Source organism: Chiloscyllium punctatum, chromosome 26, assembly GCF_047496795.1.
Source record: "Chiloscyllium punctatum isolate Juve2018m chromosome 26, sChiPun1.3, whole genome shotgun sequence".
NCBI lineage: Eukaryota > Metazoa > Chordata > Chondrichthyes > Orectolobiformes > Hemiscylliidae > Chiloscyllium > Chiloscyllium punctatum.
This window is the reverse complement of record NC_092764.1, coordinates 45,137,503-45,670,958: the sequence shown is the minus strand read 5'-3', so window position 1 is coordinate 45,670,958 and position 533,456 is coordinate 45,137,503. Positions and strand designations below refer to the sequence as shown.

At 41.2% G+C, this 533,456-nt stretch overlaps 3 protein-coding genes across 10 annotated transcripts; 1 reads left to right on the top strand and 2 right to left on the bottom strand.

Moving 5' to 3' along the window:
* Nucleotides 1-155,008: 155,008 nt before the first annotated feature.
* Nucleotides 155,009-208,563, top strand: brd7 (bromodomain containing 7). 2 transcript variants are annotated; one of them, XM_072547333.1, is made up of 17 exons: nucleotides 155,009-155,196; nucleotides 163,758-163,960; nucleotides 165,981-166,110; nucleotides 167,537-167,591; nucleotides 170,820-170,964; nucleotides 179,735-179,845; nucleotides 181,860-182,050; nucleotides 183,209-183,338; nucleotides 183,582-183,657; nucleotides 184,352-184,459; nucleotides 184,871-185,006; nucleotides 188,059-188,170; nucleotides 194,356-194,412; nucleotides 197,746-197,854; nucleotides 198,987-199,130; nucleotides 199,948-200,091; nucleotides 208,333-208,563. In XM_072547333.1, the coding sequence occupies exons 1-17, from the start codon at nucleotides 155,073-155,075 to the stop codon at nucleotides 208,434-208,436; spliced, it is 2,079 nt and encodes a 692-aa protein (XP_072403434.1). In that variant the 5' UTR covers nucleotides 155,009-155,072; the 3' UTR covers nucleotides 208,437-208,563. The 2 variants fall into 2 exon arrangements, with proteins under 2 accessions (XP_072403434.1, XP_072403435.1); XM_072547334.1 differs by lacking the exon at nucleotides 194,356-194,412 and having other exon boundaries at nucleotides 155,011-155,196.
* An 841-nt stretch (nucleotides 208,564-209,404) lies between these two features.
* On the bottom strand, nucleotides 209,405-395,372 carry adcy7 (adenylate cyclase 7). Of its 7 annotated transcripts, XM_072547329.1 has the most exons (30): nucleotides 394,772-395,372; nucleotides 342,611-342,681; nucleotides 334,820-334,935; nucleotides 334,179-334,281; nucleotides 333,964-334,069; nucleotides 283,677-284,222; nucleotides 281,026-281,223; nucleotides 275,597-275,752; nucleotides 270,599-270,748; nucleotides 268,870-269,015; nucleotides 264,707-264,818; nucleotides 261,876-262,003; nucleotides 260,513-260,671; nucleotides 259,612-259,744; nucleotides 252,955-253,146; nucleotides 252,808-252,851; nucleotides 248,683-248,763; nucleotides 245,228-245,297; nucleotides 244,316-244,413; nucleotides 244,138-244,222; nucleotides 241,842-241,973; nucleotides 237,403-237,477; nucleotides 234,238-234,407; nucleotides 227,405-227,498; nucleotides 227,159-227,317; nucleotides 223,944-224,090; nucleotides 223,747-223,848; nucleotides 218,180-218,294; nucleotides 211,478-211,602; nucleotides 209,405-211,082 (listed from the first exon to the last, which is right to left on the bottom strand). In XM_072547329.1, the coding sequence occupies exons 6-30, from the start codon at nucleotides 283,848-283,850 to the stop codon at nucleotides 210,951-210,953; spliced, it is 3,177 nt and encodes a 1,058-aa protein (XP_072403430.1). In that variant the 5' UTR covers nucleotides 283,851-284,222; nucleotides 333,964-334,069; nucleotides 334,179-334,281; nucleotides 334,820-334,935; nucleotides 342,611-342,681; nucleotides 394,772-395,372; the 3' UTR covers nucleotides 209,405-210,950. The 7 variants fall into 7 exon arrangements, with proteins under 7 accessions (XP_072403430.1, XP_072403429.1, XP_072403428.1 ...); XM_072547328.1 differs by lacking the exons at nucleotides 334,179-334,281; nucleotides 342,611-342,681 and adding an exon at nucleotides 342,737-342,795; XM_072547327.1 differs by lacking the exons at nucleotides 333,964-334,069; nucleotides 334,179-334,281; nucleotides 342,611-342,681 and adding an exon at nucleotides 342,737-342,795.
* Nucleotides 395,373-405,681: 10,309 nt separating this feature from the next.
* On the bottom strand, nucleotides 405,682-500,391 carry tent4b (terminal nucleotidyltransferase 4B). Its single transcript, XM_072547324.1, has 12 exons — nucleotides 499,750-500,391; nucleotides 460,604-460,727; nucleotides 460,082-460,128; nucleotides 449,936-450,056; nucleotides 446,248-446,355; nucleotides 444,456-444,584; nucleotides 442,314-442,527; nucleotides 433,653-433,779; nucleotides 433,452-433,555; nucleotides 428,971-429,161; nucleotides 418,814-418,984; nucleotides 405,682-409,703 (listed from the first exon to the last, which is right to left on the bottom strand). Exons 1-12 carry the CDS (start codon nucleotides 500,196-500,198, stop codon nucleotides 409,524-409,526), a joined length of 1,965 nt encoding a protein of 654 aa, XP_072403425.1. The 5' UTR covers nucleotides 500,199-500,391; the 3' UTR covers nucleotides 405,682-409,523.
* Nucleotides 500,392-533,456: the final 33,065 nt, after the last annotated feature.

The following is a 533,456-nucleotide window of genomic DNA, read 5'->3' as shown; positions in this document are numbered from 1 at the left end:
ACAAACGAGGTAATCCTGGGTGACATGGAAATGTGGGACTTCAAATTTATAATCGTCTAGATGGGAGTACATTGATCAAAACCTGAGCAATGTGGTCACTCTCCAAAAGAAGCAATGCTGTTAAATGACGCTGTATTTTCTTGATGTAAATCTGCCATTTCAAGAAGATTTAAATGAATCTACGATCAATTAATGTCTCTTGCTTAAGTAGTGTTGACAAAGGCTGTCTAGACTATAAAGGAAGAATAATATTCCATTGTGCAGATAGAATTTTTATTTTGCTTTGATATTCTGATCTGCTGCCTGGCCAACTGTTTGTAGCTTGGCAAGTCAATGTTATATTTATTGTAGCATCTAACACCACCCAGCTGTTCAAAGAGTTCTGGATATATTAATTGTATAGAGTATAACATACCAAGCATTTCTTCCTGACTGATGTCTTTTTGAATAAATATTCCTGAATGTTTAATGCTGTTATTTATTTTCTCTTTCAAATAAGACTTTGCAAAACACATTTCCTCAGAGTCTTTGAAATAAAGATAGAATAATCTAAACCCACTGGTTCTAAGCTGTGGTTCAATTTGTGGTTCATATGATTATTCAGGGCTGGTACTGAAGAACGTTTTGGACTTCTAGTTAATATGAACATTCCTCCTTTCTGCTTGGCAACACACATTTCATTTTCTCCATAGGAGCTACAAATAAAACAAAAACCTCATCCCTCAACACACTGTGTTGATGACTCCCCTTCACCATAAAATGTACCACAATGAGATATGTTTACGGTTTACTGCTTGAAGAGTAGCACTTTACTCTAGCTGGACACATGTCAGCTGTATCACATTCTGGGTTGAGCGCCTATCAACAAATAATGGGAATGTGAGGTGAAAGGAAAGGTGTGTCTTCATTTTACCACAATAATCTCGGAGTTAAGCTATAAAATTGTCATTATAAAAATTTAAGGTTATAAAAACTGAAGCTAAACAGCCGCTTATCAGACCATAAAAATATTAGAAAATTTTCAACATTACTATTTTTTTGCAAAAGGATCTTGTTAAATTGAAAAACTTTGGGGAAGGAGTAAAGACCCATAGTACAGCTTACAGCCTAAGTTTGAACAGAACTGGACAGAAATCAGTTAAATCAGAAAACAAAGAATTTATTAGTCTCATGATTGATAGAAGCAAGAGAAAATAGGGGGGAGGTAAAGGAGTGTGGCAGCTTTGGTGTCCTGTTATGACAGGTTATTGTAGGAGATGGTACAATGAGTCTCTATTGTCGGGGTGGTGACATAAAATGAAAAGAAAGCCTCGTGAAAGCACAACTGTCAGCTAAAAATAAGTATTAGCAACAATCTGTCAAAGTGACTATTCCATTGTAGTTTCAATGTGTTTACCTTCATCAGTAACTCATGCAGCATCAGCTACACGTAAGTTGTAATCAAACAGGAACTATTGGGCATTGAACTATGCCATAACTTTCCTAGATCTTGAACGCCCTTTCCTTGCATTATTACCCTGTCCTTTCTCAATCACATCATCATTCAGAATGTCAAAGACTGTTAATGGGTTGCCATGCATTCTAAGCCTTACAGAAGGCTTTCAGAAATAGTGTTCCTCCTTTGTGACATGGCTAATTTTCCCAAAATCCCCAACTATTTAATTTCAGGCAGGCAATTTTCCACTTACACAATTTATGTATCCCCCGGCAACTAAGAAAATCTTTTCACCCAGAGTTATGGACATTTTGAGCAATTGATGAAATTAGCACACTGTGTTTTGTGCCACTGCGAAATCTGAGGGTTATTTTAATGTACCCCCTACCTCACCTCACCCCACAATGTGTATGTTTAGGCAAGGTAGAGGTTAAAGTGTTAAATATCAGAAATGTGACACCAATATGCCGCTAACCTACCCACTTTCAGGACAAACAGGATCACTCAGCTACTGACCTCATTACAGCCTTCATCCAAACATGGATGAAAGAGCTGAATTTCATAGGTGAGGGGAGAGTGACTGCCCTTGACCAAGCGTTGCATCAGGGATTTCTAGTAAAACAGAAGCTAATGGGAATCAGGGAGTAACTACCTGCAGGTTGTAATCATTCCTGGCACAAAGGAAGATAGTTGATAAGGACTGGAGACTCCAGAACATCTCTGCTGAAGTTCCTGAGAACTGTGTCCAAGGTCCAACCATCTTCAGATGCTTCATCAATAACCTTCCCTCCATCATGATAATATGTGTAGGAATGTTCACTGATGATTGCACAATGTACAACACCATTTATGACTCCTCAGATACTGAAACAGTCCATGCCCAAATGCAACAAGACCTTGACAATATCCAGGCTTGAGCTGACAACAGGCAAGTAACATTCACAATCTCACATGTGCCAGATGATGATCATAGCCAAGAAAAGAGATTCTTTTGCTATTCAATGGTGTGACTTTCAATAAATCCACTGATGTCTACTTCTTGAATCAAAAACGCAGCTTCTCAGGGACAACTAGGGGCAGGAAATAAATGCTGGCCAGCCAATGACATCCACATCCCATGAGTGAAACAAAAATCCACCAAAAGATGGGTTTCCAACATAAATGTTATGATGATATTCTGTGAGATTTGTAGACAATTTCAAATTCAACTCTGACCCGCCATGTTTCACAGGGCTTGGAAAACCTATTAGCCCAAAGATGACAAGAACTTGGTGACACTTTATAAAATTTAACTGCTGGATCCTATGTGCCTATTTTGTCTACCTTTTCCATTCAGCTCTCTCTGACTCTACTGATACAACCTTTGCCATTCTGTACATCAGAGCCTCCAATTCAGAAACCCTATTCAGCCTGTGACTCATCATGTGCCTGATCTTTACTCTCCCTTTCCCTTCTGTCATCCCGCTCTGGATTTGAGGCTTGGCTCTTTCTGGTACCCCGCATCTTCTCCAAGCTGCCCACCTTCTGGGAAGTCATGCCTATTAATCAAGCTGATGTCAGAGTGGGGAACCTGTCAGTGACTTAACACTGTGGAATAAATATTACATTTTAAAGTTTCCGGTACTCTACCCAGCATTAGACAGATGAACATCAGTCGCCGACTTCCTAGCTGCTAATCAATACCAACAATTACAGCAGCAGTATGTGAAAACATTTCAGTGCATTACACACATTATTCATGCATTTGAAGCACTGAATAATTTAGTAATTGGTATGCTCTGCATCAATGAATTTAAATTAATGTCCATCTAACTTAGGCTCTAATCTTGGGGTAGACTTTTCTTTTTGATTTATTGAAATATTTCGGCGATAGCACTCCACAAAGGCTGGTATCCCATCACCAAGACATCCTTTATTTACACAGGCATAGTACAGGATACTGACTCAGCGAGCACGAGCCAGCTCCTACAGTGAAGAGAACCCCAATGCTCTGTTTATATCTGTCAGCCAGGGCTCCCTGATTGGACCAGATTAATGGCCTTACTGAGGGAACTCATATTCTATGATGTGCCCCTGGATGACCTTGCTCCAATCACAATAGGGTTGTGTTTTCTTTGTTTAAGAATAAAGATTAAAAGTGACCCATTTTCAGTTAAATATTGCAGCTGTGACCTACAGTGACAGCCAGTCAGTCCAAGATGACCAGATCACATTTTACATTGCACAATTTCATGTAGCGGTGTCATTGGCCATGTTTGAGGAGCCTGCATTTGGCCTATTAAGGGTCGCTGTTCAGGTTGTTGTGGCCTAAGGTACAAAGATGCACAGAACAATTCTCCAACAGGGTTTCACATTACATACGCAGTTGAGGTTGTTCTTCTCATAGTGCCAAAGGTAAAGTATCACATACTAAAGAACAGAACTTAATGCAAGTCAATACCTCTGCACAGTATATTGTGAAAGGCAACGAAACAGCTGCCAGTACTGTTGTATATGGGCTTGAAAGGGTTAATACTGAGCAGGGTCATTAACACTGCCCACTATGATAATGTTATATAATGTTATGGGCAGAATAACTTAGGACCTAAGGAATGAAGCCTAACATCTGCTTCTTCTGCAAATCTCTGCAACAATGTCCATTCTCTCAATGTAACATTTAACTAGTTACTAACATGTAATAAGCTGTCAAATGCAGGAGATTCCTCTTGTTAACCAGAAGTAATTTTTAGCTTCAACACTAGACCAAGCCATAGTGATTGTAACAAAGTCAGCTAGGTGGACCTCATAGAATATGAGTTCCCTGATTGGGGCTGACAGAGAAGAACGGGAATGTCAGACATCCTGTTCTCTCTGACAGCTGGCTCTGAGGGAGCTGGACCAGTGTCAAGGATGCTCCATATTTAAATAAAGAGTGACTTGATGGTGGGATACTAGCCTGTGTGGAGTTATTTCAGTGGGACAAGAGAAAAGCACACTCCTGAAGAAATTCACTCACAACAGTCACCTCTGAGTTGCGATAAGCATTTCTGCTTCATGCCACTATTTGGGAAGCTTGATTTGTTTGACCCTGCCTTCAAAGACTGGGCTCAATATCTGGAAAGAATGTGTTATTTTTTGGGGGAAAATGACACTGAGACCGATGAAAAGCAGTGGGTAATTCTCCTGAAAGCTTGTGGACCTGCAGCTTTTCTGGTTATTAGGAGGCTAACTTTCCCTGATACACTAGATACTAAAACCTTTCAAGAATTGACGGATTTAGTCAAGGAATATTATGACCCTAAGCCTCCTCTAGTTTTGAGACACTATTAGTTTTACTTGGCAATTTACTTGGAGAATCCATAACAGGATTGTTGACAGGTTAAAATGACTGGCAGAGACATGTGACCTTTGTTTAACCCTTAATGAGATGCTGAGAGACTGTTTGGTATGTGAGATTAATGATGTAACCATGCAAAAGCACACACTTGCTGAAGCCCAACTAGACTTCAAACAGGCAACACAACTGGCTTTGTTATGGTAAAATGTGGCAAGTGGAGCATATGAGTTGCAGTATTCCAATGAAAGTGGAAACCCTTGCCAGTCTGACTGAATGTGTAGAACACCATTTGAGTGAAAGTAATTGCACAGCCTCAGTCAAGACATATCCTGAAAAGGGGGCTCTAGGTCAGCCCACAGTAAAACCCCAAAACAAAGCCAAGCCTCAGCCAAACAGGTAAAATATTCTTCAGGATCAGGGCCACAAGCCATTGTAGCTGCTGCTGGTATGCACTCACGAGACAACAAAGGAATCCGACTAGATCTAGACTAAGTAAGAAAACTCATAGGTTGGTATCCAGGAGAGTCTACATCCTGGATCGTCCACCTACATCTGGCTTGGAACAGTTAAATTGTTTAGCAATATCCAAATCAGAACCAATCAAACTAAACCTCTGGTTAAATGGTCACCCAGTTCGAACGGAGGTTGACACTAGTGTGGCCATTTCAGTGATCGCAGAACCAGTCTTTAACAAAATTCACTCTGGACTCCAACCTTTAAGTTTGTGCAAGACCATTGCTAGACTGAGAACCAACACAAGGGAACCTCTACAGATTAAGGGTACAACTTTATTTCCAGTTTATGATGAGAAGCAGCTGTTTCAGTTACCACTGACTGTAGTAAACAGCTTGAGCCCAAGCATGGTAGGGTGAAATTGGTTGAGAAAGATTCACCGAGATTGGCTCATCATTTTTCAATTAGAAAATGGCTGCGTGAGTGAAGTCCTAATTAAATACATAGACATTTTTCAGGAAGTTCCCTCAATACCTCCATAGAAGTAAATTTGTAATAATAACGAACCACAAACCCCTGCTAGGTCAACTTAAGGAGGACAAGGCAGTGCCACCCACAGCTTCAGGATGAATTCAGCAGTGGGCTGTAATACAATTGAGTATAATTACAAGTTGGAACACCATCCAGGAGGCCACTTAGCAAAGGGGGTTGCATTGAGCCACCTCCCATTAGCAGATACACCATTGGTGGTACTGCACTGAAAGAGTCCATACTGGTTTTGAACTTTCCAGACACATTTTCAGCCATAGCTGACAATATCAGACTTTGGACACAGAAAGATCCGGTCCTGGCAAAACTGAAACAGCTAGTGCTGATGGGGGAAACCAAAGGGCCGTCACAACCTAAACTGAAACCTTTTTGGACCCAGAGAGACCACATTATGTTAGAGGATGGCAAATTATAACAGGGAGTGCAAGTGACTGTACCGGGCAACTTTTACCATGAGCCGTGTGAGTGTATTGAACTGGCATGGCCAAACAATAAGCATTTCATACAATCGTTCAGTTGGGCCTTCTGACAGGGAGTGAGTGCTTATTAGGGATAGGTTAGAAATGACAATGAGAATATTGCCAGCACTTAGCAAAAGCAGACATGTGTTGCTTAATGGCACTCTACTCAAAAAGAGCTGGAGAGTTCGACCCCTTCTTCAAAGGCAGGTGAGATTAAACATGACCATTCCCCACTTCCCCATTGTCAGGAAATTATTTCTATCCAACTCCTTTCAAAAAGTACATTCCACCTATAAACCAATATGGCAATCCATTATTCTCTATTTCTATTATTTACATCTGACATGGTATGCAAGAGGAAATTAAAAGGCAAGTTTATCATATTAGACTGCACAGTTATGAAACATTTTTAAGTCTTTAACAGTTTACTCATGCTTTCAGTCATGTTTTAATTTATGTGGAAAGTGAACACTGTCAAAATGAATGTCAAATATCAATTGAACTGTTAAAATTGGAAAACATTTCAGCTTGCTCTTCATTTACACAACTGTTTGGAAACAGGGCATGTAGGCAGCCACTCGCCAGTAATTTCTGACCTTAACCTTTTGCAGCAGGTTCAAGGAGATGCTTTTTAAAAATTTATGCGAATCAGGCAAATGCAATCAGACTTCACTGTGGTGTAAGGCAGAGTTTTGAGCAGGGAACCTGTCTTTGGATTCCAGGCTACCAGATGTGCATCTGCAACCAATCTGAAAGCACCTTCAAGTAGATCTAAAATGTTGTGGCCTCCCTTACCTGTGTTTCTCTGTGTTTCCATGTTATGGGACCCTCCTGGAAACCTTTCCCCTATCGAAATACAAACATAGAAACATAGGAATTAGGAGCAGGCGTAGGTCATTCAGCCCCTGAGCCTACTCTGCCTTCCAAATAAAATTAGGCTGATCTGATTGTAACCTCAATCTGCACTCTTACACCTGATAATACTTCACCCTCTTGCTTATCAATCTGTCTACCTCTGCCTTAAAAGTATTCAAGGCTCTTGCTTCCACTGTCTTTTCTGGAAGAGAGTTCCAAAGTCTCACAATCTTCTGTGAAAAAAGAAATCACCTAATCACTGTTTTAAACACTGACCTAAAGTTGTAGATTTTCCTGTCAGAGGAAGCATCCTCCCCACATCTGCTCTGTAAAGACTGCTCAGGATCATTCCTGTTTAACTCATGTCACCTCCTCGTCTTCAAAACTCAATCTGAAGGATACTCAATCTTTTGCTTCTGACAGCTGCTCCATATCCTCTTCTTGCCTTTCCATGGGGAATGTGGGCCAATGGTATCGAATCAGAGAATGGCTGCAAAACAAAAAATGACCATTCAGCCTGTCATGTCTATGCTGGTTCTCTGCAAGAGGAGTTCACCTTGTGGTACTCCTCTGCCTCCTCACTGTAACCCTGTGTATTCTTTTGTCTCAGATGCACATCAAAGTCCCTCTTGAATGTCTTGATTGAACCTGTCTCCACCAGACTCTTTGGCAGCGCATTCCATATCCCAACTATTTTCTTCATGTTGCATTTGCTTCGTTTGCCAGTTAAATTAAATGTGTACCCTCTGATTGCCAATCCTTGTGCTAATAGGTTTCATCATATCTATGTTATCCAAAATCCTTAATCTTCTCCCCTTGCAGGAAAACAGTCCGAACTTCTCCATTATATCCATATAATTGAATTACTTTTCCTGAGGAAAAATTCTTGTGCACCTTCTCTGCACTCTCTCTAACACTTTGGCCTGCTTCCACTTAAATAAGACTCCGTTGAAAATGGCATGACATCCTGACGCTTCTGACAGTTGGAAATTGTCACAGCAATTTTGCACCAGAAACCCACTCAGAGTAAAAACTCAACTCTCTATATTATGACTTATAATTTGTTACAGAGCAATACATTTGCTAATAATTGAATTTAATCCAATTAAATAAGCCAATAGAAATGTTCACTAAAATTGATTCTGAAAATGAGCAAAATCGTATAAACAAGAAACAAAAGGAGGAATTGTTAGAAATGATACATTGGAACAAGTATGTTACGTGCTGTGCCAATTAATCTTGACAGTTCTAAATTTGCTTTGAACTGGCAATGGCAAAGATTGGGAGGAAGCATCAATTTTGCTGCTCACTTTCAGAACCTCTCAGCTGTTCTTAACTTGAAGAAGAGGAACTCAGACAAGATCTATTCCTTGACCTAGCAATGACCTCATGCACTAACCACTTGGAGACGAAGTAACGTAGTGCAAGGTGGTCAGGCTGACTTAAAACCTGAGTGAACACCTTGAAAGTGTGGCAGAATGTTGAACCGTGTGAAAATCTTCAAATAGCAGGCGTCTGGCTTTGAGGGTTTGTTATCCCAAAGGACTGAAACGAATCACTGCCCTGTTTGTATTTGTTGTCTAATATTGCAAATCCAACTTACAAAGATCAAAAAATGCAAAGATTAGTATTCTCTTAAAAAATTCTTGTCTCATCACTGGTTCGAAAGTCATTGTTACTGTCAAAATGAGAGTGTAACAATATCAGAAACTTTAAATCTGATTAAATAAAAGGGGAAAATGTTTCTGCAAAATATTAATTTGCCAGTGAAGCAGTATTTGTTAACATTGAAAGTCAATTGGCTTCTAAAGGCCTTACAAATACTGAGAGGAAACCAAAGTGAAAGAAAATCCTTTACACACCCTCTGTTCAAAAGGTTGTCTAAATATTTGTCTGTGGGTTGGCGCCATATTATTATCTGTTCGTCATGACATTTGATACTTTTTAGTTACAGTGTAACATGTGAGAATTACTATTAATCCTAAAAGCTATTGTTTTAAGTCTTATTGTTTTAACTCCAATGCAAACTAAAATAGGAAGGTCAGGGAACATTTGAACTTGTGATTGTTTATAAGTGACTCAAAGCAGGGGAGATCTCTTGTGTTGTAAATATTACATACAAACACAGAAAAGAAAGATTTATGGATTCAAAAATAGCCTACCTAACTTCCAATCAAATGTTTTACATCTTATTTATCAATGGGTTCAGGATCACTCATTTAAAAACACATAAATAAATGTACAAAGAAGCATTACTTCACACAATCTAATCTTATAAATATTGCACTGTGAGGAGTAAGCTCCTGTTGAAAATCCTTTTCGAAGGTACAGGCTATCAACTTGCAGTTTTGTAATGGAGTCCAGGTTGCTGTTAATCTGTTCTGACTGTTCGTTTCTGTTGACAACTACCTAAACTTTTCAAAGAAGATTTGTAATTAATAATGTAGAACATTGTGATATTTACCCCCACACATTGTAACAGGTCTTTTCTTGTCAGCAGGTCCCTTACACAGTTTAAATACGCTGTGATGTGCCTATAATTGTGGGGACTCTAAAGAATAGTGGGTTAAAAAAAATGTTGTTGAATTGTGACCAAAACTGTGATTTTTTCATATTTCAACATGCTAGCTCACCCTTTGACTTTTTAAAAACACTTTTTCGTCCAGAACAGACTTTAGGATAATTATGTCATTATATTGAGGGTATGGACAAATCAGTGAGTTTTGAGAAGATTTGTAGCTCAGGTTGAAGTTCTGGATGTGGGTTTGCTGGCTGAGCTGGAAGGTTCGCTTTCATGAAAATGAACCTTCCAGCTCAGCAAGAAAACCTACATCTGGTATGGACAAATGATGATTAATCATGATCATTCTGGAACATCATCAAGGACGGTGAGGAGTTTAGAGTTGAGCCAGGAGGGGGTAGCACAGTGGGATTGTGGTATCAGGTCCAGTAGAGTTAGGTCATTGGCATGGAATCAGATTGGGGAAGTGTAGGGGTCAGAGTCAGCAGTGTCAAGTCAGGTGGGGGGAGTGGGGTTAGGAGTAGGTGGGGGATGGAAGGGTGCAGTGGAATGTTGGGATGAGGAATGTGGATCTGGGGTGGTTGGGGGAGGTAGATTCAAATACAGGGCTTATTCGGTCGAGAAGTGTCAGAGGTCGGGGGTGTGGTTACAGAGGTAAGTTAGGGCTTCAGTTTAATTGTTACCCAGATAGAGCAGATTTTCCTCCAAATTTTCCTGGGGAACTATTAAGCTTAGATGGTGGAGAACCCTCTGAAATTCCCAACCCTAACTCTGAGTTTGGTCTTTTTCAGAAGGTTCCGAGGACAAGATAATTGCTCCAAACAAATTTCAATTTCCTAACAATTCCTGCACAGTCAGCTGCACCAGCATTTTCACATGGGTCCCAACGCACGATTAGATTTAGTTAGAATTAGCCTATTTGTCATATGCACTTAAATGAGTGCAGTGAAAAGTTTGCCATGTGGCCACTTACGATGCCACCTTAGGTACAGAATACCTGGGTGAAGATACATAAGTATTTGGTTCAAAATTGAAAGAACAAGAAATAAAAGTCCAGCATAAGATTAAAAAGGAGAAGAATGGACTCAACCTACAGTCCTTTTACCCCAGTCCATGCCAGCACCTAGCCTCCAGACTGCACTGGACAAAGTCTGCAGAGTTGATAAAGTGTGATGCTAGAAAAGGCACAAGAGGTCAGGCAGTTGTGCCTTTTCCAATGCCACACATTATCGACTCTGACTCTCCAGTCCTCACTATCTCCAAGTCTCCAGGTCTCGAGTTTTGAAAACTCGAAAACTCGAGGCCTTCCCTCCAGTCTGCAAGGGCCTCGTCTCCCGGGGTGGCCTCCCGTCTGGGATACACCTCTCCCTAAGTCAGTCTCTGGTCCAGGACTCACCTTCCTCATGCTGGCCTCTGGTCCGTGACCCGCCTCCCTCGCTCTGTATTGTTACAACAACTAACTTCCAATATCTGAATTCCTGAGCCAATGTGTAGTTAAACATGAGGATATATAAGAATTAAAATACACTATCTTTACAAGAATTACATGAGAGTAAAAGCTATAATATATAAGCTGCTAAATGTTGTTCTTGTGACAGCTGGAGAAGAAGTTATGATGTGTAGTGTACTAAGCCACAAAAAGCATCTACCAATCACAAGTAAGAAATAAAGTTAAAAAATAGAAACAGAAACCACTGGAAAAACTTAGCACATCTGGCAGCAGCTGTGGAGAGAAAAATTGAACTAACGTTTTAGATTTGTGAACTGTCATTAGCAGGTCACTTGCATCTCACTGACCTGAAACATAAGCTTTGTTTCACTCCACGGATGCTGCCAGACATGAGAAATATTTGTGGCATTTTCCACTTTTATTTTTGGTTTCAAGCATCCGCGGCATATTCCTTTTGTAATAACTTAAAAGCATTATTTACTTCCAGAGAATTACTCATTCCCCAACTCTGTCAACACATAAAAGGTTAGTGCAGCAATACACCCTTTCCTGTGACTTATTCCTCCGTTTCAGATTTGTTTCATGACATCAAAATGGTTAAGATCTTATGATTTAAGCCATGTTAAGATCTGTACACAGGAAAAATTGTTTCCTACATAGTATGAGAAACCAAGGATGTTCCACTGTTTTGCAAGCAAAACAGGAAGGAAATAGTTGGGGGAATCTGGCACCAGACAAGGAAGGGACACAGTTTGATCTTTATCAGACAGGGGGTTGGTGTTGGAAGGTGAGAGGAAAGCTTTCAGCTGTGAATGTAGCCCGGCCATATAAAAAGAGAAACAAAGCAACAAAGACACCTCAGAGAAAAAGGTCTCCTAAATCCTGGGGAAACTAATCTTGTGGAAATACAATCCTCGTTAAAATCAGGATCCCAATATTAGATGAAATATCATTTGAAAGGAATATCAAGAATTTTTTAGCTTACTTTTCATCTCCAAAGGACACATAAAAAGGATAACATGACTTTAAATAGCCAGGGTGATCCACAGTTATGTATAAAATTTTGCATTAAAATAAGTAGAATTTAATGCCACTTATCGTATAATGCATTTCAATGTAATCCATCCCAGGTTTAATTTTGTTTTAAATCAAAGATTAAATTGTAAAATGATGCTTTTGCTGACAAATGTTATGCACTGTCACCTCATAGTACTAGTAACAATTTTTTTTAAAAATTGCTTCCTATGAATACTTTGCTGAATACCCATGGACATAAAATCTTGCAGTACTATGGTTTTTAAAACATTTGTCAAAAATTACATGTAAAAAAATGCATATTGTATGTGGCATATGTTTCACATTGAATTCAAAGGGTACGTGTTGTGATGGTAACAATTATGTTGTGAGGCGGCAGAAAGTAAGTTAAAAGACCATCTTCACCATCATGAATTAAGTTCGGGGCAAAAAAAGATATTTATAAAGCCAAGCTGTTTGTACTTCAAAAAGGAAGTGGTACTGCCTCTAGAGCATAGTGCTTCTGGACCTTCGTGGTTTTAAGTAGGCAAGGTCATGTCAGTTACAACCTTCAGGTCACTGCAGTAAACATCAGCCCATCAAGATAAGAGTAGATCAGCAGACGATATTAATTACTCGCTCTTTCAAGTCATCTCCACTTCACATCTGGTTTTCTCCCTGTAATGTTCAGTCAAACCAATAAAGGCAGACAGAGACAGTGCTCCACTAACCTGAGACAGAAGAGGTTTTTTTTTCAAGTCACACAAGACTGATTTCCAGAACTCTTCCTCAAGCTTTGACTTTGATATTCTATTTTGCCATAAACATTTTTCTTTCTTTGGAAATGTTCCTGAAAAAATATACACAAAAGCTTGTAATTAAAAATCCCAGCATGGTCCTGATACAGAAAATTATGCTAGAGTGTATAATCTGCAGACAACTTCACTTCAATCTTTGCACTTCACATCTTTTTAATTGTTATTGTAGATTTTCAATTAAAATGTCAAACCATTCTGAACTTTTAAAACCTAACTTTATGATTCAATGTATAAGTTAAATTTGTGTGTCTCTGTATCTAACTATGATACACTTAGATATATAATTTGCATTCCTTGATCTTTTTAGTGAATTTCATAAACAAAGTTGCTGGACCACATATCACTAAACCAACGACACCTTACATTCTGTTGAGAAACTGGGTACAACAGTATCTGTTGGTCAAATTTCTGCTTCCACTAAAAATGTACTTGAGTTGTCCTTTCTATCAAGTGTCACATATGTTTGAAGCAGGCTGCCTGCAAATTTGACAAAACAAAGGAACTTTTTGATAGCCTGATCTGAATACTGTGAACAGCAACAAATTAATATTTCTTTTATTCACAAACAGGAATGCAGGCATTGCTGATTAGGCCAATATTCATTGCTCGATTCTAATTGCCCAAAAGGCAGTTAAGAGTCAACCACGTTGCCGTGGGTCTGGAGTCACATGTAGTCCAGACCAGGTGATAACAGCAGTTTCCTTCTATAAAGGATATTCGTGAACGAGGGAGTTTTTATGACAATAGCATCATGTCTATCATTAGACTTTTAAGTCAAATTATTTCCATACAACATTAATTCATTTGCCACCATCTGCCATCATGGTATTTAAACCTAGGTCTCTGAACACTATTTGAGTCTCTGGATTGACAGTCCAGTGATACCATTTCCTCCCCAATATATCCAAAATTTAGACTGAATTTCGATACAAACTTAGAAGTTTCAAATCTAAAGTAGGTTTCACAAAAACTGAAAACTAGTCAAGTTTCACTTTCTCTACTAAACCCATATGGGTGAAACTATTCAATCTGCTATCAAATTATTTGCATTTTACATTATAGTGTAATTAATCCTATACTTGATCCATAAATTCAAACATTTTCTCAGTGGGCATATTTTGTAAATAAACTCAATCCTTGCACAATTGCCACAAACATGCATTTTCAGTGCTTACTTAAGCAGGATTCCGATGTACTGCCGATGACCAAAAGCCTAATTATTATGGAACAAATCAGAAGAAAATGAGCTGAAAACTGTTCTGCAACCTGTTTGATACTTTCTGGTGGAAATATCCGCTAAACTAATCTGTGACCCAGACTCACGTTTAAAGTTTACTTCAGAACCAACTTCCTAGACATTTGGCAATAAGAAACCTCACAGCTTTCTGAGAATCCTCACTTTACAAAACCTTCATTTGAGCTTGAAGTCACAGAAGACATTCAAAAATCGACACCTGCCCTGTGGGATAATGGAAATTATTACTCAGAGACTGAGATTGTTGTAGTTTGCAGAAGAGCATTATCCTTGTATTTTATCTTTGAGTGGGTATGCAAGTGAGAACGTGAAATTCTGTGCATCTTTTGCATGTAAAGAATATTTAAAGGAATAATACTTGCATTTAGTTAAGGAAATGCCCAGTCTTAGGTCTAATATACATGTTTTATTACACCACTGTGATCAATTAGGATTTCTTACCATATTAATAAAATCATAGAGTTTAGTAATTGTAATCCACTCAGAAAAAAATGCATAACATAAATTGGAAATATTACCCTGTTTCACATGGAGCTCCCACTTTTATATATCGGCATAAATGTAACCATTGAAATTCCAGTTGCCACCCATTTCAATTGAGACCTGTTACTTCATTAGTTATTCACATCCTCAGCATCGACTGAGGACTTTTTTTTTCCTGGACTTTACTGCAACATAACTGGGATTTCAATTGTACTCTGAATCTATAATGGATAGAAGTCTTGTACTCCTACTTTTATGGTTTAGACTCCAAATGCGAAAGCTTGATGTTGGTACTTCTATGGTTAATGTCAACATGGACAGAAGTGTTCCCTTATTATCTATAATCAGTATATTTGGTGTGTAGACAGGTGTCTGCATCCATTTCCTTTTGAACATATCGGCCAATTAAATAATTTAGCAGCAAGGCTTTAGTGAGTTTGCATCAAAAAATTATTTATTCCCTTCACTTACCTCAATTTAAATGCGACATTAATTCTCACTTGCATACTCACTCAGGCTTTGGATAATGCATTTCTGCAAAATACAACTATTTCAGTCTCTGAGTTGTAATTACCAATATCCTACATGGCACATCTTGATTCTTGGATGTTTTCTGTGATTTTAAACTGAAATCGAAGTTCTTGTAAAGTGAAGGATACTCAGAAAGCTATGAGGTTTCTGATTTCCAACTGTCTAGGAGGTTGGATCTGAGGTAAACTGTAAATGTGAATCTGGATTACAGATTGGTTTAACTGATATTTCCACCAGAAAATATCAACCAAACTGCAAATCAGCTTTCCGCTCATTTTTAAAAACATGGTTCCTTCATCCTGTGACTTGCTACAAATTCAATTCTTTTTGATATGCGCGATATAGTTTGCGTTGACTCTAGCACTTATGTTGTAGTTTAACATCTTTGAGATTCATTCAGTCTAAGTTGGACCATTTATGAAAATTTGGAACAGAGATATGGAAAATCATCAGGATTCAGTGTCTATTATAAGTGAAGAGTCTATTCACTTCCATCAACCACAAACTGAGTTTCGTCCTTTCCTTTTATCCAGCATGATAAAGAGAGATAAGATAATCTGGATAACCTATGGGTAGAATCTTGTATAACCCTAAACGCTGTGGTCAATAGCAAGAAATCTGGAAGAATCAGGTGAGTGAGGCCTACATACAAATAGGGAAACCTGGTTGCATTTTCCAACAGAGTTCCAAACATCAAGATGGGATTCTTGCTAGAGAGTGATGAAAGGTCTATTAATGCAGATACTTGCAAATCTCACCTCATTAATATTCCTGTTGAATCACAAAATGAATTGAAACAAGATGCCAAGAATTCCCAACAGCAATGTCAAAACGGGCAGCTGGTGACTGCAGCTTACCATCTGCCCCACTGGACCACCACCTGGGATACCCAGCATCAACATTTCAGGACACAGTCTAGAGCACTGACCACACACAGCTCATGTGCCAGGACACCAGCATCTGACAGCTGCCAACCTCTCCGTGCCACTATATCCCATTTCCAAGGAACTTACACTATACCTCTGCAATTCAGTGCTACACTCTGGACCACACCGGCAACCATAATTGGAATGCTGTTACTAGGACACTTCACATACAAGAAGAGGCACCAGTTCACAGACTGGGCCACGTTGACATCTCATGGCTGCTTAATCTCCAAGCACCCACTGACTTTGTGCAAAATAGATGCCCACAGCATCCCTGTCTTGCTTTGTTTTGTCCCCTCAGCCACAGTTTAAATGTTCACAGTACTGCCGCCCTGGCTGATTGTTCAATCCAGAAAAAAAAAGCCAGGCAGCTTCAGTCAAGTGGGTGGACATATTGCAGTAGGTTAGATTCCCTACAGTATGGAAAAGGGCCCTTCAGCCCAACAAGTCCACACCAACCCTCTGAAGAGTAACCTACCCACACCCCTTCCCCTACTCTATATTTACCCCTGACAAATGCACCTAATACTGTGGGCAATTGAGCATGGCCAATTCACTTGACCTGCACACCTTTGGATTGTGAGAGGAAACTGGAGCACCCGGAGGAAACCCACGCAGACACGGGGAGAATGTGCAAACTCCACACCGACAATCACCCAAGGAGGGAGTCGAACCCAGTTCCCTGATGCTGTGAGACAGCAGTGCAAACCACTGAGCCATCATGCCGCCCCGGCAGTGTGGCTACTGCTGCCTCGATCTCACACCAGCATCCTGTGTCAACAGCTTATGTGGAAAACACATGGCATGTGCTGAAAATAAATGACCATGTCAACATCTAACAGGAGTAGTCTGAAGTGAAGTCTCGGGAGATACCTGGTGGTCAGGGGGTCCCAGCACAGAAAGCCAAGGGAAGTCTCAGGTATAAGTCCAGAAGATTGGACAGGATCATTCAGCTGCTCAAGGCAGTCAGCGTCAGGATTGTCCAGGGTGAAGAGCTGAATGCAGGACATCCCACCATCTGTCTTGTCTCTTTCCACACCAAAATGGGCTTTTTCCTCCTGGAAAGTGTGCAATGGATTGAGATGAAAGTGGGTGAAACAGCTATTTGTGCTGGTATAGGATGGGAATAGTTGAAGAGGTTGAGTAGGGGGCACAGAGAGAGAGAGACAGAGACAGAGACAGAGACAGAGACAGAGACAGAGAGTGTGTGCATGTGTGTGTGCGCGTTTGTGTGCGTGTGTGTGAGAGAGAGAGGGTCAGGCAGTTCGTTGGCTGAAAGCGAGTGAGGGAAAGGTGTTGTGACAGCCATAGAGCATGAGCTTTGATGAGAGTTGTGTGCAGTAGCAGAGACAGAATGAATGAGAGGTAGTAGAGAGAAGGTTGCATTACTAATCCTTGGCACAGTGAAGGAGGTCAGTGAGAGGACCTTCATCTAGATGCTGGGACCACGCTGATTTGAGTTGCTACCACAGACCAGACTGGTAGGGTCTTATGTTGTGGCCTCCTATGCTGGTTCTGAGAGAGAAGAAGACGGCTCTTCTTTGCACCACCCCATACACCCAGACCTCCAGGTCCCTGTCCACAAAACATCAATGTCCTGTACAGCCGCAAGATGACCTCCCAATTCCTGTATTCAATACTCTGACCAATAGAGAAAAGCACACCAAATGCCTTCTTCACTATCCTATCTACCTGTGACCCCACTTTCAAGAAACTATGAACCTGCACTCCAAGGTCTCTTTGTTCAGCAATACTCCCTAGGACCTTACCATAAGTGTATAAGTCTCGCTAAGATTTGCTTTCCCAAAAGGCAGCACCTCGCATTTATCTAAATTAAACTCCATCTGCCACTTCTCAGCCCACTGGCCCATCTGACCAATATCCTGAGGTAACCCCTTCTTCACTGTCCACTACACCTCTAATTTTGGTGTCATCTGCAAACTTACTAACTATACCTCTTATGCTCACAACCAAATCATTTACATAAATGATGAAAAGTAGTGGACCCAGCACCGACCCTTGTGGCGCTCCCTTAGTCACAATCTTCTAGTGTGAAAAACAACCCTCCACCACCATCCACTGTCTTCTACCTTTGAGCCAGTTCTGTATCTAAATGGCTAGTTCTCCCTGTATTTCATGAGATCTAACCTTGCTAATCAGTCTCCCATGGGGAACCTTGTCGAACACCTTACTGAAGTCCATATAGATCACATCTACCGCTCTGCCCTCATCAATCCTCTTTGTTACTTCTTCAAAAAACTCAATCAAGTTTGTGAGACATGATTTCCCATGCATAAAGCCATGTTGACTATCCCGAATCAGTCCTTGCCTTTCCAAATACATGCACATCCTGTCCCTCAGGATTCCCTCCAACAACTTGCCCACCACCAACATCAGGCTCGTTGGTCTAGAGTTCCCTGTCTTGTTCTTACCACCCTTCTTAAACAGCAGCCCCATGTTACCAACCTCCAGTCTTCCAGCACCTCAACTGTGACTATAGATAATACAAATATCTCAGCAAGGGGCCCAGCAATCACTTCCCTAGCTTCCCACAGAGTTCCAGTTGCAGGTACACCTGATCAGGTCCTGGGGATTTAACCACTTTTATGTGTTTCAAGACATCCAGCACTTCCTCCTCTATAATATGGACATTTTTCAAGATGCCACCATTTTTTTCCTTACATTCTATATCTTCCATGTCCTGAATCCATGGAAGTACTGATTTAAATACTCGTTTAGTATCTCCCCCATCTCCTGCGGCTCCACACAAAGACCGCCTTGCTGATCTTTGAGGGCTCTATTCTCTCCCTAGTTAACCTTTTATCCTTAATATATTTATAAAAACCCTTTGGATTCTCCTTAACTCTATTTGCCAAAGCTATCTCATGTCCCCTTTTTGCCCTCCTGATTTCCCTTATAAGTATACTCTTACTGGCTTTACTCTTCTAAGGATTCATTCGATCTATCTTGTCGATACCTGATATATGCTTCCTTCATCTTAAAGAAACCCTCAATTTCTTTAGTCATCCAGCATTCCCTACACCTACCAGCCTTTCCTTTCACCCGGACAGGAATATACTGTCTCTGGACTCTTATCTCATTTCTGAAGTCTTCCCATTCACCAGCCATGGTTGCACAATAGCCTTTTAAAGTTAACACTGACGCTCGGAATCCTGGAATGTTCCAGGAATCTCATCAGTGGCGAGTTCTTGCAACTATGACATGGGAGAATCAGGATACCAACAGATATGAGGAGTACCATAGCATCAGAGAAGGTAGTTAATGAGGCAATGTTGGTGCATTATTGACGTGAGAACACTCACTGGGCTCTGTGGGGAGAACCCTCTGTGGAATTCAACAAAAATTATTCTTCGCCAAAATATGACAAGACTCAGCCCTGCCATTCTTTTCTTTTGGTCCATCTTTGAACAAAGTGATGTGTGAATTCTCCAGATAGCTGTGAATCTCCATGTTTAATTTGGTTTCATTTGACACTTGATACTGTCGAGCTCAAATGACAATGGTCACATGATTTGCAGAAGCTATTTTAATAGATCATTCATGTCTAGTTTATAAAATAATTTATTAAAAGCTCAAATGACAAAATTTAAGCCCTATCCAAGTGGTCATCAATCTGCAGCTGTGCTAAACTTGAACACAATTGGATCCTTCCATGGAACAGCTGGGAAGTATGGAATCTCTCAATCTTCGAATATATCCACAAATATGTCAATGCTACTTCTGAGTTGATTTGTGCCAGATCACACCATTCCATCTCGTTTCTCCGTGACAAAATTAGTGCTGCAGCCCAGGAGGTAGACCAGGAGTGAACTGTGCAAACATTGAGCGCAGCATTAGGAACTGCCTGGAGAGAATGATTAGCTAGCTCAGGACAAAGTAGTCTGATCAACTACTTGGACACTGGAAGGAGAGAACTGATCACTCGCTCCATTTCGTCTCTTGGACAAGATCAGGCAACATTGCATGCGTGGGTGGCACAGTGGCTTAGTGGTTAGTACTGCTGCCTCATAGTACCAGGGTCCCAGGTTCGATTCCAGCCTCGGGTGACTGTCTGTGTGGAGTTTGCACATTCTCCCTGTGTCTGTGTGGGTTTCCTCCCACAGTCCAAAGATATGCAGGTTAGGTGAATTGGCCGTGCCAAATTGCCCCAAAGTGTTAGGGAAATGAGACTGGGTGGGTTACTCTTTGTGGGGTCGGTTTGGGCTGAAGGGCCTGTTATCACACTGTAGGCAATCTAATCTAATCATGAACACAGAAATACAATCCTTATTAAGTGCAAGTTTCTTTCTGAGAGTTGAACAGACAATAATTTAGGAGTCTCAAATTGTTGATACCCAGAGTAAACCACTAAGATACAAAAGTATTAGTTGAGTAGGTTATGCACACTGTTCCATATTATGTTGAAAGATCCCCTTGACCCTATCGAAATGGCTGGATCTGAATTACCCACATTGAACTGATTGACCCAAAATTTGGAAATATCCAACATCTGGCATGGACCCAGTCCCAAGGATGCCATACTTGAGATGTTGTTCCCATATATGCGAGTGGGCTATTTAGTATACCATTAAGCTTCCTGCCATTAACAAGCCACCATTGATTTCATCGCTTACAGATTTCCTGCTGCCAGGGGTCTGACATCTGGCCTCCCCTGTAATTCTCCATTCCTGCCGTAAATCCTACCTGCTCCAGTGAACTCGGTGAAATACAACCCAATAAGATAAAAATCCAAAGGGTATCATAAGAGGCAGGCAATCTGTTGCCTCATATCGATCCCCAAATAGCCCGCATGAAAATTATAGTGAGACAACTTTAGATTGAAGGCACTAATAGATCAGGGAGTCCAGGTCAATAAGGACAACAATGATGAACAAACACAAATTAGTTTGAGATGGAATTCATACTGCCATGTTTTCAACTAAGAAGTGCTTTTAAATATATGCCTGATTCGTATAAATATATTTATGTTAAAGCTTAAGGTATATTATAATACAGACAATCATAGAATATCCTACACAATGTCATTTAAAAGGAAATTATGCTCTCTGAATGTTAGTTTCGCTTAAACTCCATTTCAATGATATTAACAAAGCTAGAATGTTGTTTGGAATATAAGCATAAATGCCTCTATTAAAATACCAAGCAAAGCACTTAAGTATAACTGCATTGTGTGCATATGCAAAGGGTCAAAGCACTTTATTCCAAAACATGTATTTTCATAAAATTATCCATGGCACTGCAACAGAGTTTAAATTATGGGTTAGTAAATTAAAGAATAACATCTCTCATGCTCTTGTTTTTGGGAAATCCTGGAGCAAAGAGGGAGATCTAATCCCAAAAGGCAGACATCAATGCAGGCAACTGAAGTTATAATCAGGGGAGAGAAACAGAGACGTGCTTGTATTTTATCATTCTTCATTAAAGACTGGAAAATAAACTAACAGAGTGCCAATTCTCCAAGAAACTTGGAAAATCCAAGCCTTAGATAAATCAGGCAGTGAGCTTGCAGGAAAAAAAATCCAGAGTTGTGTGAATTAAATACACATAGAATGACATGACTACTCAGGAATCACAGATTCCTCTTAGGAGCATCAATGCTTCACTCAACTGGAGACCACCTTCAAATACACGCTGTTCTTATTGCTTGAACTTTATGGAAAATAACTTTTCTTCTGACTCAAATTGATAAAGATGTGTTTTCCATGGGGAGAGAATAAACTGGTAAAATGCATAAGCAAAAATAGAAATTGCTGGAAAAACTCAGCAGGTCTGGCAGAATCTGAGAAGAGCAAGCAGAATTTTGGGTCCTGCTACCCCTTTTCAGAACTGTTCAGAATGTGAGAGATGCGTTATAAAAAGGACAATGACCATTTCAGGGCTGATGGTTACAATTTTCAGATTCCTATGATTGCGACAGAAAAATTAGAGAGAAGTAACAGAAAGAGTTTGAAAAACATTTGCAGCTGTTCAAAAAGTACCAAAAGTATCCTTCAATGGCCAAAATTGTCCCCCAACCTTATGCAGCACCACTATTACCCCATCAATCATCAAATGAGATTTTGGGAGTTGGAGGACTCTGTCAATGTGGACTCATTCCTGCTCATTGGCTTTCCTTTTGCTTTTAACTGTCACTAGTTAGCTCTGTCTTCCTTCTGCCTTGATGAAGCCTACCAGCAATTGGCTTGTCCAATCAATAATCTACTTCTTTGCAAACAATTTTGTTGTGCAATGTGTTTATTTGAGCTGCTATCTTGGCATTGCTGCTGCTAGTTTCGTAATGCCAACTTTACAGGTCTCCTGGACAACTACCTTAAACAGGTGTTAGAGCTCTCAACTATATTAATAAGACGCCTAGACCCACCATGGCTCCTGCGTAGTGTTGGCAATGAGTCTGCTCTGCTCAGCTTTTGGTCAAAATTGGGTCTAACCTTTTTAAAGGGATCAGTTGAGGTTGCCACTGAAAATGAACAGCAATTTTAAATTAAATTTAAGGTGAAATAAATTAACAAGCCTGCTCCTTCCAGATATGAAGTAGTTACGTAGCTGTTGCTGTCTCAGAGTCTCCTGTCCGCCTCCTTCACAGATCATCTTTGTTGGCCTCTGCAGTTGAGGCAGTCAGCTGAAAGATACCTCCATCGAATCACGGAATGGCCTCTGGATACCCAATAGGCATCAGTAAAATTACACGCATAAGGCCCCATTCAGGCGAACCTTGGTTTCTAGTTTCTAGCACAAGTAGGAGTTCACTTATTTCAGCTTTTATAGGCCTAAAGGAATTTTAACCCATCAACTACTTGCTCGGTGCACATCCATGATTCTTCAACATACTTAGTTTCATTCATAATAAGTTATTGACTTTAACATCAGATGAGAAAAAGAAATGTGATATGCATTTTACCAAGAGCAGGGTGTATCTGATGCAGCAATGCTTATGTTATTCCTCATATCATGAGAACTAGACAAGGGTAATGTGATATTGAAGAATTCAACAGGGCATTTATAACATCTGATTGTTACATACAAACAGTACACTCACAGACATTTGTGCGTTTAGAAAAGGAGGTGGAGGCATTCTTCATGTCATTTGACAAAATGGCTATGCAAAAAAGAATTGGGTAAAGCGGGACTGGACATTACCTATGCAGAGTAAATTGATAAGTAAAGCACAGAAAATGTATGCCTCGCTGTCAGATGGAGTTTCTCGGGATTACAATGCACTGAAGAAAACAACGTTGACTGCAAAAGAGTCAATGCCTGCAGTATATAAGATTTTGGGTCAAAGATATCAATTAAAGATTTTGGGATTTAATGAAGCAGCCTGGTCAAACATATAATGAATCTGAGATGGTTAAGGAAACACAATTTTGACAGGTGGATAGGAGCATTGGAAAGTGAGACTACGTATGAAGCTTTCAGACAGGTTATTCTCTGAGAAGAATTAAAAACACACGACTATCCATAATAAAAACACATGTAAAGGACCAAAAGATTGTAACTCCGAGCCAGACAACAATAATAAGTGACGATAATGAGCTACATCATAAAACCACACCTTTTTTTCCATCCCATCATAAATTTAAAAGGAGTAAAGAATAGGAGAGTGAACGAAAGGCAAGTAGCCAAGGTGAGGAATGGGTAACTGTGAGAGCCCCAAGGTCTCCTCTTCAAGTAAGAAAGGAAAGTACTGAAGGTGGAGGTGACAATCAGAATCCTAGATGTTTCCATTGTAAAAAGGTGGGAGACATTCGTTCAGAACACTGAAAGTTGAAAAGGAAAATCATGGGAATTATTCATTTCATAAAAATATCTGAAAAGGAAAGTCAGAAGGTAAAGGGTCCGATCAGATTGTAGCTTAACGACAACTAAGATACTCCAGGTAGACACAGCAGTGAATGCAGAATAAGTGTATAAGGGGATCTGAGGTATGAAGAGTTTGTATCTGAAAGAAAGTTAGCATTTTTTTTGCAAGGAAGCTTTCAAACCCATAACCACGCAAAGGGATCCAGGAGCCATTAAAACCCTCTTGCTGGAGAAGGATTTATTTTCCCTCCAAAGTGTTCTATCAAAGCCAAGGTGTTGGTAAATGGAATAATTGGGGAGTATCTGCCAGTTCCAGTGTACAAGTTCCAGTTCGAGTGTGATTTGTTGCCTGAACTAACGAAAGTAAGGGGTTGTTAATAAATGTCCTGTGGGTGGAGTTGATTTGCCTCTGGGAAATGGTTTGGCAGGAGTGAAAGTTATAGTTTTGCCTATAATTATGGAAAGTCCAATTGAAGCTAAAGAGATGGAACAGTGGCAGAAGGTGTCATTTCATCATATGTAATGACCAGAGCAATGACCAAACAAAGTCCATCATTAGAGATCACATTAATACCACAGGCAGATATTAGGGAAGCTAAAAAAAAGATAGTTCAAAAGAGATGTTTGGCATTCTTTTGTTAATTGGGGCTCAGGAAGCAGATCCAGCATTAAGTAAGTTGGACAGAAAGCTGACACTGAAGCTGAGGCTGAAGGAGTTCCAGAGTCTATTGTATTAGAAACAGAGCTTTGATGAGGAAATAGATATATCCTCACAGGCCTGCAGGTGAAGAATAGATAGTTGTTCATCACTTGGATATAGTAAGGAGATATCACGAGCACATGCAGTTCCTATAGGAGGGCACATGGGAATATGGAAAATGCAGGCATTGATAAACAGGTATTTTATATGGTCAAGATTTCATACTGTAAAACAAGTCAGGTCGTAAGAAAATTTCAACATGGAACCATACCATCACTTTTGATACCTAAACCAGTTTTTGAGGACCATTTAATCAAGTGCCAGTGGATTACATAGTATTACTACCAAAAAAACAAAAGCAGGATATCAGTACAACCTCACAATTATGGATATGACAACTTGATTCCCAGAGGCTATCTCTTTCAAGATGGTTACAGATTGGTTAGCAGTGGAAAACATAACACAGTTTTTCAAATGGACTACCAATTGAGGAACAGTCTGATCAGAGTTCTAACTGTAGGTGTAAATTTTTCCAGAAAATCATTTGAGATTAAAACAATTGAAGTCAACTGTGTATTATCTACAAACACGATGCTTTGGAGAGGTACCATCAGACTCTCAAAATCCATGAGCAAGGTGTACTGTCATCAATACCACCGGATTGGGATAAAGGATTCAATTTCTTAATAGATGCTACCAGAGATTCTCCAAATGATTCTACTGGATTAAGTCCATTTCAATTGGTTTATGGTCTTGAGATTATAGATCCTTTAAAATTGAGGGAGAGTACAGGAAAAAGAAAGAAACTGACACAGCAGTAAACCTGCACAGTTACTGCCGTTGCTGTTTGAATTCATGTATCATTGGACATTGGAGTGCGTCTGGGAAAATTAACAAACAGTGAAATTCACAACTGATCTTGGAGGAACCTGTTTGGGTGAAGTTCACAGCACAGAAGCAGATAAGAGTATTGTTTTTAAGTGGGACTTACAGAAAGTCTGCAGTAGTGAGTAGAGTGGGTTCTTTCTTGATTATATGTTTTTTTGAGATATGTCTCTTCATTAAACTTAAAATATAAGCCATAACTATTAATTTAACCTGGGACAGTGTTTGGTGTTATTTTCTGGGTCTGTAGATTGTGAAGGAGCGGAGGCTGAGGGGTGACCTTATAGAGGTTTACAAAATCATGAGGGGCATGGATAGGATAAATAGACAAAGTCTTTTCCCTGGGGTCTGGGAGTCCAGAACTAGAGTGCATAGGTTTAGGGTGAGAGGGGAAAGATATAAAAGGGACCTATAGGGCAACTTTCTCACACAGAGGGTGGTACATGTATGGAATGAGCTGCCAGAGGAAGTGGAGGAGACTGGTACAATTGCAACATTTAAAAGGCATTTGGATGGGTATATGAATAGGAAGGGTTTGGAGGGATATGGGCTGGGTCTGGCAGGTGGGACTAGATTGGGTTGGGATATCTGGTTGGCGTGGAAGGGGTTGAACCGAAGGGTCTGTTTCCATGCTGTACATCTCTATGACTCTATGACTCTAAGTTCCTGAAAGAGAAAGACAAATGTTCAATGTAGGATTATGTACCAATGTTTCTGGAAAGACTCACAGCAACATGTCAGGTAGTACAGAAACATTTAAAATGTCCACAGGCAAAAATAAAAGAACAACCAGATAAACATTCAGCAACTGGAGTTTTTCAAGGTGGCGGTTAAAGTACTGATATTATTGCCTCTGCAAGGTGAACCTTTGAAAGCAAAATTCAATTGCCCATATAAAATAGTTACACAGTAAAATGGCTTATTTGAAACAGATTCCTGATGATAGGAAGAAGAATCATTTCCAGCAAGATGGCTGTAGAGTAGGAGGCTTCACCTGGAGCTCCCATGCTCTGCCTGTTCTTTTTCATTCTTTTTCTTCTTTTTCCCTCAGGTTAGCCCAGAGCAGTGCAAGGGGAAGCATATCCCAGAGCAGTGAGGGGAAGCTTATCCTAGATCAGCAAGGGGAAGTGGGTCCGAGAGCAATAAGGGAAGTGTGTCCTGTAGCAGCTTTTGGGGAAGTAGTCCCGAGAGCAGTAAGGGGGAGCATGTCCTGGAGCAGTGTTTGGGGAAGCAGTCCCCAGAGCAGTAAGGGGTAGCGTATCCTGGAGCAGTGTTTGGGAAGTAGACCCGAGCACAGTAAGAAGAAGAATGTCCTGGAGCAGCATTTAGGGAAGTAGTCCCCAGCGCAGTAAGAGGAAGTGTGTCCTGGAGCAGCATGCGGGGCAGTGGACCCTAGAGCAGTAAGGGGAAGCGTGTCCTGGAGCTGCGTTTGGGGAAGAAGTCCCCAGTGCAGTAAGGTGAAGAGTGTCCTAGAGCAGCGTTTGGGGAAGTAGTCCCCAGGGAAGTAAGAGGAAGCATGTCCTGGAGCTGTATTCAGGGCAGTGATCCCCAGCACAGTAAGGCGAAATGTGTCCTGGAGCAGCATTTGGGGAAGTAGTCCCCAACGCAGTAAGAGGAAGTGTGTCCTGGAGAGGCATTCGGGGAAGTAGTACCCAGAGTAGTAAGGGGAAGCATGTCCTGGAGCAGCGTTTGGGGAAGTAGTCCCCAGCACAGTGAGGGGAAGCGGGTCCAGGAGTGGCATTCGGGGAAGTTGTGTCCAGAGTAATAAGGGGAAGCATGTCCTGGAGCAGCGTTAGAGGAAGTAGTCCCCAGCACATTGAGGGGAAGAGTGCCCTGGAGCAGCAATTGGGGAAGTAGTCCCCAGCACAGTGAGGGGAAGAGTGCCCTGGAGCAGCAATTGGGGAAGTAGTCCTCAGCACAGTAAGGGGAAGTGTGTCCTAGAGCAGCGTTTGGAGAAGAAGTCCCCAGAGCAGTAAGGGGAAGTGTGTCCCGGAGCAGCATTCGGGACAGTGGTCCCCAGCACAGTAAGGGGAAGCGTGTCCTGGAGCTGCATTTGGGGAAGAGGTCCCCAGAACAGTATGGGGAAGTGTGTCCTGGAGCAGCATTCGGGGCAGTGGTCCCCAGCACAGTAAGGGGAAGCATGTTCTGGAGCTGCATTTGGGGAAATAGTCCCCAGAGCAGTCAGGGGGAGCGTGTCCTGGAGCAGCGTTTGGGGCAGTGGTCCCCAGAGCAGAAAGGGGAAGCATGTCCTTGAGCAGCGTTCGGGGAAATACTCACAAGAGTAATAACGGGAAACGTGTCCTGGAGCAGTGTTTGGGGAAGAAGTCCCCAGCACAGTAAGAGGATACCTGTCCTGGAGCGGTGTTCGTGGCAGTAGTCCCCAGAGCAGTAGGGGGAAGCATGTCCTGGAGCAGCATCCGGGGAAGTAGCCCCCAGCACAGTAAGGAGAAGTGTATCCTGGAGCGGCGTTTGGGGAAGTAGTCCCCAGCGCAGTAAGGGGAAGTGTGACCTGGAGTGACATTCGGGGAAGTAGTCCCCAACGCAGTAAGGGGATGCATGTCCTGGAGCAGCACTTAGGGAAGTAGTCCCCAGAGCATTAAGGGGAAGTGTGTGTCCTGGAGTGGCGTTTGGGGCAGTGGTCCCCAGCACAGTAAGGGGAAGCGTGTCCTGGAGCAGCGTTTGGGGAAGAAGTCCCCAGCGCAGTAAGGGGAAGCATGTCCCAGAGCAGCGTTTGGGGAAGTAGTCCCCAGTGCAGTCAGGGGAAGGATGTCCTGGAGCAGCGTTTGGGGAAGTAGTCCCCAATGTAGTAAGGGGAAGCATGTCCTGGAGCAGCGTTTGGGGAAGTAGTCCCCAGCACAGTAAGGGGAAGCGTAACCTGGAGCAGCATTTGGGGAAGTAGTCCCCAGCGCAGTAAGGGGAAGCGTAACCTGGAGCAGCGTTTGGGGAAGTAGTCCCCTGAGCAGTGCAAGGGGAAGCTTATCCCAGAGCAACAAGGGGAAGTGGGTCCTGGAGCAGTGAGGGGAAGAGTGTCCCAGAGCAGTGAGGGAAGTGTATCCCGGAGCAGTGAGGGGAAGTGTATCCCGGAGCAGTGAGGGGAAGTGTATCCCGGAGCGGTGAGGGGAAGTGTATCCCGGAGCGGTGAGGGGAAGTGTATCCCGGAGCAGTGAGGGGAAGTGTATCCCGGAGCAGTGAGGGGAAGCGTGTCCCAGAGCAGTGAGGGAAGAGTATCCCGGAGCAATGAGGGGATTTGTGTCCCAGAGTAGTGAAGGGAAGGGTATCCCAGAGCAGTGAGGGGAAGGGTATCCCAGAGCAGTGATGGGAAGTGTATCCTAGAACAGTGTGGGGACTTGTGTCCCAGAGCAGTGAGGGAAGTGTATCCCGGAGCAGTGAGGGGAAGGGTATCCCAAAGCAGTGAGGGGAAGGGTATCCCAAAGCAGTGAGGGGAAGTGTGTCGTGTGGGGAAACAGGTTGTGGTGATGCATGTGAAGTAAAGCAAGTTCCAGAACAGTGTAACTTACCTTGGTACAGTGTCCGGTGGTGCAGAATGGAGGCTTGGAGCAGAGTTGGACTGTTGTTGGTCTGGACCATAGAATGGGCGATCAGACCACGTGCTCACTGTGCTGCTGCAATGTATTATCAATCTAAAATCCTTTAACTATGTTATAACTATCTTACTTCTAACTTTTTTTAGACATGAAGTAATGCTACTACTTTTCCTTTTATTCCTCTTTTGTGTCCAAGATTTGTACCTAGGTACTTGTACCTAAATTGGTGTCATTAGAGGTAGCCATTGTAAAAACTTTTAACAGTACTACTGTACTTCTATACTGGAGTACACGTGACAATAAGGATATTCTATTCTATAATTTCACATAAAGCTGCTGAACAGGTATCGTGGGGAAGAGAATAAGGAGAAGCACCTGTATCAGGTGGTAAAAGAGAGAAAAATAACAGATAATGGGATTGAGATAGAGAGGAAGACAGTTCTCAAAGAGAAACGACTAGCTAACACAGAAATCCTGAATGAGATAGATACTGTGTTCTAATATTTAGAGAAAGGACAATGGGAAGATCTTGAAAGACTACTGAGAAAGTAGGAGGTCACCTGTACAGGTCAATCTGAACATACAACATTTGCTAAACATCGTGTTGACCTGAGAGAGTGAGGACCAATAAAACAACATCCTTGTTGAGTAAGCCCAGTAAAACAAGCTCACATGCGAACAGCCATTCAGTATGTGCTGGAAGACCACTTGATTGAAAGTACTCAAAGCAGTTCACTGAGACTATTGGTTGCTAAACCTGCTGGATTGATTAGATTTTGTATAGATTATAGAAAGGTGAACGTGGTCTCAAAACCAGAATTGTACTCAATTTCACAGCTGAAACATTGATAAGGTTTTCAGTGCATCATTCCTTGCCAAGATTGATCTATTGAATGGTACTGGCAAGTGCCATTATTATCAAGGGCTAAAGAAGTTTCTACTTTTGCAACATCCGCTAGGTTATACCAATGTTGAGTGATGCCATTTGGATTAAAGAGTCCACCAGTTACATTCCAAAGGCCTATGAATCAAGAAATAACTGAGGTTCATCACTGCGAAGTGCATTTGGATGATGTAGTTTATATCAGTACTTGGGAAGAGCATGTAAGATCAGTCAAATAACTGCTTCAGCAATTACTGTTGACTGGTTTAGTGAAAAATTTAGCCAAAAGTGAATTTACAAAATTTAGACTTACCTGGGACTTACTGCTGGACAAGGACAAGTGTTATCAGCAACAGACCCATCTTTTGAACATAAACATCTTTTTTTTAGGGTTCTTGTGGTGCAGTGCTATGTCCCTGCCTCTGAGTCAGAGTTCAAAACCTCGCAGAACAGGTTGATTTCAAAATATACCTTGCCAAGGGCAGCAAAGGTTAAGGCTTTAATGGAATTCCCTGTTCCTAAAACTAAATGAAAACTCATGAAGTTCTGGAGAGTGTGTAGATTTCATCATAAATTTGTGCATAATTTCAGTACAATAGCTGTACTTCTAAAACATTTGTTTGAGAAACAAGTGAAAGTGGTATGGTCAACTGAATACCAAGCAGCTTTTGAAAAGCTGAAGGTGACCTTCCCATCCAGTGTTGGCTGCCTTTGATTTTTCCAGAAGTTTCAAAATGGCAGCTGATGCTATTAATTTAAGCTGTCTTGTTACAGGGTAGTGAGTCAGGAATAGAGAAGCTAATGGGTACATCTCTAAAAATCTGAATCAGTATCAGAAAGAGCACTCTACTATGGACAAGACACTTTGGGATTGTTGCTGGGTCTTCAACACTTTGAAGACACAGAAACACAGAAATGCTAATTTACAGTGATCATAATCCACTTTCTTTCAATGAAAATTTTAAAAAACAGAATACAGAACTCTTCAGATGGAGCTTTTTATTGCAACCATTTGGCTTCTGTCTCTTTGCAATGTGTCGTCATGAGTAGTAATGACCTTCATCTGCTCTGGATTGGTTGTAATATTCTAGAAACTTCCGATGGTATCCAAGTACTTGTCTTTGTATTTCTAACTCAGACTTTCTGACCATTGATCAACTTTGGTAGTTCCCGATTTGCTTGCTTGTCATGTACCTCTTTCATTTTCTTCTGACATTGAAGAAGAATATCCTGTGTCTCCAAATATTTACAAAAATTGGAGCTGGACAATATTATTCATGCTTGTCTTCTCAGCATATGAAGCATTAGCCCTTTCTCCATTGGTGCTGCACAAAATATAGTAATGCAATGTGAAAACCCAGTTTTGTTGCTGAACACATGCCAATCATTGATTGGATAGCATGCATCACATATTCTGCCCGGCCATTTGAATGTGACTAGGATGGTGATATGATAAGTGTCACTCCCACTTAGAACATTCCTTTAAATAGCAGAAAGTGAGGACTGCACATACCAGAGATCAGAGCCAAAACGTGTGGAGCTGGAAAAACACAGCAGGTCAGGCAGCATCGGAGGAGCAGAAAAATCGACATTTTGGACATAAGCCCTTAATCAGGAATGCCTGAAACCTCGACCCTCTTGCTCCTCGGATGCTGCCTGACCTGCTGTGTTTTCCCAGCACCACATCACATCTTTAAACAGTTTCTCAGTGAATCGCAGTCCATTGTCAGACACTATCTGTTCTGAACAGAAAATAGTGCTCATTGTGCCAAGGATGGCCATATTAATTGTATTGTTAATTCATTTAACAATGGGATATTTGAAGAAATCTGTCAGAAGGATGTTATCTTCCCCACGTGTTTAGATCAGAATGGTGCTGGAAAGGCACAGCAGGTCAGGCAGCATCCGAGGAGCAGGAAAATCGGCGTTTCAGGCAAAAGCCCTTCATCAGGAATAGAGGCAGGAAGCCTCCAGGATGGAAAGATAAATGGTGGGGGGCAGGGAGGGGGATGTGGAAGGGGTTGGGGAGAAGGTAGCAAAGAGTACAATAGGTGAATGGGGGTGGGGATGGAGGTGAAAGGTCAGAGAGGAGGGTGGTTGTCTGATGCTACTTTCATCCAAGGAACAGATGCAACCTTGTGGATATACATTCTCCCTCCATTGCTGGGCTTAATCTACCTCAAGTACATTCACAAGTAATCAAAGATCCTGATTTTATCCTGGTCACCACAGATACTCGCATGCTATATGCCTTGCAAGCATCAAATATGTATTGGTCATTTTGTCATACAGACAGGATGTCATTCTTTACAAAACTTCTCACTAGAGATAAATCTTCTGCAAGTTAACATAGAACATAGGACACAGAACAATACAGCGCAGATGAGGCCCTTCGGCCCTCGATGTTGCGCCGACATGTAAACTATTCTCAGCTTGTCTCCCAACACTATCCCAAAATCATCCACATGCTTTTCTAAGGACTGTTTAAATCTCTCTAATGTGGCTGAGTTGACTACATTAGCAGGTAGGGCATTCCACGCCCTTACCACTCTCGGCGTAAAGAACCTGCCTCTGACATCTGTCTTAAATCTATCACCCCTCAATTTGTAATTATGCCCCCTCGTACGCGCTGATGTCATCATCCTAGGATTAACTTCATGATTAACAGCCTCCAACTCATGTCATATGAAGAGCACCATGAGCACCATAAAGAGTCTATTGAGTAATTCAGCAGAAGATGCCACAGCGAAGCATTCTATTATGAATTTGAAAACTCTGAGGCATTAATCACATATTCACTATCTCCTGTGCTTAAAGCCTGAATTTTGACTGAATCAGGACAGACTCTATTGTGAAGTAAATGATCTGAAAATGTTTATCTGATTAGCAATGATGCTGTATTTTGTGCTGTTAAATATTTACCCATGTTGTTGCACTGCTGCCATCAGCAGTTAAAGGTTGTTCTCATGCTCTGCACTGTCTTACCCATGACTGAGATATGGTCAGCCATAGAAACGCAGCCAGGTACATTTTCCACATAATGCATGTTAGGACTTGGCTTGCTGATAGTCTAAGTGGTAACCATTGGAAAAAATACTATTCAAAAACATTTTAACTGTTGTGAGATCTTGGGATTCTTCTGCTAAATGAACAGACCAGTATCCATGCTTCCCATCTAACATTGAAAAGAATGTTGCTTGATAAATTTATGATTTAATTCTTTCAGTATCAGTATTTCATGTGAAGGCCTTTTAAGTGAAAGACTGAGATGCCTTGGAAACATGCAAACTCTTAATGTGGTATCTTTCTTTAAGACACATGTGATGGACAGTCTGCATCATGGTCAATCTTCCCACTCACAGCATTTTGCACCGTTGTTCAGCTGTGCTCAAAGCTTCTCTTGAATGTGCACACACTGTACTTCCTCAAAGGATCAATGAACATGGTTCCAGCATCTTTAAAATACACTGCTGCAACAACTTAAAATTGTCAACTGTATTGAACTGGTCTGGTTACAGGTGCTTGAGGTTATTAGCTGATTCAATTGCATGATATGTGACCTGTTCCACCACAGCGAGTGCAGTTTGAAGCTCATGAACTGTGACCACACCAAGGTCTGGGCCTACTGGTAGTTCTGACATTGCTGGATTGTTGTTATCTACCAGGTAGGAGATTTTTGGAAACCCCAATGAGCTTGGCACAGCAATGTGATTGTGACGATGCGCAGAAGTGGTGACATGCTGCATTCTGTGAGTCAATATGTTAGCACTTGCACCTGTACCGTGGCACACAACCTGCTGAGGTGTATGCTTTCAGAATGCATAGTAACAATATGTTTCCACTAGTTCCTGTGTCAATTTTAGCTTTTAAGATGCTTGAACTGTCTTTCCAGGAAATAGGAAGTTAAATGTTGGAAACTTTCTGGTCACCATACACTTTCAAAATGGCCCGTGAAGCTGCTATGAAAAGCTTGTTCATTTTCTGAAATTTGTCTTAAACTTGATTGAATCTGAAGTTCATGGATTGTTTGCATTTGTACTCCTTCTCAACACAGTCTTTGCTGCCAACATTGAGGTGTTGTACTGTCTGTTTGGTTTCTAGTGATATGTTCTCCGATCTGTCTTAGCCATTGAAACTAGATTCCTGCATGGGTGTTAGTGTCCCTTGCAACATACTTTAGAGATATGAAGAAAAGCTGGACAACTTTTGCATTGGCTTGACAAACCTCTGTTTCAGATGTGGCTGGTTTAGTAAACTTCACTGACCATAGCAATACCGTTAGCTGTACCTAAACATATAATTGTTCGGTCATGATGACTCCATACTTGCATCCATCCTCAAGTGTTGGGTCAATGTCACAGATGTTCTTCTTGATCAGAGGATCCTTCCTGAAGATTTGGAAAGGTGTAGAAGTGATACTGATTCACTGAGTCTCTCTGAGAGTTCACCTTCAGAAAAGTTCCATTCATGTAATTTGCTGTGGCAGCTTCCAATGAACTATTCAATAGAGTCTTGGGGTGCTTTTCATATGATATGAGTTGGACGCTGTTAATCAGGAAGTTAACTATTACCTTCAGCTGGTCTTTGAGAATTTTCCTGACCTTTTCTGGATGACTGATCATCAATGGAAAGACCAGGTGTCTTAATTCTATGAAGCTCCTCCTTGCTAATGGTGAGCAAGATTGTCAGAATTCCACTTGGAATCAGCTATAACTTGATTTGTAAAACAGAATTGCATGCATTGTGTACACAATTGCAATTCAGTAAAAATAGCATTGGCTCCCAAGTCCTTAATTAAGTAATCGTCCTCTACTCATCTTTGAGAGTATTTGTTTTTTTTAGAAACAATGTGCACTGCTTATTTATTTATTTTACTCGTTTTGCTTTTCTATCTTTTTGCTTTGGTTTACCCTTGTCTTTCTCTTGTTGTTTCTTTCCTGGACTGAGGCCCTTTAAGAATGTTGTTTTCAGATCTTTGGTCTTGTAGATGCAGATTTCAGTTGCTGCATGGTATTCACTGTCAACTAAGGAGTGATGACATCTCATCAGCTTTATTACATTTTTATATCAAACTGAAGAGAGAAAATGGCATAAACAACTGACCTTTGGACAGAAGTAGGTCTTCTTAGCTTAGGAAACCACTTTTAAACATTTCTTTTACCTGTATTTTCTCTCAGTTATAAGCATTTTTAATTCAGAATTGCAGGCACATAGCTTTCTTTTAATGAGAGATTGCATTTCTAACTTAAAATAAGTTACATTTCAATCTGAAAGTAATTAGTTATGCCTTCGGGGTGATTGATGCCTAGCTACAGATCTGTACTCAGAGTAAGTGATGCGCTAATGCCTTGATATTCAGGGCTGTTGTCCAGGTGACCTTCAATTCAGTTTTCAAGAAGCTGCCATTGTGATCTTGGACTTCTTTCTTTATAGATATCTACCGCTGCTAAACATGATGTGCATTTGATTCCGTAGGATATTTGTACCTGAAGCAGCAGTGCTTATGTTATCTCTTGTAACATAAAAACTAAACATGGGTAATGTGGTATAAAAGAATCCATAGAATATTTATTACAGGTGACTGGTATACAAGTATGGCATTCATAGATACATACAGCTCTGGGCTAGTCAAGGTAAATTCATTATAGTCCAAGAGGAATATAGGACTGTTCGTTTATTAGAGAGAGTCAACAGTGCCAGTTTAACCTGAGGGTCACCACAACTCAGACAAAGTTAAGTAGGTAGGACCTTCATTGTAACTTCAGCCAGTACAGGAACTGAACCTGCACTGTTGGCATCACAAATCAACTGTCCATCATCTAGGCTAATGTTAAACTATTCAGTTACAAAGAGTAGCATGTTTCTTCAGCATGTCATATTTCAAGTGTCACAAGTTAAGATGGATTTAAGCTAACACCTCTAGCATGTCTCTTAACAATGTAATAGCATATTAACTGTGAACATAAAACACAATGAACATTGGTTTCTGCTTAAAATAGAGGTCACAAGGGAGCAATAATTTAGGATCCATGTGAGGAACTTTATCCATTCTATGTATGATTTTCTGGCACCAGGATTCCTTAAAGTATGAATTAGTCACTTGTACATGATCAATTTTTCCATACGGCATTTTTGCTTTATTAAGACAATTAGATTTAGAATCTTTGGACACTTCATCATTATTTCAACCAGAATTTGACATCACTTTTAAATATGTGATTTAATTTAGCTACTTTTAGTATCATCCATCCAGTGCAATTACGTTTATGCTCAAGCCAAACTCATTTCTACATCAAAATGGCCTAATTAGAACCGTACAAAGGAATTATTGCACATCAGATACACATGTTTGTGCTCAGCACAGAATGTGGAAAATGATCTGACCCTACATGAAAAAGGCTTTTTTGTTTTGTGCATTTGACAAGGAGATAATAAATAAAACTAGGAAAGACTAATTACTCACATTGAGGTGGAGTCGAAAATCATTGCAAAGTTTCCAGACAATACTATTCATAATTTTGAAACTGGTAAGATTGGATGAGAATCAGCACATGCCAAATGATATAAGCCAATGCTTTGGCATTGTCAAGGTTTTCTGTAAATCAGAGCATTTCATGAACTGCGTTCATGGTAGCTTTTACCTTTGATGTGGATACACCTTTTTGATAAGGGGCAAAAAGCTGTTCTACATTGTGAAAAGTATGAATTTGAGACTGAGTCATACTGTAATCTTGTATTAAGACTGCATTATTTATATGCAACATATGACAGCGATGTATTTTTTTCTTTACTAAATGATGCAAAAGATTGTTGTCTTGTCCCCTCACTGTTTGTCTTGGCCAACAGTTTTCTGTTGTGGCAATATAAACTCATTCAATCATCAAGAGGAAAAGGAAAAGGTCAGTTTGATGTGGGGCTCCAGTCAGTCTCAGAATGTTTTGTCTCTTCTTTAGGACTCACCATCAGCCACACTACATTGCTCAACTTGACTGACGTATGAGAAAATGTTGGTTTTGAGATCAAATCATATGAAGTCCTTATCTCTTTGAACTGCGTTCCAGAATCTTACAGTTCATTACCACAATAAGGACTCAAAAAAGATCTGAACTATCTGAGGATAATAGTTTACTCAGACCCATCATTTATTTTCCAGCTGAATTATTCCTTGCTCATGAAAGTCTCAATCTGCTATGATGAGAAAAGTTCACTGCTATTATGTGGGAAAGCTGGCGTAATTAAAATGTCAATTACCCAGACTCTCAAGTTCTTATTTGCGATGAATGTCCTTGGACTCCTGGAAAAAGTCACAAAAGAGATATCAGTCTGCATTCTTTATGACTTTCTCACTAATACTAATATGTCACCAGTTAAGATCATACAATGAATTATGGTACTCTACTTGCTGCATCCCAAATCAAGTGGAAAGGCATACACCAGCGAATTAAAATAACCCCCTTCAATTGAAAAATCAAACACTTTCAGTTTAAAATATTAAACAAAAGTATGCCTAGAACAAATTTTAAATATCTAATAAGCACTAAGGCATTTGCTAGAGATGTAATGTGTGATGAGTATTCTCTATAAATCCCACTGGAGTTATCCACTTCAGAATCATTCTTCCTTTGAAAAAATTTTATGCAGAAGCCAAACTGTTTTGAAGTGGAATGCCCAAGTGCGCAGAAACTGATCTATGTAAAGCAATTGTAAAGCTCCGGTTTCCTCCCACAGTCCAAAGATGTGCAGGTCAGGTGAATTGGCCATGCTAAATTGCCCGTAGTGTTAGGTAAGGGGTAAATGTAGGGGTATGGGTGGGTTGCGCTTTGGCGGGTCGGTGTGGACTTGTTGGGCCAAAGGACCTGTTTCCACACTGTAATCTAACCTAATCTAATCTGAACACAAAATACAAAAACCATTGTAAGTTACTTTTTATGTCATGTTTTCATTGTTAATAGAAACATAAAAATAAACATACAGGTCATTAAAAAGGCAATCTCCTATTTGTCCATATAGAATTAGCTCCTCAGCTAAAGAGGAGTGTGTGAAATGCACTGAAATATTCCCTTCTTGGAAATCTTAAGGTTCTAAAATATCGGAGCAGGATTTGGCTGCTTTCTCTATTGAGCCTCCTCTGCCATTCAATAACTCTAACCCGCAACCATTTGGATAACGACTGATCTGATTGCGACCTTAACTCAACTTTCCTGAATGTCTCCAACTGACTTCTGTGTGGATCAAACCTCTATCTCACTCAGCTTTTAGTACACTTACTTACCCAGCCTCAACTGCTTGCTCTGAAAGAGAATGTCAAATATTAACGATGATCTAAGGGAAGAAATTGTTCCTCATCTCAGTTTTGACAAGGAGACCTCTTAATTTTTAACATTGCTGTCTTGTTCTAGATCCCCCTACAAAGGGAAATATCTTCTCAGTAACTAACATATCATGCATCCTCAGACTCTTGTACTTTCATTGTGATCACCTTACATTCTTCTAAATTCTAGTCAGTATAGGCCCCATCACCTCAATCTTTCCTCATTAGACAACCTCTTCACCTCAGAAATCAGTCTGTTGAATATACTCTGAACAGTATCCAATTCACGTGTACCATACAAATGAGGAGGGACACCACTTCGACTAGGACAACACATCCACCATGTAAGACTACTCAGACCTGTTGGCATCATTGGTAGCCCACAAACTCAGCAACACACTAAAACAGCAGCTAATGAACTTGAAAGACCCTTGAAAGCAAAACTAATGCTATTTACCAAATACTTTGCAAGAAATGTAACAAACACTACAGTGGACATACAGGCAGAAAAGTAGCCACCAGGATATATGAACATCAACTCGCCACAAAAAGGCATGACCCACTCTCAGTAGTATCCTTACATATATATGAGGAAGGACACCACTTTGACTGGGACAACACATCCATCCTAGGTCAAGCCATACAGAGACATGCACGAGAATTCCTCGAAGCATGGCATTCCAACCAAACTCTACCAACAAACACATTGACTTCGACCCCATTTACCACCCTCTTAAAAAAATAGGAAATGACATCACCACAGGAAATGACATCACCGAACCAAGGAAACCTAAACACATAAATAGAAAATGGGTCATTAACACCAGTGCTTCACTGGAGGCTCACTGATGACATTACCTAGTGTGATGATGAAATGTCTGAAAATGAACCTACAGCTCAGTGAGCAAACTTACATCTATTTATTTTATCAATTTTGAATTGCAAGTTAGAAATGCTTATGGACTTTACTGTGTTGTTTAATTTTCTCTCTGTTAAAGTTAATAAATGTATTTAATAAATGTATTTAATAAATTGTTAAGTTTTTAGTTTGAGTACAAAGTAGCTGTCTAGAAATTAATTATTCACAAATTCTGGAATAGGTTATTTAAAAGTCTGCTCAAGAACCAGAAGAGTGACTATTGAGGGTTTTTGGCAGTTTATTTTTACTGTGCTAGGAATATAAAGGTAGAAAGGCTGGTTTGGTGTGGCTATCTGTATCTATGTCATAACAGTGCTCTAGGTGTGATTTCACCTTTGCTCTGTACAGCTATAGCAAGACTGCCTTACTTTTATGTTCCAACCACATTGCACTAAATATAAATACCAACATTCCATCTGCTTTCCTAATTACTTGTTGTGTTTATGTTCTATGTTTATGTACAAGGAAACCAAGGTGTCTGTGTACCACCACATTTGCGGTCTCTCGCCGTTTAAATAATGCCTCACATTTTGTGGTGGCCAGACAGTCATTATTCCAGTGTAGATGCGAGTTGCACATGGGACTCTGTATCATAGCAGACTCTAAGGACATTGCCTGGGAAATTGAATCCCTCTTTGTCTGAAACCTCCACAAGTCTGCATTTAAATCAGAGAATTCAGAAAATTCTGATTAACTTAAGTAATTTGCTACTTTGGAAAAGTTAGACTATTAAATAAATAATCTAAGGCCAAAGAAATTATTCAACTGACCCCATACTTAACTCATACATCCCCAACTCCACCTCCCTCAGATAACTTTCACTGACCTCCTGATTCTGACCCATAACACCCCTCTCCCAAGACCTGACAACCCCTTCCACACTCAACACCCAACTTACCCCCAGCCACCCCCCCCCCTCCCCCAATGCCATCAGATCCAACCATGTCACCTGGACTTGACACCCCCCATGCCCTGGCTGGAATCCAAAATCTCCCATCCATCCTGACCTACCCTAAATACTGCATCACTTACATGGTCCTCCTATCACCTGGCACCCTTGCACTTGACTCACTTGGCACCTAGCCCTTCCAATATGGAATCTTATCCACTGGAACCCTATCCCCTACACAGATGACACCCTTCTTGCTTGGCAAACTGGTACCCTACTCACCTGGTATTCTATCCACTACAGCAGGCACAGTACCTACCTGGAAACTTGGCATATTAGCCACATAGCGCCTTACTTAACTTGCAAACGTATCCTACCCATCTGTCACCCTACTTATCTGGTAACCCTTATACCCTACTAACCACGTCCCCCCAGTGACACCCTAACCTCCCAGCATATTTGCTGTAAGTATGAGTGTCCTACGTTGGAAAAGTACAGCATGATAGGCAGCATCTGAGGAGCAGGAGAGTTGATGTTTTGGGCATAAGCCCTTCATGCCTTATCTAACAAATTTTTCAAACATTATTTCCCTTCCATAAAACTCCATTGACTCTATTTGATTGTATTATGATTTCTTAACTGTCTTGCAACTGCCTCTGTAATAATGGTTTCTAGTATTTTCCCCATGACTGATGTTAGGCTAACTAATCTATAGTTTGCTGCTTTCTTGAATGGAAGTCTCATTTTAGAATTAGTTGGGATATTTCCAGAACCCAGGGAAATCTAGGAGATTACTACTATTAGATTTCCAAATACATTTTCACTAGTGATGGTGATTAATTTAACCTCTTCACTCTTTTGCCACTTGATTTCTTACTATTCTTTGGATGTTTTCTGTTGTCGTAGAGTCATAGAGATGTACAGCATGGAAACAGACCCTTCGGGCCTACTTGTCCATGCCGACCAGATATCCCAACCCAATCTAGTCCCACCTGCCAGCACCTCCATAAGGTCACCTCTCAGCCTTCGACATTCTAGGGAAAACAGGCCCAGCGTATTCAACCTCTCCCTATAGCTCAAATCCTCCAACCCTAGCAACATCCTTGTAAATCTTTTCTGTATCCTTTCAAGTTTCACAACATCTTTGCAATAGGAGGGAGACCAGAATTGCACTCAATATTCCAACAGTGGCCTATCCAATGTCCTGTACAGCTGCAACATGACCTCCCAACTCCTGTACTCAATACTCTGACCAATAAAGGAAAGCATACCAAACACCTTCTTCACTATCCTATCTACCTGTGACTCCACTTTCAAGGTCTCCCTTCTGTGAAGCCAAATACAAAATACTTCTTCAAAATCTTTATTTTTCATTATTAATTTGCCAGTGTCATCCTCTAAAAGACTATAGTTACATTAGCTAACACTTTTCATTTTAAATACTTGCACAAACTTTTATTGTCTGTTTTTATATTTCTTGCTGGATTTCATTAATGTTCTAATGTCTCCCTTCTTACTTAGGGAGAAGCATGACAGAGAGCTAGATGATCCATGCCACAGCCAAATTCCCATTCATAAACGAGGGAATCCTTGGGAGATGACACTGGTCTAGATTCAATTTGTTATTAACCTACTGATAGTTGATAAATTGGAATTTTTTTTAATGTCCTATAATACTTAAAGGTTTTATAGGACAGTATTCTGTTCTCTTCCCTGTGACAAATTTGCAGGTGGAGAAGGCTTCCATCTCAATCAAGTCCATGGTGGGAAGGCGTATAGGCAAGCTTCCCATCCACCACCAACTGGTATCCTTAAGGACCAATCAATCCATGTAATTCTGGAGACAGAAATATGTGGAAGAGAGTATAATGATGACCTGAAGACTCTTGTGGTGCAATAATATTATCCCTACTTCTGGGCCAGCAGATCTGAAATCAGGTTTCACCTGGCCGAGAGGTTTGTCACAACATGTCCAATCAAGTTGATGATAAAGTATACAATGATAATCAGCATAACTGATTGTTCAATGACTACTGCAAACGCTATAATCAAAAATCCCCAAGTCTCCTCTTCCATGTGACATGGTCTACCTTTGAGATCTTAACATCCTCCACTTTCAAGGAGAGGAATAGTCCCTTAATCTGGTAGCCATATTTAAAGATAATATGCCAATAATTATCTGATTTTCAGTATAAAATAATTGTGACATTTCTTGGTATGATTCTACTTTGCATGAACACTAATATATTTTATATTAATATATTTAATAACATTTTATTTTATAAAAGTACACAGTGATACATTACAAATGTTCAACTGAGAGCTGAACAGGTTTCTGGCTAAGGCTCTGCACAAAAGGGGAAATGTAATGTTGGTAATATGCAGAAAGCATCATTAGGCCTGCCCCAGGGCAGCCTGTTATGTCTTTCTTTGTGTATTAGTATGTTGTTGTGAGGAAAAGGTTATCTGTCTGGCATGAGCTGTGATCTAAGAGATAGATATATCAAGTTGGTAAAGTCAATTGATCATCATTGCACTGGAAACCTGCATTTATGTTCCAGTAAGCAATGGTTGGATGAATGGTAGTATTCAGGTCTGGAAATCCTTAGTGGTGAATTCAATGTGGCATGGCCATCACATTTCAGAAGGCTATATATAGAGTGAACTTCTTGTCTACACACACCAAGGGTAGAATGTCTTTCCATGGCTCTGTGGTCTTTGCCTCCCAGTGTTTCAGATTGGGAATGCCTTTTTCCTGTGATCTGTCTCTTATAGTCATTATGCATTGAAACAAGGATAAGTAGCTTCGATACTGTAAAGACTGAAATTGTAAAGGAAGTGGAAGAAAGAAGTACTGGGGCCCAGGTTTTCTGATCAAATGTCAAAACCTTTTGTTCAGTTATCCAGGAGACTAGACTAGAATTTTTCATGATAAATATTCATGTAAGTAAGTGTGAAAAGTCCAAAGTCTCAGTCTCTAATGCAATCTGTTAGGCCTCACTGAGATAGTGTGCTGGAAATCAAGACCTTCTATTCTCAGTCATCACAAAAGATTTTGTCAAAGGAGCACATGAAATTCTAAAATTTACCTGTATTTTTCAGATCTAGGTTAACAGAACACACTGATCAGAATTCTGTACTTCACAAGAATTAACATGCATTAGAAATAAATAAGTTCTAGTTGCAGTAAACAATTATGAACAGCTGATGTATAACTCTACCAGTTGAAACCCTAACACACTTCTAAAATTCCCCATACAGACATAGACAGACAAAAAAGAATTCTGTTATGGGTGGAGAAGATGAAACTGGGAAGACAGTTCAAAAACCACAGTCCTCAAGACTTTCTGAGATGATCCATTTGCATCCTAGGACTTGATGTTCTCAATCACTCTTCTCCAGGTACATCCTTGCAAGAGACACAGAGTGACTGTCTCATACATTATAAAGTCTCCGACTTATTGGTTAAGTGCATAGCTTATGGCAATTTATGGTCGAAAATAACTACTGTTCCTCAGGCTACAGGTATTTTCTATTGCAGAGCAATGTAACACCTCCCCTTCCAGAGGTCTGAAGGTTTCTGCCAGAATCGTTCACTTTCAAAAGCTGTTCAAGTTCCCAGGAGCCAATCACATAGTTGTTGGCAAGCTGGTAATTCTTGTCATCAACAACTGGTTGCCACATCACAAACCAATCAGCTATTTGTGGCTGGGCAAATCTCACATTGAACACACCCCTGTTGCCAGCCCATCTGCAACCAGTCCCCCCACCACTGGTTCAACAAAGCAGTGAGTAATCATGGCTTACAATGAGTTTCAATAACTTGCTTTTGAGAAGTGCAGCAATCCCTTTCTAAAACAGTCCTAGTCCCATTTCAGTGCACAATCAAAAATGCAGAATTATAAAAATATATGGTCTTTACAAGTCAGACTTTTTTTCAGAAAGAGCTGAGGAATTGGCCTGTGAAAGTTCAAACATCACAGGCAATTCCCATTGAGTCAGCGCACATGAACTTCTGTCAGGTCCTCACTTACTTTTTGGATTATAAATCCAAATTCCGACAACCTGGGTACTGGAAGATCTGGACAATTTTGATATTCCAGTGCTAATGCAAAGGAATTAGTTTAAGGTTATTCATTCAAGATTGTTACTAAATAAAGTGGGTTAATGTAAAATCCTTAGTGTCCCTTTATTCAGATTGCATTGTGAAGGGTTAGTTGTAAACAAATGGTGCCCAAGGAAGAAAGAGGGAAGGGCTGATGCATTACCTTGCCTACTTTGTTCAAGTCACTAAACATCTTTCTCCTCATTCCATAGATATGGAATTGAGGAAGTTGTAAGTGCATGCCATCTTCTTTCACATAGAACAGGTTACATTTTCAGAAGGTTTCTTGTTAAGACTACCCAAAATCCATTGTTTCCGAGGTTCAATGTCATCCAAGAGTGTTTGGAAGTAGTGACAGCTTATTTTTGGTCTCATTTGCCATGCCCCCCCCCCCCCTGTATCTTTACTGTCAGCCTCAGTCTGCTGCTCCTACATTGTTATTCTAGGCAGCTGATAGTCATCCAGGTGAGCCAAGCACATACTAAAAGTAAGGCAAGAAGTAGCTGCAGAAGTGACTTACCAAAAGCAGAGTTCTTCCACTCGATGAATTGCTCCCATTTTATAAAAATGTTGTGACAATCCACTGTCTAACGGGTATGCAAATCCTTGTTTTCATACCTTTCCATGTCATTTGATGCACAAGTCTTTCCCCCCCCCCCCACCCCCCCATTGGACTAAATGTTCAAATATGCTTAATCAAAAGACATTGTGCAACCTTGATGCTCTACAGATAAGTATATCAATTATGTGTTTGTGACCTTAAAACAAAATGTTGGATTGAATTCATCTTTCGATCAATTATTATTAGCAGGAAAGTAAAATTCAAAGAACAGTAACGGATTGCTCATTGGAAACTTTTGGAATAACAGCAGTGCAAACTCTGAAAGGTATAGAGTTGAATCAGGAGGCATTGAGTTAATTAAAGCCTTGGAGAGCTTATTCTAGCACAAGGTTTTAATTAACTTAAAAGCTTCTGTTTAAATAGGCCATACCGAGAATTGGACTGTAAACATCAAAAGCTAATTGCTCAAAATAGCATTTATCAAATTCAAATAGCATTTTTGGAATAGTGTTATATCAATATTAGTACCCACTGGCTAATCAATAATGCTGCATTAAACACAAGTTAAAAGAGAAAACAATGCGTAATAGCGTGTCTATTAGCATTTGAAAATGATTAACAGTTCGAGTCAGTTCTTTTGATGTTTTGCACACAAGGCATGAACCTGTTTCTTTTCTTTCAACCCACAGCCACCTTGCTTTGCATTTCCAACGTTTTCTGTTTGATTTCCATGCTGGCAGATTTTCTCCATATTTCTGGAACAAAACATACGCTTGGCCTTCCAGTTGCTTGAGAAAAAAAAATTACATTATAAAGTTATTACACTTAATTTCCTTTTACCCATATTACCTCTTATCCTGAAAAGGGAGCAGTTTATGCATCCTATCTCATTCTTATTTTTCAATTCCCAATTCTATGCCATTATGATAAGTGAAATAGAGGGGGTCAGCAAAGTATGCACATCACTGCTTAGAAATTATGCATCACAATAACGTGAAATGCTCTGCACCCACCATGAAAGGTATTTTCATTATAATTTTCTTTTTCCAACATACTTCTACTCATTGCTGTATCCAATAGAATAGTTTCTATATACTCCATGCAAAATAATAATTATTTATTTGAGGGATTAAATTAAAGGTTGCAGTTTTAAAAAATAGCTTCTGGCTGAAGTTCGCAGCAGAAGACAAATAAGCAACAATGTTTTTCTCAAGTCAGTTGGTACTCAGTCAACTTGATTGGATATCCTTGCATGTTTTCGTGCTGCTTTACAAGAATGTCTCACACAGGGCAGAGAAGATGCTGCTACAATTTCATTGATTGTGCCCTGCAACATCTCTCTGATGAACGAGAATGGGGAGAGGCTGAATTCTGCCAAAAAGGCCACTCATAGAACGCAAAGTTCTCGTCACTGTGATTGTAGACATGCGTCATACAAAGGACAATGACCTGACCAGAGCAAACAAGTGAACACATTGGCCAATTTCCCTTCCTTCCTGGAAGGCCCTGTATTTGAAGCTTGGATGATGTTACGCAGAGGTTCCTTGAAATGAACGAAAGTACTGAGAGGGTAATATGAAGAAATTGATGTCTTAATTCATGAATAAGTAAAACGCAAGTCATTAGTTGTTAGATAATCCTTTAACAGAAGGCAATATTTAAAAAAAGACTAAGTGCATTTTGATGAATCTTGTTCCAAAGATGGAAAAATAAGTTACCATCCCATTACGTCTGTTCTAATGTGGCTGACATATGTGCATTAGTTATACGTTGGAATGCAACAATAGCAACTTGCATTTATGCATCCCCACATTGTAAATCATCCAAACGCACTTTACAGTTGTGCTAACAAAAACAATTTGACTGAATTTCTTTCAGGCAAAAAACTAAAAAATGTTTTGAGAAACACTTGAAGGAAGAGGGAGAGCTAGATATGATTGATAGAGGTCATTCCAGAGTTTATGAGCCAGCAGCTGAAAACAGTGTCATCAATTGTAGAGCAATTAAAATAGGACAAGCTTATGAGGCCAGAATTGTAGAAGCTCAGAGTTCAGAGAGGGCTGGAAAGGTTACCCAGATGAGGAGGAGAAAGGCCGGAGTGAATGTAGGTCAGTGAGCTCAGAGTAATGAGTGAATCAGGTGGCTAATGTGTTAGGATATAAGCACCAGAACTTAGTATGTGATCAAATTAATGAAGGATGGATGGTGGGAGGCTGCCTAGAAGAGTATTAGAATATTCGAGCTTAGATGTAACAAAGATGTGGGTGAGCATTTCAACTGCTAATGAGCTGAGGCAGTGGTGAAATTGGACAATATTACAGAGGTCCTTGCATGGGTGGCGTTGGTGATGGCATGGTATGTTTGGTAAGTGAACAGCAGTATGTTTTTTTAAAGCACATACTACACACAGGCATGATGCCAGTTGTTAGTACACCACAGTTTGTTTTGAAATTATGTTGACGGAAAGCAGATCATACCTGACAGCAAAACCACAGAGGAAAACAGCTGTGCTTGTATTTAGCAAAGAATTACATTATGTGTGTAGACTACTTTATTGATGGGATAATCATTATTAAAATGCTTTAATTGACATCTTAACCATTGCAAAATCTGTTTTATGTCTGAAAATATCCTAGAGCCATAAAATGTGTCCTATTGGCAAATTCAATTCAATTTTGATTGATTAACTGGCTTCTCAACAAATCAAAAAACACTTTCTATTACTCCTCAAAAATAAAGTTGTTCAAGTTTTACACAAGAGAGTTGTAAATTCACAAGATTAAGAGTACTTTGATGAATATTAGCATAATTCAGAGCTACTTCCAGTAACTTGATTTTGCTGAAGTCTTTAAATCTTTATTAGTGTAAAGTTCCACAGTCCGAACAAGCCCTGAAAATTAAACCCAACAAAGAGCAGAAATTTGGCCAACATTGTTTCACTAAATTAGGGGCAATCAATCCCATTGCAGTGTTTCTACCAGAGTTGAAACCAGTCAGACTCACGGATTTCACCTCCCACTGGATTCTTCAATGCCATTCCCATTGGCAAATTTCACCAGGGCAGGGGTGTGAAGGGCATATTCTGATACAACTGGACCTGCCCTGAGCAGGCAAACTAAACAGAACTCAGAGCACAACAGGGAGACAATCATGGCCTACACCAGACATTCGGTCAGCCCAATGAGTTGGTGAGCTGATCTGAGGATCACTTGACTAATACCATACAGGTGATTGTTTTTTATGCTTTCATGGGATGTGAGAGTCACCGGCTGGGCCGGCATTATATTGCCCACCCCTAGTTGCCCTTGAGAAGGTGGTTGTGAGTTGCCTTCTTGAACCACTGCAATCCACCTGCTGTGGGTTGACCCACAATGCCCCCAGGGATGGAATTCCATGATTTTGACCCAGTGGCAGTGAAGGAATAGCGATATATTTCCAGGTCAGGATGGTGAGTGGCTTGGAGGGAAACTTGCAGGTGGTGGTGTTCCCATGTATCTGCTGCCCTTGTCCTTTTAGGTGGTAGTGATCGTAGCTTTGGAAGGTGATGTCTGAGGATCATTGATGAGTTTCTGCAGTGCATCTTGTAGATAGTACACACTGCTGCTACTGAGCATGGGTAGTGATGGGAGTGAATGTTTGTGGATGTGGATGTGGATTGATTAGACCAAGGAGAAAGGGCTAAATGCCAGAGAACACAAGGGTTTGTTACCCTCCAGGCTTTGCTGGGACATAAGAATAGGGAGCAAGCTTGCCAAGCATAATTGGAGGATGGCATGGATAGAACATGTTAGCAAAGGAGCATGACTAACAGATTTTCAGAAAGGTGATGCTGAGGACCAATATTGTCTGTAGGAAGGACAGAACCATGGCTATCAGAAGGGGCACATAGCTGAAAGGACAGACCAAGCATATCAAAATCATAGGATCCACTGGAAAAGAAAGAGCTACTTTGTGATGTCTGAGGGTTCCAGGACACTATAATTCTCTAGGAAACTAGTTAAAGAGATTTGTGTCATTGTGCTGTGTAGGCAGAGATGAACATCAGATCCAACTCCATCACTGAATTCTCACAGCTCCAGCGTATTATTAATAGCTAAACAAAACATAAACATTGTGGATGCTAGAAATCTGAAAAGACACAGAAATTGCGAGAGAAACTCAGTGGGTTTCGAAACATCTATGGAGAGAAAGCAGAGTTAATACTTCAGGCTAAGTGACCCTTCATCAGAATCCACTGTCTGCTGAAACTACTGTGCAGTGACCAGATGGTCACGGAGCAATACTATTTTGCAAGAGTCTAGTTTATTGTGATGGTCTGCTTTACTCTTCATAACATAACTCTAAATTATTAAGTACCCACTGAGATGTCTCCATTTATGCTGACTAAGATGCACTTTCATAGTATGACAGCATTTTCTTTCTGAGTTCTGCGCTTGGCCAGTGGAGAGATTTGATCTCTTTGCCTCAACCCTTGCATCAAGACATAGAAAGAGAAACTGCTTCCCACAAATATGCAAGAATGGGATGCCCTTCTAGTGTTAGTGACTGAGGCAAAGCTTAGGTGAACAATGTTCTTGTGGGACAGAGTTAATGTCCCTAGCTCTGGATGTAAAGGTCTAGTCCAAGTCCCACCTGCCCCAGAGGTGTGTCATAACAAACCAAAACAGGTTGATTAATAATAATGTTCAACATTAGAATGTAAATGGTACAGTGGAACAGCGATAACTTGCCTAACTTCTGGATCAGAAGATCCAGGTTCAAGACCAATCACAGAATATGATGGTCACAAAATTAAATCAAAACTGGTTGATTGTTTTCTTTCAAATCAACACTTGATTGGAGAGGCAATTGAAAGAACAGGACTAAATCAAGTAGGAGTAAGGATAGCTTTACAGTGGTTAGAGCTAATTGCCTATATGTAGATAGATGCTCTCTCTTGAAAACCAGGGTTGACCTAAGTCATAAGATAACGTTTTTAAAAAAACAAAACTCAGTCCATTGCATGTCAGCCAGCCCCGAGATTAGGCTGACTCCTATAATCCCATTCACGCACCTTTCCCTTTATCTTTCAATGTTTGGTTTCACAAATATTTATTCATCTCCTTTCTAAAGGCTTTTAAAGATTCTGTTTTCACCACGAGTGAATTTAATGTCCTGTTAATGTTTTATACATCAAAACTCTCCTCCGCTCTCTTTTGGTCATGATCTTAAATTAGCTTCGTCTGTCTGCAAACTAACCAATCAATGAGAGCAGATTTGTTTTTCCCAAATTACTTTATCTTTTTAAATCAACCCGTTCGGTGATATTATGACAAATATCTGAAACAGGTGGGACTTGAACTAGGTCTCCAATCTCAGAGATGGGGACACTACCACTGTGTGAGGAAAGCTGCCTCAGTCTCTCCTTCTTCCTTTGTCTTTTTTTAACTAAAAGTGCTCTTACACACAAAACTGAATGCTTCTTTTCCGACTTACCAAATCACCTGTATTTTTTATTCATCTATTAACCACCACCAGTCAATCACCCACATTTCCAATTGATTATTTTACATGCTAAGCTGTTGAGGGCAATGCAAACCATTAAAAGTGAGGGGGACGGAAGCGAAATCAAAATTGATTTGGAAGGTACGCTGTCTGACTCTCATTATACCATTTCATAAGAAAAACATGTGCTGGGGAAAAGAATCAGCATTATCACTATTAGGCGGAAGTGTGGGGGAAAACTTTTAAAAAGGGGAGTGCCAGACATCCTTCAAAGAAAAAAAATATGAAAAACATGAAACAAATTAAACCAAATTAAGTCAAATAACTCCTTAAAGGAGTATTGTAAGTCAAAGAACCTACTAAGTATAACTGTTTGATATGGCGGAGTGATAATGCACTCGAAACCTTGTTCGTGCCCACTGGTCATGGAAGGCCTCAAGCATCCCATTGGAATCTTACTCTTCATACTGTTCTGAATAAACCCAATTGAAACCAAATTAAAATATGACAGCCCCTTAAAGGGGCACTGTAACAAAGGTCAAATCAGAAATCAAATTTATAAAAGTTAAATAAAAATTGGTTTTATGGAGCAGTAATGCATTCCAGCAGTGACTATTAGAGGCCTCAAATGTATTAGTGGAAAGTCTCTATTTTCTAATCAACCTGTTAAACAATAGCATTACAGACCTCTGGAGCAAATGGGATGTGAACTCCTACAAAGGGAGGAGTACTGCCATTTGTCACAAGGACAACCTTGATTTACTTTATCCAAACCCTCCATAATGATGAACATTTGTGATAGACCGTAACACCATAAGAAATTGGAATGGGAGTAGGCCATTTGGCCCCTCAAGCCTACTCCATCATTCAGCAGGATAATGTCCACTTTCCTGCCTTTTCCCTGTAACCCTTGATTTCCCTAATGATCAAGAATCTATCTCTGTCTTAAATATACACAAGGACTCTGCCCCCAAAGCACCCTATGGCAAGGGGTTCCAAAGACTCACAATCCTCTGAGAGAAGATATTCCTCCTCATCTGAGTCTTAAATTGATGCCCTTTATCTGAAACTATGCCCTCTGATCCTATACTCGCCCATGAGGGAAACATCCGCTCAGCATTTACCCTGTCAAGCCCTTTAAAAATTCTATATTTGAATAAGATAATTTCCCATTCTTCTAAGCTCCACAGTGTAGATTCCCAACTCTACCGGTAGATTCTCTTCCGACCAGGGATCAGCCTAGTGAACCTTCCCTGAACTATATCCAATGAAATAATTGTTGTATGTGAGTTTAAAACTGCCATTGCCAAGCTATATTGCTTTTAGTAATTTTATCAGCTTCAACAAATTGTGCATCTGAACTCTATGTTAAATGGGTCAATGCTAATAGGGTAAGACTGGCTGATAGCAAATTGACTCCTGTTTCACAACATAATTCATTTTTCTTTTCCATTGATGACAGCTACATGTCAATGGTTAAAGCTCTTGGAAGCTAGTTAATTATTTCCTAATGGGTGTTGATGGTTAGTTAGGCATATTTTCTGTGATGCTAACCAACTGCAACAATTCCTGATGAAGGGCTTTTGCCCGAAATGTTGATTTTACTGCTCCTCGGATGCTGCCTGAATTGCTGTGGTTTTCCAGCACCACTAATCCCACGTGCAACAATGACCATCAAGTGCAATGTAAGGTCAGATTCCAGGTGAGATTCCCTAGTTATTTCAGTTCCAGGTGGCACACTCCAAATTGTCATACACCCAGGTGAGGACAGATGAACTGGTTCCCTTTCTCTATTCACCTGGTTGGTTGCAACAAGGTTAATTTCCAAAGGATTCCTTCCTTCGAATACCTTTCTCTAGGTCCTAATCAAGTTATGTTTTAAAGGGAACCAATTTAACCAGGCTATCGTGAGTTAATACAAGAGTGAAGTTATTTATTATTAAGTGCAAGAAGAGATAGGAACACGCATACACATAGTTTGGAAATGATAAATGTGACCAAAGATAAAGATAAAGGTAAAAGATTTATGGCTCAGTCCCTGGGCTGTTTGTGAAGAGTGGATAGAAGAACAACGATAGTAAAGCAGCCAATTTTGAGATTCTTGACTTTACAAGTTAATTTTTCCTGTTTCCTTTTGGACTGTTTTCCTGGCTAGACAGCTTCTAACACTCAGAGAAATGGAGTTCTTTGCCTGCAACACAGGGGTGACTAGTTGCTGGTTCTGTGGCCTTGTCGCACACTGTTGCTCAAATTCAGGCTGATACACACTATCTTAGCTCACTAGCACACCTCCTTCCAGTAGCAAATTTAAAAATCACACAACACCCAGGTTATATGCAACAGGTTTATTTGGAAGCACTAGCTTTCAGAGCACTGCATCAGGTAGCTGATGAAGGAGCTGCACTCTGAAAGCTAGTGCCTCCAAATAAATCTGTTGGATATAACCTGGTGTTGTGTGATTTTTAATTTTGTCCACTCCAGTCCAACACTGGCTTCTCCACATCATGCCTTCCAATAGTACACATAGACCAGAGATGAAATTATTTCTAACCCCTATATTTGAATATACTTGAAAAAGAAAGATACAAACTTGTCTCTGACCCAGACTGCGGTCTATTGTCCCATCATGTTCACAGTCTTAAATAACTCCTAGGAAATACAGTTCAGTTTGTTTTGTTTCAGGCTCATTTCATCCCTTTTAAGTCCAACATTTTGAAGCTTCCTCCACACCTCATCTGGTGTGATATTTCAGGGTCTTTCTCTCTGGGTAACCATTGAATTTAGATCTGTAGTCAATTTAGCTATATCCTTCTTCTTCTAAAAGCACATGTTCAAATTAAAGTTCAATATATCTATGGGTGATCTGGTTATTTTTATTGATTGATGGGATGTGGGCATCAGTGGCTGGACAAGCATTTATTACCCATCCAAGTTTCCCTTGAGAAGGTGGTAGTGAGCTGCCTCTTGAATTGCTGCAGTCATTTGGTGTCACAACACCAATCAACTCAAAAGATGATGTAAAACCTATTTAAACTCATTAGCTATATAGTTCTGGATTGCAAATTTTCAACTTGCTGCCTATTACAACCAATGTACGTTTCTTTGTCTTATGGGATCAGAAGGAGCCTTTTAGTTTCTTGCTGCAACTTATTTTTCCAACAACACAGATGGATGTTCCAGTTTCCTCCCAAAATTCGAAGATGTGTGGATTCGGTGAATTGGTCATGCTAAATTGCCCATAGTGTTCACAGATGTGTAGGTTAGGAGCATTACTTAGGGGGAATGTAGAATATTAGGGTAGAGGAATGGGCCTGGATGGGATACTCTTTGGAGGGTCAGTGTGGACTTGTTGGGCCAAATGGCCTGTTTCCACACTGTAGGGATTCTATCCATCTATCATTCTATGAACTAACAATTTGCAAATATAATGGGAAGCACAACTTTAAAAAGATCAAAACTTTAACCTGCCAGGGTGTTACAATTATCTTTAAAGCAATAATATCAATGTAGAAAGAACAGTAAAAAAAGATGAGAAATGTCAGATCCAATGGCTCCTAGAAATTGCTTGTCAGGGCACCAGCATTTTTAGGAGAAAGTGAAGACTGCAGATGCTGGAGATCAGAGCTGAAAATGTGTTGCTGGAAAAGCGCAGCAGGTTAGGCAGCATCCAAGGAGCAGGAGAATCGGTGTTTCGGGCATCAGCCCTTCTTCAGAAATATGCCAAGCAGGCTAAGATAAAAGGTAGGGAGGAGGGACTTGGGGAAGGGGCATTGGAAATGCGATAGGTGGAAGGAGGTTAAGGTGAGGGTGATAGGCCGGAGTGGGGGTGGGACGGAGAGGTAGGAAGAAGATTGCAGGTTAGGAAGGCGGTGCTGAGTTCGAGGGTTGGGACTGGGACAGGTGGGGGGAGGGGAAATGAGGAAACTGGAGAAATCTGAGTTCATCCCTTGTGGTTGGAGGGTTCCTAGGCAGAAGATGAGGCGCTCTTCCTCCAGCCGTCATGTTGCTATGGTCTGGCAATGGAAGAGGCCAAGGACCTGCATGTCCTTGGTGGAGTGGGAGGGGGAGTTGAAGTGTTGAGCCACAGGGTGGTTGAGTTGGTTGGTCCGGGTATCCCAGAGGTGTTCTCTGAAACGTTCCGCAATTAGGCGGCCTGTCTCCCCAATATAGAGGAGGCCACATCGGGTGCAGCGGATGCAGTAAATGATGTGTGTGGAGGTGCAGGTGAATTTGTGAAGGATATGGAAGGATCCCTTGGGGCCTTGGAGGGAAGTGAGGGGGGAGGTGTGGGCACAAGTTTTGCATTTCTTGCGGTTGCAGGGGAAGGTGCCGGAAGTGGAGGTTGGGTTGGTGGTGGGTGTGGACCTGACGAGGGAGTCATGGAGGGAGTGGTCTTTTCGGAATGCTGATAGGGGAGGGGAGGGAAATATATCCCTGGTGGTGGGGTCCATTTGGAGGTGGCGTAAATGACAACGGATGATATGATGTATATGGAGGTTGGTGGGGTGGTAGGTGAGGACCAGTGGGGTTCTGTCCTGGTGTCAATTGGAGGGGCGGGGTTCAAGGGCGGAGGAGCAGGAAATGGAGGAGATGCGGTGGAGAGCATTGATAATCATGTCTGGGGGGAAATTGTGGTCTCTGAAGGAGGAGGCCATCTGGGTTGTTCGGTATTGGAACTGGTCCTCCTGGGAGCAGATGCGGCAGAGACGAAGGAATTGGGAATATGGAATGGCGTTTTTACAGGGGGCAGGGTGGGAGGAGGTGTAGTCTAGGTAGCTGTGGGAGTCGGTCGGTTTATAGTAAATGTCCATATTGATTCGGTCGCCCGAGATAGAAATGGAGAGGTCTAGGAAGGGAAGGGAGGAGTCTGAGATGGTCCAGGTAAATTTAAGGTCGGGGTGGAAGGCGTTGGTAAAGTGGCTGAATTGTTCAACCTCCTCGTGGGAGCACAAGGCAGCGCCGATACTGTCATCGATGTAGTGGAGGAAAAGGTGGGGGGTGGTGCCAGTGTAGCTGCGGAAGATGGACTGTTCCACATATCCTACGAAGAGGCAGGCATAGCTGGGGCCCATGTGGGTGCCCATGGCTACTCATTTGGTTTGGAGGAAGTGGGAGGATTGGAAAGAGAAGTTGTTCAGAGTAACGACCAGTTCAGTCAGTCGAAGGAGGGTGCCAGTGGAACAGTACTGGTTGGTACGGCAGGAAAGGAAGAAGCGGAGGGCTTTGAGTCCTTCGTGATGGGGGATGGAGGTGTACAGGGACTGGATGCGTGATGGGGATGGAGGTGTACAGGGACTGGCTGGGTGATGGGGGATGGAGGTGTACAGGTGTATATCCAGTCCCTGTACACCTCCATCCCCCATTATGAAGGGCTCAAAGCCCTTGCTTCTTCCTTTCCCGCCATACCAACCAGTACCCGTCCCCTGACACCCTCCTTCAACTGACTGAACTGGTCCTCACTCTGAACAACTTCTCTTTCCAATCCTCCCACTTCCTCCAAACCAAAGGAGTAACCATGGGCACCCTCATGGGTCCCAGCTATGCCTGCCTCTTCATAGGATATGTGGAATAGTCCATCTTCCGCAGCTACACTGGCACCACCCCCCACCTTTTCCTCTGCTACATCGATGACTGTATCGGCGCTGCCTTGTGCTCCCACGAGGAGGTTGAACAGTTCATCCACTTTACCAACATCTTCCACCCCGACCTCAAATTTACCTGGACCATCTCAGACTCCTCCCTCCCCTTCCTAGACCTCTCCATTTCTATCTCGGGCGACCGAATCAACACGGACATTTACTATAAACTGATCGACTCCCACAGCTACCTAGACTACACCTCCTCCCACCCTGCTCCCTGTTAAAAACGCCATCCTATATTCCCAATTCCTTCGTCTCCGCCACATCTGCTCCCAGGAGGACCAGTTCCAATACCGAACAACCCAGATGGCCTCCTCCTTCAAAGACCGCAATTCCCCCCAGACGTGGTCGACAATGCTCTCCATCGCATCTCCTCCACTTCCCGCTTCTCCGCCCTTGAGCCCCGCCCCTCCAATTGACACCAGGACAGAACCCCACTGGTCCTCATCTACCACCTCACCAACCTCCATATACATCGTATCATCCATCGTCATTTATGCCACCTTCAAACGGACCCCACCACCAGGGATATATTTCCCTCCCCTCCCCTATCAGCATTCCGAAAAGACCACTCCCTCCATGACTCCCTCGTCAGGTCCACACCCACCACCAACCCAACCTCCACTTCCGGCACCTTCCCCTGCAACCGCAAGAAATGCAAAACTTGTGCCCACACCTCCCCCCTCACTTCCCTCCAAGGCCCCAAGGGATCCTTCCATATCCATCACAAATTCACCTGCACCTCCACACACATCATTTACTGCATCCGCTGCACCCGATGTGGCCTCCTCTATATTGGGGAGACAGGCCGCCTAATTGCGGAACGTTTCAGAGAACACCTCTGGGATACCCGGACCAACCAACTCAACCACCCCGTGGCTCAACACTTCAACTCCCCCTCCCACTCCACCAAGGACATGCAGGTCCTTGGACTCCTCCATCGCCAGACCATAGCAACACGACGGCTGGAGGAAGAGCGCCTCATCTTCTGCCTAGGAACCCTCCAACCACAAGGGATGAACCCAGATTTCTCCAGTTTCCTCCTTTCCCCTCCCCCCACCTTGTCTCAGTCCCAACCCTCGAACTCAGCACCACCTTTCTAACCTGCAATCTTCTTCCTGACCTCTCCGCCCCACCCCCACTCCGGCCTATCACCCTCACCTTAACCTCCTATCGCATTTCCAATGCCCCTCCCCCACATCCCTCCTCCCTACCTTTTATCTTAGCCTGCTTGGCACACTTTCCTCATTCCTGATGAAGGGCTCATGCCCGAAACGTCGATTCTCCTGCTCCTTGGATGCTGCCTGACCTGCTGCGCTTTTCCAGCAACACATTTTCAGCACCAGCGTTTTTAACATACTTTACACAGAACAATAGGCTGCAGAGATATTGATTTGTCCCATTCTCAGAATTACTTAGTTAGCTTTCTTTGCCTGATATGGTCAAAGTTTTTCACTATGAATGAAAATAAATTAAGTATTATCAAAGGTAATCAAATCTTCATTTTAATTTGAAACTGATGTATAGCTATTGCTATTTCAACAAATTATGTGATTTTTAGTGCAATAGCTGTTCCTCTACAACACTTGAGCATATTTCATTTGCACTGCCTTATCTTCTCAGGAGATGTACAAAGCATACAGACCAATCTGCACATGTCTTGAGAATTATCAGGTTAGTACAGTACAACCATTTTAATACCTAACTTTGGTACTCCTCACGACAATAGAGATTACTTTTTTGCAATGATCCTTGGATGTCAGATCAGAAGAAAAGGGAGATTAAAACAAATATGAATTTAATTAAGAGACTCTGCTTGCCTGGTGTGGGAACAGGCCAAGCCTGGCTGTAATAGAATGCCCAGCATCAGGGCGTCCAAACGAAATCAAAGGTGTCTTGCTTACCACTTACTGCTCTGATGATCTATATCATAACTACAGCAAAAGAGAAGAAAGAAATCATTCATTCCTTTTGATCTTCTTTGCCTTAGAAGCAACCCTCTTTGTTGCATGGAATAGGGCCAAAGTCAATTCAATTTTCCTTTGCTGAACTTTGTGCAATGCTGAAAGTTAGTAAGAATGCTGTGAACTAAAATTTCCTGTGGTTCATCTACGCACCATGATATGAAGTAAGCAAATGAATTTATAAAGAAGTTTTACTCCTTTGAGTCATTGTATCACCTTATTGGGGGTGAGCGTGGAATATGAATCTTCAGCTCAGATGATTCTACTTCTGCACATCTATCTGTTTTTCGAGAAAGCGTGAAGGTGTAATTTCTTTAAGAATTTCTTTTGAAATATTACCCAAAGAATAGCGACTGCTGCTTTCCTCCTGTTTTTTCTTCAGCAATCCCTTTATCTGGCTTTCATTATGGGTGTGCTGAGCCTCTTTTGTGGGGGAGAACTTCAGGGAGCCAGTCACTTTCTCAGCCCTGTGATGTTCCTTAAGATTAAAAAAGACCTTTGAAGCCTCTACAGTTTTCTGTAAGCCCCGTGGTACAGAACCTCTGAAAGACCGAAGCCATCTGGCAACTTGACATAAAGAAGAAACAAACTGATTGAAACTGTTTCTTCAAAGCAACAATAGCTGGCTGGCAGATTTGTTGATTTGTGTTTTGTCTTTCATGTGTCACACTCAAAAGTCACCAGAACACCTCAGCAATTGCAGAGAAATGATTGGAAAAATCTGCACAGATTTCTATTATGACTGAGGGCTCATCGCCACAATCAGAAACAGTAATTAATTTAACCTGCTGAGATCTGATCATTAATTATAGATAATAAATCCGACTTGGTGTTCATAATAAGACCCATATGCTCCGATACAGTTATTTTACTTCCTCAAAAGATAGCTTCAACAATCTGACAATAAAAGTTTTAAAAAACCAAAAAGCTCATTTACATACTGTCTCCAACTGACTCCTGAAGCTTTTAAGATGACAGTGAAACATCAGGATGTAACTCATACACAGTGCTACTTTTACTTGATCATGTATTGCCTAGACACTGTCAATTGACTTGTATTTTTGAAATTTATTTTATAGCTTGGCTTTTTCCTCCAACTGCTGAGAGATTATTCATGTGATTCTCTCATGGTGCAACCTATCACTCTGTAAAATGCCAAATTCAACCTTATAGAATATCTGGACAAATTATATCTTGTTTTATACGAAAGTACAATTTTAAAATAAATCTTAATTGACATTAAATAACACTCTCAGCTTAAAAGATAACTCCAGGTTCTCATTTTAACATCAATTCAAGCATCTCAGTTTTCGGGAAAAAATGGTTTGCTTTAAAGCAGCTACTCATTACTTTGAAAAATTTCCCCATGACAGATGTAACTGTACCAGGTCTATCATTGAAGAGGCAATTTTGAAACATCAAATTACTAAGAAAGGACTACTATAATTCTCTCACCCACGACTTTCCCAGTGCTACCACCCAAGTGATCAAGTAAATTCTGTTTGTCTAAGGTAAAAATGATATAAATAGGACTGGGAAATGCAAGGCTTTTCCGATAAGAAATACACCCATGTCAAGTACATATGATCAAATGTAGAGCAAGATTCCCTTTACACGGTTTATTCTGTCCCAGCTGCACCACCTTGGACGAGTGTCCTCCTTATGCGTTACATTTTCCAGTCCCATACCAGTTTGTAACATTTTTGAATGAAACTGCCAAGTAGTGCTGAGTTAGAAGCAGCTTTGTACTATGGATAAACATTAACCAGGAACAGAACTGAGATTCACTTAGCTAGTTTCAGCTAGATCTTTAACATGAAACAAACAGAACATATTTTGAATCCATCTCATTTAATGTGTATTCAAATCCAGCTCCCTGAGATGAAAAGCATTCATGGGACAATATTTAGTGAACAATTTGCTATTATCTGAGTTTCAGCACCAGTTCAATGATCTGTTACGATGATCATTACATGATTGTATATTGTGTAAATACATAATAAGCTTTCCCTAAGTTGGTTCCAATATCATTTAAAGCCTGACAGTTTTAAATAGATTTTTGTTTTCTTGCAACATTGAACCTTTGCTGGATTGGAATTCTAAGTAGACAGGCAGGAGGCTGGGAGAACACAGCAAGCCAGGCAGCATCCGGAAGTGGAGAAGTTGACGTGTCGGGTGTAACCCTTCGTGTCTCTAACCTGGATTGTAATTCTAGGCATCCTTTCATATCTCAAATAAATTTCCATTCTCCACATGTACTTAGTTGACAATGAGGGCAAAAGCTATAGAACAAGAGATGCTAGTAATCTGAAATAAAAACAAAAAAAAATTGGAAATACTCAGCAGAATCAGTACCTATTGTGTGAATGGAGCTCTCATCAAAACTGTAAAAGTTAAAGGTCAAACATGTTTTAGGCACATGCAGAGACAGGGAAACTAGTGGACAGTGAAGCAAAGAATAAAAAGGAAGGTGTGAAATATGGCATGAGTCATAAGATTAGATGATCAAAGGAATTGCAATATAAAGCCAAAGTACATAGTAATGGAGCAAGTAGCGAAACAAAAGAGGGATCTATAAACAAGCTGTAAACAGCAGTCACAGAATTATTGCAAACAACTGCAGCATGGTGGCTCAGCGGCAAGCATGGCTTCCTCACAGCACCAAAGTCCTGGGTTCAATTCCGGCCTTGGGTGGCTATCTATGTGGAGTTTGCACATCCTCCCCATGTCTGCTTGGGCTTCCTCCCACAGCCCAAAGATGTGCAGGTTAGGTGAATTAGCCATGGGTTATCAGGATGGGGTAGATCTTCAGATGGTCAGTGTGGACTTGATGTCCTACTTCCACACTGTAGGGATTCTATGAACTGCAGTCTAGAGACTATTGTGAAATTGGTCTCAATGTTGACAGTGAGTTATTCAAGCCATTTCAATCACTGAGCAGTTCAGTTTTTGCATGACATCCATAAATAAGCTGAAAACCAGGGCCACTGAATATAGTGATAAAGATAACAAATGTGAATCACTTTTTCGTCTCTTTCCTTCATTAGAAATTACATCCTTTACAGAGATTGTACTCAAAAACTTCCTGCTTTTGCTTGACAGGTGCTAAATGGGAAATTACTCAGCAGAATTACTCAGCAACCAATATATGTAGAGGGGAAGAAGGAAAAAGAATGTGTTGATATTATTCTGTTATACACTTACATGTCTATTGTTCCCATTTAAATGAAAATCTGAACAGATACCACAGCAGCAGTGTGTATTTGCTTTCATGATGCAACACATTATGTAATGCAGGTTATCATCATTAAGAGTGATTGTGTGAGTGTCAAGGGGATCAAGGGTTACAGGGAGACAGCAGGAGAATAAAGTTGAGAAACCTATCAGCCATGATTGAATGGTGGAGCAGACTCAATGGGCTGAATGGCCTAATTTCTGCTCCTATGTCTTATCGCCTTATGATGTGTAAGTGTTGTTAAATTGATATTGTCACTGAGCTTGATAGACAAACTGCTTTTGGTGAGGTATAAATACATAGGACATACAAACATAGAGGAGACCATTGACCTACTGAAACCTGTTCTACCATTTAATTAGATCATAGACTGGTCTGTACTTTAACTCCATTCACCTGCCTTGGTTCCATTTTTTTAATATGCCTTTGTTTAGTAAGGTTTCAGACTCTTATATTGTCCTCTAACCATAACAAGGTGATCCTTGAAGGCAGGTATCAAGTATATCATTAAATGAATATTTTCCCCCACCACACCAAAATCTTCAGAAGGATGTATTTACCTTCAGTTATTGAACACAATATCTTTGGGAATATCCTGGTGCTGCGACTAAAACAAAATATAAAGTACTTCATAATGGGATGCAAAAACAATCCAGAGAAAGTATATTCCTATCAGGGTGAATGGGAAGGCTGGTAGGTATAGGGAATGCTGGATGACTAAAGAAATTGAGGGTTTGGTTAAGAAAAAGAAAGCAGCGTATGTCAAGTATAGACAGGATAGATTGAGTGAATTCTTAGAAGAGTATAAAGGAAGTAGGAATATACTTAAGAGGGAAATCAGGAGGGCAAAACAGGGACATGAGATAGCTTTGGCAAATAGAATTAAGGAGAACCCAAAGGGGTTTTACAAATATATTAAGGTCAAAAGAGTAACTAGGGAGTGAATAGGGCCCCTCAAAGATAAGCAAGGTGGCCTTTGTGTGGAGCCACAGAAAATGGGGGAGATACTAAATGAATATTTTGCATCAGTATTTATTGTGGAAAAGGATATGGAAGATATAGACTGTAGGGAAATAGATGGTGACATCTTGCAAAATGTCCAGATTACAGAGGAGGAAGTGCTGTATGTATTGAAACGGTTAAAGGTGGATAAATCCCCAGGACCTGATCAGGTGTACCCGAGAACTCTGTGGGAAGCTAGAGATGTGATTGCTGGGCCTCTTGCTGAGATATTTGTATCATCGATAGCCACAGGTGAGGTGCCGGAGAACTGGAGGTTGGCTAACATGGTGCCACTGTTTAAGAAGGGTGGTAAGGACAAGCCAGGGAACTATAGACCAGTGAGCCTGACCTCAGTGATATGCAAGTTGTTAGAGGGAATCATGAGGGACAGGATGTACATGTATTTGGAAAGGCAAGGATTGATTAGGGATAGTCAACATGGCTTTGTGCGTGGGAAATCATGTCTCACAAACTTGATTGAGTTTTTTGAAGAAGCAACAAAGAAGATTGATGAGGGCAGAGCAGTAGATGTGATCTATATGAACTTCATTAAGGTGTTCAACAAGGTTCCCCATGGGAGACTGATTAGCAAGGTTAGATCTCATGGAATACAGGGAGAACTAGCCATTTGGATACAGAACTGGCTCAAAAGTAGAAGACAGTGGGTGGTGGTGGAGGGTTGTTTTTTCAGACTGGAGGCCTGTGACCAGTGGAGTGTCACAAGGATCGGTGCTGGGCCCTCTACTTTTCATCAATCACATAAATGATTTGGATGCGAGCATAAGAGGTACAGTTAGTAAGTTTGCAGATGACACCAAAATTGGAGGTGTAGTGGACAGCGAAGAGGGTTACCTCAGATTACAACAGGATCTGGACCAGATGGGCCAATGGGCTGAGAAGTGGTAGATGGAGTTTAATTCAGATAAATGCGAGGTGCTGCATATTGGGAAAGCAAATCTTAGCAGGACTTATACACTTAATGGTAAGGTCCTAGGGAGTGTTGCTGAACAAAGAAACCTTGGAATGCAGGTTCATAGCTCCTTGAAAGTGGAGTCGCAGATAGATAGGATAGTGAAGAAGGATAGTGAAGAAGTATGCTTTCCTTTATTGGTCAGAGTATTGAGTACAGGAGTTGGAAGGTCATGTTGCAGCGGTACAGGACACTGGTTAGGCCACTGTTGGAATATTGTGTGCAATTCTGGTCTCCTTCCTATCGGAAAGATGTTGTGAAACTTGAAAGGGTTCAGAAAAGATTTACAAGGATGTTGCCAGCGTTGAAGGATCTGAGCTACAGGGAGAGGCTGAACAGGCCGGGGCTGTTTTCCCTGGAGCGTCAGAGGCTGAGGGGTGGCCTTATAGAGGTTTACAAAATTATGAGGGACATAGATAGGATAAATAGGCAAAGTCTTTTCCCTGGGGTCAGGGTGTCCAGAACTAGATGGCATAGGTTTAGGGTGAGAGGAGAAAGATATAAAAGAGACCAAAGGAGCAACTTTTTCACGCAGAGGGTGGTACTTGTATGGAATGAGCTGCCAGAGGATGTGGTGGAGGCTGGTACAATTGCAACATTTAAGAGGCATTTGGATGGGTATATGAATAGGAAGGGTTGGAGGGATATGGGCCGGGTGCTGGCAGGTGGGACTTGATTGGGTTGGAATATCTGGTCGGCATGGACGGGTTGGACCAAAGGGTCTGTTTCCATGCTGTACATCTCTGTGACTCTATGACTCTATGACTTGACTCTGCTGTCTAGATAATAATAATTCAGCCCAGGATCAAAACCTATGTGAAGCAACAGACTAGTCGTTTACATTTATAATCAGTCTACAGTATAAGAATAATCATCATGAACATTTATTGACTAGCCTTTTAGATTCCTAGGGCAATCTTGTCAAAGTTGTTATTTGCTGTAAGCAACCACCAAACTGATATTCTCACATTGAGACCTTGTTCTCGATACAGACATGTTATAACACATCCCTGGAACTTGAGCCTAGGTCTCGTGGCTCAAAGGCAAGGTCACTACCACTGCACCACAAGAGGTCTACTAGCTTGTTCTACATCTTTTGGGCTGTTATACCATCGAACAGATTATATTAATTATTCCTGTTCTTGTTATCAAGAAACTTTTTCAAAGTGGATATATTTGACAGGATATCTTTTACTGTTGGGTTCGCAAAAGCTATAGATCTTCTGTTTTAATTCATTAATTAATTTAATTAATTCAAACATATTAGACAGCCTTGACATCTGGGTTCTGGCCACATTTAGTGACTCTGACCATTAAAAGTAATTTTGGACTGAGCTACGAAGCTAATCTCTTTCCAGTTTTCAAATTAATGTCTCAGCCAATTTAGCAAAAGATTGTTGGGATTTTAACACATTTTTATCTCTATCATTTATCTGCATTCCTTCAGTGCCATTGAATGCTTTTTGCTTGAGTTTGCATAATAATAACAGATTGTAAATTCAACCCGATGTTGCTAATTGGCATTGGCTGACTAACATGACAGGAATTTAAGCACCACCACCTTGGACTGAATTTATTTACTCGAGCTCTTAGAAATGATTAGCGGAAGGAATGATATTTAGATGGTGCAGCAGGACAGAGTGTAATCACCGTGAGTTTGGTGAGTAAGAGAGTGTATTTTTAAACTTTTTTAAATAAAATCTAGTTGAGCTCACTTGCAATTAGATTGCACTTAAATTTAATGCTTTTAAGTTTTATATTTCTTGGGTGGGGCTACTCAAGCTTTCTATTGAAGAGAAGGTGAGATCAGCTTAATATGGATTGGTAGCCCACTTGAATAACACCACATCCACAAATATTCATCGCCTCCACCACCAACACTCATTAGCAGCAATGTGTACCATCTACAAAATGCACTGCAGAAATTCACCAAAGATCCTAAACAGTACCTTCCAAACCCACAACCACTACTATCTAGAAAGTGAAGGGCAGAAGATATATGGGAATACCACGACATACAAGTTCCCTGCCAAGCCACTCACCATCCAGACTTGGAAGTATACTGCTGTTCCTTCAGTGTCATTGGGTCACAGTCAAAATAAGGTCACCCTCTTGGCTATCACTCAGCATAGCAGATTAAAGAGTTAAGTGTACCTTTACTCCTAAATTGCTATTGAACAGATCTATGAATTGGAACCATAAGGGTTGAGGTAAGAATTAAATAGGGATAGAAGACATTGGCAGTCTACAAACACCTAACAGTAGCCATATAGTGGGACAGAGAATAAATTAGGAGATAATGAGAGCATGTAACAAAAGCGATACATTAATCTCGGGACCTTAATCTTCATGTAGATTGAGATAATCAGATTGGCAGAGGAAGCCACAAGAAAGAACTCATAGCATCTATTTGGGGAAGTTTCCCAGAACAATATGTAATGGATCCAAACAAGAATCAGGCAATTTTGGATCTGGTAACATGTAATGAGGCAGGTTTAATAAATGATCTCAGTAAAAGATCTTTATGAAAACAGTGGCCATTACATGGTACAATTTAGCATTCATGTGAGAGTGAGGAACTTGAATTGGGATCAATTTACTAAGCTTAAATATGCTAATTAAAAAAGAATGAGGGCAGAACTAGCTGGAATGGAATGTGAAAGGAGATTAGTAGCAAAGATGGCTAAGGAACAAAGGCAGACATTTAAGAAAATAATTTATGGCTCACAACAAAGATATAATTCCAGTAATGATGAATGATTCCAGAAAGGGGATAAGCCAGCCATGTTTAACCAGGAGAGTTAAGGAAAGCATCAATTTGAAAGAAAAAACATAAAACGTGAAGATTAATGGTAAACCATAGCATTGGGAAAGTTTCAAATTAGTTCTAAACCATAGGATTGGGCAAGTTTTAAAATCCAGTTTTAAAAATGACTAAAAAAAAGAACATAAACTGAGAGCAGTAATATCAAGATGGACGGCAAGAGCTTCTTAAAATATGTAAAAAAGAAGAGAGAAGTCAACATAAATGTAAGCCCCTTAGAAATGAGTCTGGGGAAATAATCCTGGGGAATGAGGAAATGACAGATGAGTTGAATAAATACTTTGTATCAGTTTTCACAGTAGAAGACAATAACAGCATAATCAAGCAAATAACTAAATAATCAAGAGTCAAAATGGGGAGAGGAAATATATGGTTGCAATCTCCAGGAATCCTTAGATTCTGAAAAAGTCCCAGAGGATTGGAATGAAAAATTTATTTAAAAAGGGAAGGAGACAAGAACACGTAACTATAGGTCAGTCAGTTTCAATCTGTTATTGGGAAAATGTTAGAGTCTGTTACAAAGGATGTATTTCCAAGCATTTAGTATGATCAAGCAGAGTCAGCATGGTTTCATGAGAGGGAAATCAGACCTAACAAATTTAATGGAATCATTTGAGGAAATAACTAAAGGAAAGCAGTGAATTAAAAAAATGGATATTCATAAAGGATTTGATAAGGCACTACACATTATGGTACTTAAGAAGATAAGAGCCCTTGATATTAGAGACAATATATTAGCATGAATAGAGGACTGGTTAACCAATAGAAGACAGAGAGTTGAGATAAGTGGGCATTTTCAGGAAGGTAATCTATAACTTGTGAATGCCACAGAGGTAAGTGCTGAAGCTACAAATATTTACAATATATATAAATGTCTTGGAGAGGAATGTGAATGTACTATAGTCAAATTTGCAAATGGCAGAAAAATAGATGGGGAGGCAAGTGGTGAGGATAACACTAACAGTCTGCAGATGGATATGGCCAGATTAAACAAATTTTTAAAAAGTTGGTAAGTAGAATATAATTTGGGAAAATGTGAGGTTGGTGGGAAGAATGGAGTATCTGAATTGTATTTAAATAAAGAAGACTGCAGAATTCTACAGAATAGTGGGAATTAGGAGTCCTCGTCCATGTAATACAAAAAGCTAGCATACGAGTTCTGCAGGCAATAGGGAAAGCAAATGGCATGTCTGCCTTTTTTCCTAAATTATTGGAATATTAAAGCAGAGACATTTTGCGAAAACTATACAAGGCACTAGACAGACCATAGCTGGGACACTATGAACCATTTTGGGTCCCTAACCCCCATGGAACAATGTATTGGCATGTGATGTAGTTCAGAGAATGTTCACTAGGTTAACAGCTAATGAAGGGACTTTCTTATGAGGAGGGTTTGAGTAAGTTGGGTCTGTATTTATTAGAATTTCGAAGAATAAGAGGTGACTTGAATGAAATATATAACATTCTTAGGGAATTTAAACAGACAAATGTGGAAATGTTGTTTCTCCTTGTGGGAGGGTTTAGGATCAGGCAGCATAGTCTTAGAATAAGGGAGCACATATTTAAAGTCATAGAGTCATAGAGATGTACAGCATGGAAACAGACCCTTCAGTCCAACCTGTCCATGCCGACCAGATATCCCTACCCAATCTAGTCCCACCTGCCAGCACCCGGCCCATATCCCTCCAAACCCTTCCTATTCATATACCCATCCAAATGCCTCTTAAATGCTGCAATTGTACCAGCCTCCACCACTTCCTCTGGCAGCTCATTCCATACACGTACCACCCTCTGCATGAAAACGTTGCCCCTTAGGTCTCTTTTATATCTTTCCCCTCTCACCCTAAACCTATGCCCTCTAGTTCTGGACACTCCGACCCCAGGGAAAAGACTTTGCCTATTTATCCTATCTAAGCCCCTCATGATTTTGCAAACCTCTATAAGGTCACCCCTCAGCCTCCGACGATCCAGGGAAAACAGCCCCAGCCTGTTCAGCCTCTCCCTTTAGCTCAAATCCTCCAACCCTGACAACATCCTTGTAAATCTTTTCTGAACCCTTTCAAGTTTCACAACATCTTTCTGATAGGAAGGAGACCAGGATTGCACGCAGTATTCCAACAATGGCCTAACCAATGTCCGCAATGTGCAGCCGCAACAGGACCTCCCAACTCCTGTACTCAATACTCTGACCAATAAAGGAAAACATGCCAAACGCCTTCCTCACTATCCTATCTATATGCGACTCCACTTTCAAGGAGCTATGAACCTGCATTCCAAGGTGTCTTTGTTCAGCAACACTCCCTAGGACCTTACCATTAAGTGTATAAGTCCTGCAAAGATTTGCTTTCCAAAAATGCAGCACTTCACATTTATCTGAACTAAACTCCATCTGCCACTTCTCAGCCCATTGGCCCATCTGGTCCAGATCCTGTTATAATCTGAAGTAACCCTCTTTGCTGTCCACTACACCTCCAATTTTGGTGTCATCTGCAAACTTACTAACTGTACTTCTTATGCTCACATCCAAATCATTTATGTAAATGACAAAAAGTAGAGGACCCAGCACTGATCCTTGTGGCACTCCACTGGTTACAGGCCTCCAGTCAGAAAAACAACCCTCCACCACCACCCTCTGTCTTCTATCTTTGAGTTTTGTATCCAAATGGCTAGTTCTCCCTTTATTCCATGAGATCTAACCTTGCTAATCAGTCTCCCATGGGGAACCTTGTCGAACACCTTAATGAAGTCCAGATAGATCACATCTACTGCTCTGCCCTCATCAATCCTCTTTGTTGCTTCTTCAAAAAACTCAATCAAGTTTGTGAGACATGATTTCCCACGCACAAAGCAAAGTTGACTATCCCTAATCAATCCTTGCCTTTCCAAATACATGTACATCCTTTCCCTCAGGATTACCTCCAACAACTTGCCCACCACCGAGGTCAGGCTCACTGGTCTAATAGTTCCCTGGCTTGTCTTTACCATCCTTCTTAAACAGTGGCACCACGTTTGCCAACCTCCAGTCTTCCCGCACCTCACCTGTGACTATCAATGATACAAATATCTCAGCAAGAGGCCCAGCAATCACTTCTCTGGCTTCCCACAGAGTTGTTTGGTACATCTGATCAGGTCCTGGGGATTTATCCACTTTTACCCTTTTCAAGACATCCAGCACTTCCTCCTCTGTAATCTGGACATTTTGCAAGATGTCACCATCTATTTCCCTACAGTCTATATCTTCCATATTCTTTTCCACAATAAATACTGATGCAAAATATTCATTTAGTATCTCCCCCATTTTCTGTGGCTCCACACAAAGGCCACCTTGCTGATCTTTGAGGGGCCCTATTCTCTCCCTAGTTACCCTTTTGTCCTTAATATATTTGTAAAACCCCTTTGGGTTCTCCTTAATTCTATTTGCCAAAGCTATCTCATGTCCCCGTTTTGCCCTCCTGATTTCCCTCTTAAGTATACTCCTACTTCCTTTATACTCTTCTAAGGATTCACTCAATCTATCCTGTCTATACTTGACATATGCTTCCTTCTTTTTCTTAACCAAACCCTCAATTTCTTTAGTCATCCAGCATTCCCTATACCTACCAGCCTTTCCTTTCACCCTAACAGGAATATATTGTCTCTGGATTCTTGTTATCTCATTTCTGAAGGCTTCCCATTTTCCAGCCGTTCCTTTACCTGCAAACATCTGCCTCCAATCAGCTTCTGAAAGTTCTTGCCTAATACCGTCAAAATTGGCCTTTTCCGATTTAGATCTTCAACTTTTAGACCTGGTCTATCCTTTTCCATCACGCTTTTAAAACAAATAGAATTATGGTCACTGGCCCCAAAGTGCTCCCCCACTGACACCTCAGTCACCTGCCCTGCCTTATTTCCCAAGAGTAGGTCAGGTTTTGAACCTTCTCTAGTAGACACATCCACATACTGAATCAGAAAATTGTCTTGTACACACTTAAGAAATTCCTCTCCATCTAAATCTTTAACACTATGGCAGTCCCAGTCGATGTTTGGAAAATTAAAATCCCCTACCATAACTACCCTATTATTCTTACAGATAGCTGAAATCTCCTTACAAGTTTGTTTCTCAATTTCCCTCTGACTATTAGGGGATCTATAATACAATCCCAGTAAGGTTATCATCCCTTTCTTATTTCTCAGTTCCACCCAAATAACTTCCCTGGATGTATTTCCAGGAATATCCTCCCTCAGTACAACTGTAATGCTATCCCTTACAAGAATGCCACTCCCCTTCCTCTCTTGCCTCCCTTTCTGTCCTTCCTGTAGCATTTGTATCCTGGAACATTAAGCTGCCAGTCCTACCCAACCCTGAGCCATGTTTCTGTAATTGCTATGATATCCCAGTCCCATGTTCCTAACCATGCCCTCAGTTCATCTGCCTTCTCTGTTAGGCCCCTTGCATTGAAATAAATGCAGTTTAATTTATTCGTCCTACCTTGTCCCTGCCTGCCCTGACTGTGTGACTTATTTCTGTTCTCACCTGTACCAGTCTCAGATTGATCTCTTTCCTCACTATCTCCCTGGGTCCCACCCCCCACCTTACTAGTTTAAAACCTCCCAAGCAGTTCTAGCAAATTTCCCTGCCAGTATATTAGTCCCCTTCCAATTTAGGTGCAATCCATCCTTCTTGTACAGGTCACTTCTACCCCAAAAGTGATTCCAATGACCCAAAAATGTGAATCCTTCTCCCATACACCAGCTCCTCAGCCATGCCTACATCTGCTCTATCCTCCTACGCCTGCCCTCACTTGCTCGTAGCACTGGGAGTAATTCAGATATTACTACCCTTGAGGACCTCCTGTTTAAATTTCTGCCTAACTCTCTCTAATCACCCTTAAGAATCTCAACCTTTTCCCTTCCTATATCATTGGCTTCAATGTAGACAATGACCTCTTGCTGGCCCCTCTCCCCCGTGAGAACATTCTGCACCCTCTCTGAGACATCCTTGATCCTGGCACCAGGGAAACAACACACCATTCTGTTTTTTCGCTGCTGGCCACAGAAACGTCTGTCTGCACCTCGGACTGGAGAATCCCCGAACACAATTGATCTCTTGGAAGCCGACATACCCCTCGTTGCATTAGAGCCAGTCTCAATACCAGAAACTTGGCTGTTCGTGCTACGTTCCCCTGAGAATCCATCACCCCCTACATTTTCCAGAAATGGGTATATCCACAAAAGACTCCTGCACTAGCTGCTACCTCTCTTATCCTTCCTGGAGTTAACCCATCTATGTGACTTTCTGAGACTTTCCCCCATTCCTAGAACTGCCATCCATCACATATTGTTGCTGTTGCAAATTCCTCATCACTTCTAACTGTCTCTCCAACCAATCCATTCGATCTGATAAGATTCGCATCCAACAGCATTTATGGCAGATATAATCCGCAGTAACCCTTAAACTCTCTTTAAACTCCCACATCTGACAAGAAATGCATCTCACTGCAAAGGCCATTTTTGCTCCTTCACAATCTACAGACCCAGAAAATAACACGATCTTATTCCTCTACAAAACACTGCACCAGGTTAAATGAATAGTTATGGCTTATATTTTAAGTTTAATCAAGAGACTTATCTCAGAAATAAACAGAAATGTATTCTCTCGGAGAGTAGTGAATCTCAGGAATTCTTTATCACAGAGAGCTGTCAAGATTTGGTCATTAAGTACATTCAAGTCTATAGTAGATAGATTTTTAATTCGTAAAGGAATCAGGGGTAACGGGGAAAAGGCAGGAAAGTGGATTTGTGGATTATCAGCTCAGCCATTATGTCATTTAATGGCAGAGCACACTTGATGGGCTGAATGGTCTACTTATAATCCTATGCTTTATGGTTGTACGTTAAGCAGCTTTGTCAGATTGACATCAGATCACATGGAATGGGAGTCTGGGTCTGCAAAGTTCTAGCAGATGTCCTCTCTTACTATTCTTTGCACATAGTCATGCTGAATAAAATCTATTAATGCTCACTTACAGGAGTATAGACCAGATCTTATAATAAGGTGGCAGACAATAAACAGCTCCATGGAGCATCTGAAGTGAAATGACAAGAAAATTAATTGGCCATAGTGAGTAAAACATTTGATTTGATTTATTTATTGTCATTTGTATTTTGTTACAAAATACAGTGAAAAGTGTTATTGAACATCACCACTCTCCAGGACCATTTCAAAACACAGAAAAATAAACCAAAATGTAGAATATAAAGGCAGGAAAATGTAGAAATAAAATGAAAGCATTCAGCTTTACAGTCATTCTTGTTATGGCCAGGCATGAGTCACCCTCACCACACCACTGCTGCTGGAATGCCATCTCACCTCCACCAATGCCCTCACTACTATGAGACCTTGATAGATCTCGTTAATGCAGAAGCCATTGATGCCATCGGCTACTGCATCAGTCCCAAACTCGACTCTGCCGCTGCCATGAATCCACTTCAGGCCCACCTTGCCGATGTAGTCACTGCTGATGCCGTCTGGTCTCATACTGGGTACATGAGAGTAAACTGAGTGCACAGCAATGCACCCCACTGGCAGGAGCCAAGCCCAGCCAGCATCACATAGGGTTATGAGTGCCAAGTGCAGAGCAACCTTGGCAGCACAGTAAAGGAAAACAAATCACAGCAGTTTGCCAGTGTCCAGGAATTAGAGGATGCTGAAGAAGGAGCTGAATTAATCTTTGGGATAAAACTGACCCACAGGAGATGTTCAACTTCCTTATTTTGTGGACACAAGATGAATTCTGAGAAACCAATATCAGGATACAGGGGCTGATACATGTATTATTGAGCAACAACAACTATAACGACTGTCAGAATAAGAAATTCCTCAGGGTATTAAAAGCAGGAGCACCTCAGGGAAGCAGAAAGGGAATGAGCTGAATTTTTTGGTCAGAGTATTAGTTTCATGTTGCATCGAGAGTTTCTCTCTATGAGTCCGATTGAAACCTCTTGCTATACCTTACTAAACTCACCTCATTAATATCTACCCCTCCCTTATGACACACCTCTCGCCTGATTCTATTTCAACTCTATTGTTTACGATTCCCAGAACAGCTTGCCACTGCCAGGAATGGACCAATGTCCCTGGCATCAATGCCATCTTTAGGGTTTGGTGTGCATCCAGACAAAAAAGTCAACTTGGAGCCTCCCTGCCTGCTCCCTGAAATCTGCTCTGGATATGGAAGATTGACAGCCCATTTTGTGGATAGGGACTTGGAGGTCCCAAGAATGGCACAGAGGTGAATGCCATCAAACCCCAGGACTGGCAGTGCAAGCCATAATGCCAGGTCATGCCAGCATGCTCTGAGGTTGCCACTTCAGTCAGTGCATATTCAGCTCTCTGAGGAATGCACAGAAATTTACAAACAACATCAATACTCTTCTGAACTCCAACAGCTTAAGTATCTGACTGTTGCAGATGCTAGGTCTGAAGCTGGAGTTCCCTTGGAGACCAGTATCGTATTGCAGTCGACACATGGTACACCAGCAGGTAGACAGATCTGCAGCCATATCAGGGCTGAGGGATTGGTTGCTGCCACTTTTCTGGAGGACAAGGTGACAAATGGGTTCTGCTGCAGAGATCACAAGTCAGGACCTTAATGGGGATGGCAGCACTGATGGCACACATACTGGGAGGATACTAACTCCAAATTCACTGAGCATGATTAGCAAACCTTCTGCAACCTTTGCTCCATCGACCATCTTTATTGAGGTTCAGAGGTACCATCACATACCTGTCGCAGCCACTGTGTGGGCATGTAGCCTATTCTTGTACTATCCTGCTGAGCATGTGGCAACATTTTCTGTCAAATGCACTGAAACACCTCCAAAAGCAATCCTAACAACTTTCGAGGCATTTCAAAAGAAAAAGTTCAATAAATATCAATTGCTTGTTATTAGAGCATTTGGCCCTTTAAGTAACATTACTGTGCTTCCTTTAAGAATGGTGAATTGCTTTGTCTATTCTAACATAAGGAACATAGGAAGTGGGTGTAGGTCATTCAGCACCTCAAGCCTGTTCCATTATTCAATGAGATCATGGCTAACGTCTGGTCCAACTATGTATACCTGTCTTTGGCCCATATCCATTAAAACCTTTTGCTTAACAAAAATGGACTTTGAGGTTTCAGGACAGCACTATTCCTAAGTATCTGGGCACATTGGGGTGATGCTGCAGCACACATAACAAAGAGAAAATGCCACCTGTGTTGCACAGGTAGATATCCAAAATGATACTTTCTCAGGGGAATTAAAACCAGTCTGCACAGTACTGCTAGACACCGTGCCATTCAAATAATTTTCCAGACTCCAATTTCCAAAGTACATCCCCATTTGAAGGCCCGAAGTACTTGGCCACTGGTGGACGTTAAGACTAGAGTGGTGCTGAAAATACACAGCAGGTCAGGCAGCATCCGAGGAGCAGTAAAATCAATGTTCCGGGCAGGAGCCTTTCATCAGGAGGAGCCCTTCATCAAGAATGTTGCCTGGAACAGGAATTCTGCCCAGAAAGTTGATTTTCCTGCTCCTCAGATGCTGCCTGACCTGCTGTGCATTTCCAGCACCACTCCAATCTTGACTCTAATCTCCAGCATCTGCAGTCCTCACTTTTGCATTGGTGGGTGTTAGTCTATCGCCAACCAGTACAGAAATTACCCAATTGGGTCTTCACTCAAGCTTCTGTGCACTCACAGATAAGATTCCTGCAACACTTTGACATGGCCTTTGGATAATGATCTGTTTCCACCTCCCCAACCCCCCCCCCCCCTCCCCGCTGCCCACCCCCACCCCCAACAATGCTTCTTTTCAACATTGCAATGCAAGGAGCACCAACAGTTGATGTGTCTGAATCTGTAAGATTTCCAGCTGTGAGTAAATATCTATTTATTCCAGGTTCCAATTGAGGAACTTAGTTTGCATCCAGGTGTGTGAAACAAAGAGATGAACAGCTAGCTTTGAAAAGAGACAACAGCAATATTTCACCGTTTTCACATTCAGTGATCAAAGGCAAATTCCAATGAGTGTCAAACAAAAGCAAAGCAGAGAATTAAATTAACTAATAATTTGGCTGTTTGAAACCCAACATAACCTGCATTCCAACCAACAATCGTCAGTTGTCTGATTGTTTCTAGATCCTCACCTGCCAAGCCAATCTGCATGTGTACAAAGTCCAGAATGTGTGAACAGAATTGCAAAGCATTGTGAGATGCAATTCACAGAAGAGCAGGTTCGACTAGAAATGTTCATTTTCATCAGAAAAGAATGCAGACAGACAGGTACAGGTTATAAGCATACATATTTTGGCAATTAGTGAGTCCAATGTGTAATTTTATTTAAATAAATTCACTGTACCTTAATTCTGAAGTCAGGTCTCTACTTACCTATCATTTTTGGTAGACAGACATGTATCCATGTGCAAATGTATTTTGAGTGTGTGCAAGTCCTAATATCTTGTGCACAATACTCTCATCATATTTTCTAATGCACACATAAAGTCATTGTGCAGAATTATTTCTATGTCTTAAAATCCATTAGCAGCATAAGTAACCACAACTGGGCAAAGGGCCCACTATCGTGATCCCACTCTTAGTCCTCAACGGAAAACTCTTGGTCCCATAGTAACTTTCATTACGGTCACCATGGAAATGTCAAACCATGGAAGTACAACATCTGACAATACTATGGCTTGAAGAGGTGTAATTTGTCCTGGTTCCTTTTATGAAGAGAGGATGAGTTAGGGGGTGGTGAGCAATCTCTTCCAAATTAATGAAGTAAACAGCTTGTGAGGCCTTGATTATATCAAATTAGAATAAGAGGAGCAGAAAGAATGGGTGGAGTCAGGCTCCTACAGATGTTATTTACAACAGTGAACAGTTCTTTCTATCAGTCCTATAGGTTTCTTACTCAGTACAAACATCAGATACAGGCAACTTCAGTGGCTCAGCACATGAGACCATTTAATATCTAAGCCATAGACCCAGTGTCAATCAGCACACTTTACTGAGTAACCTGATCTCAGTCAGAGGAGAAATGAGACAATACAATTGGTATCAGTACGTGTAGATTAGGAATGTGCAGAAAAACATCCTTTGGTACTTTTGTTCCTGTGTGCTCTTCATGAAGCCCTGCTAGAAATGCACATGTATAAATGTCAGTTGGGGGATTGAATTGGCTTTGGTTTGTAATGTCCACCATAGTCAATTAGGCTGCTGCCATTCACTCTTTGCCTTCATATCAAAATGACAGGCATAGTCAGGCATTAACATTTTGACAAAAATGCTAAGAATAGCAGATGCTGGAAATTTGAAATGAAAACAGAAATTGTTGTAGAAATGCAGCAGGTCTAACAGCATCCATGAACTTCGATTCTGAGGAAGGGTCATTGCACCCAAACAATAACTCTGCTTTCTCTGCATAGATGCTGCCAGATCTGTTGAGTTTCATCAACATTTTGATTATGGGAATATGGGGAAGGAGAAAATTTATGATAAAACTGAAAATAAAAATAAAAACAACTTGATGAGAAAATAATAGAATATTTGTTTTAAAATGGTCAGACCACATTTGGAGTATTGTGCACAGTTTTGGGCCCCATATTTCAGGAAGGACATATTGGCCTGAGTGTGTGTTCAAAGGAGGTTCACAAGAATGGTCCCAGGAATGAAGAGCTTAACATATGAGGAATGTTTGAGGACTTTGGATCTATACTCAATGGAGTTTAGTAGGATGAATGGGGATCTAATTGAAACTTAAAGAATACTGAGTGGCCTGTACAGAGTGGATGTTAGGAAGATGTTTTCATTGATAAGAGATAATAGGATGTGAGGGCACACATGGAGATAAGGAGAAGCTCCTTCAGTCAGAGAGTGGTGTATCAGTGGAATTCATTGTCACAGAAGACAGTGGAGGCCAGGTCATTGAGAATATTTAAGATCGAGATAGATAGGTGTTTGATTGTCAAGGGGATCAAGGATTATAGGGAGAAATCAAGAGAATGGGATTGAGAAATTTATCAGCTATGATTGAATGGTGGACCAAACTCAATGGGCTGAATGGCCTAATTTCTGCTCATATCTCTAATGGTCTTATGATCTTATGATTGCTTTGGAACCAGAATTATGCAATTGGAATTGTATTATGGTATATCATACACCATTCTTTGTAGATAACGTATTCATAATCAATAGATAAATCTGAGACAAAACACTAGGGCTGCAGCTTACATTTTGTTTAGTTATGCAAGTTGCAACGAGCTTTTGGAGGTTTTTTTTACTGTGAGGCTGCGCAAGGTTTCTCACAATATCTTACCAAGTCTGCCTCACTAACTACCTGGCCAGCATTTGTGATTTCCTCACATCTGATTCTAGCTAAATCTTACCATGTGACTTTACTAGACAAACTCATCACTCAGCAGAAATCTGCCACACAGTAAGAATTCCTGGTGTCCATGCCATAATAAAGGGTCACTGTGCACCCAGATGAACACTGGCATTCTGAAGCTATCTGCTTAGTGACAAACACTGTGTGAAGGTGTCAAAGATGGCATCAGGATCCTCGAACCATGCCAGGTATGTGTATGCACCGCCCCAATTCCCTGTGGGAAGACAGCACTCCTGCATGACCCCATTCCCATCATGTTTTACCATACTGCCCTTCCCTTACAAATAGATTCTTTCCCCTTTACAATTTTAATTACCCTTCTCCCCAGCCTGCAGTCCCCCAGTCCTGAGGAAAGTTCCTGAGTTTCCTTCCCACCTCAGTAGCCCTACTTGTCCTCAACCCCCCAACACACATTTCCCTTAATTTCTTTGGATCAATCCGACAGACTGACAGTAGTCCGCCCCCATGAGCATCCTAACCAGACACCCCAGACAAGCAGTGCTCAAACCCCTGACTGATGCCTACACATCTCCCTGAAGTCATCAGGTCTATCCCCTCGACTGGCTGCTATGGAGCCATAGGACCATCTGTGAGCCATACCTCAGACTGCAGAGATATCCCCACACACCCACCCGTTAGTCTCAGAACACCTGTACCAGAGACTGTCCATGATTTACTGTGCCAGGGCCCACTGACTGATGTTGCTTCCATGGGTTTTGCAGAGATCTACTCCTCTTAGACTTTGAGGCATGACTGCTTGCTGCACAGTAGTGTATCTGCCACATAAGCTGCTAGACAATGGTGAGATTGATATAGCACACTGCTATACAGCAGAATGTATGTCCCCTTGACTGAGGGTGCTGACTGCAAGGCAAAACTGTTGCAGACACACAGATAGATGCTTAGATAGCAAGCAAGCAACCCTGAGATGCAGCCTCATCCAGGCTAGGGGCCTGAATGTTGGACAAAGCCAAAGGTACGAGAATCGATATAAGATTTTACAGTGGACTGGACCAAGTTAACTGTAAGCCAGACAAAAGACATTGTAGATAGTGGTTTCTAAGGTAAATAGGTTAGCACACCCAAGTTCCAGCTGCAGTTAGAAGCAATGAACAGAATGACATTCCAGTTATAGCGAAGGCCAAGCAGGGGGCCAAGTTACAGTTGAGGCCAAAAAATAGAGAAGGAATTGCAGACACCAAAGAAATTCAACAATTGCTAGCTTGATGTGGTAAAACCATTTAGAATGGGGCAAGTTTTGCAAGCAATTCCAAATAAGGAAATCAGAATGCCAACTTGGCAGGTCTGAACTGTATAAAAGCAGCCCAGGAAACTCCTGATTTTAACAGTAACTCTGAGACCAACTACTGCGAAGAGGTATCCTACATCAAAGGACATGTGGTGAAGACTCTGAGAAGGGTTCCAGCCTGGCCAGCTGCCTACTCTCCCTGATAATAGCATTTGGGGTTGGTTACAGAAGTCAAGTAGTAGCGGCCAGTGGTTAAGATATCTCTAGTCGTTAAAGCCATGTATCTTTTACTTAAATATTTCGTGTCTTTGCTGTATCATTGTTAATTTATATACTGTTGTCTCACAGAAATGAGCAACAGTCCATTGTGTGCAATATTCCTGCAGCTAGTTTGGGAGTGCACCCTGCTATGCAGGTCCATCCTTCCTAAACAGTCTGGATCAGATAGATGCCATGATGCCATGAGAGGTCGGCAAATGTTGGACACCAATGTCCATGGATGAAGGGTGCATATGGCTGGTGCCCATGATCATGCCCTGACCTGCGGTATTGAGCAACGTGGAGGCTCTTTGTAACTCATAGGATCTGAGATTGCTAGGTATCCACTCTGACTTCCATTTCAAGAATTCTCAATGTCTCATATATCAAAGTTGATTATTAATGTTGTGGCATTAATAAGGCACTTCACAAGCAATAATCTCCATTAAGCGGCAATGCCCAACTGCCCAGCAATCAACTCACCTCGCCACTTGGCAAATTCATTAAAAATGCAGCAAGTTGCTCTCAATGGTCTAGCAAACCTCTGACATGATTCTGCCTCACATCTTGTTATAGCCCTGATGCCATCCTATAAGACTTCACACCTTATTTCTACCTTTTACATAATAATGGAAGGAAGGAATTTACTTTAATGAGATTAAATATTCTGTAAGTGGAGCAATTACTAAATTTGGAAACTGGCTTTCAAACTACTTTTAACTGCCACATAATAAACCTTTTATACATGACATGATCTATCGGATAAATTCATCCTTACAGTATGACTGGAACAAATCTGTATGAAATGACCTATGCAATGCCTATAGGAGTCACAATCTTTTAGACCAATAGAGCTGAGCTTTTCTGGAGGCATGTTGATTTTCTGCTGGAGGAGCAAGACACAGGCACAGTATACTTGCAGAGGAATTAATCTCCAATGGTCTTCCTTGTGCTGTTTCTAGACATGTTACTATTTGAGTCAAGATTAGAGTGATGCTGGATAAGCACAGCAGGTCAGACAGCATCCGAGGAGCAGGAAAATAGATGTTTCGAGCAAAAGCCTGAATTCACTTGCAATATTCATGTGTGGCACAATTGTTCAGTGGTTAGTATTTAACTCCACCCTCAGGTGACTACATGAAATTTGCACGTACTCTCCATGTCTGTGTGGAGAGCCTTCTGCAGTGAAAAGTTAGGTGGAATGGCCATGCTAAATTGTCCATAATGTCCAGACACATGCAGGTGAGGTGAATTGGCCATGGGAAATGCAGGGTTACAGGGGTAGGGTGTGGGGGTGGTGGGGATCTGGGTTCGATGCTCTTCGGATGGTTGCTGTGGATTCAATGGGCCAAATGCCTGCTTCCACACTGTAGAGATTCTATGACTCCCTGATTGAGTAACATTGAAGATGCTTAATTACAGTTCCAAACACGATAGGGTACCAATGACACGAGTGACGTTAAAACAGATTGCAACTGGGACGGATGACCTGAAATGTCGAGAATAGATGCAATTTGCTGCAGTTTGGATTTAAAAGTCCACAGTGGAGAGACCAACTAGAATGTTACTACTTCCACCAATAATTTGCATTTATCAAGCATTTTTAATAGAGCAAAATGTTCCACAACTCTTCATAGGAACCTCATCAGATACAAACATTAACTCTTAGCTGAGGAAGGAGTTATTAAGGCAATTCACAATAAAGGAGAAAACATGAACTGCAGATGTTTTCTGCTCACAAAAAGGGTAGATTTAAAGGAACATCTTAAAGAAGAAGAAAGAGGCAGAACGATATAAAAGGGAGTTCCAGGAACTAGACAGATGAAGGTGTAGTGGTCAGGGTGGGCCAAACAGACTGAAGGATGCACAAGAGCCTAAACCTAGAAGAAGACAGATCTTTTGGTGGCATGTATGGCTGGAAGAGGTTATAGAGGTAGGGTATGCCATGGATGGATTTGAACACTGATGAGAACTATAAACTCAGGGCATTGATGCACTGGGAGCCTATTGATCAATAAGCACAGAGCTCATGGGTGAATTGGACTTAGCACAGATTGTGATATTGACAGCAATATTTTGAATGAATTGAAGTTGACTGATCCTGAAAGATTGGAGGCTAGCCAGGAGAGGTCAGTTATGTCTGGAAGTAATAAAAGCATTGAGCAGTGTTTTATTAATGGATAGGAGGGCAAAGGATCTAAATGAAAAATCTGACAAAATAAAGAAATAATCAGATGCTCCTTCTAGGATGATGACTTTAATATTTTTTATCACTGGTCAATTTTACAGGTTGTCCTCTGTACATTCAAAATGCTGTGATGTTATCACATAAACATAACAACACAGCAACAGGCTTCTGTGTGATTTGAAATTCAGGAAGATTGACTTTTTGACATAACCAGTTCAAGACCAATGAACTCTGTTTCCTTTTGAGGCATAAATACATCCTTAGAGTATAATTTTAAGCAGTTAACATTTCTTTTGAAGCTTTTGGTACCTCTTTCTCCCAGAATTTCTTGGCTGCAGAGGTCAAACTTCAATGTCTTACTTTCTCAGGAACTATTCATTTCACCTCCATTTTGATCCTATTTTTCTTTCCTTGGGCTTTCCATCTTCACCATTTCGTGTTGAAATATGTCTGCATACAGAAGTAGCCATTTGTATACATTCACATTGTTTATTTTCAAATCAATTATATCACAATTTGCATAATAATGATTAATTAGTTGCTGTGAATAATTTATCCTTTATGGAAAAAACAACTTTACCAGGATGTGCCAAAAATCACACTTTATTCTATTTTATTAGCCAATTGATCTGAGAAAGCGACCATCAGGAAGATGTGCTGCAAGTTAAACACTCTGGTGATGTCTTCATTCAATAGTAAAAACATTTTTAAAATCCCAAGGGGTCTTGACAAAGTAGATGTGAAGAGGATGTTTTCTGTTATGCAAAATTTAAGGATTAAAGGTCATTGTTTCAAAATCAGGGATTACCCATTTAAAACTGAGATTACACAAATTGTTTTCTCTCAGATAGTCATGAGTTTAGGATCTCTCTTCCTGAAAAGTTGGGAGAAATAAAGTGACTCAATACTTTTTAAGGCAGAAGCAGATAGTTTCTTGTTAAATGACATTGAATGCTTGTCAGAAATATAAGGGAATGTGGATTGGAGAGTTTTCTTTTATTTCAAAACTATATCTTTACATACATACATAGTCAAAAAGCAGTTCGGTTCTGTAGAGCAGCGTAAGAAGAAACAAAGAAACATTGGAGTTTGTCTCTATCCACCAAACAAACCAAAGGCATTTCTTACTTGTATAAGACTAAATTTACATATATTCGAGGTTACAATTTAATCAGTCATGATCATATTTAGTGCTAAACTGTCCCTGACGTGTGTTTGTCTGTTCATATGTAATAACAACAAATTGAAAAGATTGACTGTGTGAAAATAAATATTTTGCAGATAGTACATGCATTTAGTAATGGATTAGCCATCAATAAAGAACATCATAGATTTAGAGCAATTTCTCAATATTTTCAATAAGTTTCTCTCTAATAATGGTGTAATTTTATTTATTAACTCTGCAAGCAGTAAGAATACAAGTATTAGTTAACTTCCAGCCATCTGGGTATTGCAGTATATAATTTGTAGTTTAAGCCTTAAAATAACATTTCTCACAATAGATACTGTTATCATAAATTAACTATCCTATCAGATATTCCGTGGAACCATATCCAGTTAAGTACTACAAGTTAAGCAAGTTATACATAAATATATATGAGTATAAATATCTCCTGGTACATTGCTTTACAAGTTCTTGCATAATAATAAATAAAGTCAGAGCATGACTTATATACGTAATGGTAAGGTCCTGGGGAATGTTATCAAACAAAGAGACTTTGGAGTGCAGGTTCATAGTTTCTTGAAAGTGGAGTCACAGATGGACGGAATAGTGAAGCAAACAATTGGTACATTTGCCTTTACTGGTCAGTGCATTGAGTGTAGGGGTTGGGAGATCATGTTGCAGCTGTACAGGACATTGGTTAGGCCAATTTTGGAATACTGTGTTCAATTCTAGTCTCCCTGCTATAGGAATGATGTGAAACTTGAAAGGGTTCAGAAAAGATTGACAAGGATGTTGTGAGAATTGACGGGTTTGACTTATAGGGAGAGGCTCAATTGGCTGGGTCTATTTTCCTTGGAGAGCTGGACTGTGCAGGGTGACCTTATAGAGGTTTATAAAATCATGAGGGGCATGGATAGGATGAATAGTCAAGGTCTTTTCCCCAGGTTAGGGGAGCCCAAAACCAGAGGGCATAGGTTTAAGGTGAGAGGAGAAGGATTTGAAAGGGGACCTAAGGGGCAACGTTTTCACACAGAGAATAGTTCATGTATGGAATGATCTGCCAAAGGAAGTGATGGAGGCTGAGACAATTACAGCATTTAAAAGCATCTGGATGAATATAGAGAAGGATTTAGAGAGATATGGGCCAAATGCTGGCAAATGGGACTAGATTAATTTAGTTTTATCAGATCGGCATGGATAAGTTGGAGCAAAAGTTCTGTTTCCATGACTCTATGTCTCAATAGCTTGCTAAGATCAAAACACTTGCTTGCTTAGCTTCTAAGAGCTTTGAAAAATATTGGACATAATATTTCGACTTGGGTGAAGTTCGTAGCTGGAGTAATTTTGCAATTCATTTGTAGAAGCAATACAATTCATAGTCAACTTAGCCAAGGGTTGTTTGTGTGGCTTCATATTTAATAATTACTTTAAGACTAAACTGAATGGACCAGGTTTTTGGTAACAAGGTGAGACAATCAAATCTGGAAATGTCATGATTTAACAGACCATTATTAATAGAAATGCGTCTCACATACACTATTTTATTTCTGGAGAAGTGAGGGTGGCATCACATTTGGACTACAAAATGCCTGAAGTAGTTCAGAGATAGCCAAAGAGACTGCTAGATGTTGAAGCAGGCTGGTTCAAAGGTCAAAAGCTTGGTTTTCTGAGTGTTCATCCCAGTTGCATTAAAGGCTGTAATGTCCTCTCCCTCATCACTCCCATGCCCCAAGCAATATTTATGCTCATATATCCCTTCTCTGTCCCTTTGCATTCTCCATGCCTTAACATGAATACTTGGCTGAGTTCCAAGCCTTACTAATGAGATCATCCCTGCAGTTTTCCACTGGCAAAACTGCAAAACAAATACCTGTCATAAAATAGATAAGAAACACTAGTCAAAGTAATAAACAGATTGAACTTATATGATACTATTCATGACTTCAGGACAATCCAAAGTGTTTTACATGAATGAGCATTTTTTGAAGTATCAATTCTCTAAATTAGGAGAGCAAAAGGGAGCATGAAATGATAATAATAGCAGTTAAAATTAAGGAAAATCCTATGTTACGTAATGAATACATTAAAAGTAGGGAAAAAGTAGGGCCCATTAAGGACAACAGTGGTAATTAGTGCTTGGAGCCAGAGGATACAGGTAAGGTTCTAAATGAATATTTTGAACAGGTATTCACTAGTGAGAGGGATGATGTGGGTATAGGAAACAGGAAGAAGGACTGTGATATGCTGAAAGAATATAGTATAGACAGGGAGGAGGTTCTGTGTGGTCTGACAGGCTTAAAAGTAGATAATCTCTCAGGCCAGATGAAATGTATCTCAGGCTGTTGAGTGAGACAAAGGAGGAAATAGCAGGGGCACTGGCAGTAACTTTCAATTCCTCTCTGGCCACAGGAGAAGTGCCAGAGGACTGGAGAACAGCCAGTGTGACACTGTTATTCAAGAAGGGAGCAAGAGGTAAACTAGTAAATTTAACCTCAGTGTGGGGAAACAATTGAAAGCAATTCTGAGGGACAGAATTAATCTACACTTGGACAACCAGCATGGCTTAGTTAAGGACAGTCTTGGCTGACTAACTTGAGTAAATGTTTTGAGGAAGCAACCAGGTATAGATGAAGGCAAGCATTTGATGTAGTCTACTTGGACTTCAGCACAGCTTTTGATAAGGTCCCACATGGGAAATGATAGTAAAGATAACAGCCATTCAATCAAAGGAAATTTGGCAAATTGGATCCAGAATTGGCGGATGGACAGGAAGCAGCGGGTAATGGTCATGGGGTGTTTTTGTGACTGGAAGCCTGTATGCAGTGGGGTTTCTCAGAGGTCAGTTTTGGGTCCCTTACTGTTTGTGGTATATAAATGTTTTACTCTTACATGTAGAAGAATTGACCACTAAGTTTGTGATTGATACGAAAATTGGTCGGGTGACAAACAGTGAGGAGGATAACCTAAGATTACAAGAGGATACTGATGGGCTGGTCTGATCAGCTGATCAGTGGCAAATGGAATTCAATCCAGGTATGTGTGAGGTGATGCACTTGGGCAGGACAAACAACACAAGCGAATACATGATGAACAGTAGGACCATGAGAAATACTGAGGATTAGAGGGACCTTAGTATGCATGTCCACCGGTCCATAGAAGTAGCAGGAAAGGTGGATAATGTGCTTAAGAAGGCATATTGGATACTTGCCTGTATTAACCAAGGCATAAAGTTTAAAAGTGGGAAAATTATTACACTATCAAAGGTGCAAAGGAGATTTACCAGGACTTTGCCTGGACTGGAGAGTTATAATTATGAAAGAGATTAGGCAGAATGGGGTTGTTTACCTTAGAGCAGTGGAGACTGAGGAGGAACATGATTGAGGTGTATAAAATTATGTGGGTCATGGACAAAGAAACTTCTCCCCTTGGTGGAAAGATGAATGACCGGTAGGCTTGGACTTAAGGTAATGAACAGAAGCTTTAGAGAGGATGTGAGGACAATAATTTTCACCGAGAGGGTGATGGGAATCTGAAACTTACTGTTTGTAAGGGTGATAAGAGGTAGAAATTCTTATAACTTTTACACTTGCAATACCAAGGCAGACAAGACAATGGGCTAAGTGCTGGAAAATGAGGTTAGAATATTTAGGTGGTTGTTTTTCACCAACACAGACTCAATAGATTCAAGGGCTTTTTTCTGTGCTGTAGACTTCTATGACTGGTGTCAATATCACACAGACTTACAAACCTGAAACATTGGCCTGGATTTAGGACTTGGACATCTGTTTATATGGGAACCCAGAACTCACCCACAACCTGCTGGAATGCAGTCACTTAAACAGCTGTGACCATGTTCATTATACAGTGGACAGGCTCCTGCTGTTGTTGGCCCAATCAGAGGCCCACATTGATATCAGGCTGGCAACCTCACTGAGAAAGGTGAGCACTCCGGAACAGGCAGCTAGTGCAGGTGTGCCTCAACAAATTAAACTGGCCCCAAGCCATTAGGATCATCAGTTTGAAGAGAAAATCCTCCACAGGCCTGTTCACTATTGGAGCTTCAACATCTCATCTTCACAACCTTATCCACATGGCACGGTGCTCTTGGCTCCAGTGATAAACTCCATCCTCCCATGTACCCACATCTTCCTCTCCTCCAGTTGTGCCCAAGCTTCTTCCTTCCCTCCTGTTATGTCCCTCACCCACCCCCTTCCAAGGAATTGATTAAAATGCCAATTTTCACTCTCTGGTCATTTCTTAGCAAGTGTTTCAGAATGATAGTTAAGGTTTTTGTTGTCTTGCTGGCAAAATAGAACCACTTCATGGCCCTGGGAATTTGTTAGCCACAGAGGCTTTCATGTGTTTTCATAAAGCCATTTCACCACAGTTCTGAAACCATGAAAGGAAACACCACATTAATACTGCCAAGGCATAAATATTTTAATTCAATGCCGTATATATTTAGTTACATCTTGATTGGAATCTTTGACTTTCCTGTCAATAGAAAGGATGCCAAAACATTAAGTCTTCGCTGACTTCTCCTCAAAAACCAAAAGTCAAAATAGTATCAACTCAAAAAAAAATTAACTCACAAGCAGGTTATCCTGGTATTAAATTTCCTCAATAGCAATGAAGATAGTACTAATATCAATTATTTATTAATGATTTCAAGAGATTATCATTGAAATTACTATGGGATGAATGCATTCAATATGGTATCGTTCACTGCTTCAAGAATAAATTAAATCGTGGAATATTTTTCGCAAACACTGGAATCCAAAGGCACAGAAAAAAATAGTTTCTGCACCAGCCTCTTTTTTAATAGTACCAATAAAGACAAAACTATATTTGTTTTAATAATACAATATAAAGCATAGCACTGCAGTCTGGGAAACAATCTGTGCATGTAGGTTTCAGGAAAAGAAAGAAAGCTATAAATCCTTTCCCTATATAATCTGTTATTTTACTGAAAGTATTTGTATCCCTATTTATTTTCTGCTCGAAGCAAAATTTTCCAAGCTGCAGGATTCCATTGAACAAGTGGGAATGCTGTGCACCAAGAAAGTATGTTTCTTTCATGCCTCAGGCTTTAAATAAATAGGCCTCTGAAATGCCTCAGAATACAGATTGTCCCATTTAACCCTTGCATTTTTCATTATTCAAGCCTATAATTTATACAATTTAGAGTAAAGATCTGCTTCTCAGGAGCCTGATTCCCTTTACTATAACATTCTATATTCTATTTCTATGCATTAAGCATCACAGACACTCATTAGCTGAGATTTAAAGTTCCCTGTGGATTCATATTCACCTGTTAACTGGAGCAGAACATCAAAGGCATGAATTTGAAACAAAAAGAGCAATATGGATAAATCACTTGCAAGTACCATATTTCAAATCATATTATAAGGTCTGCCACAGATTTAGAATGTAAATGGGACAGTCATATGATTAAGAATAATATGTTTTTTTTGACAACAATTTGTTACAACCATATACTTATTCAACAAACCTAGTATAAGCTTATGCTAACAATCTTAACAATGAGAAACACTGGAGTATAAATAGCTCCATATCAAATTGAATTAATGTTGACATTCGGTGGGCTTTCAGTAGTAACATTTGTTTTCATCACTGCATTATATATTGTCAAAATGTGTGTAGTAGTAAACTAGTCACCAGGGTCACAGACAGCAAGTGCTCCTTCTCAAGCCACAACGAGAGGAGGGTCAATTTAGTCCCACTATTCTTTTCTGCCACAGGAACAGCCAACCAGCTCTTTTGATACTGAAGAGTATGTTTACACACCCAGTAGATTCATGGCATGGGGAAAGAATGGGTCAGTTTATGTTTGCTTTTGAATCCCTGGTGGTAGAGGAGAATGTGCAGTTATGTCATGCTCTGTTATCCATGGAGATTACACTAACATGGGAAAGGGTGCACTTATTTCACGCTGACTTATTCAATCAGATGAGTAAGGTTTATTTGAGCCAAAGGAATGTGCTGATGTGATGTTCTAGAATGGGTACTGAACTGAAGGATTTGCCATTTATTTGAAAGAATGGAGGGCTTCAAGGACTAAAGGCTATGGTTGCAAAACCTCATTGTATGAAAAAGAGAAGAATAGTTCTGATCGTCCTGGCAATAATCAGTTAGGAGTCTTCTAAATGTCTGTCCATCCTGATGCTCCACTCCATGCTGTTTTGCACTGCAGAGCAACTCACTGCTCCACAAATCTGCATACTTCAGTCTTTATTTGATGGCAAAATTAAGCAGGGTTCAACAAATTACAATTATGATGTAATTACAATCGAAAGCATATTGTGGAATCTGTTGGGATTTATTGAAGCAGTGGCTGCGATCCTTAATGGCCTTAATGGTCACTTCCATGATTGCACTGTGGGTAGAGATAAGTTGTAATGTTCCTCAGCTGTTATTCCAAAACTCTTACAGAGATTGGGGCAGTAAGGCTTAGCACCAGTAAGACTTCCATTCAATTCACTATTCACCTGGAAGAGATTGAGAATGCACAATTTCCAAATACAAATGCAAATAGGCAAATTCCAGCAAATCTGGCAGTCTCTTGAAAAGGTTTTCATATCTGTCTACATGCAATGTGAACATAAAATGAATTTTCTATTCATAAAGGTGAGAAGATGCAGAGAGATCTCATTGCTTGTATCTGCCCTCAATTGCACCCAGTACATTATGGAATGCAGCAGCAGCATGAAATTAAATGACTGTTGCTTGGCATCACACTAAACTGGATGAATTCTCCAACTGTCTTAAACAAGAAAATATTCCTTAATTGTGAGACATCAAGAATGCAAGCAAATTTCATACACACAATTCACGAAAAGCTTGTTCATATGCATAGAGTGCAATCAAAAAGCGTATTGAAGTTTTGACAAGCTCACTTGGCAGTTGTGGAATTGATGACTGGATTTAACTTTTATGCCAAATCTCCATTTCAAAGAGCCATGAGGTAATATTGCCCTGAGTGCCACGTGCATTCTGGGGGTCAAATAAATGATACACATGTATACAGGAATCAATCATTCAGGCTCTCAAACTTGTTCTGTAGAAGATCATGGCTGATCTGTAACTCAACTCCATTTAACCCCCTTTTTTCCATATCCTATGTCATAGAGTCATAGAGATGTACAGCATGGAGGCAGACCCTTCTGTCCAACTTGACCATGCCAACTAGATATCCCAACTTAATCTGGTCCCATTTGCCAGCACTTGGCCTTCCTCCAATTTAGAACTACAATTTTTAGACCCAGTCTATCCTTTTATAGCACTATTTTAAAACTAATAGAATTGTGGTCGCTGGCCTCAAAGTGTTCCCCCACTGACACCTCAGTCAACTGCCCTGCCTTATTCCCAAAAGTAGGTCAAGTTTTGCAGCTTCTCTAGTAGGTACATCCACGTACTGAATCAGTTATTTTTCTTGCACATGCTGAAAAAATTCCTCTCCATCTAAACCCTTAACACTGTGGCAATCCCAGTCTATGTTTGGAAAATTAAAATCCCCTGCCATAACCACTGTATTATTCTGACAGATAACTGAGATCTCATTACAAATTTATTTCTCAATTTCCCGCTAACTACTGGGGAATCTATAATACAATGCAAAAAGAGTGATCATCCCATTCCTATTTCTTAGTTCCACCCAAATAACTTCCCTGGATGCATTCCCAGGAATATCCTCCCTAAGTACAGCTGTAATGCTATCCCTTATCAAAGATGCCACTCCCCCTCCTCTCTTGCCTCCCTTTCTGTCCTTCCTGTAGCATTTGTATCCTGGAACATTAAGCTGCCAGTCCTGTCCATCCCTGAGCCACGTCTCTGTAATTGCTATGATATCCCAGCCCCATGTTCCTAACCATGCCCTGAGTTAATCTGTCTTCCTTGTTAGGTCTCTTGCATTGAAATAATGCAGTTGAAACAGACTTGATGAACTGAGTGGCCAGATTCTGCTCTTATATCTTATGGACACCATGACCAATCAAAAATCATTCTCATTCTTGAAAATTTTAATCAACTCAGCATCCACAATTTTTGAGAAAGATTTCCAGGTTTGTAGTACCCTTGACGTGTATCAAAAGCACCCAAGTGCCATGGTTTTAGAGCCATCAGCTTCAAAGGGAATCATCAGCAATGAGAGTCTGCCTGCCATCCAGAATAAGACAGCAAGTCCAGAAACTGTCTGTTAACAGACAAGTGCCAGCTTGAAGACCCCCATTTGAATCTGATGCCAGGGTCCCAGAGGAGGGGAAAACTCTGCCCCAGAATCTCAACTGTCAGGCTTCTCTAATCTCTATTGTGAAGCACATTCCTATAACAGAGACCTAAAGCTTTACTAGTCTTCACACAGCCAGCAAATTCTATGGGGGAGGGTAATCTTGTAAGAAACTGCCTTTTCGAAGGCTGTTTCACTCTCCTTTCTCCCATTAAAATTGCATACGTGGGAGTTTCCATTGGGAATAGTATACCTGATGCTCAGAATCTCTTGCTGAGTGTAAGGTCAAAGCAATTCTGGTGGTCTTTGAAGCCCTCAGGCTGTTAGAAACACTCTCTTTTGAAAGTTTCTGTATGTTTTATGTTCTGAAGTATCAATTTCTGTTAGTATCAGCTTAGACTGACAACACGATCACTGCTTTTCTAAATCTGAAGTTATCTTTGGTGCATTGGGATTGCAATTCATTAGATTTGTGAAGTTCATTACTGTGGATGCTTATTTTAATATATGGTAATATGCTTCGAGCAGAACTGTTGATCATATGTATGAAATACCTAAGATCACATCACAAACTACGTGACGACACTATAGGTTAAAAACTAGTCCCACCTATAATTCACCCACAAAAATGCTGGTAGATCAGTCTTAAGGCACAAATTTAATAAAAATGAGGAATCTCAAAATCCAGAATTCCTTGTGATAATATTCCCTATGGGAGCCATACAAAGACAAGTAAATGTAGGCAGTATACTTCACACACTGTTAAAAAATCATGAACAATAGAGATTTTCCTCCATCTATTACCCAGGCCAATATATTTGCTTAGACGTGGTGATCTAAAAATGAAACAAAGCACATGTTTTTAAATTAGCTCACACCATTTTCCAGTATACACTTCATTCCAGCTATCTAGTGCATATGGGCACTTTGCATAGTTGGCATTTTGACCTGACAGTACTTGCTTTGCAGACCTACAAATGTGCCGTTAATTTTTGTCACGCATACAGAATTCTTCAAGCAGATTTACGCATGAACCAACATTGCGTATTAATAAAAGACATGTTCATGCAGAGTGTACCTTTTTGTTAAAAGTCTTAGTTACAATAAAAGAAACATTTACATTCATGGGGTTCAAGACACAAGTAGTTTTGGGGGAACCCAGTAAGGCCAAGGATCTTAAGTCTTAATCTCAAAGATGGCCACATATAACATCAGGAGCTCATTCTAATTATCTTTTTTTTGTATTTCCCACATGCAAACCAGCCAAATTGACTGCTTGGCTAACTGGAAAATCAAAAGCAGCAGAGGACAAACTGGGACCTCAGCAATTACAAAAGACAAAAGGCTGAATTACTTGCAGCTATCTTCAAACAGATGTATGAAGTACCTGCTCTGTCTCAGGCTGCATCTAAGGTCCCAAGGATCTTGAGTGTCAGTCTTCTGCCAATTCAATTCATGCTATATGATATCAAGAAACCTCTGAAGGCTCTGTATATTATGAAGGTTATAGACAGTGAAATCATCATGGTAACGATAACAAAGTCTTGTACTTCATGTTGGCAATGGTGTAGATTCTATCTAGCTGCAGCATACTAAATGCTGGCAGCCATGTAGATCTGAAAATCCTTTCAAAACAGCTTTAAGAAAGTTGAACAGTCAGCAATGTAGTGATTGTAATGAGGTCAGCCAGGTGGACCTCATGGGATACGAGTTCCCTGATTGGGACTGTTAATCTGGTCCAATCAGGGAGCCCTGGCTGACAGACATAAACAGTCGGCATGGATGGGTTGAACCGAAGGGTCTGTTTCTATGCTGTGCATCTCTATGACTCTATAATAGGAGTATCAGGCGTCCCGTTCATTCTGAGAGCTGACTCCGAGGAAGCTGGATCAGTATCAAGGATTTGCCACGTGTAAATAAAAAGTGACTTGGCGACGGGATACTCGCCTCTATGGAGTTACTTCAAGCAGCTAAAGGGACTGAACATTCAAGAACCTTGCTGAAAAGAACACGTGACAAGGATTTCCAAGAAAGAATCTACAACCGATGGTAGAAATCATTCTCGACTTGGCAAGAGCTGCACATCACTGACTACGTCCTAGGATCTCCATAGAACTGGAAGATTAATCATACCCAGATAGTTATAGATTTGCTTTGGTTGAATTTAACCTGTAGGAGCAATCACAGGTCGAGACTCAGCAGAGAGTGAATGGACATCAGAGATTCTATTTGCAAAATTAAAATCCCTGTTAGGTCAGAAAAACCTTTTTTGTAAAAAGTGCAATTTACAGGCTGAGAAAGTTAGAAGTGAAATGTTTACAACTCAGATCAAGCATCGCACCAGAACAAGTGGGAACAAAGCAGAGCTTTGATAAGGGAAATTAAGGGCTATAAAAGCAGGTTAAAATGAGGTCATAGATGAAGGAAATCACAAAGACAGAGTTAAAGTGATATTAAGGCCAATTAGCAGTCTAACAGACAAAGTCTAATGGAGGTTCACATCTAATCTGATTACCCACATTACCATCTGTGGCTGATAACCTTGCACTGCCTTGCTTATCAAAAATCTCTCAAAGTTGGCCTTGAATTATTCAAAAACTTGGCATCCACCGACTTTTCAGGAAGAATATTCTAAAGACTCATGATCCTCTGTTAGAATGTGTTTCTCCTGATCTCTGTTTTAAATGAGTGACCCCTTACTTTTAAATAGTGTCCCCTTGTTTTAATATCCTTTCCACACCCACCTCTTTAAGATCCCCCAGGATCATCAAAGCACCTCCTATCTCCCGCAGATACAAGCTTAGCCTGTCCAACCTTTTCTCATCAAAAGATTTTCTCATTTCTGGCCTGTTAAGTTTTCTCTTAACTGCTTCCAATGCATTTTCATACTTGCTTAAAGAAGGAGGTAAATATTGTGTACAGTTATTCAACTATAGTCTCACCAGTGCCCTTTATCTCTGAACACAGCCTCTCTACTTTTGTATTCAGTTCCCCTTGTGATAAATGATAATCCTCTATTAGCTTTCCCAATTACTGCAAACTAACCTATTGTGATTTATGCACATGGACACCCAGATTCTTCTGCATTTCAGAGCTCTGCATTCTCACATTGTTTAGACAAGCTTTTTTTATCCCTCCTGTCCAAATGGACAATTTCACATTTCCTTACATAAGACTTAATTTGCCAGATCTTTGCCCATTCACCTTAGCTATCTCTGTCTCTTGGAACTTCCTTATGAGCCTTTCACAATTTGCATTCCTCGGTAATCTGGTATGAGTCATTTTTGAAACAACACCATCAGTCCCTTCATCAAAGACATTTTTTCTCATTCATGGAATGTGACTAAGCCGGCATTTTATTCCTTAGCCAAATTGCCCTGTAGAGGTGGTGGTGAGCTACCTTCCTGAACTGCAGTCCATTTAGAGTAGGTAGACCCACAGTACTGTAAGAGAGGGGAATTGCAGCGATACTGGTGGAACGGTGATGCATTTCCAAGTCAGAATGGTGAGTGGCTTGGAGGGGAACCTGCAGGTGGTGGTGTTCCCATGTACCACGCAAATGTCAGCCATGAGCTTTTATGTTGCATGTATATCCCAATAATATTTGGCAGGGTACCTTGTCAAATGCCTTCTGAGAATTCACCATCAGTATCCTTTAAATCAGTACCATCCACCCCACCTATTCCCCCATCCCCAACACATTACTTTCTCAAAGAAGCCTAACAAATTGGTTAAATAGCATTTCCTTTTCACAAAGCTCTGTTGACTACTTGATTACCTTTTTTTCTCTCTAATTGCCTGCTATAAGGCTTTAATAATAGCTTCACTATCTTTCCAGTGATAGATGTTAGGATAGCTGACCTGTAGCTTCCTGTTTCTACTTCCCTGTCTTTTTGAATGAAGGGGTTGCATTCGTTATTTTCAATTCTATTGAGAACCTTCCCAATTCTAGGAAATTTTGGAAAATCAAAGCACAGCAAAAACCATTTCACTGGCTATTTCTTTTAACTTCCTCAGATGAAGTTCATCAGGATCCAAGGACTTGTCAACATAAACTCCAATATTGTGATTAAATGTTCTCATGGCATTGACTTTAACTAATATGGAAATTCCACAAATCTAAACAAGCTATTAGAATCTCTAACAGACATGGTTTAAATTAACACCTTCTGGTTATTTTTAAATACAAGCCAGATTTATAAAGAATTTTTTGAATTTGCTGCATCAATTAATCCTTTATGTCAGGTGCTTTAAGTTTTTCTTTGTATTGAAGCCCCTTCATAAACTAATCTGAGTTTCATTCCCACTAAACAAATTCAAGGGTAACTTAATAGCGGTAAGGAACAGAGTTTTGCATTTCTCACTATTTGCGACGGGTTTGAGGTCACCTCTCAAGGAGTGCTCTTGAAAGAAGCATTAGTTCAAGGCATTTTTATTAACCAACATTGATTTATCCAAACAGTAGAAATGTTAACATTTTTCAACCAGCTGTTCTTATCAAAGGACAATCCTGCCAAACAAGTTTCAAAAAGATTTTCCTGAGTATATACAATTTCATTACCATTTTTACCATCAAACTACCTTAAACTGAACAATTTATGTGTGTGATAGATATGCAGAAAAATGAAGTACCTAGCCTCAACCCCTCTGAGCATTATTTTCCAGCAAAACAATTTTTTAGAGATGCTTTTATTATTAAACATAATAGTTCTGTTAAATTGCATTTAACAATGAAAGTCAATTTGCACAACCCTTTCGTTTCTCAAATGTATTTGCAGACAAAGTAAATGTGCAGGACAACCATAGCACCTTCAACTTGAATATCTGACTTGAGCATTGTAAAAGCACCAGAGGGAGAAAGTCAGTCTCATGCTACCGCAACTTCACAACATAAATGCCAGTAGAACACTATCCACAATGGAAACCTTGTTGGTGCATTATTTTTTCTAAGGTTAATCAAGAATTGACATTGAGCCTTTGTTAATATTAAACTAAATTGGAATTGGAATGCCTTTATTTGGTTAAAGTCTGCCACAACTCTGTCAGAAGATTCTGGCTCCTTTCTAAGAAATATCCTTTTTCAGAATCTCAAGTACCAATATAATAGACCAACCTTGCACTGCCTTTTAATGTATTTGGATACTAATAACAAATTTGAAATGTTAACTCTGTTTCTGACTCCATAGCTTCCATACAGAACAAAGCAGTTCCAAAATGGGCCCTCCATGAAGTAGATTAGCTTCCGAGCCTCTTCATGGAACTGCAAAACTAGGAAAAAAGAAAAGGAATTACCTATCATAGAATCCCTACAGTGTGAAAGCAGGCCATTCAGCATATGGAGGCCACACCAACCTCCCACAGAGCATCCCAGCCAGTCTCACCCCTACTCTGTAGCTCTGCATGAACCATATTTAATCCACCTAGCCTGCACACTATAGGATAATTTACCATGGCCAATCTACCTAGCCAGCACATCTGTGGGAGGAAACCAGAGCATCCGGAGGAAACCCACGCAGACGCGCAGGGAGAATGTGCAAACCCCACATAGATAGTCACCCGAGGCTGGAATCGAATCCACGTCCCTAGCACTGTGAGGCAGCAGTGCTAACCACTGAGCCATCGTGCCGCCCTAGAGTTTTGTCTATTCCTTGATCGTTAAGTTTATCCTTTATTTTACAGCAGTTAGCATTTGATCTGCTCTTACAGATGTTTTACTATATAAATCATTTATGACCAAAAATCTCCTTAATTACTGAGTTCAAAGCACAAAAGGAAACTTTTTTCTGAAGTCCCCGAAATGTTCCCGATACCAGTACTACGAGAAGACAGCACTTAACATAATCAGTCACAGACAGTGCAGCCAAATGTAACAAGTGAGAGATCGTTAGAACGCACCAAGAGAAAAATCATTACAATGTTGTGTAAAGAAAGTGCCTGCAGCCATCTGAATAATTTACAAGAGACTACAGGTTTATATCAATGATCTGTCCTGTCCCACATAGCCTAAACAAGACTAAATCCCACTGTCTTGTATGATGCACATTTGTTGCTTAGAGCAGCAAGATATTTTGATTTTTCTTAAGCAAATGTAGAGTTACTCTATCGCCTCAGGAATTTTTTAAAAGTGTCTTATTTGAAAAAGATTTAGGGCAACAAGGCAAATATTAGTGGCAAGTGTCATAAGAAGTATCAGTCCTGTACCATATGACTTCCATGAAGGCAGGCAGAAGGATGCAGTTGCAATTGCATAAGGCTATGTTAATACCAACATGTGATAAAGCGTTTTCTACTCCAGTGTTGCAGTGATGGCTACTTTGCCACAGAATGCTCCATTCTGTATGTCCTTTCCCAACCGGAAATATTTGAGCAAAAAAAAACTTTGACCTCAAGTCCATTACACAGCGTCTACATGCCATGTTCACAAGGGCCTGTGGGAAAAGGAGTTCCTGGATCCTGCTAATGGTTCCCTGAGCAGATTGAAAAAGACATTTGGATGAATGCCTCATTGTCAGTAATTTTAGACCAAGCACCAACAGATAGATTGACTAGTGGTGAGAAGGACACAATCCATGCTGCATGTAAGAAAACTGTGATGTACAAGAGACTGGTACCCGCCTCCTTTTGGAATGTATTGTTGCAACAAAGGAATGCAGTGAATTTGGCCAAGGATTGTCCAGTTCCACCACAGAACACACCAGATGGCCTCCTTCTTTAGCAACCGCAATTTCCCTTCCCATGTGGTTAAAGATGCCCTCCAATGCATCTCGTCTACATCCCGCACCTCCGCCCTCAGACCCCACTCCTCCAACCATAACAAGGACAGAAGGCCCCTGGTGCTCACCTTCCACCCTACCAACCTTCGCATAAACCAAATCATCCGCCGACATTTCCGCCACCTCCAAACAGACCCCACCACCAGGGATATATTTCCCTCCCCACCCCTTTCCGCCTTCCGCAAAGACCATACCCTCTGTGACTACCTGGTCAGGTCCACGCCCCCCTACAACCCACCCTCCCATCCTGGCACTTTCCCCTGCCACCGCAGGAACTGTAAAACCTGCGCCCACACCTCCCCCCTCACCTCTATCCAAAGCCCTAAAGAAGCCTTCCACATCCATCAAAGTTTTACTTGTACATCCACTAATATCATTTATTGTATCCGTTGCTCCCGATGCCGTCTCCTCTACATTGGGGAGACTGGGCCCCTCCTAGCAGAGCACTTTAGGGAACATCACCCGCATCAATCAACCAAACTGCCCCGTGGCCCAACATTTCAACTCCCCTCCCACTCTGCCGAGGACATGGAGGTCCTGGGCCTCCTTCACCGCCGCTCCCTCACCACCAGACACCTGGAGGAAGAACGCCTCATCTTCCGCCTCGGAACACTTCAACCCCAGGGCATCAATGTGGACTTCAACAGTTTCCTCATTACCCCTTCCCCCACCTCACCCTAGTTCTAAACTTCCAGCTCAGCACTGTCCCCATGACTTGTCCGGACTTGTCCTTACCTGCCTATCTCCTTTTCCACCTATCCACTCCACCTTCTCCTCCTTGACCTATCACCTTCATCCCTTCCCCCACTCACCCATTGTACTCTATGCTACTCCCTCCCCACCCCCACCCTCCTCTAGCTTATCTCTCCGCGCTTCAGGCTCACTGCCTTTATTCCTGATGAAGGGCTTTTGCCCGAAACATCGATTTCAAAGCTACTTGGATGCTGCCTGAACTGCTGTGCTCTTCCAGCACCACTAATCCAGAACAAAGATTGTCTTGAACAGCTCAGTAACACAAAGCTTTTTGAGTGCGTACCCCATTCTTTTTCCCTTCTTCAAATTAAATAAGTGGAATCCTGTTCATTACCTTTTTTAAAAACTTGGTTTGTATGTCAGATGCAAAGCATACAAAGCACTTGTGAACTAAGATACTTTGCAATGGTGATGAAACAGACAGCAACAAATAAAAAAGCCTGTTAGAACATGAAAAAGCCAGTAATGGGACTTAAATACCACAACTTGTCCAGCCTTAATTTGGAGTGCTTTCAAAATAAAACAAAATCTGCAATGGCCAAACCCGTAATACAGATCCATGCATTTAAACAAACCATTCTCCAAACACAACATAGAAAAGGCTCTAACAGTTAAAGTTTAGAAGAATGTGTGGTGACCTAATTGAAACATTTAAGATCCTGAAAGTGTTTAAAAGACTGAATATCAGGAAGATGTTTCCTCTCATAAGGGAGACTAGAAATAGGCAACACCATTAGAAAAGGCCTCCCATTTAAGATGGAAATGAGGAGAAATCTTTTGTTTCTCTCAGAGGGTCTTTAACCTGTGGAATTCTCTTTTCCATGGAAGGCATGGTGTTGAATTTATCCAAGGCTACGTTAGGTAAGTGACAGACAAAGTCAGTGTGTATAGGAGGCAGACAGGGAGCTGGAGTTGTGACCACTAACAGATTTTACCTATTAACAGAGAAGGTTGGATGAGCTGAGTGGCTTAATCCTGCTCCCAAGATCCGTGTTCCTACAGGAGATTTAATTTATTTTACTAATTCATAATTTTATTTTATCAAGCAGGAATTATATCATATAATTTATGATTTTCTGCCTCACGCTGCCGCACTCACCTTGATGACACGGAGCTGAAATTCAAGCATTGCTAAATATAGACATGATGTCAAAGCAGTCATCTTCCAATCATCAGGAATGAAATGAAAATAAAATCATAAATGGAACAACAATTAATATGTTCTTCTCATGCTGAATCACAAATGTGCAGTGGCAGCAATGTGGACCATATACAGGATCCACTGTGACATTTCACTAATACTCCTCTGTTGTAAATTAGAGAATAGACTTCATGTGTTCAATTCCAGCCTCGGGTGACTGTCTGTGTGGAGCTTGCATATTCTCCCGTGTCTGCATGGGTTTCCTCCCACAATCTAAAGATTGCACAGGTCAGGTGAATTGGCCATGCTAAATTGTCCATTGAGTTAGGTGCATTAGTCAGTGGTAAATATAGGGTAGGGGAATGGGTCTGGGTGGGTTGCTCTTCGGAAGGTCAGTGTGGACTTGTTGGATCAAATGGCCTATTTCCATACTGTAGGAAATCTAATCTAATCTAATAAGAAATAGCAGAAGGAGTAGGCCATCTTGGCTGACGAGCCTACTCTGCCATTCAATAAGATCGCAGCAGAACTTTTTATGGGTGGCATGGTGGCTCAGTGATTAGTACTGCTACCTCACAGCACCAGGGTCTCAGGTTCGATTCCAGCCTCGGGTGACCGTGTGGAATTTCCTCTGGGTGCTCTGATTTCCTCCCACAGTCACAAAGGTGTGCAGGTCGGGTGAATTGGCCATGCTAAATTGCCCATAGTGTTAGGTGCATTAGTCAGAGGGAAATGGGTCTGAGTGGTTACTCTTTGGAGGATCAGTGTGGACTAGTTGGGCCAAAGGGCCTGTTTCCACACTGTAGTTAATCTAATCTAACAAGTTCAATCATAGTGATGTTAGCCTCAAACAACCAGCAATTTTTTCCTTCTTACTTTCATTATTGGGAGAGTGCAGTTGTGAATGGCATCTTGAAGTAAGTCCCATTTTGCTTTTGCACTTTATGGGAATTCTGGACAGTGGCCTATTCAATCAGTCAAGGAACTGCTGGCTTTGATTTGATTAGGCAGTAAGGCTGATGTTGATAGTAGAACAGCAGCTCATAGCTGCCTTTAGGCTATAGTTTCCCAGCATGAGACCAGGCTTGACCAGCATGACCAGCATGAGTCGAGAGAAAACAAGTGAGCAAGGTGTAGACTTCACCGTAAGAAACCCACTATTCTTGATGACGGAAACTCCCAGAAACAGTCTTTTGCATCTGCCTTTCAAATCAAACAGGGCCAGTGCTGCACTGCAGAGGTGAAAGGGTAATTATATGAGGAGCTTGACGATGCTGTCAGAAGAATCCCTCAGTCAGAACATCTCTGCTGTGGATTTCAAGGTAAAGGTGGGTGTGGTCCATGAGGCATGCCTTCTAGCTTTGCACACATGATCCAGGAAAGATTAATAAGAGCAAAGACTACGTGAGCATGGCAGCTACCATGAGCTTTGTGTAACCAACACCTTTCAGAATAAACCAAGGCATCCTGGAGACATCCAAGGTCACAGCTTTGGCACCAGCTGGATCTGATCATTACTAGATGTGATACTCTGAACAGCATTCTCACTAGATTCAGGCACCGCAGCACTGACTGTGACACTCCCCAGTGTGCTTTAGTTTAGAATACAAGTTGTTTGCATTCAGTAATAAGATTTAGTATTATCACCAAAATTAAATTAGTAAAATTACCATATATACTCAAGTAGTTGTCAGTTTCATAAAGACGTTGACTTCCAACTTTTGAACACAAAGGTCGTTTGTCATGTATAGGTTGACCCATGACATTTTGCAGAGAGAATCCAAACTCTTTGTACTTATTGCCTCACTCACTCGCCACTGAAGTCAAACATGCCCTAATGCAAAGACGCTTGGTAGAATATGAGAATAGTACCTTATTGAAAATGGCTGTTCAGCTCATGTTTGCAAATGTTAACAAGCAATTTCAAGGCTACCACCTCACTGATGCACACTGTGTTCCTGCCAATCTCACCCTCCAAGGTGCCAAGTCAATATCAAGAAGAAGAGTTAGATACACAGCCAAGTTCAATCATAAAGTTTTTGAGTTAGCAAAGCAGCTAAATCATTGTGCCACAGCTAGATAATTCAGGGTATTAGAGAACAATATTAGAGATTGGAGAAAGTCCTCTTTACAACATAGGCAGCTGGTTAAGAATAAATGTGCAAATAAAGGAGCATGTGATTTCAGTTGGAAGATGACGTTACAAAATATGTCAATGAAAATTGCCAGAATGGAGTCTCAGTTTCTGAAGGATCCATTTGGAGTGTCCACACTGATATTAGCAAGAAACTTAGGCAATACAGGTGTCAAAGCTTGTCCTGGATGGAATACCAAATTCATAAAGAGAAACAATTCTGTACTGCAACAAAAGATCAAGATCTGTTAGCATGCCCCAGCATGTACTAGTAGGTTAGCAATTTATAATCAATCACCAACAGAACTATGAATACAGATTGGCCTGTAAAGGAACATGGATGATGCTGCCATGAATTTTGAAAGATGAGCTATTTAATTGGAGAGAAAAAGAGTTAAGACATTGGCCATGGAAAGAGTGAACTCACTTTGTGCTCTTATGTATCTGAGGGGAAAAAGTGAAGCAATGGTGACATTCAAGAAGAAATCCTTCTTGAAACAATAATCCCCAAAAGGGCTAGTCATCCATGATAAAGGATAGATGGATGAAGGTGACTTGAAAATATGGCTGGGGCAAGTTTGAACTTTGTAATCAAGAAGAGTAAAAAAGGGGAAGGTCTTGTCATCTGGAACATGTACCAATCACATTTTTTTCATTAATGTTGTTGATGAGGTTAGAATGTAAAACAATGATGCTAGAGTGATTTCCAGTGTTCTGACCAGCCTTGTTCAATCATTCTGCGAATGCTTTAGGTTCTCCAAAGTTAACGCATTCCTGAATAAATTAATAAACAGCACAGATGAAGCAAAAAATTTGATGTTTAGAATTTTCTGGTATTCAATGGTATGGTATACATGTCATATATTTGAACTAAAACTAATCATTGTGCAAAGGTCACCATATTAAAGATGTGGGGTAGACACCGCTGACAAAAAAAACTGATTGGAAATAAATTACACTATCACATGTATGTGGAGACTTTTGAAAGGGTACAGAAACAGTTTACCAGGATGTGGTCTGGTTTGGAAGGTATTATCTATAAGAAGAGATTGAACAAACTTGTTTTGCTTTCACTTGAATATCAAAGGATGAGGGGCAACCTGTTAGAAGTTCGCAAAATGTGAGAGGCATAGATAGAATGATAGTCAGAGCCTTTTTCCCAGTATCGAAATGTTGAATACTAGGGGACATAGGTTCAAGGATAAAAGGAGTAAGATTAAAGGAGATATGAGAGGTAAGCGTTGTTACACAGAGGGTGGTAAATGCCTCAAATGCGCTGCCTAAGGAGGTGGTGGAAGATGTCACAACAGTAATGTTTAAGAGGCAGCTTGACAGATAATGAATAGGTAGGGAATAGAGGGATATGGACTACGTAGAGGGGAAAGGTTTAGAGAGACATCATGTGTCAGCACAGTCTTGGTGGGCTGAAGGACCTGTTCTTGTGCTGTACTGTTCTTTGTTCTTAGGCTGACAATGGAAACAATTCACAAAATAAAACATGCTAATATGCGATCTAATCTTCCATTGATCAGGTTTGGCAACATGACAAACTATATAAAGACACAATGATCAGTACTTTAACTTGTAAATATTGTTACCAAGAATCACAATTCAGAAATTGTATATATTTCCAAAAGAACATCTCCACAGAACTTGGATAATAGATGTAAACTGCTGCTTTGTAAACATTCCTAAGTATTCATTATTCTTGATAGAACAATGACTTAGTCCCTCAGCAGATGTATCTTTTGATGATTATTTTTGCTTCTGTTTTCAATTGCTGTGGCCTTGAATCTTTTATCCTGAAAGCTAATAAGTTTCAAATGCCTGCCATGTGGTTGCTCTTTGGGTATAAAGAGGCCAGACTAAAATCCTGAAAATACCAGAATGGAGATTAACGTCCAGAAAGAGCACAAAGAGTACACAGCAGGACACAGCTGAAAAGGAACAGATGGCACAGGGTCCTGCAGGAGCACTTTTTTTTATATATATATCCAATATGAGTTAGCACAGATAATAAGCAGTGCACCTTCTTAACTTGAGAACACATTTTGACTCAATATCTGAAACTGTGGAATGGCACATTGTTTATAAAGACAGCAATGTTTCCAAAGTAAATCAACATATTACTTTCATAATATAATGTCAATTGTTATTAGAATGCGAAGTGTTAAGGAACATTTAGAATGTTTAACCCACCAGTATGGTAATGTTACTATTTTCTGGATTACATTAGATTACTTACAGTGTGGAAACAGGCCCTTCGGCCCAACAAGTCCACACCGACCCGCCACCCACGCAGACCCATTCCCCTACATTTACCCCTGCCCCTAACACTACGAGCAATTTAGCATGGCCAATTCACCTAACCTGCACATTTTCGGACAGTGGGAGGAAACCGGAGCACCCAGAGGAAACCCACGCAGTCACGGGGAGAATGTGCAAACTCCACACAGTCAGTCGCCTGAGGTGGGAATTGAACCCAGGTCTCTGGCGCTGTGAGGTAGCAGTGCTAACCACCGTGCCACCGTGCTGCTGGAAGAGCACAGCAGTTCAGGCAGCATCCGAGGAGCAGTCAAATCGACGTTTTGGGCAAAAGCCCTTCATCAGGATTACAGGCAGAGAGCCTGAAGTGTGGAGAGATAAGTGAGAGGAGGGTGCGGGTGGGGAGAAAGTAGCATGGAGTACAATAGGTGAGTGGGGGAGGGGATGAAGATGATAGGTTGGTGGGGGGGTGGACGGTGGAGTGGATATATGGAAAAGAAGATAGGCAGGTAGGCAAGTCATGGGGACAGTGCTGAAGCAAATGTGACTGTGGTAGCAAGTTTGTTTCAGGACATGGTTGAAGAGCTTCAGAGCAGAAGAAATGACCTAGGAGTTGCAGTGGGAGAGGGACTCCCTGAAATTCTTGTAGAGAGAGAAGGAAAACTTCTTCAAGGCAGGCATTCTTGCAAGAGGATTCGCAGTAGGGTTAAAATCAACTAGGTAAAAACAATGACTGCAGATGCTGGAAACCAGATTCTGGATTAGCTGTGCTCTTCCAGCACCACTAATCCAGAATCTGGTTTCCAGCATCTGCAGTCCTTGTTTTTACCTGGTAATGTTACTAGTCAACCTTGTCATTCCATTTGTGTTTGGTTTAAGCACCATGTGTCAGAATGCCATAAAACCCTGTCAGAATGGTGATTTAAGATCACCAACAGATGTTAAATTATTTGTCACAAGAGCTGAATTATATGCTAGCTAGAATAAGCTTGAATGCTTGATGTCTGTATATGAGCACCAAAATTTAAAATGTTTCTGTACCCATTACTAATAGAGTGGAGCATCTCTTGTGTCGTGGAACCCCAAGTGGTCTTTTAGGTAATTTCCAGCAGAAATGTCCTATACATTAGAGAAAGAAGATTTGCATTTGCCTTTATGGTGCTTATAACATGTAGAAAGCTTCATCAATGTAAAGGGAAAAAACACAAACTCTGAAAATTAGATTTCCACAAGACACAAATTTAGCAGACTTACCTCTTTTTAACTTCCTCATTACCTTGAATGTGAATCTTTTAGCAGTCACAATTGATTCACAGGTCATCTGACCTTTTGTTTTATTCTAGTTGTTGAAATTTATAAAGTTTCTCGTTAACAAAAGGACTTATTTATGAATGGTCTATTCAAGTTATTTTAAATGTTATTTGACCGTCTTTAGCTTATTAGCTAAAATACCTAAATATGTCTTTAAGGCATTACCATTATAAGTTAAAATTCTTCTGAATGTGGTTGTAATTAACTCTTAAATTTATAATTTAGTATTTATTATACAGTTTATTGCTTGAACTGCTAGGTAAACAAAAGCAAATGGAAACTATATCTTCTCATTGAAAAGTAAAATATTTGCATTGGAACCCAGGAAAACTACACAAATCCGATTCATAATTATATTTCATAAAAAAATGTCTTGGTGGTGGCTGAGGTTTGGCCACAAGAGTACAAGGAAAGGCATTTGTTACGTGAATGAATGTTTACCAAGAAAATCCATTCAAAGCTGATCAATTAAATTGAAGTCAATCCTCACAAAACCTAAACTATTCTTGCTGACAGTAAAGCAAAAGGTAGTGTGAATTCCTGATAACAATCAAACTTTAAATGAAGTCATGCTTTCTTTGCTCTGGACACATTGTTCCCCACCCCCGCGTCCATTAACTTGTATTCATTACAAATTACTTCCCTAATGTCCTAGGGTCAATTTGACCCCAAGACATTAGGGGTTGGTTACACAATGTGGATTGGATTGATGGCAAGCAAAGTCAATGTTTTACATAAAGCACGAGAAAACGACCTGCTGATCTGAAATAGGGCAGAAAATACCAGTATATACTACATACCCATTAGCATCCATAAAGAGAAAAAGATAGGTTAAGGTTTCAGTTGCAGACCTTTCGTCTGAGCAAAGATCCATACCCAAGGGACGTAGATCCTTTCTCAGATGAAAGGTATATGTGCAGTCTTTCCTCTTTAAGAATGTTGGCAGGCATACCATGTTCTATAGTGCTTTTTAGCAGCTTTTCTCATTTGGTCAGCTTTCACCACACTAAAGTAAAAGCAACATGAATGGGAGAATAGCCATCTGATTTTTTCACTTATTTATTAGCTTGGAAGATAAGGGGAACACATTTTCAAATAAAAAATATCACTCCAATAAACTATGACGTGGAGGTGCCGGTTTTGGAATGGGGTGGACAAAGGTAAAAATCACACAATACCAGGTTATAGTCCAATAGGTTTAACTGGAAGCACTAGCTTTCTGAGCGCTGCCCCTCATTAGGTTAAAAATCACTTGACACCAGGCTATAGTCCAACAAGTTTAACTGGAAGCACTAGCTTTCAGAGTGCTGCTCATTCATCAGGTGGTTGTAACCTGATGAAATCACCCATTGAAGGAGCGATGCTCCGAAAGCTAGTGCTCCCAAATAAATCTGTTGGACTATAACCTGGTGTCATGTGATTTTTACCTTTGTCCAATAAACTAGTAATGGATAGCAACAAAACATAGTAACATGAGAAGATCGATCAGCCACTTGATCCTGTTCCATCACTCTGTGGTTGATGTGCAATGTAACCTCATATGCCTGTGTTGCCCCAAATCCCTTAAAGTTTTGATTAACAAAGGTCCATCAACTTGAGACTTAAAATTAGCACTTATTCTAGCATTAATTAGCTTCATGTTTCAAGCCCCACATGTTACTGTCAGAGACTGTTAATGTGCCTTTTTGGAAGGGACCTTCCTAATTCTGGATACCTGCCTCTCTCTGAAGCTTGGTTCTCTCTTCTCCTGCAAGGCGAGAAACAGAGAACCAAGTGTTAAAAATAGTTTGTGTGTTTAGGAGGGAGGGACAACATTTGTGAAGTGTGACTATGTAGTTTGGTGCAAGAGAACAATAGGATGAGGGTGAGTGAGAGGTTTGGTTATTCAGATAGGGATATGAGGTGCTTCATGGACAGCAATGAATGGAGCTACAAGATGTGTTGACATGAGGAGTGCTGTACAAAAAATGCTGGCAAAGTCAGAGTGTGTACTTGGCAACAGAAAGTGTAATATGATCCCCCTTCCTGTCCTCTCTTGGATCCCCTTGGTCACTGTCTCCAGGTTTAAGAGACCATACTCCTGTGTTTTTTCCAAGCCTGTCTGTGCAATTGGAAGGGCTGGTGGCCTTTTACTCCAGTACTTGAGAAACATCAGTTTGCTGCAGTCTCTCAGATCCCACAGAAGGATTTCCAGATCAGAGTAAGAGACATGGAGGACAGACTTCCCAGGTCTCCATTGTGTTTTCATTTGTGATGCAGCCTCAGCAACCCGTGTCCAGTACTGCCATTCTATCCAAAATAATCATCACTTTAACTTGAAATCCCTCCTTTGACAAAACTGATGCAATATTACACCCAATGGCTGTAGAAATAGAAAGGAACAGGCTAATACTATGACTCAAATAAATAGCAATAGCAAAGCCTACTGGAGATTCCAGTGTAGCTGACTGTGAGTTCAGCTGCAAACATCTGTTAAAAATTCCTCTCAATTTACAAAATACACCTCATCCAGAACGGAGTGGGGTTTTATTATAATTCAGGAAAACAGCCCTTTACATATATACATATTCTGAAAATGTGTTGCTGGAAAAGCGCAGCAGGGCAGGCAGCATCCAAGGAGCAGGAGAATCGACGTTTCTTCAGGAACCTGCTGAAGAAGGGCTCATGCTGCCTGACCTGTTGCGCTTTTCCAGCAACACATTTTCAGCTCTGATCTCCAGCATCTACAGTCCTTACTTTCTCCTCATATATGCATATTACCATTTAGCCTGTCTATATCCCTGTGAACATTCCTTACATACTCATCATAACATGCCCTCCCACCCTGTTTTTTTTGTCAATAATACTTAAAACTGGCTGCATTGAATTACCATTTCCATGAAGAGGCATTGAACTGAGTGAGATAGCAAGAAACTCCCATATTTTGTTTTACTCACTGATAAATGATAAATTCACATACTTCCAAGCACGCTTGGAATGACACAATGAAACACAGACTAGAATCCACAAAGAAATGGTATGTCAGTAATAGCCTTTCAGCAACAGGAAATAGTGAAAGCAACATAGAATGATAGCAGCAAACATAATGAAACTCTGTTCTCCCTCTTTCTCAATCCCAGAAACCAGCAGCACTTAAAAAAGCAACTTGGAACAACAACCAGTCACTCAAGATCTGTAAACATTGCCACTCCTGAAAAAAACAAAACAACAGCTAAACAATTAAGACCCAGTCACTCTCAAAGTTCTAGCCTCCATAAAAAATTGAAATCATGATTATGGAATTATAGAGTCCATAGAGATCCAACTTCGGTCCAACTCACCCATGCTGACTTGATATCCTAAATTAATCTCGTCTCACGAACTTGATTGAGTTTTTTGAAGAAGTAACAAACAGGATTGAAGAGGCCAGAACAGTATATGTGATCTATATGGACTTCAGTAAGACATTCGACAAGGGTCCTCATGGGAGACTGGTCAGCAAGGTTATATCTCATGGAATACAGGGAGAACTAGCCATTTGGATGCAGAACTGGCTCAAAGGTAGAAGACAGAGGGTGGTGGAGAGTGTTGCTTTTCGGACTGGAGGCCTGTGACCAGTGGAATGCCACAAGGATCAGCGCTGGGTGCACTGCTTTTCATCGTTTCTTTAAATGATCTGGATGTGAACATAGGAGGTATAGTTAGTAAGTTTGCTTTTGACACCAAAATTGGAGGTGTAGTGGATAGCGAAGATATCTTAGATAACAACAGGATCTTGGTCAGATGGGCCAATGGGCTGAGGAGTGGCAGATGGAGTTTAATTCAGATAAATGTGAGGTGCTGCATTTTGGAAAAGCAAATCTTAGCAGGAATTATACACTTAATGGTAAGATGCTAAGGAGTGTTGCTGAACAAAGAGACCTTGGCGTGCAGGTTCATACTTCCTTGAAAATAGAGTTGCAGGTAGATAGGATAGTGAAGAAGGCATTTGGTATGCTCTCCTTTATTGGTCAGAACATTGAGTATAGGAGTTGGTTTATAAGGATGTTGCCAGGGTTGGAGGATTGAGCTTTACGGAGAGGCTGAATAGGCTGGGAGTGTTTTCCCTGGAGCATCGGAGTCTGAGGGGTGACCTTATAGAGGTTTATAAAATCATGAAGGGCATGGATAGGGTAAATAGACAAGGTCTTTTCACTGGGGTCAGGGAGTCCAGAACTCGAGGGCATCGGTTTAAGATGAGAGGAGAAAGATATAAAAGGAACCTAAGGGGTAACTTCTTCACACAGATGATGGTGCATGTATGGAATGCGCTGCTAGAGGAAATGGTGGACGCTCGAACAATGAAAGCATTTAAAAGGCGTCTGGATGGATATATGAATAGGAAAGGTTTAGAGGGATATGGAGAAAGTGAAGACTGTGGATGCTGGAGATCAGAGTCGAGAGTGTGGTGCTGGAAAAGTACAGCAGGTCAGGCAGCATCCCGAGGAGCAGGAGAGTCAACATTTCAGGCTTGTGGGCCTGGAGGCTGAGAGATAAATGGGAGGGGTGTGGGGTTAGGGGGAAGGTAGCTGAGAATGCGATAGGTAGATGAAAGTGGGGATGAAGATGATAGGTCAATCAGGAGGGTGGAGCGGATAGATGGGAAAGGTGATGGACAGGTCGAGAGAGTGGTGCTGAGTTGGAGGCTTGGGACAGCAATAATGTGGGGAGAGGGGAAATGAGGAAACTGGTGAAATCCACACTGATCCCGTGTGGTTGCAGGGTCACAAGGCGGAATATGAGGCGTGCTTTCTCCAGGTGTTGGGTAGTAAGGGTTTCGCGATGGAGGAGGCCCAGGAGGGACTTCAACTTCCCCTCTCACTGCGCCAAGGACATGCAGGTCCTGGGCATCCTCCACACCAAACCCAAACCGCCTGGCACCTGGAGAAAGAATGCCTTTTCTTCTGCCGTAGGACTCTCCAATCACATGGGATCAATGCAGATTTCACCATAGAGTCATAGAGATGCGCAGCATGGAAACAGACCCTTCGGTCCAACCTATCCATGCATACCAGATATACCAACCCAACCTAGTCCCACCTGCTTAGCACTTGGCCCATATTCTTCTAAACACTTCCTATTCATATACCCATCCAAATGCCTTTTAAATGTTGCAATTGTACTAGCTTCTGCCATTTCCTCTGGCAGCTTATTCCATACACATACCACCATCTGTGTGAAAACGTTACCCGTTAGATCTCTTTTATATCTTTCTCCTCTCTCCCTAAACCTATGCCCTCTAGTTCTGGACTCCCCCACCCCAGGGAAAAGACTTGGTCTATTTATCCTATCCATGCCCCTCATAATTTTGTAAACCTCTATAAGGTCACCCCTCAGCCTCCAATGCTCCAGGGGAAACAGCCCCAGCCTGTTCAGCCTCTCCCTATATCTCAAATCCTCCAACCCTGACAACATCCTTGTAGATCTTTTCTGAACCCTTTCAAATTTCACAACATCTTTCCAATAGGAAGGAGAGCAGAATTGCATACAATATTCCAACAGTGACCTAACCAATGTCCTGTACAGCCGCAATATGACCTCCCAACTCCTGTACTCAATACTCTGACCAATAAAGGAAAGCATACCAAATGCCTTTTTCACTATCCTATCTACGTCCACTTTCAAGGAGTTATGAACCTGCACTACGAGGTCTCTTTGTTCAGCAACACTCCCTAGGACCTTACCATTAACTATATAAGTCCTGCTAAAATTTGCTTTCCCAAAATGCAGCAGTTCGCAATTATCTGAATTAAACTCCATCTGCCACTCCTCAGCCCATTGGCCCATCTAGTCAAGATCCTGTTGTAATCTGAGGTAACCTTCTTCGCTGTCCACTACACTTCCAATTTTGGTGTCATCTGCAAACTTACTAACTATATCTCTTATGCTCACATCCAAATCATTTATATAAATGACGAAACGTAGTGGCCCCAACACCGATCCTAGTGGCACTCCACTGGTCACAGGCCTCCAATCTGATAAACAACCCTCCACCACCATCCTCTGTTTTCTATCTTTAAGCCAGTTCTGTATCTAAATCGCTCATTCTCCCTTTATTCTATGAGATCTAATCTTGCTGACCAGTCTCCAGTGAGGAACCTTGTCGAACACCTTGCTGAAGTCCACATAGATCACATCTACCGCTTTGCCCTCATCAATCCTCTTTGTTACTCTATCAAAAAACTCAATCAAGTTTGTGAGACATGATTTCCCATGCACAAAGCCATGTTGACTATCCCTAATCAGTCTTTGCCTTTCCAAATACATGTACATCCTGTCCTTCAGGATTCCCTCCAACAACTTGCCCACCACTGACATCAGGCTCACTGGTCTATAGTTCCCTGGCTTGTCCTTACCACCCTTCTTGAACAGTGGCACCACATTAGCCAACCTCCAGTCTTCCGGCACCTTACTTGTGACTACCAATGATACAAATATCTCAGCAAGAGGCCCAGCAATCACTTCCCTAGCTTCCCAAAGAGTTCTAGGGTACAATTGATCAGGTCCTAGGGATTTATCCACTTTTATGTGGTTCAAGACATCCAGCACTTCCTCCTCTGTAAAATGGACATTTTTCAAGATGTCACCATCTATTTCCCTACATTCTCTATCTTCCATGGCCTTTTCCACAGTAAACACTGATGCAAAATACTCGTTTAGTGTCTCCCCCATTTTCTGCGGCTCCACACAATGGCCACCTTGTTGATGTTTGAGGGATCTGATGATTTTATAAACTTCTATAAACCTCAGCCTCAAACATTCCAGGGAAAATAGCCCCAGCCTATCCAACCTCTCCCTATAGCTCAAATAGTGATTATTTATACTAGGTACCCTTTTATCTCCTTCTTCGTAAGCTTATTACTTCTGTTAGTGTGTCTATTTGATGTTTCATTTACATTTTCATTTAGGCGGTTGTAGGTAATAAATCTCCCTAGTTACCCTTTTGTCCCTAATGTATTTGTAAAAACTCTTTGGATTCTCCTTAATTCTATTTGCCAAAGCTATCTCATGTCTCCTTTTCGCCCTCCTGATTTCCCTCTTAAGTATACTCCTACTGCTTTTATACTCTTCTAATGATACACTTGATCTATCCTGTCTATACCTGACATATGCTTCCTTCTTTGAAGTTTCCGCATTTCCCCTTCTCCCACATTATTGCAGTCTCAAGCCTCCAACTCGGCACCACCCTCCCACCCTCTTGACCTGTCCATCACCTTTCCCATCAATCTGCTCCACCCTCCTCTCCAACCTATCACCTTCTCCCCACCTTCATCCACCTATTGCATTCTCAACCACTTTGACCCCAACCCCATCCCCCTCCCATTTATCTATCAGCCCCCCCAACCCACCAGCCTCATTCCTGATGAAGAGCTTACGCTCAAAACGTCGATTCTCCTGCTCCTCGGATGCTGCCTGACCTGCTGTGCTTTTCCAGCACCACACTCTTGACTTAGAGGGATATGGGCTAAGTGCTGGCAAATGGGACTAGATTATGTTAGGATATCTGGTCGGCATGGACAAGTTGGACCGAAGGGTCTGTTTCCATGCTGTATATCTCAATGACTCTATGACTCCAGTCCCATTTGCCAGCACTTGGCCCATATTCCTCTAAACCCTTCTTCTTCGTATACCCATTCAGATGCCTTTTAAAAGTTATAATTGTACTTGCCTCCACCACTTGCTCTGGTAGCTCGTTCCATACAAGCACTACACTCTGTGTGAAAGTGTTTCCTCTTAGGTCCCTTTTCAATTTTTACCCTCTCCCCTTAAACCTCTGCAATCTGGTTTTGGACTCCCCTACTCTGGAGAAATGACCTTGACTATTCATCCTATCCATGTCTCTGATGATTTTATAAACTTCTATAAACCTCAGCCTCAAACATTCCAGGGAAAATAGCCCCAGCCTATCCAACCTCTCCCTATAGCTCAAATAGTGATTATTTATACTAGGTACCCTTTTATCTCCTTCTTCGTAAGCTTATTACTTCTGTTAGTGTGTCTATTTGATGTTTCATTTACATTTTCATTTAGGCGGTTGTAGGTAATAAATCCCCTCTTTCGATCAATCAGGTAGACCTTGTAATTAGTTTGTTCCTTCTTTTGGATCAAGTTAAATATGTTTAATTGAAGTGTGAAAGGTATTCACTGAAAATCTAAGTTAAAAAGCTGTTGCAATCAACTGAGAGGGGTCTAAAAAGAGAGAAGCTGATATTCTTTCTCTCCTGGTTTTAATATACAATATCACCTGGGCCAGTGCCTGCAATCCTGAGACCAATATTGTATTTGATACCAGTGTTGTTTCTCACATAACGGACAGTTGTTTGTCTGATATGGCTCTATCATCTTGTAACTTTGAGTATATGAGGCATGTTGCTAACCTTCTTCCAATGGAAGGAAGCCCATTAGAGAATCCGGAGATCAGAAGCTGCCTTTGACGTACTGTGGCAGAACATCTTGACTGGTGATAGTACTCCTTGACGTGAGCTTAGACCTTGAAATCTGACCATTTGGTTGAAGCAGTGTATTTTCCACATAAGCTGCTGCCAGAAGTTGTAATGTTGCATTGACATTGCATGGTACTGTCAGAAACATCTCTACCCCCTCAACTGCTAATTGCTGATCACCACATCAAACTGCATGGCTGTGCATCTGCATTAACCAGAAACACAGAAGTACTGTCAGACTTTGAGTCTTGAAAGAGGCGAGAGAATGCAAAAATGCAAGGTAAGGCAAAGGTGCTTTTGAGCATCCATGCAGATGCAAAGTGAGTGAGCACTAAGGGAGCAAATGAAGAACCTTGAGGTACACCCTGCTCCAATCTAGGAGCCGGGAGCCTGATCCTGCCACAAAATGAACGGGAGCTGCATGACGATATGGGGTTTCAGTGCTCTCCAAAGTGGAAAACTATATTCTAAGTGGGTTTGAGATGTGCCAAGATGATGTGGTGAGGCTGGTGCATGGCTGCTGGACAAAATGGCCTGGTGGATCAATGGCAAGATGGAGCCACCAGCTTCCTGGTCTGACTTCCATGTTGGAAATTGTCACCATCTGGTTTCTGTCTGCTGTGCAGCAGACCAGGAAATTGCATAAAAATGAAGCAAGTTTTGGGTACTAATGAGATGTGAATGCATACAAATAAGCCTCTCACTACTCACTACTGAGATTCTCATCTCGCTGCTCAAACCGTGGGTGAAAAATCAGAATTCATTTGCTCTACAATGCGAATCTAATTTTTTCTAATTTTGCCATGTTTTCCAATCTGAGTTTCCTTCACCCACATTTTTGTGGGGTTGGGAAAATTCAGCCATTCTGTATGGGCTGGCTATGTAAATAATAGTAGAAATCATACAACATATGATTAGTGTGATGCATAACTCCTCATCAGCCCTGATTAAAACCTCCTCTTGCCCAGTTTTTCTGTGGTGCTGCATTTTGAACAATATACTAAACATTGACTCTATCTACCTGCACACATAAACATAAACACTCTAATGCACTGTTCAAATTAGCGAAAGCTGCTTCTACTCACTTCAACCAACATCACGAAAAACAAAATGACTCATTCATCCAAATTGCTGTTTGTCTGTCCTTCCTGTACATAAATTATCTATTATATTACTTACACTTTAAGCATAACTTGTTTGATGGCTTGGGATATTTTGAATATTTGACATTGTACCATATAAATGCAAATATGAGGTAAATATAAGGCAATAACACAAAAGATTAATAAATATTGAACCTTTTACGATTAGCTCTGCTCCATATCCTAAAAGTGTGAACATCCTGAGGGCAATTGAAATGTATTACTAGATGAATAATATAGGAGAACGCTGAGTGAAATGGGGGGGATGTTGAACAGAGGGAGCTGGAAAACTAACAGATCTGGGAAACATTGAGGGGTGGAACAGACAAGAAGGAATTGGCAAGATCTGTAGAGAATAGAGGCTTCCTTTTGATGTGAAGTGAACATGGTCAAACTATGTTCTATAACACTCCTAGATGTAGGAGCTTTTTCAATCTCAAGCTTCTGATGGAAAAATTGTTAATTTTCCTTTTTAACTGTTTGTTAAACAGTGACCACCAAACAAAATTATAAGACATTGCTGAAATTTCAAATTAACATCCAATCTGGTAATTTTATAAGAAAATACTCAGAGTGATGTTTCCACATGAAATAGAATAGTTTTACAAATAAGCAATTTTTCAAATAGTATGTGCTATACCTTAATTCCATAAAGAAAACATCTGTCAATGATTGCATTAATGTGCTGATTGAAGTTGACAGTGCTGCACTCACAGGACTGACAGTACAATCCCAAAAATTCCTCAGAAATCTGAAGCCAAGTTTCCTATTAGTCTGTTGACAGCCTTCTTCCCTATTCCTTACTGTATTACTGTGACTGCTTTGACCCTTGCAAAATGAAATCCTTCTTTGAGAAACCAGTTAGAAAGCTAAACCTAAACAACATACAAAGCAATCCATCCATCCAATAAAGGAATCATTTCCATAATGAATGTCAAGATTATAGTCATTTTTCTGAATGTCTATCAGTTATTTCTCTTTGTTTGTGTCTCAAAAGCAACAACTTGCTTTTATATATTCCTATTAGCACAGAATAAAAAGATCACAAGACAATTCACAGAGGTGCAACATAACTAAAGAAAAATATATTAGTCAAAGAAATGAGTGCCAATGGCAGTAATATGGCAGATGGAGGTGAAGAAATACAGAAATTTAAGGAGGAAATTCCATTATATGAGTCTAAATATGTCCACCAAGGATGAGGCAAGGAGTTGAGAGGATGCACTAAAAGTCAGGGAGAGTGGCTGCAGCACTGGTCATGGTTTCAGAGCAAGGCCAGAGAGGAATTTAATCAAGAGAATTTCAAACCTGTGACATTGAGACACAAGGAGTCAATGTAGGTCAGCAAATACTAGGGTGATGAGTGAGTAACACTTTGTGCAGGATAGGATACTAATAGCAAAGATTTGAAGGTGCCGAAGTTAAAGAGATTGGAGTTTAGGAAATTCACCAGGAGAAAAAAGGAGTAACTGAACATGAAGATGTCAAAGACCTGGGTGAGCATTTCAGGAGGAGATGAGGTTATTTATTTGTGGAGGCAGACAACGTTACAGAAGTCAAAATTGGGAAATGGTGTGGTACGGATGGAATGGGTCAAAGGTTCAGCTCAGGGCACTGTTTCCAGTTTGGCTCAGTCTCAGATTTAATTCTTCACTGGTAAAGATATTACTTTTTAAAATTTTTGATTAGTTAGCCAATACAGCAATCTTAATGAGATGAGAGTGACTGCACTTGATTTCAAGGCAGCATTTAACTAAATCACAGCAACAGGCAACTTCAGCAAAACTAGCGTTAATGGGAGTAAAGAAAGCCTGAATTGATTGGAGTCATAATTGGCACAAAGGAAGATATGGTTGTTAGAAATCAGTCATCTCAACTCCAGGACATTTTTGGGTGTGTTCCTTGGTGTAGTGCCCTAAGCCTAACCATCTTCACCTACTTCATCAGTGACATTCCTTCCAACTTAAGGTCAAAAGTGGGATCTTTGCTGATGATTGCACAATGTTAAGCACCATTCATGACCTTTCAGATACTGAAGCAATCCTGTTTGTCTCTTCATTGATGCTACCTGATCTGCTGAGTATTTTCCAATCTTTTCTGTTTTTATATTTCATCATTCCTTAGTAATATAATACCACAAATATTGTGAATTTAGTAAACCTTTATTTAATAACGTAGGTAAACCCTGAATTTAATTTTACATCACTGCTGTAATATAAAAACAAACATGAAGAAAATTTGCAAAAAAGGTGTTCTGTAATTAATGTGTACAAAGGAATTGTTATCTAAATGATTCATGAAGATGGAGCTTTTAAAAATCTGTCAGATTGATTTTCTTACTCATCCATGGAGAACACATATTATGTACATTTCTATAAAAATTGAACTGTCAGTTAGTTTAAACCTGTTTTAACTTATTGATATTTGTTGAGCATAGTTTTTCAAAAACATAAGTACATTAGTACTACAAAACAAACAGATACTGACAAAAAATTCAAACACTTTGGCACAGAAACCATGTACACTTTCTGTTTTTACAGATATTTATATTTGAAATGAAACAATTTGCAAAAAGATATTAGTTATCTTGCATATGTTTTTCGGCATATGCCAATTACAAACAGTTCCTGGGATAGAATTTCTGCTGGATTGCACGAATTCAATTCATCCAAAATCAGGCAAATCTGTACAAAAGATCACAAATTTTAAAATGCAAGTAACAATCGAGTTTGGGTGATTTTTTGCACTGGTTTAAAATGTATTGTGTTGGAAGTCAGCCTCGCCCTCAAAATCTATCACATTCTCAGATCAAATAATCGCAGAATCAGAGGTGTGTAACAGCCCAGATGGAGGCATTTCAGCTCACCATGCCTGTGTCAACTCTCAGTAGATGTAATTTACTATCATCCCATTATTTGATCTGAAATAAAAAAAAACAAATGCTGAATCAAAGAGAACTGAAAACTGGACTAATTGTACTAAGTGCAGAATATAGATGGCTGGTGCCTTTAGGAAGGATGACTCAATATTAAAGTGCAGGATATTTTATCCAGTTTACGTATACATGATATAATGTTATCTGCTTTTGAATTCACAGTGCCACCTTCTCTCTCAATGTGTACGTAGTTTGGCAAGAAAAAAGACATGTAGAATAAGCCAGTCTGTGGCCATGTATTGCTCTGGGTTTCCTGTCCAAAATTGTGCCAGAGTGAAAGATTTCTTTTTCATAAACATACTTTATTTAAACTTATCTTTATGGAAACAATGCAATTTTATTCCGTTATCTTGTGTCATCAGCAGGTCATGTTCTAACAATCCTATCATGGACCATAATCCATATTTTTAATATTATTCTTCTGTGAAAGTACTGTGCATGATCTCTAAGGGTAATTAAATATAGTCCACAGACCTGTATTAATTCTATATTTTGAAATGGAATCTAAAATCAGGTGTTGAAGGTTACAGTGAGTTAAAATTGAAAGATACCTGGGTTTGAATCCAGGGTTGACTATTTGGATAAAAGTCTCCTTTCTTTGTTTTGTAGAGATGGCCTGTGCAAAAATAGATTTGACAAACCAATGCTTACCATATGAACCAGCCATTATTAAGCACATATTACTGTTACTTCAATAGATTTACATGTATTCCTTACTTGTGACTAAATTAAACTCATAACAAAACTTGTTTATTGTTCAGTCCGGGTTTTGGACCTATGAAACATTTCATTATCTTCTCCTTTAGTGTTCCAGGAGATTCTTTAGATATAATTTTCAACAGGAAGTGCAAAATGCTGGGACAATCTACTTTACACATTTCTCCCCTTGACTAATTGTACTGTATTTGGCTGCAAAGACGAACCAAATAGAAAGGAGTTTAGATTTCAGCCTTTAGGTTGAAGCATTCTGTAAATTGATTTAAACTGTTCACAATAAAGCTGACAAAACCTAGTAAAATAGCATCCTCTGGTGTTTAGTAAGGATGGCTGTGTTTATAGATCTCTAATCTGATACAATATTCAACACAATACACTGGAAATACATTTTGCTTTAACCCACTGCATGTTATGACTTGCATGACACGATACAGCCTGTGATTACATGCAAACGTTACTCTGCTTCACTGTAATCTTCATCTGAGTAGTGCTTTCTCACTTTGAAATTGCCACCTCACCTTTCAAAATTGGTCTTGTGTACCAGTATCATTAGAGAAACTGGGTTCCACTTGTGCCTGATTTTATTTATGCAAGAGACACAAAGTCAAGCTGGAATGTGAATAAACAAGATCAATAGAAAGAATGTCAACTATTTGATTTGGAAACACAAATAGATTCAGATCAAAACCATTCAAATACCCTTAGTGACAGCAACACAGTACGAACCAAAAATGTGACTACGAACAATTTCTTGCAATGATAGCTTTGTACAAAGAGGTACATCAATTTGATAAACAAAGTTGAAGAGTAAATTGTTCCATAAACTTTACATGTAGTTTGATCCATACGGTTGGCAATGTGCTATAAGTTTCATTGCTCACTAGGGTTAATTTTCATCTCTGGCAATGAGGAAACTGCAGGATTCCCAACCTGCTCTTGTAAGCACAATATTTATTTGGCTAGTCCAGTTCAGTTTCTGATCAATGGTAACCCCCAGATGTTGATAGTGGCGGTTCAATGATGGTAATACCATTGAATATCATAGGATGAAGGTTCAATTTTCTCTTGCTGATGATGGTTATCGCCTGATACATGGGTAACATGGATGCTACTTTGCCACTTGTCAGCCTAAACCTGAATATTGTCTGGCTCCCTCTACATTTCGACACGGACTGCTTCAATATTTCAGGAGTTGTGATTGATGTTGAACATGCAAATGACAGAAAACAGTAAGTTTGCGGGAAGATGCAGACAAGAAGAAAAGAAATGTGCAACACAACCCTGATGAGCTCTTTGCTCATCCTTGAAATTGTTGAGGTACCAACATATGCCAGTGAACAAATTGCATAGCGATTTTGACAGCAGAGATGAAAGTAAACAAGTTCATGGCAAATGCTACAATTCTTCATCTTCCAAGAAAAATGTATCACTGCCAGTGACAGAGCTAAGTCAACAGCAGTCCTCAAGTAGCATGACTGAAGATGTCAACATGTTCGATTCAGAGTGGGCAGCATCAACATGGATTCTTGAAAGGTAAACAATGTTTGAAAAACTTGTTAGAATTATTTTTATGATATTATCTGTCACATTGAATATGGTATCTTTGGATTTTCAGAAGGCTTTTCAGAAGGTTTTCCACAGATGGTTAATAAATAAAAATAGAGTGCATTATTTTGGGGGCAAAATATACTATACAGATGAAGAATTGGTCAATATACCAAAGGCAGAAAGCAGGAGTAAATGAATCATTCTCAAGATGACAGACTATCACTTGTGTGGTGCCACAAAGATCAGTGCTATGTCCACATCTGTTCACAATCATTATAAATAATTGGAATGTGGAGACCAAGTGAAATACTTCCAACTTTGTTGGTGACACCAAACTGGGTGGGAATGTGAATGGTGTGGAGGAGGCTTCGGGAGAACTTGGTCAGGCTAAGTGAATGAGCTAAGTCTATGGCAGATTGAATATAATGTGAAAAGGTGTGAAGTTATTCACTGTGGTAGAAAAAGAATAGAAATGCAACTTAAAGGGGCTTGAATATCCTTGTTCAAGTATTACTAAAAGTTAGTATGCACATGGAGCAAGCAATTATGAAAACAAATGGTATGTTGGTCTTCACTGCAAAGGCGTTTAAGCACAGGAGTAAAGATGTTGCAGTTGTGCTGAATATCGGTGAGACCTTGGCTGAAGTAATGTGTAGTTTTATCTCCTTATCTAAGAAAGTATACACTTCCCATTGAAGGTGTGCAATGGAAGTTCATCAGATAAATCTCCACGATGGCAAGATTATCATGTGAGAAGACATTGAGGACATTGAGTCTCTGTTCTCTAGAATTTTGAAGAATTGACCTCATTGAAATGAACAAAATTCTTACAGGGTGGATATAGATTAAAAATTTCCTCTGGCTGGTAAGTTTAAAACCAGAGATAATCTCAGGATAAGGGTTGGGCCATTTAAGACTGAGATAAGGTGGAATTTCTTCACACAATGTGATGAATCATTGGAATTCTCCACCGTAGTGAGCTGTGCAATTTCAAACATTGAGCATGTTCGTAATTACAATCAATAGATTTCTGGAGATTAGTGAATCAAGGAATATGGAGATAGTGTGGGAAAGTGACATTGAGGGAGATTATCAGCAATGATCTAATTGAATGGCAGAGCAGGCTCAACCAACTGAATGGTCTATGCCTGCTCCTATGTTCCTAATTGCCCAATCTGTACGACTCAATCATCGATTATGGAGTTTTTTTTCTTTAGTTTTGAACTAAACATTTGTTTCAGAAAAATAGATAAGCACAGTTCAGAATGTACTTGGCTATTGTGCAAGTAGGCATGTTTACCTATTCCAGAGATATTGGGCTTTAGTTCAGACCTAGGGGAAATGGGAACTATACTCTCCTGCCTCCATTCGGTAGGCATTCTTTTTTATTCATTCATGGGATTGGAGTAAATCCAGCATGTACTGCCCTTCAAACTATAGCTCAGTTAATATACCTCAGGGTCATAAGGTTCAAGTCCCACTCCAGGACAAAATCCAATATTGACAGCACAGTGAAGCATTGAGGAAATAATGCACCGTTGGAGTCAGGTCAAAGATTAAAACTAAGGCTTTTAAAACAATTGGACAAAGACTTAGTGGCACTATTTTAAACAACAGCAAAGGAGTCATTCCTAGTGATTTGGCCAATATTCATCCCTCAACTGACACCACAAAATCAGAGTATTTGATCATTGTCCCATTGCTGTTTTTGGTGCATAAACTGACTGCTGTGCTTTCTACATGGCAACAGGATGTGAGGTCAAAAATATTTTATTGGCTGTAAAAGTTGAAAGTTTGTAAGTTCTGACAGTTGTAAAAAAATCCAAATGCAGTTCTTTTTTATTCACTCATGGGATATGGGTGTCGCTTGTCAGCCAGCATTTATTGCCCGTCCCTAGTTGCCCCTTGAGAAGGTGGTAGTGAGTTAGCTTCTTGAACCGCTGCAGTCCATGTACTGTGGTTGACCCAAAATGTCCATAGGGAGGGAATTCCAGGATTTTAACCCAGCAATAGCAAAGGAACTGAGATATAGTTCCAAGTAAGGATGGTGAGTGTCTTGAACTTGCAGAAAGTGGTGTTCCCATGGATCTGCTGCCCTTGCCTTTCTAAATGGAAGTGGTCATGTGTTTGGACGGTGCTGTCTGAGGATCTTTGGTGAATTTTTGCAGTGCATCTTGTAGATTGTACACACTGCTGCTCTTGACCATCTCTTGTGGAGGGAATGGATACCTATAGATGGCTGCTTTGTCCTGGATGGTGTCAAGCTTCTTGAATGTTGTTGGAGCTGCACACATCCAGGCAAATAAAGAGTATTGCATTAAACTCCTGACTTCTGCCTTGTAGGTGGTGGACAAGCTTTGTGGAGTCATGAAGTGAGTTACTCGCCACAGTATTCCTAGCCTCTATACTTATGGAACAAGTCCAGCTGAGTTTCTGATAATCCCCAGGATGTTGATAATGGGGGATTCAGTGATGGTAACAACATTGAATGTCAAGGAGTGGTCGTTCAATTGTTTCTTCTTGGAGGTGGTCATTGCCTGGCATTGTGTGGCAGGAGTTTTATTAGCAACATGCCAGCCCAAGGCAGGATATTGTCCAGTTATTGTTGCATTGGAACATGGACTGCTTCAGTTTCGGAGGAGTTGCGATTGGAGCTGAACATTGTGCAAACATTGGCAAACATCTCACTTCTTCCCTTATGGTGTAATGAAGTTCATTGATAAAGCTGCTGAAGATGATCGGGCCAAGGTTGAGCCCTTGAGGCTCTCCTGCAGAGATTTTCTGGAGCTGAGATGACTGACCTCCAACATCCACATCTTACTGTACACCAGATATGACTTCAACTAGCAGAGAATTTTCCTCCAATACCCATTGATTTCAGTTTTGCTTCGATTCCTTGATGCCACGCTCGGTCGATTGCAGCCATGATGTCAAGGGCTGTCACTCTCACCTCACCTCTGGAATTCAGCTCTTGTGTCCATGTTTGAACTAAGGTTATAGTGAGGCCAGGGGTTGTCAGAACCCAAACTGGGTATCACTGAGCAGGTTATTGCTGAGCAAATGCTGCTTGATAGCACTGTTGATGCTTATGATCAACAGTAGACTGACGGGGCAGTATTTAGCTGGTTGTGTACAGGGCACAGCAGGGCAATTTTCCACATTGTCGGGTAGGTGCCAATGTTGTAGCTGTACTGGAAGAGCTTGGCTAGGGGAGCATCAAGTTCTGGAGCATAGGTCTTCAGTACAATTGCCAGAATGTTGTCAGAGCCCATTGCCTTTGCACTATTGCTTGCCTCCAACCATTGCTTGATCTCACCTGGCTGAAGACTGGTCTCTGTGATGCTGGGGACCACTGGTGGAAGCCAAGATGGATCAATAACTGGGTGCTTCTGGTTGAAGATTGCTGTGAATTCTCCAGCATTATCTTTTGCACTAATATGCTGGGCTCTTCCATCAATGAGAATGGAGAAATTTATGAAGCTTCCTCCTCCAGTGAGTTGTTTAGTCATCCATCACCATTCACAACTGGATGCACCAAGAAAACATGGCTTAGATCTGATCTGTTGTTGTGAGATCATTTAATTCTTGTCAATCACTTGCTGCTTATGCTATTTGGCATGCAAGTAATCTTGTTTGGTAGCTTCGCCAGGTTAACACCTCATCTTCAGGTATGGTTGGTGCTGCTCCTGGCATGCCCTCCTGCACTCTCCATTGAACCAGGGTTGATCCCCTGGCTTGATGGCAATGGTTGAGTGGGGGAATATGCTGGGCCATATGGTTACAGAATGTGCTGGAGTACAATTCTGCTGCTGCACGTCATGGATGTCCAGTCTTGAGATGCTAGATCTTTTTGAAGTCTGTCCCATTTAGCATTGTGATAGAGCCACACAACAAAAAGATGCAGGTTATTCTCAGTGTGAAGGAGGTTCTTCATCTCCACAAGAACTGAGTGGTGGTCATCCTTACCAGTACTGTGATGCATCTGCAGCCTGCAGATTAGTAAGGATGAGGTCAATTCATACCCACCACCTGTGGCAGACCCATTCTAACAGCTATGTCCTTTAGGACCCAACCAACTCGATCAGTAAGATTAGATTCCCCTACAGTGTGGCCCTTTGGCCCAACAAGTCCATAACGACCCTCCAAAGAGTAACCCAACCAGACCGATTTCCCTCTGACTAATGCACCTAAAACTATTGGCAAGTTAGCATGGCCAATTCACCTGGCCTGCACATCTTTAGACTGTGGGAGGAAACCGGAGCACCCGGAGGAAACCCATGCAGACACCAACAGAACGTGCAAACTCCACACAGACAGTCACCTGAGGCTGGAATTGAACCTGGGACCCTGGTGCTGTGAGGCAGCAGTGCTAACCACTGAGCCACTGTGCCACCCCACAGCGGTAGTACTGCTGCCGAACCACTCTTTATGTTGGACATTGAAATCCCCCATCCAGAGTACATTTTGCACTCTTACCACCGTTAGTGCTTTCTCCGAGTGTTGTTCAACATGGAGGAGTACCGATTCATCTGACAAGGGAGGATGGTATGTGGTAACTGGCAGGAGGTTTCCTTGCCCATGTTTAATCTGAAGCCTTGAGACTGCATAGGGTCTGGTGTCAATGTGGAGGACTTCCATGGAAACTCTTTCCCAACACTTCTGGGTCTGTCATGCCACCATCCAGGAATGGTGATGGTGGCATCGGGAACATTGTCTGTAGGGTATTATACGGTGAGTATGACTACGTCAAGCGGTTGCTTGACTAGTCAGTGAGACGGATCTTCTAATTTTGGCATTAGTCCCCAGATGTTAGTAAGGAGGACTCGGCAGGGTCGGCAGGGCTGTTTCTGTATTGTTGTTTCTGGTGCCAAGATCAATGCCAGGTGGCCTGTCTGGTTTTGTTGCTTTGTTGAGACTTTGTAGTGATTGATAAAAATTGAGTGGCTTATTGGGGCATTTCAGAAGGCAGTTGAGAATCAGCCATATTGCTATGGGTCCGGAGCCACATGTTGGTCAGACCAGGTGAAGATGGCAGATTTCTTTCCCTGAAGGATTTCCATCCCCTAGTGGACCAAGAGCAGTAGTAATTAAATTGGGAAAGAATGAAAAAATCAGTTTCTCAATATTGAAAATTGAATCGATTTTTCTCTCAAGCCTGAAATGGTGTCTTCAGATTCTCCTCGAAGAGTGGTTAAAAACTTATTTCCATGTACTTAATACCTCAACTCACTTTCCTTACACTCTAGTTCCAATTTTCTCCTTCACTAACAAACTAGTCAGTGCAATTCCTCGAAAAATGAATCAGAGCAGGTTCCTGACTGTAGCTCACTGAATGCTTGTCCTGGGCATTGTTTCTTTGGAACCATGTCCCTCGTGTTCCATGGCCAATATCCTCCTCAAGCCTCATCCGTGAAATTAGATTACTTACAGAGTGGAAACAGGTCCTTCGGCCCAACAAGTCCACACCGACCCGCTGAAGCGCAACCCACCCATACCCCTACATTCACCCCTTACCTAACACCAAGGGCAATTTAGCATGGCCAATTCACCTGACCTGCACATCTTTGGACTGAGGGAGGAAACCGGAGCACCCGGAAGAAACCCACACAGACACGGGGAGAATGTGCAAACTCCACACAGTCAGTCGCCTGAGGCGGGAACTGAACCTGGGTCTCTGGTGCTGTGAGGCAGCAGTGCTAACCACTGTGCCACTGTGCCACCCTGTGCCACCATGCTGCCCAGTGTGCCACCCACCGTGTGGCACTGGCAAGCTACCAGCCTCACCACATTACCACCTTTGTTCTCAGACCAACTCAGACACTGCTCTAGGTCTACAACACTTTACATAGAAGCTCAGGAGCACCTGTAACTGGCTAATTTCTGCCCGATCAGTTTGCACATAGGAACAGCCTCAATCATCCACAGCAGATGTTTTGGCACTAACACAGATGCATGTTATGGTTCTTAGTTTGCTTTCTTTGAGCTTATTCAATTTACTGCATAATTGCCGGCTGCCAGCTTGTGTTCTTCACATTGCATTTTTAGCTCACATCAACTTTAACATTGAATTACAGGCTGCCAACCTTTGCGTAGGTCACATTGCTTAGCGCACAAAGTAATTAGTGCTCAATTACAGCCTGCCAGTCTCTGTTGGTTAGCTTACTTTTTAGCCCAGAGGCTGACAGCCTGTATGTGATAGGGGGAGCGCTGAACAATCAATCTGCCAGTCAGTTAGGGGGTGGGTACAATGGTGCATGGCATCGTGTGCTACACTAATGTCAGAGCTGCGAGATGTGCCAACAGCATCCAAGGTAAATGCACTGCATGAGCTTCTGGCAAATGGTAAAGTGTGGAAACCAAAGAGGAGCAACCCTTGGTGGGTGAGGAGGCTTCCAGTCAATCAGGGAGTACTGCCACAGTTAGTCATGGAGCTTATCAGATTACATTACAGGGAATTGGCCAAGGTCAGTCAGGTACTTGATCCTACCAGATACTGGGGCTCATTTCCTTTCAGTCTGGGAGTTAGGCCATGGTCATTTCTGTAGGTCAAATACAAGCAGTAAAGGAATTACAATCAGGTCAGTCAGTCACTGTTGAGATTTTAGTCTTTCACTGGGCCATCGTCAGTCAGCATTGTCTTGCCAAATCAATCTGAGGGCTGGACCACAGTCATTCATGGAGGTTTGATCAATAATGGTTAGGTGGCTTATCAGGGGCAATGCATGGAAGCCTGGGGTAAATGGGCAACTCAAGACTGAGATGGACTTCATTGTACAATGCATCTGAGGGATTGGTCACTGTGATAAGGGGCAACTGATGGGACCTCATAGTGAATGGGAGCGGGGTGGGAGGTCTGGAAGCAATAATTCCAACAGTTCCCAGTGACTCTAGCCTCTACATGCGGAGTGTATGGGGCCTACAAATGCTGTGGAATTGGCAAAGCCATGGCTTTTAGGAATGAAGTAGGTATATTGATAGTTGGGTAAAGGGGCTAAACTGAAATGGTAAAGGCTAAAAGGTCACCTGGGCCCCAGGAACAGCAATAGAAAAGACAAAATGAAGAAAGGAGAGAAACTTGCAGAATACAAGTTGAATCTTCAGCAACTCATACGAACCTAAAGTTGGAACCTCAACATGTTGGGTCAAATGTCTACTGCACAATAACAACACAAAATGGCAATGACTGCATTCAAATGGATGAAGTATTTTATGTCTTTCTTCCTTTCTTTGGAATTGGAATAAAAAACATTATGATTTTGAGGAACTTCTAGGGGCAATTGCAATAATCATGCCTTCACTGATTAATGCCGCCGGACCAGGATGCCCAGGTTCAAGTGCCACCTGCTCCAAAAGCGTGTACTAACATCTCTGAACAGGTTGATTAGAAAAACTGATCTGCCTTCAATTTGCACCTCATTGTTCAAGAATTCAGATTAAAAATGTGACAGAGTCACAAGCCTCAGAGTTCATTATTGAGCCATGACTATTAAACAGCGTGAGGGCATAACTTGAGGCGTCATCGTTCAGGATACGACAGCTCAGGAATTCCTTCAATAAAATGGTAATATCAATCAGATATTTCCTGCAGATTATTTGGTGATGAAACCCAGCAATCTCCAACAGCTATTGCACAGCCTTTAGAGGGGGATGTAGCAGGTGAAGATCCATAAAGGAAGTGAAGGGAAATGATGAGACCTCAGATCTACAGGCCTCACTGCCATTTTCTACAATTTTTCAAATAAAAGAGGCAAAGAGAGATTATGAAAAAAGACTGCCCGCTAACATAAAGAGAAATTTCAGAGTCTTTACAGGCACATAAATAATAAAAGAGTGGTATAGGAGGAGGAGGGTCAAATAGAGACGAAAATGTAGACTAATACTTGGAGGCAGAGGGCATGGCTGAGGTATTAAATTAGCTTTTGCATTTGTCATAACCAAAGAAGCAGATTTTTCACAGACCACATTGACAGAGGAGGGAACTCAGGCACTAGAAGAGTTCAAGGTTAGTGAAGTGAAGGTATTGGATAAGACGTTGGTACTTAGTGTTGATAAGGGCTAGATGAGATGCATCCAAATATATTGAAGCAAGCAAAAGTGTAAATTGTAGAGGCACTGGTCATATCCTTTCAGACTTCCCTGGAGTTGGAGATAGTGCCAGAGGATTGGAGAATTATACCCTTGGTCAAAAAAACGATTGTGTGGATAAACCCAGAACTTATATACTAGTCAATTTAACATTGGTGTCCTTCTAGAACCAGTGATTCAAGATAGAATCATCACACGGGCAAGTTTGGGTTAATTAAAGAGAGCAAACATAGTTTCCTTAAGAGAAAAACATGTCTAACTTTCAAAAGTTCTTTAAAGAGGGTGATGATTGTAATACTATTGATGTGAGGTACATGGACTTCCAAATGGCATTCGACACAATGCCACACAACAGATTTATGTGAAACATTACAGTTCATAGAATAAAAGGAACAGTTGCAAAATGGATGCAAAGTTGGTTGAGTGAGAGGAAACAGGAGAAATAGTTAATGGATATTTCTCTGGCTGGAGAAAGCTTTGTAATGTTGGTATTGGAAACCTTGCTTTTCCTGATTTCTCGCTATTGGAGTGCAGGGTTCAGTTTCCAAGTTTGTGGACAGTATAAAACTTGGAAGCATTGTAAGCTTTGAGGACGGCAGTGTCAGACTTAAAAATGACATGAACGATTTGGTGGACCAGGCAGATAGGTGGCAGATGAAATTCAACAAAGATAAGTGTGAGGTGATACCTTTTAGTTGGAAGAACATGGACAGACAGTATAAAAAAATGGTATTATTCCAAATATTATGCAGGTACAGGGTGACTTGGGTGTATATGTGCTCAAGTCATTAAAAGTGGCAGGACAGGTGGAGAGAGCATTAAATAAAGCATACAGTAAGTAAGGTTTTATTAATAGAGGCATAAAGTATGGAGCAGATGGATTCTGCTGAACCTACATAGGACTCTAGTTAGACATCAGCTGGAGTATTGAGTGCAGCTCTTGGAACCACACTTTGGGAAGGATGTGAATGGAAGAAACTGCAGAAGAGGTTTCCAAGAATCATGCGAGGGATACAAAATCTCAGCTAAGAAGATATTTAGCAGAAGTTTTCCTTGAAGAGAAGAACGCTAAGTGGAGCTTTGACTGAAGTTTTCAAAATTATGGGAGGTCTGAACAGAATAGAGAGAAACTGTTGCAAGAAAAAGTAATAGCACTATGAGAAAAACGTTTTCACATAGCTGGTTGTTCAAGAGTGGAATGTGTTGGAAAGTTCAACTGATGGATTTAAGAAGGCAGTAGAATATTATTTAAATGGAAATAATGTGCAGGGTTTTGGGAAAAGGCAGGGCAATGGCACTAAGTAACAAGGCTCATTCGGTGAGCCAGTGCAAATATGATGAGCTAAATTGTCTGCTTCTGCACCGTGACTTCTGAGATTCTTTGAATTGTCTGAAAGTCAGTGCAGGTGATGATCAACAATGTTCCACCCATCTTCACTGAAATGTGCAATCTACTAGGGGATGACTTGTATTCAGAAGGACTATGCCATTGGCTATTGTATTCAGAAGGACTATGCCATTGGCTATTGTATTCAGAAGGACTATGCCATTAGCCGTTAAGATCACTGTTGCCCAGAATTTTTATGCCAGTGGCTTGTTTCAGGAAAAAAAATTGGTGAGCTGTGTGGCATCACTCAATCCTTGATGCCTATATCAGTTATTGATAAAGATTCTTCCAGAATATGCCTCTGACTATGAAGTTGTTCATTTTGGAAGGGAGAACAAAGCAACAGAGTATTGTTTAAATGGACAAAAAATGCAGAAAGCTGCAACACAAAGGGTCTTATTCTGAGACTATGTCTTCTGGTTCCAGACTGTCCTTTGAGGGGAACTATCCTTTTAGCATTTCTCCTGCCAAGCCCTTGAAGAATCAATGAGATTACCTCTCTTGTACATGAAATACAGAAAGCAAGCACATGGGTAATCAGGAAAGCTAGTGGAATGTTGGCCTATATTTCAAAGGGGGTTGGTGTATGAGAGTAGGAAAGTCTTACTGCAACTGTACAATGTGTTGATAAGAACACTTCTGGAATACTATGAGTAGTTATGGTCCCCTTGTTTCAGGAAATATATTATCTTATTGGAGGCAGTTTAGAGAAGATTCACTCAGATGAACCTGTTGTGGATGGATTGTCTTATGAATAATAGCCGAACAGGTTGGGACTCTACTTACTGGAGTTTAAAGTGAGAGGTGATCTTATTGATTCTTCAAGGGCTTGACAGGAGAAATGCTGAAAGGATAGTTCCCCTCAAAGGACAGTCTGGGACCAGAAGACATAGTCTCAGAATAAAGGGGAACCAATTTAAGACTGAGGTGAGAAGGCATTTCTACCTTCAAAGGGTTGTGAGTCTTTGAAACTCCTTAACCAAAGAGCTGTGGTGCAGAGTCCTTGTGTACATTTAAGGCTAAGATAGATAGATTCTTGATCAGTAGAGGGATCAAGGTTATGGGGAAAGGGCAGAAAAGTAGATGTGAAGAATGTTGGATCAGCTATGATCCTATGGAATGGTGGAGCAAGCCTACTCCTTTTCTTATTTCTTATGGTCTTGTGGTCTTATATCAATTCCAATACATGACTGTTCAAATTATGTGACTATCAGTGCCAAATTTTGGATGTCTGTACCAGACACCCTGGGAGCTCCATAAACAAGAACTTACAGTTTCCTCCCTCCTTCCAAGGTCCTTGTGCCTTACAGTAATGGCTACTAGGAGACCGGGAGTACTGCTTTCCAACGTGTCTGATGACACCTGTAAGGACTCCTAAGTGTGATACAAAACAGCAATATAATGTTGTTTGTGCCTCAATCAGGTGTTATGGAACAGGCCAGACTTCCTCAAAATCTCTCAAGAAAATAGCCCAGACCCTAACTTTGCTAATTTTTTTTAAAAGCAGATGGAACACGATATTCCAGGAGTGATGCAGCTGGTCAAACCACTTCGTTTTAAACAAAACAGAATTTACTTAAAAGATTACCAAATGAAACACAAATAAAAGATAACAGAATACAGAATAACTTAACCTATCCGAAAGCCCAACAGATTATCCCAACTTAATGATGTTGTTCTGAATACTTGCAACACCCCTTGGCACAAAAGGTAAAATCAAACACAGGTCTTACAGGAGAAAGATTTCAGAGAGGATCAGCATTGACCTGCTTCTTTCATATAGCTGTTTCTTGGACCAGCAGCCTCAAAACTGCCTGACTACTTTCAGTGAATAGCCAGACTGCCAAAACCAAATCAAACCAGAGAAAAGCTGAGCTGGGAGAACTAGCCACTCCCCTTTCATTGTACAAGTGTTTTTTTTTAACTGAAAGCCTTTTTTTTCCTGAGGCAGTATCTCGTAGCTATAATCAAACTGGCCCTAGAACCCATCCAAGTCAGACTTTTTGAATTGCTGCTTTTACGGCCTCTCTGAAAAAAAAAGCTAAGGACAACATAACCTTGTTAAACGAGCAGCATCATCACACAGGGCCTTAGTGGAATAGACCATAGGTCTGTTAAATGAGGTTTTGTTGCATGCACCCCTTTGATAGGGCCTTGCAGTACAGCCCTGATAGTGTCGTCCATCATTCTGGCATACTGTGCTCTTCACAACTGGAGTGAAAAAGGAGTGGATTTTCTGGATCCAGATGAGATGGGAGATCAACAGGAATCTCCTCAGGATGCAGGTTAGGTTGAGGATGATAACATTCACCAGGAAGGCATCCAAAATGGCATGATAGAGCAGTGTGTCAAAGCAGAGGATAACTGGGGAAAATTATGGCTGTTCTCTCCACCACCTTTTCTAGACCTTTGTTCTGAAAGCTGGGAGATAGCTTGTTTTTTCTCTGAGACATTTTCTGTATCAAGTATTGCAGTTTAAGAGCTAGTTCCAGGCTTGCAACATCGGAAGTGGTGGTCAGCTAGCTTTAAATGTGGCACCAGAAGCATGTCAGCTGGAAGGTCCTACCAGTGGTGAGCACTTCCATCTCATTCAATGCCCGATTCTCTGAGGAATGCTATGAAATGTTTCAATTGCATGACATGAAAAGCAGAAGATTGCATGAGAGGATCCTATCCGTCCCCCAGTATTAAAACTCAGTATCCAACCCTGTGGCAGATTGGATACTGTAAAAATCACCACCATTTAACAGCAAATGGGAAAATACAGCTCCATACTGTAAAAATCACCACCATTTAACAGCAAATGGGAAAATACAGCTCCATATGAATGGAAGTGTTTTATATTCTATCCTTAATTGGCCTGGAGAAGGTGGTTGGCAAGCTGCCTCCATGAACCACACGATTTCATGTAAGTACACCCACAGTGCTGTTAGAAAGGGAGTTCCAAACTTTTGACCCAGCAACAATAGAGTAATTGTAGTGATATAGTTTCAAATCAAAATGGCATGTGGCTTAGCCATGAGTTCTCTATATCTGCTGCCCTAGTTCTTCTAGTTTGGAAGGTGGTGTCAAAGGACTCTTGGCTTTGTTGTTGCAGTACCTTTTGTAGACTGTTATCACTTTAGTTAAGTTGCCAATGGTGGAAGGAGTGAATGTTTAAGGTAGTGGGTGGGATGCCTGTGAAGCAGGCTGTTTTGACCTGAATGATATTGAAGTTTTTAATCCTATCTGGTCTGTTTGAGGCTAAAAGCGTAAAGTGAGAAGAGGAAATAAAAGAGGTGTCCAGTTTTTATCTGGGAGTAAAAGAATATATTTGAGAAATTATGTCTTACCAAATGAGGTTTGCAGGGCCAAGTTCTGCAAGTACCTGCAGATATTAGCTGCTTAAAGTTCAGACAGTTGATTAGATTAGATTACATTACAGTGTGGAAACAGCCCCATCGGCCCAACAAGTCCACATCGCCCCGCCGAAGCGCAACTCACCCATACCCCTCCATCTACCCCTTACCTAACACTACGGGCAATTTAGCATGGCCAATTCACCTGACCTGCACATCTTTGGACTGTGGGAGGAAACCGGAGCACCCGGAGGAAACCCACGCAGACACGGGGAGAATGTGCAAACTCCACACAGTCAGTTGCCTGAGGCGGGAATTGAACCCATGTCTCTGGCGCTGTGAGGCAGCAGTGCTAACCACTGTGCCACCGTGCGGCCCACACGATGGACATTACCGAGGCATGTTCTTCTTCATTATTCAATCCAATTGTCAGGGCATATTCAAACGTTCCTGAATGTGCTAACTCAGGTGAGGATATTGTTTCCTAGTCTTGTATTTTCATTTTTGCATTTTAAAGCAGGTTAACATTTGCTGCTAAATAAGCCTCTAGGAAGCAGCACAGAGACAGGGGCATGGCAATGTGTATTGTGAAGTTGCTTTCATCATCTGCCAAAAATCAGCTGGAGGCACAGGGTTAGAGATGGAATGCTTAGAACAGTGCAGTACATGAAAAAGAGGGCACAAAAATAAATAGCTTACTTTTAAGCCTCGATTGAACATTTGTATTACAAGTTGTAATACCATCCATTACTGATGGTGTGGTGTGTTACTGTTCATTCAGAGAATCCAAGTTACTGTGGCAACATGGACATTTACATGTTGCAGTCCAGAGCTATGGATAGTGATGGTAGAACTCCAATATTCTTTCCGCCACATGGACAGCCAACATTCTTGCCTTGAGTCCTCTACTCTCCTCCAATTACAGTCCTTTACATATCCCATTTAATTACTAAACCTATGCCTTTATCTGTTAAGGTTGTAAGCACTTTCCTTCTTTAAACCACCCTGCCTCTCTACCACTCTCCCCTCTTTTAAGCCACTACTTTTTTGATCTTCAGTCCTAAAACCTTATGTGGTTGTCTGATAATGCTCATGTGAAGTACTTTGGGCACATTTTAATGTGTTAAGGCATTATGAAAATGCAAGTTGATTTTGTTGTAATTCTCTATAGTATTGTGACATTTCACTGTTGCCTAACATCTAGTAGCAAAGACCTCCATTTTTAATCCTAAACATCTTTTCTACCTTGCACATACAAATCATCTCCTTAAATTATTGTTAACTTCAGAAAAGCATTTTACATCTTTCCCTATTTTTCATTAGATATTGTCTACCTTACATATCTGAACCTTACATCTGAACTAATTTAAGGGCCTCATCCACTGTATAGGTTTAAGTAGAGAGTCAGGTTTGACTTTGCTGTTGAATCTAAGTTATGCATTAACAACCCTGCAGAGTACTGTTTTGGCTCAGTGTGTCAGCACCACTAACAGCATTTTCAGACATGTTCTCTGCTGTAACAATGTTTTCTGTGTCTGATTTCCACCTACAGTGGGAAGATAGTATGTATTGCAATGTTATTGGACGATAAATCTAGTGATCCGGACTAATCCTGTGGGGACATGTATTCATGTCCCACCAGGGCAATGGTGGAATTTAAATTCAATTAATAAGACTGGGATTGAAGTCTTGACTCAGTGATAGTGATCATGGATATATCAGTAGTTTTTATAAAGACCTATCTGTTTCACTAATGTCTCTTTGGGAAGAAAATCTGCCACCCTGTCTGCCTAATTTGTGACTCCACACCCACAACAGGCCTCGCCAGTGATGCCCACACAAGAGGCGGCACGGTGGTTCAGTGATTAGCACTAGGGATGCAGATTTGATTCCCACCTAGGGCGACTGTCTGTGTGGAGTTTGCATATTCTCCCCGTGTCTGCGTGGGTTTCCTCCGGATGCTCCGGTTTCCTCCCACAGTCCAAAAATGTGCAGGTCAGATGAATTGGCCATGCTAAATAGCCCATAGTGTTAGGTGCATTAATCAGGAGTAAATATAGGGTCGAGGAATGGGTCTGGGTGGATTACTCTTCAGGAGGGACGGAGTGGGCTTGTTGGGCCAAAGGGCCCGTTTCCATACTGTAGTGAATCTAATCTAATCTAAACCCGTGAATGAACAAAAAAAACTGACAAGTCTGTCATGACATAGGTTACAATAGCAAATGCTGAATAAGTTCTTTGAACAACCTGACAAGCGTTTTAAAATAAAAATGCTGTTAGTTTTTTGACCAAATATGAAAGGATGAAAGTGTCTTAAAAAAATTTAAACATGACAACAGTTGTAAATGAGACACAAATCAATGTATTTTGCAAAACTATCAATATTAAGTGCAAAGCATGAAAAAACTACATCTGAACATTATTAAATTTCAACTGTAAATGTTTCTTCTTCTCTTCCCTCCTGAAATCAGTGATCTTGGAGCAATGTTGTATGGGTCTCACCAAACAACCATTGTCAAATTCAAAGGCTACTCTTCATGCCTAGACATAGACAGTGAGTGTTGGCAGGTCAGTTAACCAAGGCACAAAGCTAGAAATTCAGCTCAGCAAACCCACGTTTTTGGACTGTAGCTGCCATTTTGTGTACAAATGGTGCATGCAGCAAGGACTGTGACAGACGCTGTTCTGAGAAAGAATCAAGCAAAGCATCATTTACTCACATCAGAAACAAACATTAGGCTATTAACAACTCAAATAAGGGGTTTAACCTGCTGCTTCTGTTCACTCTCACAACTTTGGCATGCACCTGAGGCAGCGAAATGATGTCCTCTGGGATAATCAACCTAAAACAGATTGGAATGAGGAAGACACTTTGTGGTAGCAACCTTAGCCCTCCCAGTTTTGAGATCTTCAAGCTCATTTACACTTCTGTAATCCTGGATCCCTGACCCTGAGAACTCCCCAGAACTCTGAGAAGACACTGTGGCTTAATTGCAGAAATAGGCTCAGCTAATAATCCTGAAAGTTCCAATCATGGTCCATCCTAACCAACTGCTACACCAGCCGCAATTCCCCTTAATCTTATCCCATCGCTTGCTGCCCAGTGACATACAATCCTTACTCTTGTACTTTTGACATGCTGCTAAGGGTCTAAACCAAGACTTCCAGACTCCTCACATTGCCTTATTTGATCCAGAACTGATAAAACTCTGCAGGTGAGGTGCCCAAAACTGGAGTTCTTGTCATTCTTTTCCCATTTTAGCATTGTCCTTGCATGTTCTTGTATAAGTATGATGATCCCAACTGATGTTATTATTGAATAAATCAGATCCCAGAATTAAATCTGATAGATCACAATTTGTGTTTATGTTTTAACATTGCAGCCTTTCAGTGAACACATTAGCATATTGTCCTCTGATATGATTTTAAACAATAAAACAGAAGTTTACTTAAACAAAAAGAAAGATAATAAAAATAAAACAAACTAAGCTTTCTAAATATTAGGCAGTTTACATCTGAAACTTCCAGAAAGATTTAAATCAAATACAAGATACAGATCTGAGTGACATGTTTCAGTCATTTTCATGACGTTTTCAGTTCAGACTAGATTAGATTAATTACAGTGTGGAAACAGGCCCTTCGGCCCAACAAGTCCACACTGCCCCGCCGAAGCATAACCCACCCATACCCCTACATATACATCTACCCCTTACCTAACACTACGGGCAATTTAACATGGCCAATTTACCTGACCTGCACATCTTTGGACTGTGGGAGGAAACCGGAGCACCCGGAGGAAACCCACGCAGACACGGGGAGAACGTGCAAACTCCACACAGTCAGTAGCCTGAGGCTGGAATTGAACCTGGGTCGCTGGCGCTGTGAGGCAGCAGTGCTAACCACTGTGCCACCGTGCCGTCCACGAGACTGAGTCTCGTTTATTAACGGTTTCATGGACTGGCTTAACCTGTGGCCAGTTGAGTGCTACAGTCATCATAAGTCAGTGTTGATTCCTTTTTAAACCATTGTAGCCCATTAAAGAGGAGAAAGTGAAGTCTGCAGATGCTGGAAATCAGAGTCAAAGTGTGTGATGCTGGAAAAGCACAGCTGGTCAGGCAGCATCTGAGGAGTAGGAGAATCGACGTTTCGGGTATAAGCTCTTCATCAGGAATGAGGCTTATGCCTGAAACGTCGAATCTCTTGTTCCTTGAATGCTGCCTGGCTGGCTGTGCTTTTCCAGCACCACACTCTTCTAGTCCACTAAAGATCCCATGTATTAAAATCAGTTGCTGGAAGTCCAAATTAATTGCCCATTTTAATACTATCACTACATTACAAATTCCATTTAATACTTACAAGGGATTTTTGCCCTTACTTGATGTACAATAACTTGCATTTATTTAGTACCTTTATCGTAAAAGTAAGGTCTAAGGGCCAGGAGATCAAGTAGGAGATTTGGATTAGACAAGGCGATTCATATAGAGTCATAGAGATGTACAGCATGGAAACAGACCCTTCAGTCCAACCCGTCCATGCCGACCAGATATCCCAACCCAATCTAGTCCCACCTGTCAGCACCCGGCCCATATCCCTTCAAATTATTCCTATTCATATACTGATCCAAATGCCTTTTAAATGTTGCAATTATACCAGCCTCCACCACTTCCTCTGGCAGCTCATTCCATACACATACCACCCTCTGTGTGAAAACGTTGCCCCTTAGGTCTCTTTTATATCTTTCCCCTCTCACCCTAAACCTATGCCGTCTAGTTCTGGACTCCCCCACCCCAGGGAAAAGATCTTGTCTATTTATCCTATCCATGCCCCACAAGATTTTGTAAACCTCTATAAGGTCACCTCTCACCCTCTGACGCTCCAGGGAAAACAGCCCCAGCTTGTTCAGCCTCTCCCTGTAGCTCAAATCCTCCAACCCTGGCAACATCCTTCTAAATCTTTTCTGAACCCTTTCAAGTTTCACAACATCTTTCCAATAGGAAGGAGACCAGAATTGCATGCAATATTATAACAGTGGCCGAACCAATGTCCTGTACAACCGCAACATGACCTCCCAACTCCTGTACTCAATATTCTGACCAATAAAGGAAAGCATACCAAACGCCTTCTTCACTATCCTATCTACCTGCAACTCCACTTTCAAGGAACTATGAACCCGCACTCCAAGGTCTTTTTGTTCAGCAAAACTCCCTAGGATCTTGCCATTAAGTGTACAAGTCCTGCTAAGATTTGCTTTCCCAAAATGCAGCACCTCGCACTTATCTGAATTAAACTCCACCTGCCACTTCTCAGCCCATTGGCCCATCTGGTCAAGATCCTGTTGTAATTTGAGGTAACCTTCTTCACTGCCCACTATACCTCCAAGTTTGGTGTCATCTGCAAACTTACTAACTGCACCTCTTATGCTCGCATCCAAATCATTTATATAAATGACAATAAGTAGAGGACCCAGCACCGATCCTGTGGCACTCCACTGGTCACATGCCTCCAGTCTGAAAAACAACCCTCCACCACCATCCTCTGTCTTCTACCATTGAGCCAATTCTGTATCCAAATGGCTAGTTCTCCCTGTATTCCGTGAGATCAAACTTTACTAACCAGTCTCCCATGATGAACCTTGTTGAATGCCTTACTGAAGTCCATCTAGATCACATCTACCACTCTGCCCTCATCAATCCTCTTTGTTACTTCTTCAAAAAACTCAATCACGTTTGTGAAACATGATTTCCCATGCACAAAGCCATGTTGACTATCCCTAATCAGTCCTTGCCTTTCCAAATACATGTACATCCTGTCCCTCAGGATTCCCTCCAACAATTTGCCCACTACCGACATCAGGCTCACTGGTCTACAGTTCCCTGTCTTGTCCTTACCACCTTTCTTAAATAGTGGCACCACGTTAGCCAACCTCCAGTCTTCCAGCACCTCACCTGTGACTATCGATGATACAAATATCTCAGCAAGAGGCCCAGCAATCAATTCTCTAGCTTCCCACAGAGTATGAAGTGATTGGTGGTATATACTTGATTAGCCCAATAGCATAAGTTGCCTTATGCTACAATTTTATCATGTTTGATCATTGTGAAAAATTACAAGTGATCATTGAAAAACATAGTCATATTTAGGCAGTGTAATATTTTAAAAAGTAATGAGGATGATGGGTATTTGTGGAGCTCCTCCAAGGGAGTTCATGAACAAATATCCAGGCAGTCTCCAGGTTGAGGACAGGGTCTGTTCCTGAATCCGTTTGCAAGTTACAACACAGTGCAGGATAGTATAAAGTAGCATTCATAAGTACAGAGTGTGTTGGTATGTCAGATATTTAAAATTGCACCCCTAAAAGTGGCATGGGGTGGCACAGTGGCTCAGTGGTTAGCACTGCTGCCTCACAGTGCCAGAGATCTAGGTTCGATTCTAGCCTTGGGCCGCTGTCTGTGTGGAGTTTGTACATTCTCCCTGTGTCTATGTGGGATTCCTCTGGGCGCTCCGTTTCCTCCCACCATCCAAAGATGTGCAGGTTAGGTGAATTGGCCATGCTAAATTGCCCATAGTGTTAGGTGCACTAGTCAGGGGTAAATATGGGTATAAAATCTTCGAGGAGAAAGTGAGGACTGCAGATGCTGGAGATCTGAGCTGAAAATGTGTTGCTGGAAAAGCGCAGCAGGTCAGGCAGCATCCAAGGAGCAGGCGAATCAATGTTTTGGGCATGAGCGTTTCCTGAAGAAGGGCTCATGCCCGAAATGTCGATTATCCTGCTCCTTGGATGCTGCCTGACCTGCTGCGCTTTTCCAGCAACACATTTTCAGTAAATATGGGTATGGGTTGGTTACTCTTCAGAGGGTCGGTGTGGACTTGTTGGGCTGAAGGGCTGTTTCCATACTGTAGAGAATCTAATCTAAATGGGATCACATTCATAAGTACATGTACAACTCAGACATCCACAATTTGGGGACCCCCATGCAATGCACTAAAAGATACCAGTCCATGCAGATGAGAAACTATTTGCATTTAATTCAATTCGCTGACTTCAACTATATTAGTAGTGATTAAATTACAGTTCCTCAGCTTTACCATGTTAGGAATAAGAGAAATCAGCAGGTGTTTTCACTTTAAATGTTGTCCAGCAACCCCTGGTAAGAAATGCATAGTTATGGAATCAAAATAAGGACAACACCAAAGTCAATTGTAATGGTGCTCATACTTCTATAACTTTCAATACTCACTGTGTAGGATCATGTTTGAAGGTAAACCCTTCTCTCTTTCTAGCTCCAAAGACCCCAGTAAACAGCAATTAAAGCTTAAACACTAATTTTATGATTTACAATACAGTTAGCATAAAAGGTCAAAGATTCAGATTTAGTCTTCAAGAGAGATTATTACAATGTGGGATAATGGGTATGATGGTTGCTGGTGACTTGGGTCACAATATGAGTCAGCATGTTGAAGGCAGGAATTAGAAATATTTCTTTTTGAATTAGTATCAAAATTAAAGTACATTTCACATTTGTTTTCAGGCAATCATCAAGCTTTCTTTTCTTCTTTTTTTTTTAGGAGTGAGCCAGATTATCCAAGTTTCATTTAAATTGAATCCTGTGATCTTTCCTGCTTTGATTTGAGGATATTCTTAATTGTCATTTCTGTAGGGGTCCACCACAGCCTGCATTTACTTTGAAACAGGTCTTTATATGATTGTCTCACAGCTCCCCCTTGAGGGAAATAAATGCACATGCAAGAGAAGCTGACTTTTAACAATTAAAGCCAACTGGAATGACCAAAAACTGTTTAATGGATGCTGACAATTTGTCTTACAGTTCATGTCTCTAAGAATCTAGAAATTACAATGAAAACAGTATCACATGGTATAAATAATAACCTAATTATCTACACAAAATATGAACTTTTCAATCATTTGATACATTGTCCATACAATATGGAAATGTTAAACATTGCAGTTGAGAATGAAGTGATCAGTTAACTGAATTATTCTGTTACAAGGATGAATCAATAGAACTCCAGATGTTCCTTTTGACTAGCCCAGCTTTGAAGATTTCTTGGCTAGAAATCTTCACCAACTTTCCTCAACTTTATACAATTCTCTCCAGAAGCATTCTTCTATAGTTTCTTCCAAGGTGTCTGAATTTTTACAATGCGCACATAAGGAGAGATCCAGATTTAACTTCAAGGGTGTGCCAAGAATTGCAATTTTACTTTCTTTCAATATTGCTATCCATAATGTTAGTTCATATAAATTTATAACCAAAGATCTTCTGTTTGGAAAACTGGCCACTAGGCCATGATCTCTTGGGCATCCATACCTATGATACAAAGATACTTGCAAGCAAGGTATGATCATGGCAGATATGGACACTGATAACTGAAAGACTGTCACTGGCAGCCAAAAGCTCTGGAGATCGACTGTTTGTAGAAGCAGTGGAAGAAGTCAATGGAAATTAGAAGATCAGTGCATATTCTCAGTCCAAAATGCGCACATTCTCAGTCCAACAAATCTGGCAGAGGCTACCATATCCGTGTGAAGTTCCTAATGCACATCAAGTGAAACATAACACAGAGTTGACTGGTAAGAATTGACCACCAAGGCACAAACCATTAGGTGATGAGAGTGAAGTCTGCTCCCCAAGTTAGCTTCAGTTGAGATCACATTCATTTTGTTTCTAGGTGCAATACTCAAGGAAAAATGTATTTGCTTCATTTTTGAAGGGATGAAAAATCATGAGGTTCTTAATATTTCTTTTTGATTTAAGAAAACATTATAGAACTTCTCTATCTTTTATCTTCATCAATTGATTTCCTGTATGCCATCTCTCTGAAAGCCAGTGGCTCTTGCTGAGATACAATTCAGTGAGCAGCAGTGGCCCACTGTTATTGTCTCTTTTTTCTCATTGCATTCTTTTAAAGTGGTTTACTTTATTTTTTTTTAAGTGGTTTATTTTTTTTTAAAGTGGTTTCCAGATTGATAGGTCAGTCATTTTTTTTCTCTCATAACAATACGGGACAATTTCTGTGCTTTACTTTATACAATGATGATAATTAAAGTAAATCTCATTTAATATTAGCTTTAGCAGGACCATGTTCTTCTGCATTATTGGTTAATACATATAACCATATTTTATGAATGTGTATTCAACAGGAAAACATTGTAAATGAGTTTTCTGTGGATAACTGTGTTTAACTACTAATTAAGTCAAATATGTTTGACTATTAGAAAAGCTTGACTGAAATATTAACTTATGTGGTTTAGCAAACAGTGAAATAGAAGAGTAAATGGTGTAGGCATGAGCTTGGAGGAAAATGGTGAGTGTGGCACAGTTAAAATGGACAAGAATATGAGCTGTCTAAAAGCCAGAAACAATGACAATCTGATCATGGCAGACCTCAAGCTACACAGTACAGTGAGGAACAGCTGAAGGGTGCAGTCCAAGCAGGACATTAACTGTAGAACAGGAGTATAAGCAGAGGCTGAGCTTTCTTGATCTGACAGGGCAGAAACTTCTAGAGGGTCAGATTGCCACATGAAGTGGTAGCAGACATCTGCTAGGCTGGTCTGCTAGACCTGACAGCTTTGCTCTACCTCCAAGTGACCACCATCCTCAACTTCATTGCCTCTGGGTTCTTACCAGTTGCTGCCAGAGCCTCATCCAGCATCTCCAGTTGGCATCTCACAAATGGAAGTTGGGATGTTGATCAAGGCTGGCAGTTATGTGAAATCTGCCTGTGATAACATCAGCCAGAATGAGTAGGTACTCAGTTGACTGTGCACTCATGGTAATTCCCCCACAGCACAGGACAACCAGCAATATTCATCAACCACAAGACCTTCCACTCTCTCAATACAACTGTCATACAACCACAAAAAAGATATTTATCCACATGTGCATCATTTGTCCAAGAAGCAACTGTGATGCTTTCAAGTTGTAGAAGTCTAAGCTTCTGACATTAGAAACACAGGAGACAAGGGACAGCTGTTGATGATATTCATGAGGTACACAACAATTGAATAGTGGGACAAGTAGATCCATATGACCATCAGATACGTCCTCCAGTAAACGATCAGCATGCACTCAGGACTCACCAGGCCATATGTCTGGAATGGTGATGGAATGCTTATTATGCCTTATTCATACAAAGTTTATTTACATCCCACCAATAAACCAATGTCAGAAGGATGTATGACACCATTCATCCCTTCCATCCAATGTTACTGATACAAAGGGGAGACAATGCACTAGTAGTATTATCACCAGACAATAATCAGAGACCCAGATAATGTTCTAAGGGACTCAGGTTTGAATACCACCTCAGCAGATGGTAGATTTGAAAACAAAACATATCTGCTTCAGTAACCATCAGAGAAAGAAACTGACATCCTTCCCTGGCCTACATGTGACTCCAGGCCTACAACAATGTGGTTGACTCTGAAATGGCCTAGCAAGCCATTCAGGTGTCTCAACCATGAGATAGGAATAAATGAATGAAATCAGATGAAACATCTGACTTTGATGAATGGACCAGAAGTGACAGTGCAAACTCAGCCCTGTTGAACCTGCAATGTCCTCCTCATTAACATCTAGGATCCAGTGCCAAGATTGGGGCAGCTGCCCTAGGAGTCCTCAGCATTGATTTTGGACCCTCATAATGTGTCATAGCGTCAGGCCAAACACTGGCAAGGAAACCTCCAGATGATTGCCATGTACTGTCCTCCCCCACTTCAGCTAATGAATCAGGGCTACTCCATGTTGAACAGCACTTGGAGGATGCACTGAGGGAGTCAAAGACATAGAATATACTCTCAATGGGGACAGCACGACCATGAGTGGCTCAGCAGCACCACTATTTGACTGAGGTGGTCAAATCCTAAAAGACATAGCTACTAGATTGTATCTGTGGAAGATGATGAGGGAAACATATATTGGACCTCATCCTCATCAACCTGCCTGCTGCAGATGCATCTTTCCATGACAATATCGATAAGAGTGACCATCGGGCATTCTTCATGGAGATGAAGTCCTGTCTTCCTATTGAGAATGTCGTCCATTATGTTAGCACAATAATATCTAGCAACTCAAGACCAGAGGTCATCAGCAGCAGCCAAATTGTACTCCAGTGTAATCTGTAATCTTGTGACCAAGCATATCCGCACTCAACCATTATCATCAAGCCAGGGGATCAACCCAAATTTAATGGAGAGTGCAGGAGGGCATATCAGGAACAGCATCAGGCACACCCAAAAATTGGGGGTGTTAACCTGGTGATGCTATGAAACACATGTGCCAACAGCAAAAGCTGCAAATGAAAGAGATAAATGATTCCTCAACCAATAGATCAGATCTAAGCTCTGCAGTTCTTGCCACATCTAGTCTGTACATGACATTGGTAAGGCCACATTTGGAGTACTGAGTACAATTCTAATCACCCTGCTACAGGAAGGATGCTATTAAACTGTAAAGGGTGCAAAAAAGGTGTATGAAGATGTTACCAAGACTGGAAGATTTTGAGTTATAAGGAGTGGCTTTTTACACTGAAGAGTAGAAGGCTGAGGGGTGACCTTTAAGAGGTTTATAAAATCATGAGTGACGTGGATAGGGTGAATAGCCAAAGTCTTTTCTCCAAGGTAGAAGAGTCTAAAACGAAAGGGCATTGGTTTAAGGTGAGGGGGAAAGATTTAAAAGGGACCTGAGGGACAACTTTTTCATACAGAGAGTGGTGCATATATGGAACGAACTACTAGGGGAAGTGGTAGAGATAGGTACAATTGCAACATTTAAAAGACACTTGGACAGCTACATGGATAAGAAAAGTTTAGAGGGATATGAGCCAAATGGTCTGAACTAGTTCAGTTCAAAAAACCTGGTTGGTATGGACAAGTAGGGTTAGAGGGGCCTGTTTCAGTGTTGTATGATTCTAAGACTCTGGTCATGAATGCCAATTGACAATTAAGCAACTCACTGGCGGATGAGGTTCCACAAACATCTCCGTCCTTAACAATAGGGGAGACCAGCATGTGAGCATAAAGCTGAAACAACAATCTTCAGCCAGAAGTGCCAAATAGATAATCTATCATGACCTCCTCCAGAAGGCCCGGTGTCACAGATGCCAGCGTTCAGCCAACTTGATTCACTCTGTGATATTAAATTACAGTTAGAGGCACTGGATAGAGCAAAGGTTTATGGACTCTGACAACATTCCAGCAATAGTACTGAAGACTTGTGATCCAGAGCTTGCTGCTCCCTGAGCCAAGCTTTTCCAGTACAATTACAATGCTAGCATCTACCCGATAATGTGGAAAATAGCCCAGGTATGTCTTGTACTCAAAAATCAGGACAATTCCAACCTGGACAATTACTGCCCCATCTGTCTACTCTCAATCATCAGTAAAGGGACAGAAGGTGTCATCAACAATGCTATCAAGCAGCACCTGCTGAGCAATAACCTGTTTAATGATACCCAGTTTGGGTTCCACCAGGTATATCAAGGCTGCACTTGACCGAGTGTGGCAACAAGGAACCCTAGAAAAACTGTAATATTTGGCAAAAAGGTTGTAGTTGTTGGAAGTCAGTCATCTCAGCTCCAGGACTTCTCTGCAGGAGTTCCTCGGGGTAGTGACTGTGGCCTAATCCATTTCAGCTGCTTTATCGATGGGTGTCTTTCTTTGTGAAGCAAAGTATGAATTTAGTTCATCAGGGGGCCATTTCTTTGTTCACCACTATAAATTCCCCTGTTTCTGACTGTAAGGGACCAACATTAGTTTTCACCTTTCTCTTTCTCTATTTACGTACTAAAGAAAGTTTTATAGTCAGTTTGTCTGAGTATAAAATTACAGGGAACATACACTATTTTCTCCTTCTTAATCAATCCCTTGGTGCTCCTTTTGATTTCTAAACTGTGTTCCCAATCCTCAGGGCTGTGATTTCTAGCCAATTTATATATCTGTACATCTAATAGTATATCAAACCTCTCTTATAAGCCATGATTTGGCCACTGTTCTCTTTATGCTCTTACAATAATAAACATTTTTTGTAGTTCACCCATTCACTCTGAATATTTACCATCGCCTGTCTGCTGTCATTCCTTGCAGTAACATTTCCTGAGCCATCACAGGCAACTTGCACCTCAGACAATTGTAAGTCCCTTTAAGATCCAGGACTCTAGTCTCAGAATCAACTACCTCACTGTCCATCTTGATGAAGAATTCTATCATACTATGGTCTCTGTTATCTGCATTACCAATTGTTCCATTCTCATTGCATAATATTGACTCGAAGATGGCCTGTTCTCTGGTTAGTTCCTCAATGAATCGGTGCATAAAGCCATCCTGTTTACACTCTAGGAGTTTCTCCTCCACCATATTGTGGCTACTTAAAGTCATCCATAATTACATATTCCTTTATTGCATGACTCTCTGATTTTCCTGTTTAATGACATTCCCAGCATCACCACTATGGTCTGGTCACTATACCACAGCAACTAATTTTGCTAATTAGGCTATTCACCCTATCCATGCCCCTCATGATTTCATAAACTTTTTGTAAGGTTCCAACGCTCCAGGAAAAATAGCCCCAACCTATTCAGCCTCTCCCTACAGCTCAAACCCTCTAACCCTGGTAACATTCTTGTAAATTTTCTCTAAACACTTTCAAATTTCACAACATCCTTCCTATAACAGGGGAACCAGAATTGCAAGCAATATTCCAAATGTGACCTGTACAGCTGCAACATGACCTCCCAACTCCTATACTTAATGCACTGACTAATAAAAGAAAGCATATCAAACGCCTTCTTCACTATCCTGTCTACCTGCAACTCCACTTTCAAGGAACCTGCACAACAAACTCTTTTTGTTGAGCAACACTCCTCAAGACCTTATCATTAAGTGTATAAGTCCTGCCCTGATTTGCCTTTCCAAAGTGCAGGACCTTGAGTTTATCTAAATTAAACTCCATCTGCCACTCCTCAGCCCATTGGCCCATCTGATCAAGATCCCGTTGTACTCTGAGGTAAACTTTTTTTCTATCTGCTACACCTTCAATTTTGGTGTCATCTCCAAACTTACTAACCGTACCATCAATGTTCACATCCAATCATTTCTATAAATGACAAAAAGCAGTAGACCCAGCATCAATTTGGAATATTGTGTGCAGTTCTGGTCTCCTTCCTATCAGAAAGATGTTGTGAAACTTGAAAGGGTTCAGAAAAGTTTTATAAGGATGTTGCCAGGTTTGGAGGATTTGAGCTATATGGAGAGGTTGAATAGGCTGGGGCTGTTTTCCGTGGAGCGTCGGAGGCTGAGGGGTGACCTAATAGAGGTTTATAAAATCATGAGGGGCATGGATAGGGTAAATAAACAAAGTCCTGGAGTGGGGGAGTCCAGAACTAGAGGGCATAGGTTAAGGGTGAGAGGGGAAAGATGTAAAATTTCTTTTTATAGAGGGGCAACCTTTTCACCTAGAGGGTGGTACATGTATGGAATGAGCTGCCAAAGAAAGTGGTGAAGGCTGGTACAATTGCAACATTTAAAAAGGCATCTGGATGGGTATATGAATAGATTAGATTAGATTACATTACATTCCCTACATTTGGAAACAGGCCCTTCGGCCCAACAAGTCCACACCGACCCTCCAAAGAGTCATTTCCCTCTGACTAATGCACCTAACACTATGGGCAATTTAGCATGGCCAATTTACCTAACCTGGGAATGGTTTGGAGGGTTATGGGCCAGGTGCTGGCAGGTGGGACTAGATTGGGTTAGAATATCTGGTTGGCATGGACAAGTTGGACCAAAGGGTCTGTCTCCGTGCTGTATATCTCTATGACTCTAATCCTTGTGGCATACTGCTAGTCACACGCCTCCAGTCTGAAAAGCAACCCTCCGCCACCACCATCTGTCTCCTACCGTCCAGCCACTGCTGTATCCAAAAGGCTAGCTCTCCCTGTTTTCCATGTGATCTAACCTTGTTAACCAGTCACCATGTGGAACCTTATCAAATGTCTTACTGATGTCCACATAGATCACATCCATCACTCTGCCTTTGTTATTCCTCTTCAGTCTTGGTAAACGAGTTGGGGTGGGTGGTAATGCAGCTTAATACTTTCTCCCGCTCTTTACTCCTGTTACTGAAATATGTTTAAGGGATTGACTAGTTCAATCTCAGCCTGGTCAGCTGCATTATGAATCTGCTTTTCTTGGTTATCAGGTCCTGCAGTGGATCTGGGTCAGAGGCTGGGATACTACCCAATGCAGTACAAAACTCCTCCTTGCTAATTTTAATAAAGAAAATAATTTATCAAATTACTTTTGGAGATTATTTCTAGGATGAATATTTGGAAACACGACAATTTTATACATTAATTATTCTCATCTCATTTCTTAAGATTGGAAGCTCAGTGGTTAGCATTGCTGCCTCACAGCACCAGGGAGCTAGGTTCGATTCCGCTCTCTGACTAGATTAGATTACATTCCCTACAGTTGGAAACAGGCCCTTCGGCCCAACAAGTCCACACCGACCCTCCAAAGAGTAACCCACCCAGACTCTACCACTTCCTCTGGCAGCTCATTCCATACATGTACCACCCTCTGCATGAAAAAGTTGCCCCTTAGGTCTCTTTTATATCTTTCCCCTCTCACCCTAAACCTATGCCCTCTAGTTCTGGACTGCCCAACCCCAGGGAAAAAATTTTGTCTATTTATCCTATCCATGCCCCTCATAATTTTGTAAACCTCTATAAGGTCACCCTTAAGCCTCCGATGCTCCAGGGAAAACAGCCCATCTCCAATAAAAAGAATCTAACCATCACCCCTTGTCATTCAATGGCATCACCATATCTGAATCCTCCACTATCAACATCCTGAAAGTTACCATGAACTAGAAACCGAACTAACAGCCATATTAGTATTTTGGCTACAAAAACAGATCAGAGGCTGGGAATTGTACTGTGAATAACTCACCTCCAGATTCCCCAAAGCCTCTCTGCCATGTTTAATGCAGACAAGCAGGAGACTGGAAGAACACAGCAAACCAGGCAGCATCAGGAGGTGGAGAAGTCAACATTTCAGGTATAACTATTCTTCAGGAATGGGGGAAGAATGTAAGGGGAGCTGCAGATAAGGGGGGGTGGAGGGCAGAGTGGTGAAGTGGGATAAGCAAACACAGGCAGAGGGTACAACCTGGTTGGTTGGTGCGAGGAGTGAATCCGGTTGGTAGCTGGAAGGAAGGGTTGATGGGAAGATTGGAAGGGAGGGAGGGGGGAAGAGGCTGGATAGGGAGCTGGGTGATGGGGAGGAGGGTTATTTGAAATTGGAGAGTTCAATGTTGAGCCCTCCAAGCTGTAGACTGCCCAGGTGAAAGGTGAGGTGTTGTTCCTCCAATTTGTTGTTGACTCGTTGTGGCAATGGAGGAGGCCAAGAATGGTCACGTCAGCAAGGGAGTGGGAAGGTGAATTAAAATGGGTGGTGACTGGGTGGTCCAGTCGGCCTCTGCGTGCCCGACTGAGATGCTCAGTAAAACGTGCACTGAGTTTATGTTTCGTCTCCCCAATGTAGAGAAGACCACATCGGCAGCACTGGATACAATAAACTATGTTGGAAGAGAGGCAGGTGAACCTCTGTCTCACCTGGAAGGACTGTTTGGGCCCTGGATGGAGGTGAGGGGGGTGGTGTACCGACAGGTTTTGCATCTTTTCTGGTCGCAGGGGAAGGTACCTGGTGGTTGGGGGTTTGGAGGAGCCATAGAGGCGTTGGTGGAGAGAATAGCGCCAACCAAGGACTGTCGATGGTAACGGTTCTTGCGAAGGCAGGGAAGGCTGAGGAGGGAAAGATGTTCTTGGTGGTGGGGTCTAGTTGGAGTTGGTGAAAGTGTTTAAGGATGATTATTTGGATGCGGAGACTAGTGGCATGGTAGGTGAGGGCAAAGGGGGACCCTGTCTTTATTGTATTTGGGGGGTGGGTTAGAGCAGTGGAATGGGGAATGGAAGTGGTGCGGTGAAGGGCCGTCTGGATGACAGAGGGGGACAATCACATTGATCGAAATAGGTGGAAATCTGGGATGCTTGAGAGGGCAGAGTATTTGGGAGAATAGGATGAAGTTCTTACAGGATACTGGGTGGGAAGAGGTGTAGTGCAGGCAGTTGTGAGAGTCTCTGGGTTTGTACTAAACGTCTGTCTGGAGACTGTCACCAGAGATGGAAATGGAAATGTCAAGAAAGGGGAGGGAGGTGTCTGAGATGGACCAAGTGAATTTGAGGGTGGGATGCAAGTTGTGGGCGAAGTCGATGATTTGCTGCAGTTCAACCTGGGTGTAGGACGCTGCACCGATGCAGTCAGTGATGTAATGATGGAAGAGTTGGGGCACAGTGCTTATGTAGGTGCTGAAGAGGGGATATTTAATGTAGCCGACAAAGAGGCAGGCATAGCCATGTCCCATCCAGGGCCCATGGCCATCCCGAGATTTAGGGGAAATGGGAGGACTTAAAGGAAATGTTATTAAGGATGAAGTCTAGTTTGGCAAGGTGGAGAAGGGTATTTGTGGAGAGGGACTGGATGGGTGTGTTGGAGAGGAAGGAGCTGAGGGCCTGAAGGCCATCCTTGTGGGGTATGGGTGTGTATAAGGACTGCACGTTCATAATGAAGATAAACTGCTGGGGACCGGGGAACTGGACGTTACCGAAGAGATGGAGGATGTGGTTGGTGTTGTGGATGTAGATGGGAAGTACCTAAACCAGGAGGAGAGGATGGAGTCAAGGTAGGACGATGTGAGTTCATTCGGACAGGAGCATGCCGAAATGACAGGTTAGCTGGAGTAGTTGGGCTTGTGGATCTTAGGGAGCAGGTAGAACCGGGTAGTGCAGGGCTGGGGAATCTGAGATTGGAGGTACTGGAGGGGAGATCACCAGAGTCAATGAGGGCATGGACAGTGTAAGTGATTTTGGCCTGATGGGTCATGGTGGGGTCATGGTCAGGGGGGAAGTAGGACATGATGTTGGGGAGTTGGTGTTTGGCCTCTGTGGTATAGAGGTCCGTTCTCCAGACTACCACTGCCCTGCTTTTACCACCTTCATTGCCTCTGCCATTTATAAGGCACACATCAGGAATGTTTTAGAATGTTCCCCACTTGGCTGGAGGACTGCAGCTCCAAGAATACTCATGAAACTTGACATCATCTAGGACAATGAAGCCTGCTGGATTGGCATCAAATCCACAAACATATGGTCCCTCCACTATTGACGCTCAGTCACAGCAACATGTACCACTTACAAGATGCACTGCAGAAATTCGCTAAGCTCCTTAAGTAGCACTTTCCAAATCCACAAACACTACCATCTGAAGGCAATGGACAACAGATATGTGGAAAACCATCATCTGCAACTTCCCCTCCCAAACCACACACCATCCTGACATGGAAATATACCACTGCCATTCCTTCACTGTAGCTAGACAAAATTCTGGAACTCTCTCCCTAATGGCACTGTGGGTCTAAATCCACCAAATGGAGTGCAGAAGTGCAATAAAGCAGTTCAAAACCACCTTGTCAAGTGCAACTTGGGCTAGGTAATAGAAACTGGCCAAGCCAGAAATACCCAATTTCTGTCCAAAAGCACACATACAGACACAGACAGAAAAAGATATGAATACTATGGACAGAGGGAAAACTGAGAAAGCAATTCAGTGGTCTCTGTTCACAGAGAAATGTTGAAATGTTTCTTGTTCTCATCATAACACTGTTCTTGGTCTTACTTTCTTGATGCCTTCATTGGTTTGCAAGAGGCACAGGGTGGCTGATTCACACTAATAAAAGGTCTCAGACTTATCACTTAAAAGTCACAACATTACAGCAACTGCTGAAGGAAAAATAAATTGGTTTCCTTCAGGCTGAAAGTAGCTTTTACTGCAGGGAACAAACATTGCTCCTGAGGGTGGAGATTGGATGGCTTCTCTCAGTCTTTTTGACAACCCCGAGCAGTTTAGCTACCTAAAAACCAATAGTTGTTGGCAGGCAGAGGGATTTGTCATTGATAACTGGTCACTAATCCACAGACCAATCAGCTTCTTGGTGCTGGCTGAATTTTTATTTGTACATACTGTGGCTCCAATTTGTCTGCATCTTCCCTTACTAATACTTGAACCAACAGTTATATAAAACTATGTAATGTCAGGTTACTTGCTTTCAAAACATTTAATAATCCATCAGCAATCTTTGGGTCATTTCAGTCCACAATCAAAAATACAGAGAAATAAAAAGATATAGTCTCTGCAGAATGAAAAAGTAGAATATTACTTAAATAGAGAATGACTATAGAATTCAAAGTGCAGAAGGATTTAGATGTTTCAGTCAAGACACACAAAAGATATGTATGCAGGTACAGCATGTAATCAAAAAGAAGAATGGAATGCTATCCTTTGATACGAGAAGAATTGAATATAAAAGTAGGGATAAAAAAATCCCAAAGAACTGCGGTTGCTAGAATTCAACAACAAACACAAACCTTGCTAGGAAGAAGGGTCACTAGCCCCAAAATGATAACTCTGTGTTTTCTCCATAGAGGCTGTCAGACCTGCTGAGTGTTCCCAGCAATTTCTGTGTTTGTTTTAAAACAAGGATGTTATGCTTCAGTTATTGAGAGCATTTGTGGGACCACATCTCAACTACTGCATGCCATTTTGGTCTTTTGTTTGAGTATTCATTCATGGGATATAGGCGTTATAAGTTCATTCAGCATTTATTGCACAGCCCTATCTGCCCTGGAAATGAGTGGCTGACTAGGCCAACTTTTAATTCCAACCTTTTTAATTGAATTCAAATTTCATTATCTGCCACGCCTCCAGAGCACTTGAGCCTTTGTTTTGGATTACCTAGACATTACCACTCTGCCATCATCTCTCCACATGTAAATGCATTGGAGAAGGTTCTGAGAAGGTTTACTACCCTGAATCCTGGAAGGAACAGGGTGTTTGTGAGGATGGGTTGGACAGACAGGGCTTGCTTCACTGGAGTTTAGAAGTGTGATGGGTGACTTGATTGAAGTGTATAAGATCCTGAAGGTGGATGAGAAAAGGATGTTTCCTCTTCTGGGTCAATACAGAAGTAGCGGGGCACTTTTAAAAAAAAATTAGGGGTCAGCTTTTTAAGACAGAGAAAGATAAAGCTTTGCTCTCAGAGGGTTGCATGACCTATGTTCCCTTAATTTATTCCTTCTGCATGGACAATCTAAAGTCTGTCTGTTTTATTTTGTTATGGAACCAGAAGTCAATGCACTGGCACATCACGTGGCATGTGCAGAACCTCAGAATGGAATAGCTCCCAGTATATTGCAAAGCCATGTCTGTTTTTTCATTAATACTCTCCAGCTGATGGTTTTTACGAAAGAGGTTCTGCACATGTTGACAGCTTTGTTGAGAATAAATGTCTCCTCTTCCAGCAAATGTTCTGTCACAATGGGATCTCAAGCTGAAAACAATCATCTTTCAAATGGATGTGTTAATACTTTACTATCACAAATTGAATCAATGTTCTCCCTCTCCCCCTCAGCTCTGATGTTAAACACGTGCCATTCTTCAAGGGCTTCAAATGTTCCCCAGACTGTTGTTTCTTTGGAGTGAGTGCTAAGTTGAATTTCAAGTTTCAGTATAGAGTCATAGAGATGTACAACATGGAAACAGACCCTTCAGTCCAACCCATCCATGCTGACCAGATATCCCAACCCAATCTAGTTCCACCTGCCAGCCCCCGGCCCATATCCCTCCAAACCCTTCCTATTCATATACCCATCCAGATGCCTTTTAAATGTTGCAGTTATACCAGCCTCCACCACTTCCTCTGGTAGCTCATTCCATACACATACCACCCTCTGCGTAAAAAAAATTGCCCCTTGGGTCACTTTTACATCTTTCCTCTCTCACCCTAAACCTATGCCCTCTAGTTCTCAACTCCCCCCACCCCAGGGAAAAGACCTTGTCTATTTATCCTATCCATGCCCCTCATGATTTTGTAAACCTCTATAAGGTCACCCCTCAGCCTCCAACGGTCCAGGGAAAGCAGCCCTAGCCTATTCAACCTCTCCCTATAGCTCAAATCCTCCAACCCTGGCAACATCCTTGCAAATTTTTTCTGAACACTTTCAAGTTTTACAACATCTTTCCAATAGGAAGGAGACCAGAACTGCATGCAATATTCCAACAGTGGCCTAACCAATGTCCTGTGTAGCCGCAACATTACCTCCCAACTCCTGTACTCAATACTCTGTCCAATAAAGGAATGTATACCAAAAGCCTTCTTCACTATCCTATCTACCTGTGGCTCCACTTTCAAGGAGCTATGAACTTGCATGATAAGGTCTCTTTGTTCAGCAACACTCCCCAAGACTTTACCATTAAGTGTGTAAGTCCTGCTAAGATTTGCTTTCCCAAAATGCAGCACATCACATTTATCTAAATTACATTCCATCTGCCACTTCTCAGCCCATTGGCCCATCTGATCAAGATCCCGCTGTAATCTGAGATAACCTTCTTTGCTGACCACTACACCTCCAATTTTGGTGTCATCTGCAAACTTACTAACTATACCTCTTATGCTCACAACCAAATCATTTATATAAATGATGAAAAGTAGTGGACCCAGCACTGATCCTTGTGGCATTCCACCGGTCACAGACCTCCAGTCTGAAAAACAACCTTCCACCACCACCTTATTTATTCTACCTTTGAGCCAGTTCTGTATCCAAATGGCTAGTTCTCCCTGTATTCCATGAGATCTAACTTTGCTAACCAGTCTCCCATGGGAAACCTTGTCGAATGCCTTGCTTAAATCCACATAGATCATGTCTACTGTTCTGCCCTCATCAATCCTCTTTGTTCCTTCTTTCTTCAGCATTGATAGCACAGTTGCTACTCTTATTTGACCAGGCTTCTTATTTAATTCTGTAGGTTACCTCATTATTTTGCCATTGAGACTAGAAGAAATTCCAATTCTGTCTCATGTTTCATTTCTTTTTCTTTCTATATCATTAGGTTCCAGAAAATCCAGTCATCCAGACTCACCCACTAATTCAATTGCAGTCTGCAGCTGTAATTCTTCCTTACTGTTTCTCACTGTCACTGGCCCTCCTTCAGCTCTGAAAATTTTCAGCACAAAATTTGAACAAAATTTCAGCTTCACCCTTTGAACATCATCTTTCATATAATGTGCTTTAACAGTAATTACTTCTAAGTGAAAGCTAGTATAAACTGAAAAAACTGTAGATGCTGTAAATCAGCAACAAAAGCAGAAAATGCTGGAAAAGCTCAGCAGGTCTGGCAGTACCTGTGGAGAGAAATCAGAGTTAACATTTTGGGTCTAGTTACCCTTCCACTAAGTCTGACATCTCACCAGATACGCTGAGCTTTTCCAGCAATTTCTGGTTTTGTCACAGCAAAAGTAGCATGTGTGTCACAAATTGACAATGTGGTAATACATTTTTCTCACCAATGTCTTGGTCCAAGTTTGCACCAGAGGTCTTAAGTAGAACCATTTTTACTTTTGCTGCATATTGTGAAAATAAACCCTCATCGGTTGACATTATTCAGTCACTCCCCACTGTAATTCAACCTTCTCATTTAGCTGTGTGAGCTGCAGCGAGTTGAGGTTGGAGGTGGAGGGAGCTCACTCAGCCCATTGAGGGTTGACTGATCGATACGCCTGTTGCTCTGGGTGCCCGTGCCTGCTGAATCGATGTGTCTGTGCTCGTTTGCTGCTCCTGCCGGATGACAGACACCCGGCGCCTGCCTGGGGCTCGGGGCTGTCGCCGTCTGCATTGTCCGTGTCAGAGCCGCCCGCCAATGGGGAGGAAACACAAGAAGCACAAGGCGGACAAGCACGCAGCGGAGGGTAAGAGCGGCTCTCCCTTCACCCCGCACCCCACGGCATCTCTGCTCAGGCCACTCTCCCGCAGCTGATCCCCCGGCTCCAGAGCTGGGCCTAGTCCCCAATTGCGGCCCTGCCACTGCGGGGAAACGGTGCGGGGGTGGGACGGTGTTTATCTGCTCTGAGCTGGCCTTGCACCAACCGGGAGGTCCGAGTGTTGAGAGGGCGATGGCGCCTCGGTGCGTGTTTTTGCCCGAAGTGTTGTGGTGCCCGGGGGGGGGGGGGGAAGAGCGGGACCCAGCACAGAATCTGCTGGCAGTCCTTTCTCCAAACAGGCATCAGGCTGTTTTGGTTCTGGTGATCGGTAATGAGGCAGGTTTAGTTAATGATCTCAGAGTTAAACACTAGGAAACAGTGACCAGAGCATGTTAGAATTTGATTTGGACACTCCGGTGTTGGATTGGGGTGGATAATGTTTTTTTTAAAAATCACACAACACTAGGTTATAGTCCAACAGGTTTATTTGGACGCACTAGCTTCCAAATAAACCTGTTGGATTGTCACCTGGCGTTGTGTGATTTTTTTTAAACAATGTTAGAATTTAGCTTTCAGTTTGAACGGGAGAAGCTTATTTTGGAAAGGGTTCTGCTAAGCTTAAATATGGTCAATTACAAAAGGAGTGAGGGCAGCATGATTTATGCTCTCTCAAAAATTACTAACTCTCTCTCTCTCTCTTCCTCCCCGGGCCTCCAGTAACCACTTGCTTTTGCTGCTGGGTGTTCCTTCTCGGGTTGGGGCAGAGTTGAAGTCGGAATTTGTTGCGATTTTGTTTTAACAGTCTGAAAGGATACACCTCGTTCCAGAATAGAACCCTGTGCGATGTCTCCGGGTTCTGTCAGCAGGGATCACTGAAAGGAGGCTTGTGGTACATTGTAACATCCTTCCTTACATATATAAACAGAAGGTGCTGGAGAAACTCAGCAGCTCTGGTAGCATTTAATGAAGAGACAAATTTGAGTTATCTCTTCGAGTCCAGTGACCCTTCGGCAGAACATGTTTAGTGGCGCAAAACTGCGAGTGGGGGAATTCTCTGGTCAGCTGCAGATACTGAGAGAGTGCATGCAAGTCATCTCCATTCATTGACTTGGACATACAGTCTGTGGGAACACACAGCATAAAACAAGCCAGTTTCAAGTGTTGATTGGCAATAGCTCAGGTTTCGAGATGAAAATCTGTACCAGGGACATTAGAAGAAAGGCCACAGACACTGCCCAATCTGTCAGCACTGTTATTTGTAGCTTATTGAATTGAATTTATCGTCCCGTGTGCCAAGGCACAGTGAAAAGCTTTGTCTTGCGAGCAATACAGGCAGACCGCAGAGTTAAGTAGCATTGATAGTAAATAATAGGTAAACAGCGGCAAAAACCAAAACAATGTTAAGTGTTTGTGAGTCCATTAGGTATTCTACCAACAGTAGGGTAGAAACTGTTGCGAAACGACTAGTGTGTGTGTGTGTGTGTGTGTGTGTGTGTGTGTGTGTTCAGGCTTCTGCAGCTTCTCCCCGATGGTACAGGTTGTAGAAAAACATTGTCAAGGTGAGATGGATCTTTAAGAATGCTGACAGCCCTTCCTTGACAGCGGGCCTGGTAGATGGATTCTGTAGATGGGAGGTTGGCCTTTGTGATTGTCCGGACCGAGTTCACCACTCCCTGTAGCCGTCTCCGATCTTGAGTGGTTCAGTTGTCATACCAAGTAGTGATACATCCAGACAGAATGCTCTCGATGGCGCACCTATAAAAATTGGCAAGGGTATTTGCCATCATGTCAAATTTCCTCAGCTGCCTGAGGAAGAAGAGATGTTGTTGGGCCTTTGTAACTAATGCGTCCACACGGAGTCCAAGAAAGCTTTTTGTGGACAACCACTCCCAGGAGCTTGACACTGCCCACTTGTTCCACCTCTGTGTTGTTAATGTGTAGCGGGCATCAGTAACATCCTGCTGAAAGTCAAAAATGAGTTCCTTGGTTTTGCTGGCATTGAGAGCGAGGTTGTTCTCAGTGCACCATTTCTCCAGGTCTTCCACCTCCCATCTGTAGTCTGTTTCGTCGCCATTCGATACTGTTGCTTCTCTGACTCAGTCCACTCCAACCATTAGGATACTAATTTGCAGAGGTATCTTGAACCAAATGGGAGTAATGACAGGATGCAGTTAAAAATCACGCACCACCAGGTTATATTCCAATAGGCTTATTTGAAAGTACACGCTCTCAGACGCTGCTCCTTTGTCAGGTAGCTAGGATGCAGGCCCAGACCTTCAGCCCCTATTAGTGAAGTAGGTTCAATTGCATTACTCAAAGATTGGTGTGGGTAGCCTAAGTTTCAGTTTGTGGGCACTGGCACCAAAACTAGAGTAGAAGGGAGTAGTTCCAGTCTAATGGGCCTGATTTGAGCTCTGCTGGGACCAGTGAATCAAATAATTAGGGCTGTAGATAAGGCTTTCAACTAATGGGTGGGGAGCACAGTTTGATACGAAAGTGTAGGCTTACAAAGCAAGAAGATATGGCAACGTTATACCGTAACTATTTGGATAGTGACATGCAGATTGGGACAGGAAGGGACAGTGTGTGCAAACACAAAAAAACACAGTAAGTCCTTATCAATGGAGGCAAGAGATTAAAAAAAAGACATTAGTAGGCCCCAAACAGTAGCTTTGTGATGGTACAGAAAATAAACCAGGCGATTAATGAGGGCATGTAAAGAAGGCAGCATATTAAACATTGGGTGAATTTAATCTTCATGTTTGAAGTAGTCAGATTGGCAAGGTAACCAAAAAGACAAATTCATAAGAGTGTATTTGGGACAGTTTTCCTGAAGGAAATGCTGCAGATTCAAACAGGGATCAGACTGATTTGGTTCTGTAATGAGGCAGGTTTAGTTAATGATCTCACAGTAAAAGATCCCCTTGGAAACAGTGACGAGAACATCTTAGAATTTAGCATTCAGTTTGAAAGGGAGAAGCTTAGGTTGGAAAGAACTCTGTTAAACGTAAATATGGTTAGATACAAAGGAGTGAGGGGCAGAGGTAGCTGGAGTGGACCAGTAAAGGAGAATAACAGCAAAGATGTTTGAGGAACAGTGGCATATGTGTGAGCCATAAACTTTTATTTTTAAACAACAAAGATATATCCTTAGGAGGAAGAAGGATTCTGGAAAGGAGACAAGCCAACCATGTTTAACCAGGGAAGTTGAAGATCGCATGAAATTAAAAGAAAAACATAAAATGCAGCAAAGATTAGTGGTAAGCCAGAGTATTGGGCAAGTTTTAAAAACTAACAAAGGGAATTATAGACCAGTGAGCCTGATGTTGGTGGTGGGCAAGTTACTGGAGGGAATCCTGAGATACAGGATTTACATGTATTTGGAAAGGCAAGGACTAATTAGGGATAGTCAACATGGCTTTGTTCGTGGGAAATCATGTCTCACAAACTTGATTTGAGTTTTTTGAGGAAGTAACAAAGAGGATTGATGAGGGCAGAGGGGTAGATGTGATCTATGTGGACTTCAGTAAGGCATTTGTCAAGATTCCTCATGGGAGACTGATTAGCAAGGTTAGATCTCTCAGAATACAGGGAGAACAAGCCATTTGGATATAGAACTGGCTGAAAGATAAAAGACAGAGGGGGGGTGGTGGAGGGTTGTTTTTCAGACTGGAGGCCTGTGACCAGTGGAGTGCCATAAGGATCGGTGCTGGGTCCTCTACTTTTTGTTATTTACATAAATGATTTGGATGCGAGCATAAGAGGTACAGTTAGTAAGTTTGCAGGTGACACCAAAATTGGAGATGTAGTAGTCAGCGAAGGAAGTTACCTCAGATTACAATGGAATCTTGAGCAGATGGGCCAATGGGCTGTGACGTGGCAGATGGAGTTTAATTCAAATAAATGCGAGGTGCTGCATTTTGGGACAGCAAATATTAGCAGGACTTATACACTTAATGGTAAAGTCTTAGGGAGTGTTGCTGAACAAGGAGATCTTGGAGTGCAGGTTCATAGCTCCTTGAAAGTGTAGTCGCAGGTAGATAGGATCATGAAGAAGCCATTTAGTATGCTTTCCTTTATTGGTCAAGTATTGAGTACAGGAGTTGGGAGGTCATGTTGCGGCTGTACAGGACATTAATTAGGCCACTTGGGATATTGCATGCAGTTCTGGTCTCCTTCCTATTGGAAAAATGTTGTGAAACTTGAAAGGGTTCAGAAAAGATTTAGAAGGATTTTGCCAGGGTTGGAGGAATTGAGCTATGGGAAAAGGCTGAACAGGCTGGGGCTGTTTTCCCTGGAGCGTCAGAGGTTGAAAGGTGACCGTGTAGAGATTTACAAAATTATGAGGGGCATGGATAGGATAAATAGACAAAGTCTTTTCCCTGGGGTCGGGGAATCCTGAACTAGGGGGCATAGGTTTAGGGTGAGAGGGGAAAGATATAAAAGAGACCTAAGGGTACCTTTTTCATACAGAGGGTGGTACGTGTATGGAATGAGCTGCCAGAGGAAGTGGTAGAGGCTGGTACAATTGCAACATTTAAAAGGCATTTGGATGGGTATATGAATAGGAAGGGTTTGGAGGGATATGGGCCGGGTGCTGGCAGGTGGGACTAGATTGGGTTGGGATATCTGGTCGGCATGGATGGGTTGGACTGAAGGGTCTGATTCCATGCTGTACATCTCTATGACTACCAAAAAAAAGGAAGATAACCTTTGAGGGTAAACTTACAAGAAATATCAAAGTTGACAGCAAGAGCTTCTTGAAATACCTAAAGAGGATGAGAGAGGCCAAAGTTAATGTCGGCCTCTCAGAGAATGAGGCTAAGGACATAATGAGGAATGAGGGAAATGGCAGAGAAGTTGTATAAGTACTTTGCAACAATCTTCATAGTAGAAGACATTAATAGCATTCCAAAAATATTAAATCGGGGGACAAAAGGAGGAGAGGAAATAACTACAATGATTCACTATGGAAAAAGAAGTACGAGGGAAAGCATTGGAACTAAAGACCAATAAATTCTCTACACCTGCTGGGAAGCATCTTCACATGTTACTAGAAGTAGCTACAAAGATAGTGAAGGTACTGATAGTAATCTTCAAATCATCTTTGGATTCTGGAAATGTCCCAAAAGGTTGGAAAACTGCCAATGTAATATCTTTATTTGAAAAGAGAAGGAGACAAAAATGGTAGCTATGGACAGGTTAAGTAAGTAGGAGAAAGTGAGGACTGCAGATGCTGGAGATCAGATCTGAAAAATGTGTTGCTCGAAAAGCGCAACAGGTCAGGCAGCTTCAAAGGAGCAGGAGAATCGACGTTTTGGGCATAAGCCCTTCCTCGGGCTTATGCCCGAAACGTCGATTCTCCTGCTCCTTTGATGATGCCTGACCTGCTGCGCTTTTCCAGCAACACAGTTTTCAGGTTAAGTAAGTAGGCAGAAACTTAGCATTTGGACTGTAATATGGAAAAACGTGAGGTTATGCACTTTGGCAGGAAGGGCAGGAAGAATAGAGGAGCTAAATATTATTTAAATGGGGAAAGACTGCAGAAATCTACAGCACAGAGGCATTTGGGAGCCGACATGCATAAATCTCAAAAAAACTGTGCAATCAAACATTCAGCATGAAATAGGGAAGGAAGATGGAACATTGGCCATTATTTCAAAGGGAATGCAGTATAAAAATAGGGTGGCCTTGCTAAAAGTAAAAGGTACTAGTCAGAATGTAGCTGAGATACTGTAAACAACTTTGATCCCTTTATCTAAAGATAGATATTGGAGCTGGTCCAAAGGAAATTCATTAGGCATGGAAGAGAGTCTTATGAAGAGAGGTTGAGTAGATTGGCCTGTATTCATTGGAGTTTAGAAGAATAAGAGGTCACCTTGTTGAAACATGTAAGATTCTTAGCGGACATGACCGGATTAATGCAGAAAGATCTTTCACTTTGTGGGAGACTCCCAGATCAGAGAGCATAATCTCAGAGTAAGGACTTGCCAGTTTAAGACAGATGAGAAGGAAGTTCTTCTTTCTGAGAGTATAGAATTCTTTACCACAGGAGGCTGTAGTGGCAGTGTTGTTAATTTTATTCAAGACTAAGATTAACAGATACTTAATTATTAAGAGTCTGAAGAATTGTGGGAAAAAAACAGGAAAATGGAGCTGAAGATTAGCTGATTAGCCATGATCTCATTGCATAGTACAGCAATCTTGATGGGTTGAATGGCCTATTTAAGTTCTTACATCAGACAGCAGTTTACATGAATGGAATATTTTAAGTTAGATGGCCTTGTGCTCCACAATAGGCACTAGATTTATTGATTTCTTTCTTGTGCACTGTCTGAAGCTGAACCAGTTTGTAACTTCAGTGTCCTACGTAACTCTAAGCTTAGATTCTAACCCTATATCTTCTCCATTGCCAAGAAATGTTGCTTTATTTCCATAATGTCTTTCTCCATTCCTGCCTTAGCCCATTTGCTGTTGAAACCCTCAGCCATGCTTAATGTTACTTCTAAATTGATAATTCCAGTCATCTCCTAACCAAGTTCCCAGCTTCCACCTTCTAGCAGTTTGATGTCCATATCTTAACTTCACCAAGTCCTCTTCACCCATCATCTCTGCTCACTGACCAACATTGGCTACTGGTTTAGTACAGCCTAAAATTGAAAATTTCCCTATCACCTCTTCCAACATTGCCTCCCTCTGGGGTATCTGTATTCCTCCAGCGCTTACCTCTTGTCTATCTTCCACTCCCTTTGACCCAATATTGATAGGTGTCTCTTCAGCTGTCTAGGCCAAAAATACTGAAATTTCCATCCCCCAACTGGTATTCTCCACTTCTTCTCCTATAAGTAAGTACTTATTGCCAATCACTTTGACCATGTGTTGGACCATTGTCCTAATATTTCCTTTGGCTGTGTCAGTTTTTGTTGCACTCCAGTGGAGTGCTTTCGGCTGTTTCACTTCTATAAAGTTGCAGCTTGTGCCCTGTCACTAATGTCCTATATATTGGTCACCCCTGTTTACTTTAAAAAGATTCAGTGTTGTCACTGAACAATCGTGTTTACTGCAAGCAGTTTCTTCCATATATATTGTTTGATTATTAATTTACTCACAGGAGCTGCAAAACACTGATCTCCAAAGTTTCCTAGATCACTTACTCTATCCAGGTGGGAATCTTTGGCCAACTTGCTGATCTTCCTTTTGATTAGTTAGCTATTAGCAGTCTAGGGTGAATTTCCTCTGCTTTGCAGCAAAATTCTTGTCCTCCCCAGTCCCCTAAATTCTCACTGGATAAAGTTTTTATCTGATATCAAGGTGAAGAGGCTGAAAATCTTATCTTTGCTATTTAGTATCTCATTGGCTTTGCATTTATGTTAAATAATACATTTTGGGTTTGCTTAATCCTGTCCCTCCTGGAGAGGAATGAGCTTTGGGGTGTGATTGTGTACAGGATTGGTCTCGGAAAATTAATACTGTACAACAAGCTGCCATTGATTGTAAATCTCTCAGAATGTGACTTAAATCTTCTAAACCGCTGCAGTGGTCATCTGCTCTCTGCTTATCGATTTTTCTCCGTTCAGTGCTGCTGTCACTTCCTTGTTGATCTTCTGATCCCAGTTGTCATAGAAATATGCAATTCAGTTGTCCATCGAGTGATGTAAAGTTGGGAGAAGATAGGGGACATCCCTTTTTGTTGCACTAACTGCACTTATTAACTTTAAAGGACCAATCTTTCAATGTGGATGAATGAATGAGTGAATCAGGAATTGGGTTGGATGGGTGAGAAGGTAGGTTGGTAAGGCAGGTGACTGGGTAGTTGGGTTGGTGAAGTGGGTGACTGGGTAGTCAGTTTGAGGGATTAGTCAAATCTATTGAGGGGGAGGTGAGTAGTCAGGTCAGGTCAGGTTCGGTGGGGGTGGGGTAGCTGGGTAATTGTCGAATCAATTGTGCCATCACCAAATTGATAGACTGTTTTAATTTATCTAATATTTCCCAGATAATGACACAAGCAAGCACTGTGGAACTGTCCCAAGTCTCTAACTTTAACTCATTAAAACTTGCAGAGGTACCTGATGTGCATCTTTAATCATATGTTCAGTTTCTGGTAGTCTGATGATTGGAATGTTGTTCTGAAGTGATTTTACTGAATGATATTGTACTGTAGTTCACTTCAGTATATTTGTTTGTATATGCATAATTGTAATTTGTTAATCAACTCTCAGTCACAAATACTTGGGTTTTTCTGAATTGTAATGTTTCACCCAGCACAGTGAAACTGAGTAAGAGTCTGTCCACCTTGAAATGGTATTAAAAAATTAAGTCTTGAGGCACAGTGGTAGTGTCCCTACCCCTAGACCGGGAAGCCCAGGCTTAAGTCCCACCTGGTGCAGAGGTGTGTAATAACGTTTCTGCACAAGTTGATTTAAAAAATAGGTTAACTCTCTTAATTTGATTCTTCTTACTCAAATTCTAACTTTTCTAATGAGACCTTCCTTCAAAGTGTGTAATGCGTACAATCAGACACTACAGCAAGTTATTCTTCTGTTTTACAGAATATACTGATAAACCTCTAAAGCTGGTGCTGAAAGTAGGTGGTAGTGAAATAACAGAATTGTCGACAGCAAGTTTAGGGCATGAGTCCAGTTTGATTGAAGACAAATGTGATCACGACAAACACAAGGAGAAAAAGAAAAAGAAGAAAAAGAAAACTGAAAAAGAGAAACGTACAACTCCAGATGAACGAAAAAGAAGAAAGGTATGAGGTTCAACATATGCAAATATACAATTTGATAGAAGCAAACTAAGAATGTGAAAAGCAGTGTACTCACTCTGCTCTGATGTAACATGATAGTTCCATTCTCGTGTGATCTTGTATTATAAGAAAATTGTGCAATAGCCACGCCATTTAAACTAATGGGGCCGGAATTGTATTATAGCCGATACAGGTAAGGAAAGTTTGCATTCTAAAAATAACAGTCTAAATTCTTCAATCACTTTAAAGCCAATTTGCGTCGAAGAAGCACACATTTTAGCAGAACCGGCTGTATAATGCCACACTGTTGAATTGATGAAATCGGGATCATCAACAAAGTAACCAGAGTTTGAGTTTATGTGCATAAACAAGAAGCAGTTTGCTACAGTTACACTTGCCCACAGAATTTTCTGCTTTTGCACTGAGGTTTGTAGGAATTAAAGGGCCAACGCAGTGTGGTGCCCTCTACAGGAATTTGGGACATGTGAATCAAGGAAGCAATCAATGCATCTCTTTAGATCAAAGCATCTTTCCTGAGATGTGCAGACTCTGATTAAGGAAGTCAAATATTTAAATTCAATGCCAAAACATAGAAAGAGGAATAAAGATGAGACTTGCTGAAAAGGGAGTCAAGTTGCCAAATCCGCTTGCCTTGCACTTCGAAAGACAAATGCAAGAGTTCTGAATTTCACTCTCAACAGTCTATAATATTGGAGAAAAGGGTGCTGTTTGGTTGCTACATCAACTCTAATTGGCTGAGGTATTGTCATGGATAAAACACCAGGGAACTGTAGGTTCTTCAACCTCCTGGATTGTTCAATAAAAGTATAAGGCATATACAGATTACCTTTTATTTGTAGAGAATGGTCCCTGAATATGAATGTATATTACTTCTGGCAACTGTAAATTATTATCTTTGGTTGCTAGTGTAGCTGTTAATGCAGGGAGGGAGAGTGGAAAAGCACAGCAGTCCACACAGCATCTGAGCAGCAGGAGAGACGGCATTTTGGGTATAAGCCCTTCATCAGGAATGTGGAAGTGGGAGGGGTCTAGGAAATAAATAGAGGGGTGGGGTGGGGCTGGGGGGAAGGTAGCTGGAAAGGCATTGGTGGATGCAGGGGTGGAGGTGGGAGGGAGGGTAGAGCAGATAGGTGGGAAGAAAGATTGTTAAACAAGTGCTACCGTATACTGGAATTTCATCGAATGTAGACATATTGGGTTTTGAACTTGCACATTAGTCAAATATAATCTGTGTTCTGCCCATACAGAAAAAATGGAATAATTTTGCATTTCTAACAATATTTAAAATCTGAAGAATAACACTCCATTCTTCTCAAAATAAATTCCATCCTAAAGAGGCAGTTTGGCACTTCGCATAGCATTAAAAATAATCTTATTAGATTAGAGTTTTTTTATTAGATTACTTAGTGTGGAAACAGGCCCAACAAGTTCACCGACCCACCGAAGTGCAACCCACCCAGACATTTACCCCTTCACCTAACACTACGGACAATTTAGCATGGCCACTTCACTTAACCAGCACATTTTTGGAGGAAACTGGAGCACCCGGAGGAAACCCACGCAGACACTGGGAGAATGTGCAAACCACAGTCAGTCGCCTGAGGCGGGAATTGAACCCGGGTCTCTGGTGCTGTGAGGCAGCAGTGCTAACCACCATGCCGCCCGTCTTTTTCTTGCATTTAATAACGCCTTCTGTACCTTTTTTTTGTGGCATGTTTGATGGGTATATAGTGGCTAAGTATTGGACCTTTACCCTGCTACATGTATTTGAATGATGAGTCTCTTGGCAAGGAACCTATAGCGAAGCCACCAAAGAGTCAAGGCAATCCGATTTCTATGTTGTGCTGAGCATTGTTAACCTCAAATGGTATTCCTAACAAAAAAAAACCAAGCCGTTAATTTGCTCTTGCTTTTGCATTCAACACTTTGTGATTTCATTCTGATCATTAGAGATATGGATAGAAAAGTCAGGATTGCCAAAACCTTTTTAATCTCCCTTTAGGATGAAAAGAGAAAGCGGGAGAAAGAGCTTGCTATCAGTGAACGGGAAGAGGAAGAAAGGAGTCGATCTCCTGCAAGGTTTGAAATGCCACCAGAAAGACACATGACATCCCCTCTAATAAAAATTGAAGGTGAGCTTTTGATATTGAACAAAAAGGCTCTGTTTTACAGTTTATGCACTGTTTCGAGGTTATGTGACATTTTTCGTACATTTGAGAAACTGTAAGCTTGATCTTATTGAATTCTTTAGTTTTGAATTTTTTAGTCTGTGATCTTTTGTTTACTAAGGGATGTCAATGCTGGGAATTGAGTTTTCACTCTGCACATCCACTGTTCTACACCACTCTGTTCAAAGGCCATGTACAGAATGACAGAGTCTACAGAACAGAAGATACTACTCAGTTTGTTGATCCTGTAATGGATTTTTGAAAGGGTAATCTTGCTTTATCTTGTCCACCCATTTTATTTTGCCCATAACCTGGTAGGTTTCATCTTCAAGTACTTTCCGGTTCCCTTTCGAAATTAGTTATGGAACTGATTTCCACATCCTTTTCAGGTAGAATATTCCAAATCCCAAAAAACTCCTGAGTGAAAATATTTCTCCTCATTTGTCCATTAGGTCTTTTGTCAATGATTTTTAATGTACAGAGGAATCTCGATTATCCAAACAAGATGGACAGGCTCTATTTCGTTCGGATAATTGATTATATGGTTAATTCATTTCCTCTGGGGCTCGGAGTTTTCTGTGAAGTCTGCTCTCTGTTCAGGAAACTAGGCAAAAGTACACCACGCAAGACCCCACTCCCCCGTCCAACATTGCCCCCCCACCCCTGGCCCGCCCTCAACCCCGTCCAACACTGTCCCCCCCGTCTGCTCTCATCCCAAACCCCCTGACCGCCCCCAATCCCCTCAAACACGACACCACCACCCCACCCCCCAGTCCACGCCCCGCCCTGCACTCAACCCTGTCGAACACGGCCTCCCGTCCGCCTCCGCCTGCTACCTGTCTGTCTATCCGTCCGTCCCTCCCCCCACCCCGTGGAGTAAGTCTTCAAGTAGTGCGTGCACGTGCACACAACATTTTGACAGGTTCCACCACTGCCCTGTTCAGGACAATGTTGGACAGATTATCTGTGGAAGAGGGGTTTAGGCTACACCTCTGTGCAGAACTCCAGGGAAAGTGTGGGGAGAGAGAGAGAGAGAGGGTGGGAGGTCACTCGTTTAGAGACAGTGCCTGGACTGTCCAGGACTGTTCTCGGCAGCATTTCAGTGAGCCGAGTTTGTGTTTAATCATTGCGTCTTTTGTTTACAGGTACAATCAGGGTTGAAACAGCTCTTTGAAGTTATGTTTCGGTTGGGATCTTGAGATCCCCTTCGGATAATTGATATTCAGATAACCGAGGTTCCCCTGTAGTTGCAATATTAAATGTAGAGTTTATATTGATTTTTAATTAGAATTTCTGAAAATTCTCTGACCGTAGCAACTTCATTGCTATTCATTAAATTTCAGGCATGCATTTAATTTGCTAATTTGTTTCATTTTTGTTCACGTTAAAGAATACCAAACACCTTTTCAAGAATTGCAGTATCAACTGTTGCGGCAACTTCAGAGGCAAGTAGTAGCTGTTGAAAGAAATACTGGGAGTGGGCAAGGGAGCTGGGCTTGACCATGACACAACTTATTTTGATAATTATTAGACATTTAGATCTTTTCGAAGCTGAAACTGTTCAACATTTTTGAAAAAAAATGTAAAATTTGTACAGAAAATTATTGGATTGTATGACACATTGCTACAGTCTTGTGTATTGACTCACAAAATAGTTATAGCACAGAAGGAAACCATTCAGCCATTGAATCTGTGCTCGCAGTATGCAGAGCAGTAGCACTCTCAATCCTTGCTCCGTAACCTTGCAATTTTTGTTGTTATCTTCATGTATGAATTAAATTCCCCTTCACAAGGCAAAATTGAATCTGTTTGCGTCACGCTGTCTGACATGGCATTCCAGATCCTAGCCACTCAGTGCAGAGATAAATATTTTCTCATGTCGTGTTTGATTCTTTTACCTATTGGGCAGCACGGTGGCTCAGTGGTTAGCACTGCTACCTCACACCGCCAGGGAACCAGGTTGAATTCCCGCCTCGGGCAACTGTCTGTGTGGAGTTTGCACATTCTCCCCGTGTCTGTGTGGGTTTCCTCCCACAGTCCAAAGATGTGCAGGTTAGGTGAATTGGCCATGCTAACTTGCCTGTAGTTTTAGGTGCATTTGTCAGGGGTGAATGTAGGGGAATGGGTCTGGGTGGATTGCTCTTTGGAGGGCCGGTGTGGACGTGTTGGGCCGAAGGGCCTGTTTCCGCACTGTAGGGAATCTAATCACCTTAAATCCAAGTCCTCTGGTCCTTGACCTCTCTGCCAAAGGAAGCAGTTTCTTTCTAAATAAAACCAAATTACTGTGGATGCTGGAATCTGGAATCTTTCTGTTCACTCTGTTTAGACTCTAATTTGAACATTTCTATCACCTCTTCTCTCAGTCATCTCATAGAAGAACAATCTCAACTCCTCTCACCTATTCCCAAAACTGAAGTCCTTCAGACCTGGTATATCTTCTCGTAAACCTTCTCATCACCTTGTCTGAACCCCTCTTAAAGTTGAATACCCAGAATTGAACGCACTACTCTAGTTATAACAGAATATGTGTTTTCTAAAGGTTCTTCATGACTTCCTTGTTTAATATTCTTTTCCATTTTCTGTAAAACTCAAGATTCTGTATGCCCTTTTTAACTACTTCCTCAACTTGTCCTGCCATCTTCAATAATTTGTGTGCGTTTGAACCCAGGTTACTGCACTCCCTTTAGAACCATGCCCCTCAGTTTGTTTGGTCTGTCCTATCTTTCCCACCCTAGTGTATTGCTTCATGTTTCTCTGCATTAAGGTTCATTTTCCATATGTCTGCACGTTTCATCAGCCTCGTAAAATCTATAATTATCCTCACAATTTAGAGTAATTTGGCTTATCTGGGGAAAAGAAATTCTGAAATTGTGCTATGTAACCCAGGGGAAAAGTGGGGTCTGCAGATGCTGGAGATCAGAGTCAAGAAGTGTGGCGCTGGAAAAGCACAGCAGGTCAGGCAGCGTCCAAGGAGCAGGAGAGTCGACATTTCAGGCATAAGTCTTTCAGCAGGGATGTAATCCAAGCCTAGGCTATTATAGGATGTCCTTACTTCTATTTCAGATTATATTCTGAAGTTCTGATTCCCACTTGAATTGGTGTTTAAAGCACTATACCTGTACATTAAAAACTGAAATATGATACACTAATGACTGAATTTCTACATTGATAAATGAAATAATTGTTGAAACAAATGTTATATAAGAGGAAGACATAATATTTTACTCGCCGTGTCTCTAGTTGCTGCAGTCTCTGAGGTCTGCTTGGGACTGCATCTCATGGCTGGCTGCAAGGCGTTGCACCAGTGGATTCTCAGTGATGCTTGAGCTCACCGGCATTACATCCCCTGTCTCTCCCAGTGATACCAGTCTGGAATTCAGGATTCCTGTTGCAGATTGTGCCTAGTGGCTAATAGGGCAGGTCTGTCCTCAACTCAATGATATTGGCCTTGCTTAAGCTATGCATTCTTGCTCAGTGTCTTTTTTTCCATTGCTAAATGAAAACTTAAAAGATTATTATCCTAAACACTGTGCAACTGACACTCTATCTACCTTTTACCCAGAAAATGGACTGGTAATGCTTCATTCCTTGTTAGGTCAGAAACACTGCTCTCAAAAATTCTACTGAACACACTTCAGAGATACATCTTCCTCTTGTCACTGTTGAATATTGCTATCTCAGCTTATATTAAAGAAATTGAAGTTCCCCCCCCCCCATTATAACCACTGTATAGTTCTCATACTTCTCTGTAATTACCCTGCAGATTTGTTCCTCAGTATCATTCTTAGTAGTTGGTGACCTGTAGAATTATACCTTGTAGTTAGTGGCATGTTTATCATTTCTTCACTCTAAGCAAGTGGATTATGACCTCGGTCCCTCCTTTGTCCGCCACTCTTTTATCCTCTTAATCAATACTGCCATTCTTCCTGCTCTTTTTTGCCACACTATCCTCCCTGTATTCAGAAATATTTAGTACCCCTCTGTAATTGCCACACATCATATCCTCTTTTGGCTATTTTGACCTGTAGCTCACCTACCTTATTTTACCACATGTCTGTAGACTTGAATTAGATCTTAATGCTTAGTCTATTTCTACTTATACCTTACTATGTTTAACTCCAGTGCTATATCTCTCTCTGCCAGTTCTTTCTGCACATTTTCTACCTTTCCTCATACTGCATCCTAATTTCCACATCTCCAGCATTTTGCTGTTCCTTTTTTTTAAACCAAGGTTGGACTTCATTTATCTAATAGCTAAGTTTTGGATTTTGATTTGTTTAGCTTTAGGAGTGCTGTACAATGTGGGCCTTGCTCATTGAGTAGATTTGAAGCAATAACTTCAAATTGTGAACTAGCCACTTAACTTTGAAGTGCAATATACTATATTGGGATTTTGACAGGTTGTGCAATAAGTATCATATGTTGGTGTCTGTGAAGAAGTGAATTTATTGAATTTGTACATCCACTTTATCATGCTTTTTTGTTGCAATTGCTGATATTATTTCAACTGTTTAATTTGCATTAGTGCTATTCACACTAAGATAGAGTTCAGATTTGAAATCTCTATGGCTCTTATGTTGATCTATTTATACACATAGGTATCACACACAGCCAGAGTTTGTCTGTCATATATCAATTTCCAAATTTTCAGTTTTCCCTCTATGTTCTTACAGGAAAGACCCCAATGCATTTTTTTCATTCCCTGTTACTGATTTTATTGCTCCTGGATACTCTCTGATCATCAAACACCCAATGGACTTCAGTTCAATGAAGGAGAAGGTGAAGAAGAATGAGTATCAGGATCTGGAGGAACTAAAGGTGCAGTAATTGAAACGTTGGCTCTGCATGATGCCTAGTTAGCAACAAATGTTTAAAATGTGATCAAAGATTTTGAAATCTCAGCAGAGCTTTTCTTTCCTTTTAAGAAACTCTAACCAGCCTGTCCCTTTCTTACTCCGTGCACATGGCTATTACCAGACTCTGTCCAGTCTCTGATGTTCAATACAGTGTCAGCACAATTGTTGTCCTTAATTATGAAAGTAATCCTGACAAAATGTGATCACCTTAAATGTGGCTTTGTTCATTATTCCAACGCACTTCTGCTTTTAAAGTCATATGTGTTATGCAAATGATAGGATGCTTGTAAAATATATGGTGAGCAGTCTTTCTTAGTATTTAAATTGAGAAAGTTTAAAGTACAGATCTGTTACATATTCATATCAAAAACGTTACACATTTTCACAAACATTTCTGGGATGGGAAGATCAACATAGGACCAGTGGAAAAGGGCCAGTAAAGATCAGCTGCTGGTTTAATTGAATCACACTCACTGGACATAAGGTAATTCACTGTCTTCCTGAACATCAGTATTACAGAAGCCATTCACCCCATTGTATCTGATCTGACTGCCAAAGTGAGTAATTCGGTAGTGCACTTCTCCCCAAACCCTGCACATTTTCCCCTTTGAGTATGTGTGCATGTGTGGATTTATTAGGAGAAAGTGAGGACTGCAGATACCGGAAATCAGAGTTAAGAGTGTGGTGCTGGAAAAGCACAGCAGGCTGGGCAGCATCCAAGGAGCAGGGGAATCGATGTTTCAGGCATAAGCCCTTCATCTGGCCCAAAACATCGATTCTCCTGCTCCTCAGATGCCACCTAACCTGCTGTCCTCTTCCAGCACCACATTCTCGACTGGCTCTTGTTACAGCAATAAGCAAGTTTCCAAGCAACTTAGAATAACTCTTGGATTTTGTTCCCAGCAATACAACAGACGTGTTTTCTTACCTCATGTTTAAGCTGTGTCAATGCCATCTATACTAAAATCAATTCTTCTAAAGCATATTATTTTTAAGATACATGTATGTGAAATTTAATTTCTGTTTAAAATGTTACATATAATGACATTCCTACAAGTCTGCTGGGGGATAATTTTCATTTCGGTGAGGTAAAAACAATGACTGCAGATGCTGGAAACCAGAGTCTAGATTAGAGTGGTGCTGGAAAAGCACAGCAGTTCGGGCAGCATCCGAGGAGCAGTAAAATCGACGTTTTGGGCAAAAGTCCTTCATCAGGAATACAGGCAGAGAGCCTGAAGAGTGGAGAGGTAAATGAGAGGAGGGTGGAGGTGGGGAGAAAGTAGCATAGTGTGCAATAAGTAAGTGGGGGTGGGGGTAGAGGTGATAGGTCAGGGAAGAGGGTGGGGGAAGGTGCAGAGTACAATGGGGATGGAATGAAGACGATAGGTCAGAGAGGAGGGTGGAGTGGATAGGTGGAAAGGAAGATATGCAGGTAGGACAAGTCATGGGAACAGTGCTGAGCTGGAAGTTTGGAACTGGGGTGAGGTGGGGGAAGGGGAAGTGAAGAAACTGGTGAAATCCACATTGATGCCCTGGGGTTGAAGTGTTCCGAGGCAGAGGATGAGGCGTTCTTCCTTCAGGCGTCTGGTGGTGAGGGAGTGGCGGTGAAGGAGGCCCAGGGCCTCAATGTCCTCGGCTGAGTGGGAGGGGGAGTTGAAATGTTGGGCCACGGGGTGGTATGGTTGATTGGTGCGGGTGTCCCGGAGATGTTCCCTAAAGCGCTCTGCTAGGAGGCGTCCAGTCTCCCCAATGTGGAGGAGACCACACCGGGAGCAACAGATACAATAAATTATATTGGTGGATGTGCAGGTAAAGCTTTGATGGATGTGGAAGGCTCCTTTGGGGCCTTGGATGGAGGTGAGGGAGGAGGTGTGAGCACAGGTTTTACAATTCCTGCGGTGGCAGGGGAAGGTGCCAGGATGGGAGGGTGAGTTGGAGGGGCGTGGACCTGACCAGGTGGTCATGGAGGGAACAGTCTTTGCGAAAGGCGGAAAGGGGTGGGGAGGTAAATATATCCCTGGTGGTTGTGTCTGTTTGGAGGTGGCGGAAATGTCGGCGGATGATCTGGTCTATAGGTTGGTTGGTAGGGTGGAAGATGAGCACCGAGGGGGGGGGGAGGGAGGGAGGGAGGGTTCTGTCCTTGTTACGGTTGGAGGGGTGGGGTCTGAGGGCGGAGGTGCTGAATGTGGACGAGATGCATTGGAGGGCATCTTTAACTACATGAGAAGGGAAATTGTGGTCTCTAAAGAAGGAGGCCATCTAGTGTGTTCTGTGGTGGAACTGGTCCTCTTGGGAGCAAATACGGCAGAGGCGGAGGAATTGGGAATACGGGATGGCATTTTTGCAGGAGGTAAGGTGGGAAGAGGTGAAATCCAGGTAGCTGTGGGAGTCAGTGTGTTTATAAAAAAACTCGGTGTAAAGTCGGTCGTCATTAGTGGAGATGGAGAGGGCCAGGAAGCGGAGGGAGGTGTCAGAGATGGTCCAGGTAAATTTAAGGTCAGGGTGGAATGTGCTGGTGAAGTTGATGAATTGCTCAACCTCCTCGCAGAAGCACGAGGTGGCACGATGCAGTCATCAATGTAGCGGAGGAAGAGATGGGGAGTGGTGCTGGTGTAAATTCGGAAGACGAACTGTTCTACATAGCCAACAAAGAGACAGGCATTGCTGGGGCCCATACGGGTGCCCATGGCTACCCCTTTGATCTGGAGGAAGTGGGAGGATTCGAAGAAGAAATTGTTAAGGGTGAGGACCAGTTCAGCCAAATGAGTGAGAGTGTTGGTGTAAGGGTACTGTTGAGGACGGGAGAGGAAGAAACGGAGGGCTTGGAGGCCCTGGTCATGGTGGATGGAGGTGTAGAGGAACTGGATATCCATGGTGAAGATGAGGCATTGGGGGCTGGGGAAATGGAAGTCTTGGAGGAGGTGGAGGGCATGGGTGGTGTCTTGAACATATGTGGGGAGTTCCTGGACAAAGGGGGATAGGACAGTGTCGAGGTAGGTAGAGATGATTTCAGTGGGGCAGGAGCATGCTGAGACAATGGGTCGGCCAGGGTGGTCAGGCTTGTAGATCTTGGGAAGGAGGTAGAACCGGGCAGTGCGGGGTTCCCAGACTGAGGTTGGAAGCTGTAGGTGGGAGATCTCCTGAGGTGATGAGGTTCTGTATGATCTGGGAGATGATGGTTTGGTGATGGGGGTGGGGTCATGGTCGAGGGGACGGTAGGAGGAGGTGTCCTTGAGTTGGCGTCTGGCTTCAGCGGTGTAGAGGTCAGTGCGCCAGACTATCACTGCACCCCCTTTATCTGCTGGCTTGATGGTGAGATCGGGATTGGAGCAGAGAGAGTGGAGGGCTGCGAGTTGTGCGGGAGGTGGGTAGACAGGTTGAGGCGGTTAATGTCCCGGCGGCAGTTGGAAATGAAGAGGTTGAAGGCAGGTAATAGGCCAGCACAGGGTGTCCAGGTGGATGGAGTGTGTTGGAGGTGGGCGAAGGGGTCCTCTGAAGGTGGGCGGGAGTCCTGATTGTGAAAGTAAGCTCGGAGGTGGAGGCAGCGGAAGAAGTGTTCAACGTCACGGCGTGTATTAAATTCATTGATGCGTGGGCGGAGGGGGATGCAGGTGAGTCCTTTGCTGAGGACTGGTCGTTCGTCCTCAGTGAGGGGGGAGGTCTGGAGGGATGTTGAAAACTCGACAGGGCTGAGAGCTAAGGCCTGGTGTGGGTGTGGAGCTGGGAATGGGGGGGAGGGACCTTTAACTGGAGTGGGTGTGGTGGTGGGGGAATGGGGGTGGAGTCATGAGCAGGGGTGGTGTTCCCTTCAGGGTTCTGGGGGCAGGGATGGTGACAGTGGGATCTGTGGGAGGCGTGTCAGCAGAATGCAGGTGAGTGGCGCTGGTGGGGGAGGAAGTGGTGGCAAACACAGCAGTAGGAATGGTGGAAGTCACTGAGCGTGTGACATCAGTGATGCAGCAAGTCCACCATGCAAGTGGGAACAGATTGACAGTCCATTGTAGTAATGACATCATTAGAATGGAAAACCAGGCAGGGTGTAACATGTCTGAGCGCTTCACCACCGTCTAAAGAAACAAAAAATCAGCTTCTTGCTAACCAGTTTCTGAATTGATATTTCTTGAAGTAACCCAGTCTTGCTTAACATCAGTTAGACGTTGTAGCCTTACATCCCCGAGGAAAAGACATTGTCTACTTATCCTATCCATGGCCCTCATGATTTTATAAATCTCTATAAGGTCACTCCCTCAGCCGCCGACGTTCCAGGGAAAGCAGCCCCAGTTTATTCAGCCTCTCACTTTTTTGCTCAAATCCTCCAACCTTGGCAACATCCTTTAAAATCTTTTCTGAACCCTTTCAGGTTTCACAACATCCTTCCGAGAGGAGGGAGATCAGAATTGTACGCAATATTCCAAAAGTGGCCTAATCAATGTCCTACAGCCCCAACATGTCCTTCCAATTCCTGTACTCAATGCTCTGACCAATAAAAGAAAGCGTACCAAACACCGCCTTCACTCTCCTAACTCCCTGTAATTCTACTTTGAAGGAGCTATGAACCTGCACTCCCAGGTCTCTTTGTTCAGCAACACTCCCCAGGACCTTACCATTTAAATGTATAAATCCTGCCCTGATTTGCCTTTCCAAAGTGCAGCACCTCACATATATCTAAATTAAACTCCATCTACCATTCCTTGGCACGTGGCCCATCTGATCAAGATACCGTTGTACTCTGAGGTAACCTTCTTTGCTCTCCACTACACCTCAAATTTTGCTGTCATTTGCAAACTTACTAACCATAACTCCTATGTTCACATCCAAATCATTTACATAAATGACGAAGTGCAGTGGACCCATCACCAATCCTTGTGGCATGCCGCTAGAGTGGAGGCGTCCAGAACTAGAGGGCATCCGTTTAGGGTGAGAATGAAAAAGCTTAAAAAGGACCTAAGGAGCAACTTTTCCAAACAAAGGGTGGTGCATGTATGGAATGAGCTGCCAGAGGAAGTGGCGGAGGCTAGTACGACTGCAACATTTAAAAGGCATATGGATGGTTTTATGAATGAGAAGGATTTACAGGAATATGGGCCAACTTCTAGCAAATGGAACTAGATTAGTTTAGGATATCTAGTCGGCACGGATGAGTTGGACCAAAGGGTCTGTTTCTGTGCTATACATGTCTGTGATGCTGTGATTGTGATAGTGTTGCTGTCCTCTAGAGTAGAAGTTTGTTTGACTTTGAAAGTGTTGTGTGACATTCTCTAATTGTAAAAATAATGTAAAGTCAGTACCTCCGCACACTTTTTGTGACTATCACTCTTCAATGACTCAAGTTTTGAAGAAACAAGACTATCTGAGCCACTGACTGTGATGTAAAACCTGGGCTAAAGGGAGGACAGTTCCCTTGTTTGGAGAGCCACACTCCGCAAGCATCACAAAGAGTGTTAAGTCATCCTCCAAAAGCTTGTACTTGCTAAAATAAATTGTGGCTGTTCACAGAAGTTGGCATATTGCAGTTGCATTGAGCGTGTAAGAACCTCAAGAAGGGAACCTAACATTTGGCGATGGGAGTGGGATTCCAACATATGTGGAGCTTCTAGGCAGATTGAGGAAGTGATCGCCTGCGTGATGGTAACGTGAGATGGATGGGCCCACTAGATAAAATTTACCTTGATCTCTCTCACTAAACCTATCACTCAGTCAACCCCTCGTCCCCTGGGGCTCTGTAGTGACAGAATCTGTGAGATAACTTATGCACTTGTATGCCAACAAATTTTTCCCAGGGAGGTTAGACACCCACTGGAGATCGGAGGTTAGAGTCCTCTAATAGCGAGGTTTGAGACCTCAGAACATAGTACGTAAGATAAAGGATAACTACTGTGTCTGTCTCAACCCCCTAGACCGGTTATTAAGAGGGGAAAACCCTCACGTGAAGGCCAGGACTCTGAAATGGGTGTGGAGACTGAAGAAACTAGACTAATATATAGAGATAAGTTAGGAAGTTAAAACCTTCTTTAAAAAAAAAGGGACAGACGTTGGATAAGTTGGGTGTCAGAACCCCTTTGCATTGGTTACGCAGGAATGACCCCTCAGAATGAGGAGCCGTTCAAGCGCCTGTCAGCATGTTTAAATAAAAAGTGGGAAAATGAAATTTGGCTGATGGGAGGCTGTTGGGCCATGGATAAATGTTTAAAAGGAGAGGAGGCAATTTGAAAACGTAATGCACGGACTAAATGGAAAACTTTAATATCCACGTGGAGAAAGACTGCTGAGGAAATAACAAATAAATATAACTAGGCCAGCTGGGAGAATAACACATGTCAGAGAGGGATTGGAGTGTGTGAGGTGCTGAAACGTCAGTGTGGGGATTATGATATGAGTAGAGAAAAACAGGAAAAACTGAGAAACTGGACACAAAATAAGGGATCGGTTGAAATGCCAAGCTGGACTATCAAGTGGGAATAAAGTGGACATACCTCCTGGTGTGTCTAGTCTGCCAATAATGTTTCAAAATAATGACACTGATCACCAGCTATGGTCACAACGCAGATTTCTGACTTCTTCGGGAACACCTATTCAGAACTCACTATATGTCCGAAATCTCCTCAAAGCCATCCTCCTCCCCAAGCAATTGGCCATAATCAAATGTGCTGCCCACGTAATAGACAACAAGGACATCAGCAATGGCAATGCCAGAGCTGATCGAGCTGCCAAAGACGTGGCGACGGCTTGCAATTCTATTGTGTCTTCTGTGAACCAGCAGGCGCTAAATCAATTACCTACCTCAAACTACAGGCATACCAGATATTGCTACTGTGCAGCATTTACAGGGGGAGGCTCCTGACCCAGCAAAACAAATATGGCAGATGTGTGGGTGTTCACACTTTGTGTCAAAACGCCTGTGGGTCACTCCAGTACCTGATGCTTCATTACCAATGCTTATTGATTGTCTTTATACTGATACCCACCTTGGCAAGGAGGGAAAGAGAGAGGAAATGCAAAGATACTTTCAGCAGCTAGCATCGTCTCTAAAGTTCCTTCATTCACAGGTAAAGCAGGCCTTTGGACCACTACCCGCTCCTCCACAACCTGATCCAAGTCTCACTCCACTTACCCAGCCCCCTGGAAATGTTACCCATTGCGCACTCAGCGCCAAGTCACATTCCTGGGAACCTTTCTCAGTGCTTCTGATAGACAATTGATCCCAGAACTTATCGCCCCCATTCTGGCGACCCCTCCTGCTCTCAGCACCATGACAACTGCCCAAAGTAGGGGGTCACAACGATTCAAGCAGCTCCCCAGTCATGAGCACGAAAAGGGATGAAGCTAACAATGGTGAAGAGGAGATCAGTATGCTTTTTGTCAGTGGCCTTCCCGTGGATGTTAAACCACGTGAGCTTTACCTTCTGTTTCGACCATTTAAGGGATATGAAGAGTCACTGAGCAAGCTAATATCAAAACAGCCAGTTGGCTTTGTTGCATCTGACAGCAGAGCGGGAGCAGAAGCAGCAAAGAATCCATTAAACAACATTCAATTTGATCCTGAAAATCCTCAGACTCTCCAGTCAGGATTTGCAAAGGTGAACACGAAGATGGCCAAATCCAAACTGATGGCTACAGCTAATCCCACAAATATGCACCCTGCCTTGGGAGCACATCTCATTGCATGGGACCCCAACGACCTGGCAGGAACAGCACTGGTCCCTGCATCGCCAGAGGCCTGGGCTCCCTATCCACTGTACACAACAGAACTGACCTCTGCCAGATTAGACTTTGTTTTCAGGTTGGACTTTACTGAAGGAGATTTTGGAAAATTGGCTTGTTTCCACTCAACTTGGAGGGGGTGGACTGGTCAGTAAGGGCTGTCAGTTTAAGAACTTTACTAGTGAACACTCTTCTTCCATGTGGGAGGATCCTGGGGATCCTGTCTACTACATGGACTAGTAATTCTTGTTATAATCATTGTTGTGTGTCAATAACTTGCTTAAATACTGGTAGAGTCTTCTGAATAAGCTGATAGTGCCTTTTAGTTGGTTATCATGGAATGATAAAAGAGGGGAATGAGATGTTAAAGGGTTAATTTGTTCTGCTGACCTGTAAGAAATTGGATGTCCTGTGTTGGTGGGCGGGGGGGGGGGCGGGGGGGGGGGGGGGGGGGGGTTCTATCTTGCAGGCAGCAAGTGTCAATCTCTGTAAATACTGTTTTAAGGAATGCGCTAATCACTTTACATTGTTTTAGGGTGGCATGTGTTTATGGGGAGTGGCAGGGGGTTGTGTCTGGCATGCCTGACTGACTGTGATGTAAAACCCTGGATAAAGGGAGGACCCTTGTTCAGAGATCCTGGCTTGATACGCCTCACAAGTATCATGAAGTGTTAAGTGATCCTCCAAAAGCTTTTATTTTCTGAAATAAATCATGGCTGTTCACAGAAGTTGGCATTTTGGAGTTGCTTTGAGTGTATAAGAATCTCAAGAAAGGAACCTAACAAACCTTTTGACCTCACCATTATAATTAACAGCAATTAAACTCTGTGTCCTTGAACTTAGAATAATGTCATCTGTATTAGCTGGTGTCACCTGAATATTACAAAAGAATACTTCGTCCAGTTTGTCACGTGTAATGTCACAGAGAATATAGAGGTATGTATTGAATCAATATAAGTAGCATTAACAGGTGTTTGTATTGTAACCAAAATATTGAAATCAATTTTTCACTTCAGATCTCTCTTTTACAGGGAGATTTTAAAATGATGTGTGAAAATGCCATGACCTATAATAGGCCAGACACCATCTACTATAAGGCTGCGAAGAAGTTATTACACTCTGGAATGAAAATTCTTAGCCAGGTAAATCACTAAATATATTTTTATTTCATAACTGTTCAATTGCTCGGCTGGAGAAAACTGAAATTTGTTTGCTATTTAAATACTTTGAACTGCCAGAGTCAGTGTTTATGTTCAGAACTGTGTTGCACCAAATTGGGGGGTAGCATGCTGAAAATTAAACCCTACAATTCCTAGAATGATATCAAAATTTAAAGATTTGAAAAGTATGTGGAATTCCCCAATTTTCCTGTGCTTTTTGTAGACCCAGGTTGACAAAGTATAATCCGATTTCAGTACTTAGTGAGAATTACTATTGATTACGAATAAGTAAACTCCAGGTACAGGTAAACCTTTATGAACTGGTGGCATGTAATTCTACTGGTTAAAACTCTAAGCAACTCCCTCCTGCACCCGCCCCAATCCCCATAAACCTTTCATTACATGTACAAGAGAAACAGACACAAGAAGGAAAAAAAATGGCTGCTGTGGGTGGAGGAAAAGACTGGGAAGGCAGTTCAATGGTCCTTCTTCACAGGATTTGCTGAGATATTACTTGTGCTAATCAGAACTCGACTTCTCAATCTTGCATCTCTAGATGCTTCAGTTATTTTCAAGATGCTTGTAAAGGTCCCTAACATAGTTATTGAAAGTCACAGCTTATAGCAACTGCTGAAGAAAAAATAAATATGTTAAACAGACTTAGGGGTTGTTTTGTACTGCAGACAACAGATTCAGCCCCTGAGTTTGCAGACCTGATGACTTCTCGCTATCTTGTTCACAGCCCAAAGCTCCTCAGCCACCTGTTCAGCCCATTACAGAGTTATTAATAGGCAAAAGGCCTTTGTCATTGGTCTTTGGACTTGTGACCAATTATCAGTCAACTACTTGTCAGCTGAATTCCCATTTATACGCAACTGTTGGCTCCAACTCATCTGCAAACTACTGCTTGAACTAGCAGCCATATAAACAGCAGCCACTCTGAGGGCATCAGGCGCTGGCACAGAGAGTCTGGACATATGTGATGGATTGAATAGGTAGTGCCTTTCTCACCACCAGCTATGAGATGTCTTGGTGCTTATTGGAAAGTTCTGGTGCTGAGGCATTCTGCCAAATGACTGACAGTGTGCTCAGGGAGCAACCCGACAGAATCCACGTTTTTTTTTCCCTGCAGGGTCTTGTGGACGCTCCATGCTGACTACTTCCTGATAAATTATGGTCAAAGATGTTTTTCTTTGCAAATTTCTCCACGAAGGACAGATGATATGGAATGGTCTAACTTCTTGGACTGTTCCATGACAACAAGGCCAGTCCCATCCTTCGCAACACCAGGCACAGGTAGAACCTCAGTAGGTTTGGTGATTCTGACTGCCTGTCACAGGGTCCTCATCTCACTTGTTCCTCTGGATGATGCTGACTGCCTGTTATGGGATCCTCACCTTACCTGCTCCTCAGTGTTGCTGATCACATGTCAATGCCCTTCTCTCAGCAATGCATCCCCATATATTGCTTAATTAAAATTGACTAAGCTCTTGAGGCTTTTCAATAAATTATTTTGCTAAATGTGGCTTGATTCCTAATTCAGTCTCAACAACATCTTGAAACTTGACCTTGGAACCAACATTTGGACATTTTTTGAGTGTTCCGTTTTATTTGATGACTGCCATTAAGTGCTGTGTTTGCAGACCCAGTGGAGATCTACATTGAGCTTCCACTTTACCTGACAGGATTGACCACACTAGAGAGAATTGTATTGGAGGGTTTTCTGCATTAGGATCTCCCTAAGTAAGTTCTTTCAATGTGTACTGACTCTGAAAAGCTGAGATGTCAGGAAAATGTGCAAAATACACCATTTATGCAGCTTGTCCATTTTGAAGACAAGTCAAAGTGAAATATGTTTTTCCACATGTTAACTTGGCACCTGAATCGATCCAAAAGTAGCAACTGTTAGTTATTCAGTTCTTCATCTGTGGCCATTTAACAGTGGCACTGAGTATTCCATGTAGAGGTCTCACTTAGTATGTGTTTGTCTTTTTAGGAGAAAATCCAAAGCCTGAAGCAGAGTATAGATTTCATGCAGGATCTGGAGAAATCCCATAAGCAGGGGGAGAAGCTAAGGACCGGAGACTACAATGGGGAGCGCAGGAAAGATGAGGGGGATGCCAGAGGGGAATCTATGCAAATTGATGACAGGGATAGATCAGCTGATCAGCAGAATGAAGACCAAAGGTAAGTTGTTGCGAAAGCAGCTCGTTACTTCTCCCAGCATGCATGAAACTGTTAGCATGGTGATCAGTGTTTTATTTTACTAATTTTGGTGAAAACAAATAAAATGTCATAATTGGGACGAGAGCTGAGCTTTCAAACAGTAAGTGTCTACACATTGAAAACATTTCATATAGTTAGCAAAGCAGGTATTTTGTTAAAGCGTTCATTTAGACAATTGCTGACAGTTTTTGAGAATGTGTGTAAGTACAATCTGGTAAGGATATTCACAAAAAAAAGTCCATTGCATCCTTGTTCCAGTAATAGTGCACTAACGTTTACATAGAAATTGTTTACTTTAAATCTGATGCACTGACCGTACTGGCACTGGTGTTACATATTCAGTATTTGGGGTGATAAGTGATACTTGAGTAGGTGTTTATGAGTGGAGAATTGATGGAGATTGTGAGGCAAGTGACTTAATTGTGACATCCCCCATGATAACTTTGGTTGAGAATCCTCACTGTCAAAGTTCATATACAACTTGGTGACATATTGGCAGAGCACCAGTACCTGTACAAATGTATCACAGTATATGAGGTGAGATAAAGTTAGTCAGAGGACAAATTGGCAAAGGAAGGCTGATAGAAAACATGTCTACAGCAATTATATACTGTTGTTCTTGATTAAGCTTATACGAAATGTCATTTAATATCTGAGAGAAGTGTTGAAACCATTTTTTATTACATTAGAAAGAGACTTAAATTTATGTCATGACTTTACAACCATAGACCAACTCAAAGAGCTTTACAGCCAATGATGAATATTTGTTTAGTCACTTGTAGGCGAGACAGCCAGTTTTCATGCACTGTGCTGACAAGCAACAATGTGATAATGCCAGATATTGATTTTATTCAAAATAGGACCCTGGGATCTTTTACATCTTGCTGAGCGAGCAGAGGAGGGGTCTGGGTTTAACATCTCATCCAAACATTAACATCTGAAAATGTTAAATATTGATTTCTCCTTTACAGCATGCATGTTATTAGAATTCTGAGGGTTCCGTGATTGTCCATTGTCATGCATATCAAAGTTAAATATGGGGATGTACTTCAGTAATGTTAAGGAGACAGCAAATGGTTGTGTGATCAATGATTATTTTCTGTTGACTGGTTTACAAAGGCTGGAAAAGGAATCCAGTGAGGATACATCCAGCAGTGGCAATCATGTGATTGACAGGGAATTGGAAAAGGTTGATCGTATTATTGAGGAATCTTCTGGAAAACTGACCCGGCGTAAAATAGACAGTAAGGTAAATGCTGTTTCCTTTATTTAATATGATGTGTCAAAGTGTTGTTTGAGGATTTCTTACTTTTTTTTTCCAAAAAAAACTGACTTTCCATCACACCAAGTGCTGACATCTCCAGGCACAGGTAAAGTTGTAGTGGGTTTTCAGCACCTTTGGAAGAATATCACTCCGTCTCGCATTGGAAGAAAAAGGAAACTGAATATTTACATGTTTAGAATTCTCTACATTTTCAATTTTTATTTTCAGTTTGAATTCCAAAGAAGAAAAGTTGATGGCACCACTACCCTTGGAATTCTTAATGTCGTGGAACCTGACATGGGAGGTAGGAGATTGATGGGAAAGCCAGTTGCGTTGTGCCAGAATATTTCAGCGTGCTAGAGCTTATCAGTCTAACTGCAGTAAGATGATTAGTAATTCACAAGGTCCTGTTACACAGTTCCCTCCATTGCATCCTCATGCCCAGTGCTTCAGTCAGTTCTTTTGGCCTTCACTCTTCGTTGTGCTTTGTTGGCTTTATCAGTGTTAGATGCTGGTAGGCTGTGACTTCTCACCTAGTTAAGGAATAGTTGCCCTCTGGATTCGAATATTTTTCTTCTAATATTGGCTATTGCCATCAATTTCTGCAACCTAGGCTGGACATTGTTCATAGTCAGCATTCTCTCTTGGCCTCAGCCTGTGAAGAGCACTTCCAACTGCAATGTATTGACTTCACCACACCAACGACATGGTAACCTGTCGATGAGTGATTGTATTGTGTGCTCTTTTCTACTGGGAACATTAGCTTACTGGGGCCTGGGCTGAAATTTTAGAACCTATTAAATATCCCTAAGAGCAGTAAATAAAATTGGACTTCTATCATATTTATTGGGGTATATTCAAAGGCAGGACCCAAAAGTGAGAGGGATGTTTTCACGTAAACTGCTCCACCTAAGTCCATGTCCAGTGCTGTCATTTTACTTGATCACTTACATTCACTTTGCACAGTATTACCAAAGCATGCTATTGCTGTATTGCAGACCCAAGTTACTGTCCAGTGAAGCTCGGTATGATGGCTGGCAGATTACAGTCTGGAATCAATACCCTCCAAGGATTTAAGGAGGACAAACGTAATAAAGTCATTCCGGGTTAGTACTGCAAATATATTGATTCCGTGAAAGTTAGATAGATGTAAGCCTTTTTAGCAGTTTTACATACCTTCTGCAAAAGCAAGGATGGCACAGAGAGCAGCAGGATGGTTCCATAATACCTTCACTGAGCTTGCGGATATTATTGCCACTGCACTTGCTCTGGGAACTGATTTTAATTTTTAAGCAAAAACACTCAATGGTAAAGTATTGAATGAAGTTCTAATTTGCTTGGAAATTTAAGGAGCTTGCATGTAGAATCAAACGCACTATACTAGAGTCATATGTTCCACTAACAAATTCATCGCACTGTTAGGTCAAGGCATGACCACAATAACCTGACTTTTTGTTTGGTACAGGGTTCCCTTTGGAAGTGAATTGCTTTTATTTGCTGCTGTTATATTTTTGCAGTGACCTACTTGAATTATGGACCGTTCAGTTCTTACGCTCCAGTTTATGATTCTACTTGTGCTAATCTCAGTAAAGAGGATTCTGACCTGGTATATTCAACATATGGTGATGAATTGGGTATGTCGGGATCCTTCAGGTGAGTACCAACCCTAATTCTTTAAGGAAACCCATGAAAGTTGGCATGTACACTCCAGCACTAGTGAATGAGTGTCAGAAATATAGTACCAATCTTGACTGTTCCATTCCAATGTATAATCTTAATTGGAGAGTGATATCACAGTTGGCAGCACAGAATCTGATTATTGGAATGAATCCCCTCAGTTTCTAAATTGAGACAAACTAAAACAATTCTGTTTCCTATAACTAGTTTCCTGCTGAGTTAACTTCAGGAAAACATATTAAAAAGAAAAAGGCACAATGCTACTGAGACTTACCTAAGTGAAATTTATCCTATTAATTGCTCACAAATAGAGTCATAGAGATGTACAGCACGGAAACAGACTCTTCGGTCCAACTTGTCCATGCTGACCAGATATCCTAATCTAATCTAGTCCCATTTGCCAGCACCTGGCCAGTGTCCCTCTAAACCCTTCCTATTCCTATACCTATCCAGATGCCTTTTAAATCCTGTAATTGTACCAGCCTCCACCACTTCCTCTGGCAGCTCATTACATACATGCACCACCCTCTGCGTGAAAAAGTTGCCCCTTAGGTAACTTTTATATCTTTCACCTCTCACCCTGAACCTATGCCCTCTAGTTCTGGACTCCCCCACCCCAGGAAAAAGATCTTGTCGATTTACACTATCCATGTCCCTCATGATTTTCTAAACCTCTCTAAGGTCTCCTCTCAGCCTCCGCCACGAGGGAAAACAGCCCCAGCCTATTCAGCCTCTGCCTATAGCTCAAACACTTTAAGGTGAAAGTGAGTACTGCAGATGCTGGAGATCAGAGTCAAGATTAGAGTGGTGCTGGAAAGGCACAGCAGGTCAGGCAGCATCCGAGGAGCAGGAAAATTGACATTTCGGGCAAAAACCCTTCATCAGGAATGAGGCTGGGAGCCTCGGGTGGAGAGATAAATGAGAGGGGGTGGAGCTGGGGAAAGTAGCTGAGAGTGCAATAGGTGGATGGAGGTGGGGGTAATGGTCGATGGTCAGAGGGAAGGGTGGAGCAGATAGGTGGGAAGGAAGATGGATAGGCGGGACAGGTCATGAGGACAGTACTGAGCTAGAAGTTGGAACTGGGGTAAGGTGGGGTGGGAGGGGAAATGAGGAAAGTGGTGAAGTCCACATTGAAGCCATGGGGTTGAAGGGTCCCGAGGTGGAAGATGAGACGTTCTCCCTCCAGGTGTCGGGTGGTGAGGGAGTGGCGATGGAGGAGGCCCAGGACCTGCATGTCCTCAGCAGAGTGGGAGGGGGAGTTGAAATGTTCAGCCACGGGGCGATGGGGCAGATTGGTGCGGGTGTCCCAGAGATGTTCTCTGAAGCCCTCTGTGAATAGGTGTCCAATCTCCCCAATGTAGAGGAGACCGCATCGGGAGCAACGGATGCCACCCTCCAACCCACCCCAGTCCTCGCCTTCCACCCCGCCATCCTCCATGTAAAGCGCGTCACCCTCCGACATTTATGCCACCTACAAACTGAAACCACCACCAGAGATATACTCCCCCCCCCCCCCCCCCCCCCCCCACCCCATCCGTTTCCATAAAGACCATTCCCTGTGTGACTATTTGATCAGGTCCATTCCCCCCCCCCCCCCCCCCCCAACAACGCACCCTCCCCTCCTGGTACCTTCTCCTGCCACCGCAGGAATTGCAAAACCTGCTCCCACACTCCACCGCCATCACAACCACACACACACACACACACACACACCCTCACACAACCCCCCTCGTCACCTCCGATCAAGGCCCCAAAGGAGCTTTCCACATCATCAAAGATTCACCTGTACTTCCACCAATGTCATTTACTCTATCCATTGCTCCCGATTGGACACCTACTCGCAGAGCGCTTCAGAGAACATCCGCGGGACACCCACACCAATCAACCCCAGAAATGACTGAACATTTCAACTCCCCCTCCCACTCTGCCAAGGAAATGCAGGTCCTGGGCCGCCTCCATCACCACTCCCTTACCACCCAACGTCTGGAGGAAGAATGCCTCATCTTCCGCCTCAGGACCCTCCAACCCAAAGGTATCAATGTGGATTTCACCAGTTTCCTCTCTGACCTATCACTTTCACCCCCACCTCCATCCACCTATTGCAATCTCAGCTACTTTCCCCCTGCCCCCCACCCCCGTCCCATTTATCTCTCCACTCTTGAGGCTCCCAGCCTCATTCCTGATGAAGGGCTTTTGCCCAAAACTGTCGATTTTCCTGCTCCTCGGATGCTGCCTGACCTGCTGTGCTTTTCCAGCACACTCTAATCTTGACTCAAATCCTCCAACCCTGGCAACATTCTTGTAAACCTTTTCTGAACCCTTTCAAGTTTCACAACATCCCTCCGATAGGAAGGAGACCAGATTTGCACACAGTGTTCCAACACTGGCCTAACCAATGTCCTATACAGCTGCAACATGACCTCCCAACTCCTATCCTCGATGCTCTGACCAATAAAGGAAAGTATACCAAATGCTGCTTTCACTACCCTAATCTACCTATGACTCAACTTTCAATGAATTATGAACCTGTATTCTCAGGTCTCTTTATTCAGCACCACTCTCCAGGTCCTTGTCATTAAGTGTATAAATCCTGCTCTGATTTGCTTTTCCAAAATGCAGCACCTCACAGTTACCTAAATTAAACTCCATCTGCCACTCCTCAGCCCAGTGATCCATCTGATCAGGGTCCTATTGTATGCTGAGATAATCTTCTTCACTGTCCACTACATCTCCAACTTTGGTGTCTGTAAACTTCCTAACAATACCTCCTATGTTCATGTCCAAATCATTTATATCAATGTTCATATGTATGATATTAGAAGTTTGTTTTTATTTTCAAAACGAGGCTAGTTACATGCCAATGACTGGTTACATTTTTTAAGAAATGCACAAATCTGTCATTGGACATTTTCTGGTCAAGTCTGAATGTGATTCATTTGTAGGAGAAAATGAATATGTAAAATAACCTGTAAATAAGGCAGCCAGAAATCAAAGCATTCACTAATATCGAGAGTCTGTTTGTTCCAAGTGTACAGCAGTTCTTGGCAAGCAATGAAGACTACAGTGTGAACATGGTGGATAATTTACTGGATTCCCTTACAAATGGTGAACATTCTAAAACAATGAAAGAGCTGGAAATAGTAAGTGTGTGATTCTCTACTAAAAGTTTGACACTAAAAATATGTTTTAGTCCTTGTATAAAAAGTTCTCTTGAAATTCGCAGTTTGGGTTTTATGAGTTATTTATTTAAACATTATCAGAAATCAAACAATAACAAATACAGCTGGTTCAAAACGTTCTTCACTGCAAATAAATGATTTACTAATCCAAAACATGAAAGCTGTTGAGCATTTAACAATTAAAATGAGTAGTCAAGCTCTGAAGATCTTGGTCTCAACAGAAGTTCTGTCATGGTATTTCTAACGGGTTTAAATGGATCAGGATCTTATTCTGATTTTCAGTTGTCGGTTTTTAGTGTTTTGTTGGAAATGGAGCTGATGATGAAATTGAGATGAGAGGAGTTATCGTTTATCATTAGTTGTTTGACAGTGTAAAGCTTGAGTATTACTGTTTTTAAAAAAAACACAATTTGTTGAGGCTCTTCACCTTTTATCCATCAGGACAATTCACAAGAATACCATACAAAGGGAAAACCAACATTTATATGGCATGAGAGGACTGATTGGTTGTCAGGTGGACTCTTGTCGAAACCTTGCTATGGAGAATGCACCAATTAATGGTGATTGACATTCTAATACCAGGCTTTTAAAAAAAACTAAGAAGGTTTACTCTGATTGGTTAAGACATTCCCCTGAGAAATTACTCCCTTTTTCTGTTGAATTGATCGATGTGCAGTGTATGTCTGCAAATAACCAGGCCCCCTCTATTAATATGTAGCTTCCAGTATGCAAGTTTGCCACACTGGGCCAACTCTCAATCTTAAATTGACTGTCAGTTTACGTCTTTGCACACTCAGAATTATCCAGCAAATATCTAATTGGGATTGTGTGTTGGAACATTTTGGTTATGCAGCTGCTTGATTATAGTCAGTACTTTTCTAGTAGCAAACAGTCAAAAAGATTTCTGTTCATTATGATCTGCCAGTCTTTGGAATATTTACAGGGGAAACTCAATTATCCGAACGTGATGGGGCGGGCAGTATTTCATTCGGATAATCGATTATTTGGTTAATCGATTAAATGCCTTTCCTCTGGGGCTCGGAGTTTTTAAAGTCTGCTCCTTGTTCAGGAGACTGCAGCAACACACAGCGTGCAAGACCCCGCCTCCAACACCGCGTCCCTGCCCCCAAAACCGTACAACACCACACACTGCCCCCCCACTCCCTAACCCCGTGCAACACCGTCCCCTCACCCCAACCCTGTCCAACACCTACCCCCCCCACCCCGTTCAACACTGCCCTGTCCCAACCCCGCCCCACCCCCAATTCCACCTCTGCCCCCAACCCCGCCCCAGCCCCAACCCCATCCCCCCCGCCCCCAATCCCTCCAACACCTCCCTCATCCCCCTACCCCCAACACCGTCCAACACTGGTCCCCTGCTTCCCACTCTGCCCCGCCTCACAACGCCGCCCCCCGCCCCCCCAACCCCATCCGACACCTCCCCCCCACCCCCCACCCCCGCATCCTGTAACCCCATGCAACACCATTCCCCCGCTCCCCACACTGCCCCTCACCCCAACCCCGCCCCCAACACCTCCCACAACCCTGTCCAACACCATCCCCCCGAAGCACCACTTCAACTGGGACAACACATCCATCCTAGGACAAGCTAAACAGAGACACGCACGAGAATTCCTAGAAGTATGGCATTCCAACTGGAACTCTATCAACAAACACCCAAAGAAACCCAAACACATAAGTAGAAAGCAGGAATCATCAGCAGTGCTCCCTCCAGAGGCTCACTAAAAATGTTACCTAGTAGGATGACGAAACATCTGAAAATGAATTTTCCAGCTCAGCAAGCAAACTTATATTCAGAACCTCAACCTGAGCTACAAATCTTCTCAAAACTCGCTGAAATTCCTATACCATATTATTGCATTGTGTGATAGTCAGAATATATTTTTGGTTTGAAGGCATCATCCTGTTAGGGAAAACGCCTGTTGTGTTGCTACTGCACGGTAGCAATATGATTCACCTGTAGCTTTAAAACTTTTGAGATACCATGTCCTTTTTGAGTAATTTGAGGTAGATTGAGAATTTTTCAGGACTAAAGATGATGGCCTTCGAGCTGTTCAGTGTTTCTAGAATTCACATTGAAAAATTATCTGATAAGGTTGACCTTATGACCTGTCTTAGAGCCTTTAGAACAATAGGAAACCCAACATATCTAATGACCAGTGAATGTAGTCCGTATCCTGTGGTGCCAAATGCTAAAGGTTGACTTATTTGCAACATCAAGTAAACTTCTTCAAGCCATGCAAACTTGATGAAGTGGAGCACACTGGAGTCATCCTTTGGGATAATGGCTACCTCAATTAGATCATTAATGTGGAGATAGGGGTGAATCTTCACTGAGGTTTGTAAGTGTGAGGATGAAAGGATTTAGTCTTTCGTCCTGACGTTTTTAATCAGACCATTTCAAATAGTTCTTGTAGTACATGTTATAGTGTAGCTACAATGACACAGGCCATGTTTACTTTACTGTGTAATAAACATAGATTTTTGCTGAGAAAGAACATCAATTGCAGACTTATACATATTCAATAATGGCACATCCACAACCCTCTAGGATAGAGAATTCCACAGATTTCCAACTTGCAAATGAAGAAATGTTTCCTTATCTCAGTTGTAAATGAACAGGCCCTTATCCTAAAGCTATTACCACCTGTTCTATATTGTCCACTCAGTGGAAGCTATTCTCTGTATCTGTTGAAATATTTAAGGTTATGAAGGAATTCAATGAGATCACCTAATATTCATCTGAACTCTGGATAATGTAGACCCACTTTAACCAGCCTTTCATCGTAAGAAAATCTTCTCATCCCATGGATGATCATTATCTGTACTGCAACTAATACAAATATATCATTACTTAAATAGAGAGACCAACACTAAGTTAGATTTAGGATAGTTATGAAAAAGGATAAGGAGGGACTGGGAATATAAAAACTGGAAAAGGCTATAATTAAAGCATGATTTTTCCCCCCCAAATCATCTAGGAGCATCATAGAAGACATTCAAAAAGTAAATAGAATCATAGCATCCCTACTGTGCAGATAGAAACCATTTGGCTTATTGAGTCTGCACGGACTCTTTTGAAGAGCATCCCACTCAGACCCAGAATCCCACCCTATGCCTATAATTCTGTATTCACTGTGGCTAACCCACCTAACCCGCACACCTTTGGTCTGCGGGTGGAAACCCACGTATACACTGAGAGAACATGCAAACTTTGCCCAAGGCTGGAATCTAATCCAGGTCTCTGGCACCGTGCAGCAGCAGTGCTAACCACTGAACCACTGCTAATAGTGAGTAAATCTATTCCCATAAAGGCAAAGGGTGGGACAAAGACTGAAGAACCCTAGATGTCAAGAGACGTAAAGATTAAAAATAAAAGAGAATCTTATGGTTGATACTTAGAGCTCAGTGCAACTGAGTACCTGAGGACTATAAAAAATGCAGAGGAATAACTGAAGGACAATTTAAGAAGCAAAGAGAGTGCATGAGAAAGTATTAATGGGTAGAGAGAAGGAAAACCAAAAGGGTTTTTAAAGATCTAAAGAGCAAGAGAATAACTACAGAAATAGTATGGAGTGGAGACATAACCCACATGTGGACCCAGAAGATTTGGGCACAGATCTCAATGGATACTTTGCATCAATCTTTGCAATGGAAAAGGGTCATACCTGTATAAATATCAGGGTGGAGGACTGTAAAGTATTAGAAGAAATTAAAATAGAACGAGGAGGTACTAGTGAATCTAGCAAACTTGAAAGTGCATAAATCCTCAGGCCCAGATGAGTTGTATCCCAGCCTGTTGAGGGAGCCAAGACAGGAGGTATCAGGAACCCTGGTGGTAATCTTCAAATTCTGTCAGGCTATAGTTAAGGTGCCAGAAGACTTCGAGCATTGTCTCATTACTAAAAAAAAACCACAAGGAAAGAATTGACCAGGTAATTTAGTTACAGACCAGTCAGAAAAACCTCAGTGGTGGGGAAGTTTTAAAACTTCTTTAGTTTGTAATTCACTCATTGGGCATGGGCATTGCTGGCAGTCCCTCGTTGCCTTGAAAATAATTCTGAGGGATACTTGGATGTTGGGATGCTTGGTTAGAGTCAGTAGCCAGGGTGGGGTAGTCCAGAACTAGATGGAATAGGTTTAAGGTGAGAGGGGAAAGATTTATAAGGGGTAATTTTTTTTCATGTATAGAACAAGCTGCCAGAGGAAGTGGTGGAGGCAAGTAAAATTTCAACATTGAAAGGGCATCTAGATGGGTATATGAATAGACATGTTTAGAGGGATATGGACCAAATGGTGGCAAATGGGACTAGGCCAGATTGGGATGTCTGGTTGGCGTTGATGAGTTGGACCGAAAGGTCTGTTTCCATGTTGTGTCACTCTATGTCTTGTCTTTATAAGCTGAGGTATTGAATATAAGAGCAAGGAGACTATGTTGTATAATCACTGATTGGGCCTGCATTGGAGTATTGCTTGCAGTTCTGGTCACTACATTACAGGATGTGCTTGCGGTAGAGAGAGGTTGCAGAGAAGATTTACCAGAATGCTGCCTGAACTGGAGGGCCTGAGCTGTGAGCAAAGATTGGATACGTTGATCAATAACCAGGGCATAGATTTAAGGTAAGAGATAGAAGGCTAACATTAGAGTTGTGAAGTTTTTTTCACAGAGTGTAGTGGAAGTGTGGAACTCACTTCCTGAAAGGGTGTTTAAATCAGAAACTCTTGTAACAGTTTCATGAGATATTCAGTTCTGTTGCCATAGCATCCAAGGTGTGGGCTAAGATTTGGATTAGTGGAGTCCATCTTTGTTGATTGGTCTGGGGCATGCTGAACTGAATGATCTCTTCCTTTCCTGTGAATATCTTCAGTCTATAAAGCTGCACGGTATTCCATCAAAGTACTTTACATCTACAGTAAGACTTCATTCTCAAATTCCAATTCCCTTGCATTAAGACCAATATGACATTTGCTTTCCTAATTCTCTAATGTATCTCGTTTTAACGTTTTGTGATCCTTGTACGAGTACACCAAAGTCTCTCTGAGCATCGACGCTTAACAATTTTCTTTCCTTTTTAAAACACTATGCTTTTCTTTTCTTGACTATCAAATGTGAATAACCTCACACCTCCCTATACAGGTACACAATCCTTTATCCGAAATCCTTGGGGCCAGTTATGATTTGGAATTCAGAATTTTTCAGATTTTGGAATAAATGACATTTTCACAGTGAAATTTTTAAAAAATTACCGAACAGCAGGTGCACGTGTGAGTAGCACAAGTGCTGAGACACACTTGACGCCTGCCAGTACTGGGCCGCGCTACAACGTGGTTCAAGTAGGTGTGGGGTTGCATGACCTGTTTGCATGCCAAAATGACGCTCCATACTCCACAAAAAAAAGTTCCTGATTTCTGATAAAGGATTGTGTACCTGTATTATGCTGAATCTGCCACTTTCTTGTTCTCTCATGCAACCTGCCTATGACTCTGTATCCCTTATTATCTAGACTTCCCCTCCTCCTTTACCGTTCATTGTCAAATGTGCTTCAGAGCTCTTTAGTTCAGCTGCCTGCCACCAGCCTGTGTAAAATGCCTTGTCTAAACACGTGCTTCTTGGTCTGATGAGAAGTGAAAGACAACCATGAAACAGCAAGAAACAATAGATGGGAGATAGTAAGGAAAGAGAAAAATAGACTGAACTGCAAACAGGTGGTGAGTGAGCAAAAGATATGGGAATGAGGGGATGGGACAATGAAGGGGAGACTTTTAAAGACTTATTCGGATTTTTAATTCCTGAAAATGTCAGTATGGTAGAAAAGAGATCATCTGTTTAAACTATATAACAGTGCTCTATATTAAAAGATGAAGCCTTTAGTGCATACAGCTATGCCGAAATCAATTGTTACAGCCGCATTCACTGTGCAACTGCAATGACCATACGGTCTTGCATTTTGATTTGACTCAAACCTACAGAAACATGACAAATTTATATTTTTCATTCTACAAATTTCCATCATTCCAGTTTAATAGTAATTTATGACACACATTTATGCAATAGTAATACATGACGTATTCTGCAAATCATTTTGTTGCTATTTAGTATTTATTTTCACAATCAAATCTTGCAGACTACACATAATAATGAAGATGAACTGAATATTCTTAATACTTCTGAAGATGTACAGGTAATACTGATATCTGCTCATGTAGTATCCCCTTAAAGAGTATTATGTTTGTGTTGTGAATCTGAATAATTAAATTTGGAAAGCTGCAAATTCTCCTTGTTAATCGTGTCAATACACAGGTTTAAAATATCTTTGATTAAATGTTCTTAAAACAGTAGACATATTTTTAGCTCCTAAAATGGGCAGAGCAGTATATCAATGCAGGATAGAAAAATCATACAAACTTTTGGCTTTTGCAGCAACATTCATATATTTTGCATTGTATATGCTCAATCTGTTCAACAGATCTGCTGATATTTGGAAATATTTCTGGATTAGTGGTGCTGGAAGAGCACAGTTGTTCAGGCAGCATCCGAGGAGCAGTCAAATCGACGTTTCAGGCAACAGCCCTTCATCAGGAATACAGGCAGAGAGCCTGAAGGGTGGAGAGATAAGTGAGAGGAGGGCGGGGGTGGGGAGAAAGTAGCATAGAGTACAATAGGTGAGTGGGGGAGGGGATGAAGGTGACAGGTCGGGTGGGGTGGGGGGGAAGGTGGAGTGGATAGGTGGAAAAGAAGATAGGCAGGTAGGACAAGTCATGGGGACAGTGCTGAGCTGGAAGTTTGGAACTGGGGTGAGGTGGGGGAAGGGGAAATGAAGAAACTGGTGAAGTCCACATTGATGCCCTGGGGTTGAAGTGTTCCGAGGCAGAAGATGAGGCGTTCTTCCTCCAGGTGTCTGGTGGTGAGGGAGCGGCCGTGAAGGAGGCCCAGGACCTCCATGTCCTCGGCAGAGTGGGAGGGGGAGTTGAAATGTTGGGCCACGGGGCGGTGTGGTTGATTGGTGTGGGTGTCTCGGAGATGTTCCCTAAAGCGCTCTTCTAGGAGGCGTCCAGTCTCCCCAATGTAGAGGAGACCGCATCGGGAGCAACAAATAATATTGGTGGGTGTGCAGGTAAAACTTTGATAGATGTGGAAGGCTCCTTTAGGGCCTTGGATAGAGGTGAGGGAGAAGGTGTGGGTGCAGGTTTTGCAATTCCTGCGGTGGCAGGGGAAGGTGCCAGGATGGGAGGGTGGGTTGTAGGGAGGCGTGGACCTTACCAGCTACTCATGGAGGGAACAGTCTTTGTGGAAGGCGGAAAGAGGTGGGGAAGGAAATATATCCCTGGTGGTGGGGTCTGTTTGGAGGTGGCAGAAATGTTGGCAGATGATTTAGTTGATGCAAAGGTTTGTAGGGTGGAAGGTGAGCACCGGGGCGTTCTGTCCTTGTTACGGTTAGAGGGGTGGGGTCTGAGGGCGGAGGGGCGGGATGTAGACAAGATGCTTTGGAGGGCATCATTAACCACGTGGGAAGGGAAATCGCGGTCTCTAAAGGAGGCTATCTGGTGTGTTCTGTGATGGAACTGGTCCTCCTGGGAGCAGATATGACGGAGGCGGAGGAATAGGGATTACGGGATGGCATTTTTGCAGGAGGTACAGTGGGAAAAGGTGTAATCCAGGTAGCTGTGAGAGCGGTGGGTTTGTAAAAAATGTCAGTGTCAAGTCGGCGTCATTAATGGAGATAGAGAGGTCCAGGAAGGGGAGGGCGATGTCAGAGATGGTCCAGGTAAATTTTAAGGTCAGGGTGGAATGTGTTGGTGAAGTTGATGAATTGCTCAACCTCCTCACGGGAGCACGAGGTGGCGCCAATGCAGTCATCAATGTAGCGGAGGAAGAGGTGGGGAGTGGTGCCAGTGTAATTACGGAAGATCAACTGCTCTACGTAGCCAACAAAGAGACAGGCATAGCTGGGGCCCATACATGTGCCCATGGCTACCCCTTTGGTCTGGAGGAAGTGGGAGGATTCAAAGGAGAAATTGTTAAGGGTGAGAACCAGTTCGGCCAAATGAATTGGTGTCGTTGGAAGGGTACTGTTGGGGACGTCAGGAGCAAAAGAGATGGAGGGCTTGGAGGCCCTGATCATGGCAGATGGAGGTGTAGAGGGATTGGATATCCATGGTGAAGATGAGGCGTTGGGGGCTGGGGAAACTGAAGTCTTGGAGGTGGTGGAGGGCGTGGGTGGTGTCTCAAACGTATGTGGGGAGTTCCTGGACTAAGGATAGGACAGTGTCGAGGTAGATAGAAATGAGTTCAGTGGGGCAGGAGCATGCTGAGACAATGGGTCGGCCAGGGTGGTCAGGCTTGTGGATCTTGGGAAGGAGGTTGAACCGGGCAGTGCGGGGTTCCCCAACTATGAGGTTGGAAGCTGTAGGTGGGAGATCTCCTGAGGTGATGAGGTTCTCTATGGTCTGGGAGATGAGGTCATGGTCGAGGGGGCGGTAGGAAGAGGTGTCCTCGAGTTGGCGTTTGGCTTCAGCGGTGTAGAGGTCAATGCGCCAGACTACCACTGCGCCCCCTTTATCTGTTGGCATGATGGAGAGGTTGGCACTGGAGCAGAGGGATTGGAAGGCTGCGCGTTGTGAGGGTGAGAGGTTGGAGTGGGGGAGGGGGGTCGACAGGTTGAGGCGGTTAATGTCCCGGCAGCAGTTGGAGATGAAGAGGTCGAGGGCAGGTAATAGGCCAGCACGGGGTGTCCAGGTGGATGCAGTGTGTTGGAGGTGGGCGAAGGGGTCCTCAGAGGATGGGTGGGAGTCCTGATTGTGAAAGTAAGCTCTGAGGCGGAGGCAGCGGAAGAAGTGTTCGACGTCACTGCGTGTATTAAATTCATTTATGCATGGACAGAGGGGGATGAAGGTGAGTCCTTTGCTGAGGACTGATCGTTCGTCCTCAGTGAGGGGGAGGTCTGGAGGGATGGTGAAACTCGGCAGGGCTGAGACCTCGGGCCTGGTGTGAGTGTGGAGCTAGGAGTGGGGGCGGAGCCTGTAACTGGAGTGGGTGTGGTGGTGGGGGGAATGGGGGTGGAGTCATGAGCAGGGGTGGTGTTCCCCTCAGGGTTCTGGGGGGCGGAGATGGTGACAGTGGGAGGGTGTGTCAGCAGAATGCAGGTGAGTGGCGTTGGTGGGGGTTGAAGTGGTGGCAAACACGACAGTAGTGGGGGGCGGAAGTCCTGATATTTGGAAATATACAACAGAAGCAGCTGCCTAGTTATTTTTGATTCACTAACTAACCTTCTAAGCTCCCAGTAGGGTTGAGGGGAGATTGGACAGATTGCCAGTCTTATCCTCATTCCATATTTCCAGCTGCATTAAGCTGAAGAACAGCAAACCACAGTCATGAAGATACATTTTGACATTATCCCAGAATCTGCTTTTTTTTTCAAAAAATGCAGGGTTAGCTATCGTACATAATGCACAATGAACTTTTATTAAGATTAAAATGTTCCTTTTGAGTCATATTTTCGTTTTCTTCTATCTAGAGTGCTCCTGCTGAATCTCCTCGGCCACCGCTGGAGTCGGGATTTGGCCGTGTCAATGACAGCTTTGCTTCCCTACAATCAGTAATAAGTGGGGAGCCTGAATCAGAAGGTATGTAATCTTGAGAACTGTTTTGAAGTTATACAGAAACTGCAGCACAGATGCACCCCTTTCTGTACATACAATATGTGGAAGTGTTTTTACTATACTCCGATCTTCTCCCCAGGGTTCCAGTATACTCTGAGATAATTGTTTTCAATGTTCACTACACCACCTGTTTGGTCATTTACAGACTTTCTAATCATAGAGATGTACAGCACGGAAACAGACCCTTCAGTCTAACTCGTCCATGCCGACCAGGTATCCCAACTCCGTGTAGTCCCACTTGCCAGCACCCGGCCCATATCCCTCCAAACCCTTCCTGTTCATATACCCATCCAGATGTCTTTTAAATGCTGTAATTGTACCAGCCTCCACCACTTCCTCTGACAGCTCATTCCATACACGTACCACCCTCTGCATGGAAAAGTTGCCCCTTAGGTGTCTTTTATATCTTTCCCCTCCTATATTCACACCCAGATCATTTTATATAAATGATGAAAAGCAGTGGACTTAGCACTGACCTTACTGCACACCACTGGTAATAGGTCTTCAGTGTCTACATGATTGTGTTTTTTAAAAACCTGAATGTGTTCTGTTTTAGATGAACACAAATCGTGGCCTAATTTGGAAGAGGCCGTTTTGTTTTTCGTTTTGAAAAGGAGGCAGTTTTAATTGCTGCAAGATTAGCAGCCACATCTGGCTCATTTCCTGCCACACCTGCTACTTTGATTTGCTGCCCAGCGTTGAATTAACTTATTGCCTTACTTCCATTAAAGTGATAACTATAACAGCCACTCACTCCTGCTGTGCTTGACGTGCTCAGTGCAAAACATTACACATATCTACCATCCCCCACCCCCCGCTTAACCCCCATTGTGAAGCTAATAGAAAAATCTGAGCAGGTCCACTCTGTTTCACTTCTGCCAGTCCCCCAGTATTGTAGTGGAGTATCAGTTTGGATTTTAGTGCTGAGACTTCCGATGTGGAATGTGATCAACAGAGGCGCAGCTGACACGTATTAATTAAATCAACTTTTGTAATGCTACAAGAAATAAGTATAAGTATAATGCTGAAGATCTGGCAACATAAAAATATCCAAATTTTTGTATTTCCTCAAATTGATTGTCTTACTGGTTTGCAGAGTCTGGGATGTTTCAGAAGAAGCTGGATGAAACGACCAAGTTACTACAAGATCTACAGCAAGCACAGAATGAGCGTTTCAGTACCAGACCCCCATCTGCCACGCTCTGTCTATTTGGACCTTCCATTCGAGAGTTGCTAATTGGTACATTAAATATCTTTTATGACCATTACACAAACACTGCTTTCAGTACAGGAACATTGTACTGCACCTGCTAACCATTCTTTTTATTGTTAAATCAAGACATCATTGACATCTGTTTCTTTCTATATCTTCTGCATTAATTACCTTAGAGCAGTTGGTTTTGATTAGTTAGATTTGAGTTTATAGCGTTTGTCAGATTTTAATTCTTTTAAGTAGCATTAAGCATTATGTCTGACATTGACTTTGCTAACACAAGTCCAAAACAAAACATTGACAATGTAAATAGCTGTTGCATTTCAAACCTAAATTTGAGTTATCAAAATATATTAAAGATATTAATCATGTGTTAACAATTTTAAAATGAAATAAATAGCAGTAATACATGTCAAAGAAAAGATGAATGTGAATGGTCTGAAGTATTTGCCAGCTAGAAGAATATTAAAATTCTTGCCTAGAGCATTGTTTTCAGCATTATTAATCATAAAGATTGCTGATGTAAATAATTAACCTTGCATATTTTTAGTCTTGGATACTATTAGACTCAACCCCAGTATTTAACTAAAGTGAAATGTCAGTAAACCTCAAAGTATTCGGTCTGTGATAGCATGAAAAGATTTCAGGGCGAAAGTAAATTGACATTTAAATGTTGATCTTGCAAAACGTGAGATAATGTATTGTGTATCATCACCCATTGCTTTGCATATTAGTGTAGTAGTTCAGTCATAATACTGTAGCTGTGCAGTCATCCAGCCAAAGAAGCCAATATCTTGTTGACCTGCTGTAATCATTAATAGCATTTTCAAATCTGTTTGTTCAGCTGAAAGGGTAACTGGAAACCTGAAAGAATTGGCAAGCCAAGTGGCTCCTGGGGACATTACTAGTGTTGCTGGCATTCGCAAGGCTATGGGAATTACAGTACCCTTGGAAATGATGGACAGTTCCTCATCAGAATCATTATCTGGTAAGTAACGGGAGGGATTAAGTGATAATATTTTAAAATTTGTTGCTTTCCTGTAGATGCTGGTTTGAATTTGCCCATTGGCTACTCTACTATGACATCTAGGAATGGCAGTTTGTTGTTGTTTTCCTCCTCTTTAGTGAATTTTATGCCAATAAGGGTATTATTGATAGTCTTGAAGGTTTACTCTAAGTTGTTTCATTTAGTGATGACAAAGGTGTCATCCACGTAGCGGACCCAGAGCTTGGGTTGGATGGTTCGCAGAGCTGTTTGTTAGGGTCTTTGCATTACTGCCTCTGCTAAGCACCCTGATATCAGAGATCCTTTGTGTGTAGGTTTGGTTGTTGAAGGTGAAATGTGTGGTAAGGCATACAAACAAAAACAGGAAATAACATCACCAACCCAAACATATAAATAGAAAGCAGGAATCATGTACACTGCTTCGCCTGAGGCCCACTGAAGGTGTTACCTAGTAGGGTGACGAAATGTCTGGAAATGAACCTCCCAGCTCAGCGAGCAAACCTACAACCAGAACCTCTTCTCAAAACTCACTACAAAGAAGTCCTGTTATCGCTGCTTAGCCCACCTTGTTGAATGTACTGCTCCCATGCTTTATTATGATTGACCATACGATACAGGAGCAGAATTAGGCCATTAATCCCATCGAGTCTGCTCTCATACAGTCATGGGTGAAAGTGAAGACTATGGATGCATGGATGCTCGAGATCAGAGTCAAGAGTGGTGCTGTAAAAGCACAGCAGGTCAGGCAACATCCAAGGAGCAGGAAAATTGATGTTTCCGGCAAAGGCCTTTCATCAAGAATGAGGCTGGGACCCTCGGGGATAGAGACATAAATGGGAGGGGGTAGGGTGCGGCTGGGGGAATTTAGCTGAGAGTGCTATAGGTGGATGGAGGTAGGGGTAATGGTGATAGGTCGGGGAGGATGGGACAAATAGGTGGGAAAGAATATTGACAGATGGGACAGGTCATGAGGCTGGTGCTGAGCTGGAAAGTTGGAACTGGGGTAAGGTGGGGGGAGGGGAAATAAGGAAACTGGTGAAATCCACATTAATGCCATAGGGTCGGAGGGTCCTGAGGCAGAAGATGAGGCGTTCTTCCTCCAAGCGTCTGGTGGTAAGGGAGTAGTGATGGAGGAGGCCCAGGACCTGCACGACCTCTGCAGAGTGAGAGTGGGAGGGGAGTTGAAATGGTTGGCTACGGGGTGGTGGGGTTGGTTGGTGTGGGTGTCCCGGAGATGTTCTCTGAAATCGGGAGCAATGGATAAAGTAAATGATGTCTGGAAGTGCAGGTGAAACTTTGACGGATGTGGAAAGCTCCTTTGGGGCCTTGGATGGAGGTGAGGGTGGAGATATGGGCACAGGTTTTGCAATTCCTGTGGTGTCAGTGGAAGGTGCTGGAAGGGGAAGGTGGGTTGTTGGGGGGCTTGGACCTAACGAGGTAATCGCGGAGGGAACAGTCTTTACGCAAAGCAGATAGTTTGGGGAGGGAAATATATCTGTGGTGGTGGGGTCTGTTTGTAGGCGGCAGAAATGACAGAGGATGATGCAATGTATATGGAGTTTGGTGGGGTGGAAGGTGAGAACCAGGGGGTTCTGTTGTTGTTGCGGTTGAAGGGGTGGGGTTCGAGGGTGGAGGTGCAGGACGTGAATGAGATGCACTGCAGGGCATCTTCAACCACATGGTGGGAGAAATTACGGTCTTTAAAGAAGGAGGCCATCTGGTGTGTTATGTGGTGGAACTGGTCCTCCTGGAACAAGTGCAGTGGAGACTGAGGAATTGGGAATAAGGGATAGCATTTTTACAGGAGGTAGGGTGGGAGTAAGTATAATCCAGGTAGCTGTGGGAATCGGTAGGTTTATAGTAAATGTCATGTTGATACGGTCACCGTTGATGGAGATGGAGAGGTCCAGGAAGGGGAGGGAGGTGTCGGAGATGATTCAGGTCAATTTAAGGTCGGGGTGAAGTATGTTGGTGAAGTTGATGAATTGTTCAACCTCCTCGCAGGAGCACAAGGTGGCGCCACTGCAGTCATCGATGTCGTGGAAGAAAGACTGGGGAATGGTACCGGTGTAAATGTGGAAGGTGGACTGTTCCACATAGCCGACAAAGAGACAGGCATAGCTGGGGCCCCTGTGGGTGCCCTGAATACCCCTTTCATTTGGTGTGCGTGGGAGGAGTCGAAGGCAAAATTGTTGAGGGTGAGGAACAGTTCATCTTCTGCCATCTCCGCTCCAAGCTTACCTTTTCAGTCAAGACTTCCACCCACCTCCCAAGGACCCCTTCGTCCACCTCCAACACACCCCATCCACCTGGACACCCCATGCCGGTCAGTTACCCACCCTCGACCTCTTCATTTCCAACTGCCGCCGGGACATTGACCGCCTCAACCTGTCTACCCCTCTCACCCACTCCAACTTACCACCCTCACAATGTGCAGCTCTCCACTCCCTCTGCTCCAACCCCAACCTCACCATCAAACAAGGGGACAAGGAGGGGTGCAGCGGTAGTTTGGCGCACTGACTTCGATATCACTAAATCCAGGCACCAAATTGAAGACACCTCCTCCTACCGCCCCCTCGACCATGACCTTAACCCCTCCCCCATGATCAAACCATCATCTCCCAGATCATACACAACCTCATGAGATCTCCTACCCACAGCTCCCAACCTCATAGTCTGGGAACCCCGCACTGCCCAATTATACCTCCTACCCAAGATCCACAAGCCTGACTCTCCTGGCTGACCTATCATCCCAGCCTGCTCCTGCAGCACCAAATTCATCTCCACTTACCTCAATACTGTCCTTTCCCCCGCAGTCCAGGAACTCCCCACATACATTCGGGACACCACTCACACCCTCCACCACCTCCAAGACTTGCGTTTCCCTGGCTCCCAATGCCTCATCCTCACCACGGACATCCAGTCTCTGTACACCTCCATCTGCCATGACCTGGGCCTCCAAGCTCTCCACTTCTCCTGACATCCCCAACAGTACCTTCCACTGACACTCATTTGTTTGGCTGAACTGGTCCTCACCCCAAACAATTTCTCGTTTGAATCCTCCCACTTCCTCCAGGTGAAAGAGGTAACCATGGGCACCCACATGGGCCCCAGCTATGCCTGTCTCTTTGTCGGTTACGTAGAACAGTCCATCTTCTACAGTTACACTGGCACCACTCCCGACCTCTTCCTCCGCTGCATTGACGATTGCACTGGCGTCACCTCGTGCTCCCACAAGGAGGTTGAACAGTTCATCAACTTCACCAACATCTTCCACCTGGACCATCTCACACAACTCTAGCCCCTTCCTGGACCTCTCAATTTCCATCAACGGTGACCGACTGAACACTGACATTTTCTGCAAACCCACCGTCTCCCACAGCTACCTGGATTACACCTCTTCCCACCCTGACTCCTTTAAAAATGCTATCCTTTATTCCCAATTCCTCCGCCTCCACTGCATCTGCTCCCAGGAGGACCAGCTCCACCACAGAGCATACCAAACGGCTCCTTCTTTAAAGACCGTAATTTCCCCTTCCACGTGGTTGATGAAGCCCTCCAGCACACCTCATCCACTTCCTGCACCTCAGCCTTTGAATACCACCCCTCCAACCGCAACAAGGACAGAACCCCCCTCACTCCCGGTTCTCACCTTCCACCCACCAACTTCCATATACATTGCATCATCCTCCGCCATTTCTGCCACCCACAAACAGACCCCACCACCACAAATATATTTCCCTTCCCAGCCCTATCATCTTTCCATAAAGACTGTTCCCTCCACGACTATCTCGTCAGCTCCACACCTTCAGAAATGAGATAACGAGACTTCAGAGAAAGTATATTCCTGACAGGGTGAAAGGAAAGGCTGGTAGGTATAGGGAATGTTGGATGACTAAAGAAATTGAGGGTTTCGTTAAGAAAAAGAAGGAAGCATTTGCAAGGTATAGATAGGATAGATCGAGTGAATCCTTAGAAGAGTATAAAGGCAGTAGGAGTATATTGAAGAGGGAAATCAGGAGGGCAAAACAGGGACATGAGATAGCTTTGGCAAATAGAGTTAAGGAGAATCCAAAGGGTTTTTACAAATACATTAAGGACAAAAGATTAACTATGGAGAGAATAGGGCCCCTCAAAGATCAACAAGGCGGTCTTTGTGTGGAGCTGCAGAAAATGGGGGAGATACTAAACGAGTATTTTGCATCAGTATTTACTGTGGGAAAGGCTATGGAAGATTAGAAAGTAGTGAAATAGATGGTGACACCTTGCAAAATGTCCATATTACAGAGGACAAAGTGCTGGATGTCTTGAAATGCATAAAGGTGGATAAATCCCCAGGACCTGATCAGGTGTACCATAGAACTCTGTGGGAAGCTAGAGAAGTGATTGCTGGGCCTCTTGCTGAGATAGTAACAGGAGAGGTGCTGGAAGACTGGAGGTTGGCTAATGTGGTGCCACTCTTTAAGAAGGCAGTAAGGACAAGCCAGGCAACTATAGACCAGTGAGCCTGACGGGGGTGGTGGGCAAGTTGTTGGAGGGAATCCTGAAGGACAGGATGTACATGTATTTGGAAAGGCAAGGACTGATTCGGGATAGTCAACATGGCTTTGTGCGTGGGAAATCATGTCTCACAAACTTGATTGTTACTTCTTCAAAAAACTCAAAGAGGATTGATGAGGGAAGAGCGGTAGATGTGATCTATACGGACTTCAGTAAGGTGTTTGACAAGGTTCCCCATGGGAGACTGGTTAGCAAGATTAGGTCTCACGGACGAAAGGGAGAACTAGTCACTTGGATACAGAACTGGCTCAAAGGTAGAAGACAGAGGGTGATGGTGGAGGGTTGTTTTTCAGACTGGAGGCCTGTGACCAGTGGAGTGCCACAAGGATCGGTGCTGGATCCTCAACTTTTTGTCATTTACATAAATGATTTGGATGTGAGCGTAATAGGCATAGTTAGTAAGTTTGCAGATAACGCCAAAATTGGAGGTGTAGTGGACAGCGAAGGAGTTTACCTCAGATTACAACAGGATCTTGACCAGATGGACCATTGGGCCGAGAATTGGCAGATGGAGTTTAATTCAGATAAATATGAGGTGCTGCATTTTGGGAAGGCAAATCTTAGCAGGACTTATACACTTAATGGTTAGGCCTAGAGAGTGTTGCTGAACAAAGAGACCTTGGAGTGCAGGTTCATATTTCCTTGAAAGTGGAGTCGCAGGTAGATAGGATAGTGAAGGCGGCTTTGGTATGATTTCTTTTATTGGTCAGAGTATTGAGTACAGGAGTTGGGAGGTTATGTTGCGGCTGTACAGGACATTGGTTAGGCCACTGTTGAAATATTGCGTGCAATTCTGGTCTCCTTCCTATCGGAAGGATGTTGTAAAACTTGAAAGGGTTCAGAAAAGATTTAGAAGGATGTTGCCAGGATTGGAGGATTTGAGCTATCGGGAGAGGCTGAACAGGCTGGGGTGTTTTCCCTGGAGCATCGGAGGCTGAGGGGTGACCTTATAGAGGCTTACAAAATTATGAGCGGCATGGATAGGATAAATAGCAAAGTCTTTTCCCTGGGGTCGGGGAGTCCAGAACTAGTGGACACAGGTTTAGGGTGAGAGGGGAAAGATATAAAAGAGACCTAAGGAGCAACTTTTTCACACAGAGAGAGTGGTATGTGTATAGAATGAGATGCCAGAGGATGTGATGGAAGCAGGTACAATTGCAACATTTAAAAGGCATTTGGGTAAATGAATAGGAAGGGTTTGGAGGGATATGGGCCGGATGCTGGCGGGTGGGACTAGATTGGGTTGGGATATCTGGTCGGCATGGACGGGTTGAACCGAAGAGTCTGTTTCCGTGCTGTACATCTCTATGCCTCTTGACTCTATAACCCACCCTCCTCTCCAGACACCTTCCCCTGCCACTGCAGGAGTTGCCCACACCTCCCCCCCTCACCTCCGTCCAAGGCCCCAAGAGAACCTTCCAAATCCATTAAAGTTTTACCTGCACTTCCACATTATTTACTCTATCCCTTGTTCCCAATGCGATCTCTTCTACATTGCGAGTAGGCGTCCAATCTCCCCAAAGTGTTTCAGAGAACATATCCAGGACACCCATACCAACCAACCCCACTGCCCTGTGCCTGAATACTTCAACTCCCCCTCCTACTCTGCCGAGGACACGCAGGTCCTGGGCCTCCTCTATCGCCACTCCCTAACCACCCAACGCCTGGAGGAAGAACACCTCATCTTCTGCCTCGGGACCCTTCAGCCCCATGGCATCAATGTGGATTTCACCAGTTTCCTCATTTTCCCCTCCCTTCACTGTACTCCAGTTCCAACCCTCCAGCTCAGCACCATCCTCATGACCTGTCCCATCTGTCCATCTTCCTTCCCATTTCTCTGTTCCAACCTATCGCCTTTACCGCCACCTGCTCCTCAGATGCTGCCTGACTTGCTGTGCTTTTCCAGCACCACACTCTCATTCAGTCATGGCTGATAGGTTTCCCTACCCCATTCTCCTACTCTCTCCCCATAATCCTTGAACTCCTTACTAAGCAAGAACCTATCTATATCTTGGTCTTAAATACATTCTGACGAGGCCATCACACCCTTTTGTAGCAAAGAGTTCCACAGATTTACCACTTGTGGGAATTTCCTCAGCTAATCTCAATTATAAAGGTCTATCCCTTCACTCTGAAGTTGTGCCCTTGGGTTCTAGTCTCTCCTATTAGTGGGCACACCTTCTCCACATCCACTCTATCCAGATCTCTCAATTTTAGTGAGGTTTCACCCCACACCCCCATCCTTCTAAACTGAGTATAGATCCAAAGACCTCAACTTCTCCTTGTATGACAAGCCCTTCATCCCTGGGATCATTCACTTCAACCTCCAGTGGACCCACTCCAATTCCAGCATGACCTTCCATAAATACAGAGCCAAAACTGCTGACAGCATTCCAAATGCAGTCTGACCAGAGCCTGATACAGCCTCAGCAGTATATCAGTTTTGGTAGGTGTTGAAGTCCTTTGGTACCTTGCCAAGCAAATGTACTTAATTTTGGGTTCTGATGTACTCACCTACCTTGGTCAAATTGCTTATTGTATGATAACTCCTGTTTACATCTTTATCCAGCATTCGTGTTCATTTTTTTGGGAAGATGTACAGGAATTCAGTTTGATAGCCTCACCGTACTAGGAGTAGAAAGCTCTCTCTTTTTATTAAAGAGATTTGATTGTCAAACTATCTTGAACACACTGCCAGCTTAAATAGCAAATATACTTCATGATACAAATTAGATAAAATTTAATTAAACATCTGGGTTGCTGTATTTTCCACCACTGGAGAACTTTTCACATTACAGGTTGCCTTTGCCTGTTGTTCACTGTAGAAAACTGGATTACAATGTTTTCACACCCTTTCCTCATATAAACCAATGAGATATTAGAATGATTCAAAACCCACAAGGACGGGATCCCACCTACGGAGGTAAACGTCTTTATATCGTCACAGCGAGGAGTAAATGCCTCGTGGTATAGTCACTCGATTGTAAAGCCAGAGACCCAGGTAACATACAAGGGACTTGAATGTGATTCAAATTCAATAAAATCCTGAAACGAGGAGTCTAATAATGACCATGAATCCCTTGTCAAGAAAAACCCCATCTGTTTCCCTAATGCCCTTTAGGGAAGGGAACTGCTGTTATTACCTGGTCTGGATGGCATGTGACTTAAGGCCCCCAGCAATGTGGTTGATATTTAGCTGCCCTCATCTTACAAACGAACAGAACATGGAATGTTACAGCACAATATAGGCCCTATACTGTTCTATTATTATCCATAAGAATGTCAAATACCCTTAATGTCAGCAAGTCTACTACTGTTGCAGGTAGCCTGTTCCATGCCCCTAATATCTGTCTTAAATCTATGTGCCTTCACTATCTGAAGAAAAAGGCTCTCACTGTCCACCCTATCTAATCCTCTGATTATCTTATCAATAAGAATAAAAAAGGTTTCTCCTGTAGAATGGGAGAGGAGGGGATGCACTATGGTGGGAGCTGACGATCAACCCAGCATTCAAAATTTGGTGTTCAATCACTTGATCAACCTCAATTTCAAACTTACAACTGAAACTTGTCATGTCCCAACTCTTGATCAATGTCTGTGCTTTCTTTTCAAGCAAACACTTCACCCCACTCTTAACGCTTGACTCTAAACTTACCATTACAGGAGCCAGGAACAGCAACCCAGTGGAAGAGATGGGAACTACAGAGTTGCCAGAGCTTGAACCAGTGGTTAGCATCAATGAGGATCCGATTGCAATTGTTATATGAAAATGTCAGATTATTGAGTAGGAAAATGTCTCATCTCATAATATAATCAGTCAAAAATGGCAAACAATTTTATATGAAATTTTGTACTGTAAAGTGTGTAAAATAAATGTGGGAATTTTTTTAAAAATGTGGGTTAAGTATTATTTATAATCTGCTTTGTTGCACATGGTTACCAATGAGCATTTGCAGAGAGGGCTAACCAAAATCAAGAAACCATTGGTCCTACAAGGATAAAATGGGTTAAGCAAGTGGATAGAAATTTGGCCATTATAGAAAAGCAGTACAGTAGAACCTCGATTATCTAAATGAGACTGGTGGGAATATTTTGTTTGGATAATCGATCTGATCACTAACTGGCACTCCAGTCACTTGTTTTCGGACATTTCTCAGTTATCTGGCAATGTACGCCATAGTGCAGTTTAGGCAACTCAGTATTCAGTTATCAGTTAATGCCATTTTTAATGGGACCTGAAGATAGAGATTGTACTGTATTGCATTTACATGAAGAGAGACAACTGAGGGATTTGGGTGTCACAAGATCAACAGCTCTTTGCATGCACCGCCAAGAGATGGACTGCAGCAATTCAAGAAAGTGGCTCATCACCACTTTAAGAGCAGCTGGATGATAAATGTTAGCCTCACCAGTGACATCCCTATCCTAATGAATTAAAACATCTTCATGTATCCTAGTGTTACTAGCAGAGTAGATGACAACCTTGTAAATCCAAAGTACTAGCCGTCTTTCCCTAAACCCCTCCACTTCTTTCTCTAAGACAGTCCTTAAAAGCCATCTCCTTGGCTGTCTGCCATACAATTTTTCTTTGTAGTTTGCAGTCAAATCTTGTTTAATATATTCAAGTCACCATCATGTCATTCAATGTTCTATTCTTTACACAGAATTCAGAAGTCAATCAGGAGGGAAAAAAAATTAAGTTTCTGCAAGACACAAATAACAGAGAATTTGCACTCTGAGATAATTTATTATAGCCTATTTGGTTCAAATTTCAAGAAACAAAAACCTTTTTGTTGCATTACTTCACTAGCATTCAGAAATGTACATTCCATCAGCTATAAGCAACCTATATTACGGCATAACTTAATGAAGGTTTCCCTTTTTTATACCAATTGTAGAAAAGTATTAACCAATCTATAAAGTATTGTTCTCTACCCCTAAAGAAAACAGTGCATATTTTGCTATTTCTCTTTAATTCTCAACTCATTAAATACATCAGCTCAGTTGAGATTTCTGTTCACACAAAATTGGACATAACTTGTGATTTATTATCCTGTATTTTAACACCATCATAAGAAACTATGCAAAATTCTACAACTTACAAAATAAGTGCTTATCAATTTAAAGTTCCTCCTCAACAATTTTTTAAAAATCCATATCTCAGCCACAAAAGTAGACTGTACCAGACTTGTTGAATGCTAGTACACTGCACCAGTAAACTTAAAACAGGATTGTACAGTAATTTGGAATCATGCATAAATAGTTTTTTTTTAAACCTATGACTCCACTATAAGTTGAATGATTACATTTAAAAAAGGGCATTAACTCTGCAGAAAAAGATCACATTATTAAAATCAAGAATATTGTTTCAGTCATGAAACATTTTTAGGTACCGATATTGGTTAAGAAATTACACAGTAATTGAGTGAGAGTAACTTTGCACTGATGTCAAGAGTCAGTGGAGAGTTACTAAAATAGCTCGTTATTTGTGAACATTGGATAACATTTTCCATTAAAACAATTTATGGCGCAGCATGGTAATGAAAATTTGATTTATAACAATATAGGTTAACCAAATCTCTGGTGACTTTTAGTGCTATGGCTGGCACCATAGTCATTGGTAAACAAGTTTTGAGGAATAAATCTAGATAAGCAGAGCTTTGAATTTTGTACTAATAAGAACTGCAGAATCCACTTATTGTGACAGCACAGTTTACACCAGTAAAAATTCTTATAACTGCTTGGTGACCACAAATGAGTAGATTTTTATGAAATAACAATTGTGCTAATCAGTCAGGTACAATCCTGTTGACAACGCATTTGTTCAGTTCAAAATCCAAGAAGTATACAAATGTTTTCTCATTACTAGTGACACTTCTGATTTTACAGACTATCTATTTCTGAGCACAATAGTGAAATTATATTCAAGCTCAAAACATATACATTAAAAACTATTGCTACAGCATACAAAATTTGAATGGTACTGTATATAATTTCATTGTTTACTCCTTGTACTATAAGTTATGATACCAGGTACATGGAAATGTTTCTTTTCCCCAAATAGTAACAGCACACAATTCACAACTGTACAGACATAAAGAACTTATTTTAAAATAAAATCCACTATCACAATCCCAGTTTCATAGTTGCAAATTATAACCTCTTACTGCTACTTTATTTTGTATTACGCCAGACATGTATTGGCAAGCAATCTTGTAACTATACTGGAAATATTCTTGATGTGGCTGCTGTTGTAACTGCATAAATTGTTTGTTTTGGATTTAGTGCGACTTTGTGGCATCAGTGCACAAAAAGTAAGTCTGTAGGTCACCTTTGCCTTTCACACTGATAATTCCTCGAGATTCACAAGAATACCCCAGTCGTCGCAAAACATTGCAGGTTTCTTCTGTCACCTAAAATCATAAATTACATAAAATACATTAATCAGATGATTGAATATAATGAAGATTTTATACTTCTAGGAATGGCAGAGCTGGGCTTGCCTGAGTTGACTGTCAGTGAGTGGGACCGCCGCATAAAATACTGCCTAAAATTTCCAAAATAAATTGCAACCTCAAGTTATTAAATCAAGACTTTTTTAAAAATGGATTTTATATATTTCACAATGAGCTGAACAAACGTCAAATTCTAGCTCAATCATTAATGTAAATTTTATTTCTTGATGTTTGGAATATAATCAAATGGGTTATGAGAGAAGTTAAGTCATTTTATTGACAATCAAACACTGTTTAAGTTTTATACACAATGCTCTTTAAAAGATCTCAAAAGGAAACCAGGTCACTTTTACCTGGATTTTGCCGAGTTCACCAGTGCTTTCCATTCTGCTAGCAACATTAACAGCATTTCCCCATATGTCATACTGGGGCTTCTGGGCTCCAATGACACCAGCAATCACAGGTCCGTGGTTGATGCCTGCAGAGAACAAAATGGACACTAAGTGAACAACAAAGTCATTCAATTTGCTTTTATATTGGAATCTGTAAGAAGATTATTTTTAGTTAGTGTCATAGAGATGTACAGCAAACAGGCCTGTCCATGCTGACCAGATATCCCAACCCAATCTAGTCCCATTTGCCAGCATTGCCCCATATCCCTCTAAACCCTTCCTATCCATATACCCATCCAGATGCCTTTTAAATGCTTTAATTGTACCAACCTCCACCACTTCCTCTGGTGGTTCATTCCATACACACATCGCCCTTTGTGAAAAAAAGTTGCCCCTTCGGTCCCTTTTATATCTTTCCCCTCTCACCCTAAAACCATGTCCACTAGTTCCGGACTCTTTTCCCCCCCCGCTCCAGGTAAAAGGCATTGTCTATTTGTCCTATCCATGCCCCTTCATGATTTTATAAACTTCTATAAAGTCACCCCTCAGCCTCCAACACTCCAGGGAAAACAGTCCCAGCCTATTCAGCCTCTTCCTATAGCTCAAATCCTCCAATCCTAGTAACATCCTTGTAAATCTTTTCTGAATCCTTTCAAGTTTCACAACATCCTTCCAACATTGAGACGACCAGAATTGCACACAGTATTCCAAAAGTGGCCTAACCAATATCCTGTATAGCCACAGCAAGACTTCCCAACTCCTATACCCAATGCTCTGACCAATAAAGGAAAGCATACCAAACACCTTCTTCACTATCCTATCTACCTGCGACTCTACTTTCAAGGAACTATGAACCTGCATGATAAGGTCTCTGTTCAGCAACGCTCCTGAGGACTTTAGCATTAAGTGTATAAGTGCTGCTAAGATTTGCTTTCCCAAAATGCAGCACCTCGCACTTATCTGAATTAAACTCCATCTGCCACTTCTCAGCCCTTTGGCCCAACTGATCAAGATCCCATTGTACTCAAAGGTAACCTTCTTTGCTGTCCACTACACCTCCACTTTTGATGTCATCTGCAAACTTACTAACTATACCTATTACGCTCCCATCCAAATTGTTTATATAAATGATGAATAGTGGTGGACCCAGCACCGATCCTTGTGGCACTCCACTGGTCACAGACTTCCAGTCTGATAAACAACCCTTCACCATCACTCTGTCTTTTACCTTTGAGCTAGTTCTGTGTCCAAATGGCTAGTTCTCACTGTATTCAATGAGATCTAACCTTGTCAAACACCTTCATGAAGTCGATATAGATTACATCTACTGCTCTGCCCTCAATCAATCATCTTTGTTACTTCTTCAAAAAACTCAATCATGTTCATAAGACATGATTTCCCATGCACAAAGTCATGCTGACTATCTCAAAGTCCTTGCCTTTTCAAATATATGTACATCCTGTGCCTCAGTATTCCCTTCAACAAGTTGTCCACCACTGGTGTCAAGCTCACCGGTCTATAGTTCGCTGGATTTTCCTTACCACTTTTCTTAAATAGTGGCACCACATTAGCCAACCTCCAGTATTCTGGCACCTCACTTGTGACTATCGATGATACAAATATCTCAGTCAAAGGCCCAATAATCACTTCCCTAGCTTCCCACAGAATTCTGGGTTACACTTGATCAGGTCCTGCAGGTTTATCCACCTTTATGCATTTCAAGACATCCAGCACTCCTCTTCTGTAACATGGACATTTTTCAAGATGTCACCATCTATTTCCCCACATTCTATATCTTCCATGTCATTCTCCATCGTAAACACTGATGCAATATACTCTTTTAGTATGTTCCCCATCTCCTGTGGCTCCACACATAGGCCACCTTGCTGATCTTTGAGGGGCCCTATTCTCTCCCTAGTTGCCCTTTTGTCTTTAACATTTTCATAAAATCCCTTCAGATTCTCCTTTTTTATTGTAAACATATTTATTAGCAAAATAACTTCTTGAATTTACAAAAATATAAAGTTTTTGAAAATATAACAAATACCAGTATAATTTTAAAAAATGCAAATTACAATACAACTACTGTCTAACTTACCCTATAATACAAAACAAAACCAAACACTGTGCAAAACACCACCAATAAATAAGTAAGTGATAAATAAAACAAAAAAGACAACAAGGGAAAACACAAGAACACAAAACACACACACACCTGTATTAACATCAGGACTCCTCCCTCCAGAACCCAGGACTCAGCAAACCTAACCATCCTGGTTAAACGAATGCCCTAGTTAAGGCAGCAGACAGATCTATGTCCAAATAACCCAAAAAGGGCTGCCATGTCTTATAAAATAGGCTTGTTGTGCGGTGCACCATGTTTGTGAAAAATATCCAAACGAGATGGACGGGCACTACATTCGGATAATTGATTATTTGATTTCCTCTGGGGTTCGGAGTTTTCTGTGAAGTCTGCTCCCCGTTCAGGAAACTAGGCAGCAGCACAACGCATGCGAGCGCCCGCCTGTCCTTACCCTTCCACACAACGCCCCATCCCCTTGCTCACCTCCACCCCCCCCCCACCCCCCCCCCCCAAACCCGTACCTCGGCCCGCTCTCCAACCCCATCCCCCCACCTGTCCTCCAAGTCCATCCACCCCCACCCCACCCTTGGATGCCCAGGTTCCTCTGCCTCTTTTTAACTTCATCGAAGGACTTCCTCTTACGAATTACAGCAGCTGAAAAATGCTGGAAAAACATGATTTTTCCCTTTGTGCAACAGTGCCTGTGGATCTTTCCCCAATAATCTGGAAGCTTCTAGCACTCTTTGCTTGTCCCTGTATGGGAGGAAGTGCACTGGGACCACGCGAGGTTGCTATACCGACCCAGACCTGTGCACTGCGACCCGATAAACCCTTTCAATCTGCAAGGAGGAGTGCAGATGCTGGAGATCAGAGCTGAAAATGTGTGGCTGGAAAAGCGCAGCAGGTCAGGCAGCATCCAAGGAGCAGGAGAATCGACATTTCGGGCATGAGCCCTTCCTTTCAATCTGCAGCCTGCTGGACTCGATTTGAAGGCCCAGGAACTGTGGCAGTCAGTTTTCAAAGAAGCTGACTGGCTGCCCACTTTATTTCACCCTCTGGGCACCCGACAATCTGAAGATTCGTCCTCCAACCTTGATTTTCAAGGTCATCGACCTGATCTCGCAAGGCCCGCACTTCCTGCTCCAGTACCTGGATCCATCCGGACAAGGACTCAATCGCCACTTCCAAGGTCGAACTATCCACCTCTTCCATCTGCTCCCCAAGGCCCTGCAGCTCCTGTCATGTTTCTGCAGCATGGATGCAATGAGGTTGGACCAGGGCATGGATCTCCTTGATCGCAGCCTCAACCTTTGTGGTAAGTCTCGCCATCTCCACCACCAATTCCTGAGAGTCCGTCAGGTCCCCTGGTGGTTCAGGGGAGGCTGCTGCGGTGGTCTCTGGTGTGCCCGGTGCTGCAGACAAGTGTCCTCCTTGCTGCTGTTTGCTTGCTCCTTTTCCTTTTGGGATCCTTCCCACTCCAAATTGTCAATGAATATGTGTTCAAGTTTTTAAATTAATAACTCCTCCATATACGTTGGCCAAGGATGGTTAAGAAAACACCAATATGCCTTGGCTGTTAGGCAGAGCCGTCCCCACCAGTTCTACTGAATCACTGCCATCTTAGTGAGTCCCCTTGGATTCTCCTTAACTCTATTTGCCAAAGCCCTACCTCATGTCCCCTTTTTGCCCTCCTGATTTCCCCGTTGAGTATATTCCTACTAGCTTCATACTCTAACGATTCACTCGCGCTCTCCTGTCTATACCTGACATATGCTTCCTTGTTTTTCTTAAATAAAAACCTCAATTTCTCTAGTCATCCAGCTTTCCCTACACATATCAGCCTTTCCTTTCACCCTAACAGGAGTATACTGTCACTGGACTCTCTCATTTTTGAAGGCTTCCCATTTTCCTGCTGTCCCTTTACCTGCAAACATCTGCCCCCAATCAGATTTTGGGAGTTCTTGCCTAATACCATCAAAATTGGCCTTCCTCCAATTTCGAACTTCAACTTTTAGATCCGGTCTATCATTTTCCATCACTATTTTAAAACTAATAGAATTATGGTCACTGGCCCCAAAGTGCTCCCCCACTGACACCTCAGTCACCTGCCCTGCCTTATTTCTTAAGAGTAGGTCTGGTTTTGCACCTTCTGTAGTAGGTACATCCATATACTGAACCAGAAAACTTTCTTGCACACACTTAACAAATTCCTCTCCATTTCCTCTCCTTAATACTATGGCAGTCCCAGTCTATGTTTGGAAAGTTAAAATCCCCTACCATAACCACCCAATTATTCTTACAGATCACTAAAATCTCCTTACAAATTTGTTTCTCAATTTCCCACTCACTATTAGGGGTCTATAATACAATCCCAATAAGGTGGTCATTCCTTTCTTATTTCTCAGCTCTACCCAAATAACTTCCCTAGATGTATTCATTGGAATATTTTTCCAATGTACAGTAGTAATGCTATTCTTTAGCAAAAACACCCCCCCCCCCCCCCACCCCTTCTCTTTCCTCCCTTTTTATCCTTCCTGTAGCATTTGTATCCTGGAACTTTAAGCTGCCAGTCCTGCCCATCCCTGAGCCATGTTTCTGTAATTGCTTTGATATCCCAGCCCCATATTCCTAACAATTCTCTGAGTTCTGTCTTCCCTGTTGGGCCTCTTGCATTGAAGTAAATGCAGTTTAATTTATCAATCCTACCTTGTTCTCTGCTTTGTTCCTGCCCTGACTGTTTAACTCACTCCTTTTCCCAACGGAACCAGTCTCAGACTGATCTCTTTCCTCACTATCTCCCTGGGTCCCACCCCACTACCTTAATAGTTTAAATCATTCCGAGCTAGTCCAGCAAATCTCCCTGCCAGTATATTAGTTCCCTTCCAATTCAGGTGCAATCCATCCTTCTTGTACAGGTCACTTTTACCCTGAAGAGATTCCAATGATCCAAAAATGTGAATCCTTCTCCCATACACGAGTTCCTCAGCCATGCATTCATCTGCTCTATCCTCCTATTCCTACCCCCACTAGCTCATAGCACCAGGAGTAATCCAGATATTACTCCCTCTAAGACCTTTTTAAATTCCTGCCTAACTTCTTATATTCTCCCTTCAGAATCTCATCCCTTTTCCCTTCCTAGTTCCAACGTGTACAATGACCTCCTGCTGGTCCTTCTCCCCTTTGAGAGCATTCTGCACCCTCTCTAAGATATCCTTGATTCTAGCACCAGGGAGGTAACACACCATTCTGATTCTCTCTAGTGCATCTGACTAGAGAGTTCCCTATCACAATCGATCGCTTGGAACCAGACGTACCCTTTATTGCACTAAAGCCAGTCCTGATACCAGAAACTTGGCTGTTTGTGCTACATCCCCCAAGAGTCTTTCAGCCCCTCCATTTTCCAAAACAGCATACTTGTTTGAGATGGGGATAGCCACAGGAGACTTCTACCCTACTTGCCATCCTGTCCTACCTTTCCTAGAATTACCCATCTGCTTGTCTGTATCTGCGGCTTTTCTTCCTTCGGATAACTACCATCCATCATACCCCCTAGCTCCTGTAAATTCCTCAATTCCTCTATCTGACGCTCCAAGCAATCTGATAGGATTCGTAACCAGAGACACTTCCTGTAGATATAATAATTAGTAACATGGAAATGCTTCCTAAACTCCCACATCTGATAGGAAGAACATATCACTCTACTAAAGGCCATCTTTGCTCCTTCAGAATCTACAGAAAATAGCACCGCCTTTTTGCTCTTAAAAGCAAAAGTGCTCCAGGCCAACTTAGTACTTACGGTTTATATTTATAAAATTTAATCAAGACACAGATCTCAATAAAACATATAATTAAGATAGAACCCACTCTACTCACTACTGTAGACTTACAGCAAGGTTACACGTTAAAAGCTGTGCACTTATCTGTTCCTGTGCTGTAAGCTCTCCTGCACACGTCCCTCCAAGGTCAGCTGTGAATTTCGCGGTTTGTTAATTTTTTTTCTAGATGCCCTCCGATATGGGTAATTATTATGGACAATGGAATATAACAGGGCGGCACGGTGGCTCAGTGGTTAGCACTGCTGCCTCACAGCACCAGGGAACCCAGGTTCAATTCCAGTCTCAGGCAACTATATGGAATTTGTGCATTCTCCCCTGCATGGGTTTCCTCCCACAGTCCAAAGATGCGCAGGCCAGGTGGATTAGCCATGGGAAATGTAGTGTTAGGTTATAGGGTAGGGGCTTGGGTTTGGGAGGGATGCTGTCCAGAGGGTCAGTGTGAACTCGATGGGTCAACTGGCCTGCTTCCACATTGTAAGAATTCTATGATAATCATATGTATCTCTCCTAAGGCTTTCAAATTTCCACAATGGGGAATGAACAGTTGAATGACACTGTTATTGGTAAAATTATTTTAGTTTTGGAAAACAATCAGTATGTATTTTATTTACATAAAAACATCAGCTTTTGTTTAAACTGCCTCTAAAGACAATGATTTGCAAGTCTTTCTGGAACTAAACATATTTAGTAAGTGCAGCTAAGTAAGTGTTTGCAATGCTGCCAGAATTATAGAAACTAACTTACCAACCCGCAGTTTAAAATTATTGAAAGAATGTCGATTGATGCCATCCAGTTTACTCATTAATGCAGTGGCAAACTCCACCATGATGCCAATGTGAGTACAAGGTTTTTCACTATCCTGACACAGCAATAAAACAAATGCAATATTTAAATCAAGTGTACTATATGTAAAAATGATGTTAAAATTTAACCACAGAACATCACAGCTCAGAGATAAGAAATACCCATAATAAAGGTTACATTACAAATTATCATACTACGACCTAGTACATGTTCCCAGCATTGCATACAAATATAAAATGTTTAGATAAAATATTTCTTATGGAATCAACAGGAATGCTCATCTTAGTTTCTACAATTAGGATTCATTGAATCAAGTAAGTCAACTTATTCTGAATTGAGACAGAAAATTACTAATGGAAATAAAAGCAAAAAATGCTGGGAATGTGCATCAAGTGCTGATGAACCAACAACATTTTTAGATTTTGTTTAAATTCCCAACAATCCTTTCCTTTTTTCTGAACAATTAGCACTGAAGTAATTTTGAGTAACTTAATGAGTCAGTATTTTAATCATAGAAGCAGATGAGCTGAATGGTGTAGACTTCATTCTGGGGAGTGGGGGGGGGCGGCAGTGGGATAGAGTCAGGCCTGTCACACCTGACACAGATGGCTACAGAATCTTCCAACTGCCAAGATGGGCTGATTAGGGGCCCAGTTATGTTGTTATTTTGGCTTGTTATACTGTTCCTTACTCCTAGATAGAGTGGTGCTGGAAAAGCACAGCAGGTCAGGCAGCATCTGACGAGCAGGAAAATCGACATTTCGGGCAAAAGCCCTTCATCAGGAATGAGGCAGGAAGCCTCCAGGGTGGAGAGATAAAAGGGGGGTGGGGGGGGGGTAAAGGTAGCCAAGGAAGGTGGAGTGAATAATGGAAAGGAGGATTGGCAGGTAAGACAGGTCAAGAGGATCGTGCTGAGCTGGAAGGTTGGAACTGGGTAAGTTGGGGGTGGGGGGGGAAGAGGGGAAATGAGGAATCTGGTAAAGTCCACATTGATGCCCTGGGGTTGTAGTGTTCCGAGGTGGAAGATGAGGTGTTCTTCCTCCAGGCGTTGGGTGGTGAGGGAACAGTGGAGGCCCAGGACCGGCATGTCCTCAGCAGAGTGGAAGGGGGAGTTGAAATGTTGGGCTACAGGGCGGTGGGGTTGATTGGTGCGGGTGTCCCGGAGATGTTCCCTAAAGTGTTCTGCGAGAAGGCATCCAGCCTCCCCAGTGTAAAGGAGGCTACATCGGGAGCACCGGATACAATAAATGACATTGGTGAATATGCAGATGAAACTTTGATGGATGTGGAAGGTGAGGGGGGGGGGGGGGGGGGGGAGGTGTGGCCACATGGTTTGCAATTCCTGCAGTGGCAGGGGATGGTGCCAGGAGGGGAGGGTGGCTTGTTGGGGGACATAGATCTGACCAGGTAGTCACAGAGGGAATGGTCTTTGCAGAAAGCGGAAAGCGTTGGGGAGGGAAATATATCCCTGGTGGTGGGGTCCATTTGGAGGTGGCAGAAATGTCGGCGGATGATGCAGTTTATAAGAATGTTGATAGGGTAGAAGGAGAGGTCCAGGGGGTTTCTGTCCTTGTTGTGGTTGGAGGGGTAGGGTTGGAGGGCGGAGGTGCGGGACGTGGATGAGATGCGATGGAGGGTATCTTCAACCACGTGGAAAGGGAAATTACTGTCTTTAAAGGAGGCGGTCATCTGGTGTGTTCTGTGGTGGAAGTGGTCCAACTGTGGTGGAACTTCACCAACACATTCCACCTCGACCTTAAATTCATCTGGACCATCTCTGATAACTCCCTCCCCTTCCTGGGCCTCTGCACAGCCATCAATAACAGACTTAACACTGACATTTTTTTTTTTTTTACACACCCACCGACTCTCACAGCTACCTGGATTTCACCTCTTCCTACCCTACCTCCTGCAAAAATGCCATCCCATATTTCCAATTCCTCCACCTCTGCTACTGTAATTTCCCTTCCCACGTGGTTGAAGATGCCCTCCAACGCATCTCATCCACATTCCACACCTCCACCTTTAAACCCCACCCCACAAACCGCAACAAGGACAGAACCCCCAGTCCTCACCTTCCACCCTACCAACCTTCGCATAAACCGCATCATTCACCAACATTTCTGCCACCTCCAAATGGACACCACTACCAGGGATATATTTCCCCCTCCACCCCTTTCCTCAAAGACCGTTCCCTCCATGACTACCTGGTCAGGTCCACACCCCTCAACAACCCACCCTCCCGTCCAGGCACCTTCCCCTGCCACCGCCACTGCAGGAATTGCAAAACTTGTACCCACACCTCCATCCGAGGCCCCAAAGGAGCCTTCCACACCCAAAGTTTCACATACACATCCACTAATGTCATTTATAATACCCGGTGCTCCCGATGCCTTCCTTTACATTGGGGAGACTGGATGCCTTCTCGCAGAACGCTTTAGGGAACATCTCCAGGACACCCGTACCAATCAACTCCACCACCCTGTGGCTGAACATTTCAACTCCCCCTCCCACTCTGCCAAGGACATGGAGGTCCTGGGCCTCCTCCACCGCTGTTCCCTCACCACCCGACGCCTGGAGGAAGAACGCCTCATCTGCTGCCTCGGAACACTTCAACCCCAGGGCATCAATGTGGACTTCACCAGTTTCCTCATTTCCCCTCCCCACACCATACCCCAGTTACAACCTTCCAGCACAGCACCATCCTCATGACCTGTCCTACCTGACAATCTCCCTTCCCACCTATCCACTCCACCCTCCTCTCTGACCTATCACCTTCATCCCCACTTCCATACATCTATTGTACTCTTGGCTACCTTCTCCCCAGCTCCACCCCCCCTCCCATTTATCTCTCTGCCCTGAAGGCTCCCTGATGAAGGGCTTTTGCTTGAAACATCTATTTTCCTGCTCCTCGGATGCTGCCTGACCTGCTATGCTTTTCCAGCACCACTCTAATCTAGACTCTGATTTCCAGCATTTGCAGTCCTCACTTTTGCCAGTCCTTTACTGCTATGCTACTCCAATCACCACCAATGGACCTTTATAGCTCCAATGACAAATTAATGACAGGGAAGTGACAGATGAGTGGTCCCATCGCTGGACTGTGATCAAGGTAACATTCTGGGAACCTGGGTTCAAATTTGATGGTGAAATTTGAATTCAATAAAAATCTGTAATTAAGAGTCCGATGGTGACCATGAACCCACTATTGGAAAAACTCATCTGGTTCACTAATGACCTCTGCCATCCTTATCTGGTCTGGCCTACCTACACTTATCTAACCTCTCTGGGCAATTAGGGATGGGTAATAAATGTTGGCCTGACCAGGGGTGCCCCATCCAATGAATTTTAAAAAGGCCCAATGAATCCCCACTCATCTCCTATCTCCCACATACCAACCAAAAATAGTGAGTAAGTTAGAGTCATAGAGGTATACGGCACAGAAACAGGCCGCTTAGCCCAACTCATCAATGCTGACCAGGTTTCCTAAACTGCCAGCCTATCAGCTCTAGAGAGGGCAACTTCATCCCCAGTGAGGGGCAGATGTCAGCTCACTTACAGCAAGTTAAAAACAAAGGGCATAATTCTTTCTTGTCTACCAGGTCACCACTGATTTTCCTTACACCAAACCAGGTATTAACTTTTAGCCTGTTAACATTTTAGAACAGATTATGTTTACATGCTTATAGTCAAAAGCAACAGACTTTCCTTTTCAAAAGTTAAGGGGGAGGGGATTTAAATAATTCAATAGCTTTTCAGCTCTGCATATACTATTCATCCTTCAGGAGAACATTTTACTCCACCAATTAAAGGAGTGGAATAGATCTTGCAGGTTGAGGCTGAATGAAAATTGGATCTTTTCATCTCTGCACTGAATGTAACTGGACCAGGTAATTCATAAATCATGGCTGTGCACGTCACGTTCTTCAGCCATTTTGCTACTGCCGAGAATGGGATCAGCTGCAAGTGAGAATGGAACATCTGGGGTGCAGCCCCTTCTCCCATTTTGAAAGGTCCACAGAGTTTCCCATACTCTGCAAAAATATGACCCATAGTGCTCATACTGAGATCACCTCAGTTTAAAAAAAACACATTGTTTGAAAACTACAGAAGGTGCTTAGGCACAATCTGCACGTGAAGTACGATTTTATGAGAACTATGATGTGGAGGTGCTGTATTGGACTGGGGTTGGGAAGGTCAAAAGTCGCACGACACCAGATTTATTTGAAATCTCAAGCTTTCAGAGTGCTGCACCTTTGTCAGGTGAAGTGAAGAGAGCACCAGGCACAGACTTTATAATCAGAGAGATCCAAAGATCATACAAATGGTGTGAGTGGAATGTCGACAGGTCAAATAATAGGTTTCTGCTGGAGATCAAGAGTGTCAGGTAGTGTGAGTAAAGTGTCAACAGCTGAATAACAAGTGGAGGGATGAACTATAACCGATTAATTGAGGCAGAGAAATAATTACAAAACATTCCGTAGCCATGAAGACGGCCTTATCCATGATCTTGGGTTCATGTCACGCTATATGTGACCCCACAATACTGTTCTATAAATCTTCCTTACTGTCCTGTTTTGACACCATGACCTTGATAATTTATTATAATCTACCTTAATTAGTTTGTAGAGTTTTAGATTACTTGTTACTTTGGTTAGACCTTCAGCTTGTAAATCTTAGCATGTAAACCTAGTATGTTAGTCTAATCTTTTGGTTTATCTCCAGCACTACTTTATTTTGACATTTTTGTAATTATCTTAATGCCTCAATAAATTGGATTATAGGTCATCCCTTCAATTGCTATTCAGCTGTTGACATTTTACTCACACCACCTGACTCTCTCGATCACCTGCAGAGACCTATTATTCGGCCTGTCAACAATCCACTCTCAACACATGTATGATCTTTTGATCTCTCTGCTTATAAAGTCTGTGCCTGGGTGCTCTCTTCACTTCACCTGATAAAGGAGCAGTGCTGTGAAAGCTTGACAGAACAAACTAGGCATTTTTGTTTGTTGAAGTATAAATTAACATAAAAACAATAGGTTAAATGATCATCACCTTAATGTTGCTTTTTCTGAAGAGGAAGTGATGTAAACAAAATGTGTTAAATGGACACAAATAAACAAGGACACAATATAAAACTTCCTGGAGCCAAATTATATTGGCAAATTACCATTATTGTCTGTCATAGTCTTAATTCCAATGACAAGTCTAACCAAAGCTCAGATCGAATTGATTAGATAGTGAAAGCTGAACTGTACCACGATGAACTGTTCATAGTTTTTTTCAATTACTGGAATAGCATTTCATTAAATTAAAAAATTGATACAAAAACAAATTCTTCAAGTTGATATAACAGCACTTTTGCCCCCCAAGTATAATTACAGTTTTAAAAATAAACCAAATCACCAAGTAACTCAAGAATGAAAACAAATTGTTTACATTTATTGTAGGGTTTCAAGAGAAAAAGGCTGTGCACATGGTGTCAGGGCTACGTGGGCTTACCTGCTTATTTTCCTGGCCAATGGTAAGACCTGCAGCAGCCATATAGGTGCTCCCAATAGTTTTTATCTTTTCAACACTACTAAACTTTGGCTTTGACAAAAGCTGTAAAAGAAATGCAGCAAATTTACAAAAATGTTTTCCACATAATGTACACAAAACGTATAAGCTACAATAACAATCTTGCCAAAATAATTTACCTCATCAAAGTCTGCTATGATTTCATTTAACAATCTCAGGCACTCAAGTCCCTCCTTGTTTACGTCGCATTCTGTGTAAAATTCTTTGAAATCCGGAATTGATGCAAACATGATACACACGCAGTCATAAGACTGATGGTACAAATCCTACACAAGAAAAGTTTCCACAAATCAACATTAAACATGTTTACAGAATGTTTAATACATATAGATCTGTACACTGTAATTTAGAATAGTTGTCCCCAGGTTTCCTCTCTTTCTCCTCCTTTTCTCAGGAATTCATGCTGAGTTGTCGCAGTGTGGCATTCAGTTACCTTCTGGCAACTCATTCATGTGTCATTCTTCAAGTGTAGATCCAAACATTCCACTAATATATTCAAGCACTAGGAAAATCTTTATTTCAAGTGATACACTCTATTTGGCAACATTGCCAACACCAAAACCATACAGATAAAATAAACTTCCTTTCATCTGTCTGGAGCATTGTGATCCTGTTCGGGACCATCAATGTTTAAAAAAGAAATCTGAACATGCAACAATTATTCAACAGAACCGCACCACAAGATTACATACATTTAAACAAAAGCAAATGTTATTGGATATAAACTGAAAGTAAACAAGAATCACATGCTTAAAACTATAGCTGTATGCTATAAATGGGGAACTAACTAACCAACTAAACCCAGTTCTCCTTTTTACTTCCTCTTAAGCACTAGCTTGTGTTACAAGATTTTAATGGGTTTGTCATAGCCTTCAAAATTCATTGGCATTTTCCACAGAATTCCAGCTGTTCATTCATGGCTAAGAGTCATTGAGGGTTCTTCCATTAGCTTTTTTGGTCAATGGGAGCCTGTAACTTTTCTTTACAGACACGAGTGATTGTGAATGCCTCATTTCCCTGCTCAGATTGTCAGCAATCACCCAACTACCTTTCTACAAACTGACTCTCTTGACTGCTTTCTGCCAACGGCACGGTTATGTCCACAGTATGCTTCTTCCACTACATGCAAGCTTGCCTGTTTCTCCATGAGGAAATACAAACCCACACTGGGCCCATCCATATTCTATGTAGTGAATGAAGAAGTTTGGTATTTCTTTGTCTGAAATGCAAGCCCAATTGAACACAATCTCCTGTCAGCTCTCAATCTGGTAACATGCAGCCTACACTACCTTAAGCCTGTTCGCCAAACCAAACCACCTGCTTCCGTTAGCAAACCCAGACAGATAAATAAAACTGAAGAATAGTTTAACCAAGGCTCCATCTCAATGGAAATGTGGTATATTTTGAGCCAAATAGAAATGGAAATAAATTATTTTACTCTCAACACAACTCTTTAATTCTATAACCTATGTGAACAATTTGTATTGCCAATTCATGACCTGCCTCTCTCAGAACTGCTGGCCCAATTCAGGGATTCTCTTGTTTGCAACCGCTGTTTACCTTTGTTTGATATTTTCAATGAAAGTTTTCTTCACAAACCCATCTTTAAAGCCATAAAGGATGACAGAGAGGTTTGTAAAGAAATAATGATCGATTAAACGTGTGGGCAACACTTAGCAGATAGGAGTTTAGTGCAGGAATAGATTATTTATTTTAACAGAAAGAACAGAAAAATGGCTTATTTAAATGAAGGAAGAATGTAGAATGCTGCAATGCAGAAGAATCTGCATGTCCTTGTACATCATAAAATGTTAGCAAGTTGGTACTGTTGGTCATTATGAAGGCAAATGGAAAACTGGCCTTTATTGCAAAGGGTTTGGAGTATAAAAGCAGAGAAAATTTGTAATAAGTGTAAACAATAACGATAATACCAGGGTATATAGTTTTGTCTCTTTTCTAAAGGAGGGATATATTTGCATGGGAAACCGTGCAGGGAAAGTGCACCAGGTCAGTTCCTGGGGTGAAGAGATTGTCTGGTGAAGAACTGGTTGAGCAGGCCGAATCTATACTCATTGGATTTTACAAGCATGAGATGATCTCTTTGAATCTTAAGATTCTTAAGAAACTCTCGAGAGTAGATGCTGTAAGGATGTTTTCTCTCATGAGGAATTCTAAAACTAGAGGCCACTGTTCATAAATAACAAGGCTTGATTTTGAGACTGAAGTGAGAAGGACTTTGTTGTCACAGAGAGTTATGTTACTTTTTGGAATTCTCTTCAATAGACAGCAATGCATGTTGGGTCATTGAATATGCTCAAGGCTGAAGTAGATTGTTGATCAGTGACAGAGTCAAGGGTTACAAAGAGACAGGCAGTAAAGTTGAGTTAAGGCCACAATCACATCAGCCGTGATTGTACTGAAAGGGAGAGCAAGGTCAATGGGCCAAATGGCCTATTCTTGCTCCTATTTGGATCGGATGAGGATTACTTACAGTGTGGAAACAGGCCCTTCGGCCCAACAAGTCCACACTGACCCGCTGAAGTGCAACCCACCCAGACCCATTCCCCTACATTTACCCCTTCACCTAACACTACGGGCAATTTAACATGGCCAATTCACCTGACCTGCACATTTTTGGACTGTGGGAGGAAACCGGAGCACCCGGAGGAAACCCACGCAGACACGGGGAGAATGTGCAAACTCCACACAGTCAGTTGCCTGAGGCAGGAATTGGATCTGGGTCTCTGGCGGTGTGAGGCAGCAGTGCTAACCACTGTGCCGCCCACTTATGGTATTATGGGATGTCCATCTTCCCAACTCTGTGCCGTTCACATTCACCACTCACAAAGCAGTAGAGTTGTTAAATAAAATCTTATCAAATTGAAACTCAGTATTGAATGCTGGAACTAGAAGACATGCCAGTTAATACCTGCTTCAGAATATCAGGTTGAAATGTAAGACGGAATCTGACTTCTTCATTCCTACAGTGAAACCAGTTTGATTCAAGTGCTTACACCATGTGGATACGATACTATTATAGTTACTATTATAGGAACAGATGGTATTTTGCTGAGGACGATCAAACCAGGTGAAAGACTAATTTGGTACTTGCTATCAATGGAGAAACTGTTTTTGTTCGGGGGAAAAACTAACCCTTGGTTGAACCATGATTTTGCATTTGGATGGTTTTGCTACAAAATGTACAACTGCCAACAACTAAACACTCCCTTGCATAATGTAATAAATCATCTTGACCATCGCTAGCTATAAACGCCTAAATGGGCAGCAATTAATCTGATATTGGCAAATATTGATGGGTGCAAGAAATCCATACCTCGTTCTTTTTATTTTCGCCAATGAAGTGCTCAGCGACGTGCCCTGGCAGTACATTTTCCAATAACAGTCGATTCAAATTCTCCATTGTCTCGATTTCTTCCCTTTCTTTTTTAAATTTATTCTTCCATATGAAGTCTAGTCTACAATAATATTCATTCTGCAAAACAAAAACAAGCTGTTTTTGCCCCCTACTGATATAATTGCAGAGAAAAGGTACACGTTACAGCTATGCAATTATTTTTACCTGCTTCATCAGAAACAGCAGGGTGAACCCAAACAGGAGGAGGTAAAAGCTCCCCATAATCTTGGGGTTTTTCACGGGAGTTACATTGTCACTGCTGATAAATGGAAATCATGAAGTTAGTTCCTCGTATTTAAATTGAACATTGTCTTGATTTAAATTCAGGAACAATAAAGATACTTCTGTGACTATTTGCTAAATATGTAATCATCATTCAATAAACAGAAGCAAAATATATTGCACACATTTACAGTCTCTATATTACATAACTTAGAATCATGCAAAACAGAAGAGTTCCTTTGACCCATTGTGTCTGTATCAGCAAAGTTACACTAAATTTACACTAGTCCCACTTTTCCATACTGAGCTTTAAATGTTATGTCATTTCTAGTACACATTAAAGTTTATCTTTTAAAAAGATTATGAGGTTTCATGCCTCAATTATCCTCCCATGTAGTACATTCCAAACTCCCACCACTTTCTGGGTTAAATCATTATTCCTCAAATCCTCAACCTCCTGCCTTTCACCTTAAACGTATGCTCTCTTGCTACTGAGGGGAACATCTGCTTTCTGCCCATGCCCTTCATAGCAGGGGGATGGTGGGATAGTGGTGAGCATAGCTACCTTCCAAGCAGTTGACCCGGGTTCGATTCCCGGCCATCGCAGTGTTGTGTTTTCTAAATTGACTTTTACGGGTGGCACGGTGGCACAGTGGTTAGCACTGCTGCCTCACAGCGCTAGAGATCCGGGTTCAATTCCCGCCTCAGGCGACTAACTGTGTGGAGTTTGCACGTTCTCCCAGTGTCTGCGTGGGTTTCCTCTGGGTGCTCCGGTTTCCTCCCACAGTCCAAAGATGTGCAGGTCAGGTGAATTGGCCATGCTAAATTGCCCGTAGTGTTAGGTAAGAGGTAAATGTAGGGGTATGGGTGGGTTGCGCTTCGGCGGGGCAGTATGGACTTGTTGGGCCGAAGGGCCTGTTTCCACACTAAGTAATCTAATCTAATCTAATCTTTTACACCTCAAATCAGATCCCCCCTTCAATCTTGGCTGGTCCAAAGAAAACAATCAATCTCAGCATATCCAGCCACTCCTGATAGCTAAAGTGCTCCATCCCAGGTAACATCCTGGTGAATTTCCTCTGCACCCCTTCCATTGCAATATACCCTTCCTATAATGTGGTGACCAGAGTTGCACACATTACTCCAGCTACAGCCTAACCAAATTGTACAGCTCCAACATAACTGCCCTGCTCTTATAATCAATGTCATGAATGATAAAGACAATGAGTTGTCTGAAAAATTCTATTTCAAAAGTGCTCAGTTAAAACATATTTCTGTCACTAACAGGTGGATTGGCATGCATCATACAGGGGATATCTCCACTGATACTCTTCAAAACAGACATCTCCATTTGGCAAGATTGTGATTTTGTTTGAGCCCTGATTTGAAGAAAACAGTGGCGTTGCAAAGCTTTCTCACAAGAAATGGTGGTTAGTGATATAAATAATATGGCCACAAAAACAGGCCAGATGCTGGAAATTCTGCAGCAAGTCACTCACTTCCTGACTCTTCAAATGCTTTCCGCCATCTGCAAGGCTCTGGGCAAGTTCACGATGGAAAACTCCCAACTTGTCTGGATAAGTGCAGCTCCAACCACATTCAAGAAAGCCAACACCATCTGAACACTGCATCAATACTTGCGACCTTCACCCTCTCCATCATTGTTACACACTGGCAGCAAGTGTGCCATCCACAAGATGCGCAGTGACAATCCACCAAGATTCATTTGACAACACCTTAAAATGCCACGATTTCTACCACCTAGAAAATCACAGGCAGCAGATTTGTGGAAACACCACCTCCTGCAAGTCCCTCTCCAAGCCTCACAACCATCCTGATTGGGAAAAATATTGCCATTCCTTAACTACCACTGGGTCAAAATCCTGAAATTTCCCTCACCAACAGCACTGTGGTTGCACTGACACCAGGTAGACTACAGCAGCTAAGGGAAGCAGCACACCACCATCTTCTGAAACACAATTAATGCTGGTCTCAACATTAATGCTGGCCGATGACACATCAATAAGCTTTTGTTATATAAACAAACAGGGTATACCAGTAAGCAGGGTCCTGCAGCCCCTGCGGATATCAGGCCCCATCTAGACGTGGTTGTAGGCACAGGAAGAAGAAATCCTTTCGAGGGCACCTCAGCATTTCATTATAAAAATGTTTCATTATAGAAATATGACACATAAATATATCTTCACGCTTACTGTTCTAATGTTTGCTGCTGTGTCATTTCCTCTGTTGGCACATTCACAGTTGTGTGAGGTGAAAGGGAGGGCATCTTCCCCGTAACCAAGGAGATGATGCCCATCCCTTGGGACACCACTGACTGTCTCACTGCATCAGCGGTGTGCGCCCGTACTCCCTCACCTAACCCAGTGAACCAGGGACCTGGCATTTGGGCAGCTCAGTCAGAGAGAACATCCAGGGGTCTACACGATGTGCCATCAGTTCACTGGCAAGTTATTAGGCCTGGAACTGTAACATAGCAGACCCGTACTGGTTATTAATGGAAGCAATGCTGAGAGGTGACTCACAGTTACAGGAGCGAAGGGTCTTCTCCTTGCATGGGCTTTCTATAGCAGGGCCACAGGAGCTTCTGTGCAAGGAAGGCAGAGCACTCCACTCCTTCAGTGAAGGAATACCTTCACCATGGTGATGGTGATGATGATGGTGTATGTGTGTGCGAGCGAGAAACTGCGTGAGAGACAGAGAGAGCGTGTGCATGCGAGAATGCAGAGTGAAGTATGGTGTAGGATCCTAGCATTCCACAAGACTGTAAGGAGAGACAGGGCAGAATGGTACTAATGACTAGGCAGGAGGTCAGAGACCTGGGGAGCCTTCTTCAGGTTGTGAGCTCTTGATTTGGCTTCCTCTTTAATGGTGGGGAGGGAGGGTAGAATATCATAACCTTCCATGAACTCCTATTTGTGGGAGAACCCACAGCGGTCCACTTAGAAGTGTGCACACACAGAGCTCTCTCACCTCGGCTTGGTGCAAGGTTATCACTTCACAAGCAGGAGGAAGACAGACTTGGCTTTCATTGCAAACAATAGGGTCAAAAGAAACACATCTTGGTTAGTGAGGTGTGTTGGCTCGAGGATGGAGCAGCTCCCCAGCCAGCAGGGCCATTGTGTACAGAACATGTCCACCTGGCTCGGTCTCCTGGAAGTGGGCAACTGGGAGGTTTCACTTGTTTCTCTGATTCTTGCACTATCCATTTCCTTGGTGTCTGTGACAGCCTTCCTGGGTTATCTAAGCATCAGCTTCCTCCTCAGGGGAGATCTCCCACTGCACCCTGTCCCAGGCAGAGCTAACATCTATAATGTGAGACAGTCTGCCTGAACGTACTGCACTGTACCTCCTGTCTGGCCCAGGCATCCAAATCTTCACTTCAGGAGGCCGATGGCCTTTTTTATTCAACCAGGGAATGTGGACAATGCTGCCTGGCCAGCCCTTTTATTGCCCAAGTCTAATTGCCCTGGAGGTGGTGGTGAGCTGCCTTCACAAATTGCTGTAGTCCTTGTACTGCAGGTACTCGTACAACAAACTTGGGGAGAGAATTCCAGGATTTTGACCTAGCGACAGTGAAGGAATGGTGTTACATTTGCCAGTCAGGACGGTGAGTAGCTTGGAGGGGAACTTGCGGAAAGTGATGATTCAGCTTCTCGACGAAAGTGATCTTGGGTCTGGAAAGTGCTAAGGCTCAATGGTAAATTTCTGCAGTGCATCTTGTAGATAGTACACACTGCTGCTATGAAGCATCAGTGGAGGAGGGAACGCACGTGATACCAATCAAGCAGCTAGTTTGTCCTGGATGGTGTCAAGTTTCTGGAGTGTTGTTGGAACTACTCCATCTGGGTAAGTGGACAGTATTCAATCATATTGGCCTCCTCTACAGTGGCCCTTGAGGAAACATGTGCAGTGTTGAACCTCTATTTAATGTCACCCTGTGGATTTCTGACAGGTAACATGAGCCTGAGGTATAGGGTAGAAGATGAGTCAATGCACGGAGCTTTATGCCAAATAGGGACATGTCCCACTGCACAGACAATACGTTAAGCTTTCATTTGTAAGGGAAGCGAATGCTGACCACTCTCAATGCTAAGGACCTGTCCTGGTTCTTCTGCACCCCACACAGGGTCATTTCAAGTATGACTAATGGAGTTAGGGATTATAACTGGGGTTACCATCACAGTTCCAGCAATGCAATGAAAATGCAGAGCATTGGGAGAGGAGCAGCAAGTCTAGGAGTTGAACAACTTCCAGCAGAAACCAAACAGACTCCTCATGAGATGGTCAGAGCTGAAGGTCCCCTCAGTATGTGTCATAATCTTTCAGCCTTGATACTATTCCCTCTTCCCAGTTTCACCAGAGACCAAAAATGTCACTGACTGTTAAATTATTGATGCTTGACACCCACACAATTTCCTTCTGTTCCAAGAGATAAATGCAGCTGCTTCTTGTTTGATTTATGTCCGCCTTTGGTGATTGCAAAATAAAAGGTTAATCTTTGGAAGCATTGGAAGGCTCTTCTGTTATGGACATTCATCACGGCTGAGGGAAGATGCTGGACAACAAGTGGGCACTCAGGTAAGCGTAGCACTGACTTAAAGAGGTTGTCAGGTGGATGTGGCTAAGGACCAGTGAGTTGTGTGACCTGACTCTTAAGCAATCCTAAGTGTAGGAATGTGCAGTTGCCACCTATGTGCTGTGAGTAGGGTTAGTTTGCAGCTGCTATGCCACTACACTACCAGTGAAGGGAAACTCCGGGTTGCCAATGCTTGACTGGGCATACAGCTGGGGGTCCAAGATGGCACTGACACCAGGGGTGCTGGCATACAGTGAGTTGGAGAATCAGACGAGCCTCAGACAAGAGGACATGTGGGGGCATGGTAGGTCATTAATGAGGCAAGTTTGGGACGATAGCACGAGAAAACTCGCTGGGTGTCACAGAGAGAAACCTTCCAAATAGCTGGACAAAGCTGACATGTTACCAAAATAAGACAAGATTCAGCCACGGATTTCTTAATTAAGCAGAATTTAATCAGGAATGCAAAGTTAATTCCAACAGGTTTGTGGCAGTAATGAGATTCAAATGCATGCAGCTAGCCCCTCACAACCTGATAGTAACACACAAAAACCAACATTTGACGGTCAAGAACTTAAATCAATAACGTTTTTCTCAACTGCATGAATCTAATAGTTGGCCACTCGCCTGCCATTCTTCTCACCAAAGTGGGGAGTGGAGAATCCACACCCCAAAACCATAATGCTACACACTGAGCGGCAGTGCATGTGGAGAGCAGGACTGATTGTTCTCTAGAAACACAACCTCTGCAACTGCTGAAACCTACACAGCACAGCACAAATCTTCAATCGTTTAACTGGGGAAACACACTGAACAACGTCAAAAACGTCTTTATGTTGGGGGTCGAACCTTTCACGAAAGTATGGGAAGTCAGCTGCTGACACGAGCCTTCCAAATTTCAGTTATACAAAAGCTGTGTACAGTTTTGGTCAACCCTATTTGAAAAAGTATATAATTGCTTCGGAAGCAGTTCAGAGAAAGTTCGCTTGACTTATTACCGGGACAAAGCTCTGATGAAGAAAGGTTGAAAAGGTTCGGCCCATTTGCATTGCAACTTAGAAAAATGAGAGGTGATCTTGGAGAAAGATACAAGATCTTGCGGGAATGGATAAGGTGGACCAGGCGGATGCTTCCTTCGAGCGAAGGTTTAAACAAGGGGACACAGTTTGGGAACCACGCGATGTCTCCTTTTAAGGTAGTCATAAGGAAATATTCTCTCCCCCAAGATATTGCTACAAGTATGGGATTGCCTTCTTTAGAAGATAGAGGAGGATGGGTCTTTTAATTTATTCAAGGTTGAATGAGATAGACTTTGGATAATGGAGGTGGCTTTTGCCCGAAACGTCGATTTCGAAGCTATTTGGATGCTGCCTGAACTGCTGTGCTCTTCCAGCACCACTAATCCAGAATTTGGATAATGGAGTCAAGGGCTGTAGAGTACAGGCAAGAATGTGGAGCTTAGACCACAATCAGACTAGACATCATATTATTGAATGTTGGAGCAGACATGAAGGGCCAAATGGCCTGCTCTCTTTCCAAAGTCCTATGTTCCTTACCATTGGTTTGTCTAACAATTCAGCCAATAATTAATACAGAGTAGTGCAATTCTCAGAACAGTAACAAATATGGAAAGGTAAAAATGAAAACTATAAACATAAAAATTGCATCACATTTACAGAACAGACATATCTTTTAATATAGTAACTCAGACTAATTATTTACAAGCTACAGCTAATGGTCCACATGATGAGTTATATAATTTCCATAGTTGCAATGTTCAGCCCAAAGACACACCAAATAAACCCACTCTATACTGGACACAAGTAATATTTATACAGATCCATATCTAAAGGAAGCAGCAAACAAACAATCTTCAACACAGGAAGTCAGCCACGTGCTTAAGAAATAATGCTTAGTGAAAGCCAGAAGTGGAAGGGAACACAAGAGAGCATGTAACTGGAGGATTTGATCCTCTCTCTTGGCCTAGGCATTTACAAAAACAATGTGTGTGCTATATAGATTTTATAAACAATTTCTGTACAATAATATTGCTGCCCAATCTGAGCACTTCTTGCCAGTTGATAGTTTGTCTGCCTTGGACAGAAGCAGTAATGGGAAGGCAAACATTAAGGAAAATTCACAGTGACAGCATATACATATACCGATAGCAAAATCCTACCTGTTGTACAGACGAAAATGGTAATCATCAAACAAAGGAGCGCAGATATTTAGGAGAATGATGTTATAGACCACACAGGCAATAATTAATAGAAGTGCTTTCAGTTCAAAGCTCACTCTGAGGAAGACTGAGCAGGTGATGAGTCCCAAAATACAACAGCACACATAATACTGCAATAAACAAATTTAAGAAGAATTAGAATACAAACAGCAGTGCTCTGTTAACTTCTTATGAAAAGATTAATCAATGTTTCAGATAATACACAAAATGAAATTAATATTAACTAGCCAGTAATGGAGTAGCTACATTGTTATGCACTTACACTACACGGCTAATATTGATTGGATGACATCAACAATTAACTACTTGAACAGTTATAGAGTGGGAAGTTAACAATACCACTGATCTCCCTCATTCATTCCCAGTTTTTTCTTGCTTTGTCAATATGCATTATTGTTCCTAGTTCCATTACCAGACTCATTGCTCTCAATCATGCAGTTTTACAGCTGCCCTTACTGATCTCCTAAGTCTGAGAATTCAGCAAATTCAAACACACAAGTTCTGCCTCCTTTATTCAGTACATTTAAAGCAGGGATCTTCCTAGTCTTAAGTGTACCCTTTCTGGACAATGTCTTTGTTGAGATGGACATGAGGAAAATGGGAGTGGGGTGAAGAGAATATAGGCATTGAAACAAGAACACCAACAAGGACTTAACAAAGTCATATACAGCCCCATTCCTATGGCCATTCACATTGAACTAGATGAACAATACAACACACATGAGTTGCAGATTCCTGATCCTCCACTTGAAACTTTTGAAAATGATCAATGGTCACTCTCACATTTCTCTCTACTTGCATCATCTTTAACCCGCAATCTGTACTCTCGCAGGAAAGTGCTTATGTAGCTATACTTAATAACAGAGAACAGTCTTGGGTCCACCTTTAATCTACACAAATCTAGTTCAATTCTACTTTTCAGCACATTCTGACACTGACTTATAAAACCCTGCTCTTCCAATGGCTGGGTCTTTTAAATCTAATTTTAACAGCAATGCACAGAATAGTGTCCCTCAGAGAATGTCGTCAATAACAGTAGATTCGGAGCAAAAGAGAGCCTACCCCTTCTTACGGTAGGTTAAAGTATCTAGTCTGAAGTTTCGTGAATGAAGAAATGAGTGATTGGGTGAATGACTGGGTGATTGAATGTATAGGTGGGTGAGGTGAACGAGTGGGAATTGGGGTAAGTACATGTGGAGTAGTGGTTTGGTAGGTATGATGGGTAGAAGGTTAGGCTGTTAACAGAAAGCTGAACGATTGGGTAATCAGGTCAGGTCAAAATAATGTGAACAGGTGATGGGGGGGGGGAGGTGGTGGTAAAGGAATACAGGCATAGTCAGGGTAAGAGGGGCTGGAGGGTGGTTGTGGTAAACTGGGAAGAGTTGTGTGAATCAGGAATTGGTGGTGGGGAGAGGAGGAGTAGGCAGGTGTGGTAAGGAGGGTGGGCAGAAGGAGATTCAGTTGGTGAGGAGGGAGGGGTCACCAGATCAGGGGCTTATTCGGTGAGGGCAGGAAAGAAGCCAGTTTGCTGGGAGTGTAAGGATGCTTAGTTGGAAGGGTCAGGTCAGGAGGGCAGTGAGGTAGGCCAGAGTGTATGTGTATGTGTGTGCATGTGCGCGTGCATGCGAGTGAGAGAAGGTCAATGTGTTAGACATCAGGGTCAGTGCTGAGGTTTTAATTTTTAACATTTCTGAGGTAATTACAGAGTAAGTACATTAGAATTGTCCCAACTCTCAACTTCAGAAACACAGATATTCATGGGAGATTCCCAGGGAACTGGGCAATTGCTCTCGGAGCCTTCCATTAAGGCTTCCACAAAGTCCTGAAGCGCATATTCACTCATACATCCAGGTTCCCATGACCAGAAGCTGCATAATCTGACCCATTATATTACAAAGTGAACTTAATAACCCTACTGCTTAGGCTCTGTTTCAGATTATTAATGAATTTAAATAGGGGAGCATCAACAGTACTACAGCCTGAGGATCCTAATCATCGAGTAAACTCCATTGAAAATACATCGTTTTGCTACAGCATACTAGCTAATTTACAAATTTTCCTTACACTATAATTTTAAACACTCCAGTGTGAATCTGGTATCCTCTCATAAACCTAAAAGGGTCACACAAATAATTGGCTGCCTATTTCATTTTGTCCAGCATTTCCTTTTCCATTGCCTTCAAAAGCCTGCTTTGCACTTTTGGCAAAGACCATCTTTGCACCATGGGTCTTGGATTGGACATACAGTTCTTCAAGATACCTTATGACAATCCTTTTTGGAAATCCATGTACTTAACAGATCTCCAGAAGCAATGACTCCTGCGATTTCTTCAATATATTGGACCAAACTTGACTGAACCAGTATTGGGTAAACTCCATTAAGACCAAATATTCTGAGCAATCATTAGTCTCATCCGTCATTGTACTTTGCACTAATTTCTCATATAGTTCCCAGATAATGAATTTAATTATTTTCATGATTAGGGCAACACATGCACCTTCCACAAATTTGAAAGTATGTGCAATCTCCATTTCCTACAGCACCTCACACAATAAAAAAGTTAAAATGCCCTCATGCTTTTACAACTTCAAGTCAGCTTTATGTTAACTGTGTACACAACCCAATCCAAGGGACAGATTCAGCCTTCTCACAGTTAACAAAAACATACAAAATAATTGTCCAACTTTTTTGTCAAAACCTTGCTGTCTGAGTAGGAGTCTGCAAGTTGGGACAAAAGTGTAACTTTAGAACGGCAACGGAGTTACATCAGGAAAGCCTAAGCTGTTTATACTTTGACTACTTCATCTCAAGGTCTGATCTTGATTTCAACAGCCCTCCAAGATGCAATGGGTTGTGAGAAAAACGCATTGTCAGAAAATGAAATCTAATCTACAGCAATTGTTTTTCTCTTTCTCCTCACTGCTAAAACCAGTTTTTTCAGCAGGAAATGTTAGACACAGTTAATATTTAATGCAACCATTACTTTATTGTGAAGCACAAACAATGTTTTAAAATTATTGGCATCATCGTTTAAAAACATTTTCCGGAGGCAAATTTACTTGCAAGAAAGAATTGAGGAGATATTAATATTCATCTCTACTCACAGGAAGGCAGTCGGTACAACTTATTGAAGACTTCGTCTCATTGCGCGCTGTTTCATTGGCAACTTGCAGGGATTGCTGAAAAGAAGCCAGCAATGCTAATTATAATTTTCATTGACACACTGCATTCCTCAAATATAGTAAGAAATAACATTTAAACCATGGGTGAGAGACTTGCCATGGACCTTGAGCAATAGCATAACTATATACTCTGCTTAGATTGTCCACACTAGATTTAGAACATTGACACATCTTTTACATGCAAGGCTCAAGGCTGTATGTTATGTAACAGTTCTCTGAGGCATTTGTGATTTATTTAAATGCTTGGATGAAAAACTAAATGTACAGACTTCACGTTTGAAAAATAAGATTACATCAGCAGATTCACCTCCAGCTTTAATTCTGTGTCCAGCATAAACTGGTTTGCCATCAATGACGCAGAGTACATTGCCCAGTCCAATGTGGAGAGGCAAAAAATTGCCACGATTGTGTAGAAATGTTATGCACATGAATGCATCTTCAAGGGAGTGCTATTTTTATGCAGTTATCAATTAGTAAATGGACTGACCTCCAGGAACATAATGTAAGCATCATCACTTCCAAAACAAACCTTATCTTGGACATATGCTTTCATTCCTTTACCTTCCTTCATCAACATCTTTGGAATTCCTATTTAAAACTGTTGCAAACGTGTTACCATCTCAAAGACATCAACAGATCAAAAAATCCCCAAGACCACCACCTTTACAAGAGACACAATTGGCATCAATGTCAATGCACTGACATCATCCACACCCTTAGAACAAGCTTCTAAGAGGAAATTCTCCCTTCAGAATTTCCTTCTCAAAATATCAGAAAGCAGATGTGTGAAACAAAAAGAACATTCACAACATTTGTAAGTTATGGGTCTGCTAAACTGCTGATAGGACATATGCCAAAATTAGAAATACTGTAAATTTGATCCATTTTGTTCCCTCTTTCCTTACTTCATTTTAAATGTCACATATGGAAACTCTTGGATAACTTTACAAATCACAGAGATTACATTATAGAGTCACAGGAAAGTTACAACACAGAAAGGTGCCATTCAGCCCATCAAAAGGCATTTGGTATGCTTTCTTTTATTGGTCAGAGCACTGAATTCAGGGGTTGGGAGGTCATGTTGTAGCTGCACAGGACATTGCACACAATATTCCAAACGTGACCTAACCAGTTCTGGTCTCCCTCCTATCGGAAGGATGTTGTGAAATTTAAATTTCACTAGAGCATTGGCGGCTGAGGAGTGACCTTATAGAGGTTTATAAATTCATGAGAGGCATGGATAGTGTGAATAGACAAGGTCTTTTCCCTGGGGTGGGGGTGTCCAGAACTAGAGGGCATAAGTTTAGGGTGAGAGGGCAAAGATAAAAAGGGGACCTAAGAGACAACGTTTTCACACAAAGGGTGGAGCATGTATGGAATGAGCTGCCATGGGAAGTGGTGGAGGCTAGTACAATTACATTTAAAAGACATCTGGATGGGTATGCGAATAGCAAGGGTTTAAGAGGGATATGGGCTCAGTGCTGGCTAGATTAATTTAGGGTATCTGATCAGCATGAATCAGTTGGACCAAAGCATCTGTTTCTGTACTGTACATCTCTATGACTCTACGTTTCTGCCAGGTGTTATGATCACACTTATCAGAACTTTGTCCACAACTTTACAATTCCTGGTTTCAGGTGCAGATCAATGTTCCTTTCAAAGAATTGAGTAGCTCCACCTCAACCACCAAACTGAACAGTGAATTCCAAAGACCCACATCCTTTGAGTGAAAAAGATTTTTGTCATGTCCACTCTAATCCTTTTACCAACCACATTAACTCTGACTCCCAGTAACTGACCTCCCTTCTAGGGAAAATTGGTCTTCCCTGCCCACTTTATCCAAGCCCCTTATTATTTTTTTCCATCTCAATTAAATTGGCCTTCATCCTCCTCTGTTTGAATGAATACAACCTTACTCTTATACTTGCATATTCAAGCCCTGGCGACATTCTTATACATCTCCTCTGTATTCTCCCTACAGTAGTTGTGTAACCATAAATGTCCATAAAACTCCAACTGTGGTCGAACCAATGTTGTGTATGGCTCCAGGATTACATCTCTACTCTTGTATGCAATGCCTCGCCCAATGAAGAAAGATTCTCATTCGCCTTCTCTACCACGTTATCCACTTCTCCAGCCAACTTCGGGGACCTGTGGTCATGTACTCCAAGGTTTCTGACTTCCTCTACTGTGCTCAATATCCTCTTTATTGTAATGCATTCTTTTGTTGTGTTTGCCTTCTCCAAAAAAAAGCCTCTTACTTCTCAGAACTGAATTCTGTTTATCACTTTTCCACCCACTCAGACAGATCATTAGTATCTGACTGCAGTCATCAATCATCCTCTTTACTATCAATTACCGGCAAAGTTTTGTGTCATCTGCAAATTTCCCATTTATGCTTCCCACATTTAAGGATAAATCATTAAAATCACAAACAGTAAGGAGCCTAAAACTGAGCTCTGTGGAACACGACTGGAAACCACGTGGCTTTCACAAAAACATCCAACTATTACCCTTCATTTCCTGTCACGGAGCTAATTTTGGATCTAGCTTATCACATACCCCTGTAGCCCATGGATTTCAGTTTTTTTTTAGAAACAGTCTGCCATGTGGGAACTTATCAAATGCCTTTCTTAAATCTTTGTCGTTAACACCTACTGCACTACTCTCGTCAATCCTCCTTACTACTTCCTCAAACATTCAATCAAGTTAGTTGATAGAGTCATAGAGATGTACAGCACAGAAACAGACCCCTTGGACCAACTTGCCCATGCCGACCAGATATCCTAAATTAATCGCGTCTCATTTGCCAGCATTAAACCCTTTCTATTCATATACCCATCCAGATGCCTTTAAATCCTGTCTCAGCCTCCACCACTTCCTCTGGCAGCTCATTCCATACATGTACCACCCTTTACATGAAAAAGTTGCCTCTTAGGTCCCTTTTAAATCTTTTCCCTCTCACTCTAAACATATGCTCTCTAGTCCTGGCTCTCCCACCCCTGTGAAAAGACTTTGCCTATTTACCATATACATGCCCCTCATGAATTTATAAACCTCTATTAGATCACCCTTCAGCCTCCAATGCGCCAGGGAAAATAGCTCCAGTCTATTCAATCTGTTCCTTTAGCACAAACCCTCCAACCCTGGCAACATCTTTGTAAATCATTTCTGAAATCTTTCAAGTTTCACAGCATCCTTCACATAGCTGGGAAATCAGAATTCAACACAGTATTCCAATAGTGGTCAAACCAACGTCCTCTACAACCGCAACATGATCTCCTAACTACTTTACTTAATGCACTGGCCAATGAAGGCATGCATATCAAACACCTCCTTCACTACCCTATCTATCTACAACTCCACTTTCAAGGAACTATGAACCTGCACTCCAAGGTCTCTTTGTTCAGCAACACTTTCTAGGACCTTGCCATTAAGTGCATAAGTCCTGCCCTGATTTGCGTTTCTAAAATGCAGCACCTTGTATTTATCTAAATTAAACTCTATCGGCCACTCCTTGGCCCATCTGGTTAAGATCCCATTGTATTGAGGTAAACTTCTTCACTGTCCACTTCACCTCCAACTTTGATGTCATTGGCAAACTTACCTGTCATTGCCTTTATATAAATGGACCCAGCACCAATCCTTGTGGCACACCATGGTCGCAGGCACCCAGTCTGAAAAGCAACCGTCCACTACCTCCGTCTTCTACCTTTGAGCTGGTTCTGTATCCAAATAGCTCGTTCTCCCTCTAATTCAATGCAATCTAACCTTGCTAACCAGTCTCCCATAAGGAACCTTGTCCATACAGATCACCTCCACCGCTCTGCCTTGATCAATCCGGTGTTACTTTTTCAAAAAAAACCCAATTGAGTTAGTGAGACACTATTTTCCACGCACAAAATCATGTTAACTATAATTAATCAGTCCTTGCCTTTCCAAATACATGAAAATCCTGTCCCTCAGGATTCCTTCCAACAACTTGCCCACCACCAATATCAGGCTGACTAGTCTATAGTTCCCTGGCATTTCCTCACCATCTTTCTTAAACACTGGCACCACATTAGCCAACCTCCAGTCTTTGGCAACTCATATGGGGCTCTCAATATGACTTCCCACTTTAAAAAACCCACATGGACAATCCCTGCTTAATATAGGCCTCTCCAAGTAAGAGTTAATTCACCATCTCAATACTGATTCTAGTAATTTGCCAGCATCAAGGTCAGCCCGGCTGGCCTGTAATTATTTGGCTTCTTCCTACACACTGTTTATGTAATTATACAATGTTTGCAGACCTCCAGTCCAATTGTACTTCATCTCTATCCGGATATATTTGTCCTGATTATATTGTGGTTACTCACCAAGTTCAAAACTGACACGATCAATACACCACCTATGACAATAAGTATCAATGGCAGCCGTACTATTGGTTTCTTTGTAACAGTTTCAGAGATGGTAACGAAGAAGTCTGATAGTGAGCCGCTCACCCAGCGCTGTGTGTAAAATAGAAGAGAGAGACTTGTTGAAACTTTGTCATATTTTCTTTTAGAATTTGCAAATGCAAACTTTTCACAATGAGTCAAAAAATAAAATCAAAATAACTAATGGCAAATTAATTAAATCATATTTCTAGAGTTTAACTGTTTAATGATCACATTTAGGGACATTAATTTCTCCAAGTTTAAATTTGGGGAAATGCACTAATGAACCCTGGTCAAAATGAGTAAAATTGGCGCTCTAGGCTTTGAGAAAACGAGGGAACTGTACTGTTCGCTGTTATGGTGAAATAAAATATGGCCTAAATTTCATCATCCAATTTAACTTCAACTTTAATGAACTGAAATGGTTTTTGAAAAAGGAACTAAAAACACTATCTTAAAATGGCAACAGGCAACACCTGACCACAAGAGGTCAATTTTCAACAGGTCTCAGAAAACAAAGCAGCTGAGTTCAAATTAACATTTTTATCTAAAGACAGGAAACCAGGCAATCCCTCCCAGATACAAGGGCAAAAAGACCCACATCTCCTTTTTTATATTATATATCTTGACGAGAATATTCACAAGTTGGAGCAAAGACCTTAAAACCAGAAATTTGGCCATTCAGCCCATTCAATCATAGCTGATAAGTTTCTCAACCCCATTCTCCTGCTTTCTCCCCATAACCCTTGATACACAAGAACCTATCTATCCCAGTCTTAAATATATTCAACGGCCTGACCTCCATAGCCTTCTTTGGCAATGAATTCCATAGATTCACCACTCTGGCTGAATAAGTTTCTCCTTATCTCTTCTAAAAGGTCTTCCCTTTACTCTAAGGTTATGCCCTCGGGTTAGAGTCTTTCCTACCAATGAATCTTGCCAACAACTCCTCTGTCCAGGCCATTCAGTATTCTATATGTTTCAATTAGATTCCCACCCCCCATCCTTCTAAACTCAGAGTCCAAATCCAGAGTCCATTAACATTCTCAGATGAAAACAATATCTGCAGTTATCAAACTTGGAGGCAATCAACTCCTATATGGGAATATGCAAACAAGCTGGTATTTCAGAAGCTGTCTGAGCAGAGACAGGAAAGAAACTAATGACGCAGTGTTGAAAGGCTGGGAACCTCTTGGTCTCTCTCAGGAATTTTAAAAAACTGGCAAGACAAATTAAAAAGGAATATCATAACATCAAGAGCTCAAAGGAGGCTGTAATATTTGCTACTGTTGATTCAAAAAGCTAAGTAAATGACTAGGGTTTCCAATTAATACTTTCACCTCAAGAACATTCTAAGGAAACTAAACTGTATGTTCCTTTCATCTTCCCTTTGGAAATTGTATCTTTGTACCTGTGTGTATGCAGGTTTTTATTATTTGTCTTGGGGTAAGCACATAATAAAAATACTCATGCTTTCATTCAAGGAAAATCTTGTAATTGGCAGTAGCAGAAATTAGTTAACTGCTTTTCAATCAGAGAGATGCACTGTCCTCATCATTTTCTATAGCTAACCAAGGACATTGAAATGTAGGGAGCAGAGTCACTCGAATCACCTGTTCATAATATAATTACAGATCTATACTGTTTCTTTCACAACAAGGCTATAAAAACCCAAAAGGAATTTATAGTTTTATCATAAAATGCAAAGTATCAAAATCAGGAAGTAATGACAAGCCAGCATTAAGACTTTAGGTATATTACAGTTTGTAATATCGGGCTCCACACTATTTGAGAAGATCCAATCACTTTGATGTTCCAATGAAAAAATATAAAGGGACTTGAAAAATTAGAATATTTGTCCCTGTAGGGAGAAAACAGTGAAGTAAGCTGCTGAGTCTAAACAGCCTTTCTCTGTATCATAGGGATATTTCACATGCTCACCCCTCACTGCGGGCTGTGTTTTCACCAGAGTGGTGCCAAACACAGTATGAGAGGTGACTAGCCCACTACCTTCCTCTCCTCCCCACCAGCCAGTCTGGCCCAGTCCTCGAAATTAGAAAGGAACCACTGAAGCCCTTGTAAAATTCAGTTTAGAATTTCTAGGGTAGCAGATATACAGAATTGACCAGGTGTAAGTGCTGTGTATAGTGTTAAAACATTTTAAACTAAAGCTAAATAGAAACATGAGAAATTTAGTAGCCTGAAATTTAGATAAGAGTGCTTTGATTTAAGTCACCTTCAGATGGGCAGCAAAGCAAATGAAGAGAATTATCAGAAGAATAATTGCAGCAATTCCAAATGATATTCCCAGTAGAGATTTCCTATTGAGAAAAACATACATAGTTGGAGATGCAGTCAAGTAACAAAATATTTTACATTCAGAAGTGATTAAAACAGACATGTGTAGTACTTACCTAGGCATTACAAGCATGTGGATCACAAAGATGCAAATGAATATCAAAGTGGCACAACCAACATAATACTTCAAGGAAGGAAGACAGACTGAACGATACTGGAAGAGAAAAAGGAGCCTTTGCAGGAAATTATGTTTCCTCTTTGTTGAACATACGGAATCAAAAACGGAGGTATTTCACAAAATCTTCCAGATAATTAGCACTTTGAAATGGAGACTGCTCCAAGGGATTGGAGGTTAAGATATCAGCTGTGAGAATATGTCACCAGAAAGAATAATCAAATGAGTGCCTGAAAAGCACGGTTCTAGGGAAGGTCTTTTCCAGATAAGATGCTGAAGGATTTGTGGAGAGAGCTCAAAGAATAAAAAGGATTTAAGCTGTAAAGTACAAAATAGTTTTCATTCAGGTTCAAAACTTTGTGTCAAAGTTTCAGAATGCCTTAATTCTGAAAGGATCTGCTTTTATTGAACGTTACTTAGTTACCTAAATGTCACCTATTTTCAGACATCTTCATTTAAATCTTAGATAATCCTTTTCCTGACAAATTAAAATGAAGTCGAACTAAACAATGTGTACAATGTTTCATAGAATCTATAAAAAATATATTTACTACAGAGTATACTGGCTTTCATAGCGAAGGGAGAACATGCTTTTTGTGAATGGGGCAGAAACATGAATGGGAAAGAATGACCATGAGTCCTTAAAATAATGATTTTCTGGAATTTTTTTTGCTTTGTGGCAATCTTTCAGAATTAAATTAAGTCTGGTGCTAGCTTTAATCTCACTTTTATTTTGCAGTGCCAGAGTACATAAACTGAAACAAAACCAATTGCTAACAGGAGACAATTTTTAGGAAGACAGCTCTCAAACATGGATTGCTCAAGATGCATGCATACACATTAGAAGACTTACCTGTTTTTCTAATCCCTTTTCACTGAATGACAGCAACATACGAGAAAAGACATCACATTTAACCCACTGCCTGTAAAAGGGAAAAAAAAATTGCAACTTAAGCCAAGCCTGATAGATGTCATAATACTGTCAAGGCAAGCAGAATTTTATTTCCAAAATGAAACCTGTTTTCACAATTACGCATTTGCATTCTCTCCATTCATGTTCGCCTCCCATCAAGGCATTATCCAAGAATCAATCATTCAACTATGAATCAGCTATTCGATGAGCACAAACATTCTCTCTGTACTTTAGCAAAGCAACCACCGGTCTTTATGAGAGTCTATAAAGTCAGTCTTTGCAGTCTTTTTGATCAGGACAGCAACAGCTCAATCATGGGCTCCTTAGAAAAAAGCCCACCTCCAACTCACGTGATGTTTACGTAGCTACACATTCAACTGGGAACTTGAGACTACAACCATTAGCTGTATAAGTGTGCCCTGGTCAAAAAGCTTTCAGACAAGTGTTAAGGGGTTTTGTAGCCAGGAGGCCCACGTTCAAGTCTGACCAGCTCCAAAGCTGTATAATAACATCTCTCAACAAGTTGATTAGAACATAATTTTTAAATACCAGAATTTCAAGTGCTGGTTAGACAGAATCAAGACATATACTTTTCTAGTTAAAGTTTTAGTTCTAGTTCACACATCATGAGCTCCAACAGCACCGATTACTTAGCCCCTATATTTGTAGATTTGTTTCGAATCAACTTGTTCAGAGATGTTATTACACAATGGAGCAGGTCAGACTTGAACTTGGGTGTCCTGGCCTCGAGCTAGACATTTTACCACTCTACCACCAGAGTCCCCATTTTTACATAACCAGCTTTCATCCCCTTGTCCTTTACTAATTTATAACCATTTCTATTAGGTCTCAAGCATCCCTGTCAGAGTCTATTTCATGATAACACATTGTCCTTTGCCTTTTTATGAATTTGAAAATGTACAATAACAAAAGAAAAGCAAACACAAAGCCACTTTTGGTAGTTGCCCTTTGGGACTAACAGCCTCATTTTGTTTATAAGAACGTATCTGTCCTTCATCTGACAAACTGTCTATTATAACAGTCTGATACTCAAAGTTAGGCAACAAATAGTCAAGGGAAGTACCTGGCTCTCCATTCCCTTCTACAACCCATGCAGAATCTGCAATTTTTTAATCCACGCCAAACAATCTTAAACGTGTACCCGAACAGTCTGATTCTCATGACGTACAATTCTTATTTCTTGTCCTTACCAATAACCTTCACTGGGTCACTCCACTATACAGTCTCTCTTTTTTAATAAGAAACCATACCACCTCAATTGAAATCAGTTGCCCATAGCATTACATCATGTCTTAACACTCACTAAACTCTAAAGACTTAGGCCTTAATGAAAAAATTTCTGTTTACATGCAGTGCATTGAAATGCCCAAGAAAAGGAAAGATAATTGCAATCCCTTTCCAAGCTGATGGCTCATCACTTATTACTGATGGTCTCTACCCAAAACTAACTGATGTGGATTAAATCCTTCTACCATCTGCAACAAATTCTTAGTAAAGACAGCCTATGCTAGTGCAGGCATTTACAATTTGGCTGATCTATCTGGCTCACCCACCCTATTGGTAAGAGTGCTTCCTGCTGTGATATTCAAAATATCATGGTGATATTAGCAAATGAGAAAATTTTGCCTGCGTTCCATGTCCAGTTCCTATCCACTGTTAAGTTACCTCATTCAAAATTATTTTCTTGTGTTTACCACAAACAATTGTCAACTGATAAATTCTGGCTGCAAAATCTACAGATTGCAAGATGAAAATGCTTTTTCTTTGTTCAACACCTATAAACCCATAACGTCTACCTTGTTGAATTCCCTGCCTAATGGTACACTTATCATAGGCTGAGAGAGTCATTTTGTGCTTCTTACAAATCCTTCCCTAAGATTCTTCATCCCTTATTACTGCAATATTTGCTACTATTTTTAACGCTTTTGAAGACATATGGGCAAATTGCTTTTGTGGCTTCTGCCTTCTGAATTTCTACCCCTGATGTTGAAAACCTCTCCATTCAAGAGATTTTAAAATTGTTACGTTTCATTAAACGAATACAGACGTGCTGCAATTGAGTAAATTGTAGTTTCACACATTTTCTGTCATTTGGCTCATTGCCCCATTAGTGTCATGAGTGCTCCTGGAAAGAGATGTTTTCAAGGATTTTTTTTTAGTGCCTCAGACATTATTTTTCAAGCAGTGCAAGTCTTTCTGCAATTTACTTCTATCAAAACTTCAGTTAGTGGCGAAAAGTAACACCCCTGGTTCTTCACCAAAATGGTCATTCTTCAGGTGTAAGCCCTGATAAATGGTTGTTTGGGCTTATTACCACAGCATCTCAACTAAGCTTGATTCTACCTTGGGCTCAAAGCCCACATATGTCCTTAATGTCTACCTTGGACTCAATTACACATCTTCCCCCACTCTCCTCTCTGACCTATCATCTCCATTCCCACCCCCATTCACCTATTGTACTCTATGCTACTTTCTCCCCACCCCCACCCCCTCTCATTTATTCTCTGCACTCTGCAGGCACCCTGCCTCTATTCCTGATGGAGGGCTTTTGCCCGAAACGTCAATTTTCCTGCTCCTCGGATGCTGCCTGACCTGCTGTGCTTTTCCAGCACCACTCTAATGTTTACTCAATTACACATATTGCCTAGAAGGCATCACAATATTGGTCCTTCTGGTTTTCAACTCACAGGCTTGTCAAAATAATTAATTTTTCACTCACCCACAGCACCTACCTGGAATTGAAACTCGATCCTTTCCTGTGTTTGTAGGGTTGGTTAGCTCAGTAACCGCACATGTTCGGTTAGCATTACCATACAAGCTGAGGTTGTCACGAAGTTCCCACCTGTCTCAACCTTGTCACGAAGCATGGTGACCCTCAAGTTAAACTTACCACAAGTTGTCTCGCTCTCAAATGAGAGCAATCCTGTGGCCGTCTGGGACTTCAGTGACTTTACTAAAATATGCAATTAATTTTAAAGTTAAGAGTCACACATCATTAGGTTATAGTGCAACAGATTTATTTGAGGTCCTGTCAGGACAACCACCTGATTAAGGAGCGGTGCTCCAAAAGCTAGTGCTTCCAACTAAACCTGTTGAACTATAATCTGGTGTTGTGTGAAATTTAACTTTGTCCACCCCAGTCCAACACCGTCAACTCCAATTAATTAATTTTAAAATTAATTTTAAATTTATTTAAAATTATACTCTACAAAAAAAGCAAGGAAGAGCATTTTCTTGTAAAATTTTCACAAGTAGGGTGTTTGTTTCATTCTGGAATACTCTTTACATTCAAGTGGTGACTTACAAAGATCTTAATACCCAAACAGTTCCTAAGATGCATTGTCAGAAAAGGAGACAATTTAAATGTGACATACCTGTATGAATTTATCCCATCAATTGTTGTTATCATTTTATCATGCAGTTCCTCTTCAAATCTTCTTTTTTGAGATTTGTTTCTGGAGAGTTAACACTGAGTTACTAGATATAATACACCTTACACTACTCTATTGCTCACAAACATGCAATCTCCTACATTTTCTGTTCTACAGTTACTCAAGCTTCTTGAACTACAGCAGAACTATTTGTGTAAAGATCATTCAGTCAACTTACAGCCACTTGTATTGACTAAAGAATTTTAAAAATGAAATAAATTCAAAATTTTAAAAATGCATTAAGGGGACTGATTTGGCGTTAGATAATATATTCATGCACACTGAAGAAAATCACAAATATTCTCAAAATAAGCTAAGGAAGATAAAATGAGAGAGTAGAAGCTTGTGTAGCAGTGTAAATTAGTGCACGCTCATAAAATCCTAATCAAGAAATTCAGACTTTCAGTTACGCAGTGTATTTCATGGTCAAAGGACATCACAGAACACTTTATAGGTAATGAAGTACTTTGATGTGTTACTTCCTATGATGTAGGATATACGGCGCCAATTCTACACAAAGCAAACTCAGAGAAGCAACAATCTGATAATGACCAGGTAACCTGTACTCTTTTGGTGCTGATTGAGGGACAAATATTAGCCAGGACACAGAATAAATCTCTGTTCATCTTCGAAATAGTGCCATGGGATCTTTTACGTTCACTCATGTCAGCAGATGGATCATCAGTTCAATATTTCATTTGAAAGCCAGCATCTCTAACGGTGTAGCATTAATGTCTATCTCATTTTCTATCCACAAGCACTTGAGTGAATCTGAACCTAGAATCTTAAGACTCAAAAGCAAAGATTGCTACTAATTGTTAGGAACCGTAACAACTGACCATTTACATCACTTTAGTAGATGTTATTAATTAATTTAAAAAATACAACATTCGTGTTAATAGACAACATTTTATACTGAAAGAAATCATCAAAAGTAATCAAGCAATTAAAATGAAGATGCAATTGAAATACGCTTGAAAATGAATGCTTTACCAAACCAGTTAGTGCAATGCAAAACTAGATCTACAGAAACCAAATATCCTAAACTGATCAACTGAAAGAAAATAAAGGAAAGGATTTCAGAACCATTCTGGAAATATATTTTTAAAAGATGTTGTTAAATAATGCTTTATGACTTTGGCTCCCAAAAAGCAATCTTACAAAACCAGCAGCAACACGAAAGCAAACTAATTATAATCAATTGAATTGATTAATGGATAGATCCAGTAAAATAGCTGCCCTCAACTGTGAACTTAGTGGACCTGAATAGCTTAGTCTGGTAATACTGCTGATGGTACAAGACTCACATGTCAAGATTTGGCAGCATTAGTAAGCACTAAGATTTGGTAAAAGCACCATTAAGGAAGCTCACTGCATTGGTTTAGCAAGAAAAGGACTAATAAATTGCACTGAAGCTCCAATAACTAATCAAATTATTTAAGCAAGGAAAGAAAGGCTGCTGCTACTCAGCAGATTGGGTAAAATCATCAAGAAATTATGAGCTGACTTGCCAATTATAAAACCCTTCCTCAGAACTGAAAGATAACATAGACAAACTGTATGTGTAGAAACACAAAATTCGAGGAAAGCCAACACACAGGAGAAAACGAAGCTGCACAGGTAAAGCCACCATAGTCCCAGGGGATCATAGGGCTTATCTCTCATTAGACAGAGACAACTGGTGGTGGTTTAATCGGAGGGTCAACACTTCTTAGGTGAGGGAAGTGGTTGTGAAGGACAGTCCTTCCACAGTAACTTCAGCTGATGTGACACTGTCCAGTGCCAGCTTGCTGGAGAGTTGGAGCAAGCAATGCAGAAGAGCTCACTGCATGGAGTACGGAAGCACTGCTGCTCCTCTTGGCTCCACGTCAGTTGGTCATCTCTGAAAAATAACACTTCATAACTAATCTTTTGCTGACACTCCCAGGAGTTACTAAGGTCTCATAACGAAGACAAGCCAAATTTTCCCCTTGTCATTGTTGACTAATTTTAAAGAGCCTATAGGCCCCTATTTTACATGCTCAAAAGTCTTAAATGTTTGCAAACATGGACATATGTATACACAAGGGAAATGCTTGTGTGTCTGATTTTCCTCATTTGTTCTTTCCTAAATGTTGTTCTTTTATAACATTCCAGTTCTCAGCAAACATTTTGTAATTGAAACCTCAAATTTCAGGTTTCCATCAGGTCCTACCTAACTGATAAGAACATAGCTAAGAACAACACCTTGGATGAGCTGTCTCACTGTTTTGCTACCATTATATTCTTCTGACAATAGAGGGAGCAGTGTGCGTATCTAATTGAATGCATGAATAAAATGCATTTACCTCATTTGGCTGGGCAGCAGAAAATGGAGAGTGAACATTATTGTGCTTCAGTTTAATTAACACAGTGGAAAAAATGCAGAAATGCAAAGATAATATGTGGACACCACCCATTTAACACAGGATACCCTTTGAACAATTCAGCAAGGTTTTGAGTAACCAAGCAACAAGATAGCTCATAAGCTTTCTAATCCTCATGACTCAGAGTGGAAATCACGTGAAGCATAATTGGCTTTATCTTATTGTCAGGAGGCCTCTGTCAAGCTCAACTGGGGATGGAATGGAGGGGCCATCCAACTAAGCAGCAAGGTGGCTCAGTGGTTAGCACTGCTGCCTCACAGCACCAGGGACCTGGGTTCAATTCCAGCCTCAGGCGACTGTCTGCGTGGAGTTTGCACATTCTCTCCATATCTGTGAGGGTTTCCTCCCACAGTCCAAAGATGTGCAGGTCAGGTGAATTGGCCAGGTAAAAACAATGACTGCAGATGCTGGAAACCAGAGTCCAGATTAGAGTGGTGCTGGAAAAGCACAGCAGTTTAGGCAGCATCTGAGGAGCAGAAAAATAGACGTTTCGGGCAAAAGCCCTTCATCAGGAATACAGGCAGACAGCCTTCAGGCCCGAAACATCGATTTTCCTGCTCCTCGGATGCTGCCTGAACTGCTGTGCTTTTCCAGCACCACTCTAATCTAGAGGTGAACTGGCCATGCTAAATTGCCTATAGTGATAGGTGCATGAGTAGAGGAATGGGTCTGGGTGGGTTACTCTTCGGAGAGTCAGTGTGGACTTGTTGGGCTGAAGGGCCTGTATCTGCACTGTAGGGAATCTAATCTAATCTAAGGCAAGTACACAGAGCCATCAACTGCTGAGATGGGCACTTGATCATCCTTCTGACCCCAACTCTGGTGAGATCACTTGGAGGCGGGAACACTACAGGGAGGTGACCCATTGGATTATTTTCTCAACTTGCACCCATGAGACATGGGCATTCATCTCACTGTCTCTCAGTAAAGATCCTTTACAGTGATTGATTGAGGTGGCACACTGTTGTTAGGCCCACTCTGAGACTCACTATGTCCAAAGAGAACAACATATTGAACTTACAATCACTGAAAAATTCAAAACAAGCATCCGAAGGAAGTCTGCAGGCAAGTCTACCCATAATGAACAGTGGGGGCTATATGTTCACCAATGACTACAAAAGCAACATTGCCCCACGGAGATCAGATAATTCTGCACGCAGCAAGGATGAAACAGAGGTATTTTTAGTATACAAGACACATCACATATCATCAAGTCATGGGGAATGTCTTCAAAATTTTAACATTAACATTTTTAATTGAGAAACAACAGATTTTGTGTGGAACCAAACAATAAAGATTGCACTCTGTCCTTGGAGTTGAGATACAAAGGATGTAATTGTTCCCACTTTCACTATTCAATCATCTCCACTAAAATTGTAAAATTGCTCCTATCAGATCAGGCTTGGCTGGAAGGCAGCTTGAGGTTAAATAAACTGCCAGAAATAACTATCTCAGTTCGCAGTTTAAGAAATCATGCTCTAGCATGAGCTGAAACCTTCAAGCCAAAACATAGATGGAACAAAATTGGGGAGTAATTGATGAATTTTGTTCAAGAGCAAAGCAATGTTACCTTGCCTAAGGGCTCTTAAATTACAACTGGATAGACACATATAGCACATAACCTGTACATAATGTGTAGCGCCACAGCTGAATGAAAACCCACCTATCTAACGTTCGATGTAGTCGAAGAGAATGCATGGGAATTTCCTGGACAGGAAAGAGAAATTTAAAAAGTGAAAACATATTCATCGATTTCCAGAGCAAAACATGCATTGTCTGCTTTTATCAACAGCATATTCTACCCACATACCTTCCGGATCTTTCCATTTGGTGCTGACATTTCACTGCTCTCACTTTCCCGTTGCTGAAAATGAGCAAAAGGCTTTGCTGCACCCCATGACTCCAGATATCGTGTCATCCGGACAGATGCTCTCATTTTCAGCCCATCATTACCTTGTCTTGGCTTTGGTAGGTGGCGAGTCTTCAGGCTTTGTTGTTTGGTCTGTCAAAAACAATATATCATTGCAATTCAATTCTAAGGGTCAAAATCAAAATATAAAAACAATGACAGCATTCAAAAAATTGAATTCATTTTTGAACACATTAGAAATAAAGCTGCTGGACTAGTAACAAGGCACAAAGTAATTTTTATTTTTCAAGGGGTCTGCTTGACATTTCTTTCTTCATTTTCACTAACTCATTTGAGGTGAAGTTCTCATGCAGTAACAATCTCTTCTGACTTGCATGGGCTACCTAGACACTCAGAAGCAAAATAAGAAGAATTCATCAATATCCTTGATAATTAACTTCTGTCCATTGAAGTAAAAGCCACAACACATAAGGAAAACATTAACTTCCTAGACAGAGTATTTATATGGGCAAAAGATACAAGAATAAGTTAGCAACTAATTCTTCTATCAAATAATTGACATCATCTCCCCTTCCCAATGTATCCTCCCTCCACTTTTCCAGCCTAGTCTGCCTCTTTCATTCCATTAAAGCTCCCACTCTGTGGATGCTTCCTTCTGTTTCTGATTTCCTCTGCAGCCTCTCCTCCTCTTAACTAGGTTCTGTCTGTCTCCACCACTCACGCAGCTACTTTTTCTCTCTAATACCTCCTCTTCCAATGTAACATCCCTCCCTCAATCTCTAAAGCCCCGTACAGCTCCCTCCTGAAATTCAGCAAAACTGTGGCTAGCTTCCAACCTCCAGCCTTCCGCGCTGACTGTCAGCCTCCTGTCCTGACACTCAGTCTCCCTGCATGAATGCCTGGCAGTCAGTCCCTTGGCAGTTCCTCCATGACCCGCACATGCTTTCCCTGCTCACTGTTCCTCCAATCGCAGGTTGTTCCTTTCATGAACCTCTCATGACACGCAAGGGAGAGGCCCAACCTGTGATTGGAGGAGCAGATCCACACTGATTCCTTTCAGCTGTTCAGAGTGAGTTCCTGGGTGATTCCTTTGGGACAGAATCACCCATAAATTTTGAATGCCGACTAGCTTGCTTAGGGGAGCAACGTTGTCAGATATGTGGTTAGTTTCTGAACCCTCTTTGGCATCGACAATTTGAGCAAATTTTTAATTTTTCTCTATCTCTGACCCCACCACTTGCATTCAGTGGATATAAAGCATTTGGCATTATGTCCACTTAACTTTCCATTTGCCGCTGCACGCAGGGACCAGGCTTCACACCAATATAACTTCTGTAAAACCATAAATGCATTTAATCATCTTAGTGAATTCTGAGTTGCTAAACCATCAACAAAGTGCTTGTGCAGTTTTGCATGCTTTGACGACACACTTATATTACTGCTACAACGTTCTGGCCAATAGACATTGCGTCAGTTCCAAACATGCAGTGTTTAGAACAGCAATCCTCCAGTACATCAGTGGTTAAATGTATGGGCAGAACAGCCTTCAATTGCCAACCAGTGCTCAAAACCTGAATATTATGAAACAGAGGACTGCATTATTCAAACTGTCCAAATATTTAACCAGGATGGCCCAAGTGAAATACAACAAACATTGGAACATCCTTCAATACGGTCCCAACCAAATCTATTCTACTAAATCAGGTCTGACCTTGATGAATGTATCCAGGGCCTTTAATATCACTACTATTCAATTACATGATAGTTGCTATACAAATGCAACCTTTAATGCTTGTTTTGTGGTCACTATTCTTTCAAATCACAGTTAAAGTGGTGACTAACTGCATTCTCAAATTTAGACAATTAGGTCACATTATAGATCAGCATAGTCATTACTGTTGCAATCATTTAGCCACCTGTCTTTTTCGTCATAGTTGACTTTTATTTCTCCAGTATTAGTGCTTTGCCATCATTACAAGTTATCTTTGCTTACTGATTACATCAGCTGCTGCTGTATGCTTTCCCACTAATACTGCAATTGAATGTGGTTCACCAGCTGTAAACAGGTCCTCAAATTATAGAATTATCTTTGAATAGACTCCAACTACAAATTAAAATCCTCAGCACAATGGTACGGCTCCAATACATATTCCCAATTTTAGCACTAAGAGTACCTTTAGTAAATTGATTGTGTGTACTTTGGACTTACCGAGGTGATTGATGTTACTGCTTCAGAATTAAACACTTTTCTAGTCATAAAGGACACAGAGAAATGTCCATTAAAACTCCCTTTACGCTGTATAACAGATTTCCTTCGTCTCAAAAACTTACAACAGCAATATCTTAGCTCATCAGTGCGATGTTTCATTTTTTAAACTTCTCCTGATGTTAATTGCCATTTTATGACACCTTGAAACATGATTCCCAATTAGGATCAGAAAGCAGACTCAAATTTATTCGACATAGGAACTTTACTGCTAGATGGATGAGGCTAGCCAGCCCAATCTGTAGCTCAGCTCAAGACCCAGAGGTGAAAGGAATGCTGACTAACCACCCCTCCTTCCACACAATAACAATAAGTCACAACCTACACAAAGTTCACTAAGTTCTGAAGGCAAATTATGCAGGAAAACACTTGGCAAGATTTTGGGCAGTGTCTGATCAAAGCAAATTTGGTGCCTCAGACAATAGTATTCTACAAAACTCTATTTTAGAATAGACATTACACAAACTACATTGCACTGAACAACAGATAGTCAGTTCTTTCAGATGAAATGGCTACCCCCACCTTCTTTCACTGATATGATTGAGGAATTTCAGATGTGCCATATCTTTTAGAGAAGGACATTTACGTATTCATTCTACCTTGGAGTAAATCTGCATGTGGTTTCTGCCATACCTATAGCTTGGTGGTGACACACAGGGTGGCACCTGAGCTGCTCAAACCAGGAAAGATGGTTACAATCAACCAACCAGCTCAACAGTGATTCAGTAGTTAACTGCATATAATGTGATTTACAATTTCTATATCCCTTTCCCTTTATGAGTTGAGTTAACTTCAACCCCAATCATAGTTAAACTGTGAGTGTGATAGAATTCATCACTCAGCAAACATCCAAACATTTAAGTGGGAAATTTAGAGTCAAAGATCAACATGTAGAAAAAGGCGCAACTTGTCTGTGCCAGTCAAATACAACTTTAAAATTCTAGTCCCAAACTGAAGAGTGGAGAAAATGAGAATTGAGATGAAAATTCATTCCAAATTGCCTTGACTTATTTCTTTACTTGTTGGTGATGTAATTGTTCTTTTCCTTAAATCCAAAATTCTAAACTCTTGTAGAGATATCTTTTTTAAATCCCCAAGGTGGGGATGAATTTAGCAAAACTGTTCCCACAAAGGTTTAGTCAAGACGTTACATTTTAAAGGATCTTAACCAGAAAATCCAAACCTATATTTATTTTCCACTTACACATAACAAAAATAATGTGTAAAATATCCACACACAAGCATTTTGTGGCACAAATTTGTTAAATTAATTTTCCATTGTACAGCCAAGTAGCTACAAGTTAGCTACTTTGAGTCTTTGAATGACGTTTGTGAGCTCAGTATCTTACTAAGACTCCCAAAAAGCTGTGCAGATACTGCATAGATCAGTGCAGCAAAGAACATCCCACACACACTGCTTGCACTGGCTTGATAAAAAGTACAGCACTATTCCTAAAACAGAATCCAGTCTTCATCACCAGACCAACAATTCATAATTTCAAACTACATCTTAAAGAAATACATATTTGCTACTCCTCCAATGCCTACACTTGCATTGCTGGATACTAACAATTACCAAATCTTTTTCTAGTTGAGGAAAGAGATGAACAAAAAACATGAAGTATGAAGTGAGCAAAAATTTCATTCTGCTTTACTGATCAAAGTGTATACACAACTTCAAACTCAAATTTGGGAAGAGATGTAGAATACAGACTCTCTCTTCAGAGGGCTAACAGAAGAATTTCCAAAGCCAATGTCTGAATTTTGGAGACACTGCAGATCAGATGAAGGGTATTCCTGAATTATTGAAGCTTGCATGGACCTTGCCCTCCGCTACATCTCAGGTATATGCTGCATATCAATTAAGCCAGGGTTTGTACACCTCATCAGATCCAACATTTGGGATAGGTTTCTCATGCATCCATCTCTATCAGGACCCGATTCTGAAACTCCTGCCCCTATTCCCATCACGTGGAAATTTTATGGACTTGGGAGCAGGGTGAAGGGAGGATGTCCACACACAGCAATCCTGACTTTAACAACTCCATTGCAGGGTTCCACTATTTGCATAGTGTTGGGCCTATTTTCATCAAATCATAGAATCCCTACAGTGTGGAAACAGGCCCTTCGACCCAACAAGTCCACACAGACCCTCCAAAGAGTAACCACCTGGACCCATTCCCCTCCCCTATTTAGCCGACCTACACATTACTGAACCAAATCACCTAACCTGCACATCTTTGGATTGTGAGTGCAAACCGGAGCACCTGGAGGAAAACCACGTAGACATGGGGAGAATGTGCAGTCGCCCGAGGCTGGAATCAAACCCAGGTCCCTGATGCTGTGAGGCAGCAGCGCTAACCACTGAGCCAACGTACCTCCCCAAATATTGTCTTGAGATGTGATTCACAGTACTTCAGAGAAGTTGAGAACCATGATGCAAGACTATTCCTGAATTGAGAAGCTTTTAACAGGCAAAATCAAAAGGTATTAAAATTCATATGTCACAACTTAATGGTGTATTAGTTAAGTATATTTTTATACTGAGTAATGATAGGACTTTGCTCTTAAAAAAAATAAGTCAACATTTCATGACCAGAATTAAGAAAGTGCTCAGATGTGTTTCAAATTGTATGCAATGAATAAAAAGCTCTTCTGCATTTAAGAGTCTCACAATTCAGGTTTTAATGTACTTTATTGTCCTTTGTGACTTAGCGTTTTCTTTGACAGACTATCCAATCTGAAGCAGTGTGAAGTATCATCCATGTGAAGCAGTGGATCAGGTGGTTATCTTGCCCAATACTATCAATGATTTTAACGTATTAATCTCTAAAAGGCCTTGTTGACACTGGAATCTGATTATGAATGCTTGGCAGAGTTGCAGATTCCACAGTGCATTCAGTTCAGCAGAAGTTGTTAAAGGAGCTGTGAACTTCACTTCGATTGACTGTTTCATTGTCAGGATTGAGGTTTTTCAAAGGCAATTTTGAACTGCTGATTGGTGATCTTGAAATTCAATGAACATTTAGTGGATGTCATTAGAAGATTCATGAATTCTATCCATAGTTGATCCTGGGTGAATGGGTGTGGAGGGATATCAGAGGGCAAATGAAGTTGTAACGGGGAAGACCGGGACCATGAAGAACAATGAAGGGATCATAGGAGAGTGAGGGCTGAAGTTACTAACACCCATTACAGAACTAGGCCAATACCCAGTGTAAAGAGGACAACCTTCCATACTGCCTGTCTTAACATCTTCCCATCTGTATCAAGGGACAACGATCCCAACTAGTGGCTACCTCATCACTCATCAATAGAAATAGCATGGGTGGATCTGCCAGGAAGGGCAAGATCGTGACAATGATAAATAGCCCGACTCACGATTGCTGATTCCAAGATAAAAATTCAGGCCCTGGTGTTTATCTAACACTTCTCTCCACCCACTATTCAAAGATAAGACATTTGTCAACCAATACCAAAATCTGCAATCAAGGGCATCAACATCTGTAGAGTTATTTATGTTCCTCAACCTAATGATTTTCAAAGCTTCATCAAAATAAAATGTGTTTCTCCCACTCATAAGTCTCATCATAACACCAGTGAAAATTTCATTTACATCACAGTTTCCAGTAAACTAACTGCAAGACGGAGGAGACGTTCTAAGGAAAGTCGCTCCCACATATCACTAATCATGTTAATATTGGTGAAAATTGGACAATGTCAATGGTATGTTTATCATGTACAATCCAATGTGTCCGCAGGTTAAGCAGAGAGTAGTAGAAGGATATAGATCAACAAAGTCCCATTTGATTTTTGGTACCTAGGTTAGACAGCATAAAAAGTGAGCAGCGAGACCCTATATAAGATATGATCCTACAGACATACAAACGATATTTATGATAGGCCATTTCTTATTTGCTCTGAGTGAGTCTTCAAATAGAAACAGCAATGAACTAGATAAACTGAATGAGATTTTCTTATTTTTACATTTAAACTAACGCAGTATTATGTACATAAAAACAGAGCAAAAATACTTCCCGCGCCATTTAAAGAAAACATCTCAACATAGAAAAGGATCACATAGAGCCAGAAACCACCAAAAAAGTATTAATTCTGTTCTGTAAATGACCTAGTCTAGAAAAGGTCATTTGCAAATATTCAAAGTAGTCCACAAGATTTTTATTTTGGATTGCTAAAATATTTGCACATAATTCAATTTTAATTTTAAATACTGTACTGAATGCATTATTTATTAACAGGTGAATGCTACATATCATTGACTTTAGATTATTGAAACAAAGTAAATAATTGAATTAGCATTAAACAATCACCCTTGGATCAATGACCAAATATGTTTTGAGCTTCAGTTCATTGAGGTAGGCGTTTCTTTGGTGTCCATTTCCTTCTTCAACTTCGTATGCTTTATGCAAATGGTTCAGCGTTGCATCAGTGATATGTACACGCCTACACAAAACAATCCAAAACGCAATCAATACATCTATTTTTACTTCAAAGCACGCAAACTAATGTCAACTGTTTTTCTAGCAAATCAATAACTTATCGAACACATTTCAGAAACAAATGAAACAGTGGTTTATGAATAACAAGCATATACTGTAATGGCCATATTTCACCCTATGGTTCTCATGAATTAAGCAACAGTTGCACTGACATTCTTTGTAAGTCACCAGTTCTGAGCATGTTTGTATTTGTATCGTACTTGAAAATGTCAGTCTCCAAAGCCCAATGAATCTTAGAGGAAAGTTTCAAAATGAAATCACTTTTAGAGTATCACAACTCCTTCAATGGCAATGATTTTGATGATCAGGCATAGACTATAAACATTTTAAGTACAGACTGGCTAAGGTTATTTTCAATCAATGAATTCATTCAATGAGATGCGACAGTATTTATCACCCATCAGAAGGGTATAGTGAGCTACCTTCATAGTCTGCAGCTGTACAAGTAGTGATAGTAGTGCTGCTCGATAGGAGGTCTTGCTTTAACGATAATGAAGGAATAGTAATTTATTAAGTCAAGGTAGTGTGAGGCTTGAAGATGATGGAGTTCCTCTGTGCTAACTGGTTACACACCACTCCACAGTATTTAACTCCCAGCCACATAGAAACCCCATATTAAATCACTTCTAGCTAACTGGGAATTTCATGAATAGCGTGCTTTTGAAATTGTAGCTTTTGTCAGGATCTAATTAAATCTTAAAACAAATCTTACCCTGGCACTCCTCCAGATTCCATGTGATTAGCTAGGGTGACATCATGTGACCAAACATCATACTGCCACTTTCGAAGACCAATGACACCACACAGTACATTCCCAGAATGAACACCAACCCGCATATTGATGTCTACTCCAGTTGCATCCCGAACTTGCCTTTGCAGAATAAAAAAAGACATACATAGCATTCCCAGTTTTTAAAGTCCAAATTATTGTACGTGACCTGCTGGTTCAGTCAACCAGAAGTGGAAATTACATGAGAACTTCGTCCCACTAAAAGGTTTACCCAGAAATCAACTACAAATCTTTACGTGGTGCATTCTTCCTCCATTGAAACATGGTTAATCTTTGGTTCATTTTTGCCAAAGATAGTTGATACTATGTAAGGAAAATTTGAATGGCAGTAGTGAGTAAAAATGTGTAGTGCCACTTTGCACCTATTTTGCAATAGGTTAAATCTGATGAACAGTTATTTGTAAATTGAGAGCAAAACGAATGCAATTGATTAACCATCCATTCCAAAATTATCTGACCCTGCACTGGCATTTATTCTACTGGTGAGAAGTTCCAACATGGTATTATAATCTATTGGAAGCCAGTTGTATTACTGGCACCTGTTGCAGGAACAGTATCTTATGGACGTTACTGCTTTGCAACAAATTTTCTTGCAGTTTTTTGTTCAGATCCATTTCAGGATAAAAATTCTTTGGCCCTTAAATATGGCTGGTGAAGTAAAAGGTACAAAACTAATTTGGGATGTTGTTTCCATGGACTGTAGTGGATTACCACACCAGCCTTCTTGCTTTTAAAACCAGATAAGATTGTTGGAAAGGTTAAAGCCTAAAGTCTCCTCTTCTTTCAGCCTGTCAGGATCTGAAGAGAAATTAGTTGGCTAGTCTGAATCCAGGTCATAATAATAGCAGACCCAGCCATCTAGCCAGAATATTATTGATGCCAAAAGGAAAAACTGAACTGAAGATTAACCATGTTGGGATTTCCAATAAACAGTAAACATGAAAATCTCTTACACTTGTTGGCTGACACATTCAGATGATTGATGTATTAGTATTTTTTAAAGTAATAAAGAAAACTAAAATCATCCAAACTTATCAATTGTTCAAATCTTATACAGTAACAGCTTTTATAGGAGTAATTTGCTATTGCTGTTTCAATGATACTGTTCAAGATGAATTTCACCCTAGCCTTTAATTCAGCTTGACATTTACATATAATTAGATACAAGTTATTTTCCTGGAAGTTTATTACAATCAAATGTGAATAATCAAATAGCCAAAATAAGAGACAATAAGATCAATACTACATTGGTTGAACTGTTTTGCATACAAGCTCTACTACATACTTAATAGCTTCACACATGTCGAGCCCCATTTTCACACAGTTCTTTGCGTGTTTTGGTAACGATACAGGAAGACCTGAGACGCAGTAATAGCAATCACCCAATATTTTTATCCTCATGCATTCATTCTCCTAGAAAGAAAAGTCATGTTATGAAAATATTGGTTTTATATTACAGCAAAGAATGCATCATGCAACAAACCATTCATGTTAAGGACTGGTTTCAACTAATTTGTTACTTCAAAACTGCCGATACATATGAACACGATAAATATATCATCATTATTATGTATGCAGTTGGGGGTGCATGCTGCTCCTTTGAGAGAGCAGGTCAGGTGACCTGGGGGCAGGGCCTGGTGCAGCCAAGGTCTTAATGTGTAGCTGTGAAGATACATAATGAACTGTACCTGTTCAAATTTCTGCAGGCCTTGAAGTCGTTTAATAACATATAATATACACAAACATCATAACCATATACCAATAATGTTTAACATATTGCAATATCTAATTTTACAATTATTTAAATTGCAACTGAAATTGATCATGCACAGGTAGACGTTGCTCTGCCAGCTTTGTTTCGTGTCTTTGCCTTCCAGTGGCAATGTAGACAGGCTGGAGGCTGGAAAGAACACACAAGCCAAACTGCATCAGGAGGTGGAGAAGTCAATGTTTCTCGTGTAACCCTTCTTCAGGACTAGGGGAGCTGCAGATAAAAGGGAGGGGCGGGGGCAGGTTGGTGAGGTGGGGATAGGTGAAGGCAGGTAGAGGGTACGACCTGGTTGGCCAATGGGACAAATGAATCCGGTTGGTGGCAGGGAGCAGTGGAAGGAAGGGGGAAAAGGCTGGGAAGGGAATCAGGGGATGGGGAGGGAGGCTATTTGAAATTGGAGAACTCAATGTTGAGTCCGCCAGGCTGTAGGGTGCCCAGGCAGAAGATGAGGTGCCGTTCCTCAAATTTGCGCTGTGGTTCATTTTGACAACGGTGGAGGCCAAGGATGGTCATGTTGGAAAGGGAGTGATTGGGGGAAACTGAAATGGGCGGTGACCAGGATATCCGGTCAACCCCTGCGAGCCCAGCTGCGATACTCGGTGAACTGTTCTTAAGTTTACATCTGGTCTCCCCGATGTAGAGAAGACCACATCAAGAGCAACTGATGCAGTAAACTAGATTAGAAGAGAGGCAGGTGAACTTCAGCCTGGAAGGACTGTGTTGGGGGGGCCCTGGATGGAGGTGAGAGGGGTGGTGTACCTGCAGGTTTTGCATCTTTTCTGGTTGCAGGGGAAGGTACCCAGGCGTTCGGGGTGGAGAGGGAAGGTGAGGGGGGGAAATCGATGAGGAGAGTGGCACAAACGGAAGACTGTTAAAATGAACAGTCCTCGTGGAAGGGAAGATGTTCCTGGCGGTGGAGTCTAGTTGGAGTTGGCGGAAGTGTTTAAGGATGATGTGTTGGATGCAGAGACTGGCGGGATGGTAGTTGAGGACAAGGGGTCTCTGTCTTTATTGCACTGGGGGGAGGGTTTAGAGCAGTGGAGGGCTGTCTGGAAGACAGAGAGACAAAATGCAAGTTGTTCAAAATTGGGAGCAGTCAGATGAATGTCATTTAAAGCTGTCAAATTGTTGAAGAATGAAAGGTATTACTTCCCCTTTCTTTGTCTAGATCTGCATTAGAAAGCAAATTAATTAGATATCTGTTTATATATAGCAAAGTAGAATATTAAATAGTTATTACATCAATTCTCAGGAGTGTAATTTAATATCTTAAGACTGTAGCAGTTTAATTGCTGCATCAAACTACTGATCATGTTCATTTTGAACTGCTCATTAAAGATCAAAATATACTGGTATAAAATGATCATTACTTTATTCCTCATTGATATTCTCTCCTCCCAGCCTGAAGGATCCTCAAAACAGTATATGGTTGATTGTCATTACCAGTTACCCAGCTAAGTGATCATCCTTCAAAGGTGAACCTAAATTAGAGGTGTCTACATCATATGGAGCATCACAACCTCATCCCAAGGTGACCTCATCCCAAGGTGACCTCATCCCAATATCCACATGCCTGCAATGAACAGCAAACAGATACAGATGCCTTGGCCAGACATGGGCTGCAAGGGCTGTTCTCATCCTCCTGCCATGTTCTGGTTGATAACGCTAATTCAATCCATAACTGGAACTGATACTGAAATTTTGTTTGTCTGCTTAGCTGAGCTATTTACTTGATAAGCATCAGGCAGTCTTCATCCAATTTGTTTTGACCATAACCTATCATCAAAAAATCTATCACATGAATATCAGGATTTAACACAAGAGTAAAAATTGGACCAACAGTGATATTAGGGAAGGGGACAAATTTGAGACAAATGATGACATGAATGGGTTCAATTTGTTTACCACCCCATATTATTGAATACAAGATGCACGCCTGTGCTTATACAATCTTTGCAAATATTAAAGTACAAAGCCTGAAATAATGCCAAGTTTATATTCCTCCCCAAAACCCGCACCTTCTACACAAAACCTCTTTCCCCATCCCACATCAAAATAAAACATTTTGGGCATTCTGAAGCATACTTAATGCACAAATCCAGTTCAAAAAGATAATTATAACTCTAGGCTTGCCTCTAACCACAATAATGCTGGAAATGCAAAAGGTCATCAACATAAACTTCACCTCTTCCCCTCTTCAAAGGTGCTACCAGATTGGTGACATTTTTCCAGCATTTTTGTTTTCTTTCACATGTCTAGCATCTACCATATTTTGCTTTTGAACGATGAGGAGTCACAATGGTGATAATTAATTTGTGCATGAATTAAGAAAACTAGAAGCCTACCTTAGCAATCTGGTCAAACTTCCCAAACAGTTCATTCAGCATGACAACAAGTTCTTTGGGTGAGCAGTCACTAGCAAGTCGGGTAAAGCCCACAATATCTGCATACAATATGCTGTTAATAACAAAGAAACACTCAGGAAAACTAGATTTGCAGTCAAATAAATGTTGTCAATAATACAAACTGAGGAAACATGATCTAGGATGGAAGGGAAGAGAGTGAAGCTCTCAGTAACAAAGTCAAACCTGGATTGTTCCTATTGGGATTGTTACAGTGGGGTGGGGTAGAATGCTAAACGTGATTGCAGGATAGCTTTTGGACAATTTCAGATGCTCATAGTAAAATGTTCAAAACAAGCATCTCCCCAGTAAAGCTAACCAGGAAGAAACCGAATGGCTATTTCAAGTCAGTATTCCTAAAGAGAATGAATAGTAAATTTGATTGGTGTCCCAGCAGGCATTTAGTAACATTAGCCTATGGCAGTTTTGAGACAATAGCTGAGGAATAATTCCACGATAGCTCATTTTACATTCAAATGCATCTTGCGAATAATGAACATCTAATGAAATATAGGGGGCACTGTCAGTACTTATATACTAACCAGAGTAATGGCTTCTCTTCCCATTCCTTCAATACTAACCTCCCCCAAGGGGTCTACATTTAACCATGAGCCATTTCTCATCTACATCCTCCCCCTCACATGCATCTTCTGAAAATTTAACTTCAGATTCCACCTGTACACTGATTGTACCTCGCTCTATATTACCAACATCCCCTGGATTCCCTCCACTATCTCCAATACACCATAGGACTAACCCAATCTCCAACTAAGCATCAGGAAGACCAAAGCCACTGTCTTCTTGCACTGCTATAATTGCTGTTCCCTTGTCATCAATTCCAAACTTCGTCTTGAAAGTTGAGGTTGACCCTGATGTAAGCTTTAGACCATGTCTCTGTCCCATTATTAAGACCATCAACTTCCCCACCCACTTTAACTTTGCTGCTGCTGATGCTTTAACCCAGCTTTTATTACCTTGAGAATCGACTCTATTCCATTCTCTCTTGAGTAGCCTCCCTTCTATCATCCTGCACAACCTTGAGCTCAAGCAATATTTTGTTGCACATATCTAACTTGTGCCAAGTCCTGTTCACCCACCACCCCTGGCCTACACTAGTTGCGAGTCCACCGGCATCTTTCAGAATTACCACCCATGACTTCATATCCCTCCATGTCCTCCTCCAATATAGCTGTCCTGTCAACCTAGATTACAGTGGTGCTGGAAAAGCACAGCAGGTCAGGCAGCATCTGAGGAGCAGGAAAATCGACATTTCGGGCAAAAGCCCTTCATCAGGAATGAGTCAACCCCTGACCTTGATCATTCGAACACTCAGCAAGCAAAAGGAGGACTGAAGAAGCAATAAGGCAAAGGATGAGTACGATAAATTCAAATGCAATGGTAAAAATGGTTTAAGTACTCAATAAGTATCTCATTTCAGTTTTTACTTAAAAAGGTAACAAAACAGAGACTCCGCAAGAGTAGGAACTGAAGACAAATGTCAGGATTGAACAAGAGCAAAACATTAGCAAACAAAAATGAGGACAGAAGTTCCATTGATGAGGCACAGAGTAAGGACCTGCAGGTGGCTAATAAAGTTCCTATATACAAAAAGAGAAGTAGAACAAAATATGGGAACTACAAAGTAGTAAGCTTAATGGGAACAACATGAAAGATACTGAAAGCTGCAAAAAAAGAGTGTGACAGAAGAGCATCTACAGACAAAAAAAATTGTCAACCTGCATTTCAAAAGCTTAGCTAACCCGATAGAATTCTTAAAAAGGGAAACAGCACATAAGAGTAATGCAGTTGATGTCAAATACTTCCAGGGGTGAAAGCAATGAGGGCTCTGGCGAAACGTGTGGCAGATCTGAGCAAGAAGTCCACGAAGGATCATCTCACTATTTTTTCTGATATTCACATGGCAGCATGGCCAGCTGCCAGTGGTTGTTTGTGAAACATCTCGTTAACGGTCAAACTTAATGAATTAATATTTATGATATGGAAATCAGAGCTAGTTCCTGGTGAATTCAGCTCAGCACTTGCTCAGAAGGACCCCCAGGTTGGACAGCTGCCACCGTCATGAGCAAGTATAGAGCATGGGCTAACAGAAGACAGGGAGTTGGGATTGGGGGCATTTTCAGGATGGTAATCTGTAACTAATGGAGTGCCACAGGGATCAGTGCTGGAGCCACAACTATTTACAATGTATATTAATGATTTGAATGAGGAAAGTGAATGTCATATAGCCAAGTTTATGGATGACATAAAAATAGATGGGAAGGCAAATGTTGACGATGACACAGAGTCTGGAGAGGGAGAAAGACAGGTTAAGCAAGTGGAAAAACTTGGCAGATAGAATATAATGTGGACAAATATGGATGCTGCTGACCTGCTGTGCATTCTCAACTACATTCTCAACTCTAATCTCCAGCATCTGCAGTCCTCACTTTCGCCAAATATGAGATTATGCATTTTGGCAGGAATAATAGACATTTTGGGCAAAAGCCCTTTGTCAGGAATGCAGGGCTTTTGCCCGAAATGTTGATTTTCCTGCTCCTCAGAACCTGCCTGACCTGCTGCATTTTTCCAGCACCACTCTAATCTAGACTCTGGACTCCAGCATCTGCAGTCCTCATTTTCGCATAATAGAAGAGCTGACTATTATTTACATAGGGAAAGACTTTGAAAGCTACATAAGAGGGGGATTTGGGAGTCCTTGCTCATGAATCACAAAAAGCTAGCATATGGGTTCAAGAGGTAATATAGAAGGCAAATTGAATGTTGGCCTATATTTCATGGGGAATGGAGTATGACAAATGGGAGGCTTTGCTAGAAAAAGGATCCAGTCAGACCACAGATGGATTACTGTGAACAGTTTTGGGCTGACTTCTAAGGAATGATACACTGTCATTGGAGACAGGGGTGCCAGGGAATTCTGGGATATCTGCTGACTGGGGAGTTGTTCCAGTAGTCGTGAGTTTGTAAGATGCAGACAGAAAACCCATCTGACCTCGCAGCAGAAATCCCTCCAAAATACCTGATGCAATCAGCACTTTTAGCAAAAAAAAGAAAGATTCAGTCCTTCAATTTTCAATATTGTACAGTTCAAAAACTTGAAGACTTGTCTATATAAAGCCAGGAGACAGGGAACAAAATGGAAGCAAAACCAAATTTAAATAAGTATAGAGTAGATAATGGGAGTTATTTATATTGGAGGAAAGTTATATTAGACAACAGCAATTGTGCTGGGACCATTGTTGTTCATAACTTAATAATTTTGATGAAGGGACAAATAACTCTGAGAAACCAACAAACTGGGGGTAGAGCTAACACGGAGGAAGACTGCAATATATAACAACATTTGAAAACCTACAGACTAAGCCACTTGACCAAGGAAGATAGAGAAGCAGAAACATCACTTTCTGTCTTAGAAAATAAGAAACTAAATGGAAAGAAGAGCAAATAGATCTAAGGATGCTGGTGAACACATCATTAAAAACAGCATGGCTTTGCAGCAAGACAATGAAATTGTAAATAAAGCACTGGGACTTATTCCTGGATGTGTAGAATTCAAAAGTAGTGAAGACATGCTAAACCTAGTCGCAGTCAGGGCCCATTTCGTAGCACTGTGCAGAGTTCTGGTTTCCATACTACAACAGAACCACTGCAGAAAGTCCAACCATGATGGTCAAGGGTGGTATCAGAATGGAGAGATTACAGTCAGGAAAGACTGCAGGCTGGTAGCTTTTACTTCAGAAAAGAGAATCAGAGGCGATCCTGACAGGATCTCATAAAAGTGTGAAAAATTATGAATGGTTTGATCGGTTAGATATGGAGACTATGCTTTCACTTGCAACTTTGTCCAAAGAACTTTGTTACAAAAGTGCAAAATAAAGTAATATATTGTCTCATGCAGCTGGAAGTGGGGTACTCAATATAAAACAAGTTTCTCAGGTGAATACTTGAAAAATCACTATATTTTAACATATTGCATTTTTTTTAAATTTCAAAAGTAGGCACAAACTGAAATTTTCTTGCCTGCACAGGCTAAATCTTAATGCAATGCTTTGTCAATACCATGAAGATCATGAATAGTTACATTGTACCTTACATTCTGGTGCCTCTTTACATACAAGCTGTGGAAATTATCACGCTTGTGTGGGTAATAATTACTTTCTTTCAAACGTTCAATAATAGCAAGTTTCATTTCCATAGATATATAAACTGGCAACACTGATAACAGCAGGCTTTCCTGGAATAAAAGAAATGGTGCAGGGTAAATGTACATAACACCTTCAATATTTTATTGTCACCTTAGCATAACCATTCATTTGATTTATTAAAATTGATATGGCTTGAGGTCATGTGAATCAACCTCACTACTCGGGAATGAATCCTGCAGACTGCAATGTCAGTGTTTAGCACCTCCAAGCCAAGGATAAAATAACCACATCTTCAGACACCTTTAACATCCTACCAAATACTACATCCCCAAAGCAGACATCCCAAGAACTTTTTGAGTAGCGTTGAATATTAAGTGACAATTACAGAGAACTCAGTTTGGACTGTGGCTTCTTTTGAAGGTCGTAATCATCAAATTCCACACTTTAGTTGGGGGCCTTACTTACAAATAAATACGGCAAATTCAAGCAACCCATGCATTGATCTTTCAACAATTTAAAGCATTCACCCTGAAACCATGCAATTCACCCGTCCATATTTATAATTAACTCTTCCAGGAGGGAACTCCCTGGGAGAAACCCAGAATTGGGATAACTCTAGCATTAGTCAGGTCAAGTCCACAACAGTTATATTGAACTTGTATAAAACTAACTTTGCATATGTGAGGTTGGGGGTGGGGGGGGGGGGGAGGTGGAGTGGGTATGGGGGGAAGAATATTCACACAAATGGTACTGCATATATGTGCTATGGGACTATTCTCCATCAAATAAAGGTTGAGACATGATTTACTAGAGGTCTTCAAAACCACGAGGGGTCTGGACAGAATCAGATAATACGAAATTGTTCCCATTGGTGGAAGTATTGAGAACTAGTAGTCACCAATTTAAGGTTACCGGCAAAAGAGGTGGTGGTAACATTTGGTATAGGTTTAAGGTGAGAGGGGAAAAATTTTAAAGGCATCACTTTTTCACAGAGGATGGTGCAGGTATGGAATGAGCTGCCAGAGGAAGCGGTAGAGGCAGATACAGCCACAACATTTAAACGATATTTTGACAGGTACACGGAGAGGTCACATTTAAAGGGATTTGGGCCAAGCGCAAAAAAAGGGACTAGTTCTGTTCAGGAAACATGGCCAGTATGGATGGGTTGGGCTTGTGTCAATGTTGTGTGTGTCTCTCTATGACTCTGACTCTCGAACAAAAAATTGTTTTTACACATCAAATGGTTAGGATTGGAATGTATCGCCCGAGAGTGTGGGGGAGTCAGACTCCATCATCACTTTCAAATGGAATTATATAATTATCTGAACAGAAAAGAATTTCAGGGCGACAGGGAAAAAGGCAAGCAAGTGGAATTAAAGGTATATTGCTAGCATGGATATGACAAGCTAAGTGACTTACTTCAAAAGTTCTAACTATTGTATGATCCTAGGGAAAGCTCAACTCATGGAAATCTACATCAATCTTGGTGGAAGAGTAAAGTAGTCACAATATTTACATAATATATTGCTCCCCAAGACATTTTGGGAAAGCTTAATCCAATCTTTAATCATAATACTTTTAAACAGAAGGAAATGGATTGCACATTGTATCATTCTCCTCAGTAAAACTCTTGTTATGAACTGGAATTGAAGACAAACTTTACTATCCTCACCTGTTGTTTCTTCTTAATATCCAACTGCATCCTTATTTGTATGCAGCTTAAAGTGTCCTCATAAGTTTGCTCTAAGGCACGTTCCATTGAGAATTTATGAAAAAGGCCAATCAAGCAGCCACAGAAAAATATTACAGCATTGGAAATCAACTGGAATACAAAAATAAAGGTTAGTATTTAAATGTAGTATTGGATTTGTCTAATGTATTATTTATATAACACTTAACATCCAAATCTTCACTGAAAGGTTGAATTGCTCTATTTTATACAGCTTTTATGAGCCAACTATACTCTTATGGTTTCAAATCATAGTTACACCTAATTTGACTGTATGTGTGTTGGTTAACTTATATGGGGGAAAGGAAACTAATTGCCAGAGTCTGGTAGTTTTGCTGCAGAGCAAAGTTTGGTCAAGACATTTAAAAGGGGGAGGTGAACACAATCTGGCATGAATGGCACAGAGTAGCAGACAGCTTATTGTAGGAGTCTTGTAGAAACAGGAGGAGAACTTCAGCTGTGTAACAGCAGCCTCCTTATAGTCCATTTAAGAACCATTGTTTGGAACAACCTGGGTACCTAAAAACCGGCTTGGGTTTCCACAACAATCAAATATAAATACTGCAATGAGGTTCTTGCCTGGTGCAGGTTGGAAATCTTGACAACTACTCAGAAGGCCACTCTCAAATACGTTGATGGCCAGTAGACTCTCTGAATAAAATCACTTCCTCCTACCATGAGTGGAATGACAAATGAAATTCTCAATATTGTTTCTTAACTTTCTTTTAATTTGTCCCTGAATCTGTACATGACATCTAACATCCATTAACGATCGGAGAATGCTTTAGAAACTGAAGTGTAAAGTGCCTGGTTGGAAGATGGTAATGGCTGCATTTCCTTCCCACTTGGTTGTATTACCATGCGATGACCAGCTGAGAGCAGCCCAAAAAAGTAAGAGCTTTATTGGAGACAAAAACAAAGTGGCTAAAGAACGCAAACTTATTTTTTTTAAAAAGCACTTCTTTCTGGTAGTTGATACCAGCTTCATAAACTGGTTTAGCATTTTTAAAGTCAGAAGTCACATGACACCAGGTTTATTTGAAATGACGAGCTTTCAGAGCATTGCTCCTTCATCAGGTGACTTCACACCAGTATCTCTGCATCTTGGCAACTCAGAGTTACGATTGCATAAACCACTTTAAAAGATTAGTACTCAACTTTACAAAGCCTACATAAAACAATAACAGAAATTGCTGGTGAAACTCATCATGAAGAATCACTGGACCCGAAGTGTTAACTCTGCTTTTTCCCCACAGATGCTGCCAAATCTGTTGAGTTTCACCAGCAATTTCTGTTTTTGTTTCAGGTTTCCAACACTCTCAGTTCTTTGTTTCATATAGAAAAATAAAACAATGTTTTCTAAGCAAATTCTGGTGGTAGAAACAGATTACACAGATGCAGGTTACATAAAGGACATTAAAAATCAGCTTGTCATGAGCTGATGTTTCTCTATTCTGTTATGACCCAGTAAACTCTGCCAAACATTGACGTTGCTTACCCATGTACACTTGTAAACAACAGAGTAAATACAACTAAAATGCTGTGCTACAATCATTATATTGCTCGGACGTTTGTTGTTGATGAGTCATCCATTGAGAAAGATAAGTATTTGTAGAATCTCTTTATCCTTAAACATTAATATATAGAAGAAAAACAAAACTTAGTTACAAAATCAGTGATAAGCTGTCTAATTCCCAAAATCTGTTTGCAGCTCATCTATACGGCCTATCTTTAGCTTTAATAATTATAATAAAATTCAGGATTGAAGAAAATCATAGAATTACAGGAATTGTTTTAATGCAGAAGGAGGCCATTCAGCCCATCTGCATGTCTGCACAATTTCTATTTCCTTGTGCCAATCCAGTCTTTCCCCCCTATCCCTGAACACCACTTCTATCCAAATAATTATCCAATGCCCTCTTGAATGCCTCAATTGAACCTACCCCACTGCATTTTCAGGCAGTGCATTCCCAATTCTAACCATTTGCTAACTGAAAAATCTCACAACACCCTTGCTTTGTATGCATATCACTTTAAATCTGCACCCTTTTTGTTTTTTGTTATTTTCCGAATGGTAACAGCTCCCCCATCTATTCTATCCAGCCCAAGCACCATTTTGAAAACCTGCATCAAATTTCCTCTCAGCCTCCTCCTCTCCAAGGAGGATAGTCCCAAATTCTTCCATCTATCCCCACATCTGAAGTTTCTCATTCCTGGAACCATTCTTGTAAAGAACTTCTGCACTCTCTCCAATGCATTCACATCTGACTGATATTGAGGCACTTACAACTGTACACAATCCTGCAGCTCAGGTCTGAGTGTCTTGTACAAAACTCACATCACCTACTGCTTTACTACTCTATGCCACAATTAATTAAACGAAGAACACCGTATGCTTTATTAACTGCTCTCTCCACCTAGTTTAACACCTTCAAAGATCTGTGCGCATGTACACTCAGGTTCCTTTGCTCCTGCACCCCCTTTAGAATCATACCCCCTATTTAATATTGTCTTTCGATGTTCTTCCAACAAAAGTGTATCATCTCACACTTCTTTGCATTGAATCTCATCTGCCATATTCCACCATTGCCAATGCCCTTGGACATTACCTTCCTCACAGTTTACAATTCTTTCAAGCATAGTGTCGTGTGCAAACTTAGAATTAGTCTTCTGCACACGAAAGACACAGATCATCACCATATTTCAAGAAAAGCAAGGTCCCAATACCAAGCCCAGGGGAACATTAGTATAAGCCAATCCGAAAAGTATCTATTGCTCATTACACTCAATCTCCTATCACGCAGTCAATTTTTGTATCCAATTAGACTTACAAAATTTCTCTTTACTGGAACAAGAAAATATAGCATCCTACAGGGAGATTTAGGTGATATGAGTGTAATTAATTGAACAAATTATATTCAATACTTTTCCAAATTCTGCCACTACTAGCAGTGATCATTTTAATTTGTCTGGTAGACGATGACAGAAAACTGCTTATCAAATTTTAAAATTACAACATTGCAAGCCCCTTTTCCAAACTGGAATTTAGATAGGCCAAGTTCAAAGCTCAGTAAATATGCCACACAACATTGTGAACTACACTAGTAGTAAATTATAGTAAAGGATGCTTAGCTATCATTAAATTTAATTACTATAATTACTTCTCCCTTCGGATTGTGATTATGTGCCAATCAATCACACCACCAGCTATCTATAGAAAATCCTACTGAGTACGGCTCAGACTGAAAAAGATCAGCAATAACAAATCACAATTTTGCCCTCAACCTCAGCATGCCCTGACAAGGATAGCAAACCAAGGTAAAGCCACTGCATTCAAAAGTTGGTGGAATTGTCCCTTTACTCCCCCACCTCCAATAGTCCTAAATTCTTCTCCTATTAGATCTTTCACACAGCAGAGTCTGGTAACAGGTTATAATTTCTGTGGCCAATTTTTCTTGGAGGTAAGCTCACTCGATGCAGTGCATGACCTCTGCCAAATGCAAAAGTATAAATTGCCATTTGAAATAGCGGCTGGGTGATCCACACAGCACAAAAAATGTGAAAACCTGAGCTTCGCTGTTGACAATATCTACTTGTAGTTCATGGTGAAATCAAATAAAAACAACAAGTGTCACCTGGAAAACCTCAAATATGTTGCTAGATCGAAATAGAATCAAAAAGTTTTGTTTAAGTCAAACAATGAGAATGGGATCTGAATAATTTATGGTATCCAAATTTCTATGTTACAGTCTCTAACACTTTGCCTGCTGCTTATATCTCCAGATGATATGAGGCTAGGCCCAGCAGCTGAGTCAGAAAAAAACAGCTGAGGCCCTACAAAAGGAGGTTGTACAATTCTATCCATTGAGACTTCTGACAGACAAATAAAAAGGAACAAGTACATTATGTATGCTGCAGGAACAGCAAAAAGGTGAAATGGAAACAAATGTTTAGGTGCATTCTAGGTTCACCTTTAGGTACATCAGATATCTGTGCAAAGGAGACTATTGAAAGGTGGGGCATGATTTTCCCATATTCTAAGTATTGGTGGGGGGCAGGGATTGGTGGGGGGGGGGGCGGTGTGAGGGTGTGAGATGGTGAGTTGCTCATTAATTGATGACTTAAGGGCACGAGGGGGAGCTTCTCGTCTAGCATTCAATTTTTCAGCTGGCAAGAAGAAGGCAAGTTACTCTCCGGGACCAATTCACACCATTATTTCCCTTTCTCATCACCTCTTTCACCACCTCCAGTAAGGAGAAAATTGCATTCATGATGGGAAGTATCCAAGATCTGAAATGACAATGACAATTAGGTGTAGGGACACTAGTTTGAGGTTTGCCAGGATGTTAGACCAATGAAGCACGGTTGTAAGCTGGCGAAGGGAACTTCACATAAAACAAAAATCAGGAAGATCAAGTTCATACAAAATAAATAAAAGCACTTAGAATGATCTTCCAGATAGCAAAGTGGAGTAGTAAGGACGAAAACCTAAAGATAAGTTAGTTAACCAGGAGAATGTATTCTTTGTGCACATTTTAGTTTCTTCACTGCTTATGGGGGAACATATTGCTTGTTATCATATATCATTGATCACAATTAAAGGACATACAGTTTTTTGCAAAGTTTCTTAAATTCATTTTAATCTAACAATACTGAATTTGGCATTAAGAAATGTAACAAGATTTCATCATACCACATTTTTGTCATTGGGCTTTTGCTTTCAATTCACTCATTTGCATACATCATTTATGTATTCATTTTAGTTTGCATAAAGTGAGATATCAATGTATTCGCTTCTCATTTATGAATGCATTATCATCTTCGATACGTATGTGTGTCAAACCTACTGACTTAATCATGGAGTTTTGACTTCGATGAGTAGCGGGTCCAAAAGGAAAGAGAAAATAATACAAACCACTTCGAAACTTCAAGTAAACTCACCTGATAAGTAAGTAAACTGATTGGTAAAACTCCAAAATGAATACTGAGGGTAACAATATGAGAGATGGATGACAGGATACTGGCAAAGATGGCATCTCGTATACATAATGGCAGCATTGTATACAAAACAAAGTTTATGTACAAAAAGAATGGTACCTTAAACGAAAATAGAAAATAAAGGTTTATTATTTAAATCTCGAATTTGTATCCTGTACTTGTAAAACAATCCTCCAAATAAAACAATTTGTTTTTTTACTCTTTATATCACAGGACAAGTTTTAAAAGTCCCCTCTTTGACATCATACCCTCAACAAAGGCAAGAGGTGACACAGTCCTTTGCTTTAGCAATGTGCAAACAACACCGTTACTAAGAGATATGAAAGGGTGCTCTTCAATTTTCTCTCTCTCCTGTGCGATGTTGACTTATTCAAGATTTGTATTTCCATACAAATACCACAATAAATGGCAGAGCAGGGAAATCTGATTCCTCCTAAATGCAGAGGCACCACACTCTACTCAAATGGAGAGGACAATAGGACTTTGAAATAGCTACAAGAACTGGAGGTGATTGTTATTGATTCTTTAGGAAGTGTTGCTGGATTTAATCACATGGGATGCTGTAATTCTTCATAATTTAAACATAGTTTAATAGGATTTCTCTTTCACATTGTGAGTGCAATTGCAATGTACTGCATTTACCAACCAGAGGTTGCCCTCTGGAGATGTAATTGGTTCTTAAAGAGGTTCCAGGGTGTACACCTGCACTATTTCTCATTAACCTGTTCAGAGAGGTTATTACACCTCCTGAGCAGGCAAAACTTGAACCTGGGCCTCCTGACTCCAACATAGTGCTTCTATCCTAGCACCACATGAACCTTAAAGACTACTCTAAGTATATACTGGGCTTAAATATCAGGCTGACTGTGCTTTTTAAGAGGCAAAACACTACTCCAGAACAATGCATTGACTATAGGAGTTGGAAGATCATGTTACAGCTGTATAGAAATTAGTTGGGCCACGATTGGAATACAGTACTGAGTGCAATTCTGGTCTCCTTCCTATCGGAAAGATGTTGTGAAACTTGAAAGGGTTCAGAAGAGATTTACAAGGATGTTGCCAGGTTTGGGGGATTCGAGCTATAGGGAGAAGCTGAATAAACTGGGGCTATTTTCCTTGGAGCATCAGAGGCTGAGGGGTGACCTTATAGGGGTTCATAAAACCATGAGGGGCATGGATAAGATAAAAGGTCTCTTCCCAGGGTTGGGGAAGTCCAAAACTAGAGGGCACAGGTTTAAGGTGAGAGGGGAAAGATTTAGAAGGGACCTAAGGGGACCTGTATGCAGAGGGTGGTACGTGTGTGGACTGAGCTGCCAGAGGAAGTGGTGGAGGCTGGTACAATTACAACATTTAAAAGGCATCTGGATGGGTATATGAATAGAAAGGGTTTAGTGGGATAGAGGCCAAATGCTGGCAAATGGGACGACATTGACCTATGATATCTAGTCGGCATGGACGAGTTGAGCGAAGGGTCTGTATCCATGCTGTATATCTCCATGACTCCATAAAGCCCTCTCAGCTTTTTTGTGTGCAGACTATTCAATTCATAAGTTAATTTTTTTTGTTTCCCACAATTGCTTAAAGGAGACAGCTTGTGATCAGTGTACTGGGTTCCTTCCAGCTTTCTGCACACTACTGTCGTGTGTAGGCTGAATGAAGCATTGCTCAGAATATCAATTAATACCCATGTTTGCAATAGTACCAGGTATAATTGTATAGTGGCTATATATTGAGCAAACAATCTAGGAAGCTGGACTAATGATCTGGAGGCATGTGTTCAAATCTTATCATGACAATGGAGGAAATTTAAAATTCAGTAAATTAAATGAAACTGGAACATCAAAAATATTTGATATGGAGGTGCTGGCATCACTAATGTGACTAAAAAACCATGAGACAGTTCGAAAAATTGTCACCTACTTTTAATCAGTCTTTACTCAACAGGGCTTATGCGTTCCTCCAAATTGTTAACTGCGGTCTCAGTCACATTAAGAGAAAACAATAGTAAAACCAGAGAAATCACCCAGCACAACTGAGGCAATAGGTATGACAAGATATCATAGGTAAATGTAGTCCCATTTGCCAGCATTTGGCCTCTATCCCTCTAAACCCTTTCTATTCATATACCCATCCAGATGCCTTTTAAATGTTGTAATTGTACCAGCCTCCACCACTTCCTCTGGCAGCTCATTCCATACATGTACCACCCTCTGCATACAGGTCCCCTTAGGTCCCTTTTAAATCTTTCCCCTCTTACCTTAAACCTATGCCCTCTAGTTTTGGACCTCCCTAACCCTGGGAAGAGACCTTGTCTATTTACCCTATCTATGCCCCTCATGGGTTTATAAACTCCTATAAGGTCACCCCTCAGCCTCTGATGCTCCAAGGAAAATAGCCCCAGTTTATTCAGTTTCTCTCTATAGCTCGAAGCCCCCAAACCTGGAAACATCCTTGTAAATCTTTTCTGAATCCTTTTCAAGTTTCACAACATCCTTCATATAGCAGGGAGACCAGAATTGCACTCAGTACTGTATTCCAGTAGTGGCCCAACTAATATCTGTATCAGTATGTCTTCCTCCCGAATATCTGAGGACTTTAAGCTGAAATTGGGACAACAATCCTATAGGCTGGTCAAGCATTCAGGCTTCAAGACTCTTGATATCGGGTCAACTTCAAGTAAGGAAACCTGTTGATAACCATCTTCTTCCCTTCTTCAATTGATGAATCTGTTAAACATCACATGGAAGAAGAACAGATGGTAGTCCTGAAATAAAACAATCAATTTTTGGGACAATTTTTACCAAAAGGGTAGCACTGATACTGACAGAACCATAAAGGAAACTGAGGCAGTGAGAAAACCAACATGGGGGACAAACCAATTTGGCCACCACCTCAGTTAATGTACTCTGCCCATGAAAGTTATAAAGTAGGAGTTATCACTGCACAGATCCCGTGGAAATCAAGTCCCATTTTTAAAGTGTAGAGATGTTTCATCACTAGCATATGCCAACAGTCCAATATAGCCACAACACTGGCATCTAACAAATCAGATGGAAAATTATTTGGATATGTCTTATGCACAAAAAGCAGGCCAATGCTCACTGGCTCACGATTTCCACATCAACCTATTCTCAAATAAATAACAAAGTGAAGGAAGAGGTCAGCAACAGTGCTATCAAGTGGCACTTACACAACAATTACCTGCTCACTGATGCTCAGCTTGGATTTAGCCAAGGCCGTTCAGCTTCTGAGCTCTTCACAGCCTTGGTTCAAACATGGGCTGAACTCCAGAAATGAAGTGAGTGTGACTACCCTTGACATTAAGGCAGCAATTAAATCAAATGCCCACATAAAACTGAATCCAGTGGAAATCAGGCAAAACATCTTCACTACACTGCTCACCACAGAGGAAGATGGTTGCTGCAGACCAGTTATCTGCATCTCAGGACACCTCTGCTAGAATTCCTCAAGTGGATGTCCTAGGCCCAACCATTTTCAGCTGCTTCATCATTAACCTTCCCTCCAACATAAGGTCAGAGATGGGGCTGTTTGCTAATGATTGCAGTGTTCAGCTTCATTCACAACTCATCAGATATGGAATCAGTCTATGCCCAAATATAGGAAGACCTGCACCACATTCAGTGGCTGATAAGTAATAAATAACATTTATTCCATACATAGGAGATTGATACGTGACCTTATAGAGGTTTATAAAATAAAGAGAGGTATAGATAAGGTGAATGGTAGGAGTCTTTTCCCCAGGGTGAGAGATTTCAAGACCAAGGGGCATATTGTTAAGGTGAGATGAGAAAGATTTAAAAAAGACACGAGGAGCAATTTTCTTTTTCTGAAACACAATGATGCATGTGGAATGAACTTCCAGAGGAAGTAGTGGATGTGGCTATAGTTACAACATTTGAAAGACATGTGGATAAGGACATGAATAGGGAAAGATTGGAGCGATATGGGCCAAGCATAGGCAAGTAGGACTAGTCTAGTTTGGGACTGGTTGGACCAAAGGGCCTGTTTCTGTGCTGTGTGACTCTAAATGCCAAGCAATGACCATCGCCAACAAGAGGTGGTCTAATTACACCCCCCCTTGACATTCAATGGAGGGGGGGGGTGTAATTCCCCATTCTCATCTTCCAGGGAGTGTGGATGCAATCCCAATTAATCAGGAACCGAACTGGATTGAAATCTCGCGCCGGGCTGTACCCATATCCGCAGCAGGTCTCCAAGGTGAACAGCCTCTGGCATGTTGGAACAATGTAGGTAAGGGAAGTCGGCAAGTCAGATCCGTAACTGCGGGATAAGGATTGGCTCTAAGGGCTGGGTCGGTCGGGCTACAAGTGCAGATCAGTAGTTTGATATTCTGTAGTGGGTTATTCAGCTGCTGACTTGAGAAATGAATTCCAGAATTTCTAAGGCACAAATCAGTGTTATGGAATGCTCCCCACTTATGTGGATAACGCTAACTTCAACTAGTCAAGAAGCTTAACATTATCTGGAATAAAGCAGCTTGCTTTACTGGCACTCCATTCCCCACTGAAGACATTCATCTCGTCCACAGGGTGCACACTGTAGTCTTAGCGTGTTCAATCTACGAAGTACATGCCAGCGATTTGACAGCATCTCTTAAACCCCTTGGTCTTGATTATCTGAAGGAAGTAGTGCAGCATGCACATGGGAACACCCATTAGCCACAGGTCCCCCATTTAAGTCATGCACCATCCCGCCTTGGAAATATGTCACCATTGTCATTGGATCAAGATACGACAATTCCCTAAGGAACATCACTGTCGGGTTTCCCTTCATCACCCCATTTGCAGCAGTTCAAGGTGGCAACTCAAGAGCAGTTAAGTTTTCAATAAATGATGGCAGTGCCAGCAACAACACTATCCAATGAATGAAAAAAAAATTGAAGCTTAAAAGAAAGAAATTACTTGAAAGACTGGATCTCCAATATTGCAGCATAGTTTAATTGAAATCAAAGGCTTCATATCAAGTAATGAACATAATTTCAATGGTTTCAAACCATGTTTTTCCAAAGGTTACCTACTAAGAGAAACTGATTCAACAAGAGTTGAAAAATTAGAAGCTAATTTCATATTGGCTTAAATCGCACATTTAATAAAATTTCCAGTTGACGAATCTGGAAAAGTGACCTGATTTCACTTGAGATACACAGGGTGTAACTTATTAAAGGGATCTCTTAAGTTCCCTTGGGAAGTTTTGTTTAAAAAAAAACTGCAGGAATAAAGCAACTTTCGGCTAAAATTACAGAAGAATCCATGCAGAAATTCAACACCAAAGAATTTAAGACAAAACAAATGTGCACCATAACAGGAAGTTAAAAATTGAAATGAGCTTACCTGGTCCCAAGCAGAGATAATACCACCAGCAAAGATGAAAACATACCCCATAGTGAGAAGACAAATCCAAATGACTAATGCAAATATCTTCATCCATCTTTGAAATAACGACTCAATGCAGACAAGAATAAAAATCACTATAAATATGCCCAAAGCAGTGCATAATGTAATAAAAAAGAGAAGGTGCATCTGAACATTCTGTTTGAAAGAAAATACATAATTAATATGAATTATATAGGACTTGATTTCCATTTGTGAAGCATTGTAATTATATATAGTTATTCATTACCACAATCACATAGAAGGCTTGACAACAGTAACTGTTATAGTGCCACATCAAAAGGCACATACTTTAATTAATTCAAATATCAAACCATTTTCTAGACCATTAAAGGTTGCCTCACTGTTGTCTCTTCAGTGATTACTTCTCCAATGGATGGTCAGTGCACGGATAGGATAACCTAATTACCTGTGGCTCAGTGCCAAAGCTCGTTATGAGTTGAGAATCAGAGTGCCTTGAATATCTAACTCTGACTTCAGAACAGGCATCAATCTCTCCCTTTTCACACTTGTCCGTCAATGTGGCTAATTCAGTTTTATATCATTAATTCAACTGAAACTGTGGATTTTTCTCTCTACTGTTTGCAGCTCAGTAAATCATAAATTTTCTCTCTGACTTCATGGTGAAATCTTGAGTGCTATGGACCCATAGGAGGATAGGTCCATGATTTGCATCTCATCCACAGATTGAGTAGCTGATCTATATCAACTGGGGATATCCACCACCCAAAACTTGGAAACTTCATCTGATTTAAGATTCCACCATAAAAAGAGAAACACATGGTGCAAAACCATTTTGCATTAAAAAAAATCAATTTTGTGATCACATTTAGTCATTTTTCCACCTACACCATCCAAAAATATGCATACATTTTGATCTCTATGTTGTGTTAGTTTATTCCCAAAGAAGGAAATTAAAATGGTGCCTGCCCCAAAAATTATGAAGGAAATATTTGAGTAATTTGGTAGATGTTCGCTGGTATTTACAGGTTTGAGATCAGTTGCATTGAAAACGATTCATTAATTTAATTGGGCAACATTGTGCCAGATATTTATTCTTCTTCATAAGCAATTGAGTTAATCATGATTTTTTTTTTGTATGACAAACATTAATGAGGCCTGGGTGGTATGACAACTTAGAAATACAACACCCTGGTGACCAAAACATCAGCTGGTGTGGCACCAACCTCTGCCGAATATAAACAGCACAAGGTCAGCAGCAGGAATTCAGAAATTTATTTTTAAAAAATTACATTGAAGCCATAATTCCAACCAGTGATTTCTCTCTTTTAATAAATGTGACTGACTTACAAAATGAAAAAGGGAATCAATATATTCATTCTCAAGAAAGTCAGTATCTGTAAACCATTCCAACTTCCCATTGTAAAAGGGAAGCTTTGATTTTGATCTGTAGTAATCTAAGTAGTAAACTCTAGACTTGACCATTCCAATGAACTCCTGGTGAAATTTTCCCCATTCTACCTTCTTTAAATCTTGAGATCATCCAAAACACTACAACATGAGTCTTATCTTGCATATTCCCCCATCTCTACTGGTCAAACAAAGACTTGATTTCAAAATTTATTCTCAGTTCAAATTCCTCAGTGGCCTTACTCATTCCTTCTGCCCGCATCTATGAAATCTCCTCCGGCCCCACAACCCTCCAAAATATCCATACTCCTTCAGTTCTGGAAATTTGAACATCTGTGACTGTGCCTTCAGATGCTTTGGTCTAAATCTCTGGAATTCACTCCTTACACCTGCCCATCTATCTCTCTCCTCTTTTATGACACTCCTTAAAACATACCTCCTTCATCTGACCTGACCTTGTATCATGCCTCCATGTCATATTTTGTTTGGCATGCTGCTGTCAAACACCATGGGACATTTTGTTACATTGAAACACTGCATAATTACAAGATCTTACTGTTGGTTGAGGTATTGCTGTGCTGTTAGGAAGGGAGTTTCAGGATTTTGACCCAGTGACGGTGAAAGAATACTGAGATATGAACAATTCCAGATACTGGGAGAAAGTGAAGACTGCAGATGCTGGAAATTAGAGTCGAGAGCGTGATGCTGGAAAAGCACAGCAGGTCAGGCAGCATCTAAGCAGCAGGAGATGCGACGTTTCAGGCATACGCCCTTCATGAGGGATGCCTGATGTAATTTCTGAAGGGCTTATGCTCGAAACATCAAATCTCCTTCTCCTCGGATGCTGCCTGACCTGCTGTGTTTTTCAGCACCACACTCTCGACTCTAATTCCAGAGACAGCACAGTTATATGGAGGTATAGTGTTCTGGTGTGCCTGGCATATGTGAGGAGGCTACAATGTCAAAACTTGTCCCAAGTTCTTTCCTCAAAATGAGACAATAATTGGACAACATAATTCAAAAACAAAACTTCAAAATACCACAGCTTAAAATGCATTGAGTTACTGTGTTATAATTAATTGGCTCTATATGTTTTCAGATCTAAAATATATACCAAATGTGTACTGAAAAATGACACTGGAAAGTAGCATTCTTCATTTACAAAGAATATTAACAATTCGTAATGTATAAGTTGGCAAGATATTTAGACTAACACTTACCAGGTCAATGGAAAAGAAAAGAGCAATCAGAGCTATACAAGCCCCAATGATTATCACTAGGAAGAGGACAACAAGTGGTAGTTGCTGGCTCATACAGCAATAAGTCTCATACAGTGAGTCTGTACTTTTACGAGCTTCATTTTCACTAATAAAGTATTTTCCCCTTGATGGCATTGTTATCAATCAATTTTTTTTCCTTACAAGCTAAAATGTTGGAAGTTCAAAATTTAAAGCATGTCTACCAAGGCTTCTTGTTAAAGGAGATTTTCACTTCCTGTTTGGTTAAAAGCACTGTTCTTGATTTAGTCGCATTCTGGTGTTTTTCTTCCAGCTCAAATGCAGTGTAAAAGGAAGTGGGGATCATTCTGCCCAGTCTTTTCTGACGTTTTGGCCCACCATGTGCTCTTCATCAATTGTAGTTAACATGATTCTTAGCTTTGAAAGAACATCTTGTTTCCAGCACTTCTGAATGATCATTGCCAAATAAATGATATGCTTTACAACATCTGGGAAAGATAGTTACTGCTTTCTCTCGTATTATCTGTCCTGCAAAGAGTAATAAAAGAGGAATAGGTTAGATTGAGCACTTGCAGGTAGGACAATTCATATTATGCATTTCAGCAAATTGCTACTCAATTATTTCTTTCTTAACTGAACATTCACTACAGCTTTGTTGATTGAACTCTGTTTTATAAATACATAATTTTAAGTACCTTCCTACCTATTGTTGATTTATTCTGAAACGGTTATACAATTTCAAAAACCATAATATACATAGAATATATTATAGTAATATAAACCTTAAATACATTAAATTGTTTGGGTTTCAATGAGGAGTCATATTGGACTCAAAATCCTGTTTCTCCTCGCCAAACCTAGTAGGTTTCTCCAGCACTTCATGATTTTAAACTCAGTTAGACTATCAAATTTACACTAAATCATCACTAATATTTTCTTCCCAATTTTCTTATTAGAGACATTAAAAAAAGTACAATGGATTATGAATAACGTTTTAGTTCTTTCTCATTTGCCACAGCCTATAACTTCTTTGTGCAGTTTCAAATGGCATAGCATTCTTAAAAAGGCCTGTTTCTTATGCACACATTCACACTGCTTCAGTAAGGTTGTACCAATATCCCAAATTATAACATCAACTATAACATTTATATAAAGACATTCCTTATAAAAATACCATGCAAAGAGAAATTCAAGCATTCTTTTCTTTTCCTCAACGTACAAAAGTCTGCCCAAACATCTTAAAGTAAGATTAAAGACTTAAAATACATTTCCATGCTTTTCAGAAGGCAGAGACTAAGAAAGACATGTGTTGCTGCTTATGTTACTAAAAAGTTCCATGGTAACAGCAAAGAGTAAAGAACAATGAATGTTCGTATTGAGGGTTACATTTAAGGAGCTATGACAAACACTTTACGAATGGATGTTTGAATTAACTTCTTTCAGCACTCCGGAAACTGGGGTCTTATAATTGTAGCATGAAGAACAGGATTTCTGAATAAAGCTCTATTAAGGACGGATAACTTGGTCACAGCATTTCCACTAACAGATTACCATCTCCATGGCAGTTTCTAGCATTTCTTCATGGGAAATAATTTGCCAGAACAGTCCCTACACCAGAGTTAGAATAACAAATAAAAATCATTTAACCAGCCTGTACACACTGATACATGATCATTCTTGTAAGATTATCAAGATACTACAGACAAAATAGACCAATCCGTATATACAAGAAATAAATTCCAGTTTCTCTTTACTAAAGAATACATTTTTTTAAAGTGTTAAAAACAGAATTTGATCCGTTAATGACAGAGTACCATACAACTCGGGTTCAGTTTCATGGAGAGTCAAACTGAGAGGCATCTGACCTAAAGTTGCTTCTCTCACTTGACAAGGCAAAAGTTACTTTCTTCATTCCCCCTTTCCTTCACCATTCATACTTTTACTGTGTGCTACCATTTCAATACTTGCAGCAACCAGAGTCCAATCTACAAAAAACTTTGTTTATACACAAGAACATGTAAATATATTAAATCAATAGCTATATTATATAAGCATTTATCATTGCTTCCTACCAACATGGACATTTGCAAGTTATCCAACCTGATCAGAATAGCTTTCCTCCCAGTTAGTGGAACAAAACAAAAAAGTAGCAAACATCAACAGGTACACAGGATAAACACAGCAACTAGTACCAGAACAACCCCATTATTTTCCTGAGGCACAGTCAACATATTAATGTGGACATGGGATATCAATTAAACGTAGTGAGGAAGGGAATAGTGAAAAGAATAATTGTATTTCATCATGTTAGAAGAAGATACCTTTAGGTTAGACATCCATTTTAGATATCCATTTTTACCCAGTCCAATTTGACTCTCCTTTAACCTGAACCTGTTTTCCATTCAGTAGGTTACATCTGGAGTCCCCTAAGTTATACTTGTCCCCTCCTATTTCTCATCCATTTCTATCCCTCAGCAGCAGCATTCAAAAACAGAATGTCAGCTTCTACATGTACACAGCTGAAAATGTGTTGCTGGAAAAGCACAGCAGGTCAGGCAGCATCCAAGGAGCAGGAGAATTGACGTTTCGGGCATCAGCCCTTCTTCAGGAATGGCTGATGCCCGAAACGCCGATTCTCCTGTTCTTTGGATGCTGCCTGACCTGCTGCGCTTGTCCAGCAACACATTTTCAGCTCTGATCTCCAGCATCTGCAGTCCACACTTCCTTTTACATGTACACAGACAATATCCACTTCTACCTCATCACTGGCAGTGCTAGATGGGCAGAAATATCCTCTACTTAAATATTGGGAAACACCAGGCTCTTTCATCTCCAACACAAACTCTGATCCCTGCATGACAATTGCGACTGCACATCAAAAATACATCATTGATTGTAAAGCATTTTGGGACATCATCTGGTCAGGAAAGATCCTAGATAAATGCAATTTTTTTCCTTTCATTCTGAGCAATAATTCCAACCTCCTCCCGAGAATAACTAGACTACCATCAGCCATGCCATCTTATTTGACTCAGACGTAATATTTGAACAATATATCTTCACTACCCCCAAGGGCAAGGACATCCATCTCCAATAACACTTCCTATCTTCAGTTCAGTTCAGTTCAGTTCATTTGGTGATTAAACGTTCATTGATAACCCTTTTATTTGCAATCTCAACAATTCATATGCTTTCCTAAGTGACCTTGTACCTTCTGGAAATGAAGTCACCCAAAACCCTGCTGCCCTATCATTGATGCCTTTGTCATGACAGTGTTGCTAGGAGTGACTATCACATAGTCCTTCCAGATAACAATTGGCGTCACAAACTGGATACAGGTTTCAGATCACCAAAATGGCTCTGCCAAAGGGCGAGTACATTTTATTTCCCACCCAGAGTCAGTGCAGTAAGCCAGAGGACAATCCGGAGAAAGTGAGGACTGCAGATGCCAGAGATCAGAGTTATGAAGTGGAAAAGCACAGCAGGTCAGGCATCATTCGAGGAGCAGGAGAGTCCATGTGTCAGGCATAAGCCCTTCATCAGGAATGTGAACAATCCAATCAAATATCAAATTAATCTAACATTCTCTTTCAATAGTATTAGAAATTGTATCACGATTCTGGAGGTGACCGTAGACCAGAGACTGAATTGGAGCAGCCATGTAATAACTACAAAAACAAGTCGTAGGCTGAGAATTCTGCAGGAAGTAACTGACATCCTGCACATCCCCATCCTAACCCCACACTCCCCACCAAAGCTTCTCCACAATCTAAAAGGCACATGCCAGTAGTGTATTGGAGTACTCTCCACTTGCCTAGATGTGTGCAGATCCAACACTCAAGAAGATTACTACCATCCAGTACAAAGCAAGCCACTTGATTGGCACCCATCTACAAATTTCAACATGCACTCTTCACCACCAAAGCAGAACAGTAGCCATTAACAAAGTGTACTGCAACAACTCACCACAGCTCCTTTGATAACACCTTCTAAACCCACAATTTCTACAATACAGAAGAGTAAGACCAGCAGATACACGGGCAACAAATCCTAGCCAGCAATGCCCACACCCCATGAACAAATTAACTAAAAAATTCTTAACATGATAGGTTTATGATTTGGGGCAAGTGCCAGTTTAAATGTAATTGCAGCTTCAGCAGAAACAGGAGCACTGTTTCCAGCTGCCCTCAACAGGCAACATGTGGAAGGCAAGGGGAGGGCATATCTGCTTGCTCCCTGTGTTTCAGAGGGGGGGTGGGGTGGGGTGGGGGTGGGGGGAGGTGACTGGTTTATTTTCAAATGAGTTACACAGTTTGAAATTCAATCGCATTCTATTGCAAACTATTAAAATTGACTATAATAAAAAGAGAAAACACTGGAACTATTCAGAAAGTAAGATAGTATCTGTGGAAAGAAAGAAACAGAAAGATGGTCTGGATCTTCAAATAGCTGCATGATCAGGACACAGCACAGATTGTCTTGGGATCCTGTCACCTGTTGTATTTTCCAAGATGCCTATTCCTGGTACCTTTTAGCATTTTCCATGTATAGATGCTATGGTATAGGTGGCACAATGTAAGTGGCATTTGAGGTGGTTTGCTGTGTCAGTGGCATATTTAGTGATCAGTGGCAGAGAATACACCACTATCAACAGAAGTTACACTGTTCTTAGATAAGAAGACATTTATTGCATTTGATCAGATAGAATTATGACAGCTTTACAGAACTGGTACAGATACAGCTGCTCCATGTGAAAGTTACAGTAAAACACCTGGTCTCTACCCACAATTTGTGACATTACAATCAAATTAATCCTCTTACATATTAACCTGGTCATATTTCAGATATGGGGTGACTCAGGAAATAGTGAGGCTTGAATTTCAGCAGTCTTCTTATCAAGGATTGTGACAAGTCCAGAAGACTGTAAAGTACCTCACCGTAAGAGGAGTTATTGTCCTCAGGTATACATTGAGCTTTATTAAATTAGGAGGCCAAGGTAATGTGGTCAGAGCGGGCTTTGATGTAGTGTGTGCTGCTGGTCTTGCATGTCTTCCACCCTGTTGCAGACCTACTTGCCACTGGCTCTTTTTTGCCACCTTTCCGCTTTCCCCTTGTTCAAAATTTGTTCCAGCTAAACATTTCCTCATTCTGATTACAGATCATGGCGCTGAAACATCATGCTGGAGCTTATGTGCCTCTGACATTTTTCGGGAGGGTAGGGACACATTATGTAGCTTAGGTTGCAAGCCATCTCCATCCAGAGCTCTTCTGAAACCTAAATGTACCTAACTCTGCAGCCCACGCATCATGTGTAGATAAATGATAAGTCAATTAACACTAATATTTTACTGCCCATGCCATAAGGAAGATAGTGCAGTCAGCTTGGCAGGAGTTAAATACATTTTTTTTTAAACAAGTGCTTAAAATGTCAAAAGGATTTGGTGTGCAGTAATCAGATGGTGCCCCTTACCCATTAAAGGAAACTTTCTAGAAAATAGCAACACAGCTTCCTTTCCATCTACGTTCCACCAACTGCTTTATCCTGCTTCAAAAGAAAAATGCGCTTCTCAAGGAAATAATGAGAGCTGTTCATACACCAATGTTTGTCAAGAATAGTGCCAACGGCTTAATATTGCAAATAAGAGTGCGCTGTTAAAACATTATCCATAATCGCCACAAATCACATTTAAGTTTAAAACTATTTCATAAACCCGGAATTGGTTTAAAAAGGATAAAATAAGCACTTCGCTCAATCCTTTTGTAGACGTGCTATTGGTTCTAGAGCATAAATCTGGTTAAGACAAGCAAGTGAAACAGGTTATTTTTCAAACAACTTTCCCCAGTTATCTTCTCATGTCCAACCATTTACAGCTCTGTAGGAGGTGACAGCGCACCAGTGTCTTACCTAGGTGACTAGTCAACATCAGTCAGTTTACTGAATAGAGGTTGGCAGGCTATTCACACAGTGGGGCATCACAGCTGTTCTAATTCTGCTCTCAGCTGATGTTCACATATTCTAGATTAGTGATGCTGGAAGAGCACAGCAGTTCAGGCAGCATCCGGGGAGCAGTAAAATTAACGTTTCGGGCAAAAGCCCTTCATCGGGAATAAAGGCAGACAGCCTGAAGGGTGGAGAGATAAGCTAGAGGAGGGTGGGGGTGGGGAGAAAGTAGCATAGAGTACAATGGGTGAGTGGGGGAGGGGATGAAGGTGATAGGTCAGGGAGGAGGGTGGAGTGGATAGGTGGAAAAGAAGATAGGCAGGTAGGACAAGTCATGGGGACAGTGCTGAGCTGGAAGTTTGGAAGGGGGGGGGTGAGGTGGGGGAAGGGGAAATGAGGAAACTGTTGAAGTCCACATTGATGCCCTGGGGTTGAAGTGTTCCGAGGCGGAAGATGAGGCGTTCTTCCTCCAGGCGTCTGGTGGTGAGGGAGCGGCGGGGAAGGAGGCCCAGGACCTCCATGTCCTTGGCAGAGTGGGAGGGGGAGTTGAAATGTTGGGCCACAGGGCGGTGTGGTTGATTGGCACTTTACAGCATCGGTCCATACAGAGTGATCAAGAAGTCAAACATTTTGTTTGTTACCCCACTGCTATGGAGCTGTATTTCAGCATGCTGTGTGATTTCACAAAGAAGTAAAATAGCAAATTCCATCTTGAGCACATAAAGAGATTTCTACACTTGAAATTGTTCACATCGTGCTCTTAAATTAAGCAAGGATACTAAGTCCCAATATCTCACCTTCCCTCTGCCATTGAAACTCAGGCCTAATGGAGTCCAGAGGTGCATTTTTGAGGAAAACCGAGATGTTTTTAAATTTTGCTGAACAAATCAGCATTATTCTAAACTGGTAGATTTACACCAGTTGCACTTCAACGGATTTTAAAAAATCACTTTACAATTCAGAGGTACGGCACAACAAAGCAGGTGAAAATGACAATGTGACAGAATTTCTGACCCTCCATGACCACCCTCATCCTGTCTTAGTCTCTTGGAAAACCTGCTGATATATAGAATTACGGTCACACCCTGCTATTGTTACTGACCTTTGGCAACAATAATAAAATTTGGCCTTGCTTAGGTCATGTATGTGTCGACAAACTACTTCAGAAGACACAAGTTTCTATGGTTCTCTCAAGTGTCAAATAGCTAATTATCCTAGGACCAGTACATACAACCACAAACATCATTGTTTAGAGTGGACTAATCATTCAATATGGAAGAATGGTTATTAGATCTAAAAATTGATTGCGAATTGAGTTCATTTATTGCCTTTTGTTTCTGTGCACTTCAAAGAAAGTCAGATTATATTCCTCTCTGAAACATATTTCACTTGAGGAGCAATGAGGTTAACTTCAATGCAGCAGTTTGAGTTTCCGAAGATAATGCCACAGAAACATAGGGTGGACTTTTATTCACTGGTGCTACTGGTGGACAAGTAGTAGAAGGAAATGCTGCCCATTTCAGGAAAGGCTAGACACACAACATTGTGCAGCAATTTGCTGTGCAGAGATGTGGAACCTGATCATTAATTGGTAGGTATGAGGGGGAAAAAAAATCAGAGGGTGTCTGGCATCAGCTGACCGGTTCAGAGGTCCAGGTAATGCATTGCAGACTCAGCTGCAAAGCCCAGAGTGCACAGATACTTCCCTGGATCTCCCTCCAAAAGCACTAGGAGACTCTCCAGGCTGACTGAAGAGGCTGCAGGGAAGGCTAGCAGCCATAGAGTCCATAGCAGCCATGCATGGGTCCACAGCAGTCACACTGGGTCCAATGCAGTAAAAGGGTCAACTAACCTGCTTCACATTGAAAAGCTGGGGGGGCTCCCCAGAGAGCATTGAGCAATGTCTCAGTGCAAGGAGAGGGGTCAGCCAGCCAAGGGCTCATGTTGTTAGCATCAGCAACAGATGTAACTGGAGATCTGGTGGCATGATTGTGTGCCAAATCAGGAAAAATTATAAAATCAACAAAAGGGTGTAAATGTGGATCACTACGAGAGAGATCCCATTGTCTAGGATGCCCTTTGAGGCAACAGAAAACCTCCCGAGTCCCTGCAATAAAAACGGATTCATGAGGCAACCACTCCTCCTCTGCTGTGTGAAGCCAACACCCAGCGAAACGTATGCTGCTGCATTTGGCCTGAGTGGTGCAAGCAGAACTACAACTTGAACATGGTCTGCTCAATAAGCACCTTACAGAACCAGAAAGCTGGCACACTATACCTCTCTCTGGTGGACTTTGCGCATTCAGACATGTGTCACAGGCTACATTTTAAGTGGACATCCCTCGTCAATCAAGACCTTTGCTTGCAGTTGCACAGGCTGTGATGCCTATGAGTGACTTAAGTGTGGTGCTCACAGACGAGATGCACAGTGATGGAATGGAACAGAGCCAGGTCAAACCCTGTGATGTTGACAACAATCTGATCCACAACAGGCCATCCAGCCAAGTGAGCCAACTGCCCGCCCCTCCAAGGAGTCAAATGCTGGGGAAAATTACACATTCATATGTACGCTGTAGGTAGGGGCTACAGACCTGATGTTGATGTATGTACAATGGATTTAAAAGTTGATACTTATCTTGTCTGACCAATTTATAAACACCATTCCATTGGCTAGTATGCCCTGGAATGGAAGTTGCATTTTACATACAGTTTAAAGGAGAGAAGAATGAATCCAAGATGAGTATATTATACACAAATAAGGACCATGACGAGGGGATTAAATAGAGCTTGTGAAAGTGAGCTACCAATTTATGTTCAGGAATGGGTCAACAGAAAAGCAATGACAGGATTAGAGTGGTGCTGGAAAAGCACAGCAGGTGGAGACTCCCTGCCTTCAGTCCTGAAGAAGGCTTTTGCCCGAAACGTTGATTTCCCTGCTCCTCAGATGCTGCTTGACCTGCTGTGCTTTTCCAGCAACATTCTAATCCAGACTCTGATTTCCAGCATCTGCAGTTCTCACTTTTGCCTAGAAAAGCAATGACAGACATTTAAAGGGGATGTAGGTAGGGTTCTAAATGAATACACTGCGCAGGTATTCAGGTAGTGGTATTCCCATTGATATGCTGCACTTGTCCTTTTAGATGGAAGTGGTCACAGGTTTCAAAGGAGCGGTCTGAAAATCTTTGAAGTTGTGCAGTGCATCTTACAGACAGTACACACAGCTGCTGCAGTACACACAGTGTTGGTGGAGGGAGCAGACATTTGTGGATGCGGTGCCAATCAAGTGGGCTGGTTTCTCCTGGATGGTGTCAAGCTTCTTGTGCTGTTGAAGCTGCACCTTCCAGGCAAGTGGGGAGTACTCCATCATGCTCCTGACCTTTGTCAAGTAGATGACGGACAGCCTTTGGGGAGTCAGGTGAGTAACTCACTGAAGTATTCCTGACCTCTGACCTGCTCGTGTAGCCAGTGTTTGAATCCAGTTGAGTTTGCGGTCAATTGGTAATCCTCAGATGTTGATAGTGGGGGATGCAGTGATGGTAACACCACTGAATGTCAAGGAGCAGGGTTTAGATTGCCTTTTGTTGGTGATGGTCTTTGCCTAGAATTTGTGTGGCACGAATGTTATTTGCCACTTGCCAGCCCAAGCCTGGATATTGTCCAGATCATATTGCATTTGAACATGGACTGCTTCAGTATCTGAGGAGTAGTGAACGGTGCTGAACATTGTGCAATCATCAGCGAACATACCACTTCTAACCTTATGATGGAGAAAATGCCACTGACGAAGCAGCTGAAGTTGGTTGGGCCTAGGTCATTTCTCTGAGGAACTCCTGCAGAGATGTCTTGGGTTAAGATGACTGACCTCCAACAACCATGACCATCTTCCTACCTGCCAGATACGACTCCAACCAAAGAGTTAGCCCCTCAATACCTATTGATTTTGCTAGGGTTCCTTGATGCCACATTTGGTCAGATGAAACCTTGATATCAAGGGCTGTCACTCTCACCTCACCTCTGCAATTCAGCTCTTTTGTCCATGTTTGAACTAAGGATGTAATGAGATCAGGAGCGAGATGACCCTGGCAGAAGCAAAACTGGGCATCATTGTGTGGGTTATTGCTGAGCAGGTGCTACTTGATAGCACAGTTGATGACACCTGCCACACCTACTGATGATCGAGAGGAGACTGATGGGGTAATAATTGGCTGGATTGGATTTGTTCTCTTTTTATATACAGGACAATTTTCCACATTGTCTGGTAGACTACTGGAATAGCTAACTTACTTAAATTACTGGGACAGCTTGGCAAGGGGAGCAGCAAGTTTGACAGCACAAGCCTTCAGTACTATTGCTGGCTAAGTTGTCAGGGCACATAGCCATTTCAGCGACCAGTGCCTCCAACCATTTCTTGATATCACATGGAGTGAATGGTCTGAAGACCACTAGAGGCAGCCAAGATGGATCATCCACTCAGCACCTCTGGCTGAAGATTGCTGACAAAGCTTCAATCTTTTCATTTGCACGGATGTGCTGCACTCTTCCTTCATTGGGGATATTTGTGGAGCCTCCTCCTCCTCCTCCAGTGAGTTAACATTCCACAACCATTCACAACAGGATGTGGCAAGATTGCAGAGCTTAGATCAGATCTGTTGGTTATGAGATCACTTAGCTTGATCACTTGTTGGAATGCAAGTAGTTCTGTCTGGTGGCTTCATCAGGTGGACACCTCATTTTCAAGTATGCTTGGTGCTGCTCCTGACATGTGCTCCAGCACTCTCCAATGAACTAAGGTTGATCCCCTGGCTTGATGGAAATGGTTGAATGAGGGATATGCTGAGCCATGAGGTTGCAGCTTGTGGCGTACAATTCTGCTGCTGTTGATGACCCATGGTGTCTCATGGATGCCCAGTTTGGAGTTATTAGTTTGAAGTCTATTCCACTGAGCACAACATGATAGAGGTTATTCTCAGTGTGAAGGTTGGACTTCATCTCCACAAGTACTGTGTGGTGGTCCCCCTTACCAATACTGTCATGGACAGATGCATCTGCAGCTGGCAGGTTGGTATGGATGAGGTCATGCATGTTTTCCCTCTTGTTTGTTTCCTCACTACCTGCTACAGACCCTGAAGCTATTTCCTTTATAGCCTAACCAGCTTGATCAGTAGTGCAGCTGCTGAGCAATTCTTGGTGATGGACTTTGAAGTCCCCTACCCAGAGTACATTCTGCACCCTCGCCACCTTCAGTGCTTCCTCCAATGTTGTTCAACATGGAGGAATATCAATTTATCAGCAGAGGACGGTACATGGTAATCAGCAGGCAGTTTCCTGAAGTCATAAGAGTTTGAGGTGTGGAGTCAGTGTTGAGGACTTCCAGGACAACTCCATCCCAATTGAATATGACTGTGTTGTTATCTCTACTAGGTCTGTCTTGCCGGTAGCATAGGACATAGCCAGGGATATTGATGGTGTGTAGGACACTGCCTGTAAGGACTGATCCAGAGAGTATGGCTAGGTCAAGCTGTTGCTCTCCCAATTTTGGCTGTAGCCCCCAAATGGTGGACAGAGCTATTTCTGCCATTATCTTTTCCAGTGACCAGGTCAATGCCAGGTGATCTGTCTGGTTTCATTTCTTTGAAACTTTGCAGTGGTTGATCCAACTGAATGGCTTGCGTAGAGCAATTCAGAGAGTGAACCACATTGCTGTGGATCTGGAGTCACACGTAGGCTACACCAGGTGATGATGGCAGATTTCCATCCCAGATGGGATTTTTCGACAACCAGCAATAGTTTCACAGTTTAATTCTGGACTTCTTTTTAAATTGAATTCAAATTCCACCATCTACCACAGTGGGTTTCAAACCCAGGTCCCAGAATGTTAGCTGAGTTTCTGGATTAATTATCTAATGATAATACCACATGATCTAACATACGAGGAATGTTTGAGGGCTCTGGGTTTATACTCGACAGTTTTGAAGAATGAGGGGGGATCTAATTGAACCATACAGAATACTGAATGGCCTGGACAGAGTGGATGCTGGGAAGATGTTTCCATTGGTAGGAGAGACTAGGATCCGAGGGCACAACCTTTAAGTAAAGGGAAGACCTTTTAGACCGGAGATAAGGAGAAACTTTTTCAGTCAGAGAGTGGTGAATCAATGGAATTCATTGCCACAGAAGGCTGTGGAGGCCAGGTCATTGAGTATATTTAAGACTGAGATAGATAGGTTTTTGAGTATCAAGGGTCATGGGGAGAAAGCGGGAGAATGGGGTTGAGAAACGTATCAATCATGATTGAATGGCAGAGCAGAATCGATGGACTGAATGGCCTAATTTCTGCTCCTATGTCTTATCGGCCATCACCTCCCCTAATTTGTGGTCAGACTGAAACAAGAAAGAAATACAATCTGAAAAGTTAGCAAAGTCTGAAAGTTCAAAAGACAGTCTTTGTTCGAGTTTGGAAAATACAATTTGTGCTTTCAATTTTAAAATGACTATCCTGTATTATGAACTTAAATCAGGGGAGATAGGTTAAAAGCACAGCATAGTATTTAAGCACTGAAAAGCAAAATTGCATTTAATTTTCAAACAATAAAACAAAGTAAACAAGTCAGTGTAAATAAGAAAGCCATTTAACCCTATGCCATGTTAATATACAGCAAATATGTTCTGATTATTCTTCAAGACATTGCCCAGAGTTTTCCTCTTGCAATTAACCTGATTAACTTCCTATTCCATTTGTCATTAAGAACAATGCTTGCATATATTAAATGTCAGATTCAACGAATATGTTCATAAAAAGACTTACTTCAGAACTTTTGACTTCGATAACTTCAGACCTTAATTACGTCCCATTTACATTTTAAACTTGGGTGCGCAGGAGCGTGTCCAGGAAATGTGCAACAGGCCAGAACTTCCTGCGTGCACCCTTCAAAGAAAAACAACTTGTGGCAGGGTTCCACTCCCAGCATGTTCACTTGGTATTAACTCCTTAATGAACCAGCACATGACCAGCATTCCCTGGTCTCAATTTAAAATAATACTATCCAATACACTAATCACCAACCACATGGAGCCAATTTCATTTCTGAATATGAAATAAAAATAAAAAGCTGAGACATGTGATCCAAATATTTAGTAGCAGGTTTCAGCACGTGCACTTTCAACTCTATGTGCCTTTGTTGGTGAAAGACAAAGAGTGAAAGTGTTTTTGACTCTTGTGAGGGTTTCATTTCTTTGAAGGCTGAATTTAGATGTCTGTTCAGTATGTAGGTGACGCATTTATCAGTATTACGCACGTACATACAAAATGCCTTGTCCTACAAGCTGATGTGGCAAAAGCTGTGTTGCTATGGCCATTATTTGTGGTCAGTCAGGAATTCCTACCAGACAATGCCGTTTTAAATCACCTGCAATCTTTGCTTTGTTTGGCATCTTCTTGCCATTCATCTGTGAATGTTTCCTCCAACTTTCATCATCTGAACTGCAACAAGTGCTTCTGCTCTTTGAATATCCTTTCATTGCCTCACTAGATACCACCAGATATTATATCTTCCAAAAGATCTTTACTTAACTCTATAATCAGTTTGGAGACTATCCTGCTCATTACCTGCCTCTCTGCGATTAAAGTGTTTCTTGTCTATCCCAGTTCCGGTGTCATTCACCCTCCACGGTCCCTTGGTTTTTTCTGGTGAGGGATTAACTGACCATCCAGTATTTTCTATTCTCCAATTATATTTTGAATTACCAGTTCTTTTTCAATTCATCAGTAATGAACTACAAGTGTGAGTTGTTACTTGAGGAAAAGTAAGTATTTATGGATTCAGACTAACAATCTGCATTTTGGGATGAAACATCACAAAAGACTACCAAATTAGGTTGCATATTCACAGCAAGTGCTATGAAAATGACTGCAGAAAAAAATTTAGAAGAGAATCCAAAGAATAATAGGCTTACATTTAATTGCATTTTTATTTGACCACAAGATGCCCCACATCATTTAATTCAATGCAGTACATCTGAAGTGTAGTCATTTTATATTATAGGAATCTTAGCAACCAATTTGCTCAGAGCATGGCCTCAGAATGAGATTTTTTGACCTGATAATGATTTTTATGATTTTGGTAGAAGGTTAACTGTTAGCAGAGAGAGCAAGCCCCATATTCTTCTTTGAATGACAACAAAGATTTTACCAAAGGTTAGCTGGATATACCTGACCCTACAATAGTTCATATCTGTGCATCTACAAGTGAGCTTTTCTCAAGAAGGTGCATAATGAATATGACATTTCAATTGCATTTATTAGTTTAGATTAGATTCCTTACTGTGTGGAAACAGGCCCTTAGGCCCAACACGTCTACATCAACCCTCCGAAGAGTAACCCACCCAGATCCATTTCCCTCTAACTAATGCACCTAGCACTATGGGCAATTTAGCATGGCCAATTCACCTGACCTGCACATCTTTGGACTGTGGGAGGAAACCGGAGCACCTGGAGGAAACCCATGCAGACGCAGGGAGAATGTGCAAACTCCACACAGAGAATTGCTCAAGGATCCCAGGAATCGAACCTGGGATTCTGGTGCTGTGAGGCAGCAGTGCTAACCACTGAGCCACCATGCCACCTACACTAAAGATCGATATTTAAAATTAGGCTGAACTTTTAAGTATCTTCTTTGCCTGTGTCCGTTTTATCAAGTACTATGGATGGTTTCTCTCTGAGGGCCAGAAAGCTTTCTTGATGCTCTTGCTAAACCTGCCTCATTAACAACTTAGTTGAGCTTGTGCTGCTGGGAAAGCACAGCAGGTTGGGCAACATCTGAGGAGCAGGAGAATCAATGTTTCGGGCATCAGATTCCTGCTTATGCCTGCAACGTTGAATCGCCTGCTCCTCTGTTGCTGCCTGATCTGCTGTGCTTTCCCAGCAACACATGCTCAACTCTGATCTCCAGCATCTGCAATCCTCATTTTCTCCTCATTAACTACTTAGCCTATTCCTATATAACCCTGCCCTATAGACTGCTTCTAGCCCTAATCCACAATCACCATAACCAGAGAAACTCATCACTGCCAGGACATACTAGAACTGACCAGCATCCCAGCCATCGACACCATCTTTAAAAAGCCACTGTGCATCCAGACAAAGGGCTGTCCATCAGAGCTGCTGTCCACATCTACTGGCATTTGCCCTAGACATGGTAGACAAGGGAACACTAGCATCTCACTCTGCAGGCAGGGAACTGGAGGCCCTTCTGATTAGATCAAAGAGGCAGAACACCCTCCTCATCCAGGACCAGCAATGAAAGACATGACATGAGTACATGGCAGCCTAGTCTGACGTTACCATCCACATGAGTGCAGTCTCAGCTGTCTGGTGGAATGTCCAGCAATACAGGATGAAGGGGTAGCCATGGGCACCCACACGGGCCCCAGCTATACCTGTCTCTTTGTTGGCTATGTAGAACAGTCCATGTTCCGTAGTTACACCGGCACCACTCCCCACCTCTTCCTCCGCTACATTGACAACTGCATCGGAGCCACTTTGTGCTCCCCCAAGGAGGTTGAGCAGTCCATCAACTTCACCAACACGTTTCACCCCGACCTTAAATTCACATGGACCATCTCTGACACCTCCCTCCCCTTCCTGGACATCTCCATCTCCATCAATGACTACCGACTTAACACTGACATTTTTTACAAACTCACCAACTCCCACAGCTACCTGGATTACACCTCTTCCCATCCTATCTCCTGCAAAAATGCCATCCCATATTCCCAAGATGCCCTCCAACGCATCTCATCCATGTCCCACACCTCCGCCCTCAAACCCCACCCCTTCACTGCACTAAGGACAGACCCCCCGCCCCCCGATCCTCACCTTCTACCCTACCAACATCCGCATAAACCGCATTTTCCACCGACGTTTCCACCACCTCCAAACGGACACCACCACCAGGGACATATTTCCCTCCCTACCCCTTTCCACTTTCCGCAAAGACCATTCCCTCCGTGACTACCTGGTCAGGTCCATGCCCCCAAACAACTCACCCTCCCATCCTGGCACCTTCCCCTGCCACCGCAAGAATTGCAAAACCTGCACCCACTCCTCCCCCCTCACCTCCAAAGGAGCCTTCCACATCCAAAGTTTCACCTGCACATCCACCAATGTCATTTATTGTATCCGGTGCTCCCAATGCAGCCTCCTTTACACTAGGGAGACTGGACACCTCCTAGCAGAGTGCTTTAGGGAACATCTCCAGGGTACCCACACCAATCAACCCTACTGCCCCATGGCCGAACATTTCAACTTCCCCTCCCACTCTGCCAAGGGGATGAAGGTCCCTGGGCCTCCTTCATCGCTGCTCCCTCACCACCAGACGCCTGGAGGAAGAACACCTCATCTTCGGCCTCGGAACACTTCAACCCTAGGTCAATGTGGACTTCACCAGTTTCCTCATTTCCCCTCCCCCCACCTCACCCCAGTTCCAACCTTCCAGCTCAGCACCATCTTCATGACCTGTCCTACTGCCAATTTTCCTTCCCACTTATCCGCTCCACCCTCCTCTCCGACCTACCACCTTCACCCCCACCTCCATTCACCTATTGCACTCTTGGCTACTTCTCCCCAGGCCCACCCACTTCCCATTTATCTCTCCAACCCAGAGGCTCCATGCCTCATTCCTAATGAAGGGCTTTTGCCCGAAACGTCAATTTTCCTGCTCCTCGGATGCTGCCGACCTGCTGTGCTTTTCCAGCACCACTCTAATCTACACTCTGATTTCCAGCATCTGCAGTCCTCACTTTTGCCTAATATAGGATGAAAGTTAATTACCTTGTCCAATGTGCCAAACTAAGTGCCACCATCTGCTTTCCGATACCTCTCACTAACGCTCTTTCTGCTACTTTACCAACCTCCCACCTAGGCTCATGCTCTATCACTCTCACTATTACTTGCAACACCTTCTTTCACACTGTTCACCACATAACCCACTCCTGAAACCAATAACGATACACTGTCATAGAGGTCACCGATCAATGGCAGGTGGAACCTAACCCTGATAAACTGAGGTGATACACTTTGGAAGAAGTAACAAGACAAGGGAGTACTCTACAAATGGGTGGACTCGAGGAAGTTTTCCAGATAACAGATGTGGTTAATCGGTTAAACCGGTAAACAGGGTGGTTGAGAAGCCATACAAGACACTTGCCCTTATCAACAAGGCGAAGGTGAAGACTGCAGATGCTGGAGATCAGAGTCAAGCTTAGAATGCTGCTGGAAAAGCACAGCAGGTCAGGCAGCATCTGAGGAGCAGGAAAATCGACGTTTCGAGCAGGAGCCTTTCATCAGGGATCCTAATGAAGGGCTCCTGCCCGAAACGTCGATTTTCGTACCCCTAGGATGCTGCCTGGTCTGCTGTGCTTTTCCAGCAGCATTCTAAGCTTGACTTGTCCTTATCAGCCATGGACATAGATTATAATAGCAGCGAGGTTATGTTGGGAATGTACAAAGCTTTGGTTAGATCGTGTAGTGCACAGTGCTGGTCACTGTACTTTAAGGGGGATGCGGCTATACAGGAAGGGCGGCAAAAAGGATTCACCAGGATTGCCTGGGATGGAGCTTTTTAAATGAAGAAGTGAGGCTGGATAGGCTCAGGTTATTTTCTTTAGAGCAGAGAAGGCTGGAAGGGATCCTGATAGAGATAAGATTATGAGGGGCATGGGCAGGGTGAATTTAAAGCTGTTATGATGTGGAGTTGCTGGTGTTGGACTGGAGTGGACAATGTTAAAAATCACACAACATCAGGAGATAGTCCAACAGGTTTATTTGGAAGTACTAGCTTTCAGAGCGTTGCTTCTTCATCAGGTAACTAGTGAGTAACTGGCATGATCATAAGACCAGAATTTATGGCAAAAGATCAGTGTCATGCAATTAAAATGATATATTGAACAAACCTAGAAAGCAGTTGTTCATGGAGTCATAGAGTTACAGCATGAAAACAGACCTTTCCATCCAAACAGCGCATGCCAACCATGTTCCCAAACCAAACTTCTCCCACCTGCCTGTGTTTGGCCCATATCCCTCCAAACCTTCCCTATTCCTGTACACATCCAGATGTCTTTTGGGGGAGGAGGTTTAGTCAAGAAGAAACCTGTTGAGGAAAACAATTTTTCATTCAGAGGTTGCCTGGCATGCTCTACTTGAGAGGACAGTTGAAGAAGGAAATCTCATAACCTTTAGAAAGTACATGGATAAGCATTTGGAATGTCATAACATTCGAGACTATGGGCCAAGTGAGAGGAAATATGTTTGGTGGAGACACAGTGGTCCAGACTTCAGGGTCTAGAGGTCCTCTTCAGTGTAGGATGATTCTATGACCCACGTATAGCAAAATAAAAGCTGTGTCACCCCATAATACATGCCTCTCCCTCATTCCAAGAGGAAAACACCCCCCAGTTGGGCAAAAAGAGTCAAACCAGATGGTGAGTTGCTTCACATTCACCCTTATGAGGAGAGGACGCTGACCCTGACTGGCCCAAGTAGCTGACAGACCATGCCCAAGCCCCTGGACTGGTTTTCAGAGCCCTCTCTTGACATACTGTGAGAAAAGGCCCTGGCTAAAGGCTGTGTGCCTTGAGCGAGAATGACTGATGACCATGACAACACTCGTAGCTGTGTGTGGCATGGCAGTATTCAGAGCCTGGTATCTCTGGCTGCGGGGTAAAGCACAAAAAGAAAAAGGCAAGGATGTTCAATGATGCTTCATCTAAGCTCAAAGTGAGTAAGCACTAAGAGAACAAGCAAACTGCCCAGAGATGCAGCCTGGTCCAGTCATGAACTGAATGCAAGTCCCTGAGCACACGCTGTCCTCACTGAAGCAAGGACAATGATAGTTACTAATACAGCACTGAAGTGGGGAGGTGTCCAGTAACTGGATCAGCAATGTGCTGTGAAGGTACTTCGAGGTTGTCACATGTCAAATGCCAATGTCTATGGATACAAGGTGTATGTGGTTCGTGCCCATTGAGCATACCCCAAGCTGTTGTTGCTGAGTGTTTAACGCGCAGGTGCTTGGAGCAAGTGGGGAGCTGAAGTAGCCAGTTCCCCACCTGGACTTCCACGTTGAGAATTCTCAGCATCGAGTTTACTCGCTGTGAATGGTAATGGTATCATAAAAAGCTGCAAATGAATGAGGTGAAATCTGCAATTAATTAAGTTGTTAACAAGCAATAATCCCCCTCATGACGGCACTCACTGCTGCCTAGTGAGAATCACGCCTCAATGCCCAAAACGTAGTTAAGAGATCTTTTAACCAGTTGTAGCAAATTGTTCCCAATGTCAAGACAGGCCTCACTGGACAGATCGCACATTCTACTACATTTCCTGCAATAGCCCACATCGTTCACACTCCTATGAGATTCCACCCAAGATCTTTACCAGTCTTTCAAGATGCATTCAAATCAGTCATCTTCATGAATTATCATAAAAATTGATCCAATTTTGAAAATTGGAAAGAACATTCAGCAACAAATAACACAATAGGAAACGCTGTTAAGAAACAGCGCTCTGAATAATTGCCAAGTTAAATAACTACATTTTCCAGATAACAGACGCAGCTAATTGCATTGATACAGGAGTATGCAGCCATGAAATGCAAGTTCCTTGAGATGAGGAAATGAATAGAAACTCTATTACAAAAATCAATGCAATCAGGAATTATATTTACTCTCCCAACTTTAGCTAATGCTATAACTATGTTGTAATTAATTAGTGTACAGGCCACATTTCTCAAAAATGGTGTTCATGTAAAATCTCCAGTTAGGAAATATGTGAAAAAAAAGGTGCAATTAAAAAGGATGCTGAAATTATAATTTAGGTTACTGTTCATGCAATAACAGTTAGTTCAAGCCTTAAAACTGCACCTGGTCTGACTGAGCCCATTCTCCTTATTCTTTCATTCAAATCAAGGGAAATAGTTTAAATAATGATTGAGATTGTAGTCAATTGTGCAATGGCAGAAATTTTCAATGCAATGTTAATGCAAGTCGAGCAAAAACAAAAAGGCAGGAAGTAAATGGGGTCGGAGAGTCCAGAACTAGAGGGCATAGGTTTAGGGTGAGAGGGGAAAGATATAAAAGAAACTGAAGGGGCAATCTTTTCACGCAGAGGGTGGTCCGTGTATAGAATGAGCTGCCAGACAATGTGGTGGAGACTGCTACAATTGCAACATTTAAAAGGCATTTGGATGGGTATATGAACAGGAAGGGTTTGGAGGGATATGGGCCGGGTGCTGGTAGGTGAGACTAGATTGGGTTGGGATATCTGGTCAGCATGGACAGGTTGGACCGAAGGGTCTGTTTCCATGCTATACATCTCTATGACTCTATAAAAGCAGGGAAATGGTATATGAATATGTCAATCCACTATGCTGTACACACTGGTGCTCAGGATGACAGTTTCTGCCAGACAGTTTATACATAGAAAACTAGAGTCTACATGAATAAAATGGCTTCCTAATCTAACCAAAAGAATGCCTTTTAGTTAAGTATATATAGTTTATTGCATGTCAGCAACTAGTTACAGGTTACCTTGATATGATCTACGTTGTTACTGACACTTTGAGGAGGGTCCAATGTTAGATCTCCGTCTTTAGAGATCTTAAACTGCTCTCCCCGCAGGTTCATATGATACTATCATAGTGGGTGGTGCTTATAGCATTGTTCCGTATTAACCCTTTCAGATTCATATACAAAAATGCTATTACATTTAAGCCTTGCAAGTTCCAGCAAGTAAACTCAAAATATAATTTTAGTGAAGCAGGAATGAGAAGAAATGTCTGATGTATTCACTGGAAGACCAAATGAGTATTAAATAGGCTCATAAAAAAGGAAGTTACTTGAAGAAATCAATGTATTTTAGGTTTCTGTTTGGATAGAAATGGAAAACTTATTTTTAAAACATAAAAAAGATTTTGATTTACAAAGTGAATAAATGTGATTTGGTTTTAGCTTTTGTGCTTAAACATAACCATAAACAAAGCAGAACACATCAATAATCTACATCAAGATTCTACCCTCTTCTCTTATACTATCTACAGTGTTTTAGTGTTTTTAAGAAAGAATGCAAACTTCAAACATATATGAAAGAACTGAAGTGAATTATGTGCCTTTTGCACAACTAAAGCACAAACAATACCTTAAATAAAAATAGTGAAGTCTGGAAAAAACTCTAAGTGTGGAGAGAGAAAAACAGATTGGAGGGTCCCCACGGTTCACAGCATACAAGAAGTGCGGAAACGCACTCAGTGGCTCATTCAGAGGTCTGCAGTACAGAAAAAGACCCTTTGGTCCAGTCAGTCAAAAGTAAGCATCTAACTATTCTAACCTAATTTTCCAGCACTGGTCCCACAGGTTTGTATGCCTTAGCATAAAGTGCAGATCTAAATACAACAAAACTGTTACGACGCTTTCTGTTTCTACCTCTCTTACAAGCACATGTCCATCACTCCTGGTGAAAACATTTTTCCTCACGTGCTTCTAAACCTCCTGCCCCTTCCCTGCTCATTGCTTCCCTCCATCAATAGGGAAAACATCCTCGAGACTAGTCTGGGCTCTGCATAATTTTACACATCTAAATGATGTCCCCCCAAGTGGCCAAGGAACTTATCAAGAAGGCATCGTGAGGGGTCTTCGAGGTTAGCACACAATGGATGCCAACGTCTGTAGATTTGGGTACACATGCCCAGTACTCATGGACCATGTCCCAAGATGTTAGTACCTGGTCTCCAACATGGAGGTCACTTGGAGCATGCAACAACTCCAACCCACCAAGCACCCATCTCTGGTTTCCATGTCAACTTTACACAATATCTAGTTTGTTGGGAGAGTTTAGTAAGATTGCAACCGAAATATTAATGAGATAATTGAGCCATCGACGAGGACCTTAAACTTGCAGCTGCCCAGTGAGACTTCATGATTGTGAGAAGCATTAACTATCAAGGAAGAATTATCTTTACAGCGTGACGTACCTGATTTCTCAATGCTGCCATACATCTCGCCATAGCCCTATATACTGTAGCCCGATATGATTGGGTCCAGTTTTTTAAAATTCATTCATGGATATAGATGTCACTGGCCAGGCCAGCATTTATTACTGATCTCTAATTGCCCAGGGACAGTTAAGAGCCAATCACGTTGCAAGAGGTCTGGAGTCATGTGGAGACCAGACCAGGTAAAGCTGGGAGTTCCTTCCCCCGAAGACATTAGTGAACTAGCTGAGTTTCTAACAACACACAATGGATTCATGGTCATCATTCCAGATTTTTATCGAATTAAAATTCCACTATCTGCTGTGGCAGGATTTGAACCTGCATCCGCAGAACATGAGCTGGGTCTCTAGATTAACAATCCAGCAATAATACCACTAGGACATCACAGCCCCCAAACATATTTATATATTTAAACAAAGAATTGAAAACAAGTTGATGTCTATCTTTCAACTGTAGTGAACTTTTAAATATCGCTTGATGTCCTAGATTTAAAGAGAAGTGAAAGAGTTTAAAGGGGGCAGCTAATAAAGCCTGTAAGATCCTGAGGTTTATAAAGTAGGAACAAAAGGAACAAATTTCAGGAAAGTTTTGCTACACTCATGAAAAACACCAGGTCAGCCATAGTCTCCAATTCTGAACACCATGCTTTCAAAAAGGATTTTTTTATAAAATCTTGGTACAGATTTACTAGAACCGTTCCAACCATAAGGGATTACAGTTTTATGGATAGATTGGAGGAGTTGGAATTGTTTTCCCTTAAGCAGAGAAAAAGATTTTTTGAGAAGATTAAAACCATAAAAAAAAAGTTTAGATAGTAAATAAAAAGAACTCATTTCCAAAAGCAGATGCCGAAAATGACTGACAGAAGAACCAGATGCAACATCAAGAGAAGCCTTTTTCCCGTTAAAGAGAAGTTATGATTTGAAACGCACTGCCAGACAGGGTGACGGATACAAGTTCACTAGTAGCCTTTAGAAAGGGAACTGGGTTAAAAGATTAAAGAGAAAAAATGCAGGGTAGCAGGAAAGAATCAAGAATAGGACTAATTGGATCCCTTTCTGCAAAAAGCTAGTAAAGTCTTGACCAACCAAATGGGCTTCATAAATCCTGTGGTATTCGATGATTCTTTGAGGATTAAGATGCTAAGAGTATAAGTCAGCAGTGACTGGAAAGATGGGTTTGGGACATTTAATGTGCGATACCAATCAAGGTTTTAAAGTTTACAATGCAAGGAGAATACTAGCACAGTTGAGACTGGAGTTGTTAAACGCAGCATTAAGAGCTTCACCAGCAAAGGGGTTGTGATAAGGCTAAGGTAGGCTATGTTGAAATAGATGGAAGAGGGAATGATGGAGAACTCTGGTGTCAGATTCTCAGTTCAGTGTCGAATAGTTCAAGCCTAATGGACTGATGGGCATAAATTCAGAAAATGCTCGGAGAACAATTTATGTTTGTTATGGAATGCATTCAACACTGTATTCTGCATAAATACATAATGAGGTTTACAAGGATACAACATAGACTTGGTCCAAGGAAACAAACCACAGCACGTCAGCACGTTGAAGGTAGGAAAAAAATTAGTTATCGTATAATAATTAATGTTTAATCAAGGAAGGAAAAACTTCAAAAACACAGTTGATCAGCTAGAGAACAAAATACAGATGTCCAAAACAATTTAGCTTGAAAATCATAAGGGAAAGTTCAAAAGAAGATGGCAAGTACATAAATATGATTAGCATGGCAGTCTAAGAAAATTCTAGTTAACAGAAAAAGAGACTGCACCTGTGAACAGAGCTAGAGGAAAGAATGGTCAGATTAACCAAGAATAAATCCTAAAGAGGAAGCATGCAACAAAGGTAAAACAGACGGCAAAAAGATTGTTACAAGTAGTACTAAAGGGAAGAAATACTCAAAGAACTTGCAGTTACATAGTGAGTCTTAAGTTTCAACCTAAATTATGAGTTTTACCATGTAGTGGGCCTTTAGTCTACAACTTCTGATTCATCTAAAAAATATATAAAGACTTAGATAAGTGAAGAAAGCCATGTGACTGGCAAAGGGTTTTATGACCACATTAGAAAAATGGAGAAACATCAAGATAGGGATGGGATCACTCAAAAATGAGGAGGAGGAAATTATTATGGTGGAATGGGAAATGGCAGGTGGTACTTTGCACCAGCATTTACCAGAAGAGAGTTGAGGAAGTTAACGAAGGCTTACATGATGAGGAAGTGAAAGAGCATACTCAGGTACCAAGAATGAATCAGCTATATAAGAACTGAGTGGCTAAAAATGTATGCATGTCTAGGACCAGATGGTATGCACCCAAATGTCAAAGGTCTGTTAAAGGTATACCATAAAGATTAAAAGTAATTTCCTAATACTTTTCACTGACAAATTTTATGTCAAAATGATCGAGATATGGAAATAAGTATGTTAAATGCAGGTGGATACATTTCTTAAAAAAACGTTTAAGGAAGCACGTTACATTTTAGGATTTGTATTCAGTGGAATCGAATATAAAAGCAAAGAGGTCATGATGACTCAGTACAAACCAGTGGTTAACCTACATCTGGAATATTCTTGCATAGTTTTGGACTTCTCATAATGCAAGAGGAAAGAAAACAGGTTTGCTGGGAAGATATAATACACAATTAAATTTGAGCTCACAACCAATTTTAAAGAGTTAATCAAATGTCTACACTACAGATTCATACGTTTGATATTTGGATGCAAGCCATTAAAACATTATATGGTTCTGATTACGCACCAGAAAAGATTTAAAATTGCTCCTGCTCCAGGGCACAATAACGGGCTGGATTGTGCGATCAGCGGCAATACAAAGCTGTTTGGAGCTGACCTTTTAGAAAGATACACAGAGTTCTAAAGATGCCTGCATCAAGGATATAGCCATGTTTAAGGCAATTCTTCAGTCACTTTTGAGTTTGCCCCAGGTCACCGCATTCTTCAAGCGCCCAAACACATTTAACATTCCACAGACTACCGTGGATAAAGAGCATCAACAATCAAATCACTATTTAAACACTATATTCAGATTGAAAGAAAGAATGAAGCATTAAAATGGGGTGAAAAGAAAGTTCTGTAATGTCACAAACAAAGATACGCTTCATAATATTTTGAAACTCTGGTCTAAAAAAATCTGGTTGTTATTCATATTGAAGACATTTAGCATCCCAACAATGTAAAATCATTTTTTTTCAGGGCCAGATAATTTGTTCAGCAATAGCCATTCCTCAGGTTGCTGTTAAAAACTGAGTTATAACTCACTGCAAAAGATTCTACTTTTTGTGTTCCTGCAGCAATATCAGAGTAAAACAGAAGATCTCACCAGCAATGTTCCCTTTCAACTGCATTCCTCCTGATGCAGAAACTCCCAGTAAGCCAAAGATAAGTTGTTTATAAGTTACTACTTGTGCGTGGCTACACCAAACAGCTCACACACTTAAATAAATAGGCCATGTATAATAAAAAAAAAGGGAAAACTGCTCCTCAGACCGACTGGTTTCACCAATTTCCAGCTTTGACAGTTCTACAAGACAGCTGGAGATGGAGCAATAAATAAATAGTAGAGCATAGTATCAAGATTTCAGTGTTGGATTTCACACGCTAAACACTTAAGGTGCAGTCAGTTTCAGAGGAACAATGACAGCGACTGCAGTAAGATCACCATAACAAAAAACCTGCATGTGCCCAGTCAAAAACTTCCCTGTGACAGTATTTTAACTCATCCTGTAAAAGCCACTATTGTCAAAAGTGCAGTCTTCAAGACACACCACATATGGGTAACACCAAAGCAGTATCATCATTTTAGGAATAAAGTGAATGCCTCACATAAATTGTCCATCTTTCTTCATATTCTATGAAACAATATGATGGAAGGGACATGGAAAAATCACAGTTGAAAATTTTATGGAGATTCATTATGGATTTCAAATTGATAAAACACATTCCCTTCTCGACAACTACATTCCTTTTATATGTATGGGATATAAATTATACTCATGGGATGTGGCTCATCCTGAGTCATTGCTGGTGGATTCCTGCAGTAATTGCATTTCAGCTGGATATCTTGCTAGGCCCAAAGATTAACTCCAGTCTCTCGTGTACAGGTACAGATCCTAACCCTAAATAATATTAATGAATCATTTGGATTATAATGTAATTTAGTCATTGTTGTCATTTTATTTCTGTTGCATAACCTTAAATTAGTTAAAAACTAATTTTTATATTTTGCAGATGGGATTTGCACTCACTTCATTCCATTTGCTAGTCCAGTGCCAAACATGAATAGGTTTTATTAAAGACATTGTTAAGATTTGTTCAGACCATGAATTTGCTGGTCACATTTGTCACCAAACAGACTCTAATTAACATCTAAGTGACAGTATTTATGTATTTATTTTTCTGGTTACAAAATTATTGCTATTTGGAATTGGGTTTACAGACAGCAATACATTGAAATGTTACCACTTGCTATCGATACAGGAATATAGAAGTGGGCAATTTAAGCCTCCAGCTGGTTCTGCCATTCACGCAGATAGGAGCTGATCTGCCGACTCAATTACATCAATTTCATTGTGCACATTCATTCCTCAAATTGCTCTGGTATGATTCAGCCTCTATCAAATACGGAGCAGTAGCAAAACAGAGAGAAGTGTGGTAAAACACCTGGATGTTATTCAGATGCCCTCATCCCACTCGACCTTGTGAAACCTACAGTTTGATTGCTATTCAAGAAACACTACAGGTTAGCACTTCAGATATAGAGAAAGGAAATCCCATATACTTTGGTGCAAAATGACCAAAATCTCATGAATATTCACCATTTAAGGTCTCATACTCAACAGTATTTATCCGTTATTTAAATGTGTATGATACAATATAAAAGTGAAATAACAGCTATACCCAGAGTGGTCATGTGAACTTGAACAGTGATTTGTGGCAAGCTTTGTTACCATGTTAAGCTTGATTTGTCTTCACCAGTTTGCCTTTATGTACTTAGGCATACACACACACACACAATCTATGTTTACTGTAGATAATAGTGGATCTCCATGGTTTTTCCCATGAGAATCCAGACGAAACAAATTTCCCTTGGAGTGTTGTTGCCATCACTCTAATTAAGCCTAGAACAGGCCAGCTGAGTGAGGCAGTCATAATCTTTACGGTTCAATACCATTTATCCACTAGAAACTGGGAGTATTCATGTGACTGTCATGCCTTTGTTGCTAACAGCTTAATGGGAACATGTAAACCGGAATAGGCCATTCAATCCAGAGTCTGTTCCATTCTGCTCTGTATCTTAACTCTATCCACTCTAGTGGAAATGTTATACAGGGAAAAGTTACGAGTTACTGAATCATACGGATTATAGTGAATCTGCTCATTTCTGTGGCACCTTTTTCCTGTCAGACAACCTGTTCTGTCTCAGGTCCTGGGTGAGCAGCAAGCTGCTCCAATTTAATGCTGAAAAGACAGCAGCTATTGTCTTCAGGATACATGACACTCACTGCTCTTCAGCCACAGACTCAATATCCCTCCTTACCAACTGGCTGAGGTTAAATCAGACGTTTTGCAATTTTGGTGTCATATTTGTCCTTGACATAAAAGTTTCCAACTACATATCCACCCCATCACTAAGACTGTTTGGTTCTGAGAATTCAATTTCATTTGACTTCACCTCATCTCAGCTGCTCTGCTTCAACAATCCTTATCCTTGCCACTACACTTGGCTGATCAAATGCAGTCCTGGATGATCTTGTCCCAGGTCAAGGAAGGAGGACAAATGCTGACCATGCCAGATCTGTCCGCAACTTATGAAAGGACAGAGAAAACAAATACTGCCCTCTGTAAAACGGAGATCGCTCAAAACTCTACTGCTCATGTGCTAACTCACACTTACCATTTACCATCATTTTTTTACATATTGACCTACAATGATCCTTGTTAAACAGCCCCTTGATTTTAAAACATCCATCCTTTATATCTTTACATTTTTCTGACTGTTAATCTCTGGCTTGCCAAGGACCAAAGATCTTAAATTCAATCCACAAACTTTCCTTACTTCATTTTAAACAGTTTTTAATCTGGGCCTCTCCCTACCAGTAAAGTTTTCATTCTAACATATCAATTTCTTGAAAAACAACATGAAACTAGATTATGTAATCCTGGCTCATCATATAACCCTTTCAGTCCCAGTAATTTCTTGGTGAATCTGCTCTGCACCCTTTCCAAGGTCAATATATCCTAAGATCTAGCTCGTAGAACTGTGCATACTTCCCAGAGGGCACCACGGTCGCTCAGTGGTGAGCACTGCTGCCTTGAACCAGGTTCAACTCCAGCCCTCGGCAACTGTGTGTGTGTGGAGTTTGCACGTGTTTCCAGTGTCTGTATGGGCTTCCTCCCAGAATTCGAAGATGGGCAGGTTAGGTGGATTGGTCAAGGGAAATGCAGGATTAGGGGGATACATGGGTAATGTTGGATCATAGCAGGATGCTCTTCAAGTCAGTGCAGACTTGATGGGCCAAATAGCTTCTTTCTGCACTTTAGGGATTCTAGGATGTGATCTAACCAGAGCTTTGTTCAGCTGTAATTGTAGCCTCTAGTTACAAAGGCTAACATTTCCTTGGCCTTTCTGGTTATTTTTGCACCCTTGCACTATACTTTAGGAATTTGTACACCAGGATCACCAGTTCTCTTTAGTCTCCATTTTCTTTGGTCTGCAAGGATGGTGTCATACCAATGTGTGTTGAGGTCATTCAAGCTTTTTAACCATCTCAAAGAACAAAACACTTTGAAGGGAACTTGTAGCTGTTGTTCAAAGTGACACATCATTCTAATTTGGAACTACATAGCTGCTCCTTCTCCATCACTAAGGCCCTCTCCTAACACTATCAGGGGTGCACCTATACTATGTCGGCTGCAGTCATTCAAGAAGATGGCTCACCATCATCTTCTCAAATGGAAATTAGAATGGGAAAAAAATACTAATCAGGCCAGTGACACACCAATCCATGAAACAATGAAAAAATCCAAATGACTTTATTAAAAAGCTTACAGTTGATGTGGCACACAAAAAAAGTTAAAGTGCTTATCGTAACTTCAGGTATCACAGAATTGTTACAATGGAGCAGGCATTTGGCCCATTGTGTCAGAGCATTTTGATTTTGTACCATACATGTGCTTTTGCCCATAGACCTTCACATGACTGCTACTTCAATAGTGGTCCAGTGTTCTCTAGAATGTCTCAGTTGAACCTCTATTCATCACACTTCCAAACACAGATCACAGACTGTATGAAAAAGTTTTTTTCCTCATGTCACATTTTCTATTTTTGCAAATCACTTTGGAAAAACAAAACTGTGTCCTCTGAGTCTTTTACAAGGGAAACAGTTTCTCTCCATCTCCACTCTCCAGGCCTCTCATGATTTTGAACATTTCTATCAGATTTCCATTTAACCTTCATCTCTCCAAAGCAAACAGTCCCAACTTCTCCAATCGATTTTCATAACTGAAGTTTCACATTCCTGGAACCATTCTGATAAATATTTTCTGCACACTCTCTAACACCTGCACTTCCTTCTAATGTATTACACCTAGAACTGTACACAATACTCCAGCTTGGATCGAACCAACATTCTGTAGAAGTTCATCATAACTTTCCCATTCTTATACTCTATGCCCTAATAATGAAGTCTAGAATACAGTATAATTTATTGACAGTTTTTTATGCCTGTCCAGCCATCTTTAAACAGTTATCCACATATATATCCAGGTCTCTCTGCTCCTACACGCCCTTTAATTTACATCATCTCATTGTGTTCTTTATATCGAAACATTGAACTTCAATCTATCACCTCACTCCACTAACTTGTCAATATCTTTTTGAAGCTCTACACTGTCCTCCTCTGACACAAAACTTGGATAAATTGTAGAAATGGCAACTTTAAAAATTTCCCCTGCAAGCAAAGATCTAGATTATCTGTCTAAAACAGGAAAACAAGAATGCCGATACTGACCAATGGGAACGTTCCTCCAGCCTAAAAAGTACTCATCAATTGTTACTGTCAGTTTCCTATCACTTAGCTAATTTTGTACTCTTGTCGCATGAATAGGAAGGGTTTGGAGGGATATGGGTCGGGTGCTGGCAGGTGGGACTAGATTGGGCTGGGATATGTGGTCAGCATGGATGGGTTGGACCGAAGGGTCTATTTCCATGCTGTACATCTCTATGACTCCTGTTTCTTGCTTTCCTGGACCTACAACTTTCCTCATGGGTGTTATTTGGCACTTTTGGAATGCCTTTTGGAAGTCCATGCAAACCAATTAACAGCCATTCACTCACCAATCATCTCGATTACCTCTGAAAAAAAAACTCCAGCAAGTTAGTTAGGCATGATATTCCCTTAACAAATCTACATAGACTCTTTCGAGTCAACCCACATTTTTCCATGTATCCATTAATTCTATCCCAAGGTCTAGCACTGCATCTTTTCTTGTTACGCTGGACATATAATGCTGTCGTAAATTCTCATGAACACAATTTAAGAACATTTGCCCCTCACTGCTACTTACACTACCAGTATCCCATTCTACACTGGCGCAATTAAAGTCCATTACTATTCTATGATATTTACAGCTGTCTGGAATTTTCTTGTAAACCTATAAATTTGTTCCTTAACATCCTTCCCACTAGTTGGAGGAAGGTTCCCATTGGTCAGTATCAGGATTCTTGTTTTCCTGTTATAGATATATTACACTGTCCATGTAACTGCATCCTCTTATTCCTTAGCTCCACTCAAATTGATCCTGTCCTTGAATCCTCAAACACCCTCTTTCTCTAGTGTTGCAAAATCTTCACCATAATTCTATTCTTCCTTTTGCCCTTTCCTATCTTTTCTGTACACCTTGCAACCGGAGATATTTAACAGCCACATGTACTCTTACTTGAGATAGGTCTATGTAACTGCCACAACATGTGCCTGTAATTCTTCAATCTTAGTAACTGCATCCCAAAGCACTTTTGAGAGGTAGTTCCTGTTATAATACAGAAAGACAGCTCTAATTTGCACACTGAAAGGTTCCACATGTGATGACGTGGAGAAAATCTCAATTTTCAGCTATGTTAGTTGAGGGATGAATATTGACTATTTCAAACAAGTATCTTATGTGAGGAAGAAAAACTACAACTTTGGGCAACTGGATTATGTGGTCCTCTTTGATTTAATGCTGCTTTTGAAGAAATTATTACATGCAGTTTAATTTGAACACTATCAAATTTCATTATAAAACAACATTTTTCATTTATAGGCCAAAAATGTTTTTAGAAATCTCATTTACATACTCATTCTTCACATTACATGGAAAGCTTATTCACAAACAAAATAATTTCCAAAACATATGGATCTTGCTAACTGTAAATGAACTACATTTAATTACAGTTGGCAGTTGATATCAAATGGGTGATTTGCTTCAACTTCTATCAATATTTGCAGATTAAATCATGGTTGATGGGTTAATGATATATATTTGCGTGCATCACGTTCAGTTCACTGTTTGCACTGGCTCTCTGCAGAGCAAATAACCCTATCTTTGCATTATGGGAGCTGAAATACAGGATTAATGCTGAACCAAATAAGAACTCAAAACAATGTATATAATAAATGCAGAAAATAAATGGCTCAACATCTTTATGGAAGATGGTTCATGATTGGGGGCGCGTGTCATTTTACTCAGTTTATGTATACACAATGTAATTTGATCTTCTTTTGAAATCACAGTGCCATATTTTCTTTTAGTGTGTACTTAGCGCGAAACAGACAAAAAAAAACTAGTTTGTGGCCATGTTTTGTGGGTTTCCCGTGTCAAAACATGGGACGGAATGAACATTTATTTGACAGCATATGTTCATTTTAAACTTAATCATGCGAAAAGAAAATTATTTTATTCCACTATTTTGCTTCTTCTGCAGACCGTGTTCAAACAACCTTATCAGAAATGCTAGTCCATCCGTTTAGATGTTATCTGTCTGTGAACATTCTGCATACAGGCTCCATAATCTTTAAAAGGTAACCAAATAATGTCATATTTCTGCATGGATTTGATATTTTGGATTTGAATCTGAAACGAAAGGCTGAATGCACTGATTCAAAAGAATGAAGCTTCAATAGTTGCAAGGATACTTGAAACAATAGGCAATTTGTGGAGATGTGAATTTTAAAACTAACATTAATATTACTTTGTCATTCTCAATAGAGGAAAATGAAGTCAGTGTTATCTCTTACCGCTTCGTGAGCTTCCAAAAGTTAGTGTATGCCATTCAAACAAATGTTGCTAATCATACAAGAGATGTGTACTTGATTTAGAATGCATTTGCTACTTTAAATGTTGCATGAAATATCACACTGTACTCCTTCCTTTGAAAACCATGAAGAGTGATTCATCATTATCAAGTACTCCTTTATTAACTCATGTATTACTGGAAACATCTATAAAGTTTAAAATTAGCTGTTTGTAGTGAATCAAGATAGGGACCGAGAGAACTTGCAAGATTTCATAGGAGGAGGAGAAAAATAGGTCATCATAGAATGTAAAGGAGCATGAACCTAATTGTTAATATGTTAAAACAACTAATTTAAAAAAAATTAACTGATCAAAGGAGTTGTTTCCAAGCTTTTGAGTTGGAGGAGATACAAAATATCTTCCAAACATTATGGAGTTGCTGAGAATATTAAAATGTAAGCACAGCACAAAATGCATTTGTTCTACAAACAAGAATTTGTCTCAAAACTGCTTCATTGTGATTGAAAGCCATACTAATCGAACTAGAATTAAAATCTGGGAATCAGAACCTCACTCTCTGAATTATTTTAGTCATGTTCTGCAGCCTGTGACCAGGTTTTCTTCCAGACTTAAATATTGCTCCTATTACACACACACACATTCTCACTCAGGACCATCTGATCTACCTGTACAGATTTTAAACATTTCCCATATATAAAGTTCAGAACACTTGTAGTACTTGAAGAATAGAACTAGTTTCAAGAAAAATATTTCTGAGATTTACACTGAACAGTTTGAAAACATCTAATTCATGCATAGTGTAGAGAAACAGAGCTTATGTAAGTTGTCAATTTAATTACTTTTTGCAGGCAGATATACTGTGATCTTCAATTAATTTTTGTTTCTAGTTGCATATGCTAACTGGACCAGTGATTGTGTAATTACTCCCAAAGGCCTGAATGAAGGTGTCCACAGATCAGCAACAGAAATGTCAACAGAACAACATGGGTCCTGTAGGTGCAATGACCTGATGAACGTTGCGAAGGTAAGCAGGAAGTGACAACCAGGTAACAGTCACTAACTCTACATGTGACAGCATGCCCCTGAGCGAAGTTTCCAATAGTGCTGGCACTTTTCCATTTGCAAGAAACTGACCCATGTCCAGTAAAGCATTAAGTCTTGTTTACCACCTTCTTCCCTTTGCTGACCCTTTCTGGGCTCCTCCAGCCTCTTCCTGAGGATTCCTCTGTGGAAACTCCATCCATTGTCAGAGCAGGCTGTTGCCATTTCCATTCACTCAGCTAATGTTTCTGTTCAGCTAGGCCTCCTCAGCCAAGAGCATATGCCCCTCTCTGACTATTAGCTTTCACTGTTGACAAATACAAGCCTCTCAGCACCAGAAAAAGTAACCACCTTTGCCACCAATTGTGCAGGCATGTTTTATTCTCAAATAAGTTGATTGAAATACTTGCAATAGCACCCCTTGTGGCCATTTGTATAAATGTATATACCAGAATAAACCAATTTAGTTCAGATGGGATGTCTAATTTACCTTCCCATCTGTTGGAGAATCCAACAGGGAGGATAGATTTTTCCCTTCAACATATTAATGCTTGTGTCAGTGGCAGAACAACTTGAAGGACCCTGTATTGTCAAGAATGTAAGACTCTGATGCAAATAGGTAGCCAACCAGATACTGGATTTAGGAATGAAGACTTTTTTAAAAAATCTGTAAAAATGACTTGTGAGTTGATAAAAGCTGTGTGCATAAACTGTGTTATTATCCACATACCCAGCACAAGGCTTCCAAAACCAGCTCTCTACTCGGAGCTTTATCACAGCAAATGGTTACCAGGAAGGTTGGATGTCCTCAAAGTCTTCCTGAAAAATGCATTACCCCCCCTGACTCACGGGCATCTGTTGCTCAAGACTGTTCAAACCGAAGAAGCAGCACCTGAGAAGATTCCAACCTCCAACAGGTGGAAGGAGCTATTCAACATAGGTTGAGAGGTCTCCAATGAATCATGCAACTAGCAAAACTGGAGAGATTTTGCATCATATCATTGCTGCTTGTAGGTGCCCAGATGAAATTGCTTCTGACGGTGGACCTCCAATTTTGCTCAGAATGTTCACATTTCATGAGAAGCAACAGGTAAAACACACAAGAGTTGCACTGTCTCATCCTGCTTCAAGTGCAGTGACAAAGCGCACAGAACAAATTGTTCAGCGGTCCTTGTTAAACAACTGCTGACATAGACTGGAAGACATGTCAGATGTAATTGAATCACAAACGGGTGAATCCTTTGTTTACTTATTGTAACACACATTGTCTTACAGCCAGTAGTGTGCTCATTGAATTGTTTCTTTAGATGATGGACTGGAATTTAGGTTTTCATTGCTGTAACCACTTTTGTAGTTGGTAGAAGAAAAACCAATTTGGGCAAGGAGTTAAAGAGAAAGCAATCTGAAGCAGAACTGTAATGTCAAGCTAAAATAATACTACATGTGATTCAATTGACTACCAGAGACAATCATAAAAATGAGTAAAAATATTAAATCAAGGTGCTCAGAAGTGGAAAGGTTACATTTGCACGTGTAGTTTGTTTTATCTTCAAAGTTTCACAAAAGGAGGAAGGAAGTTGGAAAGAATCAAATGAATTGGATAACTTGGATAAGAGAGTACCTATAATTACTCCAACACAAGTTGTGCCTGTAACCAGTTCAGCTACAGATCAGAATCAGACTGACATGCCTGATGAAGGGGAAAATTAAATTAAAGGATAAGGACAAAAATAATTCTTGGTAACATCTCCTCAGTCTGAAGTCATGATAGTTTAAAATATTTCAAGTTTTAAAGTTAAGAAAGGGGTACCATCTTGGAATGTGAAACCAGTGGTTAAGTTAGAATGGTAAGGAAATGGAAACTTTACAATGCATATAAGTAAGTTGTATACTATTTTTAACATTGTGTAGCATCTTCAAAAAGGAGGGAGGAGTGGTATTGCACCCCTTGTGGCAATTTGTATATATATTTATTAATCAGTAAATCAGTTAGGATGCTGTGAATTACAAACTATTTTAGCCCTGCAAAAAAATGTCACAGCATTTATAAATCTGATGTCTTGCCATTGTATTCTTCACAGACACATCCTGATACGATCACAAACTGCACATCCACTGCCAAGTTGAAGTTCAAAACTTCTCAGGAGTTAGTCCATGAGCTCAACCAGGCACTAACCAAGATGAATGTATTTTGAAATTACGCCCTCGTACCCTCCCTTTGCAAAATCACATCATGATCCCACAAGGGCTAATGCATCATTTTGAAATCATGCCTGCCTTCATCCCTGACACACTACTGTTTGAAAAGTCAGACCCTGGTGGCTTGACGCACAGTAATTTTAGAACCACAAGCTAATTTAGTTACATTTTGCAAAGTTTTAACTCTTGCAAAGAAACAAGTGCTCTACATTATCATTTTTATTAATTAATCTCAGCTTTAAGTGAATTATTATGTTAAAGGCCTGCACTAAGCTTTCCACAAAAAAGCATTCAATAACATCAGGAGAATATTCCTCATCAATTGATAAAACACAAAGACTAAAACCATACAGCGGTCACCAGAGACAGAAATTACCCTTTTGGCCTGTTGATGTTTAGATTTTCAGGAGTTGGGGACAAATCTTACATTTAGATTTCCTCTTTGGTATCAAGAAAGGTGAGACCAAAAAAGGGTGGGGGAAAAAGAGGGGGGGCGGGGGAGGTTGATGAGAAACAATTCACCCTTCCACCATCAGAAATCTCTCCCCTCATTGCTGAATGCTACACAATCTCTAATTTGAAATAAAGCTGTCACATAAATTTTATAAATCTATCATCAGAAACTGGAACCATAGCAATTACTGTTCCAGGACATGGTACTAAAATACTTAAAATGAATTGGCACACTAATTAACTGGTATCCACTTTAACAATATTATGTTGCTCAGAGTATCACTTGCAGGACTCTCTGCCTTGTAAGTAGATCCATAGAGACAGCATCAGAGATTGCAACACGTAGACCCACCAAGAAGCTTTAGAGTGTAATGCTCCTGCAGAATAAATCAGAATTGATTAGTATTGTTTGCTGAGGGAAGATGTGAAGCTTGGTCTGATTTGTGCATCAACATGCAGTTCACAAAAAAAATGTAAACGAAGCAGAAGTATGATCAATTTAAATTACCTTTGCTAAGGAGCAAAAATAAATCACGTCGCTTTTGTTAACGTTTCCCATGAATCAGGAAAGGATTCAAAATACCACTCACATTCTCATCTGGGAGTTTTAGATATGGCCTTAATTAGAACAATTTACACACTTGAATCAGCAATTACTTGCCAATCCAAGTTTCAGCAAATTTTCCACTTTCACCCAGAAATTGGTCATTTATTCAAAGTGCCTAGTTCAGTTGTTGAACTAACTGATTAACAGCACCAGTTACAAATTATGCTGACAAAGTTGCAAACCATTTAATGTGTTCAAATCATTTACGGTATGAAGTCCATTCTTTCAGCACTTTGTAAAGTCAATAAGCTGATAAAATCGATACTATCATTTTAGAAGTATTCCTTGGATCTGTTCCTAGATAGAAGGAAGGGCTTGCTCAGCTAAAGCAGAAAGCAAGCTGAACACGAACAAATGATAATGACAATAAAAATATTAGGTCAAAATACAATTTGTGAAAGATAGATATATAATTATTTTACATGCAATTATAAATGTTGGGCAGCATGTTGGCTCAGTGGTTAGCACAGCTGCCTCACAGTACCAGGGACCCAGGTTCGATTCCCGCCTCGGGTAACTGTCTGTGTGGAGTTTGTACATTCTCCCTGTGCCTGCGTGGATTTTCTCCGAGTGCTCCGGTTTCCTCCCACAATCCAAAGATGTGCAGGTTAGGTGGATTGCTCATGGTAAAATTGCCCATCGTGTTAGGTGCATTAGTCAGCGGTAAATATAGGTTAGGGGAATGGGTCTGGGTGGGTTACTCTTCGGAGGGACAGTGTGGACTTGTTGGGCCAAATGATCTGTTTCCATACTGTAGGGAATCTAATCTAAATGTCACCGACGAGATTGTAGGAGTTGTAACAATTACAGAGTTGGTAATACATTTAAGCAAATAGCATTTGCCAAATCAAAACAGCAATCCTAAAAAAGATAAAAGATTGAATACCTTATTTGGAGCACATATGTAGCCTATATCCAGCCAACATTCCAATTTTTTTTTTGAGTGCCAAGACTTTGCCCACAAATACAGATCAGGTGGGTATTGTTGCCTATATGTCCCTGAGAGATGCCTAAGGAGGACACAAACATTGCCTAAAATGCATAGTCTAGGTGGTTCCTAGCTTCAATGCACGTTTAGAATTGGGCTTGGAATTTGCAGTTATCAGGCTATTATTATTGACCTCAGCAGTTCATATTAGAACAAGATAATAACTGATACGAGATACGCACTGCTTTGATAGAGGATAGGAGGCAGACTTCGATAACACAGGCTTGCCTGTTCAAAAGGTGAACAATTCTGCAAAAATCATTGGTCAGTTATGGTTGTGTTTTGAGGTAACATTTTGTCCAGCTTTCTTGTAAATTCATTAACACAAGTCCAGCCATTAAATGGTTTATGAGTCATTGAAGTGGAACAGCATGAGTAACAGTAAAGAAAGGAAAGTATTGCCAGGAAATGACATACTTGTCAATTTGACAAATTAATGGAATGATTAGGCAGTAGCAGGACAGACCTTTGACTACAACTGATTGATAATCATTTGTTTAACACTGGATTCACGCAATCATGGATGTCTATACGTCAGAGAATCTGCCACCAAAGAATGAATCCTAAAGATCGTGAACAATTGGGGAGGGAAGGGAGAGGGCTGGCCACAGATTTCATTTTATATGCCTTCTCACCTGCAAACATATTTGCAGGGGTTATAAAATCCCCCACATTGTTTCCTCTGGTAGGGAAAAGCAAAGCTAGATAGGAGTAATCCAAGGAAGTTACCAAGAAATCCAACAGTAAACTCAGAATAAGCTTCCTCAACAAAAGTATGACAAAAATATGGAATTCACTACCACAGGGAGGGGTCAATGTGAATAGTATAGATTAATTTAAGGGAAAATTAAACAAGAATAAGAGGGAGAACAAACTAAGTGGTTATGCTGGTGGAGTTTGAGGAGAAAGAAAATGGGTGGAGGCTGAAGTGAACACTGATATAGACTGGTTTAGCCAAATGACCTGTTTCTGTCCCAACTCTCCAATAAAATTCTTAGTCATTTCTAACCTCTGGACATGGCTAGTATTGGGGCAGTAATTGGTTAGGGTGAATGACCGAGTTAACAAGCATAAAAGATCACAGATACTTGGACTTGGGAGTTATGTAGTTATGGTTACAACTAACTTATATTTCTCAAGCCCTTCATAAGATGTGGACATCACAGGCTTGGTCCTTTTTTTTTGCCTGTTGCTAATTACACTGGAGAAAATGGGGATGACTCCATGACAAATGAATTACTGCAGTTCTTCAGGAGTAGAAATATGCAAGATGCTGTTAGCAGGGAGTTCAAAGATTTTTGACAGTGAAGAAATGACAATATAGTTCCAAGTCAGGATGGTGAGAGACTTGGAAGGGAAATAGCAAGTGGTGGTGTTTCCATGTGTCTGCTTCCTTTCCTTCCACGTGGTCGAGGTCAGAAGTTTAGAAGGTTCTGTCTAAGGAGCCTCGGCGAGTTACTGGGATGTATCTTGTAAATACTATGAAACGTCAGTGTGGAACTCATTGCCACAGAAGGCTGTGGCAGCAAAGTCTTTGGGTGTATTTAAGACTGAAATAGATCAGGTCTTGCTTAGTAAGGGAATCAAGGGTTACAAGGAGAAGGCAGAAGAATTGAGAAATACATTAGGCACAAAGAATGGTGGAGCAGAAGCAAATGGGCCAAAAAACCTAATTCTGCTCCTCCATCTTATGGTCTTATGAAAGGAGTGAATGCTTAAGGTGGTCAATAGGGTACCAATCAAGGGGGTTACTTTGCCCTGGACTTATCAAGATTTTATTTTTAAGTGTTTTTGGAGTTACACATCTGGACAAGTGGAGAGAACTCCATTATACTTGTGTCTTGACCATGGGCATTATTTCCTTCGATTCCACCTGGAAGAAAAATTCAACCTGATAGAAATCATATGAAAATTCCAGACCATTCAGGCAATTTCATCAATCATTTCTTGATACAACATCGTGTAAATTGGGAATTCTCTCCCACAGAAAGCATTTAAGGCTCGGTCAATGTAAAGCAAAAAGCAAAAGACTTCTGTCCATCTAAGGCTTGCATACTTTGTTCTCCTAAAAGTATGTCTAAGTTTATGTCATAGGTATGTTACATCAAAAAAGCTGCAATTTCCATGACTAATTGCAATACTTCAGGTATCTTTCTTGTTCGCTTGTTCATTACTTGTACATTTTTAAGATTTCCAAATATTTTAAAATGAAATATAACCAAAATACTATTCAGCAGCTTGTGCACAATAATAAGCCATCTTTTAGTTACAGCAGCTTTATAATATCATGGTTCTGATGAGAATGCACTCCGCCTGAGGTCTCAAGCTCTGGGATAGTGCCAACGTCGCTGACTAGTTCAATTACTGGTCATTCCGAAAGCAGCTTGCCTCAGTCACTGCAACTACAGTGCAACATCAGCAAGCAACACACAACTCAGACTAAAATACAGTTTAAAAATAACTAAGTGGCTGTCAACATAGTTACTGCAGAGGGTTAGGAGCTGTTGCCTTGCAAAAGTGATCACTAAAGTCATCAAGTGACATAGATAATATCGTTACTGTAGGAAGTGGCTTTTACAGGAAAATGCACTTCAAACTGACAAAATGCACAGCTCTTATGCACAATATATAAACATGATTTGATGCAGGCAGGTGCCTTCTATCCTTTTATGAGAGAACTGGTATTTATCTCCCCATTCCTCTTAGCTTTTCCATTACCTCCCTTTTGTCCCCTACCAGATTACTTAGCGCCACCCCACACTGCAACACACTCCAAAGTAACAGCTTCCACAGAAAGGCTAAATATGTTATTATTCTGACAGAAACAAACTTTACAGAAAACATCCCCTTCCCCTCACCAAAGCCATTCTGCTCAGCCACATATTTCCTCACAAGCTCTGTTCAAACTACTCACAGCAACATGGCTCTCAGTACACCAGATCTGTCAAGTACTATCACATTTTTATTCTCTCAAGTAGCTCACTTTTCTCATCCATCATATCTCAAACAGACATCTTAATTGTCTACAGGCCTTTGCAACAGATATCCCTGCCCAGTACTGATCCCTGATCCCACGCATTGAGCAACTTTTCAGCTTTTTATTTGTCCGCCTTCTGACCTTTTCTTCAACTTCACCCTTCATATAAATTGAATATTCATCTGCTGAAATCTCCCCTGCTTTACTGTTTTGGAGGTCTAATGTCATAAGGTCCAGCAACTTCCTTGCTTTTGAAGTTTGAATCCTACCAGATCACCTATTGTGGCTAACTTTGGAATAGTCCCTTCCTTCCAAGTTAATTCTGATGGGCACATTGTCAGTCTTTCTCATAAAATTGGTCAATGCACTTATCCACTTTCTCACCTGAATATCATTCCTTGATAAGAGACTGCATAGTCAACTTCCATGCATATGTTAACAACACAATTTTACTTCAGACTTTACCCAACCTGGTGTACATTCTATAATATCCCATGTCAGCCCTTATGAGTCAGAATTTCAACCACTGAACATCTGGAAATCTGGAAAAAATATTGCTCTCAATCCCTGTCACAAACTCCATTCCATTGTCATCAAACTCCAATTCTTCCTCTCAAAATACTTAGCTAAGCTTCTAAACTTCATATATCCCCCCAATGCTCTAATTAGTGAAGGTAAACTTTCCAGTTCAGCAACATCTAAACGTACAGCCTCTACACCTCTAAAGGATGCAAAATGTCAGTTCCCACAGCTTGGTCCACAGCGAGAGCTGCTCAATTATTATCCTCTCCCTCTACTATTCACCATGGCATTCTCTTCCTATGTCAAATGTATAATCACGGTCACCATTTAAAGCCTCGCCCAACCTAATAAGAACCACCTACCCATTCTCATGGCTTCCAGTGCTAAATGTGGACCATTTGCTTTTCCATTCTGCACTCCCCTGTATCCTTTTTCTGCCAAAATGATTAGTGGTACAGCCATCTTAGTCCAACTCTGATAGCCCTTTCACAAACTCCACGTCTGTTTCTCTGTTCACTTTAAATGTTTTGCTCAAACCCTTTTTCATCTGAGCCATTGGAGAAGGCAGTGGTGTAGGAGTATTGTCACTAGATGACCAATCCAGAGACCCAGGCAAATGTTCAAGGAATTGTGGATACAAATTCCACCATGGCATAGGGTGAAATCTGAATCAAAGAAAATCTGCAATAAACAAAAGCCAGTTAATAGCAATCATGGGCAAAATCCTAGAGTTCTGAGGGAGGTGGCTGTGGAAGTAGCAGAGGCATTGGTTGAGATCTTTCAAAAGTCACTGGAGTCAGGGAAAATCCCGGATGATTGGAAGATCGCTGTTGTAACCCCCTTGCTCAAGAAAGGATCAAGACAAAAGATGGAAAATTATAGGCCAATTAGCCTAACCTCGGTTGTTGGTAAAATTCTAGAATCCATCATTAAGAATGAGGCTTTTAAATTCTTGGAAGAGCAGGGTCGGATTAGAACACGTCAACATGGATTTAGATTAGATTAGATTACTTACAGTGTGGAAACAGGCCCTTCGGCCCAACAAGTCCACACCGCCCCGCCGAAGCGTAACCCACCCATACCCCTACATCTACATCTACATCTACCCCTTACCTAACACTACGGGCAATTTAGCATGGCCAATTCAACTAACCTGCACGTCTTTGGACTGTGGGAGGAAACCGGAGCACCCGGAGGAAACCCACGCAGACACGGGGAGAACGTGCAAACTCCACACAGTCAGTCGCCTGAGGCGGGAATTGAACCCGGGTCTCCGGCGCTATGAGGCAGCAGTGCTAACCACTGTGCCACCGTGCCGCCCACGGTAAGGGGAGGTTGTGCCTGACAAACCTGTTAGAATTCTTTGAAGAGGTGACAAGTAGGTTAGACCAGGGAAACCCAGTGGATGTGGTCTAACTAGACTTCCAAAAGGCCTTTGATAAGGTGCCACACGGGAGGCTGCTGAGCAAGGTGAGGGCCCATGGTGTTCGAGGTGAGCTACTGGGATGGATTGAGGATTGGCTGTCTGACAGAAGGCAGAGAGTTGGGATAAAAGGTTCTTTTTCAGAATGGTAGCCGGTGACTAGTGGTGTCCCACAGGGTTCAGTGTTGGGGCCACAGCTGTTCGCATTATATATTAATGATCTGGATGAAGGGACTGGGGGCATTCTAGCGAGGTTTGCCAATGATACAAAGTTAGGTGGGACAGGCAGGTAAGTACTGAGGAAGTGGGGAGGCTGCAGAAGGATCTGGACAGTTTGGGAGAGTGGTCCAGGAAATAGCTGATGGAATTCAATGTGAGCAAATGCGAGGTCTTGCACTTTGGCAAAAAGTATACAAGCATGGACTACTTTCTAAACGGTGAGAAAATTCATAAAGCCAAAGTACAAAAGGATCTGGAAGTGCTAGTCAAGGATTCTCTAAAGGTAAACATGCAGATTGAGTCCATGATTAAGAAAGCAAATGCAATGTTGTCATTTATCTCAAGAGGGTTGGAATATAAAAGCACCGTTGTGCTACTAAGACTTTATAAAGCTCTGGTTAGGCCCCATTTGGAGTACTGTGTCCAGTTTTGGTCCCCACACCTCAGGAAGGACATACTGGCACTGGAGCGTGTCCAGCGGAGATTCACATGGATGATCCCTGGAATGGTAGGTCTAACATACGAAGAACGGCTGAGGATCCTGGGATTGTATTCATTGGAGTTTAGAAGATTAAGGGGAGATCTGATAGAAACTTACAAGATAATACATGGCTTGGAAAGGGTGGACGCTAGGAAATTGTTTCTGTTGGGCGGGGAGACTAGGACCCATGGGCACAGCCTTAGAATTAGAGGGGGTAAATTCAGAACAGAAATGCGGAGACATTTCTTCAGCCAGAGTGTGGTGGGACTGTGGAATTCATTGCCGCGGAGTGCAGTGGAGGCCGAGACGCTAAATGTCTTCAAGCAGAGATTGATAAATTCTTGATGTCACAAGGAATTAAGGGCTACGGGGAGAATGCGGGTAAATGGAGTTGAAATGCCCATCAGCCATGATTGAATGGCGGAGTGGACTCGATGGGCTGAATGGCCTTACTTCCACTCCTATGTCTTATGTAACCATTGCCAATAGTCATGAAAAACCCATCTGACTCACTGGAGTCCTTTAGGGAAAGAAATCTGTCATCATTATGTGGTCTGGCTGACATATAACACCTGACAAACAGCAATGTGAGTGACTCTCAGCTGTCTTTTGAAATTGCCTTAGTAGGCCGGTCAGTTCAAGTGGAAGTTAAGGATGGGCAATAGATAATGCCCCAGCCAGTGATGTCCACATCCTATGAATAAAAGGAAAACATTCGGTAACCTTTCCAGACTTGCCCAGAGTAACTCAGACTTTGAGAAGTGTGACATCAGTGAAAGCGGTCATTGAACAAGAATTACATTTGTGTACAATAACAATAACCAAGTGATCATCCATTGCTAAAATTAACAGCAAAAATACATACTTTCTCTGACAACACTCAGACCATTTTGAATCAATTAGATAGACAACCTGGTATCATGGTGGGTCAAACAGTAAGTTAAATACATGAAAAACGTATATTATAATAATACATTACAACATTCAAATAATAAAACTTTGTGTCACTCGTTAAGAATATTGTAAACATTTATTTTCAAGGACTAAATTAACGTCATGAATGGAGTTTTAGATAAGGTAGTTGCTGATAAAACTACAGAAGACATCAGGGTTAGAACAGAAAGAACAAAAGTACCATTCTAGTTCTGTGGCTACCCAAATGTGCAATTTTGATTGAACAGAGTTCTGACATGAAGATTTTCGGAAAGTAAAATCTTGAGGAATCATTAACAATCAAACAACACAGACTCTGATCACTTCAAAATTCCGTTACAAGTTTTGGATGAGCCAAAGGTACTCAGAAATAATTTGCTGGATTATGTCCAAAAGTGATCCTCCTGCTTTAGGTTCTATAACAATTGGTGGTGTAATGGACAGTGAAACAGGTGACCTCAGGGTACAACGGGATCTTGATCATATGGGCCAATGGCTGAGGATTGGGCAGGTGGACTTTAATTTAGATAAATGTAAGGTGTAGCATTTTGGAAAGGCAAATCAGGGCAGAACTTATACACTGAAAAATGTGTTGCTGGAAAAGCGCAACAGGTCAGGCAGCATCCAAGGAGCAGGATTCTCCTGTTCCTTGGATGCTGCCTGACCTGCTGCGCTTTTCCAGCAACACATTTTTCAGCTCTGATCTCCAGCATCTGCAGTCCTCACTTTCTCCTAGAACTTATACACTTACTGGTAAGGTCCTAGGGAGTGTTACTGAACAAAGAGACCTCGAAGTGCAGGTTCATAGATCCTTGAAAGTGAAGACGCAGGTAGAAAGGATAGTGAAGAAGGCGCTTGGTATACCTTCCCTGATCGGTCAGAGCTAGGAGTATAGGAGTTGTGGTTGCAGTTGTACAGGACATTGGTTAGGCCACTGTTGAAATAGTGCGTGCAATTCTGGTCTCCTTCCTATCAGAAAGATGTTGTGAAACTTGAAAGGGTTCAGAAAAGATTTACAAGGATGTTGCCAGGGTTGGAGGATTTGAGCTATAGGGAGAGGCTGAATAGGCTGGGGCTGTTTTCTCTGGAGCGTCAGAGGTTGAGGGGTGACCTTACAGAGGTTTATAAAATCATGAGGGGCAGGGATAGGTAAGTAGACAAGGTTTTTTCTCTGGGTTGGGGGAGTTGAGAACCACAAGGCATAGGTTTAGGGTGAGAGGGGAAAGATATAAAAGAGACCAAATGGGCAACCTTTTCACACAGAGGGTGGTACATGTGTGGAATGCGCTGTCAGAGAAAATGGTGGAGGCTGGTACAATTACAACATTTAAAAGGCATCAGGAGGAGTCTATGAATAGGAAGGGTTTAGCAGGACATGAGCTAAATGCTGGTAAATGGGACTAGATTTATTTCAGCTATCTGGTCAGCATGGAGGAGTTGGACCAAAGGGTTTATTTCTGTGCTGCAGATCTCGAAGACTTTAAGTATCTACGATTTGCTGTTGAAATGTGGGGAACTCTGGACAGACCTTCTGGCATCAACCTTAGTATTGAATCTGATTGTAGGCCCAGCAGAATCTGCAAGGCACTTTTCTCTAACTAATGGGGAATTGTGCCAAAACTGTTTCACAGCTCAGTGAAGCAACAGCCTGACCTGGTCATGCTTTCAGAAGCATACCTATCAGTCAACATCTCAGACTCCTCCATCACCATCTCTGGGTATTCCCTGTCGCACAGGCAGGAATGACACACTGAGATGGTGGCACAAGAAGGGAAAGGGCTGGGAGTCCTCAACATCAACTCTGAATTACATAGCACAGTATCAAAGAGGAGGAGAAAAAGTATCTGCAGACTTCCACCAGCTTCCTTCCCTCGGCCGTTGAATCAGCGCTCGTTCATGTTCAGCTTGGAAGAAGCATTAAACAAACCAAATGTCCAGAATGTCATCTCCAGGCTGGAGGTTTTCAACATCAAGCACCAAGTGGTTTGCTAGAACGGCTGATGACTGAACCCCAAAAGGGCACAGTTGTCAAACTTGTCTGGAGGTAGGCAAGGAGAGAGCTAGTACAAAGAAAAAACAAACTGTACTTGACTTGGTCCTAAATCACCTTTCTCTCACAGATATATATTAAAACATGGACAAGTGAAATGAATGAACTATCACCAACTTCGCAGATGACACATAAATAGATGGGAAGATAAGTGGGGAGAAGAGTCTACAGGAAGGATGTAGATGGGTTAAGTGGAGGGCAAAAACTTGGCAGATGCAATATAATGTGGGAAAATATAGAATTGCACACATTGATAGGAGGAGTAGAGCATCTAACTTTTATTTCAAAGGATAAAGCTTTAGCATGGAGGGATTTTAGGGACCTTGTTCACAAATCACAAAATACAAAGCCAGCAAGTAATAGGGTAAATGGAATGCTGGTCTATTTTTCAAAGGGAACAGAGTATAAAAATAGGCAGGTCCAGTCAGACAACATCTAGAATACTGTGAACAGTTTTGGTTCCCACATCAAAAGGAAAGATATACTGAAATTGGAAGGAGTCACTGAAAATTCACTGCGTTGATCCCAGGTATGAAGGGGCTATCTTATGAGGAGATGTTGAGTAGGTTACATCTATAGGTCATTGAATTTAGAAGACTGAGGGGCACCTTATTGAAACATATAAAATTCTTAGGGAACTTACAGGATAGATGTCATGGGACAGTCTAGGACTGAAGGGCAAAATCTCTGACTTTGCAGTTGTCCATTTAAGACAGGGATGGGGATGATTTTTTTTCCCTCTGAGGGTAATGTATACATGGAATTTTTTTTTATTACACAGGCTGTTGATAATTCAGTAACCGAGGTATCTTTGTACCCAAGATGACATGGTAATTGACGACTTGTGAACTTTTCACTGCACTCATGTGAGTACATGACAATATAGCTAATTCAATAAACAGATTTTTAATTCAGTACAAGATCCAGGATTATTCAGGAAATGGTGAGAAAGTGAAATTGAGGATTATCAGATCAGCTATGATCTCATTAAATGGCAAAGCAGACTTGCAGGGCCAAATGACCTACTTCTACACCTCATGGTGTTACAGATCCATCTGGAGACATTAAACACACTCTACATTGTGCAAAATGAAATATTTCAGACCAGCAGCTCAAAAGTAGGCATTGATCATGCAATGTGGCCCATCAGCAGCAGAATTGGATTCCGCCAAAATCTGTGGGGCTCTAGTCTGGCAAATTCCCACAGTTGATAAGTAATCAGGTGACCAATCTCTACTTAGTAAGGAGTGTGGAAGAGGATGATAGGAGCTACACCAGGCATCATTAAAGATCAGGTGCCAAACTGACAAAGCGACATGGGCTACCTCAATGCTCAATGGAAACAGAGTTCAATAGACAGAGGAAAACAAAGCATCATAACAAGTTAAAACTTTGCAATCTACCATATCAGGATGAAATTAATGGTGTGTAATTACAACTATAGTATGAGGTGGCTGCATGCACATTCCCACTCACAATGAGTGGAGATTGGCACTGGAGTGTAATAGACAAAAGTTGAAACTTTCACAGCTATGCTCAGCAAACAGTACCAAATTGATGATCTATCTCAGTCTCCCTATTAAGTCTGGACCATCACAAATGCCAGACTTCACCAATTCAAATCAATTCACATGATTTCAAGAAATTACACCATACTGGATACAACAAACCCTGTTGGACCAGACAACATCTCTCCTGTAATCCTGATGACCTCGTCAGGTCTCTAAGCAAGCTACAACACTGTTACAGTTACAACACTGGCACCTACTTGACGAAGTTGAAAATTGCGAAGATGCCCCGTCCACAAAAGCTTGATAAATCCAATCCAATCATTATCCAACCCCACAGCCCACCCTTCACAGAAAGTGAGAGAAAGAAAGAGACCCCGAAGTTAATTTTTCATATGCAAGAAGTTTTCGAGCATGGAATACTTTGCCTCAAGAATAATTGAAGGAAAGGCAACTGCATCTTTTAAAGGAAAAGTAAACACACAATAACAGTGGCATAAAGATGAACATTGAATAAATTTTTTAATGGCAAAATGCTGTCACAGAAACAATGAGGCAAATATCTAAGCTAATTTGGTCAATTTAATAAGAATATTATGGACTGGAATCAAATACATTGCTTCAGATCAGATGCAGGTATTCTTATAGTTTGGAAGCAAAATGATTTTAAAAACTCTTAATTTAACTATACACAGAAACTAGCTATACGAAAGCAGATCTGATTATAAGACCATAAGACATAGGAGTGGAAGTAAGGCCATTCAGCCCATCGAGTCCACTCCGCCATTCAATCACGGCATTTCAACTCCACTTATCCGCATTCTCCCCGTAGCCCTTAATTCCTTGTGACATCAAGAATTTATCAATCTCTGCCTTGAAGACATTTAGCGTCCTGGCCTCCACTGCACTCGGCGGCAATGAATTCCACAGTCCCACCACTCTCTGGCTGAAGAAATGTCTCTGCATTTCTGTTCTGAATTTACCCCCTCTAATTCTAAGGCTGTGTCCACGGGTCCTAGTCTCCCCGCCCAACAGAAACAATTTCCTAGCGTCCACCGTTTCCAAGCCATGTATTATCTTGTAAGTTTCTATCAGATCTCCCCTTAATCTTCTAAACTCCAATGAATACAATCCCAGGATCCTCAGCCGTTCTTCGTATGTTAGACCTACCATTCCAGGGATCATCCATGTGAATCTCCGCTGGACACGCTCCAGTGCCAGTATGTCCTTCCTGAGGTGTGGGGACCAAAACTGGACACAGTACTCCAAATGGGGCCTAACCAGAGCTTTATAAAGTCTTAGTAGCACAACGGTGCCTTTATATTCCAACCTTCTTGAGATAAATGACAACATTGCATTTGCTTTCTTAATCATGGACTCAATCTGCATGTTTACCTTTAGAGAATCCTCGACTAGCATTCCAGATCCCTCTGTACTTTGGCTTTATGAATTTTCTCACCGTTTAGAAAGCAGTCCATGCTTGTATTCTTTTTTTCCCAAAGTGCAAGACCTCGCATTTGCTCACATTGAATTCCATCAGCCATTTCCTGGACCACTCTCCCAAACTGTCGAGATCCTTCTGCAGCCTCCCCACTTCCTCAGTACTACCAGCCTGTCCACCTAACTTTGTATCATTGGCAAACTTTGCTAGAATGCCCCCAGTCCCTTCATCTAGATCATTAATATAACGTGAACAATTATGGGCATTTGCCAAATTATACATAGAAATTAGGAACAAAAGTAGGTCATTTAGTCCTTTGAAGGTCTGCAGTATTGCATGTGCTTAATGGCAGACTACTTTCTTTTGTCTTCATTGACCATTATTTCTATTATCTGTAGTCAATTCTCTATTTAAACCGGGTGATGTTTCCAATTAGGACCTCTCCTTCACTTCCGGCCTAGTGGACTTATCACAAAAATACTGCACTGATGTACCTGGATGTCAAGAAGCTTCCTTTTAGTGAAAAAAAAAAAATGACTGATCCATTTTTATTCTCAGCACAGAATCAACACCAGGAAACAAACAAGTCCACAATGGTGTTGATGCTCCTTGCGTATTTGAACCATGGAACTAAAACAAACAAGCAGAAAATGATGCCAAAATTATTCTCCCCCTTTCCACACATTTGTTCATACAAGAAATCAAATCCAATATCTGATCAATCTCTATAATCAAAAGCATTGAAGCTATTAAAGTATATATATTTAAAGTATCCCACATTCTGATTAGTGTGTCCTCGATATGTGGAACTTGATGTTGAAATGCAGATGAATGAGTCATGGTGAATTAAAGCTCCTTTTCCACTCATTGCGCATCTAAATGTGCAATGTTTGTTTTGTTATGATTGCCTTCTGAAGAATACAATCAAATTTGTTGATTCCAAAGTTACACAAAGTATTGTACACATGGTGACCAATCATATTTAATCTGTAGTCAATTCAAGCTTTTAAACAAAGAATAATACTCTACATTTCAGTTTTAGGTCATCTTTGGAGGAGGATTGTGGAGAGGTAAGTGGAAGTCAAACATTTAAAATTACTGTGAGGGAAGATAGGGTTACCTTAGAAACTGTCCAAAATGATCAACATTTTCCAGCGAGAACTAACTGTACTCTGAACAGGGAGGCAAAGATCAGAAAGAACAGAAGGGTTGATTTGTTTTGAACACTGAAATAAATCAGCAAAAATTTCAAGTTTCAGTTTGGATCCTTCCTTTACAAAATGGCATTCAACAATTACATTAATTTTAATCTTAACTTATAAAGTTATTTCATACTTAAATATGTAAATACCATTCAGTACATCAGAATCTCTGCAACTGGTGCTTCATTTCTATGCTCACTTTGACCATAGTTAACTTGCATTAACAATTTTTCTTGCTGAAAGGAAACATGATATGAAATGCATCACAAATTGAACCGAAATCAAGTTAACCACATCACATAAGAAAACAAAAAGTTATAAAGAGTCAAGGAATTAGAGCAGACTGGCAATAGCACAGTGTAGAATTAGACCTAACACAGACACAACGGTCAACAGTCTCATTCTGTCGTGATTTCTGTGATTGTGTGAACTGAAGTTCAAATTTGGTTTGAAAGCAATGGAGTCCTGTGACTCCTTGCTGTCTTACACCTGATAGCAGCTTAGAGATTCATGTCTAAATTGCATTGTCCCACACATTGAATTATTAGCAAATTCAGGAAAGATCCTGGAAAACAGCAATCCCAGAAGGTCAAAATGCATCCACTTGTTTACATACTTTTAGCGATTACTAACTATTATTCCAGCTTTTGTGAATTCAGCTAAATTTCAGCAAAAAGCTATCAGCACAAGGTGGGGTTCACTTATTTACTTTCTCATGGAATCTGTGATTAAAGCCCAAAAGTGACATCAAAACTTCTGCTACTCATCACTTACCAGTGAAGCAAACTGCATAATACCAAGCTCATGCATCCGAAGTAGACAGGGAAGGAAATTAGATATGTCAGAGCAGCCACTGTTAGAGGGTGGTTCTATACTTTCAACTCAGCCTGCTGAGAAACAGCAACAATAATCCCCTTAAAATGCACCAAATCCAAAATACAATGGATGCCATTGTAAACACATTGTTAACATGCATTCATTCAACATTTAACTGCACTACACATTGCTTGGGTCTATTAAGCCATGTAATCTTTAACACTGTTGTGCACTTCATTCACTTACTAAAAGCCAGAATTACAATACTGGTCTGAAATATTCTGAGTGGTCTTGGTGTAAGGTAGAGGGATGCTTTATTTGGATGGTCATCGGTACACGTGGAAATGACTGTTACACAGTAGCTTTAGTTGATGTGTCATGCAAGTCAAAGGTAATTATCTTTCGGCCACTATCCTACCAGGCCATAGGGTGGTCTGTTATTAGGGAGAGAGATGATTGGTGGTGGTTTAACCTGAGTGCCACCATGAGGGAGACAGTGAGAAAGAGAAACAAAAACAGAAATTGCTGGGTAAACTCAGCAGGTCTGACAGCATCTATGGAGAGAAAGCAGAGTTAACACTTCGGGTCCAGTGACCTTCCTTGCAAAGCAGTTGCCCATTCTGCATTTCAACTTCCCAAAGTAGAGAATATGCACTTTCACAAAATTGACCTTGAGCTTCCTGTTACCTGCCTCTTTAACATACCACTGTGACTTCCCCGACCAATATCTCTATCTCGGGCCTGCTGCAGTGCTCTAGAGAAGCTCAGTGCAAGCTGGAAGAACAGCATCTCATTTTTCACTTGGGAAGCCTGCAACCTTCAGGACTCAATACAGAGATCAGTAATTTTAAAACCTGAGCACCCTCTCCCATTTCCTTATCCCAACACCCACACGCCAGCCTTGTCATCACATGGGCTGCTACCACAAACAACCCATTGTCAGCCACTAAATGATTCCCATCAGCAGCTATTGATTCTCCCAAGCTGACCTTTACCCATTCCTTTATCTGCCCAATAGTTGTTCTCTTTCGCTGAGCTTCATCACCATCTCGCATTTACTCCTCTCCCCACCCAAGCCCTGTGCCATCTTCAGCATATATACACCAATGTTTTCCTATCTGTCATCAATGCCAAAGAAGGGTCACTGGACTCGAAATGTTAACTCTACCTTTTCTCCACAGGTCTGCTGAGGTTTTCCCAATGATTTTTGTTTTTGTTGCTGGATTCCCAACTTCTCCTTTTTCTTGTTTAGTGGCTGAGAAGGAGAGTCGATCATCTAAGCTGAACTGGTGCATGAATCGAACCATTCTGCATCACAAAGCAACCACCAGTCAATTGAGTAGGTAAGTGAAAGTGTCCTGATAGAATGCCTCATCACAACCTAGTTGTCAGCTTGTTTCTAACTTCTTGCTCCTGGTCAGGTTCATTCTTTCTGATTGGTTGTTGCTAAATGTCTTCTAGGACCCTTTGGAAGTCAAGATTATTTAAAACAATTAGAGATTACTTTCACATTCATCCTGACATCTGAACTTACATTTAAAGATCACAAAATTATAGTTAAGCAAAAATCTGGTACCAATGCATGTTTCATCTTGTATGAATCTTCACCTCTTAGCCCTAGATTCATCAAATAGATGAACAGCCAATTGGAGCTTTGGTTCGCCAGGAACCATTCATCAGTCTTAGAGGACAGTGAAATACTGAGAAAACCAGGAATTACCATTAAAATAATTGAGTCATGGAAACTTCCATGGTATTAGAGACGATTTAATTTCTGACAACATAGACCAACTACACATGATGGAACTGAAACCTCTTTCTTTTCATAAAATGTATGGCACTGGGGGTAGGAGTCCTGAATCTCACTCTGTTCATTAATGCCCATAGCTGTCAGGAACCAAACAAAACTGCAAAGTGAATGACTCTATCCTGATGTTTTTGGACAAATCAAGTATCTAAAGCCAATACTTACACAGCTATGTACTCACTATAAAGTTATGAGAATTGACAAACATCCCTGATATTACACATATAATCCACATCCTAATAACTCATTATTGAGGTCACTTTATCTTGCTGTAGGAGTGTATGAAGTGCAGTAATATCCTCTTTAGGGATTTCTTTTCTCTTTTATTCTTTCACAAGATGTGAACACCACTGGCAAGGCCAACACTAATTACTCAGAGGCTTGCTGAATCATTACAGAGAGTGGTGAAGAGGCAACTGCATTGTTGCAGATCTAATGTAACATGTGGGAGAAAGTGAGGACTGCAAATGCTAGAGATCAAAGTTGAAAAATGTGGAGCTGGAAAATCACAGCCCCGAACGTAACATGTGGCTAGACCAGGTAAAGATGGTAGAATTCCTTCCCAGAAAGTAATTTTTTAAAAATTCAGTCATGGGATGTGGGTTTTACTGGTAGGAGAGTATTTATTGCCCAACCCCCTAACTTCCCTTGAAAAGTGGTGGTGAGCTGTCTTCTTGAACCGCTGCAGTCAAAGTGCTGTAGGTTGACCTGGAATGCCATTGGGGAGGGAATTCCAGGATTTTGATCCAGCAACAGTGAAGGAATAAAAATATATTTCTAGGTCAGGAAGGTGAGTGGCTTGGAAAGGAACTTGCAGGTGGTGGTATTCCTCTGTATTCGCTGCCCTAGTCCTTAGAGATGGATGGGTATAGTCATGGGTTTGGAAGGTTCTGTTCCAGGATCTGTGATGAATTTCTGCAGTGTGAACCAGATGGGTTTTTACAATAATGATACTTGCCATTAGTCACCATACTGAAGACTACTTGTATATTCCAGATTTATTAAATGACTTCATTTTCCACCAGCTACTATGATGGGACTAGTACCTGTGTCTGCAAAGCTGCAGAGACATAACCTCTGAATACTCATGCAGTAACATTACTACAACATCACCATCTCCACAAAATGATGGACCACGCATAATGGTTCTAATTAACATGCCCAGACCACAGCATTCAGTGTAAGGGGTAGTCCATATCAACGTCTCGAGATACAAACTCAGCTGTCTAGCATACCTCCCCCTAAACTTCCACCTCACTTAGAAACTTTAGCAGGAATACACACGATTATCTCAAAGCAGCACGTATAGAGCTTTCTTTGAGGAAATAGTCACAGACAACAGATGAACTGCAGCTTTAAAATATTCTCAGCAAAACTCTGAGGTGTTTCACCAATCCCCATTTTTCAACAATAGAAACATAATGCAAAAGCAGTCAGAACAAGAAAATTGTGACACAAAAATCAACATTGACTACAGAACTTTAAGAGCAAAGACCCAGCCTGTGGAACTATACCTTTCGCGCAGCATCCACTTATATGAATATTGAGGATTTATTCAGGTATGAGAGGAATGATTGGAAAAATTGTAGACAACACCAAAATTGACCAGGTATCAGATAGTGAAGAGGATACTCGTGTGGAGTTTGCACATTCTCCCAGTGTCTGTGTGGGTTTCCTTTGGGTGTTCCGGTTACCTCCCACAATCCAAAAATGTGCAGGTTAGGTGAATTGGCTGTGCTAAATTGCCCATAGTGTTCAGGTTGTATAGGTTAGATGCATTGGTCAGGGGTAAATATAGGATAATAGGGTAGGGGGAATGGGTCTGGGTGGGTTACTCTTCAGAGGGTCAGTGTAGACTTGTAGGGCCAAAGGGCCTGTTTCCACACTGTAGGGATTCTATGATGCAGGAAGAGATCTATGGTCTGCTTGAATGGACAGAAAAGTGGCCAATAGAATTCAGTCCAGAGAAATGAGAGGTTACGTATTTGGTGAGGACAAACAAAGGAAAAAAGAATTACATAATAAATATAAGAATATTGACAGGGGTAAAGGAAGTGAAGCACATTGGAATCCATACCCACAGATCCACGAATGTGGCAGCACATGGCTGAAAAAATAGCAAATAAGATGCTTTCTTTCATTGGATGCAATATCAAGTACTAAAGCAGGGATCTAATGCTGGAACATCAGAAGACATTGGTTAGACCACAGTTGGACTTTTATGCACAGTTCTGGTCACATTACAGGAAGGATATATATGCTCTAGACAAAATACAGAGGAGCTTGAAGAGAATGTTGCCAGGGCTTGAAAGTTGCAGGTACGAGGAAAAATTGGACAAGCTGGGGTTATCTTCCTTAGATAGAGGAGACCAGAGGTGGTAGCTTATTTAAGGTGTATAAAATGAGGGTCTTGGATAGAATAGACATGAGAAAAATGCTTGTCATTCAGAGTGATGGGTCTCTGGAATTGGCTGCTCAGTTTTGTGGTTGAGTTGAAAAGGCTCAACTCTTGTAAAAGCAACTTGGATCTGCAACTGAAACACTAGCTTGCAAGGTTAGAGACACAATGGGCTGAATGGCCTCTTTCCATGCTGTAACCTATGGTTCTGTACTTCATCTCCTCTGGGCCTAAATGAAACAAGCAAATAACAGCCGTACAGATGCTCTGAAGATTTGACAGATGTTTTATCATGCATTATGAGTAAGCAGCAGTGACTCATAACATGAGGAAATGTCTGATGCACAGTGACGTAGTCTCACAATCCAATAAATAAACTGAATGACTACAAAATTCACTTTGTTGGTAGCTTGGAGAAGTTGACCAGAGTGGAAATCTCCCCTAATATCTTTGAACGGTGCCATGAAAACTTTAACAGTCATCTGACATAAAAACAAGCGCCCATGGATTGCATTGCAGCTGCATCTCAAAGGTTAAGTTCCCAGCAAAACAGCAACATTGTGTTGGCAAACATCACAGATTACATCCTTCAGCATTTTGAACAGGGTACATGGTTGACCTTTCTACAGGTTTGATCAGGTATTTCAAAAGCTTTCTTGTCCAACACCTCCCCTCAGGGAGATTGTCCTTGCTCAGTTAACCGTCAGGATCTAAATATCTCCAGCAACGTTTATCTTCCTATCCCAGCACTATTCCCTTCGGGGGTCAGCCAAAAAGAAATCTCGGATCCCATCCTCCTCTAAATGTTGCATTTTGGAAACATCATCTGAAGACATGAGATCAGACACGATTTAGGAGGATCACTCCAACTACCTCGACCCCTTTCCCTACCTCTGTTTTTGGATGGACACTCTGACATCCAGCCTTTCTTGGGCCATGGTTTCTTCCATTGAGAGGGTAAAACACATTGCCTTTAGCTATGAGCATTCATCAGTTCAAACTCTCCGGTTGCTACAACTCAGGCCGTTTAAATTCACTCCGAATAGAAAAACTACGTACTTCTATCTCCATAACATCCATGTGCATCTCAGCACATTAGCTGAAGTCTTTTTTAATGTCTTTGTTACTTCCACAGTTGTCTATTCCAGTGGTGTCCTGACCAACATCCCATCCTTTATAAACTTCCAGTTCAGCCAAAACCTTGCCAATAACCAAGCCTGCACCAAGTTCCAAGTCCGATCACTCATCACCATTATCCTCACCGATTTACATTAGCTCCTATCTCTCCAACATCTCTAAGTCCAGCCTACTCATTCTATCTGTCATTCGTACCTTAAGCCACTGAGAACTAAACTCTGAATTTACACCTTAATCCCATCCACTTCTTCATGCTTCAGAGTTATGCCATTTGGTCAGACATCTGCTCCACCATTCTGCCTTCTCCCTGTGACCCCTGACCCCCTTTCTAATCAAGAATCTATTTCAGTCTTAAACACACTCAATGACTTGGCCTCCACAGCCCTTTGTGGCAATGGGTTCCACAGATTCACCACTCTCTGGCTGAAAAAAATCCTCCTCATCTCACTTCTAAAGGGTTATTCTTTCACTCTGAGGCTGCGCCCTAGGGTCCCAGTCTCTCCTACTAATAGAAACATCTTCTCCATGTCCACTCTATCCAGGGTTCACAGTATTCTGTAAATTTCATTCATACCTTCCCTCAACCTTCTAAACTCCATTGAATACAAACACTCCTCATATGACAAGCCCTTCACTCCCAAGATCATTCTTGTAAACCTCCTCTGGACCCACTTCAATCCTTTAAGCACATCTGTTTTTAGATATAGAGCCCAAAAATGCTCACAATATTCCAAATGTGGTCTGACCTTAGTCTTATACAGCTTCAACAGAACATCTCTGCTTTGGCTTTCTAGCCCTCTTGAAATAAATGCCAACATTGCATTTGCCTTCCTAACTGCCAATAGAACCTGCATTTTAACCTTAATAGAATCCTGAACATGGACTTCCAAGTCACTTGTGCTTCATATTTCTGAAGCCGTTACAAGTTTAGAAATAGTTTACACTTATTTTCTTTCTACAGAAATGCATAACCTCACACTTTCCCACATTGTTCTCCATCTGCCACTTCTTTGCCTACTCTACTAGCCTGTCCAAGTGCTTCCTGAAGAAGGCCTTATGCCCGAAAAGTCAATTCTCCTGCTCCTTGGATGCTGCCTGACCTGCTGCGCTTTTCCAGCAACACATTTTTCAGCCAAGTGCTTCAGCAGCCTCCTTGTTTCCTCAACATTACTTATCTCTGCATTTATACTTGCGTCATCTGCAAACTTAGCATCAATGCCTTCAGTTCCTTTGTCCAGGTCTTTATAACGTGAACAGTTGTGGTCCCAACACGGACCCCTACGGAATTCCACTAGTCACCAGTTCCCTGTACCACAGTGCTATGGTCAGTTTTCTCATCTTCCCTAAAGCCCACGCTCTTATCCACACAGGGAGCAAGGATCTCAAGCCTGTTGAAGACAAGCTCAAGGACTGACCACCTGGATCCTTCTACCTGCCTTGCTAGTAGTCACACCATCCTGTCCCTGATGACTGACTGAATTTAAGGCAGTTAGTTAATCTAAAGGGTGTAACTACCTCAGCCTGAAACACAGCAACCAGGTAACTCTCCCCTCTCCAATGTGTCACATACTCGAAGCTCAGCCTTCAACTCATCAACTCTGAGCCAGAGTTCCTAAAACATTGAACACTTGCAACAGATGGATGACACAGTGGCTCATTGGTTAGCACTGCTGCCTCACTGTGCCAGGAATCCAGGCTCAATTCAAGCCTTGTTCTCCCAGTTTCTATATGGGTTTTCAAAGTTTGGGAGAAGATTTGTAGCTCGGGTGCTCGTTGTTGTGGTTCTGTTCGCCGAGCTGGCAATTTGTCTTGCAAACGTTTCGTCCCCTGTCTAGGTGACATCCTCAGTGCTTGGGAGCCTCCTGTGAAGCGCTTCTGTGCTGTTTCCTCCGGCATTTATAGTGGCCTGTCTCTGCCGCTGTCTCTGACAACCGGAAGCAGCAGAGACAGGCCACTATAAATGCCGGAGGAAACAGCACAGAAACGCTTCACAGGAGGCTCCCAAGCACTGAGGATGTCACCTAGACAGGGGACGAAACGTTTGCAAGACAAATTCCCAGCTCGGCGAACAGAACCACAACATCTATATGGGTTTCCTCGGGTGCTCTGGTCTCCTCCCACAGTCCAAAGATGGGCAGGTTAGGTGGTTTGGCCACACTAAATTGCCCATAGTGTCCAGGGATCTATAGGCTAGGTGGATTAGCCTTGAGAAGTGCAGGGTTACACAGATGGGGGGTGGCTCATTGTGGGATGGTCTTCAGAGGATCGGTGTGGACTTTATGGATTGACTGTCGTGATTCTATGACTCTATGTGGTCACTATGAAACACAAATGGGATCCACCAGCTCCCAAATAGCGCAGGTACAACACATTGTCTGGCCTTCTATTTTGTTTACTCAGTTCTTACCTTGATTTTTAAAAACTTGTACTGGTCTTTTAGTTTGTAGCCTGTAAATATTTCCCCTATTAATCTTCAATCTGAAAGTAACCGATAATAGACAGTACAATTAGTAACTATCACCAATGAACTTACAGTTTTCTTGTGATGTCATTCTTTTGTGCTCGGCCCCTGATCCTGGGTTTCAATTTAACCTGTTCAAAAAAAGTTACAAACTATGAGCCAAAGAAAATGTGAGCACAAAACAACTCTTCCCTTCTGCATTGAATTCCCACATTGTCTCCAAATTCCCTAAAACTGTATACTCACTCAGGCTGTGTCTGTCCCTCTGTATGTGATCTCTCCTTCCCGACCATGTGAAGGTGACTAATCATGCAGTTGCAACAGACCCTTTCCTAAATAGAGCTGAGATGACCTACTCTAGTTAATTTTGAATAGCCATTAATACCTATTAAGACTCTATTCGGGCAGGTGATTGACTGATAACAGTCCCACAGTCAGCTTTGTTAAACTTTCTCTTGCTGGAAACATCGATTCTCCTGCTCCTCAAATGCTGCCTGACCTGCTGTGCTTTTCCAGCACCACACACTCTAATCTCAGCAATCTACAGTCCTCACTTTCGCCTTTATTAAAGTTTGGACTAGATTACAGAATTCTAAAACAGATAGAGAACAGAAAGATTCATGCTGCCTCTGTATTCCCCAAACGACAGTCACCCTCACCCTGAAGAAGGGGGTTACCCAAAAAGTCAGTATCTGCATCTCCTGATGATGCCTGGCTTGCTGTGTTCTTCCAGCTGCCTGTCTGTCCACTGATCTTTTGAGGAAAGCATGGACAGATCAGGCCTATGTCCAATGGAGTTTACAAGAATGAGAAGTGACTTCCTAAAATGTATAAGATCCAAAGAGGGCCTTTCAGGATGAATGCTGAAAGCACAGTTCCCCTTGTGAAGAGACTAGCACCAGGAAACTAAGTTTAAAAATAAGGGATCTCTCACTTCAAACGGAGATGAAACGTTTTTTTAATCTCCATTTCAAGGGGCTGAGAGTCTTTGGTGGAGGCAACACCATTGAACATGTTAAAAGCAGAGGCTGACTAACAAGGGAGTCAAAGGATATAGGGGGTGGTAGGAACGTGAAGTCAAGGCCACAATCAGATCAACAATATTTTTGTCAAATGGTGAAGCAGGTTCGAGAGGCTGAATGGCCGACTCTGAATTCATACGTTCACGTGCAACTCTTTTAATCAAGCTTTTGAACCCCTCTATCATTGTTTACTTGGCATGATGTCACTCCCTTAGTCTGCTTTTCTACATTAATTATCACCAATAAGGAGGGGTACTACAACACTGCCAACAATGCAATGCTTTAAGGGTATCACTGTTTGAAAGTTGTGTTCAGACTTGAACCCAACGTCTGGATTCACAGGTGAGGATCTCACCAACTGAAAGGTATTCAATGAGAAAATAGTTTTAATAAAAGCAAATTGGCTCTCACCGCACCACCCTCAAACCAAGAACGTTCTGGTGATCAGTGACAGCTACACTGCCTCTGTCTTCTCAATCTTTCTCATTGTCAAAAGGGGGAGAAATGCTGCAGAAATACACTGCATTCTCTTCATGGGCCCAGGAAATTCAGCCAGATTTCAAACTTAACATTGCCTAACTTCTTGTTAGTCTATTTGATTTCCCCCTTCAGACAAAGATGAAGGTTCTCCCACTGATGTAAAAGGAATAGGAGGCAATGCAAATGTTGAGACCAACACCAGGAAGGTGGGAACTAATTTCAGAGATCAGTTATTGGTGTGATTTTGCCTGCTCCTCTCTTCGCTACAATTCCCACTACTGTTGATTTCCTCTCTATATCGAAAAGGACACTTCCAACTTGCAGTGTAATGAGTGGCATGGAAGGAAAACCTATTAATCGCCACTCTGTCTGTCACAGTTACAATTTCATCAAGTTTGTAGATGGGATTTAAATCAGATACATATTCTCAGAAGTCTACTTGAAAAACTTAGATTTTACCTCTCTGAAAGTAAACACAATGGCAAATCTCTAGGTAAATTAGCAGCAATACCAGTGCCCAGTTTAGCATACCACCTTACTCTTCCAATCATTGTGCTGCACTGTCCTTTTGTCCAAGCCAGGGTGCTTGTGACTGTTGATGAACATCATTCCCGTGGTAATCCTGGCCTTCAAATGCTCCAATGAGTTTTGCCCCTTCACAATTTATTGTCCAGTCTTCTTCCCAGCTCGCTGACTCCAATCCCCAAAAACAATTTCCCCAACTTCCTGACCTTGGCCCCTGAATATCACACCCCTCCTACCCTGACTTTCATTAAGCTGACACCCAGGACTGACAGTGGTCCACACCCTGACCAATTTAGGTGGACAGCCTGACTGATGCATAACCAAATCGGAGTGACCTCTGTGCAGCTCTTTGACTCAACTCCCCGACTGACTGCACGGACCCGCAGGACTGACTGTGGCCCATTCCCTGGTCTGACAATGTTCATGCGCCTGAACCAACAGCCAGTGCTGTCTTTAACCTACTGTGCCAGATTGCTTAGCTAGAGCTCTCTCCCTCAACTTGGCTGGAGGACTTCTCCCCCTTTAAGCCTTGAGACAAGTTCATTAAATTGAAGTACATGCTGTGTATTTGTCATTTGTTGCAGATATCAGATTGAAGTCACACAGTGCCATGCAGTAACATTTCTATCCCTTTGACTGATGACTACTAGCAACCATATCAAGCTGCCTGGCTTTGCACCAGTGCTAAACAGCAAGGCAAGACAGAAGGACTATGATCCTTTAAGGTGAGGAGACAAACACAAAGAAGCAAGACAGGGCAGAGATGCGCTGAAATGGGCACACAGTGAATGCTAAGGGAGCAAGTCATGGAGGCACGGTGGCTCAGAGGTTAGCATTGCTGCCTCACAGCACCAAGGACACTGGTTCAATTCTGGCCTTGGCCAGCTGCCTGTGTGGAGTTTACAAATTCTCCATGTGTCTGCATGGGTTTCCTCCCACAGTCCAAAGATATGCAGGAAGTCAGGTGAATTGACCATGCTAATCTTCCCATAGAGTTCAGGGATGTGTAGGCTCGGTGTATTAGTTAGGGGAATGTAGTAATAGGTGTCGAGGAATGGGTCTAGGTGGGATACTCTTCGGTGGGTCGATGTGAGCTTGTTGGGCCTGTTTCCACACTGTCGGGAATCTAATCTAATCTAACCGAATCTATGAGTGCTGAGGTGCACGCCGGTCCAATCCATGAGCTGGGTGCCTGTCACTGTAGGACAGCAGCAGCATTCAAATACAAGGTGCTCCAAATTGCAGCACTGAAATGCAAAATACTTTATTCAGGGGCTGGGAAAATTGCACCTGGGGAAGTGGGAGTGGGAGTAAGAAACATCAGTGAGAGGAAGGTTCAAGGAGTAGAAGGGGCACAGCAAAAGCTGCAACAAAATGACACCAAACAGATCATACAGCCTGACATCATACCAGCAAGAGATGGCATCAAATGGAATCGTGCAACTCTAAATGAAAATGCAGCCCCTCACCATCCCACCCCATACCCATTAACTGAAATACACTGAAACAAAACATGTAAAAATGGCTAAATATTACGTGGGAACTTACTGCAGAACTCTGGCACGGAAATGTCCCTTTAAGCTCAAAACAAAAAAAATGACAACTTCAGGCATTGCAACAACTTTTCTAACTTGATTTTGCTTTCTTTCAAAACACAAGCAAGAATGCACTTTTAATGAATTTTCATAACCTAATGATAGTTAACTTTCTCAAAACTGATCGAATGCTTCTCCCTTGGAAATTCCTGCATTTCACCTAGCTTTGTTGCAGACTTATTGTCAGTAATTAACTGTTCGATAATTTATTCCATTAATAGTGCATTTACATCAACAAACTGTCACCAATTACAGCTCCTCAGTCAGCAGATGACTACCAATTTAAGATTACGCTGATGCTCACTGTAAAATTAAGATTAGCTTCCTCATAAACTGCCTCTGACCTCAAGTACTTAAGTTAAATATAATTGCTAGCTTTGCTTTTACCCACTGGATCCCAAAAACTACTGAACAAGTCTGAAATATGGGTTAATGAAGGTTATCTTTCTCACCAATTGCACAGCATTTCAGAACCACACCCACATCTATATTTCTGGTTAGCTTAATGTGAAGCTGGTTACTGAAGAAACCATCATCATAATGGTCAAAAAATAGTTTTTAAAGCAGTGAGCAAAAGTGTTAAAAATAGGTGCTTATGCTGAATCCTACTTATTTACAATCGGAACCTGAGGAAAGCATTAAATTTACACCACATAATCCTTCTTTATTTTGAAAAACGAAGTTCCAAACCACCATCGTTACAACAGCATATTTAGCAAGCAAACATGGAACCTGAACGTTATACAATCTTCACTTGAATTCCCTTCAACTTTTGCACCACAAGTTAGTACAGTACCACAACCATTTGATTTACTGCTGCAAATTGAAAAAGAAATCTCACCTTTGCCGGTCAGTTTGGAAGGTAGATAATATTCACAACTCTAAGTCACATTAATCCTAAACAGTTGACTAGTTATAAAAAGGCGCTCAATCTGGAATTTGGCTGCTGTTTGCAAGAAAGAACAATCTATGCAACTGGAATAAATAAATCCTTTTTCATAGATTTTATATATGAACAGAGTCCGGGAAAAAAAACAGCTTCTTTCCATCAACAAATTTTGACAGACCAGCTGCTGGCTGACTCTTATCCATCTCGGATACTTTCCCAACACTTACTGGACTTTGTTGATATAGTTTCTGAATTTACATTACAAGAAAAGGAACATCAAAGTAAACCAGAAGAAGGCAGGCTAAACTACCAGTTGGGCGGCAGGAGGCAGAAATATAAAAGTCAGTTGTGTCATTTGCTGCTGCACCCATGTTTTTTTTTCAAAAACATGAGTTTGTGAATTTTTCTATAACAGGCCCATATATTAACAAGCAATGTAATGCAATGCCCAAACTTGCATTTCAGGGGATCCGAGATGGTGGCATCCCAGCCCAGCAGTAGGGATATTTTTACACTCCCCAACCCACCCCAACCTCACCTTTTTTTTGGAGAAAATGGATGTTAAACAATTGTGAAACCGTTTAAATCCATTTTCATGGTGTCTCAATTGTCTGAGCAAGACGGATACAAACAGTAATCCGTGAATGCCAGTTGTCGGAGTATCTCTCAACTATCTGGCAACTCACCTCTTGATTATCCAGCAACTCACGTCATAATGCCGGTTAACTGATAACTGAATGCTGGGTTGCCTAGTGCTTTTTTTGCAGGACCTTGGGAGCTTGCTCGGACAGTCCAGGATTCAGATGGTTGATGTCTGGATAGTCGAGGTTCTACTATAAATGCTTTTTGAGCGAGCAGGAGTGATGAAAGGAACGCTTAGAGCCAAGCCCCAACACATGGGACACTCGCCAAAGGCATCAGGTGGGCTCATGACTGCGGATGCAGCTGCAGCTGTAACTCCCTCAACAGCCAAGAAAGAGGTACCTGCACAGCAGAACATCACAGAAGTAGTCATGGCGATCTGAGGGATGATCAAGGAGCTGATGGAAGACAATCTTACTCAGCTGGAGCTGATTTTAGTCATGTTACAAAAGCATGAGAAGGAGTTGGAAGGGCTTGGGAAGCAAGGTGAAGTGGTTGAGCGGCAGACCGCAGCTTTGGAGATAGAGGTTGAGTCCTCGGCGGAGCAGATCCAAGCCCTCGAAAATAGGTCGGGGCCTTAACTGAACAGGTTGATGATCTGGAAAATTGAGGTAGGAGGAAAAAATATGCAGGTTGTTGGGGCTGCTGGAGGGAGTGGAAGGTGAGCAGCTAGCAAGCTTTTTTGAAGACTGTTACAGTTTCTTGGCTGGGATGCCAAAGTGGACCAAGTGAAAGTTGACAGAGCTCACTAGGTTGAGGTGCACCAATCCAGACTGGATCAATTGCCCCTGCCCAGCCCTGGTATGATTTCAATGCTACAGGGACAAGCAAAGAGTCCTGGAATCTTCCAGAAGGATGGGGAAAGATTCACAGGCCCTGACCTATCAGGGAACTAAGAATTGTTTTCCAGGACTTTTCTGTGGCGGTGATCCGTAACAAGAAATCATTTGATGAGGTCAAGAAAAAATTAGTGGACCTTGATATTCAATATTTAATGAGATACCCAGCAGTGCTTCATATTACTCACAAAGAGACGGTGCAGTCATTTGAGTCTTTAGAACAAGTGAAAAACTTCTTGGACACTTTAAAATAATAATTTGGATGGATTTATATCCTGAACAATAATGTTTGTTTTTTTTCTCTCTTGCTAGGTTACTTGTAAAGTTATCCTTTTCTTAAACCTGCTGCTATTGGTGTTTCTTTTTGTCTGATTAGGTTGGTATTGATATATAGTTGGGAGTGGGTAGAGTGTTCATTATTTTGTCTGTTTCCTTCGATTGCTTTGGTCTCAAGCTGGAGAGGGGAATGGAGGTGCATGTGGGAGGTGTAAGCATCCTCTATGGGCAGGGGTAGAGTCCCCCATTAAGTGCCTTTTGTGTTTTGCAATTAGCTTAGTGTTTTGTGTTTTTGCTAAATAGACTCCACAAGCCTTCTTCTGAATATGCCCAGCATGGTGTAAGTTAAATTCTTCCTCTTGGCAGGTCAAAGGTGGTTTTAAAGGATCATGGCGAGCAGTGTTTTTAAATGGTGCACCTGGAATATTAGAGGAATCCATTTGCCAGTTTAAAGGAAAAAGGTGTTTGGAGCCTCAAAATGGATGTTGATGGGTGGATAATGCCCGGTTGCAGAAGACTCACCTTAATGATAAAGGAACACTTGAAGTTACAGCAGGGTGGGTTTGATCAAGTGTTTTTCATCATCCCAGAAGAATCTTCTATTTAATTTATAGATCGTGTTAAAGATAAATATGGTCGGTTTGATATCCTTAAGGCCCGAATACATAGCGAAGAATATGGTATTTTTAAATGTATGTCGTCCTCCGGCCCAATCCCTTAAACTTTTGATTGATACGCTAAGATGACGGTCTTTGCATCATGGCATATTTTTATGGGGGGGGGATCTTTAATTGCCTTATGGATCCTGTGCTGGATAGAATCCCTAAAGGTCTCCCAAAGCTTTCTCCACAATCTAAACAGTTGGGTGATTTATGTGTGGAACTGGGTTTGTAGATGTTTGGAGACGTCTCCACCCTATGGGCAGGAACTTCACGTTCTTTTCCAATCCTCACAAGTGCCATACAAGGATTATTTTCCGAACTCGCACGGCTCTTCTAGATTTGATGGTATTTTGTTCAATTGGGAATATTGCCATTGCTGATCATGCAACAGTATTTTTAGTGGTCGAGATGAAGGGTAATGCAATGAGCTCACGGTACTGCCGAATGGATCCCTTCATCCTCAAGGACAGCAAGTTCATGGAGTACTTTTCTCAGGAATTTGAGGCATTTTTGGCCACCAACGCGAGTACAGCTAGTAATCCGTCCATATTTTTGGGAGACTGCTAAGGCCTGTGCAAGAGGGATATTTCTCTCATACTCGGCCAGTCAGAAGTGAGAGAAGGGAGACCAGCAACTCCTGCTCAGGGCATGACTGAAGGCAGCTGAGACGGCATCTTACAGTAGACCATCAGTGACTAAGCAGCAGCTACTAACAGCCCTTCGATCTGCCTTAAACCCCATGCTTATGCATACAGCCAGGAAGGAACTTGCCTTTGCAAAGCCATGGTTGTTTGAGCATGGTGATAGGCCAGGTAAATATCTGGTCAGGAAAAAGAATGCTTCACAATCTATTGCTTCTATTAGGGAAGGGAATGGGACTCTTACTTGCAATGCTAAAAAGATCAATGCGGCGTTCTGGAGGTTCTATTCCGAACTGTATCAGTATGAATGTTATGAAGATAGACGGGATAAAATAGAGTCTTTTTTTAAATGAACATGGATCTTCTGGGGGTGTCTGCTGAGCAGGCATCTTTCCTTCGTGCTCTAATAAGAGCGCAAGAGATAGAGGTGGCAGTGAGACAACTTGAAAGTGGAAAAGCGCCCGGTCCTGACAGTCTTCCCAGTGAGTTTATAAAGAATTTGTAAACATACTGTCAGGGCCAATGCTAGACATGTATAACTATTCATATAGTCACAACTGCCTCCCACCATCTTTGAGAGAGGCTAATCTCTCTCTCACATACTCAAGAAAGGGAAAGCCCCAGAGGACTGTGCTTCTTATACACCTATTTCACTCTTAAATTTTGATTATACAATTTTGATTAAGATTTCAGCATTGAGGTTGGAAGGGGTGTTGTCCTCTATTGTTAAAGATGATCACACGGGCTTTGTAAAGGGTTGCAGATCTTCTAATAATGTTAGGAAGTTGTTTACATGATTCAAGTGTGCCAGCAACAGTTGGACATAGGAGCAGAAGTGGGCTGTTTAAGCCCATCAAGTCTGGTCTGTCATTCAATGGAATCATGGCTGATCTGACAATCCTCAACTTGATCCCTGCTTTTTCCCCATAACCCTTGACTCCCTTAATAAATAAATAACTATTTATCCGATCCTTGAATATACAGTTCCAATAGCTCTCTGCGATCAAAAATTCCACAGATTCAGTCCCAAGAGAAAAGATCCCCCTTGCTATTATTCGGAGATTATGCCCTTTAATCCAAAACTCTCCTGCAAAATTGAATAAAAAACCTTTGTGGCTGCTTTAGTTTATGCTTACACCATAAAATGTAGCAACTTCACAGATTTCAGCGGTGGGCCAGACAAGAAGATACCACGTTCCAAAAGCTGACAATGGATTAGCACAAATCCAAAGGGAATCATTCGAAATTGGAGTTTACTCAAGCATCCATGGCCTGAAGTACTATTTGCAAGTAGGAATTGTAAGGATTCCTTTCTTTTGAGAAGAATTCACTAAGACTTTCTCATTCCACATGTTTTTTGCATTGTCTTCACCACTGCAAATCACAAGAACCCTGCAACAGTATATTATGAAGCCATGCTTTATGAAAAATGATTTTACATTTTATTGGCTGGAAAACAATTGGAATTTTTAAGGAATGACACAAAATCACAGACAAAGATGGCTGAACCTCAGCACCTCTACACTTTCTGTATTCCAAAACCATTAAGTGGAATCTACCTGTCTGCAAAACCTCATAGGGACAAACTGCCTTGAAGGAGTGTGAATTGGGCCCATTCCATAACCATTAAATAAATAGCCAGACCATTAACAAGTGGATGGAAACAAATAGTTTTCATAAGCATTAGGACAGTGGGCCCATGGCTGTGAAATGAATTTGTTCAGACATCATCTAAATTATTTAAGCATGCACCAGCACTAAGCAACAAAACAACTCTTTTTAGGGTATTTAGGCAGTTGAGAAGACAGGAGGCCATGTGTCATGGTAGCTAAACCCATATATTTAAACAACCATTTTCTCTACAGACCAGCCCAAGCAAATGTGATGTTGAAGAAACAAGTTCCTGCTGTGGGACTGTTCCTCTCTCTTAACAGGCAAGTTTCGAACACTGTCTGCTGTTTTTTCACTCTCAGTATTTCCACAGACAGATTTTTTTAAATCAATTCAACCCTGCAGCCGCAATCTTCAGAAAATAGGTGAATCTTCGGTCTATATCTTCAAACTACCTGACACTGACCCAGAAAGTCATGTTCAGCCTGAATCCAGAAAAATTACCAACCTTCAAAGAACCATACACCCCTTTAACTTTATAGGACTTTAAATTTTAAAGATTAGTTTCAGATTAGATTCCCTACAGTATGGAAACAGGCCCTTCGGCCCAACCGGTCCACACCGACACTTTGAAGAGTAATCCACCCAGACCCATTTCCCTCTGACTAATGCACCTAACACTATGGACAATTTAGCATGGCCAATTCACCTAACCTGGACTTCCTTGGACTGTGGGACAAAACCAGAGCACCTGGAAGAAACCCACGCAGACACAGGGAGACTGGAATTGAACCTGGGACCCTGGTGCTGTGAGGCAGCAGTGCAAACCACTGAGCCACCGTGCTGCCCATCTCAATCTCACTCTGAAATCTTTATCTGTGATTCTGAAAGTTAGACCACTTTATTTTTATAGACCAGCTTAATAACAACAAACATGGAAAACAGGAGTAGTAGGAGGATATTCGGCCCTTCGAGCTTGTACTGCCATTCAGTGATGATACAACTCAGTTTCCTGATCCAGCTTTCTCCTCATACCCTTTGATCCCTTTCATCCTAAGAACTAGACCTAACTCCTTGCTGAGAAAAAAAAAATCAACGTTTGGCCTTGTGTGGCAGAGAATTCCACACTATTTTAAATGCTGTTTGTGTTTAACTTCAGAAACATCTGCCTATATGTGGGCAGCACAGTCGGTGGCTCAGCAGTCAGCACCCACAGCACCAGGGACCCGGGTTCAATTCTACCCTCAGGCAACCGTTCTGCGAGGGGTTTGCAAATTCTCCCTGTGTCTGCCTGGGTTTCCTCCGGGTGCTCCAGTTTCCTCCCACAATCCAAAGATGTGCAGGTTAGGTGAAGTGGCCATGGGAAATACAGGGATCTAGGGGTGGGGTGGGTGGGGCAAGAGGAGTGGTCCAGGGTGCACTCAATGAATGGGCAGCACGGCCAACCTCCACACCAGAGGGATTCTATGGTTCTAAGGTGCACGTATTTTACTGTCACAACACATTGTTTTTAACTTATTCTATCATGGGAATGTGGGCATTGGTGGATGGGTATTTATTGCCTATCCCCAACTGCCCTTGAGAAAGTGGTGGTGACTGACCTGACCACACATCCAATCAAACAAACATTCATTCAATTGCCAAGTGTTCTTTTTAAAAAAAGAATAATTATGACTAAACAAGGCATGGGTAATGAGGGAAGCAGTTTTACCTTGTGATAATAATTACGGTAATATTGAATTTCTGTGTTAAATCAGTATTGAGAGTACGCAACTGAAGAATGGAGAGGAATGCAAAATGAAATTTGTTTCCAATTTGAGGGGAAAAATAAACTGTATGTTTTAATCCGTTGCGAAACAAGATGTTGAGAAATTTGTTAGACGTAATGAATTTTTGTGCCTAAAATTAGATTGGAGTTTTCTTCTGATTTTGTCAACTTATTTTGCAACATTATTACTCAACAAAGTTAGATCTCTTAAGTCAAGTATTACAGGAAATGAAACTGGTTATGGCCGATTTTTGAGTGCTTTTTGTTTTAAAAAGACTGCCAGTATTTGAACCTCATTCAGGATGCCAGAATTGAGCTATAGTCTTGTTTCAATTTAAATCCAATCTAATCTAAAGGCTGTAACATCTTAAGGAGGCAAGCTTTATTACTTCATAGCTTGATGTCCTGGGAGAAAATAAAGTGAAACAAAATATTCAAATGTCAGTGCCACATTCCACAAGTGAAGCAATGCACAGAGCCTGTCTTCAACAAGATCCTATTTTACTCCCACTCAGTTCAATGGCATCACCATAACAGGTAGTACTTATTGTACTCAATCATGTATTAACCCTTTCAAGTCCACGTACAATACCAGCCAAGAGCAGCAGATTGAAATCACACCAGTTCAGGAAGTATTAGTGGACAGCGAGTAAGCTAACATTTCTGATGACTCTTCATGAGAGCAGAATGCTTCCCCTAAAGGGCTTTAGTGAATCACAAGTTTTGAGAACATTTAGGTAGTTTCACCGTCTTTCGATTCCACATGTTTTTCATATATCCAATTTAAATTCGACCAGCTGTCTTCATGGGATCTGAATTAGTATCACAAGGGCAAGCTAACGAAAGACTCATCCAGTAACATTACCACAAAGCTACTGTTCCCACGGAGACAAGAATAACATCAAAACAGCATTGTCCAACTGACATCTCTCTCCTGGCTAATGTCCCAGACTCAACTATCTTCCACTGCATCATCAATTACTTTCTTTTCTCCAGAAGGTCAAAAATGGGGATCTTCACTGTTGGTTGTGTAACCTTCAGCTACATTCACAACTCCTCAGCTACTGAAGCAGTCTGTGTCCATATGCAGCAAAAACCAGGCAGTTTTCATCTGAGTTAACTTTTATTTTATGAAGCTTTAGCTTGATAGCCTGCTCATTTGCTAAGTTTAAGGTGATTAGTCCAACAGTTAGTCTGTAGGCTCTTGGGTTGATAAGTAGCAAGTAAAAATTCATATTCATATTACACATGTCATCTCCTCCTGACATTCAGTGGCATTACTCTAAATGGCGTGGTAATGTGATGGTAATATTATTGCTCTAGCAATCCAGAAGCTAATACAAGTTAAATTCTACCAGTGTGGTGGGAATTTAAATTCAGTCAATTAAATGACAAAAAAACTCAGGAATTGAAGTAAAGCTGCAGCATTGAATTGTTATTTTAAAAACCAACAGGTTAACTGAAGTTTTTTATGGAAGGAAATCTGCTACCCGTTTTTTCATTCGGCCTACATATGTTCTCCATGCCCTGAAAACTTGCGCCCAATTATCTTCATCAATGACTCCTCAAATATTGAAACAGAGAGTGTCCAAAAGCAGCAAGACCTGGATAATAACCTAGCTTGGGTTGATCTTTGTGCCACAGAAATGCTAGCCAATGACCAACTCCAACAAGAGCAAATCTTACCAGCTCTCCTTGTCATGCAAAGGTACTACTATCGTTGATTGCCTCACCATGAACCCCCTGAGGGTTATCACAAGTTGACAAGTGAATAAATTGTATAGTTGAAACAAATATAATGGTGTTAACATATGAGCTTAAGTCCATCACTTGTAATAAAGGGTGGTGCAACCTGATAGTGCTCAGTGTGTAAGGTTTAAAATATCAACTTATAATTTAGATCAATTTGACTTTTCTCAAATACTTTGACAGAGATATTTTCAGTTTAACAGTACGAAATCATTAACCAGTTTTATCACCGCACACTGAATTGTGCGAGCATACATATTTCACTGCAATTGGAAAATGGACAGTAAAGTTATGGATGCCTGGATTCAAACGGTTTGGAAGCAATAATTAAAGTAAAATAAATGGATAACATCATTTAAATACATTTAATATTTCACAGTTTAATATAGCTGCATACAACTGACATTGTAACCCAGTTAAGAGCAGAAGCAGTGCAAAATATATTGGTGGGAAAATCCAGACTACAGAAACACAGCAAATTTACATACATAAAAAGATGGCCTTTAGAACTCCTTATGGGAAATGCAATTTCAACATTCATTTTCAACACTGCTAGAGTGTGTAATTTTTGTTCAGTTGAAGGTTTTGTCACCATTATCTTTAGTAATGGCTTTGTGATACTTCTGCTATTCTGTGGATGAATAATTGCTCTGATTCTTAAATTTTTTTTTAAAATATGCTGCTCAGTTTGGAGCACAATTTCCACGACTTACATGAGGTGACAAGAACGTTAGGAATAAGGGGTTTAAGACAGACAGGAGGAGGGATTCTTCTTTCAGACGGCTAAGTCTCTTGGAATTGTTTACCACAGAGAATTGTAGAGGCTGGGTCATTGCGTATATTCAAGGCTGAGATAAACAGATTTTTAATTAAGGAAATTAACTGGAACGGGGAAAAGGCAGGCAAGTGGAATTGAGAACTCACTGAATGGCAGAATAGAATCGATGGAATGAATGGTCCACTTCTGTTCACGTGGCATGGTCTTATGAGATGAAACTTGATTCTATCTGAACAGTGTTATCGCTAAGTGAGGGTTGTTTACAAGTCTCCCTGCACAAATGGTTGAGATTGAACTGCAACTGCCGTCTTGGTCACCCGAAACTACAAAAGGTAACTACCCAAATACATTGTTAAGTCTAGAGATATGGCTAGTGCTATAATGCCACATCAGCCATAAGAAAAGGCAATGTGAATTTGTTAAACTTTTACATTGTCCATGTCCCAAAGCACTTCATATGCACGGAGATATTTTTGTAAGGCAAACATTTGTTTCACAGCCAAATATGATCAGATAATTTGCATTCAGCAAGGTCCAGCAGACCAGTCAATTAATGTTGGTGGTATTGACTGAATGTTTGCCATAAAAGAACAGTCCATCTGAACAAAAACAGTTACCTCTGACAATGTAGTACCTGCCCAGCCTCAGTGTCAGCCTAATGATGTTCAGAAATCCTAGGGTAGGATTTCAAACTTAGGAAAACAAGTGCGTCTTCAGTAAACCAAGCTAACTCTAAGCCAGGTACAATTCTGCTTTCAGTTTATACCACTGGCTGGCATTGATAAAAACTTAAGGACTAGAAGAGGGGGTAGGCCATCTAGTCCTTTTAGGCTGCTCTGCCATTCAATGAGATCATGGCTGAATTTTTGGGACCTCAGCTCCACTTACACGCCCTCTAACCATAATCCTTAATTCCTTTACTGTTCAAGAAGATATCTATCTTTGTCTCTTTGGTCTGCCTGAGACTTTTTGGTCTTCCAGAACAAGGAATTGACCCTAGTGCTGCTGACTGGCACATTCCAAGGTCCAGGACAACGTGTGAAGGATGCACTAAAGCTTGGGGCAGCCATCACTGAGGAGCAGTGGGGAAAGATCACCATCTGAGGTCTTTCTGCTGAAGGTAATTGGGGATCCATTCAGTTATCGCACCCTCCTAGTGTCTCGAATGCATGTAAATATTGGTACTGCACGTATCAGTGAAAGTTGGATAGAATCAAACTCTAATGTTTTGTTTTGTTTATTTGCTATGCAACTATATAGACCCAAACTGCATCTATGACAATGTATATATACAAAGAGATTCTTATGAATAAAAGTACATTTTTGAAATTAAAAAAAAAGTTGGTTGAGAGCTAAATGTCTAAGACATTTTAAAGAGCTCCTTTGCTCCCCTTTAAAATAGTACCATTCCAAAACACTTCTTTCCAAATAAGAAGCCAGTGTTTTGATTTAACATTTCACATGAAATATTGCACCTCCAATAGTACAGTACCTCAGCATTAATATAGATTTTGGGTTCAAGTGGACTTGAACTTATAACTTTCTGACTGAAAGGGAAACAGCACTACTGCTGAGACACAATATAGCATAACATGAATTAGAGTCACATAGATGGAACCCTTGTGCAAGTCGGAGGTACACAACAACTGAGCAGTTAATGAACACTATGTTAGCAAAACTTTGTGGCTCATGGTTATTAAAACTTCAAGAAAAACTTATTTGGAACTCATGAACTTAAACTAAACACCACATCTAACTCAGAATTCACTGCACATAACCAATACGGATGAATCTTAAAATGTACTATATCACAGGTCTACATGATGTACTACAGATAATTTAAAAATGGAGACATTGGCAACTCTAAATACTTTAAACAGATTTTTATTTTAAAAAATGTAAATTGTGCAATTCAAGTAAACATAACTGGCAAAATTTTATAAAACAGAAATAAAAGCAATACAAACAACAGCATGTGAAAGTTGCTTGTACATATCAAAAATGAACCTTTACTTGTTAATGACTACACATCCAAAAACAAGTGCAGTGAATGACCATTTCAACCTCTACTGAACAATAACACAACAGTAACTGCAGCACTGGAAACCTACCTATATTCCACTTAATCACGGCTTTAGAAAGAACACCACCCAATCTAAATTTTACACGGCATGAATTCCATATACCATTTCTTTGATGACCATACAGTTCATGAAAAAATTAGACTGTGATGTAAGTGAGTTTCACAGTTTCCATTCAGATACTTAAGGGCAGTACTCATTCCCAAAAATTCCCCAATTCCGAGCCTGATGGGACTAAAAACTATATACTTTAGATCAATTCTACTCTGGAATTTCCTAGCCTGGAGCCTCCTGTTAAGAAACAATGGAAATAATGGCTACCTTCAGAATCATGAAATGATAGTTCATTTATTGGTCGGACCGAAAGGTCTGTTTCCATGCTGTACATCTCTATGTCTCTATGACTCTAAGTTTCACATGCCTTATGTACTGATTCTGAGATGCCCACAGGAAACATTCAAATTGTAACAGTGACAATGTATAAATGATAAGTTTCAACAAGAATTGTTCAGAATTTGAGTTATAGTCATGTACTACTGGAATCAGTATTAGTTATTTTGTGAACAATAGCAGATGACATTCTTCTTAGGTAATCCATTGGGATTGAGGAAGACTTGTTTCCACGAGAGTTTGTTGGGTTTGGAGATGGGACGTGAGTCCAATGCTCAATCTGCACACACTGCCAGTACGTGGGCAGGCAGTGCTTGGAAGAAGGACCAGGAAGTTGGGTTTTCAGGAGATTGTGTTCTCTGTGATGTCTTAACTTGGCCTCTGCATGTACCCAACATATTCTCTCCATTTTAGTCAGTCACCACAAGTCAGAAATTTCCATGATTCAGCAAGGACCTCAGACATTCTGGAAGCATTTGTGCCGTCCTCCTGGGTGACTCCTGCCACAAAGAGTTTGGGTAGAGCAGTTGCTTGGGAGTCTGGCTTCATACAGAGGAATAACATGCGCTGCCCATCAGAACTGGCTTTGAGCAATTAGCATCTCAATTCTGGGTATGTTTGTTGGGAGAGAACATTGCCGTTGAACCACTTTTTAATCTTACATAGGCACCTCTGATGGTACTTCTCTGGTGCTTTCAGGTTAGATTAGATTAGTTACAGTGTGGAAACAGTCCCTTCGGCCTAACAAGTCCACACCAACCCGCCGAAGCGCAACCCACTCACCTACATTAACCCCTTTACCTAACACTACGGGCAATTTAGCTTGGCCAATTCACCTAACCTGCACATTTTTGGACGGTGGAAGGAAACCGGAGCACCCGGAGGAAACCCACGCAGACACGAGGAGAATGTGCAAACTCCACACAGACAGACAGTCAGTCGCCTGAGGCGGGAACTCTTCTTGAAAGGCATCCAAGTCTGTGAAGTGTACAAGAGCACAGGGATAAAGATGAGGGGGAGAAAGCTCAAAGGAGATGTGAGGGGCAAGATTTGTAGACAGAGCGATAGGTTCTGGAATGTGCTGCCAGGGATGGTGGTGGAGGTAGATGCTATAGAGGCATTTAAGGGGCTTTTAGATAGGCACATGAATAAGCAAGGGATGGAACAACATGGACCCTGAGAAAGCAGAAGGGATTAGATTAACTTGGTGTCGTGTTCAGCACAACATCATGGGCCAAGGAGCCTGTTCCTGTGTTGTACTGTACTCTACATTCCATCAACTGTGACCATTATCTCAGCTGTGAGATTCTGTTCCTCAAATTTGTTTTTCATCAGTTGACCAACGATTACGTTTCCACATGGCATCTACGCTTGCCTTCATTGAGAGACACACTATGAATGCAGAGTGGATTTGCAAAGAAGTCTGTTGCACTAAATACAGTCACTTTTAGGGATGTTTAGAGAGAGATCTTTATGAGAGTGTATTAGGTTTCTCAAAAACATTTGGCATTAGTTAACATCAATTCTGTTGGCTGGAAATGATTGAGGAAGCTTTTTATAGATCGGATTTCCAAGACAGAACTAATAACTTCAGAACAGAGATGCTGCACTTAAAGAAAATGACAAAAACGCTACAGGAGTATGTTCATCCAAACACTATATGTAGAGTATACCAATCATACAAGATTTTGGAAATATCATAAATTATTGGAGGTAAGAAGCACAACAAGTTAAATAGAAGATCAACTTACAGATGAGCTGAGCACTTATCAGCTTGAACTACTAAACCGAGCTAATAGTAAATCAGTAAAAGACTGTGTTCGTCCAAATAGTTGGATCAAAAAAACTCAGTAATGACATCCCAAAAGCTGAAATCAGCAAGGAATAACATAAGGAAATACACCGGAGGGAAAAAAACATAAAATACAGAACAGTACAGCACAGGAACAGGCTCTTCAGTCCAGTATGTTATGCTGAACATGTTGCCAAATTAATCGAATCCCTCCTGCTTGCCCATGGTCCACATTCCTCCATTCCTTGCTTATTCACATGCTGATCTGAAAGTCCCTTAAATGTCCCGATCGTATCTGCTTCCACTACCACCCCTGGCAGCGCACTCCAGGCACCTAACACTGTGTAAAAAAATTTACCCCTCATAGCTCCTTTGAACTTCCCCCCCCTTTTACCTTAAATGCATGCCCCCTAATAGTAGGCATTTCAACTCTGACTGTCAACTCTATCTACTCCTCTCAAATTTTATAAACTTCTATAAGTCTCCCTTTAGCCTCTGCCACTCAAGAGAAAACAACCCTAGTTTGTCCAGCCTCTTCTTATAGCTCATACTCTCTAATCCAGGCTGCATTGTGGTAAACCTTTTCTGCACCTTCTCCAAAGCCTCCACGTCCTTCCTATAATGTGGCAACCAGGACTGACCATGGTACTCTAAGTGTGACCAAACCAAAGCTGCAACATCACTTCCTCACTCTTGTATTCACGCCCCAAACAACAAGAACTTGTGTAGATAGAGTGGTAAAGGCAGCATTTGGCATGTTTGCCCTCATTATTTGGGGCACTGAGTACAAGAATGAGGATCCGGCACAAATCTGCCCCATTTAGCAGGTCAAACAAGTCATAGACCACTCGTCACTTCTGATGTCAGGGCTGTGTCAGAGCAACCAGTTTCACCTCCTCAATGATCCTCCCTCCAACAGAAGGCCAAAAATGGAATATTGCTGATTAATGCAGTTTATAGTGACATTTGCAGAGCACAAAACACTCCATTCCTGCATTTAACAAGATTTGAACAACATTCAGACAGAAGCAGGAAAAAGAATATTCCAAACTGAGAGACTCAAGTGCACAGTGCCTTTCCATGATGCACCAGGCAGACTGGGCACTTTTCAAGACCAAAAGGGACAACGGTGGGTTCAGTCAACCTCTGGTTACCCTGGAACGGTAAACTACTCCAAAAACTAAAAGCAACAGGTAAAGTGAACTGTTTCATGCTGCCATTACGCAACAGCAACATGAGAATGATGTTCGCCACTGACAGGAGGCTGCTGTAAAGCCAAAACAACATTGTGCCGATCAGCACCGGACAGACGTGTAAGGCATTTGTCGCAAAGACTAATAGATTCAATCAAACAACATGCATCTTCAGATATTCACGACAGGCAAGTTATTCTCTGTACTCAACTAGCATGTGCTTGAAAAATGCAAAACAGTTGGGAGCCCTCAATTGGACACTGTCTACTAAATATTCCCGATTGTGTGAAGAATCATGAGGACAACTAAATAGGATTGCCAATCAGGCTTGTGAAGTAGTATGCTTGGAACTAATTACTACATGTACTAATATACAGGTCCCTGTTCTTTGCAGGCCGAAAGGACATGTACATTTCAACCCAACCAACTAGATGACAGCCATTGTCTAATTCGTTTCTGAGGGCAATGCTTGACCAATCACTATCAAATAACTACCTCATTCTTTTTCTTTTACAGCTATGCCATTTATCTTATGTCTTCTGAGTACTCATTATCCCCCTCACCTCTTTTTATAGGACTTTGAACCTGTGAAAAGTTGAATAGGCAAACTGCTGTTTGAGTTTTTAAAATAATTTGTCTTTTTTGCATCTCAATTCCTAATGCTAATAAAGCCCAGTTAGTATTCAGATTGACATTTTACACATTTTTCCCATAGATGTTCAACAGATTATCCAAACCTTCCAAGTGTCCAGCTCTGATAATATATTATACATGGTTGGTAATTGTCACTTTTTATAAGAAGAACTGTGATAAGAAGGTAATCCCATTCCATAGCTGAACTCCATTTTCCCATCTGAACCATGGAATTTATATCTCACTTTACACTTCGCATCACCATTCCTCTAAAAAGCAACTCAAATTTGTAATTTTCATCTGAAAAGGAACTCTTAATTTTACAATATATATTAATGATATAGAAGATGGTATTAATAGTAACATTAGCAAATTTGCTGATGATACAAAGCTGGGTGGCAGGGTGAAATGTGAGGAGGATATTAGGAGATTACAGGGTGACCTAGACAAGTTAGGTGAGTGGACAGATGCAGTTTAATGTGGATAAATGTATGGTTATCCACTTTGGTGGCAAGAACAAGATGGCAGATTACTATCTAAATGGAGTCAAGTTAGGTAAAGGGGCAGTACAAAGAGATCTGGGTGTTCTTGTACACCAGTCAATGAAGGTAAGCATGCAGGTACAGCAGGTAGTGAAGAAAGCTAATAGCATGCTGGCCTTCATAACAAGAGGGATTGAGTATAGAAGCAAAGAGGTTCTTCTGCAGCTGTACAGGGCCCTGGTGAGACCGCACCTGGAGTACTGTGTACAGTTCTGGTCTCCAAATTTGAGGAAAGACATTCTGGCTTTTGAGGGAGTGCAGCGTAGGTTCACGAGGTCAATTCCTGGAATGGCGGGACTACCTTATGCTGAAAGCCTGGAGCAACTGGGCTTGTATATCCTTGAGTTTAGAACACTGAGGGGGGATCTGATTGAGACGTATAAGATTATTAAAGGATTAGAGACTCTGGAGGCAGGAAACATGTTTCCGCTGATGGGTGAGTCCCGAACCAGAGGACACAGCTTAAAAATAAGGGGTAGGCCATTTAGGACAGAGATGAGGAGAAACTTCTTCACCCAGAGAGTGGTGGCTATGTGGAATGCTCTGCCCCAGAGGGCAGTGGAGGCCCAGTCTCTGGATTCATTTAAGAAAGAGTTGGATAGAGCTCTCAAGGATAGTGGAATCAAGGGTTATGGATATAAAGCAGGAACAGGATACTGATTGAGGATGATCAGCCATGATCATAGTGAATGGTGGTGCAGGCTCGAAGGGCAGAATGGCCTACTCCTGCACCTATTGTCTATTTGTAAGCTTCATTGTTAGACAACCATCCTCTGCTGCCAATGTTAAGTCAGGTCTCAGTCTGTTGGTGAATTCGACATCAAGGCGCCTTTTTCCTGTGTGGTCAAGCTTATTAAGTAAACGGCCACATCATCAGTACAACCTACTGCCCCTTTAAGTATTTTTCATCAAGCCATTTGGACATGTTGTGACACACCTCCAGGACAGGTGGGAGTTGAATCCAGAACATCAGACCCAGAGATAGGAACACTAACCTGTGCCACAAGACCCCGTTGAAGTTGTGAATGTCCCTTTTATTTAGTCAATTAACCCTAGTTAACAGCTTAACCCTCTTCATACCGATTAAACTACTCAGAAGTTTGACACCATTCAAGGTAAAGCAATCCACTTGATTGATTGAAACCTTCCAACTTTAAACATTCACCCCCTTCATCACTGGCACAACCTGTTTGCAGTGTGCGCTATGACATACACCACTCAAACATTTTTTACAACAGTTCCCAAATGTGTTAGCTCTGCCACCTAAAAAACTAAGAGCAACAGGCACACAGGAACTCCTCACCTTAATGTTATCCACCAACTTACACACCATAATGACAGGGAAATAAAGCACTTGCCCCTTCATGGACGCTGGGTCAAACTCCTGGTATATCACTAACAGCGCTGAGAAATTAAGGAAGTATGGGGGGTGCTATTGAGAGAGCTGAATGGTCATCCTTCATTATTGATGGCAAGCTCCTATCCCATACTGGACCTAGTTCTGAAGGGTCTACAAGGTCTCAATTTGTCTAAATTTAATAAGACATTGAACTGCAATCAGCATGATTATTCAGTCCAATTAGGAAGAACCTTCATCACATACACTGCAGTGGCTGCAAAAGGAAGTTTGTCATCACTGTCACAAAAGCAATGAGAATAAGTAACAAAATGCTGGTCTCTCCAGAAACACACAGATTCTATGATAATTAGAAAACGATCTGAATGGCAAAGAAACAAAATAAACAGACCCACTGTCAAGGGGTGAAGTTCACTCAATCTCATGAATGTAAGTTAAATCTAACATCAGCAAATTTTGCTTCTCTTCTCGATAAGGGTGCATTTTGTAAAGGGAAGTGGCAACAGTCATCTTAGACTTCACCTTAGCCCTGAGTTCCAACAGATTCCATTTTGGCTGGTCAAAGGGTCTTAGCCCACAAATTGAGTCACAAATTGATGGGAGTAAACACAAACACCATCAAATGACCAATAAGATGTGGATCAAACAAGATCTGAAGTTCTTCAAAGACAAGTCCTTAAATGTTTAACAAAGAAAAGGCTGCAGCTGTCAGTGAGGGTTTAGAAAACCTTCTACTGGATAGTCTTGATTGGCATGCATAGTTTAGGAAAAAAAGTAAAGCAATTTCAATAGAACTCTTGCCAATAGCCATTTTGCCAAGGGCTGTCCAATGACATTATGAATGCTTAGTGGCCTCAACTGAAAGCTACAATTATGTCAGCTAGGATTCCTGAGTTCATGGTTTGATTGATAAGTTAAAGTGGCTATTAAAAGATGATGGCCACTAAATAGCAATTTGTTTAATTTTATGAGATAACCATTTGAGATTTAAAACCTTTAAATGGATTTTATGATTGGGAGCTTTTCACTATTAACAGTTTAGAAGTGAGAACTAAAGTGGACTGTTGGATGTTTCTTTTCTTACCTCCATATGTTTCCAGAGACGTCTCTATTGTGATTAGTGAGCAAGTATTGACAGAGGTAGCATTGAGGATATGAAGGGTGCTGGTCGAAGGGTAAGGCAGGCCAGCAGGATGATGGGGTTTGAGGCATGTTGGAAGCGGGCCAAACAACTTTTAAACAAGTAGGATAACATTCCAGACAATTCAGATGGGTCTTCTAACCAGCACACCTGGTATTGTCCCACCTCTGTGACCAGTTGCACTTTGCTTATGGATCAACAAGCACCCATATCCCCTGGGGTGAAATCAACATGGTGTTTTGTTTTGAAACAGGGGCTGGTTCAACAAGTCAGGAAGTTTCCTGACTTGAGCAATCCATCTTAACAGCCAAAAATCGACTGCATATTGTGCATAACTTGTACCACGAAACTGGCCTATTGGATCAGTTGGGTTTTTTCCATTGTTTGGCATGCTCACTATCCAGGAGTGAAGCATTGGTCAGTCCTTGGAATATTCATTTTGGTTCTATATATAAACAACAGCTTGATCTTTTTTGTAGACAGGCTATGGGAAGTGGTCATATGTGAAACAGGGTTGAAAAGTGTGGTGCTGGAAAAGCGCAGCAAGCCAGGCAGCATCCGAGAAGCAGGAGAATCGACGTTTCAGGCATAAGCTCTTCTTCAGAAATGAGGTTGGTGTGCCAAGCGGGCTGAGATAAAAGGTAGGGGTGGGGGGAATTTTGGGGAGGGGCGTTGGGAATATGATAGGTGGAAGGAGGTGAGGGTGAGGATGATAGGCCGGAGAGGGGGTAGGGACGGAGAGGTCAGGAAGAAGATTGCAGGTCAAGAGGGCAGTGCTGAATCCGGGGGTTGGGACTGAGATAAGGTGGGGGGGGAGGGGAAATGAGGAAGCTGGAGAAATCTACATCCAACCAAACGGGATGAAGAGTTGCTAGGCGGAAGATGAGGCACTCTTCCTCCGGGCGTCATGTGGCCAGGGTCTGGCGATGGACGAGGCCAAGGACCTGCATGCCCTTGGTGGAGTGGGAGGGGGAGTTAAAGTGTTCAGCCACTGGGCAGTTGGGTTGGTTGGTGCGGGTATCCCAGAGGTGTTCCCTGAAACATTCTGCAAGGCCTGTCTCTCCAACGTAGAGGAGACCACATCGGGTGCAGCGGAAACAGTAAATGATGTGTGTGGAGGTGCAGGTGAATTTGCGATATGGAAGGATCCATTGGGGCCTTGGAGGGAGGTGAGGGGGGAAAGAGGTGGTTTTGCATTTCTTGCGGTTGCAGGGGAAGGTGCCGGGAGTGGATGTTGGGTTGGTGGGGTGTGTGAACCTGACGAGGGAGTCGTGGACGGAGTTGTCTCTCCGGAACGCGATAGGGGTGAGGAGGGAAATATATCCCTGGTAGTGGGGTCTGTTTGGAGGTGGCGGAAATGTATCCGGAGGTTCGTAAGGTGGAAGGTAAGGACCAGTGGGGTTCTGTCCTGGTGACGATTGGAGGGGCGGGGTTCAAGGGCGGAGGTACAGGAAGTGGAGGAGATGCGGTGGAGAGCGTCGTCGACCATGTCAGAGGGGAAATTGCAGCCTTTGAAGGAGGAGGCCATTTGGGCTGTTCGGGAGTGGAATTGGTTCTCCTGGGAGCAGATGCTGCAGAGGCGAAGGAATTGGGAAAATGGGATGGCGTTTTTACAGGGGGCAGGGTGGGAAGAGGTGTAATCTAGGTAGCTGTGGAAGTTGGTCCATTTGTAGTAAATGTCTGTGTTGAGTCGGTCGCCCGAGATAGAAATGGAGAGGTCTACGAAGGGGAGGGAGGAGTCTGAGATGGTCCAGGTAAATTTGAGGTCGGGGTGGAAGGTGTTAGTAAAGTGGATGAACTGTTCAACCTCCTCGTGGGAGCATGAGGTAGCGCAAATACAATCATCGATGTAACAGAGGAAAAGGTGGGGGGTGGTGCCAGTGTAGCTGCGGAAAATGGACTGTTCCACATATCCTACGAAGAGGTAGGCATAGCTGGGGCCCATGCGGGTGCTCATGGCTACTCCTTTGGTTTGGAGGAAGTGGGAGGATTGGAAAGAGAAGTTGTTAAGAGTGAGGACAAGTTCAGTGAGCCGCAGGAGAGTGTCAGTGGAAGGGTACTGGTTGGGTCGGCAGGATAGGAAGAAGCGGAGGGCTTGGAGACCTTCATGATGGTGGATGAAAGTGTATAGGGACTGGATGTCCATCATGAAGGTAAGGTGTTGGGGGCCAGGGAAGCGAAAATCATGGAGGAGGTGGAGGACGTGGGTGGTGTCCTGAACGTAGTTGGGGAGTTCTTGGACTAAGGGGGACAGGACAGTGTCAAGGTATGCAGAGATGAGTTCGATGGGGCTGCGCTTTTCCAGCACCATACTTTTCAACTCTGGTCTCCAGCATCTGCAGTCCTCACTTTTTCCCATATGTGAAATAGGACCTACTTAGTTTCAAAGCAAGCGCAAGGAATAATTCTGCTCAAACTCATATCAGTGTAATTAGTCAGTGTGTAATAATAAGACAATAACAAAGACACTGATTCCCTATGAGTAGGAAAGGTTTGGAGGGATATGGGCCACATGCAGGCCCAAAGAACTGAAAATGTTTTGTATTTAAATACATGAGGTACTACATTAGCATTGAATGCACAGTTATATCATGGACCAACCAATATCCATTTTACTAACAATATCATATACACTGGGGGTTGGTTAGTTCAGTTGGCTGGATGGTGATATAGAGTGACACCAACAGAACGGAATCAATTCCTGCCCTGACGGAGGTTACCTTGAAGGATTCTCATTTTCAATCTGTCCCCTTGCCTAAGGCATGGTGACTCTCACATTATAGAGTCAGAGTTATCCAGCACAGAAACAGGCCCTACAGCCCAACTTGTCCACGTTGACCCAGATTTCCTGAACTAGTTCTGTTTGCCTGCACATGGCCCATATGCCTCCAAACCTTTCCTCCTCATGTACCTGTCCAAATGTCTTTTAAATGTTGTAACTGTACCTGCATCCATCACTTCCTTTGGCAGCTCATTCCAAATATGCACCACCCTCTGCGTGAAAAAGCTGCTCCTCAGGTTCCTTTTAAATCTTTCCCCTCTCATTTTAAACTTATGCTCCCCAGTTTTTGGACTCCCCTCCCTTAGGGAAAAGACCTTGGCTATTCACCCTATCCATGCCCCTCATGATTTTATAAACCTCTGTCAGGTCACGCCTCAGCCTCCAATACTCCAGGGGAAAAGAAAGTCCGAGCTTATCCAGCCTCCCCTTATAACTCAAAACTTCCAGTGTTAGTAACATCCTTCCAAATCTTTTTTGGATCCTTTCCAGTTTAATAATATCTTTCCTGTAGCAGGGTGACCAGAATTCTAAGCAGTACCCAAATGTGGTCTCACCAATGTCTTGTACAGTTATAATATGACATCCTAACTCCTGTACTCAATGCTCTGACTGATGAAGAAAGCATGCTAACATCTTCTTAACCACCTTGTCTACCTATGACACCACTTGCAAGGAAATATGTACCTGCATCCTTCGAGATCTCTGTTCGACAACATTCCCCAGGGCCCTACCATTAACTCTCCCAGTCCTGTTCTGGTTTCTCTTATCTGAATATAATACTTCGCATTTATCTGCATTAAACTCCATCTGCCATTCCTTGACCATTGGCCCAGTCAATCAATACCTCTTTGTAATCTGAGATAACCTTCACTGTCCAATGTATCATCAACTTTGGCATAGGCTGCAAACTTTGTATCCATGTCTCCTGTAGTCTCATCCAAGTTATTTATATAATGATGAACAACTGTGGACCCGGCACTGATCTTCCTTAAACCACCACCACTCGTCCGTCTTTTCCCCCCTCTCTCTGTCTCTCTTACACACACACACACACACACTCATGAAAGAGCAGCACTATGGTCTGGAAAAACTACAGTGACTTTAGCTTTTAATATGCAAGGATTTATTTTTTTAATTCCTTTGTGTTATGCAATATCAGTACCACTAAATATTTTTCAGGAAGTAATTTCCCGGTATGGAATACGAGCTCTAGTTTATGGTCAATTGGCTGACTTCAGCTCTGATGGCACAACTGAGTTCTGATTGATGATTGGGAAAGAAAACAAAAGTGAAGTAATTTCCACTGCCTGTTTGGTGGCAATAAAATCAAAACTGATAGTGAGGCTTTGTGGCACTCACTATCAAAGACTACACATGAACATTTCATATCATACAGGAGGCAACTGGCAGCCAGATTTTCACTTTGGAGACAGGATGGTTGAGTTGAGAAATTTTGTGATCTGACAGATATTTCCTTTAAGAGAGCTGCCCACTTGCCGTATTTCCATTTCAGGGTGGTATGGAGTCTGGCCCATATGGGGGAAATGAGCAGGCCAGCACCCTAGGTGGACAATCCATTTACTGGGACCTCTGCTTACTTATAGTGATTAATGTCAGTTTGTCAAAACCTTCGACGCAGCCCGACTGATGCCCTTTTCTGCTCCAAACACATCAGAAAAAAACCCTGAAAAAAGAAAGCAATTCCAGTAATATCAAATCACCTCCAATTGTTCAACGTCACATCTACTTCACTAATCAAATTAAAGACACCTCATCCTTTAGCAACCACTTAAAACATATCAATCAAAATATCAATACAGCCCACTGGACCTTCCAAACCTCAGTCAAACATATTATATATATATATTACCCAGAGGCAGAGGAACGCCAGTTAACGAACAATGGAGCTTTCTAAAAGTACAAAAGCAAATGCTTAAGCAATTTTATTAAAAATGTCTCACCAGCTAGTTATCAATCAAAGCATTCTAAGAGGTGGCAGGGTTGTTTTTCCCCTTTCTGAAAAAAGAAGATTTTTTTTCATCTTAAAAGGCATTCAAATCACTTCAAACTATTACATGAGAGGTACCAAACATTGCAGTAAAAGCTTACAATACAGCACCTAACTACTGAAACTGAAAAAACATGTTTGTTTGCATTTCGAAAACTGTTACTGAAAGAATTTCAGGAGTGGGTAACCGTTCATCATTGCTTCCCCACTTGAGACTCATGTTTCCCTCATGGTTCACACGTTCACAGAGAGTGTGAACCACATCTACTTATTAATATACCACTGAAACTTAAGGGAGTTTAAAACCACCCTCGCTTGCAATGGAGCTGGCAAGGGGAGGAAATGTGTTAGCAGGCTACCCATGTTTTGTACCATGCCAACAACACTGGTGGTAAACTGGAAAGGGGAGACAGGTGTCAGGTTGTGGCAACCGTTTTGCCAGAGCCCCTGAGCCATCCTAATGCAACAGAAAATCCATGCCATGGATTAAGGTCTTAGCAAGACCCACTGGCATCGATTTTGTGGTCAGTGTTCTCCCTGACCAGAAAAAATAATTGTTGATATAGGTCAGGTAACGTATGACATGGATTTTCTTCTTCCAGATGTCAGATTGAACAGGCATAACAAGTCATAAGGTTCCCCAGGGGTCCCGCAACCGTGGAAAGAAACATCAAGCAGAGCAAGCAGCCAATTACACTGAAGTGTTCTTGCAGACAGCAAAACCACGAAGTACTAAAAAAAATCCCTTCACTTTTCAAGTCTTAAATTTTAAATATTATACAGAAAACAAAATAAATATCTGTGACATTGGGCAGAAGTTTACAGTTTCCTCTCTCCAGGGGGATTGCTGGTTTGGGGGATACATAACATTCGGCAGGTTTTCCAGACACCATTTCTCATCCAATGGCCTGCCAGTCATCTTATGGAGGCAGGCATTTTCCAGGGCAGCCTGCCCATTCTCACTCTAACTCGTGAGGCACCAGATGATCATGAAGGACCACTTCCTGACAGTTGCAATTTTTAGGCCAGTGGAAGATCAGGAATGGTAGTGGAGAAAGATGTAGCCCAATAGTTTAGCCTTTTGATCCTCAGACAGGAAGTCACGGGTGGGGAAGTGGGAGCACTCCTTCCTTAAATCAGCGAATGTCCCAATCATTGTCCCCAACCCAGATCTTCTTCTGTGTCTCTTCCCCCTCCATCAACCTTTGCAACCTGGCTCCCAGCCCTTTACTCACAACCTCAACTGGGGCCTTTTCTCCCAGCCCTACCAAGACACCCCAGGTCTTACCTGCATTCTTCACTATTGGCCCTTTGTTCTGTCAGACTTGGTGTCATCCCAGTGGTAGGCCACTGTTCCCATTGGGGATACAGAAACTTCTGGATTTTGTGTTTAACTGCAGAAGCTAATCAGTTCAGAGTAAAAATTACGTTGAATGCTGTTTATTTTGATATCATTACTACAGCAAAATCTGGGACAATCATTTAGAGTGTGATGAAAGAGAAATTGATATGGAATAAAAGGTTTTCACTGTATTCTTGAACTTTTGTTCATTTCTCTCTCCTATTCCTCATCTGAATTATTCATTGTCCTGTTTATCAACTGAGCTCCTTTTCAGTTCTTTATTTGTTGAAATTGTCTTAGACATGAAACTAACTTTCTTCCCAATTTCTACTGCAATTTAGGTTTCTTACTTGAACTATTGGACCTAGAGGGACAACTTCAAATTGACCATGTCAGACACTATCTAGAATGTCATAAAATATTAATGGTCAATCCCTACAATGAACAAACTGTGTTCATCTTTAACTAAAATAGAACACGAACATTTCATATGTGCTATAAGGTTAAAAATCACACAACACCAGGTTATAGTCCAACAGGTTTAATTGGAAGCACACTAGCTTTCGGATAGTCCCTATCACCTGATGAAGGAGCGTCGCTCCGAAAGCCAGTGTGCTTCCAATTAAACCTGTTGGACTATAACCTGGTGTTGTGTGATTTTTAACTTTGTACACCCCAGTCCAACACCAGCATCTCCAAATCATATGTGCTATAAATAAGTCACAAAACAATACCATTAGAAAATATAAACCATCCCTTGGTGGTCTAAAATAAGACAACTGAATTGACCCATAGAACATTCACATCTGAGCAATGAGTCATTCAGTGGCTCATTTTTTTAAACAAACCAACAACTTCATCAAGCATTCTACATTTATAGCTTAATTGCACACTCTGTCACTTTCTTTTTATTGTTAACACTATTTTCAAACAAGTGTCTGCAGTGCTTAGGAATAATAATAAAACTGAAGAAATTAAGAATTAACAGGACAAACCTCACTCAAGTTTTTAATTAACCTCGAACATAACACAATGGTACAAAGTCACGTTAGGCTTAATGTGGCTCTGACACAGCATATTCTTAATTTATTCCTCAGTCCAAAGTCAAACGTTCATCCTGTACCATATAAGAGTATAACTTGTCTGGGAAAATGTTGCAAATTCTTATAAAGCGAGTCAAAATCCTAACTTGTAAACACTTTATTTCTTCAGGTATCAATAACAAAAAACGTGCACATCAGTAGGATACACAAATGACTGAAATTATGTACTTGGGTACTGCAGTACACAAAGGGTTAAACAACTTCCCATTGAGAGCTGCACTGTGACAGCAACTAAGTTTAAGCGGTCTCAGCCCACATGCAGAAAATGTCAGAACCACAATTAGATGTGACTTATTTTTCCCATCCAGTTACAAAACACGCAACCTCACAGCAGACGTATTTTATTTAATGCAGCTACAAAGTGAAGGTACTTAGAATGTATTCACTGCAATTTCTTAAGCTTTGAACAATTTTGCATGTCTTGATAATTTAAGTCAAACCTTTACGTTAGTGTTCAAAAAATTGCTCAAATTATTCGTTGCAGTATACTGTAAATTATTATTTTTTTTCTTGTTGAAAGCAATCAGATAAAAGGTAGTTAACACTTCTGTTTGAAAGTTTTACACATGTTCTGTGTGCGGGACAACTCATATGTAGCCATGTACAGTTTTGATTGCATTCAAAAACAGTATTTTATCATAGGTTAGATTCTCACATAAATGTAACTCTGTTTTAAAACAAAAATTAAATTTGAAAACATATTGTGTCTCTGTGCGTTTCATAAAAAACTGAAATCAAATATCTACAACTTCCAGTCAAGTTGTGATCACATCTGAGTCATCTATAATTTAACTTACAATGGGCATAAGTAATCTGAAACAATATATTAAAGCAGCATGGTGGAACTCCAATTTACAGGTGATACAGAAAATGTTGATCGCGGCCATGAATTAACATACAACAGGTTCCTGTTATTCCTGTCCAACAGTCACTAAATGATGGTTAAACACATTAGCTACTGTGCCCCATAACCTATGTAGCTTAAGCATGATTTAGACATACTCGAAGAGGAAGAAATAAAGTGAAATTTCTGATAAAGAACACTATCAGCTGGACATTATTTCTTAATACATCTATTGTGATAAAGTCCCAGTCATGAGCTTTTATAAGTGATAGTGTATGAGACCATGGAATCTAATTGCTACTCGACAGTTGTTGGGCAGATTTCCCTTTTATGCATTCAACAATTAACACTTGCGATTGAACATTACAATGAAAATTATGTGCCAAAGAATTATGCTTTGAGTCAATTCTGTGATGAAATTTAATTGTTTTAACACTTCAACTCAGAACTGTGACTGAGGTTAATTTGATTAGACAAATAAAATGCAGTATACCTAACTCCACAGAAATATCAATATCGCTCTACACCAATGGAAGAACTTCCCATCAGATTCTTGTACTTGCTACTTCATAACTTCTCTCCCAATAATTTTGGAAAAGAGGTCAAACACTACGGAGTTAAATCGTATGTTGTAATCCTTCTTATCAAACAGTTTGAGTGTATCCCAGAGTGACAAAAAAAATGTGCTCAGATTATGCAGGCATGGCAAACTTTTAAATAAAATACATGTTATGGAAATGTGCCTTTTGGTCCAATGCATTTATGTCAGTATATATTGCCCATGTGAACAGTAAAGGCACCCAGCAATTTTAATATCTTTTAGCTCCTTCCCTTTAACTGTCTATCCAATCCAATTGGGAATGCTGACATTGTAGCTCCAACTAGTAAAACTGAAAGAGCAGCTTATTGTCATAAAGAAACCTTTCCTGCCTCAGATAGTTACATAGAGTTCAGTAAGTGCGCTAAAAAACGAACAAGTAACTTGAATCCTTTTTTCTCTAAGCCAATTAATTACTCAATTTTTAAAATTGATAACCAAAATAATTGCTAAGTGCGATTTTTAAACACCTACAGAAACTTAGAAAATAGGTACAGGAATAGGTAATTTGGTCATTCGGGCCTGCATCACCATTCAATAGGGTCTTGGCTGATCATGCAATCTTAGTAGCCCATTCTCCATTTGTCTGCATACTCCTCAATTCCTTTAGCCATAAGTGCCATGTTTGGCTCCCTCTTGAAAATCTCTAATGAACTGACCTGAACAGCTTCCAGTAGTAGTCAATTCCACAGCTTCACAACTGAGTGAAGAGATTCTTCCTCATCTCAGTCCTGAACGACTTACCCCTTATTCTTAGACTGTGACCCCTAGTTCTGGACTTCCCCAGCAACAGGAACATTCTTCCTGCAACTACCATGTCCAGACTCATCAGGATTTAAGATGTTTCTATGAGATCGCCCTTCATTCTTCTAAATTCCAGTGAGTCCAAGAAGAAACAAATAAATGAACAGAAAGACCAACAAAGCCTTTCCTCATTCTCATTTGATTCATTTTTACAAGGAAAATAAGCAAAACAAGTTTGTAAAACAAAGACCAAGAATGTTTTCATTTATACTGAGTGATCTAGTCTCAGATGGGCAACAATGAAACAAGCCCCAGCTAAGAAAGTGAGAGAAGGGGCTGGGACAAGGAATAAATTCAGAGTGGGTTCCTACTTTTGACCACAACAGGTGATTAGATGAAGATGGTAGTATGGTCGGCATAGTTTAGTAGAAAAACAAACGCTGACTATTTAAATTAACTCTCAAACTAGTTTAAGTAATGACAAATGACCTTAACCAATTGTGTAACTATATCCTAGCATGATTTAATAATTTCAGGGTTGACAGAGATTTTTTTCAAATAAAAGCATGCAAAATTTATGACATTAGATTGATAGCAATTTTAAGGCTGTAATAATTACATAGTTTACATAAAGTTTGCTGTAATTTATTATGTTCACAAGTATTGGATTACAAAAACATTACAGTTCACACATTTCTAACATTTTATTTTAAATCACTATTTCCCATTTGATTTTGGTTGAAAAAAACAGTAAATCTAAAGTTTTAAAATAAAACGATGATTGGGTTTTTTTTCTTATTAACTGGCTCAGTTCTAAAAGTTAGCCTTCAATACTATTTATTCTATTTCTGAATGATTTCTCTAATATACTATGAAGGACAATACTTCCTTTACAGTCTCAAATGGTGATTTCAATAACCTGTGACGATTCTCCAGCTTAAAAGAGGTGTATTTTGTCTTGGTTTTTTTGAAGACTGGTTTTAAGACAGAGGTTCAAAGTTGTCTATTTGGTTTCAATAAACTAAACAACTTGCGAGAACTTTTTTTTTAAGCTCCCACAGAACCAGGATTTTGAGTTTTAGATTTCAGTAGCAGCAATTGCTGGAGTCTTGAACCTGGATGGAAGCTCCAGTACATCTCTGCCTGCTACTCTCTCTCCCTTATTCAGTTTTCTTGATGTTTTTCCTCCCCTCCTGGTCTGGAGGATTGCCTCTGAGACAATCTATTTTTCTGAACCTGCCTTTCGTTAAGGGGGTACTTATTGGATATTACTATATTGGAACAGTTTTTGTTTAGTAGTAAAATAATTATTCTAAGTTTTCCAACAAAATTGTTATTCCAATTTCTTTTGTTGTATTTTAACTGTAGTGTATGAATAAAGTCTGCTTTGCTTGAAATCTGGTAATTTGACCAAACCAATTACATCTGGAATGCAATACCTTACACTTAAATGTAAATTAAGAAAAAAAAAATTAAGGTCTAGCCTATTTTCTGAATATATTTTGAGGGGGTTTGGACTCGTCCATAACAATAAACCACAAATAAATATTACTCTTATATGGATATCTTCATAAATCAAGGACATTACTTGCCAATGGTGTCAATGTCAACAGGAAACTAATGTGTAGTTAGTAACATGATACACTTTCAAAGCTCTTATCTGTGGTTTATGGTAATCTATGTACCTTGACTAGACTTTCTTGTACGTTGCATTGATCCTAAAATACAAAGTATGACAATTTAGTCATTTGCATTCTGCAACTGGTATCACTACAGTCTGCACTGCAATATCAAACTGTAGAATTTTCTTAATAATGTCGCTCTTTAATAGTGTCAGACACCTACTTGAATTGTCATAGGAGTGAGGTTGAATAGCTACAATTTGTCACGAATAAGGTCCTTGCCTGTGTGAAAGCAGACTCTAATAGATTGTAGACAACTTTCACAAAAACAGTAATAAAGAATTGCATGTTTGAAAAACACACACACAACCATGTAATTCAGAACATTACTCTAAACTTGTATTGCATCAGACTTCAAATCAGACAGAAAGCTGAGCTTTTCTCTTACGGATATATCAAAAAAATGTATTCATAAATGTAACTTCCTCTACTTTGTCTCCTTCCTGGTTGATTTTGATGGCTCCACATGGCAGACCCTTTATCATTGGTTCACTAATAGCACTTCAATGCTTTTCAATATATTACAGATAAAATGACGTAACCGCCATGTGTTCAAACATGCCCAGGTTATAATTCTGTGAATTAGACTAAATTATAAACATTTTCTTGAGAGACAACCAAAACATCTCCTGAGCACAGCTTCACCACAAAGTAGCGAATGGATCATAAAACTATTTTTTAATACCAATTCTCTCTTCCTTTTCATGTCTTATTTTATTCTCAAAAAGTGATGCTTCTTAAATCAGGTGAGTTATGAATTTAGTCAACTGAAGTGGAAACATTTCACTGTATGCATTTGTCTTTAGATGCTACAGAAAAGGTAATTTTAATAACACTAAAGAGCCAGGACTATTTCTTGGCTGACTCTTAAAAATTTCATTTAAATAGAATGAATAGAGCTGATCAGAATTGCCAACTGACAATCAAATCTGTTCAACTTCAGCTACGAAAAATAAAATCGTCACAGTCCCACAGGACCATAGGGCTAGTCTCTTATTAGATGAGCTGGAGGTGAGGTTTAACTTGAGGGCCACCATGCCTCAGGCAATGGTTACTATTATAAATGTAACAGAAACAAAGATTTTTTACCCTACTCAAAGAGGATAGTTGTCAGTCAATCCATGCTAGTTCCAACTCAGCTACTCCCACCTCGCTACCTTGTGGCTGTCGTCCTGCCAGGTTTGTTCTTTAAATAATTATCTAATTTCACATTGAAAGCCATAAACAAATTTGTCTCCACTATTTGCTCGGGCAATGCATTAACCACTCAATGCGAAAAAACATTTTGCCCATGTTGCCTTTTATTCTTTGATTCAATCATTCCCCAAATGGGAACAGGGGTCAAATGACCTCTCAACTTTGTAAATCTCCTCTCTCTACAGAGAATAACCTCAAACCTCTTCAGTCTATTCACATAATTAGAATCTTTCAACCTTGGTGGCACTCTCGAAATATACTCTCTGAAGCCTTCACATCATCTTAAAAAGCGTGGTGCTCAGAATTGGACATAATACTTCGCAGTTGTGGCTAACCAGAGTTTTGTAATGGGTCACTATGAAGTCCTTGCTTTTGTGCACAATGCTTCAATTATTACCTTAGTACCTTCAATTATTACCACCTTAGTAAGTGCTTCCTCAACCTGCCCCTGCACCTTTAAGGTTTTTTTTAGATTAGATTACATTACATTACAGTGTGGAAATAGGCCCTTCGGCCCAACAAGTCCACACCGACCCGCCGAAGCACAACCCACCCATACCCCTACATTTACCCCTTACCTAACACTACGGGCAATTTAGCATGGCCAATTCACCTGACCTGCACATCTTTGGACTGTGGGAGGAAACCGAAGCACCCGGAGGAAACCCACGCAGACATGGGAAGAATGTGCAAACTCCACACAGTCAGTCGCCTGAGGCCGGAACTGAACCCGGGTCTCTGGCGCTGTGAGGCAGCAGTGCTAACCACTGTGCCACCGTGTATACCTACCATACGTTGTCAATTTGGCAACAACATAGTTGGTAACAGGGACCAAAGCATATTGCTTTGAAGGCAGTTTAATAACTGCTAACATTTATTTTTTTCTTCTACGTACCATTACCACTGCTCCCCCTTTACAAACCACAAATCACCCACTTTACTACTTGCTTGATTAGCAGAAACCCCTGTCCTTAAATAACAACATTTTAAGATGTAAAACAATGATTGAACAAAGCTAAAGAAAAATAAGCAAATCTATTTTTTAAACATATTCTACATTTTAACAGATATTTTTTCAATTTCCTATATAATTGAATCAACTTTCTATCTCCCCTTCGTTTCTTTGAATAAAATAAATGTAATCACAAAGTAAGCCAAATAATTTTTTTTGTATAGCTTCTCAAACTAGCAGATGTCCCGCTTCAAGGATCTCAAAACATTTCTTGAAGCAAGCACCCTTTCTTGTGCAAGTCTGATAACAGGCAAGTAAAATCAACCTACTTTATTTTGTAAATCCTTTTTCTGTCTATGTCTAGGGTGGACAAAGTCAGAAGTCACACGACATTGAGTCATAGACCAACAAGTTTATTTAAAATAACTTCACCTGACGAAGGAGCAGCGCTCTGGAAGCTTGTGATCTTAAATAAACCTGTTGGACATTGACCTTACTTATGACTTTTTCTGTCTGACATTTTCTTTATGTAATAAGGTCAATATTTAACCTTTTCTCAGTGCCATCTTTTGTAAGATATATACTGTCCCAAACAGAATGGTTATCCATATAGCATTCAATAGGCAAACCTATCCCAAATTGCTCCTTGTATAAGATTTTCTTTAAAATACACCACATATCTATAAATTCAACTTGTGCCAATGTTTCAGCAGTTAAGGTAATTAAGCTATACTTTTTGTTAAAACTTAGTGGCTTTTCAGGCCAATTGGCATTAATTATTCTTTCCCATCAAAAATATAATAAATGCTGCTGCTCTCAATTAGATATGGAGAAGACTGACATCTGAAGCATCACGATAAAGGACTACCTATATACCTGTTCGGTCACCAAAGGCTGGAAACTTGAGTTTCTGTTTATCTGAATTTAATTTGCCTCAAGACTTCTTCAACAGTAGCATGTTCATAGATCTCAGTTCCAAAACATCATAACTTCTGTCAAGTTTAATCTCAGTGCACAACAACTTTATCTGATTTGCCATTCATATTATCTGGGTTTCTTTTCTTGAATGCAAAATCATCTTTCTCTGAGGATAGAGTTCAGTTTATCAAGATCCCATTAATACTTCCTAAGTATTAATGTCAAGGATTAATATATTCAAGTATGACAGTTGCTCCAAAATCACTCCAACTTATTCTAATGTCTGACCCCATATAACATCTGACACAAAACCTAGCATCTAATCTCAAATTATTTTATCAACCACATATCACTTAAATTCTATAGAACCTCTCCACACAAACTCGTTGGCATGGATCATAAAGATGCCCCCGTGTTTCTCTGCACGAGGTGACTAGGACATTTTTTTACAAGTACGTTTTAGCTAAATGCAACATACTGTCAGAAAGACCACCTTAACTGAAAATGACCAGACCCTAACTGCTTCATTCAATCCATAAATAAACTTGTTTAATTTCAATTCCTTCCCTTCTGAAGATCAGTTTCCTGAAGGGGAATCTAACACTGCAATCTCCAAGTTTCTGTCTGAAACTTCACGCCACTATACATACCTTAGTTTTACATGTCCCATGATGAAACGCTTTTAATGTGTATATCCATCTACAAGAAAGGCTAACTGTCCCCCTGTTAGCCTGATATACATACCAAATTCCTTCCAACTCTTCCTTCACTTAGCCTCTAATGTGTGTTTGCAGTCAGTAAAACTCCTCAAATGATAAGGGCTTCAGCATCTTGAGCAATCCCACTCTGTTTCATGCCTCTTGTTCTTGTCAAACTGCAACTTCTGTTCATTTTCCTATCTCACTCTGGACTACCATTACCACATGATCTTCCACTTCCACGATCAGAATTCCTTTCTTAAGTTTGTAATTTTTTTCCTAGGGCTATTATCATTTTCAGAATTCGTACTGCATTTTTTAACCTTCCGTGTATTGACCTCATTTTGCCAATCCACGGATCTTACCTTATCTTGCACATTCAGCCAATATTTGTATTACTGTTGACATTTGCTGCCCTCCCTATAATGGTGGCTTTCCTCCATTCATTAGTCCTTTGTGGATATGTTTATACATGGCATATATGTTACTTTGCTGCCAATTTTCAGTTGTTGTCCTCTGGGGAACAAATAGACCTGTCTGGTGTCTCTCTCTCTCTATCACTTTTTCTACATGTAGTCAGTCCTTCATCTGGTGCTCATAATTGTCCAATTTGGGTGTGCATGCATGTGCAGTACAAGACAGCTTATCACTTTCTATGACTTGTTCAGATTCTATTAAGTGTATATTCAGTGTCAATTAACCTTTAAAAAGACATTTAACAGTTTATCATGCTGTAAAATTAGCATTTTGCCACTGTTATCCATTACCTTACCAAAACCTATCCAATCTTTCTCACCTTTCCTTTTGCAATGTACCATCTCCCTGAATTAAAATTTATTTATAATGATGTTACATACTGCCATAAAGCTGACCAAACATCCTCTGAAATGTCAGCTGGAAATGAATCCTTGCACGCAGTACATGCAAATGCTCAAAAACAAAAGTGGAGCATCATTGACCTATGCCAAGTTAGGGGCTGATCACTCATTACAGAGGGAATTTTTGGATTTCTTCTAAAAAAAAATTGATTTTTACTCTAGGCCCCAACTATTTGCAGTTAATTATTTGACATGACTGTGTGTGCCAACGCAGGACATTGATTTACAACTTGGTCAGTCTACTGGGATTTTATGAAGCATCTCATGTAAGACTGCCTGATTGTTTTTCACATGTTCCATGACTAAGGGGACTTTCCACTCTCGTTTTCATTACCACAATTTTCATATTTTGCATACATATCCTCAAATTCATCAATGGCAAACAACTATCACCAGCATCCTCGCTATCATACTCACATTGATAGTGAGGCAATTAGCTGATACCCTCTGACAGATCTCAATCCATTGTTCCATGATCTTGTCCACTATTACACTTTCTATTCACAATACTTTATTGTAGACTGGTTGAATCTAAATACCATGTCAAAGAAATGAAAGACAATTGTTTTTTTCTTATCCCACACCCTCAAGTTCATGGCCATAACTCACAAGGGACCATGATGTTGCTGTCCTACATTTTTGACATATCACATTTTTTGTTGATCTCTTCTATAAGTTCAGCATAATCTTCATCTCTACACCCTTTAACAGGATTTGCAAATCAAGCTGAAGGCAGATGGGCAAACTGCCGTTGCAGTGTTAAGATAATTACAGTTTTTCTTTAAACTTCTAGCTCTTGATACCAATACTAATTGTTTAATATTTGACTACAGAAGTTGGGTCTACAATAACGTCCATTGACTTCGCAGAAACAAATGGCTTGTTGTGTTCCATGTCTAGCCTTTCATCATAAGCAGCTTGCTCAACAAGAACGGTATTTGACTTGACACTACTTGACAAGTTCTGCTTATTAACATCTAGGGGCTCACACTAAAATTGGCAGTGCTGATTCAGACTAGGTTAGATTAGATTCCCTACAGTATGAAAACAGGCCCTTCAGCCCAACAAGTCCACTCCGACGCTCCAAAGAGTAACCCACCCAGACCCATTTCACGATATTTACCTCTGACCTAACACTATGGGCAATTTAGCATGACCAAATCACCTAAACTGCACATCTTTGGACTGTGGGAGGAAACCAGAGCACCCAGAAGAAATCCACGCAGACATGGGGAGAATGTGAAAACCCCACACAAACCCCAAGAGGTGGGAATCAAACCAGAGTACCTGGCGCTGTGAGGCAGCAGTGCCAACTACTGAGCCACAGTGGTACCCCTCATCAAATAATTGTCGACAAGGTATTATTTGACAACTTTGACAGTGATCCAGACAACATCATCACCATCCCTGCATGCATCCTGTTCGACCAGCAGCACAGGCCTTGAACAGGTGGAAACCTGGAGGGGCGGGGGGGGGGGGGGGGAAGGGAGGGAGGGAGCATGCAGTTGCCCTAGGATTCCTTAACATTGGCTCCAGGCCTCATCAAGTCTTACGGTATCAGGTCAATCACAGACAGGGACACCACATATCCTCAAGTGATGTATCAGTACTCCTCCATGTTGGACAGCATTTGGAGAGAGCACTGAGGGTGACAAGGGTATCGATATATTCTGGGTGGTGGACATCCAACCCTCAGAGTGGCTCGCAACCTCATTGCAGATCAATCTGGTCGAGTCATAAAGGACGGCTATACTGAGTCTGTGGTAAGTGGTGAGGGAACAAATAAAAAAAAAGGAAAAACATGCTGCAGATACACTTGTCCATGATACTATCAGTAAGAATGACAATTCCACAGTCTTAGCAGAGACAAAAGTTCCATCTTCACATCAAGAACATTCTATACTGTGTTGTGTGGCACTGCCATTGTGCTAGATAGGTTCAGAGAGGGGGGAGTTATAGGCTTGGAAAGACAAAACAATATGGCGGCATTGTGGGGTAACTATTTTAGCAATGATATCCAGAGCAGGATAGGAAGGAACAGATTATACAAATATTCAAAAAAAGCAGCAAATTGGGACAAAAGGGAAACAAGGTAGAAAAGACAGAATTAAATGGCTCTCAGATATGCATAATATGGAACAAAATGAATTAACTGGTTGTAAGTTTGCTCACTGAGCTGGTAGATTTGTTCACAGATATTTTGTCACCATGCTGGGTAACATCAGTGAGCCTCCATTGAAGCACTGGTGTTCTGTCCCACTTATTATTTGTGTGTCTTGGTCAGTTGTGGTGGGTGATATCACTTCTGGTTCTTTTTCTCAGGGGTTAGTAAATGGGATCTAAATTGAAATGTTTGTTAATGGAGTTCCAGTTTGAATACCAGGCCTCTAGGAATTCCCATGCATGTCTTTGTTTAGACTGTCCCAAGGTGAACGTATTGTCCCAGCCAAACTGGTGTCCCTCTTCGTGTGCACATGTGGATACTAGTGATAACTGGTCATACCTTTTAGTGGCTAGTTGGTGCTCATGTATCCTGGTGGCTAGTTTCCTGCCCATCTGTCCAATATAATGTTTGTTGCAGTGCTTGCAGGGTATTTTGTGTATGATGTTCGTTCGATTTGTTGTTGGTACAGGGTCCTTTTTTTTAAATAGGTATTTTTATTAGAAATTTAACATTTTTACAAGTTTACAAAAATAAACAAAAAACTCTCATATACAAACATTGATATACAATTAAATCAAATATACAATAGCCAAAATTTAACAAAAGAAAAAAATACCGAAATAGAGGTACAGGGTCCGTTAAATTCATCAGGAGCTGTTTCAGGGTGGTGATAGGATTGTGGGCTACCATGATGCCTAGGGGTTGGAGTAGTCTGGTCATCATCTCCAAGATGTCTTTAATGTATGGCAGGGTGGCTACAGTCTCTGGGCGTGTTGTGTCTTCTTGTTTAGGTCTGTTGTGTAATAATCAGCAGACTACACTTATCGGGTACCCGTTGTTCCTGAACACGTTGTATAGGTGTTTGATTTCGGCTTCTTGTAATTCCTGGGTGTTGCAGGGTATTCTGGCTCATTTAAATAATGTTCTGATGCAGCTCCATTTGTGCGTGTAAGGATGACTGCTCCTGTAGAGGAGTATTGGTCAGTGTGTGCGGCTTTCCTGTAGATGCTGGTCTACTGCTCTCCATTGGCTTTTTGTTCTACTGTGACGTCAAGGAAGGGGAGTCTGTTGTTGTTGTTCCATTCCTCTTTGGCAAACTTCATACTACTAAGGATGCTATTTAAGTGTTTGCGGATTTCTTCTAATTTGTTGCGTTTGGTGATGACAAAGGTGTCATCCACATCGCGGACCCAAAACTTGGGCTGAATCGTGGGAAGGGCTGTTCGTTCCAACCTCTGCATAACTGCTTCTGCTAAGAGTCCTGTTATTGGTGACCCCATAGGTTTGTTTGTATACCTTGTCATTGAAGGTGAAGTGGTTTGTGAGGCACAGGTCTACTGGTTTGAGGATGCTGTCCTTGCTGAAGCCAGACTCCCCTTCCTAGACGTCACAGTAGAATGAAAAGCCAATGGAGAGCTGCAGACTAATGTCTGCAGGAAAGCCATACACACTGACTAGATAATCAACTTAAAGAGCAATCATCCCAACACCCACAAATGGAACTGCGTCAGAACATTATTTCAATGATCCACAACACACTGCAGCACCCAGGAACCATGAGAAGCCGAGGAAAAACACCTGTACAGGTATTCAGGAACAATGGGTATCCAATAATTGCAATGAGCCGATTCCTATACAACAGATCTAAACAAGACGACACAACATGCCCAGAGACTCTAGCCACCCTACCATACATTAAAGACATCTCAGAGATGACCACCAGATTACTCTGGCCCCGAGGCATCATGAGCCCAAAAACCTACCACCACACTGAAATAACTCCTGATGAATTTAAAGAGCCCGCTACCAACAACCAGCAGAACGAACGTCATATACAAAATACCCTGTAAGGACTGCAAAAAACATTTCATCAGCCAGAAACTAACCACCAGGATACATGAGCACCAACTAGCCACTAAAGGACACGCCCAACTATCACTATTATCCACACACACACAGTAAAAGTGTGACACCAGTTCGACTGGTACAATACATCCATCCTGGTTCACGCCAAAGACACGCATGGGAATTCCTTGAAGCCTGGCATTCAAACCAGAACTCCATCAATAAACACATGGAATTGGACTCCACTTACCAACCTCTGAGAAAAAGAACCAGAACCAGAAATGATATCACCCACCACAACAGATCAAGACACAAAGAGAGTGAGCAGGACAGAACACCAGCGCTTCAACGGAGGCTCACTGATGATGCTACCTAGCGTAGTGACGAAATGCCTGAAAAGAAATCTGCCAGCTCGGCGAACAAACTTTCAACCTGAGCTACAAATCTTTTCCAAAAATTGTAAATGAATTAACTGAACAAATAAAGGTTGATAAATATTATTATCTTTGAAGCCAGGAACTAAATTTTCGGTGGTGCGTCACCTAAATGACAGATGAGAAGGAAAGGGTGGAAGGTAGCGATGTTGGTAGGAGATGGAGTAAGTACATGAGCAAGAAATGACCTGGGATAAGATTATGTAGAATCTATTTCGGTAGAAATAAGCAGCAGCATGGGGTGGAAGACACCAGTCAAGCGGGCAGTCTATTGGCTCCCTAACTGTGCTCATTCTGTCAGACAGAGAATAGATCAGGGGATAACAAGGCATGTAAAAAGGGCAGTCTATTAATCATGGGTAAATTTAATTATCGTGTTGATTGGGAAAATCAAATTAGCAATAGCAACAAGGAAGAATTCATAAACAATAATCAGGATCGATACCAAAATCAATATGTTCTGAATCAACCAAAGAGCAGTCTATTTGGATGTGGTGTTGTAGTGAGGTAGGCATAATAATGGATCTCAGAGTAAAAGATTCATGAGGAGACAGTAAGCATAATATAGTAGAATGTAGAATTCCATTTGAGAGGGAGAAACCTGGTTGGAAACAATTGTGTCAAACGTAAATAAGGGTAGTTAGATGGGAATGAGGGCAATGTTGGCTGCAGTGGACTAAGAAAGGAGGGAGTGGGGAAAACATTGATGAATAATGGCATTTAAGAAAATAGTTCATGACTCATAGCCTAGATATATCCCAAATAGGCAGAGGGACTCAAGGAAGGGTATAAACTGACCAACCATTAACATGGCAAAAAATTAATGGCCAAAGGACTGAAAAAAATTTTCAAACCCTACAAAAGATGATCAAAATAATAAAAGGAGGGAATTAAACTATATGGGCAAACTAGCAAGTAAAACCAGACGGTAAGAGCTTCTTTAAATATATACAAAAGGAACAGAGAGGCAACACAGAATACAGGCCCTTAGAGAGAAAGTCTAAGTGATAGTGGGTAACCAGGAGATGGAGAAGAGTTGAATGAATGTTTTGCATTAGTCCTCATGGTAGAGGATACAAATAACATTATGGCTATCTAAATAATCAAAGATCTAAAGGAGCGAAGGAAGTAAACTCAATCACAATCACTGGAGAAAAAATATTAAGGAAACTAATGGGGCTAAAGACAGATAAGGAGAAAGTGAGGACTGCAGATGCTGGAGATCAGAGTCAAAAAGTGTGGTGCTGGAAAAGCAAAGCAGGTCAGGCAGCATATGAGGAGCAGGAGAATCGATGTTTTGAGGATAAGCTCTTCATCAGGAATATGGGGGCTGGGAGATAAATGGGAGGGGCTAGGGCTGGGGAAGGTAGCTGGGAATGCTATAGGCTGAGAAACGTGGGGAGTAATGGTGATAGGCTGGGGTGGAGGGTGGAGTGAATAGGTGGGAAGGAAGATGTAGGTAGGACAGTTCAAGAAGGCAGTGCTGAGTTGGAGGGTTGGATCTGGAATAAGGTGGATAAAGACAGATAAGTCTCCTAGACCTAATGGACTGAATCTGAACATTTTAAAGGAAGTAATTCAGAGATAATGAATGCACTGGTAGTAATCTTCCAAGAATCTTAGATTCCGAAGAAGTCCCAGACGATTGGAAAACTGCCAATACAACATTCATTACATTGGAAAGGAGCCAAATAAAAGTGATAGACCAGTTATCTTAAAATCTGTTATTGGGAAAGTGTTAAGAGGCAGATTAACATAAAGGACTTAATAGAAGAGCTTTTAAGAAATACACAAGAAAATTAAACAGAGTCAGCACAGTTTCATGAAGGGAAAATTATGCCTGAAATATCTATTACAGTTTTGTGGAACTAACAAACAGGATAGATAAATAAGTACCAGCAGATGTAATATGTTTGGATATTCAACATGAACAGGCGATTACATAATAAGATAACAACGGAAAGTTTTGGGGCAATACATCAGCATGGATGGAGGACTGGTTAGCTAATAAAAGTTGGAATTTTTAGGATTGACAACCTGTTAACTAGTGGAGTGCCACAGGAATCAGTGCTGGACCCACAGTTATTTACAATATATTTTAATGAATTGGTTAACACCGTGAATGCACTATTGCTAGGCTTTCAGGTGATGCAAAACTAGATGGAATCCCAGAAATGATACAGTGCAGAAAAAGGCCATTCAGCCAATCTTGCCTACACTGGATCACTAAATGAGCATCATAACTCATTCCAGCCTGCTTTTTCACCATAGCCTTGCACACAATTTCTATCCAAATAATCATTCAATGTCCTCTTGAATGTCTCAATTGAACATGCGTCCACCACACTTGCAGGCAGTACATTTCATACCCTAACTACTTATGGACTGAAAAATGTTTTTCCTCACTTCACTATTGTTTCTCTTACAGATCAATTTAAATCTCAGCCATTTTGTTCTTACCCATTTAAAGGCATGAACAGTTTGTTCTGATCCATCTTATCCAGCCTGCACATAATTTTGAAAACCTCTATCAGATCTCTCCAAAGAGAACAGCCGCAATTGCTTCAATCTACCTTCATTATTGAAATTTTTGACTCCTCAAACCAATCTTATCATTCCCTTCTGCACTCTCTCCAATGTGTTCATCTTCTTTGGTCTCTGTATCCGAGGAACGTATATATAGGCATTGGAGGCTGTGTAGATAAGGTTCACCTGGCTAATTGTGATTACAGGAGAGATTTTCTTTTGAGGAGATGTTGAGTAAGTTTGGCTTGTATTAATCAGAATGTAGAAGAATGAGAGGCGATCTTATTGAAACATGCAACATTCTTACAGGGTTTGACAAAGTAGATGTGGAGAGATAGTGGGAGAGACTGGGAGCAGAGGCTTAATCTCAGGGCAAGGAGTTGCCCGTTTAAGACAGAGATGAGGTGGAATTTCTTTTCTCAGAGATTGTCAATCTGTGGAATTCATTACTGCAGGGGATTAGAATCATTGAATTATACAGTATAGAAGAGGCCCTTTGGACCATCCAGTCTTTACTGCTAAATATATACGACAACCTATACTCATCCCACTTACCCATACTAGGCCCATAGCCTTGAATATTATGACACTTGAAGTGCTCATCCAAGTACTTCTTAAAAGGTTGTAAGACTCCCAGCCACCTTCTGGGTGATTAGGTTTTTCCTTAAATCCCCCAAGACCTCCTGCCATTCACTTTAAAATGATGTCACTTTGTCATTGAAACTTCCAATAAGGAGAACAGCTGTTTCCTATCCACCCTGCCAATGTCCCTCATCATCTTACACACCTCTCTAAGGCTCCCCCTCAACCTTTTCTGCTCCAAAAGAAAACAACTCACGTTTACCCAACTTCTCAATATAGCTGAAATGCTCAGCTCAGGCAAATATTTGCACCCCCACCATCCTTCCAATCAAGTGGTGACCAGAACTGTACACAGTACTCCAGGTGTGGACTCACCAAAGTTCTGTACAGTTCCAAAGTGACCTCCCTACTTTTGTGATCTACATGAAGACTTATAAAAGGTAAGCGTCCTGCGTGCCTTCTCAACTATTGTTTTAACCTGTGCCAGGTTGAAGGATGTGTCAACAAACATCCCAACATCCTTCTGTTCCTCTGAGTTCCTAGTGTCCTGCCATCCATTCAGCATTCCTCTTTTGTTCCTTCTTCCAAATTACATTACCTTACATTTATCAGGGTTGAATTTTATCTGCCACTGATCTACCCATTTGACCAATCCGATTAAATCCTCCTGTAACCTAACACCTTCCTCCTCACGAGAAGAAAGTGAGGACTGCAGATGCTGGTGAGTCAGAGTCAAGAGTGTGGTTCTGGTAAAGTACAGCAGGTCAGGCAGCATCTGAGGAGAAGGAGAATCGACACTATTGCCGTAAGCCCTTCATCAGGAATTGCTGATGAAAGGCTTTTGCCCAAAACATCGATTCTCCTGCTCCTTCAATGCTGCATGACCGGCTGTGCTTTTCCAGCGCCGCACTCCCACCTTCCTCAACGCCAACCAGAGTCATCCACAAATTTACTTATCATTCCCTAACATGTTCTCATTTACATCATTTATGAATAACACAAACAATAAATGACCCAACACTCCTACCTGTGGTATGTCACTGCACAGCGGGCTGTAGTCACAAAAAAATTCTTTACCACCATGTTCCTTGGTTGTCATATTCAAGGGTAATGGGGATAAAGCAGGCAAGTGGAATTGAAGTTTATCAGATCAGCCACCATCTTACTGAAAGGCAAAGCAGGCTCAATGGGCCAAATGGACTATTTCTGCTCCAATGTCTAATAGTCTTACAGTGCTATTCACACACCAGTCCGACCTGTTCCCCCTTTATACTAATCCAGTCTTTTTTTTCTTATTAAACTGCCACCAAATCACCTGTCATAACAATTCAACAATTAACAATTCAATTAACCCCAATCATCTGTTTCCCCTCATGGTACTGACTCAAGCCCCCTTGCACAGATTTTAAAACTGTACTCTTGAGTTTACATTGCCTCTGCTTGTTCCACTAAAATGTAACTCTTCACACTTTTCTGCCATATGTTCACTCATTCTACCAATGTGTCCTCCTCGTGGATCACAATATTTCCAAGAGAAGAGACATACTGGCAGGAAAAGAAATGTCATGAAAATGATAAGACTACAGATATCAACTCAATGAGTAACCTCTCTGAATCAATGGGATTCACAATGGGATAGATGTTTTTGTTTAGTTTTTCTACATAGCTTATTTAATTATTAATCATGTCTCAAAACAACATAATTTCAAACTTGTGTAGCAAGCTAAATGTTTCACCATGTAAGATCTGTACATAAATAAATGTTTGAAATTTTGGTCCCAGCCTAAATTGAAATTGATGCAAGTCATTTGGTTATAGAGTCAGAGTCATACAGCACAGAAACAGAGCCTTCGATCCATTTTGTTCCTGGTGACCAAGTTTCTCAAACTTAACCAGTTCCACTTGCCTGTGTTTGGCCCATTGCTTCCAAACCCTTCCTATTCATGGACCTGTCTAAATGTCTTTTAAATGTTGCAACTGTACCTGCATCTACCATTTCCTCTGGCAGCTTACTCCATACACAAACCACCCTGTGTGCAAAAGCTGCCCCTTGGGTCCCTTTTGGTCTTCCCCCTCTCACTTTAGAAATAAGCGCTCTAGTTTACTAGTTAAGCGCACCACCCTAGTAATGACTTTAGCTGTTCACCTGATGCATGCCCATCATTATTTTAGAAACCTCTACATGGTCATTCCTCAACCTCCTATGTTCCAGGGAGAAAGATCCCTCCTGATCCAACCTCTCCTCATAACTCAAACCCTCCAGTCCCAGCAACATCTTTGTAAATCTTTTCTGAATCTTCTCCAATTTACTATCTTTCCTACAGCTGGGTGACCAGAACTGTACACAGTACTCCAGAAGAGGCGTCACCAATGTCCTGTACGAACTCAACACAACACTCCAACTCCTATGCTCAATGGCCTGAGAAATGAAGGCAAGCATGTTAAACACCTTAACCATCCTGGCTTATCTGCGACACAAACTTTCAAACAAGTAGATTCCTGAACCCTTATTTGGCAAAACTACCCGGAGCCCTACCATTAACTGTGTAAGTCCCGCCTTTGCTTGTCTTACCAAAATGAAATAGCTCACTTTAATCCAAATTAAAATCCTTCTGCCACTCCTCAGCCCACTGCCCTAATTGATCACAATCCCTTGGCAATTTTAGATGACCTTCTTCACTGTCCAGTGTACAACCAAGTTTGGTGTTGTGGTTCTGTTCGCCCAGCTGGGAATTTGTGTGGCAGACATTTCGTCCTGTCTAGGTGACATCCTCAGTGCTTGGGAGCCTCCTGTGAAGCGCTTCTGTGATCTTTCCTCTGGCATTTGTAGTGGTTTGAATCTGCCACTTCCGGTTGTCAGTTCCAGCTGTCCGTTGCAGTGGTCCAGGTCAATGTGCTTATTGATTGAATCCACAACAACGAGCACCCGAGCTACAAATCTTCTCACAAACTTTGAAAACCAAGTTTGGTGTCATCTGCAAACTTACTAATACACCTTAAATTCTCATCTAAATAATTTTCATAAATGACAAACAACAGTAGTCCCAGAACCAATCCCTGCCAAATACCATTGGTTACGGGTGTCCACTCTGAAAAATAACCCGCCACACCACCCTCAGTCTCCTACCATCAAGCCAATTTTTTATCCAATTGGCAAGCTCTCCCTGAATCCCATGTGATCTAATTTTACTCACCAGTATACCTCGCGGACCCTTGTCAAAGGTTTCACTAAAGTCCACATAGATAACAACTACCACTCTGCACTTAACCTTTTTATTGTCACATTCTGGAAAAAGTCAATCAAGTTTGAGAAAGATTACTTCCCAGGCACAAAGTCATGCTGGCTACATCTAATCTGTCTTTGCCTCTCCAGATGCATGTAAATCCTCTCTCTCAGGATCCCCTCCAACAATTTACCTACCATCAATGTCAGACTCACAGGTCTATAGTTCCCAGCCTTCTCCTTAAATAAAGACACATTAGCCACCCTCCAGTCCTCCAGCAACTCACTCATGACTGTAGACAATACAAATATCTCTGCTAGGGCCCCATCAATTTCTTTCCTAGCTTCCTGCATCATCCTAAGATACACTTGATCATGTCCCAGATATGTATCCATGTTTCTGTTTTTAAGACATCTAGCACCCCTTCTTTCTGTAATGTCAACTGTTTTCAAGATATCAATATTTTATTTCTGAGTTCCCTAGCCTTCACGTCTTTCTCCACAGTAAATACTGATGTGAAACATTTGCTCCCGTCTCCTGTGCTTCCACACCACAGACGATTTCATTGAACTTTAAGGGGTCCATTATCTCCCTAGTTGATCTTTTGCTCTTAACATACTTGTAGAATCGCTTGGGATTATCCTTAACCTTATCTGCCAAAGCTATCTCACATCCCCTTTTTGCCCTCCTGATTTATACAGTACTTGAATATTGCTGTAAAAGAGAGACATCTTGATGAAGCTTTGTGTCTAACACTCATCAGGACAAATGCAAGAACATCAAATTTCAAACAACGACTAACAAATTATAACAAAGGAGAAAAGGGTGCTGATTGGTTAGTAAATCAACTGATTGGACAAGGTCTTGCAATGAGGATAACAGTGACCTTTAAACTTCCCAAGGTCTTGGATAATTCAAAATAGCCACAAGATTTTAAAATAATCGTTGTTTGCGGAGAATGAATCCCTGTGCATAAATACAGCAAACTTCATTTTAACTGACACCTTATCAACCAGCATTCTTGACAAACTAGCCAACACTATACACCTCAAATACTGCCATGATGTCTGAGTATTTGTGCTGCAAATAAAGTATAACAACGATATGTACACCCCCTGCATTACATTTCTATTACTTACTGTGTGCTTTTACATTGATGTTAGGTGGTATGTTGATGTCTCAAAGTTTTGGTTAGGGTTTGGTCCCATCGATGCCAGTTAATAAAAAGTTCATTTGTACATATCACTTCTATCAAATATAAATGATCCATGTTATGTACTCAACTAATTATCTCTTAAACTGGCTGTTATATTAGATATAAGCACATTTGGTATCATTCTGCACATGCTGCCCAATCACAGAATTGCATCAAATAATGGAGCTTTTGTTGTGGCTTTCACAAGCAGTAACTGTTTGAGTACTGTTTGTACTCTGCTTATTGTGAACAGCTGAAGGAACATGCTATTGGAGTTAATTAGCCAATGCTGTGATATATTCATACAAAACATTGCTCAATATTGAGGTTGGAACAAGATCCTTTTTTTAAAAAAACTGATGGCAGTATCGGTCAGTGGAATTGATCTGATTAGGCACACATTTGTCTCGCTTGTACCAACTGAGCTGGTTTTTTTTCAAAGAAAACACTGCTCAAAAGATAGGTTAAGTCAAACTTTTTGGCTTGTGTTCCTCAGTGTTGACACGCAAGAAAATTTGGAAACTAAACAATAATTTATACAGCATGAGGTGGTGGTGTTAATTGTCTAGGCTTTGGAGATACAGCATTGGTGTAGAGGTATAGGAGAAATTGCTAGGTAAAAACAAGGACTGCAGATGCTGGAAACCAGAGTCGAGATTAGAGTGTTGCTGGAAAAGCACAGCAGGTCAGGCAGCATCCAAGGAGCAGGAAAATCAACATTTTGGGCAAAAGCCCTTCATCAGGAGTAGAAAAGAGAAATTGCTATCAATAATGATTACATTCAAAGCAAACAAGTCGCCTGGCCAAGGTGTTGTCTGGAGATGCTGCACGAATTGCTTGCCTTCACATTCCTTTCTTGAGAACGAAAATAACTTGGATTTTCTACCATCTTTCACAAGCTGAGAGCGTTATAAATTGGTTTCCAACTAATTAAAGATTTCTGATGTATATTTACAGTTGTAATGTAGGAAATCAAGACAGTCAAATTGCACACATTAAGGTTCAAAAAACAGTAATGAGAAAAAACCCAAAAGTCTGCTTTTAATGATGTTGGTGGAGTGATAAATGTTAGTTAAGAGGGAGGGAATTCCCCCGCTGTTCTTTAAATAGTACTGCGGGATTCTGGATAGCCACCTGCCTGGGTTCACAAGGCCTTGATTTAGTGTCTCGTCTCAGCGAAAGCACCTTCTTTTAGCATAGACACTTTTAAGTGTTCGCCTGAATAATACGCTCAAATTACTGCGTTGACATTTCTGTTCAAAAGGTGAACATGTTCACGACTGAAAGGTGGCACCATGAGGCTGTGAAATGACTAACTTATAACCATTTCTTAAAACTACTTCATTTTTGTGTGGACTTTTTGCGGCTGCTCATAAAAGCACCATTACCAAGGTCACTTGCGAGCACTCTAATGGCAATGATGCATTTTTATCTTTAAATGTTCTCATGTAATTGACGTATTTAAAGACTTTTTTTAAAAAAAAGGAAATCGGGTTAGATTCTGAAATAATTATAAATTCTAACTTCGTACGTAGAGATTTTATTGGGGAAAAAAAATGTCCGAGGTCAATTCCATCATATTAAAAGTTTCTCTCGGGAACAGTGTTTCACCACAATAAGACAAAAATCTGACGTTTGTATCCATTACTTACTATGTCCAATTCACTTCTTTCTTCATAATTTTGTCGATCACTAGATTTGTGATCTTAACAACTTAATTTGTCCTGCAACCAGAAAAAAAGGCTAGCTATCCAAGGCACGTGACATCAAATGAGATTAACTTACCAGCGTTTCTGAAGATGGGACTTTGTTTTTTTTTGTGAACCGCTTACCACGGTGCAGTACCACAGTGATCAGATGCTAGTGAACGCGTTTACTCCTATCCTACTGAACGGGCAGTATTTGCCGCTGGATTGATAACTGCGAACAACTTGGCTTCACTGTCCCAACGTGGACCTGCTGTCTCTTCGTAAAGAGGGAAAAAAAGGAGCTTTTTTTAAAAGAAACTTCTCTCCCCCTTTTTTTTCACTTCCGTTTCACAACAGCCTGTGCCTGACCCAACAGGAAAGGTGCATTTTCAGCTGGGTTTCAAATGCGGAAATGATTCTTGATCGTAGTAACTTCGCCCTGAGAGTCTGAATGTTGGAGTGCGTGGCCAAGTGAGCTGCAGCACCAGGCTTGGGGGGCGGGCTCAGTTTTCCGAGTGCGTTTTTACCCCACTAAAGAAATCTTCCTACGGCTGCACTTTAATGGATGTAAAATTCAAAAGCGCCAGCAAATTGTTGCTGCTCTGAGTAGCTGACGTTGCAATGCCATGAGAGAGCAGCTGAAGGTGGAGGTTTGTACCTGCAGGAGGAAGTGCAGCGCTGCGATCGCTCAGCAATCGCCTTTCATCTGGGACTTTAAAAACGCACACACTTTCACAGAATAGACTGTCCTCCTTTTTTATTTTTGATGCTGCCCCCTTTCTGCTGCCTGCCCAAAACGGAACAAAACAGCGTTGTTGCAGCTTTTATATATAAAAAAAAGAAGTGCCGGAAAAAAATTCAGCAGCTCCGGCAGACTTTGTGAATGCTAATTAGGGTTTGAGTTCTGTACGGTTTCAGTCAGTTCCAAAGATGCGTCAGATTGGATTCGAAATGTTAACTCTGTATGAGCGTCCACAGATGATGCCAGGGTTGCTGAGTTTCTCCAAAAATTCCACGTTTTATTTCTGATCTTCAGCAGCCACATTTTAAAAAATATTTTAAAGGTGATGGAACCTGGTTCACCTAGGATTTCCGGAAAGTGGTCGAGAACTCCAATAACCCTGATTTGTGCACAGCAGGGTTCCAAGGAAATCTAATGGTGTACCATTGGCCCACTGCGTATGTTTCGTGAATCAAGGGAAAATAAACATCAGAATTATTTCACTGTTTGTTTTATGTTTAACTGTTATAGTAAACAGTGGTTGTTATTCAATTCATGACAGTTCCAAGGTTTTCATGACACCTAGTTTGTTGGCTGAATTTAGGTCAAACAGACTATTGAACAATTAAGTTAACCTATATACCCCTTCCTCAGTTTGCACATGCAAGATAATCCCTCAGGGAGAAAAAGAAAGCTTACTTTTTAAGTTTTATTCCTTATTTGAGCCTGGCTGGTGACTGAGTGAACAATGTTAAAAATCACACAAACCTGATGGACTATAACCTAGTGTTAAGGGGAAGCACTAGCTTTCGGAGCCCCACTCCTTCATCAGATGGTTGGGGTTGACAACCAGCTGATGAAGGAGCGGCGCTCCAAAAGCTAGTGCTTCCAATTAAACCTGTTGGATTATAAACTGGCGTTGTGTGATTTTTAACTTTGTACACCCCACTCCAACACCGGCATCTCCACATCATTGGCGGAAGACGGTTGTGCCAGATTCTGAGAGACGTGGGCAATGATGACACATGATGTGGAGGTGGCAATGTTAGACCGGGGGTGGACAAAGTTAAAAGTCACGCAATACCAGGTTATAGTCCAACAGGCTCACTTGGAAACATGAGCTTTGGAGCACTGCTCCTTCATTAGCTACCTGCTGAAGGAGTGGGGCTTCGAAAGCTAGTACTTCCAAATAAACCTGTTGGATTATAGCCTGTTTCGTGATTTTTAATGATCAGATATGGCAATATGACAAAATTGAAAGTATTAGATTCTGCATGTCAAAACGAAACGTGTTAACTGGAAGAGGAGAGTCACACTAATGATCAACAAGCGGCCTGTTTACACCCATGAATGTCTCATTATTGCCTAATTTCTGTGTTGGTAGCTATTTTCCCAGACAATGGAGAGAAATTAGACAATCACAACCACAAAGGTATGAGCAAGTGAGTGGGAGCTTCAATTCATTGCTTGCTCTTTCAGGCCGCCATTTTGGCCAGCATCCCTCATCATCTCAGTACACACTACATGGGCTCACTTCACAAACACAGAATTTGGCAACGATTATGCACCAACCTCATCATATCATCATGGCACTAATCTGATTCAATTAAAATACAGTTTTACATCCCAATACCAAACTGAGTTCACTGACACCTTGTATTGCAATGCTGTCACCAGGACACTTTATGCACAAGGGCAGGCACCTATCTTATACATTACATCAGGATGCACCTCAGGGCTCTACCTTGTTTTCTTAGTGCTCACTTAGTTTGCACCTACTTGGATGTTCACAGCACTCCTGCCTGGTCTTGGCTTTTTGCACTTTAAGCTCGTAACTTCTGAATGAGACAGCAGAGTACAGTACAGAAGGCAGTTGCAAATACAGACAATTCATCATGGTTGTCGTCAGCAATCAGTCCAGGCAGTGGAAATGTAGCTTTATAGCACCGTACAATATCAATACGGCACATTGTGCCAGCAACTTAAACAGCAAACACACTGCTTGTGCTTCAACCAAGTGGCTGTGTCTCCATGTCCAAGAGGGGTAGTTCTCATTCAAGGGGATTGTTGTCAGTCAGGGAGTCATGTCAAAGACAAGGGCAGCATTTGATCCCAGTCCACGGTCATGGACATAGTCAGTGACCTACTTGGGGTGGTCAGGATCAGGGTTCCATATCACCAGAATTTGAGTGAGTCATGGTCAGTTGGCCAGCACAACTTGTCAGGGGATTGGTAGTTAGAGAGTCAGAGAACTGCACAGAGATAGGTCGGGGGCTGGTCACTCATCAGTCAGGACTGTTGTACCAAGTCGGTCGGGGTGGGGTGGGCCATAGTCAGCTCTGGGGTCTGTTCATTGAATTTCAAAGTGAATTATCAGAGACAACCATGGTAAGGAGGCTGGCATTGACAGGGATTGAATCCCAACATGGCTGCCATACCAAGGTGACAGTAATTGTGATAGGAGGTACCTCAACACACAGCATGGGTAACTCAGTGGTTAGCACTGTTGCCTCACAGTACCAGGGACCTGAATTTGATTCCACCCTCTGGCAACTGTCTGTGTGGAGTTTGCACATTCTCCCAATGTCTGCGTGGGGTTCCTCTGGGTGCTCCAGTTACCTCTCACAATCCAAAGCTGTGCAGGTTAGGTGGATTGACTGTGCTAAATTACCCCATAATATCCGTCCAGGAATACGTGGGTGCAGTGTGTTAGCCATGAGAAATTCAGAGTTACAGGGATAGGGTAGGACAGGTGAGCGTGGGTGGGATGCTGTTCAGAGGGTCAGTGTGGACTTGTTGGGCCACACTGTAGAGATTCTATAGGATAGAAGACAGCAGTACATTAGAGGACAGGAGTTTCTGTGGGAAGGAAGGTCATTGATGGCCACAATCACCATGGTTTTGGAGGGTGGGTAGGGTGTGAGGACAGTGCAATATGATGTTTGTCATGGCTAAGTTGTAGTCTGAGGTCTTACTAGGAGATGAAAGCTTAAATGAAACATTCAAATGTGAATGCAGTAGCCCAAAACTGGTGCAGACGACAGGAGTGCAAGGAAGAAATGGACATGAAGGTTTGGATCTCAACAAGATGAACAGACCAAACCTGTGATTCACTCTGCAAGGCAGGGCCTTTGCTGTCTTCTAGCTCCATCAAGATCAAAAATGCACACTGGAAATACAACATGGCTGCAACCACACACAGAGTGGGCAGTTTCTTTCTTCCTGTCTAAAGGACACAGGCTGTACTTGGGAGTGACGTGAGGTCCTTCAAGGAATAATTGCGTTAATCAACCATTTACACAGGAGATGCTAAAGACATAGGATCCTGAATAGCCAACTCTATAGGATTCAAATCCTGATCACAAGCAATTTTGATCATGCTACTGGTCAGTAGAAATTCATGAGCCACTTCTCTGAAGCAGATGTAAACAGAAGCCACCTTTAAAGTCTCACCTGCACAATTCACAACAAATCAAAATCTCATCAGATGCCCAAGGGCACAGAGTTGAATTCCTTTCACCTTCAAATGTAACAATGTGCCAATGTTTTCTTATATGTAATGTTGCATTTCTTGGGTGATGGGGAGGATGTATGGGTTGTACTGTATCCATCAGAACAAAGTCTGCCATGCCAAAGGTTCAGGTAAAGGCATGCCATGACTCTCCTTATCAGAGGCTTCCATGTCCTATTGTATCAAGGACTATGATAAACTGCCACTTGTGTATGATGTAAATGCCTACTGCTCCCAATGGAAAAGGAGCTGTTCTCTTTCTGATATTTCCCACATAGGTTCATTGCAATAATGACTAATAGATCCAATGTAAAAGACTATATCTTAATATGTTCTTATATTTTTGATTGTAGACTTGGACGGGCTTACTATAGGTTCTCTTTATTGTTTTGCTTGCTCACCAGTGGGGGGATTTTAGTTGCATATAAACTAGCACCAATGAGTGGACACTAGAAGAAATTGGCCAATAAGTAGCTGATTGGTCTACTAAATGAAGAATAAATACCAACAACAAAAACTTTCAACAATTATGTGATTGGCCTTCAGGTACCTGAACAGTTTGTGTATCAGAACACAATAGTCAGAAGCCATCAGACTTCTGGGAAGGGTTGTCTTTGTCTCTGCAATCAAAAAAAAATTAAAGCCTAACCAAAACCAATTTATTTTTCCCTTCCCAGTTGCTGTAATGTCATGTTTTTAAAAATAAATCAGATATTTTCTATGTTGTGCATAGTTATTCTGTGCCTCCTGCAGGCATAAAAAAGTAACTGGGGAAGACAGACAGAGGTCAGCCAACAGCAAGTCCAAGCAAAGAGGATCATTCAGCGAACCCTGTAGACAGGAATAATTGGCTTGCCTTCCTAGCTTTTCCAGGGCAGAAGTGAGGACTGCAGATGCTGGACGTTAGAGTAGTGTGTGTGGTGCTGGAAAAGCACAGCAGGTCAGGTAGCACCTGAGGAGAAGAAAATTGATGTTTCTGGCAAAAGCCCTTCCCAGTTTTTCTCTCCATGCAGAACACCAATATTTTTGTGTTTGTGTCTGCATGGGTTGGGGGAGTTTTAGAATGGAGTTATAGTTTTAACTAGTAGTTATACTTAATTATTCATAGTCATTTACTTGCAGCAGGAAGTTATTTACTTGTAATAAATTGTAAAGTTTAATGTTCAGTGCAGGAACTAGTTGTGATGTCAGTCTGGGTTGAAAAAGACAGGTAAATTGGGAGTCTTGTGTAGTTTGAGAATATCTTTTAACTTTTGTAAATGGAGCTTTATATCCCATTACATCTGCAACAACTGGCATTAACTCTACTGTCGCTGTGATGCAAAGAAAAATTGAGAAGCAACAAATGCGTAAATAATCTTAATGTCAGTTTTAATTGCTAGCGTCGGTTGACTAGCCTCCACAAAAAGAAATAGGAACTGAAAGGCTCCCCTCTGCATGCAGTGATGGTACAGTCTGCTGAACTGGATGCCATTGTGTTCGAATGAGCAAGGTCCTTTGCCATTGCTGACTGATGATGTCTCAGGACACCATTACAGACCTGTCTCATTGCTGGAGATTTTTTTAGATTAGATTACATTACAGTGTGGAAACAGGCCCTTCGGCCCCACAAGTCCACACTGACCCGCCAAAGCACAACCCACCCATACCCCTACATTCACCCCTTACCTAACACTATGGGCAATTTAGCATGGCCAATTCACCTGACTTAAGCATCTTTGGACTATGGGAGGAAACCGGAGCACCCGAAGGAAACCCACACAGACACGGGGAGAATGTGCAAACTCCACACAGTCAGTTGCCTGAGGCGGGAATTGAACCCGGGTCTCTGGCACGGAGGCAACAGTGCTAACCACTGTGCCACCGTGCCACCCACACAGACATGCAATGCAAGAAGAGGATAATGGCTATCCCATCTCAGTGGCTATCAAAGCAACTGCTGCATCCAATTTTTCTGCAGCTGATAGCTTCCAAAGAGGGCCTGTGTGGGATCACCCATCTACAACAAATGTATCAGGGCTGTAACTTGTTATAGAAATTACATGTGAGTCCAGAGACAGTATATTCCTGTTAGGGTGAAAGGAAAGGCCGTTAGGTATAGGGAGAGCTGGTTGACTAGAGAAATTGAGGATTTGGTTAAGAAACCTGGCATATGTCAGGTGTAGACAAGATAACTTGAGTGAATTCTCAGAGTATAAAGACAGTAGGAGTATACTTTGACAGGTGGTGGTGGAGGGTTGCTTTTCAAACTGGTGCGCCACAAGGATCAATACTGGGTCCACTGCTTTTTGTCATTTATATAAATGATTTGGATGTGAACACAGGAGGTATAGTAAGTTTACAGATGACAAAATTGGAAGTATAGTGGACAGCTAAGAAGGTTACCTCAGAGTACAATGGGATCTTGATTAGATGGACCAATGAGCTGAGGAAAGACAGATGGAGTTTAATTTAGATAAATGCGAGGTGCTGCAAAAGCACCTCATACTTGCTGGAAAAGCAAATCAGAGCAGGACTTATACACTTAACAGTAAGGTCCTGGGGAGTGTTGCTGAACAAAGGGACCTTGGCGTGCAGGTTCATAGTTCCTTGAAAGTAGAGTCACAGGGTAGATAGGATAGTGAACGTGTTTAGTATGCTTTCCTTTATTGATCAAAGCATTGAGTATCGGAGTTGGGAGGTCATGTTGCGGCTGTACAGAACATTGGTTAGGCTACTTTTGGAATATTACGTAAAAGTCTGGTGTCCTTCCTATTGGATGTTGTGAAACTTGAAAGGGTTCAGAAAAGATTAACACACATGTTGCCAGGGTTGGAGAATTTGTGGTATAGGGAGTCTGAGTAGGCTGAGATTGTTTTCCCTGGAGCAGTGGAGGCTGAGGGGTGACCTCATAGAGGTTTATGAAATAATGAGGGACATGGATAGGATAAATAGACAAAGGTCTTTTCCCTGGAGTGGGGAAATCCTGAACTAAAGGGTATAGGTTTAGGGTGAGAGGTAAAAGATATAAAAGGGACCTAAGGGGCAACCTTTTCTCAGAGGGTGGTACGTGTATGGAATGAGCTGCCCGAGGAAGTAATGGAGACTGGTACAATTACCCATTTAGATGCCTTTCAAATGTTGTATGTGAAAGGTTTAGGAGGGAAATATGCCAAATGCTGGCAAAGTGGACTAGATTTGGCTAGAATATCAGGTCGGTGTGGACAGGTTGGACCAAAGGGTCTGTTTCTGTGCTGTATATTTGTGACTCTAATGAGGGACATGATATCACTTCCTCTTGTTTCCGTGCTACAGCCCAGGCTGCAGGATTCACCACCATGGATGACTTCTCCCAAGTGAACAGCACTATACACATTGAACAATTACAAGATGTTATGCGAAGTATTAGGGAAGAATTAACACATGCTTAGGTAGAGTTCTAACATGATATGGGGCAGAGGACAGATAGCTTCATTTCTGAAAATGCAGTTAGAGTAAGCTAGGTCATTTAAACTAGCAATACATTTATGAATGTGAGCTTCTATTTCCAGTGAAGTGTCACACATGCCACATATGTGGTCAGTGGATATTTTATTTCTCTCCCATGATAAGTACAATGAGGCCAATTCATGGCTCACAGCAATTGACCTAGTGCATAGCTGGACTTAAAATATGACAGCAGTGGCATAAATCCGAGAAGATCTCAGCCATGCCCTGTATTTTCATCCCTGGTAAGCACAAGGTAGCATAAGTGAAACACAAGAGGTGTGGTGCATATGTAAGGTGAGCAGTGGAGAATAGTTAGAGATAACTTGCTTTCTCATGGAGAGAAACACACAGTAAATTTTTCTAAAATTGACATTTAACCTTTTTTTTTAAAAAAAGGCAAAATTCAGCCCTTTGCATTTCATCTTGAAGGATATCCAGATTCCCTGTACCACAGCATCATCAAAATATTTTGCTTTTCTATTCTTCTTCCCAAAAAGGGTGATCTCTCATTTCTCAACTGTTTCCCATTAGTAAACCAATCTTCTCACCATGCTTACATATTACCTGCAAAACCTTAGCCTGGTTTTGTAGAGTAAACACTGAAAAATACAAATTCTTGATAAACAGATAAAAATGTAATCCAATGCAATGTGCACAGATGTTTTGTTAGCCTAGTTGGTTTAGTCTCTCCACAATTTTTTTTTAAAATACAAAATCTACAAAATGTTCACTGGGATTAAAATCGCAATCATAGGATGCCTATAAACATGCAGTACAACCTGCTTGATACAAACCTTGTGCCAAGAAACTCGCTAGCAATGAGGCAACTGGTGAAGGGCCAACCTGTGGTCAAATTTCTATGGAAATCAGATTAATAGTAGTCATAATTATATAAGAAGCCTACAGACCATCAGTAAATTTAAGCAAACAATCACCAAAATGGTTATAATGGATTAGTTAGGATAATCAGAACTTGGTAAATAAAGTGACTGTACCCAAATTGTTTAAACTCATACCAAATTGGCTATACAAGAATTCAGGAGGTCCAAAATCAGCACCAATTTATTTTAAAAAAAACAGGATTGACAATTTTTCAACCATTTCTTGCAGAACTGATCAAATCTAATGGTTAACTGTTTTGAATTGCTTCCAACAGATTATGTTCCAAATACTTTAAAATTAATTTCCCTCAGTTCTATGACCTGCAAAACAAAAACATACTCAGTGTCCAAAAAAATTGGAAAGTGTTAAATGTTATATTTAGAAATGGAATCGACGCTGCCATTTCACATCAAACAATTGGACCATTGGCCCAATATGAAACATAAGAGGCTTAAAAGGAGGTGTTTCAGGAATGTTAATTGGTGCTGTTGCTGAAGAAAAAAAATTGAATATTTCCCACTTTGCTTAAGATTCATTGAAACAATTGAATGCTTTTTACCTAGGAAGACAACCATTTGCCAAGTCTTTAATTTCCTTAACACAGAAGTTACATTTTTCCATTTGATTAACTGAAAATCCTGCTTAAGCTGCTATCATGAAAGCAAACTATCTTTCCAACTACATGCCATATGTATAGGGAAACAGAATATAATCAAATAATTAAACGTCATCAGAATAAGAAGTTTGAAATGTAAAGTTTGAAGTGTAAAGAAAAGGGTGGAAAAAGAACAAAGTTGTAGTTTTGATCTAGTGGCAGTTAAGATTAAGTGACAAATAGTTGGCGGTTACAATTTACAACTTTTTAATTCTGATGAAAGGTCACTCACCGAAATATTAATTCCTCTTCTCATCCAGAGACTGTCAGTTCTGAGTATTTTCAGCATTTCTTTTTTGTTTCTAATGCAATCTTCGTACAAATCATCATTAAATGCATTATTTTTGGGGGAATTGTTTTGATCAAGAATGGAGTGAAATTCTGCTCATCTTTTTGAAATTTGAAAGATCACATTTTATGGTACACGGAGGCTGGGATAGTCTGGGTTTCTCTTGGCAAACATAACATTCCTAAAAGATAACTAACCATTTCAAATGTTCAGTTGAACAAAATCAAAATGGTGAAAAGGGTTAAGATATTCTAGTTGAAGGTAAGACCTGATGTCGGGAATCATTACTTTGGAGTGGCAAAGCAAAAAACGTTGCACAAGGTTTAACCTTCAAGAACATCTAATTTGATTTTTTTTTAAAAAACTGAAGAGTGCTATTTAAGCACATTTATAGCCCTGAAGTAGCTACAGCCATGCTCTAACACGTGGAAAATTCAAATCGAAAATACCCGGAAAATGTCAAGTTTGTCATTGATTCTCACTTCATACTCAGAATTCTGATTTTTAATCAAATTTTGTATCACAACTATTGTCTAACAGACTTGCCCCACCTCAAAGGCATTAGTTTCAGTCAAAATGCTTTAGTGCAAGAAAGGTAACATATCACCTGTATGTTTACTGTGTACTTCAAGAACAGCTATCATAATTCAGTGCGCAACACTTCAACTTAGAATCAGTGTGAAATTTTGCTCATTGCTCATTTTTCTCAAAGGTGAACAATATTGGCTTGCTCAATGAAAGATCAGATATACCGCTTCTTTCCATCTATCAACAAGTACAATTTGCAATTATATAGTGCTATTAGTCAAAGAAAAGGGTTCTTAAAAAGGGCATGAAATAAAATGTGACACCAAGCAACATAATGAACTCTTAGGGCAGATGAACAAAAGTTTGTTCAAAATGGTTGGTTTTAAAGGGAGTCTTAAAGGAGGAAAGTAGGGTAGCGAGTGGAGATATTTAGGAAGGGAATTTCAGTGCTAAGTGTGGAGGAAACTGAAGGCACATTCGGCAATAGTGGAACAATTAAAATCAGGGATGCTTGAATGGTCAGAATTAAAGGAGCAAGTATTGCAGTGGGTTGTGCAGCCAGATGAGATGACAGATAGAGAAGGGCAAAGTTGAGAAGGGATCGAAAAGCATGAAGGAGATTTTAAAATTTAAGTATTGTTTAACCAGGAGATGGTGCAGATAAGGGTGAATGGGATTTGGTGTATGACGAATTGGGCAGTTTTGCATGACTTCAAGTTTAACAAAAGCTGGAATATGTAAGGCTTATCGGAATGTAATAAAATAATCTAATCCAGAGGTAACAAAGACATGGACAAAGCGGAGGTTGTGGAGGACGTGGTATTGGCACAGAGGTGACTTGTGGTGAGAAGCTCCATGTAAATAGTCAGGAATGGAATGGCTCAAATATTTGAAAAGCCTGACATGGTCTATGTGCAATTAGTTTAAAAAAATACTTAAGACAGCACGTCATGGACATGGGAAGACAATTTATTTTATTAGCAATTACATGTAAACTCCTGAGTTAACAGGAGATTTCGTGGGAGAACCAATTACAAGACAGCAAATCATTCAAAAAAAAATCAGAACAATGTTTGCCGGGTCAGACATTTATCAATGATAAACCCAAAAGTGAAACAAATGGAAAGGACAACAAAAATTAGAAAGCAATTTTTGAAGTTACTGGGAATTGTACAGTTGAGGCAGGACTTATTCAATATACTCAATCTGATTATTTAAGTTAAAAGTTTTAATTACCAATTGAACAGAAGTTAAAAACACAAATAATAATGGAACCAGCAAAACACAAAGAGCGAGCAATGGGAAGGAGGTGGAAAGTAACTGCTACCAACCAGCTGACCAGAGTTAGTAAGTCACTAGAAGATGGGGACAAAAGTAAAAAGCAACTTTTCAAGAAAAATGTGAGGTGCAGAGACTTAGCAATTATAGAGGCAATTTCAAAAATGCAATTTCTGGAAATACACAGCCAATTGGTCAACATCTATAAACAGAAGATAGATCAACACTTTTGTTCAGAACCTGAATTAGAACTCTATTCGAGTGAAGGGTTTACATTAACAACATAGATTCATTTTTTTCTTCTTTATAGATTGAGATTTTCCATGTATTCTGTGTTTTCTGCAGAGGCAGTACAGTTCATATTACAAAAATGATGCACATCCTAAGTTACAGCATTTAAGTTCAAGGTTCATTTTGCCATAATCACAAAAATGTTCAGAAACCCAAACTTGGTGAAACAAACAAAGTTAAATACTGTATACTTGAAAGTTGAAGCAGCCAAGCAAAACCAATACAAGGTACAGAAAAGAAACCACAAATTGCCAAGCAGAGAGAACAGGTCAACTGTTCTTAAGAATCATTGATGTTTTAAACTTGCAAGTTTTATATTTTGTATGAATGACTATAAAAAAGTTTAAGGCAAACCATATAAACCTGTTTGATCTTTCATTTTCAAAAGTATGCATACATTGCTTCAAGGATGTTGTGCTGTCTCAGAAATAGAGGTTCATTTGTTACTTAACAAAACAAATAGTTTAAGATAACTCGCAAAACTTCTAAAATGCTGGCAAAGATTCCCAATAGAATCTATGTAATTTTTTTCCACTACTGCTCCGTCTATTATGGCAATTCACCATAGTTGTTACTGTTATTTGGTATGCAGCTACTTCAAATTCCCTTTTATAATCAGTCATATTACAAGCCATGAATGTATAAACTGCTGCAGAATACTAATTCTCAAGCATTAAATAGTCAAGTTCTATCAAAAATTGTGAAATACTATTTCCTATGACAAAATTGTATGACGATGTGCAATTTGAAGCAAAAATTCCGTCCACTAAATAATTTTCTTTAACACCATCTGTTATACAGTACTGATTATTTAAAAATGAATCAGCAGCACATACTGAAGCAATATCAATTTAATACATGTAGTAACAAACTAAAACAGGTTTCTTCAATGCAAATATAAAAATTAACTTGGAATATCAACTTGCCATGACCTCCACATGACTCTCAATATTGTTATGATCCAAGTTAATGAATCATAGTTTATTTGTATTGAAGTATATTTGCTAACCCAGTTTGTAGCATTTAACTCTAAAGATATTTGTTACAGCTCCGAAATCAATACCTACAACTAGTACAGTCTTAAGATTTTTAAAAATCTCTGGTAATGATTCAACGTGGGAATATTTACAGTACAAGTTTGCATCAACTTGTGTTTACAGGAAATCTTAAGTAATCATATAGTTTTAATTGTAAATGCTAAGATTATGTGGAATAATCAATGTTGTAGTATCAGCATCTTTACTCCCAGCTGTAAATATTGTCAAAAGCTTAAAAACGCAATTAATTTTGAGACAATTCACCAGTATGGTTTTTATTAGGTACTGGTAATGTATCAATTATGAAGCTGATGGAGTCACCTGCTTGTAAATTAGGCTGATTGTTGTTAAAAGAAAAATCTCATTGTTGAGCTGGGTAATGTTGTGAAGCATCAGATAGGAAAGTGGTTCTTCGCTGGCATATAATTACCTAAATGCCATGATGATTGGCATAGGGGCTGTTCAGTTATCATAGACTTCTGATGGAATCCTTCCTCCAATCCAAACAATGCCCAATGTAGTGTTTAAATAGATTATTAATCTAACACTTGGATTAAAATACCCACATCACTAATCAGTATAGCAGTTAGGAATAGTTTTCTCTGTTGATTTACCAACCAACTGTCCGTTTGCTGTACTTTTTAAAAATTGCATCTTATGGAAAATAACTGCAAATTTTTTAAACAAATAACTCAAACAAAAAAAAGAGAACATTTGATTTTCCTCACCACTCCAATTGGCTTTATTTAGTGTACTTTGTTGATCATTTTGTCCTAGAGCAATAGTAACCAATTCCATGCCTTTCCAGGTACAGTCCCCATCATCACAAGTAGATTGATGTTTGTAGTATCGATTTTAAAGCACCAAATTCATTCACAGCTAAAAGGAACATTGTACTCTGAGCCTTTCTAGTACTGTTTAAGTTACAAAGTGTGTAAACACACATATCACTAGTCAACACTTAATGGGTCTTAGTTAGTTGAATGATATTTGGTCATGATTTTACGTAGAAGAATTCAAGCCAGAATTATACCAGGATTGAAGGGCTCAGCAAACAGATATGCATGCATAAAAGTTTGAAGATCAAAAGAATTATCCATTACAGTAGAATATTAGGAAGTTACTGCCAAAAGAAATTTAATATGATATTATTTGTTCTAGAATTCAACTTAAAATTTGTATTATCACAACATAGAAAAGCCAGAAATAGGGACCAACACAGATTTATGCTGCCAGATCTAGAAGGATGTATTTAGAAGGAAATTTTGTGATCACTCCATTTGGTAAAATACAATATGAATATTTACTGTAACACCTGAGACAAGGAAATATTAAAACTTCCTTCAAAATATTTGATAGGAACAATTCTGTTCATACAGCATTAACTGTTGTACAAATATCTACATGCTGCATACAGAATTAAACAGTATTAAAAATGTTGCGCTTCACTTCTCCAGATGCCATGTGTTACTTAAAGCCTTAACTGAGTGTATTTCAACAGCTGCTGGAGCAATATCTTCTACTTCAAAAACCAATAAATGAATCTGGAAGTTGCTACATAGATAAGTATTAGTAGAGCACTTTTTAAGCTTATCATATAGCCTTTCATTATATAAGCCGTGTCAGATAACATCCTTGGGATCCATTAAATTAACAAGTAATACAGAAAATTTCAATATTAAATGTAAATTGCAATGACATGTAAAAACTATTAACTGAAAACAAAGGTTACCAATGCAAATACTGTGCTGATACAATCTTCCGTATATACACAATAAAAATGTCAGTATCTGCAAAAATAATTTTAAAATCGTGCACAAAGTATACATTTGTTGTAACATTTAAAATTTCCCTTGCAAAGGAAGCAATGGAAATTTCAATTTTCAATAATTAAGATCCTCCAACACTCCTTTCTGCTCAACTTCCATTACATTTTAAACCCGGGGAGGGGCATTTTGTGCATCGATTCCATCTTCAGTCTGCTCCACTGCAGCTTATGGCCCATCTAAAAAGGGAAGCAATGTTTGCGACAACCACTGTAACCCATGATCATTTTATGGCAATCTGGAAAAAAACAAATCAAAATCCATTCTCCTGGGAAAGTTTGACAAGATCCCATCTACTGCTACCAGTCTTCTGTAGCTTATGGGATCACTGCAGGAATTTTCTCTAACCAAGTCAAAAACCGACTACCGACACAAGTCTGCTGAGGCAGCGTCTCCTTTGTGCTTCCTCTTTTTGCTAGGACAGTGCTGCTGATGTGGCTTGTTGCCTGGATTCTGTTTGTTTGATACACTTCCAACATGGTTGGAGTTCTGTTGTCCTTGGAAGCCTTTGATGGATGAACGAAATAGTCTTGCTGTACCATGCTAGAATAAAACAATATATTAAATCAACAAAATATTATTCCTTTACCAGAAAAAAAAACTTTTCAGTAGTTACATAGGAAGTGCTGATATAGAAAATATTATTCTTGTTACACATTATCTTGTTTTTTGCACAAAATTAATTATATATGCTATGTAATACAATTAAGATGATTTTTGCCAAAATTACAACAGTGACTACAATTCAGAAATGTTTCATTTGCTGTGAGGTATTTTGGACATGCTGAGTTTGTGAAAGATGTGATATAAATGAAAGATCTTTATTGATCTGTTAATTCTCTACACAAGTACAAATTTCTATACACATCACCCTCCTCCTGTTGTCAAATCCTTTTCAAACTGGAGTTATTTCCCAGTAAATTTTGGAACAGGGAAGAGAAAATAGTAAATTATTGCCCTTCCAAAATAACCCACAAAAATTTGCAGGTTACAAACTTGTATTTCACTCGAAGGTAACAAAATTGAGTGTTGAGTGTACGAGATTCTTGCTCCCTGTTCGGATGAGGAAAAGGGCTCTGGACAGGATGAGCCAACTGACCAAGGCACCATGGTGCAGAAGGCCATTCAAGAGGGGGGAGCTAATAGACAGGTAGTGGTTATAGGGGATTCTATAATTAGGGGGACAGATAGTATCCTTTGCAAGCCGGATCGCGAGTCTCGCATGGTGTGTTGCCTGCCCGGTGCCAGGGTGCGAGACATCTCTGACCGGCTTGAAAGGATATTGGAGCGGGAGGGGGAGGATCCAGTTGTTGTGGTCCACGTTGGTACCAACAACATAGGCAAGTCTAGGGTGGAGGACCTGTTTGGGCATTACGAAGCACTAGGCAGGAAATTGAAGCACAGGTCCTCAAGGGTCATAATCTCCAGATTACTGCCCGAGCCACGTGCCAATTGGCATAGGGACAAGAAAATTAGGCAAGTAAACACGTGGCTAAGGGATTGGTGTGGGAAAGAGGGATTCCACTTCATGGGGCACTGGCATCAGTTTTGGAACAGGGGGGATCTGTACCGTTGGGACGGTCTCCACCTGAACCGATCAGGTACCAATGTTCTGGCGAAGAGGATAAATAGGGTGGTCAGTAGGACTTTAAACTTCTGAGTTGGGGGGAAGGGAAAGTGAAAGCAACAGGGAGTATGGAGGTAAATGGAAAGATAAGCAGCAGGATAGCATGTTTCCAGGCGGATTTAAAATTGAGGCAGACTGAGAATGCAGAAAAAAGCAAGGATAACTTAGGACATATGACTTACAACATCTCTAATAAGGAAGTTAGCATTAAGGCACTTTACCTGAATGCTCGTAGCATTCATAACAAAGCCGATGAATTAATGGCACAGATAATAGTGAATGATTATGATGTAGTAGGCATCACAGAGACTTGGTTACAGGGGGGTCAGGACTGGCAGTTAAACCTCCATGGTTTTTCGACTTATCGAAAAGACAGAGAGGTGGGCAGAGGGGGTGGAGTTGCCTTGTTAGTTAAGAACAAAATTAAATCTATGGTATTGAATGACATAGCGTCGGATGATGTGGAGTCTGTGTGGGTGGAATTGAGGAATCACAAAGGCAAAAAAACCATAATTGGAGTTGTGTACAGACCTCCTAACAGTGGTCAGGACCAGGGACGCAACATGTACCGGGAAATAGAGAAGGCATGTCAGAAAGGCAAGGTTACATTGATCATGGGTGACTTCAATATGCAGGTGGACTGGGTAAATAATGTTGCTAGTGGATCTAAAGAAAGGGAATTCATGGAATGCTTACAGGATGGCTTTTTGGAACAGCTAGTCATGGAGCCCACAAGAGAGCAGGCTATTCTGGACCTAGTGCTTTGCAATGAACCAGACTCTATAAAAGATCTTAAAGTAAGGGAACCCTTAGGAAGTAGCGACCATAATATGGTAGAGTTCAGTCTGGAGTTTGAAAGGGAGAAGGCGAAATCTGATGTAATGGTGTTACAGTTGAATAAAGGTAATTATGAGGGCATGAGAGAGGAACTGACTAAAATAGACTGGAAGCAGAGGCTAACCGGGAAGACACTAGAGCAAAAATGGCAGGAGTTTGTAGGTATAATTGAGGACACTGTACAGAGGTTCATTCCCAAGAAAAGAAAGATTAACCGGGGAGGGATTAGACAACCTTGGCTGACAAAGGAAGTCAGGAAATGTATTAAAGAAAAAGAGAGATCCTATAAAGTGGCTAAGAACAGTGGGAAATCAGAAGATTGGGAAGGATACAAAAGCAAACAGAGGATAACAAAGAGTGTAATAAGAAATGAGAGGATCAAATATGAAGGTAGGCTAGCCAGTAATATTAGAAATAATAGTAAAAGTTTCTTTCAGTACATAAGAAACAAACGACAGGCAAAAGTAGACATTGGGCCACTTCAAACTGATGCAGGGAGCCTAGTGATGGGAGATAAGGAAATAGCAGGAGAACTTAACAAGTACTTTGCGTCAGTTTTCACAGTGGAAGACAGGAGTAATATCCCAAAAATTAAAGGGTGTCACGGGGCTGAGTTGAGTATGGTTGCCATTACGAAAGAGATAGTGCTAGAAAAGTTAAAAAGTCTTAAAATTGATAAATCTCCTGGCCCCGATGGGATACACCCTAGAGTTCTGAGAGAGGTTGCTGAGGAAATAGCAGAGGCATTGGTTGAGATCTTTCAAGAGTCACTGGAGTCAGGAAAGGTCCCGGATGATTGGAAGATGGCTGTAGTAACCCCCTTGTTCAAGAAAGGATCAAGGCAAAAGATGGAAAATTATAGGCCAATCAGCTTAACCTCGGTTGTTGGTAAAATTCTAGAATCCATCATTAAGGATGAGGTTTCTAAATTCTTGGAAGAGCAGAGTCTGATTAGAACAAGTCAACATGGATTTAGTAAAGGGAGGTCATGCCTGACAAACCTGTTGGAATTTTTTGAAGAGGTAACAAGTAGGTTAGACCAGGGGAACCCAGTGGATGTGGTCTATCTGGACTTTCAAAAGGCCTTTGATAAGGTGCCACACGGGAGACTGCTGAGCAAGGTGAGGGCCCATGGTGTTCGAGGTGAGCTGCTGGGATGGATTGAGGATTGGCTATCTAACAGAAGGCAGAGAGTTGGGATAAAAGGTTCTTTTTCAGAATGGCAGCCGGTGACGAGCGGTGTCCCGCAGGGTTCGGTGCTGGGGCCACAGCTGTTCGCATTATATATTAATGATTTGGATGAGGGAACCGGGGGCATTCTAGCGAAGTTTGCTGATGATACAAAGTTAGGTAGACAGGCAGGTAGTACTGAGGAAGTGGGGAGGCTACAGAAGGATCTAGACAGGTTGGGAGAGTGGTCCAGGAAATGGCTGATGGAATTTAACGTGAGCAAGTGCGAGGTCTTGCACTTTGGCAAAAAGAATATAGGAATGGACTACTTTCTAAATGGTGAGGAACTTAATAAAGCCAAAGCACAAAGGGATCTGGGAGTGCTAGTCGAGGATTCTCTAAAGGTAAACATGCAGGTTGAGTCTGTGATTAAGAAAGCGAATGCAATGTTGTCTCTTATCTCAAGAGGGTTGGAATATAAAAGCAGAGATGTACTACTAAGACTTTATAAAGCTCTGGTTAGGCCCCATTTGGAGTACTGTGTCCAGTTTTGGTCCCCACACCTCAGGAAGGACATACTGGCACTGGAACGTGTCCAGCGGAGATTCACACGGATGGTCCCTGGAATGACAGGTCTAGCATATGAGGAACGGCTGAGGATACTGGGATTGTATTCGTTGGAGTTTAGAAGATTAAGGGGAGATCTAATAGAGACGTACAAAATAATACATGGCTTTGAAAAGGTGGATGCTAGAAAATTGTTTCTGTTAGGCGAGGAGACTAGGACCCGTGGACACAGCCTTAGAATTAGAGGGGGTCATTTCAGAACGGAAATGCGGAGACATTTCTTCAGCCAGAGAGTGGTGGGCCTGTGGAATTCATTGCCACGGAGTGCAGTGGAAGCCGGGACGCTAAATGTCTTCAAGGCCGAGATTGATAGGTTCTTGTTGTCTAGAGGAATTAAGGGCTACGGGGAGAATGCTGGCAAGTGGAGCTGAAATGCGCATCAGCCATGATTGAATGGCGGAGTGGACTCGATGGGCCGAATGGCCTTACTTCCACTCCTATGTCTTATGGTCTTATAGTCAGCATTTCTATCAAATACATTTTTTTTAAAAACACAATTAACCAGTAACAGGTCAAGAAGCCAGCAAAACAACTAAGTTGCTTCTATCTCTACATAAAATTTGTTTTTAGGGTTTTTCAGTTGAAAAATCAAAGTTCCCAAACTCTAGGTCACATCATCAACTTGATCCCTTGCCTCCAACATCTTCACCTCAACAGATGTTGAGATAAGCACTTGAAAAACGTTTTTTTTTAATTATGGCCAACTGCTGCCTCAGCCTCCTCCACACCATCTGTCTATAATAACTGAGCACTTGAAAACCCGAGATCACCGAATATCCAATTCTACTGCACCTGTACCAAATTCCACTGTCTTTCCAACCAAATCTCTTCACCACCTTACAATATGCAACACTGATCCACTTTGATTCCATTCTCTGGGATCTGCCTCCCAGGTTGAGCTTGCTGTACTTATGCCCTTGAAGTTATTCAAAATTTGCAACAGTCCTCTCCTTGATTCTACAAGTATTTTCCCAGATTAAGAAGGGCCTGATTATATCCTGCTCTCAAAGATACTACTCCAGAATTTCTTGGAGAGTTACATCATAATAATAGGGACTCGACTCCATGGGGTTTGGAAGAATGAGAAATGATCCCATTGAAATATATAGTATTCTTAAGGGGTTTGACAAGATAAATGCAGAGAGGGTTTCCTCTCATTGAAAAATCTAGGACCAGAGGGGATCATCTCAGAATGAAGGTACACCAATTTAAGACAGAGATGCGGATGAATTTCTTCTCTCAGTGGGTTGAGTGTCCTTGGAACCTGCTATCATAGAGAGCTGTTGAGGCAGTGTACTTGTATATATTTATGGCTGAGAAAGATAGATCCTCCATCAGTAGGGAAATCAAGGGCCAGTGGGAAAGACAAGAAAGTGGACATGAAGACTGTGAGATCAGATTTGATCCTATTGAATGGTGGAGCAGGCTCAAGAGTCATGGAGTCAGAGATGTACAGCACAGAAACGGCCCTTCAGTCCAAAGTGTCCATACTAACTAGATATTCTCGACAAATCTAGTCACATTTGGACCATATCCCTCTGAACCCATCTTATTCATACACACAACCAGATGCCTTTTAAAATGCTGTAATTGTACTAGACTTCACCACTTCCTCTAGCAGCTCATTCCATAAACGCACCACCTACTGTGTGAAAAAGTTACCCTTAAGTCCCTTTTCTATCTTTCCCTCTCCCCTTAAACCTATAACCCCAATGTCAGGGGAAGACCTTATCTATTTACACTATCCCTGCCCATATGATTTTATAAAACCTCCAAGGTTACCCTTCAGGCTCTGACACTCCAGGGTAAATAGCCCCAGTCTATTCAGCTCAAACCCTCCAACCTTGGCAACATTCTTGTAAATCTTTTCTTAACCCTTTCAAGTTTCACAACACCCTTCCTATAGCAGAGAGACCAGATCTCAACACAGTATTCCAATGGTGACCTAACCAGTGTCCTGTGCAGCTGCAACGTGACCTCCCAAGTCCTATACTCAATGCACTGACCAATGAAGGCAAGCAGACCAAATGCCACCTCTCACCACGGCCTCCACATTTATAGCATACTAGCACACTTTAATTCCTTCCCCCTCACCGGGAGCTCTTTGCCACTGAGCTAATGCCAATCAGTCACTTGATCACAGGGACGTTACAGCTGGGCACAATGCCCAGTGTCTCCTCACATGCACACGACTGCCATCACAGTGTAGAAACCAGGAGTGAGAGTGGGGACTGTTGTTCTTTCCTCCTCTGAACTGTGCCAGCTATCAGATCTTAGTGCCACTCCAAATGAGACTAGACCCGGATAGCAAGTGACAAATAAGGTTTTCACTTGGTAAAATAACTAGAGAGATCAAAGTTTCTTGGTTTTGGAGCTCAGTTCCTCTTTTTTTTAAAACCTTTCTTGGTTTGAAAGCTTGAAACCTTAACTCTGAAGAAGGGTCACTGGACCAGAAATGCTGACTCTGCTGTCTCTCCACAGATGCTGCCAGACCTGCTGTGTTTCCCCAGCAATTTCAGGTTTTTTTTTAGCTTTCACTGTTCTTCAGTTTGTGAATATTGTCACTGTCCCAGCACATTGCAGTCAGTTGCCCTTGATTGTCATACTAAAGGGCTCAGAAGAGATTTACCAGGATGTTGCGGAGTACGGAAGGTTTGAGTTATAAAGAAAGGCTGGAATTTTTTTCACTGGAGCTTAGAAAGTTGAGGCATGACCTTATAGAGGTTTATAAAATCATGAGGGGTATAGATAGGGTTAATGGTTGGTGTATTTTCCCTGGGATGGGAGATTTCAAGACAAGGGGGCATATTTTTAAGGTGAGAGGAGAGAGATTTTCAAAAGCAATGAGGGACAATTCTTTTGCACAGAGAGTGGTTTTGGTGAAAAATAAACTTCCAGAGGAAATGGTGGGTGTGGTACCAGTTACAATGGTTAAAAGACATTTCGATAATTCCATGTATAGGAAATATTTGGAGGGATATGGGCTAGGAGCAGGCAGGTGGGACTAGTTTCATTTGGGATTATGGTCAGCATGGACTGGTTGGACCGAAGGGTCTGTTTCCATGCTGCATGACTCTGACTCAATATCCTACCTACCGGTGACTCCAATTTCAAGGAACTATGAACCTGCACTCCAAGGTCTCTTTATTCAGCAACACTCCTCAGGACGCTACCATTACATCCTGCCCTAATTTGCCTTTCTGAAATGCAGCACCTCACATTTATCCAAATTAAACTTCGTCGATCACTCCTCAGCCCATTGGCCCATCTGATCAAGATCCTGTTGTACTGAGATTACCTTCTTGACTGTCCAACACACCTCCAATTTTAATATCCGCAAACTTACTAACCATACCTCCTATGCTCACATCCAAATCATTTATACAAATGACGAAAAGCAGAGGCACACCACTGGTCACAGACCTCTAGTCTGAAAAGCCCTCCACCACCATCCTCTGTTTCCTACCTTTCAGCCAGGTCTGTATCCAAGTAGCTAGTTCTCCTTGTATTCCATGTGATCTAATCACGCAAACCAGTTTACCATGGGGAACCTTGTTGAATGCCTTACTTAAATCCATATAGATCACATCCACTGCTCTGCCCTCATAAATCCTCTTTGTTACTTGTTCAAAAGAACGCAATCAAGTTAGTGAGCCACAATTTCCCATGCACAAAGCCACATCAACTATCCTTAGTCAGTCCTTGTATTTCCAGGGAAATACATGTAAATCCTGTCCATCAGGATTCCCTTCCAACAACCTGCTCACCATTCACATCAGGCTCACTGGTCAATAATTCTCTGGCTTCTCCTTACCATCTTTCTTAAACAGTGGCTTCATGTTCGCCAACCTCCAGTCTTCCAGCACTTCACATGTGGCTATCGATGATACAATTACCTCAGCAAGAGGCCCAGCAATCACTTCCCTAAACTTCCCACGGAGTTCTAGGGTACATCTGATCAAGCCCAGGCATTTATCCATCTTTATGCATTTTAAGATGTCCAGCACCAACTCCTCTGTAATATGGACATTCTAAGATGTCACTATTTATTCCCCCACATTCTCTAGGTTTCATCTCCTTCACCACAGTAAACACTTATGCTAGATACTCATTTACTATCTCCATTTGCTGTGATTCCACATATAGGAAACCTTGCTGATCTTTAAGGAGCCCTGTTCTCTCCAGAGTTATCTTTTTAGAACACAAAAATACAATGCAGAACAGGCCCTTCGGCCCGCAATGTTACGCCGACCTGTGAACTAATCTAAGCCCATCCCCCTACACTATCACAACATCCATGTGCTTATCCAAGGATTGTTTAAATCTCCCTAATGTTGTTGAGTTAACTACAATGGCAGGCAGGGCATTTCATGCCCTTACCACTCTGAATAAAGAACCTGCCTCTGACATCTGTCTTAAATCCATCACCTCTCAATTTGTAGCTATGCCCCCTCGTACAAGCTGACGTCATCATCTTAGAAATTAGATTTGAAATGTTTACCCTATCTAATCCTCTGATCATCTTGCATGTCTATATCAAATCCCCTTTTAGCCTTCTTCTTTCCAATGAGAACAGACCCAAGTCTCTCAGCCTTTCTTCATAAGACCTTCCCTCCAGACAAAGCAACATCCTGGTAAATCTCCTCTGCACTTTTTCCAATACTTCCACATCCTTCCTGTAATGGGGCGACTAGTATTTGTAGAATCCCTTTGAACCCTCCTTAACACTATTTGCCAAAGCTACTTCATGTCCCCTTTTGGCTCTCCTTGTCTTCCCTCTTAAGTACTGCCTTTATATCCTTTTAGGGATTCACTTGATCTCTGTTGTCTATACCTGATATGTGCTTCCTTCTTATTCAACACTCTACATCTTACTCCTGTTCCTGTTTCTTAAGGCTTATGATTATCTAAATAATTCCTTGAACTGTCCAACATAATAAAATCACAATTTTGTTTTATTATAGAATGCTTTCATTCAGCAAACCAAGAGTGATAAATAACTTGAAGTCTTCATTTCAGTACCCATTAGATCATGGAGAATTGAGCCCACATTAATTAGAATAATTCACAATTAAGGACTTTGGAACAAGCTGTGCATTTAACATGGAGTAAGTCTATGGTTTTGTGACTTCACTATAAAAAGTAATTAGGAAATCCTCTGACAAGAGCAAGATGACCACTGATTGTCAACTATTAAGGATTTTCTCCATAAAACCAATCAACGTTTAATTGCCCAATACCTGGTTTGACAGCCTCAAATGGATGGGCAGCAATGTAACATGTTATTAGAAGAGGAAATACAATTTGAAAGAGGGTGAAAGTGGAGTCATGAAAAGTAGAGACTACTTGCAGCTAACTTGTACACCAGCAGCAAACCACAATAATGCCAAACCTGAGCTTTAGTGGTGTTACTTGTTGAATTGCTTGATGTTGTGTGCTGCACTTTCAAATTTGGCAATGGAGACGATTCTGCTGCAGATTCCTGTGGCACTGATCTGTTGTTAGTGGTGGACTGGTGACTGCCAGATTGTTTGGAGGTTTTGCAAGGTGTCCCATCAGAGTCCTAAATATAAAAACATACAAATTACATTTAAAATCATGCACAAACACCGTAAACAAAATAACACTCCAAACTGACAATGTCATTCTGTTCAGCATTGTAGCTTGCACTGAATGAAAATGTTGAGATATATTGTGAAAGATCTTGCAGATCGTGCAAGCCAATATAAAAAACAACTTATTTTGCAAACTTTAGACTGAAACTTTCTGTAAAACCATACTTATACACAGATTCCTAATTCATTCACAGGATGCGGATATCACCAAGACCAGCATTTACTGCAAGATGTGAGCTGCCTCCTTGAACCACTGCAACCATGTGGCAAAAATAATTCCAAACTGCTACAAGGAAGGGAGTTCCAGGCTTTTGAACCAGCAAAAGGAATTGTGATAGATCAGGTCAGGATAGTGTAACACTTGGAAAAGAACATTCTCTCTTGCAGATGAAGGACTTGCTCGTGACATTATGATTTCGTTTTATTTTTCAATCATCACATCATTCTGGTCTGCATCCTTGCAGCAGCCATCTAAACTATCACTGCTTCTTACTTCCTGATGTCTACCAACTTCAGCAATCCAATAAATAGCAACACAAAAATAAAGACTGAATCCGACTGGTATACAATTTTACACCAAGTAAATGTGCCTTTTAGTAACTCAATTCTGTGCCAATTCATGCTGTAGTCAGCGTTTGAGGAAATTTGCTTCATGGCAGAAGATGGTGGACTCTCTATGCATTTACTGTCCATGTTCTTCTAGCTGGAAGGGAAACAGAGGATTTGGAAAGTGCTGCAAAAGCAACCTTGGTGAGTTGTTACAGATGGTGCACACTGATACCATGGTGTGCTAACAGTGGACAGAGTAAATTCTAGGTAGATGCGAAGCAAGGAAAGGCTTTGGGGAAATCAGGATGAGTCACTTGTCAGATTTCCCAGCCTCCGACCTGCTCTTGCAACCACAATATTGCATTTCATTTAACTGGATTTATTATGGTCATATCTACCAACATTCAATGAAAAGTATTGTTTTGCATGCTAACCAGACAAACCAGCTATGTAAGTGTATCAGGGAAATAGACAGAATGCAGAGTGTAGCAAACAGCTACAGGGGAGGTGCAGACAAAAATCAATTCTAATGAGAGGTCTGTTCGTAAGTCTGATAACAGCGGGAAAGAAGCTGTTCTTGAATCTATTGGTAAGTGTTTTCAAACTTTTGTATCTTCTGCCGGATGGAAGGGGAGGGGTTTTTGATTATGTTGGCTGCTTTCCTGAAACAGCTGGAAGTGTAGATGAAGTCAGTGGAAGGAAGGCTGGTTTTCATGACAGACTGGGCCATGTTCACAACTCTGTAATTTGTTGTCATGGGCACAGCTGTTGTCATGCCAAGTAGTGGTGCATCTGGATAGGATGATTTTATGGTGCATCTATAAAAATTGATCATTGTGGACATGCCAATTTTCTTTAGCCTTCAGAGGCAGTAGAGGCATTGGTGTGCTTTCCAGACTGTAGCATCCATGTGGATGGACTACGATAGATGATTGGTGATATTTACTCTTAGGACTTGAAATTCTCGATCACCTCCACCTCAGCGTCATTGATACAGACAGCAGCATGCCCTCCACTCTACTTCCTGAAGTTAATGGTCAACTCCTTCATTTTGCTGACATTGACGGAGAGATTGTCGTCTTTACACTTTGCCTCTAAGCTGTCTCTTTCTTGTACTCTGTCTTCTTGTTGTTTGAGTTATGACGTAAGCTTTGTTAGACATCCTTAATTCTGACAAATCCTGTGTTGTCATCAAAAGCAAAGGCAATCATATCATTTCAACTCTGGAATTTAGCTCTTGTGTCCATATTTGGACTAAGACTGTAATAAGATACATTCTGGATTAGTGGTGCTGGAAGAGCACAGCAGTTCAGGCAGCATCCAAGTAGCTTCGAAATCGACGTTTCGGGCAAAAGCCCTTCATCAGGAATAAAAAGGTACAGAGAAGTGATCTTATTAGGATGTCAACCAAGTATAAATGAGTATGTCATTGGTAAGAGCACCTTGCTAGCACTGTTACAATCACTACAGAAGAGTTTGTTGACAGTCAGCCAGGTAGTCCTTGTAGAATGAGTTCCCTGATCTGGATTGTTAATCTGGTCCAAACAGGGAGCCCTGGGTGACAGATATAAACCAGAGTTTTTGAAGACCTCCTCGTGGGTCTGCTCCTGGGCCTGGCCAAACTGGCCATCAACAGGTCGAGGCAGTGGGCCATGGAGGGGGTCGTTAAGGCCGACTGCCTGCCCCTCTTCCGCTATTACCTTAGGGCCCGGTTGTCCGTGGAGAAGGAGCACGCGGTGTCCACCAACACCCTGGAGTTGTTCAGGGAGAGGTGGAGGCCACAGGGAGTGGAGTGCATTATTTCCCCCTCCAACTCTACTTTGATTTAGTCCTTACCCTCCCCTTCACTGTTTTGATCACACAGCATTGCCCTTTGATGTGAAGGGCAGTGCTTGTCACTAGCCACTCGGTGTTTTTCATATCTTCTAGTGGTGGAAATTGAATAAAGATTCGTGCACTTTGTGTCTTTTCACTGTGTCTCACACCTGCACACACACACACCATGGGTGCTGGGGAAAAATAAGCACTACTGCGGTTAGGCGGTAGTGTGGGGGATAAAAAAGAAAATAAAAGGAGTTGTTTTGTGAAGGGCACTGCTTGAAAAAAAATAAAAATAAACAGGAGTTTTATCACACAGCATTGCCCTCTTGTGAAGGGCAGTGCTTGTCACTAGCCACTCAGTTGTTTCCTATCTTCCTGGTGGTGGAAATTGAATTAAAATAAAAAAATTCGTACACCTTGGGTCTCTCACTGTGTCTCATACCTGCACACAGACAACATGGGTGCTGGGGAAAAAAATAAGCACTACCACAGTTTGGCAGTAGTGTGGAGGGTTAAGAAGAAAATAAAAATCAAAAAATAAGACAGGAGTGACAGAGGTTCTGTAAAAAAACAAACGGGAGTTTTTGCTGCTCCTCTCCCTTGTAAAATTGCTGTTGTATACAGCTGTAAATGTTTACTTTTTTTGTAAACTGTGTGTTTTGTAATTGCTTAATAAAGTAATAACCAAGAAAAAAAATAAACAGGAGTTGATTACACAGCATTGCCCTTTGATGGGAAGAGCACTGCTGGTGACTGGCCACTTGGGTGTTTCTTTTCTTCCTGGTGATGGAAATTTGAATAAAGATTTGTACACCTTGCCATTTTCCACTGTGTCTCACACCTGCACACACACACACACACACACATGGGTGCTGGGGAAAAAATAAGCACTACCGCAGTTAGGCAGTAGTGTGGGAGCAAAAAAAATTTTTAAAAAACAGGAGTGACAGAAGTTCTGTTCACTCTGCTAAAAAAGAAAAAAAAATAAACAGGAGTTGATCACACAGCACTGCCCTTTGATAAGAGCTCTGCTTTTCATTGGCCACTTGGGTGTTTCTTTTCTTTCTGGTGGTGGAAAGTGAATAAAGATTTGTGCACCTTGCGTCTTCCACTGTGTCTCACACCTGCACACACACACAACATGGGCGCTGGGGAAAAATAAGCATTAAAAGATAATAGAAAGAAAGAAAAAGAGAGAAAAAGGAAAAAAAACAGGAGTAAAATAAGCACTACCGCAGTCCTGTTCAGTCAGAACTGGCTCAAGAACTCAAGAACAGTTCTGTTCAGTTGGACAGCTGGCTCTGAAGAAACTGGATCAATGTCAAAGGATGCTCCACTTGTCAAATAAAGGTCGATTTGGTGATGGGATACCAGCTTCTGAGGAGTTATTTCATCTTCCATCACTTTCCTGAAGATTGAGAGTAGGGTTTTGTTATGTTGATGCTTCCTTTGGAGCCAGGAATTATATACCAGGTAGACAAATAGTAAATTTGAACAGGAACACTTAATGATGCGCACACATCCACAGCCGGTTCTAAGCTGGACACAAGCTCACTCTTCCAGGTTAACTGACCAGCTATCTTAAAGTGGCAGCACTCCCAACTACATTCGTAAACACTCTTCCCTCGATTTTAAAACTGCCATTAATAAACACACACATAATTATCAAGATTATATAAATATTACAGCCAAAGCCAGAAACATTCACAAAAGCATGACAACCACAGAAGAATGACCACTCCCCCTCTATTACATCTGAAGACTACATTGACATGATTAGTCTCTCAGGGGGATGGTGGTTCCTAGAAGCACATCTCATCTCATGAGCCATTTCTAATGTCGTCTCCCATAAGCTACTATTGTTCCACATTAAATGTCCCGAACTGATTGACTGTTGTTGTTCTGTGGCATTACTGTTGTCTCCTCTGAGTATGAGAACCATGGCTCAGAGACACACGACTTAACCAACATCCCTAGTTCTATCTGGACCATTCAGTCCTCTGAGGGACACTTCCCCCATTGGTGAAGTTCAGCATCCAGCTGGTCCACATGGCCCCTCCAGATCAGTTCATCCTTCGTCTGTACCACAAATGACAATGGGCCTGTTTGAGCCACCGCCATGGTTGGGATCCATTCTTCCCCTTCTATGTATAATTCAGGTCAAGACTGCTTTCTTTGGAATACCCTGATGTTCTCATGCTTCTGGTAATCGTCCTTCTTGATTTTGATCTACCATCTCTGGTCTCTTCTAGCCACAGTTAGCCAAACATGGTTCTCAAGTTGGCAGAGGGACATTGAAACATTGCATGAGGCGTGTTCCTGTACATACTGACGTACTTGTTGATTCACCATCCTAGTGACCCCTCCCTTTGTGAAGCCTTTAAAGGTTTGATTCAAGGTGTAAACAAATCTCTCCATCTGGCTGTTTGTTGTAGGTAAAATGGAGCCGATCTAATGTCGGACACTGATTTTCCAGGTATTTCTTGAACTCTCACATCACAAACTGTGTACCATTGTCACTCGTGACTTGTTTGGGGGTTCCCAAATGTGACAAATATTTCATCCAGTCAAATTGGTGCTCTCGCCAACACCAACGTCATGACTGCCACCTCGGGTCACTTTGGAATAAGCATCTACACACGACCAATAGTAGAACCTGTCCCTCTACTGGTCCTACAAAAACAACATGATTTTGCCGCCATGATGTTTGAGGCCATTTCTTGCGAATGTGCAGGATTGTCATGTCCCAGATTCCTAGTCAATCTGGAATTCCACATTCAACCGCCAAAATTATCTCCCGACTTTCTCCTTCATTCATATCATGCTGGGTGTCCTTGGTGCATTTGTGCCAGTACCTTTCCTCTTAACAAGGGAGGAAGAACAACCCTCATTTCCCACATGAAACACCAGTCTGATGGAGCCATCTGCTACCTCCTGGACAGGTAAAGGAGTGATTGAGCAGTTTCCATGACCGGTCTTCTCTCAGCACTAAGTCCACCAAGTGGCTCAAAAGAGACCTTCCCTGATTTTCCTGTTCCGTACCTGATTTGCAAACACCGGCACACTTTCATCCTGGGAAACGTACATAATTTTCAGGTTCCAGTTGAGAACATCTTTGGTCCCAAGTCATAGCAGCCTTGACAGGAAATCTGCATTACCGTGCTTCTAAGCCTGTCAATATTTGATCTCAAATGAGTAGGCTGAAAAACCTCATGGGTATCTCTGCATGCATGCTACTGCGATTGACAGTATTCCCGCTTATGGGTCAAAAAGGGAGGTTTGAGGTCCATGGTCAGCCAGCAGGATGAAGTGCTGGTCATAAAGGAAATGGGTGAAGTCTTCATGAAGAACACGATTCTCAAATCATTCTCTTTGTTGGGAGTATAATTCTTCCCAGTCTTAGTTAATGACCTTGACACAAAACACACTGGGCGTTGCCTCTCCATTTGGTAAGGTCTGTGACAGCACAATGCCAACCTCAAAGCAAGGCATAAGCAACAACTTCAAGTTGAAATTCATTAACACTTTTGACCTGGCTAGGCTAGCAGTATTGCCCATACCTAATTGCCCATAAGGGTGAAAGTCAACCACATTGCTGTGGTCTGGAATCACATATAGGCCAGGCAAGGATGGCACTTTCCTTCCTTAAAGGGCATTACTGAATCAGATAAGTTTTGCTGACAATCGATAGTGGTTTCATGGCGATTAGACAGCTAATTCCAGATTTTTATTGAATTCGAATTCCACCATCTGTCACATTGGCATTTGAACCAGAATCCCCAGAAAATTACCTGCGTAACTGGATTAACAGTCCAGCAATCATACCACTAGGCCATCACCACCTCCTCAGTCCCAAGAACAATCACAGTTGAGAGACATTCTCTAGTCCAGGGGCCTTCATGATAGCTTGGGAGTCTTGTGTAGTCCCTCACTATTGATAACATGGCTCATATACTCTATGGATCTTTGAAAAACATGCATTTTTCTCTTGCTTCTTGTAGGCTTCTGCAATTTTCTTAGGGTTTCTTGTAAATTTTTCAAATGCCCCTCTTCAGAAGATCCAGCAATCAAAATTTGGTCCAGATTACACTGGACTCCTGGCAACCCATTTAGAATTTGATCCCCATGGCCTTCTGGAACAGAGCCAGTGCTAACATGATGCAAAAAAAAAGTTGCTTTTATCAGAAAAGTCCTGTTTGTCACTAGCAGCAGTGTTGGCTAAGACTCCTTTGCCTCCCTAATCTGTAAGTAGGCCCGTGACAGATCCATTTTTGAAAATTTCTTTCCCCCTGCCAGTACAGTGAATAGCCTATGAATGGAAGGGAATATTGATCTGCACTTAGGCTGAAATGATTGTAACCTTAATGAAAACAAATCTTCACCACATCATGTTTTTAAGATGGGAGTGGCCCATTCACTGGTGATTCTGGTTCCAATGCTCCCGATTACACCTCCATTTAGGCCAGATGGCACACAGAACTGATGCATCTTCAGACTCCTAGGACAATTGTGGCTTCGGCCACAATTTAACTTTGCTTTCGTTTCCACCAGGATTCCTTTGGAGACCTCTTTGAACTTGTCCGAGATCTTATGCAAACTCGTGTTTGAGTCCACTAGTCAATTAATCACACTTCAGTTCAACCTTAAGTGTTGTTACCAGAAGCATCCGAATAATGCAGGATATTTGCCTTTTACTATGTAATGTGGTCATTCTGCACACTGGTCCCTTAACTGTACTTTCACTAGTACATAGCCCTTCAGTGGCATCACTTGTTCATGTTTGCCCATAGCATAATCTTGCCAGGCTTCAGATATACTGCCTCAGTTCCTCTCTACAAACTAATCCGGGAATCAGGGCCACCACTGCACATGTATCCTCTTTCATTTTTACTGCCTTCCCCTCGACTTTGGGAAGAATCCACCAGTGATCGTTTCACCCTGTACCGACAGTATGTTTAACCAAAGCTCTGCTGACTCCATGCCTTCTGTTTCTGCTGCAGACTCCTTGCCTATTCCCTGGCTGGTGGTATTATGCTTTGTCCTCGGGGTGATTTCTTTCTGACTCCCATTCTCTTGTTTGGGTGTACCGGAAACTTTGGGCAATATGGGTCACGTGTTTTCAACCGTGGCACTGGGCTGAGTCAAACATGTTGACTCCGAGTACCCAGTCTTACCACATTGATGGCATTCAATGGTTGGTACCGTATGCTGCTGAGTTTCCACCTGGATGCCATCAGCAAATGGAGTTGCTTCGCTGATGACCAACTCCATCAAGGCAGCAATTTTGAAAGCGGTCTTGAAATCCAGGTCTCCTGGTTTTTTTTCAGTAGCTTCCAGAGGCCACAAACCAAGTGGTCCCACAAAGCAGACTGGAGGAACTTTCCAAATTCACAATTGTTCCACTAACTTCTTTTAGGTGAATACAAATTAGGTGATGGACTCTCCTTCATGCTGTACCGATTTGTAAAAATAGGTACATTTCACAGTGACTTTGGTGCGATATAATTTCTTAACTTCAAATAGCTCTTGGAATATCTTCTGTGCGAGTTTCTCAAGTTGCAGACTCTTTTGGATCATCTTGCTCCAACTGGTACTTAAGAAAACTAGCACCACGATGTCCTGAGTCACTTTGCTGACCCTGAAGAACTATTAAGCATTCCGTGTATATAGTCCAATTTTCTGACTATTCAGCAAATGGTCCCATTATCCCAAATTGGCCTGTCATTTTGTTTCCCACCATTCAACTCGAGAAGTCATTCACAGCCCAGAGAATACTCCCTCACCAGCTGTATTGATGTCCTGTTCCTCCCTGGCATTGCCCACAGTCCAAATACCCTCATGACCGTTCTCTGCAATGACTTTGGTAGCTCTCATGTGTGTATTCTCTTTTGCAGCTGTCGACTCAAGTCCCCTCATGACTGCTGCTCTCAGCCCGCTACCCGATGAGGATCTCCTTCCTGGTCCTGGAGACCCCTGAAGACCACCTCCCTTGATATTTCCTCCCTAATCCTGCACTGTCTCTAACGTCAGGGCAATATCTCTGGAGATGAAAAAAGGCATTGCACACAGTTTGTGGGCCGGATCCCACTCTTGTCGTCAGTTGTTAATTGTAGTGCTTCCTTTGGAAGAAGAAATTATGTACCAGGTAAACAAATAATAAATCTGAACAGGAATAAGTCACTGACAATGCTCACTTTCACAACCAGTTACCACTTGTTATTTCTGGCTGAAAACAAATGTGGTCATTTTCGGTTCATCTTTTGAACTCACTTGCTGTGTTCTTCCATCTTTGCAGATAGGAGAAGATTGCAATTGCAATTTTCCTTAAGTTGAGGCCCATAATAACTCATGGTTGTCCAGTTTTGAACATGCAGATCTGAATCAATTCCATTTTGCAACAGTTAGACACAACGATGGGTAAAGATATCAACTCCATTAGGACAGAGATAGTCCTCATACCAACATAATCGATAGATTAGCGAGAATGATGTCAAATATGTATCAACACGATTAGATTAGTGAGAATGATGTCAAGTATGTTTTTCTTTAGTGCTGCTTGTCATATCATTCATCATAACAGCAGCTTGACAGCTACAGCTTTGAGGAGTCAGCCACCTCAGTTATCAGTGTGCTGTCAAAATACTCTTGGTGATTGATACTGAAGTCTGCCACTCAAGGTACAACCTACACCCTTGTTGTCTTTAATGTTCCTTCCAATTGCTTACTGATGAAGCAGTAAAGAACAAGAAATGTGAGAAGCAAGGGAACCTGGGTATTCCAAAAGATGTTTTCAGTGTTTCTTTTGTTCTTATTAACCAGATTTAAATCCTTTCCTGTGTAAGCAGCAACAGTCCTTCACTTCTCCCACATTTCAGCCAATTCTCAGCATATGCCAGATGGAGTCATAGAGATGTATAGCACGGAAACAGACCCTTCGGTTCAACTCATCCAGGCCAACCAGATATCCTAACCTAATCTAGTGCCATTTGCCAGTATGCCCATATCCCTCTAAACTCTTCCTATTCATATACCCATTCGATGACTTTTAAATGCTATTATTGTACCAGCCTCCAACACTTCCTCTGGCAGCTCATTCCATACATGCACCACTCTGTATGTGAAAAGGCTGCCCTTTCGGTCTCTTTTATATCTTCCCCTCACTCTAAACCTATGCCATCTAGTTCTAGACTCCCCCACCCTAGGGAAAAGGCTTTCTCTATTTATCTAATCCATGCCCCTCATGATTTTAGGTGACAGACCTGAAGATGCACAACATTCAAATTAACCATGGAAGAGTAACCTTGTAACTGGATCAGTGGAGAAATAACCTCCAAAGCAGAATTAAATCAACTGCTGACAGCTCTCCATGTGGGCCCCTTATTTGTACAAGTATACTTTCAACAATTTTTACATGTTGGCAAATAATTTATTTTGCTTCTTACTTACAGTCCTACTTGTCCTGCAAGCTACATTTAAAAAGAAACATGTAAATTTTCGAATTCGATACAGAATACTTTTACCCCACAAAAGGGAATCTTAACATACCGCCAAGTATGTTACTTACAACATCACTTGAACTGGATAAGGTAGAAGATGCAGAGGACAATGGACCAGACGATGAATTTGAAGAGTGTTTACTGAGACATGTTTCAGAGGTCCTGCATCTGGGCTGGCTTATGACTGCACACTCTTCCGAAATATTGTTGTTACATTTATCCAGCTGTGGTGGGCCAACGAGCAAAGTCACATCGTTCCCTGAGAAAGGAGGAGAAAAAAAGTTTGCCAATACAGGAACTCTGTCCGAAATGATCTTTTTTTTCATAAGCATCAATTTGCAGCTATTTACCGATCAATATTCATCACACAATATAACCTCAAAAGTTCTATCCCATTAGCATCCGAAGAAAAGTAACAATTCAGTGCCTTCTGAGCTCTCAGAAGGTGTAGGGTGACACGAAATTCCACTATTGCCCTGTAACTGAAAAGTGGCCACTTAGCTGATCAATGAAGAATCTTGACATTTACAAGATACTTCAATGCTTGTTATGAGGGATAACTTCAGAAATTCCAGCTATTCAGCCTGGAGAACAGGCAGCTAAGGTTTAGAGGTATCCAAGCTAAGGAAATAGAAATGGTATTTATGATGTCAGTTTCAACAATGAAAATAGGACAAGCTACAGATTCTTCACATTATATTTGGCTCCAGCTTGTCAGCGATAAACATGTAATGACATGGAGGTATGGCTCGGGTACAGGTAGCTGGGATCAAGGGAATCCTTGGAGGGTATTTAGATTAGATTACTTAGTGTGGAAACAGGCCCTTCGGCCCAACAAGTCCACACCGACCCGCCGAAGTGCAACCCACCCAGACCCATTCCCCTACATTTACCCCTTCACCTAACACTATGGGCAATTTAGCATGGCCAATTCATCTAACGTGCACATTTTTGGACTGTGGGAGGAAACCAGAGCACCCGGAGGGAACCCACGCAGACACGGGGAGAATGTGTATATATCGGGAATACATGAGTTTACTGAAGGAGGAAATCAGGAAGGTGAAAAAGGGGCATGAGATAGCCTTGGCTGGGTAGATTAGGGTGAATCCACAAGTTCTTTAAATATATTAAAGGATAATGAATAACGAGGGAGGGAATATGGAAAATAAAGAGCATGAAAGTATGGAAAGGATTAAAGCATGAAGAGCACTGGCAATCTATTACAAGGGGTCTGTGTAATGCTACACTAATCAATAAGGTCACTGTGGCAGGATGGGGCCACTGTGGCAGGATGGGATAAGAATAGTGGAATGCTCCTACACCAATTAGCAGAGTTAAGTTGGGGCTGAAAGGTCACTATTGCGGGATTAGATAACAACAATTAGCAAAGTCAGATTCGCTTGCGAAATATCATCAAGGCAGGTTGGAACAAGTCATGACAGTAAATATTTAGGACATGACATTAAATATCTAATTAATAGTTAGTAGAGTCAGCATGGAATAGGAGATCATTGTGGTAGATGGGATAGTAAAATACCTAATCGTGACATTAGAATAATATTAAGTAGAATGTAGGAAAAACTAGAGTGCCAAAAGTAGAGAGATAATACAAACTAACTTTATTGGAGATGCCGGTGTTGGACTGGGGTGTACAAAGTTAAAAATCACACAACATCAGGTTATAGTCCAACAGGTTTAATTGGAAGCACACTAGCTTTCGGAGCGACGCTCCTTCATCAGGTGATTGCTCCATCAGGTGACAATGCTCCGAAAGCTAGTGTGCTTCCAATTAAACCTGTTGGACTATAACCTGATGTTGTGTGATTTTTAACTTTATTGGTTTATTGTAAATCTAGAGTGAGGTAATTCTTACACAGTTTGGCATACTGATAAGCTAACAAAAACATGATAGCGAAAAGGTATAAAGAGCCACGGACCCAGAGGTTTGGGGGCATTCAAGAATTCACTTTGAGTGCCATGGTTTTTTGTTTGCAAATAAACAACCTACTTCTTGAAGAACTCTCAGTGTTTCCTGGTGCTTTTCTACATTTTCTCCACGACAGAAATAGGACCCTTCAAGGGCCAAACTGGAAATTTACAGGAGATGGTGAGATCCTCGATGTATATGGGTGATATAGTGGCTCAGTGGTTACCTGGGTTCGATTCCAGTCTCAGATGACTGCCTATATGGAGTTTGTATTGTCTCCTGGTGTCTGCGTGGGTTTGCTCCAGTTTCTTCCCACAATCCAAAGATGTGCAGATTAGGTTAATTGGTCATGCTAAATTGCCCATAGTGTTCAGGGATGTGTCGGTTAGGTGCATTAGTCATGGACAAGTGTAGAGTAATAGGGTAGGGAATGAGTCTGGGTGGGTTACTCTTCGGAGGGTCAGTGTGGACTTGTTGAGTCAAACAGCCTGCTGTTTCCATACTGTAGGGATTCTATGATCTATGATGAATATTTCTCTTGTGTTTACCATGGAGAACAACACGAAGACTTGGGAACTTGGGGAAGTTAGTGGACATATCTTGGGGGCAGTCCACGTCACAGGAGAGATGGTGTTGGATGTATTAGAACGCACGAAGGTGGATAAATCTCCTGGTCCTGACCAGTGTATCAAAGAACACTGCAAAAGGCTACAGAAGAAATTGCAAGGGCCTTGGCTGACATTTTGCATCATCATTAGCCAAGGGGGAGGTCCTGGAAGACTGGAGGGGAGTGAATTAGAATTAGAATTCCCACTGTGTAGAAACAGGCTCTTCGGCCCAGCAAGTCCACACTGACCCTCCAAAGAGTAATCGACCCAGATCCATTCCCTTATTACTCTACATTTCCTCCTGACAAATGCACCTAACCTACACATCTCTGAACACTATGAGCAATTTAGCATGGCCAATTCACCTAACCTGCTCTTTGGATTGTGGGAGGAAACCAGAGCACCCAGAGGAAACCCATGCAGACACAGGGACAATATGCAAACTCCACACAGACAGTCACCAGAGGCTGGAATCGAAACCAGGAACCTGGTGGTGTAAGGCAGCAATGTTAGTCACTGTGCCGCCCCTAATTAGATGTTGTGCCCTATTCAAAAAATGGGCTGTAAAGAAAAACCTGGGAACTAAAGACCAATAAACCCAAGATCTGTGGTAGGTAAGTTACTTAAGATTCTGAGAGATAAGATTATACATGCATTTGGAAAGACATGGTTTGATTAGGAGTAGTTAGCATGGCTTTGTGCGTGGGAGAACATGCCTCACAAAGTTGTGAAGAGCTCTTTAAAGTGACCAGGAAGGTTGACGAGAGCAGGGTGGTAGATGTCGTCTATATGGATTTCAGTAAGGCCTTTGATAAGGTTCCACAAGGTAGGCTGCTCAGGAAGGTTAGATTGCATGGAATCCAGGAGGAGCTGGATACACAAATGGCTTGATGGTAGCAAACAGAGGGTAACAGTGGAAGGTTGCTTATCAGACTGGATGCCTGTGGCTCGGGGAGTGTGTCAGAGGTTGGTGCTGGGCCCATTGCTGTTTGTTATCTATATCATTGATTTGGATGAGAATATACAAGGCATGATTAATAAGTTTGCAGATGACATGAAAATAGATAGTATCATGAACATGATATCATGAGAAAGGTTATCAGAAATTGCAGCAGGATCTTGATCTGGAGAAGTGAGCCAAGAAATGGCAAATGTAGATTAATAGATTAATGTGAGGTCTTGCATTTTGGAAAAGTCAAATCAAGGTAGGAGTTTCATGGTGAATGGTAGTGCCTTAAGAAGTGTAGTGGAACAGAGGGATCTTGGAGTTCAGGTGCACGGTTCACTGAAAGTGGAGTCACAGGCAGACAGGGATGTGAAGGCAGCTTTTGGCACACTGGCCTTCATCAGTCAGGGCAATGAGTATAGAAGTTGAAAAGTTACGTTGCAGTTGAACAGGACATTGGTGAGGCTGCACTTGAAGTACTGTGTTTAGTTTTGGTCATCTTATCATAGGAAAGAGGTTATTAAGCTGAAAAGAATGGAGAAGAATTAGAAGGATGTTTCCAGGGCTTAATAGTCTGATTTATAGGGAGAGGTTGAACAAGCGGTTTTTAAATCTTTAAAGCATAGTAGACGGAGGAGGGAGTCTCTACAAGTGTATGACATCATGAGGGGTATGGATAGGGTGAATGCACTCAGTCTTTTCTCCAGGGTTGGGGAATCGAGGACGAGTTAGGTGGGAAAGAATAAAATGGAATCTGACAGGCAACTTTTTTTTTAAAAAACACAGAGGGCGGTATGCATGTGGAATGAGCTGCAAGTGGAAGTCATTGAGATGGGTACATGAACATTTAAAAAGCATTTAGACAAGTACGTGGATAGGAAAAGTTTAAAAGGATATGGGTTAAGTACAGGGAAACGTGGTTAGAGTGGATGAACATTTTGGTCAGCATGGACCAGCTTGGGCCAAAAGGCCTTTCTCGATATTGTAGAACTCTATGAGAACATTAAGTTTCTTTTAGTTATTAGTTACTAGAAATTACTACAAATAATTTAGTCACAAAACACCTACCATTAAATGGAGAATCATTACTGTTTGGTGGTCCCCAATGCTCATGTATCCAAGACCTGTAGTCAGCAACTTCCTGAGTTACTCTGATTATTCGACCCAATATACTGTTAAAATATACAGAATATTAAAAATGGATAGTTCTGGAAAGATAAATTATAATGTGTTACATAAGGAGACTTAAATTGCTCAAAAAAATCTTACCTTTCACAGTCTCTGTTTGGGAAATATTTTGCATTTGGAGATACAGCGTGACTTAGAACAACATAGGCATAATCAAAGGCTTGCTTTACCTGCATGGCACCATATGAACTCCTACCAACATCATTTTCTTTAGAAAAGAGAAAAACAAAAATTACTCAACACACCATGGACACTATATGCCCAAGTCTAATTCTATAAAATGAAACAAAATATACCAAATTAAAATGCACTGGTCCAGATGTTATCACATAATCAAAGATTATGACAGAGTAAAAAAGTAATAGTTACTTTACCCACAGTTATTGCATCCATAGATGCTCAGCTAAGAGCAGGGAACTGCCAGCCATACCCATATGCCCTGCTTCAGTCAAATTCACGGAGGGAATTTGTGCCAAAATAAATTACTACAAAGTTGTGCATTTTATGCACACCAGTTATGCCTAAATGACATCAATCCTCAGCTAAACAATGTAGAATGCAGTGTACAATTCTGACAAAGCTAATATCAAAAGTATACAGAAGTACTGGAGATTGCAGAACAGATCATAAAGTATGAGACCAGAACTGTATGTATACATATCAAGGAAGGTCTAATAATCTAGGTCTCGTTTCTCTTGAAAAACTAATGCTCAAGAGATATTTAAAATCATGCAAAGTTTTGATAGAGTAGATATACAGACAAAGTGTTTCCTAGAGTGGGAAGAGCATAACGTCATCAAATATTAGATAGTCACCAAGAAATCTAAGAGGGAATTCAGAAGCAACTGGTTCACCCAAAGAGTTGAAAGAATTTATAACCACAGGGAGTGGTTGAAGCAAATAGCCTAAATGCTTTAAGAAAAGCCAGATAAGCGTATCTAACAGAGTATTTGGGTGGTGAATTTTAATGAAGAGCGGAAAAGTCTTAAGGAGAGCATCAGCACTGCCATGGACAGTTGGGTTAAATGGCCTGGTGCCGTGCTGGCCACACAGGACCTTGTAGCAGGGCACTTAGAAAGCAGTGGCAGAATCAGGCAGAGTCAGCACGGATTTTTGAAGGAGAAATCATGTTTGACAAATCTGTCAGAGTTGTATGAAGATTAAACTAGTAGAGTTGACAAGGGGGAGCCAGTCGATGTGGTGTATTTGGACTTCAGAAAACATTTGACAAAGTCCCTATAAGAGATCATGGTGCGAGATCAAATTGCATGGGATTGGGCGAAGTGCTGGCAGAGAGGAAACAAAGAGTAGGAATTAATGGGTCCTTTTCAAATTGGCAGGCAGTAACGCGTGGTGTGCCACAGGGTTTGGTGCTAAGACCCTAGCTGTTTACAATATGTATTAATGATTTTGATGAGGGAACAAAATACAACGTCTCAAAGTTTGCAGATGATACCAAGTTGGGTAGGAGGGTGAACTTTGACGTGGATGCAGAGATCCTTCAGCATGATCTGGACAGGTTGGGAGAGTAGGAAACCCCTTGGCAGATGTGGTATAATTTGGATAAATGGGAGGTTATTCACTTTTCACTTTGGAAGCCAAAACAAGGTGGCAGACTACTACCTGAATGCTGTAAATTGGGAGATGGGAGTGTGCAGTGGGATCTGGATGTCCTTGTGCACTATTCACTGAAGACAGATCTGTTGGTGCAGTAGGCGGTAAAGAAGGTAAATGGTATATTGGCCTTCATTGCGAGAGGTTGAGTACAGGAGCAGGGGCGTGTTGTTGCAGTTACACATGGTCTTGGTGTGGTCATACCTAGAACATTGTGTGCAGTTTTGGTCTCTTTTTCCAAGGAAGGATGCTCATGCTCTCAAGGGAGTGCCGCAAAGGTCTCCCAAGTTGATTCTGCAGATGGTAGGACTAACGCATGAGGAGAGCTTGTCCAAGTTAGGACCGTTCTTGCTGGAGTTCAGACAAGTGGGGTGGGGGGGTCTAACCGGACTAGACAGGGTAGGTCCAGAACCAGGTGTCACAGTCTGAGGAGTCAGGGTGGACCATTTAGGACAGAGGTGAGGAGACATTTCTTCACCCAACGAGTATGAGCCTGTAGAATTCATTACCACAGGAAGCAGTTGATGCCAAAATATTGAACGTATTCAATAGGCAGCCAGATATAGCACCTGAGGCAAATGTCATCTAGGTTTATGGAATAAAAGGAAGGTTAGGCTATTGAGTTGGATGTTCAGCCACAATCGTTGAACGATTGAGCAGGTTCAAAAGGGCCAAAAGGCCTTCTCCTGCTCCTATCTTCTAAACCCTAAGTAATCCTACATTGTTTGCTCAAAAACAGCCAAAAAAATTAAGGCTGGTGTCAGAGAGAAGAATTGTATTTCTAATAGTGTAATAAGGGATAATTACTGCTAAACTATGATGATCACTGTCACATTCATTTCAGTTCCATTCCCTCAAAATCAATTGGAAAATTTAAAAATTTGTACAGCTATGAATCCACTGCTTTCAGCAGCTGATAGACAAAAAAAAAACTGAAGACAACATGTACTTTAACAGTGAGTTACAACCAAAATACACTGCCTGAAAAGATAGTGACAGTTGAATCAATATGATTTATAAAAGGAAACAGGATAAACACTTAACTAAATTTATTTATAGGTTCATGGGAGCTAGGTTGGCACAGGTATGTTGTTGGATGGCTTCCTTCTTTGCTAAATCATTTAATATTAAAAAAATGCAAATATTTTAATGATTTAGTTAGCACAGTAACTCAGTAGTTAGCACTGCTACCTCAGTGCTCCAGGGACCTGGGTTCGATTTCACACTTTGGGACTAGTTGTGTGGAGTTTACATTTTCTCTCCATGTCTGTGTAGGTTTTCTCTTGGTGCTCCAGTTTCCTTTCTCAGTCTAAAAGATATGCAGGTTAGGTGGAGTGGCCATGCTAAATTACCCACAGTGTCTAGGGAAGTGCAGGCTAGGTGCATTAGCTGTGGGAAATGCAGAGTTAGAGAGCTAGGAGGCAGGGGAGTGCCACGATCATGCTCTTCGGACTGTCAGTATGGACTTGATAGGCCAAATGGCCTGCTTCCACACAAGGGATTCTATGATTTATCCATTTGGTCTCCTACACCAAGTATAATCACTTTAACACTTTCTAATTTAACTAATTTATTTTTTAAAAGATAATATGAACATTTCAAGACTGTAACATTTCACATATGTTAATCTGTTTGATAGCGTAGCAAGTTTAAGAGTAGCTTTAATTGACTGGTTTATGTTAGTACAGTTTGAATATTATCTTGACATTTATTCTTTGTGCATATTTTATTCAAAGTCTTTTCGATCTTAGTTTTGAAAAGTTTAACTTACTTTCCTGTTCTTTCCTCCCTGCTTTCTAGTTGTGGAAGCACGTATATTTTATTGATTTCAATAAAAGATTCCAATTAATTGACAATCCAAACTTGAAATGATTGGGTCAATTTTTGATGCATTTTTGTAATACACTGATGAGAAATACACTTGATCATCTTTCATCCAGATGGTCTCCAGCTCCATAGATTTTGGTAATGGCCCATATGGGTAAGTAGCATTAAAGGCTTAAGACAAAACTTTTGTAAACTCATAACTGAACCCTTAAATACACATGAATAAACTCGTTGTTGTACTATAGCTTCTGACACCAGAAATACAAGTTTCTTAGTTAAGTGCTGTTACGCCTTTATACAGCACACTACTGTGCATCACGCAATAAAAAAACCAACATCTGCAGGTATCAATTGATAACATTCATAAACTACCTTAATGAGTATCAAATAAAACATCAAAACATAAGACACTATTCTTACATTATCACTTAAAGCACAACTAATGTCAGATATAACAAAAATGGAACTCAAAATATTACACTGCAAACTTCGAGACAAATCAAAAAGGATTTTCATGGTAATTACTTCATTAATATGAAGTTACAATACCCTAGTCACAACACTAGCTGATAATCACTTCCATGCACCAATAACTCTACAGGAAGAGGAAGAATACATTTTAGTGTGTTATCACAAAATACATTTCTGACTATTTTACACATGACCTATCATCTTAATCACCACTTCAGTACCAGTAGTAATTGAACTAGTTAAAGGCTTCTCTTCAGGAGAGACAGGGAAGGAAGTGTCATAATTTTGATCGACAAATCTTAAAGCAGTAAGGAGGGATGGCATCTTAAAAAGCTCTTCAAATGAAGTCATATGGGCAGAATTTAAAAATCAAAAAAAAGGAGCAAACATTGCGGGGAGTACGCTTATAGGCCCCCTAGCAATCCAAGAGAAAAAGAGCAGATCTGTAGGCAAATCTGAGAGAAGTGTACAAGTAGGGTAGTAACAGCAGGGAATTTCAATTCCCCCAACATTTCCAGTCAAACTGTGAAGTCTTTCACGGGAGCAGAATTCTTAAAATTCATCCAGGACAGTTTTTTAAGCCAGGCACTTTGAGAGGTGATGTCCTGGCCTTCATTTTAGATAATGAAATCAAGCAAGTGGTTGAAGTATCAGATGGGGAGCTTTTTTGCACATAGCAATCATAACTCAAAACTGTTATGGCAAAGAACAAGAATGGGCTGAAAATCAAAATTCTAGATTAAGGAAAGGCTAAATTTAGTAAGATCAGATATGATTTGGTCTGAGTGGTTTGGGAACAGCTAGTTTGTCTCAGAATAGTGACATATATTCAAGAAGGAAATACAGAGAGTACAGGCATATGTTCCAATAAAGAAAAAGGGTGGGACTATAAAATCCTGAGAACCCTGGATATCGAAGGACACTCAGCATTGGATTAACAGAAAAGCGAAATCTCATGGCTGATACTGAGGATTCAAAACAGTAGAAGCCCTGACAGTATATAGAACATGCAAGAGGGGACTTCAATAGGAAATTAAGAGAGCTAAAAGCAGACAAAGGAATAGTAGCAGATAAAATGAAGGAAAGTCCTAAGTTCTTTTACAGATACATTTAGGGTAACAGGATAACAAGGAAAGAGTAGGGTGTAGCTGAAAATGTGTTGCTGGAAAAACGCAGCAGGTCAGGCAGCATCCAAGGAGCAGGAGAATCGATGTTTCGGGCATGAGCCCTTCTTCAGGAATGTTTTCTGGATGTTTTGGGAATGAGCCCTTCTTCAGGATTCCTTGGATGCTACCTGACCTGCTGCGCTTTTCCAGCAACACATTTTCAGCTCTGATCTCCAGCATCTGCAGTCCTCACTTTCTCCTAGAAGAGTAGGGTGCATTAAGGATCAGAGCAATAATGTGTGTGTTGAGCCAGTGGATGCAGGTAGGATTTTACATGAATACGGTGTGTTGGTGTTCACTAGCGAGAGGGATGCTACAGAAAAATCAGGGAGCAGGTCTGTCATATATTGCAAATAATCAAAGAGAGGAGATTCTGAGTGGTCTGGCTGGCTTAAAAAGTAAATAAATCTCCAGGTCTGGATGAAAATGTATCCCAGGAGAGGCAAGGGAGGAAGGGGCACTAAAACATTTCAATTCTTCTCGGGCCACAAATGAAGTACCAGAGGACAGCCAATGTGGTACCATTATCTAAGTAGGAAGGGATAAACCAAGAAACTAAAGGCCATTCAGTCTAACCACAGTGGATGAAACTACTAGAAGCAATTCTAAGGGACAAAATCTATCTGCAATTGGTGAGAAAGGGATTAATCAAGTATGGCTTTATTGTTAGGGAAGGTCACATTTGACTAACATGATTGACTTCTACACAAAAGTCAACAAGGTAAAAACAATGACTGCAGATGCTGAAAATCAAATACTGGATTAGTGGTGCTGGAAGAGCACAGCAGTTCAGGCAGCATCCAACGAGCAGCAAAATCAACGTTTCGGGCAAAAGCCCTTCATCAGGAATAAAGGCAGTGAGCCTGAAGCATGGAGAGATAAGCTAGAGGAGGGTGGGGGTGGGAAGAGTGTAGCATAGAGTACAATGGGTGAGTGGGGGAGGAGATGAAGGGGATAGGTCAAGGAGGAGAGGGTGGAGTGGATAGGTGGAAAAGGAGATAGGCAGGTCGGACAAGTCAAGGAGACAGTAACTGGGCTGGAAGTTTGAAACTAGGATGAGGTGGGGGAAGGGGAAATGAGGAAGCTGTTGAAGTCCACATTGATGCCCTGGGGTTGAAGTGTTCCGAGGCGGAAGAGGAGGCGTTCTTCCTCCAGGTGTCTGGTGGTGAGGGAACGGCGGTGAAGGAGGCCCAGGACCTCCATGTCCTCGGCAGAGTGGGAGGAGGAGTTGAAATGTTGGGCCACGGGGCGGTTTGGTTGATTGGTGCGGGTGTCTCGGAGATGTTCCCTAAAGCGCTCTGCTAGGAGACGCCCAGTCTCCCCAATGTAGAGGAGACCACATCGGGAGCAACGGATACAATAAATGATATTAGTGGATGTGCAGGTGAAACTTGATGGATGAGGAAGGCTCCTTGAGGGCCTTGGATAGAGGTGAGGGAGGAGGTGTGGGCGCAGGTTTTACAGTTCCTGCGGTGGCACGGGAAAGTGCCAGAATGGGACGGTGGGTCATAGGGGGGTGTGGACCTGACCAGGTAGTCACGGAGGGAACGGTCTTTGCGGAAGGCGGAAAGGGGTGGGGAGGGAAATATATCCCTGGTGGTGGGGTCTTTTTGGAGGTGGCGGAAATGTCGGTGGATGATTTGGTTTATGCGAAGGTTGGTAGGGTGGAAGGTGAGCACCAGGGGCGTTCTGTCCTTGTTAGGGTTGGAGGGGTGGGGTCTGAGGGCGGAGGTGCAGGATGTGGACGAGATGCGTTGGAGGGCATCTTTAACCACGTGGGAAGGGAAATTGCGGTCTCTAAAGGAGGAGGCCATCTGGTGTGTCCTATGGTGGAACTGGTCCTCCTGGGAGCAGATACGGCGGAGGCGGAGAAATTGGGAATACGGGATGGCATTTTTGCAAGAGATAGGGTGGGAAGAGGTGTAATCCAGGTAGCTATGGGAGTCAGTGGGTTTGTAAAAAATGTCAGTGTCAAGTCGGTCGTCACTAATGGAGATGGAGAGGTCCAGGAAGGGGAGCGAGGTGTCAGAGATAGTCCAGGTAAATTTAAGGTCAGGGTGGAATGTGTTGGTGAAGTTGATGAATTGCTCAACCTCCTCACGGGAGCACGAGGTGGCGCCAATGCAGTCATCAATGTAGCGGAGGAAGAGGTGGGGAGTGGTGCCGGTGTAATTACGGAAGATCAACTGTTCTACATAGCCAACAAAGAGACAGGCATAGCTGGGGCCCATACATGTGCCCATGGCTACGCCTTTGGTCTGGAGGAAGTGGGAGGATTCAAAGGAGAAATTGTTAAGGGTGAGGACCAGTTCGGCCAAACGAATGAGAGTGTCGGTGGAAGGGTACTGTTGGGGACGTCTGGAGAGGAAAAAACGGAGGGCTTGGAGGCCCTGGTCATGGCGGATGGAGGTGTACTTTTTTCTGGTGTGTCCTCGTTGGATGCTGCCTGAACTGCTGTGCTCTTCCAGCACCACTAATCCAGTATTTTGTGTAGAAGTGACCAGCCCTGTGGATATGAGCAATGTTTTTGATGTACTCTACTTGGACTTCAGCAAAATGTTTGGTAAGGTTCCATATGGGAGACCAATAGCAAAGGTAAGAGCCCATAAGATCCAAGGAAATTTGGCAAGTTAGATCTACAAATGGCTGAGGGTTTTTTTTAGCACAAGTCTGTGTCCAGTGAGGTCTCAACATCCCTTGCTGTTTGTGGTTTATATAAATGATTTAGACTGGTAGGTAGGCAGGCTGATAAGGAAGTTTGCAAATGATACAAAAAATTGGCAGGATGATAAATGGTCAGAGGATAGCCTTAGATAAGAGAACATAGACAGCCTGGTCAGATGGACTGATCATTCCAAATGGAATGCAAACCGGATAAGTGTAAGGTAACACACTTGAGCAAGACTAACAAAACAAAGGAATACACCTTGAATGGTAATACACTGGGAAGCGTTGAGGATCAGAGGGACTTTGGTGTGCATATCCACCAGTTCCTTAAGTTATCAGGACAGGTGGCTCAAGTGGTTAAGGTTGCAAATCGTATACTTGCCTTTGTTAATGAGACAGGGAGCTTAAGAGCAGGGGAGTTATGCTGGAATTGTATAAAATATTGGTTAGGCCACAGTGAGTGTATTGGAATCCACATTATAAGAAAGATGTGATTTCACTGGAGAGGGTGCAGAGAAGATTTACTCAGATGACTGAGCTGGAAAGTTTCAGTTATGATGATAAAATTATACAGCCAGAGTTGTTTTCCTCAGAGCAAAGAAAACTGAGAGGGGACATAATTGAGATGCGCAAAGTTGAGAGGTATTGCTAGGAGTAGACAGGAAGAAACTTTGCCCTTGGAGAAGGGATCAATAACCAGGGGGCTCAGATTTAAAGGTTAAGGGACATGAGGGTTTAAAGGAGGAGGAGGAAAAAAGTTTTCACCCAGAGAATGATGGGAATCTGGAATTCATTGCCTGTAAGAGAGTGGAATAGGCATAAATCCTCAGAATTCAAGTAGTATTTAAATATGCACTTGTGATGCCAAGGCATACAAGGCTATTGACCAAGTGCTGGAAAACTAGATTGGAATGATTAGGCTATTGTTTTTGACCTACATGGGGCATGGACTGAAGGCCTTTTTCTGTGCTGTTGACCTCAATGACAATAACATTACCTTGTTGCAGTGGATCCTCAATATACAGCATCGATGGCCTGTATCCATCAGCCATTGTTTTTTGCACTTCATCCTTAGCAACATATGAACCCCCATCATTTATCCGAATACCAGTCTTAAGATAATTAAAATGCCTTCCATATAGTTCAAAAAATTCAATTAGAAGCACACCAAGGTTAGCATCACAGCTGCAGACATCTTCTCGAGGATGTAACTACAAACAAAGGAATATTATACATTAAATTACATTTTGACATTATGAGAAATAAAAGATATGAAAAACATATTTAAGAAAACTGACTTCTTTACCAAACTATAACCATGAAGGCTGCCTTCAAGATGGAAGGCTAAAACAGCTGAACTATGTACTTATAAATAACTCAACAATTAATCAGAAAGACTTAAAAGGTTACAAAAATGTTTAGCGTTACACAGAATATATCTAATAGAAAATCACCTCTTGTGTTGCATCTTTAGTGAGACAGATGGCATATTTCTAACAACAACTAATGAACCCAAATGTAGTCACTAACAGTAAATCACTTCAATATAGTACCACCAAAAACTCTTATGACGCATGAAACCACACTGTTAACAGTTTACATTATGGGAGATTGATAGGTTCTTGTTGTCTAGAGGAATTCAGGGCTACGGGGAGAATGCTGGTAAGTGGAGCTGAAATGCTCATCAGCCATGATTGAATGGCGGAGTGGACTCGATGGGCCGAATGGCCTTACTTCCACTCCTATGTCTTATGGTCTTATGGTTTCTTCTCCTTAGAAGAGTCTGTCAAGGAAATCCCTTGGCATTTTTTTTGCCAAACTGCAGAAGTACCAATTTTTACAACAGATAGGAAGAACCAAGTTTTCATACCAACTAGGTATGAGAAATTGCAAATAAGTGCTCAAATATGCATGCTTCTGAAGGAACATTTTACTTAGGATGATTGAATTTTATGGTGGGAAAAGAAGAGGGGAAAAAAAAACAGTTTATGATTCATTTCCTAGAATATATTCAGTTCACTTTTCTGCAACAAAGTGTCTGAGAATCTACAGTGGATAAACCGGTGATAGCGAGGTGTAGTAAAGCAGGATTAATCAATGTTTGGCGAGTCTAGTGTATTTTCAGAAAGATTGATAAGAGGAAATATGAAACGTTTAAGCATTAATACAAGTATTTCCGTGCTGAACAATATTTAAATTATAGATCTGTTACATGACATTTTTGTATTTGTTTTCACAGTAGCGAAACACAATAAAATGTCAATGGCACAGCGAACCTAAAAACAGTTAGTGAGATAAGTTATCAGAATTTAAATCAAGTGAACAAAATGGTAGAGCAGGAAAATACTAGAATTAAGACAGGAATCCTCAAGATTTGATGGTTTTCACTCAGGGAATTACAACAAAAAAAATGATGATGTGGAGGTCCCGGTGTTGGACTGGGATGGACAAAATTAAAAACCACTCAACACTAGGTTATCGTCCAACAGGTTTATTTGAAAGTCAAGCTTTTGGAGCGGTGCTCCTTCGTGAGGGAGTGAGTGGGGCAGGATCATAGCTCACAGAATTTATAGCAAAAGATTAAAGTGTCACACAACTGATGCAATGTATTGAAGTCAGGGAAATTGCAAATACTTCGATCACCATTTCAAAAATCTCTCGAGATTTACAAATTACGTATTCGAACAGAAATCTGCAAATATCACTTGGACAGGGGATAAGAAGAAAACTATAGAGTTGTCAATTTAACATCAGTTATAGATATGTTACTGTATTTTAGCCAGATGAATGTAATTTAAGTGTTTTTAAAAATACTAAATCTCCCACATGGAAAGTTTTTTTTACGAAAGCATATAAATCTTGAAATTCTAACTCTTGAATATCTAAAGAACTCTTGAATTTTCGAACTAAGCGTGAACGGAGTGCAATTGATATTTCCAAGTGCAATATCAAAAGATTGTTTTATAAATTGAGAGGTCAATGTTAGGAAGGGAAATAGCTCAATAGCAAGTGGGGTAGATAGGATTGAATAGATCACATGACTGCCCCTTGGGCTCAAAGGGCTGAGTGCCTGCACTTGCGCTTCAAAATTCTTATGAAACTAGGTGAGAACATAGATGCAAATCTGCAGATAAAGTACCTGTAGAAAACTAACAGCCATTAGGAATAGGCTGTAGGAGCCAATGCCACCTGTGAACACTTCATTTAGGTCTCTCTGCAGCAGGAACTGCTTCAGCACTAGAACCAGATATGGGAGCACAGGAAACTTCTACAAAAAGAAAATAAAACACTGGACAGCTGAAAACAGGAAATTGGTAGTGTCAAAATAATATTCATTCTTAAATGGTACTTTTGGAAATCTAAAATAAAGAGCATAGAAAAAAAGAAAAATTCAAATGGAAGGAAATAACTTTACAACATTCGACTATACATTTATTTTTATTTGTTCCTGAGCAACGACAAGGTCAGTATTTGTTGCCCATCCCCTTTTGCCTCTCAAATTGTAGTAGTTAGCCCCTTTCTTGAAATCTGTAGGTCATATGACATAGCTACACCTACAATGCTGTTCCAGGATTTTGGCCCAGCAACAAAGAAGAAACAGCGAGAGAGTTCCAACTCAGTATAATCTGCGTCTTTGACAAAAACTTGCAGGTGCTGTTCACAAACATTCATTACTTTTTCTGCTACGTACATGGGCAGAGTTCTGAAGAAGGATCACTCAATCAGAAACGTTAATTCTGATTTCTCTTCACTGATGTTGCCAGACCTGCTGAGCTTTTCTAGCCATTTCTGTTTTTGTTTCTGACTTAAAAACTGAGAGTATTGCAGATGCTGTATGTAGCAGAAGGAGCTGTTGAACAAGGCTTGGAAAGTTGCTACAGTGTATTTTTCATTGAGTTCATTACTTATAATGACTTCTGCACTTCTACCTCTTGGTCCTGTTGCTTTTTCATTCCATTTAACTCTCATTTATCAATGTGTTCAATCCATATTTTTCCCACCATCTCAAATTTGCCTGCATTGAAATTAATTTTCTAATTACACTGATTTTCTTACTTTATTCATTTTTTCTAATTTTTACCAAACTTTTCAAATTCACAAGTTCCAAGGCAAGAATGGCCACTCTGGAGCTCGAACCAAGACAGAGCAGTTGCCTTTTTATGTAGACAGACATAAGTCCCACTTTCAGAGTTTCATCTACTCATTCTGTTCTTGCAGGTCTCACTGAGGAGTCACAAAAGTCTATACTTTTCAAAACTGGAAAATTTCACAATGGAAAATGTTTGGGAAACTCTGCAGTTAATAGACTGATCTCAAATGTAAGGGCTGTGCTGTGAGGATATTTTGCAGTCTTGAAAACACATGCAATAATATTAAGAATACCTTGTTAACAAGGGATCAATTTTGCCTAAAGGAGAAATAAATATTTAAGACAGATCAGCTAGGCAGGGAATACATGCAATTGACTAGAACATTCAAATGAGGCTTTATAACAGACAGATGGTACTTTATCATCATTAATATTAGTTAGATCCTTTTCAGTCACCCAACATGGAAAATGGACAAAAACATTTTATTTGGGCGACTTTACTGTCTCAGTATAAATCAGAAAAAACAGAACCAAAGCAACCTTTATGTGAAACTTGACTCAACCAACAAGCATCTTAGGTCACCACAAGAGAAAATGCTGGAAAATCTCAGCAGGTCTGGCAGCATCTGCAAGGAGAGAAAAGAACTGACATTGAGTCTAACTGACCCTTTGTCAAAGCATCTTAGGTGATCCAGTAACTTCAGAACAGAAACAAATTTAAACCAAGAACATATTTATCTTATTGCATGTGAAATATCGAAAGAATGAGAGAATGTGGTTCAAGGTCTTAGCCAGCATTCATCCTCAAACCAACACAACATATTAGTGCAGAATGCTTTACCTTAATAAACTCATGAATAAGCTGAGCAGCTTTTACTCCATTTTGTACATTGAAGCTGATGTCAACTTTTACTTCAGTGTAGGTGTCTGTTAGTTTAATAATAGGTACCTAATGCATAAAAGAAAAGAGGATAATACAATGGAACTTTCTGAACAAATATTAAGAAGTGACCTAATTTCTGCAGAACTCAACTTCTTCCTTTCAAAACAATTGAAAATTAACTAACCAAAGTTAAAAACTTGTCAATACTTAAACTATCTCTCATGACATTACTTAAGGGTTTGAACTTTCCAGAGTGACTAAATAGATTGGGGCTATCTTCCCTGGAGCATCACAGGCAGAGGGGTGAGCTTATAGAAGTTTACAAAAACACAAGGGGCATGGATAGGGTAAATATACAAGGTCTTCTTCCCAGGGAATGGGAGTCCAGAACGAGAGAGCATGGGTCTAAGGAGTGAGGGGAAAAATTTAAAAGGGATCCATGGAGCAACTTTTTCATGCAGAGATTGAGAGCATGTTATGAAATGTGCTGTCAGAGAAAGTGATGGAGGCTTGTTTAATTCCAACATTAAAAAGACTTCGGGATGGGTTCATGAATAGGAAGGGTTTAGAGGAACACTGGCCAAATGCTGGCAAATGGGACGAGATCAGTTTAGAATATCTGGCCGGCATGGAAAAATTGGATCAAAGGGTCTGTTTCTGTGCTGTGCATCTCTATGACTAGGTATAACCAGGAAAATAAATGCAAAGAATATCTGCATAAGCGCTCTCAATAATTACTTGCACATGTTTTCAAATTAATGCCAATTAAATGAAACAATTTTGGGGTTTGCAACAACTTGCAAATGATGCCCCTAGAATGGAGAGAGAGTTGTTGACTACATTCAGATTAACATTAGTACCTTCAACAACCACAAGGAATTTCACTTAATTAACATGCGACTTGGTTGTGATCAGAACAACTGGATCATATACTGTACATCTGCACCAAATGTCCAGCAGCTATGATTCATTCTTCCTGTGGCACTGAAATATTCTCTACTTTCCAATCTCTTATGAATATTTGCAGTTTGGACATGATCTAAGGTTGTTCTTCAGAACAGAGTAGCTGAGCCATATGAAGCCTCTCACATCGTAATGAAGATCACTTAGTTCACTTTCTAGCTCCTTAAACCAAGATTCAAGGGTCTTGATGTGCCCTTGGATTTTCTGCAGTATGCTCCAAAGACAGTGTCCAGCACTGCTGTGGGTGGCTACATCCTATACATTATTGCTACCCATGGAAGACTAACTGGAATAGGCAGATCCACTAAATGAGGATCCATTGAACAAATGCAAGAAAGAGTAAAAGGCCTATCTAGTATTCCTTGTAAATAATTAATTTTCAATATTTAGTTGAAGTGTCAAAGGAGCCTACAATTAAAAAAAACTAGAACACACTATTAGCAGTCTTATTCACTTGCATTGCGTGACACTGAAAACATTTAGCCAACTTTTACATTACTCACTGATGAAGAGATTCATCAACTGCTTTACAAACATATTTCAGATGTGTCAATTGTGAAGATTTCAACAGGCATCCAAAACAAAATCAGTTCCATCAATTTAATCAATCCATGCTGCCTTTTTGGAAAGAAAGTTGGAAGCTCACTTGTTAAAACTATTTGACCTAGTTCATCTACTGAAACTTCAGCAGACTGCTATAGACATTAAGTCTCTTCAGTTGATTGTAGCAATCTACGGAATCTCAATCCTGAGTCGTCATGGGCTGTAAACCACAGCTCTTCAGTGTTGCCTGGCTAAACTGGCTTTCAAGCATCATGCAGAACTATTGGCTGAGGGGGTGTGGAGTGAGCAGAAACACTTATTATGCTTTGACCCCCTCAACAGATCACATATTCAGATCAACTGTGATCATAATAAATGTTGAAGCAGGCTGATGCACCAAATGACCTATTCCTACACCTGTATCTTATGACCCAAGCTAATAGATTGTAAATAGCTGATGCCCAAATAATTATTCGATTAATTGTTACAGCTGCCATCTCAAAAATGTCCTCTTTATTCCTATTTTCTGCCAATCATCAATTCGTATTAATAAATTCACTAAATTCCCACAAGACCCAGTTTTGTGTTATAATCTCTACTGGTTCCCCATATTGATTCTGCTAGTTACATCCTCAAGTATTGTTAATAGGTCTGTCAATTTCCTTTCAGGAGATTCATGTGGAGTCTGCTTCATGTTATCTTAGTGACAAGCAGAACAACCATGATTTGTCTGAATGGCAGAACAAACTCAGAGCCTACTTTTGCTCCTAGTTTATTTGTTCCTATGACTTTTGTAAGCATTCTGAACTACACTCCTAATAATGGACTACTAAAAACAACAACCTTCATACTACTTGCTCACTGTCACAGAATGAGCAACAAATGGTCACTACCAGAAATACTCACATTCCAAGAATGAAGAAAACTGATGTTACGCTAACTTCCTACAGTTTGAAGTTTCTTCGACTTTTCTTCAGTAAAGGAATGAGGTTTGCTAACTTCAATTTTTGGAAACTATTCTAGAATCCAAGGGATTTTGGAAGATCAAAATAAATTATATAGTTTTTAGACAACCATTACCAAGACTAGCAATTCCAGATTTAGTAATTGAATTTAAACTCCAACCGCAAAAAATCAGATTCGAACCTGGATTACCTAATATCTCTCTCTGTGCAATTTCCTTAATTTTAGTCGTGTTTACTTTCATGAATTGCTTCCTGCATATATACCTACAGAAAACGTTTTCTCCTGCAGTGACAGAAGGGAAAGATTTGAGTGATTAGAAGGAAGGAACATGTGTGGGTCTCAATCAATGTAGTGGATAAACTATTAAGGACAAGAAGCAAAAATGGGGAGAATGCAAGTGTTAATTCTGAAGAGAGCAGTTGGAGTGAAAAGTCGTGAGGTGAGGTACAGGCTCCCCCTCAGAGGAGAAAAGCAGTTAATGAAAATAGTGAAGGCAGCAAGCAGCAGATTGATGCCTACTGACACAAATGAAGGTGTGGTATAGTATTCCTTTGTGATTAGCAGTAAAGGATATGTTGCAGGTTTGGAGCAGAGAGGAGAGTAATTCATATCACAAGCAAAACAGAAAAAGATAGGAATTGGACTCACCTTTGTCAACCTTACAAAGTCATTGAATCTTTTCCTGCTTTATCTTTACTATTTGGTATTTCTTGAGGGTTTCTTAAGGAGATCACTTGGCATCATTTGCCATGTTGTGGAAAGTCACGGGTCTCCTGGCTTCAACCAACATAATCATGAGGTATCTGAAAATCCCAGAGCACCCTTTCCTCACTCAAGCTATGGCCAATGTGTTGAAGAAACAGAATCGGATATGGAATATTGTTTAAATTTAGTCAATGTAATCTCTCCTTAGGAGCTTTATTCTCCCTTGAAACGTGATGCCTTGAGACTCCGACAGAACTGAGACAGACAGATCTGCTCCCAATGCATTCAGTCACTCCAATGATACAATGTTGCATCAATCTCATTAATTTTTAAAATTACAATCTATATTTATGAAGAACCACAGAGTTTATTTACTATCAACAAATACTGCAATCATATTTTTGTATTTGCCACTATTTTTTAAATCAACAAAAAGGATTACATGCAAAAATCAAACTGAAATACTTACGGTTGCTTTATCCAAGACTTTGACAGAGCTCTCATCAGCAACACTGTGTTTCCTAAGTGCTTCCTCTAAAGTCCAAAGAGGTAGACTCTCCCATTTTCCAAATACTACCAAGTCAATATCACTGAACAGCAGAGAATAAAAATGTAATGAAACACTTTTTTGATTCAAGATCAAAATTCAACACAAAATGGAAATTTGCACTTCACAAATTTGAGCATGACTCAACCAGACAGACAATTAGACAGCATTTCATCAGGAAAAGTTAAAAACCAACAGAATACAAGTAATGAAGATAGTTCATATAATTGTTTACAATTTTTCAAAAAAGACTTCCTACAAAAGTACTTAAAATGGGAGTCCATATAAATCAAGCTCGTCTGTAACAAACACTTCTTCAAAAGTTCTGAAGGGCCATTGGATTCTCAAATATCAACTGTTTTCTCTCCACAGATACAGCAGACCTGCTCAGTTTCTCAAAGAATTTCAGTTTTTGTTCATTCCTTATTCAAGGTTATCTGGAATATTTCACATTACTTCTTGACTAAATGATTCAGAAGTGGCAAACTACATACAACACAGTCCATTTTCATGGTTCTACAAAGGCCAAGCCAAATTTGTGTGAAATATTAAAAAGCAGATTGTTTCATTTTCTTAATTTGGATACATTTTTAACAACAAGACATTTTTTCATAAAAATATGCTTAGTCTCCAAATAATTTTACTGTCTATGTCACAGCAATGATTAATAGCTTGAGTGTTCTTTGATTTAAATACTAAAAACCAAAAATCTTACTTTAACAGGTAAGTAAAGGAGAAGCAAAGCCAAAAAGATCTAACCGAGAAAAGCCATGATTTCTATGGCCCCATTACCAACAAGACTAAGATTGGAACAAGAAATGGTTGATATGGAAAGAGCCTAAAAAGAGAGTTCCTCTAGTCAACTCACAATTTCATTCATGCAACAGGGGATGATTGTGCACAGACTCCATTTGGGATTTTATTTTGGTTACAACTAACAATGGTCTGTGTGTCCTAAAGCCAAGATTGGTACAACAATAAAAATAAAAAGTAGCAATAGAATTGGAAGAGTAAGTGAAGGTCAAATACCTTCATCAAAAGGAATATCACAAAAATGTAGGAATTTGGATTGTCGCCATTACCCAGGGCAATATCTCATGATATTTAAACCCAATCCCTCTCCTTAGGCCTGCTGTCAGAGACATATAATTGTAATTCGTGTCTGGTACATAATATATTGAACATTCATGTTTAAAATGTTATGGGACAAGACCTGCATAAGTAATGGAACATATAAAATATTTAACATCACTGATTTACAGTTTTCATAATCATGAGTATTGCTATGGAATTAAATTCTCAGTGCATCAGTAAAATGTCTCAAGGTGCTATTTAATAAAAATGGCCTTTGTCTCAGCAGAAACATCCATGTTGTAATAAAACCACAAATCTTTTGATTACAGTGAGCAATGCCATGGGAATTTAATCAACATCAAGTCTTACTAGTGCATGCAATTCCTGTGCCACTATTTGTCTTGTCCAATAACATCCACAAATAACAAGAAGCTGAATTATACACACATACAGTCAAACTGACTTTTAACCTCCCAAACATTAAGTGATGCTGCTATTCTTTTAAATTTGGAGCTGAACAGTATTGGCCAATATGTATTTCATTTGAAGCAATACAAGATATCAATTATCACTTCCCACAAGTCTTTGAGGTCTCATTTTTAATTGTTTGACAGAAAAAAATTGCTGAAACCAATTCCTGTACAGCTTACTTTCAAATAAATTATTTTTGAAATCATTCACACCGTTGGTACAAAATTAAAAACTTCAGAACTTTCCTGATCCTGTAATTTATATTTTAGGTTTTAATGTATAACTATTTGCTGTAGCATGCAGAATCATGTACAACATATAATCAAGGCCACTACGTTAGTGACTAGTTCAAGTTCTGCTCTCCCAGATCACTGACAGGAAAACCCATGTGTAATATAGGACGTACATACTCCTTCCAAGCATCACTATTTACTTAAATATATACAACATAGCATTTCTTAACTATGTGACATGATGCAAAGTAACTAGTCACACAAATAGCATGTTGGCCTTTACTGCCAGGGAGAGGAGTATAAAGATAGGGAAGGTTTGCTCTAACTGTGCAAATTATTAGATTAAACAAATTAAGAGCCTTGCATGTAATATGCACTTCCTTTATCACACTTACATTTCCTATAGGACTTATTCTAATGGTTCGAGAGGAATGACAGTCAATATTACCGAAACACAACAGTCTCATGGTGTATGACAGGGAATATGCAGAAAGGTTGAGTCTAGGACCAGGAGACATAATCCCAAAGTATGTGTTGCTCACTTAAGACAACGATGAAGAATGTTTTTTTTCTCCAGGGAAGTGAATCAATGGCATTCTTTGCCACAAAGGCTGTAAAGGCTAGGCTGTTAAATTCAAGGATGACATAAACAGAGATTTTTAATCAATCAGTAAGGGAATCAAGAGTCATGGGAGTTTAAGATTATCAAATCAGCCATGATCTCACTGAGCAGTGGAGCAGATTCAGTGGGTCAAATAGCCTGTTTCTATTTCTATGTCTCATTGTCTTATGTCCTATATTGGTCCAAGTCCTGCTTACCCATCACTTCTGTAACCACTAACCTATACCCAATGTTTTAAACAAAAATATTGTTTTGACATATCTATTTTCTTCATGGGATGTCAACACCGCTGGCTAAATCAGCATTTTTTGCCATTCCTAATTGCCCTTGAGAAGGTGTGGATGAACAGTGTAGGTGTTCTTACATTCCATTAGGAAAGGAGTTCCAGAATTTTAACCCAGTAACAAGGGATAGCAATAAAGTTCCAAGTCAGGATAGTATGGGGCCAGGAGGGACACTTATCGGTGGTGATTTCCATGCACTTGTGGACCACTGTCTTCCAGATGGCACAGGTTACAGATTTGGAAGGTGCTGCTGAAGGAGCCTGGAGTTACTGTAGCACATCGTGCATGTAGTACACATTGATGCCACTACGCATGTGTTGAAAGGAGTGAATGTTGAATGTATGAGATGGGTTGCCATTTAAGTGTATTGCTTTGTCCTGGATATTGTCAGGTTTCTAGAGTGTTCTTGGATCTGCACTCTCCAAATAACTGGATGATATTGCATTACACTCCTGCCTTGTAGATGCTATGTGGGACACAGCAGTTGAGTTACTCCCCATAGAATGACAAGCCTCTGACCTGCCTTTAAACAGTATATATTTGGTCCAGTTCAGTTTCATGTCAGTCGCAACCTTCAGAATGTTGGGATTTGCTCCACGCAGTTTCAACTGTGATCTCTACATAAGGGTATTTCATTGGACACATGCTAATAAAATTGATTATGGCTATTTTACAATACGAATAGCAACTCTTCTCAAAAGACTTGAGCATATCATCCTTTGAAACAGGTGAAAATTCAACTTCCTGAATTTTGTACTATTTTAGCCAGTCTATTTGTTCGATGCAGAGGTCAAACCCATCTGCTGATTGAAACAAAACATGCAGAAATGTTCGCCTCGTAATCTGCTCAGAGCGGCTTAACGTTCTGAAGGAGAAGGGTGAGCAGCCAGACGTCATTGTGCACGCTGGCACAAATGACATAGGTAGAAATAGGGATGAGGTCCTGTAGAGTGATTAGAGAGAGCTAGGAAAGTAGTTAAAAACGAGGACCTCGTTGGTGATAATCTTCAGGTTACTTCTAGTGCCATGTGCTAGTGAGGGCAAGAACAGGAGAATATGGCAGATGAACGTGTGACTGCACAGGACAGGGATTCTGAATTTTAGATCTTTGGGATCTTTTCAGGTACAGAAGTGACCTGTTCAAGAAGGATGAGTTGCAGCTGAACTGGAAGGGGACCAATATCTTGTGGTGCAAGGGAGGGTTTAAATTAGGTTGGTGGGGGCAGATAGGATCTTCACAGCAGGGATGCAAGTCTGAGTCTCGAAGGAGATACACTAATCAGAAATAGTAAGTTGAAGACACAGGTCAGGCTGGAAGGAATGCCTTCCAGGGGGCAAGGAATGCCTAAATGGAGTAAACTGCATTTATTTAAATGCAAGAGGGCTGACAGGTAAGGCTGATGAACTGAGGGCATGGATATGTACGTGGGACTTGGATATGAAAGCCATTACAGAAACTTGACTAAGGCAGGGACAGCATCGGCAAGTTCATATGTCAGGGTTCAGGTGCTTTAGGCAGGGCAGAGGTGGTGGAAAGAGGGGAGGGGAGGGGAGTTGCATTTTTGATTAAGGCAAGTATCACAGCAGTAGTCAGATGAACAAACTGAATGATCATCCAGTGAGGCTTTGTGGGTGTAGCTAAGAAATAGGAAAAGGATGGTGACGTTATTGGGGTTTTACAATACCCTCCCAAACAGACAACAGGAATTAGAGGAACAAATATGGAAGGAGATTGTGGAGACTTTTTAGGAGCAATACGGTTGTCATAGTCAGGAATTTTAATTTCCTTACAGAGACTGGGACTGCCATCGCATTAAGGGCTTAGATAGGGTGGAATTTGTTAAGTGCAATTTGTTGAGGAAAGTTTCCTCAAGCAGTATATAGAGGGTCTTCTTTGGGAAGGAGCAAAAACCTGACCTACTCTTGGGAAATAGGGCAGGACGGGTGACAGATGACGGTGGGAGAACACTTTGGGACCAGTGGCCATAGTTTTATTAATTTTTAAATATTTATGGAGACGGTCAAAACTGGCCCACAGGTTCAAGTTCTAAATTGGGGCAAGGCAAACCTTGATAGAATTAGACAAGAGCCTGTCGGGGTTGGCAGGAGTAGGTTGTTTGCAGATCCTCTGGCAAGTGGGAGGCCTTCAAAACATGAGATATCTAGAGTTCAGTGTTTATATATTCCTGTGAGGGTGAAAGGCAAAGTTGGCAGGAACAGTGAACCCTGGATGACAAGAGAATAAAATTTTGACCAGAAAAAAAAAGGAGGCATGGCTCAGGTACAGACAGTTAGAACAATGGAATTCCTGGAAGTATGTAGGGAATACAGAAGTTTACTAAAGGAGAAAATGAGGGCAGCAAAAAAAAGGGGTCAGAATGACTTGGCTGAGCAGATTAGGGTGAATCCAAAGAGGTCCTTTCAACATAAAGGAAAAATAACTATAGGGAGAGAATAGGACTCCTCCAGGACGAAAGTGGACATGTGTAGAACCGCAGGAGAGGGGCAAGGTCCTCAATAAATATTTCTCCTCTGTTTGCCATGGAGAAAGACAAGACGACTTGGGGAAGTTAGTGGTCATATCTTGGGGACAGTTTATGTCACAGTAGAGGTATTACAACATATGAAGGTGGATAAATCTCCTGGTCCTGACCAGATAAATCCAAGTACATTGCAAGAGACTAGAGAAGAAATTGCGGGAGCCTATCTAATATTTTGCATCATCATTAGCCATGGATGAGATCCCAGAAGACTAGAGGATAGCGACATTGCGCCATTATTCAAGAAGGGCTGCAAAGAAAAGCCTGGGAACTATCGACCAGTAAGCTTAACATCTGTGGTGGATAAATTATTTGAGAGGACTCTGAGTGATAAGATTATGCATTTGGAAAGATAGGGTTTGATTACAAATATTCAGCATGGCTGTGTGTGTGGGAGATCATGTCTCACAAATTTAAGAGTTCCTTGATGAAGTAACCAGGAAGGTTGATGAGGGTAGGGTGGTAGATACAGTCTATGAATTTCAGTAAGGCCTTGGCTAAGTTTCACGTGGTAGGCTGCTCTGGAAGGGTGGACTGCATGGAATCCAGGGTGAGCTGGCAAACTGAATAAACAATTGGCTTGATGGTAGGAAGCAGAGGGTAATAGTGGAAGAATATCTGTCAGACTTGAGACCTGTCACTAGTGGATTGCCTTAGGGATCGGAACTGGGCCCATTGCTGTTTTTTAAATCTATATGCACTATTAGATGAGAATGTAAAAGGCATGATTAGTAAGTTTGCAGATGACACTAAAAGAGATGGTACCGTTGTCAGTGAGGAATGTTATCAAAATTTGCAACAGGATCTTGATCAGCTGGGGAAGTGGGCCGAGAAATAGCAAATGGAGTTTAATATCGATAACGGTGAGGTCTCGCATTTTAGAAAGTCAGATCAAGGTAGGCGTTTCATGATGAATGGTAGTGGAATGTAGTGGAACAGAGGGATCTTGGAGTTCAGGTACACAGTTCTCTGAAAGTAGAGTCACAGGTAGACAGTGCAGCGAAGTCAGCTTTTGGCACACTGGCCTTCATCAGTCAGGGCAACGAGTATAAAAGTTGAGAAGTTGGGGTTGAACAGGACATTGGGGAGGCCGCACTTGGAGTACTGTGTTCAATTTTGGTCATCTTATTATAGGAAAGAGGTTACTAAATTGAAAAGAATGCAGAAGAAACTTACAAGGATGCTGCCAGGACTTAATGGTCTGAGTTATAGGGAGACGTTGGACAAGCTAGGTCTTTTTTCTTGACAAGTTAGGAAACTGAGGGGGGACCCGATAGAGGTGTCTAAGATCATGAGAGGCATGGATAGGTCTTTTGCCAGGGTTGGGGAAATCGAGGACTAGAAGGCATCAGTTTAAGTTTAGAGGGGAAAGAATAAAAGGGAACCCAAGGGGCAATTTCCTTTCGTCCTCTAAATCTGTTGCTACCTTCCATTTTTCCAATTCTACTGTCTTCTACCTGGGTTGTCTTCTTACTTTTTATTGCTTTTACTGGAAAAGATACCTTTGATCGATGATGCCTTCTGAGAGATGTAGTGATAGCTCGAATTATAGTTTAAACATTGATTGACGACATCTACTCATTGTAAATCCTAAATTCTCTTTACTTTTCAGAATTATCAATAGCATTTCTGTTCTCAGTTCTATTAGTTACAATTCTCCTTTCACACTGTCACCTGTGATTTATATCTAGATGTTAAGTTTATTTACATTGTCCTCTGTTGTATCACTGATTACCCTGCATGTGCTACAAATGCCACTTGCCCCTAAAATTTTTTCAGAGCTTTGACATTTCTATTAGCATCACATGTTTACCCGCAAATTAAAATATTCAAAAGAGAGAAGTTGTTGGTAATTGATACTTTGCCACAGTTTAATAACTTAAATGCCAGCACAGATTGGAAAGTTTCCAAATTTAATTTCTGTAGACTTGCATAGAACTCACTCAAATTCAATTATGTACTCTAACACAGTACTATGCTTAACTTTTTTTTTTAAAAATCACAAAATCTGATAAGACCTCATAAGCAGTCAATAGATCGTTGTTTTGATAAATCTTATGAAAGTTAACAATCAGAACCTTGATCAGTGTGCAAATTATCAGGTTCCAACTCGAGAAGACTTTACTTAAGATGTTGCTTCTATATAGTAACAAAAGTGCTAAGGCTATATCTTGTTTCCTGTTTGGTAAAGGAGTAACTCAGGTCTGCACTGCAACTTCATGTTTCCACTGGTCATAAGGTTCATTTTCAGAAATGAAAGATGGGTGATCATACCTCAAAACTTTAAATTTTGACTCAAACATTGTCTGCTGACAATATTATATTCCAAGAGGGAACCGCATTTAAACGGAATTCAAGTTGACACTCTAATGTGACAATTTCATTTCAATTCACTCCACTCCATATATACTCAACTGTTTACTAACTCCTATTTATAGAAACAATTCAAACCCAATTAACTCAATATAAACAAAGAACTGCTGATAGTGGAAATCTGAAAAACAGAAATTGCTGGCAAAACTCAGCATGTCTGGCAGCATCTGTGGGGAGAAAGCAGAGTTAAATGTTTAGAGTCCAGTGATTCTTCGTCAGAACTGATAACAGCTAGGGAAAAGGTCTCTCTCTAGTTTCCTCTCTCTCAGTAGGGAGCAGCTCTCTAGTCTGATAGGACTAAATGGTTACAACTGGAAGAAACTCCTAAAGGATTAACATGGGTCTTTTGATCAGCCTGCCTCAGCACCCAGTTGTCTCTGTGGTTGCAACCAAACACTGAGGGCAGCCGGCCCAACTCCAGTCATCACTCCATCACCACTCCTTCACCCAGAACAAAAGCCTGAAGACTTCTCTGAAGACTTTCTCCAGAGAAGACTGCACTGAGCAGAGTAATTTCCCAGCTCCCTCGACTTACCTTTCAGATGAAAATCTAGTCCAAACTGTTAGTTTCCCCATGTCCATTTTAAAAAGGGGAGGGTTTAAAACAAAAATTCTGGAGCAAGATATTGATCCTGATTTCAACCCAAGGCTTTTAGACAACAGATCACTATCCTTCCACACGAGTCTGACAATATAAGAAATTGCAGGAATAGGCCATTTAGTTACTCAAGCTTGTTCTGCAATTCAGTGAACATGACTGATCTGATTGTGGCTGAAAATGTATTGCTGGAAAAGCACAGTAGGTCAGGCAGCATCCAAGGAGCAGGAGAATCGATGTTTCGGGCATGAGCCCTTCTTCAGGAATCTGATCTGATTGTGGTCAACTTGACTTTCATAACTGCCCTCCTCATAACCTTAAAGTCCCTTGTCGGACAAAAATTTGTCCAGCTCAGCTCTAAATATATTCAATGACCAATCTCCAGTACACTCAGAAGCAGAGAACTCAAAGCTCAAGAAACTCTCAAACAGAACACAGTCTCAAATGGGTCAACACATGTTCTGAAATTATGGCCCAAGGTTCTAAATTCTTCCAAACTATGCTGAGTATAGGCTCAATTAACTCAAGCTTTCCTAATAAGACAACCTTTCATCCCAGAAATCAACCAACCAAACTTTATCCAAATAATTTCAATGCAATTGTATCCTTCTTTAAACAAAGAGTCCAAAGCTGTACATAGTATACTCGGTATGGTCTCACCAATGCCTGGTACAGATCTAGCGAGATCTTTCTACTTTTACACACTTACGATAAGAGCTAATATTCAATTAGTCTTCTGAATCACTTGCCATACCTACATGACCACTTGTGATGATCCAAGTACAAGAACACACAGTTATCTTTCTTGTAACATTTCCTTCATTTAAAATAATATTTTTATGTTCTATTCTTCCTTCCAAAATGGAAAACTTCACATTTTTCTTCATTATATTCCATCTGCTAACTTTTTCCCCAGTCACTTGGACCTGTTTGCAGGCCTCATGTCTTCCCCATGTTTTCTGAGCTTTATATTCATCAGCAATTTGGCTACATTACTCTGATGAAGAAGTGGAGTGTAATCAATATTATTATTATAATAGTGATTAATTTGGAGAAAGTGATTAAGATCACAGCATTCTTCCCCATGGTGCACACTAGTTAACGTGCCAAATCCCAAACAGATGAATTTACCTGTGCCTGTTCCGGTTAGTTAGGCAATCTGTATTAAAACAATCAACTCAAAACGATGAGTTCTTGTGCAGTAATCTTAGCAAAATGACTTTTGAAATCCAAAAGTACAGAGACAGTTTGTTACAATCTCAAAGACTAATAAAAACTATGCTGACTCTGTTTGATTATATTACAATTTTCTCAATGTACTACTCCCTTTATAGTGGATTGCAGAGTAGTAGTCATTTGAACTAAATATTGGAATGTGGCCACCGTCTGTGGAACTATATCCTGGCAAGCACCGGGAAGGGTTAAGTAGAAACTAAAGATCAAGAAAAAAAAATCACAAAAAAAATGAATTCACACTCAGATCGAAATAAAGTTACTCCACTCTATTAGTGTTAGAAATATCACAGATGCAAATTACATTATTGCAAGAACAAGTGAGATTCACTATGCAGAAAGTACCAGTTTCCAACTTGAACAAGTTTAGGTTTCATTGTGTGGAAAGTTACATTAATACTGAAACTACTTTTACATGTCTATTATTTGAAAGAGAATGATCAGTAATAATCCAGAATTTTAAAAAATCAATAAAATGTTATGTGCCAGAACAAACTTTAAGAGGGAAGTTGGCAGTTTCTAAAAATCTAAATGCACATTATCTCAATGTTGTACAAAAATATTCAGACAATACACCTGAATGGCTTGGCACAATTCATGAAAATACATTACATTACTTCATGTATTTTCCATGTATTACCTTGTTGGTAAGTATAGTCCAGTGCTAAAACTTCCAAATATCTGCACCTGAAACACAATTTATTTCGCATCAGTAAAGTGGTACAATTCAGGGAACATATTTCAGCCACTGTCACAGTAAAACTGAACTACATCATTTGTTGACATTTACTGCCCACTGGTGGCTACAACTGGGTTGTAGTATTCAAATAAAATTTGAGAAGAGAGAAATTGTGCTTAAGACCAAACACATTTTCAAATACTGCTCTCTGGATCTGTTTAAGTACAAAATTCACACAGGAGGTCCTGACATAAAATTTTAAAAAACTGAAACTTTCACAGAAAATAGCATATTGCCATATGTCTAACAAAATTAAATAACTTGTAATAATCATAAGTATGTTACTGAGGAAAAATTACTGAATGTCGACTGATTAAAAAGGTTCAATGGATTTTCTTTGAAGTCAATGAACGACTCATCACCAGTTTGTGAACCTTCTTTCAGTTATCCTTGGAGAACATTAATCCCCTTTTAAGTACTTACATCAGCATTAGGCCACAGTTCTTTGATGACACTTTCTATTCTTTCAACAACCTCCATCCGCATTTTTTCCTCTTCATGTCGAGGCGAAATGTAGTTGTAGAAGTCAATAATTTCTTCATGAAGTCTGAAATATTATTCAAAAAGTTTTTTTTAAAAAAGATATGGTAGCTATTTCAATATAATCTAATAATGCACTTAAAGCAGTTACAATAGAACATTAAAATGCTTGGCATAAACAGAAAGCTCAACTTCCTCAGGCAGGATTCCTAATCCCATATTGTTGTAGTATTTCTGTATCTCTTTCAGTACTATGATTGTTCTTAAACGGGGACATTATGATTTTACTTGATGGTAATACTATACAACAGTGACAGATTCCAGAATCGAACCTAACTTGAGAATTTTCTTTTTGCAATTTACTGACCATAGTTATCAGTCACTGAATACAATCACAAAAGCCTTTCAATGTTCTTTCAACAAAAACAAAACACAAGTTTATTACATAACAAAAATAAGCTACAAACATGATTTGGAATGATTTCATCACAAATTGAAAAAGAACAATCCAATCTTTTTTTCTCAGCAATATCCTTTACAGACAACTCCAGTGAAGTACACTCCAACCTCAATTATCCAATCAATCATCTGAATTTCCGAACAAGATTTCAAGGTCCTGTAAAAGTGGCATTAGGCAACTCAGCATTCAATTATCAGTTAAACAGCATTATGACATGTATTGCCAGATAACTGAGGCACATTCGGATAACTGGCACTCAAAATACCATTTGTTTACAATCAGATCAGCATTCCAAGTGATCAGTTAGCCAAACAAAATACTCTCTACCCATCTTATTCGGGTAATCAAGGTTATACTGTAGTAGAAGGTGTAGATGAGTTGGAGCCAAGAATGTGCATGAATGGAAATTCAGATGGCAACAGATAGCTGTATAGTCTTTGGACACATGCTCAGTTATTGATGACAAAGACTCTTTGCCGGTCTACAACTATGTGACTGGTTGTCAGGTAGCAGGTTAAAATTGTGAACTAGACAGAAGAAACCAACTGATGTCCAGGGAGTCCTCTGTTCTCTGCAGTAAAAGCTACTTTAAGCTTGAAGAAAACCAGTTTATTCTTCCTTCAGCAGTTTCTGTAAGGTGTGACATTAAATTAATGTTAGACTTGTTAGTAGTATGTACCAGCTACCCTGTCTCTCCTGCCAGCCATTGAAATCATCCAGAGCAGACAGACCAAATCGCAGCATTCAGATTAGTGCAGAACCTTCTCAGAAGAACCCATGAACTACTGAACTGCTATTCCAGCCTTTTCCTCCACCCACAACACCATCAGTTTTTTTTCCTATTCACGGCTGTACATGCACACACGGATATGCAAGGGGAGGTTAAGGAGCAGAGGTTAGTGTTGACAGTTTTAACTATGACGTGGAAATGTTGGAGTTGGACTGAGGGGGACAAGGTCAAAAATCAAACACCACAAGGGTTATGGTCCAACCAGTATAAGACACAGTACTTAGAAGCAACTTTAAAACTAGCTGCCCTTGTTGAATTCTTTAATCAGTTCAGAGGTACACTGCTGATTAAAATGCAAAATTCAGATTCCTTCCAAGTCTTTGTCCCTAGATAATTAAAGGTTTTATCAAGGTACAAGAGGTGATATCTCCAGTTAGACAATGCACTTCAGGAGTGAGGTCCCTGTCAAATCTATGATTTAAGCTGAAGTCCTTTTCTTTTGACAGAAAAGCATCTTGAATGAAACAACTCCCTCCCTCCCCCAACATGTGCGTGTGCGCGCTAGAGAAAGATGGAGAACAAAAATAAAGGGAGAAAGGAGAGTGAAAGAAAGAGGGCGAGCAAAAGAGAGAGAGAGAGTGTGAGAGAGAGTGAGAGTGAGAGTGTGAGAGAGAGTGAGAGTGAGAGTGAGAGTGTGAGAGAGAGTGAGAGTGAGAGTGAGAGTGAGAGTGAGAGTGAGAGTGAGAGTGAGAGACAGCAAGCGAAAGAGAGAGAGAGAGAGAGAGAGAGAGAGAGAGAGAGAGAGAGAGAGAGAGAGAGAGAGAGAGAGAGAGAGAGAGAGAGAGAGAGAGAGAGAGAGAGAACGCGTATGTATGCATTTGAGTGAGTGAAAGAGAGTAAGTGCGTGCACATGTGTAGCATGGTTACTTGTAGTGTGACATGAACTCAAAATCACACTGAGACCATCCTCGTGGGTACCAAATGTATCTTTCAGTCTCTGTTCAGCGATGTTGTATTGTTGCATATCTCTAAATCCGCTTTGGAGGATGCTCACCCAAAAACATTGGAGGCAGAATGTCCTGGAATGCTGAAGTGCTTTCCCACAGGGAGGGAATGATTGCATTCAAGAGTTGTTTCAGTCACAAACATAAGACTAAATCTGATGCATAGAACCAGGTTAGCCAAAAAGGTATGAAAGTGTAATGAGCGAAGTTGAGAAATGGAGTTGTGTCATGGATTAGCCATGTACTCAGCCGACTGGAATGGGTTTAAGAGGCGAAACAGCCTACTCCTGCTCCTATGAGTGTACATGCGCATGCTCACACTCACAAGCATTCACACACAGACACAGTAACAGGAATTATTTCATTCAAGATCCATTTCTGTAGTAAATTTGGACCTCGGCTTAAAACAGATTCGAATTGGTGCCTCACACCTAAAGTACGCTGTCTATATTGAGAAGGGCTCCAGTGCACCACCTCAGTGAGGCATAAGTATGCAAATAATATTTATGGTACCCTTCCTGCATCTGTTTTTAAACAGAAACACTTCTTTCACATGAAAAACATCAAACAGGTGCTTGGAGAATGATAAATTTTAAATATCGGCACAATATTACCAACATAATCAACTTGATAAAGCAACACCATATCTTACTTTTGACATAAATTATTTTTAATAAGTCCTATTAACTAAATAGGAGGCATATATCTTACACAGCACTGTACCATACTAATAGTACACAATTTTAACCATGCACTCAGGTGTCTGAGCATCTGTAAATACTCATTTGGACATTGGACACTCAGCAGTCTACACATCCTTTTGACAAGGGAAATGGAAAACGGTGGCAATCACTATGAAAATAAAACCTTTTGTAACAATCTTAAAATAAATAATGAAGAAAAGGCATAACTAGCAAAGGAATTACAGATACCAAAAGTAGCCCAACCAAAGCTTGGAAATCAAGAGGTGAATCGACAACTATTTCACAATGTCTCAAAAAAATGTATCTGCTCTTGTACAATGTTCTCAAGGGGGAGAAGGGCCAGCAGGAGGTAATTATACACATTGGAACCAGCGACATAGAAGGGAAAAGATTGAGATTCTGAAGGGAGAATACAGAGAGTTAGGCAGGAATTTAAAAAGGAGGTCCTCGAGGAGTAGTAATATCTGGATTACTCTCAATGCTCCGAGCTAGTGAGGGCAGGGATATGACGATAGAGTAGATGAGGAGCTGGTGTACGGGAGAAGATTCACATTTTTGGATAACTGGAAGCTGTTTTGAGGTAAAAAAGTAACCTGTAGAAGAATGATGGATTGCACCTAAATTGGAAGGGGTCTAATATATTGGCAGGGAGATTTGCTAGAGCTGCTCAGGGTGATTTAAACTAGTAAGGGGAGGGGGGGGGGGGGGGGGGGGGGGGGGGGGGCAGGACCCAGGAAGATACTGAAGAAAGATTTCAATCTGACACCGGTACAATTGAGAACAAAGACGAGTCAAACAGTCAGGGCAGGCAGGGACAAAGCAGAGAACAAGGTGAAGTGATAAATTAAACCACATTTATTTCAAAGCAAGAGGCCCAACAGGGAAGGCAGATGAATTCAGGGCATGGTTAGGAACATGGGACTGGGATATCATAGCAATTACAGAAACACGGCTCAAGGATGGACAGGACTGGCAGCTTAATGTTCCAGGATACAAATACTACAGGAAGGATAGAAAGGGAGGAAAGAGAGGAGGGATGAGTGGCACTTTTGATAAGCGATAGCATTACAGTTGTAATTTGTTACAGAGGAATTTGTTAAGTGTGTACAAGAAAAGTTTCTGATTCAGTATGTGGATGTACCTACTAGAGAAGGTGCAAAACCTGACCTTCTCTTGGGAAATAAGGCAGGGCAGGTGAATGAGGTGTCAGTGGGGGAGCACTTTGGGGCCAGCAATCATAATTCTAAATTGGAGGAAGGCCAATTTTGATGGTATTAGGCAAGAACTTTCAAAAGCTGGTTGGGCGCAGATGTTCGCAGGTAAAAGGGACAGCTGGAAAATGGAAAGCCTTCAGAAATGAGATAATAAGAGCCCAGAGAAAGTATATTCCTGTTAGGGTGAAAGGAAAGGCTGGTAGGAAAAAGGGAATGCTGGATGACTAGAGAAATTGAGGGTTTGGTTAAGAAAAAGGAGGAAGCATATGTCAGGTATAGGCAGGATAGATAGAGCGAATCCTTAGAGTATAAAGGCAGGAGGAGTATAATTAAGAGGGAAATCAGGAGGGCAAAAAGGGAACTTGAGATAGCTTTGGCAAATTGAGTTAAGGAGAATCCAAAGGGTTTTTACAAATACATTAAGGACAAAAGGGTAACTAGGGAGAGAATAGGACCCCTCAAAGATCAGCAAGACGGCCTTTGTGTGGAGCCGCAGGAGATGGGACAGATACTAAACAAGCATTTTGCATCAATATTTACTGTGGAAAAGGATATGGAAGATATAGAATGTAGGGAAATAAATGGTGACATCTTGAAAAATGTCCATATTACAGAGGAGGAAGTGCTGGATGTCTTGAAATGCATAAAAGTGGATACAACCCCAGGACCTGATCAGGTGTACCTGAGAACTCTGCAGACAGCTAGAGAAGTGATTGCTGGGTCTCTTGCGGAGATATTTGTATCATCGATAGTCACAGGTGAGGTGCCAAAGACTGGAGGTTGGCTAACGTGATGCCACTGTTTAAGAACGGTGGTAAGGACAAGCCACGGAACTATAGACCAGTGAGCCTGACATCGGTGGTGGGCAAGTTGTTGGCGGGAACTCTGAGAAATGGGATGTATATGTATTTGGAAAGGCAAGGACTGATTAGGGATAGTTAACATGGCTTTATGCATGGGAAATCATATCTCAAACTGGATTGAGTTTTTTGAAGAAATTACAAAGAGTATTGATGAGGGCAGTGTGGTAGATTTGATCTATAAGGACTTCAGTAAGGCATTCAACAAGGTTCCCCATGGGAGACTGGTGAACAAGGTTAGAGCTCTCTGAATACAGGGAGAACTAGCCATTTGGATACAGAACTGGTTCAAAAGGTAGAAGACAGAGTGGCGGAGAGTTATTTTTCAGACTGGAGGCCGTAACCAGTGGAGTGGCAAAAGGATCGGTGCTGGGTCCACTACTTTTCATCATTTATATAAATGATTTGGATGGGAGCATAAGAGGAATAGTTAGTAAGTTTGCTGATGACACCATTATTTGAGATGTGGTGGTCAGCGAAGAAGATTACCTCAGATTATAATGGGATCTTGATCAGATGGGCTAATGGGCTGAGAAGTAGCAGATGGAGTTTAATTTAGATAAATGTGAGGTGCTGCATTTTGGAAAAGCAAATCTTCACAGGACTTATACACTTAATGGTAAGGACCTTGGGAGTGTTGCTGAACAAAGACCTTTAAGTGCAGATTCACAGCTCCTTGAAAGCGGAGTCACAGGTAGATAAGACAGTGAAGGTGGTGTTTGGTATGCTTTCCTTTATTGGTCAGAGTATTGAGTTGGGAGGTCATGTTGCAGCTATACAGGACATTGCTTAGGCCACTGTTGGAATATTGCATGCAATTCCGGTCTTCTTCCTATTGGAAAGATGTCGTGAAACTTGAAAGGGTTCAGAAAAGATTTACAAATATGTGGCCAGGGTTGGTGGATTTGAGCTATAGGGAGAGGTTGACTAGGCTAGGGCTGTTTTCCCTGAAGCAGCAGAGGCTGAGGGTGACCTTATAGAGGTTTATAAAAATCATGAGGGGCACGGATATTATAAATAAACAAAGACTTCCCTGGGGTCAGGGAGTCCAGAACTAGAGGGCATAGGTTTTGAGTGAGAGGGGAAAGATATAAAAGAGACTTTTGGGGCAACCTTTTCACGCAGAGGGTGGTACGTGTATGGAATGAGTTGCCAGAGGAAGTGATGGAGGCTGGTACAATTGCAACATTTAAAAGGCATCTCGATGAGTATATCAATCGGAAGGGTTTGGAGGGATATGTGCCAGGTGCTGGCAGGTGGATAGGTTAGGATATTAGGTTGGCATGGATGAGTTGGATCGAAGGGTCCGTTTCTGTGCTGTACATCTCCAAGACTCTATGACATTAAATTAACTTCCTTGTCAATTCAGATGCAAGACAAATCATCCCAACATGTCCAGCCCATTCAAAATCTTATAAGTTTCAATTAGATTTCTCTCCCCCCCCTCTCTCCCCCATCCCTATCCTTCTAAACTCCATCAAATATAATCCCAGAGTCCTCAAATGTTCATCATATGTTCAGCTTTTCATTTCTGGGGCCATTCTTGTGAACCTCCTCTGAATACGTTCCAGGGCCAGTACATCCTCCCTGAGATATGGGGCCCAAAACTGCACACATTTACTCCAAATATTGTCTGGCCAGATCCTTATGGAGCTCAGAAGTAAATCCCTTCTTGTACATTCAAGTCCTCTCAAAATAAATGCCACCATTGCATTTGTCTTCCTAATGACTGACTCAATCTGCAAGTTTACCTTGAGAATCAAGAGAATCCTGGACTTGATCTCTCAAATCTCTTTGCACTTCAGACTTGTGAAATGTCTCCCCATTTAGAAATAGTCTATGCCTCAATTCTTCCCAAAGTACCATATTTTACCATACACTTCCAAGTATTCAGAAATCTCATCCTTCACAATGGACTCCAGGATCTTATCCACGACTGAGGTTAGGCTAATTGGTCTGTAATTTTTAATTCTTTGCCTTGCTCCCTTTTTAAACATGGGTATCATGTTCGTTATTTTCCAGTCCTCTGGGACCCTCATCGATTCTCATGATTCCTGAAGGATCACCACTAACCTCTCCACTACCTCTTCGGCTATCTCCCTTAGAACTCTGGAGTGTAGTCTATCTGGTCCAGGCGATTTATCCACATTCAGGCCAGTTTTTTGAACAATTTCTCCTTGGCGATGGCCACTATACTCAGCTCTGCCCCCCAATTCTTGAATTTTTGGGATATTACTCGTGTGTTCCACTATGAAGACTAACGCAAGTAATTATTCAGTTCCAAAGCCATTTCCTGGTTTCCTACTATTATCTTTCCAGCGGTCCAACGTCCACTTTTGCCACTCTGCTGCCCTTTATATAATTGAAAGGAACTCTTCAGGTGTTCCTCTACATTACTGGCTAGTTTAACCCTCATATTTAATCTTCTTTTTTTGTTGGCCTCTCTTGGTTCTAAGCTTTCCAATCCTCTGGTTTCCCACTGCCCTTCACCACATCGTATACTTTCTCTTTTGCTCTTATGCTATCCCTAACTTCCCTAGTCAGTCATAATTTCCTCATCCTCCCTGTACTCTGCGTCTTTTTAGAACATAGAAAAGTTAAGCACAAAACAGGCCCTTTGGCCCACGATATTGTGCCAAGATTTAATCCTAGTGTAAAATATAGTAACAACCTATACACCCCTTAACTCACTTAACAATGTGCATGTCCAGCAGTCGCTTAAATGTCCCCAATGACTCTGCTTCCATCACTACAACTGGTAACACATTCCATGCAGTCACAGCTCTGTAAAACAAAAACCTACCTCTGACATCTCCTTTATACCTTCCTCCTAATATCTTCAAACTATGACTTCCCATACCAGTCAATCCTGCCCTGGGGAAAGTCTCTGGCTATTGACTATCTATTTCTCTGATTATTTTGAACACCTCTATCAGGTCTCCTCTCTTCCTCCTTCTCTCCAGAGAAAATTCTGAGCCTATTCAACCTTTCTTCATAAGACAAGCCCTCCAGTCCAGGCAGCATCCTGGTAAACCTTCTTTGCACCCTCTCCAAAGCCTCTGTATCTTTCCTATAGTAGGGCGACCAGAACTGGACACAATATTCCAAGTGTGGTCTCACCAAGGGACCTGTAGAGCTGCAGCAAAACCTCACAGCTCTTAAACTCCATCCCCCTGTTGATGAAAGCCCTTGGGATGAATCTCTGCTGTGTCTCCTGAATTATTTCCAGAAACTCCCGCTATTGCTGTTCCACTGTCCTTCCTGCTAGGGTCCTCTCCCAGTCAATTCTACCCAGCTCCTCCCTCATGGCTCTGTATTTGCCTTTATTCAGCTGTAATACTGTTACCGCTGATTCTATTTTCTCCCTCTCAAATTGCACAGTAAATTCAATCATATTATGAACAATGCCTCCTAAGGGTTCCCTCACCCTTAAGCTCCCTTATCAAATCTGCCTCATTGCACAGCATGAAATCCAGTATTACTGGTAACCCAGTGAACTCCAGCACAAGCTGCTCCAAAAAGTGATCTCGTAGACACTCCACAGATTCCTTTTCTTGTGAACCATAACCAACTTGATTTTCCCAGTCCACCCAGATATTGAAATTCCCCTAAGTTTGACTTTCCTATCTCCTGGTATATCTTGCACCCCAGCTCCTGACCACTGTATGGAGACCTGTACATAACTCCAACTATGGCATTGTTAACTTTGTGGTTCCTCAATTCTGCCCACCGATTCTACCCTACCTCATTTGTTACTATTGATTTAACTTCATTTCTTACTATTAAGGCAACCCAACCCCCTCTGCCCGTCTGCAATAGGATGTATATCCTTGAATATTCAGCTCTCAATCCTGACCCCATTATAGCCACTTCTGATGCCTACCACATCATAACTGCCAATTTCAATCTGCACCACAAGCTCATTACCTTATTCCTTAAACTCCATGCATTTAGATAGAATACCTTTAGTCCTGTATTAAATAGCCCCTCTTCACATTGTCATTCGCTTGTCTAATTGCTTGAAGTTTGATTGCTAACCGTTTCCAAACACACTGTCTTTTTGTATCTGTACTGGAGACTTTTAATAACCTCTCCTGGAGTTCAGCACTCTTACCTCTTCCTTTAAATTAAAAATCACACAACACCAAGTTATAGTCCCACAGGTTTATTTGGAAGCACCAGCTTTCGGAGCGCGGCTTCTTCATCTACCTGCGGGAGGCTTCAGCAATCCTGCAATCCCTAACACACAAGTGCGTCTCTCTGCTCAGAAACAAACTCTGAGGCAGCGAGGGGGAGCAAGGCAGGCAGAGCGAGGAAAAAAGAAAACTCTGGAGCCCCAAGGGAGCAGTATTGAATCAATTAACCGAATAATCAATTATCCGAGTGAAATAGTGCCCGCCCATCTCGTTCGGTTCATCGAGGTTTCTCTGTATTTGCTTTCACTTTTTCTAAGGTTGGATTACTCTCAATGTAAGGAAAAGAGCAAATATCAACTTGACTTATGGTAAAAAGATGACATTTGGTCAAATCTTTTCATCTTGCACTCATCATAACAATTCATAAATAATACCAATGAGAAGCGACTAATACATTTTATACAAGTAGTTCATGTTGATTGGTTTTGCATCCCAGAAGAGACTCTGATCAGTAGGGACATTGTCATGGAAAATGCACCAATGAGATGATTGACAGTTAACTGTCAAGCTTTATTGAAGATTTAAACCAGGCAAGTTGACCAATTATTCAAAGCACTACCCTGAGGAATGAAGTAGAAAATGGGTGTTGTTCATATTTCAAGTGAATAGGCAGTTTGTACTATGCAGCTACTTCTTAATCAATATTTCTTTAATGACTTGAGTTTGAAGGATTATGGAGATCCCTCCTTCTTTAAAATAAAAGTCAGTGAAATAACATGGGACCTTTTTAAACAAAAAGCTTCTTGGAAACCATGTGACATAACAATAATAATAATAATAATAATAATACTAATAATAATAATAATAATGTCCCAGTTGTTTAAACTCACTTCAGTAAAAACAGCTAACTGTTTATGGCTGGGTTTTGCAGCTGATCAGTTTTAACAGTGTTTGCAAGCTTGGAGTTTCTGTTTTGGACTTAGTTGGGGAAAACCTGCTAAAACAAGCTGCCCAACCTGTGTCTGCTCCTTTTAAAGTACATTTTACGATGCATTCAATGTGAAACCCAATGTTTCTTTTGCAGAATACGAGACTGAATGAATTCAATATTGCATTCCCTGAGCAATCTGTGTCAAGTCTCTGGAGGCAACTGTGCCTGATTAATTATTTGCCCACATGTGCCAACTGATCTATAGACTTTGGAACAATTTATGGGTGTTAACATAATTGCCTTCACTGTAGAGAGAAATCGGTTTTATTCCTCTTAGCTTAAAAGACTACAGTGTGTGCATGTGTGTGTTTTAGGTTACTCAAAGGGATAGCTATTTAGATTTTCATATCACAAAACTGTGTGTTAACCAATTCTGCATCTGTATTAGGTGGGCTTTGTTTCTTTTACATAAACAAGCAATCAATAATTGCTTTCTGAAGAAAACTGCCTGACGGATCTTTTCATTCCAATGCAGAGAATGCATACAATTGACAATTTTGGGACTTGAGCAAAAAATTTTCATTTATATTGCGACACATGGAGCAGGAGATCTAGAAAAAGACAGCGCATGCTGAAGTTATAAGTTCTTTATATCTGCAAAGAATAGGTAATTGTGCATTAACAGATCAGCTTCTCGTATGAAAGGGCACCAAACGAGGAGTTCAACTAATAATCTTAAATTGGTTATCAGCATAATTCTAAGTAGGTGCACAATTATTGAGCAAATACTATCCCATTGCAGAATTACATTTAACTTCAGATATTTTTGAATTTTCCAAAGATGTTGCTGGGATTGGAGGGCTTGAGCCTCATGGAAAGAGTGAATAGGCCAGAGCTATTTTCCCCAAAGTATCAGAGGCTCAGGGTTGACCTTATAGAGATTTGTAAAATCATGACGGGTATGAGTAGGGTGAATAGCCAAGGTCTTTTTCCCAAGGTAGGGGAGCCCAAAAATCCGTAAGACATGGGTTTATGATGAAAGGGGAAAGATTTACAAGGGACAACTTGCTCCTTTTCCCTTTAGCATCTTTCTTTTCTGAAGAAGGCTTATGCCCAAAACGTCGATTCTCCTGATTCTTTGGTGCTGCCTGACCTGCTGCGCTTTTCCAGCAACACATTTTTAAGCTCTGATCTCCAACATCTGCAGTCCTCACTTTATCCTTCTCACTCCCAAATATTAACAAATATGTGTTCTGTAAGGTTTTAAACTAATATTTCCACCACATAAGGTGGCCAGGGATGGCAAAAAAAACACCAGTATGCCTTGGCTGTTAGGCAGAGCTGTCCACAGCAGTTCTACAGAATCACCACCATCTTGCCGAGTCCTACTGCAATATTCTATTTTATCCATATTCCTTTTGTAATAAACACTTTTGTTGTTAAAGCAAAGTCTGCAACATTGAGTGCTTACATTATGAGAGACCACTTTGGTAAAACCAAAATAAATAAAATTGTGATCTATCAAGCCAGGTTCATGTCTGGGATTTGACTTGCCCAGTAATATCATCAATTGGAGTCATAAGACAACTTATGAATGTGTGTGAAATATAATGAGAAATCACCTGATCTGATCATTTCACAGGATGGCTTTGATGTACCTTAGTTCAGCATCAAGTCTGCTTGGTGAACAAACAACTTGGGCTTTTTACTCACTTGTGGGATGTGGGCGTCACTGGCTGAGACATTCTTTCCCATCCCAACTGCTCTTATCAAGGTGGTAGTGAAATGCCTTCTTGAACATCTACAGTTGCACAACACCCTTAGAAGGATTTCCAGGATTTTGATGAAGTAACAATGAAGGAATGCCAAGTCAGGACAGTTAATGGATTGGAGAGAAAGTGGCAGTTGGTGGTGTTCATATGGTGTCTGCTGCCCTTCTAGATTTAAGTGGTCCTTGGTTTGGAAAGTACTAAGGATCTTGGTAAATCTCTGCAGTACATCTTGCAGATAGTACACACTGCTGCTACTGAGCATGGATAGTGGAGAGAGTGGTTGATTGTGGATGTAGAGTGAATCAAGCGAGCTGCTTTGAATTGGATGGTTTCAAGCTTCTAGAGTGTTGTTGGACCCACTAACCAACCAGTCAGGTTGGGGAATGTTCTATGACACTCCTGGCTTGTTTGTCTTGTAGATATTGGACAGGCTTTGACGAGGCAGAGAGTGAGTTACTCGCTGCAGTATTCCTAGCTTCTAACTTACTCTCATAGCCACTGTATTTATGTGCTGAGTCCAGTTGAGTTTCTGGTCAATGGTAACCCTATTGATGAGGTTGCTGATAAGATCAATTCTATAGCAAGTGTAATTGAAGGAATCCCATGTTGTTTATTACCTAATTAAGGTGGGCTTGCAGTAACCAGTAGTAGAGAAACCTGGCAGAGTTCTCAACCAAAGAATCATCTGATTGGACAATTGGAAAGGTGAATTTGAGCACAATGTAGAACACATCAGGATTTTTGCATGTAATTGCAAATCAACCATAGCAAACCATATCACGCAAATATCAGAAATATGCAAAGGATAGCATGTTATGCATCATTCACTCGAGGACACATTTCTCATAAAATTCAACAAAATGTTTGCAACTGCAGTGCCTGGAGGGGACACACAGCAACAACAACTATTTGGGCATACATGGTGTGTTGCCAGAACTGAATTCCACTGCGCAAACTGCTGAATTCATACGTTCAACCAAGACCGACTCATGCAATGATAGCAGATCCAATGATAGTGTCGCAGTGCAAACATTCATGGGTTCCTCAAGTAATACATGTGAGCCATGTCAAATCAGCACTTAGACACAACATTGTGATCAACAGGCAAGTCCTGTGTGGCCTTTGCAGATGTGTGGAAATCTTATTCAAAACTGTCTGTAGCAAATTTCCCAACCATTTTCCCATTTTAAGTCACACAAAGCCAGTCATGGGTAAGATAGGGTCATTAGTCTTGCTTTGTACACACTTTGTGCCTGTTCCAATTACAGTAAACAACAATCGACAACATTCTCTGGTTCAATCCTCAGGGCAATGTCTTAATCAGAGTGAACCTACATAAATTAATACCAAAGAAAGTTGGCAGGTAACTATCATTTAACTTCTGCAATTTCTATAGCAAGGCTTCTATCAGAGTCCACTTATTAACAATTAATATACTATTCTGATACAATATAAAAATGTTGGCATTCATACAAATTAAGCTCATGACTATCAGACAAAATGCATCTTTTCACAATACTCAAATTCTATACTACCTGAACAAACATTCAGATGCAAATCAGTAAATCATATTTCTAACCAAAAATTGACCTTGGCATTACCGAATTCTTGTTAGATTAACTGTTTAACTAGTAATGGTTAAATCAGAGGATCTACATGAATTACGTAAATCAGAAATTGGCCAGTTTTTCTGTATAAAAGATATTTAATTGAAAGCCTACATTTGGATAAGCATGCACTATGAAGAGCGTGCAGACACTTTTAAACAAGAAATGATTTAGAACTTTAACTGTTCCTTCCTTCTCTCTGAGGACATCTGCCATACCATGGACTGATTTCACCAAATCAGGCTACTGCCAAATCTATATAAAAAAAAGAGTCACAAATGTAAGCTATTGGCCTGTTTAAAAAAGAAACGAGGTCAGTTCCTGGTTTGAAAAACTGACCAACATGGAGGGGTTTGTTTAGTGAGGAAGTGTGCGCAGATTGTGTATCAAGTTTGTAAACTTCAGTTTCCCTCTGGGTCAGGTGATTTATAAGTCAAATTTGATTGCAAGAGATTGCCTAAGAAGCAAAACAGGGTACCAGCAGAATCAAGTCCCATCCTCATACATAATCTATCATTCAACTAGAAATCTGCCTGGATCTCTATTTCTGCATATTCTTTTTACAATTCTCCTCAAGCCTTCACACGAGGTTAGAAAAATATTCAGCAAGAGTGGCTACTGCTCATCTATAACCTTAGAGTGGGAGAGAGACTTGTTGCTCATATCTTAAACCGAGAATCTTTATGGCAAAAAAGGTCATTCTGCCCACTATGTCCATGACAACCAATAAACAATTCTGCCTAATGCCACTTTCCAGCTCAATTTCAATGAACTCTGCAAATCACAATACTTAAAGCGTGCATATCAAAATATTAATTTTAAGTGCAATTAGTATTTCTGCCACTAGGATCCTTTCAGGCAGTGAGTTCCAAACCCCCCCACCCCATCCATCACCTTGAAAGAAAAATAAATCTCAATAACACTCTGGTGCAATCACCAGTAAGGTACACAGTTCTCAAATGTGGTAGCGAGCACTTTTTAGAAAAAAGAGTTCCATATTCTATACATTATCTAGAAAATAAAAACATCCCACCTGCCTTCTTAACCATCGTGCTACCTTCCCAGGTCTACAGCATTGCAATCAAGGTCCCTCTGCTCCTCTACTATTTAATCATATAGTTCCTTGCCCGTCCCAGATGCATTATCCTTTTCCATGCTCAGAAAAATAAGCTGATGCGTTCCTACTAAATGCTCTCCTACCACCACTTCCACCAGACAAAAGATACAGAAGCTTGAATTATACATACCAACAGGTTCAAGAACAGTTTCTTCCCGCTGTCATTAGACCAATGAATAGACTCTAACTTCAAATAAACGTTGATCTTTATGTTGATTTTGCTTCGCGCACCTCTGTAGAGTGTAATCTGTACGCCTCACCTGTCTAAGCACCCTAATGATCTCTACGTTCCGGCTTGCTATGATCTGCCGGAACTGCTCGCAAACAAAGCTTTTCACTGTACTTCACTCTTCACTGCTCACGTGACTACAATTAAATCAAAATCAAATCTACAACTTTATTCCCAATAACACCTATTAGGATCACCTATAAGCTTCACATCTCTTGCATAACAATTATTTAAAAAGTTAAATATATTGTAAAAAGCTAAGTCCTGTGGGCCCTGTGTAGAAATAAAACACCAATCTCCCGTTGGCCTTTGTTCCCCCCACTGACCAAGTTTAGATCCTATGAGCTTACGGTTTTGTCCAGCCTACAACCTTAGTAACTGTCTCTGTTAGATAAGATACAGAATATGAAAGCAGGGAGGCTGTGCTGAAACTTTAAAAAGCTAAAATTCCATGCAGACTACAAATGAACTATCTTCTCATTGCTTCCTCAAAGCATTCATCCAATTTAGTCAGAAATAACTTTCCTTTAACAAATCTCCATTCTTTCAAAAAGGCATGGATTAGTCAACAATTACTACTAATAGTGCACCTCAAGTATTTTAAAAATAATTTCTCATGATGTTAAGTTGTCTGAATTACAATTAAATCTGCTCCACTCGTTCCCCCTCTAAGTTTACATAAAATTTGTTTTTGGGATGGGGAGGCCATCATTTTCTCGATTTCTTTAATGAACATGGTGATAAGTTGCCTTTTTATACTGTTAAAGTCAATGTGGTGTATGCTCACCCATTGTGCAGTCAGGGATGAAGTTCCAGGATTTTGACCCAAGTGCAGAAACAGCACCACAGTTCCAAGTCAGGATGATGACAGATTGTGGGTAGGAACTGCAGGAGATCATTCTATGCCTCCACTTGTAAAGTGGTAAAGATCACAAGTTTGGAAGAAGCCTGGGGGAGTTGCTGAAAATATTGTAGATGGTACACACTGCTGCCACAAGGTGTCAATAGTGATGGGTATAAATGTATAATGCGATTGATCAAATGGGCTGATCTTAGTCTCAGTGGATTGAGGCATTGCATAGTGAAGCCAGGACATTTTTAAAAACTTTTCAAAGACTGGATATCTTGTACATGCTGAGATAGTCAATAGATCAATGGAGAAATGGGAGGAGGAGAGGGGAAGACAACAGAAAAAGGGGTGGGGATACAGAGTGGGTCAGAGAGATAGACAAAGACAGACATTTAGAGAAAGAGGGATGGGGGAGGTGTTGATGAAGCAGAAAAGGTCTAAAAAGATGGTCTACACATCAGAATTCTGAAGGAGATAGCTGAGGAGATTGTGAAGGTATTGGTGGTGATCTTTCAGGAATCATTTGAGTCAGGGAAGGTCCCAGAGAACTGGAAAACAGTTAATATAACACCCTTGTTCAAGAAGGGAGGCAGATGGCAGGAAATTATAGGTCAGTTAGCCTGGCCTAGTTTATGAGTAAGATTTGAGAGTCCATTATTAAAAGGAGGAGATTGCAGAGGACTTGGAAGTGCATGGTAAAATAGGATTGAGTTAGCACAGCTTCATCTCGGGGATCTGTTTGAATTCTGATGTAACAAACAAGTTAGACAATAAAGAGCGAGTGGACACAGACTCCCTTCCGTCCAACTAATCCATGCCGAAACATAATCCCAAACTAAACTAATCCTACCTGCCTTGGACCATATCCCTTCAAACCTTTCCTATTTGTGCAGTTATCCACGTCTTTTAAATTTTGTAACTGTACTCACACCCACCACTTCAAGAAGTTCACTCCCACATGCAAACCACACTGTAAAAATATTTGCCCCTGTGGGCAAAGACGTGGCAGGTGGAATAAAATGTGGGAAAGTGAGAGATTTTGCACTTTGGTAGGAAGAATAAAGGGTAGACTATTTTCTGTATGGGAAAAGCTTTGGAAATCTGAAGCACAAAGCCCTAGTTCAGAATTCTGTTGAGGTGGTCATGCAGGCTCAGTTGGCAATTCGGAGAAAGTGAGGACTGCAGATGCTGGAGACCAGAGTTGAAAAATGTGGTGCTGGAAAAACACAGCAGGCCAGGCAGCATCCGAGGAACAGTAGAATCGATGTTTCGGGCATAAGCCCTTCTTCAGGATTCCTGAATAAGGGCTTATGCCCGAAACATCGAATCTCCTGCTCCTCGGATGCTGCCTGGTCTGCTGTGTTTTTCAAGCACCACATTTTTCAATTCAGTTGGCAATTAGGAAGGCAAATGCAATGTTGGCATTCATTTCTTGGTGGCCAGAATACAAGAGCAGAAATGTACTGCTGAGACTGGCTTGTCACATGAGGAGCAGTTGAGGACACTGGGCCTGTACTTGGAGTTTAGAAGGATTGGGGAGGGGGGAGAATCTCACTTAAATATACAGAAGACTGAGAGCCCTGGATAGATTAGATGTGGAGAAGATGTTTCCAACATTAGAATTTAGAAGATTTTTACAAGATACTTACAAGATAATTCATGGCTTAGAAAGGGTGGACGCTGGGAAATGATTTCTGTCAGGCAGGGATAGTAGGACCCATGGGCACAGCCATAGAATTAGGGGGGAGTCAATTTACAACAGAAATAAGGAGACATTTCTTCAGCCAGAGAGTGGTGGGGCTATGGAATTCATTGCCAGGGAGTGCAGTGGAGGCCGGGATGTTAAATGTCTTCAAGGCAGAAATTGATAAATTCTTAATCTCGCAAGGAATTCACAGGGATACGGGGATAGTGCGGTTAAGTGGTATTGAAATGCCCAGTCATAATTGAACAACAGAGTGGACTCGATGGGCCGAATGGCCTTACTTCCACTCCTATTTTTTATGGTCACAGAGTCATAGAGATGTAGAGCACGGAAACAGACCCTTTGGTCCAACTCGCCCATGCCGATCAGATATCTCAACCCAATTTAGCCCCATCTGCTAGCACCTGGCCCATATCCTTCCAAACCCTTCCTATTCATATACCCATCCAGATGCCTTTTAAATGTTACAATATTCCAATAGTGGCCTTACCAATGTCCTGTACAGCCAAAACATGACCCCCCCCCCAACTCCTGTACTCAATACTCTGACCAATAAAAGAAAGCATGCCAAACGACTCCACTTTCAAGGAGCTATGAACCTGCACTCCCAGGTCTCTTTGTTCAGCAACACTCCCAAGGACCTTACCATTAAAAATGTATACATCCTAAGATTTGCTTTCCCAAAGTGCAACACCTCGCATTTACCTAAATTAAACTTGATCTGCTCATTGGCCCATCTGATCAAGATCTTGTTGTAATCTGAGGTAACCTTCTTCGCTGTGCACTACACCTCTAATTTTGGTGTTATCTGCAAACTTACTAACTGTACCTCTTATGCTCGCATCCCAATCATTTCTATAAATTATGAAAAGTAGTGGACCCAGCACTGATCCTTGTGGCACTCCACTGGTCACAGGCCTACAGTCTGAAAAACAACCCTCACCACCACCCTCTGTCTTCTACCTTTGAGCCAGTTTTGTATCCAAATGGCTAGCTCTCCCTGCATTCCGTGAGATCCAACCTTGCTAATCAGTCTCCCATGGGGAGCCTTGTCAAACGCCTTACTGAAGTCCATATAGATCACATCTACCGCTCTGCCTTCATCAACCCTCTTGGTTGCTTCTTCAAAAAACTCAATCAAGACTTGATTTCCCCCACACAAAGCCATGTTGACTATCCCTAATCAGTTCATGCCTTTCCAAATACACGTAAATCCTGTCCCTCAGGATTCCCTCCAAACTGGAAATGGGTTTTGAAGCATTACGGAATATGGAACACAGATAAAATGAAGGCTAGAAAATAGACAAAAAAAAAAGTTCTTCAGTCGTCATTACTGGCATATAGCTCAATTTCTTTTATTCTGTAATGTACTGTTTGTTGTGATTACATTATTTTTTCATTTCTAAGAATTTCCTTTGGTTAAGATAACATCAATATCAAAGATGGTACAGAAGTATTGGTCCAACTTTTCCAGTCTTCACCCCAAGTAATTTCTGATAGCAATTCATGGCTCAAAGCGATTTTTCTCACAAAACCTTCTATTCTTCGCCTGTTTAATTATTAATCTAGGCTCAGCTCCTGTATCTGCACGGCCAGAGAGATGAAAGTAGTCACTGCTGCCAGGACCTTCTCACATTCATGTTGCTGACACAATATTTAATGCTGTACCTGACTCAGATGCTGCAGGCCAGGAACTACATCTCAAACTAAGTTGCTTTAGCCGCTACATTCAAGTCATGTCCCAGAAAGTGGGGTTAGCTCCTGGAGGTGCGGGTGAATAGTGGAGTTGTGGAGGGAAGGCAGCACCTTATTCTGTTCAATCAAAAGAATGCCAGGCAACAAGAATACAACTAGTGACGCAGGTCAGTGCAGTGTGCCAGGTAAAAAACAGTGCAGCAAGCAAGACATGATCTTCAGCTAGGCATTTGCTGGGCCATCACAGTCTAACTGTACCACTGCATTCGTCTCTCACCAAAGCTTACAGACACCAACTACCACTACTCCCAAGCCTCCTCGCCACTTAAAAAGGCTCTTCCCTACCTCATTCCTGAAAAATTATTAACATTCCTGCCTTTTGCAATTCCCACACACACAGGGCACACCTCACCATCTCTTCTGTTCCTGCATCATTACGATCGCCTGTCCCACCTACTCCCATCGTACTCAGTCATTTCCTTTTGTCTCCGGAAATAAAAAAGAAAGTGATCTACACTTGGCACAGGGGTCCAGGACCAGCAGGGTGAGATGGTAGACATAAGGCTCTCGCAATGTAAATGACAAGTGCCAGATCTAGCCACAAGTAGACACACGTGAGGATACGGAGATCTGAATCACCAAACAATCCTGATGCTTTATTCCATATTGCTAAAACACACTCCTTTTCCATTACCATCAATGTTAATGCATGCTTATCCTGCATAAACATTTATCTTTCTCATACAACTAATTCCTTCTTTTCTCTTAGTGCTATAAGTGAACACAGAACCTGAAGGAGGTAGAAGATAAAGACTCTTCGTTCCACTCCACCTGTAAGGTGGAATCCATCAACCTTTAGAGGATGCATCAGCAAGGCTTTTACCAATATCCTCCAACACTTCAGTATATTTTCTATCAACAATGACATGGCTTTTCAGCAGGCCGAGGAAGAAACACTGCAATTCTCTGGCACTCAGGACTGCCAGAGACCAGGCACCTGTTCAGACCCTGGGAAAAGATGTCATGAACGACTTAATCAAAATGCCCAGACAGGCACAAACTGTAGGCAGGTTTGTTAAAGGAAGTCAGCAAACTGGATCAAAAGAATGGAAGAAGCCATAAACATTATGAGAATCATGACAACTCTAGCATTTGTTCATCTAGCTGTCTCAATGGAGTGGCTGGTGACCAGTCTTTATCTGCTTGTTTCAAAAAGGGATCTATCACTTTTGGTGCTCGGCATCATTAGCAAGAAGAGAGAGGGGGAAAAAGAGGACCTCAATCCCCTCCAAGTGCCCCTTCACTAAGAAGGAGGAGCCACACACAGGACCATAAAAAAAATGCCTGTCACCTCAGCCTGCCCGCACGACAAAATATTAAGTTCCAACAGAGGGAGTGAGCCTGTATCTAGGCAGAAAACTCATGAGCAGTCACAGCGCTCTTGACCTAAGCACATTAGGGTTGACCGTCCAAGTCTTCAGTGTCAAGAGAACAAACTACAAATTACAAGGACCTTTTGCCCTAAACTACAGATGTCAGGATTGCAATTATACTTAGTTGTACAGAATGGAAGACAAAAACCCAAAAGCATGTGGATAGTACGGCTGATATAATTGTAAATGACCTTGCATTTTTTTAAAACATATATATGCACTTGCACTCTGTTTATGGTGGTGTTAGATCTAGCAAAGTTATACCCATGCAAAAGGAGAAGCCTCTTCAGAAATCCCAAAGATGAAAAACATTGTAATGACTAAGCATTGTTCAACCTTCACAACCAGTTGACTTCTTGGATGCAGATTTGGATGCACACAGATGACATGGATTACTACAGCCAAAGCACTGCACCTAAATGTGGACATTACACAGAGGCTAAACATGATATTCAGGGACCACGATTGGGCCCGCCCTGCACTCACCATTGCACATACATCTACCATAGGAGTGAAAGCATGGAATCAGAGAGAATTCCACACATCTCTACATTGTTCTTCTGATCTATCTGCTTTAAGGGAGCACACTGCCATTCAAGGCTGGAAGATATATGGTAGATAGTTCACATGCCCATTCTCCCTCAAAATGCATGGAAATGAAGCTGATCTAAGAGCTGCTTCTCAAATTCAGCAGTGCCTACAGGAGGCAGTGCTATTTCAGGACAACTTAGCAGTCGATGCCTATTCTAATATTAAAGCTTAAATCAATGAAAGAAGGTGAAAACAAGCTGCCTGAAGGTGCCTCTCAATCTATGCACATTAGGAGGCTTCACAACATTCATTTCTCAGATGTTGACAAAATGTCAAGAGCTATCTAACTGTAGCGTATGATATTAGTTGTGTCTTACTGACTATTGCTTTCTCCCTAATGGTCAGTACAATCTGTAACACGTTGGGTATTTCACTTGAAAATACCTAAGATATCAAACATAAAAACATGAAGCATTTTAAAAATATCTAGTTCCTGTATCATTTGCAATAAACAGGAGCTGCTTACCATATTTGCAGCAGAAACGTTAAGCAGTTAAAGGAGTTCAAACACAGCTCATTCATCTGGAAGTTGTTTTCAATTAGGCTTTCTCTGGCTTCTGGCATTCGACTTATTTCTTTATCATGCTCTCTTGAATGTCACTCCAGGTCAATGTTTTGATCATCCTCCTCAAAAGATTACTGAAGATTCTGCACTTGTGACATCCCTAGCTTTGTCAGCTCCAGTTGTGATGGGGACAGCATAGCACAATGATGTGGGTTCTGGGTTATACTGCAATCTCCATTAGTGTGGTCAAGGCAGCAAAACTTCATCTTAAGCATGCTTATGGTTGTTCCACGGGACACTGGTGGAAATATAGCCAGCTTTGCACTGCTTCAGTCAAAACATTTTTACAAACATGTCATCATCCATGTTTAAAGTAGGTAGCCTTAGTCTCGCAGAAGCCATTTCTATACGGCCCAAGGCTGTGGAAGGAGACAAATGTAGCAGTAATGGCAGCTTCCATGATTCTAGCATAGACCACAAAGATCTGTCATCGATGATATGAAAGGAAAAAAACAATTGTGATCTGGAGAAATTAACTGTTGCATTTGTGGATTGAGGATTGGAGGAGATGTGACAAGTCCCAATTTGCACCTTAAAACTGAGCCACTAGTATAAAACTTCAGGGCAGCTGTACCCTTGATGCCCTGATAGTCACTCAGTCCTTCTGAGTGCAAGAACTGCTCCTGTAGATGATAGTTTGGTGGTGACAACCTGCAACAGTCTGAAGTGTAACTGCACAGTTGCGGAAAGGCCTGTAGTTTTGAGGTTGCGTCATTCTCCGCCACTTCCTTGGGGAATCTTCACCTGCAATTTCTCCCTCTGGTGGGATGAAGCAGCTGCTAGAGATTTGTTCTTATTGAGCTTGCTAATGATGTCATAATTGCTCCGGTTTCAATGCTGTTTTTATATGTGAAGGAAAATCACAAAGGTTCCAACAATGATGCTCAGGTCAGATGTTTTAGCAGAAAATCTGTGGGCAATTTTATCAAGAGTATGATTTCACTCAGAGTACCTCTGAGTCCTCACATCAAATAAAGCAACATGTAACACCAACAACATGCTGTGTCCTGGAAGCTTCCCAAGGAGGTGGTTGTCATGTGTCCATAAGATGATCAAAGGTATTCAACCCTATCAAAACGTATGCAGTCCCTAGTTTGCTTTATCCAATGCGTATGCTCCCTATTATGTTTCCTAGGTCAACGCTGCGGAAGCTTATGGGATGGTTTGGTTCCATGGTCTGGCATCGTGGACAGCCCCTCGAACTTAGTAAATTGTAGTTGCCTCAAGGAGGGGGAGGTGTTGATTTCCCAGACATCAGGAGGTATCAATTGAGTTCCATGCTGTCCTTTGTCTGCGATTGTGCAGGTAACGATCCAAACTCAATACAGCTGGATATCAAGGCCTCCCCAGCAAAGTGCCCTCTTATTAACCTATTGTTCATGGATAAGATGAGGACAGTTATGGACCACTGCCGGAACCCCATTGGTCATTAGTACAGTCAAGGTGTGGAGGGCGATATGTCAGAATGTTGGTTGCTTATCTAAGACTTCGCCACTGATGCCTACAATTAGCATGCCAGGGTTCCGACCAGGGATGATGGACTCAGGGTTCAAACTATGGATAGCGAGAGGAGTTTCCATTTTGGGAGACTTGTTTGAGGGGAAGGTTAGGATGTCTTTTGAGCAACTGAGCCACAAATATGAGTTGCTCAGCAGAGACCTTTTCTGTTTTTTTTCAGGTTAGGGATTTCATCCAGAAGAAAACTACCCTTCTCACTAAGCCCTATACAGAGACATTGTTGCTACGTTCCAGAAGCACCCTTTTGGTTAGAGCCCTCTATCGCCTGCTGGGTGGCAGGGCCTGGCAGGATATTAACCGATTATGTTAGGTCTGGGAGCAAGAGCTAGGAGTGGAGATCGCTTCTGAAACATGGGAGAATGCTCGAAAGATCTCAATCTGTAACAGGACATGCGCTACGCAGTTACAAGTTCTGCACAAGGGTCATCTGGCACCAGACCATCTGGCATAGTTTAAAAAAGGGGTATCTTCAGTGTGCCCCAAGTGTAAAATAAATGTAGGTACTCTCACCCATTGCTTCTGGACATGCCTCAGGCTCAGTGTTTATTGGAGCGCTGTGGCAGCAGAGATAGGGAGGGTATTGAGGACTGAAGTCAAAGTAGACACGATATTTCTCCTCTTAGGTCTACCGAATTTACCATCTGTAGACGGGCATGGAAAGAAACTATTTAATATTCTTGCATACTGTGCACGGAAGAATACGCTGATGAACTGGGTGCCTAAGAACCCGCTGGGCTTGCTGGGATAGTAGAAATTAATTATGGAGCACATTCCCTTGGACTTTTTTTTAAAACAAACGTGCACCATTTAACAGACCATTTTTGGAGGACATGGCAGCCCTACTGGAGTTATTTGGATATAGATTTGTCAGCTATCTTAACTAAGGCGTTTGTTTAACCAGGATGGTTACATTTGTGGAGCCCTGGGCCCTGGAAGGGGTCTCCAGAGTTAATACGGGTGTGTGTGTGTAATGCTCCCATTCCTTTGTTTGGAAGCTTTACACCAAGCTTAGCTATTCTGTGTTTTTTTTTGCTTTTCTTTGATCTATTAGTTATTTACTTATTTATTGATGTTGTTTTGTAGTGATAGGGTTTGTTTCGTATTATAGGGTAGGTTAGTAGTTGTATTGTAATTTGTGTTTTTTTCTTTTTATTATACTGATATTTTACAAAAATTTTGTTTGTAAAGTTAAAAAAATTTGCTAATAAATATTTCCAAAAAAAAAAATAAGCTGCACAGACAAACTTACATACCATGATTTTACTCCTCCATGGTAAGCCAACATGATAAACCCTCACCTCCGAAAAAAGGTTACCTCCTACATTAATTATTTCCACTTATAATTCAGTGTGCAAATATGGCAGCTCTGAAGCTCTGGTGTTCAGTTAGAGTTGTGGAAAGTTTCAGGAATACCAAGCTCAGGTCACGCTTTTAGGTTACCTTGTCTGATCATAGTTAAAAATCACACAACACCAGGTTATAGTCCAACAGGTTTAATTGGAAGCACAGTAGCTTTTGGAGCGACGCTCCTTCATCAGGTGATAGTGGAGGGCTCGTACGTAACAGAATTTATAGCAAAAATTTACAGTGTGATGTAACTGAAATGACACACTGAAAAATTGATTGTTAAGCCTTTCATCTGTTAGAATACAGTGATAGTTTCACTTCTTTCATGTGTAAATCACAAAACCTTTTTTTTTAAAGTTGCATTCTCGGGTTAGCTGTTAACAATGGTGATAGCTAGACAATATGTTGAAGGTAAAAACAATGACTGCAGATGTTGGAAACCAGATTTTGGATTAGTGCTGCTGGAAGAGCACAGCAGTTCAGGAAGCTCCTTGGATGCTGCCTGAACTGCTGTGCTCTTCCGGCACCACCAATCCAGAATATGTTGAAGGTGTTGGCCCCGTGTGTTTGCGGTCTATGCCATGATGTTTAGATTGATTCTAATCTAAAAAGAGAGATAACAGAGTTTTACATAAATTTATGCAGTTTTTGAGCAAAGTACAATATAACTCTGCAAGTACAAATTCACCCCACAAAATATATGTGTGCATGTGGGCCCATCCTTGATGGAGACACATGTGTCCAAGAATGAGACAGATAGTAGAGAGTAGTCCATGGTGAGTTTGATAGTAGGATGAAACTTGTTGATGTCACTGTGTAGTTTTATCACTACACAGTGACATCAACAAGTAAAACTACACAGTGACATCAACAAGTTTCATCCTACTATCAAACTCACCATGGACTACTCTCTACTATCTGTCTCATTCTTGGACACATGCGTCTCCATCAAGGATGGACACCTCAGCACTACACTCTACCACAAACCCACAGTCAACCTCAAAATGCTACACTTCTCCAGCTTCCACCCAAAACATATTATAATAGCCATTCCCTATGGACAAGCCTTACGCATACACCGGATTTGCTCAGATGAGGACGAACGTGACGGACACCTGGAAGTACTCAAGGATGCCCTCACAAGAACGGGGTATGATGCTCAACTCATCAACCGCCAGTTCCGACATCCATAGCAAGGAACCGTAATGACCTCCTCAGGAGACAGACACATGCTGCAACTAACAGGGTACCCTTCATTGTTCAGTACTTCCCAGGAACTGAAAAATTACACCATGCTCTTCGTGACCTGCAACACATTACCAATGAGAATGAGCACCTCACCAAGACCTTCCCCAGACCTCCACTACTTGCCTTTAAACAACCGCCAAACCTCAAACAGATCATTGTTCTCAGGATCTCAGGACAACTCCATACAACCCTGTCACGGTGGACGCTGCAAGACGAGTCAGATTGTGAACATAGATACCACTATTATGCGTGGGAACAACTCCCACCTTGTACATGGCAGGTACTCATGTGACTCAGCCAACGTTGTCTATCTTATACATTGCAGGCAAGGATGCCCAGAGGCATGGTACATTGGGGAAACCGAGCAAAGGGTACAACAACGGATGAATGGGCACCGCACAACAATCGAGACAGGAGGGTTCCCTCCCAGTTGGGGAACACTTCAGTGGTCCAGGACATTCAGCCTCGGACCTTCAGGTTACCATCCTCCAAGGTGGACTTCGGGACAGGCAGCAGAGGAAAGTGGCCGAGCAGAGGCTGACAGCCAAGTTCGGTATCCATAGGGAGGGCCTCAACTGGGACCTTGGGTTCATGTCACATTACAGGTGATCTCACACACACACACGCAGGCAGGCAGACAGACAGACAGACAAAGACCCACATGCACACATATTTTGTGGGGTGAATTTGTACTTGTAGAGTGACATCGTACTTTGCTCAAAAACTGCATGAATTTATGTAAAACTCTATTATCTCACTTTTTAGATTAGAATCAATCTAAACATCATGGCAATGACAGAACACAGGGGGCCAACACCTTCAACACATTGTCTAGCTATCACCATTGTTAACAGCTAACCTGAAAATGCAACTTTTAAAAATGGGTTTTGTGATTTACACATGAAAGAAGTGAAACTATCACTGTATTCTAACAGATGAAAGGCTTAACAGACAATCAATTCTTCAATGTATAATTTCAGTTACATCACACTGCAAATTTTTGCTATAAATTCTGTGTTATGATTGAGCCCTCCACAATCACCTGATGAAGGAGCATCACTCCGAAAGCTAGTGTGCTTCCAATTAAACCTGTTGGACTATAACCTGGTGTTGTGTGATTTTTAACTTTACGCACCCCAGTCCAACACTGGCATCTCAAAATCTTGTCCGATCATGTTTGCTTAGTTAATATGACAGAGACAATGAGTATGACCAATATATAGGTCATAATTGTTTGCAGCTGTAATCTGTTCTGTACATTCTTAGACTGCGTTACTTGTCGATGAAGTGCAATTTGACGTCAGATTGTGGTCTTGAGTGGTCTCACATTCAAAGCATTTTTACTCCATTTCAATTAGATTCCCTACAGTGTGGAAACAGGCCCTTCGGCCCAACAAGTCCATACTGAGTCTCCGAACAGCAACACACCCAGTCCCATTTCCCTCTGACTAACGCACCTAACACTACAGGCAATTTAGCATGGCCAATTCACCTAGCCTGCACATCTTTGGACTGTGGGAGGAAACCAGAGCACCCGGAGGAAAACCATGCAGGCAGACAGTCGCCTGAGGCTAGAATCGAACCCTAGTGTTGTGAGGCAGCAATGCTACCAGAGCCACCGTACCAACATAAATGGTAATGGTAAAGTTGCCATAGTCTTACCAGACTATAAGGCAGATTTCTCAGAGAGAGATGATTGGTGGTGATTTAACCTGAGGGTCACCACACCTCAGGGGAGGACAGAGGTTGAGAAGGATGTGCTAACCTCAAAGTGCAGACACTTGGTTGATTGGCATTACCTTGTATTACAAACCAGCCATCCAGTTAACTGTTCGAACTGACCCCCTATTGTTATTGTACAACTGACTTTGGACTGAAAATGGCCAAGTTCCAACTTTATGAATACCTTGAAGGTTCCACTTGAGAAGATGACTGGAGAGAATAATATTGCATGTCCCCTTTTGCGCTGCTGCCCAAGTGGCTCTGATAACCTTTCAAACCTTTCCCAGTTTTTAATTAGCCCTTGCTTTAACCTAGTGATCACAAATTATCCATAGAGTACATAGCCTTGAAAATTGCTGTGCCATTCTTGTCCATTCACTTTTGCCATGTTGAGGTCAGAGCAATAGTAACTTGTAAACCCATGTACGCTCTAATTTTTCTTTCTTCTGTGTGGACCTCGGGTGAAGTCTGGAGTATTTAGGGATGTTATGAAGCAGATAAGAGTTACACCTAGGTCAAGACAAGCAAGTGGCAAACTGCTGCTGCTGCCAGATAATTGGTCTGACGTTCATGTCAAGGTGTTGTTTCGTTTCTCAGGGAAGAGAGGAGAATGGGAAATGGCCTACAAATAAGTGGGTCCAGCTAATGATGAGATGCAAATACAAGGTCTGTGTCAACGAGAATTTTGTGATTTTCTTTGGGGTTGTAAAAGAAAATCTTCCCACCATCCCAGTATATGTTGAACCCTGTCTGGATCAGATTTCAGAAAATGAAGTTTGGATGGTAGAAGATGTATTAGTGTGAGAGCATTTTCTTGGTGGTGATCATAATTTGGTTACATTTGGTGTGGTTAGGGGAAAGTACAATGTTAGATCAAAAGTGAAGTGTTTAAATTGGGGAAGTCAATTTTACTTTGCAGAAATATAATTTGGCAAAAAGTAGAACAGAATTCAAAAGGTAAACCAATGTCAAAGTAGTGGGAGGCAAAGAGAACCTACACCAAATATTTCCCCATAAAATCACAGCTAGGTCATTACTAAATATCAAAGAGTGCATCAAGATTAAGGCAAAATAGAAAAGCTTACAAGTGATACAAAGCTTAGCAAAGTGTAGAAAGTGCAGGGTTAAGTTGAAAAAGGAAAGGGCCATGAATCTTAATTAATTTTCCATCTGCCTTCACACAAAAAAAAAAGAGGGAGGTTATGCAGACGCGGTAGTGGTGCAGGAGGCTATATTAGACGATATAAACAGAGAAGGTGAATATTAAGGGATTAAACAGCTTTGACAAAAGACAAATCAACAGTCATGGGTGAAAAGTAACAAAGACTAAGAGAAGTCAGGCAAAAAATTGCAGAAGCTCTGATCACCAGTTTCAAAATTGCCTAGCTGAAGCACAGATGGACTCCTCACATCCTACCATTATGGACATGCAGACTTGTGCTTCAGAATTAGCCATTGTAATACACTGTTACAAGACAGCTATCTAACTGACAGTGGAGAGTTGCTCAGATTTATCACATCCACAAGCAAGATAAACCTAATCTGACAAGTTACCACTCCATTAGTCTGCTTGAGTTTATAGCAAAGTGATGGAACATATCATTTGAAGTGCTATCAAATGCATTTCACCAGGGCTACTCAAATCCAGAATTTATAAAGTCATTTTTTTCAAAAAAGCTGAATTCTAGGGGTGATTTAAGAGTGATCCCCCATTACATCAAGATAGCAACTGACCCAAGTGTAGCACCAACGAGTTTGATGAAAACAGGAGTCACTAAGAATTAGAGCAAGAAGTCTCCACTGGTTAAAGTCATACCTAGCATAAGAAAGAAGGTTGTAACTGTAGGAAGCAGTGATCTGAGTTTCAAGACATTACTCTGAAGAATCCCTGTGGGAATGTCTTAGGTCCAACCAAGTTCAGCCACTTCATCAAGAACCTTCTTTCCATCATAAAAAAAAGTTAGAAGTGATTTTTTTTCTGATTATTTGTGACAGCTCAGATCTGAAGCCCATGTGTAGGAAGAACTGCACAACATTCAGGCTTGGGCTAACAAAAAGCAAGTGACCACTATGGATCACATGTCAGGCAATGATTATCTCTCACAAGATCTTGCGTTGATTGAAATGGCATGCCAATTACTGAATCCCTTATTATTAATATTAACATCCTTGACCAAAACCTTGTCTGAACTAGTCATTATAAATTCTGTGGCCACAAGATGAGGTTCGAGGCAGGGAATCTTGATCGCAAAGCACAAGGCAAGAAATTAGATTACATTAGATTAGATTACATTACCGTGTGGAAACAGGCCCTTCGGCCCAACAAGTCCACACCGACCCGCCGAAGCGCAACCCACCCATACCCCTACCTAACACTACAGGCAATTTAGTATGGCCAATTCACCTGACCTGCACATCTTTGGACTGTGGGAGGAAACCGGAGCACCCGGAGGAAACCCACGCAGACACGGGGAGAACGTGCAAACTCCACACAGTCAGTCGCCTCAGGCGGGAAATGAACCCGGATCGCTGGAGCTGTGAGGCAGCAGTGCTAACCACTGTGCCACCGTGCTGCTGATGGAATGCTCTCCACTATTGCAGTTCTCAAGAAGCAGCCTTGCTAACCATATGGCTAAGCATATTTGATTTGTAAAATGAATGTAATCAATACAATTGTTAGCAAAATAGCATGGTGAAAATCAATGTGATTTTGTTTTGGTCTTAGTGAATGCCTTGCATCCTTGGTTACTCAAGGGTGGCAAGTGCTTATTATGCAAGCAGACACAAGATGCAGATTTACCTACATTGAGAGTGTAAGCCAAGGTGCTTTCTATTAATAGTCAATGCATTCCTTAAAAATAAGTGTCACCATGACAGCAATTTCTATTGAACACCAGTTATGCAATTAAAACAAAAGAACTGCAAACGCTGGAAATCTGAAACAAAAATAAATTGCTGGAGAAACTCAGCAGGTCTGGCAGCATTTGTGGACAGAATTAAGCTTGACTCACAACTTAAATAACCACAAACTTGAGAATTTAATCAAAATGCGTTAAGCTGTGATCTCAGGTAGAAAAATTACAACTGTCTTGATGAGACAAGAATAATGCCAACATCGCTCCCCCCAATGCCACACCAAGAACCTGGCTGGCAAATTGAAAGTGATAATAAAAGGTCCTGCCATTTATTTCAGCAGGACATGACTGACCCAGGAATCACACACCCCAACGTACTGCAAATTAAAACGTTTGTTAAAGAGGGAAGCACTATAACTTGCATGAAGACAAACCAAAGTATATATCCTGTTGCATAAACCTCTCAGTGTATTCAGTGACTGAAAAGGGCAAAGTTTCCTTTAGTTATTACTTAATACAAAGATTTAACTTTAATCTCAATTTCCCTGAAAAATTTCTCTCCATTGCATTCCAATCAGAAAAACGGTTGGATCATGGGCATTTCCATAGCTGATTTGCAGGAACAGCAGTTTTTGCAAAAAAAAAGTGAATACTTGTTTCTTGGAGTGAAAGAAATAGTTGCTAATTACTCTTGAAATAGAACATTGCATAACAATATAGAGTCCATTCTAAAAGAGAGCCAAGAACACAAATCAAAAATGCTCAAGATTTTCAAAATGTGATCGAGGGTTTTAAGTACAATGAACCCTGACATTTTAGCAAAACTCAACATGCACCAGCAGTCAGGCACTTGTTTCTTCAGTTATTGAGCCATAGCAAATGCTCAAAAGTTAAAAATTGACCTGCACCAAGATAAGCAATATTTCTTTAGTAATCAGCCACATTTAAGGTTCAAGAAAAACTGATTATAGCCTTAACAAGTGCCAAAAATTATTAACCATCTGATCACTGAACTTCCATGAAAATATTAGATCTTCAAACCCAGATGTCAGAAAACAAATCACAACCGATCATTTGACAGAGCATAACTGAGGCAACAGAAACTTTTCATGCACTGCCTCTAATCTGCAGGCTAACCGCTTCAAGGCCAAACACTATGAACTTTAAACCGACTGAGGACTTCGACTTTGTACCAATACATATCAATAAAACATGCATGGTTATGTTTTCCTATTTTCCAACTTAAAATACAAACATTACCTCCAACTGAGAGTCTCAACATTTTCCAAGATGCCAATTTTCTCTTGTCCCAAATTATTTGTGGTGAACACATTTCAAATGCTTCCAATCATCTGTAGATAATTGACTGTGCTTTGTCTGGGGGTGTAATAGGGACAGTAAAAGCAGAATCCTGGCTGAGTACTGCAAGCAAACATCTGAAATTTTGACTTTCGAAACTATCTATCTAATGGAAAGTTGAGAGTCATACTCTAGTGTCATGCTTTCAGCCAACTGAAGTATGCAAAAAGAAATACAAAAAACAAAATCATGCACGTACAAGCAGACAAATTAGAAAGACATCTCCTTCCAGCTTGATTCTCCATTTGAGATAAATCTAACAACTGAAATATGAATAGTGGTCAGTTGCTAGAATGATCACTTGCTAGTTCAGAAGATTGTGGTTTCAAAGACTTAAGCTGTCACTCCAGTGTAGTACCAAAGCAGGGCTGCATTAATCGTACGGTTTCTTTTCAAATGAGATGTTAAGATGAGCTCTAACCTGTCATTTCTAGTAGTGTAGCTATTTGAAAACAACTCCATGAAACTACTTGGAGTATGTTGACAGACATCCTGGTATTGCAAACTTTCTAAGTGGAAAAAGGTACAGACACAGTGGAATGGGAAAAGGAGTAACAGAAATGAGATTACTGAAGTATTGTATAATGAATCATAATACACTAAATTAAAAAAGGAAAGTCAAAAGTAATTTTCAATTAACTTGAGTTAAAGAAACCAGTAAAACCTGGATTGGAAAAAAGGCATCAGAAGCTAGTGATTCCTGGAAAAGGAGTGGAAGGTGGTATTCCTGTCACTAACTGAACATGGAAAAGGAGGTTATGGCTGAGTGGCATGATCATGCTTGGCATATTTAGGCTTAGAAAGAAAAGTAAAATCAGGAAATATGACAGTCAAGATAGGAGATGGAAAATTATTTGCTACAATAAAACAGAATTCTTACATCATTAACAATATTTACTTGCAAGATGGCTCAGGTTTTAAAGTTGAACAGGTAAATGAAAAAGAGTGTCAAGAACTATGGAAGCAGAGAGTTTGTCAGTATGCATCTCCAAACTGAAAACACGTATTTGCATTTCAGTTAGCATCACAAGGAGATACCACATATAAAGCAAGGAAATTCAACAATGTCTGAATCACCTGGCAAAGACGACAATATATTTGATGTAACTTTATTATTTCATTTTGGTCTGCAAAATGAGAAAACACTACCAGACAGATGGACTGGAAAAGAAGATACTATTTGAGAGCGAGTGGGAATGGACTTGACAACTATGAAGGAAACAGTGGAGAGATCAAGGAGGATCAGCAAATCAAAATTGTTGTTATATGTAATTCTGACCTCGAACAATAGTCTAAAGAGCAATCTGAAGTATAGTCAGAAGGTTACAGCAATATCAAATTCTTAGCATGAGGCTTGAGCTCACAGCCTTCAGATCAAAGATTAAAAGAGTAACCAACCAAGTTAAGTTGACACAAAGTTAAAGCCCATATAACAGAAATGACAGTGGTAGAATGGACAGATACAAAGTTGGCTGTGTGACAGAAAGTAGTGAGGAATGATGTTTCCCGGCATGGAGGAAGGCTTGTAGCAGCATTCCCCAGGAATCAGTATTAGTACCATCACTTGTCTTGATGAATATCAGTGCATACGTAAGGTATAATTTCAACATTTCAGCCTGGCAATAAACTTGGAACGGTGTACAGGGAAAGTGTTTTAACCCTCAAGATAACATAGAAAGGCTGGTGGAATGGTTCGACATGTGGGAGCTGAAATTTACTGCAGATGTCAGTGTTTTAGTTAACCTTTGAAAACTCTACAACAGGGACAGGCGTATATAAAATCTGAACTGAAGTGGGCATGGTAATTGCTATTTTGAAATTTAAAAATTCATAATACTAACGTGGCACTGTTTATTCAATATATTAATCCCATAAAGATACCTTTAATCATATTGAGGGGATCAAATTCCCTGTAAAACCCTGTCAAATTAAATTGTCTTCAGCATCCAATAGTTTATGCAATTCAGTATTACTCTGACTATGACATAATCATAAAGGTTCTTCTTCTGGAGCAGTTGTAATATTTTGGTTTCAGAAATATCCTTCTACAAAAAAAATCATCTTTCTCACCATCCAACTGAATAATCCACTGACAGTTTATACAGCAATAGCATCGCACAACTTGATGTCAAAACCCCAAGTACACATATTTGTGCTCTTTTCGAAGATTCTTTTTTCCATTAAATACCCATTTATTCCATTCTACAAAATATGATCAGTGGTACGGCTTATTGAGGAACACATCCAAACAGTTGACCTTTTGATGATAGCATTCCTGCATTACTGCAATTTGAATGTAATTTCTTTACAGAGTCCTCTTCACCTCATCAGTTATATTGGACCTGAACAGTGTCCACAAAGATTTATGTGGGCCATTGGGATTCCTATTCAGACATAATTGATCTACATCTTCATTCCATTCTCATTTAATCATACATCAAAACTCTAGCAAGGTACTTGATTTTCAGCAAGGTCTTGCATTTAAAAGTTATAATAGGTTTTAACTTTATTCTGTCAGCCACGTAGGTTGGAATCACTAACGCTCATCTTGCGTCCTGTAGTTTCATTTTAATTGTTTTCAAACCCTGACATAATACAGCGGCTGTGCAGAAAGAAAAAGCCAATGGTATCTATGTGGTTGATATAATGGTGTAAAAGGTACTCGTTTTTATTGCCGTCTGACGGTGAATTGCCAGAGAGTTTGGCAGAGGTCTTTTAGTAACCCAAACAATTTTACCTTCTCCTGAAACACAATACATTTTTGTTTCAGGTACACCATCTAGTTTTGCTCCAAAATCCTGTTGGAATTAAGAGCATACATACACACGGGGGAAGCAATGGCCTCATGATGTTATCATTAGACTGTTAATCCAGAAACCCAAGTAATGTTTTGGAAACTAGGTTTGAATCGTGCCGTGGCAGATAGTGGAATTAATTTCAATTTTAAAAATTTTAAAATTGAATGATGACCATGAAACCATTGTTGATTTTTGCAAAGCTCATTTGAGCTATAGGAAGGAAACCACCATCTTTACCTGCTCTGGCCTACCTGTTGCTCTGGCAACAGGACTCTACATCGGCAGTAATGAGGTTGACTCTTAACTGCCCTTTGAGCAATTAGGGATAGCGCAATAAATGCTAGCCTACCCAGTGATGACCACATTCCATGAATAAAGTTTTTAAAATTATAATTGCAAAAACATTCTGACAATTTTCAAGGATCATCCATAAGCATGCTCATCAAGCCCAGGTCAATAACCAGTTGCTGTACACATGGTGCATTCAATTCTGGGTTAATTGCTGCTGCTGCATGGTCCAGAGTTTAAGTAGAAAGCATTTACATTTCAACAGGACTTTGCAACACAGCAATCAAACCTGGAGGATTAGTTAGTTAAGTCATATCCATTATATTTTTAAATTTCAAAGGAGCTAAAAAGGCCATGTTGCTTTGGAGCTCATCACCCAATGGGAAGCCGTGGTCTTGGATATCTAGTTTTAGGTAGGATTACTGCTTCTTTGCTCACACCAGTGTTCCACTTTTATTGCCTTGATGTAGTACATTTGACATGAGCAAGTGTATGACCCTGAGCTTGAATCCAACTGCACATTTCATTTAGAGTCAGAGCTGTACAGCACAGAAACAGACCCTTCAGTCCAACTCGTCCATGCTGACCAGATATGTTAACCTAATCTAGTCCCAATTTCCAGCACATGGCCCAAATTCCTTCCTATTCATTTATGCATCCAGATGCCTCCGAAATAAAAATTTTACAAGTCTTCACCACTTCCTCTGGCAGCTCATTCTATACATGCACCACACTCTTGTGTGAAAATGTTGCCCCTTACATTTCTTTTAAATCTTTCCCCTCTTACCCTAAACCTACACCCTCTAGTTCTGGATTCCCCAACCCAGGGAAAGACCTCTGTATTCACCGTATCCATGCCCCTCCTGATTTTATAAACCTCTATAAAGGTCACCCCTCAGCCTCTATGCTCCAGGGAAAACAGCCCCAACTTGTAGGGAGAAAACAGCCTCTCCCTATAGCTCAAATCCTCCAACCCTGGCAACATCTTTGTAAATCTTTTCTGAACCCTTTCAAGTTTCACAACATCCTGCTGATTGGAAGGAGTCCAGAATCTCTCACTATTCCAAAAGTGGCCTAACCAATGTCATGTACAACTGCAACATGACCTCCCAGTTCCTTTAAATCAATGCTCTGACCAATAAAGGAAAGCAGAGCAAACGCTTTCTTCACTATCCTATCTACTTGTGACTACACTTTCAAGGAACTATGAATCTCATTCCAACATCTCTGTTCAGCAACACTCCGCAAGATCTTATCATTAAGTGTACAGGTCCTGCTCGGATTGGTCTTTCCAAAATGCAGCACCTCACATTTATCTAAATTAAACTCCATCTGCCAGCCCATTGGCCCAATTGATCAAGATACCATTGCACTCTAAGGTAGCCTTCGCTGTTCACTATACCTCCAATTTTGGCGTCATCTACAAATTTACTAACTATACCTCCCATGTTCACATCCAAATCCTTTATACAAAAACGATGAAAAGCAACAGACCCAACACTGATCATTGTAGCACACCACTGGTCACAGGCCTCCAGTCTGAAAAGCAACCCTCCATCACCCTCTGTCTTCTAACTTCAAGCCAATTCTGCCGAATGGCTAGTCCACCCTGTTATTTCGTTGAAAGCCTTATTTCCCTTTGAGGGGTTTGCCATATGGGCCTGCTTGGTCAACAGATCTTAAATTTCCACAAATCCTACAACACAGCCTATATTGTATGCTCAATCCCTTGTGCCCAGTTATATGGCAAGTAAAACAGGTGTCTGTGAGGTGAAAAATTGAGGTAGAGTATAAATGTGAATATAGTACATAATAGTCAAGAAGATTTGGTAGCAGTGGAGGGAGGATGTGTGTGTGTGTGTGTGTGTGTGGCTGTGGGGTGGACTCATATGCCAAGTATGTACAAAAACATTATTTTTGGGCCTGCAAAACTGGGTTGCTTTATTTTCAGGTTGATTGGTACACCACAATCTACAGTGATATACATTGAAAGGAAAAAGGAGATAATATAGAATAAATAAAGAATATTGCTAAAAGTAGTGCAGGAACAGAGAGGTCCAAAGGTATATGTGCACAAATCTATTGATAGCAGTAGAACAAGTTGTGAATGCTGGTTTTAAGATATGTGGGAATCAGTTTTATAACTAGAGGCATACAGAATAGAGGACAGGAAAATAAAATAAACCTTTACAAAAGCACGGTTTTGGCCTCAACTGGGATATTGTATCCAATTCTCAACACCATACTTGGGAATGAAGTGAAGGCATTAGAGACAAAAAGACGTATGCAAACATACTCAGTGATCAGGGGCTTCAGTTACATGGAGATTGTAGAAGCCAAGGCTGGTGGTCTTGGAGGTGGAAAGTTTAAATGAAATTTGAAAAACATACTCAAAGAGACCTGGACAGAGTTGAGCGGAAGAAACTGTTCCTATTGAGAACCAAAGAATCCCAATTTAAGATGAGTGTCAATGGAATCAAAAGGCAACACAAGAGAATACTTTTTTATTTAGTGAGTGCTTAGGATAAGGAATGCACTGTCTGAGTGCAGATTCCATCATAGCTTTCAAAAAGGAATTGGATAATAAGCAATAAACACAAAGAAGTGCAGAACTACCGGGAAAAAGACAGATGAGTGGGACTAGACATTTTTCTCTTGCATAGAACAGACACACAACAGGTGAACATCCTCATTATGCCAAGCTCATCCTGAGATTCTAAGGCTCACTGTACACCCCAACCACAACTGGTTCAGTTCACTAGTCTCAGCACACATAGATCAGAAAGATCCCATGATTTATGTCACATTCAAAGGCATATTTACCCCATGAACCAAAACACGTTGTCATATCCTCATTAATTTCAGAGTCAGTCATTTACTTGGAAATCAGAAAGAGGGAAAACAATCAATCAATCTTTCATTTCTTGCTGCGAATCTGAAGAGTTCAAGATAAGAAAACGTGCAGTCTTAAAACAAATTAACCATGAAGCAGGGGACATTAAAATGTGCATTTAACCATAATAGTCACATTTTCAAATTGACAAAAAGATAGATACAGGTTTTACTACAGCAGCCGTTTTGAAGTATTAACTTCACCTGAGAAGGTTCTTTCCAAACTGCCACTCATTCCAAAATTTATATATGCAGCTATCAGATTTACCCATATGAACTTCAAGAAACATGTGGAAACCACGTGGGTAGACTGAAATTCACTATGCATACTTGCTTTCAACTTTTGAGGGGAAAACTTTTTTTTTCAATGCAAGCATGATGTATCAATCATTTTAAAAATACTGCCATCATTTAGAGTAATGTTTCAAAGTGAAAAGTAGACATCCTAAAATACAGAAGCAAAGTAGCAAGTCTTTTTTTTGAAGTGCAGCATGGCGGCACAGCGGTTAGCACTGTGCCAGGAATCCAGGTTCAATTTCAGCCTGGGTGACTATCTTGGCGGAGTTTGCAAATTCTCCCTGTGTCTACATGAGTTTCTGCCAGGTGCTCCCATTTTCTCCCACAGTCCAAAGATGTACAGGTTCAGTGGACCGGCTAAACTAAATTGCCCCATTGTGTCTAGGGTTGTAGCGTGAGGGGGGTTCAGGTGGCTGGTGCAGACTTGATGCACTGTATGGTCTCTGTCTACAGTGTAGAGATTCTCTGATTTTATTTAACAATTCTGTACTTTAATAATGCCCAATGAAAGTAAACTAAATACATTCCTATTGAGATGTTAAATGAAAACACTAATATTTGATGCACAAATTTAAATGTCATTTAGACCCAAAAACCATACATCACAGTGTAAAAGTCAACTAATGAACAATTTATATATTTTAAAATTTCACTCATTCCAAGTGTCAGCTGAAATGGGACAAGAGATTGATGTGGACATTTCATATATAAATCTGTTTCTTATGCAATTAAACAAAATGGACTCTGTATTACATGACACTGACTGATGGGCATAGTTAATGATCTTAAACAGGCAGTCTTACAAAATGGCTAAACTTTCCTTCTATTGCTCACACATCGTGGAATGATAAAATATACCAAATATATGACTTGACAGGCACTACAAAACAAAAGCAATGCATGATTCTTTCCTCAATAGCCCAAAACATAAACTTTTCCAATCGCATTTTCATTAAGACAGCACCACTTTAACACGTGGGCAATCTTTGACATGCACCGAATTGGCTGCATTATAAATTAGGGCATCGACTGAGCTGTCTTTAAAGCACGATTTGAGAGCTCCTTTGCGACATGACCAGCACCAGAATTAGCGTTCACCGAGCAGGAAGAGGACCATTTGAAACTACCTTTACAGGAAAAGAAAGCAAGTAAGAAATCTTACCCCAAGACTCCCTCGCTGTAGTTTCGGCTTTTCCAGGGAGTTCCGTTGTAATGGCCACTTCCAGACAAGAGGCTGTAGTTTAACCCGAAAGTGCTTGCCTTGTTGTCCCGTTTCCTCTTGTTGCCCGTGCTACTGGTCCTATTGCTGTTGTCGGGGTAGCCCTTCCGGCAGCCACCTTCTCCCGGGCTGGCTGGGAAGTTGCTGTTATTTGCGCTGGGCTCGAGTGGGAGGAAATCCCTCTGAACGCCCAAGTCCCCTCCTCCCTGGCTGCTCCTCTCTCTCAACATGGTCTCGCTACCCACACTCGTTGCTGCCGTCGCCGTTGCCGCCGCACAGTTATTATTAAAGAACAGATTCCTCAGCCCCTGCGTCGTTTCCCAAATTTGCATCCACAAAATGTTGGCAGGTCCGAGCTGTTCTGGCTGAAACCAGGCTACCCTCGGATCCATCAAATGGGGACGGGGTTAATACTCACTGAAAACGAGCGTCTGTTCGTTTTCTTTCTCCTGGCCCTCCGCTCAGTCTCTAATCACCCTCTCTCTCTCTCTCTCTCTCTCTCCCACCAGCCGTAAGCCCCTCTGTCTAGTCGCAGACACCTCCGTCAGCTTGTCACCGGGCCGGAACGAGAACAGTCTCAACAGCAATGGCGACGGTCACTTCACTGCACATGCGCGCGGCATACCCCAGCCGCCGTACGACTCATGAGCTGGAGGGTGCGAACACCTCGCGCAACAATTGGCCCTTGTTGTGACGTCATGGCGACGAGCTTTTGCGCGACAAAGAAAGATCTCGCGCGTTCGTTCCGTTTTCGGTTTATATTCGAACGGTCTCAGTAACGTCTACCGCCCCTCCCCCTCTCCACAGATCCTCAGCTCCTTTCCTTTACCCGCCCCCACCACACACACTCGGTCTACTCCCCACCCACCCACTCACTCAGTCTGTCCCCTCACTGTATACTCCCTCCTTTTCTCTTTCTTCCCCCCCCCCCCCCACCCACACAGACTCGGTCTATTCCCCTCACTGTATACTCTTTCCCCACCACAGACCCAATTTCCCCCCCCCCCCCGCCCCACATTCAATCTACTCTCCCACTGCATACACCTCTTCCCTGCCCCCAACACCCAGTCTACTCCCCACTGTATACTCTTTCTCTCTTCCCCCCCCCCCCCCCACACTCAGTCCACTCTTCCCTCCACACCACGTCTCCCTCACCACCCCACAGCCTCACCTGGACACTCGCTGTCCCCCTGCCTCCACCATCACTCACATCCCCTGCACACCGTCACTATCCCACATACCCCTCTCTCTGATCCTGCATATTCACACTCGTTACCCACCCCTGTCTTTTTTTCCCCCTCACACTCAGAACTTTTCCACCCACTCCCCTTACATTCACCCTTCTTCCCTGCCCCCCAGTGCCCTTCACACCTCCTGAGGATAGAGCAGACAAGAAGGAATTTCCCTCCCTTTTTTTATTAGATTAGATCACTTAGTGTGGAAACAGGCCCTTCGGCCCAACAAGTCCACACCGCCCCGCCGAAGCGCAACCCACCCAGGTGGATCAATAACCAGGACACATAGATTTAAGAGGCAGGAGGTTTAGTGGAGATGAGGAAAATGGCATTCTTCCCCACCCACAGAGGGAGTGGGAATCTGGCACTTTTTCCCTTGAAAGGGTGGTATAGGTAGAAGGTAAAACCAATGACTGCAGATGCTGGAAACTAGATTCCGGATAAGTGGTGCTGGAAGAGCACAGCAGTTCAGGCAGCGTCCAAGGAGCTTCGAAATCAATGTTTTGGGCAAAAGCCCTTCATCAGGAATGAAGGCAGTGAGCCTGAAGCGTGGAGAGATAAGCTAGAGGAGGGTGGGGGTGGGGAGAAAGTAGCATAGAGTACAATGGGTGAGTGGGGAGGGGATGAAGGTGATCGGTGTAGGACTTTGGCTCAATCTACCAACTTACTTACTTCTGTGTGAGCCAAGTCCTGCATGTTGCTTTAAATGAAGCAATAGGAGAAGATATTCAGTCTCTCTCTCTCAATTTATTGTAAACAGTAAGTGGACAAAGCATTCAGAGCTCTGGGTCTAAACCTTTTTGTCCCTGACAAACTACGAAGTGTGCCAGTTCAAAAAGTAAGACCCTGTTCTGTCCCTGACCCAGTCTTTCATACAATAAAAAACGTTATACAAACAGAGGTAGAATTATCTTCTGATTGGCTATTGATCTGACTCCATTCTCTGCCTCCTCACATTCCCGGATGTCCGACCCCACGTGACCTTCATTTGCCTGTGAAACAGAGCGTCACGTGACCTCCTTGGCCTGTGAAACAAAATGTCATGTGACCGCTCCGCACTCTTCCGGAGTGCAAAAGAGTATCATGTGACCTCCCTGCACACCTCTGACACGTGCAAGAGTATCACATGACCTTGCTCCGCAATGGAGCGGAGCACCACGTGACCTTGATCTACGCATGTGCGCATAACAGAGCATCCCCAAAGGCTTCTGAATGCTGAGTATATTTACACTCGCAGCCAGCCTTCTATTTTACAAGTAAGCCATATATTTACAAGTCCTCCTTTGGTCTCATGAAAATGAGACCAACAAACCAGTTTTAACATCACGTTTGCTCTCCCATGCATAGTTTTCCCTCAGCAGAGCCATGGTTTCTGTCTCCATCTGGTACGGCGGGGGAGCCTTCCCTTCAATTGCTGTGCTAATTACCCCTTGCAGTCTGACCAGATGGGATATCCCCTCCACCACCCTATAAGGTCCTGTCCACTTTGACTCTGACCATTTCCGTTTAATCACTTTCAACAGGACCCAATCCGTGGTAGATGGTGGCTGGCTCTATAGGGCCCCCTTTGCCGATCTAACCTGTTTGGAGAAAGCTGACACCAAAGCTGTTAGTTGATCATAGTAAGGTTTGTACCTTGAGAGGCTCCTCCTCCCTCTAACATCTGTATTCCAGCTCCTGGTCCCAGGAACTGCTGCCCTGTTATTAGCTCATGGGGTAAGCCCTGTGGAGCTTACTGAACTTCTAATGTACAGTAAAGCTAAGTGTAGGGCCTCTGCTAACCTTTCCATATTTTTCATGTTTAATTGGGGGTTTTTGCTGTTAAGAATCCTGCGCTGATCCATTGACTGAGTTCTACCTATATAGCCCCTGCCACATATATGCAGAGTCTGTATAGATATTTACTCTTTTTTTTTTCCCTCTGACCATTCTAATGCAGCTATCATTACCTGTAGTTCAGCCAACCGGGCTGATTCTTTACCTGTCACTTTTTCTGTCAACACTTCCTCAAATCCCTCACTTGTCTGTCGCACCACTGCATAGGCTGCTTTAAGTCCTTCAGTTGGATATCTGTAACAGCAACCATCTGTGAACGCACTTCTTCTGGGTCTCCTAATGGAATTGCCTCTCAATCTGCCCTAACTTTGGTATCTCCCTGTACCTTTTCCTCACACATGTGGCTCTCCTTCTCCAATATTATCAGCCATGTTAATTCCTTCATGTGTAAAGATTATGTGGTGCATTCAAGATTTTATCTAACCTGGTTTGCTGCAATGATGTCATTGTAAAGGCTGTGGAGTTCACATAGTACAGTGGCCTATGTGTCATCAGTACCATTAGTGAATGGCCCATGACTATATGTGCTACCTTTTGGAGAATTTTTGCTACCCCTGCTGCATGTCTTGTACATGGTGGGTGTTTGTCCTCTATTGGGTCAAGGGTAATACTTACATACATCAGCACCTGCCTGCCTCCCCCTTTTTTTTTTCTGAAAAAGAACACCATTTATTGTGTAATTTTTCAGAAATATCGAGGGGGGGAAAAATGGCTGCAGCCCGCATTAGGGCCTGTTTAAGAGATATGAAACTTGCGTCTGCCTCTGTGGTCCACTGCAAATGGGCTGACAAATTTCTCATGCCTTGCTCATTTACCATGGCCCTGAGAGGGAAAGTGAGCTCCCCATATGATGCAACAAAATGTCTGCTGTATCCTGCCAACCCAAGAAATGAGAGCATATCTTTTACAGTGACTGGTTTGGTATGATGCAGAATGGAGGATCTATGGGACGGAGACACACCTGTTCCCTCAGCAGAAATAATTCTACCCAAAAAAGACACCGTTTTGTCTGCAGCATTGCAATTTAACCCGTGAAACTTTGAAACCAACACTATACAGGTGAAACAGCAACGACTTTGTGGCTTCCAAACAAGAAACATGGTCAGGTGCTGCCAAAAGAATGTGATCCACATACTGGATCAATATCACCCCCTTTAGGAGCATCAGATTCTTGAGCTGCTGTTTCAATACCTGATTAAACACCCCAGGTGACGCTTGTATAACGTAATTGTTGGCATTTGTAGGTGAATGAAAAAATGTCCCTCAGATGATCAGCTAGGGGCAAACAGAAGAACGCGTTGGCCAGATCAATGCACAAGAACCACTTATGGTCAGGGGTCAGCACAGACATCGCAGTGTAAGGGTTTGGAACTGGAACTGTTGGAGTAGAAACGACACTATTAATCCATCGAAGATCATGCGCCATCCAATATTTACCGGTATTCTGCTTCTCTACAGGCAAGATCAGAGTGTTCCAGTCTGACTGGGAGGGTTCTAGCACCCCTGCTGCTAACAATCCTTCAATTGTGTCGGCAATGTCGGCTTCAGCCTCTGGTTTATGTGAATATTGTCTCTGCCAAATCGGAGTGTGGTCTATTAAATCAAATGTGATTGATGTGACATGTTTGCAGTAACCAACATCCATTGAACTTGCTGACCACAAGGTATCTGGTAGTGTCAAGCATCACTGCAGCCTGTGGATGATCTGGTTTTTTTCCCTACCATGAAACCTTTCAATCTGCCTATGTTCCAGCAGTACCTTATCAGTTGTCCTGCACATAATCCTACAAGCTTCCTCTGATGGAGAATATTGTAAACTGGGTAACTGAGTCCAAACCCAATCTGTCAGCATCAAGCATTTGGACATAGGTCCCAGATCCTTGGCCTGATATTCAGCATGCATGGCCAATGTGACATGAAGTATAGCTTCTTCAGACATCTCATACCATTCCAACTGTTCTACAGTTAATTCAACAACACCTGCCACACCTTTTCCAAACAGAATGCAACTGGAGGAAATGTCCCTTGTAGGTGCTGATGAAATTTATCAGCATGCATTCTATTATCATCTCTATAATAATAGAGTAACATTAAGGGGATCTGCAGGAGGAGTATAGGGATACAACATCTGAACCCAGGGTCGCCATTGGCTGTATAAAGACTGTATACCATTGTTCTGCCTGTTTTCAGGTTCAAGGAGTCCCCAGTATATATCTGCCCACTGTCCTTCTGCTGTTATGTCCAGTGATAGCATCATTTGGGATCCAGAGTGTATCATTGTCATTGTTGACAGAATGGCCACTTAGAAAGGTCACTACCAGTCCGGCTGGTCCGCACAGAACAGAGACCCCGCATCTCACCAGCCAGTCACGTCTCATCAAATTCACAGGGCATGCAGGTGATGAAATATACTGGTGACGAAAGGTCTGTCCGGCCACTGATGTGATCAGTGGCGCTGTCAAAGGCAGATTGTCTGGTTTACCCGAGAACCCTACTAACTAGACGCTAGAGGACGACATGCTTGACCGAGGTATATCACAAGTGATGGTAGAAAATCTTGCACCTGTGTCAATCAAAAAAGACAGATTCTTGTCCATTATCCTCATTTGCATATAGGGGTCTGCCAACCCCACATGCCCCTGGATTCTCAGGCCCCGTCAATATTCGTACCCCGGCCCTTCCAGCATGGTTTGGGCGTACTGTCCTTGCACTGGGGCTGTAGCTACATTTGGGGCTTGGTAAGGCTGGACAGCCTGTTGAGGAGGCTGACTTGAGCGGACATACTGTCCTCTGATCAATCCTTGGCCTCCCAGGGGTCCCCACAACATGGGACAATTTCTTTTCCAATGGCTGGGTTCACCACATTCAAAACGGGTGTTGGGTGGCTGACCTCTGAATCCCCCATGGCCCCTTCCTCTACCACATATTCCTCCTGGAACACCTATAGGCCTGCCCCCATATTGGATGAAACCCTGCCCCCAATCAGGTGTTGGGTCCAAACTCAGCAGGTTGTTTTGTGGTGACGGTCACTGAACCATCTGATTAGTTGTCTTTTGGGAGGCCTTCTTTATATCATGAGCCTTCTTCCTAGCCTCATCAAGCTGTAACTTCAAGTGCACTTGAGCTGACTCATTGCTCTGTTTATCTTCTTCCTGTTTTGTCCTGTATCGCTTCATGTGGTGCGTCAAGTGTTTCTCCCACTGTTCTGCAGAACAACCTAGGATATCTGGATTACACTCCATTGCATCTTTTATTTCCTTAGGCATCCCTGTGATAACGGCATTCCTAAATAACATGGTCTGTAGCTGACCCAACCCTGGATGGCTCCCCACAGTATCTGTCCACGTGTCCTTACACCTAGCCAAAAAGGCAGACATATCCTCACCCTCCTTCATTGTGAAGGTGAGAGTGTATTGCTCCCGGTGGAATTGGGAATCTCTCCCTCATTGCCCTTTCCACACAGGTGGCATGCTGCATAAATGCCTCAGAATCAGGTAATGAGGTGGTCCCCTCAGACACTTATATCTGCTGCATTTCCCCAAATACTCAATTGCTTACCCAACAATGCTCTCCAGTCACCCATAGCTAACTTATGACCTAGTGTATGTTGGGAAAATTTAGTCATCCAGGGCCCACCTCCCTCCATGGGTGGGAGCATTTTTATCCAGGATGCAGTTCATATCCGTATATGTGAAGGGCTGATAAACATTCCCCATATAAGAGCCTCTGTAAATTAATGGCATTTGGTGGTGCTAATACTTTATCGGTTGTCATAATATGTCCCTTTGACGCAGGTTGTAACTTGGTTCAGGTAGGGGCTTCAGTGGAGGGCCATGTATGCATTGAGAGTGAGCCTTTCAAAGTGACAGGGTAGGTATTTGGATCATCTTCTGTCAGAGATTCTTCGTCCTCGATATCTATACTACTTTTAGACTGCTCCCATCCAATTTCTCTATCCCGTTCTTCCCTCAAATCTCTCCTCCTTCTATCTGAGAACCCATCATCCAATAACTGACCTGAATCATGTAATCTTCCCCTCCTTTCATTCTCAATATTATACGTCAAATGAGCATCTGGCTCTTGCACTGCTAAACATCTCCCCTGTTTTGGCTGTTCTTTGTTTCTACTGTGCGTCATTATCACCGTGCTTGCTTCCTCCGCTTCCTTAACCCTCTGTTCAACTTCTAATGTTAGTTTTTCTATTTTTCTGATGCTTTCTTCTACAGCTTCCACCAGTCTGTTTTACACTCTTGTTCCTACTTCTTGCACATCTAACACCCCTTCTTGAACCTGTGGCATTTGTATTACAGGATATGGGGGCAGTGATTGTCCCCCAGGCAATTTAGGATATAATGGCACGGATGGTCCTACCTTTTCTGTCTCCTTTGCCAATTCTGTTTTAGAACTACCTACACTCTTTTGTAATGTTCCTACCGCCATACAGGCTAACGTCATATTATGCAGATGAATCATCCACTCTCCTTTCTCACCTTCTTTGAACTAATATTGACCCTTTATTTCCCTTCATGTACTCTTCTACTTCTAATTTAGTTTGCTCTTCTGCTTTTCCGAAAGAATGACAATTTCTCCCTCCTCAATTTTAGGGACGTTGTCCTGTTTCCATAATTCCTCCCAAATCTTATCATATTTCTCCATTGTTTTTTGTTTATCCTTTGCAAGCCCACTGACTGACTTCTAGCTTTATCCCACTGCTGTTTTACGGGCAACATTAAATCAGAAAAACATCCTCCATATTCTTCACACTCTTTATCAAACTCCCCTTCCATTTTATGTATTTTGTTTTTAATCCTCCCGTCCAGTAGTCAGTTGGTTCAGATATAAATATAACCGAGCAACCAACCCAATTCTCTCTCTGAAACACCACCGTGTCTTCAAAACACTGCTGGCTTTTCTACCACCCTCCGTACATACCCCAATATAATTCTTAACTTACAACACATCAATCATAAATGAAAATTTGTGAGCGTTGCTTTTGAGATCCTGCTCAATGGACTTTAAACCTCCTCACACTTACGTACCTTGTTGCTTTTATGGGGACTCTAACCCCAAGGGCCTTTAAACCTGTACGTACTTGATCGATACTTTATCCACTTACTATTACTAGGATACTTGCAGTATAATGACGACAATCAATTTAGTATCTCCAATTGCAGAACTTCAATTATAAACAGGTGTCTGCTCACCTTTTTTAATGTGATGCCGCTTGTTGTTGTCGTCAAACGTCAGTTGTCTGTTTCTATTTTTCTCTCTTTCCATCACTTCTCCATTTTCGTGTTGGGGTCACCAAATTGTAGGACTTTGGCTCAATCTACCAACTTACTTACTTCTGTGTGAGCCAAGTCCTGCATGTTGCTTTAAATGAAGCAATAGGAGAAGATATTCAGTCTCTCTCTCTCAATTTATTGTAAACAGTAAGTGGACAAAGCATTCAGAGCTCTGGGTCTAAACCTTTTTGTCCCTGACAAACTACGAAGTGTGCCAGTTCAAAAAGTAAGACCCTGTTCTGTCCCTGACCCAGTCTTTCATACAATAAAAAACGTTATACAAACAGAGGTAGAATTATCTTCTGATTGGCTATTGATCTGACTCCATTCTCTGCCTCCTCACATTCCCGGATGTCCGACCCCACGTGACCTTCATTTGCCTGTGAAACGGAGCGTCACGTGACCTCCTTGGCCCATGAAACAAAATGTCATGTGACCTCCCCACACACCTCTGACATGTGCAAGAGTATCACATGACCTTGCTCCGCAACAGAGCAGAGAACCACATGACCTTTATCTGCACGCGCATAACAGAGCATCCCCAAAGGCTTCCGAGTATATTTACACTCGCAGCCAGCCTTCTATTTTACAAGTAAGCCATATATTTACCTACGTCAGGGAGGAGAGGGTGGAGTGGATAGGTGGAAAAGGAGATAGGCAGGTAGGACAAGTCCAGACAAGTCAGGGGGACTGTGCTGAGCTGGAAGTTTAGAATTAGGGTGAGGTGGGGGAAGGGGAAATGAGGAAACTGTTGAAGTCCACATTGATGCCTTGGGGTTGAAGTGTTCCAAGGCGGAAGATGAGGCGTTCTTCCTCCAGGCGTCTGGTGGTGAGGGAGCGGCAGTGAAGGAGGCCCTCAGCAGAGTGGGAGGGGGAGTTGAAATGTTGGGCCACGGGACGGTGTGGTTGATTGGTGCAGGTGTCCCGGAGATGTTCCCTAAAGCGCTCTGCTAGGAGGCACCCAGTCTCCCAATGTAGAGGAGACCGCATCGGGAGCAACAGATACAATAAATGATATTAGTGGATGTGCAAGTAAAACTTTGATGGATGTGGAAGGCTCCTTTTTATGGCCTTGGATAGAGGTGAGGGAGGAGGTGTGGGCGCAGGTTTTACAGCTCCTGCAGTGGCACGGGAAGGTGCCAGGATGGGAGGGTGGGTTGTTGGGGGGGTGTGCACCTGACTAGGTAGTCACGGAGGGAATGGCCTTTGCAGAAGGCAGAAAGGGGTGGGGAGGGAAATATATCCCTGGTGGTGGGGTCTGTTTGGAGGTGGCGGAAATGTCGACGGATGATTTGGTTTATACAAAGGTTGGTAGGATGGAAGGTGAGCACCAGGGCCGTTCTGTCCTTGTTACGGTTGGAGGGGTGGGGTCTGAGGGCAGAGGTGCGGGATGTGGACGAGATGCATTGGAGGGCATCTTTAACCACGTGGGAAGGGAAATTGCGGTCTCTAAAGGAGGCCATCTGGTGTGTTCTGTGGTGGAACTGCTCCTCCTGGGAGCAGATGAGGTGGAGGAATTGGGAATACAGGATGGCATTTTTGCAAGAGGTAGGGTGGGAAGAAGTGTAATCCAGGTAGCTGTGGGAGTCGGTGGGTTTGCAAAAAAAGTCAGTGTCAAGTCTGTCGTCATTAACTGGGATGGAAAGGTCCAGGAAGAGGTGGGATGTGTCAGTTGGTCCAGGTAAATTTAAGGTCAGGGTGGAATGTGTTGGTGAATTGCTCAACCTCCTCACGGGAGCATGAGGTGGTGCCAATGCAGTCATCAATGTAGTGGAGGAAGTGGTGCTGGTGTAATTACAGAAGATCAACTGTTCTACATAGCCAACAAAGAGACAGGCATAGCTGGGGCCCATATGTGTGCCCATGGCTACCCCTTTGGTCTGGAGGAAGTGGGAGGATTCGAAGGAGAAATTGTAACCTATTAACTGTTTTAGATGTGCACTTGTAATACAAGGCTCTGAGCCAAATGCTGGAAAATGCACTTATAATAATTAGGTGCTTGTTATTGATTGGTGCAGACCCATTGGGCAGAAGGGCATTTTACTATTAATGATTTTTGTGAAGATTTGTAGCTCAGGTGGGGTATGCAAGAGAGCTCGCTGAACTTTAAGGTTTGTTTACAGATGTTTTGACACCATACTAGGTAATATCCATGAGAGTCTCTAGTGATACACTGGTGGTATGTCCTGCCTCTCTTTATAGGTCTTGGTTTCTTAAGGTGGATGATGTCATTTCCAGTTCCCTCTTACACCCAAGGGAGGGTAGATAGGATCTAAATTGATGTTTGTTTGATGGCATTCTAAGCAGAACTCCATACCTTAAGAATTCACAAGCATGTCTTTTTTTCTTTGCCTGATCTAGGATGTGTGTTGTCCCAGTCAAAGTGGTGTCCTTCTTTATCTCTATAGAAACTAGTGATAGTGGGTTGTCTTTTGGTTACCAGTTGGTGTAACTTGGTGGCAAGTTTCCTGCTTGTTTGTCCAATGTAGCTTGTTTTTACAGTTCTTGCATCTTTTAAATGTTAGTTTTGCTGGTAGTATCTAATGGATCCTTTAGGTTCATTAGTCACTGTTTAAGTGTGATGGTAGGTTTGTGGGTGACTATGATGCCAAGGGGTCTGAGTCTGGAAGTAATTTCTAATATGCCTTTTGAAAGGTAGTGTGTTATAGCTTTTGGTTGCATTGTCTGTCTGTTTGAGGAATCTGCAGATTTTGTTGGGTACCTGGTTTCCTTAAACTTATAGATATTTTTCTTCTGCTGTTTGTAGTTCTTGGATGCTGCAGTGTGATGTAGTTTGTTGAAATAATGTCTTGATGCAGCTCTGTTTATGGGTGTTGGGATGATTTGCTTCTGAAGTTAAGTATTTAGTCTGGTTTGTTTTTCTGTAAACACTGGTTGAAGTGCTCTGTTAACTGAAAGTTCATCTGTCCTGTCTAGGAATGGATGTCTGTTGTTGTTCCCCTCATGAATTTTATGCCTGTCAGGATATTGGTGTTGTATATTTCCTCTAATTTGTACTGTTTTGTGATGACAAAAGTGTCATGTTTGTAGCAGACCCAAAGTTTGGGTTGGATAGATGGGAGGGCAGCTTGATAAAGTCTCTAAATTACTGCTTCCACGATTAGCCGCCTTTCTGTGTTGGAGGAGAATTAATTGTGACTAAGTATCGCTGACCTGCTTTGATTTCCAAGCTATTCCGGTTGATTTCTGATATTCTACATCAGCATGAAGTTTTTAAATTTATAGTTAAAAGTTCCAGAAGTCCAGGAATGTCTTAAAGTGCACCACTTGTGTATATAGCACCAAACATTGCCAGCAAGTAGAAGGATTACTCCATGTCAGCAATACAACTGAAGCTGATGGTGACACTAGACAGGGGTTTGAGCTATAGGGAAGCTGAATAGGCTGAGGCTGTTTTTTCCCTGGAGTGTCAGAGGCTGAATGGTGATGTTGTAGAGTTTGATAAAACCATGAGGAGTATGGATAGGGTAAATGACAAGTCCTGAGGTTGGCGTCCAGAACTAGAGGGCATAGATTTAGGGTGAGGGAAAAATTTAAAAGGGACATGAGGGCCAATGCTTTCATGGAGAAGGTGGTGCATGTATGGAATGAGCTGCCAGAGGAAGTGGTGGAGGTTTGTAAAATTACAGCATTTAAAAGCTATCTGGATGGGTATATGGTAGGGATAGGCCAAATTCTGGCAATTGGGACAAGATTGATTTGGGATACCTAATTGGCATGAACAAGTTGGACCAAAAGGTCCATTTCTGTGCTGTATATCTGATTCTAAGTCTGTCACAGAATGAAATCCTAGTTTGATAGATCAAAGTTTTTGTCTAACTTGTGACTAAGCATGTTAAGTAATGATTTCAAACAACATTGCAGATGTTCTTGAACAAAACATAAATTTTACTAAACAGAACAAAAATAAAACCATTTGAAGAGAATTAGAAAGAACTTTTACATCTTAAAGTGTAATTTGTTTTCCAACAAATCCCAAAAGATTTAAAACTCAGAAATATCACTGTCCCCCAGTCAAATCCAGCCTTTACTGGAATCTGAAGGACTGCCATTCCCTCAACATTTAGCTGAATTACTAAACACAACTCATGCAGGCCAATGCTCATTATTCTGGAAGCCATTGTGACACCTTAATTCTGTTGTAGTACACTGTATCAGCTGCATTTGAGTCACCAGAACAAATCAAAGTATTCTCTAAATATTAAGTTTGCCATTCATGGCTTTCAGTACTGGCATGTTGTGCATTATCATATGGTCAGATCCCGGAAGAAATCTGGCTTGATAGATCGTGTCTTGCTTTAACTAAGTATTTCCTCACTGAAAGCACACAATGCTGCTGAGCCTGCTTTAACAATAGAATAAGTTTATTAACAAAAGAAATGAAGATAAAAATAGAATGAATCAAACTATCCATAGCGAATTCAAAGATTTTAAAGCCCGCTGCAAAAAAAACTCTCTCTCCAATTCATTGATCCTTGAACAAGATGACCATGGAGTAGGCACCTCAGCCAGATCTCATCAGCTCTGTCCCTTTTTTTCCTTCCTTGATGTCCTGAATTCCTTGCCTCTGTGTACTTCACAGGGCTATCTCTTAATGCATCATAGCATGAAGTGTCGTCAGCATGGACTTCTGGCCTCCAAGATAATTCCAGAGCAGTCTCCAGCCTCTAGGTGAAGCCTGGTGTGAATTAGAGCCTAGGTGCTAGCATGGACCAAGTTGAAAGGACTTTTTTTTTTCTCCATGCTTTTCTAAAGCATTCCCATGATCTTAAATGCTGGATTTCTTTCCCTGAATCTGTACTGAGAAATTTGTACCAAAGATGGTGCCATAATTGGTGACTTTGAAACTTTCTCTGTACTTCAATATAAGTACACATGGCAAAACTAATTCTATATAAGGCCCTCAATTGAATAGAAAAACAAGTTTTTGTATGACCTTCAACTCCACTGTACAATATCAAAAAACATCACTCCATAGGATTCCCACAAGTCCCTGTCTCTAGCATTTAACATCTAGTCAAGAATATATAACTTCTTTCTGGAGCTATTCTACATCTGTGCTGATAATTGCACTGCTAAAAGTAACCTCTGGGTTTTATCCCAACATTCTGACTCTTGGGTAACCTAGTTCAACATGTTCTTCCCTTGGGAGCACTACCCTCTACAACCACCTTCTCCAAGGACTTCAGAGGATAGCTCAAAACTCAAAGGGAACTTTTTTTTAAAAATCCCTCTAAGTTATGGGTCTTCACTTTAAGCTTTCAAAAAAAGGTAGAGTCCAAAAAATCTCTAAGACCAATTATTTACCTTCCATAGTTGCTAAGAAATCCATTAGTGGTGCATAAAATTCCAATTCTAAAGCTGGTCCAAAATCCCTCAATGTATCCATGTAGTACAGAATTTAGTTAATTTCAGACATTGGAAAGCCCACCATTTCTAAGTCAAATAGTACTCTGATTATAAACATTGTCTTGTTGTTTCTGGTTTTTTATTGTAGATTAAAATTTAAACACACTTTTAACAAAAGGATTGTTGCACCTTTTTCAAAAATAACCTGACATGGTATGTAAATATTGTACATAGCTACTTATTCAAGCAGTAGTGGAAGTCCTGTTTGGAGATGACCTCGAGCCAAGAAGTGTGGATGAATGGAGCTTTGGATGGCAATTAGCTGATTGGTCTGTGGATTAGTGATCAGGTTTTGCTGACAAAATCCTTCTTCCTATCACTAACTGTGATGGGCTCCCTGGGAGCTGAATGGCTTTGTGACTGTGTAGGAGAAGCAACTAGATCTTGTCAAAGACATTAGCTGTCTCTTCCTCTTGCCAATAAGAAGCATCTCCAGCCTGAAAATCATTGACTTATTTTTCCCTCTTCCAGTTGCTGTATGGTGTGACTGGTTCAAATTTAAAATAGTCACCCCATTCCTCCTGCAAATAAGTGAAAGTGGCCTGAGAAGGAAGATTTGAGAAGCAGTGTTCTGATCAGCACAACAAACTTTTCAGCAAACTGTGTATAGGGGCTACTAAACTACTTTCCCAGTCTTTCCATCCACCATAACATTTTGTTTTCCTTTCCCTGTTTATGTAGGGAAAGTTCATAAGGGAGTGTGTTTTAACTAGATGTCAATAGTTCATAATAGATATTTCTTTTAACAAAGCACAAAGTTCTGTATTTGTGTGGGTCTGAAGAATGAGTAAATTGGATAATTTTGCATATGTTCAGAATCTCTGGATTTTTGACTAATCCAGGAATAGCAGGACTTGATTTACAGCATGCCGCCTATGATGCTGCTTCTTTAACAAGATTTATGATCAGTTTTTTCCAGAGATCAGAAAGACATGGACTGCAAAACATCTGGGGTTGAAGGATTTGGGGTCAATTTGCCTATAACTAATAGATACTGCCTCAGGCAGAATGCTTTCAAGTTTTGCATAGAACATTTGTACAGTGGAAGGGGAATGACCAGTTTTCCCAGCTCAGTTTTTCTCTGGTTTGGTTTTATAGTGTGGCAATGGAGAGGAAAAGCTATTCTACCCAAAGAAGTAGTTCCATGCTGATATCTGATTTCTCTCCTCCTGTAAGAACTAGTCTGATTTTACCTTTTTGTGCCAAGGGCTGTTCATGGGGATTGTTCAAAGTACTGGAAACAGCATAAAGTTGGCATAATCTGTTGGATTTTTGGAGAGGTTGTTGTTCAGTATTCTGTTCTCTTTTGTTTGTTTCATTCAGTAATCTTGTAAGTAAATTCTGTTTGTTTAAAACAAAGTGGGTTGACCAGCAGCATCTCATGGAATATCAATGTTACATCTGCTTAAAACAACTAGCAAATTTCTAGTCTGGGCTACCTTAATGTTTTGAGGGGGTCTGGCCTGGTCCATAACATCACCCCAATGATGCATAACAAGTGATTTCAAAATATATATCAATACAGTTTATAATCACAAGATACACATTGATTGCAATCAACACATTTCATGTGACCATGAAATTTATACTTGAGCAGACCATTGCAAGTTGTTTCAGCAAATCAGTGTCTGGACCACACTGGAGGAGTCCTGCAGTATTCTCCTAATGCTGGAAGTGTAATGATCCCTCCATGACTGCAACATGGTTGTTGGAAGGCTGTTGATGTTCAAGAGAATGTGATGGCTGATCTCAAGCAGCTGAAAGTCCAGCTTCAGATTGTGACATCTGACATAGGCTGGCTTACAGACAAAAGTAATGACAGAGGTGGAAGGATAAATGTTTTTTTCCTCTGGAGTAAAACAGTGCTTGTGCTTAGAGTTACTAACTTTTCACAGGGCAATACTTCAATAAAAGCCTTTTAATCTGTTGAAGGGTAGTTTGGAGGGGTTGGGTGATTAAATGCTGACAAGCCACAGTGGATGTGAGAATGGCATGAGCATGGCCTAACATGACAGCAGATCTCCTCTCTGGCATAGCTACAAGCATCAACAGCAGTTTGCCCTATTGATATGACCTTTGGAAATTCTTTGCATCATGTAATGCTAAGCCATGATGTCAGTACTGAGTTTGCATACCTTTAATAGCAAGTAGTGTGAGCTCCAATTGCAGCATTTAGACACCAGGAAGTTGCTGCTTTCCAGCAGTGGAAACAAACTACAATCATCTGACCATATCAGAAAACTAAAGGATAGATACTGAGGATGCTGGGAAAAAAGGAAAATGCTGAAAATTTTAGGCTTGGCTGTATCTGTTAGAACAGTTTAGATTTAATTACTTCCCAGTCATCAAATTTCTAGCATCTGAAGTACTGTGCTTTTGCATTCCAGTTTAATGCACTACCACTTCATGTCCAGGAATATGGATGTTCAGCAAGCATCTCAGTGCCATCTGTTTAAGGCCAATTGGGGAATGTGTTGCTGACAACCAAATAGTTTGCTCGGCATTTTCAAATCACACTGCACTGGTATGAGTTTGGTCACCAATAGACCAGACTGGGCAAAGATGGTGGACTTTCTCCACTGAAGGAATTTCCTGAATTAGATGGACATGAGTTAATCATGCATTGCAAATCCCAGCCCAATTTTTTTTTCTTTTTTGTTTTGCTGATTCCTCAGTTCAACTCTGCCCTGCAGGTATTCTCCAAGCCACTTGGATGAGGTGGAAGATCCACTTCTCATGTAGGCCAAGAGAAGGGGACCTCACTGTCTAATTAGGAAATCCTGAATGACAGTTGGAGAGGGGATAATCAGTTATTACAGAACACGTGTGTGTGGGAATGGATGTAGCTCTCTCAATGGACACTTGTGCAGGCACTCCAGTGCAGTCTAATGTCAGATATTCCAGTAGCACCAAAATGAGCAGCAGAGTTGTTTTCTGCTTAATCATCATGCCTGTTGTCAGGTAACCAACAATCCTCTTGTAAGAGTGCTCTTACCAGCAGCAGTGTTCGACTTCTTTCTCGTGACTGGGCACAAAGGTGCCCCAGGCACCAAGAGATGGAAAACAATACGTGGGGTTGTGCATAGACCTATAAACTGTGTAGTCTCAATATTGGGCATTAAACAGGAAACTAAGTGATAAAGTGTATTTTGTAGGTGATTTCAATCTGGATATAAATTGGGGAAATCAATCTGTAATACTGGGAGAAATTCCTTGTGTACAAGATAGTTCAACATATTGATCAGAAAACAAACTAGAGAACAGGCCATTCTAGACTGAGTACTGTGTAATAAGAAAGCAATAATTGACCATCTAGCTGTGCAAGGCCTCTTGGGGATAAGTGACCATAATATAAGATTTCTTTAAGCTGTAAAGTGGTCTAATTCCTTCTAACTAGATGAAGGAAACTGAAATGCTATGAGGCACAAACTGTCCCCAATAAATTGGAGCATTTAAAGGGGTGGTAGTGAGCAGGCAACAGCAAACATTTCAAGTCTGCAACAATTGTCCATTCCTGTCTGGCACAGAAATAAACCAGGAAAGGTGGCCTGACCATTCCTAAAGGAAATTAGGGACTGTTGTAGATCCAAGGCAGGTGTAGACAACTTGGTCAGAAGCAGCGGATTTAACAACTTGGGGCAGTTTAGAATTCAGCTAAGGAGGACATCTTGATTTAAGATTGCAGGTAACATCCACATTTATTTGTAAAAGCTTATGAAGAGAAAATGATTAGTGGAGCCAAATGTAGAGGTGTTAGTTAGCTGAGGAAGTTATAATGGGGAAGAGAGATGGCAGACCAAAATACATGCTTTGATTCTATGTTCAAAGGACACAAATAACATCCCAAAAATGTTGGAACTTAAGATCTAGTAAGAGGAAGGAACTCCATATTGGAGAAATGGTGTTGGGAAATCCCAGGGTCCAATAATCTTAATTTCCAGAGTAATGAAGAAATTGGTCATCTTTCAAGACTGTATAGACTGGACAGTTGATACCAATTGGGAATTGGTTTAGCTTAGTTGCTTGGTTTTTTGTTTAGAGCAGTGTGATGGCAATAGCAGGGGTTCAATTCCCATCACTGATTTGAGGTTACCAGGAAGGATACTCCTCAACCCCTCTCTCACCTGTGGCCCTCTGGTTAAATCCCCACCAGTTGCTGCTTTGAAAGCAGCCTCTATGGTCTGGTAAGACTATGGTGACACACAGATAAGGATTGTTTGGGAGCTAATGTAACTTTCTATTCAAAAAAAGGAGTTAGAGAAAACTCTAGGAAAAATGCTAGAATTTTCTACAGCAGATTTTACGAGGAACACTGGGGAAAATAATTTTTTTGAAAGGGAAATCCTGCTTGACAAATTGACCAACTTTTCAAGGATGAAACCAGTGGAGTTCAAAAGGAACTATGGATTTATGGGTTATTTGGACCTTTCAGAAGGCTTTAAGGTTCCACAAGATTGGCATGTGAATTTGAGTGCACAGGATTGAGGGTCATGTACTAAGATGGAGAAAGAACTGAATGGCAGGTGCTCTAGAAACTAGGTATAAATGGGTTAATTTCCAAACATCAGTTGTGGGGTGCTGTAGGGTTTGTTGTTGGACCCCAGCTATTCACTGTATTGCTCCAGACATCTACCCCACCTCAGCCTCAAATGGCAGCAGTCAAAGCATGATGGAAACTTGGCTTCAAAACCATCATACCAGAATCCTCCACCTGCACCATGTCACTGCCCTGCAAATTGCCATGACTTCACTGCGCTGCCTTATGAATGTGAACTGATTCAGTTGACCGATCTCAAATTCAGCACAACCCTGAGCTGCTACCACCTTGCTGCTTTGATTTACTTGCCAGGAATATCACACTCCATGATCTTTCTGTACTTCATGAAAATCCAGGAGGACAAGGTTCAGGAACCAAGGTACACTATATGAAAGTAACAGAGCACTTAGTGCTGAGGTCATAGTCATCAGAACAGAAACAGGCCCTTTGATGCAATTAGTCAATGTCAACCATGTTGAACCAAACTAGTCCCGCCTGCCTGTTTGGCCCATATCCCTACAAACCTTTCCTATTCATGTAATTATGAAAATGTCTTCTAATGTCATAACTGTACCTGTCTACCACTCCCTCTGGCAGTTCATTCCACACACCAACCCTCTATTTTAATTTTAAATAGTTGCCTCTTGTGTACTTAAATCTTTCTCTTCTCTCTGAAAAGACACTGCTAGTCTTGAACCTTGCCAACCCTCCCTACCCTCTTTGGAAAAAATCCTTTGCTATTCATCTTATCTATGCCCCTCAGATTTTATAAACCAGTCAGCCCTCAATCTCCTACATTAGAGAAAAAAGTGCCAGTTTATCCAGCCCCTCCTTTTATAACTCAAACCCTCCATTCTCTGCAACATCCTGGTAAATCTTTTTTAGCCCTCCCCAGTTGAATGATATCCTTCCTATAACAGTGATTAGAACTGTACACACCAGAAGAGGCCTCACTATCATCCTGTAAACATCTATGATGTTCCAACTCCACTCAAAGGTCTAAGCAATGAGGTAAGTGTGCTAAACACCTTAACCACCCTGTCTGTGATGCAAATTTCCAAGGATTATGTCCCCTCACCCTGCAGTCTGTGGGGGAACCAATTAAATTCAATGAAGAGATTTCCAGATAACAGGTATTAAAGATCTGGGGAGACCATACAGGAAAATGATTGAGGTAGAAATCAGCTATACTCATTCCTCAGTCTGTCAAATGAAGAGCCGAGATGGTCCAATGTTTACTCTACCTGTCATAAACCCAATCATGTATAATCAAAAATTATCTAGTAATACTACAGGAGTTCTGGTAGGCAGTTAACAGCAGTTACTACCTTTCTTAAATGATGTTTGTTCAGTCTAACTGACTGACTTTCTTTTTATTAAAAGCCTTCGGAAATCCAACAATTTTCAAAAATGAAATTCCAAAAATAAGTCTGTTTCATACTGCCCTAGACTCTCTGGATATCTGCCAAATGAGAACAGCATGGTTGAGATTTGTAAAGTTATGGGTTTTTCATCCAGATTTAATGCTGATATTCCTGGTCGTCTTATCTCCATTTTCTCCCAATGAGCAAGGGATATCCAATTCCACTGACATCATTTGAATCTGAAGCCTTGGGCCTCTGACTGAGATCAGAGAATCTGTTGAAGCCAAGATTGATACTTGGTGGATTTTTTCAAAAAAACTTCAGAACTCCTGTCTACTTTTGATAGTAACCAGAAAACAGGACAAGATGAAAGCTACTTGCCTGCTTACATGCCTCTATCTGTTCCCAGATTAAGGCCCTTCCAGTAGGGCTTGCACTTGAGGTGTAGCTGACACATTGAGAAGGAAGATACTTGGAGAAGTGATATGGTCTCCTATTCTAAAACAAAACTGGAGTTACCAGGATATATTTTCCTGGCTCACTGGAAACTAGTTGGGATGAGAGGGGTCTGGAAAAATAACCACTATAGGGTTGGGAGGGTGGGGGTGGAATTGCTTTGGTAAATTACTAATAGTAGGAAACTTGGCTGTCCATCAGCCAATGAAACATTCTGACCTGGTCAATAGCCACTTGCCACTACTATGAGCATTTTATCTCATGGCAGTTGTTCCTCCCAAGGACAATCAGGTAAACCCTGTCAGTCACCAAAGAATTTTCTGGAGGGTCCCTCTTTAACTGGCTCCTCCCCATCTTTGCCCACTCTAGCCTCAGGCATAGGACCATAACAAGCTGTCTGCTACCTCTCCCTTAAATCACTGGGGTCCTGCTGCCTGGTTCTAACTTCTCCAAAGAAGGTTGTGTATCTTCAAGATGACTCAGTATTGTTCTCCCTGGTAATGCAGCCTCTTCACTGGCCATTGATAGCCATTTTGAGGTAGGGAGTTCTTGACCCTCATATTAGGCTGAAGCTCTTGGGATGAGCCAACATTTTCAATTAGAAGGTATCCACATTACCAAAACACTGTCGCAGGGTACTACCACATGTGGGAGTGGGTTTGAGTCCTAGTTTTCTCCCCAGCAACAGAACATCCTGCTCCTCCCAAAATCAAAACCGCCCATAGTTCCGTAACTGAGTTAATAATTGGTATCCACAGATGAAGCACGAAACTGGTATATCAAGAAGGAAATGCCAAACCAATTAGTCAGATGTACAGCATGGAAACTGACCCTTCGGTCCAACCCATCCATTCCGACCAGATATCCCAACCCAATCTAGTCCCGCCTGCCAGCACCCGGCCCATATCCTTCCTATTCATATATCCATCCAAATGCCTCTTAAATGTTGCAGTTGTACCAGCCTCCACCACATCCTCTGGCAGCTCATTCCATACACGTACCACCCTTTGTGAAAATGTTGCCCCTTAGGTCTCTTTTATATCTTTCTCCTCTCACCCTAAACCTATGCCCTCTAGTTCTGGACTCCCCGACCCCAGGGAAAAGACTTTGCCTATTTATCCTATCCATGCCCCTCAAAATTTTGTAAACCTTCTTATAAGGTCACCCTCAGCCTCCGGTCCAGGGAAAACAGCCCCAGCCTGTTCAGCGTCTCCCTGTAGCTCAGATCCTTCAACCCTGGCAACATCCTTTTTGTAAATCTTTTCTGAACCCTTTCAAGTTTCACAACATCTTCTCAATAGGAAGGAGACCAGAATTGCATGCAATATTCCAACAGTGGCCTTACCAATGTCCTGTACAGCCACAACATGACCTTCCAACTCCTGTACTCAATACTCTGTCCAATAAAGGAAAGCATACCAAACACCACCTTCACTTTCCTATCTACCTGCAACTCCACTTTTATGGAGCTATGAACCTGCACTCCAAGATCTCTTTGTTCAGCAACACTCCCTAGGACCTTACCATTAAGTGTATAAGTCCTGCTAAGATTTGCTTTCCCAAAATGCAGCACCTCGCATTTATTTGAATTAAACTCCATCTGCCACTTCACTTGTTCTATCCTGTCTGTACCTGACATATGCTTCCTTCTTTTTCTTAACCAAACCCTCAATTTCTTTAGTCATCCAGCATTTCCTATAGTTTCTAGCCTTTCCTTTCACCCTGATAAGAATCCAGAGAAAGTATATTCCTATCTCATTTCTGAAGGCTTCCCATTTTCCAGGCATCCCTTTACCTGCAAACATCTGCCTCCAATCAGCTTTTGAAAGTTCTTGCATAATACTGTCAAAATTGGCCTTCCTCCAATTTAGAACTTCAACTTTTACATCTGGTCTATCCTTTTCCATCACTATTTTAAATCTAATAGACTTATGGTCACTGGCCCACTGACACCTCCGACACCTGCTCTACCTTATTCCCCAAGAGTAGGTCCAGTTTTGCACTCTCTAGTAGGTACATCCACATGCAGAATCAGAAAATTGTCTTGTACACACTTAACAAATTCCTCTCCATCTAAACCTTTAACATTGGTAGTCCCAGTTGATGTTTGAAAATTTAAGATTCCCTACCATAACAATCCTATTCTTCCAGATAGTTGAGATCTCCTTAGAAATTTGTTTCTCAATTTCCCTCTGACTATTAGGCAGTTTATAATACAATCCCATAAAGTGATCATCCCTTTCTCACTTCTCAGTTCCACCCAAAATAACTAACTTCCTTGGATGTATTTCCAGGAATATCCTCTCTGTAAAGCTATAATGCTATACCTTATCAAAAACACCACTCCCCCTCTTTTTTTGCCTCCCTTTTATCTTTCCTGTAGCATTTGTATCCTGGAATATTAAGCTGCTAGTCCTGTCCATCTGAGTTGTGTACTTGACATAAATATACCTATATGTAAACATAGGTTACACCCAAGTTATTTTTAGTTTGCATTCCATGCTTGCTCACTCCCTGGTTGAAACCAAAAGAGATTGTTGTTGAATTGATGCTGTAATTTTTCAGTACCTGGACTGTCTAATGTCATGACAATATATCAGAATGCTTTGTAGTAATCACAAAACAAACGATTCTGGAACTGTTATTCCAGAATACCTTCCAGTTTTTTGTAAAAGAGCAATAGAATGTAATGGTTTTTGTATCTGTGGAATAATTTAATGCAGTATAAGGTCAGGAGAACATTTTGAGCACCATGACAGCATTTTAATCTGTTACATCCCCATGATATTGCTTAATAAGCCTGTTTCTAAACATGAATGCTACATCATATGATCTAGTATATCTAGTTTTATTTTTTAAAAGTTGCATTCTTGGGTTAGCTGTTAACAATGGTGATAGCTAGACAGTATGTTGAAGGTGTTAGACCCCTGTGTTCTGTCCATCAAACATCAGGTCATAGACCGAGAACACAGGGAGGCTAACACCTTCAACATATTGTCTCGCTATCACCATTGTTAACAGCTAACCTGAGAATGCAACTTTTTTTTTAGAAACGGGTTTTGTGATTTACACATGAAAAGTGAAACTATCACTGTATTCTAACAGATGAAAGGCTTAACAGACAATCAATTTTTCAATGTATAATTTCAGTTACGTCACACTCTAAATTCTGTGTTGGGATTGAGCCCTCCACTACCACCTGAATAGTGTAGCTCTGAAAGCTGGTGTGCTTCCAATTAAACCTGTTGGACTATAACCTGGTGTTGTGCTTTTTAACTTTGTACACCCCTGTCCAACACCAGCATCTCCAAATCATGACTAGTGTATCTCTGTAGATATTGTCTATGATCTGGATTTGTCCCTATCTGTGTGCATTTTTAAATCCGCTCATAAGAAATAGGAAGATTTGGCCAATCTGCTCATCAATCCTGCTCTGATTCAGTAAGATGACAACTGACCTGACTGGCCTTAATGCCTCATTTTCATGCCTGTACAGAACTTTTTTGATCAGAAATCCATCTAACATTTTAAATGACCCAGCTTCCACTGCTCCCTGTGGGAAAACTAATGACAGTTGAAGAAATTTCTCCTCCTCTCCACCTAATCCTCACCAAGGGTGGTGAATGTTCAGAACTGTTCCACAAATGAGTGGATACAAGTTAAGCAAAGGTGTTTGAGGATATGAGCCAAAGCCAAGTACATGGAGTTAGGCTACATATCATCAATGATCTCACTTGAGTGGTTGTTCCTATGTTCTAAACTCCACTAAATACAGGCCCAAACTGCTCAACCCTCACTACTTCCCAGAAATCAACCTATGACCCTTACCTGAACTGCTTCCATTGCAAGTATGACTCTTTAAATAAGGAGACAAATTTGTACACAGTACTCCAGGTGCAGTCTCAGACCCTGTACAATTACAGTAAGACTTCCTCACCTTTGTGCAGTAACCTTCTTGCAATGCAGGACAACATTCCATTTGTCTTCCTAATTTCTTTCTGTACCTATGATAGCCTTGTAACTGTGTACAAGATCCCTCTACCGACACCTTCTAAAGCTGCCTTTTAAATATTGTCCTTCCAATCTTCCTGCCTAAAGTGTGTAAACACCCATTTCCCCACTTTTTATACTCCACCAGCCAACTGTCTACTGCCTTAACCTATCTATACCCTTCAGCAGTCACTGTATTCTTAAAATTTGCTTTCCTATCTATCTTGATATCCTCTGCAAACTTCATTTTAACATAGTTGGTCCCTTCACCCTATTGAATATAAATTAAGTGGCCCATTTCCTGATGGGCTTTTGCCTGAAATGTCTTTTTTTTTTTTTCCCTGCTCCTCAGATGCTACCTGACCTGCTGTGCGTTTCCAGCATCTGCAGTCCTTTTTTTTTAATCTAGTTAACTTAGTTGGCTGGACAGCTTGTTTTACAAGGCAGAGTGAGGCCAACCACATGGATTCAATTCCCACACCAGCTAAGGTTACTGAAGGATTCACCTTCTCAAACTCTCTCCTCACCTGAGTCATGGTGACTCTCCAGGTTAAACCACTACCAATTGTCTCTGAGAGCAGCCCTATGGTCTAGTCAGACTATGGTGACTTACCTCTAATTTAGACCTTACATAAATTCTCAACCACTTTTTTCACTCCACTAGTTTGCTCAACTAAATATGACCCAATTAACCAAACTGTTTCCTGTTAGTTAGTAATACACTGAATGCTATGATCACTTCCAATATGAGCTCTGTCTTGTGTTGTAACTTTTGTGGTATGCTATTCTGGAAATCTAAGTACCTAGATGCTGTGCAATGGATTTCCTCAATGTTTTTGACTGATTTTACTAATGTATAAACAATGCAGTTTTTTTCTGATAGGAAAAACAAGGTACACTTTTTTCTTTATGCAGTAAAACACATTTCAGCTAAGTCCTCTCTTCCTCTACAAAGTCTTGGTTTGTGGAACTTAAAGCACATGAACTGTCTGTATATTAGGTGGCTGAGGTTGCAGAGAGGAAGCATTTGTCCAGAATGACAATGAATTTCTCTCATTTTGTATTCTAGAACATCTATTCATACGGTATTTGCATTCACTTTGGTCAAATTCTGTGTCTCCACAATAACCATTTTCTCTCCCTATTACTTTTGTCCCATTACACACCTTGGTCATGGATTCTTTCACCCTCTGTCCTATTTATCTTTCTCTCCTCCCACCCTTTGACTTAAATAAAATGAATTGTTTTCAAACTGCAATTCTGAAGAATCATTCATTGAAGATGCTAACTGTTGCTCTCTCTCCATGGATGTTGCTAGACCTAGGTTATTTTCAGCACTTTGTTTCTGTTTCTTTAGCAGGGAAACATTAAGGAATTATTTTTGTCACTCCACTTAGACATCTGAGCCTTGCTCCTCAGGATATCAGGTCTGACATAAACAGCACAACAGGATTTTCACTGAAGAGCTTCTGAGAACATCTATAGTATTTCCTACAGACATACCTATTTGGAGGAATGCAATTGAAATTGCTGTAGCTATGTGACCAAGTACATTGATAGCATGATCTCTGCTATAAGGGCCTTTGTGCATTCTGAGGACGCTTTTAAAAAAGCATTACTTGGAACATGGTGTCAGAATAGTGCAGCTGAAAATGTATGGATTTTCCCAGCTGTAAAAGAGCAAATCCTATGGAAACAACAGCAAGGAAGAAGTTATTAAAGAAAACAGTCTGCAACTTTGAATTACTTAAGAAATTGGATTTGCTGTGCATTTTCCATCATTCCACTTCGGAAATTCGAGTAGATATGATACACGATTGAACTCTTCTGTTCTAAATGGCAAGGCTATGCAGCATATAAATCTGGTATGAAAAATCCACTAAGATTTGCAATCTTTCCACCAATGCTGGGGAAAGAGTGGAACAAATTGTGGTGCAACCAAGATCTCACTGAGGAGCAGAAAAGGCAGACAGTTTATACAGGCTTTGGATACACTATTTTAAGCCCCAAGTTAATGTTACCAATGAAAGTTTGTGTTCAACATCAAGACTGAAGGGGAGAGGATACATAGTGGTCAATGTGACCACACTGAATCCTGTGACTTTGGACCACTAAACATAATCTGAGATGGATATGACCATATATCTGCAGAAGAGAAACTTTCTACAAAGTTTGACTTGTATAGAAAACCTGAGATTGACAATCATCAGCTACAGTGTTTTACTGCTTGCATTCTGCTGGGAGGAAAAAAGTCTAAGCTGACAAACCACTTGGGAAAAGAAGAAATGTTTGCAGATGAACAGCAAAAAGATAGCAGGCAGGTTCTACATAGAATGGAGGACTTCACAAGGAAACAAAGCCTGTCCCATGTAAAGAACATGGTTTTCTAACTGTAGAACCTGAATCACTTTGGACCCAAATTTTCAGGCTAGAAAGAAGCATGAAGTCTACAAAGACGGCTGAATAGATATCTGATTCTGACAAATGACTTTACAGATTGGCATCATCAGATCTACAGGTGATTGAAGGTCTTGCTGATAAAATGGTGACGACAGAAGGAGAGCACCTTGGATGTAAAGCACCAGATACTAGCTTGAAGCTGCTCTTCTAACAAGGCTGATATGTTTTTTTGGGTTGTAAATGACTGATGCCAAGCCTGGAGGTTGAAGGGTTTTCAGGCCAATTGATCAGGCAGAGGACTTTCAGGTTTCCTTTTTTTTTTAAAAAGACTTCTACAATGAAAAGAGGTGTGGCCAGTTCTCCCTGCTCAGTTTTACTGGTGGTTTGGTTTTTTTTAGCAGGGTAGTGGAAAAGCTGCTGGACCCAGAAGCAGGCTCAGGCTGGGTGTCTGTGTCTGTCTGTCTGTCTGTCTGTCTCTGTCCTGTAAGAGCTTGTTTGATTTTTGCCTTTTTGTGCCAAGGAGTGATTTTATGGGATTGTTGTAGGTATTTGGAACAGCATTGTTATCTGTTGGGCTTTTGAATAGGTTAAAGTATTGCTGTGTTCTTGTTTCATTTCAGTAATCTTGTACACTTTGTTTAGGTTGAAATGAAGTGCTTTGACCATCTGATCCTCTCCTGGAATATCCACGTTACACCTGCTTAAAACAACTAGCAAGTTAGGGGTCTGGGCTACTTTCTTGCAATGCTTGAAGGGGTCTGGCTTGGTCTATAACACTAGTGATTTGCAGACCTGTGCAAAATAGCTCAATATGGTGATCTGAAAATAGTCCTCACAGATAAGTTTGAAGCTATATATTGTCTAGTGGACAAATGAAGCTGAGTCCAATGCAATGGGAAGAATTTACATCTTTGGTTCAAGACACCAGGCATTATGCTAAATCCACTCACCACAGCTGAAGTAAGTCTCTACAGCTCTAACTACAACTCTAAAGATGCCAGAAGAGATTTGTAGCATTCCAGTCTGATAAGCCATTGAGTGCTGAACAGAATCCTAAAGATTACAAAAATGTTTGTAGTTCTTAAGTCTTCATGACAAATCATCTTGGAATGGATGACTAAGACCAATTCAGCATCTGCTCTCCAGATCAAGCTGACAGATGAGCTGGAAAAGATCGGTTAATCAAGAAAGTGACCACTCCTCCACACTAGGTTAGCAAGGTGCGAGCAGAAAGTAAAACCTTAACACCAAGAATCTGCATAAATCCAAAGGAATTCAACAAAGATTTGAACTCTAACTCGTCACCTTTTTATGGGAGGAAAAACTATTGCCATTTTGCTTTAATAAAATGGCAAAGGAGTTGACCACTCAATGCAAAGTATGATTGATTGGCATGTGAAGGTGGGTAAAGCAGCAGTTTCTGAGCACCATTCAGAAGATGCAGAGGGCTTAAGTTATAAGACCAGAAGAAACGGGAGTAGAGCCTGCTGTGCCAGTCAATAGGATCATGACTGATCTGATCATTCCTCAAGGTCCCTTTCCTGCCTCTTCCCCCTGTAACTGTTGATTTGCCCTGATTACCCTTCATTCTTTTAAATCCCAATGAGGATAGTTCCAGCCAGTGTAATGTTTCCTTATGACACTACCTGCATACTGAGGATCATCTGCATAAACCTTCTCTATATCTTGAATATGGGGACAAAATCTTCTTAGTAATTCAGAAGTGGTCTCCCCAGCACTACATACAGTTGCAGCAATACCTCCTTGCTCTTATACTCCAAACCCTGTTATTCCAATAGTTTCTCTGGTTCCAGAACAGTAGTACCACAGACACCAGGAGATGGTCTGTGATGTTCCCAGAGCAGAGGTTGTGATGGCTGATCAGTAGTCAGGATAAGTATTGAGTCTCTGTGGAAGAGACCATTATAGATCATGACCAGAATCTGGTCTGACCACTCAAGAGCTTGCCAAGTGAACCTAAAAGATACAATTTGAAGATACCTGAAGTCAAATACTCAGCTCCTGTATCTCTTGTGAAAACTTCAGCTACTATACTGTAGCAGAGGGTGACCAACAGACATGAAAGCATGTGACCAAACTGAAGCATTTAGCAAAGCTCTTTCTAATTTGTTATCAGTGTATCTCTACAGAAACTCCCTGCTACAGATTTGCAGTGGTGTTGTGCAACTCTTCTTTGTAAGATTAAACAACTAGTAGTGATAATGCCATTGCTGATGTCACTGTTAATTATGTAATCTTGCAATGTGATGCCAATTAAACAGGGCTTAGAACAACCCTGGGGGATGTTTCTTCTCCAGAGGATATTGTTCCCATGGAAAATGCTGTTGCTGAGGAATGGTGGTCCTCTGGGATTTAGTTGTTTTGTATTCTCTGCAGGTTGAGATCACAACTTCCTGATCTGATCGAGGTGAGGGAATAGGTGTAATGACTGAGGAGAAAAGAGTTAATGAAACACATCCATGCAATCCAAAAAAGTTAGTCTAGTTTGAAGGCAGCAAGAGAAGTGGTACGTGCAGGTGTCATTTAACCTGAATGCCCAGCACTGCTGTATTGGAACAGCAACATCCTTGCTGCTTTCAGGCCATCCTTTCCTCACTTCTAATGTTCTGCAGTTCTTAGATGTTGGATTTTCAGATTCAATGTCTTCAGAGTTGATGTTAAGCTGTTGCTTCTCTCTGGATCCAAAGAAAACAACAAAACATCATGCATGTGTCTATTGTTAGACTTGCATGATTCTAAAAACCAGAAGTGCAGAGACTGACAAGTGGAATGCTCTTCTGTGGCCAGGCATACAGATTGTAACTGCCAAGTATGTTAGAAGCAACATTTTTTTAATGAAAAGGAGGGGTTTGAGAAATGCAGTTGTACTTTAAGTACTAGTTGCCTTGCTGTAATTGTGACCACTGCCTCTGCTTTCAAGGACCTTTTTTTTTTGTGTGCCATTTAGTGCAGGGAAAGCAAAAGGTTCAAACAAGGCATAGGCAAGAATAAGAACAAGACACTCCATCAGTTATGGCTCATGCTACCCAGGTCATGCAAATCATACAAGGACATTATTGTAAAGTTATGCATGAGTGGTCCTCACCAGGTTACAATGGATGTGTGTAACAACAGCTTTTTCCAATGAATAAACAAATGATATCACTGGCAAGGCTGGTATTTTTGGCCTATCCCTAATTGCCCTTTAACTTCTGTTTGAAATAGTCTGGGGAAAAAACATCAACCACATTGCTTGGTTAGGCCTACAAACTAACAGCACTGCCATAGTAAGGACCATCACCTGCTTATCTCCTTGGTGATAGTTTTGCTTTACCCAGATCTCATGAACAGCTTTTGTACTTTTTTCCTTCATCTGGAGTCTTAAATCAGATCATTTAACTCCACTGCTTTTATTTCTCCGTGTATATGATTCACTGAACCAGATTTTTAATGCTTCTACCACCACAAGATGTACCGTTAACAGCCTCCTCTCTAAGGTTTGGGCTGTTATATTTTACCACTGGGATATATTAAAGTGTCCTGAGGCCATTTCACAGCCTCCATGAATTACATAATAGTCTACAGACAGAGGTCCTCCTTCGTTCTAAAAAATGTCTCCTTGAGAAGTCCTTTTATTTGGTGCCCATAAACTAATTCAAATGGCATTAAAATAATGGACCCATTGCCTAAGTTCTTGCTAAATGTTCATTGACCTTTGGGCAATTAAAATGCACCAGATTCTTGGCTTCACTTTTCATCTCAGCACCACCCAATGGCACCCTTTTTTCAGGGCATAGCACACTTCCCCCTTTCATGGGTGCTCAGTTTCCTATCATACTCCCCGCCTTTATCCTTTTCTAATTTTGGGAGTGACTGGGGAGGGTTTCTCATGCAACCAGGTTTGTAGATCAGCTGATAAACTAGTGCAAGGCAGCTTGTTTGAATCCTATTCAACTCTGTTCCTCAAGATCCCTTCTTACTGGGAAGGGAATAGAAATTCAAAACTCAAGGAAAATGATTTCAGTTTCTTGTAAGTGGCTTAGGTCTTAACTGCCTGCACCCACTGGTTAAAAGCAAGCTGCTTAATTACTTTATAACTTTTTAGGTGTTTGTTAGGCAGTTTCCTAAGAGAATGGAATTATTGATGAGCATGTACCAGTTAAAGCAGGATGGTTATGTTTAGTCTTTTTACTGCCTTTAAGGGCCAGAATTCTCAGGCAAAAGAATAAACTTCATGCACTTAGAGAAAAAGATTGTAAGAGAAATAGAATCTCTCCACCTAAAACTCTATTGTTTTATTGTCCTCTGTGCTAGCCACCCTTTTTTTAAAAAAAAACTCAGGTTTTCAAGTGAAATTCCACTCAAGTGCCTTGCTAAATCTCTTAACAGTTCTGAACCTCAACTTGTTAAATCCACAAAAGTAACCTTTTAACCCTATTAGGAATACTCTGGAATTGAATGCAGCCATCTCTATACTGTTGAGTGTAAATTCAAGAGATTTGTATTTTTCCACACCCCCATCTGCACTAACAGTAACAGCTGTGTCACCCACTTTGACACCTTTAATACCTGCCATGTGCTCATTCCAGGAGGAAAACAGCCACCAGAAGGATAAACAGTCCAAGTTGTTGGTGGTGGGCTGATTTGATAATCAGCCCTCTTCCCTTTTCCCTTTTCTAGGATACATCCTGACTCTGAAGGCTAACTGTGGCCAAGCCCCTGGACTAGTATCAGAGGCTGCCCTGGATTGTTATGTCAAAGGCTATCCTCTGACTTGACTAAGGACTGCTGAACACCATGACAAGCTTCCTGGCTTTATCTGCACTAAATGGCAGTTTTGAGAATCTGGTATCTGTATATGAGATGGCAAAGCACACAAGGGGGAAGTAGGGTAAAACAAGATGGGAACACTGACAGAGAGTTGACTGTATTTTCTTCTTATTAAACTCCAGAATCGTACCATACACCTTTTCCTTCCTTTAAGATGCTTCTCAAAACATGATTTAGGAATGCCAGTGTTGGACGAGGTTGTACAAACTTTACAAATCACACAGCACCAGGTTATAGTCCTGGCTTGGTTTAATGGCAGCAGTTGATCATTAGGACAATTAAACACAGTAGGAAGGGAAATGCTGGATACCATTTACATCAGGCATCGCTGTTCGGTACAAGCCATTGTTTCTACTTTGCTAATGCTGCTGAGTAGGTTGTGGCTTGATTTTGTTTTCATTAGTTCACAGGACATTGGCATTGTTGTAAAACCATCATTTATTGTCCATCCCTAATTACCCCTGAGATGTTGGTCAACTCTCTCCCATGCATCTGCTGTCCTTACGTTGTGGATTTGCCAGTTTTTTTAAGGATCCTGAATTGCTGCATTGAACGTGCTACAACCTTGAACATACTCTCCTTCAGCTCTGCAGCATGGTCGTAGTGTGAATGTTGAAAGTGATTATTGAACCAATCAAGTGCACTGTATTGGCTGGTGTCTAGCTGCTTGATTTTGTTGGAGCTGCACTCATGCAGGCAAGTAACAACCATTCCATCACACACCTGACTTGTGCCTCGTAGATGGTGGAAAAGCTTTGAGTTAGGATTTCCAGCCTCCCCTCTTGTCACTACAGTATTTACGTACCTAGTTCAGATACCTTTTCTGGTCAAAGGTAATCCCTATGATAGTGCAAGCAGTCAGTGATGATAATGCCACTGAATCTTTAAAGGGAGGTGATTAGATTATCACTTTTTTTGGGCACTGTGTAGTATAAAAGTTCACTTCACTACCAATGATCCGTTATTAGGCCAAACCTGAATATTTATCTATATCTTTGTGCAAATGGACATGGACTGTTTCAGTATCTGAGGAGTTGCAAATGTGCAATGTTCAGCACCAGTGAATTTCTGACCTCTTACGAGGGAGGGAAGGTCATTTAATGAAGTGGCTGAAGATAGCTGTGCCTTGGTCATCATCCTAAGGAGCATTTGTAGTGGTGTCCTCAGGGTAAAACAATTGACCTCCAACAACCACAATCATCATCTTGGTGCAAGGTAATATTCCAACCAGTTTTGCCCCAGCTCCTTGCTACCTCAGTCAGTCAAATACTATTTGGTTGTCAAGGGCAGTCACTCTCTCTCCATCTTTTTTGAGATTCAGCTTATTTGTCCAATCTTCACATGCATCAAGATTACCTACACTGAAAGATCATAGCAGTGATAGCTAGGAGGAGCATCAAAGAACATCCAGTCATGAAAACCTTCCCTTCTGCGCAGTTATCCACCAGCAATAGGACAGTGATTCTTGCTCTTCCATTTCCACCATCTCCACCACCCCCCCCCCCCCCCCATTTCCATGAGACGACCATGTATTTGGGAACCCCTCTGATGGAATGGCTGGTCTACTTCTTAAAAGTACTGAGAGCCCTCTGCAGGATAGCAATTATGGTTTGGAAGGTGCTATGCAAATCTGTTTCAATACATTACTCCCGTGCTACCAAGTCTTTGGGTCCGAAGAAATGGAATGTGATTGCTTTCATTTGGAAACTGCCATTTAGTTGACTGGTTACTGTAATGGAAGTAAAATTTCTGAGATTTACACTAATAAAATTTCAAGAGACTGTGTGCTTTTTTAAAAAATAAAAGCTGGCTTTCATGTCACACCATTTTATGACCTTGTCACTATTGAAGTGTAGTTTCTGATTTTAATGGGTTATAATATCCCCTGAATGTTCATTCTTTTCAGAATTTATGTGCTAGGTCCTCCAACTCTTAATTCCTGTGCAGTTTTCTCCGATGCCACTGCGGAATTAGTGGTATGTCATCCTTCCCTTTTTCCACTCCTTCAGCTCTTGCATACTCCAGAATCAGCTGGTGCTACCTTCTCCCAAAGGTTATTTTCACTTATGGAGAAATTATTAAAAACTGAACAAGTGACTAGAACTAAATGTAGGAGTTGACTTTTGAGGGTGACTGGGTGGAGAAACATGGGTAGGATCACATTCTAAGAACTCCTGTATGGCTTGTTTTTCTTCATATCCTACCTTGTTAATTTGTACATTAATGCTGTTTAATTATATGCAGGTGGTGGAATCAACTGGCAATTTTGTTTCTGCCCCTATAAATA

Bases quoted from the DNA above. Each gene is read 5' to 3' on its own strand.
- brd7 (XM_072547333.1), top strand. From the start codon at position 155,073: ATGACAGACACCCGGCGCCTGCCTGGGGCTCGGGGCTGTCGCCGTCTG. The intron at 155,197-163,757 runs GTAAGAGCGGCT...TCTGTTTTACAG, and splicing joins GGACAAGCACGCAGCGGAGG to AATATACTGATAAACCTCTA. The intron at 185,007-188,058 runs GTGAGTACCAAC...GTTTGTTCCAAG, and splicing joins GGTATGTCGGGATCCTTCAG to TGTACAGCAGTTCTTGGCAA.
- adcy7 (XM_072547328.1), bottom strand. From the start codon at position 283,850: ATGCCATCAAGGGGAAAATACTTTATTAGTGAAAATGAAGCTCGTAAA. The intron at 259,745-260,512 runs GTAAGATTTGTT...TGTTTTGTGTAG, and splicing joins GAATCTGGAGGAGTGCCAGG to GCGTGTACATATCACTGATG. The intron at 227,499-234,237 runs GTAGGATTTTGC...TCCATTTATCAG, and splicing joins CATTTTCGTCTGTACAACAG to CAGTGACAATGTAACTCCCG.
- tent4b (XM_072547324.1), bottom strand. From the start codon at position 500,198: ATGGATCCGAGGGTAGCCTGGTTTCAGCCAGAACAGCTCGGACCTGCC. The intron at 442,528-444,455 runs GTACTTTATCTG...CTTTGTTTGTAG, and splicing joins TGGCTGTTAGTTTTCTACAG to TTACATCCTCGAGAAGATGT. The intron at 418,985-428,970 runs GTAAGTAACATA...TTTTATATTTAG, and splicing joins TATCCAGTTCAAGTGATGTT to GACTCTGATGGGACACCTTG.